Here is a 492,595-nt window from a genome sequence, read left to right on the forward strand (position 1 = left end):
GACAATTGTATTAGAAGACCTTGGCTATCTGGCATAGCATCCTCCTCAGGGCTTGAATTCTTGGTTATGAATGGTATTGGGAGGATGTGAAAGGATTGAATTTTCTTACTTTGGATTAGTTTGAGGTGTTTGTGAAGGATTTAGGCAAACTACTGTTTCTTCTAGCAAGACATTGCTAACAGGAGTCAAATACCAAAAACAGAGCAAGTATTTTCTGATTCTCAGAGCAATTTCTAACAAGCTGTGCCTCTGTAAGTCACACGTTCATGTACAGCGAACATTCTTCCGAGAACCCCTCATTTCAGGCCAGATATGTGTTAAACTTGCTTGGGAAGATGCAGGGATAAGTTTCATTGTCCCATATTGAAAAACAAGTAGTTCTGTCAGCCATGGAGTTCATGCAGCCCAGTTTCCTGGGGATTTGTGTCCATTACCTTCCTCTTCAAGATCTTGCTTTCTTCTCCTTCTGATTAACTCCTCTGTGTCCCCTGTGTCCCCCCTGAGCCTGGGGACCGCCTATGCTGTGCCTCGGTCTGAGCTGTACGCTGCCCATGGCCCCGTGCTCGCTTCCCCAGCAGTAAATGCCAGCCATGCGCAATGCTAATTTTTTAAATAAAATTTTAAGAATTTAGTTATCTTGGAAGCACATACCCCTCGGGCCAATGGTTCAGCAGTTACTAAAGAAAGATAGATCCTGACAGCACAACCATCTTGCGCGTACCTGGGTGCTGGCCAGCTGTTGACTGTCATCTAGCAGATAATCTTTGTCTGATGTGGATGTGGAAAGCGTCAAAATGAGCAAAGCACTGTAACACCAGTACTGAGAACTGCAGAGATGGATTTGCTTCTTTCTGCAGATTGGGGCACAATTGTATTTATTCTACATGAGCCTTTGTAGAAAAATAAACAAGTGGCCTATTCTATTTTAATTTCCTGGAAGCCTGTGGTCAGGGAGCAACTTTTTCTTCAGGTTATTGAATTTCCCAAAATATCTGGGAACTCTGCCATCAGGCTTTGTTTTCTGAAATTTTGAAATATTACTCCCTTTTCTATTTATGCTAGTCATGGAATGTTGACTTTTTTGTTTTAATCTGTTCTGTCCTTAAACATTTGTACCCTCAAGCTTCTATCTGATGCATTTTGTTGAAGTATGTCTTTATTAAAACCTCAAATGGTCTGAAGGGAACAAACAGTGACAGGAAGGTCACATTATGTAAAGTTGTTCAAAGAGAGTATAAAATAGTGTAAAAAAATTCATCATACGAATGGACTTGGGACAAAAGAAGCTGCTAGCTAGGGTGTCTCAGGGTTTCTAATGTGGTGGCATGGTGTACTAAAACTAACAGAAGATTTTTGCCTACTTTTTGTTTTCCATGAAAATGTCAGTGTTTTTAGCGCTGAAGAAAATCAAAGGCCTTTGAAATCAAGCTACAGTGAAACACATTGTACTAGTGGCATCCATATGACTATCTTCTACATGACTTCAGATTCTGTGTATGATCAAACACTTAATTTTTAAAAACTGAGTTGTCTGATTCTTTTTCAGTAATCTCGTCATATCTTGAAGGGGTATTCTTCTGCACTGCAAAAATTATGGGCCTGCTATATCAAAGATTTGGTGGGGTGAGAGTACTATACATAAATTTAATATTAATGGGTCCCAATCCTCAAAGATGGAGGAATGATAGTTTTAATGAGCAGGACTTGACATTGCAATAAGTAATTTGATTATACTCGAGCAAAACATTGTGTATAATTCTGCTGTGGCCCAAATGTAGGTGGCAGCAGAAACAGTTTCAGGGATAATCACTCCACATTTCTCCAGCAGCAGATTAACAGCATTCAGTAATGTCATAATTTCACAAATTGGTCAAGAACGAACCATTTCTAGGCTGTGCTTAAGAAGCAACTTTTAAAAAGGTTTTGTGGAGTGTGAAATGTCATTACAGGATCACTGATATGGGGTGGAAAAAGTGATTCATTGATTTCTCCAATGCAAGTTATGTGGTTGGTTGTACTGTTAAAGTGCAAGGTGGAAAAATATCTTCCACACACCAAGGAAGTGGCATATGCAGCCTGTAAGTGGACATACTGTAGTTTGCATGCATGCAACTGGTATTGAAAGATGGGCAAAATGAGCAAAATTCATTGTGCCATAAATCTTTACTGTGATCAGCGCTCAGAAGTGGATGGTATGTGGCCCTGTTGCTACTTCTTTACTTTAAAATTAGCAATATGGCACCACTGGGTACCATAAAATGCACGAGAAATGGGCATATTTGGGGGAGTTTATTTGTATGCAACCTTAGCACCTAGAAACCCAGTGACAGGCCTTTTCATACTTGGCTCTCAACAAATAATCTAGGACAGCCCCGGCCTTAAATAACTTTCCGTATGAGTACAATACAAAAAATGGTTGCTAGACCTTACAAATGGACAAAAAGTATAGCTGGGGAGTCTCAATGCAGCAAAAAACCCCCCCAAACTAGACCCTAAAAAAGGTGCTGCAGGCATTTTGGACAGCTACAGTGAGCCTAACTTCTAGAGCAGGAAACGGAGATTTGTCAGGAGGGGGCACATCTTTCCCAGCCCCGGAAAATCCATCCAGACACAATTACATTAGCAATAGAAAACAAAAATAGCTTTTTGTCTGAGTCCTCATCTCTTGCCTTCTTTGCCATCAGCCCCGATCTCTGTGCAGTTGCTGGTCCGATCTTGCTCCTGTCCTGCCACGCGATGCCAGCCGTGTGGATGCGATGTGGCCGCTAGTCCAAGCCCATATAACCTGCTTGCCTAATTTTCCCCGTTGCTTTAAACAGTAGTTTGCCTTTCCTAGTCCTCACTTCACTCCTTATTTTAGCATACTCCTCCACTTCCCACCTGATCCAGTTTGCTGGCTGAAGCAGATGGCTCCCTGCTTCCAGCTCGCGGGCTGGCGGTGCCGGTTGTGGAGAGCACGAGAGTGGCAGCACGCCCGGACTCTGCTCCACGGCTTGCTGCCACGCTCCCTGGCGCTTGCAGGAAAGACCAGTTTTGCCCTGGTAATCCTCCTGTAGGATGGTGCTCAGGCAGTTTGGCTGTTTGCTGGGGCATTGCCTGCTCAGTTAGGAGCGTAATTTTTAGCAATTTGACCTTCTGAAATGTTTTTTTTCCCTCTTGTCTGAAACTTGGCCAGATTTTCATGGGAATATTTTCTTTTTTGCCTGACTCAAAAGCTCTCTCTTCCAAACTTCAATTTTCTGTTCCAAAATAGCAAGTCACCTGAGCATTTCAAAAAAAAAAAAAAAGTATTCTTCTGCTGTCCAAACCAGTATTTTTTTCTAGCATTTTATTTAGAAGCGGATAAACCATTTTGACTGAAACTTTATTTTATTAAAGACGAAAAGCCTGAAGCAAACATTCAGCAGAGGTGGTATCAGTCCAAATGGACAATGTTTGACAAAGCCAGAAGCAACTGTGTCCTATAATACAGAGTCAGCCAACATGACTGGGCAATGCTAGAAGCTTTTTATAAAAGAACAGGCCTGAAGAAACACAGATTTCCATATCATACAGTTCAGGATTTTAGAGGGTAGTACAAAGAGGCAGAGATTAACATTATGCCAGTTAAACTGAAAAAAAAAGAAAACCAAATTAAAAGTTGCAAAAACTAGATGCTTCACAGCTGCTTTGTTCTTATTTTATGGGGGAAGCTTGAAATTTCAAAGCTATCCTGCCTGTGACTTTTTTAAAGCTTTTTATTTCCTGAGGCAATTTAGCTACTGAAATAGAGTATGAGGTGCTGCGAGCCCTCACAATTTTCAAGAAAGGAAAAAGTTGTCAGGTTTCAGGTTTTAATTAGATAAATTACTCGCTGCTTAATTTACTTTGTTCCTTCTGGTTAGGTACTTGTATGAAGGCCTACGTGTTTGGCTAGGAGGCTAGAACGCTTGCAGGGTTTGCAGCAGAATTCATCTTTCCCTTGCCCGAAATACTCTTCTCACCTGCATCTTCCTCTGACACATGGCCCTTACTAATTAAAAAAGATGGAGGCCTTCGTGGAATACACACACATGAGAGTCCGATAATCTAATTAGAGGTGATACATTTTAATAGACTGGTTTTATGCACAGCTGCTAAACTCATTGCAAAGTCATTATTAGCTTCAGCAGCACCAATCTCCCGCAAACAACTCATCCTTTGCTGCTACGGAGGCTGTTGCCCTTGTGCTCAAAGCAAAGGACGTCCACCAATTTCGGCTATGTCCTTTATTTATAACTGCTTTCAGGGAAACAGTTGCATCCTTGGCCGTGCAAATCAGCAGTCCTGACTGACTGTGCCAGACTTCGCTGCGGTGGCCGTGCAATGGTGGTCTGTGTCCAGGCCCTGACCAGGTGCAAGATTTTTGCAGTCCACGGGGTGGCTAGAGCCATGGATTTGGTGTTTAGCAGTTTGTCTGGTCTTTGCTCCGCTCCCACAACTCTACCCCTTGGACTAATAATATTTATCACTTTTTCCTTCAAATCCGACCTCTTTCATATCTTTAAAAGTATTGCCATGATACTATGACAAGATCTGTGTTATTGTTGCTGCCTTGCCTTGTGCTGCAGCACAACTTCGACACGCAACCAGCAGGGAGAACAAGGCCTCAAAGCGCCTTGGCTATTCTCTGCTGTTGTAGTCCCAGAGCATCGTTACTGGACTTTCATCTTCATATACTTCCCATGAAAGGCAGTTCATTCTGATTCAGGATCAGCAGTTGAAATCACAGATGGTGTTTTTAAACCCAGTTTAAATATGGGTCTGGCAAGCTTCCCTCTTTTCCTGGAAGCCACGTCTTTTATGTTCAGTGCCGTGGCGAGTTCCCTCTCCCCATCCCAGACACTCAAGCCTGGTCCTGCCAGCGCCACCACCACGCGCCTGTGCTGGCCTCTTCCTCCGGGTGCTCTTGGCCCTGCATATGCAGAAATCCTTGTCCCCATCCCCAAACTCTATGAGATAGAGAAGTAGCATCCTTGTTCTGCAGGTGTGATTTTGAGACAGAGGGCAGATAACTAGCTTGTTCAAATAAGCTCAGAAAACCTATGGGCCAAAAATCATACTAGCTTAAGTCCCAGGCCGATAGCTTATTTACAAGTTGATCTTCCTACCTTTACAGGAATCTGCAGTGGCTTCCCTTTAGATAAACATAGCATCGTTACCACTGATAGTTTACAATGTTAGGTCTGGCTTCACTCTAACTTATGTCCTGATTTTAAGGTATGACACTATTGGTTTAAACTGGACATAATGTGCATTCTTTCCTCCTCCTCTCCCAGATGGTATTTCGGGAAGCTGGACACCTGTTTCATGGTAATTCTCAGTTTAAGCCATGACAAAGATACTCTAAAATTAGCATATTTTTTAGGATCCAGTCCAGCAATCATTTGCTACCAGGTGCACTGCTTGATATCATGACAAGTCTCATTTCAGAAAAAAATGACCTCAAATGTCTCGCAGTTCCATTTTTTTCTGGTGACTCAAGTTTCGCTCATCATAGTAGATGGCAGGATCACTAAGAAGAGGCAATGTTTTCCTTTTAAAGCACTTAACATATAGCTATCACTTCATTTCTGGTTGGAAGGTAGGCTGCTGAGAACTACCATCAGCTCTCATTTGGTTTATTGTAAAACTGGCAAAACCTAACAAAGGTGAAGGTAACTTGCATGGTATATTCATAAGGGAAGAGTCAGAGCATCCTTGTATGTGGAAATGTGTTCATGCCCCGTCCATTCTTTTAAGCCCTATGCATCATGCAAAAGGGAAGATTGTGTTGCCAAAATAATCCACTATAAATCCAGAGCTTGTGACAGCAGCTAGTTTGGAGAAGTGTATTTAGCATTTCTGTCTCTCACCGACCAGTCTGAGAATACATAGATTGCAAGTGATCAGGACACAGACCCTCTCCTTGGACCTACAATGCTTTTTATGTAAAATATGCTTTTATCCGTCACAGTCTGCGCTCCGCTTTTCTGTTCCTAAGTTCTGTATTGGCAGCTTCCCTGCTAGTGAGAATTCATGTTTATACACCAGAACAGAACCAGTGGTTAAACACAGGGATGTAGAGATACCAAGTATATTCAGAAAATTAGCTGTTTTGAGTGGTGGGACTGAGCAGCGGTAACTCAAGACCGTATACATTGTACAACACGTATCTGCTTGGTGTCAGTCCCATACAGGCGCAGTGAAGGACGCCCCTTGGCTGCTGCATGCACTTCCACCATATAAAATCAAACTCCTTTTCTGTTTTGCCAGACAAAACCTGTGAGTCACTGTCTGGTAAAGACTGGCAGGGTTCACTAGCAGATGCCTCAAGCCCCTAGAGCATGGCATTGGCGTCTGGAGCTGCCCCAGAGGAACAAACCAACTATCCTAACCTACCTCAAAAGCTCCAGGGATCGGTGCCAGGGAAGACTGTATGTTCAGGTCATAAGGAGGTAGCTTGGTAACTCTGTAGTCCTTGGGTGCAACTGCTTCTCTAGCTCCCTACAAAAAAAAAAAAAAAAAGAGAGAGAGGTAGAGAAAGAGAAAAAGGAAGAGAGAAAGAAAGAAAAAAAGGAAGAATGAAAGGAAGGAAGAAAGAAAAAGAAAAAGAAAGAAAGGAAGGTTTTATCTGAGAACTTTTCTCTCAGAGGCAATTCATTTTTCATCAATTTCTTTTAAGATTGTTTTTCATTTCCATTCATTCCTTGATAACAATTAAATAGTCAAAACAGTTGTGCATATTTAATGGTAATCCCACTCCCACGTGAAAGAAATTCCTTGTGTCCCTTCCCTCTGCAGGAAATGGGTGTGGGGACACTTCTACTTTCCTCATCTCAGCCTTCACCCCTCACCCATGCATTTTTTTTTTTTGCATTTTGCAAGAATCTGCCTTTCAGATATCTCCATGAATTTGGCTCTTGATTCTGCAGTGAAATCTGTGAGGGCAAACTCTGCTTGTGCAAGGGGCCCCTTTAAAATCAACGATACTTGATGTGAAAACGTGAGCACATCTGTGCAGAGTAAAATGCAAGGTAGGGACCCTATTTACTTTCATATCTCACAAATTGGTGCACAAGATTTCCTGTAGTCAATTGCATCTGCTTATGTTGCATCTGCTCAGGATAATTTATTTTAAAAAGAAATGGTACAATATTCTCCTTGTTACAATAAGGCAGGTGGGCTTAATCTGTTCATACCTGAACACGTTTTGTATAGAGCAATAAATTGAATGGTGAAGGACAAAGGAGCTCTACCACATTAATGTTTTTTCTGTTATGCGTTGTAGTTGTTTGCATGTTCCTAACTGAGTGTGGGGTCTTCCATGCTAGGCCTTATCACAGTATATAGCCAAGACAATTTAATAGAGAAGAAGGAATTCTTTTTTTTCCCCATGAAGAGGAAAAAAATAACATTAAATAAATAGGGAAGGGACAGAGCAATGAAATGGCTTACCTAGTATCATGCAGAAAGCTTTTGTTCCAGGAATGGAAAACAAATCTGTGTCCCAGTTAAGTACCTTTTGAAGACTAGGTCACTTCTGAGTAGAGTAGAAGCTAAATTGTGTTTTCTCTCAACAGTCTGCAATAGCATACATTTGCTACTGTATTAAAATACTAAAGAGCTGATGAACCATGGCAGGGGGGAGGGAGAAAGGTGAAAACGTCTTGAAATTTCTCCCTAAAAACCACCTGAATCTATGAAATTGAAGAGAATGTACTGAAATTTTGGCCTAAAGAGCTTTAGATATGGTAATGGCATGCAAAACTTGGTCTTTGAGGCTGCTGTTTTCAATGGAGCTTGTGATGGCATGAGTTAAAAATTGTTAATACCTGACCAGTTCAGGAGAAAGTGAGGACCACTGTTGTGTTTTCAGTCATGAAATCGTCTTTCTCTAAAAGGTACATTGCAAAATTTTGTATTTAGCACCCTTGTAGAACAGGACAGGAATGAGAGCTGAATGAAGACAATTGTTATGGATAGGCCTAGTAAGGTTTATGTTTGTGAGATATCATTGACCACACTGTACTTGATCTGTGGAGTAAATGAGAAGACTCCAGCCTCCAGCAGTGTCAATATACTGCTTTTCATGGGTATTCTGGTCATTCTCAGGAGTGAGTAATGAAAAAGAGGTTGGCATTTTGCTTAAAAAATAATCAGCAATATGAAAATCCCTAACATACCTATGAAGGTAATGCCAGGCTTTCATGCTGTAGTGAACTACAAATAACCCTCATTCATATGATCCTGCTCAAGTTGCAGCGTCACATCCTTCCTTGGTGTATTGTGATTGTGATGCTCAGGAGGTGCTCAGTATCTCTGCATTGCCGTTGCTTGCTGTGATGTATGAGCAGCTTCATGCTGATGGAGGGAGTGCAAAGTCACTGCTGAATTAGCTTCTCTTTACTCTTATTACCCAGGCCCTAGTGGGGGATATATCTTTCTCAGAAGAGTGAAGGCTAGCAGCACAGGCCATGAACTTGTAGGTGGCTTAGGAGCAGCTCAAAAACAAGTAAGCGCTTTGTAAGTACGCCTCCCTCTGTGTGTTGCTGATGGCTGCAAATGGCTGCAGCTCAATGGGAGAGGAAGACGGGAGAAATACCTCTCTGCATTTGTACAAAAGAAGAATGACAAGATGCCCAGTGATTACTGACTTTTACCAGAGCATAAAGGCAAATACAAATACACAACAAGGACATGGGAACTGATGAAAGCTGCCTTGAAATGTGTCGGGCACTGAGTAAAAAGCTGTGGTAGCCACTATGTTCCCACCCACAAAACTGTCTTGCTGTTTAAACCGTTGAGAGAGGGATGTGACATGATTGCAGGGACTTTTATTGAAGGAAGTAGCTGATACCGAAAGCTTTGGAATCGATTGATTTTATATTAGTGTACATTTTGTTCTATTTTAATAAATAATGAGACCCTAGGTACTGTTGTACCATATACCATTGCTGATGACGCTTAATCTTCAGTATTAAATACATATATTCATACATGCATGCATGAATCTTTGTTTTACTGGTGAACACTCTTCTCTTGTTCTTATAGTCCGTTGCCATGGCATTGCATGCCTTTATTAATAATGTAGTTGAGGAATGTAGCTGCACATGCTCACAGTTACAAATAAAACATTTATAAATTGGCAAATTACTGTTCTCAGTTAAAGACTATTTCCTGGCCTTTTGCCAGAGAACTTAAAAACATTTGTGCTTTTTAGAAACAGAAATCTTTCTTTTTTAGAAAGCACAAGTTTTAGTTAAAGCCCAATCAACAAAAAAATACATCAAGGATTGCAGTGGCACTTTGTGATAAGAAGATGCAGATGTGGGTTTAGTGGGGTAGGAGACAAAGAAAAGATCTAGGTATTTCCTCAGAATTACATAGCAAATTCTATTTTTGGTAGGAGAAGAGAAGGCAAATGCCTGCCATCCAGGCACAAGTCCATCTTTCCTCTGAATTGAATATGCTACTAATTTATCCATAAGGAAGGGTTTTTATGTCCTTAGTTGAAACAGGCAGCCCTACAGAAAATGCCTATTAGAGTTCTTCGCCATTTCACTTGAAGACTGAAGAGAAACAGATTCACCTGATAAGCATAAATTCACCTCTGTGCTTGATTCATAAAGTCTTGTCCTACATATCTCTTTGGTCCTGAAAAGCAAAGGGTAAACCTGCAAGTGGATGTGCTGCAATTAGTCTGACTGAATTTAAGATGATTTGTTTGGGCCAAAAGGACCTGCTGGACCAGAAACTGTCTTGAAATCTCTCATTGGTGTATTTGACTGTTAAGGCTGATTTGTCCTATAGCCCTTTCGGAGGGCAATGACAGTAGACTCTCGAAAGGTTCAGAGGTATTGCGTGAAATTTTTTAAGCATTATGTGAACATTTACTGGGTGTTAGATATGTTTAGCTAACTTGAGAACTTAGTTACTTGTAGAATAGTCTTACACAGGATATTTTGGTATTCCTGCATTGAAGTCCAGCTCTAGAACTAATCGTGTTGTTTAATTTGAAAGTGTAAGAGTATTAAAAATGCTGGTTGTATTTTATTTTACTTTGACTGATAAGCAGTTAGACTCAACTTTGGATCCAAGTTTTTCCACAGCTTTATCCTGACACCCCAAAGGATAATTTTCAAGCCATTTTCCATTCCACAGGGATGAACTCTACCTTTTTCTAGTTTCCAGAGGTATCATCTCCTTCACTGCCAAGGACCCTATCTGGGAGAAGTTTAGGTAGGATAGTAGCAAGAATGATGGGCTCAGCATGTCTTGGAAAGTACTTTTTCCCTTGCAGGATTATGGCTGTTATAAACAAACAGGAGTCTCGATGAAAAACCAGTAAAGTCTCTCTACAGCCTGTACAGCCTCTGCTCCATTCGTTTTCTCTCCTGACACCAGCGCTGAACCCACCCTATATCTGCCTCAGTGTCTGTTAAACAGCTTTCTTTACCTGACTGCAACCCGACCTTGAGAGAAGCCCCTGGTCTGATTGGTTTGTAAGCACAGAAAATTGCCTGCCCATTACTCACTTTTTGTGAAATAATAGTGAAATAAAAAAAACTTATCAAAAAAGAGAAGACCAAAGGAATACTTCTCCTCCTTTTGGTATTACAGCAGAAGATTGTTCTGGCTTGGCTTGACTCACTGCATGAGTGGGGTTTGTATTTCTCACAGATTACTCAGCAAGTGAACAACAGAGATGAACATAAGCTGTCAGTGAAATAACCACCTGGTTGTTTGTTCAGAGGTAATGTGTTGAGAGTTAATGATGTCAACTGCTTGGGCATCTGTCACTGAGGACATGAAGCATCCTCCATGAAGGATGTACCGTCTTACTGTTTCGCAGTAAATAAAGAGTACGCTCTTGTACTTCTCACTCTCTTTTCCTCCGCACCCATCCTGCGACTGAGCTCCCACTACTGACGGGAAAGAGTGACTTCCAAGAAGAACAGAAATCAAAGTGGAGGTCTGGAGAATATCACAGTGGAGCTATTTTTTCTCTAGTCTAGTGTCTAAACAAAGAGAAAGCATGCAAAAAAAAAAAAAAAAAGGCCCTGGTCTTTGCTTTATCATTTTAACAGCAGCCTAACGTTTTCTCAGTGCGAGAACTGTACTTTGACGGCAGAGTGGCTATTGCAAGGATCAACTTTGTGCAGAAAGGAGACAACAGGGCAAGAACAGTATTTCGTGTATTTGTCTAACAGTGTAACCATGTGAAATGTGTACCCTTAATTATAGCTTGAACTTACATATCCAGAAAAAAAACCCACCCTAAATTACCATGTGAATGTACCTCTTTGTTTTTAAAAGTGAATTTGGAAGTTCATAAGCTTATTCTTCGTAGCGGAACAAATTGATTTTTAAGTTTGAGACAATGATTGCAGAAATTATTTTACAGTCCAGTTGACTTCGCTTGATATCTATATAGTATTTTGCTTTTGGAAGGAAGGATATGTCCTTTTTGTGTCTTCTTCAAGCTTTTGTCATAAACATGATGATGTAGTGAGTGTAAATTGTGTTCATAAGCCCTGTGTACATTTAGATGTTTGAAAATGGCCCTCTCCATTCTTGTAGTGACTACTTCCAGTGTTGACTGCCTACAAGATGTGCATAAAGTCATTTCTCAGCTCTTCATGAATGCTGTCAGCAGAGGAGAGCATTTGCTTATTGGACAGCAAAAATAAAAGTTGCAATGCTGTGAGCTGACCAAAAGCTGCTGCTTCAAGAGAGAAAAAATTGCAGTACAGTCTGTCAAGCAGATGGGTGACAGTTTTGTGTGGTTCTGTTTAAAGAAAAACAAAAGATTTTTTTTTCCATCAAAGACTGTTCCTGATAGCAGGTCTTAGGATAATAGTGGACATCACATTGGAGTTCTGCTTATACTCCTCCTCCTAGTATTGCCCTCTGAACGGGAAGGTGAGACCACACGTGACATGGTAATAATAGTTACTTTGTACTACTAGATAAACGTTGCTTAAACTTCAGGCAGTTTATGAAAGAGGAAAACATAATTTTAAAATCCTAAGGCATTTCTGAGAATAAATTCCTTTCAAAACTTTTACATTGAAAACATCCAATATAAGAAGTGATGTGAAGAATGTACCAGTTTAAATGGGAGCTACGCTATTTAATTGATACATGACATATAACTTGGAAAATTTGAAATAAATTAATAAAAGAAAATGCAGACTGAAATTCTGTAAGATTTCTTGATAGCTTTTGAAAGAGAGTAAAGAAACCCTGGTGTTCAAGCATACACAATGCTTAACAAAAATCGGCATTACCAGAAGATTACCAGGGAATCAGCGTTACCATCTATTGGGAAATAGATGACCAGTAAAGAGAGATTTCTGCAATTATGTGTTAAGGAAATAGACTGTCGGATTATTTTTATGGCAGGCATACATAGTCTGAGAGCTAGGAGAGCAGGAGCATACTAACATTTTCTTTTTCAGCCTGTGACTTCTTCACTATTTTCATTCTATATCTCTTCATGTTATGAACATCTATTTCCAGTGCTTGGAAAGGATCAGCTGAGAAGCATGATTATGGGCGATGCTGCAAAACAGCTTTCTACTCTCCATGTGTAAGATCTGCTTTGGGCATTTTTTTGTCAGCAGTTTCTGACAGATGCAGAAGTGGCAGGTTTTTGCCTTTGAACTTTTAGCGCACAAGAAATGAGTAAAAGAAATGCTCCACACACCTAGCTGGTCCTCATGTATCTTAGCTTAGCTGCTGATAGCTATACCAGTGTGTATTTCTGCAGTGCTATTAATAATTTTATGTAGTAGTTTTCTCAGACTAGACCAGTCACTAGCAGAGACAAGAAAGCCAGAAGCTTGTGTGGGACTTTTTTGTAAGGAGGGAGTATTTCCTTCTCCACAAGGGTTTGTGCTAGCAGGGAGTGAGGGGTAATGTGATATTTTCTCTGTGGCTTGGTGGTGTGTTTGACCGCAAATTGTAAATTACAGGGTTTGTAGTTGGGCTGTAGTTTGCAGTCTGTTTGGGGACTGCACATCCTGAACAGGGCAGAGGTTTTGCAACCAGTGGTAAAAAGGAGGTGTTCAGCAGACTCTCAGCTGCAGCTAAGGATGGAAAGGGGCTGAGCTAGGCAAAAGAAAATGCTGAGAAGCCCCAGAGCAAATGAGGGCTGTGGGGGGAATGAAGGGTTTGGTCTTTTTCTTGCGCCCACCTTCAAAGAAATGCTAAGCCAAGGGAGGACAGTAGTAGCTCCTGAAATAGCACTCTAGGAGCCTAAAGCACGTCAGGAACAACATAAATGGCTGGAAGCTGGGGCTGTAGGAGTTGCATTATCGTTGAAGGGGGATTATCCTTGGATGAATCCTCAGCTGGAGGAGGAGATCTGAAAGCTTAGAGGGGGGCCTCTGGTGTTCACAGAGATAGCTGGAGACACGACGGAGGGGAGGGTGGGCTGCCTACACAAGCCAAAACTTATATATGCCCATTAAATAACAGGGCAAGGAGGCAGATCCATGAAAGTAAGGGTTTGAAAGAAACAGACAAAGGAAGAAAAAGGCTGAAGGATGAGAATGAGCGATGTGGAACAGGTTTCCTCCAGAGTAAAGCCCAAACTTTAAATGTTCAAGCAGGGAGGGGGGCATGTGTGTGTGATGCCATGGGAATTACATGATCCTCAAACTTCTCTCTGACCCTGCTGCAGGCAAACTGCTACCAGGATAGACGTTTGAAGCAGACAATTCCCCAGCCTTGGGCTATGTATCTCAGAGCTCAGACGTCTCCTTCCTCCAGCTCTGCCTGCCAGCCACAGCATTTCTGTTGAAACAGAGACAATATAGAGGGGTATTAACGCAGCAAGGGGCAAACGTGCTGTGGCCTTTTATCGGCGGTACCCAGCGCTCTACTTGCTCCGTGTCACATCAGTCCTACCCCCACCTCTCCACAGCAGCCCTCGCTACCAGCCTTGCAGCGCACTGGCTTTCCTGGAGAGCACCAGGCTGGAGTATGAGTCAGACATACAGCCAGAGGAGACTCCTTGCCCCCACGCTACCAAACACATTCACTGCAAGCTCCCTTAAAACCTAAATTATCCTATGGTCAGAAAAGGGGAGTAGAGAATGAAGTAGTCAGCTTTGCCAGTGATCCTGAGTTAAGTCAGGGTAGTAAAGATGAAAGCTAACTAGGAAGACAGGTGAAAGGACCTCATAATACAATCTAACTCAGCAAGGAAAGGCAGAAGAAAAAGCAATCTCAACTTTACACATAAAAGAATGGGTCCCAGACTACTGTTATTCAGGATCTGGATGTGGTTTCAATAGATAGTTCTGTCAGAATAGCAGTTCGGTACTCAGCAGCAACTAGAAAAGCAAAATCAACTGTTTTGGAATTATTAGAAAGAAATGCAAAATAAAACAACAGGCAATAATTATGTCCTCTACAAACTTACAATACCTCTGTTTCCAGAATACTATACAAAGTGCTGCTGTTTTTCTTCCTCCTCAGAAGAATATAGACTTGAGAAACATACAGCATAAGTATCATACAGTTTTTAAATGAAGAATTACTAGGAGCTTTTAAGGAACTAAGAGATAACTGAAGAAGAGTACAATAGGGACCTATAAAACGGCAAGAAGCAAAGCACAGATACAAATTAAAAATAGCTATAACAGGGCCCTAAAAGCACTAATAAGCCTTAATTGCCCTGATCAGGCTCACCTGGGGCCTCCACCCACACCCTGCCCAGGGCCCAGGAGACCTATTTAAGGACTTTGCCCAGCCTTAGACCTTTGCTTTGTGTTTGCCTTGTCTTATCCTGATTTGGTTTCTGGGGTTGTGTTCCTGGCTGGACTCTAGTCCTGTGCTGTAGGTACTTTGTCTCCTGGGCAGGCCTGAGGTACATGTTGCAGCCTTGTCTCTAGTCCTATCTCCTGCTGCTTGTGACTGGACACCCAGTATGGACCCCAGACCTGACTCATACTGTTGCTGTGTTGGCGGTTTTCAGTGGACTCTGTCACCAGCCTCATACTGCTTGCTGTGGTTGCTGTCAGCTTCAGGCTCATCCTCCTGTATGGAGCAGCTTTACTCTTGCTACTCCCTGACAGACTGCTCACCTTACCTGGGATGCTAAGTAAGTGGCTTGGAGTTATGTCCTTGCATATTTGCCTTGTTCTTAGCTACATCTGTAGCTGTTCACCCTTGCTAGCTGTTGGTAAGGTTGCTGGGTGAGGTGGACCTTTGGTCTGAATTAGAATGGACATCTGTGCAGTTACCATCTGGGCTAGCTAGTCTTTCACTTTAGTGTTTCTATAGCTTTACCTCAAGTCTAGAGTTGAGAAGAAGCCTTATTTCTTCCCCTAACTTTTGTGCTTCTGTGAAGAGCTTCTATCAGCTTCAGTGGGTACCTGGCTTTTACTTCAGTTCTTTCTTTAAAAAAAAAAAAAAAAACTTTAGAAATCTTACTTAACCTCTAATTTTGGTCCAGTTTCTCAAGGTGTTCATGTCCTCTCCTTTTTTTTCTTGTCTATTAACATTTAAAGGTTTCTGATCAGTGTAACCAAATTTGCAGGCAGATTTCAGAGATAATTTCCTACAGATCTTATGCTAGTTGGCAAACTAGCCAAGTAGCAGGCTAGGCAAAATAGGGCCAAATGGGGTAGACCGGGACAAGTCTGACTTCTGATTCCCCTTTTTCCAGCTTACTTTTAAGCCATCTGTAAATGCTGACTTTACTTAACTTCATTATTGTTGCTTAGATTCTCATTAATAGAAGTGTCTTATTTATCTAATAGACTAGAACTAATACCCTCTTTAAAAAATACTTATTAATCAGTAAGTTACCAAGCAAAAATAACGTCTAATCCAAAACAGTTTTAAAAGTAAATACCTGCTTACTGGATTTCAGGTGTTTTAACTTACTGTGGCTGTTGCATTTTCTAGATAGTTCAATTTTATTCTCCTTTGAGTCTTTTATTTGAAGCTTACTGCAGAAATAAATATTTTAATTTCTCTTGAGGAAAAGTGAAGAAAAAGAAGGTGAGTGTTTTATGAACCACCTAATGTTCTCCTTCAGAAAAACAAAAATAGTATAAAGTGCTACCTTTTTAGTCAGTTTTCAGATCTTTACTTTTGAAAGAAAAACTTTCTTGACTGATTTAACAAAATGTAATGTCCTGTCATGGGAACAGTTGGTGCACTTCCTGTCCCTAGGGTAGGTGTTGCAAGCTAGTAGAAATAGATCCCAAAATTATGGGTAAATACCAAGACATAGAAAGTACAACTACAGTAATGATAGTTTGCTAGAAAATATAGTCATGATAGGTTGCTTTTAGGCTCATTAGGGGAAAAAATAGCTTTGTTTTCAGAGCTGCAGTGGCCAAAAAAGTCTCAGTAGGGTTTTATAGCTCCAAATTGCCTTGAATTTTGAGCATGTGTTTAATAGCTTTCTAATGTACCCTGTTCTAAAGTTCTGCAACATTTTGAGTGATTGCTTTCCCTTCCTTGAATCTAGACTGCATGTTAAAGTGCTAGAGTGAAAATGCAACGTGTGGTTCTTAAACTCCTCAGTTTAACCCTAATCAAGCAAAGGGTTTTCCTTATCCACAGGATGTGGAATTGGACATTCCCAGAAGAGTGTGTTTTCTTCTTGAGGTTTTAGAAGTTGAATCCACGAGGAAGAATGCTCCAGTCAAGTTTTTTTCCCAAGAGACCAAATGCTGCTGTGCGTCTTGAATTTTTTATTAAGATTTTAATGTACCAGCTGCTGTCTTTTTTGCCACTTGAGCTAATAAGTAGTTTACCTAAAGCAATGAATCATTCATGCTATTTTTCAAGAAAGCCTATAGTTATTTCATGAATTTCTGGGTTTATTAATTTCACAGTTGCTTCTTCTACTAATTTAAAAGAAGTACGGTTAAATTAGGACAGAGGCCCAATCTGCTTTCCTTGGAGTTCGGCTGAGAAGCCTGTATTCTTTGAGAACTAGCTTGGGAAGTTACTATTGTAAAAGATAGTTTGGTGCAAGAGTCCTTTTCAACATGATAATACATGAAAGGAGGTTTTAAATAGTAGAATCAAATGAAGCTTAAAAATCAAACTTGAGTACTCTTTCAAGAAACCTTTTTTACCATTTCCAAAAAGAGTGTCCACTTCCTAATATGCTATACCTGGGAAACAGTACCTTCTGCATTGGAATTTCTTTCTGAAGAGAACAGAACTTAGATCTGTACATCATTTTTTTTTCCTCTAAAAATCAAAAACCACTTGGGCTGCTTTATCAAATTTTTAAAATTTGCTGAACACTGAAGTGAGACCTGAGAGCTGTTAAGAATCCAATCTGATGCCACTGAGATTTGTGGGGATGCTGCTAGGGACTTCACTGCAAGCAGGACTGGCCTTCAAGATATATTTTCCTGTCTTTTGTATAGCCTTTCTTTGTAACCTTTGAAAAGTGACTTGATATCTGTCCTGTTTCTTGCAAGAATAAAATTGTGCTCCATGTTCATTTTGTAAAGCTGCGACTAGTCTTCAGGAATATTAATAGTATTCCTGGAGAGTCTCAGATAGAAGATATAAGGGAAATGCAGAGCAAGGTGTTTTTTAACTTGAAATACACTAAGGGGAGTATTGCGCTGGGAGTGCTGCATGGCAGTGAATTCTGTACTCATTGAATTTAAGCAAGCATTTGCTTTTTTGTCCAGAACAGTTAACTGCTTTCTAGTACCCATGGGTGTATCTTCCCATCCTTGTCAGAAATAGAATAGGATAGAAATCAAATAAAACCTCATTTTTACTCATGAGCACACACAGCCATGGAAAGACTTATGAGTTGCCTGAGATTGCTCAGTCTGTGATTGAGAACTGAACTCTGTTCATGGCAGTCACTGGTGCTCAGATGAATAGCTCGCCCTTTCCACATAGAAAAAAGAAATGGGACACTTTATTATCAAGAGATAGGAGCAAGCCCAGGCTTTCCCCCTTATTTTCCTTTTTCCCAAATGCAATAGAAATGGATTATGGGGCTGCACTTTGTTTTCCCACTCTAACATTAACACTTTAGACTAATCCTGCAAACACTTACTGACCTGAGCAGGCCACAATCAAACCAGGCAATTGCTCTATCTATAAATGTGGAGCTTTGTATTTGCCTGACTTGGATAAGCGATTGGTTTGAAATTGTGACTGAGTGTGAGCTAAACTCCACTGGTAGCATCCCAAGGGCTCTCTGGATCTGAAATAGATGATGACATCCAAGTTACATGGCAGGGATGGAAAAGTAATTCTGACTTAACTGTGAGTGGTGTGATCATATAGCACAATCTCATTAAGGACATATATCATTGGATGGCATTGCTATCATGACTCAGGGTTTAGTAGTATCAGGGCCATGATGTTGCACCTTGTGATGCTGCTGCAGGACTTCCCTGGATCTTTGTGTAACTTAGTGAGAGCTGGGGGATGCTTAGTATTAGAGTAATGTGCCAGTTACTTCCCATTTTGCAGGGCCTGGTCCTGCCAAATGGAGAAGGGCTCCAGGGAGTCTTGTGTGACTAGTTCTGGACAGATGTCTTCAGAGGTCAGACTGCTTTAGTTTCTGAAACTGTGCTACTGGGAGACTAGACAAGGGAAAAACACTGCTGGTACCTGGGCTAATTTGCTGTTGGCTGGTTTTAATTCAAGGTATACTTCTCCACATATACTTCATGTAGGTCAAACAGGCTTTAGGTCTATCCTTTCCAGTAGAGACCCTTGTAAAATTCCTGTGGACCTTGCTTATGATGCAAAATTGACAGCTTTTATCTTATATGGAGGATGAGCATTTTTAGAGATCTACTCCATACACAAATATACATATTCATGTCACAGGAATCTTATTAAGCATTCTTCACTTGCGAGGCTGAATTTTTAAGGGGTATTTTCCTGTTGTAAGTCTTTGAATATAGCAATGGATACTACTAGAAAGTTAAATAAGTTATACCTGTATATTAGACCTGAGCAGATATGCATGCTACTTCCATAGCCCAAGCACTGTTCTTGACGCTGTATTTCCATTGCTGGAGCTTCTGTGTGTCCTGGTGGGTTTGCTGCGGCCATCAAATATACTGCTGCCTTCTCACAGGGGCAGCAGAATGGGAGGTATCTGTCTCTGCCCACCTACCCAGCTAATAGCACACACACTAAGATGCTAAACTAAATCTGCTGGTGCAGCTGGACTAATCAATCTTCAGTAAAGAAGAGCCATACTGAGCAGGATATTCATCTGTTTCATTTGTCATTCCCCACTGAGGAGAGATGGAAAGATCAGTTTTTTATTCTTGTGGGCATTTGGTATCTCTTTTCCCTCAAACTACTTGAGGCTTCCCTGAAAATGATGTGGCAAATAGGTATATGCGCTTACAGTAATCCTATAGAGTTACCTCATTAGCAGTGTGAGTTAAGGAAACAAATGAACTATTTGGATATGCCTAATAAAACATGTCATGTTTGTTTAAAAATACAATTGATGTAGGTAGAGATTGGTATGTGAGATGTAGTAGCATCATGTTTTTCCTGACTTGCATCTAGCCAAATGGTTCTGATGATGCACAATCTCAGAATGAGAGATGAAGAATCCTCTAGCTTATGGATTTCACTCTCAAAAAATACATCATTACATACAAGCAATATCTGACCTAGGTTATGCAGAAATGGAAAAAACAAGTATATTTTATACTTAAAGTCAGTGTCCTTCAGCCTATGTTTAAAGGTCACTCACCCAGGCATGCTTTCATCCTGGAGCTGGTGCAACTGCTTGTTGGCCTGTCACAAAGGTAGATGTTTAGGTGTTAATGTAATAGAACTAGCTTATTACTTGCTAATTCATATATTGAAAGTCACATTCCAGACAAAGGTTTCTGTCCCCACTCAACCAGTCTGGAGCTGGAATATAAATTTCTATGGTTTTGTTTCTACAGCCAAGTTAAGTATCAAATGAGTTAATTGTTTCATTTACCTTCAATAAATGGTTTGTTTACCATTTGGCATATGATACCTATCCCATTGGGCATCTTTTCCTTTAAGTCAGTGTTATTTTGGGATAAATGTCAAAATATCACTACTTACAGGAGGTCCGGGAGGGGTAAGCAGGAAGGGAAGGCTTTGTGTTGGAATAGGATCTGTGGAGAACCAGGCAGACAAGACAGGCTTATTCTTGCATGCTCAGCTTGGGATCTATTTTCAATAAGGCAAACTTGAGAACAGGTGTTGGATTGAATCCCACTTGACAAATCTATGTGAGTGTCCAGGCAGCTAGGTGAAAGGAAGACAATATTGTGAAGAAAAACTCAACTATGTGTACCATAACACATAGCTAATATAGTTTGATTTCTCTATGGGTATCTGTTTCTAAATACAGTAACAAGTTTTATTAAACTCTTCACTGTAGTGACATAAACTTCCTTTTTGCTTTTGTCTCAGTGTTAAGGATGAGTTCTGGGTGCCTGGAAAATTGGAGGGTTTTCTTTCCAGGAGGGCAGGGATACTGCTCTAACCCCCATGCTGGTATAAGATTAGAGCTCCTCAAAATTGTGTGATGCTGTTTAAAGCTGGACAGGACAAGGGGAGAGCTGATCAAACAGACCGCTGGAGTGGGAGAGGCCTTCTAATCATGAGCATTAATTGAGTCTCTGTGCCATGTAGCAGGGGAAGAAGAGGTCCTGATCCCTAGGGCTTCCCTAAACTTGTAACACCAAAGCAATGTTAGTTATGACCCCTCCTGAAAAGTGAGGAGGGTTGTATTTCCCCCTTCAAAGCATGAATAGGTGAATCTTATTTGAAATTACAAGGAGATGTTTTTTAGCCACAAAAATCACAATTCTGGAGTAGTAGTAGTAGTTTTTATAACTTAAATGGACGTTTGCATCTTCATTAACACTTAATAGTCAACAAGTAATCATATAATTTGAAGTAATTCATGGTCGGTCTGCTTTAACTCAACACTAACACGCAGGCTCTACCAAAATCTAGGAAAGCAGTGGTGAGCAAGAGAAAGGAGAAGTGGATAAACTCAATCATAGCAAGGAGAGGTCCATCTTTCAAAAATCCGTTTGCCACAACTCCTCCAATCAGTAAGATGTCAGCTTTGCAGAGACATAGGAACACGGTGAGCTTTATATCCAGGAGACCCGATAATAGCAATTGCATAAAAATCAAATGCAATAGCATTAGGAGAAAATAGACACAAAAGGATCAAAAAACAAGGGTGGGGAAGCCCTAGAATTGGTCTCTTCAATAACTGAACTTACTGGATAAACACTAAATATCCTCTGGTTCTTGGAAACCTGAAACTGTCCTGTTAACTTACAGCCACTGATGGCTTTGACTTGATAAGAACCTGCTAGCTCTTGACTGTTAGATGGCTGTTACCCCAAATAGATCTGGCTTTCATTGTTGCTACTCACTGAACAATCTAAAGCACAAATTTGGTTTTCTGCTCTATCAGTTAGAACTGGCCTGGTTTTTACTGGGCCAAGATTTAAAAAAAAAAAAAATTGCAAAAGGATGTTTGTAGAGGATGGATTCAAAATGAATAAATAAAAAGATTTAAAAGAATGATCCAACATACTTGAAGCTTTGGAAAGGAAAAAGGTTTCCCTCTTGAGTGGTGTGATCAGGAATGAGCAGATGCTCATGGACACAATGCAAATGTGAGACTTGAAAGAGCTGTCAAAGATTCTCATCCAAAGGATAATGTGAAGAGGTCACCCTCCATTGACCTCACTGAATCTTGTTGGATAGTGTTTATTTTTTTTTGGACAGTTCTTTTAGCATTGCTGCCCCCCCCCCCCCAAAGGAAAGCTGGTATTGCTATTCCTGTGAACTACAGTAGTTTGGTAATTCCTGTGAAATTAATGGGATAATTTCAGTGTGAATGATTCTCAGTTTTTTCACTTGAGAATATTAATATACTTGGAAGAAGAAAATACTGCTCACCAGGAAGTGAGGTGTATGTACACCTGCTTTTATAAGTGAAAGGAGTGCCAAAGCCAGAGCACTGCATCATTTTTTTCATAAATACTTGCACAAATGAGAGCAAGTCTCTGCCTAAGCAGAGTTCAATAGTTGAAAGAGCTCTGACTCAGATTCTTCTATCTTATTTCAGATTCAGGACTTTTTAAATATTTAATTCATTTTTCCTTAATGCTGCAATTGTATCAGTAGCCAGAGGTACTATTTTAGATCAGATATGTTAATTTCTGCGTAGTAATTGTGGAGAAGTTAAGTAATTTATTCAAGCTGAACTTATTTGGATAACTGCAAAACTTGCAGTCAGGACCTTATTTCTCAGCCCTATTAAGCAGCATTGCAGACCGGTCTCAGTGGTGCAGCTTCAGGCTAAGCTTATTTGTGTGTTATCCTTGCTCACTTGGGCAGCTTCTCCAGCCCCAGTGAGGACTAATTCTGCTAGAGAAATTATTGAGTCAGCCTCTCAAAGGCCTGGTGATGGGATAGAGTATTCAGTGTTGAAATAGAAGGAATCCCAGTGTTGTCTCCCAAATCCAGGACATCCACTGTGGGTAATGTAAGGGCCATCTCTTGGGCAGAAAATCCCAATTGCAGGTTGGAACAAGCTAATGTCTGGGGCAAGGAACAGCTAGTGTTTAGTAGGGTGGTGGTTTTTTCCCCTGGTGGAGAAGCCCAGGAAGGAATGTCCAGGGCTGAACGGGAAGGAGAAGACTTCAAAGAAATCTAGCTAGATAACAAAAGGCCTATCAGCAGTAGTTCATCTGTCTGTCTTTTAGATAGCTAAATTGAAGCATGACTATTGAAGCATGGCTAAATCAAGACTTCAGGAAAACTGAGTCAGCCATAGAAACAAGTAATTCTTAAAATATGCACTTTTTTCCTGTCTGTTTTCCTTCTGATTTCAGACCTTAAGTCAGGTTCTTCCTGCCTTACCTTCCTGGTAAATAAGGGCAAAAAACATCCCTTAAATAAAACAAAGCTGATATTTTCATGGAAAAACAGGAGGCTAAGAGCAGGGGCTTTCAGGAAAAATTGCAAATATGTGAAGACTTTGAAAAATGTAATAGTTGGCAACACAGATATGAGCTTATACGGACAGTTAATATATACTGCTTCAAGTCTAAAACCGGAAAGCTGTCTATGTGAGTTAGAATAGCCCTAAAGCATGCAGTTTGTTTCCCATCTTTCCTAGATACCTCTATACCTTTGAAATTCTACCAAAATATAAAACCTCAAATGATCTAATGAGACTGGGGAGGCTAGGCTGGAAGAAGGCAGTGTATTTTTCAGTTACCTTTGGAGTATGGTATACATGTAGGAGATGCACTTAGGCTTTTAAAATAGATCTTAAATCTACTTAAAGGCAAGCTGCAAGGAGGTTTAAAAGCTATTTTTGAAATCAGCTTTTTTCTCCCATCTATCATGAGCTGCTTTCCAACTAGTCACATATGCTTCTGAGGCACAGGAGAGACTTTTTGAAGTTGCTGGTGCTCTGTACCTACCTACCTCTGGGCCATGGGAAGTGCTGTTGCCTGGAAGCAAGTTAGGCTTTAAAAAGGCAGATTTCAAATGCCTCTGGGGCTCTGTTCCTGAGTGTCTAATGGTTCTATTCCTTTTATTTTAGTCACTTATTTTGATATTTCCAGAGGTTATTTGGTATTCCAAAGGCCTGCTGCTTTTTTGGAGGACCTGTGGCTGTCACTTGTTCCAGTTATACTTGTAGGTGATTGGTACTTTTAAAATTGTAGTTATCTGTAGTTATCCAGACTTTCAGAATTAAACTCATAATTCCTGGGTACTGACAGTATTTGTGGACAGCTGGTTTGGCAGTACTTTGATATTACACTTTAAACAGGAAAATAGTGGCAGTTATTGCTCATGACCCCCTTAATATCTGACTAAATTTTCTGGACCTCTTAAATCTAAATACATAGTTCTGTGTGGTTTGCTGCTTTTTATAAAATAGACTTGTATCTTTTCTCCTACTTTACTTTTTTTGTTACCAACCGGGCCTCATGCCACTAAGTCAAGTGGAGTGCAGCTTGCACATTTGTTATATCTACTGTCATTATGACAGTTGGAGAGCTTTGGTCATAATTTTATAAGCTTATTTTAAGTCTATTTGTTGAAGCTTAATATGGTCTTTCACAGAAGAAAAAAGCCCAGAGGATATAACCTTGATCTTTAATTCATGCCTCTTTAGAAGGGAAAAAGAACATCTTTCCTGTTCTCTAGCACAAGTCTTTGCTAACTGGTAAAAGGATGGTGAATTAATGTGACAGGCTGAAGTTTACTGACAGTGCAAAGCAGGCAAATTCCCACCTCCTGTATATAAGTTGGGCACAAAGCTTAACAGTATGAGGTTGTCCATCTTTGACTTAGTCTAAAATAATTATGGACAACGCTGTTCTCTCAGGCATCTTGAGAGGCTGTAGTTGCTCTTAATCCTGGCTGGAAAGGAATGTGTTATGGGATTGGCAAAGAGGCAATTTTTCTCAAATCTCTTATCAGCTCTGTTATTTTAATTGTAAAAACTGTGGAATATATTTACGATGTGGTAGGTAAAATATGTGCACTGCATAAAAGTCAAGAAAGGTTTGACACAGTTTAATAAACACAGAAGTGGGGGCAGTTCCCAAGCGCCTCCCACAAGATCTCCATGTTCTCCTGTCCACCTTAGGCAAATGGCATTCACTGAATGAAGGTAAGTCTCATATCACTGGAGCGTATTTTAAAGCCTAGGAAGATGTAAAGCAAAATATAGCTGTAATGTGCCCTATCAAAAGCTTTGTCCCAGCAGTTCAGGAACCGGATGGCTGATCAAACAGGCCATAGTAAAAGACGTTCTAGCCAGTGCAAGCTATAAGAGCTTTGTAAATACTCTGTAGTGCGTGGTATAAGAAACCAGGGCTTGGCACAGCACTGGCAGGCGGTGCCTTGCAGTGGGACCTGGCATGCTAAGCTAGACTCCCCACCAGCCACAGGGCAGAGCTATGCTGTGAGGAGGCTGTGATAACCACCATGCTGAGCACAGAGCTCTGGAAAATCAGTATACACCAGTCTGGAGGTACCCAATAGGGTGTGTTAAGTGCAGGGCTGAGTCTTAAATCCTCCATCCTGGGTGACTTGCTCAGTATCCTACTTGGCTGGCATCCCCTGGGAAATCACAGCCCTTCTCTAAAAGCTGCTTTTCCCTTGTGAAAGGTAGAGAGAGATCCAGAGGGAGGGAAAGACAGTCTGAAGAAATCCTGTCTGTAATCTGGTATACCAGCAGGAAGCTTTAGTTTTCATCCCTGCTCCCAGACCTACTGATGTATTTTGCACTTAAATGTTAATTGGATAAAACGCAATTGTGGCTCAGGCTGCAACACAGGCATTTCCCTTTGAGCTCATGCTCCCACTACACTGTAACAGGCTTTTCCTGCGGCCCAGGGATTCTGCACTTTCTATTGTGCAGCACTGTAGCTTCCCCAGGAGTGGATTTGGGGGGGGTTACTTACCAGCCCATCCCTGCTTCCCAGTACTGCTGAGCTGGAGCCCAGGGCAAGGTGGCAGGAAGTGCTGTCAGCAACGAATGGAAAAGGACTGAAGTGTCTCTTATTTTCTGGGCAAATGCTTTAACTGGCTATTTTACAAAGGGCACCAGCCTCAATACTGCTGAAATGCAGCTGCAGCTTTCCTTATAAGGCACTGGATCCTTTTTTAGGATGAATTTTTTAGGATCCCCCATTTGGGGGTTTAGGTGCTGAACTTACGCACTGTACCCTTTTTGCATCTGTTCCTAAATGTTTTCCTTCTCTAGGAAGCCTAACTGTTCATGTTGCCTAAAATCCAATGTTACCACTGTAGATTTGATGCCATTTCACCTTCAGTAATGGAAAACTAAGCTAGGGCATAACAACATAACTGTGTACTGGGCCGTGAAGTGACTACTATGAGTCATAGCCAGAAAGTTATATTGAAATCCAGCTTCAAAATAGATATCTCCTGTGTGTGTGCACTTAAATTTCTTTTGTATGGCTCTCAGTAGATTGCTTGGAGTTTTTCCATGGAAGCTTGTAAATAGAACAATGCTGTAATAAGTGAAGGTGCAAATCTCTACTCCTAGGAGGCACAAAAAAAATTGATAAAGGGAAAGAAAAGTTGTTATGGTTGTAGGCCATGCTTTCCCCTTCCTGTTGAGGTATGCCTTTGTTTGTAGCCCCAGGGTTCTCCTGAGTTAGAGGGACTTCTTGGTGACCCACTGGCTCCAAGTAGTCTGACTGAATCCTTTAAAATATTAACATATAAGTTAAAAAGAAAATTGCAATCTAACAAATCTCTTGCATTTAAATATTTAATTAGGGGAAAAATTACAGGTAGAATAGAAATGAGAACACTTGCAGTGTACTATACTGAAGTGCTTGTAGAAAGACATTGCTGACATTTGGCAAGTAATAGACCTATGGAGAAGCCAACAACACTTGTCAAACTGGTAATTATTGGTAATGCCTTCTCTGAAGCAGTTACTAGTAATGTTTCTTGCCAGTACTCAGAAAGAGCCTCTAGGCTGGATATTATAGAAATTTCTCACATTGGAACTTGTAAAACCTCATATTAGTTGACTTTTAATGTCTTGCACAGCTGTTGTAAACTTACTGGTGGGGTAGGGGGTGTTCAGATCTGTTGGAAATAAATCTCTAGGGCTTTTAGGCTCTATTTGCTACTTTAGAGGTAAGGACCTTTTGTGACAAGCAAGCCTGTCTTTTGTGACAAGCAAGTTGGATTCTACGTTACTCCCTCTTTGAAGGGGTGAGGTCTGATAAAGAAGCTAAAATCACTTTAAAAGTGCTAGTATTCATATATTTCCATTATTTAAGTAAATACTTCACAATTTTTTTTATACTTTAATCAAAGACAGCAATGCCAATGTGGGAATCCTGATCTTTCAAAGTTATTTCCCATTTTAAGGGGAAGACTGGGTTTTATGCTTGCTTTGTAGCATTTTGCATCTGTAGGTTTGTGTTCAATAGCCAAAGCCTACACTCCCCTTAAATGAAAAGGATATTTTTACTACCTCATGACCCCAGGAAACAAACTTATAGAAAGGCTGAAACTTTTTATTCTTATGTGAAAAGTGTAGGCATGGACAACAGGACAGTAATAATGAAAGAACTTCATTGGAAAACTCACGTTAATTCTCTTGCACTTGGGAACAAAGCTGCTCCTCCTGCCAGCATATTTCTGGTTGCCCTGTAAGCAGGAGCTCAGGCTGCAGCCCTCAGCTCCAGGAGGTCACCAGGGTGTCTGCCTCTCCTCCACTGCTGTCCCTTCTTGTCAAACCTGTGAAGGATGTAATGCCATGGAAGCCTCTACTATTGTCAAATTTAGTTGAAATTGTCCAACATTATTATTTCTTAGTTGCTGTTTTTGGCTTGCGTTTAGTTTTCTGATTCAAGACTGGAGAAGTAGTCAAGGCTTTCTGATAAAAGCCTGCAAAGCTCTCTAACTGGAGCTAGTCACAAGTTTTTAAATCACTTATGTTAAGAGCTACACTAGATAAATCTCTAAAGAGGGCTCTTGCAACAGCTGAGGCAGTCTGCTGAAGAAATTCAGGGTGCTCAGAAACAGCAGCACCTATGCAGTGAGCTACTGTATTTTAGTTGGACTCCTAGAGCCTGTGATGGCCTCCTGTAAGTTTTCTATGAACTGAACTCTCTGGGTTCTTGATTTCTCAGCCACTGAAGACTATTTTATCCTTTACTTGACTTAGAATAACAAGGCTTTGGCTTAAGTGGACAGCTTTGCTTTTCTACAAATGCATGCTAGTTTAATTGAACAAACACTTTTTTGATGCCCTCTGGCAGTGGCTTACCTTGCTTAGTTCAGACTTGTTCCTAACAAATATTACTTAAGCTACGATGAATTCAGTATGGCTTGAACTGAATGAGAGGTCATGTTTGGTGCAGTGGAGACCAGCAACCTTGTTTCTGCTTCCCGAATGTGACCCTGAAATTGTGACTCAGAGGCTACTGTAAACTAGTACTTCAACCCAACTGTAAGAAAACTGTTCTCATGCACCTTTAATTTTGCAAGCACTCCATTCACGTGAATAAATCCTGTTCAAAGAGAACTGAAGAATCATTTTTGAAATCCAGTTTCACTTGTGTCATTGTCATTCATTTTCTTAATACCAATGGTATTTCTAGATGGATTTTTTTCTATTGTCTTAGACTTTCTCGTTTAGATAAAAATAGAGCTCAACACTTAGTATACTAAATTCCAAGTATATAATCCTTACAATAACCTCGTTTCCAGGTTTTGGTTAAATAGCAAGCTTAGAGCCATTCTAAGCTTGTATGCTTTTTACCTGACACTGAACCACCTAGCTTAGAACTTCATGTATGCATCTAGCCCAAGGCTAAAGGGAACTTCATGCTGAAGCATCCAAAACTTATCAAAATGTTTCAATACAATTGAAGTAGTAAACTTGATAGAATACAAAGTGTTTAGTTATTCTCAAGTTTTGTTATATTTTGAAGGGATTTTGCTAAAGTGTAGGACCTGAAAAAAAAATGGATGATTTAATTTAAAATCCTACTTAAGAGAATGATTATACAAACTGTTCTTCTGTGGTTAGTCTTGCTGCTTTTTAAACATGGCAGGAGTAGTCCTCAAGAGAATTTTAAAATGCAACTTCTCTCCACTGTCTCACTCTAGTGTGTATATATTAATTTCTACCTATTGCTTAAAATTATAGTGGAGGTTGGTCTTTAGATTGGAAAAATAAATGTCTTTCACCACCTGTCTAGGTGCCACACAGGACAAAGGTGGGACTTCACCCCTTGGCTATGTAGTTCAAAGCTGACAGGAGCAGTCATCAGCTCTGGCTCCAGGAGTCCCCAAGCCACAGATCCTCAGAGATGAGGAGAGTCTTCTAGGAAAGTATGGCTAGTGCTTGCCTGGGCCCCTTGCTCTTTGCTAGGTCATCAGAGGCAGGTTGTTGGATTAGATGACTTTGATCTCATCTGGCAGAGCTGGCTCTGGACTGGGGACCTTGCTGAAAAAACTGATGCTGCAGCCTAGAAAGTAATAAAGACTTAGGAGGTGCTGGTGTGCAGGAGGTGAGAGGAGCACCTGATGTTCCATTGGTTGAACACAAGTTCCAGTTGTGGTGACCAAAAGAGCTGCTACAGCTCTTGGGTGGACAAATGACCATAAAAGCAAGGACTCATTTGAGGAGTAGAGGCTGTTAGGCTGGCAAGGGCACTGTGGGGGGTATGCCATTCAAACTTCCAAAGGATGATGAGAAATTAGAGAGATGAGAGAAGAGCCATGAGTAATCACTCATGAAGTAATCACTTGAAGGGCCAGAAAATAAGATTTGCATTGAGTCCTGGGGGTTAGTCTGCGTAGCTTAACAAAGAGAAGGTTAACAGGAACCAAAACTTAGAATTAAAAGACTCTTTAGTCTGGCAAACAAGATCATAGCAAGTTTCGGCAGTAGTAAAAGCTGAATGAATTCAGTTCCTGAATGCTTATGATATCACATGCAGCTAATCACTGGAACCATTTATCAAGACTGTTAATTCCCTATTGTTGAACGTTTTGACATAAAGAATGCTTGTCTGAAAGATTAAACTCCAATCAGGAATTAATTCAGTGAAGTCCTATGGCTTAGTTATGCAGAAGGTCACACAAGAGGATCAAAAGAAATTGGTGACACTAGAATATATGTAAAGGCACAGCTCAGTACATGCAGACTTCATTGACTATATATTTTTCATCTCCAGTAGCAGGTGAGCTGGGTTGTTTTAAGCCACTGTCAGCAGTGCTGCATGGGAGATAGACAAGGAACTGACACTGCTCATGACAACTGAAAGTGGTTTAAGAGTTTATTAGTTTTCCTGCCTCTGGTGTTTGGCTCATCTAGGCAGCACAACAGCAGGGATGTGGCTTTATGGTGGAGGCTGGACACCCTACAGAGTCCTATACTTTGAGGGGCTCATCCTATGGTCAGAGGGGACACCAGAATGTCACTGAGATAAGGTTGCTAGTTTGGAGATCAGCAGGCTAGGGCTCCAGATCAGGTGAAACAACATTGGTATTTGATAGCTAACCCCAATTGGGAAAGGGAGGGCACTAGGGCAGAAGGGATGTATGTATTGCAAGCAATAATAATTGGGAGCTTATTTTGCTTAGTATTTACCCTGAGTTCTTGGAAATGTCATGAGCTGTCAGAAAATCAAGTGTTAGGATTTGGTAGGAAAGGAGTTGAGAGCAAACATCATGCCATTATATAAATTGTCATGTGCTTGTGGACTGACTGTGTAAATCTTGCCACTCCCTCAGAGGAGATGGTTACTGGAAAAGGCACAGGGAAGGCTCATCAGTTGCAGAATTGTTTCCATGCAAGGGACAAAGTGAGATTCCTCAGATTTTTTTTCTCTTTCCAAGCTGAAGAAAGAATGTGGAAAAGGTTTAAGGTTATAGATGAATTGCAGAGCATGAGTAAAGAATGTCTGTTCATTATTTCTGTTGATCTCAAGCTCTTCCAATATCAGGGACTGGCTTGAAACAGGGAGAGGGGAAAAAAGTCCTTTTTCAGAGGATGTGATGGTAGAACCTTATCTCAGAGCATGTTGTGGCCAGAAGTATTGAAGAGCTAAAACTGAAGGACAAGGCCATCTGCAGATATTAAGCATAATGGTGCCAACAGATCTTCAGCTCCAGATGTTCTTGGCTTCCTGACTGCCCACAGGACACACCAGGGAAAGGGTTACTGTATGTTTGCCTTATTACTTTGACTTTTCCTAAGCATGAGCCTTCTGAGAAGGAAGTGATGTGGAGGAGCAGCTCTGTACTGCTGTTGCTGAGTTGCAGTGAACAGAAACTGGTGCTGCTGGTAAAGTAAAAAGCAGGGTAAGGTGATGCAATGCAGAGAAGGGAAGGAAGTTGGAGGTCAAGAGGAAGGGAGGGAAAGCTATTGGGGCAAGGAGGGCCTGGAAGATAATCCTTTGCCCAGAGGCCTGAAGGAGGTATCTAGCCCTGCCTGAGCATCTGCTGCCGTTCAAAAACATGATACGGGGTTGGTTGGATCTTGTTTGACCCAATGACTGTTCTTAAGAGCCCAGACATGTTCCCAGCATGTCTGAGACATCAGTAGTATAGGATAGCTTCTGCTGAGTTATATGTGGACCCCTTTACTAGAGATGCAGTATGACCTGTTTGAGGAAAAGGGTGAGATCCAGAAACTCCCTTGCTTGGATAGGGTACATCTTTCTCTTAATTACTTCCTTTGCCAATAAAAAATTTCCTAAACAGCTAATTCTTCAAATGTGGCTGTCTAATGCAGTTAACTGTTCTTGAAAATGAGTTTGGTCTACACTTTCTAATACAGTCTATGCAGATCACAAATCTCACAATTTACATCCAAGCTAAAGCCTCTTTCCCTTGATTTCTCTGTTCTTAAGTTGGAAACCAAAAGGACAGATCCTTGGCTAATATCACTGATTCAATTAAAATCAGTTGCAGAATTGGCCCAACATGCACAAAGCAGCATGCTTAGTTCACTAAGTGACTCTTCTGAATTGCTTGGCAGGATCTCTTCTCTTACCAGATTTCTGTTGCCTTTATTTTATTCTCCTTCTGGTCTGGTGTGGAAAAGTGTTGTCTCTGTTCCATTCTCTATTGCCACTCAAGGAGGGACATCTCTTTCTAATGGCAATTCTCCTTGTGGCCTAGTGACTAATTCATGGCCCTTTCAGAGGGTGCAGGGGATTTCCTGCCCTATGGAGCTGTGAGCCAGCCTACCCTATCACTTAAAAGTCCCCCTCATGACAGAAAATGTCAGAATAAATCTCATCTTTACATTAAACAACTTCTGACATAAAAGTTCCAGAAACCAACTGCATAAGTGTCCATGTAAATCCTTTTTATTAATAAACAGCTTGTACCTAAAAGCTGAATTACTGAGTTATTGAGCTCCAAGGAAGAAAAGACGACTTGGAAACTCACAGCTACTGTCAGTGCTGTGAAAGCCACAAGAAGGTCACTGGCTTGCACAGTTGTGCTGTTGTTCCAGGAAGCAATGCTTTTGGGGCTGCATATTTTTAGACATGACCAGAAACAAAGCCTCATGCAATCTGAGAAAATAAGATTACAGTAATTAACAACATGGCAGTCAAACTAGCATGCTTCTCTAACCTTGCATTTTATGCTTAATCAAACTCAACACTGTTGCTATGTTTTCTTAATCAGTGGTGAGATCCAGTGCTGTTTTATGTAGGAATCTGTCCCAGCTTAATGGTATGTATTAAAATTCACTGGGCCACTCCTTAGCTGCTACTGCCACAGGTAATGTAAGATAGTGCTAGGCTAATGGAGGCAAGAATCTAATCCGCTAATTATCGAAGCTATACTTTTCTCCCATTGCCATCCCAGCTATGTAAGTGATGCCAGGGAAGGACCTGCCTAATCCCACCTTTTCACATAGCTAAACTGGAATGATTTTTCTTTTTTTAATGACCAGTTAGTACCTTTTCAGGGAGATTTGCAAGACTTCTTGCAGGCTATTGTAAAACTATCTGTAATATAGAAATAAAGCTGAATGATAAAAATAAGTGCTCTGAATAAGGAAATCACATGCTGTATCAGCAGCAACAAGTGATTAAGATGGTGGGTGACTCTTCCACAGATGACTTGCTTCCAGAAGTCTGTTTCAGTGTTTTTATTTTATTACGTTAAGTTGTTTCATGCTCAGCTAAAAGGGATCCTGTAATGTATTTCACATGGGACATTCAGAATCACTAGTGATTTTTGAAAAACTAGATCCTGCTTTAATGTACAGTATTTTGATAGATTTATGTTTATTAAGAAAGCTTTTGTGAATTGTTAAGATAAAAAGATATTGTTTTTCCACTAATTAGTGGCATTCCAAAAGGATAGAAAGACAATCCCATCAAATGTGATCAAGGTGGAGTGCCATGTCCATCAGGAAGCTGGAGCAGAGTTTCTACGGTAATAGTTCAAGAAATTATAGCATCACACATTACTTTTTAGTACCACTTCAGTGACCCCCTCCATAAGGAGGCCTTCAAGACTGTTTCTAAAATCTTTCCAAAGGGAAAGGAAACATCCTTGATTTTTTTTTTTTTGAAGGGAAGTCACTGTAGCTTGCACAGCACAGATGCAGGCTGCATCCCACTGCTCTGAAAAGTGTTTACCCTGGAGCTAATAGTGTGGCTCAAAGGTGCAAGAGGAACTTGTGACTTGTTACAACAGCTCTTGTTAAAACAGATTATTTGTGGTCCTTTCAGGTTGGTACACGCCTTCTGTAGGCAGTGAATAGGCAAAACTCTCCTGAACTGCTGTAAGAAACAGACTGCAAAGAACAATAGACCTTATAGCACTAGTAACGCTGTAGCCAGATTTATTCAGGCTTAAGCTAGAGCAGAGCTCTATCTTAAGAGCTTAAAAAGCTATTAGGCATTTGGGTCTTCATTTATATATAAATGTTGATGTTTATATATGTGTATTTTTTTCTTGCACATAATGCAGTGGTATGGAGACTCTAATCCCCATTTTCTCATTTCAAAGAAGGCTGCATATGTTTTCTAGGCACGATCCAGACAGCCTTTCCGAAGTAGAAGGGATGATTCAGGTCCCATGCTACTCAGTCTAGAGGAAGGGGTTACACAGAAGATTGGTATCTAATGTCATCTCTGGAATGAGTTGTGACCCCTTATAAAAGGTTCCGAAACCACTGCAGACCTGATGCCTGTGGTACTTCTGCACTGTGAACGTGATGCCACGTTCACTTAGTGAGGTATCACTAAGTGAAGTAACCTAAGTCCCTTCATGGTCCAGGCTTTCATTTGCACCAATTCATTTTGATATGGTATGGACAAATGGTTTTAAGCTTGTCACATTCTCTAAAGGCACATTTTTTTGATCATGGAACAAATCAGAACTGAAATGCTAGAACTGTGGAAATATCCAGTTTCTCAGATATCCTTCTCTCAAGATTTTGAGAAGAGATCATCTGGTTCACAAATAGTACTTTTTCTTTTTTCAACCCTGTACTTACAGTGTCTGCACATGTAAATAAGCATACAAATGTCTGACCTAGTTGTAATAGGATTTAAGATGGACTGCCTGCAGAGAACATAGCGTTAGGCAATAACCTAGCTAGGCTGTACCTACACCTGTGCTGTATCCTAAAATTGTGCATTACCTTCTAATCAATCTTCTGAATTATGCCGACAATTATCTTTAAGAATGCTTGACCTTTTAAAAAGTGTTTCAGGATTTCTGGAAGGATGAGGAGAAACTCAAGTCGTATTGCTGTAATACTTGTGGGGCATCCTGGTAGGAACAGTTTTTGTGGGATATGAGAAGTATTGGGAGTTGAAGGAATATTTCCAAGGTAACATAAGCATAACATACAGTATTGCTCAAATCTGGAATGGACCCAACCTGAGGTATGGGCAAAATTTATATACTGCATTTATGAGTTAGGGCTGTGTCTGAGTACCCTCAGCAACCTTGTGCCCCAAATATCAGACTCTTCTGATGTCTGATTGAAGCCTGCACTTCAACTGTCATATAGTCTAACTCGATTAATCTGCTTGGCCCTCTGCAGATGGTCTAGGATTGTTTTACTTGTGCTCTAAACCAGAAGGATGTGCCAAACTGCAATTCAAAGGCTTTTTGCAATGACTTGGCAGAGCTTGTTAGCCTGGCTTGGAGTGTGGGTAGAGCAAGGACAGGTCTGGGCAGCCCTGCTCTACCTGCCATAACATTGAGCATCCTGTCAAAATCTGCAGGAAGGGCAAATCTGAGCAGGAGAAGCTAAATCTGCTCCCTTCTTGTACAAGCACTATACCTGCTCCAGACTTGTGTAGGCAAGGCAGTTGCTGACATCTGCAGTTGGTTAGCTTGCATAAGAAGTTTTGGATGTTGGCTACCTATGACCAGTGTCCCCATACTCCCTAAAACTCATCTTGCAGCAGACTATACTCAAGTGTTAGTACCCTTTTAAAGGGGGAAGGGATGGACAAGAGAAAAGCAATCTCCAGGTTTGTTTTCTGAGGAACTAAGGTTAAGTTTTTGGAGATGAGAGGGAGGGAGACTAATTGTGGAAAATCACTTAAGGATATAGCTTAGGATGTTTACTAGCTGATGGCTTCAGAAGCACCGTGGGAGTGGTCTTAAACTGGCTGCTTGGATAACTTTCTGTGACAAACTGGCTGGGTGGTAGTAGTATAGGCTATGATAAATGTATTACAAAGTAGTCTTATCCGTTCCATGTCTGTACAATGACTGGCAGAAGAAAATTGGGCTTCCATCAAGTTAAGCTATAGAATGTTACAACGCCTTGGATAATGTAGTCAGAAAGCGAGTAAAAGTTGCTAGGATCTGATATTCACCCTTCACTTGCACAGCTGAAGAATGGTAACTAAATTGTTTTCCATGGACAGAAGTTAGGACACTAAAAATTCTCAAAGGGACTCGCATATTGGTTTTTATTATTACCTGAAAAGCAGATGCAAACCTGAAAGTCTTTAATATATTTCTGTTATCCATTTCTGTGGGTATTTCAGGTCCTATCTGCTATAGCAGTGTTCTCCAGTGCATCTATACTGGGCTAAATCCCACTGACCTTGATCATGTCAGCGGTACCACTAACATCAATGAAAGATTCATCCCAATAAATTGGTACAAGATTTGTCTTGACTTCATCAAATTTAAGATCTTTTGTAAAATATTGCAGACTAGAACATAACGACAGATAACCAGACTTAGAGAATGTGTTGTGGTGAGAGGAGAGAGGGAAGGAAACTGTGTCTGCCTTTTGTGTGTGCCTTGAAGAGAATACGCAATATACAGTTTTAAGCTGTCTGTTTTAAAATAATGCTGAGAAAATGAAATATTTCTCAGAAATTAGAAAATTAAAACTTCTGGGCTCTTGTTCCAACTTCTGACAACTTTCTGCATGACCTTGGCTACAGTATGTGCCTCAGTACAGTCATTTACAGGAAGGAGACTTAAATAGTACAAGTTGCTAACCAAACTCTTAAGCCCTTGCTTAAGAGCTATCCATTATCTTAGAACTCTGTGGGACAGCTAACACACTATTCTCTGAATTTCTGTTCCAGTATGTCCAGCTGGAATAACCTTGTACAAACAGAGAGCTCTACATAATGTAATTCCTTCACACAATTCCCTTCACCTGGCAAAAGCAGTGTTTATAGTAACATCACTAGCCAGTGCCAAACAAAACTAGAGGCATCGATTCAAAAACAAAATGCTCATTTACTCTGTTCTAAATAGTTATTGGAATGTTAAAATTGCAGAATGGCCAGGGTTGGAAGGGACCTCTGGAGATCATCTAGTCCAAATCCTAACATTACATTTTGCAGTATTTAATTTAGGGTAGTGTGTATGAAAAGAATAGGAAAGTTTTGGGCCTAGAGGATGCCTGGACAATAAATTCAGTGAAAGGGAAAGGTCAGGGAGGCTTATGATGGGAGCTCAGTGAGATCTATAAGATCTCACATCTGCATCAGTACTGGGCAGGCAGAGCTGTGGCAAATATTTTTTGCTCAGTTTGAAGAATGGTGGAATCTGATGTTTAGGGGAGATGGCTTCCTGGAGCCAGATTTGTATAGCATACAGAGCTCAAAGCACCAGTCTACCTCTTATTCTAATGCCTTTCCAAGGGCAAAAACAGGTCCCTGGTGTGATTGACTGCTTATTAACCAAGCCCAACCTAAACAGCAAGTGATAAGCTGGGAGAAAGATGATAGCAGGTGTTTCCAACATCTTTATCCTTTCTTACCCCCAACCCTCATCCACAAATCTCAATCTAATGATCAAGAGATCGGATTATTGATTGCTCCTAAAACTGTTAGTAGGTTACTTCCTTATTTGTTGTTTCCTACTGAGACCTATTTGCTCATATTCTTTGGAGGTCAATGAATTCTGACAAAGATTTTGCATGAATGTCCTTAAGAGGAATATCCCTTAATTAAAGGATAGATTTAAGAGGATTGTGTGAGCAAGGACATGAATTTCCCTTTGGTGTTTTCTCCTTGTAATGCTCCTCTTTGCTTTTATGGTTCTTTTTTCTGAGTCTGACACACTTCTAGGAATGATGTTATAGTTCACAAGTAGCCTAACACCTTTAGGAGGGGAAGTTTGAAGTTCTTTATCCTCATTTTATCTTGATAATGCTGGAAATGCAGCCAAGACCTCTGTAGAGAAGATAATCCAAAGCAGCCAAGGAAAGGAGGTGGTGTTGCAGAGGTGGACCTGAGATGGTGCAAATGCGAAGCTAGTGGGCAAAGGATTGCGGGGCTTTTCTGTGTGAGGCTGTCCATCCTGAGATGTCCTAAGGAGTAGGGACTCTCAGAGCATTTGCATCTATTTTCAGAGAATTAGGTCATTTTAAATATTTCCAGGTGAGCCTACTGACTTGTTGGTTGCTTGTAGAAACTTTATATTTGAAGATTAGATTTAAGGATTTACTTCTGGCTTATTTGTGCTTATCTGACATAAACATAAGTATAATGGAAACTGACACAAGTACATAATTGCACCTGGGTTAACAGGGTGTTTTTTTCTTGTTGACGCTATTGCAGCTTCTTGTTCTGCAGCATACTTTTCATCATTCATCTCACCTGTGCTCCTGAAATGCTCTAATGGAATTTAAAATATAACTTTATTTGTAGGATATACTGAATATATAGTTTTCCTGTCAAGAATTTGTCTGGTGGGACTTAAGAGCTGGCTGTTGTGTACCTGGATATGTTGTTAAGTATCACAGGATTAGAAAACAAGCAGAGCTGGGTTGCCCTGCATTTAGGAACCACTTTGGTTTGTAGTTATAAGAACTTTGCTTTCTATTGTATATTTGCAGCTGAAGAGCAATTTGTTAAAAATCACTCCTTACAGAAATCATTTAGGCCATTTATGTGCTTACATCTGAGTATGTTCTAACATGCATTTTCTGAATTGGGTTCCTGGACTACTTTTGACCAGAATCTCAGCTTCTACTTCTGGCAGTGCATCTCACCTATATGCCATTTTTGAAATAATACCTTTCAGTACTAATGCACCAGCCTGTTTTCCACCTGGACTTCCACACATTTAGCATAGCAGAATTTTTCTATTCTCTCATTCTCTTGGTGATATTTTTTTTCCATTATCCAACTATGAAGTGTCTACTTGAGGTGCTTACTGAGTAACGCTTGTTCTGTTTACAAAAACTGGATCAACAGGATGAATACTCAGGAAGGAAGTAGAGCAAATGCAGGACTGTATCAGAGCTGTTTTGCTCAATGTCAGTGACACTCATTTAGAACACTAGACACTAGAAGAAATTCTGTAGTACACACAGCATGTGTCACTGAGTCAGAAGGCTTGGTGACAGTAACATCCACTAGTATTTCATTGAGTACTTCTTTTAGCTGATTGATCCTTGACTCTATGCAATGTTTACTGTAAAAGTATACTGGCTTTTCAGTCGATAAATAGGGTCACTTGAACGCTTTTCCTTGTAGCCTGAATGATGGCTGTTTCAGCTTTGTACCTATGACTTTCAGTTCTTTTCCCAAAACTGTGAACACTATATTCCTCTCCAAATAACACTTCACTGCTGAGCTGAATTCATTGGGTTTTGAGTGAGTCAGTAATAACAAGGCTTGCTTTAAAAAATGAAATCCTTGCTGGCAAAGGGTTCCTCAGAACTGTTGAGTAACACACTACCCTCACTATAACGCATTTGCTATTTCCTCAGCTGTTCTGCTGTCACTGCCTTTGCATGATGACCATCTCTCAACAAATAGCTCTTTTCAGCCAAGAATGTTGCTAACTTGATTCAATGTCTTTTCTAACAAGACAGAACACAAGAACCGTATACATATACAAGTAGGAAGTGGCAATGGCATTCTTTAGTGTGATCTGAAATCTGCGGGTAAATAAAAAAAATGTCAACACAGTTAAAGCATTCAAACTTTCAAGTTAACTGAAACATGAGGCCTGGAAGAGCTGTAGCCATGATGATGTGAGCTAATTAAGAAATAATACAAAGAAAAAAGGATAAATAATCATTTTGGAAAGATGCAGTAATCATTATGTTGGATACTGTAGAGTCACCAAGATTTTTAGTGGAAAATGTGTAGTTATCAACATTTGCATGGCAGATATTTGCGCTATTAACTTTCACTGTAAATTAGGATTAATCTTTTTAAAGGTTTAGTTTCTGAGCAGTTTATATTTAGTACTACTGGCCTGGCTATTTGTCTAAGATGTTCCTCTTTACAAAAAAACCTTTTTTTAAAGCCACTGAACAATAAGCTTATCTCAAACTTATAAACTCCTTTAGAACCAAAGGAAAATTTTGTCAAGCTTTAATTTATTAAATATAAAGAAATACTTCCAACTTCTCTATGTTGTTAATGCGTCTTTACATAATGGACTGTAAAAGTTGTGAAACAACTGTGGAAATAATCAGGTGGCATAATCCAAAATGTATATTGTAACCCAAAATCAGGCTATTAAGTCTTGAAAAAGTTAACCTTGAGTCCGAAATTTGTTTTATTTTTATATTCCTAAGACTTTTCTGTTCTTGTTTGTTTTAAAAACAATTTTGAGAAAGGATTAGAAAAAATGTACTTCAGAGAAAACACTTCTAAAAATCTCCCGTGGATTAATCATAAAATAGGGCACTTCCTGATTAGAAAAGTATTACGGGACATAGCAGATTGGGTAGTAACAAGAGTGGATTATGTGGAATGACTTGGTTTAGGAAGAACATCTACATAAAATAATTCCTGTAAAGTAAACAACACTTAAGTACAGAAAACAGGGATGTCTAAAAATGTCCTAAGCTAACAAAATATAATTATGTACACAAACTGAGAAATAACTCCACTCTAGGACCAAATTCTGATTCTATTCAGAATGTGGTGCAATAAATTGAGCAGGACTATACTGATAGGTTTTTCTTCCTGTTTTTACTGCAAGTCCAAGACCTGAACTTCCTCTCACTCTCCCTGTTCCCTCCTACAAATAGCCCAGCTATTAGAAAGGCCTCTGGCCTGTTCTGCTAGCATCTTGTGTCCCATACCAAATGAGCCCTGGTAGTTTAGATCTGTTAACCTCTTGCCTCTAAAGCTTATTCTGCTAGAAATTGCCTCTAGCATCCTGTCTTAAACAGGAACTTTGCAATGGAAAGAAAGGCACTGAAATCTGATCTTTTTAGCTATTCTCTTTAAAAATACTAAGTACTCTTCCAAGGGAGTATCGGGAAAGTATCCTTTGTGTTTTCCTTGAAACATGAGGACAATGTCTGGAGGAAGAAGGGAATTACAGCACCACTATCTGTGCAGGAGGGATGCACATACTTGCTAATTGATTAGAAGTGTTTTGTGTCCAACATAATAGTCTGGAAACTTCCAAATCAAAATCTTTGCATCAGTGACTTTTCTTCCTGTATCTAAACTTTTGTTCTTTTGTGGATCTTTGTCAATTGAAAGAGCTTAAATACTGCGAGAAGAAACAGGGCCTGAACAGCTCAAACCGTCCTTCACTTCTCTTGAAGGTTTTCTACTTTCTGTTCTTGTCTTCTACAGCTGGACATGTCTGGAGTAACCTCAATAAATTGAGACTTACTCTAGATTTAAGCTAATGAAATTGGAATTATATGCTTACCTGATAGGTGGTCTGCCAGTGGAGAACTGAGGAAAAAAATTTAGTCAGATTTATTCTTCCAATTACATTTTGCAGCTTGTGCCTGTCTTATATTTCCAAAAACCTTTTAGAGGAAAACAAGAAACCAAGAAGGAATTTTGATATTTTGTAGGTTTTTCCACCTTAAGAATAAAGGAAACTTAAAAAATGCTTTAGCATATAATCTTTTTCATATTATGTCAACACTAATTTAAGCATGAAGAATCAGACCTAACTTTGTTTAGAAGTCTGCAAAATTTCAGGCAATTCATTGTTCATTTCTAGACCTTGAAAAGCAAAGTCCTTCATCTGCCCCACAGTATTGATCCTGAATTATATTTTTTTGTCTATCAATACCCTTGAAAAATGTTAGTTTCCTGCACTGTTATGCATTTCAGTCTGTCCTGGCTGTTCAGACGCTTCCATGACTCTCACTGTTCATAACATGCATCTGATCTGACACTTTCACAATCCCTTCTGTTTCATTGCTCTGCCCAGGGAAGTGTCACTAAGCAATATTCTCAATTTTACATGTAAGCAATAGACACAGCAGGTAGATTAAGGTATTTACTCAAGTTTACGTAGGAAGTCCAACCGCTAGGACCTGAATCTGGGTATCTGGAGTTGCAGCATGGTCACTAGACGACCTTCTTCCTCTGGCCCCATTGGGAAAGTGATCGTTTCTCCCATTGTTGAAATACCCTGGAAGACTGGAAGATACTGCAGGCAAATTCCACCATCTCTTTCAGTGCTGTAGAAAGAAAATTCCATTGCTGACTTTGGGTACTGCCCAAAATCATCATGGGATGCTTTAGCAAGATATTAAAACTTCCCTGCCTTTCTGTACTCCTAATTGTTTTTAGTTTGCTCGCTTTGATTTCTCATAGGTGTCAGGAGTCATATTTGATAGCTGAACATTAGCAGAAAGACTTTGGTCAAACCAGAACAACTTGAGAGAATACTACTTGGATGGATATAGTACTATTTTGTAATAGAGAACCAAATTCTTATAAATAGTGTGAAGTTTTAAAACTGTTTTCTTCCCAAAGCAAGAACTTGTTACTGCAGAGGCTATTTTACAAGAATATAACTTCAAATAGTAGTACAGTAACACTAAAAAACCCACCCCCCACCTCCCCAAAAACAACACACTACTTAAGGTAGGTATAATTAAAAAAAAAAAAACTTTTGTCCTAAGACTTCTGCACTATTATGTGGAAGTGCCTGAATATCTGCAGTGTAAGCCAGCAGAGTACCTAGTGTGCTTAAAGGACAAAGGTGGTGAGTCCATAAAGTGCCAGAGCCCAAGAGTATAACCAGTGAGGTCTGTGTATTGGGCAGGGTGTCTTGGCTCGCTTTAGGAATAAAAATGTACCATTGTGTTTCTTCTGGTGGGGGTCATTTTTGAAGAGGAATGCATTGTAACTTTCTGTAAGTTAGACTTAGAATTTGGTCAGCTCGGCAAAGAAAATCTGCCGGTGGGGTGTAACTTAACAGGAAAAGTTGTGTTCCCTTTAGCTCCCCTGGGTATCTTGGGAGCTGGAACTTGCCTTGACAGCAAGGAATGCAACAGCTTGTAAGCAGGGCAAGAGTTGTGTGCAAGCGTAGCACTTTAGGCCAATGGATGGTGACTGAATAATAATTTGTATGAAGAATTTTTGCCGCACTAAATTGGGGTGGAGAAGGTATGTGTGTCATCCTATATCCTGGGGAGTTTTGATGCTTAAAGGACAAAAGTGAGTAAATTCATGAAATCCATAAGCAGCTCTGGTTTACAAGGACACCCAGACATCTCTGGGTAGCTGGAAACTATATTATCCCTTCTTTAAATGTTTTGTTGATGCACATGATGTTAATCTCTCAGCCGGACATGTGAACAAAAGCTCTATCAAAAATCATTGGATTGCAGTGCAGCCAGGCATCCTCCTTTCAGCTACCTGCTTATCCCTGCTGTCTGAGATATGGAGCCTGGGAGATATTAATCACACAAAGATGAATATTTTAGATTTTAAAAAGCATTAAAATATTTAAGAAAGTTTAGCTATGGTACAGCTTATCAGAAATATTAAAATTAAAAACAGAAGTAGGTTACTACTCAATTAGGAAGCGTAAGCATGCTAAAATGGGTGTTGATGCAGGAGTTAATCTATTCCTGTCTTTTTTCAGACAAGATAATGCTGTGGTTCCCTGACTGGAGCTTTAGCCCAAATTCTTTTTTCATAATGATTAAGGACAGATTCTGGTCAATAATGGATAATTTTGGATATACAACAGTGAAAGTTATTGGAACCTGGCCCTTCAGGAGAAATGCTATTTCAACCATGGATTAAAATCTTCTGTAGGACTTGAAGATATCAAAGGCAGAGGAATAAGAATGTTTTAATGAATTGATTCAAGCTCCAGGTGCTCAGTGACTCATAACATGCCCCTTACTTACGTGTCAGTTGTCCTCTAGCATCCTTTATGGCTCAAGTCCCTGTTTTTCCCATCAGATGCCACTCACTTTTACCTTGTTTTCAGATCCCCTTCTGGCATGTATTCTTTTTATCCCTTAAAGTCTTTTTTGCACTGGCAGTGAAATGCAAGAACTCTCATTGGCCTTAAAGAAAGAACTTGGTACAACTTAATTTCCTTCTCCCTGACACAAAAGCAAACTGTGTGGGAAAGAGGACTATACTATAGTGTCCTCCTTCCTTTTATACAGTAAAAGGAAGAAGTCCAGTCCAAACCTGTTTGGGAAGAGGGAGAAAACCTGGGAATAGTGCCTTTACAACTGCACAGCATGAGAGGCCACTATGTTGTGCTATAACGCCCAGTGGCTTTGCGGAGGTGTATCTTAGTTTGCAGAGACGCTGTTGCATTGCTTGTGTTGACTTACGGGGCTGAGAGAATTACATCCTGGCTGTCCTGGGCATGTGGCTCACAGAGGGGACCTCAGCTGCCCCTGCATGGGTTTTCTCCGCAATTTTGTCCCTGCCATTTCTGGTTCAAATTCTTTATGGTTCAGTTGTACGACGCAATGTGTGCGACTCCTACTTGCTCAACAGAACAGCATGTGTAGTCAGTCACATCTGCTAACAATAGCATCAAAATAGTTTTTATTGCTTTTTACTCATGTTACTTTTGCAGAGAGAGTACAGGTGAATTGCAAGGCTGGTGCATTATTAATGGCTCATTTGCTGAGTTCCCCATAGAGGATCTTTGCTGTCAGTACTGTGTGAGCCAGAAGTGAATCTGGCTTTCTGATTCTGGGCTGGATGTAGCACTGCCAGGCAAGGAAGTGATTTTTTTTTTTTAACTTAGACCTGAACTGAAGTCATGAACATGAACTTTCTTATCGCCGAGCTTCAGAGAATAGATATGCTTTAAAATTGCCTAGTGTAAATGCAGAAGGAAATCCCAGGTGTAACTGAAGCCACAACTAATGAGGCCTGTTTTGTTTCCCTAAGCATTGCTGCCACTTATGTTTTCATGAGAAGATTGTGGATTTGTATGGCATTTGTGTAACTAGTAGACTGTTTCTCTCATATTAATCATTTTCAGCTGTACATAACATTGCATACATATTATATACAAATAACTTTTTTACCTTTTCTTTCAGTCATTAACTTTTACACAAATCCTGCTAAGAGAAAGTTGAGCTCCTAAAAGCTAAGGAATGAGTTGTACTTCAAACTGAGCACTAGGAGCACTGCTTGTGATCCTTTTTCAGGCCGATCCCTTAGCTTAGAACAGCTGAAATGTTTGCTAGCCCCAGCAAACATCCTTAGCATAACTCATGCAACTTAGAAAAAGAAAGGGAGTTATACTTAATCTTCAGGGACTTCTCTGCAGCAAGAATTCTTTGCATATATATGCAGTGTCTTTGCTGTAACTAGGGATCAAGAGACATGTAAGCATTTAAAGGTAGGAACAGGTACTCTGTATACATATGTGGCTAAGAGCCCCTGCAAGCTATTATGTTTAATTTTGCAAATGTGGCCCTCAGCCTTCCTAGCTGAGACCTGTTGTGGTTGTCTCCTGTCAAACTCTAAATATGGAGTAAACATTTTAAATTCTAAACAAATTCTAAATATGGAGTAGAAGTTTCTCAGTTTCAACACATACAGTGACATGGCAGCATGATTCAAAGATGCTATCTGCACTATTTCAGGTGTCAGCCTGGTGGCTGAGACCTAAAAGGAATTGCCATATTTGCAGAGTCCTCAGTTGGAAGAGGAGCCAAAAGGTCGAGTGCACTGTGACACCTAAAGGGAGAGATAGGTGAAACACATTTAACTTATACGTAATTTTCTTCTTGTTTGGAAGGGTAGTTAAGCCTTTGCTGCTTTCTCCATCAAGAAGATTGTGTAGTCTTGCAAGCTACCTGTGCTCTTGCTGAAGAGCTGATAGAAAAGAGCAGCTGCTATGACCAAAGCCTTTGATTAGCTAGAACTGCTGGTGGAGGGAGGATGGAGCTGGAGAAGCAGACTAGGTTCAAAGGGAGAGCAGGGTTCAGCTAGGAGAGCAGGTGGCATGAGTGGCTAATGGGAGCAGCTAATGCCATGGGGTCACAGCAGCTTGGCTAAGGCCTTGTCACTGTGCTGTTCAGGTGACAGAGCCCTGGGACTGGCTGACTGCAAACTGAAAATCAAGAGATGCTGTAGAAGATGGGAAACAGCCAGATGGCTATACCAGGATGCGAGGGAGGATGGCTATAAACAATTATAATGCTACTTTAAGGAAGTTATACTTTGCTGGTTTTTTTCTGTTGTCCTTTTTCTCCCAGTCAATTAACTGTTCACTATGTCATCTGATGTGTTTTTGCGTGGAAAGCTAGCTCTCTGAGCATGAGACAGCTTATTCTAATTTTTCCAGCTTCAGAGTAGGGATTCAAGCTGGTGTTTTATTTATTGGCCTCTGAAGTTTAAACCTGGCATGGTTGATGCCAATCAGACTGGCAGAAAGATTGCACAGGGCTGAGTATTAGCTCAGGACATCTGCCCTAAATGATTAAGATGTTTCATATTAGGTTCTTTTAGCTGCAATTGGAAGGGGTATGTTATTTACAGGCATATCCACTTTCCTTTTCCTCTCATTAGTAAGACGGATTGACAGATGAGGGAAGACAGCAGCAGCTGAACCCATCTCGGACTTATCTCCACAGCATTTGGATGAGGAGGTGGAGTTAATATTGTAGGACTGTGTGGCCCTGGATCTGTGCTTGCTAAAGGCTGTATTCACCTTATTGTAATTATATATGAAGGTAAATATAACAAAGATATTTACCTCATACAAGCTGTGGGGTGGGAGTGGGTCTTTTGGACTCTTGAGAAGCATTACTGACTATAAAATCCAAATCTTAGAGCAACATAACAGATAGTTAAGAAGCATTGTGACAATTGAACAACAAGAGCAGGAAAAATGTTCAGGAGAGACATATGGCTTAACATGCTGGCCCATTTTTGGTTGATCTTTTTCCAATCCTTCTGCTTTCTCAACATAACCTCTCTCTCAGTCCCTCCCTACTCCATAAACCCATCTGTCTTCATCTGTTAATTCAGCCCTCTGTTACTCAAATTGTTTATCAGCCAAATGAGCATGGACGATGAACTCCTGTATTCCCTCCAATGCAGTTAAAACAAGCCTGTTGCTCAGTGGTGGGTCAGTGGTGAGAAAAGCGTAAATTACTAATGATTTGTCTGGGAGCCCTTTGCAAGAGGGAGGCCAGAACAACTGAATATTTGGCATCTCCAAAAATTTTCCAAGGCCTAGATGCAGGCAGTAGGAATCTCATCTTCACCACCTTACTAAGTATGCAGCAATTTTGGCTTAGTATGCCTTCACAAGGTGAGAGGGAATATCCCTGCTCATCTTGGACTTGATCTTGTTCCAGGATCAAGTGATTTCACCTCTTTCACCTTTCCCTTGTACCAGTTCTGGTGCTGGTCTGACCTCAGTTGTACTAGCAGAGAAATAACTGAGCAAAGCAGTGGGCAGCTGTCGGCTGCTTTAGTGAGCCAAACTGCATTGTCAAAAGACCAGGTGAATGCTTGGGCCAGCATGCAGGGAGGGGTGGGATCAAATGATCAGCAATAAGGTGCAAGCAAGACCAGAAGCAACCCTTTCAGTGCACAAAGGTGTTAGGTCAGTCTTTTGAATTCCTATCCTCACCAGAAGAAAAATATTCCCTCTGGTTCTATTTTAGCACGACGTTAGAGTTGTGTCTGAGAATGTAACTAGTCAGTAATACAGTAGTGCTGGCTATGTGATAGATGAAGCTGGTCCATCTTTTCCAAAAGTTGTTCCTGTTCTGACTGCCTTGAAAATCCTATAGCCACTTTCTCACTTTGCCCCCTTCAGAGCAGGCCGCTGCTTTAGATTAAAACTAAATATGTTAAATAAGCTAAATCAGTCTGGTTTTGATGCTGTGAATGTCTGGATTCATTGTTGCAGAAGTGAGGTAATCATCTGACTTTTATGTAGATGAGACTGCTATTCTCCCTTTTGAAACCAGGTTCCTAAGACTTATTGCTTTGCTTATTTGATTATCTGCCCTCCATGTACTCTTTAAATTGGTTGAGAGCTCTCAACCATATTGGATGAGGGAAGCCTCAAAGGTATTAAGGTCTGTCTTGTGAAAGACAAGCAGGTGGAGAGAAGAGACCCTGTTAGTTTGCATTCCCACCCCTGCTTATCTAGTGTGGAAGAAAGTTGTGGTGTAAGCTTGCCTTTTGCTGGGCGTCAAGGTGGTTAGAGGGACAGTATTTACAGCTATGCGTTAATCACCTAACTGCTGACAGAACAACTTGTTGGGATATGCGGTCAATCTTTGCATGATTATTGAACATGCTTTATGAGTTGGCTTTTTTACATGGAGCCTTATTTGTTTTAAAAAAAGTTGCTCTCTTGTAGGATTATCACAGGCTTTGCATAGGAAAAATGTTTAATATATTTACCCATGTAGAATAATGTTTCATAATCACTGTTTATCTTTTCTTGCTAGTGCTTAACCTCTTGAAACTGGTTAGCATTTTCTCCAGGCAGAGAATCAGGTAGAGGTAAAAGGACTAACAGGGAGAAATGTCAAACCAGTGTATATCCGCATACAGAACAAATGGGAAAAACTGCAAAATTTAGGTCATGCAAATGACTGTAGCTGAAGGGTTAGATTTCTTTTGATCAAGATGCATAAGTGCTCTAGTAATTCAGTACTTGTGCAGAGGAACTCATCTGCACACCCAGACACAAAACAAAGATAGAGTTCAGGCTGTTCCATAATGTGCTACCAGTTCCTGAATGGAAGATGGCTGGTAGCTGTATGGTTTTGTGATCCTGTTTGGGCAGAAGTTGCTCTTGACCTGCCCTATGCAATTTCCCAGCAATTATAATCCTTGGTAAGTTTTTAGGAGAGTCTGTGTCATGGCCTCCCCAAATGTTCAGATCTGTTTGCCAGGAAGGAAGGATGTAATGTATATGAAAAAGGTGACCTTTGCCCAAGAGCTGTTTAAAGAAAATGCTCTGGAGCATGAAGTCCTAGCACCTACATTATGGACAAGTACCTACTGCTATGCATAAGCACAGCAGTCTGCTGGGGTATGAGCAATCCCACCTGTGTAAGGCAAAAAAAAAGGTTAGTTAACATCAGCCAAGAACCTTTTTTTACAGATAGTCTGTATGTGTCAAAGTCAGTAATGGAGTTCTGAGTCCCAACAAAGGGAATCATATGATGAGAGATCACTTGAGCAAGGTATGAGAACGACTCGGACATAAATGAGTCCAATATCTGGAAATATTGTGCTACATCTCTAACTGGCATTCTCCTTGTTGGACAAACATCGTCTTTAATTGGTAAAATTCAAAGAATACTAATTATGTGGCAACAAAGAACTGCTTATATACATGACATCTGGCTTAGCCAGAGATGAATCCAGCGCAGAAACTTAGGACATGCCAAAGTAAATCTGAACTGTTAAATGGTCCTCACAATCCAGTGTTTTCTGCCAATGCTGCCAAACTGGTGAATTTCCATTTATCCATTTATACACAGTCTTCATGTATATGATGGTCATGGAGAACCAGTGGAAGGCTAAACTCCTATATTTGACAGATTAAAAAGCAATGCAAAGCGTAGATAGCTTGATGTTCACATTTTCTTGTACAACTTTAAGGCAGAAGCATGCTGAGTAAAGGATCAGAGGCTGATCACTTATTTTGGAGAAGCCATCTCTTTGGAGAAATTTACTTTGGTTTTGCACTTGGTCTCCTATAAATGCAAGAAGAAAGAGTGAACCCTTTTAAGTGCCTTAATCTTCCCTTCTATCATAACCCAGATGAGCTTAAGCCAAGAATCTGTGGAGCAGAGCATTGGTGTCTTTTTGGCTTTTTCCAGATGTAGGAGTACCTGAATTTTGTTGGGAATAACTAAAATTTCCTGTTTTAAAAATGCTTTGATCAAAGTAGTAAAAAATAACTGCAAACTGTCTGTTCAACGTACTATGCTATGCTAATAACTTCCTCAGATAATTACTAGGGATGAATGAAGCAGCAGAATGATAGATTTTGCAAATGCAGAAAAACGAGGAGGATACATCTAGATGCCTCAAATACTTGGTAGGGAAAGATACAACTGTTTCAACTTTTTTCTTCTCCAAGCTGAATTTCTTTCTTGCCCCCTTTTCCTGTTGTGCATGGTGTGTGGTTTTTTTTTTTTTTTTTGCAGGACTACTCTCTGGCTGCTAAAACCTACTTCCCTGCAAAATAGACACCCATGTCAGTCACACTGGCTGCCCAAATCATCTTCAAATTATGGTGTCTGTAGACCCACCCTAGGGCACGTGTAACCCTTAGATTATCGCTGAAGTTGTCAATAGGCCTGCGGGACAGCAAAACCTGCTTTTTCACTTAGTCTGTGGGAGGCTGGGGACTGTGAAAGTTGGGTGTGTAATAAGTAGACGTATACAATTCAAAGGTTTGCTTATAATATAGATGAACTTTAACAGTTCAGATAGGTGCTCAGTGCAGTTTTAAAGTTCCTCATATATTATACAGCTCTTCCTCTCCTTTCCAATAAAATGCAGTCACAAGACAGATGACTATTTCAATATGTCATTTCTTCTTTTGAGGAACAGGGGAGAAAAAGTCATCTTTAAAGTCCAGTTCATTTTCTGAATCATTTGCCACAGAACCATATTTCTATTCTGTTCATAATTTGAATGTACGTCTACAGGAGGTAGTTACGGAATATGCAGTTTGCCTCTTCATCTTAATTTGTCTCCCACATTTTACTCAGATATGGACATGCAGTTTACAAATTGCTTGCTCTGTAGGAGATTCCGAATGTCATTTTTGGTCTGAAAGGAAAGCAGAGGTGGTTGCTAGTGATGAGGAAAGCATGTGCCCAGTCCTCCTTAAAAGAGGTTCCTCTCTTTTTTTGTCCCCTTTTTAAGGGACAGCATGACAAAGCCTTGTGCTTCTTGAAGTCTCATGGTCCTGAAGGGTTATGCTGATGTAGGGTTTTTGGTTCCTCCTTGCACACAACTAGTATTAAGCTGCCTCTACAAATCAGAATTATGCTTGCTGGTTTCAGACCTTCCTTTTCTAAAGCACATACATTTTTTTCCTCTTTCCCATTTTAATGAACCTGATGCTTTTGATAAAATATTTTTCCACCTTAAACTGAGGAATGTTATGTCTGAGCACTTCTGAGAATAACGCCTGATGTGGAATTACACCAGTAACTTGCATTAAGTGGAAGGAGTTAGAGAGAAGCTCAGAGGTGGCACTAAATCAGGAGTGAGGGGGCTTGGGTCTGTTCTCAGGTCTTTTCTAGCCACTTGCTATGTGACTTGCTTGTCTTAATCTTTCCTATTTAGATGCTGAATGTGCAAGGATTTAAGCACATGCCTACTTGCCATGAGCAGTTTGTGTAGTCTTGAGCATTGCTATACATCTTTTTAACACATAGAGACAAGTATCTGGACTGAGGCATCCTGTAAGTATTAGCATTATCTATTGCAAGCAACGTTCAGTGGATGGCCTCACTGGGTGAGGACAGACACTGTCCTGGCCCAAACACCAACTTACTCAAACTCCTGCAGAAGAGAATGTATTTGCCTGCAGATGTGTACTGAAATAAACGTTAATCTGCTTGAATATGGCCTGTGTAGTCTAACACATCTCTGGTCTGCCTTCTTCCTGTGGAAGAGCTGATGCAGCTTAGTAACGGGTGCCTTTCTTCTCGCTCTGACTAAACATAGTCAACTAGCCTACTTGTCTCATATGGTGCTAATTCTGACCTAAGATATCTTACCTCTCTCACTAATGTAATACAACACCAAACCATTCTCCTTCTCAAATTCAATTTGACTTTTCTGTGGATTCTGCTGATACCATATTCTAATACTATTTCTCCTGTTTCACCTCTTGTTAAGAGGGAAGAGATGATCAAGTGGAAATTAGAGGCCACTGTTTCTGTGGGAAAATTTTATCTCAGTGTATTGACTGATTTGAAGATTAGAGGGGAGGGGGAAATTCTTGGGCTGATACCAAGCATAGTAAAGGCTTTAGTTACGAAGAAATTTCTACAGGTAGATACAGATATGGTTTCATACAGATATGGTACAGAAACTTAGCCTCAACTTGGTTATATGTTACTGGAAACTTGATTTTGCTTCAGGATACAACTTAAGATCTAGAAGACCTTTGAAAAATGGACATATTTACTAATGTGGGGGGGGGGGAATCCACTAGAGGGTGTGAATAAATCTTATTTTTTTTGTCTAAAAATAGATATAAATAAGCTAAGAAAGTTACTTAGGTGAGGCATTAAGCAGAACTTGAGAGGGTGGTTCTGTTCACTTTTCTGGTATTCAGCCCCCTGTGACAGATAGGTACCTAGACAATACCTTGCCTGTGGAAGCTGAGGCTCACCGCAGCCCCCAGCAGCACTCCTGGTCTGTTTTCGGTAGTAGATTCACCCAGGAATTGATACTAGTGCAAATGCAGGACCCATGGGAGAAATACAGCACCTTTGCACAGATAATTAACTGCATTTTGGGAACGCAACCAACTGCCTGGACTTCCACTGCTGGAAAAAAGCAAGTTTCTTTTGTCAAAGAGTGTGGGGAACGCAATTCATAAAAACCCCTTCTGGGAGGAGAGAGCCTAGAGACACCCGGTGAGATAGCAAGGACGTTGAACGGTGTGTGGTGTTTCTGGAGAGAGGGGTACAGCTGTTAACGCAGCGGTGCCTTCCCAAGTCATCGCTTCAGCTAGGTCTCTTTGTGCGTGGGGGGAGAAGGAACAAATGGTGGTCACCCCCCCCCCCCCCCGACTCAGGTGCATTGGGAGGCTCACAGAGTGGAGGGAGGGCACCAGAAGGGAAAGGGGGGTCCGTGCCCCTGTGCGCTAGCGTGATGCCCCCTCAGCGGTGGGGGTGCCCCCCGAGGACGGCTGAGGCCCAGCCCGAGGCCGTTGTGGGGGGGGGGGTGCCAGGTCGTGTCCTGCCGCGCCGGGGGCAGGGCGGGAGGAGGCGAGCTGTGCCGGCGGCGCCAGCAAGGGGACTCCGCTTGGCTGCCCTCAGGGGCGGGCTGTGGGGCGGCCGAGCCCGCTTGGGGCCGGGCCGGGGTCCCCGGGGCCGGGCCGGGCCCGCCGTGTGCGGGCGGGGCCGAGCGGCGCGTGGTTGGCTCCATGCGGCCGGTACCCGGCGACAGGCGGGGTGGGAGGAGGCTGGCGCGGGCGGAGGAGGAGGAGGAGGAGGGCGCAGCGGCGGCGGCGCTGCGGGCGGAGGAGCCGGTGCCGGGTTATGGTGCGCCCCGGCGGGGAGTGACAGGCGCGCGCCGCCGTCCCCGCGGGTGACACGGGCGCGCGCGGCGGCCGCCCCCAACGGCCCTAACGGCCCCGCAGGGGGCGGGGCGGGGCGGGGGCGCCGGAGCCCTCCGGCCGCGGCGGGCTGACAGGCGCCGAGCCGGGAGCCGCACGTGTGGGATGTAAAACCTGCCCCCGCCGCCGCCGCCGCCGGAGCATGAGCTGTGCCCAGGCCGGTATTGTCCAGGTAAGAGCCTGGCGGCGCCGGGCCCGGCTCCGCAGCCCCGGCCGCCCCCGGGGAGGCGGCGGCGGCCGCGCCGAGCCCCTGTTGCCGCTTCCCGGCAGAAGCGGGATGGGGAGGTGGCTGGTCCCCGATCCCGGGGGGGGCCGCGCTGTGGGGCGGCGGCGGCCTCCCCCGAGACGGTTTTGGGGGGGGGGGGACGTCCCGAGGCGGGTGTGGGGTTTGGCAGCGGCGGGGACGCGGGCCTGGCCGGGTTTTTTTTTTTTTTGGGGGGGGGGGGGGGAAGAGGCGCAGCGGGCGCCTCCGCCGGCCGGAGCGGGCGGAGGTGAGGGGCGGCGGGCGGCCCCTGCCCCACGGCCGCAGGTGCGGTGGCAGGTGTGTGTGCGTGTGCGCGCTGTCGTTTGTTTCAGAGCATCTGTGCGTGCGTGTCTTTGTGTTTTGGAGCTGGCTGATGTATGAGGGAATGGGAAACCCATATGTGTACGCTGGATACTTTGTGTGTGTGTGTGTGTGTGTGTGTGTGTGTGTGTGTGTGTGTTTGGGGGGGGGAAGGTGGTGTGGGTTTTGTTCGCCGTGGAGCATATGGGCTACGTTTGGTTGTGTGCTTAGCCGTTGGCCTGTCATCTGAATTTTTTTACTAGCGAGCAAATAGTGTGGGATTATTATGAGCTGCGTGCCAGCAGGAATTGACATCATTTGGGAACGTGAATGTATGCAGGCCCTGATGAAGAGTCCCGCGCTGAATTTTTGGTGACTATATCTCGTTCCTTTAAATGAAGAAACCTCCGAATTTGGTTCTTGGCTCCTTGACAATGCAGCAAAATTTAAAACACAAGCTATCTTTTTTTCCCCCTTTATTGCTGTAAGCTAATGTTATGATTTCATGTTTTGGTTATTACCTTGTGTTATTATGTAACTGTATTTTTTCATTGCCAATTAAATAAAATAGCTTGTTATAAGTGTATTAAAAACACTGCCCTAGCCTGTAGCATTGTCAAATACTGCTTTTCTCATTTCACAGCCTGCATAGCTAATGGGTTTGAACAGGCATGGGCACATACGATTCATTTTGTTGTCTCTTGCATCGTCTCCTATGTGTTTCTTTATAGTTGCAGAAGAAATTACTTGGCCTGGGTTTAGATTTTTGTATCCTGCTGTTTGGAGCTGCAGTAGTGCCCCCTTCTTTTTTTTTTCTTTTCCTTTTTTTTTTTTTTTTAAATGCTGCACTCAGCAGAAGTGCATAGGGAGGCTGTACAACAGTCACTCAGACTATGCTCTTGTCCATGCATTTAACAACCTACCATCTCGTTTTGTGGGGCTTCTCACCCTTTCTGAACAGAGCAGCAATTAGGGGCATGATGCTGCTGTGCCAAAGATGTCACATAGCAGGTGGTCAGCTGTGCCTTTCTGATTAGTGCTCATACTAGGATTGCAGTTATTACAGTAATTCATTTTAGCTTGGGGATTCATTTTGAAATTTTGGATTTTCCACTAAGAAGGGATTATCGTTTCTCTGTGTCGTATGTGTGTTTTGTGAAGAAACGGAGTACAGTATGTATCCTGTTGCTGTTTCTACTTCTCTTCTGACCATCTTTGAAATACATACTCATTTGGACAACACAGGTGCAGCACTATTTTTCATGCTGGCACCAGAAGTAAAAGCATGCACTTAGTTAATACACAGTGCTCATCCTTTTGATGAAGCCTCAGTCTGATATCAGAAGAAAGAGCCTCTGTCCTTACAGAGGGAATATTGGTTCTATTTACTTCTACATATAAAGAGAGTGAGTGGGAAGTTAACTCTGAACAAGAAATAGTCAGATAGCCGGTATTTGTGAGGAGTGGCATGTGAATCCGGATGGTATGTCATATATGGCCTGTGTGATATATGCGCTAACGTATTGCTGACATAATGTGACCTGAGCTTTGGACTCCTAACCTTGCTAGCATCAGTCAGCTTTTTCTCATAAGTCTGCTTGTTTGAAACTAGAGCATGAACTAATGCATTCAGTGACTTTATCAGGAAGTATAAATACCTGAATGTGGCAGTGACTTATTTGAAGGCAAACCATACAGTTACATTCAGGTTATCCCAAATAATTGGTATAAAATTTATATGCTCTGTACTTTCGGTGCAATCTAATAAACAGCTTGCTATTTCTTGTACTGCTGTAAATAACTCCTAGGAGTTGCTGTCAAACCAAAAAGTGTATCTTGCCATGATTTATACTTCATGTATGTGGCACTCCATCAAGCATTCTTTGCAAACACAAGATGAGCCCTCTAAAGTTTCATGGAGTTCTGCAGATTCTGCCTCTGACATTAAGTAGCATTCATTCAAGGTAGCGCTAAATCCTTTTCGTCTCGTTCTTTTGAACGGTCTTCATACCAACAATGTAGTTACTTGCATAAATAGAGCAAGTACAATTTGACTTGTCCACTACTTCTTTAAACGCTGCAAAAGATGTGTAAGTATATGATATAGAGGGGAAAAAAATTCAAATTGGGAGAGTGATATCAGGCTGGGAGCTCTCAACAAAGAAGTCATGTTACCTGTTTTTTGAAATTGTTGGAAATCTCACTTTGTTGATGCGGGTATTAAGGTTGCCCCTGCAGTTTCGACTTGGATAAATGTTGCTTTAAAAAACAAAAACAAAAACAAGACAAACAACTTCCCCATCCCCCTGCCAGTTAGGTATGTTGTAAAGTTCAAACAGCAGGGCTTTTAGTAACCAGAAAGTAATTACTCTAAAGTGTCTTAGTTTGTAATGACAGACGTTGCCAGAATACGTAAACTTGTCTTATGCAGTGACTTCCCTTTCTTCCTTATTAAGCATCTCTCTGATCTTAAGCCTTACCTACTTGTATAGTTTCTCTAAAAGGGACTTCTAGGGGTATTCACAAAGACTGACTTCAGCCTGCAGACTTCAGCCTGTTGTTTTTATTGACTTCTGTAGACAGGAGAGAGAGCTTAAGGCTAATGTAAGTGCTCTGGCTTGCTCTTCCTCTCCTTCTCTAGAGAAAGCCTATGAATGCTTAGGCCAAAATAAGCCTTTGTGAATACCACCCAAAACAACGGTTTTGTTAGGTGTGCAAACATACATATGGCTTCCATGAGTAGATCTTGTCTGCTGCTGTGCCTGCTTCCCAGCGTATGTCACTAGGAGCCATCAATGCACAGGGAGTCGTCAGTGGCTTGCCTGCTCTGGGGCTTCTGGTGGCAATCTCATTGCTGGAAATGTTGCTGTAGCCTTTCTGGGTGTCAACTGTTTCTCTTGGATCAGTCTGCAGGAGTAGCTAGAGGATGGTTCTGCTCATACCATCTTGTGTATCTGCCTATTAGCATTAAACTAAATTGAGACACCCCCTTTTCTTCAGGATGTCTGTTTTGTTTACTCTTCCTGTGTGTCTTCTTTGGTTTTGGTAATAAAGAGATGAGTCAGTTTCATGTCTGTTTAAGACTTCTTTTGCCTGTTTCTCTTGTAAGATTTTCATGTACTGTTACAATTCTGCAATGTCTGAGTGGCAAACACTGAAGGTTTTTTATTATTCTTTAGAAATACATTTCTGTTGGCTTTAGATTTGATAAATATTTATTCTATTAAAGTCTTAAAAAAGAAGTTATATACTTCCTATCATCTGCATTTGTCCTAAAACTGAATACAGAATATTTTGGTTTTTCTCTGTATCTTCAGGAGGGTGAGGGATATACATCACAGAAAAAGTAAAGTACAGCCACTAGCAAGGAGCAGGCTGAGATATCAGCTGCACTTTTGAGGCCAGCAAGATGTTTAAAATTAATTAAGAAGAAATAGCCAGGTTCTTTGACATATGGAGTCTAGGGTCATTTTTGTTGTTTAATGAATAGTGGCTAGGTAGCTGTGTAATGGGCTTATGAGTCATTCTTAATTTTTTGATCAACTATTCCACAGCTAGGATATTGCATCTTCAACTTTGAACTGGGAAGTTTAAAGTCTTCCAGGCAGTGCCATTTCTCATGAGGTGCTTGGGTGATCCTTTGGAAAGGGGTTGTCCTCTTCTCATCTCAGATATTTGTGGGTCCATCATAATATGGACCAGTAAGACTGGTCCAAGTTATAGGCAAAACAGGCTATTGTCATGGGCAGCAGGCTGCCAGGGTAAGAGATCGACTGTAGCCCTGCAGCCTTTTCCCTTTGGAAAGAGGAAGGAGGTGCACTGAATGGGGCAGCAGCCGATCCCTAAGTGTGGTTCCCCTGCTGTAGCTTCTATTTGTCCAGCGGCAGCAGCAATAGAAAGCCCGCCCAGCTCCTCGGGATTCTCCTTCTCTAACTTCCTGTTCTTCATCTTGCTTTCTGTGGGTTATGAGCTTTTTTTTTTTTCCTGAATATTGCCTACAATGCAGATAAATCTTGAGATGGCTTAAGGTGACGATATGATGAGCTGTTCCTTTACATGCTTAAAAAAATGGAAAAAGCCTGTTGCTGTTGTCTGAAATATTGAAGTAAGTGATCAGTGCCGTGATCCCTGGGGAATCGCTGCGCTGTATTATATTGCAAAGTTCTTTGAGGACGCAACGCAGGCAGCATTCCCTTGCTGCAGAGCAGAAGGTCTGTGGGAGAGAACGTGTGCACAGCAGTCATGAAGGCTATTACTGAGACATTAGCCAAGATTTCATTTTATGGATTTAGCAAAACAGGCTCCTTTTCGCACTTTCTAGATATTTTTATATTTCTCTGCAGATGCTGGTAGAACACCAACATTTGTTTGGTTTGAAGCCTGAATTAAAATTCCAATCCAACGTCTAGAGACAAAAAAGGGGCAAAAAACGTTTGTCCCAGAATTAAAAGCCGTTTAAATTTGAGTTGTTAACCCATGAAATAGTGATGCAGTGTAGAATGTCTCTTGGACTGAATCATTTGTATTTAAAATGGAACTTCCTCTAAAAATAAACGCATAATTGCTTCAGTGTAGTCAATATGGAATTTAAAGATGACTGACAGTGATTTGTCATCCGTTTCTGTAGCAGGAGTCATCTGGGAAGTCTGTGATGTTAAAGGCATTTGTTTCTATTAGCACCCTTTAAAGTAGTTTTGTTAATGAGCTCTTGAACACCAGAACTGAAATCTGTCACGTGACATAATTAATTTTTCCATACTGTAGGAAAATGTGTACCATATGCACCTTCAATTACTGAATCAAGTTTCTCAGGTCCCAAAATCTGTGGTTCAACAGACCTATTGTTTTGGAGAAAGGAGAAGCATGCAGTTTTGGTGCTGCCAAAGTACTTTCAGACATCTCCATGTGAAATTCAGGATTGTATCCTGCAAGCTTGGGAAGAGCTGATGGTGTGCTACCCACAGCATACTTTTTGCGAAGAGGAAGACTGATCGATACTCTGTGCAAATGTGTGTAAGCAGAGGAGATGGTACAGCATGTTCTGTTTACTTTTCATAAGGAAAAGAGGAAAGCAGGAAATGGAGACTACTTGAAGAGACCATTGAACAAGTTCTTCTTTCCAATATAGTAATAAAATTCCTCTGAGTGCTTGGCTGTATGCAGTACACAGGTCAAGGATCTGTTCCGCAGATCCTAAAGGTATTGCTATGCCTAAAGGAATTATTCTGTTTCTTCTTGAAACAAAAAAGTATCCCTGCCAAAACCTCTGTCTCTCTGGCAGAGCATACGTTGTATGGATGACTTTGCTAAGCAAGGTAAGAGGCAATGAAGGTGGGTGTAGTCTAGCTTTACCTGTGAGCTGGATACCTGTTGTAAGGCACCTCCTTAACCTTCTGAACTGAGATTTTCCTTCCAGTTGGATGCAATGAACGTGCTTGGGGGCTACCTGCCTTGGCATCAGCAGTTGCTCTTAGAAGCGCTTGACAGAATAGTAGAATATATGAGAATATCCTATGGGGCCAAACTGATCCTGAGGCAGCTGGGTGCTTTCCGTCCAAATCTGGACAATGTCAAGATTTATAGTGCTCCTTTTGGGAAAATAGCAGATGCTGTTTTGTGCCTTCAGCCTCAAGAAAATATTAAACTTCTTTTATTTGTATTCTAATGCAGAACATCCATCAAATGTTGGATGTTTTGTCAAGTGCCTTTAATGATGTGTTTAAAAAAAAAAAAAGCTATGGGAGAGGCCTTAGGATTTTTAGAGTAGAAATATTTACTTTTTGTGTGCAGCTGTGTGGTTGTCTGAAGATGATGATAAAGCAAAAATATACTCTGGGAAGTAGCATCTTGTTTGAAATAGCAAGTTTTAGTTGTTGCACGGTTAAGGTGGAAGGGGGGAAAAGCGGACAAAATATTTAGTCTTGGAGGCAGAATGCACGTTTCCAAGTTGGTACTGTTCAAGATGCATGAAAGGCCCGTTAGCCATTAAGTTGTCTGCTGCCTTGGTTATAGGCCTGTGGAAGCTACGTGGACATTAGGAATGAGATCCTTTCGTGAGCTGAAGTTGTGTAATTTGACTGCACTGTGTTCTCACAAGTAGTAGTCAATGTTAGGTCGATACCATGGTTCCCTGCATATCCTGAGTTGTAGAGACCTAAAGCTGAGACAAAATGTTTTTGAGCCAAACCCTTTGGTCTAAAAATGAACAATACTCCTACTAAAGTTATTGGGAACTTTGCTTAATGAAAGGCAGTAGCATCTGACCTTCTGTGACTTTTATTTACAGAGCTGAAATATAGCTTACTGCTTCACTGTGCCATTGTCATGCACTGACACTTCTAACTGCTCTAGCAGCAGTCTAAAGCAGAAAGAACTATGTAGAAGTTGGTACCCACCCCAAATATTAAAGGATAATGAGCTGAACTGCCTCTTTCCTTCCTTCCTCTTTTCTTGTTAGGCTGGAAAAGGATTCTAACATATAAGAGCTGGTCCTGTGGCAGAACTCCTTTCCAAGACCCATAGCAAGGGGTAGTATATAAGAGTTAGGCCATGTGATTTGTTTTCTTTCTGGTTTCCACCGCTTAACATTCCTTATGGATTTTGCTTTGTGTAGAAGTAAATTAGCCAATTATTACATGAATAAAGCTCCCACTAAAGATGAGATTTCTCACCTCGTTAAAGGCAATATTTTCTTATTTTGGTCCAAGAAACCATGTAGTGGTATAAACAACTATCTGCTTCTGAAATTTGATTTTGAACGTATTCCCTCCTGCTCCTCAAAATTGTGTTTGGTCACTCTAAGTGCCATCTTTGAGAATGTTCAAAGATTGACCCTCTCTGCACATCAGTTTGCATTTTCTTTAATAAGTTTGATATCTCCCCCGACCCGTGAATTTGGTAATTAAAGTACTGTTGCTATCTCCAACGCACCTTGTTACAGGTGTAGCCATTTCTTGGCCATGCAATTTTGTCTCAGATCATGACAACATAGATTAATAACTCAGACTAATACACTGTACCTAATAGCATGATGATGGCAAAAACCTTAGTTTCTGTATTTGAACAATTTTACTAGGACATTCATAATAAATTAAAAGTATCTGTTACCTCAGCATAAATGTCCAAATGCTAAAGTACCTCTGTGTGTCTTTTGTGCTTAATTCTGTAAAAGCAGAAGCAGGTGCAGAGAGGGAATGTGCCTATCTTAAAGCATCTAGATTGGGCTAAAAATCTATGGTGTTAGAAAGACTTTAATGTTGCTGTGGAGGGAATGGAAAAGGTTGGAACTGGGGAGCAAAATAAGCAATCAAGGTGCAGGAAATGCTGCAAAATCCTAGTGGAGGCATGGTGCTGACTGCTTCTGTGGCTTCAACTTGCCTCTTGTGCTGCCAAGGTTTGGCTAGAGGTGGATCCTAGAGGAGGATGGAAGCAGACAAGGCCTTTTGGCAATCTGATTTAAGGAGCAACTGCTAGATTTACTTGTTGAAGCTACATGGTAAAATCCTCTTTGCATCAGCCGTATTGTCTTGGGCAGCTTGGAAGATCATCATAAGCCAATGAGAGTCTGTGCAGAACTTCTAGAAAGGGGCAAATTGTTCCCGTGTCCGTCCGTCCTTTGCTTGTACGTCTGCCAGAGCTTGACACTGTGCCTCTGACACTTAACCAGCCTGCAAATGTGACCTTTTTAGGGTTGGAATTGGGTTGACTGTCGTGACGAGGCTTTCTACATGAGTGTCTCAACCTTCCACATTCACCATGTTTAAAAAAACATAACAAAACAAAAACCTTTATAAAATTCCAGTTGGAAATGGGTAAAGAAGTGATTTTCCAGAAGAGGTTACAGAAGGAGGTTGCTCGATCAGAGGCAAGGGAAAGAGATTTGGGGTTTTGAGGGGAGGTTGGATGTCTAACCTCTATTTGGAATGGGAATGCATATGTATCTGGTAGAGTCTCTGTTTAAAAATAATTTGATCCCTTAGTTCATACCAGAATGTCTTTTTAGCGGTTTTAGAACGTGGGTTTTGTAGATGTGTATGGATTACACGTTGGTGAAATATTCTGCAGTTTGGACTCCAAGTTAAATATATGCCTATTTTGACCTATTTTTCTCAACCTGATTTTGCAGGCTCTTTGTGTGCACATGTAGTGTTACTTGCTTAGGGAGTCCCACTGACTTCAGTAAGACAACTCACCTTGGGAAAGGTTTTATGTAAGTGGTGGTAGCAGGCTCAGGATTTGTATGAGATTGGCTCTCTGGCTAGTTCAGCAAGGGAAAGACAAGCTGAATAGGGTATTTGAAGAGGAGTGTACTAATTAGCACTGTATCTAGTAGCTCAAGAAAGGTTCATCATGATTAATCTGTTTGGCTGACTCGTGACATCCTTGTAATAGCTCTAAAAGATGGACAGACAGGAGATCAATCTACGTGATGGCCTTCTAATAACTCACAGGAGAATGAAGTTCTCCTTTAGCTACCTGGACCAAAAAGAATGTAAATACAGTAGTGCTAACTAATAATGTGTCATCCCTGTGGGACCTTGGGAGGAGGCATCTACACACTGAACTGGAAAGTTAGAGGGTCTTAAGCAAGTGAGGGTCCAGACTGCTAAGTCTGCTATTCCGTGAGCTTACCAGCTGAGGTCCAGGGGTTTTATAGCTATGTTTTGTGCAGCGCTGCACCGGAAAGAGGCGTAACAGAGGCAGCTTGAGTTGGCTGCACACTGCTGGGTCATGTGCAGGCAGTAATAGGGCTCCTACTCTGCGCTCCCCAGTGCTTTTAATTCTAGTGTAATGCTGGCAAAGTCAGTCTGCTAGGTCTCTGCCCCCTTGGTGTAGTCATGCTTGCATTATGGGCAAAGCTGGTTAATGGTGCTTGAGGGGAGGTAGGCCCTCAGACGGGGATACAGCAAAACCGGTGCACTGAGTAGGGCCTGCTGCCGTAGGACAGGGAGGAGGTGCCTTCTCCAGGATGGGGCAGTGTCATTTCTCCCCTGCGCCAAGAAAGATCAAACCTAGATCTCTGACTTTCCAGGAACCTGCCCTAACTGCCTAACAGGCTAGAAGCTCTTCTAAGTGTGTATGTGAATGGGGATGATTTACGCCCATCTTGTCAAAGTCATTATGTTCTGCATGGAGGAATTGAAGATTCATTGAGCGAGAGCAAGAGGAAGCATAACTCTGGTTTAATGGGTAGAGGGGGGAGTTTCTGGGTTCCAATGCCTGTTTGAAGGAATGGTTCATATATATTATGCTGAATAGCAAGTGGGATGTCAAGACTGCTGTTTGAGATGCACAAGAGCAGAACATTACGTGCCTGAGTGCTGTTAATGTTGAAAGCAGGGCTCAGAGGATTGCTACTTTCTACCTTAATGCCTAAACTATGCCTAAGTCCCACTCTTTTGATCTGGCCCAAAATATCTGTGTTCAGTATTAATAGTCTTCTGAGTTCTATGTTTATCCATGCCTCAGTGATGTGTCCAATAGGAACCTGCACGTTCTCATTTCATTTGTTTAGGCAGTAATTTTCTGGGAGGAATCCTGGTAGCTGATGGTGAATATGAAAGCTTTGAGATGCAACTTCCTGTGTAATGGGATACAAATATAATTCAGTCTGTTGCTTATCAAAGCTCTAAATATATGTGGTATCCAAGTCTTGAAACCTCAGAGGACCTTGGATCACAGCTTAGAAAGTTGGCGGACTTGCATCTGTTAGTTTAAGAAAGCGATGAGAAGTAGGTGAGAGACTACTTGAAAGTGCTTTCCAGCTGCACCACTCAGCTAAAACCAGTCTTCTCATAACGCCCTTCCTTATCCTCTGTTCCCAGTCTCTGATAGGTACAGGGTAGGAGAGAGACTTTGTGGCCAAACAGGTCTCAGATGGTCTTCATATAAATCAAGGATTTGCCATCAGAGGAACATACTTAATATTACAGTTGATGCTAATGAGTCAAGCGCCTGCTCAAAGCTTTTTGCTTAATTCTTTTGCAGGGTTGTCAGAAACAGGGTAATAAGCTTTTTTTGTGCTGAAGTCAGCAAATAAATTCTGAGTCTCCTGGAGGTGACAGGTCTTCTGTCTAATAAAAAAACATTTTTATGTAATTGTTTTGGAGGGAGATTTTAGGCCAGAGAGGCTTGGCTTTGATGAGTAGATTTTCTTAGAGGCTGAACGGAGTGTGATGTTCCTCTTCTTGCCACGTGCACTCCTTGTTCCTGCAGTGTGATCCTGCCAGGCTCATCTTTGTAGTCCAACTTCAGGTGTGGTTCAGGAGCTCTAAATAGTCTTTGGCAGCCCTGAGCAGCTTTACTGAATGCTGAGTCACAAGACACAGCCAGAGACATAAATGTTACTAGGATCTGTGCAGTGCCAACAGGTTATTTACGGAGAACAAGAGGGCCCCCCTCCCCCCCCCCCCCCGAAATCGTGCACGCTTCTTCAGTTGTTGATCAAGATTATTTGATGTGGCAGTTACAAAGAAGGTGTAATTATTATGTTCGTTTTCAGATGTCTGGCTTCTTGAGTAAAGAGCTGAATTCATCTCTATGCAAGCCACCCTGAGGCTACCAAGCCTCTTAAAAAAAAATATATATTTTTTTTTCTTGAATCTGTTTTCAGGAATACATATATCATCATGTGCAGACATTGGATCACCCTAGCTGTTTTGACTCCTTTTATTTCTTGGAGTCTCACTCTCCCAGTAAAGAAAAGGCAGGAAACCTGGCAGAAGCAGTCCAATGAACTGCAAGCATGAAGCATAATTAGCTTCTTAAAGTAGTTCTGGTACACGCACATGAGGGAGGAGGGGAGGTATATTGAGTAGTGGAGCTGCATGAAAATTTGCCAGTGGAACAGCTTTCTGTCAAAAAATGCTGTTTTAAACAGAATCAAAGTGTTTCTCATGATAATGTGTTTGTATTGCGGCTGACAGCCATTCAGAGGACCTGGAGCCCTGCAGCCTTGTTTAATGATCAGATCCAGTTGGGAGAGATCAGAGAATGAGGTGTGGCAAGATTATTGTTGTTGTTATGCTTCAGCTTTAAGGAAAACTTTAAAATGTTTCAGTTTCCCACAATGCAGAAAATGAGACTTGACCTACTCTGCTTCATACAGTTGTGTCTTAAAAGCTGTCTACTGTCTCCAGTGCACATCACCATTACAATATTATACTATTATATTTACTTCATAGAAGCCTGGGGCCGATCGCACTACTACACTGAGTTCATTTAAATCACTGATCTTGCACGAGGGATGCAAGTGGCCCATGAGGTCTTAAAATAACTGTGAAAAGAGTTACTGCATGCTTATGTGGGACAGAGCCCTCACAGATTTTTCAGCTATCAGTTTTATAACACTCGCACATTAAAAAGCAGAAGTGTGTTAGCCTGTGAGGAAGAGGAGAAAAAAATGATGTTGCGTTAGCTTTTTGGCTTAATGAGATCACCTTGGATGGGGTCCCCACTCTTTTTTTTATTCAGTTATTCCAGTTTAGAGACTATTGTTATAGCAGGGCTTTTTTTTTCTTTCTTTTTTTTGACAGTGCTGGGAACCAAATTTTTCTTTTTTCTTTCATCACTTTCTCTACTTCCCCCTACCACACAAACAGCTTTTTTTTTTTATAGCCACTGGAATCTAATATGTCTGCTCTCAGTAGCAAGCCTGTACAATGTTTGGGCTTCAAATATAAGCTGGTGCAAATGAAGCGTAGTCCTACTATTCACACCCTTTTGTTTTCAGTTGTGATGGGACCTTCTTATTTTTTGTTGCAAAAAGATCTGTACTTTGACGCAGCTGGACTCTTTTACGTAGATAAAGCAAAGGCACACTCTCTGCAGTAGATTGTTCAAAAGTGGCCTTAATCAAGGAAAGAAATGTCCTATTTTGGCTTCACTTCTCCTATGGCAGTCAAACCAGGTTTCGGTGCAATGAACAGAAAAATGATTGCTTTTAATAAAGTCTTGCCATTTCAAGAGCTTTTTCTCTCTCCTTTTTGTGGTGAGTGGTCTTGTTCCCACAAAGACCTTTTTTCCATCCTTTGCCTTGTCTGTTGCTCTGGTATGCTGGAAGCTGATCCTTTAGCTGCTTAGTCTATTGAAACGTGGATGTGGAAAGATGCACTTTTCTTAGTGTGAACGCTCAACAGTGCATTTATTCAGCGACTGAATAGTTCCATGTTCAGAGCCCATTGTGCTGCGATATGTAGTAGCTTTGTCATCTCCTACATAAGACAAAGAAAGAGAAGGTTAATTTTTTTAATTCTGAGAATATTTTCTTCTATCTAGTTCACCAATTTCTTGTGCTTATATGCTAGCATTTGCCTTACTACCTGCATATACAGATACCGGCCATTCTTCCTCTGGCCCTGCTGTGCAACCTTTTCATTAGATGACATGCCCCATGTTTTGTCACTTGTTCCACTGCCCTGCTTAGTCATGTAGCTGCAGGCAGACTGGTCTTGTCTTGAAGTGCTCTGTCATCTGGACAAAACCTGTAGGTGCCAAACTTCTTGTCTACCTGTGGACAAAACTGAAGAGGAATAGCAGAAAGTCTATCACTGTGCTTAATGCTTTTATAGGATGAGTGTAGATAACCAAGTATTATTTATGAAAAATAGTTATATTTTGAAAAGTTCTTTTTACCTTTTCCGTTAAGGTGTCCTGCTGTCCATGGATCAAAACTAGAATCTTTTTCAGAGATGATTATTATTCTATGTCAGGAGTGCTTAATGTCTTTCAATTTATGAATCCTAAATCTTCAGACCTTAAATGCTTTCCTAGCAGGGATGTGAACCTTGTCTTAGAAATGTGATGTTGTACCTGCTACACAATTACCTGTGTAACCTGCTTGTTTTAAGGCTGTAGAAGGAAGCATCTTTAGGGTGCGTAACCTGGCCTTGCTATTGAAAGCAGCAGTCCTGGAATTGCAGAGTTGTTGAGGTGGGAAGGAACCTCTGGAGATTTTCTCACTCAACCCCCAATTTTCAAGGCACTGTCCACGGAAGCAGATCGCTTAGGACTGTGTCCGGTTGGATTTTGAGTATCTTCAAAGGATGACAACTTTGCAATCTCTTCGGGCAACCTGTTCCAGTGTTCAACCACCCCTACACTAAAAAAACGTGTTTTCTTATCTTTAAATGGAATTCCCTGTATTTCAGTTTCCGCCCGCTGCCTCATGTCCTTTCATTGGATATCACTGAGTGGAGTCTGGCGTCCTTACTGCCTCCCATCAGGTATTTATATGCATTGATAAGGTCCCCCTGGAGCTTTCTCTTCTCCAGGCTAAACAATTCCAGTCGTATCCTTCTGCTTTTCCAGCCACTCTTTCCTGTGTGTTACTATTTCCTTGTGTCAAGACTTGCATTTATGCGGCCACATGGAGAATTGCATCAGGGTTGCAATCTGGATTGCAACCCAGGTTGATCTGGGTTGACAGTATTTTTGAACCTGTTAGTTATGCCATGTAGTTTTAACCCAGATCAGGTTCACTTAACTGTTCTAAGAACACTTATCCTAATGCAAGGAAACAGACAACAAAGGGTGGTAACAAGGAATGGGAGAAAGGCAAAATATTTCTTTTTGTGAAAGCATGAGTTTATGCAGACTTAAACTAGTTGCAGAACTGTGACAGTAGTTACCTGTGTGAACTGTGAACAGATCTGAAGACCTAAGGGTAAAAATCTTTGATTTAGACTTACCAAGGAACCAAAGCAACTGAGTTGGCATTTTGGCAGGAATTGCATTAAAGTTATGAAGCCACCAAGAAAGCTGGTTGGCAGAGGAGAGTAGTGGCTTATCTATTTTTTTCCCTTTGAACTTTTTGTTATCCTTGATATAAGGATTGCTCTCTCCTCATCTTTCCTCTCTCCTCCTTCACAATTTATGTGCATTTTTCTTTCAAAATTATTTTCTTAGCCTTTCTTGCTCTGTTTTTGTACTGTTTGGTAGACTAGCTCAGCATAAGAATGGCCATGGTGGGTCAAACAAAGATCAGTCCAATCTAGTATTCTCTTCTGTGGCCAAAGAAGGACCTATAAGGAATATGGCAAACATTTTTCTCTTCCATAAAAAATCACTTTTCTCCAACATTCTCATACCTTCTACCCCAACGTTTTCTGCTCAGGAGTGTTCTTAACAGAATGTGTTTTTATGTACTTAGTACCCTTCAACAGAGATTTCTTCCATGAATCTGTCCGCTCTTTCCTTTGAACCTATCTACACTTTTATTATTGTTTGGAAATGAGCTTCACAGCTCAACTACATGCTTCTGGCTCCTGCTTTCTTGATGCCCCCTCATACTTGTATTGGAAGAGAGACTCTCTGCCACTTATGATTCTGTGAACCTCTGTCATATCCTCCCTAGCTATGTCTTTTCCAGACTAAAGAGTCCTGCCATAATCAGTCATCCTTTATACAGCAGCTGTTCTGTATCTTTTTTTTATCCTTTTTCTATTGCAGTGTTCACCTCATCAGCTTTATGCAAGTTAAAATTTGCTGCAACTGCATTTTCCTGCTCTTTTCCATTCTTTTTGTCTCTTAGGTCAGCTTTATCTTATCATTTTATCTTCATGCATCTGCTGAATACCGCTAATTCTTAGGTACATGTTCTCATGTCTTCCTATCCCTTCTTTTGCTTGATAATTATTGTGCCTGAAGTGTGATTTTTGCCATTGGTATGGCAACCCTTTTCATGCTGCTTTCTCTACTTATTGAGCAAGCAATAAAAGATTGCATGAGTAGTTTATTTTCTTCCTTCAGATCCTTCTCAAAGATATACTACTTCAAAATGGCTATTTGAATAATATTAATAAACTGCTATTCCATATTTATCTTGTCTATATAAGGTTATCAGTTTTTTGGTGTACAGACCATGATTGGATGTTTTGCAGCTCAGTACTATCTCTGTCTTGCATATCATTTGCTAGACAATTGTTTTTGATGCTAGGCATTTATGACTTTGCATATTAGTAGTTGGTATGATATTTAAATCTTCTAAAACTAGAAGACTGCAGTGAGTTTGGCTTGGACAAGTTGAGCACAGTGAGTTTGGCGCAGAACAAGTTGCTTATCAGGATTGTACAGCAGTTAGAGGTGTCCTGTCCTTTGGAGGGATGTTCTGAAGATCCGACTCCTCCTAAACTGCGGATTACATATATCTCACCTCACTTCCGCCATCCAGAATTGAGCCCTCTTGTGCAAGTGGAACATCCTAGACTCTCTAGTAGGGAGAGAGGTGCAAAGAACCATTTTCTGTTCTAGGATGAGCTGGATCTTCTTGTTAGTGTACTCCTCTCTCCAGAGAAAGCCTGGATACAAACTTAAGCAAAACAGTTAGAACTGGATAACATAAATCTCACTTTGTATATCTACCACAGGGTTTTTCTCAGGCAGCAGAGGACTGGAATTGCTGGTCAGTATTCCTGTACTGCTTTGTATTAGCATTTCCTTGAGGTCCATGTTGCTAACATTATTCACTTCTGTTTTCCTGAACAGTTTAGTTTTGCTTTAACTGAGTGGCTGCATATCATTACATTCAGTGGAAGGTGTCACAAGGTTGATTCATAATCGCCAATGCATAACTATGTAGGGAAACCTTTTTGGAAAGTACAAAGTGTCATTGTGTATTCAGCCAGTATTTCTGTCCACAAGCCTTGAAAAAATCACAAGTGGGACTCCCTAACAACGTAGAAACTTTTAAAACTGATAATTTGGAGATTTCTCTTCCTCTTATAGGACTGGGGCACTTACATGGTTCACAATTTCAAGACTTTTCAACACATGGTGGTTGGAGATTTATTCCTGAAAAGGAAGGTTCAGAGTTTTTTTTCTTTGACTCTCTGATTACAGGGACTAGAGCATTAGGAAAAGTGACAATTTGCATTAAGCTCCTAAGAATACTGTTCCCACCGGAAAGCATTTAGATTTGGGGACCTTTTCCCCTTTTTGCAAACAAATCCTCGCTCTGTAATATTTGAGATGGCAAGAAAAATCCTTTTTTACTTCGATTTCCTTCTCCCCCCCCCCCCCCCCCCCAATTTGGTATTTGGTCTTTTTTCTTACAATCTCCTAAGCCTTGCTATATGGAGATGAATTATTTATTTAACAAACATGAATGTTATTCACTTAAAAATTTTCTCATCTTCTCTGAGGGTTAATCAAGAGAGAAACTTTATAACCCATGAAAGCAGGGTGAGACTCTCTCTCTACTCTGAAATATTAAATAAAAGAATCAAAGGGAAATAATCCCCAGTGATACCTCAGGGAAGATTTAATTAAGAAAATGAAATTGCATTAAGAGTGACCCGTTGTGGACTCCCAAAAAGCCAACAGATGAGGGAGAAATTTGTTAGCAGTGTCTGCCCATAGGTAAGAGGTTAAGCAGTGTACCAAGCCTGTGAGATACGATGCTCAACTGAGTAGCTTAAAGTGATGTTTAATTAGCTGATTGATTAAGGTCATCGTCTTTAATTCAGTACTGCAGGAAGCGTGTGTAGTCTGTGAAACATCTCACAGATTATGTGGATAAGGCTGGTAACGGTGTGAGGCCCTGCGCGGGTCCCTACTCATGCCTCACTTAAGCTACGTATTAGTGAGTCGCCCACCAGGTCATAGATACTGGCGGTTTATAACTTTCACTGATTAGGAGGGAGCTGCAGTCTAGTACATGGTATCAGTTGAAGAAGAGTGCTATTTAATAGCCACATAAGCCTTATATGCAACATTTTCTCTGAAGCAGAGGGGGTAAGTTTACCAAGATTTCAGCAGGTTTATGTCGCTTTAAATCACTGGGGCTAATTTTTCATGTGTATTGGCCAGGAGCATTCATTCCTGCACCAACTGTACTCTGTTCATGTCTGGAGGTGAAAGGGTGGTTAATTGGTTGGCAGAAGATCAGCCAGGGAGTGGATACCTATGCATGACTGCAGATACTAAGAAAGCAGCAAAAGCGGTTTCTCTTAGGTTGGCCCTTGTTTGCCTCAGGTTTACAAGAGGCATGGAAAGGAAGAGGCTCACCCGTTCCCTCGGTGTGACTGGGTGAAGAGCTTAGAGCTGTGTGTTAGGAGAAAGTGCATCCAGGTTCTGTTCTCTGCTTCAGAGGTTTTATGATTCCTGACTGAGGATTAAATTGGGAAACTGTGGAAAGAACATCTGAACTGAGGAGGAGGAGGGGATATAAAGACCAACTCCTGCGCCTTTACTCACCTAGGTAATGCTTTTGGGATTGATTTGACTCATGTGGTCTTTAACAAACCAGGCGATGACACTTACAAATAAAGGCTGCAGGGTTGGGCCAATTGTCTGTAATAACGCGTGTTTTTGTAAGTCAGTAGTCGTTGTGGTGCTATGGCTGAGCAGTTTGTTGTGCCCTGTGAACCATCTGTAACTGCACAATTCTATCTCACCCTGCTCTCTGGCAATTATGCAGGCATTCCCTTGCTCTCAGCATTAGTATAATGGCTACCAAGAACATTATTTATCCCTTTGCTCTCAGTGACTCCTGTTTCCATAACCTGTTTTGCATTAAACTAATGGCCAACTTGTGTATGCAGTTTTCCTCCCCCTTCTCACACAGTGAGGAGGGTACCTGTCATTGCTTTGTCCCATTTATCTTTTATTACAGATGAAAATGGAAAGAATTTGACAAGAAATTAGAGCAACTGTCATATCTTGTTGTGTCCCACCATCTTCTGTAAACCTCCTTACTAAAAGGTACGCATATAATAGAAAATGCCAAATTAAAACAACAAAAACACCTCCACATTCAATTACTTTGTTGCCAAGAGTAATTCCTCAATTGTGAGAGAGCTGATTCTGATCACTAGCAATCATTGCCTTTATTTACTTATCTTTCAGTGAAAATAGATTTAAAGTGGCTACTTGATAAAATGGGGTACTGATCATTTCCAAGCTCTCTCTTATGAAAAAGGAAGATAAGTTTTGCTCTTGGCTCCCCTAGTATTTCTCCCCCTGCCTTTTCATTGCAAAATAATGATGAGTTTACAGCCTTACTTCATCTACTCTAGGGTTAAAATATCGTTCCAACAAATAAGTATCTGGTTTTCTTTTCTGTGATCAGTTCTATTTTGCCCTTCCGTTGACCATTGTCTTTTTTGAAATGCAGCGCCTAGACCTGTGTACAGCAGTATAAATGAGTCCCTGTCAGTGCTTTTCTAGAGGAATAAGTGTTGTAGAGCACAAATGACTCTCTGACATGTCTGTTCTGGGAGACTTTAACTAGAAAGGAGGTTTGAGGAGGTGAAGGAGCAGAGAAATGCGGAGCTGGAAGTGACCTATGAAGGCAGGAGAAGCAATATCTGCAACGTTCATCAGAAGCTCTTTCTCACTGCAGTACAGTCCCATTGGCTCTCATCCTATCTACTGTGGGTACAAAGAACAAATTATGCTTTCCTCTTTGCAGAAGGCTCCTACTTACTAAAGAGTATCACTTTTACTTATACCATTCCTTCCTCTGAATCTCTGGTGTTTTTTTCCCCATTTTTATTGCTAACCATTCCCAATTATTATATTTCTGTTTTCCTATGGGTTATGTTTTCCTGAGTTTTGATCTTTCTTGTGGCTCTTCTTTGGACTTGGTCCAGGTGGCTCATATCTATCTTCAGATGCACCTTCCAGGAGAGGATGTAGTACTGCAGTTGAAGCTTTACTAATGCTCAGTAGAGTGGAAGGATGACTTTGTGTGTTATGCAGGCCGCAGTCCTGTTTATCCATTCCATTCTGCTGTTTGTCTTTGCTCAATAGCTTGACAATGTTGATTTATGTTCAGTTTGTCATCCAGTCTTACCAATGGATCCTCTCCCAGAGGACTTTTACCTTGCTAAAAGTTCTCCTCCCTATATTTGTGCAGTTATTTCTGCCTGTGTGCAACTTTGCATTTCTTTCCTTTTTTTTCCCCATTTTCTCTAGTTATTAAGATAATTTTGGATTTGAATCCAGTCCTCCAACATATTTGTAGTCTTTCTCAGTTTCATGTTGTCTTCAGATTTAATAAGTGTACTCTTTTCTATCATGCAGCTAATGAAAACACTGAACAGAACTGGACCCAGCAAGGATGTCCACAGAATTCAGCTTGGTACACCCCATATTTTCATATTCCTGTCTGGAGTATGAAAACAACATACTCTCTAAGAATTTTTCCAACCAGCCTGAGTTAATTTCACTGACATCATGTTTTTCAAACTTTCTTATGAGAATGTTAGGTGAGGCTATGTCAAAAACATTATTTAAAGTCAAGGTATAAAGTATTTGCCCTTTTTCCCTAGCTACAAAAGCTGTTACTTTGCTGCAGAAGGAAATTAAATTAGTTTGAGATGATTTGTTCTTAACACACATATTTCTTGTTACCTCCAGTGCCCAGTCCTCTTGATGCTCTTTTTGGATCTGACCCCTTCTAAGAGCACTTGAGATCTCTTGTCAGAAAGTAAATACGTACCAGAGGAAATACAGTCCAGTCCCTGCTTACTCCTCTTTATCTAGACTTAGCAGTCTCTGGGGCAAGCTCTGGGTTTTCCTCCCTGTTCTGGAGAAGCATCTGGTATGTCTTGAGCATTGCTGAAGTCTAATAATAAGATTGTACATATTCAGTGTCTAGGCAATAGAAAATTTTTATTTTTTTTTTTTGCCCTGAGGACTCCTGCAAGATTCATTGAATCTTGCAGAAAGTTAATGAACTGGTCAGGCGCATCAGTGCATCAACCAGTGCTATGGTATAACAGGCACCAGCTAGAAAAAGACCATTTGGTAGTAGTGACTAGAGCACTTTCCATGTTATTTAAATAGCACTCACATACACAGTTACTATAGAAAAACTGACTCTCAGCTTTTTTCTGGTACCTCCTGTATTTGTAGCTAAACGAATAAAAATGGAAGAAAGTGGAATCCAGCACTAACTTTATTTTATTCATGAATGGTTAAAATGAAATTACTGAAGTTTTAAGATCTGCTTTTTTTCCCAACTCTGTGAATAGAAAAATCTTTTTAGATGAGAACCCTTGAAGCTCTCTGTTTCCTAGGTACCTGTTTATCATGAAAATGTTGATGTGTGAAGAGGACTTTGGAACACCCCCTGTATAAAGAAAACACATAGACCTCTTAAGGTTTCAGAGGAAGGTCTGTGTAGCCTATGTATATTTATGTAAGTGCTTGTCTCCTGTCCTGCTGTCTGTCATGTTTTCCTATGACAATACCCTTGGACTGATGGATCTGCAAAGTTTTCACTGCTCTAAGTATCATCAAGAGTTTAACTCTTAATTTTTGCTAGACTCTACAAGCTTGAGGAAGAAAACGTGTTTATTCATATTTTTGAGTGTTTATTTTTACAATTTTCACAGAAAAGTAGTGATTGAAGTTTAAATCTCTAGTCTTAGTCTTCACTAAAAATAATTTATAAGACAATCTTAGTGGATGTGAGTTACAGGAAGCTGAAAATTGTCAGTGTTGGAAGCACAGCATAGAACGTGGTGAACTGTAATATGACTAAGAAGGAGATGCAATATCTCTTGTATAAAACATTATAGAAACATTATTTGACAAGATTTAGCCTTAATTCAACACAGGAATCCTATTCTGGTTAGGTCTTTAAACATCCATTTATATGTCTCCTCAATCAGCGCTTATATTAACAGTGATTCAAGTTGTTTCATGAGCCAGCAAACTTTTGTCTGTGATCTTGCAAAGATTTAGGCATATCTTTAATTTTGAAGCAAGAGGACTGTGTAAAGTGATTAGTGAGACTCTGCTTAAAATTAATTTGAATGGACTCAAACAGAGTATGTGTCTACCAGATCTTATTCAAGGAGCCTAAATGCTTAGGATTTGGCTACTGGGAGATTTAAGATACCTCTGAAGTCCTTAAAGGAACTTAGTGGTGGTTTTTAGTTATGGCTTTTTCTTTTTTTCCATTTAAAAATGCAGGAAAATTAAATAGCAAGATTGCCTAGTTAAAGTTTTAAAGAATTGGGAAATGAATGCAAGTTTTCTGTATCTACCATTCACTTTAAAAAAGATGCCTAGATAATTCTTTTAATTCTTTTTATTTTCTTTAGAATCAAAATTGAGCAGTTCCTTAGTAGTCTCCTTAACTGAGGCCTTAATCTGACCATATATGTATGGCATGGAACATTTTCTAATTCAGTTATCTTATGAAACACATGCATTTTACACAGTGTTTACAAGGCACTGTAGTTAATGGTCCTTCTGTCTTCGTTGACTTTTGAAATTATTTGACTTGGCAAAATTGTTGGGCTTGTTTTTGGTATCTAAAAAGGATACCAAAATAAAAAGGAATATTGTAAAAAGGAATATTCTAAAAAGGAATCTATTGGGTTTTCACATATATTGTTCATCCCTTTGGAAAACATAACTACACTGGTTCCGAGAGCATCATTTAAAAGAAATGTGGCATCTCAAGAAGTATTGAGTGAATTATTAGTAAATGTTGATGGTTTAATATTGATCTCAATTTTTGTTGCTTCTCTTGTTACATTTGCTAATATTTCAAAACATTTGATTTTCAAGGAAGAATTTCTCCACCCCAGCTTATCCTTCTTCTTTCTTGAGTCTGCAGTGAGGATGAAATGCTGAATTTGACGTGATCTCCATGGCAGCACACATTAGTTTCCATGGCAACCCATTTCACAAACAACCCTACAACTTTACTACAGTGTCAAACAAAGGGAGAAGCCTGACTGTTGGAACAGGCTCTTATCAAGGTTAAAATTAAAAAGGGGAGGAGGGGAGGACCAGATAAAGAGGTTGAGTGAGATAATGACTTCTTGCAATTTGTTCTTGTAAAGCTCTTGCTCCAGGGTAAGCACACCACTTCAAAACCTATATTCTCCTGTCCATAATTACTGTGCTACCCAGCTGCATTCCTGCACATGAGTAAGTAAGTGATGTGCTGTCACAAGTCTTTTGTCCCAAGGTAGTACTTTAGCCTGGTTTCCTAAGAAAATGAGGCTTATGGACACCTGTCTTTTTTGATTGTCTGTCTCCCTCCTGCCATATCTCTCCCTTGTAGCTTCTGACCCCACTGATCAGATCATCTAAATTTGACAGAGGGGCCGAAGCCTAAGAAGTAATTAAGTTCCTCTAGGTGTTGTGAAAAGATGCGTTCTGGCTTCCTGTTCAGTCCCTGGAATAAGGTTGTGGACATATAGAGAATTGGGTAATTATAGGCATCTAAGCTAGGTGGTTATAATAAGCAGTATAATAAAGCCTGTATTCCTTTGGTGATGGTCTGAATTCAGGAAAACATTAAGCACATGCTTAACATATTTTTCCCATGTAAGGATGCTTTCCTGAACTGCAAAGCGAGGGAAGTGTGAGGGACTGAAAATCTGGGAAACAGTTAGTGAACATAGTTCTATTTCAAGATTATGGCCCTGGGAAGGCATGTGAGAAAAAATTTGAGTAAAGGCTACAAGTCATGAAGGCACTTTCAGTTGTATACTGAATATAATCCATATAGCAGGCTTGTTCGTTACAAGGATCACAAGCAATAAGCAGAATAATTTTTTTGACTTGTTGTATTGTGCTTGCATTGCATCTTGTCTAATCGGGAAGCTAAAAGGCAGCTGCTCCCCATGTACTTGGCAGGCTGTTGCTGGGAGCTAAAGGTAAAAATGCAAGTTGGAGTTGGAGAGGAAAGAGGACTAGTACTGGAAGGGTTTGGGAGCGTGGGCAAGGATAAATTAGTGTCTTCAGTGGTCTGCTCCCTCATTTGGGTTGTGCATGTCTCCTGTCTTTGCAAGATGGACAGTTCCACACCCAAAGAAAAGACTTTATGATTAGGTTTATGTTACTATGCATATCACTGGAAAGGTAGTTTACTTTTGGCAGTGTCTGTTTCTCAGCTACATTGAAGATGGTTTTTAAAAAGCAGCATAAAGATTTATTTTGATCCTGGTCTGGAAGTGCAAGGCTACCAAATTATTCTTTTCATTTGGAAGTGACTCCCATTAAACTTTGTGTTATGTCACACTATTCTGCGCATTGGCTTTTATGGGAAGATGGGGGAGGTGTAAGTTTTTTGTTTGGTTGGTTTAAAGATTCGATTAAGCTACACTTTAGAGCTGGCTGTACAGGGTTAAATGCAGGAGGGAACTCGTACATATAGAAAAATATCTGTTGGTTAAAACAAATACAGATAAACTAAGCTAGCGTTCTCATATGTAACTATGTGGCAAACAGAAGGCAGCTTTAGTTTGATAAACTTTCAGAGTTAGAACTAGGTTCTGAAGTCTCAGCTAAAGGCTGGGAGTGTTTTCCTGTCGGGGAAAGAGGGGCTCTGCTTCCAGCTCTAGTGGATCCTAGAGGATTGGGTCTTCTGGTGCATTACTACTCAGAGGTGAGTTACCACAGCAGAGCTTTGCTCACTGTACACACTAGCAGTGGTGAGAGATGCCATACTTCAGAAGGAAAAGAAAACAGTTGTCTGACAGATATCTTTGTTTCCTCTCAATGTCTGAAACTGCGGAGAAGTTTGGACTCTTGGAAATGATCCCAGTAGAAATGGTCTGTTGAACAGAGTTTTGATGAAATGGTCAAAGATGTGCAGAGTCAGAATTTATTAGCTGCCTTTCCATTTGAGCTAGTTACTATAGTTTTCAAAAGTGGTCAGTGAGATATATAATATATACATATGTGTGTGTGTGAGTATATATGGTTTTTTTTTTTTTGGAAAGGACTTTCCTTTCCCTAGATTTCCTCAGAAGCCAGTTCTTAGATGGCTATGGCTTTCACTTCCTGAAAATTAAGTCCCTTGGAGTTTCAGGTGAAACACAGGAACATGCAAAGACTACCCATACTACAAATCTTACCTATAGAAATGTTAATTATATAAGCAACCTAGGCTGCGTCTGTTTCTGCCTCAAAAAAAAAAAATAGGTGTGATGAAAACAACTAAACTTCCTAAATACCAAAAATATATTGATACTTTTCAGTAGCTGAGGTGTCATCTCAAAATGTTCAGTCTGGAGGGTTGATGTGGAAATCTGGGCGTTCTGCTTTAATTCCTTTTCGTGGTGGTTATGCTATATCCTTCCTACACGTCATGAGGAGTGAGGAGTTCCTTTCTGAACTGACAACCAATGGAACCCATCTTTGGCTAATTCCTGCTTAGCTTTCAGCCTCCTTCCTGTCCTTATGACTTCCAAAACCCAATCACTGGTTCTCAGTCCTGAATTAGTTGTGCAATGGTGGTCAACCCCTCCTGTCCTAAAGAGTCCCAGCCTATTTCTTATACCACTCAAAAGTAGCTTCTCCATCTACCCTCTTCCTTGGTTCTGTGTTTATCTCTCACACCTGTTGTTCAGGCAAGGAGTATCAAGGCAGGGGAAATTAGACTTACATCCATATTTTAGCATGTTTATGACCAGGATGGGATCGATGTGCATGGCTTGCCAATATTATGATTTCAATATTTATTCCCAGTACATTTCTATGAACTGTGGTAGTCTTGCTTGCTTTTTCTGCTCTGCCTCAGAGTATTAAAATTGCAATGTGGGCTCACTGCTGAAAAACTACCAACATATTTGTCTGAATGAAAGCTGTGAATCTGTTCAATGGGTCGTAAAAATAAACTTGTTTCACTAAGATTTCATGTATCATGAGATTTGCAAATTGTAACAATGCAATATAAAGAAAATGGATTTTGAGCAATTCCTTAATCTGGTTTTCAGGGGTCAGGACGCTCAGCTGCATTTTCTGTATCTTCTCGCTACTCACTTTTTCATATTAAAGATTAATTGCCTATTGTAGAGAATCCTTGATTAAGCCAATGAAAAGTGAGAGCAAAGATCTGTTCATTATAAGCAGCATGAAGAATAATAATGAGCAACTGTCAGGCTTACCTGTCTACTTTACAATAGACGCTTAAAGGACTTGTATTTCTGTGATGCTCCATCTGCTGTTAGTAAACAAAAAAGAATCATGTACTATTTTACAGGAAAGCTTCTTTATTAATAAAACACAATAAATTACTCAGTTTTATATGTGTTTTGTGGTGCAAGTTTGACAAGGAAAGGAGTTAATGTTTTACATGTGTTTTTTGCCTTTGGCTCTAGTAGTATTGAACAAGAGGATTTATAAAGTCATTTTTATTTTAGACTCGGACTTTGCTTTTTGGGTCAGACTTTCTCTTTTGCTACATGCCTTTTTGCTGCATATTTTGTCCTGAATTCTGAGATGCTGTATGTGGGGCATGTACCACATCTGCAAACCTTCAGAGTTTACTTCCCATTGCACGAGTAGGTAAAGCGGATCCTGTGTAAAATTGTCCCTTACAGTATGTCGCTCTTGAGCTGTCTGTGTTCGCTGGCCTCTCTAGAAAAAGAATGTTGAAGGAATTAGATGTAGCAGGGGAGATATCAGGAAATCTCTTGACACAACGGGCTGTATATGTTCAAAATTAGATTAGAATCACTTTATAATGCAAAGGGAAGCAGTTCTAGAATGAGATTTCTTTGCAAGGCAAAACTGTCATTAGAGAAAAACCTTTATTTTTAATAAATGCTGGTATTGCTGCTGCTAGCTTCCTACTCAGTAGCAACATGTGGCTGTTACTTGGAGGGAAGGATTTCTTTCCACTAGTAGTTCAAATGATTTTTGTCCTGAACCAAAGAACAAGAGTCACTAAGTTGTATTCATATTTAGTATGTGTATAGTCCTTAGCAGGGATTCTGAAAACTCTTGGAAATGGACCCCTGTCAAGTCTCAGAATTTCTCATGGTCCATCTTACATGGTTAGCAGAAAAACCCACTAGAGGATGAGTGAATAAAGTTTCTCCCCATGCCAGTCATCGAGGGAATGTAGCGTGGGAACCACTAACCTAGAGTCATCTTCGTTTTGAATGAACTACGTAGCAAAAGGCCTTTGATCTGGCTTCCCTGGCAGATTTGTTTTTTCCTGCTTAAAGCTTAGAGATCTAACTGGTAGAGCAGAAATGCTGAAAAGGCACTTTAACACTTCTTCTTCAAAGGCCTAGACGAGCAAGTTACTGCAATATGGCAAGTTATTGTCCCAGGACTCATCTGATTCCCATTCTGTGCATGTTCTTAAGTATTTGTCTTAGATGCCTTTATTTTGTCCTACATTTAGGGAGGATACCTGAGTGCATGTCAGAATATACCAAGGTGGTCAGGTACCAAGAGAATATCCAGGATGTGTGTTCCTGGAGCCTGGCAGGAAACTTTCGGCACAGTCATGAGGAGCAATTGTGCTGTGTGCTGTCAGAGTCCTTTGCTCGCCCAGTAGGTGGGCAGCAAAGCTCAATTCTTGATTGAGAAGATAAATTATCCCTAGGGAGTAGTTAGCCACTGATAGCGACAGTTTCCAGTTCTCTTGAAAGAGAGGGCTACTTTATGATTAAAGATAGGGATGTGGTTATCAGTGGTAAGTTGATACAGGTTTTTTCCATTGGTAGTTCAGTTGGCAACTAGAATTATCTGGTTTATTGAGTAACCTCCTTTCGTGTTTTTTTTTTCCTATGACTAGACTTTATAGATCACTTTTTAACTTTCTTGTTTTTGTGATTTTTTTTTTTTTTGAACTAACATGAGTAGTACACCAAAGGGAATAGCTAACCTATTTATCTTACATTTCCCATGAAGTCTCTAGGCAACATGTTCTAATCGCCTTCATCTTCCAAAATGTCTGCACTATATTGAAAAAGACTAAGGGAAAGAAATTTTAGTCTTGGTAAACTTAAATGTAGATGTTGGCAATAATAAACCTCCAAATGTAATTCATCTTTGCTGAAAAACAAACTGAACTGTGTGGATAGTTGGCCAAATTGTCACAGGTATAGTTTGTGTGCATGTGTATAATATACTTAAAGTGCTTGGTTTTACTTCTTTTTTTTGATGGCAGACCAAAGCAGTCCCTTGAATTTCAGAGTTTACTTACTTCGTTCACAAACAGTGGCCAGTCCTAACATGTTAGATTTATTTTTTTTACCTCTTTTCTAAAGATCTCTAAAATAGATGTTGTGATTGCCTCTTCATAAATATTTGCCAATTTATCCCGAAAGGCATTGTTATTTTTAATAAGCGATGAGATCTATGAGCAGTGATATAGGAAAGAGAAGATGTTGAAATTATATCCATAGGAAAAAATTAATCTAAAGAGTTTGGAGGAGAGAAAAATGTGTTTGAGGTAACAGCGGCAAGCAAGTGCAGTTGGTGATGAAGGCTGCGTACACTGTAATCATTGCATTGACTGTGGTTAGAAAGGTGCACTTGAGCGAGCTTTTATCTAACCTCCCCAAGTACTGCCAGCAGTGTGGTCCCAGTAGCACAGTTGGTGCTGCAGAACTCACTGGAGAAATGGCCTGTAGTCAGGCGGGTATACCTGTTCCAAATCCTAACTACCACAGCAGATAGTATTGGCAGTACAGAGTTGTATAAGCTGCACACTTCAGGCTTGCTACTGGGGGAGGTGGTTGCAGGTTTCCACTTCCTCTCTCCTAGTATATATTTTGCACCAATTTAAAGTGGTAAAAAAAACAAGTTGCTGAATCCCTGCAACCACTGTGAACACAGATGTATCTATCTAAAAAGTTAATGCTGCTGCAGTTTGCTTTGCTGTTGCGGTGATTTAAGGGGTATTCAAACCCCATTTACATCAATATGAAAAGAATTGCATGGTCTGCCATACTGCCTATACTGGACACACTGGATGCTTTCCATCTGAGGAGCTCAAGGAATACGATAAACTTAGCTTCTCACTTTAGAAGTCTAATTTCCGTTTTACTGCAGTGAAAACCGAGGCTTTAACAGGTGAAGATGCAAATCTGGTCCCCTTTTGGTCTGGAAAACTCCTTGTAACAGTGTGTTTCACTGTGAGTAACTGACAGAACAAACTATTCCGTGAAAAGTTGAATTTCTCATAGGTCCTTGTGCAAGCAGGAAGAAGTAGGTTGGGGAGAGGTGAGAAAGGACTGGAGGAAACCCTCTTTTGATATAAATTTTCTGTTGTCTTCCCCAAAGAGGACACACAGTATCGGCATGGTAGAGGCTGCTCCAACCACTATACCTTGCTGTAGCTTTTGTGGAAGAGTAACACGGCTACTTGTGGTCTTAGACTAGTGGGTTGGTTTCCTCTTAGTAGTGGAAAAAGAACAGAAATAAGTGTGTAAGACTTTTAACAGGCCCAGAGGCAAAATTTTCAATCAGTGCCATGAGCTCAGGTTTACCACAAGATAGTTAGGAGGAGGTAGGGAAATCTTCTGATCCTTGTCCTGTGCTGGAAGCCTAGGAGTGCTGTTCCTGTCCTTTCCAAATGAACTCTGGACTTTTCTCCCACCTGTTCGTCACAGAAAACATGTTTAAGATTAATGACTAAAAACAGATCTATTACTGTTTGTGCAGCTCAGGCCCACATTCTGCTTCCTTTGATTTATTCGTGATATTTGGATAGAGGGAGGCATTTTTGAACTTCTATATTTTAACCTTCTCGCCCGAGTCAGCTACTTTGAAGCCCCTTGGACCAGCCCAGAACATACAGCTTTCCTTTTATTCTGTTCAGGTTATTCACTGCTTTGCGCAATGCAGGAGCAGGTGGAAAGGAAAATTTGTATTGATTCTACCTTCTACTGTTTGACAGCAATTTTTATTTTATTTTTAGCCACAGGAATGCACAATGGGAGCTTTTCTTTCCAACTAAAAAGATCCTAAAGAGGTTCCCTGTTACATATTGGGAGGTAGTCAGAGCAAGATGATAATCCTCTCTGTAGGGCACTAGACTTAAATATAGTATGGTAAGTGAAGAAGAAGTTACATTAAGGTGAGCCAAAGAAAGTGAAAATATCTGGAACAAAAAGAATTGGAACATGGCTAAAAGACCACCGACAGATTCCTGTTTTTCTTGATGCCTTCCAAGAACACAGAAGAGCAGTCCTTGCCCCAGGGAATTTAAAATTTAAATTTAAATTTAAAATTTAAATATAGATGAGATACAGCAAATAGTAGGAAGCTGATCAGGAACTATTTTTCACTGCAAAATTTATTATCCATAAAATCAAAGTATAACTCAAGATTTCAGTATTACAGGGAGAATGTAGAGACTTCTGTACTGCAGAATTAGAGCAAAATAATTCATTTCAGTTTACTTTCTCTGAGATCAAAACATTTTGACCTCAACATTAAGCAGAGTCTGTAGTCTTGCGTGTGTTTTAGGCATATTGCTTATGTGTTTCTGGATGAGGGACAGAAAATAGAAACATCTAAATCTAGGTTTCAGAAGTCAGCAGATCCACAGATTTGCATTTGATAGTTCTCTAAAAGAGCTTACCAAGGCTTTCTGTAGGCCTTGTCAGTTTTTAACATATATTAGAACCCTAGAGAGGTTTCGGAGAACTAGAAAAATAAACTGTTTTGTCAGTATTTAAGATGGGTGAATGGTGCAACCCAGGTAATTATTTATCTGTTACCTGTTATTTGTGCCAAGATAAAATCATGGAGTGCCTGGGACATGATTAATACAACTGTAAGGAGGGGTAACATAGGGAATGCCAGCCCACATGGGTATTGACCTGTGGAAAACATCTCTTGTCAGTCAGACTGGCTCTCCCCCCCACCATGCCATTATAAGCCCGGTTAAAAGAAGTTACAAAATTGATGTAATACACTGAGACTTCTATGAGGCATTTACCTTGCTACTGTACAACATTTTGATTAGGACACTAGACTGATACAGAATCGATGTGACACACATTAAATAGATAAAAATTGTGTAACTGAGGTCTCCAAAAGTACTTGTTAAATAGACAAACCATTGCTGACATAAAGAGGGTTATCATTACTTTCAATGCTGTACCCTGTTCTTTTGTCCACAGTTCAGGAAAGATGTTGAAAGTGGAATTTAGAGATGAGCCACAAGGAGGAGTGATGAACTGGAGTTACTGGACCTCTTTAATCTTTCCGTTATCTTCTCATAGAGAATTTAAAGGGTACCTTGATCGTCATCTTAAATACCTACAAAGGAAATACAAATTTAAAATCTGAAGCAAATATATAAAACCCTGAAGACAGAGATTGTAACAGGTATTTTTTAACCTATGACATAGTCAGTGATTTAAATAATTCCTCAAGGTTTGTGTGGCTTTTGTCTCATCTGAAATCTTAGTCCTTTTCAGATATCTTTCTAAAATGTAAGTATGCTTAGGAAGCATACAGGAATTAATTTTGGGGAGAAACCTTCCCCCCCCCCCCACCACCACCAAATTCATCCCTTTTGGCCAGATAAGCGATGTATCTTTGACTCTGTTTCCAGTAGTGAGCAGAGAGTTCTTAGCTGAATTATGTCTCCCGTTAGACTCTTGTACACTGAGCATAGTGAGAGATATAATGTAGCTGGCAAGATCAGTCCTTAGGGAAGAATAAGGTCAGGACATGCTATTGTGAGGTTCTGTGCATCCTGTGTGGCCTTGGGGCCAATTTAGACCCAATTAAATTTAATGTCAAACCAATTTAAAGGAAGACTTCTAGAATTAGTCCAAGACTCTTAACACCCTCAGCTGGAGAATGAAGTGTTTAATATCTGAATGTAATGCTTTCTAAATGCTTTATTCTGTGGAAGATCTTAATACTTTGAATTTTTGCCTTAATGGGGGATAAAAGCAAATGTCAAAGAATTGGGATGTTCTGAGAGGTGTAAGTTCTGGGTTTCGTTCAGAAAAGTCCAGTTCCACAGCTAGATTCATTTGTTTATCATCCTCATCAGGAGATTTGAGCTTCTGCTTGTCTTTAAACACAGGATCCAAACACAGTTGGATTACTCAAGTGTGTTAAAACTAAGCATATACTAAGTACAGCGCTGAACTGGAACCGATTTCACAAAATTAGCTGTTGCCCTGTTTGTGTGTTGCTTGTGTAAGAAGGCCGAGAGGACAGGTGACACAGTGGCATGTTGAGAGGGTACAGCATACTTAGGAAAGTGAAGTCCAAACTCCCAAAGGTGTGAGCAAGGGATAACACTAAAGGCAGTGGAGTTGTTCAGTACTGAAATAAAAAGGCAAGATGTGGGTGAGCAGTTCAGGAGACTGAGAGACTGTCCTTCTGCATCTCTTTTGCCATCTAAGGTTGAGAGAGTCCTGGCTGTTTCTGAAGGGAAGAAGGGAGGTGCTCTCCAACTGCGCTGCCCGCAGGCTGTCAAACTTGATGCCCTGGGCATTGCTGATAGTTCGTGCTTGAGGCTGAGCTGGAGATGTTGCCGTGTGTGCAGCCTAGGCAGCATAGCTGGGCTCCCATTGGCTTCTTCTCATGAGCTTGTATCAAATGTGAGCTGGGCATCAAATGGGAGGTATAACGCACAAAGATCAGTGGGTTAAAAAGGCACTGTTTGGTGCCAGTGAATTGGCTGTAGCTTACATAATACTTCTGTATGGGCACTTTAATATTTAATGTTTGCTGTAACATAAATGGAACTTGCAGGCAGCTGTACATTAGCTTCATGAATTTTTCAGGGGAAAAAAAAGTTTAGAAGGCAGAAACGTCACAGAAGCTTCCTAATTGGCACATACCCCAGTAGAAACCAAAATGTGAAAATTAAGTGACTGCCCTAATTATCAGAGGCTCCTAGGAATACATTGTGCTGGGAGATATTCCTTTTTCATTTCAAGTACTGCTTTAAAAATAAGCATTGTGCAGAGCATAATGAGGCTTTTAATTAAAAGGCTGTGCCCACACAGCAACTTTTTGCTGTGGTGCTAGCTGGTGAAGGGAGCCATGAGGGGTGAGAACATTCTTTTATGTCCACAAAAGATGAAGCTAATAATCTGTTGATATCCACAGCGGCTCTTAAATGTGTGTTTGCTTCAGCCAGTGACACGAGGTCTGGTTCAGGCTGACAGCAGTGCGTGTGGTGGTTTTCTCATAAGGACAAATACTTCTGAGTGGATGCTTCTGCCCAGGAATTGCCTTTGCCCTCCTGCTCCTGGGGTGCTTTTCATTGTTCTTGGTGCCAGCTTTTGCCTGAACTTTGGCTACTCTGTTGCCGGCCCGTACCAGAAGGTGTAAGCTGTAATCATTTAAGCCAGAAAGACCGTGAAGGAAAACAGTTTAGTTGTAGTGATGGAAGAGCATGAGAATGTGGTATGCTAATGGACAATGTCACAGCAAAGTAGCAGACAGCAGGCAGAGACATACACCGAGGAGCGTACGAATCCTGCTGTTAACTGTGACTAAAGTTCATGTTAACTTGCAAAATGTACTATGTGCCATAGTACATGAGGCAAGGATGTGCCATATATATTGATTACAGCAGAGCGTACAACTCAAATGGATGGCTGTTTTATCATCACTGACATACCAACATCAGGTCACAATGCCCTGTTTTCCAGCCCACCTATTGTCCCTTCTGTATCTTTCTTTTTTTTCCTCTGCTCCTCTCTATTGACATCTGTTATTCTTTCCACTTGTGAAATATTTCGGCACTCCTCATGTATCTCATGACCATTTATAGTATTCCCACTTGGCAGCAGTTGGCCAAGAGGACTGCCATGTGTGGCAGTTGGCCGCTGCGGGGTTCAGTACCTTAAATCTACTTAATTGAAACACAGCTTCCCAGGCTATGTGTTATGTAGTCAGCTTTTTCAAGGTTTCTTAAACATCCCCCCAAGTCTCTTCCCCAGTGTTTTTTCCAGTTAATGGAAGATGATATTAATCTGCCAGTGAACTGTATTTTCCTGAATGCAGTGTTTGTATTTTGGAAAAATAATTGATGATGTCCTCCTGGTCCTGTCAGAATGCAGTAGAGGCATGTACATGTGCACATATCTGAGAGGGGGAAAATGGCAACAGTAAGTTTCTGCAGGGTTTTTGAGTATCCAATAAAAAATACTCTTTCAGGGTGGGATATTTCAATGATTGGCCTAACTGCATTGTCGTTGAGGTCAAATTTTATACACTGACTTCTTTGGGACTAGTTTTTGCTAAAATGCTGATTGTTTTGGAAACTATCACTTTTAGTAGGTTGACAAAGTATGTATTTATATATGTATTGATATGAATATATGTATATATGTTACAGGCCTGTGATGTTCCTTTGCCAGTATGCTCTCCCAACTAGCAGTAATCTGTAGCATGGGCACCTTGTCTATGTTATCTGATAATCCTTAATAGATTTTTTTTTTATTAAGTTATTCAAATAATAGCTGCATTCTTTCCACTTTATCCCCTCTCTTTCCTCTTCTCCCTTTCACACTCCTCAGCACCAAATTTCTCACCAAAATGAGGTTTCCATCATAAGGTATGTCTACTCTAGTTTCTGGCTGCCAGAGATATGAAATGATATGATAGTCCCATTGTGAACATAGTGTATTTCAGACAGGTATGATTCACGTTTTTTTGCAAAGTACTTGTGATTTGAGTTATTTTGGGGTATTTTTTTTGAAATAAGATAGTAATATTAAACATAATACCTTTACCAGATTTGGCACATCTCTATAAATGGTAAGAACAAAACCATACAAAGTAATGAGGGTTAAGATACAGCAGTCTCCTTAATCTGGTTACAGTACGTTCTAATTGAGTAAGTAATCAACCTGAAACACCTTGCCTTGAGCATGAGTCTCAGCGAGCTGTCTCTTGTCCAAATATAAATGTCACATAGAGAGTCTGCTAACTGATAACACTGTGGGCAGTACCTCTATATAATTTGTTCTTTCAGTTTTGCAGCAATCTGATACAGACAGAGCTCTTTCCACCCAAATTTATGCTCATGCCTTATCGTTAGAACGTGATAACCCTCGGTGTGCCTAGACTACTTCTCTCCTCTTCTGTCTTCTCTGAGAGAATTCATGAGCTGATATCAGGGTAGGAAAAATATATCTTGGGAAGAGGATGGCAAAGATCCATGGAAGATCAGATAGCTGTGTAAATGCATGACTGCTACCTGAAGGAAAAAAGCCACGTTCTGCTGACGTGCTTTAAGAAGTTTAGCTGTTAGACGTTCACATACCTCTCTTGATTATCACTACAAAGTATCTGAATGTGTTGGAATCAAAATGGAGTCCAATGGCTTTTTTTAGATTTACAAAAGATTGTCTCATCAAGGACATTTGTTTTGTCAAACCATAATCTGTATGTCAAATTATTACTTAAACAGAGCACCTAAAGAATTTTTATTCTTCAGAGCAGGATAAACGCTACAAAATACTTTACGATAGTGCCAGGACTCAGCACTGAGGTTTTTGTGTCCCTAACACGAGTATGATAATACTCAGCCCCCGTGTTGTACCTCTGCTACCTAGTTCTCTTTCCTAAGGCCTTTATTACATCTGAATTTCTGCCCCTTTCCCCTCCCTGCTTAATACAAAAATAGCCACCTGAGCTGTATATGACAGGATTCAGTTCCCCCTAGGTGTGACTGCTATTGTCTTCAGTGATTTGCTTAATGCACGTGCAAGTTGAGTTGGGACCCATGCTGATGTTTTGATGTACCTTAAGCCCGGCTGTCAGATGCTAATACACAACTGGAAACATGAGCTGTCATAACCTATTACAACCTGGAATGTGCCTCTTAAAGAGCTGAAGGGCTGGAATTGTAATTGGGCATATGAGGAGTTTATGGAGCAAGCAGCCTTGTCATCATCTTGAAAGGTTTGTCAGGTTTTTAAAAATGAATTTCAAAGAAATTTCTTTTCCTTTTTCACCAGTGAGAGCAAAGGATTTCAGATGTTTTAAGTCAAAGGACATTTGGATTTCTAATATTGCATTCTAATAGTAAAAGGGGAACTGTAAATCATTGTGGGACACTACTGAGTTTTCGTGATAAATAAACTCCACCTGAGGTCTCTCCTTCAAAAAGATGTTATTTGCACAGCATCAAAACTGAATTAGATTCCACTGCAGTGAGGCAAGAGCAGACTGTAATGTCATTTTTTTCCCCTCAACAAGTCCTAGAAATAACACTGGCTGTGATAATAGAAATTGCCAATATTTAGAAGTACTGTATTTCAGATCCGTGTTCACTGCACTGATAACTTTTAGTTATCTCACAATTATTATCCACACTACATTTGGCAACTAAACTGTTCATTTAAATGCTTATTCTGTATATTTTAAAGGTTCAGCTTCTTTTTAACAAATATTTTCTTTCTGAATGCCAAATATAAACAACCAATGGTGTTTAAAATAGATTTAAAAAGACGGCAGATACCTTGGAAGAAGAGAAGTCTGTCCTGGAGATGGTTCAAGAAACAAGTTGGAGAACGTTTTAGTCTTTTCTCTGCACTGGAAGAAGTGAAGTTAATTTACAGATGTCTTGCCTGATCTAGCTGCTGTTCTCCTCACATGGAAGTCAAGCTTTTTAGGAAATAAATATTTTTAGAAGAGTTAAATGAAAAGGAAAGAAGATTGTGATGTAAAGCTTAGCGTCACCTAGTGATTGCAATACATAACTTAATGCCTTGGGAGGAAATTTTGAGTCAGGATCTCAAGACAAATGGCAGATTCATTTTTCCCAGGAATCAGATTTTAAGTCATAATCATTTAAGCTTGCACATTCAAAGCTTTATGCCTGTGTTCCTCACTAGCTACATGTATATGTCAGGGTAAAGTGCCACAAAGGTACTGTATTCAGGGTTTGTTAGTGAATATTGAAGGATGTATCCCTGAAATTTTTTCTAACTTCAAAGGTATTCAAAAAATCCATCTAAACAGAAGAAACAAATAGCATTTCTTTATTCTAAAGAACAGACTTAGCTTGAATCAGTAGTGGACTTAGCTCGAATGAGCTTGGTAGTACAGAGGATGAAGTGCTATTTGAAATGGTCTTTTGCAAAAGGTGGAAGTCAAAAACAAGTTGAATCAGCAAATTACAGGTCAGGTTTTTGTTTTTTCTCTCTGCTTTCAGGATAAGTAATGTGTTGCTTTTCAGATTAACATATAGTAAAACTATTCAGTGCAGGTTTCCTTATGTTACCTAAGCAAGACATTTTGCATTGCAGTTTTTCTTTTCTCTAATAGGATCAAATGGTGTGAAACTTAAGTCTTATTCAGCAAAAATCACTCTAATCTTTTGCAGGGGGAGAGCTCAAGTGTGTATGTGGTGTTGTGTTGTGTTTCTGAGAAAGAACACCTTCTGTTATCCCCAGGAACACTCTTCAAGTTCTCATGGGCAGTTCAGAACTTCAGGGGAATTTTGATAGTATAACAGAGGCCAGCTTGATCTCAAATAGCTTAAGAGATGCTGGATGAGTTCGATATTTTGCAAAGCCTTAGTTTTAGCTTGCAGAAAACCTGAGCTAATTTCAAATATCTTTATTGCTGAGACAATGGAAATAATGCTTCATAGAATAGATAAAATACATTAATACTGTTCAAACATTTTGTAAACATTCAGGAGAACTAGTGGTTGCACTCCTAAATGAGAAGAAATATATAGCAAATATCAGTATGTAAAACCTGAGTCTTAAAACCCAACTCCATAAATATGTTTGGTATATAAAATTTTAGTGTCAAATGAAAATACTTTGTTAAGCTTCAAGAAAACTGCGTTGGCTCTTTGGCTCATCTCTTCACTTTACATAACTCTGTGCTACTTGGGCCTTACTCAGGTTGTATGCAGTACTGCAAGTCTCATCATAGTGAGAATCCTGACCTCGAAATTACCAAGTCCAATTGGACGTATAGCTATTGCAGAGACATCTATTGACAGCAGTGCAAATTTGATGTAAGGACCAAAAGCAGAAGTATCAACATGCCAAATGTTCTTAATTGACTTGTCCAAAAAATTGTTTTTTTTAAAGTACAGCAAGCGAACTGAATAACTTTGACAAAAAAGCAAAAACTTCAGATTGTGACAAACACAGTTTTTCCCTTTTCTTTGCAAGTCATTTTTCACTCAGTCCAAGACAAAACATATATAGCACTTACATTTTTCAGTATCTGCTGAGAAAAATGAAGGAAATTACTATGTTCATAAAATGACAGTGGTGATGCTCCCTCTTCTTCTTGGAGTTCATTGCTTTGTGCCCTTACCTAGGATTTGGAGGACGCACATTCACTTCCTATCTTTGCTAAGCGGTCATTTAAACTGGTGTGTAACACAAGTGACTGTAACCCAAAGCTGAAAGCTATTCTGTAGTTGGGGAGTCTTCACAATTACCTCTCTGTTTCAATTTTATATAAATAATTAAGCTTTCATTGGAGCAGAGACCAGGACTGAAGCATCCTGCTTGACAAGGCAGCATCCTTACAAGTGGTGCAGACAGCCAGCTTCATTCTGTCGCTTTTTCTTTCTTTAATATTAAAAGTATTTTATCTATGGTGGAACAGCTTCATCTAGAGTGGCTGAGAGAGACTTGCTCTTAACTGTCTTCTTGTATGAAGCAGGCATTGGTGGTTGAAAATCCACTTGAGCAGAGAAGGGAACTGAACTCAAACCTGACACCCACCACCAGCAGCTCTGTGAGCCAGAGCTCCTACTTCCACTCCAGGGGAGTGCAGCTGAAGTGACGTGGATCAGGTTCACAGATTGCTTTGGGATGTACTTTTCAGATGCATTTTTCAGAGAATTTACTGTTTGAGTCAGTGCCAACCATCTTGGGTTCCTAACTCCTCTGAGCAAACATATCTGCTATATTGATAATATCTTAGTGTTTTTTGCAGCAAAAGGGAAGTAAATCACCACTCAGATCTTCTACAGGTTGCTTTTTAGTAACATAAAGTGGGCTGAGCCAGCAGGCAGTATGGACGTTTTAGAGGACATGCAAAGTATGGTAAAATTAGCTGTTTGGTAGTTAGAAAGGAATTAATGCTGCAGAGGTCTTCCCCAAACATAGTACATTAAATTTAAAGATCAGCAGGGGTGCTATGTGATCATGGAGTTTGACTTCTTTATATAAGTCTTACAGGGCGTACTCTGGTCACTTTATTAAGCCCAGTTATTTGTTACAATTCTTGTCTGTGAAGTAGGCTGATTTATTTTTTAAGCATTCTGATTATTATTGTCATAACTGTGAAATGTAAAATCCGTAGTGTTTTGGAGTTTTAAAAGGAAAATGTGTTGGCTAGAGGAGGGGAAAAAAAAATCATTCATTCGCATGCTGACCCTGCTAATGAACTCTATCTAAAGCCTTATTTTGCTGCTGGTGATGTCTGTTTTACAATCATTTTCTTTATTCTTATGTCTTGTTGATGTGTATTAAGGAAGAAGTTAAATTCTATGTGTACTGAAGCCCTCTGGTTTTGTTCAAAGGGATGTTCTTCGTCAGGGACATTCTTTTTTAGGACATTAAGAAGAGAGAAGCATACCTGATTCCTCAGATTGTTTCAACACATTTTCATGGCAGTCTTTAAGTGATGGGACTGCCAGTTGCATCAATTGGCCAAATCATTAGCAGGTATAGATTGGAATAACTCTGTTCATTTCCATAGATCTGTATTAGTCTGTCCCGTGTGAGGATTTGGCTTAGCTTCTGAATATACCAGTCTAAGAACAGCCATTTATTGCATATCCTGTAATACAACACGCGAGATGAGACTTGTTCAGGCTAGTTGGTGGGATTTTGCTGAACCGGGAAGTATTGTTTTTAGTGTAAATACAACGTGTTTGTAAAACATGTTGTGAGTATTACTAGAAATTATTGCCAAGTTCCTGACCAGTCACAGTTAACATAAAAGAAGTAATTTTTAAGAAACGTGAACCTAGGATTCTAACAGAAGCCATTCAAATGCAGTTTTTCAGCTGAGTGGATCACCTACCTTTTTGTCAGGTTTAAAGTGTAGTATAGCTAAAGCTGAGCAGATCTGCACACTCACACCCTTTCTCTGTCAGTTGGCAGTTAGGCTGCAGAACGCAGTAGACCAGGGCAACAGAGACTAAATATTTTGGTATGAGGTGGGGTTGAAGAAAGAGAAAGATTTAGGGTTTTGTTATCAGGGAAAAGAGATGAATCAGATAATGGGTCTGTTCTGTGCACTCCCAGTGAGCTATACAAAGTCCCCTCTCTTACCAGAGTGTCCTGGCTCTAATGTTTAATTCTCCAAAGCGGATTTCGCAAGATGTTCGGGAGAGCCACTCAATGAGTAGGACAAGAGGCTGAGAGAGGAGGAAGGGGACATCTTCAAGGAAAGTCTCCCACAGTGCCATTCAGGCTGGTCACTCTTTGGGAGCCCCTTTGGGAGCAAGAAGGGGTTTTGTTGGCTCTGCTTTTGGAACCCAAGGGATTCATAGCCTCATTCTGTTTGCTTACCTGAGGGCTGGGGCCTCCTCTCTGAAACATTAGAGAGATGAAATGACTATCCTACATCCTCCGGCAGATGAGGATTAGGAGAGTACCATGTAAGAGCTACTGCCACAGTCAGAGACACTTTTGGAGGAGACCAGAGACACCATAGCGTCATCCTCATGCTGTTGTGGATGAAGTAAAACATTCCATCCCAAACAGGAGCAAAAGAGAAAGAGCTACCTGGCAGTTCCTATTTTAGATTAGAAACCACTGGATGCCTCAGCTAGTGCGTTGTACATGAAACCCCATCAGTAGTGGTTCTTAGCAAGCAGGAGGTTACGAGGTGCTGGCAGTGATCAGAAGCAGAAAGCTGCAGGTGTGTTCTGTGATTGTCCTTAAAACAAGCTGCTCCTTGCTCTACCAGCAGACAATGATACATTTAGGCAAGTTATTCACGCGTGAAACAAGACAAAGCAGCCAAGGATTTATTCTGTAAACTGTTACCAAAACATCTCTGTTCTTAACTATCTCGTCATTTTACTTCTACTATTATTTGCTTAGTAAAAGCTCTTTACCGTGGCTTTGTGTCCATTCTGCTGCACTACCCCAATTTGGTAAGCCTTACGGAGACAGTAATAATCAGAATATTTTAAAAAAATATATATCCATATCTGGTGGTTGAATATGATGTTTGAATAATCTACCTATCACAACTATTCAGGCTCAAAATGGAGTTAGATATCTCCATTTGCTCAGGCTTCTAGTGTTTGTGCTCATGGTGTTTCACAAGATACCCTTTGTGTATTTGATATGGGGCAATATGAAAACATCCAGTCAATTCTTAGAGGCAGGGCCTATCACTAAATCTCAGCTTCTCCCCTGTGGGCAGGTGGGCTACGGAGTCTACATAATTCTTATATTGAATGAATAGTGAAGCTGAACTGTCTTATGAGTTTTTTCTGCTTTGGATATGGCACTTCCCATGGATGGTTCATAAGGGTGAGAGTTGAATGCTGGCAGTATTTGAAAGTTTTGAACTGGACCTGACTTTTACAGCTTGTATCTATCAGTCCAAAGCTCGTCTGTCTCATATATACATACATATGTATACAAACATATATACATATATATACACGCATGTACACATAAGTGTGTATGTGTGTGTATACATATAAAAGAAAGACTTAGCTGTAGCTGAATCCATTGAAGAAACTGTAGTTATTTGAAATAAGTTCATAAAAGCATTATTCCTGTATTTACAAGATTTTAATCAGTGCTTTAAATTCCTGCTTTTGTTAAAAGAAAAATGCCACTTTGGCAAAATTATCTGTATCTTTTTCATAAGGCAAATTATTTAAAAGTGTAAAGATGAGCTTTCTAGGCTTATTCATTTTAGGCTGACAAATCAGAGAGGAAGATGACCCAATAAATGATTTCATCTCACAGCCAGTCCACAACAGTTTCCTACCATCACCCTTGGCTCATTTTACAGTGCTCTGTCCAGCCTGTAAGAGTTGAAGTGTTGAATATTCTTCTGTACAGTTTTTATGATCTAAAGTTTTAACTTTCTGACCTGAATTTTGTTAAAGATCTGTCCAGAGACCATGGATCAAACCTTTAGTCCCATTCCTTTCAAGGCACTTTAGGTAAGGTGCTCTGCTAAGACTCTCTTGATAGTTAAGCCCATAAAGATGCGTTAACCCATAGCACCTGAGTAACTGCATGGAATTCAAGTTCTGATCCTCACAAGGGCGTGAGGTTTTAGGAATCCTGAGAAACTCGCTGTGGATCCAAGTGAGCCAACCCTGAAAGCTTGCTGGGTGCATATTCGAGCACCAGCACCCTGGTGTTCAGAGCACCTCTCAATTTAGAGAGATCTGAAGACTGAGGGAATGTACTTCTTTTTGCCCCTCAGTAGGATGAGTAATAAAGATGTTGAACTGAATGGGTACCCATATTTTTGGCATCCCTGTGGACACTTCCTTACAGCCGTGTCCATGTATCAGCGCTCATATCTGAGCTATCTTGAACTGTGCTCATTCTTTTTCTAATGAGGCTTTATGTATGTGAGTCTTTTTCTTTCCTTTTTGTCACATCCTTATGTTTTCTCCTAAGTGCATCTTTTTACTGGAGAACTTTGTGGTTCCTTGCAAAGAGGGGTCATGATTCATTGTTGAGAAATTTTCCCTGTAAAATCCAAACCATTTTTTTTCCTCTTTCTTACAAGGCACCATTGCTTAGTACAAGGTGATGATCAAAACATCTGTTGTGTGAGCAGAATGGGGAAATAAGCTATGATGGCCAACTCTGCTAGCTGTGATTTCTTGGAAACCACGACCTACTGAAACAATTTAAATGAGTTGTGTAGCTGCTGTCACTTTTGCCGGGGGATTGGTTAACCCTCCAGCTATCCTCAGTATTTCACCATGAGATAATGTAGGTGAAAGCCATTCTGAGCCCTTATTCAGGGATTCTGCAGTCTCATACTGAAGCACCAACCTCTGGGTTTTTCTGCCAAGGAAATCTCGGGTTATTTCACTGTTCAGAAGCCCAATGGGGCTTGGGTTTCTGTGGATTTTTTTAGAGACATATTAAATCAAACTTTTAAAGGGACTTCTTAAAAGATGATGAAACCTGTTCTGGATGAGGATAGATTATTCCAATCCTAAAAGACAAGATCTTATTTTATAAATATTTTAAATCCAGATTCAGGTTTCGTTTCCAAAATTCCTTTTCGGAATTCCAGTGCAGAGTTCCAGTGTATCTCTGTAGAATCTCACCAGCAGTAAAGTCATTGAATTAAAAAAAAAAAAAAAACTTATGACTCTCTTAACTTGTTTGTTTGTTGTTACCAATAATCCTGGAATTTTTCTTGCAAGAAAATTCTAGCTGCTCCTGTGACTGTATGTGTTTCTCAGTATCCTGCCCTTTCCCTCCACTGAGAGGAAGGAAGAAGTACAGAAGGACATAAGAATGGGAGAAGTTTAGTATTGTTGCTTCCTTTGAGGGTGCAAAAGCTGCCACATAGCTTCGGATGTTAGCAAGGTCCTTTGTACTTTCTCATATTCTGTCCTCATGCTTGGGAGAATCTCTCTTGCCAAAACAAATTGAAAGCGCTGCAAAGACACCTCAGATCTTCCTTCATACTTCTTTGTCATGTAGCATATCCAAAAATGAACAGTGATTAGAGCATGGGAGTAAAGTGACCATGGTTTGTCTTGCTGCCAGGCTCGTCTTGCTGTTCCTTTGTATTCTCCTGTCTGTTTCTACATGTTTGCTTTGTATTTATGTTGCAAGCTTGTTGGGACTGGAACTGTTTCTGTTGTTTGGTGTTTGCACACTGTGTCGGGATGCACGTTGTGACTTAAAAGTGGCCAGCTGGTGCTCCCTGAGACATGTGAACAGTGTGAGACTGAGCTGGCACAGAGACTGCTGAGTGTACGTGGCCCCTCCTATAGCGGGGTGCTGGGAGCTCTGCAAAATTACTGTCTTCTCCCATCCCTGAACCATTGTAGAGCTGAGCTGTTCTTGGAACTGAGTTCTTCTTGGCTGTTTGGAGTATGTCATGAGCTGTAGTTCTCAGTCCTGTGAAGAGCATGGTATGTGGTTCACAAGGTCAGTCTTCCACTAGCAAGCACTACCAGCGATAAATGGTACACGAGTAATTCTGTTGAATTCAGTTGGCCTGTGGCATATCTGAAGGTAGAGCTGAGCTGAAGTGCTATGCAGAATCAGAGCCTTAGGACTACATTCAGTAAAAGTTTTACTGAAAAATTTATTGTCAGGAAGTTCTGTGGCAGAGCCAGATTTTGAACTTGCTGTCTTTAACTTGCTGACTGGTCCTGTCAGCGTGATAATCTCCAGCCCATAATCCTTCCTCTCTTTATCATGAAAACAAACCAATGAAACCAAAGGTCAGTGGATTCAGCTGGGAGCTACCGGCAGAGTTTGGAACTACTTAACTTTGGCAATCAGGAGTCATCTAGACGGATTTTCTGGTGGAGTAAAAGATCCATTCTGTTTCAACAAAAGCTCCTAAATTATCCAAATACCAAATAGTTCTTGTTATGATGTGCAGTCAGGTGTTGTGCAGAGATTTCTGAATTCAGACAATCTTACCTGCATGCATGGAAAACTACGTAAATCTGCCTATGGCTGCTGTGCTAATGGTTGCAAGTTTTAATTCCTGCAGGAAAGAATTAAGTGTTAGTAAAATCTGCTGAAATTTACTAGATATGGTAAATTATGCAAGCTGATGTACTGCCATCTTGAACAGGTTTGAGGCTGAAAGAATGCTACAGAGATAATGTTTGCAATTTTCTTATGAAAAAGATATCCAATTAAATGACCTACATAGGAACAGAAGATGAATTTTACATAACTGTGGAGACACTGCACAGTTGAAACAATCATTTCTGCTTCTCTTAATTTAATTTGATGCTGAGGGAATATACTTACTTTTTGGCGATTCTCAGCATGGTCCCTAAAAGATAAGGGTATCCATTCTCTTCAGTTTATTGTTCCACTGTGTCACATAGCAAGCAGTACTTCGTCACTTTCATTTAATATGTAATTTAGGTTTAGTGAGGTTAGTGGCCCTTTGGTATTCCAAGAGATTCCTCAGCTGTAATTTCTGGTCTTGTAATGATTGTCTCTGGAGCTTTTCTCCCGAGACTTTCTCATTTTTGTTAACGTTGGTGGAAGCAATCACCCTTAAAAAGCAGCTACCTCCCACCACCGTGTAACTGTCCTCAGAAAAGGCTAAATGATTGTAGGCTGTAGTGACTGTGGAGACGGCAGAGGTAATGAACACTATACCTTTTGCTTTATGAGTAGGGGAATGGAATTCCAAAGGAAATGGTGAGAATATAGCGAAAGGGTGGTAGGCTGCCCTTAAATATAATGCCTCTTCCCCCAGAGCCTTTAGAATTGCTTTCTAAAAGAACAACTTGGATGAAGAAAGCAAGAAGGAGTGTGACTACAACAAGGGGCAGCGCCTGTTCCATCTGTCCTTCCGAAGGCTCCTGAGAGTCGAGAACTGGTCTTGGTTAATGCTGCTACAGGGTGAGGTTTTGGCTCCGTTCATCTTTTCTCACGAGGCAGCTGAAGTAGCTGGCTACGGGGTGCAGAGCACGTGATCCTTTCCGAGGCGGTGGGAACAGGCACAAAGGTTCCTACCCCATGTGAGTACCAGGGGCTGCTGCATTTCTGAGGCAGGTTTCTGAGAGATCACACTAGAGTTTCAGTTCTCGTAGCACAGGCATAACTTAGACAGTGAAAGCTATGCATGTGTGAGGAAAAGAAAAACAACGAGGATAGTTACAGGAGAAGGAAAAAAGCTCCATTCTCTCATATCACTTACCAAGTAAGTGCCTGGTTCACATTGTGAATTGCTTTCTAATCCAACCTTAAAATAAAACCTAAGGTTTTCTTTTTTGGACAGGTATTTCTACTGCCTCCATGATTTGTAGGAGGCACTTTAAAAAGGCTTGCATTAGTGTTCTCATATTACATATTTTTTGCCCCCTGTTGTGACAGTTTCCTAAAATAACGACTTGTCTGTGACGTTCAGTGTGACTTCTTTGGTGAGGCTTGCACAAAAATGTTTTATCGCTGTGGAATGTGCGTTCAGTATCTGGAGTAATCAGGGAAGTTCTCTCTGGTTCAGAGACCGAATTAAATGTTACTTAGCCTTAGGCTGTCTTCTTTCACATCCATCCTTTAGGGCTCGGTTACCAATTATATAAAACCCTTACTCCCAGGACCAGGAGAACAATCCCTACCAGGTATTGCCATCTCTCTGGCAGTAAAAAATAAAGTGTGGGCAGAATCATTGGTCAGCTTGTTTACCTTGGTTGACAGATGATGTGAGGGAGGAAAAAAGCTAAATCCAAGCTTCTGAGCTGCTTTTTGACATGAAGCAGAATAGAAATTGGGGGGTTTAATAGGGTGCCCACTGTCTTTCTAGACTGTTAACTTTTTTGTAGCTTGCTGCTTCTGTTTTTGAAATCAACCCTGAAGGAATGTAATCCCTTCCCTTCTGATGACTTGCAACGCTGGACCTTGGCTGAGCGCCTGAGGCCAGAGCAAAAGCTAACGGTGCCTGATAATATACACTGAAGCTTTGGGCTTTGGCCGTTCTGTATGGATGCCAGCTGAATAACTCAAGTAGGGAATGTTTCTTATTCAGCATATAAAAACAGAAAGATAACTGTGTTGTGGTATCTACAGCCATGGTTTGGTTTGTGGGCTGTTTCTTGGGCAGTTTGCTGCAGCCTGCTCTTTCTTTACCCAGCCTGCATTGCTGGGGTTAGGGTCAGTTTGCAAAGTTTCTAATTTCTGTCTTCCTCCTGCACCATTGTGGTAACAATAAAGATGAATGAATAACAAAAACAAATCAGAAGGTTTGATCGCTTCTGGTTATTCATGTCTCTGTAAGGTGGGGTTCCTGTCCCACTGGAGTTGCTACTCAGAACTTGGAGAAATTTGTAAAGTCACCAGCTGCTATTTTCTCTTTTGGTTTACCCGTTCTTTCCATGGAGACAGGCAAATCACTGCCTTGTGCTTTAAAGGAAAGAAGTATAGTAATGAAGCTAATCTAAGTGCTTTATGCATGTGAGAAGGTAGTTCTGTGGTGCCTGCAAGTTGTAATTTTAGAAAAAGGAATGCTTAAATGTTTAACCACTGACATGTAAATAGAAGGTAGCCTAATTTTTGTAATCAATCACTTTTAAATACATGGTGAACTTGAGCCAAATTCATTTCTACAACATCATTAACTGTAGAGTAGTTACCAAGAGACATTTTGGTTCACTTCTTCTCTTTGTGATGATCATATCTTTATTTTTAATTTTAACTTGTCCATGGGTAGTAAGGGAGGGATATATTCAATTTGCGTTTTCCTATGGAGAAAGGAAATCAAAAAATATTCTCATCAGGAACTCTAGTGCCTGGATTTCAGGAAACAAATGGAAGTCCTATAGTCCTATTACATGGGATGACTGATTTCTTTTACTCTTCAGAAACAGTGGTTGTTAAGCCACCATAGACAAAGACCTTTTTGGTGAAAGGCAATTTAAGAGGTAGGCGTTTGAGCCAAGAGCTTTGACAAGGAACTGCCAAACTTGAGGGCATACTACAAAACTGTTTGTGAAGCAAAAAGGATCTGGTACCCAGAGCGGAGAAACACAAACCCGAGTGAGAGGTTCATCATGAAGTGAAATAACACCAGCCCCAGATCAATACAATATGCAGAGAGGCGAGGCTTCACATAAAAGGCAAGTGCCTTTCTCTTGGTAGACAACAGAAGAGGTCTGACCTGTGAGCTACAGATAATCAGAGGGCTGCCTTCAGAGTGCTGGAGAGTCCCTATGAACATCTGAGCCTTTTTGTGCACAGTGTATAAAAAGCTGTTAGACTGGTGGGCTTTGCTGTATGGCTGTGCCATGTAAGATCCTTTATGTCAAGAAAAAGCAACTACTAAGATTTGTTTTTTTTAAACAAATTAAGTTATTCCCCCAATCCCAAGCAAACATTTAGTAGTTGTCAAGGGAGTTTTAGGAGACTTTCCAAGGGAGTCTGTTGTTGACTCGCTTGGTGTTTCACCAAGACAAAATTAAGAGATTTCTTTATCTCAGCTAGAAACTGCCAATATTAAGTAATTTTTCAGAGTAGCTTAATGAGCTGCAGTTCATAATAGCTTGTAACATGTAAGGATCTGTTACGGCTTGAAAACGTTAGCCAGTTTTGGAAATAGTTGATTCTCACAGGGGATATTAGGAGCTAGAATCCACTCTGTTTGTTGTCACAGCAAGAGCAAGTGGGGCTGAGATGTGAAGTGGTAACTGTATGATGGTGTAATTAAAGCCATACATCAGTAGTGGTTGACTCTTAGGTGATCAGAAGAGATTCTAGAATGAGCTTGAGGAAACAGGACCATTCTTCTTCATTATCTGTTTACAGCACTTATGAGTAAATGATCTTTTGAAAAGAGGTTGAGTAAATGTCTTGGAAACACTTTGTGGTTTCTTTGATTCCAAATATAAAAATGCTTAGAGGATAACAGGAATTTCCAGGACTTGCATGACCAGATGATATTTTTCCAAGAAGAACTGTTTTCTTATTGTGTCTCATCACATTATCTTTTGAATATTTTTTGTGTTTTGATGGGGTTTCTGGTACTGTCTTCAGAGGTCGTAATTCAGAGGGTAAAAATATTTCAAAAGAATATAAAAGACGATTTTAGAACAAAGGCAGTGCTTAAGTTACTTAAGATGCTCAAGTTACGTGGGGTCTAATTCTGAGGGCTTGCAGAATCTGAGATTAGCGTGGTATGCCAAGGGGCACGGTGTATTTCATCTGCAAAGTGAGGATAATTCATTTTTCCCTTTTTTGTCTTTTTTTTAGTTAAGTTAAGCATTTCCGAGCAAGTATTCTCTCTTCACATGTGTTTTTATAACTTTTGCTACAATGATCCTGATCTTAGCCATTGCTTCTGGCTACTTCTACAGTAAAATAAGTAATAACAGAGGGAATCTGCTCTGCTTTTGAATTGCGCAAGATTTTCTTGATCATATTAAATCTTTCTAGAAACTTTTCCAGTTTTCTCCAGACAACTTTTATTCTTAAACCTAGATGATATATGGAAACATATTTCTTAAATGCAACTACTGATGTGGAAAATGCAAAAGTTGCATAATAAATAAGTTTGGATATTTTTTGACAAAAGGACTCTTTGATGTCTGCATGCCAAATGAACCTCTCTTAGAAATTCACTGCTTATAGATATTCGCCATAAATTAATGAATAATTAAAACTGTTATTGGGGGGAAAAAAACATGAGGTTTTAGCCATTGGAAAATGTAGCGCTCACTTTACCTTCTGCTAAAGCAGAATATATATAAAAGTGAAGGGTCTGCTTTCCTACTTCATTGCATCACTGGTAAGCTGAGGTGTTTGCTTTGATTTCACATCTATGTATGGGTGTAAAATGGGTGTGCCAAAGTGGATAAGCTAGCCAGTAAATTTTTATATATTTGGGGTTTTTTATAGCCACATGGCATGATTTGAGGTGTATGTATGATTGCAGTATAATGTGAAATTTTGTAAAGTGGACATTCTTCTCTTTAATGGTAATCTATGAAAATACACTGATGTGATATGGTTTTTTTTCCACATACGTTATTCTGGATGTAATTATTTTTAAATGCCTAACCAAGCAGGTTTCAATATCTTTATTAATTTTTTAACATCTGTTCAAAGCATGTTGTGCTTAAAAATGGTTGGTTTTTTTTTTGGGGGGGGAGGGATTTTTACAGTGCATTTACTGTGGAAGAAAGAATACTAGGAACTGATTGTGATTCTGTAATTGTTTTTTATTACAGCTTTCTGTTGTAAAATGTCTTGGGAACCTTATTTTGAAACAACGAAACCATGATTTTTTTGCAGGAGGTTTTTTTTAATTCAGAAGGGAGAAGGCCCTCTAACTAGTAAAGTGTCGTCTTCGCTGTACGTGAAATTCTACTTAGGTTTGCTTGAGTGATAAATTGTTAAAATTGCTGTTTCCTGTCTTTTTCATACCTGTTGCCCTTTCCTACAAACGTTTTGGCAAATAAATGACTTTGCAGGCAGATATGCTCCAAATTATTTATCTGTGCAAATGTTTGCAGGATCCAGACCAATATTTATTGCGAAAGACTGCATCTCACTCAAGCATATAAAATGCGCTCAGCCTGGGAACAGTTGTCGATCTATGATGATCTAAAAATCTAAATGTGAGAGTGAGGAGAATTAGCTTAGGCCCAAGTCTATTAAGAATAGCCATCACCTAAATCCATATCCCTCGAGAGCATCGTCTTGGCTGCACTGGTGTTCTTCCAACTTGGGTATAATCCTATCTCTCCTGAAGAAAATGTGCTTGACAAGACCTCTCACAAGTGTTGTTAAGTCTTATACAGTGTATTTTTAATTGTAGTTATGGTTGATAATTAGGTGAGAAACGCTATGCTGTCTTTTCTGCTGTTTATAAAAAAAGCAATTGGACAAGGGAAGGGGCTTTCTACAAATGACAGACATTGTAAGGCTTCTGGTCTGTCCCATTCTGTTTTCTAGATATGCTTATGTTCTTCATCTGTCTTGTACAGATCTTTCCAGATGCGTCTTCCCTGTGGACTGGAAGGGGGGCAGAGATCTCGGGACAGCTCTGTGTGAGCTGGTGTATGATTCTGCTTTGCTGTGTGCAGTGCGCAAGCCAGTGCACACATCTCTTCCTCTGCCAGCTCCCCGCTTGCATCTTAGTCTGTTTTATCTCCGATTCTTTATCCCAAGCGCTGAAAAAACATGGGTCAAGAACTAGAAAGCAAGAAATTGTCTTGTAAAAAAGTGAGGTTCATGGAGGACAAAACTTCTTTTAAATTTGTCTCATGTTTTCTGGGCCTTTAGGATTACCTTTTTCCAGATTCTCTGAAAACTTGAAAAATAGAAGTTCACCATAAAGAAAAGGAGGATTTTTACGTTTTCACACAAGTCCAGACCTGCGTCTTTGACAAATACCAAATATTGGGAAAGCTGCAATTAAATCTCAGTTACTACCCCTGCTATTTATCCCCTTACCCCCTAAAATCCCTCAAACATTCCAAAAGAGATAAGAGCATTTTTTTGCCAAATATTTTATATACTACCTTATTCATAACTTTTCCTAGAATTCCATTAAAATTCTATTGTAATTTAAAACAATTAATCCCCACCACCACCACCTTTAAACAGAGGTGGCCAAAAAGGGAACGTTAGTGCAGCAACAGGCATGCAGTTCTCTAGGAATGTGAAGAACACAAGGAGTGTGGAAAAATTAGTCATTCTTTGTTTGCTTAGGTCCTGTTTCAAGGAGTACTTCTGTGCTAATTGTGATGATTCTGCATGATTTCTACATTCTTTCTGACAAAGTGCAATATTCCAAACAGCTAATCAAATATATGTTTAATCAATGTTTATGAATTTATTTTGTAAGTAATGCAACTTTAGTGTGAGAATTACTTAAAGAGAAATAATATCACTTTGTTCGTCAGCACACCTTGCCTATATATATTTATCTTGATGATTTCCCTAACATGCATTAGATTTTTCTTAGATAAGGATACATAGGTCACTTAAGGCTCCCTGGGGCGCAGTGTGGTCACTTGTTTGGTAATTTACTTAAAAATGGAAAGCCAACTATTGGTTCCTTATGCCACAATCTAAAATATACATTAGCAGAGAATAAATTGCATGGGGAGAAATAACTGGGGGAATTGGGACAGGGTAGAGGAACAACAATCAGATGAAAAGTAATAGGTTTTCTAGGTATAGAAGCAGCAGTGAATTTCTCGGTTACTTCATTTTTAGGCAGCTAAAGGATATACAACTGATCTTTTTTTAAATTTTTTTTTTTTAACAGCAGTCTTCAAGTTAAATCTGATCAGTGGAATTTTGCTAGGGAATTACTTTGGTGTCTAAATTAGTGCATGTAAATTATGCATGCATGAGCACAAGAAATAATTTTGTGTTCATAACAGCCAATTGTACACTCAGACGAATGTTTGCATGCATAGTCACCCTTTTGGAATCAAGCCCAAACTAAATGAGAATTAATACCATGGGCTAGTTCCAGGATTTAGCTCTCAGTCTATTTATAATAATGTAATATACATTAAAAATACTCACCCTTGCAGAATGCATTCTGCAGAGGCTATTCTAGCTGAAAACCTATGTAGCTGCAACAATCGCACACCATCAGGTAAGCATGTATATTGGAGATAAGAGGTTGGTACATCAATTACAACTGTCATCAACATAAAATTGGTGCCTGTGTAATGTGAAGAAACAGGCTAGACTGTAGTACAGGGAATAGATAGTGCTGCCCCAAGCACCTCTTCTTTTTCAGACTCCACCACTTGATGCTTCTTGACCAATGGCTGTGCAAATTACGAGACTGAGAATTTCTAGGAGACAGCTACTTCAGTTCAAATCCCCTGAGATAGCATGTACTTTAAAAGTAATAATAGCCATCAGCTGTCATAGGCCCCTAGGGAATAGGATCTTGTTGCTGCTCAGCATTCAACAAGCATGCCTCATGTCTTGTGTCAAGTCCAATGGCCAGACTTGAGGATGCAGTACTGGAGGGAGAGGGAGCAAAAATTTGTCTGCTGTTTTAAAACACCTGGTTTAAAACCCTGTAGATGTTGTGTCACTCTTGTACTTAGCATCTTCTGGAGTTGGGCTCCCCAGGCTCCTGCTGGCAGACAAGGGTTTGAGTAATTTCCTGCCTTGTCCCTCCTTGTTCCCTCTGTGCACCATGACTGTTGCAGGAATTAGGCTCGTGAAAGAGCCTCATAGTGTGATCTGCCATCCCCTCTTCCCGTTAACGTTATCCATCCCATAGCAGAGCCACAAGAGCTCTACTGTGAGGGCTACGTACTGCATGCTCACAGATTGTGAGGCCAGGATGAGACTAATATGGTACCTGACCTGCTCTCCTGTCACAGGCCACAGGAACAACCTGCAGGGTCCTGGCTCTAGCATAATAATCTGTAGCATGTGTGCTAGAGATGGGGCCAGGCTTGGTTTTAGCGGATATGGTGATTAGACCCAGACTGGCTTACAGAACAGTAGTATAATTTCATCATCTGTGACTGCAAGACAGTTATTTAGTAATTCTATTCAGATTAAACCATGTGCCATTTCACTTTTGTTTATATATGTATATTTTTTTCACTTTAGAAGAGGAAAGACCACTCAGCTGTCCTAGAAAGATGATGTGGCACAGTAGAAACAATACTAAAAGAACAGAAGGATACAAAAAAAACGAGGAAATGATCTTGTGTAATGGGTTGTGTTAAGGAAAAGGAGATTAGCTCCTGCTTGTTTTGATACAAGGAAAGGAGAATTGTGAAGCTGACTTTATCTTGCACTACTGTTCTTTAGGGCCAAATGACTCTGTGGTGTGAAATCTTGGCATTAGTTGGAATAAGTGAAAGGAAGCGGAAAGGAACAGCTCATCCTTTTATCTTAATCTCTAATGTCACCCAAAAGTGAGTTTACAAAAGTCTTTTTTAATCAGATTTACTGTTTAAATCAGACTATTTATTAATTTATAATTTAGCCAGACATAAAATATTATATGCATATAGCATACAGTAAAAATATACAAGTATGTTGTTTAAACTACAGACATGGCCAAATCTATGCCTTACAAGACAAATGTTAGATGATCAGCCTGTTTGTTGGCTACCTTTGATTTGTGTGGATAGTGGAGGAACTTCATGTTCAAGGTAATAGCACAATATCATAAATTAGTAGGACATTCAACAGGGTTTTTAAACCTATGCTTTTAAAATCATGGCCATGCAACTGAGATGGAATGATTAAAGGTGTAGTCTGAGGCAAACAGAGAAAGCAGGTACTATCTTAGGAAAATGAGTCTTTGAAAGCTTTGTTAGCACTAATATGGAGAATAGAGGCATGAACAGGGAGAAGTTGTATGTATAAGTGCATATGCCTTTTAAGATAGAACTAAGCAGAGTACAGGTGCGAAAAGATACCAGTAGAATGATATAAGGAAGAATTCTTTAGGATCATTAGACACTGGAAACATGCATGGAAAATTACTTTTAAGTGCAGTACTTAGTTTTCTTTTGCTGTTATGGGAAACGTTTTCATGTGAAGTGTTTTTTTCACCTGATACTTATCTGTTTATGAACCTATAAAAAAAAAAATTGTCTCTTTCTACTAGTTACAAACTCTCTGGTCCGAACAATGGCATTTCTGTTTGTGGTGTGTGTGTTTTTATTTTTTTCATTGCTTGATTTCGTTTTAAATTGCTCTCACTAACACTGTCATCCATGAGGAGATAGAGATGCACGCTCCTGCAATCCTCAGCTCAGGTTCAATCTGTTTAGGAATCTTGGTGAACCTGGAGAACCCACAGCCTACAGGGGTAATGTTAATCTGCAAAATTGGTCATTTAAGTTTTTAACGAAATCTTACTAGTGTCTAGGTTACGCTCCAAAAGTAAGACCTGGCTGTGATTTTCTTTCCAAATTAATTTAATCTGCTGCCTTTTTTATAGGGCAAAACTAACAGGGAAGCAAGGGCTTAATGGGGCCAAGATTTCACGTTAGAGGAAGCTGATATCCAGTTATAATCAACTTCAGCAGTGCCAGAATTTCACCCCAATATTCCCTAGGTTTTACCAAAAATAAAAGGAAAAATGAATGGCAAGTATCTGTTGATTTTATGGATCAGACAGTCCTTTTCATCCAGGTCATTTATTTAAGGCTGTCTTAGATATTTCAAGATGGAACATGACTGATCTGACCCTCTTTAGATGGGAATTATCCAAGTGGCCCATTTTAAAAAACATGTTTTGTCTTGTTCTTTTCATTTAGAAAATGGCGCATAGCAAAGAGTGGGAAGTTAGCAGTCTAGGTAGGATGTCCTGGGCCATGTCTTGTCTCAGTGGGCAGGTTTCTATGAAAATAAGCCAGTGTTTCCTCCGGTGAATGTGTCCTTTGCTCCACATGTATCTACCTGAGAAATAGCATTTGCCTTCTTACATTGGCATTTTATAAAGCCTTGTTGCCTGCCTGCTGAATATTTTTATCTATTCAATAGATTCTGCAAATGAGGGAGTACTCAGGCATTCTCTCTCATTTTCCTCTTGTTCCTCTTAAATCTCTCTAGAGGTCTCTTTTAAAACTGCTTCAGCTTTCTCTCTGAACCACCGTGCCAGAAAACCTGTCTAAAAATAGTCTGTCCTACTATTTGTGGCCATATAATGCTATTTTCAAATCTTTCAGCAGCTCTGTATCTTCAATGGAGGAGCTATATAAGAAATAGCTGGAGCTTCAGATACACCCAGCTGAGGCTGCAGTAAGGACAGAGACAGGTGATTTCTGCAGCAGCCCCAACATCTGATTAGTCAGAGTGAAACGATTTGTATCATGAGCAAAGCTCACTCCAGTAACTTAGCTCGCTCCAAGAGGGAGGAGTTTTCTGAGCCTGTGGTTTAACAAAACCATCTGGACCAACTGTTTTCCTTGTCTTTGTCTTATTTTTCTAGGAAATTAGAAATCTCAATTCAAGGGAATTGCTTGGTGAATATTTCTGGAAATTGAAGTTCCCTACTTAACCGTAGAATCTGCTGGTTCCTAATTTAACGTCTCTCATCTGATATTTCTGTGTCTTTCCTGCATGCTTGTGTTATGCTTTGTTGTGCTGAATAGCCTTAAATGGTCAGCCTGCACTCCTCTGCTATTTAAAAATCACTAAATGATTGAACTGACAATTAAGATACTACCGTTTTCTGTTTTCCGAAGTGTTCGTGCATAACTAAGGCACTTTTTTTTGCCAGTAATAATAACAATAATTAAAACCTGCAGAATATTGAAGGCATTTCCTGTTAAAAGTGAGTGCAGAGGTAGATGAGAACAAAAATAAAGATGGGTTTGGATTTTGCAAAGCCAAGGCTTATCGGTCACGCTGATGCGTTGCTTTTTTTCAAACTGAAGTTTAGTAATTCAGCAGTGTCCCTCATCTGCCTACCTGATTGACTGGCCTATTTATAACTTGTATTAAGTATAAAAATCCCTGTTGCTTACAGCAAACTTGCAGAGCTCTGAAAGACTGTTGGATAAATAGTGATTACTAACATCCAGTAGTCGTCATGACTTTCATTTTATCTGTGGGGAAATTTTCAGCTTGTCTAGATACTTAGCTTGTTTGCCACTTCAGAGTTCACGCTGGTTGTCTACTTTTAAGGTCCCGCAAAACATGTCTGTTGAGACTTGTTACAAGTACTCCCAAAGGTGTTTTATGGAGAGCAGGCTGCAGCCAACCAGTTATCAAAAATAGTGCTTCTGGTCTGGGATCTTTTTTTCCTAGTAGGAAAAAGCTTTTGAATCTTCTGTTCCTTCTGACATCTTCCATTAACAAGCTGGTCTATGAATATTGCTTTGAAGAAGTGAATGGTGTCATTCTGAGTATGGGCAGACTCACTGTGAGGTGCTGCTGTGCTAACCTTTACCTGCATGTTTGTAAGAAAGCATATAAGTCTCGCATGCACAGCCTGACCCAGAGCTATAAAATCCTTCTGCACAGTGGGTCTGCTTCTCAAATGTGATCTCTTTTAACATAACTTCAAAATTTTGCAATGAGCTACCTAAAAATAGCATTTAAGATGGTAATAAATTCATTGCTTAAGCACAGAAAATGCCAGTTTGTTGTTATAACGTGCAGTTATACCTGTTGTGTGAAGAGGGTGGAAATTACGGCATCGGGCTAATTCCACTGAAGTAGTAGGAATGCTGAGCATTGTCGGCTTCCTTTAGTAGCAGTTAGGTGCATTACTGTCATGGCAGTACCAAGGTGCAGCATAGAGATTCCCAGTGGTTTAAAAATAACAGCAAAAGGGCTAGGTATTTATCAGTTACAGTAGAAGCTTGTTAATGCTGGTTTTGCTTTTTTTTTTTTTTTTTTTTTTTTGCTTCCCTCCCCCCCCCCCCTTAAACGTAAGCTGTAGTCTGCAGATACTGAATATTACACTGAGCAACGTGGGGAAGATGCTTCTGGTGCTGCTGGATGTTGGATGTTTCTGTGCCACGATTCATCAGATAAGCTGAGGAGATTGCCAGCTCCAGAGAGGTCCAGCAGCAATTTATTATACTTGAAGCATGCTGCTTTGCAGACACAATTTTAGTGGTTTGTTGGAGTCAGAAAGAAGTAATGGCATTTAGGCCGTGCTAAATAAAGTTTTCTGTCTTGTACCTTTCCCTGCTGCAAGTCTAATAGCTTTAACATCCTCCTCTAATACACAATACGATAATAGTTTACTGCATCACAGTCATGTATGCTATTTTTTCGTGTCTCTTCTCCGTTCCCTCATCCCTATGTTCTGCTGTAGCAAAGGATGCTTCCAGACATACCCTGGAATTACATTTGCAAGTACAAGTTATGCGAGACTTCTAGATAAAGGATACGCATGCTGACTCTTCGTTGATACCCAGTTCTCTGGAAGATGGACCTGATTTTCTTGTGCTTGACATTTACAGCTTGTTCAGTGGTAAAGTTCATTTGGTGAGCATTAATTTCTCTGCAGAGGTTAGTATTCCGCTGCTCCTTTAGGACAGCAGTTCAGATCTGACTCATTTCACAAGTGGCTGGCTGATGGACTGTGCTAAAATGTTTTTCTGTTTAAGTCACTACTGCCAAAGTATGCACATCACTGGGAGAATCACAATTGTCAGAGAGAGACTGAAGTCTTGAGGCCAGGCCCTTCAACCAGTTGTTAATTATAGTGTATTGGAGCCAGTGGAGCGATGAGAATTTACTCCATTTGAAGATGCGTTGTACGCAGTTTCAACTTGTCCTGAAAAATGTCGTCTACTCGAGCCAGTGCCGAGTCCCGGTGACAGCTCGCGGAGACTGGCTGCTGTTGTTCCTGTACCTGTCCCACAGGATACAGAAGTGTTTTACTGCCAGTGGTTGAACTGCTGGTGCCTGTCTTCAGCATGGAATTTACTTATTAAGAAAAAGGAAAAAAAAATCAGAGCAAATGAACAGTCAAAAATGTATAGTATGGACCACTTCTCTTGGAAACTGTCATTGTGAGCTAAAATGTTAGGTGCAAGGGGGCATGTGCCCTGTTTCACCACATGTGAGGAGGGGATAACTAAAGCTGATAATATAGAAAGTTGATAACATCAACCCCGAGACCTTTCCTACTTACGTAATAATACCAAATTGCTTTAGTTTTCATTGTATATGGTCAGTAGCCACAGCATTATATGAACAGTGAAGGAGTTTGAATGGCCTGGCAAAATCCAGAGGAGGAAGGAGAGGTTGCTGAGGATCCTAGTTTCCCAGGACTTGTGACTTGTGCTCGTTCACAACTTGATCCTCCCCTGAGGATAGGAAATGATGCTGGAAACAAACTGGTTGGTTGAGATTGGCTCTGTAGGAAGTAAGGCTTTCTAGAGCTTTCCAACTGGTTGTTGTTCAGTTTTGCAACTCGAGTCCCAGGGAGTGTTGCAATATCGTTTGTAAGAACGGACATGCCTTGCTTGTATCCCTCCACAATGCTGCTGGAAGGATCCTTTTTCCTACACGACATGTTCCTTTGACTGTATTCCCTCTTCTCTTTTTTGCTTTGTTGGCTCCCCTTTCCACAGCGTATATCAACTATCAGCTGTTTGTCTTCAGAGGAATTAATGATCTGTCCACACCCTTCCTACAGTTTTTCTTTTCACCTCAAGAGTTCAGGCCTGCTGTTGATCAGCCTCGGTTGCCAACATCCCTGGCATGCCTGCTGCTGATTCAGTTCATCCTCACACCCTCTTCCATATGGTCCTTCCTACTTGGGAGGCAAATGAAACCCTGCATCATCTTATTTTGACTCCCTCTGTAAAAATCCTGCTTTTCACAGGGCCTACAAAAAAATTGACAAACAGTTGGGCTCTGTTTGTCCAGAGACTACAACTTACTACAGTAATGAATATCGTCTCATTTTCTCTTCACTCTCTGTACGTTTCAAACTCCTCTGTGTGTGTGTCTGAAACTTCACCTTGTTAGGGGCAGAAATCATCTTTTTCATTCTGTGTTGATATGGCTCCTTGCTGTAGGGAGGTTCCTAGTTCAAGATGAAGATGTCTAAATTTCATCTTAATATACCAGCAGTAATATTTGTTGTTACTGTTGCTACCTGATACCTTCCAAGGTTGGACTTCAGACTGGGAACAATATAGTAGATCTGCAGATTAGCAGATGGAAGGTCTCATGTCAAAATGACATGAAGATGTTGCTGTCTTTTTAATTTGCCTGTGGTGGTGTAGAACAGTCACAGGTTTCATTTCATATTCATATGTGTAGATTTATTAAACTTTGTAGATTTATTAAACTTGGGAAAGCTAGAGTGCTTTCCACAACGGACATCATTCTGATTTTAAGCCAGATTGGAAGGCAACTGAGGTTTGTTACTGTTCACTTAATATTCTCCATTAGCGTATTAATTCTTTTTCCTAATGACATGACATTTTTTTCTTTTTGTCTACTGAAAGGAAAATAATGACTAATTTGTACACTTTTCTTTTGAGAGATTTAGCTAATTTGTCCATGAGAAGTTTTGAAGATTTGTCTTGTAGTCACAAAACCGAATATTTATTCTAAGGTATTTTATATATTTCCTGCTGTGGTTAGATGTGTTAAGATTGTGGCTTCAGCTAGCAGGTATAACTAGCAAAGTTGAGAAATACAAGATTTTCTTTTGCGTGTTTTTGTTTGTTCAGCTAGACAGGACAAACTCAGCTAGGCGGGACAGACTGTCCTAACATAAGGAACAAGTACTTCCTTTCCTTCTCTGATCTTAATAAAAGTTAAAAAAAAAAAAAATGAAACTTTCAAATACCGAACTATCCAAGAAAGTTTAAAAAAAGATCATTCTGTTAGCAATGTATAGACAGTGCTTAAAACGTGGTAGACAACTGTTAACAGAATGTTGAGATTGATGCTGGTGAGGGTGAATGAAGAAGTGGAGAAGATATGGCAGAAAAGCTTAGGTGCTTTCATGTTGGCGTGGGTGGATGCAGAGCTACGAGATTCTCAGTACGAAGTGAGGGCTCGGCGTTGGGGCAGTTGTCTCTATTCTCACTGCAGCCAGACCAACCCTCGTGAGAGCACCAGTACGAGCATTCACTGACTCTAGAAAGGAACTGCTGACTGCTGACTGAAACAGTTTTTCAGCCTTGAATTGGTTTTCTTGAAAATACAGAATTGTTTGCAACCAGTATTGTACATCATGGTGGAGATCTTTTGTGCTAATTACTATACAAACCGCTGTAGGGCTCTAAACAGTTCCCAGGCTAAGAGCAAGCAATACAGAAAGCATGGGGAGGAACAGGAGGCAAGGATACAGCTGAAACATAGTCATGTAGAAATAGGCATGTGCACGTGTATGCAGGCATATGTAGGTGTTTCATTTTTGCTATTTGGACCTCAACTTTGCCACCATCAGGGTTTTGATTTTTGACTTTCTAAAATATCTCTTGAAAAAAGTGTTTTTGAGTAAGGATTTGAAGTGAGCTGCCATGTACCAGCAGTGTACCAGTCTAGGATCATTTCAGGCTGGGTGCTGTATGCACAGCGTTGATTTTTGTAAGATGCTGAGGTATTTGTATGGAAAACAGAAAAATCCAGAAGGTACTCTCCCACTGCTAGGGAGGCAAGTGGGTGTCAAACATCAGCTGCAGAGACCAGCAGCTGCTTCTGTGCAGAAAGGGACGAAACAGAAGGATATGAAAAGTGGAGGAGGAGAAAGGGAGCTGGAATAATTGCAGAGGTGAAAGAGGTAAGAAACCAGGAGGGAGCGGTGTCAAGGCACAGCCGGGCTTGTCAGAACTAGGTAGCAAACAAGAAATCCTAATGTTAGGTGATGGTGATGAAAGAGAAGGTATTAGAAGAGGTGAGAGAGAGAAAAAACAGAAATAGAGAGAGGGAGTAAATGTTGACTGAATAAACTTGAATTCCCCAGTATTTTCAGGAGAAATAGGTTAGCCCCTCCCCACCCCCCCCCCCATGCTCCACTGCTTAAGGGGACTCTCCTCCCTACTTCTTGCTTTTCTCTTGAATCATGCTGATCTTGTACAGAGAGCTCAGAAGAAACAGTACACTTGCTGTGAATGCAGGACTGATTTTGTTGAAAATCTCTATTGTTCTCAACCAGCAAATGAATGGGTACTCAGGCTGCAAAGTAGTCCTGACACACAAACAGCAACACTCATGTGGTAGTCAGTCTCTTTTCCTATTTCTCTTTATTGTACATCTCAAAACATGATACTGCTGACTTTACAGGCCTTTGAGATTATCTGTTTGTATATACATATATACATTTATTGAAATAAATACTGTATAGACTTTTAATTGTAATATCAACTGGAAGACCTAGTCATGGACTGAGAAGAGGAGGGCAAAAATGCTGTAGTGAGTGCCGCAGGAAAGCAGAACAAAAGTGCCAGAAAGTATGCAGTCTAGGAGTTCATAGGTTCACAGAACACACAACAAATAAATCTGGAAAAAAGTGTTTATCAGTATGAGGATGATCTATCTGATCACAGGCTCTCCAATTTACCTTAAGTGCACTTCAACTGTAATTATTATTTCTGAAGCATTTATTTAACATAAATGTACACCTAACTAAATCTGTTCATATGTAAGATAACACTTTTCCCCTCTATCGCTATTAAAATTTCAGTGCATGCAGACACGTGCCATTTCTCCTGGAGCATGTGTGTAAATATACGCTTAGGTGGACAGAACGCAGGACCTGGGGAGGCCCTGGAGTACCAGGGGGCACAACTGAACAGGGCACTGGGAGCGAGGGCGTCTCTTAGTCTTGCTAAAAAGTGAGTGAGCTTTTTCTTTCTGGCTCAAATGTGCTAGGGTATCACAACATATCCTGTCTCAGTCAGTCCAAAAATGCTTTTTATGACTCACTTGAGGTTTTGCACCATGTGCGAGGCATGCAGTTTAGATAGATAGGTATATCAATTTACTCTTGTTTCCTGTTCACAAACTAAGTGACTTGAGGTTCCTAATGCTGAGATGCTTTGAGGAAGTGGGAGAGAAAACTAATTCATTTTAATGCCTCAGGACTGGATTATCTGCTGCAGCCAACCCATGTGCACTGCGCAGCATGCCAAGAAGCAGAGGGGAGTTGTGTGTCAGGGAGCTCGCTCTTGCTCAGTAGCCTTGATTTGTCGTGCAGCATCCCTGGCCTCGGGTACAGTACCTTAAGGGTCAGCTGCTCTGTGTGGTACAGTCTGCATGGCTTTGAAGCAGAGTGAGAGGGGCTGTGGGTTTTTTTTTTTTTTTTTACATTTCCTATATATAACAAAAGTTTAACTCTTCCTTTATGAAAGCCGCATCAAAGTATGATCGGGAAGAGAACTAGAACTGTGCCTTTATCCCAAATTGCAGAAAACAGACTTAGCACAGGAGGTTTTTGTGGCAGCCACTGCTATGTCATGCAGCTCTTCCTAGTAACGCCACGTTTGGATGTCTGCTGTTGCTCTCGGCAAGGGTTAACATCAGTCATCTTACCAATACATCATTATAGGTCAGATTATGAATATCCTGACAGAAGTTAGGAAGGCACTATATGTACGTTGCTCTAGTTTGCCATACTGTTGTGTTTGGTAATGGGGGGGGGGGACAGTCTCTGGTGGCATGCTGCACTTTTGCCTTGCTTCTGGCTTGTCAGGAAAGCAAGTCTACTGGACTACGTTAGGGAAAATGCTACAGTATATTACTACTTGCTGTGGGCAAAGCTAGTAGTTCTGAAACCAGTTTGTGTGGCTGAAGAAAGTTCATAGTGAGTGTGGTTTTGAGAGTTTGTTTTTACAGTCATGGTTATTTGGAAGAATTTTTATGTTATGCTCACGCTTGATATTCCTGCAGCCACGGGGACTGCGGGTGAGAATCACTGTGATAGCCTGGAATGCCACAAACTAGCCTAGACGCATACATTGCTCGCTTTTTATATTATCTTATTCTTCCCAAGCACACTGGATGCTTTTCCTTGGGGGCTGGGGTGGGGGAAGCTTCTGCCCCACAGAAGTTAAAAGAAAGGTTGCAGAGGTAGAGAAACCACAGAAGGAAAAGATGATGTGTACCTTGTTGCCCAAAGCCTTAGGCAGGACTTTGTGTGCATGTATGTGGGAGGGGGAACTACAGAAAATTATGGCAGCTGAAAAAAAAAATAGTGTGCATGTGGATGAAGATCTCTGAGATTGTCTTCAATGGTTCTGTGGCTCTTTGGCTAACTTTGGGGTTACTCCACTTCATTTTCCTTGTAAGTGCCCTTTTTCAGTAAAAACAAAGGGACACCAAACTGCAGGCAAATGGTAGGTCTGGGGCTGAAATGGATTACGTCCATCAGATTTCGCGTCTTTTGAAAGGTGCAGAGAGATGACGGGCAATGTCTACTTTTATTTAATTTCATTGCTTTTATGTATTTTGAAAGCCTTTTAATCTTAAGTGGAATATGATCAGCTGGCATTATTATATTTTATAAATCAGTTATTTTTAATAGAACATTTCTGAAAAATAGAATGGCTTGCTAAAGTGTTACCTTTCCCTTCTGTTTTGGTTCTCATATTCATTTTTGTGGTATTGTTGAACTGACAATTTTAGCAGTGGTTTTGATCATATTATTATAAGACTTTTTTACTGCCTACACAAGCCTTCTCAGTTGTTCTTGAGCATGCAGCAGAAACTGATGATGAGAATGAATTTTAGGTTGTGAGTTGACAGACTCTAGAGGTGGACAGAGTGACGAGATGTGGGCTATTGATACCCTTCTGCTGGCAGAGGAGCTTTCCCTGCTAGTACAGTGGAGAAGCTGTAAAATACCAAAGTACTCCAATCACAAAAGATAAGCAGGGGAGAATGAACTGAAATTACAAATTTAAACATTCCAGTTGTGACCAAATCATGGATGTCTTTCACCTTTTTAATTTGAAGTTGTATTATTCCATGTCTGGAGAGCCTTCTTTTCTTGCTGATCAGTTTTCCTGGATCTGCATTGAAGTTGCTCTTGTTTTGTCACTTTTCTCTGTATAATTTTGTAATATGTGGGTTTTTGAAGTACTGGCTAAGGTTAGTTAGAGAAATAGAGGTTTGTTCACAATATTTTGTGGCTTAATCCTGGACTATTAGAATTATGTTGGATACCAGGTCAGATCAGATACGGTATATTGAAAATAACTTCCTTTGCAGCTGGTCCCCATGAGTACCCAGGGATATAAATAAATTGGTGTAAAACAGAAATGCTGGTTGGCTACCACCCATCTAAACTTGTTCAATATGAGGATTTTATAATGAAGCTGAAGATCCGCTAGTGGAGTCTTTTATCATATCAAGGCTTCTTCTTTTAGTTCCTTCCTAAGTTAAATGAATATTATGCTTAATCTTACGCAGTCTGCAAAGTTTATTGTAGTTAATTCTATTCTTATTTTTTAAGCACTTGTGTTTCAGCATTGACACATATGACGACGTACAGATCTTCTGGAGCATAATATAATACATTCTTAGAATGGGTAAGATATACTCCGAACCAAACAGTGAAGTAAAATCAATACAATGTTGGCAAAGGAAGACAGATTTTTGGTTAAAAAAAAAAAAAAAAGACAATGCTCTGTTTTTAAATGTCACTAATGTTGGTTTTGGGATACATGCTAAGTTAACCTCATTGAACTTTTCCCCAGGAATTGATGCGCTTACAATTGGCGGGTCATTATGCTGCTCCACCTGTGTAGTGTTAAGGTCAGTGTGTTTTTCTGATTATAAAAACCATTCATACCATTCCATTATAAATTCACTGCCATTCATAATGGAATGTGCCAAAGCTCAGAGCTCGTTGCAGCTGCACCCGGTACATGTTTAAGATCAAATAAAGCAGTTTAGGCAATTTGAGAACCTTTCCAACTAAGTCCAGTCTAGCTCCATTTGAAGTGATCTTTTCTTGTTTTGTTTCTGTTTCCATTTTGTTTTGTTTTTGAACCTGCTAAGTATCCATCTAATGTCAGTATTGGTCTTGTTTTGTGTTTAATATGGCCTGCCCAAGAATTTTATTGAACTAAGACATGGTAATCATCCTAAGATCGTAGCGAGGAGGTCCTGGGAGCAGCAGACAACTGTAACATTGCAGTTGCACGCATTCATGCGTAGGCAAAGCACAAAATGCATCAACCACTCACCTTCAAAAGGCATTTTCTGAAGCCTGCAGCTTTTAACTTTGGATTAAGTCTGAGTCATCAAAACACACAAATCAGCCATCACAATAGACACTGTAATGTGTGAGATGCAGGAATGCGACTGGCGCTAACCACTTAATAGGGGAATCTGAGATGATGTGCATGTACAACACACTGCTGCTATATGCATCTTTCTGCACAGCTTACTTTTCTAAATTGCCATGCATTATCAGAGAGAGCCAGAATGTGCTTTAATGCTTATCTAGTGTTATTTTGCATCACTGAAATGTCGCTATGGTTGGAATTATTTTTGTTTGTTTGCTTCTACATTTTTCCTTGTTATTAATCTACCAAATAACTTTAATTCTATGAAGAATAAAAATTTTGTGAGCAACCATGTATATAATAGGTCATTATATTCTTCTAGTTTCATAAGGATGTATCCTTTTTACATTAAATTTCGTACTTTGTAATAGTCAGGGAGGCACTCGGACACTGGCTGTTTTGCTGGGGGATATTTTGGGCCTTTGTTCAGATTAAGCAGTGCTATAATTGCTGTGGTATACCACGCAGTGGTATACCACATTACACATAGTGTGAAACTTCCCTGGAAGTTTGTGCTATGCTGTGCACACAGAATCCCAAAATGTGCTGAAGAATGATGAGAAGAAAAATACCTTCAGTGAAAAGTAATTCTTAAATTCTTGCTTATGAAAACCATTTGCCACTCCTGAAACATGACATTTACATGACAGTACTTTGAATTTTGCAACTATTGCAGCAGGTAAGTACATCTCTAGAGGTATTCGGCAGTTTCTTTCCATTACTCTGAAAAAAATATAATTGAATTAGGCCATAGACCAACGACTAAATAAAATATACTCCAAAATCACAGGAATTGTGTTGAAACGCCTGTAGAGGGCAAAAGTACTTGTGCAATATTCCAAATAGTCACAAAAAGGGAAGATGCAGTTCATTGTAGGTTCCCTCCTCCAAAAGCAGATAGACTTAGAGTGAAGGATGCCTTTAATAGCACCAGGATACCAAAATGGTTGAAGATAGGTTTACTGGTGAAGCAGTTAGTGCATTATATCCATGTAACTTATCAGAAGAAAAAATATTTTGCTTGGGACCAGAAGGAACTATTTTACAGCATTTTCAGCATCATTTGTGGGGATGACGTTTCCCAAGTATTGCACAATTGTATCTCTTACTGCTTACTCTACTGTCTTAACAAATTTGGGCCCTGACATAAAACAAGGAAATCCTAGATACCGTAGTAAATACATCCCACCAAGGATCCCGCCAGAAATAGTTAGCTAATAATGTTGTAGTAAGTCATGCTGGCGGGAAGAAGGTAACTACCTGCTGCAGCAGGTTCTACAGAGCGTGAGATTCTTTCTCCTCCAGAGAATCTTCTGTTTCAGTTTACTTTGGTCCCCAGTCTGTGAGGACAACTGTACTCGGACCTACCAGAGTGATGTGAATTGTAGTACCCTGTCACAAAGTGCTATCAAATAGATACATTGCCAGCTTTTTATTGACAAAATTAACTCACTGAAAATGCAGGTTTTGGCTCAGGTTCTACTGCTGTCCCCTGTGTCTGGAGGAAAATAGCCACTGCAATTTTTTTTTTTTTTTTAATTGAAAGAAGAATCATTCTCCACTCCACCTGCCTCCATATCCCCTTTTCTCTCCTCCTACTTGGAAAACATGTTGAACCAAGTTTATAACAATATTTCCAGCTCTTACTGGACACTTCTCCTTTTCTCATTTATGGAAAAAATTATGGTTTCTCTCTCAGTCTCAGAATGGACTCCTTCAGGGAAAGTAAAATGGATGCATGATTTAATCTGTGGCAATGAACAGTATGTATCTGCAAGGGCATATAGTTGACATTACATTTTGAGTTGAATGTAGACATTTGAGAAAAATACCAGTATATGTTAGCAGTAGGAATTATTGCTGGACACAGTGAGTACCATTCCAAATCCTTGGGAGGCCTTACTGCAGGCTATTCACAACCTCTATTTTTAAGTACCTAATTTAGTTCCTTAATTTAGTTTCCCTTCATACCCTGTATAGTCAACATAAAAAAAAAAAAAGTTCCTTCTGTTGCTAATTTAGAGCATCCTTTACTCCCTGTTGACGATATAAGCAATGTGAAGAAGTTAGCCATGATAATTAGGCACCCAAATCTCAGTGCAGCCATGGGCAGAGTGGAATGAAAAGCTGCAAACACAACAGAAACGGTTATGGTAAAATAAAAATATGGATCTCATTTAGAAAACTTTATATTTTACTGATTGATTGCTGATAAATGAGCTGTAGTTATTTAGAGGTATTAGTACTCTAGTATATGGTGACTAACACTAGCTCCTGGAAGATGTTTTTGGTTTTTTAGAGGTCTTCTCTAGAAGAGACAAGGAATAGCATGTTAACCTTTTGTTTGAACTTGGCCCTTCATTAGGGAAGAGGGTTTCCATTTAACCATCTCCTATAAAATCAGCTTGTGTGCAAGTTTTACATTACATTCAGTCAATCTGTGAACATTACATATGCTTGCATACTACAAAAGCACATATGCTTTTTGTAGTATGCTGTGTGCTTATGTTAAGATATGGTAATATCTTCTAAAGAAAAATAAAAGACCTTAATTAGAGAGTTCATCATGTGTGGAGATCATACTTTTAATCAAACAAGTTATGAAAAAAAAACTATTAGTGTTCCTAATCCAAACATTGTAAAAATAGAATTGTGTGAACTAAGATTCAAGCCTTCTTTTGCAGTGTGGTTCTTGAGCAAAAATGAACAATAAAAAATTAAATCACTTGTATCAATTCTTTTTATAAAACAGCAGACATAGGTAGAACCCCCAACTGAAAGTTATCTCCCAGCCAAAAGCCTTTCCACATATCAAAAAATGTAGCATTTTACAGCTCCTTTGTTGCATACTGTACTTTACGTACTAGCATTGCTTTTCTTCTCACTAATGGTAACTAAAAAAGATGTAAAGCTTGTGTACAAGAGTGTGTTTTGAACTTTGCAGCTCTTCTCATATATTTTTCTGGTAGGCAGAAGAGTTAACTAACCCATCAAAATCCATTCAGTTGCAAAAAGGGTGGTGGCTGGTAGAACTGCAAGTATGAAAGAAACCATCAGACCTTATCTAGACCTTCAGCTAGGACCTGGCCATCCAGGCAAAGGCAGCAGATGGGCAGACCTGCAGTAGTATACAGTAGTGTGAGGAGAGGTGGAGCTGTGTAACAGTCCTTTGCTCTCCTAATTTCTTTTTAGTTAAACATGAATATTGGCTAGGATGATAGTTATATCTTAACAGAGAAATTAAGAAATTAATTTTTGGCACATTCTCTCTTCTTGTTTACATCAGTCTGTATTTCCAGCAACACTTTAATTGAAGGAACAATCCTCTGTATTTGCTTACTATCTACTAGAACTATACAATTGGGATATCACAAGGGGGATAAGGGGTACCAGCAGAAACAAAGACATACATTAAAAACAGCACAACTGAACAATGCTATTGTTTAAGTTATTAGGGAAGCAACGCTTGCAAGGAAATCTGGGGATAAGTTTGCCATTCTTGCCTTGATATCGCAGAAACGGAAGGCTGTGATGATGGTTCTTTCTATCTAACATTGCCTGTTTAGGAACCCCAAATGAACTAGTGGGACAGGATCTGATTCTAAATCTGTTGAAATCAACAGCAATCTTTTCATCAGATTCAGGATACATTAGATGAGGCCTATGCTAAATTTAGTTCAGAGGAACTGAAAGACTCTGTGTGGATCCATACCCACGTGCACAAGCTTTTGTCTGTATCAGAGAAGGGTCTGCTGGCAACATTGGAAACAAGGTCAGCACACGTGCCCTTGAAGTCTTGATGCTGCTTTAAAATCTCTTGTGTACCAGCTGTCATCAGCTAGAAACGCATGGGCCTTTTATATTACGCGCTTAAAGTAATTTATATAGGATATATAAATAAAAGGTTTAGGTTTTCCAAACTGGACACCTACACTGCATCCATAGTATTTTGCAGCTTTGTCTTTGACATGCACAAGTTTTGATTTTGATGTGCACAAATATTTTTATTTTACTGGGGAATATAACAGTCTATTCTCAAAATGTGGCCCATCTCTTTAAAGCTAACAGAAACACTGACTGAACAATTCCATTAGTTTGTGAGATTCTGTATGATAAAAGACTAATTAAAATCAATGAATATTTAATTTGATTAAATCATCTGCAGAGATGGTTGCATAGTGAAAAAATTATTGGGAAAGCCTTGTCAAATACATTATCTGTGACTCTTATGTGAATATGTTCTATAATTGCTTTGGGATTTTAAAAATGAAAAATATAAATGAGGTTTTTCTATTGTACCTAGCAGTTTAAATTAGTCCGTTCTTCATGATATCATAAGTTTTCATCTGTAGGAATTTCTTGCTTCTTGAAGAAAAATTATGTTCTTGATGCCTCCTTTATCACAGGAGAAAAAATGTAAAATCTGATTTACTAGTAAGCTGAGAATCTACCACAAATTCCATATAGAAAATATAAATGTATTTCGTTTCACTTGTAAATAAACTTTCCCACTAGGGTGAGAATAATGCATTAGACTGTGTGACAAAATGCTAATTAGGAAGAATGGCACTTAAAGCAGATGTTACTATGTTATGTTTTAGATCAGATCCTATTTCCACTGAAGTCACTTTGATTAGACTCCTATTGCATTTTTATAATGGCTTGTAAAATGCCATAACACCTACTTCTGGAAACTTGTACACAGGAGTAAATTTCCTTGTGTGAGTAATCAATTAAATCAGTGAGGCTGTGTGTAATTTTTGTAGCTGAGCTTCCCAGGCTGAAAAAGTTTACGTGCTAGCACTTTCTGTCTCTGTCGGTCCCTCCACTAATTACTTTTGAAGTAGTTGGCTAATTTGGAGATATCTTGGAGATATGTAAATTTCTACAGGTCCCAGTGGCTGGGGGAAAAGAAGGACACCCAAGTGAGCGCCATGGGGAAGGAGGCAGAATGCCTCTGCTACCCACCTCAGTGGCCAGGCTGGTCACCCACATGATCTGTATCTCTGCTGTCTTTGCTCCACGTGGTTTTTACAGAGGCAAGGGCGGAGAGGTGGGATATCTGGAGAGGTCTGGTGGTGATGAAGGATACAGGTCTATAGGAAACCAGCTTCACTGCTCGCAGGACTGTTTTGTGTTTCCATGAGTGTTCTCAGAATCAGACCTTAATGGTTTTAATAAAAAGACATTCTCATTAGAGGTTAAAAAGGCAGAGCAATTATCAAGTTAATTTATCGCTAATAGAGGAAAAAAATACTAGAAATGTTAGCATGTGGCCATTAAGCTAATGTATTGCAAGTGACAAATTTGTAAAGTTAATGTCCTTTCTGTTTGCATATTTTTCACAAAAAACGTGTTCTTGCAGTGTTTGAGAACCTCTAGAGTTAATACCTGTACAAAAGTCAAATTTTAGTCTCATTGACATTCCAGTTATACTACCTAAGATTAAGATGAATAGCCTCTCATGCGACAGGTAACGTCACTAATTTAAAAGGCCCATCGCTGGACCAGTGTGCCTCCCAGATTCGTGCACAAAATTAGACACGTAGGTAGTTTCCGTTGTCCCCAACAACACAGAACCAAAGTGCTGAAACAGGAAACGTGTTTAAACAGCATGTTGACACTTACTGTGGCCACAGTCATATTGTATGACATCAGGTGAGTTTTTGGTATCTTTCTTCAAGAACTCAGGTTTAACACCTGCAAAACCGAGTAATTTTCCAACTTGCCTACTTCTGCAGGCTTTTGTAAATCCTAATTAATTAAACCCTAGGCTTTCACTGCAATTAGAAACTAATCCTTGATGGGATTAGGACACTTCATAAATACAGGGTTTATTACCAGAAAACCAGGTTAAAAAAGTCTACTTTGGCCTTTACTTTTATAAGTGCAGTATTTAAAACTGTCGTAACTCTTTTGCTAGGGAATCGTAGCAGCAAAAAAGCATTGGGTTAAATCTAACTAAGGATCCTCATTAAAATGAAGTAACGCTTTGGCTTAATCCTTCATTCAGAGCCATTCCTGTGCTTTTGTCTGTGAGTAAGTGAAACACTCCTTTTTCAGTCACCTTTGCAGATGTGTTTCCTCTCTGAAAACTGTCAAGAGACCTTTTTAACACAGGAGCACAAGCCCTTTTGAATTTGAGTAAAAAAGAAAAGGCAGATTAGATACCTGCACAATGATATGAGTGGACATGTGAGCCTGTACATATGATTTTGTGATACGACATAGTAAGTAATACCTCATTACGGTATTAGAGAAGTACTCTGACTGAAGATCAGTAATGAGGTTCAGAACTTGCAATCTCACACCAGCTCTTGCCTTTGTATCCTCTTTGGACAGGTCCAGTTTTGCGTGTTGACTGTGGTCAGCAGGTATCGTTTCTCTTCTGCATGTCTCTCTGACTGCAGAGAGGTCTGTGCTGGTTAGCCCTTCTTCAGTTAGCTCATCTATCCTGCCCCAGTTCTTCTGGGCACTCTGCTTTGAAAACTTGCTTTATGTCCATGCCTGTTTTCCAGGGGGAAAATTACCAAGCTATTTTTGCTCTAGTCTTGGCTAGCTGTCCCCCAGAAAACCTTCGATGTGGAGTTGAGCATCTACTTGCAGTGATCCAGAAGGAAACTGAATCTGTTAATAAAGCTCCTGTTTTCTCGCACAAGATTTTTGGGCCCTGGATAAAGCAATCGCATTTTCTTTTTGTAAAACCTGAACCTCGTTCCCAAACTAGAGACTGTTATCTGTAATACGAGAATGGCTAACTTCCTCTTGGGATAGTCTGGCCAGTTTCTTTGCTTTCTTGTAGTCAATTATAGTAGCAATTTATTATCATTTATACCATCAAAACATAACTATTAATAAAAATGAAACAGTAAGTAGCAGTCTGGCTGAGAGATAACTATGTGAGGCAAGTTTCACCTATGCAGAAGCAGAGATCTCACACTCTGAACTTTGCCTTGTGGTTTACCAATGGTGAATGTTAGATTTTTAATGGATGAGGATTGTTTTAAAGAATAAAACACAGGATTTGAGGGATTACTAAGCATAAGTCATTTTTTCTTCACTATTTTTCAGCGCAGACTAAGAACTCTTCTTTTAACACCTCTGATGTTGCATGCTGTAATGGATTTTTGCTTTAAAATGCCACATTGCAATGAATACTGGATATTTATATGTACAAAATTTTAATTACAGGAAAATATGGAGGTTTTGTCATAATCTGTCCACGAGTTGTACAGACATAGTAATTCATAGTTTGGGTTAAGAACAAAAATGTTTAAATGTTACAGTTGCAGTTTTAGGGCTTGCAAGCAGTTTTTGTTCTGCTGTTCAATGACACCTCACAGGAACGCGCAGTGATGATGAATGTGCCTCAGTGTCTGATGTTCCAGGTTAAACTGATGACTTTTTTCCTTTCTTGTGAAAAAATTGAAGTATCTATTGTATTCTACTAAAATTGCTTAGGAAAAAAAAAACCATTCAGCTATCAGGTGCTAAAAATAGGCTTATATTTTAAATTAATCTTAAACCATCAACTAACTAATGGATTTATGTGTAAATTTTGAGAACCCATTCTAAGAATAAGTCCTGTGATCTGCGTCATAAAATGCAACTTACTAGTCTCTATTTTTGTCTGATGAATTTTCCAACAGAGTAACTGGTAGCATGGTGGACGACGTTTGAAGTGTTTTAGTTAAAGTATCCACTTCTGATAATCCATTTCTGGATTAGCGTTGTTGACTCTGGCTGTTGACAGCTATATGGATTTTCCTGTTTTACAAAGTCTTTGTCTCACATTGAAGTTGGCGGGGGGTTGCCTTTAATTTAATTGGAAGCAGGATCAAGCACACTCATCTTGATAGCATATCTGTATTTGTCTGGAGGTAATATGATAATAAGGAAGCTCTGTATCCAATTAATTTCAAAATGTCAGGGAATATTCTAGGCCTTGTTGAAAGGTAGGAGATGGAGCTGAGAGCGTGCACCAAAGCTGACATCAGGTTGAGAGACGGGGTTATTTCAGTGGTTCGTTGTTTGTGGATGAAAGAAGTGGTTGATGTAGGCATTAATACTCAGCAGCTTGTGAATACCTACCCACTTCAGCTCTGCCTGTCTGTCTGAGGAGTTTAAGATATTGATGCTGACTCGTTTTTCTCTTAAAAGTAAAGATGGGGTAAGAGGCAGCATAGAGATTGGGGGCCGTGAAAGAAAGAGTGGATTTAAAATGCTCTCTGTGCTGAGGAATGGGTGATCAGCCACCATAGGCAACGGGAAGGAACCATGAGTGAAAAGAGTTTCCTTCCACCTTTCCTCTCTTTTTCTTTTTTTTTGAAATGCTTCTTGTACCCAGGTGGGATCCGTTGCATATCTTATGGCTGGTACAGCGAGCAATGCCCAATTCTCTATCCCATTCAATTTAGCAGCGAGGGGATGATAGTAATATGAATGAGTGAGGAAACGGAGACCTGTTTTGAGGAGAAAAAGGAATGAGGAGGAGAGAGAGCTGTGCAGTCACACAGGAACATGGCACAGGCTGTGACATGTGAGATGGGGTGTAGAAGAACAGAGCCTATAATGGAGGGCGGGTAAGAGGGAGGCTGTACGCACTTATTGCAGGGAATGGCACTCAGGATGTCTATAAAAATTTTGCAGCTATTAGAAATGGTGAACACCTGATGGTGTGTGTATAGGGTGTGCTGCACCTGGCAGTGACTGCGCAGAGGGAACTGTGGGTGCTAGCAGTGTTACACAGATGGATCTAAGCCATGTGGAATAAATCCTCCTTTGGTACACGCCTGCACAGTCCTTTGGTGTGCAAACATTCATGCTTGTATCTGAAGGGACTTTAATTAATATTAAAAACTTAACTTTTCATATCTGTGCTGGGTTACTTTTTGTTGCCTTTTTTGTGTGCGCAAATTTTATAATAAGTTCTGCCCAAGATCTCCGTAATACACTAGACAACTTTTTCTTCCTTTTATCTGGTAGCAATATGCATCACAGAAATCACAGAAGCTTTATTTTTTAGTAAAATGGTTGTCATGGTGGAATGTACAATACATTCCTAACAACGGAGAATATTAGGCTTTTTTCTTTTTTTTTCTTTCTTTTTAAACTCATACGTTTTATAAGAAATTAAGAGCTTTTTTGCAAAAAGTTTTCAGAAAAGTCTTTGGACTGTCTGGGGAGGAGATGGGAAATGTGGTGTCACTGTTGACCAGAGAAATAATTGCAGCTGATAGTTCTGGGAAAGGTGGTACATTACTGGATTTTCTTTCTGCAGCTCGTATTTACCCTACATCGTTTCCTTAGGCATCTCCTAAATTTTGCAAGACTTATTCACAGCTTTTCCTGTAAACCTCTGCTACACTTACTGGTATCATGCATTTGAAGTGACCTCTACGTACAGAGTGTACAGTATACCGAGTAATTTCTTTTATTGAGTTATTTTTCTCTACCTTGACTTTCTCCAGAAGTGCCATCTAGCTTGCAGTAATTTTATGTTGTTGCTTGAAAATCAGACAGTTCCTAAGTAATCAGGTAGAATTTAACATGTTTTTTTTTTCTTTTTTAATATGCCTCGTGTTCTGTTTCTATTGCTATAACGAAATGTGCTTAAAATCTTATAGCTTAAGAGGTCCATGCATAGGTCTCACTCTGTCCTACATGAACGCTCCTAATCCAGGATCCTGAGAGTCAGAGACTCCCTGTAGAGGTGATGGAGTGAGATGGAGCTGAGTCATCTTTGGGAAAGCCTTATCTAGATCTCAAGTTTTTTTCAGGAGGAGCCTGTCTGTCCCCTCTGATTACACAGGGAGTCTTGGGAACCTGCGTTGCTAAATTAGGTGACTCAATTAAGTGCTTAAGTTTGAGTGGGATGAATCTGAGCTATGTGAGTGCTGTTAACATCACTGTCACCGGTGTTTTGCATGGGCAAAGTCCTTGAAGAATTGAAGCCACTGGTTATAAAATCCGTCAGGTAAGAGATGTTTATTATTGTCTGTTGTGCAGAACGGGAAAAAACAAGGCATCTGTCATGGTTAGGGCTTCTCAGCGCTCCTGCAGTCTGAATAACAGTTAATCACTTTACAGACCATTAGCAATGTTTGCTGCCTGCAGAAGAAAAGAACCCCCCTGTTCTTACCTGCTCCCTCCTCCAAGGTAAACAATATTCCTGGGAGACGAGCATGATCCAACTATAATGTAGAACTGTTGAATGAAATCATGAGACTTAAATCCGTTAACACAGTGCACATGGATGTTTCCTTGGACAACTCTGCTGAGATGGTCTCCCTACTAGTCTCCCTACTTCAAGCAGCAGATTAAAGAAACTGCCTGGTACTGCATGATTTTTTTTCTTGCAGTGATTATTGCTTGTAAATATTGTCCTTGAATTTGAAATGCTGATGAAAGATGTTCAGTCTTCAGCATCTTAGTCACGTTTTAGTGTTTCCGTAAAGCTAGCATGATACATACGCTGATGAACATGAGGGTGGTTATTAGGAGAGGGCATGTTGCCCTACCAACAGAATAATTGATCTTGTACCTCTTTCCTGGTCAGACAGTCTCTGTGCTACCTCTCTCTAATACTATAGCAGCGGGTCCATTCCGGATGTTTAAAACCAACCAAGCAAAAATACAAATTTCCTGTTATAACATGCATCATAAAGCACTAGCAAAGGCTAGCATTTGTGGAAATCAAAAGGATTTTGAACTTCAGAGTATTTGATAGTATCGTGTGAGCAGATTCTAGCTGTTAGATCTTTCATATTGTGCTGTGGAAAACACAGTGAAGCTATGCAGTGCTATTTTTGTGCATAAAATGTTACCATATTGACATGTCTATTATTTCCTTATTGTTATCTTTTCCAGATTTTATATTCAGGCCATATTGCATGTTTTCCTGTTATTGTGCACCCAAATACATCTTTTAAAAATATTTGCAAGGTTTTCAGATCTTTTCTCTATAATGGGTAAGTCTGGCTGTTTCTCATTCCTTGCTGTGCCTAACTGCTGAGATGATACTGTTTTGTATGCTACTGATTTAAAAGCAATTAAGAAATTAATTTGTCCTTAGCTGCATTGTGTTGCAGAAACTTCCCAGTGCTTTATGTCGTGAACTGCAACTAGATGATCACTGTGTCATTACAAACCTATTTAATGTAAGATTATTAGTTGCTCCTGAGTAGAAATAAGTAATCTACAATGTGGAAGCTTGGAGTGATCTCATCCAAAACAAAGAAAATGTCATCTTCAGATAGAAACTTCAGGTTATATACTTTCATGAAGATAAAATTTAATTCTTGGAATCATCCAATTAGAAGCATGATGTGTGTATCTTTCAGCATGCTCTCTCAGGTTCATTAGACAGCTTTTTTTTTTCCAGAAGAAGAGAAGAAGGGTTGTTAATTTTTTTTCTTTCTTTTTCTGAGCTCCAAAAATTCATCATCAATCATATTGTCCTGTATTCCAGCTTCCATCTGCTTGTGCCAAAGACATTGTTTGAATACTCTTAGAAAATGTTGATTGGTCTTAATTTTCAAGGGGCAAGAGCTATTGCATGTATGTTTTCCTTGTAGATGCTAAGAGTAGCTCTAGTTACTATGCTACTAGCTTTTTTTGCCTTTTGACTAATATGACGGCATTGGGAATCAATCCCGCACACCAGCACAGAACTTTGCCAGTTTGACCTCAAGGCCAACTCTTTCATTTTGATTCTAATTTGTGCAATGATTTGCACATCACTGGAGCAAAGTTAAATATAAGAGGATGCATTAACGTAGCAGTAGAGCTAGACTTGAAATGCACAGAGGTCAGGAAATGGAAAAATGAACTACCTAATAACATCCATTTGCCCCACTGCAGATGCATAATGGCTTTGATTTCCGATTAGTGTTTATTATAGGTATAAACACATACACAGTGTGCCATGGAGGAATGATATTGAGACAGATTAAAAATCTGCACTTAAAATTCTTTGCCATTGTTCTGGCAGGCATCCTTCTGAGACATCTGCAGCCTTCACTTAAATCTTCCCAAGAGCAGCGGTTTCTGAAAGTTTTGAACTCTGAAATATCTTGGAGGAAAAAGGGTTTCACTAGATGGTGGAAGCCTGTGACTCTGTCATGCTATCAAATGTCTCCTTTGGAGCTCTGAGTATCCATTCTTGTACTTCTCAAATAAATGATCTGATCCCGGAAAGTTCTCTGCACTCTCCAAATTCTGTGGCTTCATAGCACTCCCCAATCCCAAGCCTGATGATTTTTGTGGTGGGTAGCATTGGAGAAGATTTTGTACAGTTTCTCACGCCCTGCATGCTGGATCTGGCCATACTATAAGCTACTTCAAAAATCTTTTTTTTGCACGAAGAGTTAAACTTCAAGTCTTCCATAATTCAGATGACCAAGAAGATTTCTTTTCTCACATAATGAAAAATAAATAGCTGCAGGTCCAAATATGTAAGCTTCAGTGTGAGAGATAGGTGGGAGTAAGTGAATGGAGGGCAGTTACAGTGGAAGCTGAAACTGTAACCTTGATTATAGCTTGCTTTTAAACTATTTTTCTTCTTAATCCTGCATTGCCTTGCAATTGTATAGTCAATTGTATTGTGCCCTTACTGATGGGGAATGCAAATGTTCTCTTTGTTGGCAATTTACTGTGCAGGTACTATGTGCTTTAAGAGGACTGTACCAGTGCAAAAAGGAGGAAAGCTATTTACTTTATTTACCTTTTCCTGACTCTGGATTTAAAAGAGGGAGATTGTACATTTCCCTGAAAGCTATGGAGTGCTGGCAGCTAAGGGACCTTGAGGGCTATGGGTGGAGAGGTAGTAAGCAGGAGGCCTGCGGCAGGAGTGGAAATGAGCAGCTTGCTGGGGAGAACATGGAGCAGATCCTGAACCAGGTCTTCAGAGTTATGAAAAGTTTGTTCCAGCTGAGGAAGGCCTTAGCATTGCTGGATTGAGAGCAAGACTGGAAGGGAAAGGACTGCTCTATAAGGAGCAGCAGCAAGATTCATTTTTGAATCTTTTTGCTTTCACCCAGCTTTTCTACTATTCCACCCAAGAGAACTGAGTTTTCTCTCTTTCAGAAGATACCTCATTCTGATTTATGCTCTAAAAAAACACCTTTACATATCAAAAGCCATTTTGGTAGGCTCACCTTTAAGTAAAAGGTCTGCTTTAACGCTTGGGTTGCAGAGACCCATTGTGTCCCTTCTTTTGATGACTGTGGGCACTCCTATTTTTCTGCTTACCTCTCTGGCCCAGCTTGAAGATCTTGCTCTGGGTATTCACACCTGCACTGAGAATAGATCCTTAAAATCTTTTTATATCATCTTGCAGGAATACTGTGTTTTCCTATGCATCCACCCAACTAAATCTCTCATCTAGGCCATCACTACCTTACTTTTTTGTTAGTGCAATAACCTTTTTGACACATATGATCTTACCTTACTTAAAGCTGTTCAGAAGACTTCTGCTGTGATAATTCTATCACTTTCACTAGGCTCCCCTAATTTTATATCTGTCTTATCTCCTTGTCTTTTACCAAAAAATCCCACAAGCTTTTATTCTTCATTTGCAAGGATTGTCATGACAACCTTCGTTTCTGATGTAGAAAACAGGAGGCTGCCTCCTCTTCTGATTTGCCTATGGTGTCGGACTTAACTACTGGCATGTTAAATTTTCAGATGAATAAATATGCTGTATCCCAAGCTTCCCATCACACAAAGCTACCTCACTTATTTCTCAATATTTTCCCTTAAAATTTGTGTTGCAGTGGTGCCTGCAGAAATCTGAATGACCACATATTCCTTGCTTTGAGTCCACTGTCATGCTGGCTAGTATGCTCTCCTTGTTTCCTTTAATTTCCTCTTCTGTCAATATTCCAGTGATGTGTTGTGTTTCAATCATGTAATATCTTTGGGATGGACACTGAAAGTGAATAAAAGGACGCTCCAAATCCAGCCACCTAGCAGTCCTTGCCTATGTTCTCTTATCTTTGCAACCTGGTAATTTGAACAGTATGTTGAAATGAGGGATTTGGGGTTATCGCTCATCATTACATAACTAGCAATGAAAAGTAGTTATATTTTTGTATCAACATTGCTGTGTACAAAGGATTACTAGAACTGTGTGAGGGATAACTGGGTTCTGTATTCAGGTGTGGCTGAGCTGTTTGGCACACTCAAAGGGTTTATGTTCAAAGAAATTAAAAGAAGATGTGGAGAACGGATCTCTGCCCCTTTATGTCCCGTGAAGCACTGTGGATTCATAGTGACTGCTCACCTTGCAGTGGATTGTTAGAGGCCAACGCGCTACGGAGCTCTCCTGCATCACATTGCCTTCCTGACCTGTCCAAATGCACCTTCTCTGCCAGAGCAGCAAGAGGAAGTAACTGGTATCAATCCAAGTATCATAAAGGCAGCTCTTAATTGTCTGAAAACAGGACTGAGCTCGGCCCTTGCAGATCCTGATTTGGAATCTGTCTGTATTGCAAAGGTGTCATGGGTCCTTCTAGGATGATGTAAAATAATCACAAATAATTAAAAACTGATATTAAGCAATGCAGTACTCCAGCAGAAGCTGCTGCTTGGCAGCTCTGAATCCTCTGGTGGAATTCAGCTCGCGAGAGTCACTCAAAGCCTTCTGGTAAGATTCTGCTCATCTTGGAGAGGGAGGTGGTACTGTTTAGTCAGGCAGTGAAGGAAAAGGTAGTGGTGATGACAGCTCCGCCCTGTCCCAAGGCCAAATGGCAGTAGGGCAGGGAGACAGGTGGGAATGGGAAAGGGAGGCAATGTGGAAAGAAAGCAAAATGTGTTTTCAGAATATTTACTGGTTATAGATTTTCTATGTGTATATAGATGTTTTCTTTATAATCAGATCATGTCTATCATTTCCTCATGTCTGCTCCTTCATGTTTTCCCTTATTAGAGGTTGACAGTTGCATTTGTATGAAAAAACACCACCCTAAAATTCATTTTTATCTGAAGTTTATTTTCATCAGCTAGGCTAAGTGATGTAAATAAGGGACAGATAATCTGACAAAGGTCTCATTACCAGTAGGACTTTTATGTGGCTGATTGATCTTCAGAGACAAATCTTTCCATAATTTTGTGAAAAAATCACCCATTGGTTTTGCTCAGCATATTGTTATTTTATAACTAAACACTTGTAGCCGTCAGTACACAAAAGGGCTGTTTCTGATATCAAATATTTAATTACTAAGTTCAGCTGCATAAATGCTAGTTTACATTAGCATAACTGATAGCAGTAGCAAACCTTTATCTGTTATCCAACAGCAATGATATTGTTTACATTCCTTGATTGAATGTTAATTTAAAATATCTCTGCTGTCCAGGTTGTTTTAGTTCAGTAAACTGAAAATTACTATATTATGACAAATTTTGCGTCTAACTGAGATGTTTACATTCTTTTGGATGGAGTTTTTCTATTTTCAGAGAAAAAATTGTAACGGGCTTGTTTTATGTCTCTTCAGGTTTTTTTTTAGATTCACAGATAGTACTTTTGGTGTTTCTTATCAGCACAGATGAACCATGCTAACAATGCGTGTAGTTAGCTTTCCTTCAGTCCGTTTTCCAACCACTGTGGGTAAAGGGTTTTTCCCTTGCTTTCCCTCTGTTTCTCTATGCAAGCCAGAAGTGTGCTTTTGTAATGGTTTTAAAATGACTTGGTCTGCTCCAGAATTTCGATCCGGTATCTGCTGGAGTTAATGGGAGACTTCTGATTCGTTTCGTTCGGCTCTGGTTCGGGCTATAATCTCAACTCATTCAAAGTGTTTGACAACAGCTGTGGAAGAGCTATCTTTGGAAACAGTTTTCCTCAGCTTTCCGTTTCCAGGCAAGACTTAGCTCGACTTTTAGAGTGGTAACCGTTGCCTACGTTGGTTTCAGTAAACGTGCTTGAACAGCGGTGGTAACAGCGTAGAGCGGTTGACCTGGGCTGCCTGGCATTGCTTCAGATATCGTTGAAACTTATGCTGACAGAAACTTTTCTTTATTCTGGTTTCAGTTGTGTGGAGGCCAGCTATCTGCTTCTTAGGCATTGGCCCTCGTTGGAGACTGAGAGTAGAGCAGAGCTTTTGGCAAGCCCTGCTCTGCCCTTTCTCACCCCGACTATACTTCCTGCAGGCAGCCAGTTCTGTAAGCAGATGTAGAGGTGGTGGGGCAAGAGCTCTGTATTGTACACAACTCTCTTGCAGGGGGGCTAATGAACATAACAGCCTAGTGGAGAGAGACTTCTAATTGCCTGCAAACACAGGGAGTGTAACTGCAACTGGATACCAAATGAGGAGTGTCAAGGGAAGGACCTTTACATCTGTTTCTTCAGTTACTTATCACTCAAGTAACTTGACAGCGCTGATATAGCTGAAATATTGTAGGTCCCTGTCATGTCATAGCTCCTGACATAGTTAAAATCAGACATAGGAAACAGTCAGGCTCCGTCACCAAGATGATATTGGCACCCACAACTTAAGACAAGCTTGAATTCACATCTTGGGTGCATCATATGCATGATGGACCTAAATGTGGCAAAGCAGGGGCCCTTTTAGGACAACATCTTCAGTACCTGTGAGAAAAATGTTGCCTTCTATAAGGTTCCTAGCTGTGAGGAGAAACCCGCATTTCCATTCCTCTTGCATGCAATGAAACAGTGATCTGCAAAGGCTCTCCTCACTGCCAGTGGTCATACAGGTGCTCAGAGCAGTGGGTGGGAAAGTACACCTATGCAAAGGAACAGAGGAATAAACATGAATTTCAAATCCCTAAAGAAGGTTAATTCTTGTTATACTAGCTATTTATGGTAGGATCAGAATGCTTCTACAAGGCATGGAGAGGATGCCTTCATAATTTTTATACGACATCTCACTATGGTCAAGATCCTATCACCAGGATTTAGGGGTTGCATGCATATTTTGCAGACACAGATACTGACAGAAAATTGTATTAAAAAGATGCAAAAATGGTAATCACATGTGAAGTAACTATTTTTCCTAACCTTTCTTCTGCTTATTCACACAGCTGTGCTTGTATTCTGATGCATTACTTAACCCAGATAATTGTGGGTGAACACATTGTCTCATTTGTTTGTGTTGGGGGGGAGGGTTGTTTTGTTTTGTTTTGCTTTTCAGTTTGGGACTTTTTCCAAGTTAACATGTATTTGTAGAACCAATACTAGAAATACGGGAGACTCAGATTTCTGGAGAAGGTAGCCTTAAGGGTTACTTTCAGATACTGCTGTTTGTTCCATTGACATCAACAGGCAGGAGATTGGAACTTACAGAATTAGAATTGAGAGATGAATTTAGTGTTTTCGTTAGAAACTCATTAAAACCATGCTGAAGCTGAAAAAATTAAATGTTTGTTAAGTCTGATTTAATTTGAAAGTGTGCAGTTAATTAATACTCTACACCCATTAACATTCAAAAATGTAAGTGTCTGCAGAACCACTATTCCCTAGAGTAATTTGTCACTAGAAGTAGAATATCTGCCTTTGAACTGAAGTAGCTGTTGGGTAGTGTACTATGAGCTAAGGAAACCGTGTTAATAATACAGACTAATCCAGAAGAGTGAGCTTGGAGTTCTTTGTATTGATATCTCACCATTATAAAGCCAACAGTAGTTGTCTCAGGCGCTGTCAATGTGACAGCACATGTCTTGTGCACTAAGTGACAGAAACGTCGATCAGATTTAAATTACTGACTGGAACTCAGCAATTATGCATTCATATAAGTGCTTCCTAGTTTAAAATATGTTCACAGCATTCAAGAATTGATGCCTTTTTATACAAAACTGATATATTTTCTCTTCATACATTCACAATCGAATAGAATCTATAGAATTGTGTTTTTTCTGCATGAAGGAGATATTCTTCTGACAGGGAGTGCTGTTTTTTTAATACTATGAAGTGAGCTCTTTCCTGTTTCAGAGGAGAGTGAATACATGCGAATATTAATTAAAAAAAAAGCAAAGGCATGAATAAATGCATAGCAAATACTATCCTATGTGAGCAACACCATGTATTTCATTTCCCCCACCACAATTCCTTTGTTTTTCTATTCCTTTTTTTTTTTTTTTTCCAGTGTAGTCTTTTGCCTTGTTCATTTCAGTCTTGCCAGCACTTACTCTAAGGTGTGGCATCCCTACTGGAGCTATTTTTGCTATAAAACATGTTTAATGCAGTAAGTAAGTGAGGATTTGGGTCGTTGGATTGTAAGCGTTGTAGGGCAGTGTCTGTAAAGTGACAGCATATTTTAGGTGTACAAACATTCCAGATGGATTTTTTGCTCAGTTTGTACAGCTTCTTGTGCAAAGGAATCTTGAGACATAACTAATAATAGATCTCTTAATTATTCTGTGGAAACATGTGTTATTTAATAAAAATCAAAACATTTTATTTTTTGGGGCTTATTGTCCTCTGTACTACTATGGCCTTAATAGATACTAGGGTTAAATAACAGCTTGGTTGGCAAAGAAGCTATGACTTTTCCTTCCACTTAATTTGTTTGAGTTCAAAAGGATGATTTGACTTATGATCATGTGGCAAGCATTTCATAGCATAATGGAAAACTGTCTGTGTTTTTTTGTGATGGACTTGATGGTATGGTTGGCAACAGATGGAAAATGGAAGGCTAATGAATAATGAAGAGCTGAGTGATTGAAATAGCAGAGCTGCAGGGAGAAAAGAGGGAAAGCAGGGAAGGGAAATGACGAAACAGACAGCACAGAAGTAAGCAACAACCAGTATTTCAATCAGTATTAGCGCATGTCTTCGCATCAGAATTAAGCCAAGTCATAACTTAAGCATTATCCATCCGCCAGCTCATAGAACTTAACTCTTGCACCATGGCACTTTTAGTGCAAGTCACTCAGCTTGCCTTGAGGAAGGAGGGTAAGATGGCGTTTAAATCATTTTTCAGCTACTAACATGATGTCTACTCTGCAGTAGCCGTTGATTCCCCTTAATTGTCCAGTACGTTTCCAAATTCCTGCTGCAGAGGATATATATCTTCTGTCATAATCTTCTGAGAAAAGCTGAGAAGAGCAACAGTATCAGGAGCTATCAGCTGTATGAGTGACACTGCAACACTTAATTTGTGTTTACGCTTCAGTGAAGACATCTCTACTTTGGTATCAGGGATAACTCCCTTTTCATGGCTGTAACTCTTCAGATCTCAAGCTGGGAGGCAAAGCTTTGTCATTGTTGTCCAGTCTCACAAAATGGAATAAGTTCTCAGTGGGGAATGTGGATTAAAAAAGATTCCTCTGCAAATGTAACTAGAAGCACTAGGAAGAAGACTTAGTTTAAGATGTCAAAAGTGGAAAGAAAATCTCCTAATATTAAAAAGAGGATGGCTCTCTAGCATATTGCTAGCCATGATGTTCGAGTCTAGATGTGTATATCAATATGGAGAAAGCCAGCTACTATTAATTTTCTAACGCAGTGCCAATTGCAGCAAAAGCTGATAAGCCTTGCTTTTACACTTGTTTTCATAGTGGGAGTTAAGGAGTAAAGTTGGGTTAGTAGTATCTGTTTCCTGCTACATCTTTTTGTACCTTTTTTTGCAGTCCCAGTGGGAAAAGACCTATTCTTTTGTTACTTGCTCCTTCTCATGTAGTACTTTTCCTAGACAAAGCTTTGATATCATTGAAATATTAAACATATTATAAACACTGTCCACCTTTTTTCTTCACAGAATCTATACCAGAACAGGTTCCTGGGCCTGGCAGCCATGGCGTCTCCATCTAGGAACTCTCAAAATCGGCGCCGGTGCAAAGAGCCTCTCAGATATAGCTATAACCCTGACCAGTTCCATAACATGGACATCAGGAACAATTCCCATGACGCGGTCACCATTCCTAGGTCTACCAGTGACACAGACCTCGTCACTTCAGACAGCCGATCTACCCTGATGGTCAGCAGTTCCTATTATTCCATCGGGCATTCACAAGACCTAGTGATATACTGGGATATAAAGGAGGAAGTGGATGCAGGGGATTGGATTGGCATGTATCTCATAGGTGAGTTCTCCTTGCTCCTTCACCTTTGGGTTTCTTGCTACTCTTAAGTTTGATTGTAAGCATTACAGTGATATTGGCTAATACATCTAATACATCGCCACTGGGCGTAATCGTTTTGAGTGAGCTTATGTGTATTACAAGGTTTCTTCTGCTCTTGCTACAGCTAGATGCTGTAGTAGTCCTGGCCCTGGCTTTTTTCCAGTAGAGATATGAGAAACCTCCCTATTGAGTTTCCTGAAATTTCAAGCTGTTTTGATCTGGATTTTGAAAAAATACCCTGTATAAAGAAAGCATTTTGTCAGGGTCTCCTCTTGTAAGTCCTCGAGTAATCTGTGACAGATGAGAGAGGTTTTGAGTCAAGAGTATGAATCATTTAAAAAAAAAAAAAAGGCAATGAAACAGAATGCCTTTTCCTGTATAGTCAAAGGATATTTTGTTATGAACAGTAATAACTATGGAGTGAAGCAGGCTGGAGTGGTGTCCCAGAGGGTGTTGTGTGTGTGTACTGGAAGCTGTATTCAGGCAAATGTATCACCATGTTTTTAGTATCTCCATCCATGTAAAGTCAGCCTCGCAAAAGAGTAATGAGAAATGGTTTAAATGGGCTTTTACCTAGTTGTTTAACTTCAGTATAAAATAAGTGCTTTTTAACCTGGCTTAGTTCCTATGGAAGAATTTAGTCCTATGGCCTGTACCGAAGTTTGTTACTTCTTTGCACTCTGGTAAGTTTTGAATGTGTTGAATCAGTTTCAGCCATGTTTCTGTGCAGATTAGAGGTCTCAAAGATGTGAAGTTCTAAAATTTTCCTGAAAATCAGTGGCTGGATAAAGAAGAGACTCCAGTTGGTGCCCACACAAAGAGAAATGGTGGTAAAATGCTGCCCGTATCTGTTTGATTAAGTGTATCTAGCACTAAATAGGTAGTCTAGTGCCAATAAAAATATTGCATCTTGCCCGGATAGAAAGCCAAAGAAAAACAGATACAGCATATGTGTTGCGACTTGGGCTTGGGGGACATGGAAGGGAACTAGGATACTGTGGGGCCATCATAAGGGGCATCGTAGGGAGCTAAGATGTTGCTTAAGTTCATGTTTAAGTGCTTCAGTGAATACAATCAGAAGGGTCGGCATCATCTGGAATGATGTGCTGAGGATGCTGGGGATGCAGAAGGGAGCAGAAGTGGTAGTGTGAAAAGTGGTAGTGTAGGGAGAGCGAGAAGGAACTAGATGGGAGGTCTGGGAATGTAGAGAAACCCTGGTGGTATGATGGCAGAGAGACATGAGAGAGGGAGTTCAAGGTACTGAAGAGACTTGGAGAAGGGGAACATGAGGATGGGTTACTTAAGGCATGAGGGAAAGGAGTGGAGAGAACAGGAAACTAGGCTTTGGAACTAATTCCCATGAGTACCCTCATAAAACGTTGCTCTTTGAAAATAAATAGAAACAGGATCCTGAAATTTAAAAGCTAGAAAAAAACAGAGGCGGGATTCAAAACAGATGCACTGAAAGCATTTGGGTGTGTTGGCTTCAACAGAATTGCTTGTGCTTATAGTTAAACTTAAATTTGAATATTTTACTGGAATAGATGAGAAGACTCAGCAGCTCCCAGTACTAGGCACTAGAGCATACTCTAAGCCTATTCTGCAGGAGTACGGACGACTCATAAAAGACTATATTGTTCCAGCAGAAAGAGACACAGCAAGTCTTTTGTTGAATTGGAGTTAACAGAATCAAAGTCCACAGAACTGTTATTGGTTCATTCTCAGTGTGAATGAAGTTATTTTACCAGGTTTCATAGCTCAGACGTTTTATCAAGGGCTATGAAGACACATCAATACTTTTTTTTTTTTGGTAAATTACCTGGATGCGTAGGGGATTCACTGGGAAAGAAAGTTCTACTCTGCTGCTACTCCTTAACTTACCCTGTCAAACAGGATGCTGCTGAAGAAACCCCAATAAATATTAGAAGTACAATTTGTGAAGTGGATCCTTGCCCCTGTTGGCTGAATGCCTGATGTTAATGGAAGCAGTGCATGGCTCATTCCAAGGAACGCTTCTGCCAAATGAAAAATGAGTAGTTTGTGCAGTCCCCAAGAAACCAACAGTTGACCCTGAATGTCTTTGCAGCTAATGTTTTGTCTCCAGCCTCTCTAATTCCTGATCTAAATATCTGAGGAAATAGCCATTTTTTGAAATAGAAGGTAGCACTGCCTCCTTCCTTATTCTCTTCCCTTTCCCCCCCTCCTCTCCTCACTGCTAACATAAGGTGAGTGTTGGTGTTCTGGCTCCATTAAAGAATGTGAGAGAGACTATGAATATCACTTGATATAGCATTATTGGTATTGGTTTGACGTGGAAAAGACCGTGTCTAAGCAGGTGACTGGCGCTATGACTATACCTGTTTGATGAAGTAGGGAGGAACCAATAGGAGCGGATCTGTGGCAGCAAGCAGTTGATGTTGAGAACCGGACATCGCTGCTGTATGCATTTCAGGGAGTTTTACTTTAGAGCAGTTTCAGTCTGGCAGACTGAATTCCCTTTAATAGCTGTTGTGCCTCAAGATCACCACACCAGGTGAACTAAAGTGGGGACCGTTGGAAGATTCGTTCCAAAAGTCATCCTCCTGACCTGCAATAAAACACTAATGTAGATGCATCCTATATGTCTTGAAAACATAACAATGCTAGGAATATATTCTGAATCTCTAACTGTGAAGCCTGGAATGGTAAAGACCATATTTGTGTCACAGATAAGGCCTTTGCATTGTGAGTAAGTTTGTAGTATTAGTAAGTTACAACTATGTAATTACACGAGTTTTTTTTCTTCAGCAGCAGTTTCAGCACCTATTAAATACTCAATAGTAAAAAAGTTGTAAAATCTTTAACATTTATGACAAAATAAATCTATAAGAGTGGAAGAGCCAGACATTCGAATGGGTTAGATTTCTCCTTGCATTTGTACAGATTTCCTGAGTCCATGCTCCTGTTTAAGGAGGAAATGTCCCTGGCCTTGTGGATATGACCTTCACAATGTAAACTGATATATGTCTATGTTTTGAATTAGCAGCCAGCCAGACTGGAACAAGAGAACCAAAGAAAGTATGAGCTTTTCCCAGTCTGCTCAATAGGGGATTAGTGTTGAAGCCTATTGTTACCACTTACATGGCAGCACTGTTAACTGTTTCATTGCTGCTGGTCGTTCTAGTGTTTGTCTGGGAAGCCAGGGCTACAGCCAGATCCTTTTTTATGATTGTTTGGGTTTGTGAAATTTGAGCCGAAAGGCTTAAATGTACCACTATTTTGATGTGGTGAGTCATGAGAACACTGAGAAATTATTTGTGTCCTTGGGGGATCAGGCAGTGTGCCTTTGATTTTCTATAAAACTCAGTACAGGAGCATTATTTTTTTTTTTTGTTATTTGTCTTATGGGAACTCCTGGTAGTCCCAGGACAGGACTATACGAAAGCAGAACAAAAGACAGTTCCCACCTGAGAGGAGTTTAATCATTGCCATTATAGTATTCTAGGAAATATCTCCAAATAATCTCACAAGAGTGCTGGCTTTGAAATGTGTAAAACTAAAATCTGCTCTCACCGCTACTGCCATCACTAAAATGTTGATGACACCTAATAAACTGCAGTCTTCAAAATAAGGGTGTTCCAAATCTGGGGAAATATATCTAATATAAAAGGTTTCTAGAAGAAGAGGAGCAAAACTGGGGTAGATCATAGATATTTAGAAACAGAAGGTGTAAGCCATTTGGGGATGCTATTCAAAGGTTAAAGCAGCGTGAAGGAGGATTAAAGGAGTCCTCCATGTTTGGAAATGCTCTCAGCTTACTCTTCACTGAAGCAAGGCCGATGAATAGGAGTGCCACGGTTGCTTTTATCAAAATGTAGGTATCTGCTATTTTCCTCCCCTTCAACTTCAATCTGTTCTGAGTTTCATAAGGATGGCCAGTCACGAAAGAGTCATTTGCAGAAGGTGGTTAAAGCTGGATTTAGAACTGGTATCAGAGTAAACTTGCTCATGGACTCAGCAAATGGACTAGGCAGTCAGACGAGCTCATGTAAAGCAGTGCCAAAGAGCGGTGGCCATGTATCTCATGCTAAAAAATAGTATTAAGTATGTCCACCCAGTAGCCGCATGAAGATATGTGTACAAAGCTGCCTGATTTTATTGAAGGGCCATAGAAAAGCTCCTTAATTGAAGGGCAAATAATAAATGTAGACTGTTGAAACTCAGGCTCTGTTGCTTCAGTGTGTTTTAAGATTGTCAGTGGTAAGACAACAAAAAGCATGGATATGGGAAGAAGCCCTGTATGTTTTTAAGACATATTATGCCTTCCAGAATAGGAATTGCATTCTGTTGCTGCTCAGCTGGAACTCGAGAGGTTCTAACTTTCCCTAGTAGTATATACTGTGTATCAGCTCTAAGCTAGCAGTGAAAATATCTAAATTATTTAACAACTTACCTGAGATGAGTTGTTGCCTTCCCTCAAGAAAACTATAGCATTATGAGTATCAGCCTTCTTTCAGAAATATGTCCACAGTCAAAAACACAGGTATACACCCAAAAAGAGTTCACTGAGAAATTCTAACGTGATTACACAGCTCTGTTGCTATTTAAAAATCTCTGGAACTTAAGTATTCTTTGCATAGAAGAAACGTGTCAAGAAAATGCACATTAAAAAAAAGTTGAAACCAAAAACAACGTTATGAATAATGATAGCCTATTTGTATTTTAATAGAACTGTTGTTTAGTAGATGGTACATGACAGATGGAATATCTGCAGTTATCTCAGAATTTTCTCTTCCTCTGATATCTCATTTACTATTACTATTTGCTACAGTATGACGCCTCTTAGATAAATTAATAGGGACTGCTGGCAGCTGCCTGTAGATAAAGAGCTATCTTATAATTACTGCAGTAGCGTTTTAGTTGCTACTAGATTTCACTACTGTCATCATCTCCATATCTGATGTAGAGTAGCTAATGAAAAATGCTTAAACCAGACTTTGAAAGAATCTTTTAGTCACGTGTCTGTGCACGCTGATGCTAGGAATTCATCAGTGCTAACATTATGCTCTTCTTACCAGTATACAATAGGCCTTTTTTCTTGTAGCATTTCCTTATGGGAAAAGCAGAACATTATTAAAGGCTAGTTAATAATTTTCTCCATACACAAATCCTTTAGGGTCTAATTTCCTGTCTATATTTGTTTTTGATGGAGTGTTTCTTCTCAAATTTGTATAAGAAAGAATATCTTAGTGACTAAGTTTTAGGTTTAAAACAGTATGTTTTTGTGTTCTACCCTTTGATTTTAGTTTTTTGCCAAAAAGGCAATTCTTGACATAATCTGACAAATCTCATTTTTAAAAGCCTTTGATTAATAAACATTTAAATATTTTTCATATTGATTTTTGGCTTAGAGGGCCCAATTTTATTGTATTGCCTATTGAAGCAAATGGAAAGATGCACATATTTTTCCTGCAATAAGAGTTGGATCAGAACTTGTTTGTACAGCTATTTTACCAAATGTCTACTACATACAAGCAGAAAATGTCTCACACTTGGCCAGCAGAGAAAGGAAATGTTAGAAATGGCACTATGCATATAAGGCTAGGAGCAGTGCGAGCCTGAGTTAGAGTTCTCATCCCTGGCTTTGGCTCTCTCTCTCTGCATTTGGACTGGTTTCTCCACCTCAGATATAACCATCTGTAAAATACAACTTTTCATAATGTGCTTGCCTAGAGGATGATGAACTTGCTGATGTTTGGAATTTCTGTTCTGGAGTTACCTGTCTTTCTGATCCTTTTATGATCTTTGGAAGAGAACCCCACTCTGGTCTTAGGTCTCTTCCTTGATAAATGGCTTTGTAGTTGATTCTTACTCCACGCTGAGGTTTGAGGCTGTGCTTGTGATCACCTCAGCAAATTAAGTTTTGTTTGACACCTGCAATTCTGCTCTCTCTGTAAAACAATGACAGACAGCTTTCACAAAGCACAGCACTGTTTATTTTAGGAACAAAAAGTGTTAGGGGAGCAAACCTGCCATAAAAACAACAGAGAGCTTACACAAATGCTGAACAGAGGAGGTATTAGCTATCACAGATCTTGGCAGATACATTACTGCAGCGATTCCAGTTCTTTGTTCTCATCTGGCTCGTGTTCCCATGGGACCTCTTGGATCTCGAGAGAGTCGCTTCTCTTTATCAGGCTGGGTCTCTTTTTGCATTTCTCAGTTCTGTGTCTGGTGGGCTGCTTTAGCCAAATAAAAGCAGGATAGGCCATTTCCAGACCCACCCTTAGTGTGACAATGGCACAGCTTTTGCTTCAGTTTCACCCCTTACAGGTACAGTTAACACTTAAATGCGAGGGCCTCTGAATATTCCCTACACATAAAGCTTCTGACCCATTTTCTCTTTCAACCTCTTCCAAGGTTCACGCCTGTCCTTTGTGTATTGTTAACAGTGTTAGTAGCAATGGACCAAAAAGCTCCTGTAAAGGGAGTAGTGCGGTGGTGTTGTGCTTCATGGCCTTTTAGGGAAGTCACGGTGAAGAAGCCTGTAGGCTGCCAGCTCTTTTTCTTTTTATAGCTTAAGTATGGAGTAGAAACATGTTTACTGGGTGCCAAAAGGTGCCTGTTTTCATTTAGTGTTTCTCCATGAAATAATAGCCATGATACTGTGAAATGCTTTACAGGTGAACTGGAGGAAAAGGGTATTCTACTTCAACTGTCATGCTGCATGTCAAGAGAAGGAAATAATGCAAGGGTCCTCATGCAAGAGTACCCCAACCTCATGCCTTCTCTGTGAACTCCAGGGTCTTTATGCTGTCATAAATTGCTTCTGTACTGTGGAAAAAGGGACCATATAGCTTTATAGACCAGACTGATGAAGAAGTCAGTAATGATCACCCATTAAAATATTTCTGAAAAACTTGGTCAATGGGGGATATTGGTGATCCAAAAGCCAAGTTATGGCTTCAGTTCTGCAAAAAAGTTGAGACCGTTGGCTGATAGTCCACAGTATAAACAGTAGACGGCATGACCGTAACACTTGGCAGGATAAAGCTTAACACAGAAAATGCATTCCATGAAGGTTGTCAAGCTACCCACATGTTTTTTGAAGGTTCGACATGATTTTCTTTTCCTCTTACTAAATCATTCTTCTCACTCCTCAGTGTTTATAACATTCAAATAGTCTCATGCTGCCTTTCACAACTACTGTAATCACTGTATACGCATTTGGCTTTCTTAATCTTTTCTCATGAGTTGATCTCTCTAGCCCTACAGACATTTTTTCTTCACTGAAGATCTTCCACTTTATAATGAGCTTATAATTGAATACTGTTTTCCAAATAAATCGCTCTAGATTCTTAGGAGATTCTTTACACCATGGTACTTCAGCATACGCATCTGAGTCTTCTGACTTTTTTTTTTTTTGCTGCTGTATCAGATTGCACACTCCTGTCTAATTGGCTATCTGCTCATACCTCTTTTCAACATTGCTACAGGCCCATTTTTCAAGTACTGCAAATTAATTCCTCCTTGTTATTTAATGACTATTGTTGCCCTGGACTGTCATTCTTGTTTAGATTTCAAATCTTCCTATGTCCCTTTATGTCATGTCTTCATACTACCCTGTGCTTGCAGTATCTCTTCTTTTAATATCCTCTAGCAAATTTGATGAGTGCTCTGTTTTTTCTTAATCCTTATTTTTGAAATTCCATTGTAATCAATGGAAATGCTCCCACTGACTGCAAGAATTTTGGACCAGGCATTATTAAAGAAAAAAGAGAGAAACATCTTTTACATTGTACCCCACCAGACATTCCATATCTTCTGTTTTCAGTGTGCACTGAGGCAGTTGTCATCTTTGTTTAGATTCCTTCTTCTCACCTTCAGTTCTGCATGCCAGCTGAATGTCGTTAATTGTAGAGAAGTCTGTATAATGCATAGCTAGAGTACAGGTGTTGCTATGCTAAAAAACCCAGATGTGTTCCATCTGCTACAGTGATGAGAACAAGTCTGGAAGTATGGGGGCTCTAAACTGGAAATCTATGGCTGGGATAGGCAGACCTGAAGTAGCAATGAGTGCTCTTTGGATACCGTGGGAGTACTACACTTCTGAGGGTATGCAGAGCCAAGTCACACCAGCATGATTAGGCACCAGTACTACTGCAGCCTGAAGCCTGCTGTAGGCCTTTCAGGCCACCAAAACTGGTATTGCTGAGCCCCAGCTCAGCTCTTTGCCTTCCTCACTCTCTCCCTCTTTTCAGCAGATTGTTTGTGGGTTACTGAAAGATTGGTGGATCGTGCTGAAGTCAGGCTCACAAATACCACAGGAATACCATTGAAAGGAGGGCCCATTGCCATCAGCTCTGTTTCTTGCTGCAGGTTCCACTGTGGCAGAGAAGGAGAGCAAAGTGCCTCAAGTGACAGAGGTCAGACTCTCAGCAGGAGAGGGCAGGACAGTGAGGAATAGCTGGACCCATAGTTCATTCAGAGCCTTCTGAAAACCCATAGGCATATCCCTCCAAAGATTTAATAGAGAGTTGACACTTGGCAGTCTTCTGTTCCTTTTCTCTTTTGGTATTAGTGTCATGGAAGATCAGAATGATCTCTGTCAGCAGTAATTTGAAGGCCACTGAAGTTGTAGAAGCAAAGGATGATGTCACATATGGTTCTGGAGGTGCTCAAAAGGAATTGTGGTTTGCTGAAAGTTGCAACTCCTTGATATGGGGAGTGGGCAGCAGGTGTCCCTCGGGTTTTATGAGCAATTCTGTCTACCTCAGATCAGATGGTTCAGATTTTAAACTTATCATGCCTGTCTTTACATATACCTGGTGTGGCTTTCTTTAGGACAGTGCCTTCTGTCCTTGGTGACAGACAATTGTTGCAATCTTGTCAACTCCATTTTCTGCACTTTATTACAGTTTATGTTCCTTCATCTCCCTACTTTAACTTGCCTCTGGTCTTGCTCTTGCCATGTCTTTTTATTGTGGCTCTTTTCCACTCATTGTTCACGTTCTATCCCTCCCAACTTACTCTTCTTTAACTGGGTAGGGGGGTAATTTTTGAGGGATTGAAATGGAACTGTTCATGTACTTAAAGTACATAAGTAGCTCTTAAATCAGGGACTGAGCTTTCAACACCTTCGGAAAATTAGACCCCTGTTGTCCACAACTTTTCTCTGTAAGAAACTTTGGGAGGATGGATGCTTACTGTAAATTGCAGTGCATTTGTTATCCTTTTGTGACTTACAATGACTATAATACACTTTCACCAGAGATGCTGTGATTTGGGATACCATAAAACAACGTGTAGTTTGAAACAAATGGCGCAATTCCTTCTGGATGAGTTTTGAGCAAGCTTTGTACCTACCAAAGCAATGTTGCATTCATGCCTTACATAAAAAGGCAGCAAAAATTGGCAAAGGAATTAACATAGTGAAGTTTCAATTCACATTAGAGCTGGATCCATAGTTCATCAAAACCAGTGGAAACATCCCTATTGACTCCTATAATGATAGTCATTATTTATAGATTTCTACTGTTGCATCTTTGTAAACAAGGAATTGGTATCATTCTTCTGTATATATTTCTCACTAGTAGCTCGTCTAGTACAGAATGCTGACCGCTTTTATTATACAACTCTGTGGTAGCGCGGTTTCTAAGGATTAGGTTTTGCAAAGTTAATGGGTTGCAGAAAGGAACCACTGACTAAAACACTGGCATAACATGATATAGCTTGCTACCATTCTGCACTTGTGAATTGTAGAAGCTGTTATCATCCTTTTATGTTCTCCTTTGAATGCTGAATTGGGCACAAAGAGAAGAAATATCAGAAATAGAAAGCTTATCCATGGCGTACATTTGTATTATCTTGCAAAAAGTAATTTTATTTTATTGATGTTCCATGCTTTGCAGTGTCCCTTTCCCACAGCTTACCATGTAAATTGCAAAACAGATCAACCGGAGCTAGGCCAATTTGTACAGCAAGTGATTTTTAAAAGCATTCTGCTAATTATATTCATATGTCATTATAGTACAGACATACAAATTGACCAAAAGGACTTTTAAATTTCAAGCTAAAGTAAATTTGTTCAACTAAAGACTATAAATCCTTCTGTAATTTCAGCAGTACAGCATTCCTTACTCATAAGGGATCAAGACATAAGGTATAGATTCTATTGTTATGCAATAATTACATTAAGTTTATAGAAAGCAAGTGTTGTAATACATGGCCCTATATCAAGTTGATGATGGATGAGAGGCTGGAATAGTGTACCAAGTTCAGGAACCTGTCTGACATTCTGTTCGTGTCTCATGTTAATTATTTGTTTCTTTCAATATAGCCCATGTTATTCTAAGTTCTGTAGTTACTTTATTATTCCTTGAAAATGTGGAAAGATGAGCTGATTATATTTATCAGCAAGATACTGTCTGGAAAGTGGGGGAAGTGTTTTTTCATTTCCCCCTCTTAGCTAAAGCCAAACTGACCAAAAGGGTCATTCTGCTATTTGTAATTTGCGTTACATGAATCCTCAGAAAGCAATGTTGACTATCTGTTTATTCCTCTGAGAAGTTTTCAGGCAAGCTTTCAAATGCTGAGGGTTTGTCTGTTTAGTGTCGTCTGCTGACAGCACTTCAAGCTCCATTATATTTTTTTTTTGCAGATCTTTTTGATGGGTGGCCTTTATCAATGTTTTTCCTAATTCCTCTGAAGATCAGCATGCTTTTCGTCAGTTGGTTACTGTCTTTCGTCTGAAAGATATCTTTTTTGATGTAGTGATGGTTCTTTATCTCTCTATATATAGTGCTTGTGAAGTATGTTGGGATCTCTCAGCATGGAAGTGATAGTGCAGAGTATTTTTAGTAGTAAAAGGCAGGCTGTGCTGTAGGTCTCTGGTGAGGACGAGCTGTCTGTCAAAATCTCTGCTGGTCTCAAACCACTTACAAAAAATTTGCTTCTAGCATGCCTTGGTCTATGTAGCTTCTTCTCAGATACCTGTGCGCCCAGCGCCTTGCTCACTCGCCATTGCCTCCTCTCTCTGGCCTAGGCCCTGTGAGGCGCGGGTAGTCTGGCTGCCTCGGCCTCTGCCCCGGCCCAGCTCCGTGGGTGTGCGGCCTCTTCCTTCTCGTCCACCAGAACTGCCCATCTGCCTTGCAGAGGAACAGGGGGTTGGAGAATAACCTGCATCATCTCCTTGATGTCTCGGCTACCAGGATGACCACTGTGTTTGCCACCAGAACCAGTTGATGTTCAAAGGACAGCACATCCCAACCACTCCTCCGTTTGGCAGCCTTCTCAGCCTTCTACCTTAGCTCCACTGTTTTCCGTCTGGGGGAATGAGGCCTCGGCTCTGACGGTTATTGCAGTGTTCCCCTTCAGTGAAGTAGGCCAAAACTCATACTCTCCAGGAACAGCAGTGGGGGTTGCCAGCTACCCCAAGAGCTAGTTTAAAGGTTAATCTCACTTCAAAAATAAGAGGAGGGAGATGCATTACAATGCTTCTTTGGAAAAACGTCAAAAGCCATTAGCTGCTGGTTGAAGTGTATGACAGGGAGCAGCCTTAGCTGTTCTTCATTTTGTATGCAGGTGAGGCAAAGCATTTCACCATTTACCTTGGGGAATTAATATGCAACTTTTTTTTTTTTAAGGTTAGTTCCTTTATTATAGGAGTTCTTAGTAGAAATACGAGGTAACATTTGCTCTGCCTTGCATATATCCTCTGTCTCTTAAATGTACCATGTCATCTCTTCGCTTATGTGTGGCAGGAGTGTTGGTCTATAAATATAGCATGCTAAACAGCTTTATATTTCGCATGGGAAGAGGTGATGTACCTGTGCAATTTTCTTTTTTGATGTCCTACGTATATAATGTCCCTGTTCAGGAAAGAGCATGCCTAGAATTCCATCACCTGCCAACTAAAGCAGGTCGATAGGACGTGTTCATAGATTCCAGCCGCCTTCATGGTTTCAACTACTGCTACTTTTTTCCTTGCCAGGAAATATTTCTTTCTTATCTTTCACCTTCCAAAAATATATCCTTTAAAAAACTGAAAAAGGAAGGTTTCCCTTTCAGACCTACATGCGTTTTTCTAGAGCTAAAATGTGCCTGGCCTTAAAATCCTCAATATCTCATGCTTCTAATGGACTAAAAATAAATTGTATTTCTTTGGACAGAGGTGGTACCTAGCTTTCCAAAAGACAAGTACCCGCTTCTGGCTTCGAGAAGGCGCTGCACACTTGCTTTCTAAGTCATGATATTTGTATATGTGTTTTACTTGTATTAATTACAAATTTGTCTCATTTTTGCTCTGATGATCTAAGCTTCTGTCAACAAGTTCCTTCATTTTATAAGCGCTAAAATAAACAGCCCCAATAAATTTTTTCTTGCAACGTACACAAAATGGGTAGCATTGGAGGGTGATACTTAAAGGCTCCACAGCTTCTGCTTGGGATGATCTGCATATTGTAGGGTATTCTAAGTTCATGTTAAGGCATCTTTTCTACTTCCTGAGCCTGTACGCCATGAGTGTGCGTAAACTGTAAACTTTGTAAACTGTGTGTATATGAATAAGTGTGAGTCTGTATGTGTCCATCCTTTCCCGGTCAAAAACATGCTTTGTGACCTGACCTTTTGCTTTGGTACTGTCCTTTTTGTTCACCCTTTTTTCTTTTCTCCATAGCAGGAGACAGCATGCAAATGTTACTTGGTGGGAACAACTTGTTCTCTTTCTCTTATTCTCACCTGTCTGTTTATGACTGTAAACAGACCTACTTTTCCCTTTGCTTTGTTCTTATACACTGAACATGCAAATGGAGAGTAGTTCCTTTCTTGGCTTGATTTTTCCAGACTTCCTGCCCCTTTCCTCCAAAAAGGAGGAAAGGGCTTTCTGCAGTCACCTCTACTGGCTCAGGCTGTACTAAAGCGTGATTTGATTTGGGTGTGTGCACATGCTCACATTTCTCCCAAATTAGAGACTGTGTGATGCAGAGTTCATGCTGCCGTTATACCAGCTATGGGAAGACAGGCAATAACTGATCCAGTATGTGTACCAACTGGCCTGAACAGATAATACGTGTGAACACATCATTTTTCATCTGATTCTGGGATCCTAAGTCTCACTAAACTGTGGCCTCAAATGTCTGCTGTTTCTTAAACAAAGCCACCCAGCTTAGCTCAGCTAAGCCTCTTCAAGCCAGCACAATATTTTATAAACAATGTATCTTGAGAAACAGTAATTACCCTTCATAGCATGGCAGAAATCAGAGCATCTCCAGCAGTTTATGGAGGCTAAACATGACAAATAAATGCAATGAATGATGAAACTGGAGAGCAGCGCATCTAAGCTGCGAACGCTCTCTGGGCCCTGTTAGGGTGAGGGGGCCAGTCAGGGTTCCCAGGCTCCAACTCAGCACAACATCTTAATATACACTCATCTTTTAGTATAAAGTGTTTTCCCTGCCAAAGCGAAAGGGACAATTCACAAGCTTAAATCTAATCATGCACATAAAAGTGTTTTTGCTTCCATAGAATGGTGTAGAAATAGTTTGGATAGTCTGTATCCATGATGGTGCTTTACTGAAGTAGTTATTAGTAAGCCAAAGCTCTAAGGAAAGATGTATACTTTTCTCGCCTTTTTAATATATAATTTTACATTTAAAAGCAAACAAAGCCATCTGTAAAATAGAGATGAAGAACAGAAATCGTACCGAAAGATTTTACTGTTGAACGGTTATTATAGAAATACAACATGTAAATGTGCTGAAAAATTTCCACCACTATAAAGAGGATAAAATGCAGCTAGTGAAATAATTACTGACAATTAGCAAGTCAGCCAAGGGAAAATGTATTGTAGATAGCATTGCCATTTATAATTATCCATTGCAATCATTAATGACCTCTTTAAAAAGATTTTCTTTGTAAATCTCTCAAGAGAGTGGCACCAGAGTTTAGTGTTGGTAGCCCACTTAGCTGAGAGCACAACTATGGAAAACCAAAGGAATAACATTGGTATTCGCCTGCTACTTTTTTCTTTCAGTGAAAGTTTAATGTCCTTCCATTTGGAAGTCTAATCTCAGTTTAACCTTATATATGTATTTTTAATAATGTATTGCTCTTTGATTTTCTTGCCCTTGTCCTTTGTATACTATTTAGCACCCGCCCCCCCCAAGAGTGAGATTAACTCTTGCTGACTTACAGTGTAGATATTTGCTTGGATTTTGCAGTAACTTAATCCATCAGCATATTAGCTTGTCCTATTTGTTTTTTCCGTGTTTATAGGCATGGTATATAAATCTATTCAAAACCTCACATGCCTTTATTCTTTCTCATTTCTTTACTTCTACTGGAAAAAATATCTGTTCTTTGTACCTACTCTGATGAAATCCTGAGCGCACTCTGACTGGGACTTAGAGGCGCTTGGCACTCCATCGAATTAGGTGGATTGAATTAACTGCTCTGTTCTTTTGATAACCAAATTTCCACCTTGAAAATCCATTTAAGCTCAACAGTAAGTCACGGAACGGTGGAAAGTGCCATGCTTAGTTTTGTGTGACAGTTTCAAAATTGCCTGAGGCCTGTAGCCTGTCATACCTACCTGTGCCTTCTTTTGGGAGGGGAATATGCAGGTACCCTTGCAGTCAAAGGGAATTATTCCCAAAAACTGCAAGAGGCTTCTGCAGTGGAACTGCCAATTTGGCACACTTTCAGTGGCAGATAGACCTGACTATTGATATAGATATAGGTTATATATTTATTCCTTTTTGCTTATTTATCTTGTATCTGGTGGTCATTTTGGCTCCAAATAGGCCCATAACATGCCATGGAGTATGGTGAGAGACACGCCATCAGTGGCAGCGTTGTGAGCTCTGGAACTGGAGGCCTTTAGCCGTGTTAGCTCTGGGAACTTATTTCATATCTCTGCACTACCATGTGCTGTTCTGCATGTCCAAAGCAGCTTGTTCAGAGCTAGTTCTGGACTATCTGCACTACTCTGGTTGCACTACAGTGCAAACGCATCCTCAGAGAGTGCCCCTGGTTCTATGATGTCTCTTTTTGTTTCCTCGTTGACCCATGAGATAATGAAGTGAATGATTCACATAGTGTTTATAGTTAATGTATTTTAATCTAGCATTTAGTGGTTTGCACTTTTTCTTAGCTTTTACTATGACCAATAATTAGTGTCGTTGTCTTCAGAGCAGAATTTCAGCACCCACCCAAGGCTCTCAGCAGCAAGGTTGACTTGGTTAAAATGTATTTGGTTGTATTTGACTTGGTTAAAATGTATCTAAGAAATCTCCGTTAGATATAAAACTGTCTTTATTGCTGAAAGGAAGAATCCAGGAGGTCGCTCACTGATCTCTGTAGACAGAGAACGCTGCCTTTCACTTTATAAAATCCTTTGATAGTTCACTGATGTGAAATCCATTTCGTTCCCATGAAGCTTGAATAATGAGGCCAAGGCAGGGAGAAGCAGTACAGCCCATCCTGGGTCATTACTTCAGCCTGTGAGTTCACAACCACTTAAGCATGTCACAGGCCAATACCCATGAGCCCTGCTCCCCTCTAACAATAGGTAAATGTCTGTTTTATTTTTGCTGCACAGTTTCTATTCATTGATGCTCAAAACCATAAATACTGGCATGGTATGGTGATAACATGTACGTTTTTGCTCAGAAGGCAGTGTAAGCTCATAAGTAAATGAGTGTGTCTCTGAGGGCCATGGCAAATTTTTCTGCACTGTTGAATAAATGAGGGTCAGGGAGCAGTGCCTTGGCCTGGGGCTAGGAAGGATGTGTTTTCTCACATCTGTGCTGTAAAGGGCTTGCAGATTTGTCTTGGAAAGAGCTAGTTGGGGCAGTCTAAAATGAAACCTGGAAGCATGCTAAAAAAGTAGTCGTGGACAATCAGAAGGCCACTCTTCATACTCAATATCTGGCCTTCTTTTATTTACCCAGAGCCATTTGCATGCAAGAAAGTTTCTCATCCCTCAACCTCAAAGCTTTAGGCAGCTTTCTGCAGGTTGCTCATTGATACAGACTTCTCCCAAAATCAGTTTAGTAGTCTGACAGCATCAGTCGTTTGCTTTTAAAGGCTGAGAGCTGTTTGTGTGCTTTCTGTGAAGGGACTTAGTGGAATTCTTCTTCCAACATAAATATCCTTCACTATGTACTGCAAGAAATAAACGTATCTGTTAGGACAATAGTCAGTGTAGTACAGATGCCTAAATGTGTCCATTCTCCATTTTTTTTGTAAGGGAAGAGTTGATGCAAAGGAGGATTTTTTTTTGTTATCATTCTCTCTTCTAACTAGATGATTTTTTTTTTTTTTTTAGTTAGATAGGGATTGATCTATGCTAGGCCAGATGTTTTAATTTTTGAGAGTTTTGCAGAACTATATCTTTTTTAATGACATTCAAGAAAAGCTGCAATTTTCAGAGCTGTATTTATTTAAAATAGAAATGAGTGGAAAAAAAGCTAATTTCTCAACATGTGGTGCCAAGCTGTCTAGCAGCTATAGAATGTTCTGTTGAACCAAAGGCATATTTTTGGCTTGGGTTTCTGCTCTGCATGTTGTCTTAACAGGCAGTTGATGAGACTGTTTTCTTTGTTTGTAGATGAGGTCTTGTCTGAAAACTTCTTGGACTACAAGAACCGTGGCGTCAATGGCTCTCACCGTGGTCAGATTATCTGGAAGATTGATGCCAGCTCTTACTTTGTAGAGCGTAAGTATTTTTCCAGTCCTACTACAGCATAGTTCAGTCACTGCAGAAAGAGAATTGAACTGCTGAAGTTGTTCTTAGGATATGCTCATGCCCTATATGTCCTTTAGGAAAGGCCAAGAATATTATCAAAAACTTTGAATGCATTAGGAGTAACTGAAATGTGTTATGGAGTAGTGAACCACAGTTTCTACTAGCACATACGTTTTGTGAATATTGAATTACTTACTTTTTTTTTAAATGCTCCTATAAGCTATTGACTATAATTGGGACTGTATTGTTAGCAATGAGCTGCATTAACTTTAATTGTAGTAGTTAAAAAAAACTGAATTTGGGAACATAATTTGCTCCAGGAAGATTCATACTAACTCTTAACTGGAAAGAAAATGTTATAGTGGGTCCAGCTTCCTCTGGATTCAGGTGGATTCAGAGACAAAAGGGTATATTTCTAAGCATTGTCTAGGTTGCTGTAACTACAGGTTGATATACTTTGATGTAACTATACTGATTTCAAAGGAGTTTCTCCTCATTGTTTTCATATATTGCCCAGGGAATCCGAAGCAATGTAGTGTAACTGTTTTCCACGACTCCCATCCCGTAGTAAGCAAGATATGCAAATACTGAATTCTCTTATACAAAGTACTATCTACCTATGTACCTACTGTACACCAAGTTAACAGCATTTCCAGACTTGGCTGTCCCACGTCCCTGTCCAAACTGAGCGTGACCATTCATATCCTTCCTCTTTTAAAATAGTCACCATGTGTGGAGGAATTTATGACCTCCAGTTTCACCAAAGTAAACATGCACTCTGCTTTGCAAACAGAAATAGTGAATTCAAAAGAGTGGACTGAGGTCTATAGCAGAACATCTGTGGTGAAAGAGCTATAATTAAGAAGGAGTTAAGTGTAAAGAAGTCTAACGTGCAAAATTTCAAATTTTCATTTGTACTGAAGTTTTGCAATGGTCTCCTTTATCTTGCTTGGGCAAAATTCAGAAGTGATGTGTAAGCAAATACAAATTGCATGACAGGGATATTGCTCTCAGATTGTCTGAATTTGAAGGCAATGAAGGGAATCTTTAATGTAACCTAAATTCCAAAAGGAATTAGAAAGAATATGAATTATACTTGATTAGATTTACCTCTGATTTTGACCTCAAGCATCTGGTATCAGCGGGAATGCATTCTGCTGCCTGTGGATGTTTTGCAGATATTCAGTCCTAGAAACAAGTTACAACTTTGCAGTATGAAACTATTGCTAATATTCTGTAATTCCTGGTGCTAAGTTAAATTGAGAATTAACAGGAGCTGCTGAAATGTCTGTTTTTTCATCCTGTATTTTAAGACATGCATTTGGGGGTAATTTTTTAATACTAAGAACTATGATTATAGTTATCTTGATTTGGGAGCAGATAAACACTGTGGGATCTAACCTTTAAAGCAAAGGCTCTAGTTTGCAGCTGCTTTTTTGAGCTGCTGTAACCAAGCTGTGAGAGTGATGATGCTTTCTTTTATCTGTTAAAAAAAAGTATGAGAGAGGAAAGGTAATATCCCAGAAGCAGGTTTTGAAGAGGCCTCCTTACTACCTCAGTGTACTGAGGAAGGGTGGAAGTGGAACTGGGTTACCAGTTGCTTTCTTGTCCAATCCGCAACAGAAGAAGTGAAGGCAATGTGAGTGAGAAATCCATTGGAGAAAACCTCTTTAGGTAGTCCACATTTCATTAAGGGCTCAACTGCACAGTGAGTTATGGCAGCTTAATAAGTTGCCTCCGTTAGCTGAGACTTGGTAGCTGTTGTTAACTGACTGTGTGCAAACTCTTCTGTTTCTCTACTGTGAGAAAATGCAGCTCAGCTTAACCGTCCCTCACTATGCTTTAAACTAAGTCATACTACATCGTTGTTGGGCAGCCACGTTTGCTTTGTTGTAGCCTCCCTGTTAGAGTGGTAATTTGTCATGCTGCCATCATCTGATTGTGAATCTGAGCCCTGAGACTGCATTCCGGCACTCTCATCAAGGACAAGTCATTGCCCTCTCCAGATTTAAAAGAGAGGAAAAAGAAGTAAGGAGTAGTAAATAACAGTGCATATGGATACCCGTAGAGTTGCTTGACTATTTGAGTGGTGAAGTTAAAGCAGTGAAAAATGTTTATGTAATTCATTATATCTAGATGCATATTTGAGAGTACCTGCTCATTGTTGAGCGTGATATGTGAAATTACATAAGCTTTGCAGTTGATTAAACATTACGTTAAAAGCTGCAATGTTCAACAGCCTCGTGTGTTTTCTATCTAAAGAAACATTTTAAACCACCTTTCTCACACTTTTGTTTTTTGGACACGGATGGTACCTTCCTTCCTTTTCTGTTTGCATAGCACGTAATGCAGTAGCGCTTACGGGAATCAGGCAGATACTAGTCATCACAATCAAACTCATCTAAGACATCTGTTTTCTTTTTCTTGTCATTCACTACAGAACTTTTTGCACTTCATTCCTTATTTCAAAAGATTGCTGAGAGAATCTGAGAACAGAACAAGAGCGTGTTCAGTGGTCACGGGTTTACTTGACCCAGTACTCTGTCTCCAAAAATGGCCAAGAACGAAGGCTTGGGGTAGCATATGAAAGATAAGAAAGCATTAGTGACTCTTCTAGCTGGAGTTTTCTCCATTTCTGTTAATCTGTAGCTCGGGCGTTTCCTAGCCCGAGGATAGATTAAAAAAAATAGAATAAATAGCCAGGTAGCCTTTTTATTTGTTATTGATCAAGGATTATAGTAGGTAGATTAATTTTCAAGGAATCTGTGCTGTTTTTCTATGCATTGTGTTATACTTTCTCTACCTTGTGATTGATTGGAATCTCACAGATTATAGTATTAATTCTCTATAAAATAGGAGTGGCTCACTTGCAAAAGCAGCCCTTCATTGCTGCTTTTGCTTTTCTTTGTAGACGCCTGTGCTTTGGTATCTCTTCACCAACTATTACTCAAATGTACCAGTCGCATAGTGCTTCAGAAGTTATGTTACACACTGCAGTGTTTGGCCCATCACAACTGGCAGGAGAAAGGATAAAGGGGAAATCACGATACGGCCCAAAGAAGAATCAGTCTTACGTAGAGAACGTAAAGTTCCCAAGACTGCACCCCAGGAGGACAGATTTTGGAGCCTATTCTGGAAATGTATAAACGTTAAACATTTTTGGTAGTGTTAATGTCTGAGGTAAAATATGCTTATGGGGACCACTGAGGTCATCCTGTCCAACCTCAGAAATAGAAAAGTGATACTTTTGCCATCAGTTTGACTTTGGGAATCCCCCCCAGGTATTTCTGTGTCACATGCAAGGAAATTACCCTTATCCTATTACCAGTCAGCCACTTGAAGTAAAGAGCTTAGATGACATTTTTGAATAATTTATTGTTGAAGAGGTATATAAGTGAACTTGAAAAATCATCACAGATATTAAAGGCTGACAGATTTGCAACAGTAAAATCCCTATCGATACAAAAGAAGAAACTTTAGGAGAGAAATCAAGTAAATGCATAGTCATTACCATTTTCTGTATTTTGAATCTATAGGTATAGAAGGCACATAATGTGCTTTGGAGTGTTTTGTTCAAAATCCTTAAGGTTTCCCAATGCAGTTATCCTTTCTTTCCATCAGTTTTAGAAATTACCAGGAAAATGAAATACAACATTCTCATTAGGTAATCTGCAGTTATGGTACAGAAAAGCACCATTTAGATAGAGAACAGAAAACTGACATCTGGTCATTGTAGGTGGGTGCTAGTTTGCATGCCAAGGTCTGGAACACGGAATAGGAGTAAGTAAAGGCAAAAACTGCGGACAATTATTTTCCTCATGATGGTAGATGACCACAGCAGAAGTCTGCTAAGAGAGTTATTACTGGTAATTACTGGCAAAAAACATCGACCTGGCAGACCACCCTGGACCAAAATAGTGCACATCTTGTCACTATGGTCAGAAGAAGCTATAGCAATATTGTGAATGATCTATAGAAGTGTGTCAGGAGTGGGAAGACACAGAAAAGTATGGGAAGAAATTGAAACCATTTTTTATATGAACTGCACTGCTTCTACTTTTATGAAACTGAAATTCTACAATTTTGGATGCTTTCCTGATGTTATCCTTTCACAATATTCTCAGGGTGTTGCCCAGTCTGAGTCATTAATAATAGTTACTTTTTCAGATATATTTAAAATCACAGTAAGTTAAGAAAATGGTTTTGTGCAGTGCAAAACAGCTTTCTCTTGTTGGTACAGGTTTCTACCTTTTGGGGTATTTGGTTGAAATATGTGCTGCTTTTGAATTTGCTGATAGTCTAGTTTAAGATGACTTAGGCAGCCCTGTTACTTTTCAAGAAATCAAAAAGACAATTTCTTTATATATACCCTTACAGCATGCTCCGATACCATGGCCGTTTAAAGTTCATGTTTGTTTTATAGGCTTCTATTTATTCACCTTGAAAAGGATTAATATCTTTGGGTCCCAGAGGCATAAGCCTTTCCGATTTGCGTATCGCAAACTTGCAATATAATGTTGCCAGACAGATATGTAATTGGTGTGAGCCAGAGAGGGAATTGCTTCCAAATTGCAGCATGAATGCAGGCAGAGCAGAACTCATCTCCTATTAATAATGCTCAGCATATAAAAACCCTTAACAGCTGCAGAGGCAATGTCGCACTATGGCCAGTTTTGCACTTCTGCAGAAGTCTAGCAGTTTGGGTTTTATGACAGCCAGTGATAAACAGTAACCATCCACTGTAAACATGAAATGGTTGGAGTTTGGGGGAGGACGGAGGGAGGCAACAGAGGTTACATGCCACTAGGGATGTGTACTTTGTCTATGTTAAAGCTTGGAGGGCTCTGCAGTGAAAGAAGCAGCCTGTAATGGGTTTTCCAGGAAAGTAAACATGCTCTGCTTCATTGGAATTTCTGGCACAGTTTTGCGGCTTATGCAGCAGTACAGAGAGAGTGCAGTAGACCATTTCACAGAGGTGTGATGCAGCATCTTCCTAATAAGCACACTATCAAACTAGCATTTCCCTGAAAGGTTAAGAAAAGTTTTTACACCATTCAAAATTGCATTGAAGGTAGCCAGATATTTGGGACTTTGCTCAGTCTGCTAGGCTTTTTGTAGATCATCCTATGTAACAGTAAGAAAACCTTTTACAAACGTAACCAGTCATCTGTATAGCAGTTACACATGGAAGCTTATGAGCTCAACATCCAGTTGTTTTGTTTAAGTTTGTTCCTGTTGTTGCTGTTGCATTTTTAATAGCAATAATTCAGTAGCAAGGGCAGGTGACAGGCCGTGCAAATAGCAGAAATAAGTTATTTATTCCTGTTGACCCTGAGAACTAGTAGGGAAATAACGATAAAGAAATCACGGAACTAAACAAGTCAGAATGCACTTGCTGGGAAGACTGGTAGGAAATGAACAATATGTCATGTATGTGCATGTTTCTGGAAGGTAAACAGAAATGACCCCAAAAGTGATATACAGCAATGCCTCATCTGGGGCTCCCTCTAGAAAAACTATGCTTTGCAATGCTTTAGGAAGCTGAATTAAAGCCAATTCTACTTGCAGATAATTGAAGGAAGTTGTAGTCTCAAAGGTTTCCAAATAAATGAGGTGGGGTCATATCAAAACAAGCTTTAATGAAGGTGGAGTTCTTGCAAATTTTTCCTTTTTCTGGGCAGGCTGTTGACAAGTCCAACCCCCCAAAATAATTTCCTGTCTCAGTTTTCATTACCCCAGCTTCTCTTAAGTCACATGCATCTGCACTGAGGAGAGAATGTGTGAGGAGAGAAAATTGAGATAATAAGGCCATCACAAGTCCATCTTTCCTTGCCTTTGAGCAAAGTAGAATATTCTACATGAATTTAACTTCCGAGAGTTCACAGATGATAACAGCTGCAGCAAGACAGAAATATCTTCTTCAGCAGTATAAAAACTATTTAGCAAAATGGTTAACGGTGTCAGAGAAAGAACAGATAAGCAATAGACCTGTGCACAAGAAGGCACATGTACTGTCAGTGTTTTTCCCAAGTCCTTAGGTAGACATAGAGTTTTGAGGTTCCCTCTTTTCATCATCTTGCCCATGTACAAATTTTATTGACCCTCTTTGATTTGGTCTTCCCCATGTGCACACTCAGTCCTTTTTAAATTCCTCTTTTTTTCTCAGCCCAATGGTCCTATACAAGCTGACTGTTCACCTTGAAACTGGGCTTAGCTCTGGGAAGAGAAAAACAGTGTGAGCCTGGATGCAGGCATTTTCCAGTTAAGAGCTGTTGCAGTTCCTCAAGAACCCTTTGCTTTGGATCTCTTGATCAGCCCTTTAATCTTTGCCATTGCTTCTTTTCCTGTTGTTATTTTTCTTAAAAAGTCTTTTTGTGCCAAGATTGTAGCCAGCAACCTACCATACATGAAAACATAGGTCAATCCACTGAAAGCATCGCACAGCTATTTCTCGGCTTCCTGCGGCATTACACTGTGGTACTTAACTGTGACACTTCTCTGCAAATCAGATTTCTCTTTTCTCTTCCTCTCCCTTTCCACAACTTGTTTTGACACTTGGACATGTTTTGTTTGTACTGTGGAGATCAGCCCTGTTGGTTTATTCCTCCACAGAGAAGTGTGTGCTTGTGGGGCAGCACATGTGCTTGGTGACATCATGTTGGGACAACCTGGCTGGGCCCCACACTATCTGATCTCTGCTTTTCATAGCAGTACCTAAAATTATAAAATCTCTGTTTGCACAAAGCTGAGGTTGAAGTGGGAGCTCTGATGTGTTGGCAGTAATAGTTTCAGGAAGCTCTTTCAAGGTGAACCGAAAAGCTTTAAAAGAAAAATAATGCCTGATTCTAGACATGCTGAAGTCGGAGCAAGGCTTTCTTCACCAAGGCTTAGTTCCCAGTCACAGGGACAACAGACACATAGCCCTAAACAAGCATAGCCGTTGTATCAGTGTATCAGAGACTGAGCGTCTCTTAAATCCTGAGCCAAAAATCAGGAAGTTACAGTAGGATTTAACTGAAACTTCAGACCTAATTACACTGAACTTTGGGGCATCTGGGACATGGTTTGACCCACGGGTCTGTTCTTGTTTGTTACTTTTCAAGGAGCAAAATTCAGTATTGTAGCCTGTGATAGCTGATGGCTTGTAATGTGGAAGCAGGGAGCTGTGCTCCTTACCCCTCTTGACATCTCTTCAAGGAGGAAAATCCATGCATTGTGGCCAAAGAGAAGAAATGAAAGTGGAAACATTTACTTGTCATTTTTAAACCCCTCTCACATGTTGTCTCTGAGAGCAGTTCTGTTGACAGGCCTACATTTGACGCTTAGTGAATTAGGATCACAGCAATTTTTATTGTTTGCATTTTTTTTATTTAATACCATATAGTGGCTCAAATAAAGAGCAGTTCCTCATTCTTTTCTGTGTACTAAGATAGTATCTGTCCTAAAGAGCTAAGGCCACGTTTTTAAAGGTGCTGTGTTCAATGCAAAAGTTTGAGAGCTATGCCTCAAAGCTGAAACAGAGAAGATGGATTAAAAAGTGAGAGGTGGAAAGAGAGGCACAGAGAAAAGTGACTCGGCCAGTGCACGGGTACAACTGGAAATAGAACTTTAGTTTCTAGAACCCTGCTTAGTGTCTCATCTGCTATTTTAGGCAGTCTTTAGTCTGCTCGCAGTGTGTCCTATTAGAAATTACTTCAGAGTTGTACCTTGCAAATAAAAGTGCCCAGCTGCCTGGTGCATTCCTTTTCCTTTTGTTCTTTAGGGAGCAGAGCTTTTGAAAGTTCTGCTTCAGAAAAGAGGAGAGGGTTTGCATAGGGCTGTTCTGGCTTCATCAAAGTTGAGTAAGCCTGAGAAAAAGTGGTGTTGAATGAGCTGGCATTTTGCCTCGTATTTTGGTTCCATCTTTTACTTTTAAACCAGCTGTGGGCATCTTGAATTTGCTTGTTGTTTTCCTTTCCAGGTGTCATCAGGTCAAGGAACAGTGTTAGCTTCCCTCCCAGTTCAACAACCTGACTCTTGCCTGGCTCATTCTCTACCTAGGAAAGCAAAGATTATCAAGTCTCATTCACTGAACATAAGGCTGATGCAGCTGGCTCCAGCCTTATTACTTCCCTGCAGCTAGGTTTATCTTATGTACACAGAGCAGCACCCAGTGCTGCTGGGTAACCCTGTGTTCTGGACACACAGACTGTAGTTTCACACCCGGACTGTAGTTTCAACTACCAGCTGTGCCTGGCGTGTTGTGGCCCAGAGAGGGAGAAGGGTGCAGCCTGGAGGGGATGTCCCCTAGCAGCAAGCTAGTGTCAAGTGGTACCTGAGGCACCTGCTGTACCTCCTGTTGTGAGATGCAACATCATGTAATTTCATACCTTGGGAAAGATATTAAACTGAGCGTAAAGGGAGAAAAAGCACAGCCCTTTCCTGTTCTCCTGTTCTCTCCTGTTCCTTCATTTATCGTATGTTTTCTTCTTTCTCTTTATCTTTTTTTCTTGCATAGATCTGCCAGTGCCTAGCTTGACATAGGGAGATTTAAGGGGACACCAAGAAAATTGTACCTGTTGGAAGGAACAGGTTGTCTTTGAGGCTCATTTGATCATAAGGGAAGGGGAAAATTGACAGAGGGTTCAAATGCTCTTTCCAGGCAGGAACTCTCCTTATCTTGCTCTGAGTTCATTGCTTAACACCCTTTATAGGGTGTTAAACAGGTAAGTTTTGAAGGGCAGCCTGTAGTGCTGCCACTGCTAGGACATTGAAAAGAGGTGTACGCTCCTTACAATAGCTTCCACTTGAATCTATCAACAGTGGGGAATGCCATGGCCTTTCCATGCCCCTACATTAAAATTTGTGGACAGCTGTAGTTTCTGCCCTGTTTTGCACTGCTCCCCCTTCTCCAGATCCCACTGAAGATATGAGGTAGGGCCTACGTCCTTCAGGATTTCTGTATTCGCTTGTTGTTCATGCATTTGTTCCACAGCCTGGAAGAATTTAAGTAGACGCTGTCAGACCACTCCGTGCCTGTCATTATATGTTCATTTTGGTTCTTTAGGAGTCTAACTGTAAATGCCAAAGTGTGAAAATGCTGGTTCACATACATGTTTATTTTGCGCTCCAAATCACATCAGCAATATCTTCAGACATGTTATACTTGTTTTAGAGTTAGAACTCTTTTGTCATGTATTACATTTTCTGCCTTGGCTTTGATATCATTCAGGGAGTGCACCTGAGAAAATGAAGAGACATTCTTGAAATCCAGTAGTGGGGTTAATAACTTTTTTTTTCCATCTAACCTAGTAAATGAAAGGTTTTCAAATTTCAAATGGAATTTGAAAAATGCATGAACAGATATCTATTGTTTTGTTTCTTTGAACTTTGGATGTTAGTATTCTGTACAATGGATGCTGAAGTCATGTAATAATTTATTTTAATGGATCCTACGTAACTCGGATAATGTTGTTTTGTGCCTGGTAACCTTTTCTGCTGTTGGCACCAAGAGATTACAAAGTCAGCTCTGATTCACAAATTGGTTAGTCTTTGCTCCGGTATGTAGGAGACCTATACTCTCCCCTTGGATACTGCTGTTGGGCATGTTTCTGATACTGCTGCAAGACAGTAAATTCCCACGGATATCAGTAAGAACTGCTTGCATGCAGCAACTGTGTGCCGTCAGACCCAGCACCTTTCATATGCAACCAGGTATAAGCTGCCCAGGTGCAGACTTTGGCCCAAGTCGTTCTATCTTTGTAGAAAAATGGAAGATGACATTTGCATAGAAGGCAAGTGCAGTGGAAATGGGGAGCTGCTGCACCTGGAGAGGTATCAGCACACACATCAAAAAGGTTAAACTTACTCCAGAAGAATGCAAAGATACTGAGCCTTGTTTCAGTTGTTTTCTTATTAATTAAAGAAAAATAAAACTTATTCAGTTTTTTTTTAAATTAAGGATATAAGTTCATCCCACAGATGAAAAATAGTTCAGGAGATAAGGAGAATTCCTTGGCAGTGTGAGATCTCAGCACCGTCCAGCTTGGATGTTTCTGTTTATGGAGGTCTGCCCAGGTACAGGGGTCTCAGAGCAAAGGGTAAATCACTTCAAGGACTTGCCTGAGAGAGCAACTCAACAGGCTGCTTTAATGATCAAGTCCATCAATTGTTTAAAGGTCCTAAAAAAGTAGATCAGCATCAGTCATTTAGCATTTCTAATTTTGGTGGGTTTTATAGGTTTTTTTTTTTTGGTAATCCTGTAAAAAAAACCATCCAAGTAATTAATCAAAACAGAATGTAGAGGGCATGCATTAAACACAACATTTTGCTTACTTTGCGGAGGTTATGAATTTGCTTCCCATCTACTACAAGGTTCTTTTATACCTCTCTACAGTGGTAAGGCACCTCAAGGGCTGCTCTTAAATATCCAGTGTGATATAGGAAAATCTCAGTATAAATGGTGATAAATCCCTTTGTGTAATACAGAAGTTTGGCTGTAGCCCTGCTGTGTTGTTATTTGGTCAGCTATTGAATGTCTCTTGAGGCTTGTAGTGGTTATGGTAACATTTATGCAACTCATGCATGGAGTTTGAACAGTTTTATTAGGTAGAAAACTTATTTGACCTTCCGTGAGGGTCTTACCTGGCTCGGGAGGGACAAATTATATCTATGTTGTAGTGCTATAGTAACTCAACCTGCTTCTGAAAAAGTGCATGTATGATATAGGGAGCCTTTTGATATTTGGCTTTCCTTGCTAACCAGCTAGTAAATCTAGCCCTGTTGCCTTTTTACTCCTGGGGTTTCCTGCGGTAGGACTCCCAGATGTCAAGAGCACCTTTTAGATCCAGAATAGACTTACTTAGCGAGTTGAGAGGTCAGCAGGAATGAATTACCTCCCTGCAGGGTTCCAGCACTTTTGCACAGCAGAATCACCTTTCTGCAAGATCTTTAATATTGGTGATAGTATTTTAACAGACTCAGAAGAATAGTGTACTATACTTTCAGCTACTCTCCAGCCCTTTCAGTACTCTAGATGTTCACCTTTCCCCATTAGGACCAGCTCTAATTTCCTCTTATATCTCAATGTTGAAGACTTTTTATTAAAAAAAATTTTTTTGAAATAGATACTTTTGCTGTAATTGTTTCTTAATTCAATCTCCATAATGATGCTTCTCTCTGTCCTTCCCCTTTCATTAAATTATCTATGCTGATTTCATTATGCGTTCTCTCTTTAAGTAATGTCCTGCCTATGGATTTTTTTTTGTTTTTAAGTCTCCTTTATCAAAAGTAGCTGCCTCAGTGAGACCTCTAATAGAAGACAGCAGTGTTTAGTCCAAACCCTTCCTCCTCCTTAGGTAGCAGGGCCTGTGCATCTGACAGATACTTGTTTACTCCTGAGAAGGTAGGAAGCAGACGTGTTGGAAGGTGACATGTTTACTTACCTTGAGGAGCTGTCACGGCTCACTTTTACCTTTAGACACATTCCTGAGAATAAGTGCTACAAGCCTGATTTCTTCTTTCTTGGGGGGCTGCTTTTAAGGCAGCTTTACACGATTAGACTGCAAGTATTGATAATCTTGCTTCCACTGCCTGGCTTCTTTACACCATAAGAGAGGCAAGACCACAATCACAGAGTGACCCGGGGTAGAAGGGAGCTCTAGAGGTTGTCTGATCCAACCTCTGCTCCAGGCAGGTCCAATTGGAGGAGGTTGCTCCAGACCCTGTCCTGTCTAGTTTTGAATATCTCCAAATATGGATGTTTTCTCTGGACAACCTGTTCCAGTGGTTGACTACCCTCATAGTATTTTATTTTTTCCTTATATCTAATAGGAAAAACAATGATAATAGTAATGTGACCGAAATATAAATAGGACTCAGGCATCAAATATGAAAGTAGAACAAGTCTAACTTCTTTTTTAAATAGTGTTTTTCCCAATTCCTCTCAATTTCTCATTTCTCCTGCCCTATTCCTTTTGCATGACTGGATGCTTTATGGGTCACATAGTGTGATTACCATTTATTGGAATATCCAGAAAGGAAACATCATGAAAAATAACTTTTTTTTTTTTTAAGTATTGGGGGAAAATGCTCATCTTGTAAATAGAACACACAAATATCAGGAATGGTAAAAGGAAAAAGTCATTTGCATCATAAGAAGCAAAATGGATGTCAGCCATGAAATAAATTGCTGTTCTGTAACAAGCGTGAGGTGTATCTGGGGGTAGAAATATTATGAGCGATGCATGTATATCAGATTTTAAGCTATAAATGTTCAGCTTGCCAGCAGTCTTCCCTCAGACAGGGACTTTAGGCTGGAGAAACATGAAACAAGGACATTGGAGTGTGCAAATACAAACCGGAAGAAGCACCCGATATAAACGTATAATCTTTTTGCAGTAGAGAAGCACCAGGGAGTTTTCACAGGTAGTGCATGGTAAGGGCTTTTGGTTCCCAAGGGTCCCACTAAACTCAGCAGTCAGGATGTTTAGGGAAATTGCTTTTTGGTGAAGCGTTCATCTCATGCGTGTCTCTCTCACATGCCTCTGGCTTCGAAAATCAATCTGCACACAGAAAAGTTTGTTAACACTGCAGTTGTCTAGCAGAGGCTTTGCAGACTTAAAGCACTTGCTGGCAGTTCTGCTTCCCATTCTCTATGGCTTTAAAGTTAGTCTACGGTCGAGAACACATGAAGGTGTGTCAGGAGCTTCTAGACTTTGCAGAGTCTGTTTGTCGTCTTACTACATTGCTGTTTGTCAAAGCTCCTGAACAGCACTTCCTGAGAGTGAAGTTGCTTTCTAACCTGGCATCCCTGAATTACCCCAGAGAACCTGCACAAACTGATATGTGATTAAAACCCCTAGGCTGTCAAGCAACCCTTGAACAACAGATTCATCACACCAAAAAGTGATGCGTGTACAATGTATTAGATGATTCAGTCTGCTTGATCGCCACACAAGATTTAGGCATGAAAGAGTTTTCCTCAAAAGAGAATACAAGTGCCCTATTAAGATTTTGCTTTACAATGAGGAATTCTCCGTAGATTCCCCAGTATATTAGCTAGCAATTATTTCTGGTTTCTTAGCCTCTACAGTGTGTGTTAACCTAGAGAGCTCCTGGAGGTGCATTTTTTCTGTTCCCATTGCTAGAGGTATCTGCCTGGAGTAGAGTCTACCCTGCTTCTAGCCAAAGATGGAATGAGCAAGCCTTGCTCACATTGATTACTTTTATTTTCTGATTGATCACTGTGGCATCTCATGGTCATGTGGGGGTGAGGGGGAGGATGAAACTATTTCCTTCCCTTCTCTTGCCTAAGGTTTCTACATTTACATATCTGTGGTATTCCTCAATTAGCACATTTCTGGATTCAGGCTTTGAGCTATTTACCTGTGTACAGGATATTGTGGCAAATTTTATAAAGTGCCTCTGAGGAATATAAAATATACATATTTAGTAGAATTACCTTTTTCATTTCTTTTTGTGAAATGCATGAAATCTGTGCATGGCATGTCATGAAACTGAGAAACAGACTTGAGTGCAGGTATAGTTTGACTTTATCCTTTGGTTTCTTCTTTTTCTTATGTTCCTCCGTAGATTTAGGTGAATCCATCATATACTTTTTTTTATGTTAAGGTGAAACTGTAAAAGAAAAAGCATACAGTGACGTTTCAAATTATAGAGCCTCAACTAAAAGACTGAAGCAGAATCATCTGTGGCGATTTAAGACATGACTACCCCTCAATTGTCTGTGTTGGCTCTCCACTGGACACAATATTGCACCACCAAACCATTTTTAGAGTGATCGTTTGACTACTGGCCTTGTTAACGGTTGCTATTATTCTGGTAGCTTAGATCATCTTTGAGTGCTAATCGTAAAAGCCGCTGCTTGTTACCAGGCGAGTTAATGTGAGCAAACAGTTGGGGTTTGCTCAGCTCAGATTATGTAGGGATTCCAGATGTGTGGGGCTTAGATGTGGAACTGAACTCACCCAAAAGCCTTTGACTGTTGCTGTTGTTCATTACATTCCAGTGCAAAGGGAGTTTTCATGAGGGTTCATGCTGCTTTTTCATTTGAATTTCACTCTGACTTGAAGGGAAGAAAATTAGACTGTGCAGGGAAGAACTCCGCTGCAACAATGTTGGTTTCCCTGACTAAAGATTTGTGGTCATCAAGCAGGTCAACCAAGTTTCTCACGATTTCCACCTTACAAACGCGGAGGATTTGTAGACAGAGTTAATTCAAACCAAAGCTTAATTTAAAGCTTATCCTGGAAACTGATGAGCTTTTAGCTTTGCTGCAAAGCAGAGTTGTTCTTCGGAAAGGTTAATTAAAGTCTCATTCTTGCTTATAACAACTCGCTTTCATTCAAATAGTAACAGGGTAGTGCTCTTACAACTTCAGCATCCTGAGCCGTGCTTTTTGTACAATGCTGTGGGTGGCAGTTGTGTGGGGGGAACACATGACAGTTCAGCCAGTGGTGATTACAGCAGGGAGTGGGTCTTTTGAGGGATGTAAGCAGCCAACTGGAGGGGTCTCTCAGTTGTTCTCTAGAGCATCTGTTCCAAAAGATCCAACCTCTAGTTGTATCAAAACCACTTAGCAATGTTCAAAGCAGAGAGAAGTGTGACAGTGCATAAGTGTAATAATCCGCATGCATATTTTTCAATGAGGTTTGAGCTAACTTGCGTTACATTGCAACTGGAACAAGCTTAAGTTAAATGAGAGAAGGCACCTGTCCTTGTTGAGCAGCTCTGTGGACAGCATGATCTGAACTGCTTCAGGATTTAGAGACTGAAATCATGTACCTGCTGTAGTCAAGAGAATCTAGCTGTTCATTTAAATGGGAGAAGAATCTCACCCAAAAGCATCAGAATTTGCAGTGTTTTAAAATTATTAACACTCTCCCTTCTACATATTCATAGAAAAGCATGAAAATTTGGTAAAATTGCCTTTTTCTCTTTGCACTTTTACAACAGGAAACATAACTAAATAAATTGCTCCTGGGAATTAAATTTTCTATGGTGGTTTAAAGCTAGTACATGGGTGTTTTGTGGCAGAGCTGTGAAACCATGAAAACTAGGTTAATAATGAACCCCCTTAAAGAGCCTTAACGGTAACGCTGCTAGCAGGCAGCTCTGTAATTACTACTTCTCTACTAAGTGTGTTGAGTTGCTGTGATGGATTAAAAGTCTCGCCTTGTCCTTTCTGCTACTAGAAAATGACTCAGTGGAAACCTTTTAAGTGTATAATGTGTGCAAAGATAAAGTTTCTGCCTCTAAACTAACCTATTTTGGTTTTGTGCAGTTAGGATAATAGAATCTGGTCTTGCTTTAGCAGATCTATTTCTTTTTGTAAATTTTATAAATTTGTTGCATTTTAGATGCAATAAAATGCTAAATAATATCTATGTGACATGCCTGAATAATTTAGCCGACGTAAGCATATTAGGTGCTGTGGAATATAAATCCAATTGCTAGTGAATTTAGCAGATTTTTTTCTTTAGTTAGATATTTTCAAACAGAGACAGTATAGCAGCTTTATAAACATTTTGGAGAAGGGCAGCAGGACTGAGTAATGTGTTGGTGTGAAAGGAAAGGATTATAGCTCAGGAGACTTTCTTTTGCAAGGAAAATAAGAGGTTCATTGAAATCAATTGGAGTTTTTTCTGTTAGCTTTAACAAGAGATGGATCAGGCTTTGGATAACTAATATGGAACAGATCCTAGAAGATATTTTAAAAAATAAATTAAACATAAAATTTGTAAGCAGTTTTTGTTATGCTGTGGACTAAGAATTACTTAGTCCTTCAAAATACTTTCATTTTGGAAGCCGTAACTTGTCAAGGTTGACACAGATTCTTGGACACTGGCTTCTGACTCAAAGAAGCATCTGCCAGCCCTCCCTGGGGTCGTGACACTGACATTACAGTAGGTATATTCTGTAAGCTAACAAGAAGGTGAATACTGGAGACACATTTACCTGTACTGGAGTCTCAGTGGGGCATTCAACAACTGGATGTCCGTGACAGCATTATACAAGTGGGCAATATATATTTGCATATGCTTTCTCTGACAGACCAGCTTGACACTAAAAATGCATGTCTTACGCTGGCCTTCTGCTACGAGGTAAATTTGATTTTTATGTATCCTCCTAGCGCATCTGAGATTTGAGATCTGGAATATACGTGTGTTAGTAAGGGATGCTTATTTGAAAACAAGAAGCTGGATGTGTTGTGTGTATTAGCTAGTACAGATCCATTAGTTTATGTAAGGTGATGTCAGTTCACAGCAGATGAGAATGTAAGGATTTTGTTTTCAGATTAAAAATTCTCAGAAGAAATAGAGGAAAAAGCCCTACAAATCAATCTATTGCACACCTGTCCTGGAATTCATTATCTCTCCTTTTAAAACCAGAAATATCAAATTAGTAGGGCACCTAGTTCTGTGCTCCTGTACTCTCAAAACTTCATTCATGGTTTTGTTCTTTGTCCTTTCTTTTTCAGCTCCTAACACTGTATCAAAAATGACAGGTTTACTGGTGATGGTTAATAAGAAAGATACTTTAAAAATCATTTATTAGAGTGGATTTTTTAGATTCTTTTTCACCTGGTAATTCAACTAAAGAAAGTTACCTATAAACACTTTTGCAAAATCACCTTCTTGGCAGTGTGTTTTGTGCTTAAAACGTATGAGGTAAAGAGTCGTGATGATTGGATGGCAGGTGCAGGGGGATGCTTGAGCATCTGAACAACTAGTACTGATTTCAAAAGGCTGTTGTAAGCAGGCGACAGTTTCCCTGAAGGTGGTGAAACCCAAACAGGTGATCTTAAAAAAAAATCCTATATTTGGTTAATACATCTGCAATAGTTTATATAGTAAGGATAGATGGGCTGTGTCTAGCTGTGTGCCTGTTATTGTTGTCATTGCATTAATTGTAAACTGACATTTGCATTCCAAAAGAGCTGCCTTCCATAGTGGTGACTGTTTCTATCCCAGTTCTTCTCCATGTGTTGGCTGTAGGCATCTACAGCCAACCAGTTAGACCAGCAGCTTTCAGTCTTGCTTTCTAGTCCTTCTTTCGTTGGTTGCTGGGGCAAGGTGCCAAACAAGAGTGCTTCACCCCGTACTCTAGCAGTGGGGTTTATAACATCGGGGGTGACAGGGTTGCAGTCCAGGAATTGTTAAAGCATAAAGGTGCCTGTGGTTGAAGGCGAAGTAGGTGTAGGGGGTATCTAAACAAACAAATGCTTTAAGAAGTTCTGGAATGTACATTCCAATTTTAGTGTGACCTGACTGATTTCAGCTTAAGTAATAAGTAGACTTAAATCCGGTGATAACCTACTCAGTCCAGTCCTTTCAAGTCAGCATGGAAGTGTGCATGGAGTGCCTCCTCTCGACAGAGGTAGATTCACCAAACCCCAGCATATACCTATTGGGAATTTAACTATTACTGGGTCATTATGCTACTCCTAGATGCCAATAAATTTTGCTGGGGTTGATTCTGAATGTCATCATGAGTGTTGCCCTATGAGAGACAGTAGTTTTCTTTGGTGACAGAAGAATAGACCCATTATTGTTTAAACTGGTTTATGAAAGGATCAGCAAACACTCGTATTCTTCTTTCCTTCGGCTTGAGTAGAAAGAAGTATCATTTCCCTCCTTTTATAGAGGAGGAAGTAAGTCAGGAAAGGCTGAAACTACAGCAGGTCAGTGGCAGAGGTTAGACAGAATCAAGGTCTCCTGACTTAAGCCTTTTCATCCTATCCACTGTATGCTCAGTACATTTCTGCTAGAGATGGCAAAGTGGTGGTAGAGGTTCTGCTGGCCACTTAAGATCTCCAGCATTATCCCAGGCACAGCCTATCTTCCGACTGCGGTAAGAGCCACAGCACTTTACTTTTGTCAGTGTTGCTGCATATAGGCTAGCAAAGGTTGAGAATCACTTGCCTGTGGCCATAGGAGGCCACAGCAAGAATGTGAATGCTGAAGTTAGAATTAAGTACCATATTTTTATGTATATAACTGGCAAATTTTGAAAGAACATGCATAATATATATTTAACTGTGAATTAGCAGTAATACATGTTACAAACGCGCAAGTGATTCAAAGGGAATTTACTCCAGAATCATCCTTTCTCCGCTAATTCTCCTTTTTTTGGATGCCCTTTACCGCTGCTTTTGATTTTGTCTAGCTTATCTGCAGACTTATTTCTAGAAAAAAGTATTTTAAAAGCCTAGGTTATCTTCAGGCCGCACTGTGTAGGCATCCCAGTGTGTGTGGACACATAATAGCTGTGAGATCTTGCTCAAGCTATTGGATGATTTGCATTAGGGTTTCCTTTTCACAGTGCAGCAAATTCTGTGGGGGTTGAGAGTGCTCAGATTTGAGACCTGAGCCCTTACTTTAAAAAAAAAAAAAAATTTCCTATCCATAACCTTTTTGTGTCACTGCCACAGTTTCAGCTTGGATGGGTTTGAGCAAGTCGAGAGTTACTGTTGTCAGGACAGCAGCTCTGGAGACTTGCAAACGTCCAAATGTCAGTGCCAGCCAATGAAGCGTACATCTGTGACTTGAACCGTGGGTGCAAGCAATAAAGTGCAAAGCCAGAGAGAATGCAATAGCCAGCTGGCAGAGATCCACAGATGAGTGACATACTGGCATCTGGATACCTTTTCCTCAGTAGGAACTAACAATGATGTGAAGACCATTTTTTACAATCCCCAAGTGTATATTTTGATATATTTTACTAGAGACTAAACCTTTCTAACTCCACAGTACCTTGTCCAGGCTGCTTATGATTCTTTGTCCCATTGCTTCTTTAAGTGTAGTATGACGCATACTGAAATAGTAGGAAATGGATATAAGATGTTCCGTTTTACCTGCTATAAAGTTGTATGGAGTTTCATTGATTTACACAGATGCAGCATCTGGTTCATAGTAATTTCTCCCCACAGTTCTATACCTTTAATGTGTTTAAAAACAAAATACAGTTATCCAGAGTTCTCATCGTTGGATTCACTAGTCTTTTTACACTCAGGATATTTTATCTTGCCTCCCAACTTAATTTAATCCATGTGTAGCCCATTCTTGTTAGCTAGTAGGAGACTTTGGAATTGCTAGTTTTCCAAAGTGACGTTTCATACTCGACTACAGCAATTTTCTTCTCTAATTATAACATTGCAAGTAAATGGTGAACAGAAGTATTAAAAAAGAAAAATAATCACAACAGGAGATTGCAGGGAGAGTGCTAAGGTGAGAAGTAATGACAGGTATAATACTTCTTCCTTAGCAGCTTTTTGATCTTTTTCTTCTTGACACTTTGTCCTTTAAGTCTTATAAATTCCCGTGGAAATTGACAGTAGGGACCATAGCAGTGGCAGCTAATCAAAATGGCCTTGTGAACAGCATTTTCTGGATAGGTGAACAGCCACGTATGGGCCATTTCAAGCCAGAGTGTAAGAAGTCATTCACTATCATGTGACTCAGCCAAATGCAGCAATTTACCTACTTTCTGCTTCTCCGATCAAAAATGTAAACTGAAACACAATCTTCTGCTTCAAGTAATCTTCTGCTTCTTGCAGAAGATTACTTGAGAGGCAAGCCTCAGAAGAGCAGCAGTGTTTGATGGGTCCCTCCTCATCTGTGTGAAAAGAGAGCAGAGAGGCTCAGTACTGTGTTCCAGCGTTCTCTATGATTTTGAATCCAACTATAATCAAAAGCAGAAGTCCAGTTCATGGTTCCTACTAAAATATGGTAAAGCTCTAATGAGCAGGATTTTTTCTTCAAGCAGTTCTTAACGTTCTTCGGAAAACATCAGCTGGATTTTTACATTCAAACCTGAACTCCAGTATTAATGCTCACCCTACATCTTTCTATGTTGATTCAGATCCTGAACCCTCCATAGCTTCCCTCACAAGATGTTCTTTCTCTTTGACATCTTGGACAGAACTCTATGTCACCTCTGTAGGCAGAAAATCCCGTGAATTGCTTCCCTGTAGAGGAGTTTCATATAAAGGACCAAGCTCACTGTTTCTACATAGTCTATCACTGTGCACAGTCCATGTAATATGTATAGTAATAGACAGACACTGACATCGGTTAGATGCAAATACGTGAAAATGTACGGAGAGCACAAACGCACTCCCTAGGAAAGGAATGGGACCCACTGCCTTCCTTTACTGCCAAATACAGAAGTGAGCAGTGCTGAGGAAAGAACGATCTGTGACACTTGAACAAGGAGGATCAGAGGCACTGCTACAGGATTCTTCTTTCTGTGGATCCTACTGTGGCTCCTCTTTTCCTTCGTCTCTGGAAAAGGAGGGACATCATGTAGAGCAGTGCTGATTCCACAGCTCGCAGTGCGTATGCAACAGTCGTACAGTATGTGAGCTGATATCAAAACAGAAGCCATGATAATGAGGCGGATTGGAGTGCATGAAGCGAGAATGCCAAGGGCTTTTCTCATCAAGATGTTTAGTATGCTGGCTGTCAGCATCTAAGATCCTCTGATCTGTGGAGATTGCACAGGCCCAGAGAAAGAAGGGAACTGCAAAGGGGCTGTGTGTCAGTAGGCAATTCTGGGGTCTCCAGCATGTCCTGAGGTAACCTGGGCTTTGAGTTTATTTTTCAGTTTACCAGTCCTCACTGGAAAAAATAAATCTGGCTTAACGTGCATCTGACGCACGTCCCTGCTGGGTTTATCAACACGCACTGGAAAGGAGTTCCAGCAACACTCTTTTAACAGGATAAGGCCAACTTTTTATCCGTTAGACCCGGGTGCAGAACTGTATTTACAAAGGCATTACGCTGATGGGGTTTCACCAGCCTACAGTGTGGCTCATGAATCTTTGTGAGAAATCATTCTCTGCCTGCAGTTTCTCAGCAAATAGAAGGAACATAGCCCCACTATTCTTAAACAAAGGATTTGTAAGACTAAGGGAGGAGAGAGGAAACTCATACCTTGGCAACATAGCTGGCATGCAGTTTTTATTTAAGACTTATAGTTCTGAGTGAGCAAACCCAAATAATTATAGGTGTTCTGGATGTGTAAACAAGAGAACGGCTCTCTGTTGGGAAGACGCAGAAGTCTGTTTTCCTTTGATTAATTAATGCTTGCAGGACCTACACAGGTAAATCTTCCATACAGTGAGAAGCAGATAGATCTCAAAGAATGCAGTTTTTCAGAATAACTGAACTTTACAGAATTTTGTTCATTGCATAACATTGCAGTACAAGGCTGTTCGACTCATACTTGTATTTAGTAATGTAACAAATATTTAGTGATAGTAATTACGTACTGCCTGCTATTCATTGTGGCAAAGAAGGAAAAAGGTATTGTGAAAAGGAACAAAGTGTTTGCCAGATGGTAACATGAATACAGGAATACGGTGTGCCAAAGATTTCAGTCTCCATTGTGCTACACCATTTTTGTGCTATACCTGCCTTTTGTATTCAGAAGAGTTACAGTGGCAAAACGCAGGTGCAACTATCCTTGTTTTCCCCTCATAATGTATAAACCTATTAAGTGCCCCGTAAATAGGACCAAATAATCCTGCGGACAAAGTGGAGGTGCATGCCTTTCTTTGGGCTGCTCCCTCATACGTTATCTTTGCGACTAGTCTTTTAAGTCTAGTACTTAGAATACTTACCTTCTTTTTTGTCTTCCAGATTATGTAAACAATTATCTTACATTCCTGTTGTGGTAGAGCCAGGAAAGCCCAGAGTTTCAATTGTAATAGTTGCTTCCACATTCTTGGGATATGTAACACGTTATCAGTTGTCTAAAGGAGTATCGCAGCACCTCTTACTCTTTCCTGTGCTTGAGGCCAGTAACAGATGCCTACTGAGAACCACTCTCAGCTCTTAATATAATCTAAAGTAGCATTTTACTGTCTTTTACTTGTGCCAGGGTGTTTGTACTATGACAGCATCGAACAGTCTTTGTTGTATGGTAACATGATGTGTAATTCTCTTAATCACCCCAAATTGCTTTTAAATGTAATGATTAGAAACAGCAGCAACAAGCAATAATGTACTACCGTAGTGGGTAACTGAAAGAATTTGAACGCTAGGAAGCTGCTTCTACAAGCGTTTTGAATTCTCATTCAGCTGTCTTCCCAAATTGACTGTTTCTTGCTTTGTTGTCATGGAAATATTAGGCTAAAAATATCTTGAGATATGCAATAGAGATAAGGAACGTGTGCATACTAATTGTGAAGTGTGATAACTGTATTAAAAAAGAAAAGCAGCCCCTATTGTGATATCATGAGTAATAGTTCTAAGCTCCTGATATTCTCTTTTACATCCAGGCGCAAAGGGTTTTTATGTAGGTAATATTCATACCTTGCTGCCCAAAGACTTAATTGCAAGATTCTCTTTGTGGAAAGTGAGCTGCATGGTTTGTGCTTTACTGACCATAATTAGCTCCCAACTGGAGTTATACTGTGAGTTTTAATATTGCACATTGTGGCTACTAAACACAAAGAAGCTAATGTTATAAAGCATTCTTATAGTAACCAGAGAGAGCTTTGCACTTGAAAACGTGAAAAGATGGGGCTTCTGACCCAGGGAGTTTGCAGAGGAACCAGAGAATGGATGTGATATGCAGGAGGGGCTGGAAGAATGGTGAGTTCCACAGTTGTTTAGTTTTGGCATAGATATTTCTTGAAAGGTGACTTTCTTCAAGGGGAAAAAATAAAACTGACTGATGGCAATGTTATTCTAACTTCAAATGCATTTGTGCTTATTAGACATATGTGATCAAAGGCCAGCTCGAGAAATGCTGGAGTAAATGTCTTGAATTAAACTGCCACTGATGTAAATAAAAGCATGAATCCTCCCTAGTTCCAGTGTGGAGACCTTAGCCTGGCTTTGGATTTGCAAGATATCCCTTATTATGCTACCCTTTCCCTTCACCAGGTAGACCAGGATAAAGTCATGGCTTATACTCTCCAGTGTACAGATCAGTTAGTATAAGAATGATGTAATTTTCTGCTTGTATAAATCAGCAGAAATGCCAGATCCATGCATGTTTCCAGATCAAGAGGAAGAAAAAAGGGTTGTGACATAGAAGGGTGTGTTTGAGGCACTTTGCTCCTCTAGGGCTACTTCTGAAGTTTATATATTATCTCTTGCCCAAGGCTGTGCCTAAAGGCATAATCCAGCTATATGCGTTTAATTAAGGCTTTAAACTACCGGTGCCCTGATAAAAGCAAGGAGTTGATGACTCACAGACAAATGCTCTAGGAGACAATTAACTGGAGACAGACATAATACTTGGAAGTCTGAAGAATATCATATTGCAGCAGGGGCAGGCAAGAAGAGCATGTGTCATCTGGTCCATCCCAGTGCCCGTCAATGGGAAAGAGAGGAGGGGCTCTTGCTTTGTCTAATCTTCCTTTTTTAGGCAGTGTTTAGCTATCTTATAGATCTGAGATTATGCGTTTATCTGTAGGCTCTGAACCCCCTACCCACTACCTCTGCTGACACTCAAAACAAAGCTCAGGGGTGTCAATATTTCTATGATGTTTTTATTTTTCTATGTATTTATATAGTGTTTTAATATGCATGGATGTAACTGAGAATGAAATTAGGCATTCTACCTCTAGTTCTAATTCTTCTCCTGAATATTGTTGGCAGCCCTAGCATAGCTAAGAGGACAACTTGGTTGTAACATAGTGAAACAAATACCTCTGTGACTGAGGTGATGCTGATTTCTAGTGTACTTGGAAGAGCCACTCTAACTGTTAGTTGTTCCCTTTTTTTCAGAGAACAAATAGTTGCATGCATGTATGAAATCCCAATAACCTATGAATTTGACTGGTTGAGCAAAAAAGGGGGATTTGATTCACCAGAATAGACAAGAGAAACAGTAGGGAAGATTATTTGACAGTAATATGTTAAAGTAACAAAAAAACCAAAACCTGTGGATGCAGAGATTTTTTTCCTCTGCTAATCTGCTTTGATAACAAAATGCCAAGAGCAACTTGTAACCAAGAAGACAAGTAGTTTTAAGACGCAAAGGCTATTTTAAAATTTAATCTTGTTGCATTTCAGAAGTTATTTTACATTATCTCTGCTGTAACTGGATTAACCATGTGTTTGATTTTGCCTGCAATATTATTTTTCATGCAATATATGTGAGTACTTACAATCAGAGCAAACTTTAGGCATGGTTTCCAGTTATGATGGACTCGACTATCATGCATTTAAAAATGCTTTGATGATTTCAAGTTTTTCTCAGATAAATTGCTCCCTTGCTAATGCTGATGCTGAACAGCTCATCGTTAAGCTGATTTACATAAAAACATTATACGCCTGTAGGCACCAGGATTTCATTAGACTCTCAGTTTTAGTGCAGCCTTTATAATTTACTGTTTGCAATGAATAAAATGTCTCTCTCAAGCAGCTTTTCCTTCCTCTAATGAAAGACAGGTAAGTGATTACAAAAAACCCACAAAACTCTCATTCACTCAGATTGGTGCCTATCAGTTCTTTCTTTACAACAATCCATAAAGCGAGAGCAGATAGATATCACTGCTGGGTTTGACTGTAAATAAATATATGTGCCTTGGCTGTTTTGGGCTGCATTTTGCTATCTTAATGAATATGGCGCAAATAGTCCTGTTGGGTTCAGCAGGATGAGAGATGACTCAGTGCCAGCCAAAAAAGGCTGATTGTTTTTTTCCCCATCTCACATTTCTGCAGATAATTTTAGGAGGAAATGGTTATTTTCAAGGATGTGAGCTGTCTGAGCAAGCCAAGTTTCAGTCCCGTTACTCACGTTAAACAGTAAAACTTGTGAAGTGGGTAGTAGTCTGAGAAGAATATGCCCCACTGCAAACTGTAGGTTTTCTTCTGTAATGTGCCGCTTAGAGGAGTGTCTGAGATTCTTTTGAATTCTGAGGTTAGTTGCACTGAACTCGAGAGATCATCGTTTGTCAGATGTAAGAATTTATGTTATATTTTAGAGCTAAGCGGTTCTTCCCATATGACAGACACTGGACAATGCTAAACAATTAACAGCAGACAATCTACAAGTATAACAAAGCTAAGAAGTACAGAAAAGAACTAAAAATAGAATACACATATCAGAGCTCTATGGTTAAGCCATGGATGCACAGTACAATGGCTGTTCTCGGATGCACGGTGTAATGACCACTCTCGCCCTTTCCTTGTCCTTATGGGCCACCCCTCTGGTAGAGTTTTTCTCAGATTGTTCTCACCACGCTCGAGCTTCACCAAGGTGATTTGGGTTCTCCCTGGCAGTTGACATCGGGGCGTCCCCGCTGATGGGAGGGTTGTTGAGTCTGCAGGCCAGCTGATGGTGAGTCCAAGTCCACACAGAGGTATGTGGCTTACTTACTGTTATCCTTCCCGGGCTTAGTTCATTATTCAGTCGATCGATGCCAGACCACCGTTGGACAATAGAACAGATGGCCTCAGTCGATAATAGTATGGATACCAACAGGATAGTCAACAGAATGCTCAGCAGTATGGTCAACAGATAGCAGCACGCGTATTCAACATATAACAGTATGCATATTCAACAGATAATCCAGTATGAAATTTCATAGTACCTAGATGCTTACAGTGTGGGTCTGCGGTGTCATTTCTCCTTTGCTGACTAGGTTTGCTCCACACTCATGGGATCAGTGGAGGGCTACGGCAACCCCACAGTGTGGTGGCTCTGGCCGTGGTGCACCTTTGCTCTTTGGGAGCACCCCAGAGCAAACTGCTCTTCTATGGGTTGCGCCATCCTGAGTCCCACGCTTGCCTGTGTGGTGCCTATCATCTTCCTAGCTACATAAGAGCTAAAACATCTTTTTTTTATTAACGATATTTAGCATCTTTAGTTACTGGTTCAGCAGTAGTGTTCTCCCACTGACCTTTCTGGTAGTGAGAAGCTGTGGAAATTTTGCCTTACTCTGCTCTGCTGCAACTTTTAATTGCTGATCTAAATGCCAGACTTACCAGAAGCTTTGGTGATAGAGACACTTCTCTGTGGTGAACTGGGTTTTTGCAAGGGCCACTGAACGGTTATGAAATTTGAATGTGTTCCAACCCCTGCCAGTCCAGAGAGAATTTGAACCAGTGGCCTGACAGTAAATCCCATTGCCACTGCCCTATGATTGCCTGGTTGTGAGCTTGGATACAAGTCCCTCCGTACACGCATTGAGTTCCCACTGTGAGGGCTGCTGGCAGTGCCCATCTGTCCTGGCAAGCCTGGAATGGTAGTCTGCTGCCTGTTCTCCCAAGCTCCTGCTCTGCTCAGTGCCTGTGATTACTACAAATCAGTTTTTCTCTTTCCTATCCTGTTTCCATTCTGTGTTTTTGTCCTGGTTTCTGCCTCCCCACTACAAGCTCCTAATGCCCCTGGCTGCCTCTGTCTCTTCCTTCAACAAAGGCAGTTCTGCAGTGGATCCATATTTTCTTCACTCGTGCTTCCCGGCATAGCGGGGAGATACCTGGAGAGAGAGTTGTTCTGCTCTCCGGAGAGATGCCCATGGCACAGCCTGAAAGAGCTTAGATCTGCATTGCAGAAAAAGTCTTTCTTAGCGCCAGTCTGGAACATGCTCTCAGCACAGATAGGGTTTCCTGGAGGTGTAGATGGTAAAATCAAAGAAGTCTCAAATGAGCATATCAGAGTGAATTTTTTGCAGAGGCTTATAAGTTAGCTGAATCTTAATGTATTTTTACAGAAAGAGCAAGAGATATATGCTTAGTACAGAGACTCCTGCTCCAAATTAACACTGGGGGTGGGGAGGGTGAAAGAAAAGGTCATCAGAAATCTTTAGAAAACATGTTTTCCCTTACCCTCCCAGCTACAAGTTTCTGGGTGAAATTTTCTTGGTGTGTATCTATGTAGACTTGAGGCAGACATCCAGCATGCAAAATTTTATTCCAAATGTATAATGCTGGAGAAATGTATAAGCAACCAAAAACAGGGTTTTTAATTGAAAATGTCAAGCAACTTTAATATAATCAGCAATGCCAGCAGTCGTGCCTATAATAAGAAATACATACAAGTGCTGGAAATTAATGTATAAACACACATTCGCTCCAGCCACTAGCATTCACATGGATTACTCCTCAGTAATAACTCTTGTCAATAGGATAGTTTTTTATGAGGGAAGTATATAAGCAATAGCCTATTAAAATTAGATCTATACATTCTTCCTGAAAAATACTTTACAGAGGCACTTTGTTATATTTATCCATTAATAGGAGCTCCTGGATACCCTTGTGTTCATAAAGGACAATGAGAGGCAGGCAGCAAAAACAGTGTGATTTTTGCCTTGCTTGTACTCAGGAGTCTACAGTGGAAAAATTCCTGAATAACTACAATTAATCACAGCGCAGTCAAGAGTGAGCAGATCCGTATCACTGCATGTCAACAGTATAGTAACAGAGGTCGGTTGTACATAGCTAGATCCAAAATGAATCTGCTATGGAGCATGTGACACCGAGAGCTCAAGCAATTTCAGCTAGGACAAAGGAGACTGGCCCACTGTGTACAAGGAATTTGTTGTTACCCGTTACTCATTAGCGTACTCATTTACTGTACTACTACGTTAGTTATTGGAGGCAGGTAGCTGCTGAATCAAATTATCAAGTACAGGGAATGAAACTGAAAGTCAATAGTAGAGAGCATCCACAGATCACAAATAACAAGGGAACAAAGAATCAATAATACAATAAACAATAATAATCAGCACTTTATTATGAAGGGAGGTATATAACTCTAGCCCTGACTGTGCAATACCTGTGAAGCAATAGCAGTCTGTGGTGACACCAGGAAGGAAAACTCTGACGATGAAACAAAACTGCTAAGGTTGGCTAATTTATTTTTCAAGTATTAGCTACGACTACGAGTACTCAAATACATAATGTATTATTGCAGAATTTCGGTTGGGATACTGAAACAGGATAGAGGTAAGGTTATTTGAATGTTCTAATTGTGTATTTCTCCATTTTGTCAGGTTTGGATTTTTTGGCTTAAACTTAATCTTGATGGTAGGTTTTCTGGGTTTTGTAATACTACTTGCTTTAGAGATAATTACAGTTTTCTTGCAAAGGTGTATGCCTAAAATTGTTCATACCTATTTCTATCTTAATTCTGCCTCCAAGTACTTTTTTCTTTCTTGCCTGGAAACATTGTAATAATTTGAAACTTGAGATTTTAAAATTTTGTATCTTGTAGTTTCTCCAAAAAAAGCTTTTTTTTTTTTGACAGTCTGTATGTGCCTGTGTTCATGTGTATTCGTGTGTGTTCCTCCTAGAACAGGGGAGGGAAAAAGTTGTAAGATTGGAAGAAATTTTTCAACTGATATTAAAGAAGGGCATCTGTGCAGACCTGATTGTGTTTTTTAAACAATTTGTTGTCTGAAAACTGACATACCTTACAGGGACCGTAGACAGTGTGATATTAAACATATTGTGAGCAGATGCAATTTACAGCCTAAGGAAATACACAGTCCATAGATTGTTGAGTTGCAGACCAGCTTGAAGGCTATATGTCACTGCTGCGTACGGGATGGACAGCTCCTGGAACACGCAGTTCCTTTGTGATACAGCACAAGGAATATGAGCCATGGAAGTAAATTTTTCAAGCAAGTAGCTTACATGCAGCAGCAACAGATGCAGTAGCATATCTCAATTCTGTCCTAGGAAGCATTGCTGCTGTAAGTACAAACCAGATCTGCTAGTAGTAACTTTACCTTATATCTTCATTATGCATCTTAACTTTTTGCTGTTAGGGTATGTACATTCCCATGAGAAACTATCTAAATTATCTAAAGCCTGTTGATGTTTAGGGAGAGGCTTCTGCTCACCCAGGAGTATTGGATTTGGACATTTTGGCTTCCACAGCTTATCCACTCTTCCTTATACTTTGAGCAGCATTCAAAGCCAGGAGTTGGGTGCCGAAGGCAGGCAGTAGCAGTAGCAGTAGCAGGCGGAGGAAGCTGGTCAGACACCAGAGGAGGACAGGACATACACCTGCACCCTCGGTTTCACGGGTAGCTGTTGATACAGCTCCTAGATTCTATTTCATGCTCAGTGAAGGAACGCTCTCAGTGAGAGATCACTGCTTCCTCTTTCTTCTTTACTCTCTCCCCCTCTACCTGTTCTTGTCTTGCCTCTTTTTCCTTGCTTTCTTCTGCCCATTTTCTCATTTAGACAGTCCTCATCTTCCCCTACTTCCTGCTGCACTCTTTGCTCAGTGCCTCTCTTCTAATCTCAGCCTTATTCTTCCCTCAACTTTCGTGTCAGTGTCCTTGCCCACTGAATTACAATTCTGCAACTCCCCATCAAATCTGCCTTTGCCTCTCGTCTCAGCTCTGTCTTGACTTCCCACAATAGTTGCCAGTCCTGGTTTCCCTGTTGCATTCAGTCAGAGTTCTACCCTGCACTGACTCGCAGACCCAGCTACTGTGTCTCCACTTTCAGAGATTACTGTTACTACTGTAATTCAAGACGGTGCCATAGCAATCTGATTATAAACAATATCATATATTTATACACTCCCCTTCTGGGTCTTCTCTAAGAACAAGTTTATGATTCAAAACTTAATTGCTTCTCTTCTCTGTTTTGGTTCTCTTGTTTCCCCCCAACATACCATGGACAGCTACCTTTTAAGTTACTGTTTCTTGGACACCTTTCATTTTTTATGCATGAAGTTTGCCCTAAAACAGCAACAACAGCTATTTTAGTAGTAGATGAAATTGATCACAAATGACTCAGTTTTGGAGACTGATGTTTCTTCCTTGAGAGACTGTTCTGTGTTCAAAAATGCTTAGCTAATGCCCAGTCACCTTAGTTATTTAATTGAAATGGAAATTATCATCACAGTGAATTACAACCAGATTGTTAAAGCGCCTCACGTGTATAACATACTCCTATCAAACACCAACTGGCAAAGCACGCTAATATTTCCTGTCTCCCCAAAGAATATCATTTAGTCTTTCCTTGAAATACCCTTTAGGAAGTTTTTTTTAACCTAACAAGCAAAACTGCTTAATGGTAGCAGTGCTACTTTTTACGTTTGACAGAATAAATCCACCTTTTTAGTGAAGCTAAGCTACTGAGACCAGACTAGCCTTAGTAAGTGGTGAATAGAGGATTATAAGGGCAAGTGAAAGTTTGAAAGAAAGAGAAGAGATTTAGGGTGATTTTGACAAACAAATCTAGAGAAACGAAGAAGGAAGACGAGTAGGGATGGAGGTATTTTCAAAGGAAAGAGTATAAAATAGACTAACAGGAAGAGTAACTCTGACCAGAGGGCAGGGATGGGTGGGTGATGGGAGCTAGGCAACCGGCTAGAGGCTTTCAATCTTCAGTATCTCTAGCTGTAATTCATCAGCAGACACTGCTCGACCTTATTACTAAATTGAAGTGAGAGGAGGTAAGTATGGTGTTTGCAAAGGCTTGGTGATTGTGGACCCAGTGTAGAATATTACTGAAAAGAGTAATGTTCAGCTGGTAGTTTTCCAGTTTGCAGAATGGATTTGATAACTTGGATAGCTCAGACTTTTGATAGAGAGAGCATTTTCCATGGACTGGATATTTTTTCATGTGAGAGGGGTGAAGCTCTATGGCAGAGGAATTCTCTGGCAATACTCAGACTTCTCAAGGCTTTTCTTTGAACCAGAAGTGATCTCCGTGGTCTCTGGGGAAAGGCTACGTCACTGCTCCTTCACCCTTCTCCAGGATCGCTCCATCTGCGTAGAATTTCAGGTTGATAGCATGCAGTGGTAATTGTGGTGTGAGGGAAACAGAATCTCTTCTCCAGGTGTCTGGCTCTGGTTACCTGCTGTACTCTGTCTTGGAGGCCTTGCTTCTGGGCAGTTATATTTTCTGCATCTGTGGTAAATACTCCAGTGGATCCGCGCATGCAACTGAGGTCTGTTTTGTTTATATCAGTGCAGCGGAAGGCTGTACAATGGCATGACGTAATGGAGATACCAGGCCTAGTGTAAAGGGAATACAGTACTGTTTTGTTCTTGATCCATGAAAGCTGCCCAGTAGTTTGGTAGCTGTTAGGGGCACGAGGATTTCTGAGCATCTTTAGACATCTCCTCTCTTGGAGGAAATTACCAATCCAGCTGCTGTTTATGCTAATTGAAAGGAACATTTAACATTGTTATAACATTAACTTTAACATTGTAACTTCATCACCTAATCCAGTGAACTGTTACTCATAATTACTGAGATAAAAATAACAATGGCTGATATTCATTTATGGTGGAGATTAACTGGATGACACCTACTCCTGATCCATGCACTGCACAATGCATCTAGGGTGACAGAACAGAGTTAAATGATCTCCTTTATTCCAGAACAAGCTAATCTACAAGACTATAAAGCAAACAGCCATTATACCTAGATATTATTTACTAGCGCCAGCTGGCTAGTATTCAGGATAATTCATGTCATCACCTTGCATTTATTTTATATGCTTTCAATTCACCTGCACAGGCAATGGTACCAAGCCAGTGAATGTCTGCATCTGGTTTGGAAAAGTCTCTTTCAGAGGTACGTCAAAAATATAAGAGCAACGTTCAGAGGGATTAAAATGTTAGGACTCTTGACGTGGAAAAGAAGGCACCAACCACGTTATTCGGAAAGAATAGCTCCCAGCCAAAAAATCTCAGCTAGAGCTTAGGTGATATTTTTGCAAATAAAGATGCCATATGTAACTTTCCAAGCTGTACTTGTTAAAGTTTTACCTAGAAGCCAGAATGGATATACATGAATCCAGTGAGAATACCCTTTTCCCTAATACTTCCAATCTGAAAAAAATCTGGAAAAAAGAAAGCAGTATTGTCCTGACGTTTCCAGAGAAACGTCTCAAGCTAGAGAGGCGCTCCCATAAGCCTTTTTGCCGTCAGACCTGCTGACTGAATGAACCTTTGACATTTGTAACACACCATCACAAATGTCATTTTATGAGTAACTCCTCCTCTGCCACCATTTTGAATTGGATGTGGCACTTGCGTCTCAAGTACGTTCTTTTCACTTTGCATCTGTATTTGGATAATCTACTTGAAAATTAAATTAACAATAATTGTGTGAAACTGAGAATAGAGGAATCTTCAGTACCCACATGGTTATTTCTTATCTTAGTAATTCTTTATCCTGGAAATTAATACTAAGGTCCAGGATACTCATATCTCCATAAAGATATGTTCATTCCTCTCTTTTTAATATTTTTGGTGTAATGAAGTAGATTCTTTTAAACTGTAGTGTCCCGACATACAGAATAACTGATTTCCTACTTGTCAACCTGAGGCTAGATTTCCTGCTGTAAGTCTCTACGTTGTCATACAGGCTACTAACAGAAGTTATATTTTGTTAACTGCATGAGTTAATAAAAAAAGCTTTTCTTTATTCCAGCTCTAGATGTTCCACACAAGCTGTAGCTAAAAATCTCCAGGGGAGAAGAAAATTAAAATTTGAATAATCGGTGAGAACTGTGTGTTACAGCTATTGTTGATATCATCAACTTTTACTGTCTGCTCAGTAAGTAAATAGTTGAGCTGCTGAGCTGTTAAAAGTCCTGTAGAGAAAATTGCAACATGAAAATTCAATCTGAACTTGCAGTTTTTCAGTGCAACAAGCTCCTCTGGTTTTTTTTTTTGCTGCCAGAAGGAAACGACTGCTGCTCCAGGATAGGTCTTATTCAGCTTCACTGCCAGTTTAACTTCTATTTCAATGATCAGGAGTCAGAGGTTGTGTTCTGGGCTCTTTAACCCTCAAAACTGCAAAATTGGCCTCTTAAAGCTGTTTGTTGCTTTAAGAGGTGCCACTATGCATGTGGTCACCTCTAAGTGCTGGAATAATTCTGCTGAATTTGCAGAATTGCATTTTGGGGATAGTTGTTAATTAAATATAGTGGTACCCAACCCTGCACCATGGATGAGTCACAAAGCCCATTGTGGAGGGGCTCAGGGACTATGCAGCCCACTCCAGTTCTTGTGAAGTGCTGTGAAGTACAAGGGATATACAAATCTGTGTGTGTAATGGGAGATACTTATATTTCCATTGTGTGACAAGAAATGTAAGTCTGGTCATCTGATGAAGAATGAGCTGTGGGGTTGGAAAATACGGTGGCAAATTAACTGTTCTGGCTCTCTGGTTCTAGTCAACAGATTGCATGTCCCTGGTGTCAGGGAGGAGTGCTAAGTGACCTGGAAGTTTGAAGCAGTTGAATTGCTTGAGATCATAAGATCTTTGATTTTCAGGAAGAACTAAACTTATCAGTGTCTTGAGTTAAATTTGAGTATGGAAAAATGCTGAGCTCCTCAACTGTTTTATCTTTTGAAAAACAAATCAGAGTTTATTTTCCTTTTATGTTGCTGTATATCTGTAAGAATCAGGGTAAGCGATTTAGACCTGCATTTTTAAGGGCCTCCACAGCTTTTCGTGTCCCCACATTTTGGTCTCACCTGGGGCACTGAGCAGCTGTTGCTTAGATCTACCTAAGGATAGGTCACAACATGGTAGGCTGGACCAGGGTCTTAGCTCTTAACGTTACATCCTCTTCTGTCACAACTGCACTGATTTCAGCTGCTATGTTACTGGCATTAAAACATGAATGCAATTTGTGCACTGAAACACTGTTTTTCCTTTACTGTTTTCTTAGGTAGGCACTGTAGATAGAGCGAGCATTATAGTGGTTCTGCAGGCAAAGGTCACTGTGCTCCCCTGGGCCGCAGAGGAGGCAGCAGCTGCACAGCGTCAAGGCAGCAAATGCGGAGGGTGGAAGGTAGTGGCGCAGAGCTAGACGTGGGCACTGTCCTATGTACTGGTGTGCTAGACAGCTTGAAACAATGCAATGATCTCAGTGATAGAGAAATTTAACCATTTCTCTGTACAATAGAAGATCATTTTACATTGTAATTGTAGAAATGACTATGCAAAGTAATTGTCCACAGGAGAAGTAGCAAGGTGTTAAGGAAAAACTTGATTATGAAAAGCATGTTCAGGTACCCTATGGAGTTGCTGGAAATTTCCATGGCATTCCCCACTTAAAACTGCAAGATGTGAATGCTGCGTTCATTTAAATAGGCATTTTTCAGATCCCACAAACATATACACTACATATATACAGTGCAAATCCGCTGTGTCCTGACTGTATCTAGGTACCTACCAACACAGTTCACATCCTAGTTTCCTCTGGAAGAAAACTCAAGCCTGCAGGCAGAAGGGAAGCCAGGGTGTGCCCCACTAGGCCACCAGATCTAGTCAGGTAAGACAGGAGAATTGTGGAGCCTGTTAGCAATTGATATCCGTCTGTAGTTAGGGACCAAGTCGGAGAAGCTGCCTCAAAATACCTTTCCTTCTTGCAGTAGACAATCTGGTGAGTCGTAAGGGAACTATTGAACAAGAAGCTGATTCCCTTTCTTACATGTTTTGATACAGTCATTGAAATAAGTTTCTCATAATTAGTGTGTTCATCTGAATATCAGTGTAATTTGCAAACAAATAATGCTGTGAGTCCAAAATCATGGTCTCACTTGTGTTCCTCACCAGATCCAAAACTTTGGAAGTCGGTAGAAATAGACTAAGAAGAGATCTGGTGGTACCACACTTTTTCCAAACAATACTTTAATGTAGTAATATTTGGAGCAGTTAATCTGTGTAGATGTTTGTCCTTGCTCTGACAAAGGTCAGAACAAAGTGACTCAGTGAAACCTTTCAGTGAGCAATTATGCAATCATACAGGCCTAAGAGAAGTTTCTCACTTACTATGTAAGTTAGTATTTGGTGCATCTGAACAGTGAGGGTTTCTCTATCCCTATTTTTCTTCTTCTTATTGTAACTAAAGGCTGTTGATCCCGTATTCTGAACTCTGATTATGATAACTGCTGCTCAGAGGAGGCTGGGGTTTAAACGCTTTTAAGTCATAGGAACCAAGCTCTAAATTTCACTCTGGCAAAGTAAAAGATCAGAGACAGGAGGCGTTCTGTCATGCCAATCGACCAGAGACAAACCACTCACAGTTCAGCTACTTGCTCGCCTTCTGAATGAACTTGATTTTACCTGTCCGCTGCAACCAATCATATAGTTTCTCCCTGGCAGTTTTTTCTAATCCAGAATAATTCTCTTTTTTAGCTGAAACAAAGATCTGCTTCAAATACTACCATGGCGTGAGTGGGGCACTACGAGCCACAACCCCCAGTGTCACAGTGAAAAACAATGCAGCTCCTGTAAGTTATGCCAACTTTTTATTTTTTTCATAAATCTTTCCTAGTGTCACTCTCCTATGCGTTGCTTTCCCTCTGCTCTGTATACTTTTATGTTAAAATTGAACATAACATTTGCTCTTAAATGAACTGCAGTGCACAGGAATGGATAGCCTTTTTAGTTAGGACATGGATTTGTAGGCCAAAAGAACTTGGATTCAGCTCTCAACTTTGTCACAGGTAACCTTTGTGATTTTGGGCAAGTCCCGTCTCCTAGCTTTATCCCCTTCTGTTAAATTATCTTCTCTGTACTGAGTGCTGTGAGATGTAGCCGATATCACTAAAGGGTTTGGGTTCCTTGAATTGCAGATGCAATAAATGTCTGGAGGCAGAAGAATATTTTCCTGTTTTAAGGTGCATTTTTCAAAATCAAGAAGCAAACATTTTCATTGCCACCTTTGAATTTCAAAACCAGCTATATTGTGACTTGCTAGCATCAATGATAAGGTGTGGGTGTGTAGGCCCTGATCCCTGAAGATCACTTAGAATAGAGGCTTCATTGAGAGCAATATTTGATTTGGTAGAGCTTAAAACATTAAATGGATCAAATGGCTCTTAAAAAGCAAATAACTCTTAAAAAGCAAATAACTCACCTGGGTTTTGGAAAAATTAGTCATCCTAACAGTAAAATTTTTTTAGAAGCCCAACGAGAGACTTACTGATTTTCAAAGACTGTCTAGCCTGATTGAGAGAGTTTCACTAGCCTGCTGGCTAATCTTGGCAGAGACCTGCACAAGCTAAGGAGTTTTATCCGGCCAGCATTAGACAGACTTGCTCAGATGTTGTTTAACCTGGAAGCTGAGTTCAGGAAAGGTCTATCTTATCTGTGTGTGTATCTAAATTTCAGCAGATACCACTCAAGCTTAAATGTTAAAAGTTCTCTTTGCCCTCTTTTGGGAATTCAGCAGCAGCTAGAAACCAGATGCTGAGTGGGAGCTGGTGATGCATCTTTTAGGAATAAAAGGCATTCATGTTTCAATTATACGCTTTTCTTACATGCTCAAAGTGAAGCTGTTCACCGATTTGGGGGTGTACAGAGTTCTCTTCAGCTATCTTCAGAGACCTGATGTGACCTTGAATATTTTATGGCAAATTCAAAGTTTGCAGGATACTGAAAAGGTTTTTGGTGAGTTGACTTTGTGGACTTGTTGACTTGGGACTTGCCATTCATTTCCTGATTAGCATCAACTTCAGGAGACCATTGATTTGAGTCCCAGTCTTACCTGCCAGATAAGCCAACCAACCAAAACAATAAATACCAATAGACTGAGAGATTAGAATGATTCTTTTCTGTGAATCTTATCTGTGTCTCAGACTCGTATTTGAACTGATTAAATACATTTACCAGGTCTAGTGTGGAAGGACAACTATTTCCTTATTAAATGTCAGCAGTATATTTTAAATTAACACAAACATCTCTGAAGGTCTGCACCTTTGATTTAAATATGCACTCTCTCCAAGTTCTTCATTTGAGGGCTTTATACAAATGTGGGAACTAAACTGCCTTCAGCAGCCATTCATTTTTAGCAGAATAAAAGGACTTACCTTTAAAAGAAAAGTCCTCTTTGTCTAGTACTTACAGTCTTCATTGGGATTGGATGAGCAAAAGAAACTCCTATTATGACCTTCAGCTGAGTAGACTGCACATGACTGAAAAATAAAATATTATGAAAAGTAGTGTCAGATAATAGTTTTCCATTTGAGGGCCAAAACAGTGTCCCTGGAAGTAGCATTCTCTTCCTTTCTAGATAACAAAGAGATCCACTCCTAATTTTTCTTGCTTTTCTAGGTCCCAGAATAGTTTGTGTACTTACATCAGTATCCTTTGTAGACCTGGAGAGACCAGCAATATTGTAGATACATCATCAGTTTCTCTGTTATTTTCTGTTCATTGTTTGCTGCACGACATAAATACTTGGTGCATGATAACACGAATGCTAAGCAGTGGAGACAAAATAAGCAAAGGAATAGGAACAAGTTTATGCAGATGAGCCTAGATGACCCTCCTGTATGAGTGCAAGAGAAAAAATTGTGGTAGATTGGAAAACTCCTTTATGAATATAGAGAAAAATAATAGGCTAGTTCTTGTCTGTATCAAGGTTTTTAGCAAGCTATGTTCCTTGAAACTCCAATCCCAGCAAAAGCCATCAGATGGCTTCGTCTATCTAGCTCTCTGCAGTGCACGTGTAGCCTTTATTACTAGAGTATTTGAACGCTTCATGGCATCCTGCACCATTGGGAAGTGGTTTTATTCCCAATAATAGTCAAAATGAAGTCAAAAATGAAGGATTTGCCTGGCTCTAGCCTTTGCTTTGGCTCTTGTGTTCCTCTGTACTGGCTGCTGCTGGGGCCAGAGGCTACTCTAAAGCAGACATACCAGCCATGCAAAGTGCTGACATTACCCTTAGAGTTGCACACCCAGGGGCCCTTGCCTTTTCAGTGTAATTTCACTACTTTCACTAACAGTGATTCAACTGACAAGGTCTAGGGCAGAGAGAGGACATTTTGGGCCTGTTAGTTTTTTTTTTCTTTTCTTTTAAAGCCCTAGTTTTCATAAAGCAGTGAAAAGTCACAGCCCAGCCCTTCTGCTTTGACGATGACTTCCGACACTGGACAAAGGAAAACATGCTTTCGGAAGAGACCATGAATTCAAGGATTCCCGACCTTTATATATTTTGAGTGGAAAGAGAGAGGGAGAAAATGTAAAAGAAATCCAGAAATAATCTGTTAAATCTGTTTTAAAGCATGATTCTTCTAAATAAAGGTTTTGAACAGTGATCAGAAAGTTCTTGTCCAAAAGAACAAGGAGCTATTCTGGTTCTTGCTTTGCTACGCCTTTTTTGCACCATCAGCTAGGCAGTGAATGCACAGCTTTCCTTATCCATATTGCTGGGTTCCTCCCCATCCCTTTGTAGTCACTCCACGATGAAGTACATCGAGTGGGCAGCCTCATCTTATTTGCTGTCTCTGAATCATAATCTGAGAGTGGCAAAGCGAGGAAGCAACTGTTTTGTTTTCCCTTCTCCTCTGGGTGATCAGTTAAGGCTTGTGACAGTCTAGCTCCATGCATATAGCTTGTTTGAGGTCCCCAAGACTTCTTACCCCAGTGAGACTTGACAAACTGAGCCCTCCGTTAGCAAATTTGACTCATCAAATTCCTCAGTTGTTTTCCTTGCTCCAGTGATTCAATGCACTGCCCCAGGGTCCCAGGCATGGCGTTTCTCACAGTGCCAGCTCTGGTCCTCTGACTTGTTTGGCCTAGGTGCAGCTCTTTCTTAGAAAGAGCCTTCTTTGGGTCCTCTGGCAGGTTCTTGTGTGTGTTTTTTTTCTCCTAAAAGAGGGAATCCTGTGATCCTTGCTCAGAAATTTACCCGCTTTTCAATCACTAGGAGTTTTAGCTGCAGCTAAGGGACCCCAGTGTGTTGTTAGAAATAATAGTTTTTACAGGGAGAGAATCTCGGTAGAGCTCCTGCTGTGGCTATAGGGGCTGAAGGTTTTTGAAAAGCTGATTCCCCTTGACCCAGAGGGAATGTTGCCATTGTAGTAATTTTGCCATTGTAGTAATGGTGTCACAAATTCACCCTGAAACTTTGGCTGTCGCTAGAGGACAAGGGAAAGAGGCTCTGTGTATTTGACACAAGCAAACCTCTTCGCTTGGCACAGCTTAGGAAAAAGATCAGGAGCAGGTGTCTGTCAGGAAGCAGTGTTTGGGGACAGATAACCTTCTGGAGACTATTTTTGCTGCTACCACAGACTCATCTGCAGCTGATGGCAGAACCACCCAAGCAGATTCTGCCTCAGCCTTCCAATGCATAGCACCTCCCTTGAGGGCTCAGCAGCTGGTACGTTGGCCCCTCAGGATATATTCTGTCCTGTTTAGCAAGATGACCTGCAAACACCCATAAGCAGCCGTATCCTAACACCACAATTAAAAAAACCCAAACCCTCACTGTCTGTCTGACTGCAGTTCACTACTTCTGAATGGGGAAAAGAAATTGGAAATAGTCACGCTGGGGGCTGTGAGTGGTTGCCAGCCTCGTTCACACTCTACTGAGAGAGTATTTAACTGGCAGTTAAAAGGAATGCTACTTCCAAAGAGGAGAAAAAAGTTGCTGTATTAGTTGGATGTCTTTGTATAGCACTGACTATGCTTTAGGCTCAGTAGCATCTCATGCTTCTGATGTTATGAATGTTCTGCTCCACTGGAGTTTATTTTCTCAGACTCAGTTATTAGAGTTTCCTCCCTCGTTGATTAGGATGCCCTGCAGTTCATTTGTCAGTGAAAAGTCCTGTCACGTTTTACCACCTGTGAATCATCATGAGAAGCTTTGAATATCTGGAAACTGACGGCTGTGCACTCTGCCCAATTCATACATGGCAGAAGCTGTAAATGTGAATTTAGGGCAGTGTATAGGCCTGCGGGTGATAGCAGTAAAATGGAGCACCTGCAATTCTGGAAGAAAGAAACATCCTGGCTGGCTTTGATCTTTTTGGTTTTTTGTTTGTTTGTTTGGTTGGGTTATTTATTTATTTTTTTTGAATTAGTGGTGTATATAAAGCATTTTTGTTTGTGCACAGTAGTTTATACTTTTATAGTCATAAGCATTACCATGGTGGTATAGGTGAGCTAAACCGTTTCTTCAGTAGAAAAGAACATTTGGACGGCCTCAAAAACTCTACCTGTTACTCTTTTATTTAGTCATAATATTGTAGCCATTAATGCGACTTTACATCAGATGTCATTGGAAAAATGAAAAATTATTTATTTATATTATAATTATTGCAGTTAATTCTAGCCGTAGGAAAGCTGTATCTTCCTAGTGGGAAAGGCTGAATGTGCCTTTTTTTGCGGGAAAACAAAGCAGGCACAGGAACAGCATACTGAATGAAAAAAGATCTTTTCCCCCAAGAGTTTATAGCCTAAAAAGATAAATTGGATACATTGCAATTAAAAGACAGTAAGTGTAGAATCTATGTTTTAGCCTTAGGATAAATGTCTCCACCAGATTGGGCGTATTCACCAGCTGTGTATTAGATGCAAATAGCAATGGCTGATCGAACCTCTGGAGCTTTCGTGCCACAATTTTTGTCTTGTAGATCATTATGGCACTTGTCAAATACACTTAGCATCGTGGGGAAAGCTTTGTAAATTTGAGCTAATTATTGGAAGAGACCTTCCCTATGTTGTGTTTATGTGGAAACACTGCCTCAGCTGGGTTTCCCGCAGCAGGGATTGCTGCTTGATAAGCTACTGCCATTTAAAGGGGACTGATCATTTCTGAGGACTTCCTGCTGTAAATATTTGCATTGTGTGCTGTCACGTCAGAGCGTGGGCTGCCAAGGAATGCTTCCTGATGAAGCATTCTACCTCATTTCCATGGATGTGCTGCAAGCCAGGATTTTATGAGAGTTTGCACGTATGAGCAGGTGTATTTTTCATTCTTTCCACCAAAGATTGAATTTAAAATCTCAGCTGCATTTTCATTTTTACTTCATGTCTTATTCTGTGATATGTGACTTTTAAAACCTTCTGTGTTTCCAGGGCATCACTATGTCTGGAATAGATCTAACAGTCTGATTTTGGGAGTGTGAGAATAATCAAAGTTTGAGAAACAGAGGATAAAGAGGTAGCAGAAACCTGTAGTGGTTACTGCACAACTCAGCAGTTAAGGTACCAAAAAAAAATTATGGAAAACATGGCATCAGGCTGTTGCAATTAATCACAGCAAAGAATGCAAGCCAGGTACATCTTTTAACAAGTGTAAGCGGTGTACCCTGCAAGGCTCAGCATTTCTGTGAAGGCAAGCACCACTTCCCTGGAGGCTATTGCATCTACTTAGGTGACCAGGCATGTGGCAGGGCTCAGCAAAAGAATCCCCTTTCCATATCTGGAGATGAGAAGTAGTCAGAGCTTCCCCCAACTTGCTGCTGTCTTGGCATCATGATGTCACCTGTGTTCAACCATCATAATACCACGTATATCTGCTCCTATTCTGATTACCTGCAAAGGAGATGGAATCATTCAGGAGTGAGAAAATCAAGGCAGAACTAGCAGGAGAAATCACTGAAAGGGGAAATATTTGCTCAGCTGGAAGGAAGAGACATGTAGACTACAGCAGTCAAGTACAAAATGCTCTCTGCCAGGATGCCAGTGTAAAAGGGCCTCTAACAGTATATATGCTAAGAAACAATTGCTGTAAGATAGTGGATTTTACTCAGTGGCTGTTCAAGGTGAATAATTCTGAAAAAAAGGAGCTGAATCCACAAACTGGGTGGAAGGTAATCTCTGTGTATGATTCTGGTCTGTTGGAAATAGCTGTCCATTTTAGATGTTTTCCCGATGTGATTTTTCTTGCACGATAATTGCGATGCTCTCTGTATTCCTTACATGCTCGTAGTTTGCCACCGTTGTAGTCTAACACCATGAAGTGGCACAATCTAAGTCTTTGAATTTAAAAAAAATATTAAATGACTGTAGAGTTTCTTCAGCATTTAACAGAAAGGTCTGTACATCATTGGTTTTCTGAAAACATTCAAGGAACAGTTTGGCCACCTGATGATGTCTGGAGATGTAACGCCTCACAGTAAGTTAATCAGAGGTAAAAGAGAGAAGTGTAGTATTACCTCTTAGCTGGGAATTGGCAATGATTTTAATATGTGCACAGGAAATTTGTTAGTGTATTTACATTGTGGAGTTCTATGTGCGCTCATTTTGTGCTTGTCTTGAAATGTTCTAGAGAGGTGAAGTTTAAAAAAAAAAGAGAGAGAGAGAGCAGAGAAAGCAAGGCAAAAGATTTTCATTAGTAGTCTGTTGTTTTGAGCTCCAGTTCATAGTAACACCTAAAGCTCTAATCTGGGATTGGGCTCCAAGGCACTATGCTCTGAATAGGTATGCCAGCCAGTACAAGAGCTCCAGTTAACAAGCATTATGAGAGCAGAGTTTCCTGCCAGAATTTGTCCCCATTAGCTGCAAAATATAGGAGAATTATTTTTAGTGAGAGAACAACCCTTAACACATTTGTTACAGCTGAAAAGCGTCATGAATTCATTTTTGCACTTCCATTTTGCTTCATTATAAAACCATGGTAGTGTTTTGCAGCCAGATTTGGCAATATTCAGTTATGTTTAAGCATGCTTACTCATGTGAGCAGCCCCCTGATAGCTGCACAGTTGAGCCCTTAGTTTGGTATAATTACATTTTTTTGTTATGCTTTTCTATATCCTAATTAGCACTGCTTCACAGAATTTGAAGGTTAACAACATGTCCAGATTATTTGTTATAGCCACCTCAGTAACACAGGCATTTTTTAGAATCTGGATGCATAAAGAACATTGTATCTACACTGCTATTACTCTGTCACGTAGTGAGCGTTCCGTTTCTGTGAATTAGTGGAATCAGAAAGCATGACCAGCATGTAATTTGGTCTGCAACTGCAGCATAACTATAGTCATTGCATTATAAATAATAACCTTTTTCTTCCTTTTATTTCCTCTGCTCACATTCTAAATTGGGATGATGGGCAAGAGATTTTCTTCAAAGATTAAGAAAATCCATTTGCACTGAAGACCTCTTCTGATTATACCGGTTTCAATAATACTGGCTTTTATGGTCCTGATTCAGTAAAGCTGTGGGGCACATGCTGAAATCGGGCACATGCCTGTAGTGGAAATTTTTCGGGATTTTCTTCTGAATTGGCAGAATGTTTCAAAACAGAACAGAATTAGCAAGTGGAGTCACTTCAAAATAGCACTTTTGTTCTGTAAATTAAAATATGGCAGTAGATAAATTGACCGATCTGTGTGGCTTGTGGCTTTTCTTTTCCCTCTCTTGAAGCTGACTTTTTCAATTCAATGTAGTTCAAACTCCTATCACCACCAGTTTATGTTAGGATAGGCTTGCACCGCTTAAGAGAGAGGAGCTCTCTCAGAATTTATCTAACAAGCACAAATTGAGCAGAGGAGATACAAACGATGTTCTTTGTGAATGATTTCCTGAGGAGCAGGAAATTCACAGCACGGGAGTACGTTCTTTTTGGTGTTCCAAGCTAAGTGGATTGTGTCTGTTCTTTCCAGCACACAGCGGTGTTTGCATATTTAAGTAAGTCGCTTGATTTTGTAGTCTTCATAATTTCCTGACCTGTCTGTATGAAAGCAGGAGATGTAGTGTATTTGTGGTGAAGGGATGGGTTTTCAAATACAAGCACCTAAGGTTAGGATTGGTGCCAAAAATCAGAACTGGTCTGAGAATGCCTTAACACACAAAACGGACCCAGAATACTCTTCAATGCTTTTTCTGCACTAAATCACGTGTATATTTCACATGCATCTTCAAGGACTGCATCTCTAGAAGAGATGGGGAAAAAAGGCCCTTTTGTGAGCGTGAGGGTGATGCAGGGGAACTGATCAACATGGCTGAACACATTACTTCTCTAGAATGATGTAGGTGTCACTGGGGACGTACAGCAGGCTGGTCATGCAGCTTTGAAACAGTTGACACAGAGCACTGGGTCAAGCAGTGACTTTGTAAATATTGCCGATACGTTGAAAGCCAGTGCCCTTTTGCAGCCTGTGGTAACACACTAGGGAATCCAGGTAATACACTAGAGAATGAAAGAACTAATCCTATATATCAAATGTGTCTCTGGCAGAGCACCAAACACATGAAGTATAGTAAAGCTGTATGCCTATGCTGACAGGGCAGTTGAGGTGCACGTACTATTCTTTGCACTAAAAAATCAGTGGAAAGTGAGTGATCTGAAATGGAAGTTGTGTGGTACTGACATTGTCCTAATACTTTGGTCCTTTTTGCGTATGCACCTGATAACTTCATAATCTAATTATTTTGTTTTGCACATCATGTACTGCCACAGGCATAGCTGCAATGGATTTAAATGGTGAAGAGACTGCATAGGAAAGAGCGGGCATCTGTTAAATTATTAAACAAAACAGTTCTTCAAGTGTTAATTTATCAAACTTTTCCTAACGTGCTAGCCTGAACTTGCAGTTGTGCAGTCAAGCTAGCAGGGACAGAACAAAAGGCGGGGTAAGGCCACCGTTTGCCCATCTCCATTTGAAATGTTGCCAACTCCTTGCCGTCATGTGGACTCCAAATAAGCAGAGCTAGCCATGGAGCAGCTGAGCAATCCCTAGGGATCACTGGCCACCATGTTCTCTTCACTCTGAAGATCAGCCTCTTCAATTTGGGGTTCCTCCTTGTTGCCCTCATCTCCCTGCACACTCAGAAACAGAGTTTAGGGAAATACTTGGGACTGATCACAAAGAGAAGCTAGTGGAGATGCACAGGTTTAACCTTACTGGGCATCTGATCCTATATGAACTTCTAAATGTAGATTTAGAGTCCTTGAATTAGCAGACTTGCAGTGCAGCGCAGAGTTGAAATGAACAAATAAAAAGCATGACAGATGGGAAACTGAAGTGATTTTATTTCAGCAACACCAAGAAGATCATTACACAAGCCATTTATTTGTTAATGGGTTCAATACGTGTGTGGTATTTCCCAGCCACTTACTTTCCAAATATCTCTTGTTATGGCCAGGTAATAGCCATACTAATAGTCTGCACATCATATTACTGTCTTCTGTAGTTGAGCAAATTATGGAAAGATCAGTGACTGTTCAGCACACTGCACGCGAGTGTAATCGTCTCTGTTCTGGTATGTAGTGCTAGCGATGTTCTCATTCCTGTTACATCCAGGCCTTGTAAACGTGGTGTAAAACTCTTGACTTTGATCTAGTTGTTCCTGTCTTATACTAGCATAATAGGTTATGCTCTGGCCTTTTATATTTGTGTGTACTCTCTACTGCTTCTGGTTACATCTGTGAAAAACAGGACAGTTCTTGGAATTATACAGTGTGGCCGAGGGCAGATTATTTCAAGTTTTGTTGAGGGAGGAAAGAAGGATTTAGAGCTGAGGAGTGTGCTTCAGAGATGAAGACGACAGACTTCTGAATGAAGCATCTCTTGCTTCCTCCCTTCTAGGAGTTACTTACTGTGATGAAGCACAGATCATGTCTAATTGATTGTGGGCGGAACACAAATTAAATTACTAGAGGTACTCTAGGTTACATGACATACCTTTCCAACATGTATCATCCATCAGTTGCAAGAAGATTTGATTTGATGTTGCTTTACAAAATAGAAGGTTTCTGCCCTTTCTCTCAGCATTTATCAATTTGATTAGTAATTGTCAATTTTGTATGTGTTGGCCTAAGTCTCACTGGATGGTTTGGAGGCCTGCTAATGGAATAAAAAAGCCACGTTGTATTCTAGGTATTTTTGGTGTGTGTTTGACTACCATTTAGAGACAGCACCATTATATTTGGCCTGCTCTTGCCTAAAAAAAAATTAATTTGCAATGGGAAAAAAGGAACTGGAGCGCTGCCAGGCTGAATTCTCTGCAAGATCCAGCTAGTCCAGCGTCACAGGTTTGTGGAAACTAAAAGAACTCTGCAGTGCGTGGGCATGAAATAAGCACTTTCTTTCCCTAGGTCTCATTGGCTATGTCTGCATTACTGACTATTTTATTATAAGGAGGAAGGGACCAGGGTCTGATTTGCTGTGCTCCATTACGTTTCCAGGACCGCCTGTCCACATCATGTCTTTGCTGACCATGTCATTTGCCCTAGTTGTCCATTCTGTGTGTGCTATTCTATACAATTGGTTTGGACATCTTTATGTTTTATCTCATATATGAGTCGCAGTATCTTATCTCTCAGGTATACACTAAGAATTAATGGTTTGTGAAGTGCTTAGAAATTCTAAAATGAAATGTATTGTCACAGTCTTGAATTTGCTAATAATTCCTATTAGCTGTTGAGATAAAGCAGAGGACTTATGAGTAAATATTAGCTGTTTTGAAAAGCAGAGTGGCCTGACGTGTCCATCCAGGATGGTTAGCATACTCAGCTGTGGTCATCAGATTAGAATAAAGAAGAAATGACTCATGTTAAGGAAAGAATGCAAATATTAGCTGAGTGACAACTGTTTGTGTGGATAAACCTTCCAAAGAAGTTGCATAAATTTTAAAAGGTGTACAGGGAAACACATGAACTCAGATAGTACTTATTCAAAGCAATGAATAAAATCCCAAATGACTCTCTAAGAACAGGGCAAAATAAGCAGATGGAGCTGGGGCACTGAAAGGAACTTGTCTTATAAAACTATTATGATGTAAAACCTCTGTGATAATATGAAAATAAAGCATTAGCAACACTTGGGAAATACAGCAGAATTACCAGTTTATGGGTTTATTTTTAAAAAATTGTGATGTCTCTGCGAGATTAGTGATTTCTAAAACAACGCTAGGATGCCAGAGGCCTGTCTCCCCTTTTGAAGGTGCTGATTTGCGTAACAGTATCTGCTGCTAGGTTTCAGGCATGCTACTCGGTGAAAAAAGAAAGGAAGAGGAGGCTTAAGCTGCAGGGAGAGATGTTTAAACAGATGTTGTTAAGGTTTTTAAGTCTATTGGTATAGATTATGCCAATCTGAAAGCTAGATCCGTTGAAGGTAATAGAGATCATCTTGCTGAATTTGTGGGCTTTATCTCAAACTCTATATGAACTTCACAGAAATTTAAGCTAGATATAAATTGCTTGTCATTTGCATTGTGTTTCCTTGCCTGCCTGTTTTTAATTAATCTTATTTTGCTGTGAGGTGTGACGCTTTGGACTGTGACTTGGAGTGTAATGCAAATCATCCAGAAGATTGAGTAAAATTTAAACATTTTACAGAAAGGAGTGAAGGAGACTTATCTTGAATCTCTGTCTCATGGGACTCTTGATGCACTGCCTAAGCTGCCCTCTGCTCTGTCTTGCAGTCATAGCTGTAGCTTGCAGGTTTACAGATGTGAGGGAAATGCCTAGTACACAGAGATGAGAAATGAACTGAATACATCACTGGTGTATTTGCTGTGCAAAACAAAAGTATAATTTTGCAAAGCTTCAGTGCACAGTTGAGAAGACTGAGAAATTCTGGGCTAGAAGTACCGACTCTAAAGTCTCTAAACACCCACAACTGAAGCAGTTGGAAGATTTAATGGAATCAAATATTCCTCAGCTAAAGGGTACTTTATTCCTGTGGCCAGCTGGAGAGCTGGTATAGTGGAAGGAAAACAGGCAAGTAGGTACAAGTCCTCTTTTTGTGTCCAGACATTGCTTGTATCTGAGCACGAATCGAGGTATGAACTTAGGCTGAGGTTGGGAACTCCATGCTGAGTTTCTCACTCATGCATTTCAGCAGCTGACATCTCCTAAGGTGGCTGTTTTCCAGCACTGACAAACAGCCATACATGTGGAGGGAAAAAAAGATATCATTAAACTTGCCAAAACTAGATCTGAAGCTTGCACTGAACTTTTCTGAGCAGACCCAGTCCTACAATGAAATTTCATCTCTGCTGCAGCTGACAGATGCCATTGACTTTAGTCCTGCTCAAATTTTCAAATAACTAAGCATTTTCAAGAAGCCAATGAAAAGGAGAAGAATAACCTATTTTTCCTGAAATCTTCTCTTTTCCTCTTTTGCTTTCCTCAGTACCAGGAAGAGGAGGAGAAGGGAGGAAGGTTTGGGGAGAGAAGAAAAAACAGCACTTAAAATAAGTCCTGAAATAACCCAGACCCTCAAATAACCTACATGAAATAAGATAAAAAGGCAATGAGAATGAATTGCAAGGTGACTAAATGGGAGAGAGGGAATAGGATGGGAGGGAAGAGGGGCAGACAACAGAGATGGCTGTGAGGTGCAATTTAGCTTGCGCACATATATAATTTGTGGACTTGTCATATTGAAATTTTTGGAGATAATTCATAGGTTACTTGGGTGAAAATACTCAGAAAAGGTGAAAAAGAAGAACAGATGGTGACAGAAAGCTAAAAAGTTGTTTGATAGCCCCACCTCACATCAGTGCCTTGCAGATATCTGCCCTGTCAATGTAGTGTGTGTGTTTGTGCTTGTGTACATACATCTATTTGCACATGCACGCAAGCCCTATCATTATTATATCATCCTTTCCATCTAGTTCTTTTTTCGGTCTCTCTTATGTTTTCTACTCTTAATTTTCAGATGTGTATTTCCTAATTTTTCTACCAATGATTCAGGCCTAGGTTCATGTTTTATTTGAACCTTGAATATCTTGATTTTCCTCTACTTACTTTTCACAAAACTCAGATGATACAAAACTATATATATATAATGTCATATAAGTTGGGGAAAGGTGATGATCTGAGACACCTGAGTTAAAAAAAAAAAAAAAAAAGGAAGAAGGAGGATTACAATTTATATTCATGAAGAGGCAGAGTAGAAACTTCACAGTTATCTTTTAGGTTTGCATTTCCTAGTTTCTAAGAGCTTGGCAGGATAATCATGTTCCCTTAACATAGTTCTGATGATGAAATACAGTTATATAACATCACATACTTTTCTAAATCATTTAGGCTGTAATTATTTCTTGTATGAACGATTAAGAGCAAAAGAAACTCAAGTGGGGAAAGGGAGGTAGGTCAGTATGTTATACCTCAGCATACATGCATAGGAATTTTTCTTAAGAAATGAGAGTTCTGAATCCTTTGTTCATTTCTTAATTCTAGAATCTCATGAGAAACATTTTTGCACTTACGTTGAACATCTGTCCGTTTTTCCCAGCTAGCTAGCTGAGTTCTCAGATATGGACATTTCTGTATACACTGAAAGCATGCCATCCTTCCTTGCTTAAAATCTCCAGTTTAAAATCGGGCTTAAATTCTTATGTCTGTAAAATCTGATGGAAGGCATCTAAGTTGCTTTTATATAGCTCTGTTTTGACTCAGTGGATCTGATTCATGCCTACATTGAGGCCTTTTCTACCTTTCTGGCAATGTTAATAGGACTTTATGGTGAATATAAGTATAAACTATATTAATTAGATCGCACGTTGATAGTGTTAGCAAAGGGCCACCAGTGTTGTTCATATTACTTAACTAACCCTGGCAATTGTTAAACCTGGGGTGAGTTCACAAAATTTGTAACAGATTGTATTATTTCAGGTACCAGCACATTTTTGAGCTTTTTGTCTAGCAGACCAGAACAGTAGTGTAACAGTGATTCCTGAGGTAGAATATCTGAGACCTGCTAATATCTGTTACCATAGGGCTGACGGAGCTACACAGAAGCAGTAAAGGCTATTACCTATGGGCTGGAGGTGCCCGTAGTTGTTAGGAAACCCTGGTTTTAGTAGCCGCGTATTTGTTTCTCTTGTTGTTCCCAACAGGAGCTAATCTATCTATCCTAGCAATTTAGCAGGTTTGGAAGCTGCTGCCATCAGCTTTGACTTCTAATGAAGCTATACTGATCACTTTTTTTTTTTGAGAAAGAGGGGGAGGGAGTTTTTAGGTTGTGGAAGTTCTGAAATTTTAGAAATTAATCATATTCTTCCCTCATACATGTGCTCCACTGCTCTGCTCTTTGCTTTCCACTTTTTCTACAGAGCCTTGCACTTTCTTTTTTCCCCTTTTCCACTTTTTCTTTCCTTTCTTTTCTAGTACACTACTTTCATGTTTTTCTTGTCTGCTTCCCTTTAGAGTGTTTCAGAGCTCGTGATTAGGAGCCCCAGCCTGAGGAACATGCTGTGCCCTGGCCCCTACCAGCCTTGAGACCATGTAGCTGCCTCCCAGGCAGCTGGCCAAGAGCAGTCACTGTGTAAGCCCTGAAGTGGGGTGGACTAAGCTGTGAGCAGCACCCTGGCATTTGAGATCTCCTGTTTTGTTGTAAGGGTGAGCCATGGCTACGCCTGAGGCCCAGCTTGCAGGCTGCTCGTGAAGCTGCCTTCCTGCGCAGGAGTACCCTGTGAGTCTTCATGCCTTTTTGAGCTGTTACTACTGAGAAGGCTGCTGCTCAGGGTTTACAAGTTTATTGTTCAGTTGTGCCTTTGAGGGTGAGGAAAGCTGCCAGATCTCTATCTCATGACATCCTCACTTGCTGCTGTGAGTGATGCCTCACTGACAGAGAGGAATAGGCAGGGCAGCACAGGCTGCTTCAGTGCCCTGCAGTTCAGGGATGTATAATGCTGCTGCAGCAGAAGAGGATAAAATATTAATACTGTGAAGTCAGCGGCAAAACTGCTGCCACTTTCAGAAGGATCGGAGTTGACCTCCATGTTCAGCTATCGCTCTTCATGTCTCGCTCACTGACTAGCAACGCGGATGTGTCCAAAATAGGAGGGAAAACATTGTATTTCTTGTTAGCCCCTTTCCAAGTGGTTAAAGGGGCATAGTCCAAGAGGCAGCCTGGGTTGGACCTGTTCCATGTAGCCCAAAGTTTTGGACACAGGTCAAGAAAGTTTTGTTCGTGGTTGTGCAGGAAAGAGAAGAGCAGAGTGAGCACTGCTGCTGAAAGGGTAGCCTCATCCCAGAGCACCCAGTCTCCTCGTCATCACAGCCTCCAGCCCCTGCAATGCCAGCAGCTCTACAACTCCTCCACTTTTCCCTTCTCCATTCCTTTCATACAGCAGCAGGCAAACGAGCTTGATATCTATCTCTATAGGGAAGGAAGCAGCTGTTTGCCTGACAGAGGGCAGGAATGTTCCTGGTGGGGATGAAGGGAGAGATGTTTTATACAGAAGATACCTGCCTTCATGTGAGGTGTGTTTGGCAAAGGGAGGGATCTGAGCATGGGGGGCACACAGTGCTTGTGGGGAAGGGAACCACTCGTCTATTTGAGTATTATTCCTCCCCACTGGAATGAGCATGATGAGGGTGGTTTGGGAAGTGTGGGGTATTAACCTCTGAGATGCCGTGCTCTGTTCTATCGGAAAGGTTTCACAGGGTTAACTGAAATGTTTGAAACCAATTTTACACAGATTTACATTGAAACTGACACAGGCAACAGAAAACACCTCTGTTGCTCATAGGACATGATTTATTTATTAGCATATACAAGAATTAAGTCATTATGCATGCTGTAGCTAATGATTTCTTTGTAGTGACAGCACGCCTGCATTTAGTTGACATTCCTTTCCCCCTCCTGTCATATTTAATGAAATTGCATTCAGAAGTCTTTTGCATCCAATATGCGGCAGGTCAAATCCTTCCTGAGGCTTTCCATGATATCTAAATTACTGTAGTGAACTCAGCTGTTATCAGAGATTGGATTTCCCTGTGTTTTCCCCCAAAGTGTTTCGCATATCTCGAGGCTGCTAGAATAGCCTACCATACTCATTTTCAGGGTGAGTTTGGCCCCTCTTTTTTTTTCTTCCTTCAGATTGATCTGTGCTGTTATGTATGAGGAGTGGCTGAGAGAGCTGGATTTGTTCAGTCTTAAGAGATGTCTTAGGTGGGATATTATTGATGCCTTTAATGGGAGGGTATAGAGAAGGAGCCAGACTCGTCTCACAGTTCATGGTGAAATGAAGAGAGGCAGACACAGTTGCAACAAGGGAAATTCTGATCGGATATGAGGGGTTTGGGATTTTTTTTGTTGTTGTTTTGTTGCTATAGAGGTAGTCAAACATTAGAATGGGTTGCCCAGAGAGATTGTGGAATCTCTTTGGAGATTGTCTTTGGAGATGTTCAAAACTTGACTGGACAGATCCCTGAGTAACCTGCTCTAAAACTGGTCCTGCTTTGACTGAGGGGTTGAACCAAATGACCTCCAGAGATGCCTTCTGACCTAGGTTATTCTGTGACAATGTCGTTATGATGAATATTCCCACAAGCCCACTTCACTGGAGAAGACTGTTGAATTTTTAAAGCCCACTGCTGTACAAAGTAACAAAGTAAGAAAATCAAAACAGTGGATGCTCAGCTGCAGTGGCCAAATAGGAAAACAAAGGCATATTTTTACCAAAAAGAAACTCCATGGGTTTACTGATAGGATAAGCATTTTCTAATAGATTTGATGTATCTCTCAAAAGATACACAGGAGAAACGCTGTGTGTGAATGAGACTGCATTAACTAGAAAACCATAGATACCAATTAACTAGAAAACCGTAGATACCATAAAGGAAAGGGATCTTTTTCTTCTTTTACCTTTTCTATGCCATCATAGCTGGAAAAATGTTCTGTGGTGTGTAAGTGTTTTATTAGTAATTTGGCAAGATTGAGGGACTTTTGAAGTAGCAGGGATATTTCTCTATTAAATCAGGCTATAAGTCTCTGCAGTCACCTCATTTCTGCCTAAAGTAGGATCCAAAGCTGAAAGTAAAGGATCTGTAACTCACCTCTAGAAAAAATGGCATTCATAGTGAATTGATATTTGGGACATTCATTTAGAAAAATGGGCATTGTTCACTGGCTCGCTTCTTCCTTTGTGGTGCAAAGGGTTATTGGCTAGCTTCCCTCGGCCAGGCTCTTTGACAGCTAGAGTAATGCACTGAGCCATTCCTCAAAACCAGCTCACCCGAAGAATATGGTTGTCTCTCACAAGTGTGAGCATTACTCATCTGTGTCCTTGTCCCAATTAAACTACGTTAGAAGAGAGAGGAGTCTCTGAAGCTCTGATAAAGACTGCTTGGAAGCTCAATGTACTGTATAATGCAGTTTCCTGCCTTCTGAAGATGACATGGATATGTCAGGGTATCGAGTATTTCCACCGTATGTGCCCTACATTTTGATCGCTCTCATCACTTTGCAGTTCAGCGAAAAAAAGGATTAGTGGCAATTTTTTAATTCTTAGTAGAAGAAAAAATATTTTCTTGAAAAGTTTGAATTTATCATCTGCAGAGGCAGATTCTATGCAGATTTACTGGATGTGAACAGTGCCCAGTGGGCCTATATTGCTTGACAAGGTAGAGCTCCCAGTTATTTCAGTGGGTGTAGGGACTTGGGTAGCTGTTCCTGGCAGAATAATATTTACAAGCAGTTTTTGCTTGTCAGAGTGCTTAAGCGCATTAGTGCTGTGTACATGGACCTGTCAAATTTACAGGGCTGATCTTGTCCTGCATTAAGGGAGTTTGGGGCAAATCTAGTCTTAAGATTTCCTTAAAGTCTTTTTTCTGTATAGTAGTATCTCTGGGGAGCAGAGAGCTGTTTAGTAACTGCAAGGAACCTTCTTCCCTCCTAATGAGACCAGAGGCAAGGGCGCTGGAAAACAAGAGCCTTTTGTTTAAGTAAAAGTTTGGTTTGCACACTGGGGCTGTAAACAACTATCATCCTTTGGACTGCTTTAAACTTGCTGAGACTTGTTAGTGCTCAAAGGCCCATGAACATCAAATAGCATAGCCAATGTGAGCATCTGGTGAGATATATTGCAGAAAGCAGTCCTCCCAGAAGTTTGCTACATATGCAGGAAAAATTACTGCTGCTTAGATATAAGGCAGCAGTCAACTCAGAAAGATCAACCCAAACGCTATTCACATGCATATGTGATTGTATTCAAGTACCTGAGACTAAGTTAAATTTACTTATATGTACATTCAGAAAGTGGAGGAAGATCAACCTCTCTAATCAAAGCTTTTCCTCTGCTGCCAAAGGATAGCTGAAGTCTATTAGGCAGAACTGTTGAAACAATGAAAAGGCTAAATCTAATAAAACCTTAGGAAGAAAAGAACGTTGGACTCTGTGGGAGACGCTGATTTGTTGCCTCAATTTTGTTCTAATTGCAAGTGGTTGCTCGTAACGTCCCAGTTTTGTAGCTTCTGGTTATGCTGAAACAGCACTCTGCTTGCATAGGGTGGATGGGTAATATGAAATACCTTCATGCCATCATGCACACTTGGTACGCGTGGTGCATTCTGTCAATGAATTCCCTCTTGTCATCAGCCTGTTGATAGTTGAAGAGTTTACGGATGGCACTAAACAGCAATTTTGATCTGTAACTTAATTTGAATTCCCCAGGTTGTTATCTAGAATCTGCTGAAAGAATTTGTAACATTTTCGTTGGAAAAAAATTGCTTACTTGCTTGCTAGCTTTTTTAAGGGTTTCTAGAAGAGAAGCTTTGGGAATTAAAAGCTTCTATCTCCTTGAAAAAAAAAATGCATTGATCAATAAGCATTGCTAAAAGATGCAGCAAGGGCAGCCTCTGTGGATATGGGGCTATTGCCACATGCCTGCAAAGGTAAATTCTCTCCTTGATTGGGGAATGGCATTCACAAAGCCCAGTATTACAAGGCCAGAACAGGACTGACCACAACACATGGGGAAAACTGTGTGTGTGTGGTCGCAGTCCTTCAGGGATCCAAGCTGGTTGCAGAGAACCCAGTGGGGAATTAGACTCTGCTCATAGGGAAATTGGCTGCATGCTACTTGGAATCACCTGATAGGAAAATATTGCAGTGCCAGTACAGTGGCTTAACAAGCTAACAGGATAAGTGGAATATATTGCATTCAAGAGCTGGATTAATTCTGTTAACAGAATGAGGGTTGTAGCTGAAGCACTGCCACGAATCAGGGCTAGAGTTTCAAAGTGGTGCCTGGGATTATAACCGTAACTCTATCGGTGACTGAGTCATGGAGCTCAGCTCTCCATTTGCTCATGATTCCCTCCTTGCGTCCCAGCACGCTCTGCAGTCTGAGATACAGAGGAGGTCAGGTGATGGGGAGAAAGGAAGCACTTTTTAAGTCTGTTTCTTTAGTCAGGTTTTTTTCTAAAACTATTCCTTTTCAAAGTCAGCACTGGAGGAAATCGGAGTATTTATCCATTTTCAGGAGACCTGTTGAGGGGAATTCCCTCCCTGAAGAGTCTGGTATAGTATCAAGTATGAACTTGAGACAATGTCTTATGTTCTTTTACTGTGCAAGGGTCCCTCACTGCTGAGCTGTGGAATGGCTGTGTAGACGTCTTCTGCTAGCTCAAAGGATTGTCTTAATATTAGAGAGTTCAGTGAAATCAAGAGGCCAACAATAAAAGACAGCAAAACTAGGTTAGAGGAGAAAAAAGCTTTTGAAGAACTCTTGAGGCTTGCGTCATGTATGTTGTTCTGTTAAAATAAGAGCTGAAAGCTGATTTAAACAGACATCAGCAAAGCAGTGCAGAGTAGAAACTGGTGCTCTGCCACTGTGTCACTCTGCTGTGCCTGTTAACCTTGGGAGTTTTGGACCTGTCTTATCTCTCAGGTGAACTGAAAGATGCAAGCAGATGGAAGCAGGCAGAGGACAAAGCATCAGTTTCCTCTTTTGCTCCTGACTGTTGCATTCAGGCCTTTAACCTTGTGTAGTTTATTTTAAATCTGCAGGCAAATTAAGTGCTCTTGAAAAGCAGACACCAGAGAACTGGAGCCTGACCCAAGCACAGTGCAGGCAGTTACTGCACAGCCTGCCTTTCCTCCCAGCTTTGCAACAGCATGTCTTTAGTTCTGACATATCTGGCACTATTGCTTTTTTCTTTTGCTGATGCACGATTTAGGACTGAGTAGAGGCCATTTTTCACTTGTGATTTGAACCAAAACAGGCCACAGGCTTCCCTTTTTGGCAAAGATCATTTTAATCTTGTTTACTGCTTTTCATCCTTAAAGCTGCCGTATACAAACAAAAGATACTTTACTGCTTTACTTTTGTATTTTGAGCTTTCTTTCACTGTGGACTTCCAACTTTCCTACAAATTATACAGCCCTGCTTAGGAGTGTGAGCCCCTCTGAATAGTTTGGTATGTTCTTAGAACTGCTTCTAGTTTAAGAGAGCTAATAAAAGATTCATCTTGTTAATAGATAGTATGGTCTAAGCTTGAGCTGTGCCAGTTTACAGTATCTGGATATTTAATCTACATGAAATATTACTACAGTTACAATCTGTGCTGTCAGTGAAAAATATTCTGGATTTTAATTAGCACCTTTTAGAATTGGAACTGTGTAGGATTAAGATTTAGATCACTTCCAGAATGTTTACCGTAGGAAAAGTCATCATGTACAAACAGCTCGTGCAACGTTGAGTCTAATGCCACTGCTGTGTGCTCTGTTTTAAATGCAAGAAATACTGGACTATGTGAGATAATCCACATCAATTATGATCATTAAATGTTACCAAGTTTTGCAGCAGAAGCTACTGAAGTAATTTGAAGCAGAAGTAATTGAGCTATTAGTGCAGAGTAAAATTTCTTAAACCAGAGGTTTTTTTCTACTTACTAGATAAGAGAATTGTTTTGTGCTTTGTTTTAATTCCTTTGTCTGTGTAGTCATAGTGGCCAAAAACGCTCTTCTCAAGAGGAGTGTGTAACGTAATGACAAGACTAAGGCATAACTATGTTTTTCTTTCTGCATGTGGAAAAAGGAGTATATCCTTGTATTTGCCAGCTCTGCATGTCTAGATATGGTAGAAGCATGCAATAAAAACGTATTAATCGTGTTTCATATCAGCAGGACTTTTAAAATAGATTGGGCTGCACAATATACAAACATACTAAAGGGATCTTAGAAACTGGTGCAGACCCTGCTTTACCAGCATGTGGGCTGCACATGGCAAAGTTTTCCCTTAGTGGATACTTGGCACTGTTACAGCTAAGTCTGCTGCCTAAAAGCAGATTATCTCCTGCAGCACCAGGCAAATGTGGTTACAGCCTCTCCTAGGCCTACGTTCATGCTGTCCTTGTGTCCCAAAGCGTTTGTCTTATCACAACCTCGAGGTATGGGGAGGCTGAACAGGGACACCTGAGGTGGGCCATAGAGGCCAGTTTAGTTTCAGGAGGAGAAATCTTGTTCTTGTTACTCCTCTCTGTGTCGGGATGGACCAGTGAAGGGAAAGGTATTTTAGGAGATACTTGGGGTTTCTTAGATCCTGCTTAGACAAAGCACTACTGACGCACATGGAGTTTTGTCTCAGTAAGAGCTGATGGATATAATACTCTGGGATTTCTCAAGGTTGTTTTTTTTCATAACTGACTGTGGCAGAGAGGGAATCTCAGGGGCTCCATTTGCAAATGTGTAGCCTACCTTCTTTCTCATTCAGTGTCACACAAGTTCATTCTAGCATTTGCAGGAACTACTCACAAGGAAAAGGGATACTAGGAAAAAAATCCATTATTTTTAGCTTTCTGTCTTCTCCTCCTGTCTTCCTTTTTCCCCCTCTGCTGAAAAAATGAAAAACAATACCAAACATGGACCTTTTACAGAATTCAGCAAGTCCTGAGAGACTTGGATCTGGCCTCAAGTACCTACACAGATTTTTGCAGATAGCCATGAGGTGCTCTGGAGATCGCTACATGTGTGTGCTTCAAAAGTTGGGAAACTCTATGCTAGACCAGAAAAATGTTGTTTAAGATGTTCATGCTGTTCATAATATTTTAGAGTATGTACTGATACTTCCTTTAACTGCTTGAGAACACACGTTCCTACCATGGCAGTAACAGCTCTGATTTAAGCAAGGAAAGTGAAAGAACATTTGAATCTAGTTCAGGAAACCTGTAGTCTTCTGAGAGATTCAGGTAGGCTTGAACTTGCAGCTCAAGCCCCTCTCTCACTTAAAAAAAAATTAGCAAACTAATTTAGACTGAGCTCTCATTTTAAAGGTATAAAGAGCACCAAAGCGGCAGAGGGCAAATTACATTTCATCATTTTCATTCAAAGACATCAGTCTAAAATACCGAGTGATGAGATGAACGTTATTTTTCACAGTTGTTTAGCTGTGTTTTAACTGACAGTTGAGAAGATGGGTCTTTTTACCTCCCTATGACTAAATTCAAATTACAGTGACAAAACTGCAGAAATAATTGCGTTGTTGCCACAGAATCAGTCTAGATTTCTTTTATTGTGAGTGGCAAGAAGGAAGACTATGACCCATGCACTTTTTTCATCTCAAGCTTCAAAACTTTCTAAATCTCAGTCAGAGCAGTTGTTAGTGATAAACAGTGAGCGTCTACTCAGCTATATCCTATACCATACAGAATGCTTTTAGCCTTTTCCTCACTACCATGTAGAATATGGCTAGTACATTAGGAAGCAGTGAATCTGAACAGAAACAAATAATTTTCTTCTTTTTAACCTAGAAGATTGGACTAACACTGGAAGACTTTTCTCATTGTTTTTAAGCTCCTGAGCTGTTTGGATTAATCCTGAAAACCTTACCTTCAGCTAGACAGAAGTGCAAACAAAATTACCTTGTCTTGTCAAAAAACTGAGGGGGAGAACCCTTGTCTACTCAGCTTTCTTCACATAGTGAACTAAATCGAGCCATGCTGTTGGTATATCTTTCCTCCTTCCCCCATCATTCTTTTTGACTTCTTGGAGCATCCAGATTAAAGTAAAATTGCTCTCCCAGCCTTCATAATATCCTTGCCAGTGTGTGACTATGCATAATAATTCCTTCCTTTGTGGGAGGATGTGTTACTGTTCTTGGACCCACTCTGGCACACGCTCTGCAATGTCTCAGGCATGCCCGGGACGCGTATTTCAGGTGCGAAGGTGGAACCTATGTGTGGTAAGAGAGACAGTCAAGGATCGGAGCTGGGGGATGTGTGAGTTTTTAGCAGGAATGCTGGAGGAAAACACATACAGTTTTGGGATGGTAGACCTGTATAGGAGGGCATTCAGGAGAGTTATGAGGCATTTAGGAAGTGTTACAACTAGGATCTTGGTTTGGGGAAGCAGGGGTGGAAAGGAGAGGACAGGGAGGTAACTGCGACCTCCTGAGGTTCACATTCTGAAGTATTTAATGACCTACCCATTCAGTCAAGTTATACGACCATCTCCATCAATTTTACTGCCAAGCTTTCCTTTTGTTGGCTGCCTGGACTGTGGTAAAATTGGACACATTTTAAAAGAGTGTTCTGGTGTGTTTAAAATTACTGAGGTTAAATGCTAGCCATTATCAAAATGACTAGCATGGTATCTTAGAAAGCTGTACTAGGATAAACTAAAGAGCATATAATTCAGTTACACAGTAGGGCTGTTTTTTAGTCTTACTTTCATATTGCAACTTCAGATGCTGCTGATAAAGCAAGAGTTGGCTTCTGCAAGCAGCTGTGCACTTGACTCATCACACCAGTATCCGTGGGAGTAATTCTGGATGTAGCATTCCTCTTATCAGGAGATGCTTATGGGGCTTGGTTTGCCTTTACGATATTGTTTGACCTTTTTTGACCTTTTGAAAAAATCTTTAACAATCCTTCCGAAATAATCTGTTGCTTTTGCGATAATCTATTGCTTTTTGGGAACTAGATGACAGGAAATACTGTTATGTTTCTTGCAGATCTCATATGCCAAAGTACATTTGAAATAGACTACTGTTGAAAAGGATCGGATATTTTTTCTTGTGGAATTTTTTTAATTGGAAAACAACAGCAAACATGATGTTTATTGGTGATAATAAAACAGGTCCTATTTTATTCTCACCAGAATGAACATTATAGAGAGGTTTGTAGTAACTTGATTTCCATGGGAGAGCATCCCAGGCATCTTTTTTTTAATTATTTGGAGTTGAAATTGGCAGTATTTGCTGCTGCTGTTGTTACTTCTTGTTCACAGTTGTGTTAGGTTCTTTGAAGACAACCCAGTGAGTGAGGTGGAACCACTAGAGAAAAGGCAGATTGCTCCTGGCCTTAGAGAACACTAGATCTGCTCAGGGGAGGAAGCTGAAGAAAGTGACAGCACAGAGTGGGAAGCCAGTGGTTCAAGGAGAGCCTGTAGTGAAGAGCAAGGAGCCAACGGCCAGTTTTAGGGACTAACGAGGCTGCACGAGGTCTGCTACAACTAGGAAAGTTGCTGATAAAAGTCCTTGGAATAAGGAAAATTTGAATTAGGAAAATTACGTCAACGTTTCAGAAGCATCACATCACATCAGAGCTGTTTCCCACTGAAAGCCAGAGTGAATAATTTATAAACACCCAAGCCGTTTAAGAGCCTAACTCTGATTAAATTCATGGATGCTGTGTTTATACGGTGAAAACCAGGAGCACTTCCTAGCCCCTGGGTACACATGTGCACCCCAGCCTCATCCCACTTTCTTGTAGGGGTGAGTCCTAAGGCATACCCTCACTTTTCATTCCACCCTCACCTCCCTGTGCCTTGATTTCTATGGGAAAGCGTGGGGCAAATGGAGATTGAGGAAGCACTTCCACAGGACCTCTGTCCTGCTTGACTGAGTGGTGAGCACAAAAATGTACAGTGTGAAGTGTACCCGCTCCACAGAATAGCTGGATCTATTAGGAGTGAATCTAACTCATTTTTTCCCCTCAGCATAGCTTGCTTCACTCATGGTTGGACGTATTATTACTCTCTTTGTGGTTGGACGTATTATTACTCTCTTTGTATAGTGCCAAGCTTTGCTAGTGCAGCTTTGGCCACACTGGGAATACTTTGCTAATGTAATACACTAGTATAACTATGCTGATACAATTTCACCAATGTAGATGCAGCCCAAAAAGAGACATTTAATAGCAACTTATTTGGGGGTTTTGAACGTGTTGATGTTCGCAGGACCCCATCATTTGCACCCCAGACTATTCAAAACATGAGCTGTTAAACTAATACTGATTTGTGTTAGAACTAAGAACTCTGGAGAAGTGTTTAAGGACTGAGGAAAAAAGTGCAGGTTTTAGCATGTTTACATATGAGATCAGTTGGCCCAATCACTATCCTGGACAAAATTGTGAAAAGACCGTAAGTAGTAAGTATTAAAGGGTAGTGTTAGTCAGAGCAGTAGTGTGAAAAATATGTTTTGACCCGGAAATTTGTAATTGTTTCTCCGTGAGATTACAGCTTTGGCTGATAAAGGTAACTGTGTTCTTATCATAATATTCATCAAATACATTACAGATTTCTTAGTTGCATATAGTATTCTGATGTAGGCTCTTTTCAGAAATCAGTGGTGGCTTTATTAAATAGATTAAAATCTGGTTAGCTGAGAAATCCCAAACTGCAATTGCAGGTAATTAGCTGTGATATATGGCGGTGTTTCTGCTGAAATTTGATCTTGGTCCGCCTCTATTCAGTAGCCCTTTTCCCATTCAAAGAGTCTGTAAGAAGCAAATCGATTGTGGTGAAAAGTCAAGCCCAGGAAAGCCCCTTTTTTTTTTTTTTTTAAATGGCATCTAAATCCACCCTGATTTTTCCTCCAGGCCTCATTTGAATCCTAACCTGTTAACTGCTTGTTTCTAAATCCTTCTAACTGGGCTGCAGTGCCCCCTTCCCCATGTTTTGAAGTGAGGCAAAGAAGAGCTGGTTCTCCAAGTTAAGCATTAATACACAATTATTCAATATACTGAGTGATGAGTCACAGCTGAGTGGGACTTCAGTTATGGTTTCCTGGCGGAAAGTGGAACTTCACTGCCTAAGTGCTCTTCTTCTTTTTTGTCTGAAAGCCGAGCAGCAGCACTAGTGAGGAGCTGTGGCTTCCCAGGAGCAGAACAACGCTTAAGTTTGGCTCCCGAGTCAGGGGGAGGCAGGCAGTAATTGCACCACCTCCCTGCTGAACTTGGAGCCCAACTCACGACTGCATCTCCTCTGCTGCATTCAGGGCAACTGCAGTTAGCAACGCTGTCCCACAGCTGATGCTGGTTCCTCCTGGTGCCGCTGGTGCTGGAGCAAGGGGCGCTTCTGCTGTCAGGTTCTGATCTCAGTCAGCAAGCAGTCTATGTCGTAATGTCCACACAACAGCAACCCATCAAAAAACTCGTTGAACCAAAGCCTAGCATTAAAACCCACAGAGTGGATCTGACCCCTATCTTTTGAGCGAGTACAAAGGGTCATCTATTGATATTTCTTTTCAGATTCACCCTCAGTATTTGTTATTATCATAATTCACACTTCTGTTTGCACACAATATTAGTAAGCTCTCTGAGCTGTTTTCCTCACATGCAGTAAATTTCCTCGAACAAGATTTTCTACTCTAGTAATAACAGTTTACAAATACAGAAGTTATTATTAGAGGTGAGAGCCACATCCCCATCCTTAAGTGTTACTTTCATCCCTTGTTTAGTAAATAGTTCCTGTTTGGGTGAGGAACTGCTATATTTAAAATTAGAGAAGTATTCTGTCGTTGTGTTTTCTTAAAGAAAAGCTTCCTTACTCTGGGCTACTAGCGTCCTAAATCGTTACCTGGATAAAAACACTGTCTTGGTTAAAAGTTGTCTGATTGATTCTTATTTGATTATACTGTAAAAAAGAGTTACTAAGCAGTTTGTCTGTTCAAGAGATACCGGAGACTCCTCTCTCTCACCATTCTTCTTCTTCCAACAGATTTTTAAAAGTATCACCAATGAAGATTCAATCCAAGGACAAGGAAGTCGGAGACTGATCAGTTTTTCACTGTCAGGTGAGTCAGTGTCGGTGGGAAGGTTTTAAGCCCAGAGAGCAGGAGACAAACTATTAAAACCATTCTATTTACATATGTAGTATACACACACAGACACACACACACACACACACACACACACACACACACACATATAAATATATATAAAAAATACATATGCATGCTTTTATAGCTGTTGCTCTAGCAGTGACCCTGAGACAGAGAACTAATAGCTGTCCTATGAATATTACCACATCTGCTTCCTTCAGGAAGAAGAGTTATATGTTGAAGTGCCTTGTTCAATCAGAGTTTTGGGGCCAGATTTGTTTTAGGTAAAGCCTTTTCTATTTATGATTAAATGTGATGCTGTGTATTTAGGTTAGAGAAAGCAAGATCAAAGACGTACACTTTGCTTATCAGTGGAAGGTGACTGATATGTGGCAGTCTTCTATGTCTTGGAGAACATTTTCCACAGTTTTAGTCTGGACCTGAGACAGATCCATCTTCCTTAAACACAAGATTATTTTTATTGCTCAGCTGTGACTCTCAGGCTTCTTGCACCCATAGACAGCTCTTAATCCTCTAAATTTTCTGAAAGCCACTGTTCACCCTCACTACTAGGCTTATCATTGCAAGTTTTAAAGCCTTAACGTGGTTCCATGAAGCAGTTATGGATTGTTTGGTCTGGCTTTGGTGACAATAATTTGGAAATCACCACTGTATAAAAATTCAGTTTGTCAAAGGAGGATTGTTGTAAGCAAGGTTCTCATTTTGGAGTTTTGCACTAGCAATTTGATTTCCGTGTTTTTAGCTCCTGGAAGACAAGGACCGAGGTGCTGAACTTGACTTGGAAATTCTTTGGGAAAGTAGTACAGGGAAAAGAGGGCGGGTGTGATATACCCCAGTTATCCTAGGTCATAGTTTTTACAAGCACAGGCCGTAAAAAGGCCTACACTCAGACAAGCGCCATGTTGCATGATTGCCTTGGCAATATGATTTATTTTAAGCTTTGCTCTAACTTACGTTGAAGTCAGCTGGAACTTTTGTGTGTCTTTAATATGAAGCCTGCATGTTAATGCTTTTCCGAAATAGTTGCCCTACTGTGGTTCTGAAGAGATGATATATATGCTGTATGGCAAGTTGGACTGAGATTAGATGGGGCCTTTGTAACACAGCAGTTATTTGTGGTAGGTTGGATGCTGGGTATCCAACCAGTCACATTCATTTATTAAAGAAAACCACAGATTTAGGTCAATAGGAATTAAGTAGTAGAGTTAATATTGTTTTAAATTTTCTTAAATACTCTCTACACCAAAAATCTTGCCCAGGATTTGTAACGCTATTCCGTTCTTTCAAATTATTTGGCCTAGTAGTCCAAGACATGTTAAGAGTAATAATTTGTGAGATTGCTAAAGAATATTATCTCAGTGTGACCGTTTATAAAGCACAACATCTAATTCACAGCTTGAATCAAAGTACCTACAGGCCATGCCACATAATATGTTTGGGATGTCTTATTCTAGTGATTAAACAGCAATTCATTTACATTTGTGTCACATCCATATTAACAGCATCATCATGGCCAGGTATCTGTAGAGCCCTGAGTTCACAATTATTTTATCAAAAATGTTTAGTATCAAAAGAGCCCAACTTCAGTCTGTCTTCCTGAGAGCCTAAAGTCGAGACATTTCAGTTAAGCAGATTAACACATCACAAGGATGCTTTTATTGCCTTCCTATGTAATCAACAAAAATAATTATAGTCATCTTTGTCAAAGGCAAATTGTTGCTATTCTGGTGTCTGTTCTGGCAGCTAATAAAGTTCAGACCAAGATAGACCTTCTAGAGGCATAGGAAGGAACTAAGGTTCCTTTCTGTTTATGCCACTATAGTAGCAAAAACCTCCATACTGTCACAAGTCCTTTCGGCTCACACAGACTGCTGCTTCTCACTGTCTGTCCTTGTGTATTAACATACTTCCACCTTCGCTGTCATTAATTAAAATGTATGTTCCAAAATTATGGGGTGATTTTTTTTCATTGTAACTAAGTTTAAGACCATTAGTCTTTGGCTGGGGTCAATTGCACCAAAAGAGCTGTGCTGCTCCAAACAGTGTTTCATCTAAAGCATGCAAGGAAAGCTATGCTTTTTATTATATTAATGTTTTAAGAGAGAAAGTTGATAGAATGGGAGCAAAAAATCTAGAAGTAGGCCAAATCCCCAAAACTGCCGAACAAGATCCATTTGCTCTACTTGCCTGTACACTCCAGTGAGACCCTATTTTGAAAAGAATTTCTCTGTAAAAGTTTGTGGCAGAGCAGTTTGTTCCTGTTGAAGTTTTATTCAGAATTTGCTTGGACAAAGTCACACTGATTTCATGGGAAGTTTTGCCTGACAGGAGATTGCTAGATTGGATAAAAATGTTAACCAAAATAAAAAGCATAAACCAATGCTTCAGGGCAAAAGGAAATCACTAACTACTTGAGAAGAGAAAGCTGAGCGTTTTTATTACTTTGGTAGGAGGTTTGTTTTCTGAGTATGTGCTTCTTAGGAGACTGGAAGTTGCTCCTGTGAAAGGTTAGTTCAGATTAATTGGTTCATTAAGAACGCTGATTGCAAAGAAGATAATTTCCCTATGATTAGGCTTCTTAATCTTTTATAGGATGACCATATTATTACAGCTTTCATTATTTAAAATGGTAAGAGAAATATTATAAGCCTAATTTAGTTAGATTTAATATAGGCTTTAAGGAAAAGCTATACAGCTACTTTGCATTTACTTTCCTACATGACTTTGCTGCTGTTACCGTTGAATGTCATACTTGGGACAAGGTGGCTGAAGGTGTCAGAGCTCTCTAGCATGAAATACAGCAAGAAGAAATGTACTAAGGTTCCCAAGGTGTACCAACCACTACACTGAAGTCAGGGTTTAGCGCTGGTAAAATGCGTTTGCTGAAAGCCCTTGAACTCATTCTTTTGGCTGATATAGATACAAAATGTTATCATGAGTTCTGCATGACGTGCCTCCTGCATTTGTCCTTTCTCAGTTTCACCCCACTACTCCTTGTTGTAAGCTATATATTGTATTAAATAACTTTTCCTCAAGCTTTACTATTTCACATATTTTATGTATTTGCACTCTCTTTATGCACAAGTGTTCTTGTGGCACAGATGACCAGAAGAGCAGGAATTGATCCTTATAGCACTGCACTGAAAATCTTCTCGTTATGTAGCTTTTAGACCAGATATTCAGGTAACATCAGTTTCCAATTTTTGAAGTCAGAGTCTAAATCATAACTGAAAATAGCAATAGGTCCACTAAAAGTGATTTTGAAAATTATAGTCACCATGAAGTTCTTGACTAAAGCCCAGATGTATAACATGCAGCATCTTCCAAACATGTATTGAAATTCTAGTGACTGATTTTGTAACAGGAGAAGGGCGTCCAAATTTATGACAGCTTTGGCTAGAGCTCAGCTTCTAGCCACTAAATTTTCTTTTTATTATTATTACTATTATTGCTATAAACCTACCCCTTCTTCCCTCCCCAAATTAATCTAACCTGCCTAGTTTTATTCTTCATAAACCTGAATTACTAATCACTTGAATTTTTCTTACTCTTCAGAGGTTGTGTTAAGACGAGGTCTCTTTCTGCCACCTCCAATACCCCTGTGCCTACAAAATGCTGCAGCGCTCTAGACTAACAGATTTAAAGGCCTAAAAAGGTTTTGAGTTCAACTAGTCCAGTATTCTGTGTAACACAGGCACCTTGATCCATGATGTGGAGCTCAATAGCTTGTGTTTGGCTCAGCCATATCTTACCGAAAGGCATGCACTCTGTATTTGAAGATAACAAGAGATGGTACGTTGCTCCAGCGGACAACCACTTGCAGTTGTAGAAACTCCCCCTTCGTTGTTAAAACTGTTCACAGTAGCGGTTCAGACTTCTTCAGTGTTTTCCTTCTCAATGAAGACAACTAAAAAAATTAACCTGTCTTTCAGCCATTTTTGAATAACTAATTTCTTCACACCTTTAATTATTATTAAAGTTGTCTTCCTCATCCTCATCTTTTGCCCCTTCTTGATACAAATGAGAATCCCTTTTGTATTTCCTTAGCATTTCCAGCTAGAAAAAAAATGCTTTCTCCTTTTTTCTACTGTCTTTAATATTTTGCCTGGGAGCCTCATGTGACAGAAGTGTTCTGTGCTTATATGCACCACTTAGTACTTTTTTTAAAGTCTGACATCTTGTAAACACTTCCTTGTGCAACTACAATGGCCGATTCTTTCTTAGTGGATTCTTTTTTCTTTTGAAGAGAACTGGAGTCTATTTAGAGATTGTTGAGAAGAGAAAGGACCACTGTAGTTGTCTGGTTTAACCTCTTGCATGTTGCTAGTTACAGAACCTCATTCAGTAGCTGATCAAGTCAGTAATCTATTGTACATTATGCAGTATCTTTCTCAAATCCCCTTCATTATTTTGCTGTATTGGATTTTAATACTCCTGTCACAGCATGTTACTGATTTGATTTCTAAAATTCCATAAGATTTACTGTCTTGGAATCTAAAACCAGATGCAACACTGCTGAGTTTGTGCTCCCTGTCCTTCATATGAATTCTAGAATCATGTACTAATGACTACAGCATGACTCAAAGTCGTAACTCCAAGCCAGTGCAATATGGCTATCTCTTACTGTTAAAGTATTATTACGCTACTGGTAGCTGCATTCATTTCTATTACTTTATAAGTGTGTAGCTTAGAGATGGTACTTACATGTCTCCTGTTGAGTCTTGAACAAGCAGGATTTTATTGTCCCTTGTTTTGAAATCACCCCTATGTCTTATGCAGCTCAGCGCAGTATATGAATTGTTGCCCTCTGAAATAGGTCATGTCTGCTCTGGTCACACTCTACACAGTGCACTCAACAAAAGAAACGCAGACATATTAGCACCCTACCAATTACCTTATCTCATTAATAGTCAACCTAGATACCAGTCCTATTCAAGTACGTTTTTTCAGTGTCAGAACCAGAGTTAAAAGCTCTGAGAATTCACAAAGGAAAGCTGAAGGAAAATGTTTGATCTGTCCATTAATATCTTGATTAGAAACTCTTTTTTTGTGATGATGGATCATGAAGATGGTTCATTGTGCCTTGGTAAGTGAACTATCAGGATCTCAGTAAGATCATAGTGAATAATTTTACTTTCTGCCATTAATGAGCGGATTATGGAGAGAATAAATTTCATATGGGTATTCATCAAACTGAATTACAGTCTGAATTTGACTGTGGTCTTTCCAGTGTCCCTTTGGTCTTTCCAGTGCCTTAGCAACTTTACACCACTTCGTGCACCTGATTCGGTATGTTTTTAGATATGTTCTGGACCAGTTTGGCCTATCTCAAAGATGTCTTCGTCCTCTCAGAGGCTCAAGTAACTCGTGAGCATTATGTGTCATTTCCTGGTTCTGGAGAGACTGAGAACACATGGCTAGTACACTAAACAAGAAAAATTTAGTGAGTTGACCATAGAATTGCTGGGGCTCAATCGTCTTTGACAGAAGCATCACTATAGATCCCTGCAAGAGAATTGTCATCATCACTCGGATGGTGCTTGGAGACATGAAGGACATTCAGTACTTAGTTGGAAGGAATTTGCTAACTGTATTAGAATATTAATATCACCTTCTCAAATAGCTCTGCTGCTTGGTGGCCTTTGACCCCTCTGCTGGTTGGCAAACTGTATTCCGTAAACTAAAATGTATACCATCAAGAGACTAGGTGGACAAACTCTTCTTGGGACACGTTTATAAACTAAGCAGAATATTCTTGTATGTTATTTCTGAAGAAAGTTCTTCCGCAGGTGTTGGGGAAAGCTTCTCATCTACCTCTGCTACATTCACAGGGAACTGGAATACCATCTTTAGTTTTGCTGACCATTACCATCTCAGAAACCCCTTGCTGTGCATGACAAAATGTGACTCTCATATCCAAATCATACCTCTGCCCTGTGCTTTTGAAAGCTTAGTCACTTGTATTGAGGCAAGTTGAAAGCTGGTAAACACAGATGTGTTTGAGTTGTCTGTCAGAATGGATTAATATCCCCACCTAGTTCCATATTTTGCCACTAAAAACAGCAATTTTCAGACTGTCACAAAGATATGGTCTCCGTTACTAATCACTCAACAGTGCCACAGAGTTTGTGATGCTGTGTGGAAAATTTGCAAGATAGTCCTTTGCAACATAGACAGGGAATCTGTGGCCCAACTTAGGGACAGCAGCTACATGCATGCATGTGAGCTAGAGCAAAGCTTCCTAGATCTCATCCAGACACTCAAAGATCTGCTCATCTGAAACGGAAGCCCTCAAGTTGGAATAAATTCATAATTCACTTGGAGATAGCCACTGGTAGCCATTAGTATGCAGTGCCATGTATACTAATACACTGAGTATTTTAGAATGAGCGTTTTAGAATGCATCGCTTGCAGTTGCTGAACATCTACAGCAGTGAAAGAGCTGCTGGTCGCCGTGTCTCCACCTGGGTTCCTTCCTTCTGTCATTTTCATGAGAGATCACCTGACATTATCAAACATGCTGAGGTATCTAACCCGTTTCACAGAAATGTGTAATTTATGTGTAGATGGGAAATCGACATATGGTCTATTGATAACTTTTTAAATAGACTGGATACACGTTTGAAAAGCAGAGATGAATTATGTTGGTAGCATTTCATCATTTTCCTCCAGGAAATAGACTATAAAACTGCAGAGTACAGCAAGATAGATCGAAGCCATCTAGAATTCATTAATTTGACCAAAGATTTAAATTCAGTTAATCCTAAACTGCCACTTATAAATATTGCGTATCTTCAGAGCCTTCCTCTGAAGACAATGAAGATGAGAGAGAAGTATTTTCATTTGGGGAAGCAGAATAGATGGTGGTATTATCCTTCTGTAGAGATGGTACAAAGGGCCCCAGAGTACCAGAAGCACACCTGAAAATTTGAGGGCTTTTTAATTTCTTTTGTGCCTTTTGGTGGGAAGTTGCAACATTCTTGGGTTCCACAGCAAATTAATTTTTTTTTGCGCGTGGATGTCTGCCTATGTCCATATAGCCTTATTGAGAGCTGCTGTATCTTTAATACACTGGGATATCTGTCCTTGAGACCGCTAATTCTACTATTCCTATACGTGTTGGGCATTAAAAATGGAAGTTTCTAACTGATGTTTTCACATAATTTAGTGTATTATGCAATTTTAGCAAGAAAATGACACAGAGAAATTTCCTGTTGTGTGCTTGACTAAATCATTTCTCTCATCCAAATACAAAAATTAGAGTACTAATTAAGGTTAGGAGTACATTCATCTTCATGACTGTGATTAATTCCCACAAGTGGAAAGAGGTTGGTAAGTCTTCGTAATTGTCAACTTATGTGGAATATATATATGTATATGTATGTTCTTCACGATATATAATACATATGTGAATATATAATGAAGTGCTAGTAATCTTAATTTCTATTAATAGCCCGTTTCTTTGCCTAGCATTACACAATGATAGTACAGTTCCTCTCTGAAGGAAAAAATTGAGAAACATATAGCAATAAATATTTCAGTTCCAGAATTTGGGGGGGGGAGACATCAGGGAAAAAGGAAATAAGATCCCAGAGATATTTCTCTCCTTTCATATGTTAGCAGCCTTACCCTGTTACATTGCTGGAGCCTTGTCGTTCATAGTTCTTATGCTGTCTTCGTTTCTAGTTTCTGGCATGTACTTCTAACAGTACAACTCTACTTTGCCACAAAAAAGGATTTCTGTAGGGCTGCTAGATGAGATACGTGCTAGTTACGTAGAGATTGCCAACTCGGAAAAGAAATCTATGTTATCAGTTTGAACCGGATCATTTTCTTTGTGTAATGCTGTCGCTAGGACCATGGCAGTACATATTATTGGCAAAGTACTTTCAGATGAGCCATTAATGGTGATATTCACTATTTTTTTATTAATTGTTACAGAGTGTCACAGAGACACAAGAATGGAATTCTTAAAATATGGTCTGTTTCGGGTTCATCTGTCCAATAGCTTTTGAAATCTCTGGCATAGGAGTTGTGTGCTGGAATATATGATTAAAGTCAACAAGAACAAAACCAATTACTTTTTAGCTTGCACATTTTATTGTATTGGATCTTACCATAAGTTAAGGAAACAAAATACAACTTCCTGAATCTTAGCCCTGTTCAGCTCCTTTTTTTCTGAAAGAGTGCTGAAGTTAATTTGGAAAGTCTATGAATTTCAGATTCATCCGGAATATCTTCCTAGAGGGTTATGTGGTCTCCTGTAACCTGCTAGAGTAATTATTTTTTATCAGTTAAAAGAGAATTAAAGTACTGTGAAAATTAATGTTTTTGAAATCCTCCCTAAAAGAAGAATTACCTATTTAACTTGTACATGTAGGTATCCATCTAAGCAGTTTTGGAAGCTGTCTTAACGGATATTTAGCGTCTGTTTAAGACAGCAAGAGAAAGCAAGTAGTGCAAATACACTTCAGTGCTTTTAGCCCTATGTGAAATAAGGTTTTAAACAGAAGAGCAGAATCTCCATACAAAGAATGGTGGAAAAGAGATTAGCTACTGAACTCACTAATAAAAACAAGGGCTTATATTTTCCAAAGAAAGCTTAGAAAGGAATCTGGAAAAAGAGAAAGCCAAGGGCTTCAGTTTGTAGCTTCTGTTGAGCCAAAATTAATGAGATACCTGTAGACTGCATTTCATTGTCTTCACAGGGAAAAATCATAGCAGACTGTGTGTCTGTCTTCAGGACCTTTTGGATAAATTTTGAGATAAGTGCCTGCGGGTTTTTTTTGCATGACTCATGTTACACTCCTTAGGAGTTCTGCAGCTAAAAAGGCCTGCTCAAAACTTGTGCAATATATGCCTGAGTTTTCCTGAGGTAGTCCAGGGAAAGCTAACCCATGTAGGGAAGGAAACATTTTAAAGTGGAGGAGAAAAAGGTAGTAAAATGACTTTTCTCGTAGGAAAAAAAAAAAGGTCTAACAACTAAGTTTCATAGAAAGAGAAAATTAAAACCCAGGTGACGTACATTGGGTACCTAATGCCATGTCTCTGTGATTAGATGAATGCATCTTGTTTTCAGAGTAATCCTGTCACTGGAGTCAGGCTGAGCAAGTGCTCAGCACCTTGGAAAAATCAGCAGATCACTTTTATTTAGTTGTATAAATGGTGTTATAGAAGCCACATTTCCCTGCACAATCAGGTTGTAAAATTTACAATTTCATTATATAATCCTTGGTAAATTCTATACTGCAAGATTATTATGGTTTAGCTTTATACTACCTCACAAGAAGCATGAAGGTTTTTTTATATTCCTGCCAAATTATTTGAAATCCTCAGCAATTCCATGTTTGGTTCTCCTGACCTTTTAGAGAGCTAACAGGGACGTGAAAAATAATCAGATTATTTACCTTCTTTCAGATTTCCAGGCTTTTGGTCTGAAGAAAGGAATGTTTTTCAATCCAGATCCTTATCTGAAGATTTCCATCCAGCCTGGAAAGCATAGCATCTTCCCAGCACTTCCTCATCATGGACAGGAGAAGAGATCTAAGATCATGTGTAATACTGTCAACCCTATCTGGCAAGGAGAGGTAAGCAGTTTGTGTGTGTGTGCGCGACCTTTCCTTACAGCATGGAAATGACTCTAGCAATATCTCCTGGATTTTTCATGAAATCCTTTCTTGGTTAAGTAGTTGTTGACCGAACTGCACTTGATGTATTTCATGACATCTTATCTTAATGTAGAAGGCTTAATTCACTACAAAGAGGAATTTTACTTTCTTTCTCTGAAGTACATGTTGCATTTCAGGGATGTAATTTATCAAGTTGTTAATTGTTGAAGGTAGGCATAATCCAGAACTGAAAAATAACCTTGCATAGTTGGAAACGCTGCTCTAGATTATCGCAGTGTTTTTACAAGGAGAGGAGACGTTATGTGAAGCAGAGTAAGTACAGCATGCAAATAAAAAGAATCTGTGTGTATGACTAAAAAATGCCAGTGGTAATATAAATTAAAGGCAACTTTGGCACATTTGCCCATCACCTTGAAGATATACTCTGTGATCTGCTGCTCCTTGTAGAAAGAGCTTAGTAGGTATTAATGAGATCTGAGAGTTCAATTGTTGCCTGCTGTTTTTAAATTACACCCCAAATGGCAACAGACAGCAAAGGATGAAAAGTCTCTTCAGAATTAAAGGAGCCTGACGCAAAGGCTCACAAGTGATTTACTCTTGTACCGTCAGACCAATATCTCCACGAAAGAGTAAAAGTAAATAAATAGACAATATAAAATTATTCAAATTAAATGCAAATTACAAAGTAGTTTAGGGATAATTAGGTCAAACTGCATAACTGTGGAAGCATGAGTGGGGAAAGATGGGAAAAATATCACTGAATACTCCTTCCTTGCAGAGGATGGTCTAGAAGTTAGGTAGCACATCGGGTTATACGGCATGTGCGCCTATGCAGAGGAGGTTATATGGCGAGTGGGAACACAACTCAGAGCTAGTTCAAGAAATGTGCCTTCTAGCAGGACTTAAGTGGAAAGCTCTGTCATGAGACATCTGTCCAGCTGCAACTTCTCTCTTGCTCCAAGCATCAGACGTATCTGGCTAAGGCATCCCAGGTCAAGCTGAGGAGCTAGAACTGACGTGTAGGATCAGGGGTATGGCAGAGGTGTTTTAGTAAAATGCAAAAGACACAGGCCTAGAGGTGAGGAAACACAAAGGGGAAACTTATTTTATGTGTCACAGTGCATGTGAGTGGATAGACAGTGTGAATGCCAGGACTTGACGCTCAAAGTGAGGCACAGGATATATGGCTGTGGTTCCACCACACTGTAGCAGCCAGAAATTAACTGCTGAGGTGGCACACAAGCTGTTTTCATTCGGAGGGGGGAATGTATCAGCTGTGCTGAAGGAGGCTGAGAACAGGATTTTTTAGATGCACTCAGTACTGCTCTTAACAAAGAAAACTCCGAATCAGTGCAGCTTGCTCTCACTATAAGGTCCTTTTGCATTGCTAGAAGATAAAATAGCGAAAGAGTAAGAATGTGACCGTGATAAAATGTTAGGAGTCTCTTCTCCTCAGGCCATGCAGTATAGCTGAGTTTGTGGGCTGACATTTGTTTTCCCAACAGAGTTTTGCAATGAGAAAAGGAGAAACAATGAAATGGCCTAATTACGGACACAGGAAAACAAGAGCACAGCTGGCTTCCAGCTCCAGTTCAGCCCCATGGTTTCTTGACTGCTTCTCTTTTTTTGTTGTTAGCCTGTTAGCAGCTAAGGAGTCTAAAACAACTCCCATGTTGTTATTCCCATGTCCAGTTTCTACCGTCTCTTCAGCTGATACAGAGAAGTTAACTGCATACAGTTGGCTTGCAGTCTACCCACATCAGCTAATCTGAAGTCTTTTTTAACACTGAAAAGCATATGTTGGTTTTTATTGCACTGAAGTCCCTAGGCCTGATTTTCTTCTCCTTTGTCCCTTTATGCAGCAAGGGAAGGAGGAAGACTGCAAACTCTTGCTGAATTGTGGTGGTGGTCATTCTTCTGTCCACCCTTTTCACTGATGGATGTGAATCTATGGAGTGAAAATCGTTGAGGAATCGCAGCCGTTTCATTAAATGGATCAGTCGCTAGGGTTTTTCCCCCAACAATATTTTAGGCAATGAATTATTTCAGAGGGATGATTCTTTCCTGAGATTTTCTGTCACTATGTAATCTCTATGTGTCAGTGGAAGCCAGATGGTCTTTTTTTTAATTGAATGATATATGGCTGCTATACTTACTTGGAACAGTCTGGAATAGGGAAATAAAACAGTTTATGCAATAGAAATATCTGCCCGCTGGAATCTTTATTTATGCTCTTGATTACCTTTAGGCAAATTCAGAAGTAAAAGAGTTGCCTCAGTTTTGTAGGGGCTCCCCACCAAAACAAAATCCTACAGACTAAGAGAAAATGATTCATTTGCTTGGAGATGTTAATACACTCTGATACTCCCCCTCATATACTTACTAGGTTGTCTATTTGCATAATAACCACCTGCTTTATAACAGCACTCCAGGAGCACCATGATACCTCAGCCAATTTTCATCCATGTCAAATGTAATATTGATGACCTTCTTCGTTTCATAAGCCGTTCAAATACTGTTCAGCACAAGTTATCCTGAATCAGAGCTATTCCACTGATCTGTTTTGTAGTGCTTTTTTTACAAGAGGACATAAGCAAATGCAAATTTCTTACGAAGAGATAAGAATAGTGTGTGACATTTTGACACCTGCAACAGGGCTCTGTGTGAGGCTAAAGAGCCATCACATTGAGGATTGGAGGATTGCTCACTGAGGCAGTTCACAGTCCAGGTGGTATCTTGCTGTGGTAGAACAGGGTCATTTTGTGATATTTCTCTGTATTTTCATGTGTTTATAGAAGCATAAGATCAGGTTCTGCTAAGCCAGAGTGCAGAATATTGCAGTGTGTAGTACTGATGAGTGATAAGTATTTTGGGAAAGATCTGAACTAGTTACTGACGGTGCCTAGGCCTCCACAGCATCATTGAGGAGAGATAGGCAGCTACAAAAAAAAAAAAAGAAAAAAAAAGAAAAAAAAGGTCTGGAAAGTCCCCACAATAGAAATGTCTTCAGATAGGGAATTTACTGCTGAATTGTAGTTAATAGTTCCGCTTGTTTTCTTACTCCTGGTTTGACTTTCTATTTGGTGCTTTCTTTGGCTACATCTGTACCGATAAATAAAATAGGTCAGTTCTTGGAAGCCAGCTGACACTGGACAGCTTGAATGCATGCGGTTAAACTCTCCCATGCTCTGAAACACAGTGACTGCATGCAAACTGTTTCCTTGGAGCGCTCCCTTGCCTATATTGACCCCTGTGCCACACCTGGCAATTGTCTGGGAGAGTGTTTTGTCTGTACAGGCCAGAACTGTGCCAAGAACTGTGGACAGTCATGGACAAGGCGTGGGCCTGTGACTCTCTTTAGTATACGAATAACAGGGTTCCTGATTTCGTCTTGCCCTGACTGTAGTACTTGTTTCCACCTTGTACTTACATCTGGCTTTAAGTGTCAGGTTTGACCAGCTCCATCACATCTGATACCCAGTGATTAGCCATGACTCAGGAGGTTCCTCTTCTCAGGGCTGTTGGTTGCTCTGCCCTCCTTTTCGAATAGAAGGCAGGTGAGGGGAGCAGATTTCATGCTCATTAAAAGATGTCCATTGCAGACGACAGTGATGCTGTGGGTAAGCTTTAGATAGCAACTGGATAAAAACAGAAACAACCCAGACACCAAGAATCAGAAACTAACCGTAGTGTTGGGTTAATGCCCTACTCAGTAGCTGACAGGGCCATACCCCTTCTAACTTCATTGCTTTTACTTTCTTGTCTGCACTGTAGCCTAGCTTCAAGAGGAGAGAGTCCTCCCAGACTAATTTATAGCTTTTACTTTATCTTTTAAAACTTATTGCACTGGGAAGAGTCCACAGGATGGAAGATACCTATGCTGTCCAGAAACAAAAAAATGGTCACTCCCTCTCCCAAGTTGGACAGTGAAAGTGGCCATGGCTGCTGCACCTCCCGTCCAGGTGTGCTGGTGTCAGAGACCAAAAATGTCCCAGAGCGTCGCTGTTTGACTTCAGTGGAACTTAGTCTGATGTGAACTGTTTTGGAGTCAGAATTAAGGTTCCACATTATGCCTATACATTCCTTAAGTAGACATCTTGCTGGGGCCGTTCACAAAACTGCAGGAGTGTAGCAGGCCTGTTGTCTTACCACATTAACTTGAGGTAAAACGCAACAAAAATCTGAAGGAAGTGTTCTTTTCTCAAAAATTTTGCTTATCTGGGAGAATGGGGAGAGGAGAATATTGATCATATTTCTTCTAATATTGCTATTAGAATAATGATACTATTTCCGTATTGTCTCATATTGTCTGAGCCCGTCACTAGGATACAAACCATCTCAGCTCTCTTCACCTTCCTGTTTTCTTTCTTTACCTGTCCTGTTACAAATTTACAGCTGAGGCACAAAATAATGTTTTGGGTGGCTGCTTCTGAAGATAGCTGCATTTCAGTGATGAACAAATTGATCTGTATAAGCAGTGGTGTTCAGTACTCTATTGCAAGAGCATTTAACAGATCTTAGTTAATGTGTCAGATCTGATAAATGGAAGTATGGTATTTTCCCGTGTGTAACTTTACTCTCTGTCACCTCAGACAGTCTCTGTCACCTCGCTCTCTTGTCACCTCAGACAACCTACAACCTTTCAAAAATATTGTACTTGAATAAGTTCTCACATAATCTATCTCTTCAAAACAAAATCAGAAGCAGGAAGGAGTTGGGGGCTACGAGCAGGCCATCAAAAGACCAGAGGGAGGCCGTTTGGGAAGCGAGGGCTTCTGTAGTGAAGACAGTCATCAGCACTAGAAACGCGGGGTTTGGATGCTGGCTGCAAGAGTGCCAAGATGATATAAATGCAATTGGCAGTCTAAGTGCCAGTTTGTGACTTCTTTTCTATGCTGCAGATTTGTAACTCAGCCACTGATTCTGTGATCATAAAAGCTGGATCTGAGACAGATCACTGAGCAGTACGGGATCTGACGGACATTTTGTCAAAGTAGCCAGAGTATGCAACCTGGGGTTTATGCTAGCTCTGTGCTTCTCTTGAAGCCTTATGTTGGCTGCAGATAAGATGGGTGATACATGATGTCACACAAAACTAGAGTGGTGCAAAGGATGCTTGATCAAGGATGAATCTTTCCAGTACAAACTTAAACCATTCAAGAGGCTTTGAATCAAGAGTGTGAATTTAAACTAGCAACAGGTTGGTTTTGGTTTGATTTTGATGCAGTATTGAGAGCACTAGAGGCTGACCATAACACTGTGATCTCACAAAATTATTGCCTGATTTCACGACAAGTCCAAACTGAAAAAAAAGCAACAGGAACATCTCCCTGATTTGAGCTATTTGCTTTATTTAACTTAGATAACATTTTCCCCCCTTCCACTGGCAAATGCAAAAGAATCAGCTGCAGAAACAGAAAGACCTTCACACCTAAATGTAAGACCAACATGGGCCCAGTGAAATCTAGAGCCTAAATTTAGTGTGAGTTTTGCCAAAGGCTTCTTTGGAACTAGGTGAAGCCTTGTGAGTGGTAGCTTCGCTATACAACATTTCTGCACATACGCCAAAGCAAAGTGTTAAAACAGGTGTAGCTCAGCTATATGGAAGAGCTGTGATTTTGAAGCTGTAGTTTTTTTAATATCTGGTGATGGTTGAAATGTGAAGGCCTAAGACAGCTTCATTTCTTTCAGGAAATGGATTAAGGTGAGAAAAAAGAATAGATTGTTTGAATATATTATTGTAGAAGAAATACATTGTAATTGCAGCTTGCACCCAGGAGGCTGTAACAGTCTTGCTAGTCATATATTTTAGTGCTCATGAGCTCAAATATTTTCACTCTTTGCTGTAGTAATAAATTTCTAGACAATATGTGAGGGATGAAGAAGAATCCTAACCGACTGTTGAAGCATTTGTTTGGACTTGATTTTTCCAGAAGTTCTTTTAAATTTCTGATGTCTTAGTGCTGAAATTCGCCATTAATAAAGAGACATCTTGCAGGACTATTTTAAGCCACGGGAGAAGAATTTATGATGGTCTGATTAACCAGTAACTCTGAATTTTATAGAACATATGAAATAAATGGGAAGGAGCTTTTTCCTCTCCTCTATTTCCATTAGAGTGGGAGAGCACTCCTGAAGGAAAAATCGAGGAAGTCAACTCACTGAAGGTCCTATCCAACTGAGGAATTCAGTAGAGAGAGCTGGATCAAACCTCAGAACAGCAGCACAAACACCCCTTTTACTACAGGATAAGAAACATTGTACCATGCCCGAATAAGGTACCACGTTGGCTCTGGCACTCTGTGGTCACTGGTGGATCCAGAGCAACAGACTCTCTAGGAGTATTTGTAGCAGTGCCCCAGCCTTCAGCAGCAGTGGAGCTCTGTGCCCTACAGTAGTGACACTGCAATGTTTTAGGTTGTCATTGATGAGTACCGTAGCAAGCTTAAGAAACTGGAGTTCCCCCACAAGCTTATCCGGTCATTCAGACAAGTAGTGTCGTATGGGACAATAGTGACATGTATGGGAGTTTTTTGAATGGGGAGCAGAATAATAGAGATGGAGAGTGGTGAGTGCATTAAGAATGTAATTGGTTCACTGGAGCATTTGAAACGAAAAACCCACTAATGAGATGTTCAGATAAAAGACTGAATCTGTCTTGATCCATCAAAAGTAATTTACAGCCTTTTCAGATTTACCTCTGCTCGTATTGTCCCTATGGCATGATAGCTATCGCAAATACATTTTCTGTTTAATTATATCACTTATTCAACTGCAAATCAAGAGCCTAATCCTTCCTGTCACCTCTGTTTTAATTTACCTACTTTCATGAGTTATATTGACTGTTTTTAAATGACTCAGCTTGTACTTAACTCTGTCTAATCAATGTAAGTGGACATATTCTGTTTATTTCAACAGCTTCCTTAGTGTTATTGAGAGCTGATCCATATTCAGGGCTGCAAATAATACTAGTGAAAATAAAAAAGTAGGAATTGATCCTCATTATCACATGACTTTCTATGAAAATTATTCCTAAGCTCTAGAAATGGTTATACTGTCCTATAAATGGATACAGATGTATTCTGCTGGGGCAGCATTAGCATGTGCCTTCATTCTTCACCATATGTAAGTCATGTACAAAATCCCCACATGATCTGTTCATGTTAAGAAAATGAATCGTCTGTGTATGCAAAACCATTCTTGGCACTGCGAGGAAGCAGGGACTAAAAAGAAGTCTGAAACCTCTTCGGTGGCATTTACAACAGTGTTTTCAGATCTTCCTCCAAGATGACAGCAATAGTGTAGATTCAAGCCTATATTCAAGTTGCTGAGATGGTGTAAGAGAGTGAACAAGTCAGCTGATGCTGTGTATCTTTGATTCGGATCTATGTCTCTGTGAGTGTTAATCTACAGGAGCTGACCACATAAAATACGTGCAAATGAGAGGAGAACCCTATTGACTTACTACTGACTAGAACAAAGACTGATGGTACATCATTTAGCTCTCAGAATACTTAACATGTTGTTATGGTTCTCTTCGTGACTTACTACTAAGACGTCTCAAAGCACATGGACTGGATTACTTTCAGATGAAACTAAGCCGAGTGATGTGCTCCAGGTGTGCACCTGACATTTTTCAGCCAGTAATGGGAGTTCAATCCAGGGGACAGGCTTGGAGTTAGTGCACAATAAAAACCTTGCAGCATGTCTGGATGTAGTCATCAGGTCCACAGCACCAGCTGCTTTGCTGTCCAGATCTGCTCCTATAGCACCACATGACTCGCTAATGTAGATACAGCCTGTGTAATTCACTGGCCAGGAAACGTTAGCCTCCACAAGGCTTCCCTACAGCTAATCACGGCACCTGCTATCTTCCCTCAGTATCCCAGGGATCTGTAATCATTCTTTTATTCAGATTTTCAGCATATAGTTTCCTTTCAAGAATACTCCCAGCAGGTAACCATTTCTTTCAACAGAACTAAACATTTTCTAGAGGAAAATGAAAAGTTCTTCTCCCGCTCTGGTGCTTAGCACCCAGAGCTTTCCGGCACTCTCTTCCAAAGCCACTAATTCTGTGGGTTTTCTGAACTGGGAGCCCTCCAGGGCCAGGCACAGGGGTGGCTGGTTGCTCACCCCATTATTCCAGTGATGTTCCTTACAGTGAGGGAAGTCCATGGTCTCCATTCATTCACATCTCGCCTATCAACAGGAACCATCTCGTCTCTAGCCAGTAAGGTTCAGACAAGGGGACAGCTGATCCACCACACAAATGAGATGGGAGTCTGATGCTGTTTGTAGAGCCAGGCACCCTGTGAGAAACAAGTTGCTCTTAATGATAGTTTCTTGGCAGTTTTGTTGAGGCAGTCTACCATGTCCTCTGTAGAGTGTGCTGTCATGTATCATCTCAGGTTCTAAGAGCCATTTTGTACCAAGTGATAGTTATATACAGAGTAATGCACTGTGACTAAAACAGCATGGTAGGTGATTACTGGATTGGGCTAGCCAGAGAATATAGATTTAACTTCTTGTTTGTTATCCGTCTATCCACTGGCCGCTGCAGATCAACTATAAAATTTGGGTCCTCTGTTATCTTTTAGGGGTCCATCCACTACTCATTTCTTGTAAAGTGTTTTACAGTAATTTCTTTAAGAAATCTAGTAAAAACATCAAATTTTGAGCCATCACTAAAAATTTTTGTGGTCTCTCCTTCCCCTTGTGCCCTCTTTTCTGCTGTTATCCAAACAAATACATAATCAATCATTAGACAAATCCCTTTTCTTGAGTGGGCCTTTCGCCTTGAAGCAATAGCTGGTTTTTATAGACAGGTTTGCATTTATGTTGAAATTCCTGACTTCCTTTGAGTATGTTGGTACTGAAGTACAAAGAGCAGACAAAATCTGACCACAGCAACAGAAAGACCACATCCATGTAGCCGTTCCTAAGTTTAGTTGACCTCTGGACAGCTGGAGAGCCGTAACCCTTTTGGATCCTGATGTTCTGATGTAACTTTTTCAAAAACTGCCAGAAATGTTATTTTCACTTTGTTCTTTGACTATGGAAAAAGCCTATTTATGTAAACTTAAGTATACCCTTTTATAATTAGTCTCAATGTAAACTTTACTGTCTTTAGGTTCCATGAATTTCTTGGCCAGTCTTGCAAAGTTTGCACTAGCAGTTGTAATTCAGGGAACTTTTGCAAAAAGTTTGGCACAGCTTGGAATCTCCTCAGGCCCCTACTCTTGCAGAAAAAAAGGTTCCTGCTGTTTCAAAAATCCATAACTCCCCTAAAGATATATAGATAGTAGCAATTTCATACCTGATGCTCTATGAATCTTTTATTTCTCATTCCAGCAAAAAACCACAAAGCCCATATTCCTCCTCTTAATGTATGAAAACCTGTAAAATTTTTCTCTCACCTTTCCTAGATATGCACTTCCGTAAACTAAGGCCATGGTAAGGTATTGAAGAAAAGGAAAGGTATTTGAGAAACATTACTAGGAAGAAAAGTCCTTTTCAGTCTTTATATCTGCCATGTTCTAATAAAATGTCTTGATCTCATTTGGAGCCTTCTAATCTTAATGAAAATATTTGTTACAGAACAGTTGAATTACATAGGTGCATAGGACAAGTCTTTGATGGAAATGAAAGGAGTTTTCATGAGTACATAATACAGTGTCCTGCTGGGGGGCAAAGGCAGAAAAAAGAAAATTTTGTAAAAGGCTGAATTTGCTATTGGAAAAGCTGAAGTATTGCTGTGGCTCATAGTTGCCAGGAAGAAAACATCGGGGGGTAGAGGGGAAGGGTTCTAATTGTTTTGCATGTTTCTGTTTTCTAAGTAAGTTGGCAGTTTCACCAGGTTCCCGGCAATTATTGTGTAACTCAGCTTCCAGCATTATCAACAAGGAAAGCAAGAGTAGGTTCTTCCTTTTATTAGCGAGAACCTAAAAATGGACTGCTTAAGACAGATTCAGTTCACAACAGACATTCTGACCAAATGTCTACCTTTTTTTTAAAAAAAGCCCTTTTTCTCACCTGTTTGTAAAAGGGTTTTGATTGAAACATCCTTTCTGAGAGGTGACTGTCATGCCCATAATCTGTTTCTAGACACCTGCAGTGGACGTAAACTTGAAGTAGTGATGACAACACAGATATCTGACATGGCTCCACCGCTGATGAGGGAAAGCAATCAATCCTTCCTCATTTGCCTTTGTCCGCAGTCCCTTATCTAGGGACTCTGAGCAGAAATATGAATTTGAAAACACAGATTTATCTTTCCTGGTGACACAATTTGAATAGCGATGATTGGCAGAGAAGATACTGGGAATAAGGGTTGTCAGGGGCTGAGACAGATCTGATGTAGATATCAACAGATCTGATCTAGATACCATGAGGATTTCAGAGCTATGTGGTTACACTGGGTAAACTTGCTCTTGCAAGATACTATTTTCTGCTGTCCTATGGGACTGTTGTAAAAAGTCTTCATCCGCATAAACCTCTCCTTTGCTTCCATGTGCTTTGTCATAATATCTACCAGTTCTAAACTTGAATGAGGAAGAGGATGTTTCTAGTTGTCTTTTCATAGCTGATACAGAAATGCATATTGGCTTCTTGATCCTGAGACTATGAGTCACAAAAGCAGCCTAAAGACCAGGCACTCATGAACTGGCTATCTCTAACGCTTCTGTATATAGCTTGGCCTCAGATTTGAGTTGAGATAATTTACAGATCTCATCTGCCCTTACAAGAGATAGCGTTAAGGGCCTTCTGTAAAGGTCCCTAGCTATATCGCTTGCTCAACGATAGTCTGTCGAGATCACCACAGGGGGCAACCAAGATAACGATTGCCAAATAAGAGGTAGAGTGCCCAGGTGGCAGGTGAGTAAGCCGTGATGGGCATTCCAGAGCACAGGGCTCACCTGTGAGCCCCCCTAGGGGCGACTACCACTGGGCTACCCCAGATCCAGCCCAGCAAGTAGTCCTGCAATTAGAATTCACAGTCAGACAGTTGGCTACAGCCTCCACCTTAGAGTTGTCTAACACAGTAATGTAGATGTAGCTATTGTCTGCCAAAAGGGAAAAGGAAAAAAAAAATCCACAACTAAACAGACAAAAAACACTGAAAATGAGCCATGGCCCTAGTGAAAATATACATTTTAAAGATTACTGTTTTAGATGGTGCAACAAAATGGAAGGTAGCCAATACCAGCTGTAAAACATGCAGGAATAAGGCTATAAGGAATGACAGTCATAAAAATCTATTGAGATTCCAAATAATGGAAGACTTGCAGTAAAAATTGACAGTAACTTCAGAAAACGGCAGCAGACTTATTCTTGAATGCTTCCCTCCTGGCTGATGTTATCAGTGGTGTAGTTTGTGGGCACATAAAAGAAGCAACATTAGCTTTCCTCATCTAGAAGAGAGACAGTTTTTATTTCGAGTTGTGATCACATAGCCTCTTTTTCTCACCCCTTCTTGGAATGAATTATTCATCACAACATCACTCAGTGGGAACCCAAGGGTACTGCAGAATTCATGATCAGTGTCTTTTTTTTAACTTACAGATAGGAAGCTTACGCTGTCATCTTCAGTGCACAAACTGACTGTTGCTGTGTGACAGTTAGCAAATATTAGGCAAGGAATAGGACGTCATTACATTACTGCTTTGTCACATTAGCGACATTAGAGAAGACCATGAAATTCAGGGTCCTTTCTGTTGCAGATGGATGAGATATTAAAGGCCGAGCCTTGAACAGTGCAAATGCAGCCATTGTTTCATGGCTAAGGCAAAGGGGCTGGGCTGGCACTTGTCAGAAGAGAAAAAAAGTTATGGAAGAGAGAGAAAATAGGGCTTGATAGTGGTTTGCTTCTGCATCCAAAGTAGTCCTATCTTTAAATGTCACAAGAACCTACATGTTTTCAAAAATGGTTGGTGATTTTTGAAAATGATTTTCAAGTTCTCAAACCTACATGTTTTGGTAGGAATCATTTTTCAAAAAGCAAGTGCCCAGCATGTTCTGCAAGCAAGGATTCCTTAGGGCTTGTTGGGTTGGATGGCTTAAACCTGAGGCATCCGCAGTCAGGGATTACCTTTGAAAAGTCCTGTCCATCAAGACTTAAACTGAATGAGAATAACAGCAGCAGCAAATGCTTAGATAATGAAAAACTGAGTTGCATAAAATTATCACTGTTTTAGAAGCTGTCTCCAGACTCATTTCACTGACTTCAGTTTTGGTCTCAAACTGTAGCTGTTTCCAAATGGCAAATCCTTTGAGCTCTGCCACACAAAACACTTCAGATCTTAAAAGTGTAAATGTGCTTCCAAGATACTGCTGTTTTAACGTATCAAAACATGCTGCTAGCAGAAGCATTTGGGATCTGTGGTCATGGACCAGGAGTCTTGTCCAAGAGCAGTCTTGCATATCCTGAAATGCATCAGGGCTGGCAGGTGATGTACTCAGAACGCAATTTCATTTTGGAGAGTATTTGGAACATCACTGTTCTTTACATCTGAGTGACACAGCTGTCCTGGAAAACAGATATTTCCCAGGGTTGTTTTCAGCACACCTTGCTCCCTGCATCAAGACTCTCTGCTCAGGTGCTGATGCATGTACTTTCGTAACGTCAATATCTTTCTTGTGCAAGAAGGGAATCATCAGGCTTGGCTCCCACCAACATTATGCAAACAAATGTCCATGTAGATTCTGGTTTACCTCAGTTGTACCACATGAGAAAGAGTTAATGATGTAGGAAGATGCAGATCATTAGCCTCGGTTTTACTTTCTATTTATGCACAGTCCAGTCTTTACCTGATGTGTTCCTGTTTTATCCCACACAGATTTTTTTACACTATAGATGTCAACAGGATTGTAATGGAGAATTCATTAAATGACAAACTGCAGTACGTTACAATAACCTCACTCAGTTACAAATTAATTCCTTCCTTCTGCTTAGCTTGTAAGTGCCATGAAGTAACAGTTGTCCGGGGGGTTTAGCAAGTAAAATACTACTATTAATAATAATAACACAAACTATTTTTATAAGGCAGCTTTCAATATACATGGGGAATTAGTGTTCTCCCTTTAGTACATTTTAGTTTCTTTGGTAACCTGTTGCAGAAGATGTAAAAAATGAGAAGAAAATAATGCTTTAGCTGTTACTTAAATTGTGTTTCTTTGATTATTTACATTTTTGTAGGGCCTGATTAGCAGAATATCCCACTCATGGTGATTTCACTTGAACCTGTTTGTACTCAGCATTTTTGAGAATCAGATCTTGATTCAGTAGAGCAAACAATTTAAGGCTTAACTCCAGGCCTTGATAATCCAAAGCATTAATGCCCTAATGCTCCTATGCTTGGAAGCTCTATGCGTGGACTTCTTTGTGCTTACAACCTGAAATATCAACCTCGTTGTTTCTACCTCAGTTTGCATGAATACGTTTTCCAAAAGCTTATTGAAAACGTTATTTATAAATAAAAATAGATTATCTTAAAAGCAGATCAGATGAGATGGTGGTTACATGTTTCAAGGTTCTCAGGGACAATATGGATTTTACATGTTCCCATTCCCGTCTTCTCCTGTATCATTTGTTCTGATTGCCTGTACCATGGCTTACCTTCTGGTTTAGCTCTTTGTGGGATCGTGCTGCAAACCAGGTCAGGAGATTACTTCAGATGAACAGTATTTTCAGGCTTTTTTTCTTTTTAAATGAGGCAGGGATGAGCAAGAGAGGGAGGCGTTTCAATACTTTCTATCTGGAAACCATGGGCTGTGTGTCCTTCACCTCACTAGATCCACACTTCTCAATAGCATTACTCCTTAAGGCTTAAGCATTAAGCCTTAGCTTACAGTAAATGAAAATAAAAATAAATAGCTCAATAACGTGCCCTCACAAAGCATGTGTAATAAATTTCAGTTCTGATTATTAAAAAAAAGCCTTGCTTACTGCTTTGACAATGTGTTAGAATGTTTGCACAGAAACACCTGCAGTCTTAAAATATTCTTTTGTGGATGATGTTTTTTGGCGTAAATTCCACTGTTTCCACTGACTTTGCTCTGCCTTGTACAAAGTTACTGAAGTAATCACTGATGTGACTGAGATGACTGTTTTAGGTGATCCAGGCTTTCCTGCAGTGTTGCAAGTTACAGCCAGACACCAAAATCTCAGTTTTCTGCAGGCAGACTTTGTTGGTCAACCAAAATAATAGGACAGTAATACCTATGACTGACTTGTGTGGCCAATGAATTGATATCATCACTGAAATTCCTGGTACAGAGGAGCCTTTACAAAAAATTTTTTCCAAAGTAGAAATCAGAAGCGGTGCCGAGAGCCTGACTGGGCATGTCTAGCAGCTGCCCTTCCAACTCAGAGCTGGGATATGCTATAATGCCACTGTCCTTGTTCTTTAGATAAAGCGAGTGCTGTAGGGTTTAGATGATGAATTCATCGCCATTGATCAGAGTCACGAGTATATGAAAAATAATTTATGGGCAAGCTGGTACCATTATTTTTGGATGCTTACTAAAGCAGAGTTTTGGACAATAGAAAAGCTCCCACTAATTTCACTTGGAGGGAATTGCCAACTAAACATCTCTCCAGAGTGCCAGTCCAGTTGTACTTCCAAGCAGCTATTTTCCCCAAGGCGACTAGAATTTTGTTTAAAAAATATTAGAATTTTGTTTGTTTTTTTTTTTTAAAAAAAAAGCCACTCCAGTATCTGGCCAATTATATTTAGCAATAATCATTGCTATGGTAGAGTGTTAGATTTTCAGAGGTGTATTGTCCTTACCACAAGCAAGCCTTGCTTAGATGCAAATATGGCATGAATAAATAAAATTCCTGCATTCCCCAAGCCAGATGCTGCAGCATTACATGGTTTCTATAGGGTACTTTCACCTGCCTGCTTTGAGGACAAGTTCTTTTTATTTTGCAGACCTATGCCTTGGGTGCCAAGGACTACTTTTGTCCTGAGAAAGGGCCAGAGAGTCCCACAGGTCAATCAGGTTCTGGCAACAGTACACTGTCATGGCCCAGCCACCAAATTTATGTGCTGTGCTCTTCTTTTATTACAGCAGTTCAGCTTTGTCTCCCTGCCCACTGATGTCCTGGAAATAGAAGTAAAGGACAAATTTGCAAAGAGCCGACCGATCATCAAGCGCTTCCTAGGAAAACTCTCTATGCCAGTTCAGCGCCTCTTGGAGAGACATGCTATAGGGTAAATTCACTGGTCATGCTACTTTGCGTTGTTTACTGAGGGTGCTGCCATTTTAAAAAGGCAGTTGAAGTCTCTGGTGGTATATCATTATAGTGATATGACGTTGTTGAGCGGGTCTTACTAAACTGACAATGATCTCCTGAATGATGTTGATGATCTTAATTAGAATTTATAGGACTATGGGACAGCCAATGAATTCACTCTATAAGCCTATCCATTGCATTTTTAAACGTGAGATCTAGCAATTAGGAAATAAATTGTTTTGTGTGTATCATGGCCGCGAATCTGGAGAGTGCAATATTTTCAATTTGAATATTGTTCTGATAATTATCAACAGGCTGTCTTCATGTTTCAGGGAATTACCTACGGGTTAAAATCGTGCCAGATCTGTTCTTCCTCTGTTACTTTAGCTTCTGGACAGTGGCAATACTACAAAAAATACATGTTGCATGTGCAACTAAATATTTCTGACTCTTCCCTGCTGCCAGGGAATAACCAGTTCACTTCAGCTCAGCTGCCCTGCCCTGCTTCCCCTTTGTATAGATATCCTAGGAAGGTGTGTGCAGCCAAACTGACACAAACCAATTTGAGGAGGGCAGGGAGTGTGTAGACAAAGCCAAAAAGGTGCTTTCAGACTTTAAGGTTTAGATCTTGAGGAGCAAGGAGAGAAGGAACCATTTACTGAGGACAGCATGGGCGATGCAGATCGCAAGAAAGCATTTCTGAAAACTGGATCTCAATTCAGCAGAGCAGCAGGAAGCTGAGCTTGTTGGAAGTGTTTTCTAACAGCTGGTTCAGAAACTGGCTGTGATATTGACAGCTGAATCTACCAGAAGGGACTGAACTACCTCCCTGTTTCTCAAGTATGGGAGTTAGAATGGCTCTTCAGAAAGCAGATGGAAAAGAACAGCTTGGGGAAGGTAGAGCTCCATAACTGTTGTCATTGGCTTCCCTCAACATGAGGGAATCCCTTCTGATTATATCTTCCTATTTTACTTTCTCATTGTAAACACTGTCTTTCTAATGACATTGCTGAGAGCAGTGCCTGCAGCCTGCACCTAGATCTGGCTTAGTTTTAATACCATTGTGTCTTCTAAATAGCAGGGAAGTTCAATGAAGAGCATGCACACAAGCTCAGAAAGATAATACACAATCTTGGGATTGTCTTACTTATGTGAGTTTCCAGTGCATGTGAAACTATCCTAGCAAATACAAGGGGCCCAACTGAAAATGAACTGTGTTTCTTCAGAAGTTGTGTAAATATTGCTATTTAGTAAACCCTCTACACTCAGAAAATGCTTTACAAACATTGATTCAGCCTCGTTTTGGGCAGCTGGGAAGTTAATCTCTTCTGTAGTTTCATTCTGTTCTGAGGGGTGGATGAAGTGTGGCAAAGGGAGGGACCTGCACAAGGACAGAATGGAGTCTTTGATCAACCTTGTCAGGAAGGTGTTCTCCTGATATTTCAGCTTCATAGAGGTAAGAGGGGTAGAAAAAGATGAAGAGTAGTCATTCAAGCAGTTTGAGCAGAGAAGATGGTAAGTGGGAAATAGCCTGTACAGGCTTTTGAAAGCAAGAATAGGAAAGCCTGACTTTTATACAAAAGGTGAAGGGAAGGAAATACAGAAATGCAAGGTTCTGCAAAGGGGTAGATAGATATGGTCAGGTCAGCAGGGAAGTAGAGTCTTCTTACGGTAGCTGCAGTGGGAATTGTTTGCTTCCCATATTGGTATTTTCATACCCATACTGCAGAACTTCCATTCCCACCGTTATCCCTCTATATATACATATGTGCGTGTGTATTGCAGAAGCCTGTCTTATTCACTGACTCAGCTGTTCCATTGTAATTGAAGACATTGTCCTCTCCTTCTCTGCCATTTGTTCTCTCGTATGCAAGTCAACATGCCCTCATGGCTGGATTGAATAGCCTTTGAAAATCATTAAGTATTTTTATAGGATGTGGCAGCCTTATCTATGAACAGTAGACATTGGGTAGATTATAGTCTGTTGTGACAAGATTTGTTTTCTTTCAGGGACAGGGTTGTAAGCTATACTCTGGGTCGCAGGCTCCCTACAGATCATGTCAGTGGCCAACTGCAGTTCCGATTTGAGATAACTTCTTCCATCCATCCAGGTAATTCTTGGTTTTAACTTGTTATTTGTCTAGATCGGGTTTTTGCTTTGCATTCCTTTCTCCACAGAAATCTGTTTTCATTCCTGGCTGCTCTGGGACTTTAGGCATAGTCACGAGCAAAGGAAAACACATAAAACGCCCTGCCACGGGAGGCACCGTGAGTCACAGTTTCTCCCCTGATTCCCCTTAGGTGTCGGAGTTACTGATGCCTCTTACCAGCTGATTCTTGGCTGCTTCAGATGTTCCTGCATGTAAGCGAGAGTGAAGAGGGTACAAAGCTAAGGTCCCATCTGCTTCTCTATCATTTGTCCCGAGGAAGTGCTGGAGGGATTGTTACTTGCAGTCTCATCTGCATCTAAGCACTCTATAAAGGAAAAATGGAGAATGTAATAGGAGAAAGGATCGGAAAATTTCTCATTTTGATTGTTTTTAATGAAAAAGAGTAAAAACAAAAGAAAATTATCACTTCCCTCCTTCCATCCCTTTTGGTTTGGTTTGGTTTGGATTTACGTTCTCTTGTAGTTATTAGGAAGTAACTCTCATGATGGTGTCAGTCTGAACTTTGATTTTCATGTGAAAATCTCAGTAGTGTTGCCCAGGGACCTTTTGTCTCTCTGTGGTAGTGCCCTGTCAGGGCACTTTGGAAATCAACAGTTCTCTTAGTAATTGATATGACCTGCCCCTTGCTGGGAAATCCTGTCTCCTGTCCTTTGACCATTTGGTAAGTGGAGTGAAAGAGCCTAGGTCGTCTAGGAGGAAGTAGGACAGATAAGGGTCATGTCAGAGGATGTTTTGGGAAGGTTTTGACCTTTCAGAAGTATAAAAAGGTGTTGTTGTTGTTAAGTTCTCTGTTGTGGAATCCTGGTAGCTTCAGCATGGCAGAAACAATGTCATTAAAACCTTGCGGAAGGTTTTCTTGTTCTTCCTGTGATAGCCTTTCCTATGCCAGTTGACTCAGAAGAGTTTCAGAAAGGGGTTGCCTTCAAGTCATATTGCAAGGAGGACAGGATGATGCATGCAGATTGCCACCAAGAATTAAACTCTGTATCTGTTAAATCCAATGTAAAAAGACTGCCTAGCAAAAAAGCAGCATGTCTTGATAGTTGCTTAGTTGCCCACTCTTTCTCACTGTAATTTATGCTTTCAGTTTTCTCAAATTGCTGTGGATGCCTGTGCCCTCACAACTGTGCCCCTGGTTCAGTCAACAATTCGTGTTAAAGGAGTAAATGATTTCTTTTCCTATCTGTCTCACACAGATGATGAAGAGGTCTCCATTAGTGCAGATCCTGAGCCAGCTGACCTCCAGGAAAGCCCTGTGAACAACCCCGCAGAGGAAAGCCTCGGTGAGCCTCCATGCATCAACACAGTGACCTCAGAAAGTACAGCTCCAGAACAGCTAAATGGATACAGTGTGAACAATATCGATAGCCTGTGGGCTGTCAAACCACCTGGGGAAGGCAACCAGAGCAGCTTAAATGAAGAGCTAGCAGGAGATGGGGAGGTTGATGCGGTGCCAGTTCCTGAGCCCCTGGAATCCAACGCAGGAGAAGTGCTGCCTTCTTTGAGTGCTACGGACCTCACAGAGCAACTAGCTCTGCTGGCCTGCATGTCTCCTCCTGAGACTGAAGTTAGGGAAAACGATAAAGTCAATTTTGGTTCTCAGGGAGATGGCGGAGTCTTGGCCAGCCTAGAAACATTAGATATTGATGAGGTGAGTGCAGATGTATGTGCTGGCAAGGACCTAGAGAAGAGTCAGGAAGAAGAAGGGGCTTCAGCCCAGAAGGAGGAAGACAACAAGCTACAGCTAAGGACCACAGCAAAGAGGAAAAACAGGCCTTGCTCCCTGCCTGTGTCCGAACTTGAGAGTGTCATAGCTTCAGCTTGTGGTGAGCCAGAGACCCCTCGCACACACTACATACGGATCCACAACCTGCTTCACAGCCTGCCTTCAGCACAGATGAGCAGTGATGGGGAAGAAGAGCAAGATGGTGGTAACAGTGGGGAGAATGATGAGGAGTCAACGGTCAAAGAGGCGCTGGAGAAGGAGGCAGTCAGTGAGAGTGAGACGGTGGCAGCAGAGCCTCCTCTGGAGAGCGAGGCTGAAGAGAACTTCAGCCAGGACACAGTGCCTCCTGGAACTTCAGCCGAGCAACTCTCTAGCTTAAATGAAGGGCTGTTGGATGGGGAACACCCCAGGACAGGGAGCGAGAGCGAGTCAAGCTCCAGGCCCAATGGGGACAATGAATGCGAAGCGTGCGACACCTCCTGCTACAGCCCCTCCTGTTACAGCACTTCCTGCTATAGCACCTCCTGCTACAGCACCTCTTGCTACAGCACCTCCTGCTATGACAGTAACAATCGCTTCTCCAGCCATACCCGCTTCTCCTCTGTCGACAGTGCAAAGATTTCTGAGAGCACAGTCTTTTCCTCACAGGATGATGAGGAAGAGGAGAACAGTGCTTTTGAGTCAGTGCCAGATTCAGTACAGAGCCCTGAGCTGGACAGGGAGCAAGTGGATGGCTCCTCCCAGTGGCCAGATGAACTAGTAGCTCATGGTGGGAATCCACAAAGAGCCACAGAGGGTCTAGACACCCCAATAGCAGGTCCAAGCAGCAGAAGAGAAGGTTAGATCCTGAGAATGAATGCGCTGAGGAGCCCTGATTATCTGGATGTCATGGAAGGCATCAGATAATTGAGGTTTCAGATGGCTCATGGTTTATTTTGTACAAATTTGGGGGCTGTGAGCTGGACCAGGTATCAGGGAGGGTTGGATAATTGAGTCTGTCCTTAAAAATCCCAGCAAAACCAAACAAATTGAGTGGGGATCTGTATATGCAGTTTGCTATAAATGTACATGCATCATTATAAAATTGAGATCAGTTCCAGCAGTTATGCGGCAGATCAGCGTTCTCACATCCACCAACCCATTCCTTGTTTCCTGGGATTGTTCCATTTCACATATCCGATGTACTGCCATGTTTCTGATAGTCAGTGAGAGGACTGGTTTGTGATTGTGAAGGGGTAGGCATGCTGATATATTCCAGCTAAAGATCTGAGCCAGGATGTGTATGTGATTGGTAACCATACACAGTCATAAGCATGGAGAAATGCAAATGTTTTCTAGTTAGGAAGGAAACTAGCTGCCTCCTACAAACTCTTGTTTTCTCCCTGTTTTCTCCAATTCCCTGAATAGTAAACAAAGGTACTTCAGATTTCACAAACTGCAGGACGCCTCAACAGAGATTTTTTTTTTTTTCTCAGATCTTGGCAAATGTAACTATATCAAATGAAGTTCTCATCTCCTTCACTTTCTCTAGAGATTATCATTGTTTGTCATTGTACTTTAGGTACTGGTTTTTCCCAGAACCCTCCAAACCTTTACATTAAATTCCTCCCTTCAGTAACTTGTGTTACACAGTGGAGTTACATGAGGGACAGATTTGGTCACTCATCCTTTCTTCAGCTTGTTTACTGTTTTTTTCAGGCTAAAGAAGTAAAGGCCTCAGCTACAGCTAAGGAGTGTGCAGCAAGGTCAAGAGGTAGTCTTTGCATTCCCAAATCCTGAGCCATCTGTTGCCTGACAGAGTGACATCAAATTAAAATGTCGCCAAGAGGATAACATATTTGGGGATCTCTGGAAGCCCCAACCAACCAAAGCATCTTTCCAGCTTTTCCTCCTCCATTACCACTTCATTTCCCCTCTCCTTCCCCTGCCACAGGCCCTACTCTGGCAGAAACCGAAAGGTTATAGGGTGTCTTTACACTGGACCGTGTAAGGACTCTGTAGACAGTGATGTCTAGACAATTGTTTGCTCTGCAGAACAGAATTGAGCCCACAGAATCAATTTCTCAGAACTACACAGAGACAAAGAACCCCAGAGTGAGATGGACCTTCTTTCTTGCAGGCGAGGTCCTTTGTGTGTGGACAGCGTTTATTTGCATGTATGCCTATGGGGGGCACGAGTGTGTGCGTGTGTGCGTGAGACTGCTTACAGATGTAATGATTATTTTGGGATGTGTGTACTTGTGAGAGGGGATTTGGAGGGAGGGTATGTTCTGCATATGGATTCTGTGCAGCTCCAGGTTTTGTTCCTTGAGTCTATATTAAGGGCATTAGCAGTGGCTTTGCTTTGATTAGTTAAGAGAGAATATGTCTGAAGGGCAGCATGGCTGCTTAGTACTCTTTTGATATCAGCTGGGTGCTTTAGTAAATGTTTACATTGTTTCATGATTTGGTGGCTATTACAAATACAGTAGATGTGGTCACCTCCGTCTGCTCCAGGTGACTGACACTACCATGCTTCCGCTGGCTTGGCGTAACTATCTTGACTAGGGGAGAGTCAATTATGGTGAGGTAAGTAAAGAAACATAGATAGATGATGTGGTAGTTGGTGCTACAACATCTGTAGTAAAAGCACAATTTTTAAGGCTATCGGAGATGGGCTTTTAGCACTGAGTGATAACTTATGTAACTCTACTGTCTGTTAAAACATGCAGCACATAGGACTGTGTGCCTATACACAAGTAGTTTAATGAAGGCGTTTAAGAGGCTGTATGGTATCATCAGAACACCTAGGAGAGGGAGTATTTTTATGTAAGTGATTTTTCTCACTCCTGGATGGTGTGAGAATTTTTTTACAGTTGTACTCAAAATTGGCTTCTGCCCTCTAGCTATTGGCAAAGGCCTCAAAAAAAGAGGTATGCATTTTAGGTAACTGTTCATTTTACCATTTGATAGCTAGATGTTATGTTTTACAAAATGCTTTTTTTTAGGATGCTAAGATCCCGACATTAAAGACAGCTAAACCAGCCAGCATATATAGTGAGTTTGGCTCAGCTGAATAGTCTATTTCAAATTTTAAAGTATCTTTTCATAATTTTCTGGTGATGTCAGAAACATTAAACACTTTTCCCTAACTTGCATCTTTTTTGATGGATATAAGTGTTATATTTATGTTACTTAGAACATGTCTCTATAATACAAGCTCATCTGAAGCTGGAGGTTGTAGTGAACAACTGTTACCATACAACATGAAAATGTGTCCATTAGTAGGGTAAATAGTCCTGGTTTCTAAGGTTTTAAAGAAAACCAGGAAGAGAGCTCAATCCTGGAACCTGTGGAGTTTTAACTTGCAGGTTCTTCATTCTCACAGTTAATTCTAGGATTAAGAATAGTTTTCCATCCTTACAATAAACTTCTTAGATTCTTGAAGGATCCTGTAAACACTGAGGGAATCTTAAGTTGCTCGTTCCCATCAACAGACCATCAGACTGGGAATTTGCTTAGGTTCCATTACTTCATATTTGGATATACAGGCATATATACAATATTGGTGTTTACAAACTTCCTCTACCCTGTCTATTGTGTGTCTCCTTCTCTTCTTCTTTCCTGCTTCTCTATCTCAGGTCTTCCCTCTTTATCTCAGGTCCTGACTGTGTCTCACTGTCTTTTATCCTCCTCTTCTATCACCTGTCTCCTACCTGTTTCTGGTCTTTCTCTCATTCTCCTTCCTCCTCCCCAAGATGGACAGTTGAATTTTGAGAAATGACTGTAGAAGGGGGTGATCTTCTGCTCTGCAGGGACTGCAAAATCCTGCCACTTCAGTCCACATATACATCCATTCATCTGTTTTAAAAGAAGACCTTTTTTGAAAAACGGAGAAAGTTTCGCAGGCAGCTTTTAGCCTCGCATACTTCTGATGGGGTGAATTAAAAGTTGGAATGGATTTTGCACGTTCCTGCGCGATTTTTGCAGAAGCTGGAGTTTGGTTGTACTTATACAGCACTTCTCAGAGATCAAGCCTGTTTCTTCTCTCGCTTACACTTGTGTGTCTGGAGTAAATGAGTCCAGAATCTGGCCCATAGTAGTTTAGCATTGACTGAAACCCAAGACCAGATCCTTGTCTGCATTATTTTAATGATTCTTTGGCATGTGAGTGGTTATTAAAATAGTGCCTGAAAAAAAGGAATAACCAGAGCTGCTAGTGCACCAGGCTAACCTTTTGAAAAAATTAATCACTTGTTTTACAGTAGCACATTTTTTAAACCACGTTTTGAAAACAGTGAATGACTGTGAATGTCTTGAATATCTTGTCCGTAGGTGATTGCCCTTTACTCCATAATTCTCAGCCAGTCAGCCAGCTTCCTTCTCTGAGGCCTGACCATCATCACTACCCAACTATCGATGAGCCTCTTCCACCAAGTAAGCTTTAGTTTTTTTAATTTATTGTATTTCTCAGCCTTTCCTGTTAACTCAAACAGTAGAGGTCAGTATGTCTTTCTAAAGGACCCTATCCGTCCTGTATATTCATTCTCCAGAACTCAAGCAATATGCCCTTTTGTTTCCCATATTTGACCCTGACTTCAAGTGTTGTCATGTTATTTTGGACAAGCTCCATAATCTCCTTCTGCCTTGGTCCATCCTCCTTAGCTACCATGGAATGGAAATAATAATACTCCCTTGTCTCCAGTCACTGTTGTAAGACTGGTATGTGTGGTATCTGTAAAGTGATCTCGAAGCCTTACAGAAAAGCCTCTGGGTGCTGTAATGGCTGAGAACTCTGTTTTTTCTGCAAAGTTTGTCTTCAGGTTTTTCCATCACCAACCTCAAAGCTGTTTTGGGATGGCGCTCTCAGTAGTCCTGTCAGCTCTGCTTGCAGTTCCAGCAGGAGCCATTTTACAATCAGGATGCTCCTAGGACAAACAGGCCCAAATCTGAGCAAAAAAACCCAGACTCTGAGGAAAAGACACTTCACATTGTATGTCCTGTCGCACTGTCTTTGGATGTGATAATCAATGAATTTTGTGCCCATTATGGACTGCAATGGGGTCTACAGTTGACAGAAATAAAAATAAAAGGGTTTTAAACAAAGTGGTAGATTAGTAGGCTGATGGTGTGGGATTTTTACCTCCATATCACTTGCTGGAGATGTTTCCCCTTGTCTCCATAGCCTTCCCCTTGTATATTCCTGGAATATTACCCTGCTTTTTGCATTAGCATGAACTGCCCAGCAGAGTGCACTCTAGGCCCTGCGACATCCGAATCACCTTTCGGCATCAGCACGATTTAACAACCTAAAATGCTCAGTGCCTCAGAAGAACAACCGTGCGGATAAACAAAGCACTTTATTTTCTTCAGAGCCCAAGTGGGGAACACACTCATTTTGCATGTGCTGCACTTGACAAATAATTCATCATTTGCCAACCGTGCTGTCAGTGTTCCCTAAGCTGAAAATAGCCTTGATGCTGGCGTCAGCTACGCAATAGCAATGAATGATTCAAATGCCTTTAGCCCAATGAAGTCTTATTAGAGTCCCACTGTGGCTTGCCAGTGAATGCTGAAATGGGAATGGTTACCTCTGTTACAGGCAAATGTTTATCTTCTTCCCACTCTTACCTCAGCACTTTGTGAATAGGGCACGTTCCCAATTAGACAGCTTAATGAGAAGACACTGACAGCAGTTCAGGTAAAAAAAAAAAAAAAAAAAAAAAAAAGAAATGCTGTGAATCCTGTGAATCTATGTTCCATTTTCTGCTTTTGCCAGTTTAATATACTTTGCCTCTTTCTGATTATCATCCTCGCAAGGCGAGTATTTCTACCATTGGTTTTCACAAAGGCTATCATGACAGGGTATAAGGACATGGAATCCAAAGTACGATACACTAGTGAAGTGATATGCCTTTGTATTTGAGCACTGCATATAACATCATATGTTCAATAAAGATTGAGACTATGGACTTAAATATATTGTGCTAGGTTAACTTTGGGGGAAAAGGAGTTGAATTAGATAATATCACCTAGGAAGGCACTGCCCAAAACCGTCAATGAAATTTTAAAGTAATTTCAAAATGAAAAACATTGCCTCGATCTAGAAATGTTCTTCTTCTTCTAGTATTCCGTATCACCATCTCAGTGTCTTTAATGCCACTTAATCTGTAGAGAAATAATTCTTGAATTGTATGGGAGGAAGACACTATATATTTTAAACCTGAGTTACATAATCAGCTGGCTTGCTTCTCACATGCAGCATTAGCTTCTGTCTGGAAGTAAGGTTGAAGATAATTTACTCTTACCAACACGTTACCAGTGTTGACTGGTTTTACCTCTGTCCTGGAGAATCCACTGGACAGTCTTCTCTTTTGAATAAGTCTTCTGAATAACTTAGTTTCATCATAACCCCACAACAGTTGGTCCCAAAGAGGAAATTTAATTTCTGACAAGTTTATTGGGCAACATAAGGTAGAGCAGATTTATTATTTATGTAGGAATGCCGTAATGGCCAGTCTGAATGTTAAGGGACATTTGAGATTGACAAAAGATTTGCAGAGTTTGTATGGCCTCATGACAGCCTTAATAGTCACCTCTTATTATGCATGCATTTGCTAATACTGCTTGAAACCCTACAGAACTGAAGCCAAGAAAAATACATGTGCCCAGTTCAGAGCTGCTCAATGCCAAAGGTGTGGCTGAGCTTGGAAAGGGAAAGCGAGCGTGTTTATTTTGCCCCTCCAGGATTATGGGTCTGCCAGAAAATTTTGCGCCTTCTGGTATAAAGAAGAGCAATTTCACAGGCTGCTTTGAGATAATGAATTGGTTGGTAGAGGGCGATCGCTGGAGTACAAAACTGCATACTGTCCTGTCCCCAGCCCATGGTCCAGTGTGCTTCTGCTGCGGAGGTTAGATGGAGGTTAGTCTGTGTTGGAGTCACAGTCTTATTTACCTGAAAAAAACAAAGTAAAAAAAAAAAAGATTTGGCTGCTTCCTGGATCGCATATGCCCCCTGGAGTAGCATGAAGGAACTTGAGCACAGCTCCAAACCAGAGTGCTGTCTGTCAGTTCACCTGTCAGCCTGTTCGTCTCTCTGTGCAAGCATCCATCCATCTGTCTGCAAAGCTGGTATCGTATGCCGCTTCAGTGACTTCTGTGACTTACTGGTTGTCTTGTGGGAAGGCAGAAAGTGCAACATAGTTAGGCATACGTACAACAAAATTATCAGCACCTGCCACCTTCTGACAGCCTTCCCAGCTGACCAAAAGAAATTGATAACTATTCAGCTGATCAGAAATGCAGTTGCAGGGAGCGGTACTCATGTAGGACTGCAGCAGGTTCTCCAAAAGCCGTGTGGCACTTAGTTCCTAATATTTTAGTATGACAATGCGAGTGTCAGCCCACAGTTTGATATATATACACATAAAGCAATACATCCAGCAGAGAGAGTCTTCCAAAAATTGTAACACAGGACCATCCGGACCTGCTATTTTCACAGAATCACAGAATCACAGAATCGTTTAGGTTGGAAGGGACCTCTGGAGATCATCTAGTCCAACCTCCCTGCTCAAGCAGGGTCACCTAGAGCATATTGCCCAGGATCACATCCAGACGGGTTTTGAATATCTCCAGCGAAGGAGACTCCACCACCTCTCTGGGCAACCTGTTCCAATGCTCTGTCACCCTCACAGTGAAGAAGTTTTTTCTCAGGTTCAGATGGAACTTCCTGTGGTTCAGTTTCTGCCCGTTGCCTCTTGTCCTGTTGCTGGGCACCACGGAGAAGAGGCTGGCCTCATCCTCTTGACACTCCCCCTTCAGATACTTGTACACGTTGATGAGATCCCCTCTCAATCTTCTCTTCTCCAGGCTGAACAGGCCCAGCTCTTGCAGTCTTTCTTCATAGGAGAGATGCTCCAGCCCTCTAATCATCTTGGTAGCCCTCCGCTGGACTCTCTCCAGCAGGGCCATGTCTCTCTGTGTCACATTTTCACTGTGACCTCCCAAGGTCTGGACAAGTTTAGCGCTCCTAACTTTCTAAGCGTTAAGCTTAGGAGCTCTGAGCTGCGTTTGATTAGAGATACACTGCAACATACACTCTTAAGCTAGTATTGCATAGGGTTGGATTATGAGAAGCACTTGTTTTACTGTGTGATTGGGTAGTATTATTCTTACTGAGTGTCCATCAGCAGGATACAGACCAATATGACCAGTGTTAGTTGATATCTTCTGTAGGTTGGCCGGAATGTGGATCTAATAATTGCCTACAAGTCTCTAATTATCCACTGAGCTTTGTTAGTCTCAACTTGTTGCATGATATTACAGCGTGGTGTGAGGTCAAGTATTTGGCCTTTGCCAGACAGCGGTAAGGAAAATGAAGATCTTTGTAGTTATGTTATGGTACAACATGTTACCTTTGATCTGGCCGAGATTATTTCCATATTGCTGAATTTACAAGTGATGCATGGCTCCAGAAGGACCATTCCCCATTCGAGGTGGCGCACCTGCTGCCAGTGATAGTATGCTTGGCAAGGTTCTGGCCTTCAGCCTGGCTTGCATATCAAAAGGTGTCAGTCTGATTTCCTTCAATGTGCATCTATTGTACTTCTTGTGCCCTTTTTCACTGTCTTATGTTTCAGGCATCATTTTCACTAAGCCGTGTTCTTGTTCTTGAAACACCTGCAAAATCCTTGGGAAGCTTAACCCAGTGGGATTAACAGGGAGCCCTCTCCTTAAGATTATATAGTGATGTTCACAGTGAGAGAGACTCTGTGTGCGTGGCGTGTGTGTGTGTGTGTACACTTGTGGTGTGAGCGTATGTTTTGCACCTGTAAATACAGAGGTATTTACAGTCAGCTTTAAAGAAATAACTCACGTGTATGTGGCTCCCTGCTGTTTTAGAGTCTTACAGAAAATTCCTCCAAGGACTCCCAATGCCCATGTTTTCAGGTTCCTGGGATTAACATGCCAGGAGCCATAGACTTAAGACAGCCTACACTTGACTGGGACCGGCCCAGGTACAGGAACTGAATTCAAACAGGGCCAGTATTTAGAGGAGGGGAACTAGTAGTTGAGAATTGGTTTCCAGACACAGCAGGGAGAAACACAACTTCAGTCCTACTCTTAGAGGGTAGGAGATAAAAAGAATGAAACCCAGATCATAAAAAGCCATGGAAGAAGGAATAGACTCATCCCCACCTAAAGCAGGGAGGAGGGAGTCATAGTAAGGGTATGGGGAGAAGACGAAACGTGTCCCCCCAAAGGTAATTACTATATGTGCATTTGTGTGTGAATGCGGGTGATGATTTGTTTATAATATATGTAGAAAGTATGTGCATATATTTGGATAGTTTTGTCGTCAGCTGGTGAATCATGTGGAAATATGAAGTTAGCAAGTCAAATTTATATCACTTCACGCCATCCATTCCAAGCAGTTCAATGTATGGCTTAGTTTTCTAATTCACTTCTGAATTTCCTGTGACAAACACTTTTTATCAACATTTTCAGTGCTTTTTATGTTTTTAGTCATCATTTCCACAAGCCATCAGATACACAAGGGCTTCTAATTTTCATTCATGGGACAACTTAGACTAACATTGACAGGAGACTGTAATGATAAGAGGCTCATTATTATGCTACAAACTCTCCATCTAGTTGGCCTGTTCTGTATGGCTTCCCTGACCTCTAATAAATCCAGCCAGCTAGTATAACTGACTGTAAAATTATCCAGCCCTTTAAAAACATAGCCACTGTGTCACTTGTTTTTCATAGTCTATGGCAATGAATTCCACAGGCTGCCTATGTGCTGTGTATGATACAATATTTATGTATATGAATGTACTGCATATACATATATGTAGACATGCACATAGTATATCTGTTTGAATATATACACATTATAATATATATTGCATACATATACACACGTATGTAGTATCTATCTCATGTATGTATATCCACTGTCTGTGTATATGTATGTGTGTGTATATGTATCTCCAGCATTTAGGCTTGAGGGAAGGCATCATGCTGACAGCATCGTCTTCCTCTTTTGTAACCCTAGACTGGGAAGCTCGGATAGACAGCCATGGCAGAGTGTTCTATGTCGATCACGTCAACCGAACCACTACGTGGCAGCGTCCCACAGCCGCGGCGACGCCAGATGGAATCCACAGATCTGGCTCCGTCCAGCAAATGGAGCAGCTAAATCGACGGTGAGCAGTTGCATCCTAGATTCCCTAGAGATCCATGTTCCCCTTTTTCCCCACAGCCCCAGTGGCTTCCTTCCTTCCCCATCACACAGTATCTGCTCCCTAAGGATTTATCTTTCCTTCTCATCCAACCTACCTGTTCCTATCCTGGCTGTTGGTTGCTCTTTACCTTGCTGCCTTCTGTGAGCATCCTGTACCCACACTGGCCTACGTGAGGAGGGCTGTTGAGTGAGAGATGTTGCAAAGCATTTCAAACAGCAAGAAGAGACTTTTGGAAAACCTTTTGGAAATGACTCCTAGAAGAGAAAGGATGGAGTCATTTTTGCTATTCAGCTCCAAGAATAGCATCCATGGATCGGCTTCCAGCACCACACTGCAGTATCTGCAGGGGTTTCTGAGCTGAACTGTATTGAAATAGTGTTGCCATATCAATGTGACATTTCTACCCAAGCAAATTTGGCCTACTGAAGGGCCTTTCTCCTTTTCTAGGGCAGAGTACTGAACTAATAGGACTGTACACCTTCTAGACCTAGACAGACCTGCTAAATGTTGCACTGGGCCCTGTAAATCTGTCGGTTCATTCAGAGCTAGCTCAGATATCTCCAACATGGCATGCATTTTCCCCTTAGTTTGACTGCTCCCCACATACAGTTGTTTGTCGTTTCCTATTCACGCTTGCTCTTCAGACTGAATTTAGGAGAAAAGAGAAAGAATAAACAACTGGGCAAAAATCCTTCCTTTTTACTTGAGAAAAGATTTTCTGTTTTGGGTTTTTTTTTTTTTATTCCTTGCTTACTGTAATGATATGCTTTCTTTTCTAGAAAAGCAAGACTGAAATTATATTCTAATCATAGCATGTAAAATGCCACAGAAGCTTTTGGGTTTTTCTCTGTGTTAAAAGAAAGATCAGGAGCTAAAAGAAGGATACAGAGTTTCAAAGTATTCTTCTGTGGTGCAGAATAGTTTGGGAGTTACTGCATCCTTTGTAAGGAGAACTGAGTCCTGAAGGACATTGACTAGAAAGTTGTGTAACTTTTTGAGAGCAAACCAGCCTTCTGGAAGTGATTATTGTGCACAGTAAGTTGACATCATCAACAAGCTCTTGAGGAATTTCTATTCATTATTCATTATTCTGGATGTATTTCACACCATGTATTATTTCTTGTAGAGGTAAAAGAACCTGCTTCGTATTTATTTCCGTTATAGCTTTTCTCAGAATGTGTCAAGCTGCCGTGTTAATATTAAAGAAACAAAGAAAAGTGGATATTTCTGGTAGACTCTTTGAAGGGATTGACATGTTTCTTCTCTGCCATTTAGGATTTGTCTTTAAGAAAGATTTGAGTCATATCAAAACTCAGACAGTTTGATTGCCACTTAAGCGGGTTATCTGACACAGAAAGCTCTGTTGTGGATGTAAATCAGAGCTTAGCTTTTTTCTTTTTTTTTTCTTTTTTTTCTTTTTTTTTTTTGAGGTTGAACTCTCATGCAAGCCCAATACAGCCAGTAATAAATGTTTGTGAGAGTTTGCATAGGAACTTACCATTCTGTTAGCTGACATGGGTTAATTAGTAAACCAGCTATCTCAGATCTCAGCGGAAACTGCAAGGTAGGCATTGCCTTTGGGACCTCCTTAATTCAAACTTTATTCTTAAATATTTTCATGTAGGCTGCCTGGCTTTCTTGAGTATGATTCAGTTATCACTGGTTTGGATTAGGAATTGACTATTAATATGAAGAAGTTCTTCTTTCTCTCTCTTGATATTTTTAGTAGTCAGATATCCAGGTACAGAGTAAGAAGTATAGGAGATGTTCTGTGGTGGCATAGCTCTCCACCCCTAAGTCTCATTAAAGACTAAATGCTTTACAAATTAATAAATGTAGACTGCCGTGGCTTCTTGGGACAGATGGAAAAAAATGATGATTCTGTATTCTCTGCCAAAGAGCTTCTAACATTAAAATTTTAAAAATTCCTTTTTTTAGAATAGGGAGGTCTCCTATTGTTCCCAAGTTTGGGTAGTTGAGTAGAAACGAAACGTTTCTTAAGAATCCAATGAAAGAGATTTGTACTGAACATTGCAATGATGTCAGACAAACTGAGTATTTCTGAAGCAGAAAGCCATTTCTGTATTTTCATCCTGGCTTTTATAAATTTAAAAATTGTCATTGTCCTAAAGCTGATTTCAGATATTTCAAGGTCTCCAGATTTTGGGCTTATGAGGAAAACAACTTTTCGTAAATGGTTATTGAAAAGCACTACAGAGGATCAGCCTTTGTTTAAGTGTTCATTTTACAAATATTCTTCTGTTGTATTTCAAGCTTGATTACTTGAAATAATCTTCAGCAAACACACCACAAAATCATTTTACGTGAGGCAGCAGCAAACACAGACCTTGCTGACAGTCTTAGCAGCAGCCTGAACTTTTGCTCTAGGCTCAAACAAAATGGGACTCCAATCCACTTGGCAGTTTGAAAAAACTTGACCACTTTTCTTTTTAAACCAATCTACTCACTTTTGAGCTTCCTGGTTTCGTATGAGGAAGGGAATGGAAAGACCAAAATATTACAAGGAAGACTGGTATTTCCAGCCCAGCCAAAACCACAGACCTTTGGAAATTAAGCTTGAACAAAACGCTTAGCTGTGATTGTTCAAATCCAAGAGCCTAGTCCTGCTTTACTTCTGTGCTCAAAGCTTCCTAGTAGCTGTACCGGCCATTCGGGGATACAGGGAATGCAAAATTGAAATCCAGGCTTTGGGCAAGCTCCAAAGAAACATCTCTCCTTTTTATTTTAAAGAGCCTTGCTCATTTTCTACCGCACTACCTGACTTGCTTGCTTGTTAGCAAAGCAAATAACAGCCATTGCTGTTCAAACTCTGTTGGAAAAATCCCGTGCAGCATATAATGCATGTACAGCTAGACTTGTCCTTGCTTTATTTTAAGAAGTATTAAATAGCAAATTATAATCGTATAGTTAAGACAGCCTCTGTGTGATATTTCTAAACCTCTGTTTCTTTGACAAATCACTTTGAAAGGAGACTGAAATTTCCAGAGGCATTCCCATAGCTTTTGCGTTTCAATGTTTTCTCCAGTTACTTTGGCATTTTCTGGTATTTATATAAGGCAATTTCATAGTATTGAGACAAAAAAAAAAAAAAGTAGCCTTTTGTTGGCATACAGCTAGCGTTACTGTTTAAAATTTGCCAGTAGGGATTTTCTGCCATCTAATTAAATTGAAGCTACAGGTTTCTTTATATATGTGCTGCTTATATCCCTTGAACATATGAACTCCTTTTTTTTCCCCTTGCTGTAGCATGTGGGTGTCGTAAAACTCCTCCAATATTGGAATGGAAAGTTCATTCAATTAGCCTGCAGTCAAGTGAATAAAAATGTAAAACATGGGTCTAAAACAGAAGAGCAGAACAGCTGAGGTAAATTTATGCTGTTGTGAAATCTGCTTTTTGAATTTTCTATGTTTACTTAAAAACAAAATGCCCAGTCTATTTAAAAAAATCTTCTAAAGATGCTGTTTATTGAGCTATCAAAGCATATATTAAATGTAGCTTTAAATGACTTTGAATACTGGGGGAAAATACATTGTACTGTGTAAGGTTAGCATAAATCTGTTAAAACTTTAGTTATTTTTCTTAATTATTGCCAACCTCTCTGCCCAAGGTCAGGTTGGATTAAGCTACTGGTATTGCCGTCTGTTGAGAGATACGGAAAAGCTAAATCCTAATTGCTTATCTTTAATGATCCCATGTCACTTTGAGGAACCCATTCCTGACCAATTCCTAATTTTGAATAAAGCAGGTATTAACAAATAAAGAGAGAGAGAGAGAGGAAGAATGGAAAATGTAGAAATCAGAAGATGAGCTGATGAAAGAAAAGAGAGTGTAAGTCAGTAAAATGAGAGACAAACGGTGCTGGATCAGATTAAATGCAGCCAGTAGAGCTATCCCAGCTTATATCAGTACAGAAATGCAATCCAGAAATAAGGATTAAAAATATCAGGGTGGAGTTAAAGCTAATTAAAATAATTAAGAGAGCCTATTTCCTTTCCTTCTTTCTTTTGTTTCCTTTTCTTTCTTGTCTTTTTCTCTCTGCTATTTCTTTCCTTCTTGTCTTTCCCGCTCTCTCTCTCTAAAATATATATTTTCTTTTCCAATATGTAAAAAGACTTGTTATATTTGTAGGTTGCCAGTAAAAGCAAATGAATCTTGATCTCCCATTTTATTCAACTGTTTCTATGGGTGAACATGTTAACTAAAATTTGGTTTTTGTAGTGCCTATTTGAAATGCTACAAGTTGTTCCCACAGCCTGTTATATACTTTGATGCTGATCTGGTGCAAGTGTTTAAGATTGAGCTCCTCTTTAAGGCCATAGTTAGTCCTGTTGTCATCAATTACTATGGAAATTAGTTCCATAATTAGTATGTAAATGATACTATAGAGTTTTAAAGCAGCTTGCAGGTTTATTCTATCCTCCATTTATTTCTGTCCTCCTCAATGTTGTTTGCTTATCTCTATATTTCCTTTTCCTTGCTCCGCATCTAGGCACCACCCAACTCAAGCTAAATACCTTATCCCGCTGATTTCCAGCAATAGCGTAACACTTGCATCCTCACAGTGTTCACTCAGCTCATGCGTTACATCCTATTCTCCTTTTCTGTGTCTGTCATATCCATTAGATTGTAAACTCTTTGAGCTTTCACTACATGCTAGTCTGGGTGCTGCATTGCTTACCACAGTGGAAGTATTCTCAATTAGTGGCCATGCAGTGTCATAATAAACACACTATCAGCGCTCATAATAGCCTTTGCCTTTTTAGAGTTGGCATGTGCATCCAATATTGTAATAAGCAAGACTGAAGAGTACTCAGTACATCACAGGATTGATCCTTACTTGATTGATTACGTTACCATAAGACTTAAGTGAGAGGGGGGACCGTGATCCACCAATGTTTTTAGGTGTCAGACATCCAAATGATGGTAATGGAAGCCTAATAGGAACTCATAGCCTTAAATACCAGTGTAAATTTGACCTTTGATTCTTCTTGCCTTGCACCCTCTGTCTCAGCCATTTGTTACTCAGTGCAAAATGCCACATTTGCAATGTAATGGTTGGTCCAGGTGTGAAGAGCTGCATCAGCTGAAGAAGAAAAGAAGCAGGCATATTCTTATTATGTTGCATGCTGCAGATACAAGTAATGGAACTATTCAAAAACAGCGTTCATTGTTAAGGTAGAAAGCACCAGAAAGTTCTTCTGTTAACTAAAGTACGTTGTTCCTTTCTCTAAAAACATGCAGATACCAAAATATCCAGCGAACTATTGCAACAGAGCGGACTGAGGATGATGCTGTAGTTAACAACAGGGTGGAAAGAGTTCCTACAGGAGGAGGAAGTGACTCTGAGGCAGAGCCTTCCCAGCCAAGCTCAGGTATGGGGAAAAAAGCCATTCAGTGGCATGTTCGGTGGCACTGCACGATGGTATTCAGCTCTGGGGACCTCTGCATTTCCACGAGGGACTGGGACTTCATTATGGCAGGGTGCGGAAGCTACTTGAAAAAAGAGGTGTAACCCTGAAGCTACAGGTACAAAGCCAGAGTAAAAAGGCCTCAGTATTTTTAATAATTACTAATACATACAAAGTATTTTTACTTTAGTGAAGGGTTATTTGAAAGGAAAATAGAGAAGGCACCATTTTTTTTTTGAGCTCAGCCGTTATAAAAACTGCACTATTTTATTTTTACTGCAGTGTGATTTTGATGTCAAGGGCCTTGCCTTTTAAGGACAGTTTATTCTACCTGGGCATGGCTTTTTCAGTGCCGCATTTGACCATGTGGTCGCATCTGCAGTGGCCCTGGCGTTGAATATAGAATACTTGCATTTTTAAGGCTACAGTTTCGTGGTAGCTATGAGCTGATCTAAGTGTGGGCTGCCACTGAAGGAGGCACAGCTCTCTTTGCTCTTCACTAACTCGTATAACAACATGCTATACCAGAGCAGAGAACAGATCTGGCTGAAAACAAACCTTTTTATCTTGTGGCTAGTGCAGTTTACAGCCGTATCAGTTCCCTCATCTGGCTCTTCACATGACCAGACAAGAACTAGTGACAGTACAAAGGAGAAGAGGAGAACGTGTACCCAAATGCCACCAAAATGAATGGCAAATTCTCTTACTTCGGATCATTGCCTTCTTACTATGTTGGCTACTAGAAGTAGACCTGACTTCCTGTCTTCCTCTTGCAATGCTTCCCTAAGCAACACTAGCAAAGGGAAAGAACCAACATAACATCTGCTTGAATCTTCTTAATGTTCCTTCTTGAAGAGAAACAATTACACAGAGAAATAGTGACATAATTTTTTTTAACAACAGTTTAGTAAAATATTTAGTTTTGTCGGTTTGTTAGCCTGATACTTTAGGTGCTTTTAGCTTGAAAATCAGTTTTGACCAAGAATGTTTAATATTTGATATTCAAACCCTCTTTGCAATCCTTTATATTGCAACTTAATGGAAGCCTTTTACCTACGTTGAATCCTATGGGGAGACCCCAGTCCTCTCTGTTAGCAGCAGAGATGGAAATGAGGTACACCTTGTATTATTATTATTTATATTACAAGTAATATATTACATCAGTTACATCATTTACTATCATAGCCTATGTAATAAAAAAGTCATTTAATAGGAATTGCTACCAGTAAGTATTTAGGTCAGTGTATTATGTAGCAATCCCTGTTTTATTTTAACCCCAAAGAGCTAATGAGTATACTATATATCATCTTAAGTGATTAGTAAATGGCTCTTGCTATATTTATTGTTTTGTTTTTTAGGAGAAAAAGTCAACATTATATATAATGCCAAGAATTAAAAGATTAAGGGGAGATGCAAACCACCCTAGAATAAGAGAAGGCTGTGATAGGATACGTTTGCCATTTGCTTTTCAATTTAGAAGGAAAATATCAGGAGGAATGCTATTTATGCACATTTATCTAGATTCTAAACCAGTATAAATCAGTTCAACTCCAGCAATGGATCTGGCACATGGTCTTAAGTGGATAGCGTAGTATGATGTGTCTAGAGCTAAAAAAAAAAAAGATAATTGATAAGAAAAAAAATGGGAATCTATATTTATTCTCTTGATGATGTCTAAATCCAATTTCCTTGGACTGCAAATGAAAGTTGGCTTGTGTTAGAAAACACCAGGACTGCACACTCCAGCCATAATTCTATGGTAGAAAGCATTTGGTGGAGGTTAAGAAATTCCCACCTCTGCAGAGATCATGTTCTCAAATACTCAGTTCTGCTCCTGTGCTTCCACGTCAGCTTATTGACAGAAGGTTTCATGAATTGGTACAGATTAAAAATAATCCCTTTGCATCTGTTTTTTTTTTCTTTTTACCATGTAAGTCCCCAAAACCGTGGACTTGCCAACAGTCGTGCCATTGCATGATGCTTTGCGTCACCAACATGGAAGTGAGTAGCTGAGCAGGGGACTTCCTTAACTCAGCCTTGCTATCAAATGCTTTGTGCTGGTAAACCCCTCAGGCTGGACTGGAAATCAGCTCTCTTCTCTAAAATCAGTCATGGGGAGAACCACACTCAGGATCTGGCTAACAGTAATGAACCAAACCCTGAGCTGGTAAAAAGCATTGTGGTCACATTGACATGCAGTGTCAATGCAAACAGCAGTGGATATGACCCAGAGTTTTATAATATGCAGTGCAAAAAAATATCCAGGTCCTACCCTGCCACTCTGAGCTCTGTAGCACTAACTGTAGGGAGAATATCTGCTATTTTGCCAGCAGGTTTGTCTTGGAAACACAAAGGTGCATTGGGCAGAGTGGTGACCTTCCTATACAGTTACGTCTGTGATCATGCAATAGAAGTTAAATAATATACTATGTTGTCTGCTATGTTAATAAGATTTTGCTTCATTTTTTTCCAGAAATTAGGAGGGAAGGTTCCCTTTCTCCTGTGAATTCTCAAAAAATCACCTTGTTGCTGCAGTCTCCAGCTGTAAAGTTCATCACCAATCCTGAGTTCTTCACTGTGCTGCATGCAAACTATGTGAGTAATTACAATTTGCTCTCTCATGCTATTGCTTTCTAAATCCAAAGGCTGAGCCCCAGGCCTTCTGTGAGAATGAACAGTGGATTTAAATTTCCGGACTTAGGGCTCAGTCATCCTTTCTTAGCACCAGATAAGGTTGAGCACAGCACAAGCAGGCTGCTCCAAAGAAACTTTTGCTGAGATTCTACTTCATACAGGGAATTCCCTGGCATAGAAGAAGCTCTTGCCTCATTAATATTATCCTTCCAGAATATGCAGGAAACCTTGGTTTGTGCTTGATTGATTCTGCTTTTTTTTTTTTTTTTGCTGCAAAGTGTGATGTTATTGCCTTTGGAGCCATCTTCCTGAGAAGTCTTATTCAGATGCTACCAAATCTCAGGGAAGTAGAGAGAGGGCACACTTCTTATTGACTCCTACAGTTCACACTTCCAAGAAGCAGGTGGGCATAATCTGTCAGGAAATAATCATTTGAGACAGTGTGACTATTTTGGGAAAAAAAAGAATCAAAATGAGTCCTCAAAAACACAGATTTTTTTTTCCTTAAATGCATCAAATCTGCATGTTTTCTTGCAAACCTCATGTGCAGTGGAAAAAGTTTAATGGTAGGTCAACCAGAAGACAGCAGTTAGGGAAATCTCACAGGGAGATGCAGTTACCAAAGTTCAGTCCTAGTTTTCTGTATCTTGGAGGTAGTTCAGCTAGGCATACACACGACTTCTGAATCTTTGGAAAATCTTCCTTTCCTGGATAGGCTAGCCTTTCTCTTTGAAAGGAAAAGAAATTAAAACTTTAAGAGTTGTCTCAGCACAGGTCTTTCGCTGAAGACAGACATCCTGTTCTGGCTCTGATGCTGTGCAGGTTGATGCCGGCTGACCATCTCCAATTCTCTATCAATCAGAGATTGTTACCCCTGAAACCTTACAGAGGAAGGGGATATATTAACTCATCGGACTTCACCTGAAGTAGGTTATGGAGTGCACATCACGTCTTCCATTGACAGAGTGATATTTGATGATTTATAACTAGAAGCAATATCATTTCCATTTGGCATAGTTGCTTGAGAAAGGAGCAACTGATTCCATAGTGGTGCATGAACAGCTCACAAGAGACTGAGTCTCAGCTTCATTTCTCACTAAAATAGAAAAAGCCAAGAGATGCTTTCAGTTCAAACTTACAAAGTTGTCTCTAACATGGGAGCCAGAATAATCTACTTAGACATCTGTCAAATAGTCATACAGATTCCACTTGTACAGAAATAATTGCCCACATTACTTTTGGCTTAACGTGGTTGTAACATTTTAACCACAAGCTTCTATTAAAATTTAGAACTATTAATTATGCCAATGAAGTTGAGAGTGGAAAATATTATCCAGCAGTTAGAATTAAATGGAAAGGCTCTCATTTTGCAGATATTTTATTTCTATGGAGAGCTAAAACTACACTACATTTTTAGTTTCCCTGGTGCAGCTAAGAGATAGTCAGTCATTGATGAAACAGTAGATCAAAATATAACTTCTGTTATGGAGTAGGCTAGCACATCAGCAGTTTGTGACCATGGAGCTTTTCCGGGTTATAACTTAGGTTATATCTTCAAGGCAGAGATCATATCTCTGTGATTTCACAACATTTACCATATCATAGTTAGGGACCCTGTGCCACAAGGGGTATTCTCTTTTCAGTGCTACTACCAGTATGAATCCTTACGTAATAAAAATAATACTTGTAAACGTTTTATTGCAGTGTAGTGGGTTAGAATGGATTAAAAATACACACAAATTGAGAATTCAGAGTTGTTAGGTCAGATTCTCTGGACAGATATACACAGCGGTGCTAACTTCCCTGGAGACACAAGTGCTTCAGTGACCCTTTATTGCTCCAGAGGACAGAGACTGCATGAAATGCTTTGTGTAGTGTAACCAAAGCTTTAGTGATTAGTTTAATTCTTCGGGCTGACCAGTAGAACCAATGCACTCATTTTCTCTCCAGTTGAAAGCTCAGAAGGGGTACAGATTTTTGTAAAGTTTTATACCCTATCTCAAGGAACATTTCCCCTGAAGTAAAAGGTCCAAAGAGTAGACTGTGGATGAAAAAGTTATTGTCATCACGTGTATTTTGTGGCGCTGTATCACTGCATTCGCTGTGGCAACAAATATAACTCATTTTGGCCCTTATTCTGCAACCAGGTCAGCACAAACTCACTCAGCTCTGCATCAGTGCATGTTCCTGCAAGAGTATAGTTAATGTAAAATACAGTGAACTACCCCAAAAATGGTGTTCATCTTACTCATGAAAACATATCCATCCGGCCTGCTTTGTAGTCGGTGCAGAAAAAGATATGCAATTCCAGGGAACTGTTTATATCTTCCAAAGACATACAATTTTAAGTGTCCATTTCTGTCCTGTGACTATGAAGTAACCCTAAGGTGACAAGCTCAGATGTAGATATCTGCACTGCAGTCCTCCAGAGTTGATGAATCCTATCACAAGCACCTTGATTGGAATTATAGCATGCGTGCATTTTCACAGCTGTCCTTCCATCTTTCTGGAATCATCTAGTTACACAAGCAGTGTTTTGCTTAAACTATGAAAGCAATGCAATAAACACAACTAGCATAGTGAGTGCGTGGTGTCTCAGCTGACTGTCTTTTAGCAGTGCGGTAGGAGGCAGTTTGCAAACTTACTGTGCATTGTGTGGGAGATGTCTGTATTTCTAGAATATATTTCTTACTTCTAGGAGTTCATATAAAGTAGTCTTTGAAATCATTGAAATGAGATGGAAATTGTTCTTGACTTTAATGGGATTTGTTTCAGTTCTTTAGACATATGTCCCGTGAAACAACTAAATATGTTCTTTTGACACTGGAATTAATTTTTCCCACCTCTGTTTTCCGTCTTATAGAGTGCCTACCGAGTCTTCACTAACAGTACCTGCTTGAAGCACATGATTCTGAAGATCCGTAGGGATGCTCGTAATTTTGAGCGTTATCAGCACAACAGAGACCTGGTAAATTTTATCAATATGTTTGCTGATACCCGACTGGAGCTTCCTCGTGGCTGGGAGATCAAAACTGACCAACAGGGCAAGGTAAGAGCGCCAGCCAAGCTGATCACTTGTTTTACACAGCACATCAGGCTACGTGATCACTCAGGGTTCTTTCTTGACTCAACATTGTTGAGGGTTTGGTTTAAACAACATAAGCAGCAAGGAAAGTTGTTTTAAAAGCAGAAAAAAGCTTCAAGAACAAATGTTTCAGATCATAGCGGCGACTCTTCAGCTTTCTGTGGAATATCGCACATGAGCCAGAGCAGTATTGGACTCACAAATAAAAATTTAAACCAGAGTTTAGACCTGTCGTGCCCGCAAAATTTGGCCCAGTGTCTCTGTCTCCATGACACTTTGCTGGTAACTTCTGGAACCATCCCATGGGTTGAAGCAGAGTTCCCTGATAATTTTATGCTCTTCTGTCAACGTTCATCTCATGGTTATTATGTATGAATTTTTGCCTTATGGCTTCAAATATTTCCCACGAGCTGTTCTCGCTTAGTCTGAGAAAGCCCTGGTCTTTGCAGATATCATCCACAGATTGTGCCTAAAGAGGGGATTTCAGGCACCCTGTCAACAGTGGTTTACACATGTTGGCTATTTTCTTGCAAAAAGACATTTTTCTTGTGTGTTACAGTCTTTCTTCGTTGACCACAACAGTCGTGCTACCACTTTCATAGATCCCAGGATCCCACTGCAGAATGGTCGTCTCCCTAATCACCTGACTCACAGGCAGCATCTTCAGCGACTTCGTAGCTACAGTGCTGGAGAGGTAACAGTAATAGTATCATTACAGCTCTTATTGACAGCAGTCTTCTATAGAATTTAAGTCACTTCTTATCTTTGAAGCGTTTAAACACATTGTCTTGTGGATTTTTATCGTCTAAAGGAATTGAGGGGTCTTTTCTTTCTAAAGGGTTTATCTGAGAGCTTGCTGATAATGAAGGTTTATATTATGACCCTTTTCAGAATAAAATAATAAATACTAAAGCTAAATAACTGAAGTGAAATTATGACAAAATAGATTTCAGAGGAAGAATCCATACTTAATATCCTGGCCTTGTTTTAGTAAAGGCAAGCCATTCGTTATTTTTATAGCCTGGTACTTTAGCAGCCTCATATCTTTCTTCGTTCCCCACTGTGACATTGTGCTCTGAAGAGAAATATTCCCTAGCGAGTACAGTAATGCATGCTGAGGTTTGCTCCATAGCCTTCAAATCAGGCTAAACAAGCTTTCCTATATTTCATGGGGATGATTTTCGCCACTGAGCAGCATGGGCAAGATGACAGAAGCATAAATCCAATTGCTGTATTAGGAGCAAAAGTACCAGCAGTCAGATTGTTCATGTAGCAAATTCATACGGGCGAGGATTTGTAAGGGAGGTAGCATTAAAATTTATTGTAGCAGGTTTAGTTTGAAAACTTCCTACTGCCAAAGGTGCTTGAAATCAGGAGCTGGATAGGATGTGAGGTCAGTACTTCAGGGCCAAAGGCAGACCAGGCATAAGCAGCTTGGATGGGTTTTCCCCGTCTTGGGTGAATGCAGTAAAATATTTTCCACAGACAGAAGTATGTTAATGAATCTATTTCCATCACATCTTCCCCCTACTTAGCAACTTCCTTCTGGCAACATCCTGCAGTTTAGTGTTGCTGGTGTGACTGACTGGAGTGACGCGAATGTGAAAGTCAGCCTCATAATGATTCAGATTTGGGCCCCTGTTGCCCAGGGCTTGCTTCACCTGATCAGGGACAGAAATGCTGCTAAGTGACTCAGCAAATCTAACATGAAAAATACACTTTATTTTGGTAGCAGGGCTGGCAAAGAACAATTTGCAACATCATTTACAGGAAAGGGAGTGAAAAGAGTTGAATACTTAAGAGTTATGACTGTCAGGGGAAATTGCAAACTTGTTTGTCAAGTCCACCAGTTTGGCACGATCAGCCTAGGCTCCAGTGCAACAGGGCCTTCTGTGTAGTTAGCCATGAGTGCTGACACCTTCCCCTCGCTGTTCGTGGGGGCCAGGGCCAAGGCTGTAGTGAACGCAGGAACCGGCTCTGAGACCTTGTCTAGCTTCCCTTCAGGGAGCTTCTGCTGCTCCGCTGGAAGGACTCCCATTGATTTCCACAGACTTCAGATCAGTGCTTAAAAGCCCACCATTTTCAAGGGGAATTTAACCTATTGCTGCTCAACCTGTTTATCAAGAGCCATATGTTCCATGCAGTTTCTTCCAAGAGCATTTGGGTGTGCTTCTATCCTATAAATCATGTCTGTAGGAACACACGTAAGGCTTTGTCCTGGCCGTGTGTCAGCTGTCTGCAGTCCAGCTGGTTTCTTTGCTGAGCAGGTGGTGTGGCCTCTGGAATCTGTCTCCAGGACTGAATCTATCACCAGGACTGTATGAAGGACCAAGAAAGACAACCACCAGCTTTGAGCGTTACACGCAGGTGCCACATGAGCGTGAAGAAGAATGAAACAGTGCATCTGTAGTCGTGATTCCTTGTGGGTGCCAGTGAGATCATAGAAAGGAGCCAGGGTGCTGAGAAGCAAAACACCCCCACACATGCCTTGCACACACAGCTGACATCCTACCCAGGTGCCAAAACGACTCACCAGAGCGTTGTGTGGACTTTCCAAGGGCTTTGTGACACTGAGTGATTGGCTGAGGAAATAGCAGATAAAAATCGTAGGCAGATGAGCCCAAACTGGAAAAAAGAAATACCCCAGCTTCACATACTCACTGATGGCTCTGAGCTGAGTCATATGCAGGAGTGATTATGGTTCTAGGAAACTGATCTCAGTACTCAACTGTGGACAAAAAAGCAAAAGAAATATCTGGAATTATTAGAAAATGAATAGAAAGGGCTATTTAAGCTAGGACAGGACAGGCATTACAAGAACTAAATGTTGCAAGTGAAAGCCAAGCCAATTCAACTGAAAAGAAGGCAGTGTTGAAATTCAGTGAGAACAGTTAACCATAGGAACTAATGATTTCCGTGAGCGTTGGGTCTCCATTTCTTCGTACTTTCAGATCAAGAAATCGTGCTTTTCTGGAGGATATATTTTGAGCAAAAGCAGGTTCCGTCTTAGTCACCTACAAGTGCCTGAGCTCCCCTAGTAGAGGTAATGGAGTGGGTGGATTGTGGTGTTCAGCTAAGGAACAATGATCTCTTGCACTCCTTTCTGTGACATCCGTTAATCTACTAAATCCTTTTGGCCATCAAAATGTGGCCTTGATTCCTGCCTAATATAAACTGTGGTGTTGAATAGAATACCCCTGCACCACTAATAAAGAATTCATTTTTCATCTGTCAAATATACTTTTAACTCTCCATCATGAAATTGGATCATATAGATATGCTTTCTCAAATATGGTAGTTTTCTTTATGGCATTTAAAATTCCTTTTCAGTAGAGAATGGAGATAACAGATGCACAGTTTTATAGAAGGCTGTCTATTGCTTCAAAGGACTTTTATTCGAGGCTTACCACAACTATTAACAGGCCAAGCAGAGACTCAAAATACTCTTTTCCCCCTTAATCTGTGTATTGTGGGCTGTGTTTTAAAAAAAACGATTTGTGCAAATAATAGTACTCCACTTCCCTCTTCCAATAAGTAAAGTATCCATTTCATAAATTGTTCTTTAATATTTGTGCTCTTCTCTGTGTTGAATTACTCTCTTAAGTGAAGGACCTCTGTTAAAGCTTTTATGTCCATCTGTGTAGATTCTTGATATTAAATGGTATTACATGTTAATTTGACAAAAAAGCTACAGATGCTTCAGTAGACACTTTCTTTTTCTTCAAGTAAAGGCATCAGTCTTGCAAATAAAAAGTTGTTGATGCTGCTCTTGGTTACCTGATTTTTGAAAAAAAGCTGAGCTAGCTGTACTGGCATCAGTACCTTACAAAAAAAAAGGAAGGGCGGTATGTGCTTCAATACCTTCTGCCACTGCTGTAAACAAAGTAGGGGAGGAGCACTTTCCATTTCCTCTAGGAAAATTTCTTTCTGCAGTGGAAGTCACCATATATGATGACCGTGATTTTAAAGACCAAAAGAAGGAAGAAGTAGCCATCCATAATGAAGAGGCAGGAGAGCCTGGAGAGCATGAAATGCAGAGGTACAGGGATGCAGCAGTATATAATCTCCTTACTGACCAAAACCACGAGCAAGTAGCAAGACTCAGACAGGCAGGAACCTTTCAAATCCAGCAATGATATAAAACCCAGGAAGGATGTTATGCCATTGAAAGGCTATTGGTTTGTACTCGCCACTCTGGTTGCAACATCCGAGGATCAATGGCAAAGCTGTTAAACCCTGTCTATAAATCTGTCAGATTGCCCTGTGCTAGATGAGTTAGGTCACTAAATCATTAGCAGAGTCACTTTTTTTTTCAATTAGAGAATAATGTACTAATTTAAATTAAATAATTCAATTAGAATGTCAGTGCAGACAAGGTGATTGTAATTAAACAGTGAATTGGAGCAATCAATTGTACTATATTAGCTAAAAGATAGGAACGAGGAATATTAGCAAAGTAGAAGTTAATTAGACAGCTAGAAATTTTCTTGTTGTGTTGCCAGAGAAAAATTGTTTAGAGGTATAATTTTGCAAAGACCACAATCCAAACATAGTGTTAGTGATGCCTACTGATGGTAGTGAAGAGAAGTACACCACCAGAGTATGGGTTTTATTCTGCTAAGCTGCACACAGAACTGGATTCTTACGTTCTAGTTGAGCTTAACTTTTAATCCAGAGGAAGGAAGAAGGGAAGGAGAGTGTGAAGGCTTCCTCTCCCTTTATGAGCTGTATCCACATTTGCTTTCAGACTTTCCTGCTTCAGGAGAACGTGTTCAGGCACGTAACTTTGTGGCACTGGAAAGCTAACCAAAAGCAAAAAAATATCGGATTGCGTGAGCAAGGGGGGGATTCTGCCCCAGGCTGGGCTGAAGGACTGTGTGGTTTCCATGTGACAAGGAAACACCAGCTGGTGCTCATTTTTGTGGGAGAGAGGGGTGTAACTCCTCTGTTGCTCTCCCTTTCCACCTTCCTACCTTCTAGGCAGTCTGTCTTTGGTAGAAACAATGGCCCATGGTTTGTCTTTGTCACTCAAGCATGAGTCAGAGTCTGTCCTCAAAAACAGGCTTGCCCATCATCCGCATCCACAGGGGTTGGGGAGACATCCTCACCTGATCACCAGAACTCAGCGGAAGTGGAGGAGCTGAGCACACACTATGCCTTAGCACAATGCCAAGCATACCCACACAACCGGTCAGATGCAGGTGGGCCAGAGCCTGGTCTTCAGCTGCCCACAGGCAGTCCAGAAGAAAACAGCTATTCCCAGAAGGGCTTCATGCCCACTGTGGTAATGGCTTATAGTGTCCCTTTTGCACCTAAGCTTCGTTCTTCTTCCATCGCACAACGTGGATGCTGTAAAGGCTGCATGGTGCCCATCATGGTGGATGATGGGGGTAACAGGATTAGAGCTGCCTAAGCCTGTTCCTGAGCTACAGTTCACAGTGTCAGTACGCGCATGGCAATTTGACAAGGAGACGAAGAGAGAAGAGAGAAGATTTAGCACAGCACAGAAAGGGCTTGTGTCTTACAAAGACTTTGGGACGAGACTTGAAGAGGAAGCCAGTGAGGGTAGAAAGGGTATACCTCAAATCTATTGCTTAACAGGGTTAAGCAACACGAGACAAGGAGTATTTGAGAGGGAAGACGGCTAGTTTCACAGCCAAGGTTTTCATTGCACCTATGCAGCTTTTGACCAAAATGTAGGAGTTGTTAAAATTGCACCAGTCCCTATGGCATTCGTTGCTGCTGCAGTTAGTACATTGTATATGACCTCCTTGAAAGTTCGGTCATAAACTGCCAGTTTTTAAAGGCACGAAGGGTTGGGCCAAGATTAGCACATCAGTCTATTAAATACTGCAGGCTTGACTCTGTTCTCCCTGACGCTGGCATAAGTCTCTTAGAGTCAGCACATGCATACCAACATTAAATGGGTGCAAGGGAAATCATAATTGCATGATGGTGCAAAAAGTTCACCGAGCACTTTCAGAGCAGTTTTGTGTTTTCAATTACAGTGTTTTTAATTAGAATCGTTAGAATTTTTCATTGTTTCACCTGTGTATTCACTAGTATCAAGTGCATTGACCGGTATCTTGTTACATATAAACATTTTATACTTTACGTGTTCCAAAGGCAACATGCCAGTCACATTTAGCTTCTCGGTTTTCATTTCTGTCCAGTTGGAAGACCTGGCATTTGGCTGTAGCACTGAAAATGGATTGGCACTATTTGCTTGGATGCCAAGCTGAGCATTTAAAATATTGGAGTATGGACAATTTCTTCCTGAAGTGGTTGCCAAGTACTACAGTTTGTTCAGTGAGAAAGAAGCAGACTTCACCCCAGTAGAATGGCAATTGGAGTTTGTACACATCTTGTCCTGATACAGAGTTTACTTGCACTGATTTTATATCAGCGCACCTCTATTGGCTTCACTGTGGCCATTATCTTTAAGGAACCTATATATGAGAGAAGTGAGTTCCCCTAAGCTTGCGTAAGTCCGCATACAGCTACCCAGCAAGTGATGACTTACTGAAGATAGGTTGCCAGACCTCGTTATATGTCTTTAATTATCCTCCTGTCTAAACATTTTCCTAACGTTTAATATATCTCCCTTCCTGATGTGATTCCCTTGACTAGATAGTGTTTAGGACAGTGGCATTCTTTAAATTAAGTTCTTCAGTTAAGTAGTAGTCATAAATTTCCTTCTTACTGCTCTTTTTATCATCTCTTAAGATCATGTTCTTTTTTCAGTGTATACACTTCAACTATTTCTAATAAATGCAAGTTAGGCAACCCCCCCCCCCCCGCCTTTGGGATAATATAGACCTTTTCTTTCCTGTCATCTACGCAGGTATATCTTTCCCATGTCATTCTAATACTAAATTTCCCTTCAGCAATGTTGAGTGAACATGTTGCAGGTCTTTGTTTTTTTTTTTTTTCACATTAATATTACTATAAAATCCTTGAAGTAAACGGAGTCAAGCTGGAACAAGATATTTTATATTACAGAAATTTTACTTCATTGAACCAGAGAATTCAATCACCATAAGCCCTGTAGTAACCTGCATTTACTTCTGGATTCTGTTGCCTTCACAGCAGTATAGAAGAGGTGTAATAGCTATGGATAATTGCATCCCTCCATTTGGAAGCACAGCATTAGCTGTCTTTTTTAAGCTGGCTGAAGCATAAAGCTATAATTTCGTGCAAGCTTTCTGTCCTTCAGTCAGTCAGCCTCATGGACCATTCTGAAAGTCACAGGAGTATAGATCAGAAACCTTTTTTACTGACTAATGCACTGCTGATGGTCCAGCTTTGTCATTCTTCTCCTTACCTCCCCTGTTGTAGGCCTCCGAAGTCTCACGGAACAGAGGGGTTACTCTCCTGGCCAGACCAGGCAATAGTCTTGTAACAGCTATTCGAAACCAGCACCACCATGAGACATTACCTTTGGGTAAGTCAGCTTTGTATTTTATTTTTGAAGCAGTGCTCACAAAGATGCTTTCTAAGACTCACATCCAGTGCTTCATGTTGCCCTGTGCTTCGCTAGCGATGCTGTCAGTGTACCCCAGCATAGTCATCATGAAGTCCAGAGGGGCCCCTCGATGGTAAAGAAAGCCTCTGTGTTTTTTTTTTTTCCTTTTCCAGCTTACAATGACAAGATTGTTGCGTTTCTACGCCAACCCAACATTTTTGAGATGCTGCAGGAGCGTCAACCCAGCTTGGCCAGAAACCATGCGCTCAGGTACTCCTTCTTCCAAACTGCTGAAACCAAGTTCTGAGAATGACTTTTCTAGTGGAAAAAACAAATTCTAGTTGCTGTAATAAAAAGGATGAACTCAGGCCCCAGATAAAACTGTCACCATTAAAGAGCAGGTATGGACCACCAGAACCTATGTAGTTATTACACTTGTTTTCTATGGACACCCAAGAAGTAAGAAGAATCCAAGTAACTATGGGCAAATAATGACAAATCTAATATCCACTCTAAATATTGCTGAATAGCAGAACCTCCATGGATAACCAGGCTTCACCTGTAATTATCACTTTGCTTTTCAGAAGATAGGGCTAAAATTGTAGCTCAGTGGAATTCAACAGCAAAACTGCCAGTTACTTCAGTGGAACCAGGATTTTACTTCATGACTGGATTTACAGCTATGCCATGAGCATAGTCACCCTTGATTTTGTAAAGAGATAGGAATATTATGAAGTAGGTTTTGCTCGTCTTCACTCTTCCTCACTGATGACTTAATAACAGTCCTTTCCAAAATAATCAAATTATATCTTCACCTCTCTAACGGTTTTTAACCTAGTAGGTTAAAGGAAAAAAAAGAAAAAACATGCAACCAAAATCCAGTGCAATTTTGAATGCATTGCAATTCCGAAGGTTAAATTAATTTTTGGGGCCTAGAAACTGAACTGGTGTTAGTCAGTCTCAGTTAGCAGTGCCAGTGTGTACCAGCTAAGACTTTGACCCAAGCATTTAGTATGTGCTGTGCAGTAAAAAGTACAGCTGCGGGTTGTGGGGCAGGGCGGGAGAGGAGCTAAAGGAGGGAAGGAGAAGAACCTTCAAGTTTCTCTGGTGTATTTTCTGCTGATAGCCCTCCTGGCTCGTCATTTACCCATGAGGGCCAGACAAAGAGTTCTTTGGGTGTAAGGATTAGACTTGCTTCCTGGGGGAATGAATACATGCAAATAAAATTAGGGAGAGAGAACGAAAAATGCTTCCAGTATTCAAGATTTCTGTAACTGAGAATTTTTTATCTTCACCATCAAATTATTCCAGACTATTTTTTTTTTTAACAGCTGTAATTTGAATTCTCATTCCTCAGAGAACAGATGATGCTTTTATCTCCTTTGGAGCAGAGAACAAAATTGACTAGTGATAGGGACTAGACAGCTTAGCCAGTGCGTAATGAGATTTGTAACAGGATATTGAGCCCCTCACCTCCAGGTCATTGCTTTGATTATAGCTTAGGTCAGGAGTGATCCAAAGCTACCATCTGATGCCTGTTCAGCAGCCTTTTTGAAGTGGGCTTGTTGGTCTTACGCAAACTCCTAGGAAAAGAATGTCCATCTTTTACCAGGGCTTGATTCTGCAAAGCATTGTAGCCCCACCCAGCAAGGTCCTAAAGCACATGCTTGACTTGAGGTAGAAACTTCTGACTTGATATTAGAGTAAATATTTTTGGATACTCTCTTGTTTGAAACGCACAATGATAGACTGGAGTGTAGCTCCGTATCTTGCGTGGTCCTACCTGCTGGTAGAATCCTATCCTATGCTTCCCACTCTTGTTACCATTCATTATATGACAAAGTATATAATTTTGTGCATTTGTTATATAACCTCTCTGTGACCTATTGATATCAAGTATTTGTTAGAGTTATCATTTGCCAACTAGGACTGACAGAGATAAAGAAAGCGATATTATGTGAAGCTATTAAAGAGAAGTGGTGTGTGAGTTGTAGCCTTAACTGAGGGAAAGTCTGTTTGTCCATAACATAAGCTATAGTGCTACACATGAGCTCTGAGGACTAGGAATCCTTCTGTTTTTCCCACTACATGTGTTTTCTAAACTATGATATAAATCTCTTGCTTTAGGGTCAGGAAATGGAGTGATATAAATATCTATTTATAGTACAGTATAATATCTATTTATAAATATCTTTTTTACAAGTTTCTTTAATGAGATTAGAGAATTAATCGGGGCAGTTAGGATATTTGCCATTTTTGTAAGGTGGGAAAGGGGACCTGGCAAAATACTAAAGGATAACAACTTTATCCGTAGTTCATGCCTTGGTAATGGCGTGTTTTCTTCTTCTTTTTTTTTTTTCCTTTCTCCTCTTGTCAATAATATAATTTATGTTTCAGGGAGAAGATCCATTACATTCGGACAGAGGGTACACATGGGCTTGAAAAGTTGTCCTGTGATGCAGATTTAGTAATTCTCTTAAGGTAATCAATTTGACCAGAAGCTTAATATCGTTACCTATGGTGCCAAACAATCTGGCTGACTCTTTCTCAATAGAATTGAAAAGATTTTCTTAAATCTTCCAGGTCATTTGTAATTAGAATAGGATTTCATTGTTACTGATAGCCACGCAAAATAATTCCACCAAAGTACGTCAGTCAAATCTTACTTTCTGGAAGGTAGCCTCCAGTGGTGCAGTGAACTCCATCACCAGACAGCAACTTGATCAGTATAGCTGTTACTATCAAGTACCAGATGAAGAAGGATCAGATCAAAGTGTTTCCTTTTAACAGAAACATTCTTGTTTCCTATTTTCAAAAAAGAGGAAAAAATCTTTTCTTTCTCTATGCAAGTAAAGAACATAACTGTTCGTGAAACTGCTAGTTCTACCACTGCTGCATTGCCCATACAAGCTGGGCCATGTCACAGTGATGAAACCCTGAAGTACAGTACAGTAAGTGCTTTTGGAGTAATGTAGATAAGGCTTTAACATTATTGGGACTAGAGGTACTTGGTCATTGGGCCATAGCTGCTTCTTTTAACACAGATAAGGACTTTTTTGTTGCCTTGGGCTTACATAGAAAACATTCAGTGCAGCACTATCTAATGCAAGAACTTTGCAACTTATTTCCACCACTTTCATATGAATTGTCAAACTGCTGTGCAAGTGCCTATATGAAAATATATGACAAAAAAAACAAGCTGAAAGACAGATGTGTGACTCCTTTTTACTCATTTCCAACATGCTGAAGTTGTCTCTGTTTACCACATGTTCTCAGGTCTTAACTCTCTATCAGCAAACTGAGGCACTGCCTTAGCATGAATCGTCTAACACAATTCACTTTGTTCTTCTTTGTTGCTGGTGACCATGCCTGATTTAGGAAATTTGTGGGTTTTGTTAATCCATGAATTCAGAGATCTACCCAAACTTATCACTACAGCAGGCTTGCATCAAACGGCATTTGTATATTCCTTCATGTGATGAATGTGAACCAAACCTCTCTCTATCATTTTTCCGCACAGCCTTTTTGAAGAGGATATTATGTCCTACATACCACTGCAGGCTGCCTTCCATCCTGGTTACAGTTTCTCTCCTCGCTGTTCACCCTGCTCATCACCTCAAAATTCTCCAGGTAGGGGGGAGGGGAAGATAATATAAAATTTGGCATTTGTGGTATTATTCCACCTAATAATTACAAGAGGACAAATTGAGAGCCAACGTAAATTATCACTCTGCTGATTTCAGTGCCAACTCTGAATCTGACCCAAACTGTTTTGTGCTAGATCAGTTGCCATTGTTGTCATATGTTTGTTGAAATGTTAAAATCGCTGGACGACAGAGATTCAGATTCAGGAATTGTCCTTACAGAGGAAAGTTTTGTCCTGCTTTTCAAATAGTCGTGAAGGATTAGGATAAGAGGAAGATGGTGTTCTTCAGACATAACTCACTGACATGGAAACCTGTTAATGGGTACTGACATTAGGTGACAGGAACAAAGAGCAACTTCCAGAGCACAGGTATATCATACTACTTTCAGTAAAGTTAACTCCTATAAAATACTCCAATGAAGTTAACTCTCCTACACGCTGTGTTCTAAAGACTTTACTTCTTCCCAAAACTCATCTATTTTAAGATCTGAGGGAATCATCTTGATATCTAGTCTGACCTCCTGTGTTGAGCCCATTAACTTAGGCTTGACAGGAAACCTATTTTCCAAAAAGACGTGCTGTCTGAGAAGGTTATTTCCAGCTGTGATATGTCTCTGTAGTTATTGTTTATGCTATAGAAATTGGAGGAGAAAATGCCTCCCTTTTGCCAAGATACATAACCCCTCCTGCAGCCTCACTGCATGACTGTGTCCAGTGGCCATTTTGAGAGAATGGGTAGAAACGCGATCTTAAGAATTCCATTTTTGGCTGAGCTTTTTAAAAGTCCATTTAAATTATCTGGTTTTGAACAAAGTTTATGGGCAAGAGATGTCCCGATCTCAAAGGTGGCTTAGAAAATTGGGGAGGTTTTTTGTTTTGATTTTTTTTGATGTGCAGAAGTTAAAAAACTGAACCCTTGTCCACTGGACAGCAGCGTTTTGTGAGAAAGTCCTATAGTTGCTACTGAGTTTGAACGCCATTGTAAATACACTCACCTCCTCTACAGCAGGATAGGTCAGAAATAAGTCTCCTGCAAGACCAAAATTGAAGTATTTGACCAGGGTGTGAGTTAGGAGGGTGCTAAAAGAACTGCAGGAGCTTTTACCTCTTGTGAAAAGATGAGAAGGACAAATACTAATTTCAGACATACTATCTGGTTCTTTATTTCTGCTGCTGGTTACACGGCCAATGAGAACCATTTTCTTACGTCATGGGGAAAAATATCCAACAGAAGAAAAAAGGTGTCACAGGGGATTCTCTTTGCACAGCATGTAAATACACCTTTCTGTTTTACTGGCAGAGACGATTAATAATGTCCTTCCCTCCTGGCAACCAAGACTGTGCTCCCACTACATGTGATTTTTCTTTTTCTTTTTTTTTTTTGCCTTCCTATGGAGGATTTTCTGCCAGATTTCTTATAAAAGAGCTTGTTTTTATTGTCTTCTCTAATAAGATAGGGAAAAGGGATTTCATGGATCCATTCTTTGACCCTTTATGGCATGACACTTGTTTATACAAAAGGATTAATCAGCTACCTTGAGAATGCAGACTTCAAAACAAAACAGGTCCCAAATTGCTGAAAATCTGCTGTATGTGTGAATCGTAATAGGAAAATGTAGCATTTCTTCCTGACAGAAGTCCTTCTCAAAGCCACAAAGGGTTTTTGTGTTGATGGCTGGAAGTGTTTAACATAGAGTCAGATTAACTCTGGGAAACCCGATTCCCAGCTTGGCTATGGCGCTGGCCTCAAGATAGAAGCATTGCTTTGAGCTCCAGAGGTTTAATCCTGTCAAGTAATGAGATCTCCTATACAATACAGAGGAGAGAGATCTCTTAAAAGTGCAAAAGGGAGAGAAAACTGAATAGCAGTGACCATCACCGGGAGTTATGCACATCAGTCTTTCTCATGCCTTTCTGATCCCTGAATTTCCATTCAAATCAATCATAGTTGAAGGCTCAAGCAGCGGAAGGGCACGCATAAAGCCAGCTTAACCATGCCATTAGTAAGCAGATATAGCCCCTGGAAGTCATCGGAATCACTGAATTATAGGAACAACTCCAATAATGTCAGGTAGAACATAAAATAATTTGTGCACAAAAATCCTTTGTATGCCTGTAGAAAGTTCCTGTTACATTTGATAGCCAGTAGCGTGTGGAAACAACAGCTGCATGATTTGGAATGATGGAAAGCCCCCTTACACTTTAGGAAGCTGTTCTTTTTTCCACCAGGACTACAGCGAGCTAGTGCAAGGGCACCCTCTCCATACAGGAGGGACTTCGAAGCCAAGCTACGTAATTTCTATCGAAAACTTGAAGCCAAAGGATATGGGCAAGGTCCAGGTAAAATTAAGTGAGTACTATGACAAGTCTTTCAAATAGTCTAATACGGCATAACTTGGTCTTTTATCATTGCCCATGAATCACTGATAGGAAGTGGGAAACACACCGGAGAGTGCAGTTCATAAATGAATCATCAGGAAGAGATAAGACCTTAGTATATCCTGCAAAAGAGTGGCCTGCATGAGGCTTCCTGTTTAACAGAGATGTTGCTATTCCTACCTATAATTTCCTAGTGGGAAAATAATCCATTTAGAAAAATCTCCATGGTAATGAACTAGACATTACTACCAGCCACATCATTGTAATGATGAAGTAACTCCAAATTCTCAGAATCTACCTATCAGTGTAATTCAGGACCACAGTCTGACTCTACGGATTTTAGCTTGTCCATACGGGTTTGACTTTCAGTAGCTCTTTGTGTTGGTAGCCCTCCTGGATAACTACCAACTTCTGCCTCTGTTCATGTGTTCTGGGGATCTGTCTCTGAGGCAGTGTTTTGAGTTTGCTTTCCAGACAGCCTGGTAGTTGGCTTGTGACTCTGTACCTACTTGTGCTTGTGCTAGTTATCCTCATTGGCTAAAGGACTGTATGTTTCTAAGGTATTTCTTGGGCATCTGGTTGAATGTATGCATCAGACTGGCTTCCTACCAAATCACATCTGTTGTGGGGGAAAAAAAAAGCCTGAAACTAGGCAATTTATTCCAGGCAAACGTCATCAGCAAAATATTCCTACAGAGCTGGGGAGTCCTAGCCATTGGTTGTCCCTTTTCAGAGTCCTGCTAAGTGGATCCAAGGTAGACATAAAGTACATTCCAAAAGGTCTGTCTTAAAATGTCCATGACATATGAACAACCAGAATTTCTTGCACAGGTAGTGTTTAAATGCACTATTCATTAAGTTGTTTTAGAGGCTGGCAGGGGAGTGAGAGATGTGTTATGTAAACAGAGGCTGATACTCCCTTTGCTTACCCTGCTACAGAAGCAGTAATTCCATGGACATTCACTGGATTAAATCCAGGGAGGGTTTGGGGCCAATCCCAGGTCAGTGTCACTTCATACACGCTGGAGACTCAGCCCCCTCTACAGAGCTGATTTCTATATATAGCGGGTGTTTCAGAGAGCCTTTTAGCAGTACAGCTACCCTTTGAACCTAATCACAGCGTTGTGAAGAAATTCACCTGCGAGGCATATAGAGAAGCAGAATGAAGCAACTCGCTGAAAACCCTTAATGATCAGCTAGCTTTTGCACCAGTGGACACAAATTTATGAACTTCTCTGAGAATGAATCTTTCTCTTCACCAGCTCTTGTTTACCTTCAATTTCACCTACTCATACAATACTCTATCCTTAGATCTCTATTTCTGCCTCCCTTTGCAGGTTAATTATACGACGAGATCACTTGCTCGAAGGCACCTTCAACCAGGTAATGGCCTATTCACGCAAGGAGCTCCAGCGGAACAAACTCTACGTCACATTTGTTGGAGAGGAAGGGTAGGGAGCTGCTAACTATTATCGGTTGTGAAGTAGCTGTTACGTTACAAAACCTGGCAAGGACTGGTCAGAACTGAGCCTCTCTTGTTATGTGTTGTTTCTTTGTTTTAGTTTTTGTTTTACCTCTGAGTAAGTGATCCATCTCAATTAGCTCAAACGTCTGTTAAAAATCCAAATAGCAAAAATGCTTCATGTTCCTACAGCACCTTCCATCTAGATGCCTCAAAGTGACCCTTTAAGTGGTTAAATCTGATGTCATCCTGGTTCCCTAGATATTTTTATTGGACGAAGGGTGAAACCAAACTACAGACCCGTGATACACGGAGTTATACACGGAGTCATTCTCAGGACTAAAATTAGAGCCAGGCCTTTATCCATTTTATTACTATACCTCTTTAAAATTGATCTTTTTTGCATGCCATCTGATGATCATTTGTTATCCATATGTGGACTTCTTGTTTCTGGCTGAAGTGGGAAGCATGAATGCTGTTAAAAAATCAGTCCTTGCAGTTTAATTCACCCAACTGGAAGCTGAAAGCAATAGAAGTCTCTCAGAGAGGCCTTTTCTCAGGAGACTTTCTGCTGATCTTGCAAACCCAAGAGCCATTCATATATGTCTAAGTTAGCCACTGACCTATTGTTTTTATAGCTAAACAACCTTTCAAAGTCATCCTTTGCTCACCTCAAGAGCTATATTGTAATTGAGGCTTAATCCATGTGCTTTTATAATGGAAAGACCATTCTGCTTATTTCCAGTGTTTCATGTGACAAAGCCTTGAAATCCTCTTTCAATAGCTTTGTATTTAAAGCTTCTTAAAAAAAAAAAAACAGGGATAGGATTTTGGAGTGGTGAAATAGTTTCAGTTCCAAAGGTACTAGAGCAGTAAAACTCTGGGTCAGCTGTCAGAGGGCCCAGCAGCCACTGACACTGTCAGCTCTAAAGTAGCATGTCAAGGGAAGAGCTTCTGCAGAGCTGAGGAGACATGTTAGGCGCAGTGAAAAATAAAAGTCATCATTCTCAATGAGAGTTGCTCCCAGTGACGTAAGTAAAAGGGGATTTCTTAACTCTACTTTTTATACTCCATGGATTCAATATCATCTAATAAAGGTGGTCTTTTACAACTAGTTTTGCCACTAGCTCACAGGTAAGGCGTAAACATGCAGTGTAGCTCAGTTTGTGTTTTGGAGTGGCGTTCTAGTATGCTAACACTAGCCAAAGTCCCGTTGTTTTCCCCGCATCTCTAATAGCTTTTGCTATGCGTGTTACAGTATCCTCAGGAGAAGTTACAAACCAGTGTGATTTGCAATTTCATTCATTCTTCACTGATTCATTTACATCTGAAGACACATTCCTCCAGGGTTTCTGCTGTTTCATGATAGTACAGATTCTGCTGGAGGGACTTCAAGATAGCAATTCCCTATTGAAAAGAAGAGACAGTGCTCTGTGGCCACATGATGCTGAATGGCCACAGCTTCCACCATGCTTCAAAGCCAAAATGAACTATGAAGGGTTTATTGTGTTGCCTAGAAATTTAATATCTAGTCTCTCCTTGGCGGTTTTTGAATACAGACAAGTGGTGTTTGTACTTCTTTACTCTAGCCATCGTGAGTCTTATCCTAGCATGTTAATGTCCATTGAGCTAACTTTGTTACATGTTTTACAATAGTGGTTCCAATGGGTTTATTACCATCTTCTTTTGCTACTGTGGCTTTAGCCTCACCACATGCTTCTAGGGTTAAAGCTGCTAAAAGAACCAAATCTCCAAATGTACACCAGAAAAAGATGTACCACCCTGCCCTTTATCTTCTTTCTAGTTGCACAAATGAATTGTTCGGCTGCTGGCGATTACGCTTCCATAACTTTACGCAGCGCGTTCTGATCCAGCTGTAGAGTTTTCCACTTACTTTGTATTTGTAAAATAGAAGTAGTGCCTGCCTCAGAAACTGTTTGGCACATGTGATATATGGCTACAAATCATTCATTCCTATTGCTACATAGAGATTTATATTAAATTGAAAAACTTACCTACCATTATTATAGGATGATCTGTTTTTAATAAATCCATCACGATTGGGATTAATGTATTCATGAGCTTTTTTGATTTTTTTTTAAGTTGAGACAATTGGAAACAGCTTGATTTAAAAGTTGAGATTTAAAAAAGAAAGGAAAAGAAGGTGACTCTCTACAGAGTAAAATCATGCAAACGAGCAGCAAAGCACAACTTAAGGTATACCACACATATTTAAAACGATCAAAAGACTAGAAGAGTTTGGCTGGAACAAATGAGTTCATCTGAAAAGGCATAGTTCTGATGGGACTTGGTCTTGCTAAGCATTAAGCTGTAGATAATACACTGTAAGAAAGTATTCTTGGGGCTAGACTGTATCTTTGGTTACATCTCAGCGCAGGAGAAAAAGAGGCATTTCTACTCCTCTATCTGGGTTGTCCAGTCTGTGAAGCCAGGTGTTGATATGCAGTTCAAACCCACTCACTGAAAAGCAAAAAGTGGGAAGAGCTTTCGCCCTCAGATTAGCATCCAGCTAAGGCAAGGCTGAGCTTTGTACCTCCACTTTCACAGAATCACAGAACGGTTGAGTTTGTATGGGACTTGATCATCTTGTCCAACCCTCCTGCTCAAGCAGGATCACCTAGAGCAGGTTGCCCAGGACTCTGTCCAGACAGCTTTTGGATATCTCCAAGGATCGAAACCCCACAAGCTCTCTAGGCAGCCTGTTTCAGTGCTCTGTCACCCTCACAGGAAAAAAGTTTTCTCTTATGTTCAGACTTTCCTGTCTGAACAGGACCAGGACCTTCCTGTGGACCTTCCTGTGTTTCAGTTTGTGCCTGTTGCCTCCCATCCGATCACTGGGCACCACGGAAATAAAGAGTCTCCATCTCCCTCTTGTACTGGGGAGCCCAGAATTGGACCCAGCAGTCCAGATATGGCTTCACTAGGGCTAAGTAGAGGGGAAGGGTCACCTCCCTTGACCCGCTGGCAATGCTCTGCCTAATGCAATCCGGGATACCACTGGCCTTCTTTGCCACAAAGGCACATTGCTGGCCCATGGTATTGTCCACCAAGACCCCAGGTCCTTCTCTGGAGAACTGCTTTCCAGCAGGTCAGCCCCCAGCCTGTACTGGTGCAGGGGGGTTATTCCTCCTCAGGTGCAGGATGCTGCACTTCCCTTTATTGAACACCACGAGGTTCCTCTCTGCCCACCTCCCCAGCCTGTCAAGTCCCTCTGAATGGCAGCACAGCCCTCTGAGGTATCAGCCACTCCTCCCAGTTTTTATCATCAGCAAACTTGCTGAGGGTGCACTCGGTCCCATCAACCAGGTCCAAATTTTGTGAGAGGAGATATAACATGTTTGAAATGCCTGACTGCACAGGAGTGGGTGTTAGACAGCAGCCAATGTAGGCAAAAATCAGCGAATTCACTTAAATAGGAGTTGGACTCATTTTATATCCTGTTCCTTTCCAGGTTGGACTACAGTGGCCCGTCCCGAGAATTCTTCTTCCTACTCTCTCAGGAGCTCTTCAATCCCTATTATGGGCTGTTTGAGTATTCCGCCAATGACACTTACACTGTACAGATCAGCCCCATGTCTGCCTTTGTTGAAAATCACCTGGAATGGTAAGGACATTTTAGGCAGAACGGTGCAATCCTTTCACAGTCAGACAGAAATGGAGATGCAAAGCACAAAGGCTGTCAGTTTAGACTAGACTACATGTAAATATTATTGCTGCTGTTGGGAAGAAATGAGAAGCAGACTGGGAGAAGGAAGAGAGGGAGTAAGTGTAAATACAACAGCAGGCTCTGAAAAAGGGGTGATCAGGTACAATTATTAAAATGTCCTGTTCTCAGTACTTTGAATGTAATGTTTGTATGCCTCTCTGTGTACGTGAAAAGAATGGGGAGAAGATCTATACTTAATCCAGGCCTCCTCTCCTTGGTCTCTTTTGAAGAATAACATGTGTAATCTTTCTATACCTCAAGCAGCATTGTGCTTGGAAACTGCAGTGCCCACCAAGAACTAAGCTGCCTTTCTATACCTACTATAAGCCTTAAAAAGGAAGTGGTGAATGCACTCTTTCTTTTCTCCTTCTGACAGTGTCTCTACTTCTGTGTGGCAAGGCCGGTAGAGATATCAGGCTCTTCAGTTTACTGTGTATGTGTGGAAACAGACAAATTGCTGATCTCTGCTTTTATCAAAAATTCCGAGAGCGCACTGTGAGCTCTTTATTTTTCTCTCTCCCTCCAGATCTCTCTGTCTTTGGGAGTTGTTTTCCCTTTGACAGTTTAAGATGTGGTTCAGTGAACCGTGGGCTGCCAGCCCTGGGCTTCGTTTGATCCCTTGTGGGATTTCATTGTGTCAGAGAAACACTGACACATGGGTTTCCTATGGTGTTTTTCTTTGTCTAACCAATCTCACTGGCACCCCTCAGAGATCCTTTTTTTTTAAAATGGAAGGCAGTTTAGGCCCCTTCTGAATTGCAAATAGCGCATGTACATCTGTTCTTGTAAACCATTCCCCTTTTGCTTTGACTTACACTGGGCAGAAGATCAAGAACAACTAAATGGTTATGAGCACCATCACCTCTCATATAAGGTCACAGTGGAAGAACAAGGTGTTGCTCGAAACTAGCAGTGGTCTCTGAACTATTTTTTATATTATCGCTCCCAGCAGTGGAGCACCATGTTGACAGTGATGCTTGCATTAGACTGTTTCTAGGCTGACATTAGCAGGAAGAGAGTGCCTCAGATCTTACAGCTCTTCTGTCTCCCACTGCGGTCCATTGGTTAAGCATTAGGCAATGGCTGTCCCAGTTTCCAATAGGAAGTTTGGCTTGTCCTTCGTTTCACTTCACAGGCAGGATTGATAGACTCCTGGTTTTGGAGGCTGTGTTTGTGAAGATGCTTTTTGGTTCCAGGCCACAGGACCACTCAGGGAGGTGCAAACCTAAGATCATTTAGCCCACACTGTGAGCTAACTGGACATAGGCCTGCTTCTTGAGGAGGTGTTGCCATGTTAACCCAGCAGTGTTTGAAACAGGCCCTGCCTCTTCTCCGTTATAAATACTGTCTTTCTGAACAGAGTTCAGCTGCAGTCTTCTCGTCAAAAGTGATAAACTCTGCTGCAAGAAGCGTATACTTTGTACTGTCTCCTTGCTTTGTCCTTCTCTTCACTGAGAGATTTCAGCTGGGAAGAGGCAGATTTTAAAGGTATCCTGGGCATATAAAAAGGCAGAAAGACAACTAATAGTTTTTTCTATAGCAGTTAGCACTTAACTCAGAAATCAGCGGCACTTAGACACTTTGAATAATATTCCTCCAGATATATGTATCTATACTGGCCTTTCTTGTTTTCACAATGTTATTTGGCATTTGGGCATTTTGGGCCTTGTTTGTTTGTTTGTTTGTTTGTTTTAAGAACAGAAAGATGAAGTCCTTTGGTTTGCAGAGTTAAATAAAGGCTGCGAACACAGAAGTTTGTACATAAAGCAGTGTAAATAGGGCAAGATTGCAGAACCCAAGGGAAAGATAAGCCATCCAGTAAGTGCTAAGTACTACTTCTTGAACGTGTTATGGAAATTACTGACTGAGACCAGCAGTTTATAACTGGTCTGATGGATAGGTTTCACAATTGGCTTTTAGATATCTAGACATGCCAAATGTTTTTTCGTCCTATATGTGTTGACCGATCACAGCTATACCTGCGTAACCCTAGAGAACTTTATTCAGAAGTCTATGCAGTCAGCTAAGATAGAATTGGACCAAGGTTTTTAAAACTCAAGGAATATGATTCTTCTAGTGAGGGTGTATGGGCTAACTTCTCTCAGGATGGTGTACTAACTTGCTTGTGATCATTTGTCCATAGGAATGAGGTTTTCTAAAGTTCTCAGCGTTTTTCTAACTTTGTTGTCATCCAAGTCAGTGCTAAAACTTCTATTGCTAGAATTTACCTGTTGATGGAGTTCCAGCAGAGCCTTCTTGCTCTCTAACATGCAAGAAATGAGCAATTTTTTCCCATTCCCAACTCTCGCTATGAGACATCGGTTAACATATGTGGATGAATCAGTTCTGAGAGTCTAAGTGTAACAGAGTATTAATATTTGTAGTCTTTTTCAAAGATTAAAGATTGATGTCAGTCGCTAAAAGCACACAACCACAATTGTTTCAAATTCATGGATTTCTTGAACTGTATGCCTTTCAGTATAGTGAGGCTTATCATTTATATGGAACCTGTCCTTGAAATGTTTTTCTGTATAGTAGTTCTGCAAGATCTGTCAAGACTTAGATATAACAAGAAACAGCTCTAGCAAGAAAAAAATAACAAAAATTCACACAACTTTATTTTACATTTTCTCTTAAGTGAACGGTGGTGAGTTTGAGATAGAACACATCTATGAACATGCGAAGATGTGAAGCATTGTTTGTACTGGCAGAATTGAGAAATTCGCTATTCTATTTCCCCTAGCCTAAAAGGTACAGCTCTGCCCCTGTTAATGGCTTATTTCATGCCTTGCTCTTTGTGCAAACAACATTCTGAGTCCAAAATGAGCACATCAAAGCTCAGAGTAGTTGTATGTTTGCCAAGTGAAAAAAAGAGACATAATGACTGGAAAATATTTCTCATTTATGGAGAAACTGAGATTTAACACCTTTCCTGCAAGCGTCCGTTGAATAAGACTTTTTCCTTCAGTTCACATATGTGCATGCTGAAGATAAAATATAAAATATCACACATTTTCAAACTGAAAAAATTATTTTAAAAACTCCCATATCTCAAAGGACACATTTTCAGTTGCATCTCTCTAAATCTAATAAGTTTGATGATATACATTTTTATCTGGCTGCTACAGGATGTACCTCAAATTCATAGCCAGAACAGTTTCTTTTAATCCATGCCAGTAAGGAGCCATTCTGTCTAATCTAGTTAACATGTCTAGCTCTTTACCTGAATATTTGAAAGCATCTTCTAAAACGCTGTGTACACCTGCTACTTAAGGTAGCCTTACCTTCCCAAATAAGTGGGCAAAATGTGGTGGCAGACATACTATTTCACTGAAAGGAATATTCTTCTCTTTGTTCTTCGTCAGGTATTTTGGGCAACTGAAATGGGGTGAGTCACTGAAGAATCCATCTCAGGTTTTATTCAAGGTCTAGTGCATGCTGAGAGACAGAGCAGTGGGGCATATTAAACATTTCTTTAATAACCTTCAACAAAGTTAGAGGTAATAATCAGTAAAGCTCCTGGTCATTACCATACTGCTGAGTTCTTATATACTAATAAAGGCTCCTAGTAGCCTGTCACATTAGCTTCTCGCTTCCCTTCCTGCACACAGTCCTGTGAAAGATTTTAGAGCAGCTTTCAGTTGCCTGCAACACTGAAGCACGGGAATCCAGGATCCCAGTATTATTGGGTATACAAAGATACTTGCGCTCTGATGTTGTTCCTGACACTTTCTTCCTTTTATGACATACAGAATGATGAACTCTGTCAGATTAATTTTACATAGAGCTCTACAGAGGACTCTTAGGGTATAAGGAGATAATAGATGCTGACACTGATCAGCAAACCTCTGGAAAACGTAGGTAAGAACTGTCTCTGTTCTAGGGAGGGGAAGACTTCTGGGGAATAAACTTCTCCCTCAGACACTTTTCTAATTCCCTCAGATTTAAGTTTGCTATGAGCAGTGATGCTTCTTAAGTTTGGCTTCTGTAGATGGAAAGGGAAGACAGGGCATATTTTTCTTGGAGGTAATGTAAGTAGGGCATCCAGGCCTATTGACAGGGGTTGGGGCAGGGCTTTTATCCCTGATTGAAGGCTGAAGATTTGATTGGATATTGTGGTTCCCCTTTTCACCAAAAATAAGTAAATGAATGAATGACTGAATGAATAGATCAGCCTTGAGAGAAAAAGAATCCTGCATCTAAACAGCATAGTAGATGGAGGAAATGTGTGTCTAAATTCTGGGAAAGCAAAAGCTTGTCTGGGACTTTGCGTAGTCTCAGATCCTCACAAGGGTCACTGGTTACACTCTCTGTCTTCTTCACGGTGCTTTTTCAATGGGTCTAGAAACTTGTTAGCATCTGTTCACTGCATCTCATTCAGTGAGCGTTGTAATAGAATGATTTGTCTAACTATGCCGTGAAACAGTGATTTTCCTCAGGGCTTCATTTTGTCTGCCATCTACCATCATATTTATTTCCCTGCTCTGCTCTGTCTAAACAACATGGTAAACTGGACATCAGTCTGTGTAATGATTTTTTTTATCATTCTCACCAAACCCAAAGGGTGATATCTCTTGTGTTTATTTCATTGTTCATGTGGCTTCCAATTTCAGATGTTTGATATTTGTCTATTTAAGAAGTTCTACCTTGTGGTATAAAACATTGTCTTTTTTTCTTGTGAACTTTCCCTCCTATGAGTAGTTAATCTGACAATGATAGCAAAAGTCTTTGCAGTTCTAAAAACATTGTGTTCACAAACTGCTGTCAAATGGAAATCCAGTCTATCTTTCCATGCCTTCTGAGTGGACCAGAGTTTTTCTTCATACTAATCCTGCCCCCAGGAGTAATCCAGTAGGATAATATAATGCACCCTTATTCTAGAGACTGCGCTGCAGTCATGGCATGGTCACCCATACCAGGGTTTTTGACACTAGCTCACTTGCCTGTTCTTTTATCTAACTTGCCTCGGCGATACTTTTCACACCTTCTGCTTTTGAGTTTTTATTCATTGCCTATTTGTAAATGTAGAACCAAAAGCAGAAATGTGAAAGAAAGCCCAGTCTTTGCATAAAAGGCTAGATGGCCTAAACAGATAAAATCAGTCACAAACATTTATTTGGAGATCTGAGGGATGCTAACTTGAAACAATTAGGCATTTGTGGACCTTGCCATGACATTTATGCAGGCAGAAAGCAGTACCACAGCATCATGGTTACCTTAGAGATATTTACAGCTTGCTAATCCTACTCAGAAGTCTGTATTCATCTCAGAAAGGTCCTATTTTCTCTTAAATAGAAAAATACATTTATTTAGCAGAAGCTTATCAGAAAGTTGACTAGCAGTGAGTAAAATGTTTTTGTGCAGAACCCTACTGAAGACCACAAAAAAGATGTTATAGTTGGACCTAGTGGCCCAGGTCTTCAGAAGCTGTGAATTGATTCCTGACTGTCATAAGGAATTCCATTAATTTAGCACCTCTTTAGAACTGCAGCTTTGGGACAGGAGTGTCCTCCTTCAATTCCCATAAATAACATTTCTTTCTGCTCTTCAGTACCCTTCATATTCTAGCCTGTACTGCTGAACAGAGCCAGACTGAAAACTTGCATGTATTTCTACATTGTATTGTGCAGGCAGACGCAAGCTCATTGCGCCCACTCTCCGTGCAGATGTGAACTTGCTTTCCCCAAGCTCCAAGCCAATTGATGAGGTTGCTGCAACACTGGGCTGAGCAAATACACACTGCTTCCTGTCAGGGCTGATTAGTTCAGGCTTGGTACTGCCTTGGTTGCTTTTACATGCTCTGGTAAGATTGGCACATGGATAGAGCGAGCTCCCTTTGCGTACACAATACTGTGTGGGTATACTGCCAGCCAAACTCTGACCTTCCCTTCTATTTATTTAGTGTAAACCAGAAACCACATAGCCATTCCATCCATGTGTTAACTCAAGCACATCAGAGAATGCAAGGTTTTAGTTTTTTCTATTTTTTTTGTTTAATAAACCCAAGAAGAACTAAGTATTTCACAACCTCAGCTATCCTTTCCTCCTTAGAGAGCTTAACTGGTTTTCCTAGCCTGGCTTTGTTACGAGCTATGCCTTCTGCACTTCCCCTGTCTATCCATCAGGCAGTTTTCTAATCAGTTTGGGACCTACTGTTTGACAGGAAGGTAAATGTCTCAAAGATATTAAGTTCATAAAAGCTTTGTGAAACTGTGGTTGAGTAAAGGACAGATATGCAGATGAGTGCCTCAGTGAGGGTGGGCTGGTGAGCTCAACGGTTACCTATTCTGCTTGGCTTGTCGGCTGGCCAGTTAGCATGAGTGAGCTGACAGGTCCGTCACAGACGCATGCTCTGAATCAGCTCTGACATCTTGCTCAGTAGCTGCAGGATGTGAGAGAGAGCTGTGAACGCTCAAGGGAGGCAGAAGGGAGAAACTGGAGATACTCCAAAGGGTGGGAAGTGCCAGGAGAGATGTGTAGGAGGAACTGGAGTTATTGCAGTAGAGTGATGTAGGATCATCAGAGACAGACCTATAGGAAACAAAGCTTAATTAATTCTGCTACATATAGAATAACTTGTTTTAATTCAAGTCTTTTTAAAGAATGTGACAAATTGCCTTGTGATCTAATGGGTTGCATTTGGATGCTGACCAGCTCCTAACATGGATTTAGGCGCACACTGTGGGTCTCTGTAGAAGCAGTGGAGAAAAGTAGTCACAGCATCTAAGCAGGAGGTCTGCAAATAGCTCTTACTCCTCTCCACTGACTGATTGTAGCCCTGGGGAGTATGTGGCTGGAATTACTCATTTCTCTCTTGAACTTAAATGTTTCAACTGCTGTAGCAGGTAACCAGCGTACGGCCTGGTGTCTGTTTCATTAAAGGGAGACAGAAGCACTGAGCTTAGTTCTGTCCTTGCTGCTGACTCAGTTGGGCCAGTCATGTGGGTCTGCCATTTCCCTGCATTTGAGGGAGGAAGGAATTTAGAAAACCTTTTTGACAGCCATCTTGAAGGGCCTTGATGGTTGGTAAACACTGAACAATCATCCTCTGAAAAAAGGAGATCAGGTCGAGCACCTCAGAGTGGGCTTCCAGCAGCCTCCGGTTACTTTGGAAATTTGGATCATAACCTCTCTACCTCAGTTTCCATCTGAAGAGAAGAGTTCTTGTATGTAATCAACTTGAAATCCGTTTGATGTATACTAATGCCCAGAACCGCTTTGAAATTCTCAGATGAAAGGCACCATAGAAAACCTAAGCATTTAATGTTACATTACACTATAAATTTTAATTACTAGCAATATCTTACTTTAAATAAATTATGTTTGCATGAGAAATTTTCAAGCCCTACTATAAATCTTCTGAACAAGAATGATATTAAAATAAATATGCAGCTGAAATCATTTTATAAGACCATTTCACTATGTGAAAAGGCTATGTTACTGAAATGCCTTCTTGCTGCTGTACTGTGATCCCTCTTGATGCCTTCTGTACATAAGGAAACTTTGATTTTCTATAAAGTTTGATGTATGACCATATCATATAGAAGCCTGCCTGAACAGCTGGTTAATTATTTATTAAGGGTCAGGAGGAGCTAGAAGATTAAAGGGAAACTGAAGTGAAGGAGAAAAAAAACATTCTCCCTTACTGAGCTTCCACAGCAACCTTTTTTTTTTTTTTTTTTACAAAAGTTTCTGCTTTATATTTACCATAACCTTGGCTTTCTATCTTTTACTGGAAGGTTTTTTTCAAGTTCTTTTGAGGATCTCAGTGGTGGTATCACAAGGGTTGAAAGAAGAGATGTGTCTTTCGCAGTTCCTCTTCCCTTCTCTGGATCTCATATTGTCTAGCACGTCTTCCATAATTACAGCTTGGTTTGAGGGAAAGGAGGGTGTTCTGTTTGTTTTGTTTTTGCAGAAGTCATCTTTTTTCCTTTTTTTCCTTTGTTAAGGCCCAGTCAGTCTTTTGCAACATTATGGATTCAGTTTGCCCGGTGATGGGAGGCTTCACACAAAAATCTCTGTAGTGTCACCACCTTGTATGTGGTAGAGTGGAAAAGGATAAAATTCACACTGTCTCTGAGCATGCTGGTCTGCAGGGAAGCATCAGAGTGGGCATCTATTTTGTGTTTCATAGTGGCTAAAGAATCCCAGGAAGGGATCAACGTCCTCATATCTCTAGTTCCAGCCACACTAGAATGACGAGGCTGAGCTGTCACTGTGAAGTATCACTCAGTCTTTTTTTCCCCTTCTTATTTCTCAGTACATTTTATTCAGGCTTTGGGAAGGTAAAGAAGAGCAGATGCAGAAAATTCCAGGCTCACCTTTTTTATTAGCAAAATTTCATTCATAAAAAGAAAAACTACTTGCAGAGCAGAATTGGTTTTGGTAAATCACTTTTTTTTTTTTTCAAGTAGAAAAGGCATTTCTCTTTGTCAGTTTCTTTTCCTGGGATATTTTGAAAGTTAAAATTTCCTTTGTCCACTGAAAATTATTTTTCGTTTCACAATGTTAGCTAAAAGTTACATTAAAAATGCAGGAAAAGTGAAAATTAAAGATTTGAAGTGATCTGATCTGAATGTATGTATGGGCAGGAGGGGAATGTCAAGTTTGGCAGTTTGCCCCAACTGGGGACCTGAATATTTTTCAAAATCTCAACAAAAATGTGCAGGATGAGAAAAATCCTAGTGTGTCCATTCTCTGTGAAAAAACTGTGTATTTAATAATAGGAATATAGTAAGGTAAATTCAGTATCTCTGTCCAACAGAAGAAAGCTTTTTACATTGTGTCTCACAAATTGCAGTGCGGAAGAGACAAACTAGAAATTGGAATTATTTGATCGTCTTGGAAAGATTCATAATAGAAAAACCAAAATGTTTTTTAGACTGCAGAACAGCAGTGCAGAGGTGCAGTTCTGCTACATGCAGTGTTCCCAGGAGTGGATCAGAGCTGTCAGTTGCAGCGGCATTAATAAAAGTTGAAGGTGCTCAATGGTTTGCAAAACCAGAGCTAAAACACACTGTGAAACAATAACATTTCTAAATTTTATCACACAGATTTCTGAGCTTACCCAGCTCAAAAAGCTCATTCCAGGAGGCAGGGATTTAGCTGCATTGCGGTACAGCGTAAACAAGTGCATAGCTTCTGGACCTGAGGTAGCAAGTCCACACAGCTCTGCACTGAGGACTACCTGTTTGTAGTCTGCTCAAGGACATCTGCAGCACATTTCATTGCACAGTGTAAACATTTCTGCATGCTTACCAGTGCTTTTATGATGAGCAGTCTCTCTTGTGCTTAAATACCCCAGAGAGACTGTAAAGTATGGGCCTCCTGTGACTGACAATAAGTCAGTTATTGTGGTTTCAGAGTTCTTAGCCACTGAAGGAAAATGTGCAGTCATTTGGCTTGTGTTTTTATGGCCCTCTTGTCTGGCAGATGACTAAATCTATGGATTTTCCTCTGTAGCTTGACTAGTTTGTTTCAACACATGGCAAAGCTATGAAAAGCAAACATAAAATCATGCAGTGGAGAAAAGTTCAAATTTGTAGGTTTACAAAGTGTCCTCCCCCCCCACCCAGCTTTTCCAAAAGGTTTCACTAAGAAGTCAAAATCTCTTGATAAAAATGCTCCTCTACTGGCTTAAAAAACAAACGGAGGATCAATGGAGTTGATCCATAAGGAACTGATCATAAACTAGAACTGATTCACACAACCATATATTGTCTTGCAGAAGGTAAGAAAGTAAAAAAAGTCAAATACATATCTGAAGTGAAGCTGGGGCCTAGAGGACCGTGAGTCCATTGCTGTCTCTACTGCTTGTTTTCTGGATAACATTAGATAAGTCATTTTACCTCTGTACTTAAGTTTTCTCATTTCTCAAATGACTTATTAGCACTGATCTCCTCTGTAAGCTGCTTTTAGATCTGCTGGTGGAAAACGCTATCTGGGATCTGGGAATCGCAAAATGTAGAGATCGGTAGTCATTCAACCAGTTGTTCATACCTCAGTCTGCATCTACTCTGTAGTCACTGGCCAGAATTAGAGCAGAATTTGCCAGCAGCTGTAGGGGCCTACATATTTTACATATTGTACTAGCAAGAGAAGCTAAACCTTGCAAGCAGCCCAGTTACTGATGGTTAGTCATGTCTGTGCTGCCAGATTTCCCTGGGGCTCTTCCAGAGGAGGATACTTGCACATCATGGTCCAAGAGGCTGCTAGCTCTGCCCGGTACTCTGCTAAACTCCTCCTCTCCTCCTTCCCCAAGTAACTACATTCATAAGAGGGGACTTCTTTGTTATTGGTAAAATGATGCACAGCACAGATTTCTTGTTGTAGAAAGACCCTCTACTTTATTAAACTCCTTACTAGTTCAAGAGACAGAATTGGAAATCAATTCTCCATTTCCTATGGCTAGGTTCTCTAGCATGTAGAAAACCCAAGACATGGAGGCTAACGTACCTGCGATGCCTCCGTGCAGTGAAGATCCCAGAGCCATGTTTGCCCAGTTCTGTATCTGCAGAAATAATCTCTGCCAGAGCTCAGCTGACGTGCAAGGAGCCACTTAGCTACCTCTGCGTGGTGCTTCATTCACATCCATTTTTATGAGGGCTCATAAAGTTGGACACAGTGCCATGCAAATGCACCTGCAAGTGCTTTTCTATGGGGTTATTTACATGGAGCCACTGTGTGTTTGAACGAAGGGATCATCCCGGAAAGAGATGTTTGATAAATTGTGTTGCAGAAGAAAACTGAGGTGATGCTGTGTTTTTGCTTTATCTGCCTTATTCTTGCCCCTAACTTCTCTGGATAAAGTAGAAGTGCCTGCAGCCTTCCTGAGAAAAGCATGTTTTTTTCTCTGTGACAAAACTTGTCTTTTAACCTTTACTGAAGGTTCTCTGTAGTGGGTGTAGCCAGGGTATAAGGAAGATGAAATGGCATTTTTGGTGACAATACGACATAGCTAGGTTAAAGACAAGGAAAAGACTTTTCAAGGCTTTGATTAGGTTAAATTAAGAAGCAATGAGGTTTGCATTATCTCATTGTTTTTCACTTCCTAGTAAATTAAGCCTTAGGAATGGTTTGAGGTTTAATTGCTAGCTCCAGGCACATGTGCTCCAAAGATTTTATAGGACACATAGTTCACATTTCCATCATAGGTAAGCAAAACTCTTTTTCATATGGTTATTCTTTAATACTGAGAAAGACAAATATTGTGTTGTATTTGCAGATAGACCCAGAAAGGAAAAGTAGGGCAAGCACTGATGGAAGTGCCAATGTTGTATTGGCTTTTTGCAGGAGAAAATTTTTATCCAGTTTGATAATAAGCTGAGAAGTTTACTTACAGAAACAGGTCATCATCTGAAACTCAGGTGCCCAGCAAAAGTAAAATTGTGCAAAGGAAGGCTGGCAAGATGTAGCTTACTTCTGTACACCTTCACCGGAAGAGAAGCATTACCAGTTCAGGATTTGCAACTCGGTGGGAGTTGATCAGCACCAAGTTGGTTTTCTCTCTAAAAATAATTTTTCATCCAGTATTTTTTTTCTTGTTTAATATCAGTTCTTGGGTGATATGCATATATTCTACACATCTCTGAACACCCTCTTTGTGTCGTATGACAATCCATAAGCAGACCTGTTGTACTGTTCCCATTTCCATAGGCTTCCCAATCAGAACTACTACTTCAGAAAGGCCAGAGCTTTCTTAAATGAGTATTAACAAATTTCCTTTAAAACATAATAAAATTTCATAGGTTTTGCAGAATGATAAGCAGACAGAATATTATCAAAGAGGAATGGAAGGAGCATGGAATATGCTCTCTCGTCTTTCAGTGCCTGAAGAAAATGCGTTGGGTCTGAATAGAATGTATTCTCTTGATATGCATGGCATTTATGTGTTTAAGTCCCAGTAAAATTTGCAGGGGTTGCAGGGATAAATCCCTATAGTCTATAACTGTCTATCCATGAGTTTCCAGTTTGGAAATCTGGACAAACAGTTGTTCAGTGTCAGCACTCCTAAATGTTTCCTTTCAGTTTTAATTTGGAAGGCAAACTGCAAATGAAGGTTATGTGACAGAATTTTCTATGGTTTCATAGCGAAGAAGTATGAAGACTCCCCACGAAAACTTGTAACTGGAAACCTGGAATTAATTTGGACCATATGTGAAATAAGATACTCTTCAGTACTTAGAACACAACTCAAAGGAGGTTAAAAAAGAAAACAAGAACAACAAGAAGTTGGTCTGGTGGGTCATTACTGTACACTTTCTCATTTACTGCCCTAATAAGGCAGGGAGGAATCGGTTCATTACGTCAGAAGGGTGTATGTGTATCCAGAGCAAGTTCTCAGGTGGAATACCAATGTGGTGAGACAGCAGAAGAAGTAGGATAAGGCCTCAGTGTGACATAAGAAATTGCACCCGTACAGGTGACCTGCCATTATGTCTTTGTCACCCCAAGAATCTAACACCACAAAATTCTTCATATTAGAGACATACATAAAAAGAGAAGAAGGGTCAACAGTAGCCTTGTTACGTCTTCTAGGGGAATTCTCCTTCAGGAATAGTTTTAAGAATTATTTTATCTTCATTCTTTATTATGCTGAGACTTTGTGAACTTTTTTCTCCTGGCCTTTGTAAGAGCCGTTCCTTTTGTATTAACAAAACCTGAGCTCATCAGATTCCTGAAGCAGAAAGGTAGCGTGCTGGAATGCTACAGCATCCACCCCTGAGCCTGCAGGTGTGCAGAGCAAATATGCCACAACACCAAATGACACTGTGGCACAGAGGTTGTCTGCAACCTTTGCAGATGCAAGTCAGATAAACAAAACAGTGTTAGTTATCACAGCCTGAGTAGGCTGACCTTCCTGACGATAGATCACTCAGTGTCATCACACTAGGCTGTTCAGAAGTTTTTGTCACCATGAGCAGAAGTTAAATATGCACACCAAACTAGGTCGAAGACATTTGTTAATGCAGGCTGATAGAAGGTGCAGATTTGATCCTCTGCCAAGGTTTTGTAAGGATGATCTGATCTATTGCTAGGTTACTGCTCTATAGATGCCACTCATCACAGGGCACATTGATCACTGCAATGGATATGTCCTGCTAGCATATAAACATATAAACAGACACCTCTGGTACACACTGTCAATTCTGCATAAAATTTGTAGTGTACAGGGCCAGGTGGGACTGTAGTAACCATCTGGTCTGTTTTTTTGCAAAATGCATGTTCTTTGAACATTTTTTGCATTACTCCTAATCCAAAATACAGTCTGTCTTTTAGGGGAAAAATGTTCTTCATTTAAAAAGTGCTAGTGATGTTGAATCCACCAGAATCAAAAATAAGGAATCAACACATTTCCTTCTGCACCCTCCATCACAAGATTGGGAAAAAAAAAAAAAGGCTATAAGAATGGATTTTGAGTTCTTTTAATCTGTGTTTTCTGGGTCATTAGGCTGCTAATGAGACTCTTCGTGACCATGGATGCTATAACTGTCCTTTAAAACAAGCTGTGGAACCAATAAAGCCTGGTTTCCTATAGATTTGCATCTCGTGATTGAATTCCCTCATGTCTAATAAGGTGGAGGTTGGGAGTGATGACTCTCCTATGACTGGACTATTTTAAATGCTTTCCCTGTTGAAGATTCTCTGGTATCTAGTAATGGTTAAGATCAGGTCTAGTCTCTCCCTCTGCAGAACAACTAATAGGATTTCTGGCCATATCCACCTGCCAAGCATCATTCCTCCCTAGGACAACTGTCAGGGGCAGAAACCCTGTACTGCCGTGCAGCCTCATTCGCTCAGTTCCTCTTCTGAGTAGCCAGTTCACCTGTGCAATTAAACAGTCAGAATCTTTGAAACTGATGCATCAGAGAGGGTAAATCTGTCTTACAGATGAAAGCAAGTTTTCAGCAGTCTTCTGAAAGGAAAATGCCGTTTTTAAATACAGCATGAACCATATTATATTCCGCTCTCGTAAGCCCTTCTTTGAATGGTTTTTCAGCAAGTTACTGTACCAAGAAGGAGACACTTAAGCCCAACTGACCTGTTTGAGTGAGATAAGGTTTGCAAGACTTTTAATCTTTTTAATCCCATCAGGTGCTTCCTTTACTTTGGGTTTAGATTTTCTCATACCATAGCTAATTTATCTCACGAGGCTTGCTTACCGAAGCATCCTCTATAGAATGATAAAACAAAACCTATCTAATGAAGCCCACCTTTCCCTTGTATGCATAAATTACAATTTTGTTGAGGCATATTGTTCTGTATATGAATCCAAGCGAGGTTTGTCATCTAAGGTACAGCTGCATTGGTCCAACCCATTAAGAGAGAGCCATGGAACAAAAGGTCGTTCTTGGTCCTGCGTTATTCTGCTGCTATATATGATAAGGCCCAGAGTAGATTGAAATTTCCTGTGAGTCACCTGCAATTGGAGGAAAATGTATTGCTTAGTTGCTGCTATAGCATATGGAGTTGTCTATGTGTGTACTCAAGATGTGGTAAATATGCAGAGTCCCACTGAGGAGAATGCGCCTGTTATTTTGCAAGAGGCTGTTGCGAAAGCAGGCTGTTTAAGGCGCACCTGCAGCCTCCAGAAGGAAAGGGAGTTAGCTGGTTAGTGTGGAAACTCCTGCAAATGGGTCAAAGAGCAGCATTATTAAAAGCAGAAAGCAGGTGCACACAATGTCCTTTTTGAGTGGATGAGCGGTGTGGATAGGCAGGCAGAGGGGAGCAGCTCTCCCCCTTGTTAATTCAGTCTCTCATTCCAACATTTCCTGTTCGCGACTCCCCTCCTTCTTCTTCCCTCGTTTCCCCCTCTGCTGGGAATGTATTACTCAGACCCAGTCCTTGCCTCATAAAGGGAAGAGCGTTGAAAGAAAGGGCCAGAATGAGTCCTCACATTCCCCACCCCTACCAAGTTATCCTTTCCTGCTGGAAAGAAATTGAAGAAGCACTTTATGCTTGCTTGGAAAGATAAATGGTAAGTCAGGTTTAAGGAAGGTATGTGCCCTCCAGTCAGGATTTACCTCTGTGCTGCTTATTCTGTCAGGCAAACTTGTTTTTTCTTCCTGAAAGGACCATCTCACTCACCTCTAAATCTCACCCGTGCTCTAAATCCTTCAGGAAGAAGTAAACACAAGAGTCTGGTTTCATTTTAACTGGCTTTTGTAAGGGGGGCAGTTTGTTTCTCGTTGGTGTTTTTAAGTTTGGAGACGTTTTAAGTGGGGCTGTTATATTTAGTGATAGTGGGGGTAGTTTGATAGACTATACAGTTATTCTATGAGTATGGTAGCAAACACCTGCCTTTGACAGGTATCCTCTGGCTTATCAGAGTATGTGTTTCTCAGCCTGCTCTTAGTCCAATGCTGACCAGAGGGGTGTAGTCTATGATCCCGGGCCCTGTCCAGAATGGGAACATCCCATTCCCAAAGAATCCCTCCTTTTACACACCTCTTCAGGTCACAGAGTCAGGTGCAATAAGTCTCTACAAAGATAGCGAGTCTGGGTGTGAGGAGGAAGGGGTTGGGGGCTGGAGAGCTCTGCTCTGGTCTTCTCAGGGTGGAAGAGCAGCTGCGGAAGCCTAAGAAGCATTGTGCTTGCTGGGGTCATACAGAGTCACCAAGTAAAGAATTAGAGTCTTATACTGACTTTTTAATAGCTTATTGTATCTCTTTTATTGCTAGGGGATGGGAGTGGCAGTGTATTGTTAATTATTTTATCTCCTGTAACCAGACCAGTTGGCACTGGAATTCCTATCCAAGGTAGGCAGTCTCATCAAAAGGCCTGGGACCATGTAACCAGTCAGGCCCCCAATTTGAATGGGCCCTGGCATGTCCCAGAGAGCTCAAAGTGCAAGGCCAGACCAATGGACCAAACAGCGTAGAATTGCTCTGGACATGTTTGCTTAGGCTGACACCCTGGACTCAGTCCTCTCTCACAGAAACTCTGCTCAGGGTCTCTGCATGGTTTAATACAATTCTGCCATAAAGCACTGGTTCAAATTAAACTTCCCATTATCTGCTACCATAACATGTGTTTGTGATTGTAAACACCTTGATCCAGATGCACTTGCCTTTTGCGTCAGCTTTGCATTATTGCCCGGAATCCTCCAAAGCCATGTAGAGGTATAAAGTGATGTGTTTAACAAGGAGAAAACCCAACTCTGGTCGTACATTCAGGCAATTTCTTGGCAGAAACGGAGTTCCAGAATCGGTGGAACTTTTCTTGGCAATTTACTTTCAGCTGTGCTTTATTACAAATGGCTGCTGCTTCCCCAGCTCTGCATGGTCGAGTAGCAATGGGATGGGCATTGTGGTGAGGAACACTCAGTGCTCAGAGTATTTTCATTCAGTGTTCACTTTCAAAACATACAGGGAGAAAGAAAGTGGGGTGGAGGGGGGCAGGGAAGGTGAAGAACAAAACCAAAAAAGCCGGTATGCATTATTTAGGACAAATGGACTTGATTATAGATCCTGAAGGTGCTATAAAACTGATGGATTACAGGCTCAGTGTTTCTGGGGTTTTAGCTGTCTGGCTTCCACTGTGCTTTCATTGTGTCAGCTCCCTCTCTCTTTCATTGCTCTTTGCTGGAAACTTTGCACTGGAGCACAAGTGAAGTGAAGCAGGTCCTAACTAGACCCAACAGCTGCCTTTTGTTGCTGCTGTGGAAACAGCTGTAAGGGGGTAATATAATCACTCTTCTGTTAACAGTCAGCTGCATACCATAAGCACCTTTCTTGGATGCAGGGGACACAGCAGCAGCTCCTGTGGTGATGTAAATGCTAATTGGGCCCACAGCATGCTATTTTGTGCCCCATTTGACAGACTAAGCACTTGTTGTACTGTCCCATGAGCATAAAGTTGACTGAACGGATATTCTGTGCCTGCTTTATTACGAGTCTCATGTTTCATTCATAGGCAGGAGGGGTCTTTGCACTGCTCCCTGTAGTGGAAGGAATGGTTTCTTGGGTTTTTGATCTGTTTCTCATCTTTTGTGCAGTAAAACTTTACTATGATGTCAGTCAGCTTAGGCTTGCAGCGTTCACACTTGGGATGTGTGGTTTTTTTTTTTTCCTTTTCTATAAATAAGCAAGTTTTGGATGGGCCATGGGGGTTGTTCTTACAAAAAATAAGTTCTCCTGAACCTCACAGAAGTTCTTTTTTTTTTTTCCTGAGATTATTGATTTAAAACCAGATTTGATGGAAGAATGTCTATTAAGTAGTAGAAAAATACACCAGATTATTATTACATGTCATAGATTATAAAGAAAATAGCAGAGTGTTATTTGAAGGTACTTGAAGTGGGAATGGGGATTGTAATTTTTAGAGAGCAAAAATAAATATTCAGTTCAGAGAGCTAAAGACAGCTGAGCATAACGATTAGGAAAGTGATCTGGGGACAATTTGCTTTAGCTTTAGTTAATTGATTTTTTTTTGTGTGTGTGTGTGTCTTGAGTTACACTTCATTTACTCTGAATTTTTATATCCCAGGTTCAGGTTCAGTGGTCGTATTCTTGGCCTTGCTCTCATTCATCAGTACCTGCTTGATGCTTTCTTCACAAGGCCGTTCTACAAAGCACTACTAAGGCTGTAAGTATAAGCGTGCAATCAAGCAGAAATGGTGATCAAGCAGTGAGTCCTGCACAGATGCAGATCCTTGTGGAGTCGCTTGGAGCGTTCTGACCTTCCAGTTCTTTACGTTGTTGCTTGATTGGTCTGCAGTAGAAAACAAAAGGCCAAAGGGCTTATTAATTTTTCTTTTTTTTTTTTTTTGCTCCTCCACTTGCCCTTCATGAATACTGACTATGTTGATAGAAGGGGTTAATAAGTATGACATTTAGAAACATGCTGTTGAAAGCACTGACCCATAATTCCGAAGTTCACTACTGATGAAAAGTTATCAAAGCAATTAAAACTATATGCGGAAAACTGAAAAGCATCTCTGATGGAACAGATATCATTCTTTTCTCTTAAAAAAATTATTTTCTTCTATTAAGAAAAAAATACAATTTCTCATGCCTCAGTGTTGTGACAAATTTTCATTCTAAACACAAATTGGGTTAATTAGGAATGCTAACATAGATATAAACCAATGAATGCTTCTTATTGGTCTTTTACACTAACAGCCAGAAGTTACCCTTATGTATTACTTTTTATGTCAACTTTATAAGGTTAATGTTTTAATTGATGCTCTGTTCATCTTTAATTAACAGACTGTAATAAGACAAGGCACATAAAATTTGCCACAAAGGAAAAACATGAACAATAAATCAAAATGCAATTAAATGACAAAGAGCAGAATAAAATCTAGTTGAAATAGTTTGTCGATTAGGATGAATCCAAATTAGCAAAGAGATTTCTGTTAACAATCTTTAGAGTTCTTTAATATGTATTTCATTTTCTTTTTTTTAAACGAGTATTACTGGGATCCAAACAGTCACATGTGTGTTGTATCCGAGCTGGCCAATCCTGGAAACAGCCAGAAACTAGAGTCCTCCCTACGTCCTTATGCCACTTTAGAGGATTTTAAACCAGATTGCTCGTAACATCCACCTGCCCTTTCAGCAAGCAAGGCTAGCTCCTCCAAAATTTAGGCTGCCTGGTGTCTGCCTTCTGTCAGTCTTGTCCGCTCACCACAAGGGTAACGGATGCCTGGAAGCAGCCAGGCACAGCATGGTGGGGCCCATCCACACTGAAGGTAGGTGTGTGCCCTGAAATGCAGGGCATCCTGAAGGCTCATGTAAAATCAAGCCCCAGGGATGCCTTCAGACAGCAAATAGTGCAGACAGCCAACAGACTTGGCTTTGAGCCCAGCCTTGTAAAGCAGACAGTTGCAGAACCACTTTAAGAGGGTCTATGGAACGGGCTTTGATGTTAACAAAGCCAAGAAAACACCAGCCTTATGTTGGATCTTTGTCATAAACTTGTTCATATTCTGAGTAGTAAGTCATCCTGCCAGTAGTCGTGACTCGTCTTTAGCTACCTCTTTTTGTCTTGTCTCACAATCAGGCCATGTGATTTAAGTGACTTGGAGTACCTGGATGAAGAGTTCCATCAAAGTTTGCAGTGGATGAAGGATAACAACATCACAGATATCCTGGATCTCACCTTCACAGTGAACGAGGAGGTGTTTGGACAGGTGAGCACACCTATGCAAAACATCTGAAAAACAAATCTGAAGCTGACAGAGTTGAACACGATGAGCACTATTCTGTCAGAACAGATCCTTTAGCCTTTCAATAATATTTTCTTCTCCTATCTTCTGTTTCTTTCAAGCCACCTGTTTCATCGCAGATGGCTGTTCTTTGTTTCTGTAAAGTAAAATACCAGCACCAGCTCCCCTGCAGGCCTGTTGAGCCACACACTGATGAGCGTGAGGAATTCCCTGAAGTGGAGTAGAGCTCTTCTCTCCAGGGTGTAATTCACGCAGATGTGGCATTCAGTGAATGCTAGCAATGTAACTTAAAGCTGATGAGACTGAAAGGATGGGGGTTGGGAAGGAAGAAAAACATTCGGCAGGTGGTGAAAGATGTGGCAACTCTCATCACTATTTTGTCAGATATTTTCCTATGAGGTTCTGTGTCACTTCACCTACCTTGCACCTAGGTAACATCTTGGTATGTACATCCAGTTATAATGCTTTTTGCCACTTACCTCTGCGTTAGTCAGAAGGATGATTCCCTTTAGCCTAGCTGATCTGGATAACTGTGGCTTTAAGGAGGGAGCAACCCTGGCTTCAGTGCAGGATGGCAACCAGAATACATACCAGGGTCTGCTGTGGGTTTCTTTGGCTTGCACCAAAGCCTTGATCCTCTTTGCAGTTGTAACACATTCCACACTTTTTAAAAAAAAATATATACATATATATATATATTTTCAGTGAAGTTGATTTTGATGTATAAATAAAAATAGATAGGGAGATTTGGAAGCATCTGCAGGAAAACAGCCTCCAATACTGTGGGACTGGGTGAGACTGTCTTGACATAATAAAGATCTGGCAAAGCCCTGAAAAGGACCAAAGCAGTATTCAGGGAAAGCCTATGGACATCTGAGGAGATGCTGAAAGCTAGAGAGACCGAAGAACCAAGCTTGCCATGAACTACAGAAGCTCAAAGAACAGAAGTTAATCATTGTGTTAGGATCTGATGGATAGTGTCAAAGGGAGCAGAGATCAGCTGGAATATACAGACAGTGGCTCTTGGACCTTAAAAGCAAAGTTGACGGGAGCAGACTGCACAAAGTGAAGGCCTGCGGAGGCAGTGGAGAGTTGGACTAGTATCAGAGAGGAGACGCTCTGACCCTGAGAATAAATGGACAGCTCAGCAGTGAGGAGCTTGAAAGTAACAGAAAGCAAGCAAGGCTTCAGAGGATATTTTCAAAACTGAATTTAGTCTGCTTATACTGCAAATGGAGGCAAAGGAAATGGGAAAGAGAAAACGGTGTGAGGGATGAGCAGAGTCAAGGATGGATGAAATCAAAAGGATGAGGAAGAAGAATTGAAGTAAGAGGTCTCTGTAGGAAAGATAACACTGTTTTTCACAGACCTAAATGCAGGGTTTTTTTCTTGGCTTTGAGCTGAGGATTTACATGACATTCAGCTGACAGTGCAAGTTTCCCTGGAAGGTATGGCTGTATAAGACTAATGCATGAAGGCAGACAGACATAAACATGCAGATATTCACAAAGACAGATGAGACAAATTTGTATTTGCGTTGGTAGACTACAAAGGTGTATAAGAATCTCAGTCTGAATTGCCTTGACGCATCTGAAGGTAACATTTGGCACACTAATTACCGATTATACTCTCCCCAAAGAAAAGAGTTAGGCAATTGCAGAAGACTCTGTTGAGGAAGATAGAAGAAGTGGCTCCAAAGAGACAAGAAAAAAATCATAATCTGCAGTAGATACTGTGATGGTGAAGCAGAAGAACACTTCAAGCCAGATTTTGATGGCAGCTTGCATGTTGTCTAGTACTTCGTAAGTACTAGACACTAACCTTGCTAGAACCAGTGACTGGAAAAAAAGATTCTCACTATAAATTAAGAGTATCACAATCCAAGCATCCTAAGTGAAAATTAGATTTCCCCCCTTTTCTGAAATCTGCTAAGTGCTGACAGCAAAATACCCGACAAATCACAATCACATTTTTTGCTCACAGATGGATCCCAGTTGGGAATTTTTGCATGCCAAGAGTATCTGACCACTTAAATGCTGTCTGAACACTGCTTTGCTGGATACATATGCAAGCACAGATCACAGTGGGAGCTCTGCTAATATTTGTAAAACTGCGTTTCAAGGCTTGGGTAAGGGAAACAAAAAGAGTAGCTCTTTGACGAGTTCTGCGGTAGATGGGTCACAGGCCTTTTTTCCTGCTTCCACAATGACTTTTATTATAGACCAATCACCTCTTCTTTCATCATTTCTTTCCTGCCTCATCTCCGGCTTGTGAACTTAGTTTTTTAAAACTTCTGGGCCAAATCCTCTTTCATGATACTTTTTTTTTTTTTTTTTAAACAGAATTTACTACAGAGGAGCTCCAGTCTTATTGCCTACAGGTCCCTAGAGCCACTACTATAATAATAAAGATATAATGTAGGATTAAGACTCCCAAAGTATTACTGGTGGGGACTGAGTGCCAATTTGAGGACTTTGCTTTCAAGACCCAGAGAGGTGGCAGTTGCTTGTTATCCTAAGTACTTCTGCATGCTTTTTTGCACTAGAAAGTTTTCTTCCAAGCCCTATACGTAGATGCCATGGCAATTGCTCCAGTCAGGCAAGAGGAGTGGGCTAGACTGGCCTGCAGGTAGACTGCATAAAGGCATTCTTAGGGCAAAAATTTTCCATTGGGTTTCTTGTAACATGGAGGTTTCAGGAAAACATTGTCATCTGTATGTTCTAAAGTGAAAAGTAGTTGTATTTACTCTAGAACATTTCCCTTCTGGAGTTTAAATGTCTCCTTACTGCTCTGAAACATAATTCTGCTCACAGCTGTGGTTTAAACCCATCTGAACAAAAAATTAAAAACAGGGACCTGTTGTCATTGATTGACTGCCTCCAAGTGTAGATCATTAGTTGTATTTGAAATTATATGGATAATAAGTTGAAGAAATTCTTTCAACAAGCAATTCTTGCTGTTTCTCAACAAAACTACAGATTATGTGACTCACTGTGTTTCCATAATTCATGATGTTTCTATAGGTCCCTCAAGCAAAGTGACCTAAATATGCTCTGTATGCCATCTGTTGGGCTAATAGATAATATAAATAATATGTAAATAATAGACATAATGAATACGTATTCATGCAGCTCATCTACTGTCTTTGCTAAATATCATTGCTGTAGCAGCAGCAAACTGAAGTAGCAAAACCCCCTCATTATCCTTTGTTTCTACTACGAATCGATGAGGGACCAGGACAGAACAAGAAATATGGCTGCTATATCTATTTTTCCAGTTACGTTTCAAAGCACAACTTGAAATTTGGAACACAAGTGATCCATACATTGCTACCCCATTATTTTCCTTTGTTCTGTAGGTGACAGAAAGAGAATTGAAATCTGGAGGGGCTAATACGGCAGTGACAGAAAAGAACAAAAAAGAGTATATAGAGAGAATGGTTAAGTGGCGAGTGGAACGAGGAGTTGTTCAGCAAACAGAGGCCCTGGTCCGTGGCTTCTATGAAGTAAGTAACAAAACGATGCTCCCACTATCTTCCATTCATCATCTCAGTGATGACCCCATAGTTAAACTATGCTTCATCAGCACCCTATGACATGCCTAAAGAGGCACGGGTGGAAAGGAATGAAGTGCCCAGATCTGTAGCAGCCAGGGGCCTTGGAGATGACGTGTTCGGCATTAAGGGAGAAAGGAAAGAAATGTGTACTGTGAATATGATAAAACAATGATGAAGAGGAAAAGGAAGCCACAGGTAAACCTGAGACGCAAATAAGAAAGTTCGCTGCTGTCCATTCTCATAGTAAGAGAAGTGGTGGTTTGCAAACTTTATTGAATCCTGCAACAGCAAACTAAAAGAACCAAACTGAAGAATGGGAATTTAGTTGGCTTATAGTCAACAAATTAGAAGGATAGGAACCCAGGAAAATGAAACAACAGATAATGAACACACAGAACAGTACTGGTAGCTGATGGCACTGAGAAGCCATGCACAGACGTTTACTGGGGGTAGAAACCAATTACGATGACTTTTACCTGAATAGAATTGGTTGGAGTTTTTGTTGCAGAATGGGATTGGCCAGGTGGCTCCTTACGGTTCACAAAACTGTGCATGTGGTTCCCTAGTTTTTTCTCCATGTGAATACCGAGGACTTTTGTTTTCATATGATGAAGAAGATGAACCTCTGCTGCAGCTTCAGTGGATGAAGACCTGAGGGTGCTGTAAACAACTGTAAACAAATTCCAGTGTAAAGGAAATATAAAAGAGATTCTCCCTATTACAAATCCGGTGCCCATTTGACCATCAAAATCACTTGTCGGAACTGATGTAACAGTGAAGAATCTTCAGCACAAACTATGTCCTGTCACTTGTATTGTTTCATTCTGGTCAAAATCTCATGTGTCAGTGTTGTTTGCAGTTCACAACATCAGCAGAATCACTCAGGAGCGCTGATTTATCAGCAGAGGAGTGGAAGTTGTCCATCAGCATGCAGGCTTTGTCAGAATAGGGAGCTGGCCATCAGTCATAGGTTTATGAGACACTGCATCTGCTTTATTTCCAGTCTGAAATTGTGCTTACAAGTGTTTTGTGTTCTAGGTTGTAGACTCCAGGCTTGTCTCTGTTTTTGATGCCAGAGAACTGGAGCTGGTTATTGCTGGCACTGCAGAAATAGATCTCAATGACTGGCGTAACAACACAGAATATCGTGGAGGTAAACTATCTGCTGATGCTTACTAATAGCTCAACTTTTTTCAGTCTAAATCATGAAAGGCTTAGTCCATTTTTTCCTTCTGCCTTTCCCGAGGGAAATGCCTTATTTCATTCAGAAAATCTTTATGAAGCGTAACTCACGGAACAAAATAAATAGGACCTTAGGATTTGATCATCAGGCTTAATAATACTAAAATTGCTTCTTCACAGATTTTACTCAATTTCTCCTGACTTAACAGGAGTTTTCACTAGTAAAGACTGAAGAGGATCTGCTGTATTAGGTCTAAACATTACTTACTCTGACTGTGAATGAACTCCTGGCCTCATTGAAAATAATATCACAAGTCCTCTTGGCTTCAGCAGGGAAGGGGATGGAAGAGCCAAATTCCACTGCTCCCAATTACACTTCAACAAAATAGAGATCTTTCTTAACCATCCCCTCAGCCTAAACTATGTCAAGTTGGATTCTTTCCCTTCTCCTCTAATGCTTGGCCTATTTTTGCTTTGAACGCTGAGCATGATTTATCCAGGCTGTCTTGGATGATGGATAAATGTGAAATCCATCAGTTCTGCAAGGAAAATCCCTGAAGTTCATGTATCCTCCCCTGAAATACAAGGCGTAAGTCTTTGCTGTTGACTGCCAAGCCTTTGTATTACCTTGAAACACTCAGCTAACCACAAGCAGGACTGGTCCCCCAAGTTATTTTCCTCCTCCTTTTTTCAGTATTGCTATTGAGACAGATTTATCCTGGGTTTATGCTGGCTTTCACTAGCACAAATGAAGACACACAGCCCCTTATGTGGGAAGTCTGCCAGGGAAGGACTTGAAGCAGCAAACTCCACTCCGTATGTTGGACACTAGCACAACCCCGAAGAGAATGTATTTGGGAACCAGAAATTTTTCTTGTTAAGTCATCAGGATGCACACTGTGTGGGATTTCACTATTAGTCCCTTATATTTCATGCAGACAACCCCATACCTGCCAAGGCATTTGTGAGAGGCCAAGGTACCTTGGATTTTAATTTGAGTTTTAGGGTTTCAGACAAATTAGTCGTATTATAGTATCCAGAGATACTGTGTAAGAAAGATGGGGGCTGTGACCTACCACTCATCGAGAACGAGATATGTTGTTTGATCAAGATCTTTTCAGTAAGAAAAGCTGCTGCCCATGTTAATGGGAATGTATTTAGCTGTTACAATCACTGTTTAGAGGGTGTGAATTTAATTTTTCTCTCTTGCTTTTGTGTTTAGGTTACCATGATGGACACATAGTAATACGGTGGTTCTGGGCAGCGGTGGAGAGATTTAACAATGAACAGAGACTCCGGTTGTTGCAATTTGTCACTGGAACATCAAGTGTGCCGTATGAGGGCTTTGCAGCTCTCCGAGGGAGCAATGGGCTACGGCGCTTCTGTATAGAGAAATGGGGGAAAATAACATCCCTCCCAAGGTATGTCAAGAGTAGGATTAAAAAAAAAAAAGAATCACTGTGAGAAAGATGAGTACTGGTACTTGGTTACGATGTCTCTTGCAGTGAAGGATAATGAATATAATAAGGACATCCTAAAACTGCTGTGAAGGGAGAAGTATCAGTTCTCTGAATGCAATTACAGAATAAAAAGCGGTTTCTTTTGCTGCCTTTTTGATTTGCAGGCTCAATTTGAACGACTTTGAACCCTGGGAAATGGTTAAGATACAAACTTTCCTAGGTCCAAACCTAGTCGTCCTGTCTCTGATTCTGGATCAGATCCAGAGCAGCAGGAGCCTGTCAGCTGGTTCTGTTTTCTTTGCCTCCAAAACGCCAGTAAAAATACGTGTGAGGTTACAGAGCCGTGAAAGCCAAGATCTTTCTCTGAGTTTTGGCCAGAGACCTGAATGTAATCCCTTCATTTGCTCTGATGGTTCCACTTTTTCATCATGAGGAAGCTTAATAAAGGGACTTTAGACCATGTGGTGATAATACCCAATTTGTTACACTTAGTTCAGTCAGCCAACTAGGAGTAAATGAACCATAATATCATACAGTCAATGGACCTCAGAACGCCTCCCAAAGCAGGGGTCATCTTCCTTTCTAAAACGAAGGGACTGGGCCACAGAGGGGTGGCACAGAGACTTACCTAAGGCCACTCAAGAGAGCTGTGGCACAGCCAAGGATATATTCAGTTCTGAATTCTGCTCCAGCACTTTATCCCTGACCAGCACTCATCCTTACCCCCTGAACTGGGTCATCTTTTCTTGTATGTCCTTAGAGCTGCCGGAGGCTCTACCCTATCAAGATTACAATGTAGAGCATTCTTCATGGGGCTGCATCTGAGCCCCTAGGACACTTCTGCTAAGTGACCCTTTTGCATAACGTTTACCTTCCAAAGGATGCTTTCCTCCTGCACTCCAAGATCCTCATTGCCTACTCATATTTGAATTATCCTCCTGGAAATGAACTGGTAGCCAAAGGAGACTTAAACTCTCACTCCACTCAGGTTTTGGACCTTACCTGCCTGCATTCATTTCCTCTGGTGACTGTCTTCAGGCAGGGTTGGCTAGAATCAGAGCAAACCAGCTATTGAAAGGCCCCCGGCCAGGCAGCAAAAAGGCATTTTCAGAGTCCCTTGGACTCTATCATTTGCTTGCAGCTGCAATCCAAAGGAAGCTAACTGCTTTCATGGCACACTGCAAAATCTGTTCTGCCAGACCTTGTGAACATATTCAGACAGTCAACCATGAGTCTGATCCAATTTTCCAGTTATCTGCCATCCATGTTGTTAAAACAGAAGCACACTATAAGGCACAGACTTGAGAGGACCTGCAGAGCTCTCTGGAGAGGGAAAATCCAAATATGGTCAGCATCTTAGTCCAAACGCAAGCATGTTCAAGTCCATGTTTGTGCAGTGGGGATGCGCAGGAGCAGGACCAAGGCATCACATCAGCAGACTTTTTGACCTCATATCTTATGTGGACTCCATTTAAGGTCAGAAAAAGAGAAGGGAATATTTTAAAGGCATGGTTCATCCCATCTTAACACATATTTTTCAGATAGCTTAATTGAATCACACCTGGTATGTTCTGATTTATTTCCATCAACTATAAAGACTATACAGAGAGCTAGAGCCTACACGAGAGCTGGATGTAGGCACTAAGATTTAAAAGCAGGTGAAAACATGTAAGGTCAGTGAAATGATTCATGCCCTCTGAGCTTCAGCCAGCATAACAGCCAGGAAGGAGGAAAGAAAGCCTGTAGCCTGTTTGCTGTGATTTGGCTTGATCTTAGCTTTGCAGTGTAGAACCATAGTCTGATTCTATATATGGGCTTCAGAGCTGACTGAGGGCATTCCCGCCTGTAGACAGGCAGTACCACAAAGAGCACAAGCTGCAGATGACGCAGCGTTTCTGCAGAGCTCTCTCTGCACACCTTGCTAGGATGGGAAGGGGCAAGTGGGGAGGGTGGGCCTTGGAGCGGGCACAGAAATGCTCTGGGCTGATCCATCCAGTTCTCAAAAGGTAATCGGCCTCCTTCTGCTCAGCTTAACTTTCTTTTGTGAACCTAGGCACTACTTATGACCTACATTCAATTTACCCGAAGATATTCCCATTAAGAACTTTGTTTGTCTGCTGATGGCTGAACTTGTGGCTCTCCCTGAAAGAGGCCTCTTTTCCAGGTGAAAGTTGTTAGCACCTTATAGAAGTCTCAGAGCTCTGTGTTCATTTTAGCCAGGAGGCAAAGAAACAGCACCTTGCTCATGGGGAATAAACACAGCTTGATCACTGTGAATTTATTACCTATATTTTTATAAAATTATGGGGTGCTGCCAAGTATACACAGTGTTAAGAAATACATAAAACACACAGGCTAAACCTGGAGGCTCCCTAAATCCTTAGTTAAGCAACTAAATAAATGTTATTTTAAACTTTTTTTTAAATGCCTGATCATGAATTGCTTGTGTTCGTTTTGATTTATTTATGTATTTACTTAGATTTAGAGGCTAAAAAAAGTCATATGTCATATCCTGTAGACCTTTTGGCCCTATTATACACACTAACTTTAGCTGTTTAAAATAACCCACAACAAATTCCTGTTTGCCACTAACAATTCTTCCAAATTTACAGTGAGAGCTACCCTTGCTCAACATTTTCAAAGGTCCAGGGGAAAAAAAAAAAAAAAAAACAGCTTTCCCATGGCTTAGCAATCATCAGATTTGGTCATTTACATGCTTGGATATGGATTTCAGCCTAAGTTCTTAGGCCCCAACCCAACAGATGTGATAACGTAAGAGATGTTATAGTAGATGCTTGCATAAAGTTCTAGTCACCTGATGTATCTGGCTTTTCTGCCATCCGGGTGGAAGCTGGGTCACTGGGGATATGTTAGTCTGACCCTTGCATTTGCAGGTGTTTTACAAAGTATTGAGATAACTTTTAGTTGTGTCAGAAGAGCCCAGGACTCCTTCTATATTGTCTCACTCCTGCTCCAGACAGCTGATGTGGTTAGGAGACTCTCCCTTTTGTCTTGTCCTTATGTTTTGGCAAGAGCGTGCAACTGAAATGTGCTTATAGTGAGCAAAGATGTGATGACACCTAATGACATAATAGTATAACCACTAATATGTAACATGTAGAATGCTTCTTGAAAGCACTGTGGATAATCAAGTCTTTCTCAGGAAGCTTGGGAAGCCAGAAGCTTTATTCTAAGCTTATTGGTACTCTTGTTCATCAGGAGCAGTTCTGCTGCATGCACACAGTAACAGCAGTGTAAAATGCTGATGTAGGACAAATAAGAATTAGATCACAAGACTGGGTTATTTCTTGAGTCGGTTTGTACCGAACACATTATTCCTATCTGTATTTTCTTTGAGTGCACATACATTAGAAAGTTAAAGTAGTGCACATCTCGGAGATGCTGCTCAAATCCCGGATCTCCAGGCCATGACCCTTTAAACAGGTACCAAAGAGACTGCCAAATTTACAATTCATCAGTATGATTTATTCTGAACTGCTATAGCATATCAGATGAAATAACACTGAATAGGAAACAGGATCAAACACTAGTTCATCCGGATTGAGTTTTACTCTCCCTTTTTAATATGCAAAACTTTCCCTTGAAACAAAGGAATTACATATTTGCTTCTTGTAACTGACCTGGCTTTCTACTCTCTAGTTGCCTGAGAAGCAATCTATGGAAAATTCTTCCAGCTATAGCCTCTTTTGAAGCAGGAAGTCTCTTTGCCTCTTTCCTGGGTCATGTAGATGTTTAACGTTAAACCAGTTTCAGCAGTAGTTTTGCAGGAGATTATCCTTCGTTCCTCACCAAGTGTTAATGAACAGATACTGATTTCCTATCTGGAATAACATAGCTGTGCGATGTTGTAGGAACAGAACTTCTGGCCCAAAACATGCATGTGCAAAGAACCAGCAGTGTTTTCTACTATAGATACAGGAAGAAACACTTCCTTTTCTTGAAATCTCAGCCTGCAAAGTTCTGAATACGTACAACTGCCACTGTCCCATCTTCTGGTTACGCTCCACACATGGACAAAACTTGTGTCAGGTCCAAGGCAGTTCTGCTTGAGTAACAATTACATAAGGATCTCAACGTGTATCCCAGTGATTTAAATAATCACATTTGACGCGGTGAGGTCTTTTTCCCCGTCAGTGCTGGGTTGCAACTGCCCTTCCATCAAAAGAGATTTTCATTCAGCAGAGTAATAATAGTGATTACTAACGTACTGTCTGCAAAAAAAAAGATCAGTGCTAGTAAATATTTGATCTTTCATAGGAGAGTTCTATCCCTATTAGATAATAAAATATTTAAACAGAAATCCCCAGAATCCTATATAGCAATTAAAAAAGATTGTGTGTGACTACAAAGAACTTTGTTCTCATCATTTCCTCCTTTCCCAGTGGAGAGTGTGCGCGCTTTGCTGTCTTTTATCTTTCCGTATCTCCCTTCTTCCCTTTCCTCTTTTTCTCATATATAATGGAACTATCATCTACAAGTCCACATTCATCTATTAAGCAGTGGTTCCCTGACAGCATACAAGTGTTCCTTCTTACAAACCAAAAGAAGAGAAGTAGATATCTGTAAGCCTTCAGGCTGATCCAAAGGAGTTTGTGGATTTGTTTAAAGATAGCAAGGTGAAAAGGAGAAATGCCCATTTTCTGTCTGGCTGGCATGGTTATCTCAGAATGCAAGTCTTTCTTTAGTTGGCAGGTTCAAGCTATAAAGTAGATAGGAGGGGGCTCTGTGTGCCGTTTGCTGCTTTTGGACTCTCATCATTATGGGGATTAACAGAAGTGACAAGGAAAGAAGAATGCAAAAAGCTTAAAAGCTTAACGCACAGTTTTTAGAGAGAATTCTTAAAAGGAAAGAAATAGCACTGTGAACTGTCAGCAAGATTAAAAAATCAGACCCACTAAAACTGCTGTGAGCAATAAAAGCAAACTGCCAGGAAGGATGAAATTTTAAGTGATCCATTTACTGCTTTACTTACTGGAGGATGAGGGCATATGAGGGTCAGAACTGGTTTACATGACTTTATCTTATGTTTTCTTCTGGAGAAGCCAGAATGCTTTCCATGAAGGCCCTTACCAATCTAATTCTTATTCCAGACCTCTCACTTCCTGAACACCCTCTCAAATGTCAGCAGGCTCGCATGGCTGGAGGCTTAATTAAAAGAAGAAAGACTTTTCTCGTTGCAATGATTCTTTCTTCTACTGCCGATGCAATGTTTTCGCCCCAATATGTACAGCAAGCTGAGTACTACAAAAAAGCACGTGTCTCCTGGAATATGCTTGCTGCAGTCATTCTCACTGGGATCAGTGGAAGGAGGTCAACACTGTTCTGAAGGAACTTACCTCACTGCAGGACAAGACACGGCGTTAGGTGACAGTGGGTGTTACAGAAAGTATTCTTGCCTCTTAATTGTCTATTTACTTCAGCATCATGCAGCATATGATAAGAACAGACTAGACGCTCAATTCAGTGTCTTTGGTCCAGCCCGGCAAAGAAAGGTTTCAGCTTTTAATTGCAACAGACAAAGGCTGTGCGCAGCTACACTGAGAGAGGGAACATTGAATGCCAGGGGGGTCCCAATCATCCTTCTCTCTTGGATAAGGCAGAACTTGTTGCTCAGTTACACAAGCAGACACCAACTGTGGTCTTTGCAGCAAAAAAACATTTAGGCTCATCGCAGAATGCATACCAGACAATTTTGCACACAATTGCCTAGCTGTAAGATTGAGTGGGTTTTATTGGCTTCAGTGGAGTTGCAGGAGATCTACATTAGTTTCTCAGAACAGAACTTGACCTCAGGTTTTGCCCTTTAGCCAGCAATGTATTGTGTCATTTGTGTCATGAGAAGGTAGAGTTGTTGACTTGCATGGTACTCCTGAAAATTAGTTGTCCTTTTTGATTTGATGGGGCTTTTTGGAGTGAAAGGATTTTTTTGTGTAAAGTTATTGGACTAAAGAACACAAGAGTATTGCTTGGCAAGATACTTCAGTGCTTAGACATGTTAACCTTTTCTTTCTTTCTTTGTAATAGTTTCTTCCCACAATAAACTCCTTGAGACCTTCTATAGAAGAGCCCACTTCTCTGAACCTTGCAATAGGAAAACAAATTGGTCTTTAATCTGAGTTTGACCCAGGTCAAGAACGACTAAAAGTCAACAACACTGCAAGGTTTTCTTAGCCAGTATGAAATGAGAGAGGTGATGATCAGTCTCCTACTAGATGAATGTCTTCAAGAAAATAAACAGCAGAACCACTGGCTGTGGATATGTTGGCACCACACAATGCGATGCAAGACAGAGATGTTTGAGATGCTACATTCTCACACAGTTAAATATGCCCACAGTTGAATACCATGCAGAGATATCACTTTGGGGTCAGTGTAGTTACATTAGTACAATCCACGCCAAAGCTGTCATGACTATGCAGCTCCCAGTTCTGGAGCTATCCAGCTAAGCTGGGTGTCTCCAAAAGGTGCTCTGTTGCCTTAGGTAAACGTGTCCTTCGGTTAATTAACTCCCAATAGTTGATATGTCTTGGCAGTGGATTGCAGAAACAATTTACATCATTGCCAAAGATTACTGAGATAAACAACAAACAGTGCAGGGCTATTCATGGATAATACATATGATCTACCATGTTTAATTTCAAGAGATGTATTAAATATTTGCTTTATTTATGTACACTTTCCTCTAACTCACATCTGTTCCCAGCTATGTCAACAAATTCTGTTTATTGTACACTCTCTGAGAGTGACCAGCTAGCACTAACAAATTTTCATTCAGGAGGGGGGAAAAAAAGATGGTAAAAGCTCTCCTAATTGAAATAGTATGATACAGCGAAGATTACTTGCCTCTGGCTATTTCAATTGCCTGACTGCTTTTAATGATTCACCATAGGTGCTTGATAAATCTCTCCCTTCAAATCTGCAAGTCTCAGGCCAGCCAGTCTACCAGTATCATTTTTTTCTGATTTCGTGGGTGGCCTAAGAGATGACTAACAGGATTTCAAATAGCGTTCACTCTGAGATAGCTCTTCAGCTTCAGTTCTGAAGAAATAGCATTGTATTAAGGTAGGAGATAGAAGAGTTGGAAGTAAAACAACTTCCCTGCATCCAACAATACCAAGGACCAGATGATTAGACATTATTAGACACTGACACTGTATTTCCTTCCGTAGCATTTTGTCAATTCACATTTATCAGAGGGAGCAAAAGGAAACAAATATTCCTCGCATCTTGTAAACCTCCAAACTGACTGAAAAAATAATGCTAACGGAAGTGTTTCTCCCCTGTTAAATAAGCTCGGTGTTTTCCAGTCAGTTTAAATGGATGAACTGTTTGGGGCAGGGACTGTCTCTTTGTTCCGTATTTGCATAGCACCTTACACAGTGACGTGAGATCCATGCGGGTCTAATTGCTGCCACCAGTAAAGCTGCAACAAGGCAAGATTGATTCCCATTCCAGGGGTTCTTGTGAAGATGCTGCCAACTGGGGGTAAATGTAATGACAGAACTGGGGGAAGAGAGGGACATCAAGTTGGCAGCTTGCTCTGGGACCAAAATATTTTGCTTCTGCCTTGGCTGCCACAAATAAATAATAACACTTAAAGGCCAGACTTGCAGCAGATGGCTTACAGATGACTTACAGGAACATTTTTAGCAACCTTCCTTCTTCAGTTACCAAGATTCAAGATCCCAGAATGGTCTTTTTCCAGTCAGCCCTGTCTCATTATAAGCACTCACTGAGCCTATTCTGTCACTATAGTTCGTCACGTTATGCCTGTGCACTGGTGCAAAACTTATCAGCTACTTATGTTAGATGTACAGCTGAGTTGCATTACAATTCAAAGCAATCAAAATTAGAGTAGTGATGTTTTCTCTCTATCTGATCTCATATCCCAGCCTCCTTGGTGACCTCCAGCATTCTCCATGAAGATCCCTGCAGATCCCTGCAACATCTAATGCAGGGATAGGAGAGAATGATTTTTCTGTCAATACTTAGCTTGTCTCTTCTATTTGCAATATGCACGTGCATGCGCACATATATTTCAGTACTTTCTGACTTTTGGCAATTTAAGCATTTTACTTTAATAGTCAGAATTTCTTTTGATCTGTCTTATGTGAGCTTGAGTGTCTTGAGTCTCAGCAGGAATTTTTTTTCTCATTAGAGTGTTTATTTAGATTAAATTTAACATGCACCATATTTTCCTTTTCCAGGGCACACACATGTTTCAACCGATTGGATCTTCCACCTTATCCCTCATATTCTATGCTGTATGAAAAGCTGTTGACAGCTGTTGAAGAAACTAGTACCTTTGGACTTGAATGAGGGAGTTCAGGCACTTCTGGTGTTTTTCTGGCTGATGATGTCACCTTTCCTTTCCACCATCGTTTGATCTTGGTTTCCCATGTTTTTATTTTTGAAAACAACAAAAAAGTCAAGATTGACAAAAGCTGTGCATGAAGAACTGCCGCCCTCTAAGATCTAACCTTCATGCTTTCATCTTCTGTTTCCAATGGACTGCTAGTCTGTATGCAATAGAAAAACAACTGTCTCAAGGTTTCTGTATATCTCTACATACCTCCATTAATAACAATGAAAATACAAATGCAAGTTACGCTACACTTGACCAAATGTTAATAAATGTTTACTTCCACCTACGTTGATTAAAAAATAAAAAAAACCCTCATCAAGCATTCCAAGCTTTTATATGTTTACATCTTCTAAATCAATCCACAGTCCATCTTACTTCTTAACAATTGAATCCAGTACTAGGAGCTGATCAAATATATCTTTCATCCATCCTTGTTTTCCCTGTATATATTTTCCATATGGGAGACAACTATGAGCAAAACTGACATTTTTATAAACGAACTCACGATCCACATCAGTTGCATCAGCTGGAACAGGCCCAGATACATGGTGCAGATAAGACCTTCAAAAACTAAAAAACAACCTGTAATGCAATGCCAAGCATGACAGCAGTTGTTATGATTGTTCCTTGCCAGTACTGGAGAGAACTTGCACTTCAGAGATATTGGGAGGGGCATCTCTATTGTAATGTTTACCACACAAGAAGCACAAGGTTGTGCACACTCAAGAAGGATGCGTTGTTATGTAGCATAAAGGATAAGGCTCCCTTACCTTAGCATTGTATGTGACAAGGAAAGGGGGGAATAAGAATGTTCTACTCTTATGAAAACCCTTGAGTTCTGTTTACCGGATCTTTGTTTCTAATGTTTAAAAAGCTCCTTTCCAAAGGAGAAGTCTAGACAATCCCATCCCCTGTATCAGAAGCCATTTACTTTCTGTCAGGCTGGGCTAATCTATGGTAATTGCTGTTTTTTGGGTTTTTTTCCTGGTTATGTCACTTTCCTTTTCTTGTTCAGTGCAAATCTCCATGACCTCAAGAGTGGTTGTATACAGCAGGTTTTAGTCTAGGAGCTATTACATGAGAAGCTGCAGTGAATGAGGGTGCTTGTCAGGGATGAAGGGGATTGTAACTCTCTTTGGGTTAACAATTTGTTGTAATTCCTCTTGGAGGAAGCCCAAAGACCCTCCAGTCATATTAAGTACAACGAAATTAAAGATCTAGCTCTTGTTCAATTTGGTGTACTTTGCATTCCAGCTCTGAAGCCAGGGAATGAAATGAAAACAGCAGTAAACTTGTCTTTGGATGGATTTTGCAGAGGCTCAACCTCACAGCTCTGATTGTGTTCTACTTTTAAACTTTGCTGCCCTTGTTTTCCAAGACCCATCTCAGACTGAAAGTGTTTGTCTTAACTGGGAAAAGGAAATATGAAGTATCTTTTTACTTCTAATGATAAGGGTGTTAAAGGATGCATAAATACAAAGAGAGAGACTTGTAAAGTAGGAGTGAAGGGAAGTGAGAAGGCAACATAGAGTCTAGCAGCTCACATGAAAGCCACATCTCCTTGGGGACTTGTTACAGTTAGTCATGTGCTAGCTGCGCTTCAGAGAACAGTCAAACTAGGAGATCAGTTCAGATTCCCATAAATTTTCTCTCTGGAGATAATATCTGGGCCTAGCTTTCCTGTGTATTTGTATGGTGTATGGCAACTCATCACACTTGATTGACTGCATTCTTTGAGTTTTAAGTTATTCTTCTGCTTTGATTCTTAGGTCAATAGATGTCTGAATGGTGATGGACCCAAATACATGTTTCTAGGCAGAAATAGTAGCTTTTTGTTAATGATATATAAAATAGTTAGGATATTTAAATTGCCCCATTGGTTCTATATCTGTAACACTTCAGCCACTTTTATACTAATTTATTGTATGACTTTTACTGAGGATCTATTTTATAGTACATGCTATTTTTCATATTGAGTACTCATATTACAGTTGCCTATGGGAGGCCTCAGCTACAGGCTAGCTCCATTGGACTAGTCACTGTAAATGATGCTTATTACTTCCACAAAGCAGCTCTGAGTCATCTGTTGCACATGCCCAGGCCCTATGCACAGTAGTGATGGAACTCTTTTTGTCTTTGTGTCTTTTTTCTGAGAGCATCTGTCACATGCACATGAATTACATTAGAGCGAGTCACACCAGGAGAGACTGAACAACTCAGTCGTCAACGTATGTAACTTCTGCCTCCTTCACCACTGGGCCCCAAAATCCAGTGATTCATGTATGGCTCCTGTTTTATTCCTGGTAGTGTTACAAAGTTACCTGCACTATGTCAAAAGTTGGATGTCTTCCAACAATAAAAGAAAAGAAGGAGAAAGATCTAACTGGTTGGTCCAGTCTGGCCAAAGAAAATAGTGCGTCAAGAGCTGTCTCATTAACATAGTAAAAAAGAAGTTCCAATCTTTACAATATTGTATAGTTAGAATTTTTTAAGTATTTAAAAACTATATTTTATTAAGAAAAAGTGAAACTATTTTTTGTAGCATAATAAAAGATATTTGTATTTCAGAGACAGCATCAAACCCCACTGAGTGAAACAAGAAAGGCTTTCTCCTGAAATTCTTCACATCATGTTCTGGTACTCACCATACACTAAGAGCTAGTTTAGGTGCCATACATCTCCATATTTGGCAAATGCCATCTCAGGCAGCTTGTGTATTCCTAGTTTAGGAAACAAACAGCATTAGCCAGCTACTTCCCATCAGAATCTTTGGCAAAAGCTGTCTTTCAAGTGCAGAGTCTAGAATATTTTTAAAAGGCTGTTTTCTTAGGTGACTGTGATGTCATCAAAGTAACAAGATCCTTGTTACGTTGCAGGATTTTCCTTGCAGGGTTGGTTGGTTGGTTTGTTTTTGGTTTTTTTTTTTCATCTAAAGCCAAGAATGAGGAAAGACAGTCGACTTTTTTTCATAAAACAAAGAGAAAGAAAACACCATACTACTGTTCACTTTTCTTGCTTTCTACTGTTCCAATTCTCTTCCCAAACACCCTACCTCAATAGGTTTTCAACACTGACATCTCTAGGATACCAGGATCAACATCTCACAGTGCAATTCTTCATTCATTTTATCATGCCAAAGGCTGCATCTAGTCTCAGTCTGGCGCAAAGGGGAAGCCACGCATCTAAGTGGTACGGTAATGTTAGAGAGTAAGTGAGGCAGTGAATGGTGCTGACAGGAGAGGGGGAGGAATCCATCTCTCTTGCCCTGTTATTTAACCTGCCCATTATGCAATTAATTGCCTTTGTTGTTGTTATTCCTGCATATACTAGGCAAATACCTTTCCTCATTCACCTTTCAGTTCCAATGCTGTTACTCACATACAGGATCATTTGTGCTCTTCCCAGATCTGCATTTTCATTGGTGAAACGTTACAGAATTTCTGATTTCATTATTTTCCCACAGGAGGGACTGTAAGATTTTCTATAGAGTAGATTTATGGTGAAATACACCAGCTATGACAGTCAAACATAATCATAATCTGTTCAGTTCCTTCACCTCCGTTCCCTGGAAACATTTGTTGGCTTATTATTCTAAGATAAGACATCAACATCAGTAGATTTTAAAATGCAACTGAAAGAAATAAAATAGGAAATCTGAAAGATTTTGTGAATTGCAAGCTTCAACAGGAGCAATGAAAATGAGTAATTTGTAGGTGTGGTTGCTGAGGGGTTTTATCTTTCTGAAAGTGACTGTGGTGATGGTATTAATGGTGGAGGGATGGAAAAGGAAGATTTCTGTTTATGAAATCCTGATGCTATACTAGCATTAAGCTGAAGATATGTGAATGAAAATAGATATTCTAAATCATCACTAAGTCTTCCATCCTGAAATAGTCTTACTGACTGCTCGAGTGAATAAGCTATGCAGGATTTAATCCAGTACAAATATAACTGTACCTTACCATTGATTGCATTAGGTCTAAACTTTACAAATGTCACTTCAGTTTGGAGTACGTTGCACGAGCATTCAGTTTCAGTCATGTGGTTGTGCGTATCCTGAACCTGACTTTTATGTGCTAGGTAGATCCATGGCTATCACAAGCTAAAAATAAGTGGTCCAAATTAAACCACAAAAGTGGTCCAAACAGAGAAATCATGAGTTGTATACAGGTCTGACACAGGCAGCTTTTTCACCCATTTTGCTTAAGTGCTCATGAACTTTCCAGTGAACTGTAGCTGAGGTTTGAGTTTGTAATCTAGCCTGAGAGAGGTGGGAGGGAGGTGTTTGTTAGTTTTGTGTTTTGCTGGTTTGTTCTAGTTTCACTGTAACAAATAGTTGATATACTTCTAATTGAAAACAGTAGGACACTGAATTTGGACATGGAAATCAATTAAGATACAAGCTGAAATCTACCACACAGAGGATGAGCTAAACTCATCGTTTGCTTTTAATCCTGTGACAGTCTATGGAATTACAGAAGGATGAATTTGACTGCAGATTTGTTTAATTTCTGTTGAAAAAATAATAATTCACCCTGTCTCCATAGTAACATTAATAGGGCTTCCCAGTAAAGATTGAACACTTTCAGTCAAATGCAGACCAACAGATCTTTCTATAACAAATGCGGTGCTTTTTTATTATTATTCTTGCTGTACCTCAGTGTTCGTTATTTAAAAAGAAAATGACTGCAATATACTGAATCTGGGTTTTCCAGTTATCACAAGGTCCAAAAGATTGGATTGTTACTTTCTCTCTAGTGAGTCATGTAGTTCCTTTGTTCTAGTAGAAAAACAGATGCCTGTAGATAGTAGATACTAGGTATAGTAAATATTGTACCATTAGCCAAATTCCCTGCAGCTTCCAATTTATCTAACAGAAATGTCTGTTACGGTTTTTGTTAAAGACTACATAAAGTCAATGGCAGGAAAAGTCCTCATTAATGGACTGATTTTGCTTATATTGACAGAAAAATGTCACATGATACTCAGGCTGTGCTTTCTATTCAATCATATCACTATAGAGGAATGTCAATAAACTCACTTTGTTATGGCATTGTGTGTACTGTCTATTGCAAGTAATTTCTTTTGTAGAGGACGTATTTTACTAGAGTGGGGAGATATTGGCACTAGTGGAAGTCCATTGACTTAAGGTCTCTGTCTCTGTCTCTGTCAGGACCTCTGTCAGGTCGGGATCCTATCCTTTCTTATCATTGCACTTAGGCCGTTCCACTGCTTTCATTCAGTCTCTTGCGGTTATGTGTCTAAAACCTGAGGTTCTCCACATAAATATGTATAACCAAAGCTCCTGTGCTATCCTAAGTTCCTATCGTGAACTATCCTAAGTTCAGGCCTGCCTTGAAAGGATGTAAGCTTGTTCCTTGTTACAGAATATTCCCAGACAGATAGAGGGACAAAAGAGATGTATACTGTTTGTGTGCACCTCACTTCTAAGTGTAATTACTTCATTGCAGGTATGAAATGCAAGTGCAAGGATGATTTCTTAATAGCATACGCTGGGTCTACCTTAAGTTTTGACGGCAAATAAATAGCAGATACTCTGACATTCTTAGTACATCACACCCATTTCTCTACTGCTTGTCACTGTAGTATCTCAGGCATGTTTCATTAGCACATTCCAGGATAGATTAACACACCTTAGATACAGTCGACAGACACCTTGGTGATAATGGGATAATGGTGCAAACTAAACTATGGGGAAGCTTAAATCAAATATGAGGAACAGTTTTTATATGGAAAAATAAAAAACAACAGAAGAGGCTCCAAGGAAAATGGTAAGTATATCTTACATGAGGCAAAGAAAACTGGCAAATGTGGCAAATGTGAAACAATGTGACTCTGACAACTCTAAGAGACCTTCTGGGGTTGGCACTGCCTTTCCTCTCACGTGTGGCGCTCTGGTCCACAAGCCTAAGGCCAGCGCTGGCTCTCCCATGGCAGGGACACTGGCAGCAGCAATGGCACCCACCCATGCATGTGCTCCTGCGACTTGGGTTGCACGGCTCAGTCTCTGTTCAGGACACATCTCTGTGTGTGAGTGTGTGTATGTGTGTGTGTGGGGGGGGGGGGGATGTGTGTGTGTGTGTGTGTGTGTGTGAGTGTGTGTTTGTGTGTATGTGCAGAGGTGGGGAGGGGAGGAGGAAGGGCATCTGTGATACTAAGCTACGTTTCTTTGAACTCTTTGCCAGTAAAGGAAGGAAGAAGCAATATTTACAAAAAGCATTGAGATGAACTACTGATCATGAGGGTACAACAGAGGTGTACATTTCTGCAACACTGATCTGTTTATGTGGCTGGAACTATGCAGAATCCATTACCAGAGTCCATTCTGTGATATACATTACTGAATTTCCATTCCTCAACACCTACATCAGATGTCTTTCTTGGCATGCTACCAAAACTCCATAATCCTATAGGATATTACAAATATAGGCACTTCACATAAGTATCACAAATAATAATCACTTCACACCCTGTGGTAGCTAAGTCATAGTTATTGGCTAAAATGGCCAATAAATCAGTTTGTGATCTGATACACGTTCTTGTATAAGAGAATAGATTGGACAATAGCTGTTATTCGTCAATAATAATGGAGAACTACTTCATAAAGGATCTGCTATATCTCCTTTAATCATAAATCTTCCTTGAGTTGCAAAGCTATACTCGCTTTTATTAATTTTTACTTTAATTCTGGTAACCTTCAGAATGAATTTTTACCAGTTTTGCCTGAAAACATCCTTCATGGAGTGTGTGGTTTTGTTTGTTTAGTCCCTGCCCTCTTGGAATGAAATTTTGAAGCAAAAAAATTGTCTGAAACACAAGCCCTAACTCTTTTTTTAAAATAAGGCTTTGGCGTAAGACACATTTACATTGTTCTAAATCTAGTGCAAATGAAGATCATCCCTACAGTGTTATGTTACTGCTCTTCTAGGGTGAATAGAACAGAAGTCGCTGGAGAACACACAAAGACTGCAACTAAGGATTTTTCTTCCTGAATTGCTGACATGCAGGATTTCAAATGATAGACTTCTATGGTATAAAAATATTGGACCGCTCTGAGAAAGCTTTCAGTGTCAGTAGCAACAGTAATAGTGAGGTCACTTGCCTTTCCTTTTGTGAAGAGTAATACACTTTACAGACATACCTTCACATTTGAAAAATTTTGACCTGAAAATAAAAGACTACTTTAAGTTATTTTCTTTCCCAGTTATGAAGTAAATCAGTTGTGAAAAATGCCATAAATACTCGGCAGTATGATCCATTGAGTCCATTTCAAGAATGGACCACAGAGAGCAGCTGAAGGATTGCTATTGTGAATGATTTATTAATGCTGCTTTTCCAGAATCAGAACAGCACACAAAAATAAACTACACATGCTGATTTTTTCTGTTTCCAGCACTTCATACGCTTCTGTCTATAGAAAAAGCTGTATAAGTACCTAAGCAGCATGCTTCATGGAGTCATCATATTTAAATAACAACTTTTCAGGAATGCAGCTGGGGCAGCACTGGAATCTGCTTGGGAATTTTGGTACAAGCTGTGATTTGACTTCAATACCTCTTACGTATTTTTTAGTATCTCAGTTTTTTTGAATGATTGAAATTATTAATACAGATTACTATATTATAAGATGATGCTTAAAACATGTGAGGATATGTTTACCGACAGGTTTGGCATCTTTGTCAATTGAACATACACCTTCCGCTTTTGGCATATAAGTCGACAGCTCTAGTGATTCATACATTAATTAATATAACTGGACTCTTAGAATTTAACCCCTACTGCTATGGTATGTAAAGTACACAACACAGCTTGTGAACGTCTTAATTGTGCTTCAGATACCCATTTAAGTCCTCCTCCTATACCAACTGAAACAGATTACCTTTATGCTCTGGACATAGACATAACAAAGTAGCATTCCATCCTGGGTTTTGTAAAAAACAAAATCTGCCTTATTTGTGAGAGATGTATCAGTCTATGGGACAACATGTGCACTGGAGAAGCTGTGAAACTGATCTGAGGAACACCTGATACAATGAGTGGGGACCCATATTATGTGTTTTTCTACTGGTAAATTAATGTTACTATAATGTATGTAACACATATTGAAGTGGAAATTTCTGCAAAATGTGAACCCATGCTCACATGGGAAAGTGCCTTGGAAAGAATACTCTTAGATTCTCCTACAGTGAGTACATTCATCTGTCCTGAAAATGATTAAATCAAGCACCGCAAGCAAAAAATAGACCTATAGCATTGCCAGGTGGGTAGCAGTTTATATTTAATCTTTCACATACATAAAACAGTAATTCAAGGAAGCTGGCAAAACTGATGCCTAGTGCTGCCACTTAGTGGATCTGTGCTTTCCTTCCTTAAATCGGAAAAGTGAAGATTAATAACACTTTTCTGTTGTAGCTCATGAGAAACCTCAGTTCTCAAATAATTATGTTGTAGAAAAAGTGTAGCATGGGACTGTTTTTTGGCGGTGCTGGGTACTCAGAGTTCTTTTGTAAGTTGCTTTACATGATCACAAGACAAATTTGAGGAATACATGGGTGAAGCAACTCAGGTGAGGAATGTGTACCTCTTGTTTTCCTGCTGCCTCATATATAAAACAATCACATCAAGAAATAAGCAGCTCATGAATGCAAAATAAATAAATTCATATGGAATTTCAGCAGCCTGCAGAAATTCCAGCCACAGAAGATCATGCTTTTCTATCATGACAGAAGTTTAAAGGATGAATTTTAACACCTGAAAAACAATCTTAAGTTATTTACACTGAGCTAAGGATGCTTAGATTTCATGCTTCTGTTATAAAGTGACCAACACGCTGACCATAAAGGGAACTGTTACTTCATGTACTAGTTGCCTGAACGTATCTATGTTGGGAAGAGGAAGGTCTTGTAAGACCTTTGAGCTAGAGTCAGACTGATAGAATCGAGCAAATCTTATCTCCCTAAGCAACGTGTTTCATCCAGCTCTTCAGGGCAGAACTGAAAATACTCTTTCACTTCAGTGCATGCCAACGTAAATTGAAAAGGACATTCTTTTAAACAGAGTACCAGTGGTGTTGTCTTCCACCTCACCTCCTGCTTCATAGCTTGCAGGCCTAGCACAGCTCATCAGAATGGATTCCTTGGACATTACTGGCAGAAAAGAAAAAAAATAGATTGAAATACATAAAACGGTTAATATTACCTATACGAGAAAAAAATCAATGTTTTTTTTTAATGCCGTCTGAGTGCAACTGAGCATACAGTAGTTAATATTTCAGTGACTGAAGCCAAAGACACAAACAGCAAAAATAGATGTGTGTTTGCTTGTCTCTAAATAAATCAAGCATTGTTCATATATACGTTTCTCCCTGTGTAGATAGCACATACAAGCTTATGCTGCAGTATTTAAGACTTAGATAAGAGCTGTTTTAATACATAAGTGAGACTACAGTGAGTCATAAAGCTTGTGTTTATTCTTTCCACAGGGAAAACGTAAATGAATGAAGCATATATCGGCTCCATAGTATTTTGGTATGGCTGAACCAATCATAGTTTATTCTTCAGTTAGTGTGTAGTAAAAAGTGGGATAAATTTTTAATTTAGTCAGTTTTCAAGGGAGTGAAGTAGAATTTTTCATTGTCTTTCTATTCTGTGGAAAATTCTGTTTAGTGAGGCAGCAAGTCTATCTTTCTGTTATAACAAGACACTGACCTTCCTATGCCTGGTATATTCTACCTATGGAAGAAAAAGGTAAATTTACAACTGTAGGGAGTAAAAAGTTCAGTAAAATATGATGTTTACTTAATGTTTACCCAGACAGGAAGAAGCAATATACTCAGAATTTTCCATAATTTAGATGTAGATATATTTTAAATTTATCTAAGTAAAATGGCCATATGCAGAAAAAATGTGCGCCCATCTTTTGTTTTATACAGAACTAATGGGCTAAATTTTGTAATGCATGTAAGTATCTAAAACCCATGATTTCTTTTAAAATCCAGCCAGAGGACCTTAAAGATCCCAAAGTATTTCAAGGAAGTTCTGTTCCATGTTCCAGAATCAGTAATTGCACTCATTTCCATAAATTTCCTTTGCAGTTTCTTTTTTTCCCTAGGAAAACGTAAATGTGAAAATAAGTAAAGAAGTAGAAAATATCACAAGAATAAAGTATTTGAAGCATTCATTTAGGAACATGCTTTTAAGACACAGAACTATTTTTCAAGAAACAATCTCTTTTCCCAGGTACTAGTAAATGCCTCTAATATGCACTTCCAGATGTAACAATTTTTAAAATACGATTTAATCCGAGTTTTATTGTCCAGCAGTAATAATATGGCCTTGCTACAATTGAAACAACATTCTGAGTAGAAAACACATTGCTATTGTAACTCTTGAACTTTCCATTATTCTACAGACTGGTTCTGGAATTTATTCCTAAATTATTTATTTCAGCAAATCTGATTTGGCATTAAGGAAATGATGGAATTTGAGAAAAATGCCTTGTCAGCAGTTGTACTCACTTACATTTGAATCATTATTGATCAATGCCTGGGGTTTGGCCTGAATTCTTTCCCCTATGTTGGCTTATTTCCTCATTATTTTCTCCTTCATGCTCTGCACATTGGCAGGCAGGGGCAGCAATTCTGTGCCATTAATGGAGACAAATTCTGCAGCATTGTCTTTATAAATGAGTGCCCCACAGAGCAGTTCTCCTAAAAATGCTCATTTAAGTAAGCCTTACAGTGAAGGACTTGTGAAATGAGGTGAATATGGCCATTTCATATGGCCTCTTCCAGTTATACTCAACTGAACAACCGCAGAAACAAACTCTATCCTCGTAAAACGGTAACAGTACAAGAGGCCTCTTGTACTAGTTGAAGCGTTACATCCTAAATTTTTTATCTTGCTCATGTAAGGATATGTGTTAATACCCATTAATATATAATCCCTTTAAAAATTGTATTAGATTTGTTTACTGCTGTATCTTATGTATCTTATTAGATACTTGCTGTATCTAATGTACTGTTAAAGTGCATTACTCATTATAGAAGAAAACGGATTTGCAATTATGTTTGTATTGCTTTTCAGCTTATTAGATGCACCCTTGCTCAAATATTATAAAACGTTGAAAGAGTTGCCCTTCACAGTGAACTTGCTTATGCTAGGCATCGTTAGTCTTGTGTCCTGAATAAATCAGGCCTCGCCTCTGTGAGTACGTGGGCTTCTCAAAGGACTTCAAAATCCATGAGACGATTTCAACCAAACTGGGCAAACGGTAACTGTGAGGCAGATCCTAAACATCTCCGAAAAGCAGGGGGCTGTGTAGAGGAGAAAGGCCTAGTAGTGCGCTCAAGCATGCACGGAGGACAGCAGTTTTAGGTATGTCCCAGCTGTGGGAACGGCTTTAATTGGAGCTTGTACCTTGGGCGCCACAGAAACCGCACACAGGCACAGGCCCCCGCGAAGCAAGGTTGCATTCACTGGGCCTCGATATATTTGTCCCTTTCAGAGCTGCCCCTATCCCTGTGACTAGCACCAGCTGTCCTTTTTGTCCTCGCCCTTCTTCAGCCTTGCATGCCTGTCTCGCCACCACAGGTTGGGACACCTTCCCCGCAAGGGCAGGTGCTTCGTGACTAGCTCTGGTGGTTTTACCTCAGGCCTTGCGTTCTTCCCGAGTCTTCGCTGAACGAACACGTGAGCGCTTAAAAACCGAGTTCCTCGGTCGAGCAGATAGGAAGAAAACAGCGCTGCCTCCCTAGCCAAAAACCCAGAAGTCAAATACTTATCTCAACTTTATTAATATCTAAATCTCGTGACTTTTTGGCCAGGCTTTATTTCGCTCCCGTACCGCCTTCCAACCTCTCAGCCTCAGAACAGCGGCTCTCGCTGCCCGCGGCCGAGCACGCTCGCCACGACCGCCCGCTCCGCAGGTGCGAGAGAGGTCGGGGCAGCGCCAGGCGAGAAACCCCGAGAAAAAGGTGGCCCGGAAAGTGCAGCCCTGGGCTTCTACTCGCTAAACGACCAACCGCCGCCGAGCCCCGGCAGCCTCCACCCGCCCGCCACCCGCCTTCCAACCGTCACCGCGCCAGCAGGTGGCGCTGCCCAACCGTCACTCCGCGCGCCGCCCCGCCTCCCTCCCCACCCACCAAGGTGCGGTGTTAAAGGGCGGGGCCCGCGCGCTAGGCTCCGCCCCGCCCCTCGGCCCGCTCGGCGCGTGCTGCCGGCCGGCCCCCCCCACCCCTCCCCCCTCCACCCCTCGAGCAGCGGCGGCCGTTGGCGGGCGGGAAGGAGCAGGCAGCGCCGGCGGAGCTGAGCGGTGCTCGGGCGGAGGAGGAGAAGCCGTCGCACTGCGGAGGGGGAAAGCCCCGCGCCATGAGCCCCGAGGAGAAGCCGCCGCCGAGCCGCTGCCGCGGTGACCGGCCGCCGCCGCTACCTCCGCCCGCTGCCGGCCGCGGGCGGCGGCGAGGCGGCTTGTTGACCGAGATCCGCACGCCCATCCGCACCGAGCCCTTCCAGGAGCGCTACAGCCTCAGCCCCGGCAGGGAGCTGGGCAGGTGGGTGTGCGGCGGGGACGGGGCGGGGGGGGGAGGCGCGTAGCTCCCACCCCGTTACGGGGGGGTCTGAGCGCATGTGGGGAAGGGTCGCCTGAGGCAGGTGGGCGTCCGGCTCTGCCCCGTGCCCAAGGCTGCTGGGGTCGGGCGCGGCTCCGAGCCCCGGTGTCCGCGCCCTGAGGCTCGCTGGCTGCACGCTGCCGCTCAGCGTGGGGTGAGGAGGGGGGGGACGGAGGGAAGGGAAGGGGGTTTGCCTCGGAGCTGGTGCCTTCTCTCTGCTCGGTGTTTCTCTTCCTTTCTCTGCTCTCGGCAGCTGCGCGCCGCCGGCTGCCCGCCGTAAGTTGCGAGGCAGGCAGTCACCCGGCATTTTCACCTGCTTCCCCTTCCTCCCCTGCCCAGCTTGAGTCACCGTCGCCTTGAGCAGCGCTAGGCGATAGTGGGAGGAGGGGGAAAAGTGTCAGTGCCGTGCTAGAGCCATGGTTAGTGGCATCCTTTCCTGGCCTCGCCCTGCTGCGTGGTGTCAGCTCCAAGGAAGTGCCCATCACGCTGGCTGGGCAGTGTTTGGCTTGGCTAGGAAGGGTGCTGGGTGTCAGCTGTCGGTACAGCTGTACTCCTGCTGGCCACGGTCGATTGCCCTTACTTGTACTGAAGAAGTCATTGTCAGCCTTGTTAAGCTAGCTGGGAAGAGACTGCGCTCTTTCCCCTGGGCAAGCATGGAGCATGGCGTATTGCTCTAGATTTGGATTGGCGATGGAGACCAGCCAGGTTTTTTCATGAGCTTTGCAAGCTCTGACATGGGGAAAAGCAAGTCTGGAAGAATGGGGAAACTTTTCAAAGAGTTAAAGTTAGTTAAAGAATTGGAGGTCTGAAAGTGACTCCTGCAGTGCTCCACATCCAAGGCTTGATCAGTGTGTAATTTTAAAAGGCACCTCACAGATAGCAAGCAAGGCTTGAGGCAGAAAGTCTCGTTAAAAGACTTTGCATCTCAGAAACAATATACGTGGAATTTCAGCACCACTAGACGAGTATTTTTGTCTGAAAGTCTGTCACTTCTCGTAATAATGGTGGTATTCTTACTCAGGGTCTCACGCTCTTGTCTAAAGAGCGTTCAGATCAAAAAGATGACATGCTATACCTCAAGATGTACTGTGAGATACTCTTTAATCTACATTCTTTTGCAAATTAAGGTAGCTCTATAGCTGAGTTTATGCAGCAGGAAAACCCAGCACTTTGGAGAGAAGGAGAAAAGGAGAGTTTCAGAGCAAATGTAACTGCTATAAGTACCTCTAACGAATATTTTGGGTGTCTAGGTGTCAACCTGATGCTCACTTTAGTAAATCTTGTGTACTAATAGAATAATACTTGGTTAAACATAGTAGCCTAGAGCGTTCACGTGAGAAGCAGGTGGGAGAACGAACTCAGAGTGAGAAAGCTTTCTTTAGTATGATGTAACCCCAGTGTCCCGGGCCTGGAAATTGAAGGTAGATAAATGTGAGCTAGAGAACAGCATAAATTCTAAGCAAGTATTAGAGTTAAGTGGGCATTGGAGCAGTGTAGCATAGGATGTGCTAGTACTGCTGTTGCTCAGTGGTATGTGGGTGAGTGGTGCTTCTTAATGCAAAGATTGAATGACTTTTTTGAAGACACTTTGAAGCTCTGCCGTGGAGTGAGAGCTTATATTACGAGCTGGGTGATACTTATGGGCCTAGTCAAAAAATAGTATTAGTAATTAAAAAAATTAGTGGTTCCTTCTGATGCACAAAACTACAACTAAAATGATTGCTTTTACTCTGTGTACAGCAATTTGTACTGCAGCAAATTTCATTCTGTATGTTGAACAAGGCAATCTTTATATGACTTTCTATATGGAGTTGGTTTTGACCCAAACTGTGTATGAAGGTGATCTTCATCTGGTGGTTGTGATTCTGTACCTACAGTTATATTAAAATGAGTTGAGCTTTTTGTTCTAAATGTTGGTATTGCTTTTTGCAATAGCTGTGTATATTTTGGTTCAGACTGTCTTTTTTTTCTCCCCTCAACTTCATGAATATTTTCCAGTATCTTCTCTTACATTCAAATGTATAAATTTCTATTTATGTGCTTGTTTTTTAACTCAACAATTTGGAATGTTTAGGGGTTCTTACTACACTTTTATAATGAACAGTGGATTTTTCAGCACAAGCACTTCCATGAAAGATGAATTCTTGCTATCTCATTGTGACAAAGCAAAGGTGGTGAAATGGAAAGTCTCACTAACACTTCAAGTGTCTTGTGTTGTGTTTTATTGAGAAAGTTAGCAGAAGTTGTTTCACTTTTATCTGTTCATAAAATGTGTAAGTTTTTACTTGAGTAGAGTTTATCTTTGCAAAGGACTTTGACAAATTGTCAACCAGATATGACAGGTTTTAGGTCATGGACAAAAAGCAGCCCATGTACACACAACATACTCTATTTTAATTCCCATTTGGTAGCTCAGTTTGCTGAGGAAACAAAGCTTATACAGTCTCTAGTAGTCCATTCCTTTTTCCAGAATTGAAAGAATAATTTAAAAGTTGAACTTTGGATAGAGGTTTCAAAAATAATTTTGTTCCTATAAACGGTGTTTAACATTGGTAGGTGGGAGAGAAAAGAAAAAAGATTTAGTATCCTTGCTGAGAGCAAGGCAGCTGCATGAACTCAGCAGGTATGTGCTCTTTGGCCTCCAATTCAGTCAGTCAACACATGTATGTTGGAACTAGCCGTGGCACTTGGGGCCTTTGTCCTCCGTTCCCTTGTCACTTTTGTGTGGAGGAGGTGGGAAGAGGGAGGGAATGAGGGCAGACATAGAAGGCATTGTAGCCCTAGAAGTATGGGGAAGGAAGATACTGGGGCTGCTGGCCAGTGAAGGCATGTTAGGGGTGAAAGGCATGGGGAAGTACTGCTGAAAGAGTCATGGATTAGCATGGGAGCAACCTAGTCATAATGTCAGTGGAGGGACTTGAATGTAAAACTGGGGAAATCAGGCTTCATTTGTTCTATCTGCAGGAAAAAATTGCTTAGAGAATGTAAAGCTTATGTACTTTAAAAGATGGCAGCCTGAGTCTGTAGCTGAACAGATATTTGTAAGTCTATCCAAATACAACTGCTAGGGGAAAAAAAAGATCAATTCGAGAAAAAATAATAAAAAAATAACAAAAGCTTGGTTACAATGGCTATCCTGGAAAAATTATTAAGTTGCTTCAACTAACATGGAAATGTTTTTTTTTTTTGATTAAGTGTTTTAGCAAATTAAATTTTGAGCTAGTCTTCACAGCCTTACTACCTCTGTCTATAAATCGTAATGATCTCTCACAGATCTCCATTTCAAGTTGCATGGTATTTAAAAGCAAACTTATGTCTGATGGGCGTTTTAGGGGTGCCATCAACTCACTCTGGCTTCTTCATTTTTCTGCAGAAGTGCTAGCTTGAGCTAGGTTAGTTTGAAGTAGTGTAACCTTTGTAGAGGACAAGGCATCCGTTGGTTGACTATTCCCCTTACCATCTGCATTCAAACAACAATTTTACTGTAAGATGAGGAAGAGTATTTTTAATATTTTTGTAGTGATAGAGTTAAAGGATACTTGCGAGTATGCTTATTCTGAAGCTCCATATTCCAGAAACACAACCTCAATGGAAATTGTTCATCACTGATTTATATTACCTAAAGCTTATATAAAGTGTCTGATGCAATTGTATTTACTTTGCTCCTTTTCCTCTATAAAAGAACCTCTTAAGTAGTGGTGAACAAAATACTATAGTCTATTACTTATTTCTTGCAGCTCATTGAGGGAGTATTGCACTCTGCTTGATGGAAAACAAGCTATGTCTGGATCAGTGCTTATAATTTATGTACTGAAAACAATAAATGGCAGACCTAGCTTTCTTCTCACTAGAAAGTAGCAGTGGTCATAAATGATCAGCTCTAAACACAGCATACTTCTGGCAAAATGTACAAGCTCTACAAAATGCAATTCTGTTGACTCTGTCATCTGTGTTTTTTTCTTAGTTAAAACACACGATCTCATTCCTTATTCAGAGCTAAGAATTGGAAGTATTTAAATCAACTGAGGAACTGAGCAGAGTATTAAGGAAGTTTTTTTGACTACTGATCTGAATGTAGCTCCATGTGCAGATAACTCTTCTGGGGGTGGGGGGGGTGGGGGGAGAGGGTGGGATCCAAACTCTATAATGAACTTGGCTTATTCTTCAAGTCATTTTCAGGAACTTGCATGCTAGTGCTACTGGATAAACTTGTACAAGTTTGTACAGTAAGAATGTATACGTTATCACGTTTTTATCCTAAGCTGTTCTTTGCAGTAGCGCAGCTAGAGTAAAACAGCTGTGGAATAGAGTGAAATTAAATGGATAGAGGTGGAAATGAAGAGAGCTGCAAGTAGTTGGTTCCACCATTTGAGACTAAATTTAATGTGGGTAAATTACAGATGATCAGAAACAGAATCTCAATTTGCAGAAGTGGAAGAAATAATTCAGATATTGTCTGAACTATGATGGCATAAATTGTATATAGTTTTGTGAATCTCAGAAAAGCTTTCTTAAGCTTTCTGAAAGGTAGATATCTTCAGGGGAGTTGATGTCATTTCTCTGCTTGATATTGTGACAAAATGCTTTATAGGTCACTTCAGAAATAATCATTAGAGTAATTAAATTCTGCTCTAAATGTTAATTCTCTGTTCTTCTGAGCCTATCACAACCCAAATTAACTGGTATGATATAAATGTTCGTGCTTATCTGACTTGATGTATAGTTTGTGATTTAGATTTTTCTCTTAAACTGTGTTGTATGCCAGGTGAAATGATGCTGATTCTGTTGGCAATCTGAAAAGAGGACACTGAGATTGTTCATAACCCATTATGATTTAAGATTAAATCATAATTCTGGAATAAGACTCCTGAGAAGACTGAGAACTACTTCTGGTTTCCTATTCATGTCTTCCTTAAAAACATTTTGTTTGTGTTTGGATATTTGGTAATCAGTTTTTAACTTCGGGAACAAACATTAAATATCTTTTTCAAAATTATTCTTCCTTAAGTGTGACGTTCTTACTGTAGTTCTTAATACAGCTAAACTAGCAATGCTGTGGTGTAATACTACTTTTAATAGCAGATTCCTTTTTTTATAAGGAGTTGAGAAAAGTCTTTCAAGAAAGACAACAATGAAGTATATGCAGACGGTACTTTATCAGAAACCTTGTTTACATCTACTATACTGTGTGTACTAAGAAAAATATTTACAAGTGTATCCCTTGGCTTAACTTCCTGCTTTGATTGTCCAGTGGATGGTACCTTTGCTGCCATCGTAGCTCTGAAGTTATCTCAGACATGAGCCTAGGTAGCTGCATACTAATAAGCTTTAATTATAAACTTATCAGGTTTCTGGAGTTCAGAATCTTTTAGGGGATTGTCTTCAGAAAAGGTGAATCCTGCAGACTGTAACTATAATAGCTCTAATTATAGGTGTAACCATCAAGAATCTGGGCAGGATTCTTAGTTTTAAACAGCTAAGAATTAATATTTGTCAGCCAGCTGACTGCTTGAGTAACCTGCCCTTTTAATTACGTCACATATCAGGCTTCTCTCCAGCTCAGCTATACAGTACACGTGTGGCCACACACAGTGGTGTCTGTCTCTTACTGTTTCTTGCTGCCGTGTGAATATTGTTTTATTTCCATTGTGACTCATGTATGATGAATCAGCAGTGATGGTACTCATTAGACTGCGTACCTGCTTCCAGGTAGACCTTAGGATTTAAGCACATCTGAAAGTGTGCTTCTTGAAAGCAGTATTAATTTTAGATTTCTAAACTACTTTTCTGGCACATCATTGGTGCTAGAGTTAACAGTTTTTGACTCTGGAGTAAGGAGAAATTCAGAGGGAAGTCATGCATATGGAAATTATTTTAGAAAAATAGCAAAGGTTGAACCCAGGGATCTAGGTTTTTGGCATAGAGGTTTAGTATCACCAGGTATTGAAATAACTTGCTGTTGAAGGGTCTTATCTGTTAGTCTTCCAAAGGATTTTCTTTCTTTTTTTTTTTTTCCTCCTGTCGATGAAGATGTGAATTTTTTTTCTCAATGCAGTTTATCTGCTTTGGTTGCTAAACATGTGCAGCTTCAGCAGGGACTGTAACATCTTGATGAATGCATAGATTTGCTTTGTACATGTGTCTCCATTTGGAATAACTTAAAATCCTTTTCACTGGCTACATAAGCATGATTGCTCTTAATCACTGTTAAGATGACAATACTGGAGAGGTGTTTATACTTGTAGTTGCAACACAAACATTGCAAGCTTCTCAGAACTCTACTTAGAAAAAACATTGGCTGTACAGCGTTTCTACTTCGGGCTCTGAAGCATTTTTTGTGTTTGCTGATGAGCTGTCCCTCCTGAACATGTTTTTTTATTTCTTCCAACACTGTTTTTGATTTACCTGTTGCAGATATCTAGTAGATCTGTTAGCCTTTATTCAAGACTTTGGGTGGTTCTTTGTTTCATGGTGTTCTATGGTAGCTTCCATATTGATTAAAGCATTTTTAGTGATCTTCTGACCAAACCTTCTTGGTTCTGCAAAGCCATAATAGTATTTTCATGCATTTGTAAAGCTATAATGTTGTCATGGCACCTATATTGTTAACTAAGAACTTTCTCCAAAAAAATAGTTTCAAGGCATTTAAAGCATATTGTTACTGTGTTACTGAGCCTTCACAGATACCTGGACTCAGCTCTGATCGGTTCTAATATCTATTATGCTGAACATATGTGCTTATGCAGCGTATTATTCCTAGAGAAATAACTGTGGCTATATCGGTAGTTTCAATTCAGATTATTTTAGTGAGATCATCTGCCAAATACCCATTTTACGTGTGCTTATTTGACTTAATTCATTTTGATTGGATAACTTTGAAACAAATATCTATTTTAAGCCAACTGACTAAAACTGCTTTAAGCCTTCCTTAACGCTTCAGGGAAGGCAGTCTGCCAATAGGTTAAAATCTGCAAGAGTGAAAGAACTGTGAGCTGAATGAGTTAATTCTGTAAAATTCAGCTTGGAGGGAGGAGAGGAAAAACCCATGTAGCTTTATTTCAAACATGACGTGGACTCTTATTTTGGTTTTGGCTATCCTACAATAAGTTAAACAGAAAGAACTACAATAAAGATCTTCCAAGCTATTCTTGCAGCTTTGTAAGTCTTACATAGAAAAAGTACAGTTTTGATTAAACATGATACCTGTATGGGCGGAGTTAAAAATGATTGCTATACTTAAAAGTATGAGTATTTATAATTGCATTAAATGATTTATTAATTAATAGACATTTTCATTTTGATATACTCTATGAACTGAACTGAGGTATACAGATGGCTCTGAGCACTTTATTACAAGAAATTTTAGAACAGACACTTCAATCCAAAATGTTATAGAGGAAGAGTTCTGAACTGAGCACCACAATATGGTTCTAGCTAGGTTGCTGACCCGACATAACTCAACAGTGTTTGTCATGTTTCATCAGAAATGACGCTCATTAACGTGTTAAGTGCTATGCTTAGTTCTGCTATGTGTGTTCATATTAACACTATCACAGAAATCTTGTTAGAATGCTTTGTGTTGCTTATTTTTTTTAATGATCTCTATGTTCTTTGCTCAGGCAGTCAGACCAGGAACAAGGCATTTTGAGAACTGTTAAGCAATCAAAACTATAACTCCTATGACTAGAAGCATAGCATGTGAAAATACCATGCAATACCTCTGAAAATGCAGATTGTAGTGTCTTAAATAAGATACCTGAAATCAGTAGCTATTTGAGGCCTTGATTTTTCTGCTTCTATGTGCTTTTGGTAAAATGAGGCAACACTTATGAGCTGTTTCCTGGAGACTGGTTTGGGAAGTGCTTTAATATGAGCAGCAATCACAGAAAAGTCCACAAGTTTGTGTTTTGCTCTGCAGAGCAACGTTCGGATATTTTGTAGTAAGTGGAACAAGATACTGAGAAATGATTCAGCAAGAGTTCTAACTGTTGTTGCCTTGAGTAGGGTGGGATACTTTGCAAAGCAATAAAGCATCAAATACTTAAATCATTATAATATGTCCACAGCAAGAGCAAATTATTTATTTGTGTACCTTGCTTTTTTAAAAAAGAAAGGTTTTATCAAGGGCTTAGGGATATCTCAGTCTTGCTAACTAGCACAGCTTTTTTTTCTTTATTTCTGAAATCCTAGGTTCCCTGAATTGATGGCTAGGTCTCTCTCTCTTTTTTTTTTTTTTGATGGAGATGACTGAAGAGCATTTCAGGCTGTGGTACTCCTAAATTCTAAGTTTAGAACATATTTTAAATGTGCCCATTTAAAGTGACTTCATTCAAACTTACTGAAATACTAAATTACAAGGACCACAATACTTAAGTTGTCACTGAGTGACTTACGTTTAACTTGCCATTCTTCTTTGATTTCAGAGGAAAATTTGCAGTGGTGAAGAAGTGCATCCAGAAAGGAACAGAAAGAGAGTTTGCAGCAAAATTCATGAGAAAAAGAAGAAAGGGCCAAGATTGTCGGATGGAAATAATCCATGAAATTGCAGTCCTTGAGTTGGCACAATGCAACCTTTGGGTCATTAACTTGCATGAAATTTATGAAACTGCAACAGAGATGATTTTAGTCCTGGAATAGTAAGTACTAATTTTTTTTGAGTAACATTCTGCAGTATTTGTTCTATTCAAATAATGTAAAAATATTGTTCATCAGTGATTAATATGACAAAAAACGTTGATGCTTGCCACTTATCCTTGCCTGAGTTTGAAAAGAATTGGTAAGAAAATCAGTAGGTTATGTACAATCTTGTAACTGCTGCAGAATACAATAAACTTCTCCAATTGCATAGTATCTTTCAAAGCTGAGCCTTAATTTGAGTTTTGAGTAGTTAGTCTTCAGTGAAGCATCAGCTCTGTACACTCCATACTTGTAAAAGAGGGTGGGGAAAGAATTGATTATATGTTCAAATACTGAAGTCTGTTTCATTGACAGTGCCAAAGGTGGGGTGAAATCTGTTTGTTAGCTGAAGTCCAGTTTTGAAAAAAGCATTTAAAACAATCTAATTGAAATGTGTACTATCTTTAAAAAATTCTCAACGTGACCTACAATGAGAAGTTCTGTGATTTGTGATCACATCTTGTTTTTTTTTTTTAGTCTCAATGGAAAAACTGTTCTGAAATCTCTTCAAAATTAAATCAAAACAGAATGTTTAGTTTTTAGAGGTTCATTTTTGGAGATAATTCTTATCTGAAGCTGAGGAGCTTGACAAGTATCAGACTTTTCTTTTTTTTTTTTCTCAGCTTGATGAATCTCTACGAGAATTGTATGAGGCTAGGACTTAGAGCAGATGTTTACTCATAGGTATTCTATCACAGTTAATATTAGGGAAACTTGTGCTGAAACTCTTGGCTGCTGTATCTAGTTAAACTATAAATCTTCCAAATGCAAGATCTTTCAGGAAGTATATAAACTTAGAACAGCAGGCTGCTCCATACTGAACACCTGCACTCTACTGTGGTCGTGTTATCTGGCTTGAATGCCTATGTTCCCTTGCAGTTCCATTTTTCTCCAGAACTAGACCAACATTAGAAGTCCTTAACTGTTTTTCTTAATATGATACTGGCAAAAATTGTCTTTCATCCTTTGGAAAAAAGGCAGGAGCACTGTATTAATGTTTCTTTGAAGACCTTTTGGGCAGAGACTCAAGTGTGTAACAACATAGTGGTCCAGTGCCTTTTGGGAGGGGAGGAGGAGGAGAACCTATAGGAGTGATAGAATTCAGGCCTTGAATAGTTTCTGTTAAATGATGTTTACCTGGGACTCTACACTTCTCCATTTTCCTCACCACCACTCCCCACTGATTTTCTTCATATGGGAGTTTTTGCAGCTTCAAATACTCATCTAGCGCTCCAGAGGCTTAGATCTTTGTCATATAGGTACTGAGAGGTAGCTAAATGCTTGTTGCTAGTAAACTCAGTGAAGATCTTGTTCAAGCTTTATGGGTTTTTAATAACTAGGAAAGGAGCAGGGAGGCTTGACAGTTCAGAAGTCACTTAGCCTGTATGCCAAATAGCTCTAGTTTGTATAACTCTTTTCCTCCTTGATAATGAAAATATGGTGAGAAATCTTGTATTCCAATCTGAGTCTTATTTAGAAGTCAAAAGAAACTGTATCTTTGAGGTTCAGTGGAGTGGAATGAGACTCTAAGACAGAGTCTCATTCCATTCTAAGATGTCTAGAATACACTCTTTAAAAACTGCATTGTGCAGTTAAGGTATTAGTGATTTATGAAGTGTAGCAGACATTTGAACTTTACAAATCATAACACAAAAATGTGACAGAGCTTCTAGAGTCTAACTGCTGTCATATAGAAATTGGAGACTCGTGTCTTAAACATGAGCAAGAAAGATCTAAACAAAATACAGCTTAAATTTCTGAAGGGACATAATCCAAGTGCTGGAATTGAAAGCTTGAGTTGAGCAATGGGCTTTATGATGCTTGTAATGCAGAGTTGCTAGTTTTCCTCTAGAGCTCAATTCTCTATTACAATTACAAGATGCATTTTTAATCCAAAGTATTAACTAGTAACCAGGTTGTTCAGTAATTAGCAACATTATGATTGTTTGAGGCATATAAAAACAGTACTGTGTTGCAGATAAATAGTTGTATGTTTGTTATAAATTACAAAAAGACTCTTCCACTGACTTCAGCAAATATGTCTGGTTGCTTCTTTAATGTCAGCATGTTCCGGAGACATGTTGTAACAAAACAGGTATGAATGTTAGTAAATTTCTTACATTCTATATGCAAAGGATTAAAGAATATATCTAGACTGCAGGTTTCTTTAGGGCATAAGGTTATTCTGTCTCGATTAAGCTTGATGGTCTGTGTGGCAGATCTTTATCAGGAAAAGGAGAAAACCATATTTAATTCTTGCCCACTAACTTTTCTCTGCTATGGTTTTGAATTTTTTTTTTATCTTGATACTGGATCTGTAATAAGGGGCATGCTGGGGCTTTGCCTTGAAGAGAAATACTAATGTGATCTGGAGAGCTGTCTTTAAAGCAATATCTGTTTTGACAGGAAGTAAATTGGAAACTGTCTGGTAAATGTTAATGCAAGTTCTGAGCTGTGGGAGGCAAGAGGCATTAGTGTTAGTTTGATCTGTAGAGTGGCAGAGCTATACCTACTTACATCCATAACTAACAATAATGACTTCTCTCTCTGGCACAAAACCTCAAATAAAGGATTTGAGTAAGATCTGAAGGAGTAATACGTAAAGCCTGGGATTTATCTGTGGGTCAGTCATTTTAGTAAAAATAGAATGAATAAAAAAAGCTGGACATCTATTGGAAAAGGTGGAGATACCTGGAAATCCTGGCATATTGCAAGATTGCTTTTTTCCCTCCCTTTAACTTCTCATCTCAACATTTGTATGCAACTTGTCTTTTTCTGATTCTTGAAAGACAGAGCAGCAGTACATCTGATGCCTAAGAATTGACTTTTCTGTCTGTAAGTGTTCATCACTATGTTTATACATCTGTGGAAGGGACAGATGATAACTGGGTTAGTAGGTCAGATTTTAAACAAACTTGTATGTGGAACTCCAAAATCTAGGCTGTTATGTGTTGTTCTTTGGAGAGCTTCTGAACCAGGGAGCTGACTGCCAGGGTCTTGCGTAGGTATTTGTAGATATCTTTGTAGATATACACCAGACTTTTGTTACCCTTATTTTAAAAAAAAAAGTCTTTGCAGTCTTGAAGAGATGATTGAGGTATATTTGATGTGCTAGATGAAGTGCTTTTTCCATCTACTAGCTATTTGGACCTGGATAAAGTAAGAGTCTGCTGGCAGGAAACAGTTCATTTGGCATAAGATTCAACAGATGGAATTTGAAGCAAAAACACTCCAATCACAAATAGTTGTTCTGTTCCAATATTAGCACCTTGTCTATTAGAGCTTAATTTAAAGTTTTATGGATTGGATCAAAACTGGAGATTTTCTGAAAGGTATAGGAAAACTTCTTTCGCTATATTAGTTACTTCCTCTTACTCTTTACTATCTTCAATACGTTCTTTCCATGTGTCCTCTCCTCACAGATAGTTACACAGTTCATTCTGGTTTTTGGGAATACCAGCATGCTACGGTAGCCTCACACTTGAGGAAATTCTCAGTAAATTCATTTGCTTGCTTCCTACCTAATTGCATGCCTAGCTAAGAGAAGGATATGATTGTCAGTAGTAGTGAATGTGAACCTTTGCTTATGGTGCTGTTCCTGTAATATAAGCTCTGTGTACAGAAAATGAAAAGGTTATCTTTGGAAGTTAATTGGAAATTCATTCAAGAAAGGCTTTTGACAAAGCCCGAGATTCAGAAAGTGAATTTTTGACCCTTGCAGACTGTAGCTGTATATGGTCTCACTCAGCATTTGAAGTCAAGTGGATTCTTTGAACTTGTTATCCACATATCTTTACTCTGAGGATTTGTAGTTTTGAAACTTTCTGAAACTGCCTTAATGCCTGCTTCAGTAAAGCTGGAGAAATTTGATTTTTTTTTTTTCCAGATGCATTGGAATAGAGTTCAGTCTTTCTGATGATATGCTAAGTGGTTATGGTAGTAAGTGCACTTGAAAAGTGTGCTGAATTCTGTACAGTCCATTGTTAAGATATATTCTAAAGAAGAACAGTCTCAGTTGAATTTAAAGATAGCATGGTTGTAACCATGGTTAATGTTCCAAGCTTTTCATATGACTTAGCTTGTTTATGCTGATAAGCAGTAAAAAAGTTAGCATTACTTTCATTAATGAAGAGCAATTGAATTTCACTTGAAGCTAGAGAGAAGTTGCTAAGACAACAGTACTTTCATAAATAAGTTAAAATAGAGAAGGAAATCCAGTTGCTGTAGCCTTTAAGTTTGGACAGAATTCTTACTTCTCACCCTTTTACTTACAGCTAGCTAAGGGAGTCTATATTAGTGAAATCAGGTATTGTAAATAACACTGTTCCTGAAAGAAACACATAAGGAAGTATTTAAGAAGCTTGTTCCCCTAAAGGCACTGTTACGATTCTTTGCTTTTACATCCTAGGAATGCTTTCTGTGGAGGTGGTGGTGGCAGGGGGGTGTCCAGTGGTTTGCAAAGCAGTTATTTCATAATGACCATTCAGAAAGCTACAACATAACGGAATATGTGTTTTTAGAGGAGATATGGATAACTCTTAAGCACAAGAGAACTCATGGTCTGTGTGTGTTGAAATCGTAGCAATGAGATGCCCATAACACTTTCCTAACAGGTATCTTAATCCCTTCTATGTTTTGTGTTTGTATGTGTTTTTTTCTTCTGAACTATGAACTGTATATAGCTAGGGAATATAAAATAACTGAGGAGAAAGTGTTGTTAAGGAGCCTGGCAAAATTTGGCATAGATGTGCAGTAGAATCTTTTTAGAGTTCCTTTTGACGTTGTCCTTCCAACTACTTGTGACTGTGCTGGCTCAGACAGCTAGCTGGCTGTTTTGCTTAAAGGGAGTCAAATATACTCGCTCCACAGGAATGATACACAAAACAGTCTTGCTATAATTAATTTATGTTCATATAAAGGTTCACTAGTTATTTTTCTGAACATGGTAATTTTTTAATAGTGAATTGTCTGGAAGTAGTTGTCATATCTATGTCCCAAATAAAAACTTCATACTAAAATGAACCATTGCATGTCAAACCATCTATTCACATGAAACTTCTTATGTAAAGCTGAGTATATTTGATGTCAATGGTGGCTGGGAAGGGCCATATTTTATAAGTCATCAAGTGCATGTGTATTTCTACAAGGGCCATATTTGCTTCTTTCTCTCTTAAAGATGCTGATGAACGTAGCATCATGCAAGTTACTTAAATACCTCTTTTGCAAAATTTTATGGATCTGTTTTTTCCCCTCTCTCATATGCTAGAGCGCTGTCTTGATTTCCGTGATGGAACAATGTCTGCTTCAACTTTTATCGTCTTTTAACGAATGTAATTCAAGGTTCTTGAAGTGTAGTATTAAAGTTCTAGAGTGTAAATTTTAGTTTAGTGTTCTTCAGTGAACTTCAGTGTTCTTAATCTGTTCATTAGCATAACTTAGAATATACATCTACTGAGCAGACGAGGCTTAAGTCTCTGCTTTGATTTTTTTTCAGCTGGGTCTATTAAAAATGAAGTATGATCCTTGGTTGACATTAATTGTGTGTGGTTTTTTAGGTGGTAGAGTTCTATTTCACATAGAATTAAATAGCATAAGTACTATTTTGCTTATTTTGAGTGAAAGAGCAGTACCGGAAAAATCCATGTTATTGATGTAAAATAGGTTTATGTTGATAATTTTGCTAGTAGATTTTATCAGTGATGTGAATTATAACTTACTGCTACAAGGAATTAAATGTCTTCCTAGTAACATATTATGGCATTCTTGAAAGATTAATTTTTGTTTCCTTCATTAATTACAGTAGATACTTTTCTATCCCTATCTTGATCCAAGCAATGTTGTGTTTTTGGTTTTTTGTGTGTTTAAGGAATTTGTTCTGGAATATTAGAAAATAGTATCCAATATGCTTTTTTTAAAGGGTCATTGATATCTCAATCCTGTCCAAAGCTGAAGTGTTACTACCTTTTTCCTTGAAATAACAACATGCTGAAGCAGGCTGGGGTGAAGAATGTCAGGTATAGGCAGTCTTTCTAGAGGGGATGAAAATATTAATACTTCATTCATGAAAACTTTGTATATCATTTAGAGCTATCATCTTTGATACAACATAAAGAGAAGGGATTACTTAATGGACTTCTGGAAAAAAATCTTTTATTAAAGCAAATAATACTGCTGTATCAGTTTGCTGGTGTGCAGAATAGAAATATAAAAATTTATTAAGAAAAACTTTAAACTTAACCCTTATTTTTTTTCTTGTAAGGCGATTTGCAGTCAGAATTTCACATAATGATAGTAAGGCTATTTGTTAAGACAAAGAAAACTTATATTGCATGAGGCATTTTAAGTCACTTGGACTATAGCATTATTGGCATAATGAAAATTCTAAGTGTATTTAGATGCTCTTTTCTGAGGGTACATAATACAAATGCACTGTTCATGTAGGACTGTCATGTTGCTGTTGCATCTTCACTGAATATGCCTCTCTTCTTTCTTGATGGTCTAGGTAGTCTGATTTATTAAAAATTACCAAAGGCATAGAATAGGTGGTTACACATCAATAAAGACTAATGATTGTGGAAAGTCAGGTTTAGCATGTCGGTTTGTAGCGACTGAAGAAGGTACTGTCCCTAGGGCTTTCATTGCCTTTCACTAAAGGGTGATTTTAGGATTTCAGGTGAAACAGAAAATGTGTACATGTTAATTTCACTTATACTTTAATAATTCAGCAATGCATGTGCAAAATGGCCCCATTCTAATGTTCTTATGCCTGTTCTTGTTTCAAGATGGAGCACCTACTCTGCTTGTTTTACTTTGGATGCTACGTGGTCATGTGAAACACTTAGCTCTCTAAAGTCATTGCTATGCAGAGATGGTACTGCATCTGGCTTCAGTGTACTTATTTTTTCTTTATATTATTTATTTAAACATATGAAAAATAAGCAAGCTTTGAGAGCTAAAATTCTCAAAGTGCTTTTTAGATGGAATGCATTTAGAAAGTTAATGCATCCTTATAGACCAGAAACTTTACAAATATGTCAATAGCAGTATAAACTTTACAATTAGTCTTTCTGAGTATGTGCAAATAGTGTTGTGGGGAGGATGATGACGGGCCCATTTGGTATTTACAAATCCTTATCTTGGCCAAATCACAATGTATTTCCATAGGAATGGGAAAAAACACATCTCTGATGTAAACGTTGCCCATAAACAAAGGTAGCATTCTTCTCAAAGCATAGTCACTAATCTTTCCAGAAGAGCCCCAAAAGTGTTTCTGTAGTATTCATATTTTCTAACCTAAGTGAGTTTTTTTTCTCTCCAAGGCTGCCAGACTTCATAGAAGTCTTCTTCCTAGACTACAAAAGATTACTAAATATTTAGTAACTGGAGAAAAAAAAAAATCAGTATGGGGTGACCTGCTAATCTTGATTTGTTTATTCTAAATAAAGGTGTGAGTAGAGCAAAATAGCTGCTATCACATATTCTTTGAAATAATAAAAGGCATATTGTTCCATAGTGCTGCTGGAGGTGAAATTTTTGACCAGTGTGTGGCTGAAAGGGAGGAAGCCTTCAAAGAAAAAGATGTTAAACGACTTATGAAGCAAATTTTAGAAGGAGTTTCGTTCTTGCACAGAAACAATGTAGTTCATCTTGACTTAAAGGTAAGACTGTTGCTGTGTTTTTTTTCTCATGAGTTTCTTGACTCAGTTGCTGACTTTATTGATCATATGTCATGCTACTGCAGACTTATAATTAACACCTTGAAACTGGTTATTCCTCAAACAATAAAATTCAGCCTTTTTGGATGCAGTATATACTAAAGTTGCTAGGCTTTTGGGGAGCTGATATGAGCACATTTAATGTAAACGTGTGTTGGTTGTGTTATATGTTATGAATTTGAAAGCAGACTTGCATTGCACCTTAATTTGGGAATGAGTACTTTGATTAAGACCTGGACTTATCTTTGAAGTGCAGTAAAAATGTCTAATTATTACATAGCCATTTAAAAAACAGATTTGGTTTTTGCATTGACTTGAGTTGCAATGAAGCAGAGGGATGGCAGAGACACTGGCAGTATGAAGTGTAGTGTTTCAGAGCAAAGTGTTGTCTATAAGACTAGCAAACAGTATATTAACATATTAAACATGCTTATAACACTTCAGTAGTTTAAAAAATTGCTTTACAACATGATTAATTTAAATGCTGTTATTTACTGTCATGCAGTTGGGAAAATTCCAATTAATATATAAATTATTATGAGTTACTAGAGTAAACATTTTTTATTACTGAATAATAGTTTTGATAAAAGCAAGAGAGCAATTCATCTGCCATTAGCCTAAGAAATCCAGGGTATTGTTTATGGTTGAGAGCTGTAACAGGGATCCAGAAGATGATTGTCCTCTTTTGGTAGCAAGCTGTAATTTTTGTCAGCTTCCGAGTAAATATCATAATAAGGTAGCTCAACCTCAAAACTTACTAAGCAAGGCAGTGTAAAAAGCATCTTCCATTTAAAATTTTCTAATGTTTTCTTACATTTCTAATTCCCCCTATTGATTAGTGAATATCTTATGTGGTACTACATGTTTTGTTTCTGTTCTTCTGCTGGGATCCTTGTTTGTAGCTTGATACTACTGCTAAAATACAATGACGTACAAGTACATTCCAGTCAAACTATATGTATTTAATATATAGCATAACTGGTAAATGGTTCATTACTTGCCCAAGCAGGTGATGGGTAATGTTTGCTGACAAATGCCTCATGGATGTTTCCTAACTATCTATTCAAATTATCTCTGGGATCCTTCAGTATTTTCTATAGCCCGTTGATTTATTCACACTGCAAAGAATATTAATAGTTGTATTAAAATAACCAATGTTAGCAAGAGATGTGAGAATAAGGATCAAAAGGATTAAAAACAAGAGCACCTAGAGTCCCTTAAGGTTCCAGTTTGCTTACACAAGGTATGTGGTGTCTCTGCTTTGCCTGTACATGTACTGTGCTTGGTCAAAAATATTTCCATTAAATTTCCTTGAAGCACATTATGTAAAATTAAGAGATGTCTTTTGTGGACAGTATATATTCATAGCTCTTGTCGTTAAATCTGTGGTATTCCTTAACACCAGCTAGCTTCCATAATCAGATATGCATTGTGCTTTATTTGACTACAGCTTTTTCTTAATGGCAAAAGTGGACTGGAGTATTGATTGCAACTTGCATACAGGTAGCTTTTTCAAAGTTTAGGAGAAGCTTATTTAAACTTTCTGACAAATCAGAAAATTAATGTTATGGAATAGAGCATCTCTAGTTCTCAGTGACTGAAAGATCAAGTGTTACTTTACTGGCTCATAACTTCATAATTAGCAGAGCAAATTTGTTTGCCATATGTTTGAGTTTTAATGTTTATGCATTAGTGTAGTGTGTGTAATTTGCCTTTTTTGAAAGTAAATGGGTTTTAATGAGTCCTAATTACAGTGTGATTTACTTTGATATATAAGACTATTGGTCTTTTTGCAAAATAAGATTTAGGGAACTCTTCAGAATATTGGCAAATAAAAAACAATTAGATCTTGTAGGGTTAAAAACCGACTATTGAGGGTTGATTGACCTGCATGCCTTGGAAGACATGAAAAATGGCCCATTTTTCAAAGGACTCAAAAATTGAAGTTGGGTGCTGCTGCTGATTGCATGATTAACCCACTGACCTCATTCTTTTTTAATATAACTATTGGTGTTTTATCCTAATATCTTACAACACTGTGGAATTTAGTAAATACTCTGCTTTTCAGGGTAAATTTGGAAGACTTGCATGAAGTGCATTGCTTGTCAGCAATGTATTGGCCAATATCAAAGCTTACAACTACTTGCTGATGTTTTCCTTGTGCTATAAATATTAGTTTCATGTTTGGGTCTCTGAAGACTTCCCTTTCATCTGTCTGGCACGAAGACCTTTTGAAAGGCCCATCCAGTTCTTTCTGTGGCATCTTCAGTTAAGTTCATACTCCATCCCAGAAGAATTCAAGTCAGAATGGTTGTCTGTATGTGACTGTAACTGTTGCCATTTACAAAGCTTGTTATCTTAAAATTATGTTAAAGGTCTCATCAAACAGATCAATGGCACTAACAGCTAGCTTGCTTTGGCTGCTGTTGGACCCCTTAATAGCTGCAAGATCTTTCCTGGGAGATTGAACGCTATTATTCTACAGTAGTGGAAAAAAACTTCTTTTGACTTGGCTTAGTAGGGTTGCCACCCGGTTCTTTCTTTCCAAAAAGATGGATCTCCTGAAAGATGGTTGAAACCTGACCTATTTTTAGTGGCAAAATACAATAATCTAGTTTTGATTTAGAGAAAGAACAAATAACACTACTGAGCGTAAATTAAATAACATTCAAGAGTACTATGTTCATTCTATTTAGTTTGCAGAGTGTGTATGGACTCTAGTGTGGAGCCTTTCATCTCCTCTTAATGGTGCATTAAAAGCTGCAGAGTAAGGGAGACTTTTCTTTTTCCTTGGCTATTTGACTTGATCTTCAGCTGGTGTTTGATAAAATGATTAGGAATGGAAGAGAAGTGCGTGGTGTGTGTGTGTTTTTTTATTTTATTTTTTGTTTTAAAGGGGGGGGGGGAATAATCAGACTTTTTTTTCCTCTAAGGGAGGACTTGCTGCCTCTTGCATACGACTGAGATAAGTAAAGAGCCTTAAACTGCCCTGGAGTCAGGGAGAATGAGTGTGCCAAGCAGCACTCTCCCATGGTATATATTACTGTGGCTATTCAACAAACTTGTTTTCCTTTTTTTCCTGTATTGTTTTCAAGATGTTATGTACAGAGAGGACAACTAGCAAAATCATTATCTGAAGGATGTACTCACAGCAGTATTCAGAAAGTAAATTAATGCGATTACTAAGGAAGTGGCTGTTACAAAGTACATTACAGACTAATTTTCCCAACTGAATATTCCAGGTGGATTGAGGCCGAATGTTTATTACATAGAAATGTAGCAACTTATGTATTTTCCAGAGGAAAACCCAGGAAATCAAAGACTTTTTCTTCTTTAACAATTAACATTTTAATTGTTATCTGGAATTCAAATCTAAAACCATTAGGGCATAGCTATGTGTTTTTAAGCAGATACAGAGAATCCAGGTATCTGTGGAATCTGTTTTGTTTGATTCTCAGTTTCTAGAATTTGTATTGCTTATTTTGCAGAATAAAATGATGCCACTTTACTATGTCTACTCTTTAGTGACTCTGTTGCATTTTTTCCACTGCTGTTCTGTCTTCATAGCTTAAAGATAAAGAAGTCCTTGAATATTTTTCTTCTTTTAAGGCAGACTGATAATCCTACTTTATCTTTGCACACAATGTAGCCTGGGTATTCTATTTTTCCTATTTCTGTCTGTTATTCCTTGGATAATTCCTGTCTTGTCTTGTAAGGCTCTAAATACCTTTTTTACAGTATTATAAAGTTAACCTGTAACAGTAAGAAAGTTAAATATCTAACGTGAAACACTGGACACTTTTAAAAGATGTTTGTTATACTTCTTTAATTATGCTCTTTTTGAAATCAACTAAAAGTACAAGAAATGTTCAGCCTAAGGGTTTATAGAATCTTTGTTTAAAAAAAAAGGCAAACTTGCAGTAATATGGGTTTTGCCATTTAGTAATCAGTTTACCAGATTTCAAAACTTCTGCTTACAAGGTAGGATTGAGTTGTGTCCTCTGTTCTATTAAGAATACTAATTGGAAATTTGTGACTTGAATAAAATTCTAGATGAGAACAGATCTTTGTGTATATTGCTGCAACTTCCTTTCAGATTTTGAAAACTGCCTTTTTGTGGAAGTTCACAAAATCAGGAAGGCTATGCTCTTCTTGATGTGATGGTAGTTTAGTCCCACTTCTAAGTGTAAAATTTAAGACTCCTGGTTAGTACCTATGAACACAAGATGCTTTCCATTGCTACTCCTTTAAGCATGATGATAGAGGTACAACTGATGTGTCTTAAGTCCTGAAGCCGAAATTTCTAATCTTTGACAGTATGCCTGGGGGAATACAACTTAATTTGCCTTGTTTTATATTTTTGCCAAGGTGTCCATCTCTAACCGTTCTAACAGGACATTGGGCTAGACTCACTGGCTGTTTCTAGGTGTTTGTCTATATACCGATAGTGTAGTGAAGTACATTGTTCAGATTGTCTATTCAGTCAGGGATTGTTTTGTTCAGTGCACAAAAGACTACCTCAGTTGGAACCTAGGAGTCTTCCTCTAGTACAGGTAGATGTAGGGGAGTTAAGTGTGTTGTAACTTGGCAGTTTTAATTAGCCATTTCATTACTGCTTAATGGTAAGGGCGGAAGACCCTTTTTAGAATGACTAGCAGAAGAGCTTCTGGCCTGGGCATCTTTCCTCTTTGCCTAATGCTGGTTAGGCTACAAACCTAGATGTATTAGAGTATTGGTGGAAAAACAAAGGCCTTTACAGGCATAGAAAAATAATTAATCTTCCTTTTCTTAGAGATTTAGAGAAATTATGTTAAGCTGAAAACTAGTTAACTCAAAGCCTATGGTATCATGAAGACTTTCATACTGAAATTTAGACTGCATTTCATTTCAACCCCATAACGATTCTTTAAAAGAAGAAAGTGGCTGATGCTTCAGTATGAATTGATCAGGATTATGACTTAGCTTGTGCTATAGTTGGGTTTTGTGCCATATAAATGCCTCTTGGCTAATGAGAGTTAAAGGAAAAAAGCGCACAAACTTTTAGCAACTACATTATCTACTGAAATATTGATTATTACAATATAGAGCTTCAGGGTTTCATGAAAGGTTTCATTGAAAACTTTCTTCATTCAGATATAGGGAATGAGTGCTTTCCTCATGCTTTCTATTTGTCTTTTCACAAAGTGACTAAATTTCCCTTTAGGAAGTATATCCGAGAGGCTAATGAATGAGGCATGAGCAGCTTTTTTGGATGTTTGCTTTTCTGATACAAATACAGAATAACAAATGTGAACTGTAAAGCATATGGTAATGTGTAGTTCCAAAAGCTTTTGTATGGCAACGAGATTCCAGTTTGTAGGCAAAAAATAAGCTGTTCTTAATACATATATTCACAAATAGAAAATAGATTGACAGCTTTATGGAGTTTTAAATACCAGTGGCTTAACTTCTCAGGAATGAAAGCAATTTAATTATATTCAGGTCTTGCAGCAAGGAGAACTGGCCAAGCTTTTAAAAATGTTCTTTTACAGTTTTATTTCTGTGTCAAAATCAAAGCTATCAATGTGAAATCATGACATCATAATTGATTAGGGGATGAAGAGGGGATGGCCCAGTGATTAGGGAAAAAGAGTAAATGTGGGTGGTGTTAATCCAGTTAGGTTATCGGTCAGCAGTTGCTTCTGTGTTCTTAGTCTTTTGCTCCCCACCTTCCTTCTCAACCATCTCTGATACAAGATGATCCAGGGCCTCAATAAATAAATAAGATTTCATCTATTTCATGGAACTCAGGCTTACCAGAAGTGGGAAGGCAGTGTAAACTGTCCGTCTTATTCTTTTGGAAAAGTTAGTGATGAAACCCAATGTGACAAATGGCCTGGGGGTGGTGTGGAATTCCCTTCCTCCTCCCCAACATGCTTCAGTTGCAAAAATCTGTAAAACTTGCTGTCTCAGGTTAGCTTTCAGATTTTTTTTTAACTGAGGTAACCTTCAAAATAAAAGGTAAGGCACTTCTTCATGGCCACAAAGTCAGCTTTGAAGAATGACAGCCAGAATTTAGTGACGTCAAAGCAAACAAGTTTATCCAAGGGTGATGCTCTTAAACCTGTTTTTCAGGCCACTGTATTTTCTAAACTGTTCTTCAGTTTAAATTATATAATCCAATTGTTTGTACTTTGAACAAGATTGAGGTCTGTTGCAACAGGCTTTCTTTAAACAGGTGTAGTCAACGTAATTTCACATGTTCTGTGGGGTTTTTTGTTTTTTTTCATATGATTAGTTTTTGAAGACTCGTCAACAAGAGGGATTTTACACTATCAGAAGGAAGCAAGACGGATGGGGGGAAAGTTGGCAAGAAGGGGTAAAAGTGCAGATGTGGAGGTCTTCAAATGCAGTTGTTAAATTATAGCTACTGTCATGTGTTTTTTTGTGTGTTCTAAGCTAAGAAAGGCAGGTCCTTGATTCTCAGTCATCCACTTAAAAATCCTGCCACTCCTTTTAGCCTACCTATCTCTTCATGTTCATCCTGGTAAAACAAATTCTGGGTATTGTTTGTATTATAGAATGCATCTTTGCTACTTATGACTTAAAATTGTACAACACTGTTGTCATCAACATTAGGCTTAGGTGGTCTCAAAAGTCTACTTGTTTTGTTTTTCAGCCGCAAAATATTCTACTCACCAGTAAATCCCCTCTGGGTGACATAAAGATAGTAGACTTTGGTCTTTCCAGAATAATGAAGAGCAGTGAAGAACTAAGAGAAATTATGGGAACTCCAGAATATGTAGGTAAGTTGTTACTAAAACAATGGTGCCTTGAGGACTGAACTATTCAGGCTTTTGGGGAGTTGGAACTACCTTCAAACTTGCTGAAAGCCAGGCTTGCTGAGTTGATCTTGTGTTGAAGGGCTCAAGTGTTACTTGGATGTGGTGCTGTTCTAAAGCTGGAAGTGACATGCCTTGCCAGGTAAATGAGTGATCGCTGTGTGCCTGTGTTGCAGATGAGTACACACTTTAGATAACTCTGACCAGCAATGATAACAAGTATTACTTGGATTAAAGGTTGAAAAAGACATATTCAGCCTTTTACTAAGTACACTATTCTAGCCTTAGTAGGTTTGCATCCATTAAACTTTTTTTTTCCGGGGGGAAAAAAAATCAAATCATGCCAGACCTCAAAGTACTTGAAGATATCTTTGAGAAGTTGTGTAGTATATTTTTTATGGGTTTCAGTGTGGGAATATGGAATGTTGGATATTGAGATCATTTTTCCATAAATGTTGGCAGTTTCCTTAATTGGGAAAGAGACTAGTGTGACCTTCTAAAGTTGACAGTAAAAGGAGCGGGGAGAAAAAATTAATTCTAAACCAACAAATGACAGTAACTATTTAAATAACTTGAATAGAAATGTATTTATTTCAAATGACTGTCATGCTCCAGATGGCTTGTATTATTACGTTACATCACATGCCTGTTATTTCACTATATAACTACAGAATGTGATGTCTGCATATGACAAAAAATAGCACTTTTTTTTCCCCTGAACAGCTCCTGAAATTCTGAGTTACGACCCAATCAGCACAGCAACAGACATGTGGTAAGTTGAAAAAACTAATGGCCATCATAACCAACTTTAAACAAACAAAACACACGCTCTTCAATAATTACCTGCGTTTACATTTTCTGTTTTTTAAATTAGGAGTATTGGAGTACTGGCATATGTCATGTTAACAGGGATATCACCATTCTTGGGAGATGATAAGCAAGAAACGTTCTTAAATATATCTCAAATGAACATAAGTTACTCTGGAGAAGATTTTGACCTCATATCAGAGTCTGCTGTGGATTTCATCAAAACCCTGCTCGTTAAGAAACCTGAGTAAGTAAAATATATAATTGTATATGCTAATACGTCAGACTGGATTCATTTCAAATACACTTGCATTTTCCTCTTGATTTTTAAAGTATAAGAGAACTTTGCTTGTTAACATTTCATTATGTACTGTTAGTTTTTATGCGTACTAAAGAAGTTTTCCATTTCCCTCCAAACTTGCATGTTCTGAATGTACCAGAGTGTTAGTAATTGTTTTTAATTTTCCAAAATGAATTAGTTACAAAGTAAAATGTGGTGCAGTATGTTCACTTTCTCTATATGCACTGTGCTGGTGTCAATTGTAAATGAACACTGCTTTGAGCCTTCTGTACTTGGTGAAGTACCTTACTGGTTTCTGGTTCGCTCAACAAGAGACAAATTGGAAATTCCAATCTTCAAAACAGAAAATGTGTTATTTGTAGAACCAAGTCTTCATGGGACTTGTCAGCTATTGAAATTGTTTGCTCTTTCTCTCTGGAGATTCTTGAAGAATGCAAGGGTTGGCTAGTCTTATATAAAATATTTATAAATTTTATATATATTCAACTATTGAGGTTCTACTAATTTCTTTATTTTAAATAACTTAGTAATTCATTTCCTTGGGTTGTAGTTGGTCTTCTTTGGCAAAAGACAGTAATCAGCACAACTTTAGTAGTTGCATCAGTCGGCGTTTAATGCAGTCATATCCTTGGAATAATTTGTATGGATTTCATATTCAAAGTATTACATTTCAAGTTCACTTTGACATTTCTTTTAACAATTTCTTTCCCCCTCAGGGAGCGGGCAACTGCTGAAGAATGTCTTCAACATCCATGGCTAGAACAAAGTGATAATCCTGCTCACAGGGTCTGGAGTAAGAATGCAGGAGAAGAGACCAGTGATGTTGTCCAGAGAGATGCAGATTCTGCCTCTGAAAAATCTGTAGATGCTGAGAAAACTGCAGAGGAAGAATCAATAGTAACAGAAGAACTAATTGTAGTGGCTTCATACACCGTGGGACAATGTAGGCAGTCAGAAAAAGAAAAAGTAACTGAGCAGAAAGCCATTTCCAAACGATTTAAGTTTGAGGAACCATTGCTGCAAGAGTTACCAGGAGAATTCATTTACTGAACTGTATGGAGCTTCATAGCTTTAACTGAAGGGCAGTGGTTTCTACTAAACAACAAAAGTATCTTAGCCAAGGGAATCTCTGATATGCAATAGATGTTCTAGATAAAGGAAAACTTTCATAAATGGCAACTAAGGGAAATGTGCCAAGGTTTTAATTTCATGGAACAGTTAAACAAGATTTCAAGTGGCTGACAGGAATTTAACAAGGATAAAAGCTTGCTTTTGTTTGCATTTTTATTTCCGATTTTTTTTTTTTGTCTCTGGATAGCAGAGTCTTTGTTAACTGTTCCAGTGTTCTGGAGAAGTTGATGTTACAGGAAGTGTTTCAGTGACAGAGGCCAAAAGAGGACTATTTTTTTAGGATACATTCTATCTACCATTTAATGCAAATATGTGATGCTGGGTTTTCTTCAAACACCTTTAGCACTCCTGACTTCAGTGGAACTATCTACTGATTTAACAATTGTACAGGAAGAGAGTTTGAGTGGTTTGACATACAGATTTTGAAGCTATACCTTGTATATATTTCTTTGAGTTTGCATCAAGTTGAAGACCCAGACTCATCTGGCTTGGAGCCAAGCTAACTGTGAGCTGGGATTATCTAGCAAGAGATAGACATGTCCCCTAGGAAAAGAAATCTGTATCAGTGAAGAATTCCAGATTACAGTGGAGATGCTTCTTTATTTGGGAACACAGTAAGATCCTGGTCTGGAGAGTGACAAGTTTATGTAAATAAGTCACTCCTGAGAACCAGCAGAGACTGCTCCCTTCTGTGCTGGGCTAGAGGCCCTAATAAAATCTCTCTCAAGATGACTACAGGAGGTGTGTTGATGAGAGGGGAAAAATGACATGGGGCCTGAAGTAGCTCTACTAAAGTTACTGGTATTCTCTCCACTGACTCTAAAATGTTGGTCCAACTGATGAATGAGCCCTGGAGGAGCGTACCCTCCCTGCCCTGCCCTGGACCCAGCTAGGGTTTTACTGGGAGCATGAGGTCATTGCTGACTTCTTTCTGTTCCTCTAACAACTGCTTTAAGGAAGAAAGAAGCATCCGTAGGCTAAATTGCATAACCTTGTTCAATATAGCCATCAGCTGAGGAAGAAGTACCCCTTTCAAGTAATGAAGCATACCTCATACTTTGTGCTTCCCAATCACTCTCCCTTAGACATTTGTTTAAAACAGTATGTGTATGATGGGGAAGAGTGGGATTAGGGGAGCTGCATGGATGGGTCATATTTCTCAATGGACAGGGTCCCCCATTAGAAGATAAAGCAGGGACCACCTGGGCATCAAAACTGTTTTGTTGTGTTACAGGTATGAGGCTCTTGGACTGAGTCCTAGTTTTCTAAGAAATCTTTCATATTGATGCTGTTCCAAAGTTTAAATTTTTATGTAATTGACATGTAGTGCTATTATATTGCATACTGTTAACTATTCAACTATTTATTTGGTTTCTTTATGCTGTTCCTTTATAATAAAACCCTGACAAAAGTTTTCTTGCTATAAAACAATGAATAGAAATGCTTAAACTACTTTTTCCTTTTTTTGTGTTGCTGCAGACTCTTACCTAATTTCAAACATGTACCAGGAATGTGCTTACTCTTTTTAATGAACAGGAGTTCAATGCTCTGTGCTAATATTACAGTTCCTCCTTCACACAAAAGGTAAATGGCTTTATTAATAACACAAACAATATTGGTGTGGTCTAATTGGTATTACTATAAGGGTGAGAGAAAGCATTAGTAAAGACAAAAATGAAGGAAAAGCACTGGCACCTAGTGTGAGGCAATGTGCATTTTCCTATAATGCTTCATTGTCAGTGGTCTGGTTGCCTTTATTTGAAGCCACATCAGAAGAAAATGCACCCAAATTAAACAGTTTCATTAAGATGTTTCTCCTGTTGAATTACATATTGAATATACATGCAGGTGGGACAACATCTCCCTCCATGAAGGCCTTCGTATAATAAAGCATCCAGTAGTACTTGAATAATTTGGATGTGCTTTATATTGTAATCCAGAGGTGCCTTTAGTACATGGGAGAAATGGGTCATTTGCTGTTTAGTTCCTGTAGACAGGAACCTGGTAGACTCATACCATGAAAGATTTATTTGGATAACTGTGGCTGGTAATTAATAGAAGTTAAACAAAAATCTTTGAGCCCATAGAGTACTTGTGTTATATAGGCATTTATGGAAGTGATGAACAATAGAGGCATTACGCGTGTTTTTCTACCCACAGTGCTGACCACTGTTAGACTTCTTAATCAAGCCAGTATTCTTCATAGTCATATCTCTTCAGTCATTTGCCCAAGACGCATCTGTTTGGGTTGCATTAACTTTTGGAGTTCATCTGTGCACAATTAAAATTGCAGTGATTGAAGCTGGAAAACTTTGACCTGTTTTTAAACAGGTTGAGCAAAGCACTGAAACATGCCACATTCCACAGTTTTAAAGCACAATTTTATGTTGCTCTATCTGGATACCTAAATACAAACTAGTAGTTCATGCTTACTCATGACAAATCATTCGATGAACCTGTAAGCTGTTTTAATTCCTATGTGTAACCACAGATTAGCCCTCACAGTTAGGGATGTGGGTTGGTACTAATGAAAAAGAGTAGATGCTGAGCAGCATACACTTTGTCCTATATTTACTCTTTTTAATGTATGACAATGAAGCTTAACATGTATAAATGCAATGGTGTACTTGTTACAAGGCCAGCTTCTTTTGAATTGGCTGCTTTAAGATTTCCAGTGCTGCATTTTCATTTAACTTTTTGTGCCTTAAGGTGTTTTTTACAGTGTTTTTATGTCATTAAGAATTTGTATAAAGTTGTGAAAGTTTAATAGTATAAGTTATAAGCAGGGCATCTTAAATTGGCCCTTTAATAGGAAAAAATTTCTATAATGTATTACTGCAGGACTATCAGCCAGTTCCACTTGCATTTGAAGCTATTTCACTTCCACTGTAAGTGTGGGTAAAGCTGTAAATGAGGTATTCTTTCTCTATACTGTAGAAAGCAGCTATCGAGGTTAATGGTTTTGAGAGGTTTAGGTACTAGTAAACTGATCCATTAAGACTGAGGACAAATCACTAGCTTGTGAAGAACAGCTGGTTTTCTGCAGCTCCTTGAATGTGCAGGACTGCCTTTACACACACAATTTATCGGGGCAGGGGTGGGGGGTGAGAAGGGGAAGCTGCTTATGCTTGGTGGAAGGAGAGAGGGAAGGAATAAACTCCTTGACCCTCGTTCCTTCAGGACTGAAATAGCATTGCCCACGCTTTCTGTTGCACTCAGCACCTGCTGAGTGCACTGTGCGTACAAGTGCCATGGCTTGCCTTCGTGAGGTTTGGAGCAAGGCTACTATTTACTTGAATGGAGGACTCAAAGGACTGGAAGATGTTCTTAGAAACGGCTAGAGAATTGTTAATTCTAGGTGTTTGCCTAAGAGACCTGAACTATCAGCTCCCCTATGTGCTGTGGAGGTTTGGGGGTGGGGGACAGTATGATGGGGCTCAAAGGTGCAGACCTTTACATCCCTTGCAGTTGTTGGCATGAACAGCAAACACATCTAGTTGAAAGCAAAGCCTGTTGCTTTGCCTCTACTTTTTGCTGACTGCTATGTTTATGGGTGTTTGGGGTTTTTTTTTTTTTTTGGAAGAGGCTATAGACTTATAGTCATCAAAACTAGAAGGTCTATTAAAAAAAAAAAAATCTCATTCTTTGTCCAAAGCAGAATTTTTATTGTGATTTGTCTCTTTTTTTTTTTAAACCTTTTTTCTTCCCTAATTGAGGGTACCTAGATGCAAAACCAGTGAATTCCAGCTTGTAATCTACCAGATAAATCTTGATGTCAGTTAGGAAACAGGAACAGAAATTAACTGCCCCTCCTCTACAGGAGAAGGGAGGAAGAGGTGGCATTGGACCATTTTATTCCTTGGCTTAGGCTCTCTCAAGGTGCTTCAGGAACTTGTCTTGGAAGATAGTGCTACAGTTGAAAGAAATGCTGCCAGCTTATTATACTTCTGTCAATATATTTACTGTTTCAGAAGCTTTACAATAACTGAAACTTACTTCTTGAACAGCAGCTTTGGAGTTCTTCATTGGGAGAACTTTAAAACATAAGGTTAAAAAAAAAGCTTTCTTAAAGTCAACATTTGTTGATTTGAAACAGAATTCCAAAAGTTGTGCTAGCTTATCTCAGACTAAATGGCTGAATGATTACTGGAATCGTTGTTAAAGCTAAAGCAAGTAAAATGTGGCACTGTGAACTATAGCAACTTTAAAATTCTGTTCTCTGTTTGGTGACTGTACACCTTCACATTTGGCTTTGAGTAACAATTGGATTTTTATCTCCAAAACTGGGTAGTAGTGTGTTATATGGAGTCTTTTGTTCAAATGTCCTTGCCTCTCTCCAGGAACTTTTGGATGTTTCTCAACATCCATATAACAAGATTACTGATATTTTAGTTTTCTGAATTAAGCATTTGTTAAATTTGTATTGGCTGCACAAAGTACATCAATAATCCTTTCCATTCTAAAGCAATACTTATTGTTTGCATTGTAGAGATCTTCATGATACAACACTTACAAATGTTGAATTAAGCTGTCATTGGGATTAATAAATATAATCATATTACTCATGTAAATGTTCCTGGTTTGTTTATTTTTTCCTTAGTGTGCCCTAGAAATGTATTGCCATTAAATTCAGGAGTATTATTTCAGATGTCTGGCAGGAGGAAACCATTTGGGCTGAAGGTGTTGGGTTGGAAAGATGGCACTTAAATTACACAGCATTCATTGACATTTAGGATGAGTGTATATCCAGGATGGACATGCTGGAGCAGATGCAAATTAATCTAGTTTTAACAAAGCATGCAGAAATGTGTACTCTGAACACATTTCAGAAGCTTCAGCATCCCTTCCACAATCTGTATCCAGGACTTTATACATATATTTGGTTTCTGTGACCCCCTGTGGGGAAGTCACAACATCAAATAGATGTTGGGTGCAAAAAGTTATTTCCTTTTCTATGGAAAGGAATTTCTCTCTCTAACACTAATTTCATTAATTCTTCCTACTATAAGACAACTGACAACTTTATAGCTTTATAATAGTAAAATAATTTGGTTCTATAAATACATAACCTGGAAGCTTTCAGAAAAGGTGAGGCTTTTTCAAAGTAAAACAAAGCATCAGCACCACAACAGTTACTGCAAAATTAGGAGGAGGAGAGGGAACTTATTCCTTGAGAGGATTATTTTCCTTTCTGTAAATATAGGGAAATTAGGCTGGGTTGATTCCTTGCTTGTGCAATCACAAAAATCTGGCTGTGTACTGAAACCAGATGTACCCCATCTTTCAGATGAATTTGTAATCCCAGCAGATAGACTGAATAACACAGGGGCCTTTTACCAACTGCTTACAAGAAAACCTGAACCATTGGGGGATATCACCTTACTGATTGCTACCAGTGAAATCTAGCTGGGTCATTTGTTGGATGGAAGTTCTTGTCTTGAGCTTTAACAGGCAGAGAGGCAAAGGCTGTCTCACACAAGTCATCAAATAAAGGTGCTCATTTTTAAAGCTTTTTCTTTTTTTAAGCCAGTTAACAGATACTGCATTACATTAATATAAAAATGACATGAATCTAGCGTTTTATATACTTTGTTCCACATAAAGTGAACTAAAAGTGTTTCAGCCAGGTGTGATGCATCTTCCAAGGTAACATACCAAGACTGACAGGTCTCCATCAGTACTGGTGCTATGGGACTGTCATAGGTCCACTAGCTGCTGGGAACTTTGTAGCAAGTTTTACAGAAGACGGAGGAAAATTACTTCACTTTGAAAAGCAGAAAAGATACATGCAAATGATGGAAAAGGACTGGATCTAGCCTCACTTCCAAGTGGGGAAGTGAATCAAAATGATTAATGTTCCTTGTGCAGCACACAAAATCAGTCTGAGCTAGAAAATGAACTGACAGGCCAATGAGTTTGCCAAAAGCATATTACTGCCTAGAGAATCATGCTCAAAAAACAACACATGCACCTGCTTAGGTTGTATCAAGCTACTGCTTTTACAGTACATGCTATTATATATAGCCCCCGTGCACTAGTCACCTCCATATTAAGTAAGTGCAAATATTGTATGATTCTGCTAAGCATTATTTGCTTATTGTTCCTGTGTTGCAAATTAAGTTCTTGCTCTGATTAGTCTGCCTTCTTGATAACTTTCTTCAGGGTGATGACTGCAGGTCAAAAGCTATTAAAATCAAACTTTAAGGAACTCAAATGTGCAATCCAGCAAAGGCTATAATGATGTAGGTTGTTTTAATCATGTCAACAACTGGAAAGGGGCTATAGAAAGTTTCCAGTGAACTTAAAATAAATTAACAAATGATTAAGCTGATTAAGGGGTTGCAGTACCTGTCATATGAGGAGAGACTGAGAGAGCTGGGTTTGCTCATAGCCTGGAGAAGAGAAGGCTCAGGGGGATTTTTTCTGTGTATGAATATCTAATTTTAGGGGGGTGGCAAAGAAGACAGAGCCAGGCTCTTCCCAGTGGTGCCCAGTGACAGGATGAGAGAAAATGGATGCAAACTGAAAAACAAGAAATTCTGTTTAAACATAAGAAAAAATTTTTTACTCTAAGGGTGGTCGAACACTGGAGCAGGTTGCCCAGAGAGGCTGTGGGAGTCCCCATCCTTGGATATGCTCAAAACCAAACTGTGCACACAGCCCTGAGCAAACTGCTCTAGATGGCCCTGCTTGAGCAATCAAATCAGACAGTCTCCAGAGGTCTCTTCCAACCCCAACTATACTGTGATTAGAAAAGAATGCCTTTCTAAAGGACTTTACCTGTCTTTTCGGGGCCTTTTATCAAAAGAGGAATGTTTCCAAAATGCAATTATCCAGACTTGGTTTTTGGTGACATGCAACACAATTGCAATGGGCAAATTAAAGCTTCAGTGACCTACTGAAGAAGCCAAATGCAAGGTACTCTGCTCTGGCGTGCCTTAGAAGGAAAGACCGCAGGGCCAAGAAGGTGCACAGGAGGCCTCTTGAGATTGTCTGGGGTTTTAGAGGCCTTTGCTCTCGCAGTTCCCCTGGTGTGGGCTCGCTCGCTTGGCTGCTCCTGCTGCACCTGTGTCCCCTCTGCAAGCAGCAGCAGCAGCCGAGGGCTGCGCAGTGCCTAATGGGAGCTGCATGGCTGATGTAGCTCAGCACTGAACAAAAAATCTTGTTGCTTTTTACCCCCTTTGAATATGTACATCTTAATAATACAGCTCAAACGTGGAGAGGAAGTGGCTGCTGAGGCTCTTCAAGGTCAAGAGGTAAGAAAGTTTTTGTTTGCTGTTAGATAGTAAGACAAACGCAGGAATTTTACTGTAAATGAGTAATATGCCTTTTCACTTTTCTCTTGCCCCACTCCCCTGATCTGCTGGCTTCCAGCCCTGTCCAGTGCTTCTTCCTCTTAAAGATTTGTAGGGCAGCTGATAAGATATGATGGTGCTGCCTTTTCTCATAGCTTGGGTGAACCCATGCAGGCAGCGGGATGATCGTAAGTGGCTACAGTTAAAGGGATGCCCTGCAAGGTTTCAAGGGGAAAATGAAGGAAACAGCCTGTTCATAAACTCTGCTTCCCTGGAGCAAGATAATAAAATCTCCTCTTTTGCTAGGAAGATTTGTGTGGGAACGTTTCCTTAAGGCCTGGGACAACTAAAGTTTAGAGCCAGGCCAACTGGTGATGCAGTGCAGTCCCCAGGGATTTGTGAAGCCGGGCTTGAGATATCATGAGTGTCTGCTCAAGATACAGAACAGCGATGAGGAAATTTTACAGTACTGGGTGGTTGTGGCCCGGTATCTTTGACCTTTGTGCACCTCCCAACCACTGGAAATCCCAGGCTAACAAAGTGCACAGTGGTGACAAACGGAAGGTGAATTGCAGTATGGGCCAGACGTGATTTCCTAGCACAGAAGTGGGGAGGCACTGAATAGGCTGGGGTTGCAGTGCAGCAGTTGCTCTCAAAAGCCACTGACCGGTAAGAGTTCTGTGAATCCCAGACTAAATCTCACGTGGTTTTATTTTCTAAAAGCATTTTGTCGCAGAGATGCGTTTGCTGTGACACTTTAGTCCTTTCTTTCGTTTGCTTTGGCAGGTGGTCTGCAATCATTTATACTTGTTCAAAAAGCCACATCACCTCGTTTGGTGGGTCACTGTAGAGCAGGAAGATGCTCGCTGGTCTTTAACAGTCCTTTGCACTAGCTCTCCCTTCTTCATTTCATGCTGATTACTCATGAAGGGCTTTGCACTGCCTGTGCCTTTGATGGATTTCTGGGATTCGTATTTGGATGTTGAGATGGAGTAAAATTGGAGTTGAGCGGTATAAACTCTAAGCCTTCACGAGCTACATCTTGTTTAAGCTGGTAAATGCTCTGCCCATTGCAATAATTCACAGTAATAATTCCCTTTGGTATGAAGGCATGCCAGATACTTGTCTCCTCACCTTCTCAGACTGCACTTAAGCTTTACAGTTTGTTAGATTGTGCAGTTTTTTGGTTATTTTTTCCTTTGTGCTCATTCCTTGACTTGCTTCTGATGGACAATTCTTTACTCTGTGAGCGGATCTGCAGTACTGACAAAATCATGGCAAAATCAAAATCTCTTCTTGTAGTCTGTTGAACTGCGTCAGTATTTCACCTCTACTGTACCTACCTACTGCTGTTCTCCCTAAACAGAACTGAGGGAATGCATGCACTCTCCCAAACCCATGTTTGACAGTGCTTATATGAAACACTGGCGTATCCTGAGTATCTTTTAGAGTGAACGGTGGGAACAGTGGAAGCACTGAGAAATTCCTGGAATTCATAAGCTAGGATGAGTGGTCGTTGCTGTCTTGTGATCTTTTTAATGATACTTGTGAGGATGCAGACCTACTTGATATGTGACTTATTCTTGTGCAGAGGAGGGGGATCCCACTTGAGCTTCACTTTACCTGCTTTAGGTAATTCTGCTTTAGGTAATGCCTTGTTGAGAAGTGGGGGAAAACAGAAGAGCGTGAGAATCGTTTTGACAAGTTGATTTAGTTTTCTAGTCGTGAGACAGCAACCCAGACTAAGAAAACCTCAGTTTCCTGGCAGTTTGTTTATTTATTTCAAACTCAATTCACAATACCAGCACATACAAGACATAACACATGACTTCTCTGGAACAGCAGCTCTTGTTGCAAAATCTTTATTTTAGGCTTCTGCTGTACAAATAAAGCAACAAACCAAATAAATGACAATTATGGCAATGATTAGGCCAACGTTAGAGAGAAAATTGTCTTCAGAACACCCACTTCAGCAAAATTGTCTGCTTGTGACAGCAGTGTACATCCACGTACACAGTGTGATGCAATCAATTAATGGCTTCTTCGGTTCAATGGGAGGTGGAGAAGCAGCTGCCTTTGATTTTTAGCTTTCTTGCATGCTGATGTTTTCCACAGGGGAGTGGTAAACTGGAATATTCTGACCATCCCGGAGCTTCAAGGTGACATCCTGGAGGCACCAGCTGACAGAAACCAAAAGAGCTTTTAACTTGCTTCAATCAGTTTTAATATAGTAGTAAAGTTAGGTCTAGAAACAGCTGGCATGGAGGAACAAAACACTCCATGCATGCCCTGCTCTTAAAAATTCTCTCAAGTGTTTTAAACCTGGGTTTGCAAGCGCCCGTTTCTAACAGCTATTTTCCCTAATAGCTTCCCACAGCCCAGATTTGAAAATCTGGCCTGTGCGTTCCTATTTGTTGCAACCTGAATAAAACCCTGACAGCTATTTTTAGATAGGACATTCCTCTCTCCCCCCCCCTCACCCTGGGCTTTTCTTCTTCTTCATCCTGTCGGTGCATTCCTTGCTTCGCTCCACTCCGGCCTTGGAGCCGGACCGTGTTGCTAAGGAATTATCCTAGCTTGGAAGAGTTTAAAGATCGTGTGATCACTCAGTGTGATTGCTGAAAAACTGACAGGGTAGGATGGTGGTTAGTCAAAGGAGACGGAAAACTGCGTTTGTTGCAGATTGAGGGGAGCCTTTTGCTTTCCTCGACGCTTTGCTCCAGACCCGCTTCTGTAAGCCTGCTCGTGCTGGTTTTCCAGCTGGGACGGACTATTATTTCAGCATACTAAAATGGGATTTTCAAAAGCTGCTGGCACTCGCCCAGCTCCACTTTTACGGAAGTCAATGCTGAGTGCGTACAATTAGGTAATTAGGCTGCTGCACCTCTGTGCGATGAATCTGCAGCAGGGCTCTTCGCTCACCAGCCTCCAGCTCCATCCGACTCGGCAAGCGCAGGGCTCAGAAGAGCAGTCGGTCGCGCTCCTCGGCACAGCCCGGGCTCTCGGCTTTTCCTCCTGCTGCCTTTATTCAGGGCAGGGGACTGCAAGCATCATCGTGCCATCGAGTCCATCAGCCCAGCGCCCGTGCCCTCCCAGTGCCTGCGCTGCCAACACATGAGCACACGCTCCCTCTGGCAGGCCCGGATGCGCTCACCTCCTCTAAATTTTCCTTTTCTCAGTTGGCCACTTTTTAAAAAAAGGACAGGAGAAGAACGACCCTGGTAGACAGGCTGGCCGCTCACAGCCTGAAGCGTTTAAGTGGCTTAGGAGCCTGGATTACTTTTGTATGGAGAGCTAACCTCCCAATGTCATGTAGCTGTGTCTGAATATTGGTCTCTTTGTCTCCTGGGTCTCTGCTGGCAGCAAATGCCTGCACGCTCTGCAGAGCCGCACCAGGGCGGCCCACAAACAGTCTTGCTGTTCCTCTCAGGGACTGCAGGAGCTCCTCTCCACGGACCAGGGGGAACGAGCCATTTTACTTTTCGTTCCTCAGCCAGGTACAAGGACATTAAGCCCTGTCTATCACCAAGTGGAGCTGTGTGCAGGGCCCTGTACCTAAGCTATGACAGTTGAATTCGAAAGATTTGTGTGCCACAAATCTTTCTGCAAGAGATATTTTTTCTTTTCTTCTCAGTCCTGCAGATGGGAATGCTTGGAGAGCTCATATTAAAACAAAACTGTGGGAGATATTTATATTCTTCAACTACTACTTCATTTTAACATCTTGCAATCCTCAGTTATTCTTGCAGTAACTCTGAGATAGGAGAGAGGGGTTATTTCCCTCCATCTGTCAGTAGGGGATAATGAGGAGCGAGGAGATCAGAGCCCAGGGCTGCAAGAAAGGTGTTCAGGGGCCTCTGCAGTGTCTCTGGTCACTTGGGAGGAGGCCAGGTCTGGCCCCGAGCCTCCTAAGTCCCAGATAAGTGCCCTCCTCCCATAATTTTACACTTTGCCTCCCTTCTGAAGAGAAATCTAGCAAGTTGTGCTTATCGAATTGTGAAAAGAAAACAATACCATATGGCTGGTGGCAGCTGAGCAAAATGCTGTAGCTTTGGATTTCTAAATAGAGTTAACAGAAGCGTCTAACAAACTCCAAGGACAAGCAAGTGTGAGGAGGTTTTCATCTATTAACAGTTCCTCTTTTGCAATGGAAGATGGACTTTGAATTCAGGTACTGATTATTTGCTCAGTCCTTGAAATCAGTTTTGCCTTGAAAAGGGAGATTTCCAAGCTTCAGTAGTGCCAAAATGTAAAGTTGCTAATACTGATATGGAGTCAGAGCGCCTTTCCACTATAATGTATCTGTTCTGGCACTTTTTTTTTTTTCCTACTATAAGGACTATGTTTATTGAGGAACTTGAAAAAAACTGCAAGATTTTTAGCTCACCTTGATCTGCTCGGATACAATATGCGAGACATTCCCCTACTGCAGTACATGGTAATAGACTAGAGTCAGGACTGCTGTTCAGCTGCCTCTGCATCTCCTTAGGGAGGAGGTCTGAGAGGGAACAATATGCTATGCTGGCCCCCGGTACTAACATGTGCACTAAGCTTTTGTCTGTGGGACGCAACACTTCGCACAAATAAATGGCACCAGTTGTTTTTAAATTAGTACTCATAGGGATGCATTCAACATATTTCTTGAGTAATTTACATTTTTGTCATAATGATGGTAATAACCTTTCACAAGATCTTCAGACGTGAATTTCCTCTTCCTTTGTGTGCATGATTTCAGCAACACGGATGACTAAACCAAATATCCTGCCCTACTCCACTGTTTTCTCCTACTGTTTCTAATCCCTGCGTCTATAAAGGACTCCCAGGCCCTCCCCCAGTACGTACCAGCGACGCGAATGGTCCATTTCTGAATGAATGTAGAGGTACCCTGCTGATTTTGTTCCAGATACAGGTAACTTTATCTGCAGATGTAAAACTGCTGTTAAAGACTCAATGAAGCATATTATTACAATGGATATTCACTCCTACAGCCAATGAAGCAACACAGCTACCTTCCTCTCAACTTAAACTCTGATTTTTTTTTTTTTAATGCATTTCAGAGTTTCACTAGGCTTTTCTAATGGCTAATGTGTGCATGGCTATATGAGTATATCTGTTCTGGCACACATTGATCTATGCTAAAAGAATGTTCTGCGTTATAGCTGCTATCCCCAGGGAAAGCCACTCACTCTCTGAAATATTTATGAGTGAACACCTTTCCTTACCAGAACGTGTGGTGATCCAGAGGTGACCTGTATTGTGTTAGACCTTCCTATAATCATAACAAGCCTATAGATTGAGATGTTCTACAGATCGGTCCATTAACATCCATCACGGCAATGAGACGTTCGATTATTTTGTCAGCATCACAAATTCTACCATTCCGTTAGTTTATAAACAAGGCGAAGAGCTGCAGCACTGACCACAGCTAATTGTACACAGTCTAATGTTTGAATAAAAGACATGTTCCAGGTGTAGTGTTTGCTGCTTGTACAACTGGAAACACCAAGCCTTTTCAAAGGGGTCCAGTAGGCAGGAATTAGGAATGTTGTGGAGCTGAGTCAGTAAATCAATCTATGATATCATCTGTGGTGATGATTAACTAGTTTATTTCACGAGGAACACGAATGGTCATTGCGACTGAGAGCACGAAAAGTGGAAAAGAAAGTTGGCGGTAGGTGTCTTGGGTGAGGTCTGCAGAAGGCAGGGTTTTGATTTCACCCTGAGTCACTCAAATGAGTAGCATTCTTAAAAGGTGACATAGGGAAAAATTAGTGGGAAAGGTTATGTTCTTTTTGATCAACATAAGAGGTTGTTCCCATGCTTTTGGTCTTACAAATATTGCCTGGTAAATTCTCTAAAAACCTGGAAAACGAAGAAACATTTTGGCCTTGGGTATCATGCAGGCAAAGCCTGACTGGTGTGAGATGGAAAGTGGAATTTGACTTGAACTGGTTAAAGCTTGACTTTCTTACCCTTGGCAGTCCCCATCCTTCACCTGCGCTCTCTGCCCCATTGCCTACCGCTCTTAGTTGGTAGCTAGGACTCACAAACATGCAGAAGAATCAGAAGGAACTTTATGATTCAAACGTGACAAACTCTCTCAGTGAGTTGCCTGAAGAGCTCTCTAGTGACCTCTTGGATCTCCAGCAAAATCAAGGAGGAACAGCCAGTTCTTGACTAAAAACTTCCTTTTTAAGTCTCTGAGCAGCAGCACTGATGTAAAGGACGGGTGTCCTTTTCAGACAGCAGCACAGAGTGGATGTGGACTTGTATTTGTGAGGTTTGCCTCAGCCCAACCCTGTGCTGACGCAAGTCAGCCTTGTGCAATGTGTTAGCACCCAGGGCAGCATTCTCCGGTGACTGTGTAATCTCAGTGCTCAGCCCCACACAAGGCAGTCGTCCTCCATGCTGCAGACTTGCAGGTGCTTTTAAAAACATACCTCGTGGGCTGTACCATAGCGCAGCTTGTGAGTGACTATAAAACTCTGATCTGGACAAAGCTTTAAAAACTAACAGGGATCAAATGGAGAAGGGGGAGAAGGCAGCACCCGCTATTTTAAAGGATGGTCTTGATGTATTTCTGAAAAGGATTTTGTGGCCTACAGCAGCAGGAGATGGATTCACGGACTTAGGAGGTCCCTTGGCACTCTGCGATGTGCCCATGCAGCACAAAATGAAGGTGTCGTTCTTGCTGTTTCCAGTCGCTCACATTAGCGCACTGGATCTCTGCTTTGGGCATCCGTCCCTCTCCCAGATCAGCTGGTGCCCCAGCCTACTGCCTCCCAATGGGGCTTGTGCTCCCGAGTCCTGCTGGAAACCCCCCTGCTGATCTCTCGCCACCCATGCTGCCTCTTTGGGAAGCCATCCCGCGACGCAGCCTCCCCACCGTTACCTGTGCTCTTTCTGTGTCCACGCGATTACTCCCGTCTGTCAGTCGGATGTTGTGAACCTTAAGAGGGGGAGCACCCAGCGCTTCCAGGGCAGCAGGGTGGTTGTTCAGTTGCTCCAAAGCCTGCTGATAATACTGGGTCCTGGCAAAACTTTCTAGATGAGAGAAACAACAGGATAGTGAGGAGACAGTCCACTTGGAATCAAAACATCAGTAAAAAAAGAAAAAGACAAGACATTTCCTCCAGACTCCCACATCCTCCCTGAAAAACAGTTCGAAACGATTAACTAGGAGAGATCTGGCTGAAGGAGGAAACCAACCCTTACATCAGCGAAGCGGGGCTGAAACAAAACATCGTTCAACGTATCTAAGTGAAAAGGAGCACCGAGTGTAGCCCGTTCTGTACTGACATACACTTTAAGGCTGAGTGTCCCTGCTTTTCACATGTCTGCAGGTCATCTAAAAGGAAAAAAAAGACAAAAAAAAAAAAGAAAAGGCGTAAGGATGAACAACTGGAAACATTCTGAACGTAATTCAATGTCTTTAAAGGAGGTACAGAAAAAATTTGAAGAATGGAGACTATTTCACTGACATTGATGTGGGACAGCAACAGCTGCCGCTGCTATGAAACCCTTGCTGTGGTTTTGATACAGCCTTTCAAGTGGCGGCCACGAAGCTGCAACTCTAGGGAAGACAACGCTAAAAGGGAGGCACAAGGAAATGCCATTAAAGTTAATGGTCAACCAGCAACAACAGCACAGCAGACCGGGCACTGCAGTGTTGGCATATGGAGCACAAATTGTGGCAAATTGCTCTTTATCATGTCTGGTCGCTACGGATGGCTATGGAAAAGCTGTCCGTCGGGGACCAGTGCACAGTGCCGAGCTGTGAGGCTGGAAACCAGCCCGGCCCTCTGTATGGAGGCAGAGGTTTGCTTGAAAAGTTTTAAGATTTGCCTGCTGCGATTTTCAGATGTGCTTCTCCCCAGCCGAATTTCACTCCCGCTGACAAGACGAAGAGCAGTGTAATGCTAAGAGTGTGCATGTGTGAAAATCTGACTCCAGCAACTTCGCTCTCGCCTTCCAAGGAGTTTTATTTAAACAAGGGCTTGGATCCCTTTCCTGGTCTTGCCCCTCTTGTGTTGCTCTCAGAGCTGCCCACTGTCCCGAATTAGAGGCTTCCCTTGCGAGCAGGCAGCACCCAGTTGGCCCACCAGCAGTTTTGCTGCGCTGCATCGGTGCTGGTCCTCCTTGGCTCCAGCACCCTGGGGCGATCACAGGGCACCACAGCGCCTGCGGACTGCGGCATGCAGCCACCAGGCAACGTTAAGTGTGTTGTGCCTCTCCTCCAGGCTGGAGGAGAAACTGGTGCTAGTTTCCCAGTGCCCCTTTTCAGCTGTTCCCAGCAGACACCGGTACCTTCTTAGTGTCTTGGCCCAAGTATTGGCCTGTAAACTGCCCAATTAATCTGTTTGTCTGCATGTTTTTGGTAGGAAAGCTGAAAGAATAGTGGTGTTGGCTAGGGAGACTGCTGCCATAAAGCAGGAGTGGAGGTGAAGACGGAGAGTAGAAATGTGACTACCTGAGTGTTTGTACCAGCTTTTAGAGGGACTGTGTGCATACAAACCCTTTCAGCGTGAAGGAAGGGGAGGGAAGCCCCCCTCTGCCCCTACTCCCACTGCTGCGCTTGCTCCTCGCGAGTCCCAGTACAGCTGAGACACCCAGAGCTGAACCCTGCACTGCGGCTACTCGCCCCTTGCCTTCCCCCGCGCTCCCAGTCTGAAATGCGCCTCTTTTCCCCAATTGCACGAGCGTCTCAGAAACATAAAAGTGACGAACGGAGCTGGTGCTTGAACCCCTTGGGAGAAGATGCCTCCGAGACCAGGGGGAGGAGGCCACGCTGGTTTGCTGCCCGGCAGCATCCCGATCCGTTGGTTGCTAGAAAAGGACGTCCCCAGAGAGATACTCCATGGCCATCAATAGTGCAGCAGGGCAAGACGTTTTTTTAAAAAGAACTGGCCATCACGTTGAGTCACTTGACTATACAGCTAAGTGATTTGGGGAAAGAGCTGTTTTACTTTCATTAGCACAGGGGGTGGAATATTTTCAGAGACTGCTAGATCACAGTGCTGCAACGGAAAATTAAAAAAATGCTAATGTCCTTGTTAAAGCCAGATTCAATATTTAAAAGCATAAGAGGATCATATATCTGTCATATACTCCAGAGCTTGAGGGCACGAGCTGCCTGAAATTAAGGCCTGCTTTCCAGCCTTGTCTGATTTGTTATTAATACGTGTAAAATGAAGAGGAGGTTTCACATCTAATCTGAGGGCCTGAGGAACAGGCTTGGCTACACTTTTCTGGCAGCTTTGTCTGATATAAAGGTAGGTGAAAAGCAGTAACTTCTGATAGTACCAGCAAGGAGAGGCAAAGGGCCAAGAGGCCCTACAACACCCCCAGAGAGAGAGAGGCAAAGCCTGTTTCTGGTCTGATTCTTAACAACTAGAAACCATTTGAGAAAAAAAAAAACCATCACTTAGACTAATAGTTCGAATTCTCAGCCAAAGACTTGTAGCAATTAGATCTGTCTATAAAAGGCAGCATTATCTGTCTAGGTTGTCTCTCTTTGTCCTGTTCTCTTCCATGCTGGTTGCTCTTTACTGCCCTTCGTTGTCTTCTGGGCAAATTAATGGTGCCTTCGCACCTCACTGGTGAGTTGTGTTTCAGGGCCAGCACCACAAAGAGATATGCCGATAAAAGCCCTAGGCTTTAACACGTGCTCACAGATACCTCCTTTATGTGGTTTTCTTCTCCTGCCCGCTTGTAAAATCTCAATAAGAAGCTAACCCTACATGACTGCCCAATCTTTTATTTCCCACCTCCCCCCAGTCCCCCAGGAAACCTCCCCGAAATGAGATTTTCCCCTGACCACAGCAGTCAGCCCTCTGTGTAACACCCACCTCGGGAAATGAGTGCAGCAGTGCTTTAGAGAGAATCAGCCCTGGGGTTAAATAAAGCAGAACCTACACGTGCAGGTCCCTGAAGATCAGCCACACTTCCCTTAGCTTTGCATGCTTTTCAGATCTTAAAACATTATTATTTTTCCACTGCACAAAAGCAAATGAAAGGGGCAGAGGAGAAATAAGGTTGCTAACAGCAAGGAGACTTACTTTGCATAAGAGTGTACATAACTACACATCCCCCACCACTGAACACTCCCATAAAAATAGCCATTTGCTGCAGTTTCCTTAAAGAAGCTGGCATTTTTCCTCCCTGAAAACAAAAAGGAGAGACATTTGTTATAGAAGAAGAAAGACAAAGCATTATTTCCCCCCTCCTCTTTCCTAAAAGCCCTTTCCACCGCCCCAGCCAAGGGGTGCAGGGTGCAGTAATCGGGCTCGCTCTCGCCAGGGCCCCACGGCGCACCCGGAAGGACCTGTGCTGAGCACAGAGCAAACTGGAGACTCCGCAGGGCTGACTACGTCTATTCGCTCCTTCTAGCGATGCCACCACTTTGCTAATTGCCGAGAAGCAAACAACCTCGCCGGAGTGGCGGAGAGCCAGCGACGGGGCGCGTTGCTCCCGGGGTTCCCCGTGCGCGCTCGCGAGCACGCTGCCGGCATCCAGGCTCGAGGGGCCACATTTCTCTTTCGAGTAAACTCCTCTAAAGTAAACACGCTTGCGGCAGGGGTGAATTTGGCCTGAAGTCTCAACCTGCAGAGCCAAGCTAGTGCTATGCCAGCAAAGATAATGTAGCCAGGGTGTGCGTATTCTCTTTTGGTTTTTGGTTTTTTTCCCTGAGCCATGGATAAACAGGAAGGTTCTTGCAAACCTATTTTCCTCTGTATTTTCTTCCTTCCTACACCACCACCCCCCCGACTTGCCCTTTTAATGAGTCATTATTGTGGAATCTCAGTGAACGGTGCAGCAGAGTAAGAAATACCTCCAAGAAAGTCAATCTAGTAAACACGTCCGTGGTTTGGGTAATGGTGAGGCCATAGGACCAAAAGAGCCCTATCTAAAGCTCCTGCCCGTAGCACGTTAGTAAGAGCCGTCAGTGAGAGCAGGATATTGCTTCAGGCCTGGCTGTGGCAGGACAGGACTTGACCGAGCACCCAAGTATTTGCTTACATTGAACTTCTCTCACAACAGGGACGACGGGGAGGAATGGTCTTGACAGCATTTTAAAAAGCTGAAAAGCCAACAAAAGACTTTTTGATGTAGGAACACAGATATCTGAATGCTTGGGGAAACCGTATGGGACTTCTGATCCCAAAGGCTTCCAAACGAAATCTTCATACCCCGATGACGTGACACAAGCGTTCTGCTTAGCACAAGCTCCTTAACAAAGCACAGTGCCTAACCAGTTACAGAAATATGACCTAGGCAGGGCCATTTGAGTCCTGTTGCGAAAATCGCCCCTAGTATTCCTCAAATATGCATTATTCAGGTATTGCTCAGCTGCGAACCACAGTTTAGAGAGGGTGGACAGGCAATGTCAGGACTCCTTCCCATGATTCGCTGGGTCAGTGTGGTACTCGCAACCTACCTCAGCTCACCTGTTTGCCAAAATATCCATATTTCATCTCCTACTTGCTCTAGCCTGAGGGAAATGGTGGCTGTAACCCAGATATAACTTTCATCTGTTGCCTCATTGGTACTAGTTTTCAATTATAAAGCATAGTTGAAGGCTTTCTTTGTTCCTTAGTTCACTTAATTTAAGAGCTCTTTGTGTTTGGGTTTGCTGTTTTTTAGGAAAACTTATCAGTAGCTAATACTGGTAACAACCTACAGAAATACAGACATTGTGTCTATATTATGCCCCAAATCCTCAAATTGTGCCATCTGTACAACCAGCCTCCATTTCTTCTCCCTCCTGATCTGCTTCTCTGCTGGGTTTTCTTCTTCCCTGGGGAACTTATATAGCGTGAGAAGTTGCAGCAGAGGAAGTAGAAGTAGTGTTTTTGTAGAGCAACGGTGGTAGTCGATTCACAAGGACATTAAAGCTTTCCGTTTGCTGGCTTGTGTTTTTAACTCTCTTTAAAAAGCAATCTACAACTTTTTTTTTCCCTCAAAGCGCATAATCTGATTAAGAATTGAGTTTCCTGTAAAATATATCTTGCAAGGAGCAAGACACATCTAGCTCGGGGTGTTGACCAACTGCTCTGACACTGATTGCTCTACTGAATGCAGAATAAAGCTAGAAACATGCCCAACGCCAACATCACATAACAGGAAAAAAGGTCATAAATCTGGCGAGCTGATCAGACATAACAGGCTGTGACCCGAGGCATTTGTTCTGCCCCTTTCAAAGCTGTAGCCTAAAACTGCCAGGCAAAATTTGCTTTTTTTGTGATGAAATTCAAGGTAATTGAACACAAATGTCTGGGCCTACGGGGTGCTGCTGACAGTTGGCTGAGTAAAAGTGCAAAGATAGGCAGCCCTAGCTCCAGCGAGGAGCTTTTCAACAGGGCTGAAGGGAAGTGCCTAATGAAGGGCTGAAATTAGAGGATGTGCAATTGGCCGTCCGCAGGTTTGAGCTTCTCTTGGTTTCATGGTTTGGTTGCACTCAAAGAAGCCTGATGGAAAGGAAGAGGAACTTCTTGCCAGTTCATCGCGTGCTCGCACCCATTTAATCACTGCCTTGTGATACATCTCAGCCCACACGAGCACAGACGAGTTGCTTCGCGAATGTGGAAGAGCAAGAGGGTCACCAGCCACAAGCTCCCTCATGACGACATCTCAGAACAAGGACATTGGGACTGAGGTTTGGCCATGGAGAAATGGTGACTGGTAGCTCTCCTGTGCACCTGCCTGGCCCAAGCCCTTGCAAGGTGGCCAAGCGGAGGCCTGGGGTGCACGTTTAGTCACCCAGTGCTGGAAAGGCCTAATTTGCACTGAACCCTTGTGAAGGTCGTCACCACCTTAACAGGCAGAATATCTCCATTACTTGCTTTCAGCCTTCCTGGAAGCCCGTGGACCACGCTTCCCCACCTCCAGAGTAGCCCTTTCACTTCTGCACTCTCCTCCCACTTGTTTCTCCACTGTTTTTCTGACCTATTCCTATGACAGCGTGTTGTGGGAAGAGGTTCAGAGCTATAGATTTTAACAAGTCTCCAAAGACTTGATAAACCTTTTCTTTACTACCACAAATCCCTATCAGCTTCCAAAAGCAAGTGTACAGATGTCCTTGGAGCCCACTGTATCCCTTGCAGTGGGGTCTGCAGCACCTCTGCCCTGCCATCGTGGTCCCTTGTGGCACAGATGTCCAGACAGTGCATTCAACTCCTTCAACATCCCTCCACGTGCAACAGCTGATGACTTTCTGAGTGATGACACAGAAGATACTAATGGCGTAAGCTTGTGGAAGCCCAAAACTTAGTGGGAAATTGTTGAAAGGATTCATCATTGGGGTCTTTACCCTCTGGCCGACAGCTGCTCCCACCTGCTGCTTGGCTGCCATGCTGAGGAGCTGGCACGCTAGGGAAGGGGAGCAAAGACATGTCGAGAGACCCTCATGTCCTGAAGCTTTCTGAAAATTACTGAGACTTCCTGAAAATTACTGATAAAGCTTAGAGGGTATTAAAAGGAAGGGGAAAAAACCTAAAACATCATTTGCTACAAAGGGACTAATTGTAACACAATGCATTTAGGAGAACCTTATAAATACAAGATGTAATTGCGTCTTAATAAGGGAAGCTCAAATTGCTATCTGTGACAGAGATCTCTCCTCAGAACCTGTTATACCACTAAAAAGTATGCAAGTCAACTTTTGGAAAAACAGATTTCTTCACAAGTGATAATTTAAAAAACATTCCAAGCTAAAATTTCCAAGCTAAATTGTTCTGCAAAAAGCTATTTTTCCCCATGCTTTTCACAGCCATAAGAAGCCTTGGTGGAGATCAGCAGACACAAACCCACTAATCCCACAGTTATCAAAAGAAGAGCCTCATTATCAAAAGAAGAGAATCATTATAACTAACGCTCTCTAAAAGAGAGCATTAAAGATCAGAACTTCCTAATAAGGGCAATGTTCATCTCATGTCTTGAAAACAGGAAGATATGACTGGAAAAGGTAGTATTTAGGCCTGGCTTTGAAGTTAAGCAGGACTCAGACAGTTAACAATGAGATTTAACAAACCCGGAGAGGTGGAAGACTCCCAGGGTCACATGTGAAATGGTAGGTTGCTGCAACAAAAACGTCTGCTTCTAATTAGACTTTGTTTTCTCCACAGAGGATCTTCTAAAAATAGACTAGGCTTTGGAGATTCTCCCTATTTTCAGCAAATTCAGATATGTTCTAATCTCGACAGTTCATGCAGGTCATTTTTTTTCTGCTGGCACTACAGGTCGGTCTTGGGCTCCTCCACCAAAGGCAGGGTGGCAACAAACTAAAGGGCATTTTCCCAAAGCTACAAGCTTTCATTTTACTTGCCTTAAACTGCAGCCACCGGAGCAAGAAACCAGGGCTGCAGGTTCTCCAGGGAAGGCATTTCCTCCTCCTTCCAGCACTACCAAATTCCAGCAGCACCTCCAGCTTCCAGGTGCTATGGCAGCCCCAACAGTAAACAGTAAGATTGCACTAAATTCAGAGAGAAGCTGCTTGATCGATGCAAATCCACTGTGAGCACTGCTGATTATCTCAGTTTAGGCCACTGACTATGCACCTGGCCAAGACAATATACTGACAGGCCACTAATATAGGCCTTTAAACCACTGCAGTTCTGAGGTGTCAGCATGACCCTTGCACTAAATATGCATGGCAAAAGACTACACAATTAAGTTCAGATAACTTACTGGGATGCCTGAACTTGGATCTAAGCATCTAACTTTAAGACTGGGACTACTGTCTTGGGAGCCTCCAAAAACCTTTCTGCAACTAAACTCTCACTTGGGCTAGTGGGATTTGAGTCAGCCCCGGATTCAGCTTTTAGGAAAACCACCCACGTAGGTGTGGAAGCCTTAGAAGATGAGGGTAATGCCAGGGAAACTGCACACAAGTAAACACTTGTATTTCACATTCTTGCTGTTTGGCTTACTCAGATGAATAGATACAACCCATCCATTGATCTCCTAATATCCATAAGGCACCTGGGTTTGAGCCAATTTCTCTACTAATAACATGCCAGGACAAAATTGTAGAGACAGCCTGTTGACACTGTGCATAAAATATCTTCTTCTTTGGTACTGTCACCAAAGAGACGGCAGCACAGCAGAACTTTTTTGATAGGATCATCATTTCATCATATTATTTTCCCTTTTTTCAAGGAAAGAGCTTGAGCATGCTAGTTACCACACTTCTAAGAAGTAACAGCACAAATTGTGCCCCCTGTCAGCGCCAAAATAGCAGAAATACCAAAGACTTTGCATGTACTATGTGCCTTCACCAAAAGCTCAGCAGAAAAGTGGAAAGACAAAAAGGTAATTTGCTTAATTTACAGTCAAAAGAAAAGTAGGAGTAATGCTTTTTCCCTCAGTGATTCTCCTCCAGCTGCTCTCAGGAGGATTTTGCTATTTAGGAAGGTAAAACATCTTTTCTACCTGCTTGGAAACGGTCCTTCAAGGGTCTCCTTGTGGACTGGTTCCTAAAAAGGTGTAATTTATCCTAGTTAAAATGCTTTGAAGGGACAAATACTTGTTTGAGAGGAGGATTACTAGTAGGCCAGAAAACTGTGGTACATTTATTTTCTGCCTTTGCTGCTAGCTAATTAACAAGGGACGTGAAAGGGGTCAATAGAGTGATTAAGGACTCTAAACAGCAACTTTATTCAGGTAGTTGTATCACAGCTCCTGCGGCCACGTGCTACAACGCTCAGTACAGAAGCGTAACATGGTGCCTGCAGATTTTTTAGTTTCTTTTCCTTTCTCTTCTCTTTTGGGTGCTCTCATTTGCACGTTTGGATATCTATACATATCTTCATACATCTTCTGTGTGCCACTGTCACAGTCTACCTCCCCACGTGCTTTCCAACTATCGAGTCTCCTCCAATGGGCTCACCTGCACTTTGTTTCCTTTCCTCCTGCCTGCCCACCTTCACTCCTCGGCTCATCCCCTTCCCATACTGATTCGTGCACTGTCCCGTGCCCGTGTTTCCCCCATGCTGACCACCACTGTGCCAACAGAAATGGTAGGGCACCTCTCGCAATGTCCAAGGAGCTATCGTGCCTCAGTTTAGCAGGCTGGAATAAGGATTTTGTCTTCCTAACCGCAGATAATGAAGATAATGAAGGGTCTTGCATCTTTTTTGCATTTCTCCCAAGTCTCATCGACGCTGTATCTCAGTTCGTAGTGTTTTCAAAGGCTGGGCTTATGCAGCAGCCAGTTCAACACTACATCCCAGGTGCTTCTTGAGGACAAATGTAGCTACCTATGTTTTGTACTGAAACATAAGGGATATTGCAGAAAAGAGACATGAAACTGGGTGTGTTATTCGAGAAGCAGGATAATTATACCTACAGTGTGACCCATTTTTGCTGTTATTAGAGCATGGTATTATAGGTTAATGCCGAATAATCTGTCATTAACATCCCTAATTGTATGCTTCTGTAATTGGACACCATGGTGGGGAGGTGGAAAATTCACCACCTTTTTGTGTTTGAAAGGTGAACTGCAAAGGATTTAAAGAGTAAGAAGTCATAAGTAGGATAAATGAAAATGTTGCATCCAAGTTAGAGGGGGGGAAAAAAAGGCCAGTGATATTTATACTTTTAACAGTGAGTCGTTTACCTGAGAAACCTATGGCACAGCTTTTTGGCTTCCCTGCCACTGCGAGTGAGGTCACTGGAGCTGCAATCCAGGGTTCAAAAGAGTTGCTCCACTCTGTATCAGGGCCTCCCTGCAGCCTGCGTCACACTAGCTTCCAAATTGCCACATTAAAACAAGAGAGTCCCATAAAGAAAACAGCAAATGCATTCATTCCTCCAGCTGCCTCGCGTGGCCAGGAGGAAAGGAAAGAACAGCCTGTGCTAAAGGCGCTCAGCAGAAGTGGACTGTCAAGATAGAGACCTCTTCATAGTGTGGTGTATGTTTTCTGAGCATAGTTTCCTAGAATAGGTTCACTCAACCTGCAAGGTAAGTCATCAGGGGAGAGTACCAAAACTTTTCTGAGGGAAAGATCAGAGAGTTTGCAATGCCTTGTATGCAACAGCAGCTACTACGCTGTCAGCTCCAGCGTCTGGCCATTTATTTGTGTTTACTACATTAATCATGCCAAAGACATGGACAAGTTCCTCAAAGCTAAAACCCATGACTCACATAGCTTTAATTCACCTCAGCAAATCCTGAGAGGGTGGGGGACAAAATTCAGAAGTCTATAGTATCTCTCTTGGTAAAAAGGTCAAGTTTTACCAGGTAAAGAGAAAAGAAAATTGTCACAAAAGTTCATAGGAGTACTGCAGGCATCACTGGGCTAGGACCTGTACGTAGCTACATTAAAAGTTAGTCCCTGCCTAGAAGTTTACAGTCCCGAACTGCAATCCTAATAAGACTTATGCCTATCTGTAGTCTTATTAACCTCAATAATATGATCTACGTGCATGCATCGAGTAGTCATGCAGTAGGACAGCAACCTGAAGGAACTGAATGCCAGGGGAGGCTGTCACCGGAAAAAAATATATACAGCAGGAACATAGTGTAAATCATATGATGCCTGTTCCCTCGCAATGCCTCTGCTTCCTGAAATGAGGGGAGTAAAAGATGTGATCCACTCTGCTGTGATCAGCTTGGAGTCTGATTTACAAAACTTTTTAAAAATAGCAGGGGAGAGGGGAAGGTTTGCAGCCCTAAGGCCAAACATACTGTTGGTGTAATGCTATTTATTACATAGTATTAGAGCAGCACAGATTTTTGTCACATTACAGACACCTTTCTCTTACTCATTCTTCCTACTGAGAAGCAAAAACAAATAAAATGCTATCCGCAATCCCTCCAAGATGCTCAGAAGCAGTAAGTTTATTTCAGGCTCCTTTCTTCACGCTCCACTAGAAGAGCCTCTTCATGAAATACTGACCCTGCCCTTCTTCTGAAGGTCAAGTCCCTTTGAAATACATCAGAGCAACACTGAAAATCTAAGGCTTTGAGAAAAACTAATTACTTTCAAACATCTTGGACACCTGGATTGTTTCCAGAACCTGGTCCTTGCCCACATGAGCAGAGCTGGTTCAGTATCAGCTAAAGCTGCTAATGTAAATTAAGATCTGGGGAAAAAATAGCCTCAAATACCTGTGACTTTTTAATAAGTGTTGAACACCAAAAACAGCACGAGATCAGCAGGGATTCTGACCTAGAAAAGTTCTATTCTGAGGGGAAAAAAGAAAAAAAGTAAGTTATGGTGGGAACCACTTAAAAAAGGGAAGAAAAAAAACTTCTCACTGTACTTAAAGGTTTCCATTCCATTCAACTTGGTTAACTTGTGCACTGAGCTGTGTGACACAAAGATGGAGAGCAAAAGGGTGACGGAAGTGGTGCGGTTTGTACGTGCAGCATCGGGAGTCAGACCTTTAACTCAGTCTAGTGAATGGCTATGCTTTATCCATCCCCTCATAGGAAAAAATAAAAAGGTATGTTGGACACTCACAAGACAGTTGGGTGTGAATCAACTTCTCATCCAACAGATGAGTCAAGGCAAGAAGATTTGAGAGAACAGCTGACTGCAATCCATATTTTCCTCCACAGAACACGTGTTGGGAAAATTGAGGGAAAAATCTCTCCTTTTTAATGGTTTAAATGACCTCTTTATTGTACTCACCGAATCTTAGCTCCTTCTATAACTTCCACCACTGTGTGCTGTGAAACCCTGAAATCCATGGGAAGTCAGGGATACCAGTTCCTCCCCCCTCCCCCCCCCCAAAAAAAAAAAACTGCGGCAGAAGAACACTGGCTGACTTCACAGGGAGTTTGTGCCAGGCTGAGAACTTGGGCTCCAGAGACCAGGGCCGTTCCCTATGCACCGGCACCAGCCTCTCTGTTAGGCTAAAACATCCCAGTCTAGGAAGATTCAGCAAGCCTCCAGGACCGTTTCCTACAGCAAACTCACCTTGAGGTATAGGGAGACATATATATTCTTTGCTATAGAGCTACCCCATGGGGCTTTGCCTGACAACCGGGTGCTGCAGTCCCAGAGGTGAGCACAAAAGCACAAACCACGTTTTTGCATACTGCTGATGGGTGGGATTTTTCAAGACATTGCATGGTTTATACACGATCAACTGGCAGTACCTTTATAGGACCATTGTTTCATAGAAGTGCTGGGATCTTTGGAAATTAGGCTGCTTTATGGCATTTTTAAGACACACCCTCACCAGTAGCTTTCAGGAGTGCTAATAACATTTGTTATTTCCTCATACACTTATGGATGGCTACAATAACCTTTAAATTTTTGTTTGTGGAGTTGTAAATGTTTATTCATCAGACACTAGATTACCAAGGGCTAAATATAATGAAATCTGACAAATGTCACATTCATGAGAAGTTTTCTACAAAGAAAAGAAAATGGGACCAGTTAGCTGGGAATCACTGCTGTTAACGATACTGGAAGGGATCCATGCCCGCAAACTCCCTAAATTGAAGACTGTACTGGAAAGACTGCCTTTGACCACAGGAGACAAATTTTTCCATACATTTTTGTTTTCTTTTCCCATCATGTGCTACTTGGCTCTCTCTCTTACTGGGAATTAGGAAGGGTGATAAAGAGATGCCGTCACTTTTATAAAACGTTACTGCCAGAGACTTCAGCTGAGATAGAAAAGGCCCTGTTCTGTGTGTTTTTCAATCTACCTGTGCCTTTTGCAGCTCATGTGATGCCAGTGTGGGCAAAGTGGAAGACACTGCTCCAGGTGTCAAAGCTGCTCGGGGACTGACTCACTATGTCACTGTGGCTAAAACCATAAACTTCGGGTGTCTCAATTCACACATATAAAAATGAGTGACTAAACACTTCCTTCTTCTTACTTTGCTGGAAAACAGTGACATTTAATGGCTATGAAATGCTTTGACATCCTAAGATGTAATTTCACTTAGATGCAAAATTGTCCACGTGTGACACATGCATGTGAAGAGATACAACAACATGTTCCAGAAAAAAATGTATTTTGCAGCCTGGCATAGGGTGTGTTGCAGGACTAACAGAATAATTATAGCAGCCACAGTTGGCACTTATTAGAGAATTAAAGAAGCTGTTAACAAGTCATTAATAATCTGTGACTACCTGCCTTAATAGTATTCTTCAGACAACAGGCATGAGAGTGAGGGGGTGGAGGAAACGGTCACACCTTCTTGCAAGTCACCATAGAAGACTGATATGCTTATTTTTCATCACTTTATAATCTGCTTGTTTACCTCTTCCCAGAGCCTCTTCTGCCCAGCTCTTCTCTAACAGCTAGCTGCCATAGTTTTCAACATCGGGTTGCGAGGCTCTCCGCAGGGGAAGCCGGTAGCCTGATCTGCAACAGAGAGCCGGGGAAAGGAAGCCCTTTCCCAGGTGTCCCAGCCTGGTAGAGGTGCCCTGTTGGGACAACCTCCTCTGGCCTGGGCTTCTGCCAGTGAGGCCACACTCCTCTGGAGGGAGTTTCTTCTGAGCATGTTCTGAGGGCATTCTCCTACTTTTGAAGACTTTTCCATCCGCAAGGCATCTCTAGCCACTTACACCGCACAGCGATTTGTTCTGCCACATCTTGCTCCTTGCCTCCAGAGCTATGGCAGATGGTTGAAGGAGGAGAGAGAAGCAACTTGTTTCCCTGCTTCTTCAAACAAACACACGCTCTCTAGAGCAGACAGATGCCTTAAAGTCAGATCCAGGGCATCAATTCATCTTTTGGTTTCAGCTGAAGCATATAAAGCATTTGCTGGCTCTGGTCTAATGCTTTTTGACATTGTCAGACCCCCTTCAGTGAACCACCGCCTTGTAACCAACTTGACAGCAAGTATTGTTCTACGTTTATTAATACCGTACGCGTGATCTTCAAAACGGCATGTTCCAAGGCCAGGCATCAGCTGTGCTCAGCGCTGGCTTGAAAAAAATTATTCAGACAACAGCAGAGACCTCCTGCTGCTAAAAATAAATAAATAAATAAACACATGCCTTTACCATGTTGCTGTCACATCTTTTGCTGTCACATCTTTTTACCCTTTCAACCTCTATTTTGCAATATTTGTTTTTCTCAGAGTCTCAAAATTTCAAGTATCTATTTCTCTGCAGTCTCCTCTTTTTGGCACCTTTAGGAAAGTGTTTTTTTCAGTCTTCTTTCAATTTGTTCCTTTCTCTCTCTTTTGGATACAAACCCAAATTCCAGAAACTTGAATCTACATAAAAGTTAATTAACTTCAGGAATTGTTTTCCCCCTGCTTTTTTATCTTTATTTTTTTGGAGTGTAAATGTTTTGTTACTATAGCCACTATAATTTTCTATTATTTTAAAAATTTTCAGCTTAATGGGTTATGTTTACTTAGTCAATAAGCTGATGATGCCCATGACAGGACCAGAAGTGTTTGGTTAGCAGCAGGGAGGAAAAAAAATCAATAACTCCAAGCATTTGGCAGCATTGTGGGCAGGAAATCATTTGTATTCTCTGGTTTAAATCAATGACCTTCTTTTCTTTGCTGTTTGAACAGGAAATTATAAACTCTGTGAACATTATTTGCATAGTGCCTTCTGCAATACACTTGTATATGCTTGGGCAAAACAACGTTAACCCTAGCATTGCTTCTCTGAGGTCTACATTAAAGAAACCAGACACTTCAGCATAGAGCTCTCCAGCTGCAAGCACTTGTGTTATTAGAAGCAGAGGAAGAATAGTGCAAGATGTGAAAAGAGCTCCTCCTCTGCTTCTAAGGGCGCCCTCAAAAGATGAAGGCCTTATTGTTTGATAATCGGGTTGTTTGCTGCAGAGTATGAAAAAATGCCATCATCACAACTTGGCAATACGCTTTATTTGCAGTACAGCAAAGGCACAAACTCACCACTTCCACTTTACAGCTGTAATTGTACTTTTGTATCTTGCTTGTTACGGTTGTCTTAGTGTGCCAGGTATGGTTTGCAAGTACTGCACCTTTGCTTGAACTTGGCTTAGTATTAAAGTTAATGAAAGCTTCAACCTCCTCTATCCTGCCCTTTTGCTAAATATACCTGAAAAAGAAATTACCAACTTGCGTTGCCATCTTCCTATTCCTGTTGATGGAAAACTGCTCCAAGACGGTGAAGTCCTGAGAAAAGGCAGTATTAAGCCTTGTACTTAACTAGTCTTCTAACTTTTTCTGTTGCCCAGCACTGCGTTAAGTCCATATTGGTCATTTCTTAGCATGTTTTTCCCCTCAGTGTGATCACAGTGCAGCCCCAGAGTTTGGGACTTTTGTCTATGCCCAGAACTAAGCATTGCAGCTTGTAGCACCAGTAAGTGGCATTGCAAAGCTCCTGGCCCTTAGCACCCCTTTACATATTTGTTTTCATCCTATGCAGGAGAATGACTTGGCCAATCAGACTGAAAAACGTATTTATAACCCCAGAAACCACCACAGCCTCAATAGTCTGCACTGAAAATAAACGTCAAAATTCAGGCATCCAAACTTCTCTAGCTTGCTTTTGCACATGACAAGTCCTTTCACGATAGTTCTTGGCATCCCTCCTGAGATCCCAATGCCAGTGGTACAAAACAGAAGTCATTGAGTGATACTTCAAGTATATTTATTTGTGTCACAACCCTCCCTCCCTGACACAAAAGAGATGGGAACATTACTTGTAGTGACTGAAGCAGCAGCAATACATAGTTCCTGAACTCCTGCTTTGTTCCTATTAATTTGCCAGATGTAAGGATGCCTGTCCTGACTCCACATGCATTTCATTCCTTCCCACTGCAAACTCTGCGTGTTTGCTGGGGTGGCAGCACCTTACAGTGCTGCAAGGTGTTGGAGAGCACCTTTTGCGTCTCTAAAATTTGCTACTCCTGATCAAAGGGAGACTGCAAGCGAGGGGCCTCTCTTCCTCACTGGCAGAGACTAAAGCAGAGCGCCACATCAGAGGGTGAACGGGGCAGCTGTTGCTCAGCTCACCTTGTTCTGGTGAGTGGGCCAAGAGCAAATGCATTTAAATGGGCCTTTCCTTTCTCGCTTTGCTGTCTTCCTCCCTTCCCCAAACACATACCTCCTAAAATGGCATGATGTCATCTTTCCCTGCTGAACATCACTTAGCTAGTAACAAGGAATGTTTTAATCTGGAGAGCGGTGCAAATTGAATAGCTCGCTCCAGAAACATGAACTGGTCCGGTTAGTTTTAGGCCTAGGACTGATTTGTGAGTGATTTATGATTGCATACGAATAAAACATAATCAGAAACTGTGGAGTGATAGCAGTGTATGTACAAAAAGGAGTGGATACTCCTCTTATTGGAGGAATATGCAGAGCTGCTCCTATTACACATGGGAAAGTCCAGCCTTTCGAAGTGGTGAAAGGTGTGCTATGTGACTAGTTCATTTCACTAACGTATGACAAGCCACCTTCAGAATGGAAAAACGACTTTACTAGCTAACTTGTTTTTAATGACTTATCACAATTGTCTTTCCCCTTTAAGGCCATGGTTTTCCAGTACACAGAAAACTAGTAGATAGACCTAAAAACTGCACTTAACTTCAGAACATGAGTTTGTGGGTTGTTGTTTTTGAGTTTTTTTTTTTTTTTTAAATACATATAAGCCATGATCTTCGAGGTTTTTCCTCAGAAGTCAAACCATGTGTCTCATGTGGTCTCTGTTTGCAAAAAGGAAAATATAATTCCTTGTGGGGAAAAGAAACTAGATTGTACTGCAGGAAAAGGAGATTTAGTGCTGCAGTTTTCAAGTTTACTCAGATGAAAATTTAGCTCGAGAACTGTACTGAACTTGGGGCACAGATTTACCAATTGGCTCTGTTCTTGCACTGCACTTCAGAGTTTGCTGTATTTGTTCTGAACTGAATGGGACTTCTGGTAGAGCTAAAAAGCAAGACCTGTTCTCTTTTTTGATTTTTGCATAAGGTAATGACTTTACTGACTTCAGTAGAGTTACTCTTGATTTATACCACTATAAGCAAAAGCAAAGCCAGACTAGGAATGTACCTCAAAGTGACAGTGTTCAGATGTGTATTTAATCTTACTTACACAAAATATTTGGAATAAAATGCATTGTTCACTTCTCTCACCATTTCCTCTGTAAATCCACTGTGAAATGGCCTGAAATAATTTTATTTTAAGCTTTATAGTATTAGCAGTGAGGACCCACACTCTCTCAACCCTATTCCCCTCATGTAACACTTTTTCAGTGTAAATCCAGTCACTTTAAGTAAAGTATAACTCGGTACAAGAGACAACAGGATCAGAGAGCTTACTGTGCAGATGTACAATCAACAAGATAGCAGAATTGGCTAACAGACACACAGAGCTCAGACTTATCAGATCTGCTCCTCTGCCCAAAGATGGCACAGAACAGGAGCAAGATTTTCTCTTTTCCTCTTTTCTCTATATTCTGACCCATGAGCTACACCCTCAGGTGTCTCTTTTATTCTTCTCATTTTGTGCTGGCTGCTCCTTTCTACCAGGCCACTCTCCTGCGCCCAGGACAAGCAGCTAGGCTAGCAGTGGTGCTGCAGCCTGGCTCGGAAGTTCCTATAAGCACAGGATTTTCCCCTGGGGATGTTTTGTCTGGGCCTTTTTATGATGCAAAGGCCTTACTGGAAGAAAGAACTGGCCCTGCAAGGTCTGGGTGCCTTGCTGAGAGATGAATACTAGCTCGCATATGTAATATCACGGGCTGGTGGGGAAAGTAAGAAGAACGCAACCACTCATTTTTCACTTTGGCAACAAGCTGTGCTCTGCTGACTGCAATTCTCCCCAAATCAGCTTATTAACCGTGATTCAGTACGTGCCATTTGTGCTTTACGGGACTGAGAGTCTAAGTGGGTTTACTGGTGTCAGTAACTACTTGCTCATTAAACATTAATGGCAATGTTTTAATTAGTCCCAGGGTTCTGGTAGGAAGAGAAGCCCTTCCTTCAATAAGCAGCAGTTACAGATGCAGAAAGTGTTAATAACCTAATAGGAAGCAAACTTGGCAGGCGTGCATTCCATCACCCAGAAAATGGATTTCAGGTAGCTTTTTGATGGACTGTTCATGCTTGAAACCCAAAAAAGTGGCTGATTTTTAATAGGAAGAGGTGTGCTGTCTGCAACCCTTGGAGCTGCAGCCCCGTGACGTTGTTTCCCATTCCTCGCAGACTTGATGTTTAACGTGCTTCCTGCTATACAATTTGAAGCTGTTTGGGGGTGGGGAAGGGAAGAAATTCAAATGAGAGCAGTAACTATTCTCAGACTTTTAGCAACTGTACTCAGGCTCTTAAAGAAGAAACACATCACGAGGTCCTTAGATAGCTTTCTTTTTGACATGAGCCTTTCAAGCTACAACTGGGCTTTTACAGAAAGAAGCGCAAGTATGCACGGGGGGGGGGGGGGGGGGGGGGTAATGTGGGAATGGGAAAGGGGTGCCTAGGTGTGCGTAACTTTTCACTCTGATAGGTAATATCTCCTTCTGATGTTTGTCTTCCCTAGTGAAAATAACTGAGAGTGCCACTTTATTCTCTTAAGTAACTGGCTAGCTTCAGAGAACTTTTCTGTGCTTCCCAGTTTATGATGTAAATTGAAGTTGCACAAAGAAGTCTTGAGCTTTTGTCACGGTCAAGAAGCAAGATGGTTTTTTGGCACTGGGTAGGGCTTTTCCAGTGATTCACTGCACTTTTCTGACCTCAGCATTGCTGTAACTGAGGGATTTTGGGAAATGCAACCCAATGTCAAAACAGTGTGAAGGTGTCCGAGCAAGACACCCATCTTCTGTAGCTTCAGCGCAACAGGGAGAGAAATTGAAATGTCAGCTACAAAGCACCATGCTCTAGTTATTTTTTTCCTGGTACAATTTAAAATAATTTTATGATAGGCTGATGACTATAATTATAACTATTTTAAACTCAGTCATGCAGTGGAAGCAGACTTCTGAGATTTAACTTAGCATATTTAGCTTGAAGCTCTATACCTACAGCTTGATTTTTAGGCAGCTGATGAACCTGGGAACGTTATTTGTCCTCTACAGCAACCTGGCATAACAACAGGCTTTTTGGTGCCACTCCTATAAAACAGTTCAAGATCCTTATCACTTGGTAGCCTCAATCCAGCTAAAAAGCTGTCCTGACAGCTCTGATCCAGACTCCACCTACACCAAAAGGAAAGAGGCAAAGGACTGGGTAGGAGATAGAGGGAGGTAACGAATATTCAAACAATTCTTAAGGATTCAACAGAGCCACTTGCCTTCCCGCTCCAAGGCAATATGTAGTACTGACAGTCCTACTTCTAATCATTTCACAGTAAAGCATGAAATTAGCACGTGACATTTTGACACAGCAGTAATCCCATCAAAAACATTAGGGAGCTGCCAACATAAAGATCTCCTATAGCTTTGTCCAACCTCAAGGTGAGCTCATTCACAACATCTTTATGAAAATAATCATACACTGTTCTGCTTGGAACCATGTCTACCAGATGTCTGAACAATGACAGCAATATTTGTGAAAAGCAAATAACTATTGTGTTTCAGTCCTACAACTAAAGACAATTTTAATGGACATTTCTCCTACACACGCTTCCTGTGTTTGCAATAGTGAATAAATCTACAGTAGTGTATATGCTGTGACTTCCTGTTGGCCTGTTCATCCACTTTTTATGAACTAGCTTACCTGAATATAATATGTTCATTCTTCTAATGGCAGCTTGTGTTTATCCATTTCGGTACATGCAGCATTTTGCTGTACATGTTGCAGGAGGAACACCGTACCATAGCTAATGTTTTTAAAGATAAAACAATTAATGCTGCAGCCAAGAATTTTAAACCAGCAGGCTCTGGGAATTAAATGGAATTAAAAAAAAAAAAGTAGGGGGGGATTCCCCAGATTTGGGCCTCATGGGTTCTCCAAGGTCAAGTGAGAGCACAGCTCCCTGCAGCCTCTGCCCTATGGAGAAGATCAAGAGGGACTCTCTTCATTAGTCAGCCCCCTACTCCCACAATTTGTAATATGTGGGAGTAATATGTGCAATATTGTAATACGTGTAAAATTGTAATATGTGCCTCTCTGTCACATCTGGTTATAGTAACCAAGGAGCAAGGAGGTTCCAAACCCACATACACACATGGATGTGGACACTCTCTCACACACACAAGAGTCATTTCAATCTTATTTCCTTAGGAAACCAGGCTTAAGTATGTGAGAGTTAGTCAATACAAAACCAGGTAATTTTCAAGATAGCCCTTAAAACGTTTCCTCAGTCCTTGCTAAAACAGGAATAGCCCTGCAAGCTTGTAACCAAACTGTGTACCATGGTATCCCAGCAGCAGCCTCCTGAGCACTCCCCAGATTTAATGTATCACCATAAATGGCCCCAAGAGAAATGGGACTTTCATCTACCAGTTTCTCTGCCTTAATTAATAGGAGACTATTCATTTAAACCTCAATGACATCTTTTGAAAATGAGGTTTATATCTACTGTATTTCTAATGGAGAAAACAATCTGCTCAACTGTATTCCTGCCTGTAGGTTTTGTTTCTCCCAGTTTGCTGGCAGCAACAGCTACTTAGAAAGAGAGTAAGTTATGTCAACTGCTAGTATTTTCTGCAGTACATATTACATCACCTTTCCTGCAAAACTTGTCTGAGCAGATCCCTTTTTCTTGCTTTACCCTTTCATAATGTCCTTCACATTCCTCTTTCAATATTTGTTGTTTGCCTTTGTGGGAACTCAGTTGCTGGCATTTTAAGGAAAGGTTACCTAGCAAAAAGGTCACTGTTGGAACTTTTTTTCCCCACCCCACGCTCCCAGAGAGAAAACTGCAGCACACGGCACCTTGAGGGAAAGATTTTCCTTCAGAAAAACCGACAGCGTTCATTGTTGGTTTCAGCACAAGAAAAGGCGCATAAATCACATTGGCCGTTTTACCTCCAACAGCGAAGATGTTGGGAGAAGAAAGCGGAAGAGACAAAACAAAAAGAAAGAACGCAAATTCGTTTTGTTCTGGGGGAAGTAGAAAGCTAGACTCCTAAATTTTACCCTCATCTCTGACACTTAGGCAACTGTGCTCCTGAGCAAATAGCTCTGTGTCTTTGCTTGCTTTTTTACAAACCCTGGACCTCATGGAATGGCTTAGAAGTCAACAGCTGCATGTCTTTCAAAGTGTCCTCTAGATTAAACGTACCAGTGCAAATCTAGTCCGAGCTGAAGCTGTTGGGAGTCTGCCCAGTCCAAGTCCATAGACTTCAGAGCAGGCAGTGTAGGAATGACATGTTAAATCCGGGGACAAGGATTTCAAGAAAATGGGAGTGGAGCCTAGGAGAAAAAGAAAGGTAAACACTCGCTACCTTAGACATATAAACTTAGAAAGGCTTAATAAACATGCCCACTGGCATGCACGTACACACACACAATGTGAGCCGGCATGTGAAACAGCTGCTTCTTGTTTGCTGATGTTGGTTCCTTTACAGGTGTGCAGTGAAGACTCCATCCAGGAAGGCAGGGTGTGCTGAGGATGAATATGCACTGTTTCAGGGCATCAGCTAAAAAGCCTGGTGATGATGTTTCTTTTGACCAAAACTAAATGGCTGAACACGGAATTGGGAGCTAGCTTCTAGTCAAAGGCAACTCCATATCTCTAAACACAGTGGATCACACATGATCTCTTTGAGTGGTTTCAGTTTTTCTGCACCAACAACAGAGAAGGAAAACAAATTCCCAATCTGGTAAGGGAAACCCTACTAAATGAATGTCGTTAGCAATGGCAAGCACATGTTCTTGGCCTGTTTGAGAATTCACTGAGGTCAAACAAAATCTTTTCATTATCTGCCCTCGATTCTCTATTACACTCTATTTGCATGATCTGCTAAGGATTAAGCACTTCTTGAAAAACATACTGCTTTTACTCCCGGAACATTTTCCTTTTCATAGGACCCTGTAAGACTTCAGTTTAGCAAAATGCTGAACAATTTGTGTCATGTTTAACCTGAAAAATAACCAAAGCACCCTGTATCCTGCAGTAGTGTTCTGTGGACTGCTGTTTTTTAAGGGATCTGTGAAAAGCAGCAGAGAAAAGCGGGCTATTCTAAGCAGACTTAAATTTAGCACAAAGACATCTGCACCTTTACTGGAAAACTTTTAAGGGAGTCCACAAACCAAGAAAAGATTCAAAATCACTGCACAGTACAGCAAAATCATCTAAAAGCTAGCTTAATTCTTTTAGCATCAGGAATCAGGGCAGCTAACTAAAGCAATGGATAGTAAAAGGGCCAAGTACTGGGCACCCAGTTAACAGCATGCTGTTGATGGTATATAAACAATGCTAAAAGCAGGAAATTATTGAAGCAGAAGGCAATACTTCATTTATTATTCAGCTGAGATTACTGCTTAGGAAGTCGCTAATACACATTCATAATGAATACTAGAAGTGAGCGCAGGCAGAAACTTGCCCATTACCCAAATGAGTATGACTAGCGCTGAATGTTTCTCTTACTAATCCTTCTTAGAGCCTGAACTTCACTTCCAGAAAGGCAAGATGATTTGGGAGGTTCTGTTTTCATACTTAATTGCAGAATCAGATATGTGGAGCTCTTCCAGGAGCTCTTTGGGTTTTGGTTTCTTTTGAGCAGAAAGAACATCAAAGAGTAGCAAAGCCCAAAGCACCTGCTCTGAACTTGGTTTGCAGACCTGCCAGTTGTGTGTCAGATTGGGAATTTCTCTTTTCTGGAAGGCAGAAAAGAACAAAAAACACGGAAAACTAGCCCAAAATAGGATTCTGTTCTTCTTCCAATTGAGCAGCTGGAGAATTTTGCCACTGGCTCCTGCTGGAGCAGGAAAGACCCCAGCATAGGTAAAACAGCACTCAGAGGTCAGATGGAGATCAGAAGGAAGGAGATATAGCTAGGGAGAGCCGGGAAGGCAATATAGGATCCCTGGCACATCTAGCGCCCTCCCAGGGCCATAGTGTGACCCCCCTCATCCCTGCTTACAGAAACCACACACAAGATAGCGTGAGCACATTTCCACTCTTTATCGCCTGGCTCGGGACTCTCAGGTGAACAGGCAGCTGCCTTGCAACAACTGATTGGGAAATGTTAGGCACGAGGTGTGTCTGCCTAAAGGGCTGAATCAGGATTGCAATGCCCAAGTCAGACACCTGAAGTAAGCAGGCAATCTCAATGCGGACCACCCATTCCCCTCTCCAGAACACCAAAACTGCCGATCTTGCCACTTGCCTTTCCTGATGCTACAGATTTCTGTTGGAAAGGGACGATACACTGCTTTAATTTCTAGAGCAGCAAAAAGTGCAGGCAGGAGGAAGTCAGAAATGCAGTTGAGGAACACTCGGCATCACACACAAGCCCCATGGAAGAAGGGCTGAGATCACAGGTATGACCGACAGGGTTAGTAACGGAGGAAAGAAGTGGTGACATCTACAAAGAAAATGCAAGCTGGGCACAAACGAAGGGACAGGAAGGAGAAAGGGAGTTTCTGATCACACTCTTCCCTTCTTTCTTTCATTTTTACCGCTTCCCTCCTCCCTCTCCCCCTCCTCCTCCTGGAGGAGTCCTCCCTCTCCTCCAGCCCTTTTGCAAAAATCCAAAATGGCATTGATTGTGTTATTACTAGAGATGATTTGTCAAAGGTTTGTCTTCTCCCTCTTGGTATGAGCTCATCGTTCCCAGCAAGCCTTCTGGGGTGGTGAGTCAGTGGCACAAAGAACGGATTAGATGCGGTACTTATTTTCTTCTGCTTTTTTTTAAGCACGGCAGCATCCCACATCCATGAACATACAGGAAGGGGTAATCAAACGTGTCAGCTGGGAGCTTCATGGATAATGTCTGCAAAACCTGCAGTTTCCAGTAAAAGCCTTGTAGTTTTTATATATTTTTTCACTGCAAGGGACTGCTGGATGTTTACTCAGCGACACACTATGTTAAAAGTTGCAACATTCATCTTTAAACATTAATTATCAAGGCATGATTGCTTCAAAAATCCACTGCCTGCAGCCAGGGCCTAGGAACTGGAAAATGTAATTTCAGAAAGAGATGAGAACAAATGCTGAGCCTTTTAATTGCAGGTTAGTACAAATGACTAACAATAAAGCAGAGATCTTTTGGATGTATTTGTTTTTCTGAATGTCGAATTCAAAACTTAGCAGTGAGCTACCTAGGAGTTTTTCTTCCTCTCTTCTTCTTTTGGTAAAAGTCCGAGAAGCTAGTGGATTTTCAAAAGGTGAGGGAAGTACTTTTTAAAAAATTCAGTAAAGAGATCATTTACCAGATTAAAAAGAAAAGAAGAAAGAGGTACATGATATATGCAAACTTAGGGCAGTATTGGAGCCTTGCAATAGTTGTTGGACAGTTACTGTCCTCATTTTGACTTTCACTTCAGTGTTAAGACCGCAGTGATTCTGAGCATCTATCTATCTCCTTCACTTCTACTGAAATCCAGCTACAATTATCAGCGTTGTAACAACGGATCAGGCCTGTTTCATAACATGTGGCAACATGAGATTAAACACTGTTGTGACTCAGCACTGCTGAATCAGACGCCCCAGCCTGAAGCCAACAGAACAATTGCAACAGCAATGGATGTTGGCCATTTTCATCCCCGCCTTCTGACCTCGCTTCTGGCAGGCTGGTGACAGCCCTGTGCGAGCACCTTCATAGGGTATCAGAGGTGCTTCTTTTCCCACAGGGACAGGGAGCTGCTTTAACCCCTCAGTGCTGGCCATGCCTGGGAGCACAAAACTGGTGGGAGGTGTAGCTCATGATCTGGTGAGCCTGAGGTTGGTTGCTTGTGTGACCACAGGACTGACCCATAAGGGCAATGTCTGTGATGGTCCTAAAGCTGCAGTTACACGCTGAAGCCTAGAGTCAAAAGAGACTTCAGATTGTGACACTCATCTTTTCTAATGCTGAGGTTCACCAGGAACCTCCAGTTCTGCTTCTGGGTGTGCTCAGAAGCATTTCTGACCTCATAGCACTAAACAGCTTGGTGCCTGCCTCCTTGGGATTGAGAAATGGCACGTCACTTCATTACCAGAAGGGCCTGATCCACTAGGTGTATCAAAAACATGCCTAACCCATCATGTTTCGCCCAGAGGAGTGGAGAGAAAACAAGAAGATGGTGGTGAGGATAGTGCTTGGGTCCCATTTCCTCTCCACACTTGTTTTTATCTAACAGTTCTGTGCTGAGAGCTTTTTCCCCATGATCTAGATCTGCTTTCAACATCCTCTCTGTACGTTCTTTTGCTGATTCAGTCTTCACCCTTCTGTAAAATGGGGAATAACAGACCTTCTTTACCTCATAGTCATTCTCACGAGGTCTGTAGTGTAGACCCTTACCCACAGGCCAGTTTTTGCAAAACGGCTCATGTCCACGCTGCTAAGAGTTCACACCTTACTGAGTGGACTGGCTGCAGCCATGCCCCATAGTACTCAGCTTGGGTCTCCTCTGGCCACCCTGTGGCCAACAGTTGTTATTTTCTGTGGATGGGCTTCGTGTTCTGAAAAAGATGTTTGAACCAAATTTTGAACTGAAAAAGTTCAAAATATACAGAATAATGACAGGTGCATGCTGCAGCCCAGCAAAGCAGTGGTGGGTCAAAAACATTACAATGCCAGAAATATTTGTTGTGAGCTTCAGGAAAAAATGATGGGGGAGGGCCCGCATAACGGTCTAGCCTAACCTGGAATAGTGCTGAGGGGCTGTCCTGGTTGGACAGCGTCCTGGAAGTCCTCCACATCTATCCCTGTCTGTGTGGAACAGACCCTAGAGTGAACTACACTGTTGACTACATTCAGGTTTCCCCTCGGGGATACCAATTGATTTGTTGTGGAAGAGGGCTCAGACACTTAATTGCCATGTGTAGTGTGAGCGATCAGGAAACGCAGTCCTGGAGCAAAACAGGAGCGTGTCAAACTGCTACCATGGACACACCATTTTTAGCAATAACCATGCTACTTTGATGGGGCCTGTCAAGTTCAGGAGAGGTACCCCTGCTGAGCTCACGCCACTAAGGCAAAGCACCAAGCTTTGCTCACAGCAGAGTGAAGCACGGTGTTGTATGGCAGTCCTCAGTTGGTACGGGCAAATGAGTAACAACGGTATTCGTCTTCTCACTACTCCTCTTGCATTTTTGAATAACCCAAGTAAGTGCTGGCCACACCGTTTGGAAAAATTGTAGGGTGATGCCTGCAAGTTTAGTGTTGCCTGTCTGTGCAGGGGATGGCTGTGGGCTTGCAGTCTCCCATCCTCCCTTCTTCGCCAGCTATTTAGTCACCAGTTTTAACTCTGTTGTATCAGAGGTGCAACTGGGACTCAGAGGAGTCTCCCCAGCTTCCGTCTTCCTGAATGTTACTGCTGCTCTAAGGAAGCCCAGCTGCCACTACATTTTCCTGAGACCACCTCTAAGATGATTGTCAAAGATAGAAAATATTAATTAACTTTTAATTAATAAAGTGAATACTACAGGGTTAATTACAGCTATTTAGAGGGAGTATATGCGATTTGGAGGGCCCACCTTCTGGTGTTTTTGCATAAAGTGTTGCCTCTTCCACTAAGCTCTAATTAGCTAGATTTTTTTTTTTTTAATAGCCAGTCTCCAAATGATTGCTCAGGAGCTCCCATTTTGTTCCTCATCAGCTGTTCTCCAGCACAGCTGCTACAGAAAGGAAGCAGCCCTGCAGTTTGCCTTGCAGGGAGCAGGTGATAAAGAATCTATCATAAGTGGTGTAAATCAATGACAGAACAGAAAAAAACTTGAAAAATATGAGAGGCCTCGCCTAGCCCCTGACAGTGTCTAGCACAGTGACTATTTAAAAAGCAAAGACACAAGGACAGAAATGAGAAGCAACAGAAGCGACTGAAGCAACTCTCTTGTCTAGTTGCACGTTTTCCTGCATGTACAGAAGTGTTCCTGCATACACCAAGTGTTATCAACGGGAGATAAGCAGGTGGGAAAAAGCAGACTGTTGGAGCACAGTCAGCTGCACAGCTCTGAAAAATTTTCCTACTCCTTAAGTTATTTTCAGTCTGCACATTTCCTCTTTAGTGGTAAAACTTTTAAAAAATTTAAATTGACTTAATTATCTAGATTTTAAAAACAGTTACGTTTAGCCACTCAGTGCGTGTCTTTATAAAGAAGAAGGGTCCTTTAAGAGCATTGTTAAAACTAAAGACATACAATAAACACACTGTGTCCAGATACTGGGAGTTTACTTCAGCCTCTACGTTTTCAATTTTCGGCCACTGTGTGCAAATTAATAGTGCCAAAGACTCAACAAAGAAGAGAGCTTTGGGAGTTTGGGGGTTATTCTGGATGTCTAGTTTTTTGTTGCTGCTTTTTTTCCGGAGGTGATCACCACGATCAGCAGGTAACCTGCTGCTTGCCCTCCAGTATCTCCTGCTGCCTGCTGGAGCTGATGATCAGCTGTGGTGGCAGCAGCGGAAGGCAGCGGCTGGAGGCCACACAGGCTGGCTGGGACGCAGCAGCCGGCTCCCTGCAGCAAGCGGCAGCCGGCCAGGTTGCCTGCTTTCCCCTGCCCGTGGCAGCAGCTGGCTCGGTGGGGCAGGCACCCGAGCCTGGGTTTGGCTCCTGCTGAGGTGAGATGGGGTGGAGAAAAGAGGATTTTTGTGGCCAAGAGCAATAATGCTAGCATGGGGAAATGGGGGCAGACTGGTCAGCAATGAGGAAAGGAGATCTCAAAAACCCAGCACGGATCCTTGCAGTTTCAGAGGTTGAATTACCATTGCTTACATTAAGAAATCTATGCACAGGACGCTTCTTGAGGTGGAAGCATCTCAAGAAAAAAAACCATAAAAGCTAGAGCCTCACTTACAGGAAAGCCTAACTTTTCTGGCTCCTCAAAGGCACTTGCAAGTTTTACCCACTTCCTCTTGCACAGAAATGGAGTCATCGCTCAGGGCGTTGAGCTGGCAGCTCCCCCTGGCAGCAGGGGGGGTCTCCTTTGCAGCCACCCTGGCTGGCACTTTTGTTGAAAGCCTCAGGCTACAGGGCCAAAACCATACCTTAGGACTATCTTTCATGGCTACAAGAATTCCCCCAGAACGGAGACGAAGCGCTGCCTCCCCTTTTACTAATTAGAAACGCAAGTGCTACGCGAGAACGCGTCTTTGCGCTGCCGTCTCCCTTTCTCAGGGCGTGTGCCAAGTGCTGTTGCTGCAGCACTGCTAAATACACCAGCTAGCCGTGGGGCTCAGAGGGCCGCGCCGACAGCCGGCGAGCACGGTTTGGTTTGCAGGCTCCAGAGGACTGACTCCCCGGCTGCGTCAGGCCGCCCGGCCGAGGGCGGCGGAGGCGCCCGCAGGCTCGGGCCGTCGCTGCCACCTGCCGGACACGCGGGCGAGCCGAGCCCTCCTTGGGGTGGGAGCAAGAAGGAAAAGTGTCTTAATTTCACTCATCCTCCCCTTTTAATCCGTATTTATGTCGCAAATAACTCACACGGCGGGGCGGGCTGGGGGGGAGGGGAACGCTCTCACCAGGGAAGCAGCAGCAAAAGTTTAAGCTAGGATTTAAGCTTGCCACCTAGCTCGTCCTTCAGAAGGATGTATTACCAGCTAATATTCCCTGCCCTTCGGCATCCCCGCTTCTCTGAACAGCTCTGTAAAACAGGCAAGCATATCAAAAGCAGGGAGGGGAAAGAACGATTTTGGGGGCCAGGGAGGGAGGGCAGGAGCACGCAAGGGCACCCTCATTAACACCAGTGGAGCTGTCTCAGGGGTTCACAGAATATTAATTTCAATGAGCACTCGGCTGCCGAGAGCGGAGTGACTGGTCTTGCTGTCAGATTAAATTTAGTAGCCGTGGATTAGCACAGGCATCTTGCAGTCTTGCCATTTATGTCAGCGGCAGTTGTGTACTCAAAGGAAATTGTTCTCTTTAAAATCCAAACCACAAACTGTTGACTGTGGGTTATACCACAGACATTACCGAGAGCAAGCCTAAGGTTAGAGAGGCCATCTGAGCCTGACAGGATCCAAAATTACATTTCCAGTGAACGGCAACTGCAGCTCTACCTACACATTAAAGCTGCAGAATGGGAGCCAGCAGTCGTCTAAGTGGCAAACAGGATGTGGACAACAAAACGTCTCAGAAACAGGCCAGCACAGTAACCTCAGTGACAGCTTTCAGAGACACGGAGAAGACATCTCCAAGGACTGATTAAAAGAGTATAATTAGGCACAGCAGACCGGGAAAGGTGGTGAGGTTGGAGAGAGATGTTTGAATTGGTAGAAAGCTAAAAGGAGTCAAAAGGAACAGATGAAGGAAGAGGCAGAAAGGAGGTAACTGAAAAGCCACAGGCTAGGGAGGGCAGTGCTGAACCGTCCCTCGCTGGAGACCGGTTCTTCTGCACCAAACTGAGATGTAGCGTAAGAAATGTTGGTACTTCTGGATTCTGGGGAGTTTGAGGCTGTCAAACGCTTGCACCAGCTGCCAACACGCAGCACCTAAAGCAAAGGGCCTCAACAGATTGGCAGCTTTTTGGGGGATTACTATAACACGGGATGGTGGCAATAAAGGCATACTACTGGGATTAATGGGCCATATGAAGCGCACTAGTCATGAAATGTGGTCCATAATGGGAACTTAAATGATGCAAGTATTATATGGAAGCTGCTGTTATATATCACAAACGATATGTGTTTTCATTTTAGAGACTGGGACACAGCAGTGAGGAGGAGTCAGGGCTAAGGTTCCTATCATAAGCCAGTGATACAGCAATATATTTATTTCAGCAACTGGAGGAAACATGAGGCTCTTGAAATATTTCTCTAACTTGCATTACGCTTATTTTCAACCTGTCAAACATTCCTTTAATATGCACATGCTTTAATGAGACATACCAACTGCGTGGTGATTAAAGCAGCACTGTGACTGTGATATTGCCGCTTTCTGATTATGTAACTCAGTTTCAGATGGTGACCGATCTAGGACGCCAGTTTTTGTAGTACACTCCACTTCTGTTTCTCCATTCCAGTTCAGTCACTGAGCAGCTGGCCCAAACATATATACTGTTACCACTTTTCTGTGCAATAATCTCACTGGATATCTTTTAATATAGGCTTCTTGAAACAGCAATAGAATATTTTCTGCAACTGTATAATTAATATCAGAGTTACTGAAGATAACAGCAGTTTACTCGAGTCAAAGTGTCTACTTCCTACTGTTAGGTCTTAGTTCCTATAGCTCTAATGGAAAGACACTGACAACTGCTATCTGAAATAAGTTCCAGCAATATCTGGAATTCTGAGCCCTGCAGAATGGGAACAATAGATGCTCTTCTCTCTAGCACTGACACTTGATAGTGTTGTATGCTTTAAGACAAAGTACTCTTTTTGGATTCTGCACTGAGGAAATAGCAAATCTCTCTCTACATATGCATTTTATAATTTCCTTTCTGTACTAATTTAAAAAGAATCCTTAGCATGTAAGCAGCTGTTTCATGTATTTTGACCCAAAAGCAGGGCATTAGTATTAGTATTCCCACTAGAACGTTTGTCCTTTCGTGTCCATGCATTAAGGCCCTGTTTAAAATCTGTCCGTGTCCCTAATCTCTCTGGGGAGCTTTCCCTGAATATTCAATGCTAGTCCACAGTCTGTAACAAAAGAGGGAGGAAAAAAGAGACAGAAAACAGTGTTTAGGCATAAAGTTCAACAGCCTTTTCACGTACAAAAACATACGCACACACAAAAGCACCTCAACTACAGAGCCTGGCATTTCCACAGCAAAGATCTGACAGTGTGTGCAGTTTTTCAAGTCAACTAATTTACAATAAGGGCATAAGGCATCTGAGCTCCAGATGCACTCATTCAGGCAGCCAGGGCCATAAATAAAATAAGAAAGAATGCTCTGACTCTAACACGGGTTTTACAGAGATGTGTTGAAGGCCTGGCAGATGGGTTTTGCTGTCTAAGCTTTTACCTGTGTAACAAAGTCAATGTATAAAGCTGCTTACTGGTTCCTTCAATTCACAACCTTTGCATTTGCTCCCATATGCTCCTGTGAAGATACTGCTAATTTAAACAATGAGCAAAATCCCAGCCCCCAGGGAAGATGATGGCAAAACTCCCACTGGCTCCAGCAGGCTCTGGATTTTGCTCAACATAAATTCGATTGGCTGAACGTGAGTAACAGCATAAGAAATACTGTAATCAAATTTGTATCCTTTCATCTACAGATTGCCATCCTACCGCTGCCTGTGGTCTTGCTGTCGCCCGGTGCTTCTCAAGGATGGGCAGGGCTTCTGGCGACACAGCTGCTGCCACTGAATCCGGGCTCTCCACAGCTTCAGCCCACGGTGACAAGTAGCTCTCTTCTGTGGAGGGTAAGAAATTCTCTTGTGAATTAGGACTAAATACAAAAACACTTTGCCATACTGTAACCTTTGTTATGCTCAATCTCTGTGATGGTCTAAAAAAGTTCTGTGAACCAGAAACCTGGAATCTTGCATTTGGAACAGAGCAAATCCGTCACCAGAAACTTACTTTCAAAAAAATTTGCCAGTTGAGAAATGAATGCTTTGCCTCCCAAAGAGACTTCATCATCACCATCCAGTCCAGCTTTCATAAACATCTGAGTACTATTTTTAAAGCTAGACTGATCTTTGTGCAGATGGCAAGGAAATTTTATAGTCTATTCCATCCCTCGTGTATATATATATACTTAATGCTCACTGTTACTAATGGGATACATGTGCGTGCATACATACATAAACACGCGTGCATATACACACGTTAACAAAATAAAACATTTCTAACACATCCTGATAAGGGAATTGGAAGGGAATAAGAGAACTGGATAAGGTATTGGAAAGGACTGTCTTTCCTAAATTGGGGAAGGCAGATTCCTATGCTCAGCACATAATAGATGTACATCCTCAAAACTGTATATTTCGTTGACTTTACCAAAAGTTATGCACTGTGCATCAACACTTCCTTGATTAGCATTTCTGGAAAATCAGTTCCTCCATGTCACCCTTAATCCTTACCAAAATACGTCTGCTCACCTGTACCACTTTTTTGCACCACTTAGTATTTTTATTTTTTGTACCGCTTTTATTTTGTAGCACTTATTTTAAAGCATAACCATTTTGGTGGCCACATCCTGTTTGATTACTGTAGGTGCGCGCTCTCCAGCACGCTCGGCTGCAACGCGTTCTCTGCAGGTCTCAGCTCCTCCTGCCAGGACTGTGTGCGGTAATTTAAAGGTACATTTGACTCGTTCCATTGCAGAACAGAGAACACATTTTTCCTCACAAGACTGGATTTAAAGTAGAAATTCCCAACATTAAGGAAGGGGAGATGGACCCCTTTGAGGACTAGTGACTCGGAATAACTTGAAAACGCACTTAAAGGAAGTCTGTTTTGTCAACGGCAATGAGCTGCTGTTTGCTTTACCCCTCTTGGATTGGGTTATCCTAATTTTTTTCTCCATGTAATGGTGATATAACTAAGTGGTCAGGAGGAAGCTGCCTCATCTTTCATAAAAGTATAGTATGCAGTAGTCACTGGAGGCTAGGACTCAAGACAAAGCCATGAGCTCTGCTTTTAAGAATGTGCTGGGCTGTAACTCTGAAGAATGCATTTATTAGCAAACTCGTGTTTTTACACGCTGCAAATCAAGACACAGCTCCCTTCAGCACTTGACCAGCTTTATGAATCATAAGCCCTGCAGTGCATTGCCATGAGACTTTGCTTTAGAAATAAAATTGCTTGTTCAACAGCAGAACACCCCTGTCCAGCTTTCTCTCTCCGCAACTGCTGCTTAGTCTAAAACCAGAATGAAACAGCTCTAGAATTACACGTGCATTTACTGTTCTCTTAAGTCTCTGTCAGAGTCAGTAGAAAAGCATCACGGTGAGTTTCTGACATCTGCTTAATTAAGTAACATTCTCCTCTCAATATCTGGTTACTTTGAAAAACCAGGCAGCTAAGTAAAATATGACTAGTTGCAATCAGTCATGCCTTTTTTTTTTTTTTTTGAGGTTTCCCAGATATCCCTTATTTCAAAGCAGGAAAAAAAAAAAAAAAAAAACAATGGCCAGCTCTGTACCAAACCACAGGTCAATAGATTTCAATGGTCCAAGGTTAAAATTGGCCTCCAGCTAGTTACACAGACTTATCCCACAGGTATAGAACAGGAAACTTATAAAGTATAAAAATAGTTACAACTATGTGACTTATTCTTGTAAAAGGATTTTTATCAGGTACATGAAGGCTAGTTTTCCTCCTTTGAAACGTTATTTCCATTTGACACTCTTCTGCTATAGCACAAGAAGTCTGTGTTTTTTCTCTCTTGCACAGGCTGTAGGTTGAATTTTGTTTTTGTTGTGGTATTTTGTCCTTTTTTCTTTCACAAATCATGCTGTCAGCAACGCTGGAAGTAAATCTGTAACTGGGACACGTAAGAACTCTGTTTGGAGACTGCATTGCTGCCCCCAGTAAAGTCACCCTTGGAAACAAGGGCACTTCAGAGTATCTTAGCACACAGTGAAAGGCTCTTTGCTATGGTCCATTTAGCTGAAAAGAAAAAATCGTAATTCGAGTAAAAAAACCCCGGGGATTAGAGATGGTAAAAGTATGTGGTCTCTGCTCCTCTTCTTGCTATTGCAGGCCATAACCTCTAAAATCACTGTATTTGAATATCCACTTTGGTGGGGACAATGCTTTTGGCCTGGGAGATAAATCTGGTTTTCTTGGCCCAATATGAAAGCTAAACAATAATGTATGTTCCTCTATTACTACCACAACCACACCCAAAGCTAAGGGAGTCCAGCCCAATACCAGAGGCTGGAGCTGAGCACAGCTGGTTACTACACAAATTGCTTTAGCCTGCTATTAACTTCTTCCCCTGCTCCTTGCTCCCTGCCCCGTATCACAGCTATGCCCAGCTCCCCACATCCCCAGCCCCGTGGCCAGTAGGTCCGTCCTAGCCGTCCCCAGATGCCACTGCAAGCTGCCCCTTCGCAGGTGGCCCTGCAGTTTACCTAACCCCAATCTCCTGCCGGCCCCGGAGCACATCCCAACTGGCCAAAATGCTGTGCTCACCCAGCCCAGCTAAGCAACTACTAATGCAGCTGCGCAGCCGCCAATCTGCCAGCATCCATGTGGCAGACCACTTCTTGGCAACTATTCATCATATATTGCCTAAGAAAGAGGCCCTTAGCGCAGGCTAGTCTTTCCACTCTGCCCTATGGAAAGGACATAAAAGCTTTCGGTCATGCAGAAAAGTGAACAAAATGAGTGGCAATTAACTCTCGTGACAACAAAGGCTAAAAACTTGGGGACTTGCAAAGGGGATCACAGTCAGCTGAGCCGGGAGAGAACTGTAGCAGAGCAAGTATTTGCCTTGGAGCAAACAGCGCTACAGTGCTTATTTTAGAATGAATAGTCATATGAGTTAACTAGAGTTAACTATTGAACAAATAGCTCACGTTACAGCGGACCGAGGCACACTACATGCAGCCTTTGATCTGCTGACTGACGGACCTACTGTAGCGTTCTTCTTTTCAGAAACTGAGGAACTGATTTATCCTTCCTAGCTTGTTCTGTTTTTCGGTACAGAGTCTTTCCACAGGGGAAAAAGAAAAGAAACAAGAACAGAAAAAAAAAGCCTGCATGAAAAAGGAACCTAACGGGGGGGCTTACTCATTTCAGCACAAGAAATTTGCATACGGTGAGGTCATGTGGCTTACAAATGAAAAAGAGTGGCCAAATTAAAAGTTTCTTCTGTGTATTAACCAATGTGACTGTTAACTCCTTATTTTTATCTCAGCCAGAACAGGCAAGCTCTAGATCATTACGTGTCTCCATACTTTCTGATGTTTTAACACAATTGCAGGCTCTTAATTTCAGGATTTGGCCTGCTATTCAGTGCTATAGTACGCAGCCTGCCACACCCTAGGTGCCAATTATTTAAAATACCAATGTGAACAATGAATATGACTCCCATGTTTTTCAAGAAAGAAGTGAAAGAGAGCTAGGTTTAGGGACGTTTTTCAAGGCAGCCAAAATTCACTTCGAAAATTGCAAGTAAAACACATTGTGATGATGATCATCATGAAAGCAAACACATCTGATCCGGAAACACACGCTAAGTAATGAGTAAAAATTTCTTTTTTACATGAACTGCTTTATACTGATCATAAACTTAAGGGATTTTCCAAGGATTAAAGATTCACTTGTCAGCTGCTGTGTCCTTTAATAAGCTTCTTAACAACCATACTGACAGAAGCAGCATGCCCCAATTTAGCAAACCAGGCCGTGTCCCTGCCCAGGTTTCATTGTAGCTCTGGGGGCCTGAAGAAAGCACTAAATGGGGTGGTTCCGCTGCCCTCTTCAGGGAAATAATCTACTAAATAGATTTTCTCCAGACCCAGTTTTTGTGGAGTGGACAATAAAAGTATTAACTTAATTTCCGGCAGCAGCACAAAGCGTGCAGCTCTTCATGCTCTGCTGAGGGGAAATTCACCTATCAAAAACTGGTGCTGTGCTGTGCAAGCTCCTATTCTGACACCTCCTGCCTTACTTCAAGTCCATAGCAATCTTTTTCTAAAGGCTTGTTCAGCTCATCAAGGATGGTCTTGCATTTAAAGTATCTGATAGCAACTAGGGGGTCTGCACCAGCCACACCATCACTGATCCTCTAAGGCAGTCAGGCCATGGTAATCTGTGGTTTGCACCCTCACCTCTAACATGGAGCTGCAATAATTCTTTTACCTTTCCAGCCAAATATTTTTCCCCCTCTAAACAGCAGGCTTCTTAGGACACAGGGTTGGCTATGCACTTATCCAGAACCAAGCATGAATCACTAGCCTTTGCTTTAATTCTTTGGGACCTCTGGAAAAGGGACCATCCTTCTGAGATACTAAATAGCTTTTGCTTAGCAGCATTTTGAAGTGCAAACCAAGCGTAAAGCAGAGCAGGCAGATTCTAACATCGGACCCTTCGGTTTATCTGCAGTTCATCCTCCTGTCTTTCCGTGCTCCGAGCAATTCCAGACAGGTTTCTTGCTGGTCTTACACTTGTCTTCTATAGGCCTACACTGCTGGAGCCAAACAAGTAAGGAAGTGTAGTAACAATACTAAATGCTGAGTTTTGACAGGACATAGCTATTTTTACTGGATTACTTTTTTGGCACAGCACCTAAAGCACCAAATGATTTGACACCTGTAATTTCATACATGGAATATCACAAGGTATTCATACTTCTTTTGTAATGTAAGATAAAAGCAAACACTACATATGTTCTCATTCCATTGCTGCTGTCTGGCAGCTATTTGCCTAAGGGAAAAAAAAAAAAAAAAGCACTGTTACATTATAGAATCTGTGGAAAACTAAAAGCTATGGAAAAGAAATTATTAAATATCTAACCTATTCCCCTGCTAGCACTAGACCACTCTCTGCAGCATGTTTCAGAGTGTTTTGTCCAGTCTGCTTTCACAAGTTTCACGTTACTTTCATTTATATCGTTAATACAGCATTGAGTCCAATGCGGTTTGGTACTGCTTATTTTCCTTGTCTTTCAACTTGAAGACTCAATACTAGACCAGCTGTTCATATAGAGTCTGCTCCAAAACTACTGAAAAAAATCTGGACTTTTTCCATTGACTTCAACAGGCTTTGGATCAGGCTCACAAAAAGACGGGGAATACACTTCATGTAAGACTAAGCAGGTTACAGTCAGCAAAGTATAAAGAGGATTAGCTGTGTACAATCCACAGGCACGCTTCCGAAGCAACTGGCTAACACACTTTCACTTTTACGGAAAGGAAGAGCGCAACTCATAGCTGAGGCACTGCCACTAACTCAGCACCACCATGCCAGGAACAAATTTGACCTGGAATCTGCCCAGTTAGCCTCTTTACAACTGGGATTTTCCTAAATTGAAGGTGAGGAAATGTATTTTCTATAAACACAAAACAACTAAGTAAATGTTTTCTACTTTCCCATTAAAGTCTAGGTCTTTAGAGAGATTCCTATGGCATGAATATGAGAATAAACACAATGGGTTTCGTCTCCTTCCTCTTTCAGGAAAGGCCAGCCTCTCTTTCCTCCGCAGAACATAACAGGGGTTGTATTTGGTTTAAAATACATACACTTAGACCGTCACTTTCTATCACTGAAACAGATGGACAGCTCAAACTGCTAATTTGAGCATATTTTCCAGAACGCTGATACTCCAACACATATCCACCGAGTGCACTTTGATCGTACGACTTCTGAAAGCTACAGCGCGTTTTATCAAGAATTATTTTATCAGTGGGGCATTCATTCTGAACAATACCATCAAACAAAGACAATGGTGCGCAGTTATTCTTCCCACCCTTTCAAAGTTCACAGCAAACTGTGTCTGCGTTAGTCATGTTCTCAGCCGCCGAGAATGCTTTAATCAATCTGACTTTTTTTCTGCTCTCTGTCTTCCCTACGGACAGGGGCCTTCATGGCATGGCTTTGTTGTATGATGTGTACAGTTATAACCTACGCTAAAAGTATGCCACTAATGAATGAACACTGGGTGTGTGTGTCAAGCAGATGAGAATGTGCTTTTGATCCTCAGCGCTCTACCACTGTGGCAGATGGATGTCTAATTCCCTTATTAATGTGCTGAAGCCTTATATCATCTCTCAAACAATACTGAAGGAATAAACACCATTTGATCATGTTTTGAGCTTCTGCTCTAGCTCAAATCTGTTATGGAGTTGGAAAACCTATTGATTTTTAAATTTTGTATGAATTTTGCAGAGGGCTGGAGAGAAGAGATCGTGTGCTTGACACTCTCTGAGGTGGTCATCAGAAGCTTCTCAAATTTCGGTTTAATTTTGAAACACAGATTCCACAAGATATGGGAGCTGTATTCAGCTTTAAGTCCACTTTAGAAACCAGTAACCTTTTGAAGTAGGCAAGTGACAGCATTCAAAGCCTTTTTTGAGGATACCTTAGTATCAGAATAGGTATGTTTAAAAAGCTGGGAGGTTTCTGAACATCACAGTAGCAATGTATTTGGTAGCCTCTGATAGAGGAATAGCTGGGCCAAAAAAGAACAGAACCCCAAAACAACTTAACTGTTTTTAAGCCACAGAAGTATGTTAAAGACATTTCTTATGGAATTGCCTGTAAGATCACGATATAGAAAATCCCTGATAACCCTACCAAAAATATGATTCTTCTGTGGAGGTACGGAGAACACTGGGAATCTACCCAAATTTCCCCAAATGGAATGACAAAGCTGTAAATGGCAAGGGAGAGAAAGGCAAAAGAAAGAAGGAAGTCATCAAGCTACCATTCCAGCAGCAGCTGAGCTGAGGTAACAAGTCACTGCTGCATGAGTGAGAGGGTAAGTCTTTCTATCTCTTTCCCAGCCTCCCAGCTGCAAATTGCTCCCGCTTGCAGCAGCTCGGGTACTTCTCAGATCATTTACCTTTATCATTTTGAGAGCTGATTTATCTCATTATTCCAGCAGAAAAATATCCACCTTTCTGTTATTTTTCATCCAGGCTAGTTGGTTAAAGTGACTAATGGAGGGATGCAAAAAATGCCAGAACCGGGGCAAGGTAAGTAGCAGGGCGACCAAGAGCAAGGGGAGCTGGCAGGCAGAAGGACTGGGGACTGGCACCTCTCTTTGGTGGAGAACTGTGAAATTGTCTCCATGTGTCTCGGGGAAGCACAGCCTCAGCGCGAGGACATGTCATAGGACGGGAAGGGGAAGCAGAAGGGAGAAGTGGAACAAGTACAGGTCCTGATTAGTGTTGCTTAGGGGGGGGATGGATGTGAGAAGGCAAACCTGAGGGGTAGGAACCCCATACGTCTGCAGAGGATTTCCTGCGCAGAAAAAAAGTGTGTGCTTATGCAGTTAACTGCAGCATGCCTAAGAACCAGTGGATGTGTAATATATATGCAAATAACTGCGTAGTTCCCTCCTGAAAGCACTGCACTGACTGCCCAGTTCGTTCACAGCAAGTCTGCTGTTCTCTAAGAGTTTTGTACTTAACTATGCACGGCTACACAGCACAGCGCGCACACACACAGAGCTGCTCCTACTAGGCTCCTTCATGTTGTGCGACTGCAGTGCATGCTCGCCGCAACAATGTCCAGAGTTTCCAGACATGCAGCAACTACTTTAGAAGTATCTGCTCCCTAAAGCTACCAGACATCCGGAAATCCCAGACAAATTTATCAAGTCCTCAAAATCTGCCCAAATGTGATTTCCAGGCAGAAAGAGTAAACGTGTCTGGGAACAGGCAGCATGCTACATCCAGAGAGTCCTTCTCTACCTGTAGAAAAGCAACTATGGGACAAGAGAAGTCTAGGAACATCTGTTCTGATGAACTGAACGCAGGGCTGGAGCTCAAGTCTCAGACTGTTCTCTCACCTTCTCTACCGACCTGACGTACCATGACTCCATTTTACAACAAAGGTGGAAGGACATGCTTTCACTTAACGGAAAGGTGAGAGGTGTCTTGCAGTTAAGCTTCACAAAATGTTCCTGCTGCTGTGGCCCCTACCAAAGCTGCATTAGGAACTTATTTCAGGTCCAGACACCTGTGAAGAAAGTAACTGTAAACTAATATAAGGCTATGTACTAATATGAGAATCAACCCTTCTTTCTCCTTTTTATGGTGTTGACTTATAAAATTAATTACTTACATGCCTCACAGAGACGCAATACTTACTTAATTAATATTTGTTAAGTGCATTAAAATTCTGATGGAAGACATCATACTAGCGTGCATTATGATTAATACAGAGTAAAAGCGATGCCAACAGTGCTGCTCAAGCAGAATGCTGGAGAGATCATTATACAGTTTCTTCTATAAAAAGGGGAATGGAGATGATGAAGGCTGAAGAATCACAGAATCACAGAATCGTTTAGGTTGGAAGGGACCTCTGGAGATCATCTCGTCCAACCTCCCTGCTCAAGCAGGGTCACCTAGAGCATATTGCCCAGGATCACATCCAGACGGGTTTTGAATATCTCCAGCGAAGGAGACTCCACCACCCCTCTGGGCAACCTGTTCCAATGCTCTGTCACCCTCACAGTGAAGAAGTTTTTTCTCAGGTTCAGATGGAACTTCCTGTGGTTCAGTTTCTGCCCATTGCCTCTTGTCCTGTTGCTGGGCACCACGGAGAAGAGGCTGGCCTCATCCTCTTGACACTCCCCCTTCAGATACTTGTACACGTTGATGAGATCCCCTCTCAATCTTCTCTTCTCCAGGCTGAACAGGCCCAGCTCTTGCAGTCTTTCTTCATAGGAGAGATGCTCCAGCCCTCTAATCATCTTGGTAGCCCTCCGCTGGACTCTCTCCAGCAGTGCCATGTCTCTCTTGTACTGGGGAGCCCAGAACTGGACACAGTACTCCAGGTGAGGCCTCACCAGGGCTGAGTAGAGGGGCAGGATCACCTCCCTCGACCTGCTGGCAACACTCTGCCTAATGCACCCTAGGATCCCATTGGCCTTCTTGGCCACAAGGGCACACTGCTGCCTCATGTTTAACTTGTTGTCCACCAGCACTCCCAGGTCCTTCTCGGCAGAGCTACTTTCCAACAGGTCAGTCCCCAGCCTGTACTGGTGCATGGGATTATTCCTGCCTAGGTGCAGGACCTTGCACTTGCCTTTGTTGAACTTCATGAGGTTCCTCTCCGCCCACCTCTCCAGCCTGTCCAGGTCCCTCTGAATGGCAGCACAGTCTTCTGGTGTGTCAGCCACTCCCCCCAGTTTAGTATCATCAGCAAACTTGCTGAGGGTGCACTCTGTCCCTTCCTCCAGGTCATTGATGAATATATTGAACAAGACTGGGCCCAGGACTGACCCCTGGGGGACACCACTAGCCACAGGCCTCCAACTTGACTCTGCTCCATTCACCACAACCCTCTGAGCTCGGCCATCCAGCCAGTTCTCAAGCCACCTCACCGAGTTCTCAAGCCACCTCACCGGTGTTTTAAAACTCAATTGTCCTACAGGAAAAGGGAGAATGGGAGGTGGGGAGGATGGCTAAAACAAATTTCAGTGGCATTTACTGTGCAGTATACATTAACTCCTGCAAAATAAGAGAGTAAGAGCCTATAGTAAAATCCTGGCTCCATTCAAGTACGTGGAAGATACTTCACCAACTTCAGTGAGGTCAAGACTAGAATTAGCTTTGCTCATGATTTCCAAGAGGCGTATGCCTCTATACTATACTCTGGTTTGTGACTCTGCATGGTCGCTTGCTCACAGTTTAGGTTTAGGAAAGAACCTCACCAAGCTAGGGCATGTTCGCCATGCAAAAGGGAGCGCTCAGTTTCCAATCATCCTTCTACTATGTCCCACATTTGGAATAAATCTTTCCACTGTTTTAAGAAGCTTGGGACCTGAACTACCTCCTACTTAGGTCTGTGGCAAAACTCTAATTAAATGGAAGAAGAAATGAAGATCACTGTAGAAAGAACGGAGAAAGAAATGGAGATCGCCTTTTGTCATGAAGGGGAAAAATATGTTGTGTTTAACAGGGACTGTAAACCATACACACCCTTAGATTTCAACTCATTTGCTCAGAAGCTTGTGGAACTCATAATTCATTTCTGACTGGAAAAAGGAAGTAAAAGTAAATTCAGACAACTCATTTTTACTCATGCAAAATCTGGAACGTTTGTTTTTCAGGATCAGGGTCTCCATGCCCAGCAAGGGAAAGACTGGGGGCAACATGCTGCCCAACACTTCTGGGAAAGGAAGAGTTAAAGAGCACATCTTCCAGTGGGAAGCCTTGCACCTGGGAGGCTCGAAGGAGAAAGGTGATACAAGCAGCACGTGATGGGAGGTTAGGAACTGAAAGAGGACAGCTGAGAGCTTCCAGGGTCAGGAAGGGTCATTCTACAGCTGGAGTCTAAAGATACTTTAGGCAGGAGACTAAGTGTTTAAAAATGTGTTAGGATACAAGGATTTGATTTTTTTCAAAGGATTGAAGCTTGTTATTTGGTGTGAATGGGATTTGTCTTTTGCCAACTTGTGTGCCAGCCTCTGTTTGGTATCTCTCAACTTACTCTGTACTGCGTAGGGAATCTTAGAGGTACTATTTATTGTATAACACCTCTTCAGGTAGGCTTTCCAGCTATGTAGTGTGTAGAAATGCTGTACTGCAACAAACCAGCACTTCTGCCAAAGTGATGTTGTATCTGTGTAGTTGCTTAGAGCAAGTGAAATGATTTTAAAAAAAAAGGATCTCTAATGTTATTCTCAGATACAGAAACTTCTTCTCTTCAGTTATGCCAATATGCTCTACCATTGTAAATGTACTGCAGGCTCTGAAGCAGATAGATAGGCTTTCGGTTTTCTCTCTCAGTGCTTGTTCAGCTGTGTCCATTAATGTACCTCTCTGTCAGAAGCCAGGGTAATGTTCTCGAATGCCAGGATTAAACTTAAACAGCCACAGTTCTCATAACTCGCATGCAGTTCTCTGTTTTCTATATAACAGAAGGTTTTCTCAAGCTTCTTATAGGAGCTCATGCAGCAGCTCTAAGTGTTGATAGTTGCTTTCTAGTCCTAGTGGAATAAACAACATCATTCATCCATTTAAACTTAGGAGTCAAAATGGCTTGGCATATGACCTAAATCACATTGCAGCTCCTGCAATCCAGAGGAAAAACAACAGTAAAGGGCCATAGCAAAATGTAATCCTAAAGTTTCTGACTGCAGGTTAAGTGCTTGATATCCCAAGTCATGGGGGAAACAGTGTCACGTCACCATTTAGACAGATATCCTATTTCTTTTTCTGCTGAATGTGCATTAATAACATACTTGCTGGACCAGTAGTCCCATTAAGCATGGCAAATGTTTCTCTGCAGTCTCCCTTTTATTATGGCTGGGGATAATGATGGACAGGCAGCATAAAGGAAAAATGATTTTGTCGGCTGCTTGGCAAGGCTGCTTTCAGGGAAGGCCTCTGAAGAGATGCTCACTGTACGTTTGGGCGCGATCTAATTTTGGGGAGAGGTAATAGAAAATGAGATCATGTTGTAAGGAAGTCAAAGAACCTTCCTTAGTGATGTCTGCACTGAGCTGACAAGACCTAAAGGATTTTTAAGACAATCCCCTTTCCTGATTTTAAGGCTTTAAACAAAACCACTGTTCTACTCAATAAGCTGTTCCATTACTTGTTCTCCTCACAGTGAGATCATGTACCTTGTTCCTGAATTTCACCTGTCTCCAGCTCTGGTTTTCACCCACTGATTCATGCTTCTTTTTCCTGGCAGGCTAAAACTGCCGAGCCTAGTAGGCCCAGTAGAAATCTCTAAAATACCTATGTGGAGAGCAATTGAATTGCCTCTAAATATGCCTCCTCAAGCTTCATCGGTCCTATCTAGCACGCTTTCCAGAGTCAATTCTTAAAGGTCTCTTTCTAATCTTTCAAATCATAAAAGTTCTGTGCCTGGTTTTAATGCTAGCACTGCCTTCATGGTTCCCTCTTATGCCATGAACAGGACACCAATCCGTGCTTTGCTGTTACTTTGTCTCTCTGCTTATGCACCCAGGACTGGTATTCCTTCTGCCTACAACCCAGTACAGGGAGCTCTTGTTGGGCAGTCTATTCACCCTGTATATGCAACTGTCTCTGCATTCCTGCGTGTTGTCTCCCACCTTTCAAATACCCTACATATATTACCCCATCCTCAGGTGAATGATTTTGCATGTTACATTCAAAAGAATGTTGTTCAAATGAGTCCCTCTTTCCAAGCATTCTAGATCTCAGTATAACTGGCTAACCCTTGTTTACTCCCTCAATTTGTGGTTTTTCTCCAACGTTATACCAGAAATTCTAGAGATTCTTCCAGACCACTAAAAGCCTGGAAAGCATTAAAAGCTGGAAAGTCCAAGGAACTGATCTTTAGGATGGTTAGATTTTTACTGGATCAAAATTCCCCGTGAGTGTTCACATTCCCTATGGGACTCCCTTCTGGGAGAGTCCCAACAGATCCGTTTCTAATTGACTGACAGTTAAGACTGATCTCTTTCACAACTATGGCTGCTGTATCTACATCAGCAAATAGTGCAGATCTGTAAGTCCAAGTATCTGATGCTGAAGGCATCCGTTCCCACTATGTAAGTTTTGGGGATGTGTGGTTAGTTTGAACTAGCTCTTGCCTAGTCGTACAGACTCCAGCACCTGTTTGGAGTTGGAGGGTGTAAGGCATGCTCCTGAAGTGCAGCTTCTGCTGGTCCAGCTGAAAGAACTTCACGTTCAAGCCAAAGTGCAGTACATGGAGATGATCTGAACCACTCTCGGCTCTAACTCATTTAACATCATCAAAGTGAGCATCTACATTAATACTGAAATATAGACCGATACCTGTCAGGCAGACTGGGAAATTACTGCTGGCCTTAATGAAGTTAATCTGCATCTGGAGCGCGGCACACAGGGATGTGGAAGATCTCTATCTCTTTGTTAGTTAATAATGGGAGAAGCTTATGAAGCCATTCTTCAAAGCAGATACAGCTACAGATATGAAAAAGGAAAACACTTCCTGTTCACGTCTCCATTTTGATCTATGAAGGGTCTAATAACACGATGGCAGAATCCACTTGCAGGCAAAGGATGATTAGTCTTACTTTCTTTATTGTTGTGTTTAAATTAATGGTAGGAACAACTTAATTTTTGTTTCCTTCCCCCGCCCCCGCAATCTGCTACCTACTGGTGTTAACGTAATCTGAAGCCATTCTGTAAGAGACAGCTCCAGAAACAGGGACTGTGTAGTCTTTGCTTGTGGTATGATGTACAATCATTTCATGTAATATGCAATAGTAAGAAGAACAAACTACCCTGTCCTGCAGGAGGGGAGATTTAAATACAAAAACTACTGCTGTGCGTTTCTTAAAAACAAAAGACTAACACTCACCCCACCACATTAAAGTATTTTATCACATAAGCAAAGATACTCTAATACCAGAATGCATTCCTGAAGCACTTCTAAAAGCAAACGTCAGTGTAAGTAGCCAATGATGCTTTTCAAGCTGCTCACAATAAGGAAAGACTAAGATGCAACACTGAATTTAGACAGTCCAACCGTGTTAGTAAAGTTTCAAGCTCTTGCTTGCTTCTCAAGTGGCTTTTCTCAAGTATGCTCTCAAATTGTTTCTATTCCTTATGATATGCTGAACAGAACAAATAAGTCTGCGTCTTCAAGAGGTTACCTCCTACACTAGCGTTATGGTAAATAACTGCTGCTTACTTAGAAAAACCGAGAAACAATACGGCCTTTTTCTGCAACCTCCTCAGCTATGCAAAATCATACTCTAAGTTCTCAACCTAGTCGTGGACAGCTCTATGGACAAAAAGAAAAATCTAACTAGGTTTTTTCTTTTCCATTGAATAGGCAAACATTTCAAGATCAAGTGTTCATGCACATCTGCTGCTGACTTTGGCTTCTGTGGCTTCTTCAGTACAGTCAACAGTCAGACCTGTGGTGAGGTCTCTCTGCACAGAACTACGCTAGAACTGACGTGGCCTTTAAATCTGTATCTCGAGATCAGTTATAATTCTCAGAACAACCACAACTAGGTTTGCCATCACATAATCCTCAGAGCCGCTCTAAAGTCTGTCCTGCAGACTTCCTTAGGTAAGTTATTCTGGGTCAAATAAGAGAAACTGTTGTGAAATAGCAATGCTTGAATGCAGCTCTGGCGTTTAGTAGGTAAGTCACATTCATCTGTGTTGAGTAGCCTGTGGCAGGTATAAACTAAAGGTCAAGTGCCATGTTATTGGAGAAGACATGCGTATGCCTGTCCCTTTGGGTGGGTGACAATACTCAGCTATAATATGCTAAGTCTAGTGAAAACCCCCAGCATCAGTTCTTCCTCCTGTTATGCTGGGGTCAGATCTGCAAATGTAAGGATTTATTTTACTCTTTTTGCTACTCCGGCATTGAGGCAAAACCCCAAAACTTGTATTAGAAAAGTGGCCAAGATAAGTATGTTTCAACAGCCATGCAGAGCCTCCAACTTCTAGGCAATAACCAGCTTTGAAGTGAAATATGTACTGCAATAATCCATGCACACTTCATTAATTCCAGAACTGCAACAGCAAAGTGCTACTTAGAAAAAGCTGCAAGATAGTAATGAAGGGTTTCGGTTTTATTTTTCTTCTAATCACAAAAGCGCCTTATCTCCATTCTCCATGTTTTTTTTTCATTCAATTTACAGGAATCCAAATTAAAGCTCATCTAACAATAAAAAATCACTTTATTACATTTGACTAACCTTTTCATTCCCCTCTTGGTGAGAATCCCTTCTGTCTTAGGGGAAATAAATGTAATAAATTATTATGTTATCTTAAACTAGCAAAGTGTCAATTGTTAAGATGTTGAAATATCCAAAATCAGCCAGTGAACATATAACATAAAATGCAAAGAAAAGTTAAGAAGTTGAGGACCAGCAATTCTTTTCAAGTGTTAACTAAGAAAAAAAAATCTTGATGCAGCAGGCTGCCAAAAATGCAGTATTTTGTCATCTCTGCATCAACATGCACACATCTGTCTTTTCTACGTGAACCTCCATTCAAGTATGAAAAACTTCAACATGGGCTACTGCATGAAATGAAATCTTGGTTTACCACTCAAATTTGTGAGTCAAAGCATAGACTCAAACCAAAAGGCTAAGAGTCAGTTTAATGCAGCACCTAAGCATGGCTGTTTCTGCTGAAAGAGGTGCTCTCGCCCCTTCTCCCTCCCTCCTGCTGGACTGCATAGCTGCAGGGTTTTGCAAGCTGCAAATACAACGGAAAATCAACTTTCAGATTTAGGGATCCGCTTGGTTTTTGATACAAACCGTGCAGTGGCTGGGGCAGTGGAACAGGGCCATCTTGCTGTGACAGCCTGCTATTACTCCAACCTGTGAAGCTGGCCTGAGGGGGGAGGCTCACGTGTATGGTTCAATACTTTATCAAAATCAGGCAATCCTGCCCACTCTGCACTACCCACTCGCTTATGGTGCTTTAAGAGTTCATGTAAATCAGCAGAAAGTAATTGGTCTGGGTTAAAACCAGGCAGGCCGGGAGGCAGGGGGAGTTTGCTGAGTTAGTTTCAAATCAGATCAGGTCTCCCATCTGGTTCACTAGGAAGAAATGAATGAAGTACACCAAACCTCAGAGATGCTGCTGTGTAAAATATTAAACGTTTTAAAATGATAAAATGTACAGTAAAAAGGGATGGGGGAAACTAGTCTGGTTTAGTGACAAGAGTGATCTTAACAGGAGGGCTTGGATTTTTAAAAGGGGGGGGGGGGAGAAATAGCAATTTTTTCCCTTTGTGGCATCAGAATGAATATTAAATACATGCTTAAGGAGCATCAATCACTTCTCAAGCTGTATGTGAGTGACAAAGTAAATCCGGCCCGAGGTTTCTCGGTAGGTAGACAAGAGTCACCACGGCTGACTTGCTTTAAATTCACGTGTCCCCGCACCCCCGTCGCCCTCTGCGTACTGGGGCCCAAGCGACTGCATCCTGCGCCTTCTCCAGCTCATCCTCGCCAGCACAGGCCCTGGGCAGCGCGGCCTCTGGAAATGATACTTATATTTATGTAAGTAGCCGAAACCAGCCTTAGAGGAAGCCAGTCCTCAGAGCTTTATAATTACTCAACCGTTTTCGGCTTATTGGCTTTTGCTTAAAGCCTACGAGATGCATCTGCCTCGTGCACCGTTTCTAAAAACAGTTAAGATGTATTTAAATATAAAATTACCATTAAAACTGTTCTAGTAATCGCGCTGTGAGATGATGTGCGTGGTAATTACTGCGCTGCCTCATCCTCTTACTCGGCTAAGCCTGCGCGCTTCGCAGGAACTGGGACACCTGGCTGGACAGCTGTTCCGGGCCTAGGTTATCTCACTTGCATCTGCACCGCTATTGCCTTTTTTAAACACGCCCGCGGTTCCTTGCATTCAACACTGCTTTTCAGGTGTGCGATCGCCTTGAATGTAAACTCCCCCCCCCCCCCCGTCTCAGCCCCCTCGCTGCCCCTCCACCCCCGCTCCCCACAGCTCCCCTCCAGAGCTGGCCCCGCGGCCGCCATTTTGTGCAGCGCCGAGCGCGCCAAGGGAGGGGGCTGGGGCCCCGCCCTAACGGCCGTAACCGCCCTCACCGCGCCCCGGCCCCCGCTGCCCCCCCCCACTCACGGCGCGGCGGTCGACAGAAGGGCTCACGCGTGGGCCGTGGGAGCCGCCATTGCCGCGGGCTCCGACGCCGCCAGGGGGCGCTGCAGGGCGGCGCGGAGGGAAGGGGAGGGCCGGCCGGCGGGAAGGTGGCTGCCGCGGCGGCCACCGCCCCGCCGGCCCTGGCTCCTTCTGTGTTTAAACTAAGGGGATATTTTTCCTAGGGTCCTGCTCCTCGGGGGCTGGGCTGGGGGTTTCCTCGGTCCGTGCCTCGCCCGTTCGCTGCGGCCGGAGGAGGGTGGCCTTGGCCCTGGTGATGAAATGAGTGGGGGCTGCGGCTTGAGTGGGCTCCTTGCTTTCTCGGGGGGGGGGGTGGTGATCTGCGGAAAAGGGTTTTTCTGTTGCCTGTGACTATCTGGTTAAAACACTGTAAGTTTGCTTTGTTTTTCCTCAGTTGCCTTGTGCTATTCAAGGGCAGCAGGGTATAATACTTGCTGGCAAGGAGAGTTAGCAGCGGAGAGTCTTGCAAGCCTGTGTAGAGACAGCTGCGCCTTTCGGCCAACTTCCGCGGCAAAGTGCAGGCTGCTGTGTATCCAAAATCCTGCCTGTTCAGAAACAATAATCCAAAACACAAACTTCCTACCTTGTTCTGGAAGTCATTCTTTTTTTGTGCTACTTTATTATTTTTCCAGGGCAAGCCCCAAAACGGAATATTTTAAAAAGCCACCCGTACGCGTTAGAGTAAAATAAACAGTTTCGGTAAGCATCTTTTCAGCAGTCGAGAGAGACTTGGGTTTGAATTTTAGATCCTGCCTGGGAACTGATTCCACAAAGAGATAGGCGTGTTTAATTTAATTACCGCTCTCTTCTGCTTATCTTTTCACTCTAAATAATCCCCCATCGTTGTACCGCATAACCTGGTGTCACTCACTCTTGGAGCGTATTTAGTAGGCTTTCTAGCGGTGTAACTGAGATCAGCGTTTAGGCTTGAGCGTTCAGTAAAGTGTATGTGAATGTTACCAGATTACAAGGTCCTGAGTACCAGGCTCACAGAACCCTTGATTCATCTGAAATTAAAATGACGACTGTCCCAATTTGAGAGTGTCCTCTGCTGCTATTTCTTACTACAGCATACATGCTTGGCTATTTATTGTATGAGCTTCCTGGCGGAGAGAAGTTGAACCAAACGTTTCTCAGTTTGTTTTCTTATCCAAGTAGTTTCCAACTTCTTATTTACACTTTTGGCTTGTGATTGTAACTTCTGTTTCTGCCATTGTGTTTTAGTGGGAATACTGTCTGCTTATGGAGTTCTTCCAAATATAACTGTTTTTTCCCTTGTAGAGCTTCCAGTGGTTGCCAATGAAGTCCTGTCATCAGAGTGATTACGTTATTTTGCATTGCTTTGTTGCTCCTAGCGAAATCAAAAAGTGAGAGACTGCTAGGTTATAGTTGAAGTTAATTAATACATCAGCTACTTGCTAGGACTTGTAATGCTTGTGGGACTGGGGAAGGTGAGAGTGGGGAGAAACAAGACATGAAAAGACAACCAGTAAAACGAGACAAAAAGATGTGAAGATATGGCAAAAAATGACAAGGAGAAATACAGCACAACTGGAAGGAACTGGAGGCAGCTAATTCTAATGGGAACTCCTCCGATGCTCATGCAGATAAGCCCTGTTAAAAGGCTGTTTTGTATACAAAGTCACATAGGGTTTTTTTAACCTCTTTCCCTCCTCCTCCCTCACTACTAACATCCTTTCGCTGTGGGGACCAGCCACGTTTACCTTCAGAGGTCGTCCAACTCTTACACATCTAACTAGTCTCTCTGAAAAACGGTTTTCAATTTGTGTTTCACTTGAAAATCTGTTTTATATGTTTCACACCTGAAGAAGGATTTTGTGCCAAAAGCTTGTCTATAGTTCCCAGCTATGCCTAAGTAAGCCTAACCACCCCTACAGGCCTTGTCCTTGTTATTTAGCAATGATGAAAGCTATACAGCAACCATGAAATTTTGGTGAAGTTTTATTAGTATTGAAAGCTACTCATTATTTATAGATACTCTATATTAATTTCCATCTGGAAAGAGGAACAGACTCTTTAAGGCATCTATATACCACGGAGCTGTGTGCTGCTGCTTCCAAGGTCTGTGTTTCCCCCTCACCACTGCTGCCGCGCTGGGGATCCCAGCTTCTCCTGCCATGCCGGCTGCCCCCTCCTTGGCCACAAATGCCTGCCCCAACGCTCATTTCTCATTCCACCTCTTTGAAGGAGCAGCCCCTCAACCCCTTTGAACTTCCCTAGGTCTACAGTGCAATTAAGTGTTTGATTTATGACTTAGGCACCCGAGTAAATAAACAAACCTAGGGCAAAGAGCGAGCTCGAAGCTGTATACTGGGGATCAGACTGAAAGTAGTGGTGCCAAAAAATATAGTTACCTGATCAGTTTTACCTAACCTAAATCTGCAGTGCGCTTGTGTTGGAAAGAGGTAACTGTGCTCTGCTTTAGCTGTGTGTTGCCACTCCCACCCTTGTTTTGGGAGCTGATCCATCTGGAAAGTAGGGGGGTTTATGTTTTCGTTTTGTTTTGTTTTTTTCTTTTTTCTGAGGTTAATTATGAGATCAAACAGGTCCAGGATCCTGTTGAACATATATCGCTGTACAAATGCTAGCACTATTACTGAATCCAAAGACTCGGAGCTACAGCTGCTTCTAATCCATCCCATATGCATTATTTCAGACATTATGCCATTCGTTATGATTTCCTATCATGTGCTAATTGATTCATTCCTTTATGCTAAGTATATAGTCATGTGCTAGTCACTAGCAGCCCCACATGTTGAAATCATGTTATATATCTTTAAATGCTATATCTCCTGGTCAGCGAGTCCTGCTTTAGCTATTACCGTGCATACCTGTTACAGGCCTTCATTCTTTCTTTGCTGCACTTTAAGCTTCCTGCTTGTTAGTCTAGGATGTAGTTCCTTAGTCATACTCTGAAGCTCCTTGTTACTGCAGTTGTGCAACTACTGTAATTAGAGCTGTTGTTCTGTGTATCTGTGCTTTAGCCTATGGTGCTATTAAGAGTTTGAGAGGGGGAGGAGAGAATTTTGAAACATCCTGTAACATATTTGAAACATCCAGGGTAGTAGTGTCAGTATAAAAGCTGTGTTCAGATTAAGTCATGTTGGACCACGGAAGTTTTGCCTGACTTAGAACTCCGTATCTGGCTCAGAAAACATGACTCCAGAAAAGCAAACGTACCCAGGAGACTGAGTTCCTGAGTACTTGCTGGTAAGGAAATTAACTAATCAGAAGAAATGAATGGGAAAAGATGAAAAGAAAGATGTATCACATATCCTTTTGATCCCTTCCTACAGAATTTCAGAATAAAGAGTTTAAGGAATCTAGAGCTGTGCTGATTTTTTTTTTAAGCTTTATAGGAAGAAGGCAGATTACTATTTATGCCATTACTACTTACGCATAGCAAGTCCCAAAATTTACCAGAAATACAATGAATTGAACACACTCGGGTGCAAAAAAATACTGCTGCTGATTTCTCCAGTTATTTCTACATGACATCTGAGATGAATGTTTACAGAATTTGATCCTTTGTACCTGTAGTCCTAATGTGACACAGTTTGAGGTGCTATACTAGCCTGCAAATGCCCAGCATCGGCGCAGTGTAGACTGGTCTGTGGAATTCAGACTATCCCGGCTGCACGCGCTGTTCATTGCAGGAACTACAAGCTACAGGGAAAATAGCTGCACCCTCCCAGGCTTTTATCTTCCCAGCCCTGAATGAACCAGCTGAAAGCACTGCTGTATGAAGATAAGACACGCACGTGCGGAAACTAGTGAAGAGGCTAGGAGTAAGATCTGGTAAAAAGTGGCTCTCTAAGGAAAAGCTAGGGCTTAAGCACAGTGTGGTGTTGTGGGCCAGGAAGCAATTTCTGTAGAAATGGGGAGAAGTAATCTTGAGTAAGAGCTTGCATAACCTGGACTGCGCTGTCCCTACAGCTGCTTCCTGTACGTAGGCTGCCAGGGCAAAGCCAGACACAGATTGGCGTGTTTGCTTTCCCGCAGGGGAGGCTACCCCAGGCTTGGCGCTGCTGAAACTCCTGCTCCCCCAAGCAAGGACTCAGCCTGTAGCAAAGCCTACAGATGCAGCCGGGTGGGCGCATAGGAGGCTGACGTACTAGCCTCCACAGCCCAGTGCACAGCTGGGCTCCTCTGGATAACGCCTGGCTGGGAGAAACCCCACTGCGGAGGGTTAATCAGGTCCTTGCCCCGGGCACCAGGGAGGTGATGCCGCCTGCTAGCCAGGTGTGGCTTTCTTCGGGTTTCCTAGGTGAGGTGATATCTCCCAGGCTCAGTGCCTATAGCAGCCTTTCTGCTGCTATGGCTGCTCCTGGCTATAGCCCGCCCCTGTAGTGTCCTTATTGGATTCCTGGCCAAGGGGGTGTTGCTGCACTGATAGCAGCCCTAGTAGCAGCAGGGAGAGCAGCACATTGATATGCTGGAGCTGCTGAGTGTTGTATAAGAAGGAGCTGCAGGGAGTGGAGGCGAATTAAACAGGATCACGTTTCTCCTCTGTGAACTGAAGAGGTTAGTGACTATTACTTAATCCCTGCTAACAGTAATTAGGATTTGGAAGCACCGCTTTAGTCTTCTGACCGCCTCCACCCTTCCCAAGATTGCTTGCCACCAGTGTCCCCCCCCCCCCCCCCGCTGTTGTGAAGGGGTGGGGGAGTCTAGCAAGTCTTTGCATAGGTGCTACCCTAGTTGCTCTAAAGACAGAGACACCCACCAGAGTAGAGGAGACAGGCCAAACTTGAGAGGGGCTTTAAAAAAAAAGAGGGAGAAAGAAAAACAAACAAAAAAACCCAGAAAAAACGTTTGGTTGGAAATATGTCAGAGGTGCCCTGTGTTGAAGTAGAGTGTTAGCTCATAAATGATATGAAAATAACCAAGTAGTATCAGGAGGTGGCCAGAGCTCTGCATGGTGAGATAGTGAGAGGTCATTCAAAACCTTTTGTACGTAGTGTCTTCTGGGCATGTTTTTGGACCTGCAGAGCTTCCTGCAAATCCTGTTAAAAACCATGGCTATTGTGGGTGTTTGAGACCCTATTTCTGAAAAATAGACCACTAACCTTGCTGTACCTCATTTTACCCATGTGTAAAGCATAGATGATAGTATTTTCCTATTGCAAAGGAATGTGGTGCGGCTTGTGAGATGCTGAAATATTCCAGATGGCCCTTGGTGGGAGAGAGATGATTCTTATGTTCTCAGATACAGTGTAGAATCCATGTGTAAAATACATTGACACTTTATTGATACTACTTTATGCTGTAGTCACAGTTACCACTTATATCTAACTATCTTAGAAAACATAAATCATGGCTCAGTGGTTGCTTCCAGTCTACGCACAATGAAAGATAGGCTCAGCCTTCATGTAGCCTTTTCCTGGCATCATGCTATACTTCTGTATTGGAGGTTGTTCAAAAAAACAAGCTAGTTAATGTTAATTAGGACAGCAGCTTATTGAAGTGTTTTTTGGCAAAATAACTTATCAGGTATCAGGGGCAATAGAACATGATAATGTAGTGCATCAGCAGACTCCTTGCATTGGTTTGCCAAATTAGTTTTCATTTAATGAAGACAGTCATTCAGCTGTTGATCCTCTAATCACAGATGCTAGCAGAGAACAACACAATGCCAAAAACTGATTTCATAGCGTTTGAGCATCTTTCTGTGGTCTGTGCCAGTAAATGAGAAAATACAGAAATCTTTTTTAATGATATGAATCCATTGTAAAGTTTTAGTTTTCACAAACTGCAGAGCAACTGACAAATGTTTAAACTTATATTCAGAGAAGTAATGAGCGATCAGCCTAGCTAATGAAGTTTCCAGCTTGGAATAAAAATATTCTTCACAGATTTTTGTGCCAAGAACTAGTAGTATTTTCTAAACAAATACTAATTTTAGTTCACTAGCTTGCCTAATGTTGTATTTCTTTCATCTCACTAGTATTGGAAATTGTATCATTTCCATTGTTAAACTTCCCTTCTACTTGAGGGCTGATGTAACCTTGTCCTGTTAATTTTCACATGCACATGGTTAATAGACTTCTTTCTCATACTAACCTCATAGTTTCTTTAGAAAGTCAGTTGAGCTGTGGTTTGGAAGCATCTGGAGTTCAGATCAAAGAAGTGTGGCACGTGTTATTCTTAAAGAACGGGCAATACTTATTTTGTGTGGCTAAAACGGAGAATCTTTTCTTCCTAGTTTTCAAACTCAGTTTTAGTGAAGAACGTCTACAGTATCCACTAACTTCAGAAAGTAAGCTCAGCGTATGAGAATAAGATGAGCAAAAAGCCAGCTTGATCTTTGTTCCTTTTCACAACTGAATATGCACCGTCCATGTTGAAAAAAACAAAGATGAATGGAGAAATGAACTGACCAATTCCTGAATTAAAACTGGAATTGCTTCCTCTCTTGCACTGGGGCGTCAAAATTTCAGTAAAATGCAGGCGTGAAAAGCACATTGACGTCTGTGCATTTTAATGATACCTCTCAGTCACCACAGGTGCATATGGCTCGTAGAGAGCATGTTACGCCTTGCGTTCCTCTGCACAGATTTGCTGTAGAAGCTTCAATAATTATCTGTTAGCCCCAAAGTAGTCCATTAAAGTACTATTTGTGCTGCCCTCCTTGGCCAGGTAAACAGCAGTCAGAAAATAGATTAAAAACAAAGCATTGTTGGAAATAAGTGAAGAAACTAACAGAAAGGGCTGCGATATGTATCTGCAGTGGGACAACAACCCCCCAGGCAAGGAGTTCCTTGAAGCACAGCGGTACAGCAACATTGACATATATGGGACCAGGAACGGCCCTTTCACTTCTGATTTTCAGGAACTGTATCCTTCTGAAGCTTTCAGTTAGTGCTCAGTGTAGAAAGAGAACTTGCTCAATAAAGTACACTAGAAGCATAATGTAAGGAGTTAAAATGGTTGCTTCATTGATAGGGGTGGGAATGGGGCTTACGGAAAAAAAAAAAACAGACTTGAAAGCTAAGGCACTTAGCAACTTAATCCTGTGGTAAAAGTATTGAGTGTATACATGCCCAGTTTTAATTTAGGAGATCAAAGGTTGTTGAGGGCCTAGCCCCCTCCTATGGAGCTGGCCTTAAACCATGAAGTGTTCTCATGCACACGGGGCCGAACTGGTGGGCCTACATCTTGAAACTTCATAAAGTAAGTGCAATATATGGTTGGCCTTCTCAACTAAGCAAAAAGAGGTTTGGCTCTTTGTTTAACTGAACTTAAACGTTTCCTACCAACATTTGCAACCCAGACAGAGATCTACTGTGCTAATTAGGAAGAATTTCAGAAAACACACCTGACTGGAAAAGATAACGAAACAGAGTTACTAATCTTGTTATTCCAGATGGATGGAATCCACCATGTAAAAATAGAATTGAACTTTCTTTAGCAAATTGTGTTCAACTGTTAGCATAACAGAAGTTTCTTTTTCTTTTCTTTTCTTTTTTTTTCCCCCCTGAGTATTGTATTGTAAGCCAGCTAGAAAGACCCTGGGTTGGCCAACTAGTTTTCCTGTTACGTTAGTATAACTATGCTAAACACTAAATTAAAGGCTGCACTGCATTTGCTAATAAAGCAAGCCGTTCTCATGACTTACGTGATGTTACTGTGTTTATTAGCTTTCCCTCTTAATAAGATGTGTAGGCAGAAAATGTGAGATCTGTATTGTCTTGTCGCTACCTTTGTTCCGTGAATGAGGACAAGTGAAAGTTATGAGAAAGAATATGGAATTAGTAAATAATTACGTAGTCCCTAAAAAAGAGAGAGAAACAGTACAGGGTATGAGGGGAAAAGTTTAGACTATAGTCATTCAAGTTGAAATACCTTGGATGTCTTTAGCTATGCTAAAAACTATAAAGAATCTTTCCATTGCTAGGGCAAGCAGTCCTTAGTCAACATTTACTGGTTTTTTTGTAGACTGCGATGCAGATTAGCAACAGAAGATTGGGTAGCCTGTTATTTGGTGATTAATTTAGAGGCTGCAATGGCTTGCTCGTACTTGTCTTTGAAGTAATTTGTTAATTTTTCTCAGGCACATCCACAGTGTGTTCTGCTGAAAGTGTGAGCAACATGTCTGTATAAATGTCTATCTGTGCTTAGTCCTAATGACAGATACAAATATTTAGAGGTCTGAGATTTTGTCCTCATTAAATCCCAGGTTCATAAAATTTGGATGGAGAGCACAAATTAACTCCTGACCTCTGTTCTCTTCTAAAACTGTGATTCTCCCATGATAAAAATCTGTGAGGAACTTGCAGAAAAGGATGAAGATAAATTCTGTACTGGTGACAATTCAATGTCTGTTAAGTGATGAGGTTATAAACCAGGGTGGTACAGTCCTGGCATGGGAAGTGACCACAGACTTTATCTGCTTTCATTACTTCCCATTTAACACAGAGTAGGCCTGATTTTTCATAATTATTGAGTATTGATTATTTGAATTTGCAGTTTGACTCTTCTGAACTGCAATACCTGCTAGAATGAGGCCTGAGGTGCCTTACGTTCATCGTCCAGAACTCAGGATAACCAGTACTGGTGGCTATTGAAAATATATGCTTTCGTAAACATGATACTCATTTGGAATTTGTAACCTTCTTAAGTGGCAACGGCTAAGCAAAACTTTGATTTGGAAATCAATGTTACTTTTGTTTTCTTGCACAGTATAGCTCTCCTTGCATTTAGCCCAGTATTTACAAAGATAAGACATAGTGTCCATTCTTATATGCCTGACATTTGTAATGGCTCCTTAAGACTGAGGGCTGCTGAATAAATCTTTTTGAAATAAACAGATCAGTTGTTGAAAACAGGTCACTCGTTGACTCTGATTGCTGTTTAAAAGCAATATTCTGACAGGTGTTTCCAACCCGGTCCTTCCTGAATGGGTCCTGGTGGCAACCAGCTTGATCTAATGATATTTGCAGTATTGGCACAATGAAAGCACAGGAAAAGAACCATAAAATTATCAGCCTGCAGCTGATCCTCTCTTGTTTCAGAGAGAAAGGGAGGAACCTCACGTCCCTCCTACTCCACTTGTCCTCTGAGCAGGAAAGATGGCAACATAATTCTCACTGCTTTGAAGCCAGCTCTGCTGTTCAGCTCCACCAGAAAGGACACTGCTTTCTCATGAGGGCAGAGATGGAGAGCAAAGTCTTACTCCCTGCTGGCTGCAAAGGAGGGCTAATTTTGAACCAGGGAAAAGTGTGATGGACTTTTTTTTTTTTTTTCCAATGCAGGGTCAGCAGTTGTCTTCTCTTCCTATATTCAAGTTGAAGGAGTGCTTTTTACAACTACTGCTGATCCTCTGAAGCTTATTATTGTCCCCACCTGTTGGCTGAGACCTTCCCAGCCTCAAATGGCCCGCCATATTGGAAAAAAAGAAGTCCCATTTTTAAAACATGGGAGGGGTGTAGTCCTGCTAGGCACTACTGAGTTATCAGTTCTTCAGAAAGCATGAGGGTGCTGATAATCCTGAAGACGTAGCCGTTAAGTTTCTATTATTTAAACCTCTACTAAATGAGGCTTCAACTCTTCAGTTTTTGCCTTTGAGATCCCATACCACCATACAGACAGAGATGGCCTTTTTCATTAAGAGGATCATAGTGAGTAGGGAGAATAAAAAGAAGTTCAAGGTACATTCTTTACACTGTGCGCATAATTATTTTCAGTTTCTGGCTCCTGCATGACCTTATTTTTATCTATATGTCTGTCTGAAATGAACTTCTTTCCTATTTCAGTTGAACTAAAATCCATATGGTCAGGAGGAAAAACTGGCCTTAAAGTAAGTATACTCAAAAGGCTTGTGGGCTGTAAGTCTGGCTCACAAGCCAGTGGTTGGCCGCACTGTCATGCCCTTTCCCCAGCTCCATCTAACCCTAACCAAAGCAAATGGGTCTGGATGGGCTGTGCTCACAGATGATTGCAAACAGTTGTTGGTTATATATTCTGAACTGCTGAGGCTCCACTGCCTTCGTTATGTACAGCAGTCTGACCATGGGAGGGCAGAACAGAGATTCATTGTCTGATACCAAAAGCAGAAATCTATAAAACAGCCCTGGCTTACAAATACCCGTGTGTAGCGTTTGTGTTTATGGTGTGAAAGTAGGATGCCTTGTGTTTTCCATTTGTAATGATCGAATAAATAAGAAAAATGATTGGTCTGAAAACCATTTTATGGAGAGGCCTCAATCGGAGCCGGTCTCATGCATGAGATGTGAATGACTTAGATATTATTCTGTGAGTTTCTTACCCAGAACCTCAAAATGCTTGATTGAGTTAGGCTAGCATAAGCTAATGAGAAAATAAGAGTTTTAGACTGAGATTTAAAAAAGCAGCAAGGTCGACTAAACTAATGACTCTGATTGTCTTTACATGTTAAAATGTCTTTTCTGCTCCCGTTGGTAGCACGGGGTAGTAGTGTTCCAATACAGCCATTCGCTTTTTGTCAGAACTTAGTGCCCTCTTTGGCCTCGTAAAGGAATGGTACCATTAAGAAAATGACCTTTTAGAAGAGCGTGGAGTTCTTCTCTTATAAAAGGAATTGACAAATCACTTTACCAAAATATTGCTGACAAAATGAAATAGATATATTCTGATATAATCTGGATAAGACTGTTTGTATCACGCTTCGGAGGAAAGTGTTCACTCTTGGAAATCCCTTACTTCCATGGTCCCTTTTTTTTCCTGCAGGTAGTCGGCTTCACTGAACCCTTCCTGCTCCACATCTTTGGAGACAGATCAGATGATGAAGAGCAATGTTGTTTAAGCATATTCAGCTATTAGAGGTTTCTTTACAGAGGTTTTGGAGGGGGCCGTGAACTTGGTAGATGCTGCGAGCAGGTTTCAAGAGCTAATAGGGGTCCCAGTGCAACCAGATTGTTATTAACAAAGTATCTAGAACTTACACTACCACTGGTATGCTGGAAAAATCATCCCGTATCCTTCTGCAGCTATCATTATTGCATGGGCCCAACCATAGAGTCCTGAAATTGCTTTTTAATGAGTTTTATATTCATTGCATGTGTCCATACTTTTTGTGGTTTTGGTTTAAACAAAAAATGCAAGTGCCTTGAGGAGACTACATGCTGTTCTATTTAGGGTACAAAAGGGGACCTGTCTTTTGGAAAAGAAAAAACCAGTAGCCTGAACAGATGGCATAACGTTAAAAGCATAATGTTGTAGTTGTTTTGGCCCATGCTGTAGGAGGCAGCAATCAGAGTGCTGTCAATGTTATGCATAAGACGCGCATACCTGTTCTCTGAGTTGCAGTATGTATTCATCTTTCTTTAGTCATGTTTTTAATATTCATACTTGATCGAGTGGCTTGTATCAAGTAGGAGCTTCTGTTTGTTTGCTGTGGGCCACAGCTTGATGGCTGTTGATTAAATTTCTTTTGGAGGGTTTCTGTAGTGATAAATCTGATGATGGTGACTACACTGTAAAGAGGCAGAAAGTTGTAAATTGGAGACACTTTGTAGGTCATTCTTTTGCTCATTCATTTTTCGTAATAGTTTAAAGCTCTGGGTTGGCACATTCAAATTTGAAGGTTCAGGTTTAGGCATGCTCAGAGCTGTCTGACTGTATATGCAGATCAAAACTACTGGGTAATCTAGCCAGCTGGTTGGCATATAGAACTGCCTCTCTGCTTGTAGAAATCTTGAGGCTTAATGGGGTACACCTTGTAAGGGGAGGTGTGGAATTTGTTTTTGAAATGTGTCCTGTTAAGGCACAAAGCATCATTCTTCCAAAAAATTTGCGTGAGACATAAAGGTGCAGTTGAAGTGCTGTGCGAAATATACTTCTAAAGTATTCCCGTAACCTTTATATAACCTTTTATTCACTTTACTTTTTTATCACTATGATATAAATAGAATAACGAAAGCTCCCTCTAGTGACTGATGCATAGATGAAGGTGTTTTCAGTTCCTTGGGACAATCTTAGTAGGTAAGAGGTAATCAATCAGAACTAGTTGACTGCTAAATCACATTGAAATGGAGACTGATGGTTCCTGAGAGACAAGGCTAGTGGCTGGCCTGTACACTTTTTGAGTGTTATGATGACCAATAACATAAAAACACTGAGTGGGCTTCAAAGGTAGGAGAGACTTGAGTAACCTAAGTTGTTGCTCTTCTTTCTGGAAATGTGCTTTCTCCTACTTTCAAGCCTCCTCTACCTTTCAAAAACTTAGTAGGAATAGAGAATATCCATTGCTTTTTCCAGGCCCTGTTGAAGAGTGGTAAACTGATAAAATGAGTTAAGCATTAGCCATCAAATGCATCATTTTTAAGATTACAGTACTGTGTAAAACATTATCTACTTCTCAGGTGATTTTAATCTAGTTATAAAACAAATGCTTTCCATCACAACCCATTTATTTTAGATGGGTGAAAACATTTTTGATGGAGTTATGGGGGAGAACGTCGGGTATAAAAGGCACTTGTCTGACCAGCTACAATTTCTGTACGTATATATTGTTTACTATGCAGAGAGTATGAGCCAGGTGCCTGCTGATGTGAACTGCCATCATGCTCACAGTGGAGGCCAAGGGTTTCACCAGCCGTGCTAAGCACGAGCTATATAGTGACTGCAGCTTGTAGCAGGAGGGGGGGGATTTTTGTTTTGGGGGAATCTCAAAATAGGTCATCCTGTCACAGAGCTGGGATTTGGTGACCTTTAGTGGACCGGAAGATAGATATCATCTCTTGAGTGGAGCCTATAAAGATATTAAAAGGGCATGCCTGTGGCTGGATATGTGTTTTGTTCTTGTGCCTAATGATGTTACGCTTAACAGAAAAGGCTCCTATTTCTTAGTGTGCAGGTTTGAGTATTCTTGTTAAAATCAGTGGGACTACTCATGATTAAAGCTAAGCATGAATATAATTCTTTGCAGGGCTGGGGTTTCAGATAGATTTAATAGAAAGCAACAGAAAGGAAAGAAAAGAGACATTTTCATGTTGTGCATTGTATTGCATTGTTTTATTTAGGTATTTAAATACAAAATTGGTTATAGCCACTTTATACATCTTATTTGTGTGGGATTTCCTGCAGTTGAAGAGGAGAGGTTGTAATAATACCTACCTCCTATATTATACTTTTCATCACTAGGTCTGAAAATGCTTTGCAGAAGAGACAAATTTCCTCTGCTTTGGAATTGGGCAGGTTGGACAGGGAAAGGTGATGTGATTTGCTTGCTTTAGGTCACCCAGCAAGCTTTTGGAAGAAAGTAAGAAGACAGTCTGGAAAGACATCTTTCCTGCGTCTGCCCAGCCCAGTTCTGGACTCGTTATGCCCTCTGATGAAGGTATTGCTTACAGAGCCACAGTAACCGGTGGGCACATTCGGGGCAGATGAAGGAATTGAGCATACCTTTCAGAACACTTTTCTGTGATTGTCCTTCATCGCTTTCATTTGTATTATAGCAATGGTTTGGAAGCCGCTCCTGTGGTCGGCGTTACCTGCCTGGCACTCAGGAATATGTCAAGCAAGGTAGAGGCTATGCCTGAAGGAGCCTGTCATCTCCATAGAAAACAAAATGAGCAGCGTGGGGAGGGAAGGGAATGCGCTGAGATTCCTTGGCATTTCCCAGCCTGCTGCCCTGTCAGCTTTACCTCTTGTGATTCGGTTGAGTAATGTTTGCCCAAAAACAGGTAGGGGATGAGTAATCCTGCTGTTTCTTTAATAGAATATGAGAAGCTCTTAATTTTAAAATTAAACAAAACAGCGGCGTCTGTGTAAGAAACACGTGTAAGCAGAATCTCAGTAGTTAGCGTTCAACTGCCTAGTCATGCGGAGACTTTACTCTAGCTTTATTTTTCTGCAGGGAGGGTAGGGGATACGGGTTCACAGTACTCTGGGATCAACTCTTGAGTTCAGCTCTGATGGTTCAGGGCTTACATGAACATTAAGCAAGTAAACAGTGGAGCACACGTTCGGGGAAAGGGAGAGCAATCACTGATCAGTAGTGTTTCACATAATTTGGGGCGGGGGATAGTACCGTTTTTAGCTTTATTCAGGGTTATAATCCTCCAGCCTCTGTTGAGGCACAAATTGGTCCTGTAGCAATAATAGCGTTTGATCCCATGGAGAATTCAGATCTGCAAATTGCTGGTAACTCCATACTACAGCCCACTCTCCTGAACACTCCTCTAAACTGGATTTTACTCCAAAGTAGCCGGCAGTTGTCTGTTATAACATTCTTCTCTTCTTCTAGCACCATGCACAAATTCACTTTCAAAAATTGTTACAGCATACTAAAAGCTAAAACAAATGTTTCTGAACTGTGTGTGGCTCTCTTTTCTGTAGCTGTATTCTAATCAGCCACATATAGACATTGGTTAAAGAATAGCCGTGATGGAGCTACAGCTACGTGGAGATGTTTATTTATCCACCAGAAGTTCACGAAGCACTGTGTAATTCACTCCAGGGTATTCCCTAGAACCTTAATGTGATAGGTGTTATAAGTAACTTTTTTAATAAAAAGATATTTTTATAAAATAAAAACTAGAGCCCTTCTCATCTTCCTGTTAATTTTTCCGGGTGTCCAATTAGCAGTGTAGGTATACCCAAATGGAATCTGGCTCTCAGCTGTCACCTATAGAAATCAGATATCTCAAGCAAAGCACTTATAATAGGCAAAGCCCACCATTTGAGCTGACCACACGGATCACCATTTTTTCCCCAAAACTGAAGCAATACAGTGTGTCCCAGAGCAGAATTACAAACAAAACCAGCCAGATCAAGGAGGACCCAACTTCTCTGTTTATAACTGAGGCTCCTCCTCGGAAGTGGTATTTGTCTTTTTTCCTCTTTTGCCTCGCCAAATCTGAACCAAAACGGGAGATTGTGGCCAGAAAAGGGAAACGAGACAAAACCGATCATTTGTACTCATGTATTGCTTCCACTCAGCCGTTCACATAACAGCGCTGTAATTGCTAGCAGACCACCCTCTCACAGCGCTTCTACTTCAGTCCTGCACAGGATGGGATGTGGGATATATTAAAAACAGGTCTTCAGATTCTTTCAGTACATCTCATGCTTTCATATTAGTTCTGCAGATGTGTTGGTGCCAGTACGGAGTTGCAGGCTACAGAGAGCTGCCTGTCTCAGTGGTGTGAGTCAGGAGAGCTCTGGACAGTGTTCACTGGAGTCAGCAGAGTTAGATTTCAGAAGTATGTTTTATTAAAAGTTTTCCTTTCTACTCAGGCTCAGGTATTAATGCTGGAGATGGTATTTCCGTTACAAGTGCAGTCATTTATTATTAACCATCATAGTATTCCTGAAAAGCCCTTGTTTGGCACCTGTAACATAGCACCTGGCCGTATCTTAATATAACTATATCAATTTCAGCTTTGGTAGCCAGCTGGAAAACCAGAATTTAATCAGAAATCCTGGGCAAAGAGGCATCTATCTATAAATATCAAACTATGCCAGTGTATTTTTCAAACAGCCATTAAAAGCCAGAGGAAAAAGCTTGCTCTGGCTGTACCCAAGGTACAGTGGTGCCGGTCAGGACAAGAGATTGTTTTCTGGTGGCAAACTAGTGTAAGAGGTGGTGCCTCAAAGTTATAACTCTAGAAGTTTTAGAACCAGAAGCCTATGCCTTCTGTGCCTAGAAGTTATAACCGGACCCTGTGTGCCTGCCAGGAAACTCTGGCCTGGGCTGCGATAGCCGGTTAGAAATGGAGAGAGGCTGAGGAGTGTTGATAGATAAGACCATAGCAAAGTGGTCTCAGGAGAAAATGTACGTGGTTGCTCTAAAACCCCAAGATGCTGTTGTCTTTCCCTGGAACATGGAGACTGTAAAAGGACTTGGCAGCTTTTCGAGAAAATTTCTCTGTGACTCATTTTTTGTGCAGTTACTGTTCTAAAGAGATGTGACAAAGGGGCAGAGTGTTGGCTGTTACTTCTTTGACTATCTCTTTCTTCCAGAAGGGCTTTTCTTTATCTCTAGGTTGCAGCAAAGGCAGAGCAAAACACAGGCTCCCACTCTAGCATGTTAGTGGTCAGACAATTACTTTTTTCATCTCCATTCTGCTTTTTTCTTTTTCTTTATTTAGGATTGATGAAGCCTTTACTGTGTCTACTTGGCAAAGGAGCTTGAGCACGTGAAGAGGTTAAAGTGCCTAAGTAGTTCCCTGAACAGAGGATATTTATGCCTTTTAATAGTCTGCGAAATTGGGGCATGTGTGCAGTTCTACCCTTTTAAAAAAACAACTCTAACAAAAGCCACGCTGCTGAGATTCTGCTTTCTCTGCTCCAGGCAGATGCGTCTTGCTACGAGCAGACAATAGTGAGAGTAAGAGATGGTGACGCAGCCTGCAACATGTGCCAGCACCGTGAATGCGGATGCTGCTAGGGCTCTGGGTGTTTGGAATCAGAGATGCAGAGCTTCAAGGGACCTCAAGGTTTTGCCTTGTCGATTTTACAGTGACTGCTGCTGTCTGTCCAGCATGCCTTAAAAACCTCCTGTGAGGATGATGCTGCAACCCTATCTTGGCACTTTGCTGCGGTAATAGAGAAGACAATCTCTGTAACGTCTTACCCATGAGTCTGCTGCAAATGAAGCTCCAGGAAACTTCCTCAGTCCAGCCTGGATTGCCTTTAGGGTCTCTTTGCTCTTAGTGGGAGGTGGCTGCCAGGTCAGCGGTGACTGTGTTGTGTGTTTTTAAATAGCAGGAGGGAAGTGACAACATTTCAAGCTCTCTGACTGGAGAGAGTTATAAATTTAATATAAGCAAAGATCTGACTGGTGAAAGGGGGCACTGGAGAGAGTGCAAATTCCCAAAGAGTTATTTGGGGAATTAATAATTGAATATGTAAAAGTGAGCTGACCTTGACAGTAGTGTTTTCAGGTTAAGTATTCGTATTAAAGGTTTCTGCTAGTCTTAAGATATGTGCGGCAGTAAAGTGCTAGTCATTTGAAGTAGTACATTTAAAAAAGACCAGACTGGGAACATTTCAGCAAAGCCTCCCACATCAGTGTTACGCTATTGCAGATTACATTAATGCAAACTATTTTGCTTTCTGATATGAGTCACTCATTCATACCTGTGGGAACTAGCAAATAGTCTTTGAAAACTGCATGGAGGATGCATAAAGCTTACTGAAATATGCTGTATGTCATAAGAGAAGGTACCTGCCCTCATCCTGTGATGTCTAGAGATGGTGTGAAGAAGGGCATTTATGATATGCCCTATCATAAATAGGGTGTTTATTCTTAAGTGCCATCCTTGATCTTGCCTCTTCACAGGCTTTGCATAGTCTTAGGATCATTGCACGAAATGGAGGTAAAGCTTGCTTACCTAAAGCTTGCCTCTGTGAGCGTTAGCATTTTTGAGACCAAGGGCTGAAGTCCTGCTGTGATTGCACTGGGGAGGAATGCATCTTGCTGTGTGACTGATCCGGTTGGGCATACCCCCTTGCCTGTTTTGCTGCTGAATATTCCTGCTTTACTGCAAAATTTCCCCAGAATACTTAGGCGTAGAGCACTTTTTGCTACAGAGTAACCTAGATCTAGCTGATGGAGGCATCAGAAAGCAACGTCAGCACAGAAAGCTCAATAGAGAGCAGAAGGGTGAAGGGGCAATGATAGATGTGTGTGTGGGGGGGGTGGGGGAGATAAATGATCCTCTTCATTCCTTTCCCTAGTCTATTTTTCAGTGTTACGCAGGGCTCATCTCTGTCAGTCAGGAAGAGCTTGTGCTCTGGCGTACAGCCACCGTGCCTCCAGTTCAGCAAGTACTTCTTCAGGGAGGCTGGCAACACTTTCTGTGCCTAGGCCAGAGAGGTTGGCTGCTGGGCAGTGGGGGGGGGGGGGGGGGGGGGGGGGGACTCCTTAATCACATGCCCTGAGTGAGAAGGAGATTCCTTTATAATCTTCTCACCAGCCCTTTTCTTTCATTCAGCTGGTTAGGAGAGAAAAAGGATGGAGAAAAATGCTTTTGGATGCTCTTTGTCTTACTGTTATGCCACTTACTGTACATTTTTTCAATATGGCAGGAGTCAAGGCTCAGCAGCCTTGAAAAATGACACTGAAATCTTTTCGTCAAAGCTTTAGCAAAGGTCGCCGATTTTAAGAAAAAGCCGTGGAAGGCAGGCAAGGCAGTTTACAGTTTGGACCTCCTCTTTCATCATTTTTGTGCTTGAAAGATAACTGTAACTGTTGTCCTGCTAAAAAGTTTTGAAACAAAGGGGAAATGAGTAAGTTTTCATATAATCATCAGGACTGATTTCTACTCTCTCTGGTCCATGACAGTTCCCCCTACAAAATAAAGGAAATAAAAAACAGCACCAGTGATGGAGACATAGTGATTTTTCTCTTAGCTACCTGCGTAAGCAAAGGCTCTGTAATGTGCATTTAGTATCTTTTGGGGTGAATACTGTATTCACCTGTGAAACCTTGAAGAGCTCAAAGACCTGAACGGAATGGCTAGTTGCTATGACAACAAGTTGCATAGTAACAGTTTTTATTCCTAGGTTGAAACCATCTTGCTTCTCCTAAATATGACTGCTTTGGGTGGTCAGAAGTTGGTCATCAGATGAAATTAGGGAAGCTTTTCAAGGGAGAAGTGAAAATGTTGATGTTTGGCATCCTGAGCATCCGTTGAAAAGTGTTCGTTGTTTATGTCAGTGGAAGAAGATAGTCGGCTCCCCCCACCCTCTCCGCTTAGCTGAAGTGGAGGTCAGGAGCTAGCCAGAAAAAGCAGTTCTTGGAAACGACGACTGCGGAAGATTCAGGGGAATTTTCTGCTGTGTAACTCCCAACGCCAATCCCACTAAAGGCAGTAAGCAAATATTAGCAGCTTAAGACTCCAGTAACCTTGAAAATTTCTGACCTTAAGATAAGCCCTGATCAACCGTTCTCCAGCTGGACTGATTCTGAACTTCAGTTGACCTGGGCCTGATTCACACTGGAGCCCTTTATGAATCTAAATCTTAAAGAATTACAACCACAGACTTCAGCAGAGCAAGTTCTGGCTTGTTGATGGATCTACTTGGCAAGATCCCATGGGAGACTGCCTTGGAGGTTGATCTTCAGGAACGACCTCCTTGGAGCTCAAACGTGAAAAGAAAGTGCCCGTAGACAGAAGCCAGGACAGACTACCCAGGAGTAGAGTGAGGCTGACCAGCCTGCAGGTCCCAAGATCCTCATTCTTTCCCTTCTTGAAGGTGGGTGCAATCCTCACCTTTTTTACAGTCACCAGGAACCTGATTGCCATGACCTCTCAGGGGTGATAGAGAGAGACATCGCAGTGACAACAGCTAGGTCCCTCAGGACCCTTGGATGCACCTTGTCTGGTCCCAGGGGCTTGTGTATGTCCAATTAGCTTAAGAGCTCTCTAACTCCAGCTTCCTCTACTGAGGGTAATGCTACATTCCCACAGAGTCTGTTAGTGGACTCTCAAACTTGGGAAGCCTGAACTTCACCTTACTAGTGAAAGCTGGGGCAAAAAGGCATGGAGTCCCCGTTGAGCAGCAGGCCCTTATTTTCCTCAACCTTTCTTTTGTTGCCAGTGTACCCATAGAAGCCTTTCCTGTTGCCCTTCACATCCTGCTTTCAGCTTCATCTGCGCTTGGGCTTTTCCAACTCCATTCCCGCAAGCTTGTAAAATATTTGTATACGTTCCTCCTGGGTAGGCAGGCTGGAGAGATGGAAAGACAGGAAGATCATTAAGTTCAACACAGGCAAATGCAAAGTCCTGTGGCAGGGATGTAGCGGTACAGGCTGGGCACTGACTGGCTGGAAAGCCAGAAAATGGCCGGCAGGTGCTAGTGGAGAAGTTGAACCAGAGGCCACAGCATTCGCTTCTGGCAAAGAAGGCCACCCGCATCCGGGGCTGCATTAGCAAGAGTGTAGCCAGAAGGGCCTGGCTACACCTAGGGTGCTGTGTCCAGTTTTGTGCTCCCCTGTACAAGAAAGATGTTGATGTACAGGAGCTAGTCCAGTGGAGAGCCACAAAGATGGGCGGGGGCTGGAGCATATGAAGAGCGACTGAGGGAGCTGGGTTTGTTCTGCTTTCTGAAGGCAGGTTTTTGGTGCTTACAGCTATCTGATGAGAGGGTATAGAGGAGCTGAACCCAGACTGTGAGCTGCACAGTGGAATGGCAAGAGGCAACACGGGAAACTGAATAGATACTAGAAAGAAATTTTCGCTATGAGGGTGGACAAACCCTGTAACGGAAGCCCTGAGAGGTTACCAGATTTCCATCTGTGGGCGCAGCCAGAACGTGACAAGGCCCTGAGCAACCCGATGTAGCTGGCCCCTCTTTGAGTGGGGTTTGGGTCAGATAACCCCCGGAGGTTCCTTCCAACCTAGGTTATTCTGTCATTCTGAGTTGAGTTGTAGCTGTAGAGAAAAATGGGTATCAATGAGAATCCAATCCTAAATTCTGTTTGTGGATGCAATTCATAATAGATTACATGGTGGTGATCTTGCTGTCCTCTTTTCTCCTCTCTCTCTGAGAGTCCCATACATCTGTCATCCCTGGTGAGCAGTGTCATTATGTTATACTACAAATATTTGGTAATGATACGTCACTGTAATCCCACTGGAGATCATTTCTTCTTTCGTATTGAACAAGTCACTGTATGTTTTACCCTCATACACGTTTGGCATGTATAAAGTAAGCCAAGTTCAGCAGTGACAGGAATACATATGTAGGAAAGAGCTTATAAAGAAAAGAAAATCCAGACATGGCATGTGATTGGATAAGAGCTTTCTTTCATTTTTTTCCTTTGTGCCAACTGCGCTGTGATCCCATCAGACAAGAGGCACAAGGAGGAGCGGAGTGGAGTTGTCCATTTATCTAGTAAAGTCTCAGAAGGACTTGAAGTGGAAGTCAAGTAGTGGAAGTAATCAAAAGAGCTCACTCAGGTGAAGGATTTGGCAGAGGCAGGAGAGAGAACACCAAAATACAAGAAACAGAGTTGAAGGGGGATTGTAATAGGGTGGAATGAACAAAATATACAGAGAGGCCAACGTGGCTTGATTTTAGGGCTTTTTCTTTTTCCCTTGATTTTTAGGGTTTCTTTTTTGTGGAGGAACAATGAAAGCTTGAAGGGTTAACCAGGTTGCTCAGTGCATCTGCAAATCAATGACCAAGCAGAGAACAGGCAGGAGAGGTTATTACCTGTGGCCCAGCAGCTGGGGCAGCGAGGGTACTGCCCCTGGCTAGTGCTCCACAGGATGCAATTTTGTGACTGGGACGTGCTTTTGGAAGATGTAAATCTTGAGGCTGTGCCAGCTCGTCATTAAAGAGCTTGTGGAGCTTGCTTCATGTGTGGAAATTTCAAGCGAGCATCCTGGCCAAATTGTCAGGTGGGTAATTGCATCCTGACACTGTAGAGTTTGCCAGCAGTTGCAACGGGGAAAAAATAGATATTCTTTACTTCCTGTCTCAAAGTGTTCTGGCTATGCTGCTATGCGCTGTTAATGTCCATGTGTCAGCCCGCAGGAGGCTGTGCTGCAGAGGCTTAGGAAGAGAAGAGAGCTTATATAAAACTTTGCTGGGTTTGCAGAACCTTTCAGCTTCTTTCCAGCGTGGACGCTGTAATATAAATAGAAGAACGTCTCACCTTTGAAGTCTGCCTTCCTTTCACGGAAAGGAAGAACTTTGTGCTAGAGCTGGGGTATAACAACTGGTAAATACAAGTCTCAAGGCCAGTTGCATGACACGCTGAAACTCTTGAAGCACGTTTCAATAGGATGTGAGTGGGCTCAGTACCTTGTAGCATCCCATCTGTGTTAGCTAGTTGCTGTCATCTGAATAAGGTATGGCTGTATAAAAGCAGGATTGAAGACTAGGGCATCCTCCAGCTTGCCCCACCCCAGCTGTTCCTCCTCCCAAAAAAATCATTTGTTTTTTTTTTTTTTTTCCTTTGATCAGATTAACAAAATGTTTGGGACTGTGGTTGTTGGACTTGGAATTGCTGGCTTAGCACGGATCCGAGACTTGATGAATCCAATGCCTTCCAGCCCTTCTGAGCATCTGAAACTCTTTGGATTTGTATCCAGGTTAGAAATTTCATCTTAGCGTGTTTCATATGTATGTTTCAATGTCTCTTTCTCCCTGTGCACTTGTTTTTCCATATGGAGGACTATTACTTGAGGGGGATGGGGGAGCGTGAATATCCAATGTTTTATATTTCTCTTAAGATCAAGGCATTCTGACCAGGGAAAGTTTATGCAAGTGTGCCTGTCGTTCTGAGTATCGGCTAGGAAATGAGCACAGAAAAGCTTTGCAAGGGGAAGAAGTAGGTTACCTTAGTGAGACGCTGTGCAGATTTGACTCTATTTAAAATAAAAGCTGAGAGACCCTTCTCACTACAGGATCTGTGTGATTAAAAAGAAATGCAATTCTGACTGACCAAAATTTGCTGTAGGTTCAGGATAGTACAAACTTATAACAGTTACATGAATGAGCTAATGTCTGTATGAAATGTATAGAATAAATTTACAGAAATGTCTAAAGTGTTGCGAAAAGAAAAGTTAAAATATATGTTTTGTAAAACTCCTGACACTCATAACGGCCTCATAAAAATCTATTTAATTTTTTAAAGCCAGATATTGAAACTGTAGGTTTTTGGAAAGAAAATCCTAATTTAGTGGCTACAGTAAGGTTGCCTTTTAGAGAGAAATGTTGCTGTTTCTGTCACTAGCTTGGAGCAGTGGAAGTTTAGCAGGTCTGTGTTACACATATACCTCCCTCTGAGCGTTCCTGCTAGAGCGCCTGCTCTGTAACAGCAAAGCATGAAGGTTTTACATAGTTAGGCAGTACATGTATGGATCTCAGGCTGTGAATGTATTTTTTCCAGCTATATTTAAATCATGCAGTCAGAGCTGTTTGAGATGGAAAGGATCCATTAGGTCATCCACTTTACTGCCCTGCCAAACAGGGCTGAGCTAGCACTGAACCCATTATTGATAGGATTTCCGCTACTTCTGTGGAGAAATAGTGCTAGCAAAGGGCACAGTTCAGAGACCGTTTTCCTCCCTCATTATTGGAAATGTTGCATCGCTCTTTGCATCCCAATCACACACAAACACTACCTATCTTTGCTTTCAAGTCCTGCTTGTGGCCTACATTCATCCTTTCTGTCCTAATACTGTCAAGGTGTCTGCTCCAGTCATTTCTGACGCAGAAGGCTTTTGTTGGGTGATATGCTCAGGGAGGTGGCCAAGAGATCCTTCCCGCAGCGTTGTCTGATATGGTGTGCATGTTGCATCCCAAGCCATCAGAGCCAAGTAGTTGCTTTCTCCCTCTCCTGCTTCTCTGCGCTGCTTTTAGTTGCACATGGTCCAGAGAACTTAGGTGCTTTTGGCTATGAAGTCCAACACATCAGGGAGAAGTTCTCCCGTAGAAGCACTGTCCCCTTTCAAGTTACACTTTTAAAATTGTTCTTGTGCTATAATGCTTATTTAAAAACACTTCCGCGGGTCAGCAGCTTCTATACTGATACCACCACCTACACACTGACCCGTATATTTTGTTATTTTGTGCACTCCACTGCTGTCTGAACATGCTTATCTCTTTCCTGGACCACAAGCTTCCTTTTCTACCCTGTGACAGTGGGGCATGGGAACAGTTTCTAAGTGCTGCTGCACAGCATCTAATTGGGAAGAATGGACTGTAATGGTTATGCTCTGATTGTGTTGTTGCGTTTATTATGTGTTTATTTTGTTAATAATCAGGAGAAACCTGGGCAAAATTAATGAGGCCAAACAGATTAGCATGGAAGATGCTCTAAGAAGCAAAGATATCCATGCAGCCTTCATCAGCACAGAGAACAGAACTCATGAAGAAACCATCAGGTATTTTGTGGGGTTTTTTGGTCTTGATTTGTTTTTTGGTTTTTTCCCCTCCATAAGTTAGAAGCATACAGAAGCTGTGTTAAGCTTTTGAAGGAGAGCATGTGAACACCTGAAGAGAGACTGCCAGACTGGAAGTATGAAGTGTGTGATAGTGACTTCCCTAGAGCACTGAATAAGCCCTGGAGTAGTTGGGATTAAGATGCATTGAGTTCTCTCATAATTGCAGTCAGCTACCTCTAGGCCTATGTATGGTGCGCAGGTGGCTTAAAGCAGGATTCAAAGCTTTTCCTCACAGATCATATAGAGGAAGGGCTCAGTTTTCCCCTTGGGTGTCTGGAAGTTAGAAATTGCAGTGCTCAATACTGCAGCATTGTAGTGACTCGCAGCCAATGAGTGAGATCTGTGGAGAAGGCAGAAATAAAACCTAGCTCTCCAGGTGCTTAAACGTGTGATGTAGCCACCACAGCCTCTTGCTAGGAAAGATGCCTTTTATTTCTGTTACTCCATGTTGTGTGTTTCTCCAAAGGGGGCTGACTGCAGGAGTGAGGAGCAGTTAGCACCGTGGACAGAAATGATCATGATGATATACTTCTTAAAGAATGATATTGTATTCCTTTCAGAACGTTTTTAGAAGCTGGGAAACATGTCCTCGTTGAGTACCCCATGGCTTTGTCTGCTAAGGCAGCCCATGAGCTCTGGGAGATGGCCGAGCGGAGAGGTAACGGCATTTATTCTCAAACCGTAACTTAATCCGTACTTAAACATTGGGTAGCACCAAAGACATCTGACAGGGAGTAGGGCCCCACTGATCATGCTGTTCAAGGAAGTATACATGTCTCAGAGAGCTGTCAGTCTAGGATTTAAGATGTATGCCAGTGCGGAAGTAAACGCACAAGCGTTGAAGCTAAAGTCTAAGGTGTGTTTACTCTCATAGGAGCTCTGATCTCAAAGTTTCTGGCACTAAGAATGCAGTTAAAGAGAAGGAAAGTTCTGTCATAGTGATAGTAAAGCACTTAATGAATGTAGCCGTTGGACTTGTGCACCTCCCTGCCCTTTTTCTCATTGAAAATAAAACTGGAAGCAGCACCCTTAGCTTCCAGTGTTTGTGACGTATGCTCATCACGCAGTTGTTCCTGCTGTTGTGGACCAGCAAGGCCTCCCTGTTTGAAAGAAAGCTTGTCTCTAAGTAAAATCTCTTTATTTCTGGAAAGCATGTGCTCCCATCCCTGCAGTACTAAGGGTCAGAGGCTGACAAGTCAGTTGAGGCCAGTCAGTGGGCTTGTATGGAGCTGTAAGAAAGGGAACAGTGCTGGACAGGAGCAGAGTGCAAGCTGTTTGGACAAGTTGCACTATTTATACCACTGCCTTTTAAAAATTTCCTTTGTCACTTTGCCCTAAAACACCGGAGGTATAGAATTCCCTATTTTGCTATTTCCTTCTACCAGCCCCACTTACTGACTTGTTCCTAGCCAAATGGCTTCCCATTAAGCAGAATTTATGCCTCTTCTCTCAAAGCAGCAGCAGTTACTGTCAGCAGCCTAAATTGACTCTCTTGGAGACCTTCCAGAAAAGCACGTATTGAATGAGAGCCAGATTCAGATGAGGATTGACTAACCTCTATTGCAAAGTAGCCCAATTAAATGCAATAGAGAGAGGTGCTCCTTAACATATTGTTACAATCTGGGTCTCAGCGTTGTGCTTTTTTTTTTTTTTTTTTTCCTTCTTCTTAATCTGTTTTCCTAATTCCCTGGGAGGAAGAGTGCAGAACAGAGAAGTGTGAGGGGAAAGAGGCCAAGAATTCACCCTTGTTTTACTTTGAAGACGAATGCTTCAGCTTTAGTTGGGTGTTTGGTTTCCTTGCAGAGTTTCACTTAATCACTGTGGTTACTGTTATTATAGACTCTGTTGCCTCCTGAGAATCATGAACCCAAACTGATGCCTCAGCACTGGGCATGAGTTTGATTTTTCTCCTGACATCATGTTGCCAGTCATGAATGAGGATGTTTTTAAGTGATCTCCCACCAGTGACTGTTGAAGCTTTCACTACTCTGTGATTCATGCAGAAAACTCTTATTTAATCTGGCCTGATTTTTGTTTTTCTTACCAACAGGTAAAGTCCTCCATGTGGAGCACATTGAACTGCTGACCGAAGAGTACAAGCAGCTGAAGAAAGAGGTGGCTGGGAAAGACCTGGTGAAGGGAATGTTGCATTTCACAGGTCAATAGCTATGAGGAGACCTAAATTTGCTTGGGTTTGTCTGCCTGCTCGGCAGAGACGTCAGCCCTTCTAGGCTTCATTCACTCATTTTAGATGAGAGACTTATCTATAAATGGGCTAGAGATATGCATGTCAGTTCTGGATGTTTCCATGAAATTAGAGAATTATCTGAAAAACACCTTTGCCTTAACAGTTATCTTCTATTGGCCATTGTTTTGTTAACCTCTCTGCTACCTCTGATGAAGAATGCAAGTGTGTACCTCATTGAATGGGGGAGAAAGTGCTTCTTCATCTCTCCTGTACTGTGATGGTAGTGACCAGTCCCCCTCCTTCATACAGAGGAAGACAAGCTCTGAGGAAGTGCCTCCAGGGGACCTTCAGGCTTTTCCACTGCTGTTTCGTTCCTGGAAGAGTTGAGAGAGATTGCTGAGTTATTTTTTTACTCCCTCCTCCATCTCCTTCTGAAGCTACAGACATGCTTCTGCCCTCAACATGTCCTCAATGGTTTGTTGTGTCTGCACTTTGTGCAGCCTTTGCTGTCATAGCTGATCCATTTCAGGGTAGACCGTGTTTTTTGGGTTCCCAAATGGTGAAATTTCCGCTGATCTCTACACCCTGATGTCCAAGCCTGCACCTCTGAAATTTCTTCAGCCTTTTCTGTGCAGGGCAGTATTCTCTTCCCCATTTCTCAAGTCTCTGTGTTGCTGTTGTACCAGGTAGCGTCCTTGATGAAAAGCAAGCAGGATTCCCAGCTTTCAGTGGAATTGCCCGACTGACTTGGCTGGTTGACCTTTTTGGAGACCTCACTGTTACCTCAGCTACCCGAGAAGAGCAGAAGGAGAAGAATTATTCCAGAATGACAGTTCATTTTCAAACTGCAAACAAGAAGTGAGTAATGGCCAGGCTGCTCAGGTATCTTTGCAGGAATTTTGCATCTTTTCTTCCTCCCGTGAAAACAGAATGGATGAATGCTGGCATGACAGTGTAAATTCAGTAAAACAAGAGAAACAGGCCTGACAGCGTTTTCTGTGGTACTCGCAGTAAAAAGAGCAATGTCCGTTTAAGAGCCTAAGACAGTTTAAAAAGCTCTTTTCCAATGCCAGCGCATAGGAGTGGGTCCATAATGTATTTTACCATGTCCAGCTGTGAAAGACCCCTGTCTCACGCTCAGAAAAATTGTTCAGAGGAAGGCATTCAGACATTCTGTGTTGTATGTCAAAAGGTAACTTTTCTTTAATGGTTGTTAATATGTGACTGTTTGAAAAGCTAGGCACTGTTCATAATAGTTAGCTTTTTGGCACGCTAATGCTTGTACTAGCGTCATGTAGTATCCTCAAGTGGAGGTTAGGAGGGAAGGATATGTTTTGGATGGAAGTATAATGAACTGAACTAAGTATAATGAAGGGCCAAGGTGATGAGTTCGCTTTTGACTAATGCTTAAGTCTACAGTTCTGAAGTTTTCTTGGATTTTACTGAGTAGGGCATTAGTCTCTTTCTCATTTCTTGTCTTTTTGTTTTTGTTGCACCAGTCTCATGCTGCAAGATTAGGAATCCAACAGCCAGAATCACCTCTCTGTTTGTGCAACCATTACACTATGATTTTCTTGTGTAAAACTCTTCTGATTATACATTTTATAATAATGAGTTTAATCTCCCTTTTATTACATGATAACAATAGCCTTGCTGCAAACTAATTTATTTTTAAGTACTTTATATGCATGAGGCAGTTCATCAGCCGGTGTTCCATACTGTGTTCCTGAGTACTCAGCTTGGTCCCAAGCCTAGTCGTTCATTTTGCTAGAAATTCTCTGTTTTGATCATTGTGGGCCATCCACATGGAGGTCGTGTCCTTTCAGATGGGTTGAAGTCCCCTATAAACGCAGTCTCCTGCATGTTGGAGCTGCAACACAAGAACTGTCTGATACTAAAAGGTACAGAGAAGTTACCCAAGATTTATATATTTCCTAGGAGGTAGGAATGGGGATGGAACAATTTATGTTTTTTTCCTTTCACTCGCATTTTCCTCTTTCTCCTTCGTGTTCTCTCTGCCTTGGAGACTTATAGGCATATGAGAAGAGGCACATGAGAAGACTAGGGAGAGCAGGGGAAAAGAATACACCATGGAAACATATTCTGGCCTATCTTTCTTTGTAATAAATTGTCTTTTTTGTTGCGCATATATACTGCTAGAACCAAATCCTTAAAAAATAAAGCAAGGAAATAATGGCTTCTTTAAGAATTTCAGATAAGCGTTTACTTAAAAAAATAACAACTAGGGGAACTAGATATTGGGGGAGTGAAAAATCAGGGCTCATTTGAACTGTTAGTTTCACTGAGGGTCTAGCTGAAGCATTTATCGGCCAACTCCTACAAAACGCATTGCAGCTTGTCAACCCTCTGCCGTTTAAATCTTCCTCCCTCTCTAAATAAAACATTTACGCTCTTAGCAGTTTGCCGGTAATGCAAGTAGCTGTGATGAACTGTACGGAGTGAGATTTGAACTAATTCCAGCAGGTGGAACTAGCGGGTGGCTCAAGCATTTCCCTAGCTGCTGTCTCTTAGGTAGTCCTCAGCTGCTGTGGATGGTACTTGTTAGATACACAACCATTTCTGATTTTTTTTTTTCCTGCTCTAACAGCGGCCTGCTTTTCTTAGCCCACTGCTAACTATTTATGTGGGTCAGTGTTTTGCCATCATTAGCATTTTAATGTCCTCAGCGATGGCCTGTTTTATGCCTCTAGGATAATTTACGTGGCTGGCAAGTTGCATAGCGTTCTAGTGTGCTGTTCAGTTGCTGGGCCAGATTTCCTGCTGACCTTCCTCCATTGACGTCAGCGGAGTGACAGCGGGAGAGAATTTGGCCCCCTCTCTATCTAGCAAAGCCGTGGCCCAGGAGTAATGGCGATGCTGTCCTAGCTTGGTTTTGCCCAACCTCTATTTCGCTGCAGTTTGAGAAAGGTCTGCATCTTTCCTGAGAGTTGTCCCATCCCTTTTGGAAAGGCATGAGCACACTAACCTTGAGAAATCGGGTGAATTCAGCCTATTTTCTGCCCCGGAGAATGCAGCAGGTGCAGAATGCAGCAGCCTGCGTTCTGCTTGCTAAGCAGGGATTTGTGCAAAGGCTGTAGTCCCTCTCTCCCACATACCCGTGCTGGCTGCCGCTTTGTCTCCGGGTGAATTTTGGAGGTGTGTATTAACTTCTAAAGCCCAGCTATCTGAGAGATGACCTCTGTCTGTGTTGTGTTTCCAAGACAGATGAGCTGACAGCCTCTCTGTGATAGAACGTGGAGCAAGTCTGGAAAAAGACAAACCTCTAATGACAGCACGGCTGGTTTGGGACTGCAGTTCCTATCCCAGTGTTACAGAGCCTGGATTCAGTAAATGTCAAAAAGGAATTTTTAGTGCAAGCTGGAGGGGTAGTGCTTTGTGCATTCTATTTTGGTGTTAGCTAGGGGTAAGGTCTAGTTCTCCTCCAAGGTAAGGTAGCCCTTGTCAACTGTATGGTAAATAAAAATTATTGACTTTTTCGAAGCGTAAAAAGGCAGATGTTTGAAAGAAATTGAATACATTTTCTGAATACATATTCTGACAATTAACGTTTGAAATGATGCTTTTATCAAGATCTAAGCTTGCAAAAGTCTAATGAAATAACTTCAAACTGAACATCAAAAAAATCATGTAGTACATGCTTTCTGCAGAAGCTATTGCATAAAATACTGATCTGAGTGGACCCAGAATGCTTTCAAGCATGAAACCAGCTTAAGCTCTTCTGCAAGTACAAAGAGGGTATGTATGTTCTTCATTTTGGTTTATTCAGCTAGTAGAGTCCAACTGATCATCTGAGGGGCCACTGATCATCTGAGGAAACTGGGAATCAAAAAAGCAGAAAGTCTCCTCCTCCAGACTATGAAAAAAATTTAGCTATGAGAGCTCTCCTATTCTAATATCTAGAAAGCTGCGGTGGACATAAAAAGGCATTGGGGTTTGTTTGCTGCAAATAGTACTTTCTTTGTACAAAGTCAGTAAAAAAGTGGAAAATATGTTTGGTTAAACTTTTTTTTTTTTTTTTTTTTTTTTTTTACCTTTAACTGTCCGGCATAGTTAATGTGGCTTTATTTATCTGCCAAAAATACTGTGTTTGTTGCTTCTGAATAACATTGCTAACACTTCTAAATACATCCGTAACCAGATGAAGCTTTGATATAAATCCTTAATGAAAATGGATAATCATCTATTAAAAAACAGCAGCCCATCACGCATTTCTGACATAAAATGCAAACTTGTTTCTTAAGCTACATAACTGCTTAAATAATGTGTACAGTTACGGTGTATCTTTACAGCAAGAAAGGGACCAATCTTGCTGTAGAAGCTGTAATTCATTGTGTATTAGCAGATTTTGGTTACCAGTCAAATAGAATCAACCTCACTTTGGTTAAATGACTAAAAAAAACAATTGCAGAAGAAGATACATCTATTAGTGAAATCAGAATTTCCTGCTCACTGATCTAAATCAGTCGTTTTAATCACTTTGATCAAATTCTACCCGTTCTGCCTGGTTATGTTTCTGGTTCAGCAGAACCAGTTTCTGGTTCAGCTAGAGCAGAAGTTATAAGCTTGACTCCCACCACTGATTTGCATCTGCTCTAGATCACCCTGGGGAGGTGACCCTATATTGACATTTCCCACTTGGGACTATGTTGCAGACTCCCCGATATTACCCAGTGGAAGGTGTTTGCTTATGCCTGCCTTGCGGTTTCTTTGCACCTACCTGAGATAAAGCAGCCCCCAACAACAGTGGCCTGGAACCTCTGTGGCTATTTGCTGTTGAGGATATAAAAAAGGCTGTGCTGCGTGAGAGGAAAATCCAGCTAGCTCAGCATCCTGCCTCTAACCGTGGTTGAAGCCATGGGAAGCCCCGAGTGCTACGTCCCTCAAACAGCCTTCTAGCCCGCAGTGGCATGTAGCCTTGGAACTTCCTCAATCAGATGTAGCATCCCTGCATTTAATAGTCCTGTGCAGATTTTCTGTCTGTGATTTTTTTTTTAGGCTGTGATGTGGGTGCTTTTTTCAGTAGTTTAATTGTGTTCAGTCAGGTCCATCTGGACCAAGGATATAGGATCTGTGCGTGGCAGTACAGTGAGCAAAGAATAGTTGATATTGCAGGGTGAATATACAACCTGGCTCCTAAGTGTGAAAGATTAGAGGTGCAGAGTCGTGAAGCTGAGGGCTCTGCAGAACGCGTTCAGCATAGACTGACAAGGACTTTCTTTCCAGAGCTAAAGATCTTGAAGATTTAGTGGGCTGTACTTGGAGACAGCATTTATTCTCGCATGCTATCAATGCCCATGTAATTTGTTAGTGGCAGACTAAAGTGGGCCATAAAGGACTGTGGAAGGGCTATCAATAACCAAGGGAGAAAAATAGTCTGCATCTTCTAAGCAGAAGCAGTAATGAGTGCTAATGAATGGGCTGCAGTTGGTTAATGGTACAGTTTAGGCAGCTTAAAGAAGAGCAGGAGGAGAAGGGTTGTCTGTAGTGGGTGCTGAGGACCATTTTGCAAGTGTTTGCTGTGTTGGGTCACGATATGGGGTTGGGTAAGACCCTGGCAGCAATGCAGCACTGTCCCATGGTGCTTCCCTCTGTGAAGTTGCGGAGGAAAGCCCAGGGGCTGGGGAGCTGTGGTAGCCAGCAGCACCAGCACGTGGCCTAGAGGTGGTGGCTACAGCTGCAGTTCATTGCATGCCATAATACAGGACTTTGCTCTGATTAAGAAAGACCTGCCTGATTCTTTCCTTCTCCTGCAGGCAAGCGTTTAGTCTTTTGTGGGGAGATTGGGCAGATTATCAGGCTGGATATTTCTCTGAGAGCTGAAATGGGCAAAACTGACACCTTCTGGCATAGCCTTCAGGATCAACTCGGTGCTCCCAGTAAAGAAAAAGAAGCAATTTTTGAAAAATTCAAAGAGAGTACAGAAGCTAGTGTCGGCCTGAGTTTACTTGTCATTTGTCAAGCTCATCCTAAAGGGGTGGAGTTTAGCTTGCACAGTAGCACATGGATCATCATTATATATCTGAGTTACATGTATGTATTCTCCCTGGAGGGATGACCAGATATTGAGGACCTTGTGAGCTTAGCTGTGATTGAGTCATGCACAAAATATTTGGATGTTTAACTGCCCTTTTTATCCAAGTCCACAAATTAATGAATTAAACTTCCCTCTCACCTGTAAGGTGGCTAGAGGCCCCTGGCTTCACTTTGTGCCTAGGGAAGACAAAGTTGGAGAGAGCTTAGGTAGTGTGCTGAAAGTCATGGCATGAAGTGGTAGCAGAGTTACGACTGTTACCTTGTGTTCAGCTCCATAAGGCACAGTGGTCAGAATGTGTCATCTAAACATGCGATGACCAAAACTTAAAAATGGAACATTTATTAGGACATTTTCTGTAAATGCTGAGGAACAGAAATAGAACTGTTTGCTTTATTTCTTCATAAATGCTCTTTTGTTTCTCTGCTCCTCCACATTAGACCTCTGACTTGGATTGAAGAAAGAGGACCAGGGATGAGACGTGAAAAGAAAATCAACTTCTGTTTCACAAGTGGTTGCCTGGAGGACTTCCCTCAAGCCCCGAGGTCTGCTGTGGGCCTTTTTATGCAGGATCAGAACCTCTTTGCCAAAAAACTGCTGGGCCAGGTATCCAAGGAAGAGCTGGCTGCTGAGAAATGGCGAATTTTGCGGTGTCTTGACCTTGCAGAGGAGATCCAACAGCACTGTGAATGACCAGAGAAAATCAGTTCCTGAGGCTGCTCTTAGGGAAGAAGGGATGTGGCAGCAGGAAAGGTGTAGACTAGAGCTCATCACGCAGTTGTTATTTCTGTTTCATTATCTTTTCTTTGACTAGTTGTGAATCCTGGGCTCTCTGGGTGGGCTGGAGAGCCTAGGCCATGCCCAGTGCCTTTTGGTGTGCGCCAAAACTAGACAACACGTTACCCTGCTCTGATGCCTTGCATCCTTCCAGGCATATAGGAACGTAGCAACAGCAACTTTTCATGTGGTTGCTCCCAATAAATTTAATTGGAAATGCCCCTGAGAGCAGAACCTGGAGGACAGCAAATGTTGGACACAATTTCCCTTCCTGGTTTTCAGAGTCACATGCTATATGAGAGACATATAGCATTATCTAGAATGAAACACAGACTTGCTTTATTAGTATTTTTCCACTTCTTTACCTGATATGCAGACTTTGTGCCATCACGGTCCTGACCCGTTCTTCTAGATGCCCTGAACTGTGTGTTTTCTCTAATTAATATTTGTGCCTTTGTTTTTTATGTTGGAAATCAACTAGCTTCAAACAGAATCTACACTGGTATTAACCGCAAGTAGAGGAAATACCTTGTCTTTTAGTAGACACCATCTTGAGTTCATTAACTCAATTTCTCTGGTACTCTGGGCCAACATAGAAATCCATTTTTCCAGCAATCAAATTAGTACAGTACATGAAATTAATGCATCATCTGCCTGCTTTACACTATATTTCATTGTGATAGACCTAAATGTTTTTCTTTTGTTGCACTGAAAGCAGGATGTAATTGTCCTTCATTTGTGTTCTGCATCTAATTCAGCACGTGAACAGATTACTCCTAAAAATAATATGCATACTTACCAAATGAGAAATAACACACTCCTGGAAACACTGAAATTCAATAGAAATAGTGGTTAAAAATAGAATCAAACCTCATGAACTGGAGCAATTTGCAAGTGTAGCCATGGAGGATCATACCTGCTGGGATGGATGTTTGGCATTTTATAGTAGTCCCAGGGTCACATGTGAAGACATTATCACTTCCCTGAAGAAGCGTTTCAATTTTAGGAGAAGCCCAGGCAGTGCACAAAACGATTCCTCCACTTGCCTTTTACTTTCTAATTGCAGCATCTGTCTGTGTTAATGTAGCAACAAACGTCAGTATGTGCAGTTGTTGCCCTTCAAACACAGAAGGCAGCATCTCTTTGCTACGTTATCATTTGGGTAAATTTTTAATAAGGGAGCATGAATATTGTAAGCATATATATAATTACAACCAGTCAATACTGGTAAAAAAAAAATTGCTTCCTTTAGGTTAATCATTAATTGATTCATTGAGAAGTTGGATACAGTTCAGTTAGAGTTTGGGACAGGGAAGGAAAGGCTGTGTATTTTTTCTCAAATCAGCTAGATTTTAGGAGCAACTTGAGCTTGCTATGTGAATGGATTTTGTCTACAAAAGTTATTTAAATCTACTCTATCTTGTTAAAATCAGTGGAAAGCCTCCTATTGACTTGAATGGATTGAGATCCACATGAGTTGCCAACAGGAGATTTGTGTATGCAGATTTTTTCACCCAAACGGACACAGTACTTGGCATTCACACTGATTCTATTACTTATTGAAGGGACACTGCTTGAGCAAATCTTATGCTATTTGGGCCAGGGGGAGCGGGGAGAGTTTTATGCTGCCTGGTTTCATGGCAAAATACCAAAGTCTATCTCAGATCAAAACAAAATCAAAATCTGCTGCGTATGTGTATCTCCTATGCATGGCAGTGCGCAAAATCTCCTCTTTCTTGACAAGCTCCTCTGCTGTGACCACAGGGTGAACACCACTTGTATGCATGCTAATTCAAAGGGGTCATTTAAGAGGGAGGGAGAAGGGAAGGGAGACGTCCCACTCCCCAACTATAGGCAGCAAAATTAGCCACCAGGTCTCCCTCGGCCAGTGCGGTAGTTGGTGGTAAAAGGTATATATTCCCCTAGGGCATAGGGAATGGATTCACAGGAACAGGAGTGTAACGTGCAGTGAATCGCCCTCTGTAGAGGTCTGTCTCTGTAGACAGAGTCCGTGGAAATCGGCTGGCTCAGCTGAGCCAGCGAAGACAGATGCCCATCGCTGGGTGTCCACTTCTCTTCCCTCCATCCGCGCTGCTCCTCCCAGCTAACCCGCTTGCGTACTGCTTTCTGCTCCGCGCTTCAGAGCCTGGAGCGTCCACGTTGTTTTTATCTTCAGCAGTGCAAATTTGCTGACGTATCGTGTTGGTTTGTGTACAGGAGCTACTGGATGTCAAGCTTAAAATGTGCATATTGTTTAACCAGATGTCAAACTCGCCAATAAAGGTATTGGAGCTCTTAATTATTCCTTTTAGTTCCCCGTGTCCTTCGTTAGCAATTCCCATTGTCTGTGCTTGAAGTGTCTCTGTCCCCCATTCTTTTCCCCCTTTCACTCCTCAAGCCCAGTGAAATCCCGCCAGTGACTGCAAGCTGTGATCCTATTCAAAAACCCTCTGCTGTCTCCCCATCTCATTTTAAAGTATTGAATACAAATGTCTCGCAGTTTGTGACCCTGTCTCAACTTGTGATCCCTCCCACTGAATTCCTGCCCTCCCGGTTTCAGTCAGACTCCTGGCCACGAGTTCAGGCAAATTTAAATCTCAGCTGTGCACATCGAGTTTCCCATTCAAAACCGGGTACATTTGAGTGACTTTTTTGAATCTACTAAATAGAATCTGAAACAGGTATTGCCACAGGTTTCCTTTTTGTTTATTAAACAGCTTGGTCATAATAGAAATACTATCAGAAGAGTTTTTCAAGAGGTGTTTGGCACAGTCTGAACCCAGGCAGTTTTTGAAAATGTAGAAGCATTAAAAAAAAAGTGTAAGGTGTGTCATGCACAGGCTGGTATATCACATTCTTTAAGTATCTGCTTTTCTGCTTCTTACACTAAAAATCTCCCTGTTCCAGTGGGACACTATAGGAAGTCCACTGAAGTACATTTGATTAATTCTGCTTGGTGCTATGGAGATGTTACAGAAAGTGCTGTATTGCAAAAGGTTCCTACGTGAAGGAGGGATGCCTGCTTTGCTGACACAGGCTGAAGCTTGTCTCTGGCAGATGAGGTATGGGGAGTCATTAACTTTAACAGCTTTGGCCTGAACAACATGCTAGCTAGTGGTTTGATCCAAAGGCCTTTTCAGGGGCTAGAGATTAGGGGGACAGAAAATTTCCAAAGAACAAAGAAACTACCTATTGGTATGAGGCCTTGCAAAGCTGCACAGGAAGCAGAGAAAGAAGGTGAATGTGATTTTTCCATTGAGTGTTTATCTGAGAGTGTGTTTTGTGAGGGCTGGGGGCAGGGCTCTCATTTAACTCGATGATTACTGAAGACTGCAAGAAACGAGTTGGTATGAGGGGGCAGCATGAGTTGAGAGTAGCTGTAACCTGCAAGAGAAGGATCCTGGGGGCTTTCCAGCCTGATAAGGAAAGTGGGGGAAGGAAAGACAGGGAGAATCTTTCCGTTTTTATACCGACATCTGTGAACTCTGAGGCTGCTGAAGTAGGAAGTCATATGGACGGGGACAGGAAAGTGGGTGGGCGGGAGGGAGAAATAATGTTATTTGTCTTGATGTTATCTGGGTTTGGCAGGTACTCTAGGGTGATCCAGCGTCCCAAGTCAGCATAGTGCCAGGATATAAGCCACTGCCCCAGAGGTGCCTTGGGACTGGCACCCCAGAGGCAGTCTCTGGAACATACTCCCTTTCCTGTATTTTGTTTCTGATGTGCAGTATGACTCTAGAATAATCATAGCTTATTTGCCTTTTGTCCAGGATAGAGGAGTTTCTTGATCTCTCCTTCCCAATCACAGCCCTGGGTGCTTAGTGCTGGCCAGTGCTGTGGCAGGAGAGCGGGAGACAGAGAGTGGTTCCCCACAGCCAATGCATTTGAACTCCGATCGCCTTAAAGAAAGGCTGCAGGTCCCTGAAACAGTAAGCAGAGCCTGCTGTTTTCTGGTTTTCTTAATCTGGTTCGGGTAGGAGGAGGGAAGTGTGGGGAAAGGAGAAGAAGGTTGGGCGACAGTGCAGGAGCTGCTTAGGCTGGTTTTATTTAGGGCACTGGAGGCACAGGAAGTGATGTGGGTTTTGAGGGCCCATCACAGAAAAGGAGGTCTAGCCCCGCTCGATGAATTCAACTTCCTTGCTGTTTACTGCCCTTGACTTGTCTTTAACCTAGAAAAAAAGAGAAAAGCCTCAGGGCAGCCAGATGTTAAAAAAGGAGGTAACTGGGAGGATGTCCTGTTGGAGTTGCAGGCAAAGGCCAAGTTCAGGGTGACAGGGAGGGAGAATAATTAGTAGCACGCCTGAAGTATTTACTGTATTTCATTATATACATGTGTAATTGAAAGTGGCACTTACTGTAACTACTGCATAAAAGTATAGTGCAAAGGGATTAGAAAGATCTGAACCTATTTTCAAATGGTCTGAGTAAGTCAAAACGGGCTATTTTAAAATGAAAAGTGTGTATGGCATATGAATAAAGCTGCAGTGCTGACTTACAGAAAGTGCTTCATGGATCACAGGTCCTCCAGCAGTCCTCAAAGGGCTTGGAGTTGTAAAAACTTAAGTGTACAGTTATTTTCAGCTCTTACTCATGATGTTTGCTCCCTTCAGGTTAGCAGTGTGGTCCGGGGCCCCAGGCCCCTCACAGGATGCTGATGAGTGACCCACCAATGGCACATTCAGCTGGACCTCTGGCTCCACAGCAGCGTTCCCAGTGACACTCGCAGAACTGCGTGCTGATGCGGTTCACACGGCAGCACTGACTGCTCCCCGAGGCACGTGGTATGTTCTGCACAATATTAGTAGAACATAATATCAGGAAGCCCAGGAGATACAGCAAAATAATAACCCAAGACTTTGACAAGTGAAGCAAGATATTTGGTAAGCTTTAAGTGCTGTAAACTGGTATCTGTAGAGGCTGGTGTTTTACTGGGATTAAATGATGTTACAGGACTCTACCAAGAGACCTGTTAGAGGCTGTGTTCGCAAGAGGGGTGCAGCACAGGTATTAACAGTGCAAGGTGCAGCCCTGACTCGGAAGAACCAACTCTTGTAATGGGGAGGTAGGGGGATATCTATGCAGCACATCGCAGTGCCATCCAAAAATCCCTGAGCTAGCTCTAGGTGAGACCAGACAAGGTCTCACCTAGGTGAGGGCCAGACAACCGTGTGACTTCATCCAGAGAGACGTGCCCTGCTCTTTGGCAGAGCTAGCTGGCCTACGGGGAGCACAGTGCTAACTGATTAGGCCTCGCAGACATACCCGCGGCACAGCTCTAGGTGCCCGACTGGCTCCTGGCCTGTGCCTTGAGATTGCCACCATAAATACTGTCTTTCTCCTATTTGCACTTACCTGTCGGGCAGCAAAGGGAACCCAAGCTTGTGTCACAGCTTCCAAACTGGAGCTTTGGCTTTCAGGCTGGTCTGAGCTGGATAAAATCAACAGCTTCCTTCTCATCGTTAAACAGAAGCATATGGCTCAGGGAGGCCTGCAGCTGCTGCACAGTGATGCCTGCAGAGCTGCGGGACCTCCCTGTACTACAGCTAGCAGAGCTCTGCACCTCCATATCTTCACAACGAACACACCTTGCTCAGTTCTAGCTGCACACAGAGAAATAAGGAGGGAAACTTCAAAACAGTAATTTAAGACAAAAATACAGCCATCAGAAGCTTCAAATAATAGCCTGCGGATACACATGCTAGATGTTACAAAAATAACGTATCCTGGTCTAATAGAAATGCTTTATTCAGTCCATCGTATGGTTACTGCTTCAAAAAACTTCTCTAAAACACCATTCTAAATCACATACAGTGCGAGCTAACTTTGTTTTTGTCACTGCTGTTAATGTTATAATCTGTCTAATAACGTTACTGTTTAACATACCCAGTGTAAACATACCCTCCTGCCTCCTCCTGACCAGTGAGTCAATGCTTTTCTCTCATACAGGTAGCCTTATAGAGAATCTAGAAACTTGTCACTAAAAGGGTTAGGCTACCTGAACATAACGAATAACTAACGTGCTGAATCCTTCATGCATAGGTATTATTCAAGTGACAGATAATTAAAAATGATTTTTAAAAGTTAGGTTAAATATTAGCAGAAAGGTGAGCTAGTGCTCAGTGCAGACTTGTGATAGACTTTGAATAGTCTATCACTTAGGATATCTAAAACAAGCTAGAAGCATGAATTAATGTGGTAGGAATAGTTCTGCATTAGTAGGAAACAGAGAGAGTGAACTGTTCTTTTCTTTCTCTTACGTAATTCAAATACAGTCTCTTCCCCTGATTTGGGAAGTGCTCTGTTTTACGTTCCACATCGCATGCCACGTTGATCAGTTCTCTAAGAAAAAGTGTGGAACTGTGAAAGCAGCTAACTTGTTTCTCTATCTTTTCTACTCTGCCAATATCCGACTTGAGTTGTTTGTTCAAAGAATATATTTACTGCAAGGACTTACAGCTGATGTCTTAGGCTTCGTAGGCTATAGTATCTTTATGCTTCATAGTTCTTAAAGAGCTATTTGCAGCATATATGTGTGTACACACACATACACACACACACACACACACATATATATATAGAGAGAGAGAGAATGATATAGATATATATATACACATATGTGTGTGTGTGTGTCTGTGTGTATGTGTGTACCTGAATTACACCTGTGTTATTCTTTTCAACCTAGCCCATGCCAATGGATCCTCTGCCTTTTCCAAAATACGTAATTGTACCGTAAGTTGAAATCCCTCCTTTATTGTGGTCCTTGTTGTTAGCAGTACTTGTAGAAAACATGAGTTTTCAAAGCTCGGTGAGATTTTTAAATGAATCGGGGCACTTTTTCTCAATGTCCTCTGATGTGAGATTTCATTTTATGAGCGCTACTGCCAATGGGTTTCTTTTCAAGTTCACAGTCTTAAGAATTTTCTTTCTAGTACTGATGTGAAAACGTTTATTGTAGAAAAGGTCTGGATTCTGACATTCTCCTATCACTGACAATAACTGCATTTTAATGCAGCATTTTTGCAAACGGGGAATGTTTAACATCCTTGTCTCATTCATATAGACAGTGTTAATGTTTGGACTTTTTCTTTTACTCTGAAGAAGTCTTATTTGTGCCTAGATTTTGAATATTATGGAGATTTCTTCAGAACCTGTTAAGATAGTGAGTTACAAATGCCTTATCACTGTCTTTATCTTATTTTGTCCTGTAGTAAAAAACAGATAACCCCAAACCATCTCTGTCACTGTTTCTACACTGTACGCCCTGATCTTTTCTGTTAGTCTATATGCAGTGAACTCATGCAGAATGGGTTTGTTTATAGTTTTTCCTGTACATCTTCCTTCTTGCTGGGCATGCTTTTTACTTTGCATGATGCAATTCATCTCTGCTGCAAACCTGCTGTGTCTGTACATTTGCTTCTCTTGTAATGCTGTGTCTTGCTGTTGTACCTTCACCTCTGCGTGCACATGAGACTGTTGCTCATATCTGTTTTATTACATGCAGGTCATGAATTGCACACCTGAGCACTTTCATGTGCTGTTATAATTTTTTTATGTTAAATTAACTGCCATTAGACCTTTCTCTACTTTTGTTTTTGAGCTTGATTTCATTAGGAGCTCTTCTTCCAGCCTGTCATCCCTGCCTGTCAATCTACAGTCATCTTATTGTCAGCTGTAGCCAGGTTACACACTCATGAATCATTTCAGCATGTCCTTGAGTTCACTCATAAAAAAAGCTCTTTGCATGGTAGTGCTTTTCAGTGGAAAATAATGGGTTTCATGTAGCTCAAGCAGCGTACCTAGGATTTTTTCCATTCTGCTTCAGAGAACTTGCCACTGGAGACCCGTGCGCTGCAGATATCCCCACCTTTTGTCCTGGTGCACAGCAGAACGTGGGCTACAACCCATGACAGCCCTGACGTGATCAGGTCAGGTAAGTGCTTCTACACAGACTATTTCTCTGCAGTCCTTCCGCTTTGAAAAACCATGGGAAGGCTGCATGTTTCTTACAATGTCTCACATGAAAACCCATTTTTTATTATCTTCTAAGGTCATATCTTTTGTATCCAGAAGGACAGGATAAATCAAACAGGTTTCTTTGTTTTTGCTGTTTGCAGATCCACACAAAGGTACTACGCTCTCAGAAGCTCAGCCCTGCGCACAGCAGAGCGTGTGCCTCAGCAGTGGTGTCTTAGGGTGTGATTTGGCACATGTTTCTTCTTGAAAGTGCCCACCAAGCTCCTACCACTTGTCCCTGCCCAGCTGTGTCTGTGCAGCTGTGCAGGATATCCTCTGTCCATCCTGCACTGTCTGTTGAGGCTTCCTCCAGATGTGCTGAGCTGCTGCCATTGCTCTGTCCCCTTTCCCAATATCTCGTGGGCACTGTGAGGTGCATTCCCAAGATGACTAGCGAGGGGGACCTCAGTGGGGCTTGAGAGGGCTTTGAGGGGAGGAATGGGCAGCAGCAACTCTCTGCCCAGAATCCGGATGGCAAATGTATGGATGGAGTCTAGCATAGAGAGAGGAGTGAGGAGACTGAACTGTGACTGTCTGCCCCAGCACTGCTCGAGCATCCCCACTCCAAGGAAGAAAGAAAAAAAAGAAAGAAAAATGAAATCCAGTATGGGGCTTCCAGTGGAAAATAACTCAGAAAACACAGATAACCTTTCTTCTTGGTCTTTTTGTATGGAAGGTCCAGTATAGTCAAAATCATAATTTTCTGAAGCCCACTGATTGCATCTTTTCTAGGAGCTATATGTGACACATCGATTTCTCCTATGTAAAACACCCATGTGTAAAAACTCCATCTGTAATATCTTGCCTGGAGGATTTTTTTTTCAAAACAAAATAAGAGAAAGCAGAGAACAAAAAAAGGCTTATGACCTCAAGTTTCTCTTGCAAGCAAGCCTGCTTTCCTTGTCTGGTAACTCACCATCTCTTTCTCAGGAGCTGTCACTGTATCTGGCTTTATGTTTGTTACCAGGCTTTGGTAGGCTTTCTTGCAGTATGAAGTGGGCGAGGGCACGCATAGTGGATGTGCCGTGGATCTATCTGTACTAGGCATGTATCTACTATCTACATCTATCTATCTACTCCTACTACTATCTGCATCTATCTACTACTAAGGGCAACCTTACGCTGCAGAGGACCAGACCACATTCCAAGCTCTTGGTCTCCTTCTTGATGTCCTGCCAGAGGTGGTTTCAAGGAGGACAAGTGCCCATTGAGATGGTTCGCATCAGTCGCCAAGAGGAACCTGACAGAGAATGGTTCCCAGCTCTTTGTCCCTTCCTGCACGCACACCTTCCTCAGATGTACCTTGATGTCTTTTGAATTTTAACAAAGAACCACAGTCTGGTTTTACATGGGCATCGTGCCCTCTTTTTCTGCTAAGTTCCCACCAGGTGATGGAATTGGGCTGGTCACTGTCACTTCTGCTTATAATGCTTTAAACAGCAGCATTTGTGCCTTCTCTTTCTGATGGCTTTGTTAAAGTCATCCTCTGAAGGAAGAAATAGTGGCTTGAACAGCTACAGAAGTTGAGATGGCGATGCCACTGTGCTGGAGGCAAGCCTCACGCTTTCTCTAATAAGGCATTTGGGTAAGCACCTGGTTTTGCAAGCAGAATTTAAACTAGAGCTTGATCAGTTGTACTGCAAAGGAGCACTGCAAGTACTGCAAAGTACTGGATAGGAGCCTGATTCTTTTCTGCACACTGTGTGCAGGCCTCTTGCCTGTCTTCATGTGCTTTTTATACAGATTCAGGTTGCCAGTTCCAGTGCAAAGCAGTAAACAGTTGTTGTGGAGGCTGAGGAGTTATTACGACATAGATATATGGCAAAAAGATAAAATGGCTAAAGCTAAGTCATTCTAATAAAGAAACTGTAGGGAAATTTTTAGCTCTCCTCTTAAGAGAGGAGATACATCAGTATGGAGCTGGATATGTAGCTGAAAGGATTTTTCTGTGCATCGATACTCATTTTGCAGCAACTTATATGTAATAAGATGTCACTTGCAATGGTGTGGCCGCTGAGTATGTTAAGGCTTGTTTAGTAGGCAGAAATCTGCAGTAAGTCATTTTCTTTTCAGGTAGTTATTACTGACAGTGTAATGTCTTGCTCTCAACGCAGCTCTGATCTTTTGGAAATTCAGGACACAAACTAAGATCCGCCAGCGTCTCAGAATATCCCAGGAACGTATCCTGCTGAATCTTAATGCATTAAATAATCATAGCTTAATCTGCCTGTCTGCTTTTAGCCATTCATGTCAGGGAACAAATATTTTTTAAATGATATCTTGCAGCTATTTTGTTTTTGATTGTTCCATTCATTCAGACTAAAGCAAACAGTCTTCCTACCTGAACCCTCAGGTAGTAATGCATACCCATACAGAAGCGTTCAAAGTGCAACCGTATCAAAAGCTACTAAATCTCACTCGCTTTGAGTAAAGTGCAAAACAATGGAGAGTCTATTAAAGTGTTAGGCAATTGATACTTGTCTATCTGAATTCCACTTAAGACCCTCTCAAGGAAACTATACTGCTAACGCCTCAGAGCAAAAAGGAAAATGCGCTGTTTCCAGGGAACAAAGCAAGGCCGACTGGGCACCTGTTGACGGAAGATGGAACAAAAATGCTCCCATGAACATCAAGGAGTCGCTGCTCTTCAAGGAAGATGTTGAGAGCATCAGCAGACGTGTACAGGAACAGAAATAGAAGCAAGGGCTTCAGCTTGCCGTCGCACAGAGCCTGGGAAGGAGATGCCGGCCTGACAAAGTCTGCAGCAGACTTGGCAGGAGAATAGTTCCATTTAGTGGCACCTTTGCTGAGGTTCCAGAATCTGATTTTTATCCAGCCTGGAAGAAAGCAGAACTTCTGACCAGCTTTGTGGAAACAGACAGTGTATTTGAATCCTGCTGGACAGAGACGGAGATCGGTAAAATCCAGAATACAGTCTGTGCTTTACCTAATTCAGAACGGAGTTTGTTTTTCTTCTTTTTTTTAAATCACTCCAAGTCTGATAGAGCATGAATTTCACAGGCTAGGGTTTTTGCCATTCGTAGTAGAATCTCTGTATCTGTTTTCCTCAGGGAGAAAATATTCTGATTTAATGAAACAGAAAATATGGAAAAGCTCTATCTGGAAGATTGAAAGATGCTTTCCCAGGATTGAGCACCACCAAATGAGAGAGCTGATTTTTCCAAGCCAGCTCAATTTTTGTATTTCAGGGATGGTAGACAGATAAAAAATAGTTAGAGTTAAATCAGATTTGAACTTAAATCAAATTAAGTATGCTTACTTAAAGATTAAATCTAATTAAAATTTCATTTGAAATTATAATAATTTATATCAATATCTAATATTACTATATTCTACTAAAACAATGTAATAAAAGCAAAAAATAACGCAGTATATATTTGCCATTGAAGTGTAAAATAGAGTAAAGTTCCTGAAACTATGTGAAGCTCTTAACTAAATGACTGGGGCCAGAGTTTGCTGAAGTGATAAAATAGCTTTTGAAACCTATGTCTTCTTCTGAAGACTCATAGAATGTTTTGTTCATTATATTGTATTTATTTCAGTGTAGTTCCTTCCAAAGAATAATTAAGTAATAATAGGCAAAGTGACGGGAAGTTTAATATAGAGAAATATTTGCTTGGTTTCTTTGCCCTATGCTCACAACCTAGGCAGGAGGGGCTATCTATCAGTCCAAAAGTTTTGAGGTTCAAGTTCATCTACCCCTGATTATACTTCCTTTGTAATAAACTGTTTTTAAATGCAGAACACCTAAGGTCAATTTACTATTTCTCTTCTTTATTCAGTATATTTGATATAGTTTTACATTACTGCCCTAGTAAAATAGAGATCTACCTCCAGCATCCAAAGCATATCACAAGTGAATTAACTAATAATGTCATTTGTCCTTTTGTAAGAAAAAAAATGCTAACAGTGGGAATTTCAATGCATATATTTTAAGTTATATGAGCATTTACATCTCTGTATTATACGCTCCTGAATAACAATAGGTAAGGGAAAAGTAAAAGGCGAGTTTTGCACAAAAGTTATTTGTATTGTCACCAGTGGTTCTTTATTGATGCAGTTCAATTTTGGTTTAAAAAAAAAGTGCAGCGTACATATTCAACTTGGGATTAAATCCTGCTATTTCAATTGAGCTGTTTTGGCTTGCTTTCCATCCCCAGTTAAAATCAGTGTTTTAAATTGCTGTGACTCAAAATGTTCTGCATTGTTCTCGATGGAGGTTGCTAGCGTTGTCCGTGCCTGGGACGGCTGGTCGCTCAGTGCCAACCCGCCACGACCACTTCTTCTCACACAGCTGCGCTGCGGGCAGCTGATGGTAATGACTTCTGGTCATATCAGAGCTTGGTTGGATTCAGGGCCACGAGGCTCATGAAGAAAGTTCAGGAGTCCCTTCCTGCGGCCTCCATCTCCCCCTCTGTCGGCTGTCAAGTCTTCAGTGCATTTTAAAGGGATATTTGTGGATAAGTTTTAAAGGAGAGAAGCACAGTAGCAGCAACTTCTTGTGCTGTCAGCACTGTACAACACTTAGTCCTGGTCCCAGTCTGTAAAATAAGACAGGTTTACACAGCTGTCGGGCTGTTGAGGTGGTTTGGGATTTTTGGGGGCATCTTTGGAGTTTTTTTCCTCCACGCCTGCTCAGTGTGCAGAGCTGCACTGGCTGGGTGCTGAGCTGCCCCATGCACACTGCCCGCAGCTCTCCTCCGCCTTGAACAGCGCGGTAGGAGAGCATATTTAGGTGCTCTCCAGTTTCTCCATTTGCCTGTACTGAAGACCAATCCAGCAGGGAATAAAGGCACTGAGATCAGACGTGCATCCCCATGGGATGGGCATGAAATGACCCAGCCTCAGAAAGAGAATCGGGGAACATTTCAACCTGTGGTTTGGGCAAACCCACTACAGAAACGAGGTTTAGCCATACGTATCGTTCAAGTCCAGATTTATTTGTTGTGGTGTTTGGATCTGGGCTGTGGTATGCATTGGTGAATGTAATGAAGAGATCACCAGTGTCTGAGAAATGAAGACTGCGTATTTCCCTCTTATTCAGATTTATGTTTACTTGTGGGCAAGAGGCAAAAAGCACTGCAGCAGAAGTGCTGTCAAGGGGGTATGTTTCGTTGCTTTATGAGAAGACAGTGGCTGTGTTAGGCAATAACCGTCCCCCTGATTTCCCATGAACTTTAATGGGATTGCAGTCTGCTCTGTCATGCACAAAAAGGAGCCTATCTGAACCATCAGCAACAGAGTTTTCCAAAAATATCATGCTTTCTATAGAAGTTATACATTGGTATCTGCTCTGCAAGATTTTTTCTGTAAATGGCCCCAAGTTCATCTCACCAGAACTGCCAAGAGCTTTTCCTTCAATGTTTTTGGTTCCTGGGATCACTGTTTGCTTGACATAGTTTTGCCAAATGGTTTAAAAGTCTGATTTTGAATTTAGAGAAATGCTTTCACTTCACTGAGCTCTGTTTCTATGTTTTAGACAAAGACCCCTTGGTATCTCCAAATAGCCCTATTTGGAAACCTGATTTCTACTTCTGATGTAATAATTTAGTTGGAGAACAATTTCCTGCTACTTTATCCCTTGCTCTGTCACTCGGGAAGTTGGAACAAACCAGCCAATAGAGGAATATTTCCCCCAGGGTGCTGCTCTGTGCGTGCCTCACCTCCACAGGGAGATTGGGGGGGGGGGGGGGCCCTGTTGTATTTGGGATATTTCCAGAGCCTAAAGATGAAAAGCTGCAAGCTTGAGAGCTTCTGTGCCAGACGGCCAGACATGTTGAGCAGCCGATGCATGGAAATGCTTGCTTGGTAAAAACTCAGTGCTGCTTTGCAACTTGGCACCCAAGAAGGGGAGCATCACAGGTAAGACACAATTTTGTTCTGTTCCCTCCTAATCAGAAATACTCAAAAATCCTTCAGCACCTTGAGGGTCTTTTCTAAAACAAAACAGAATAAGGCTGTGCCTATTAGTTCAGTCCAGAAGAGGAGTCAAGCATGGAGCTGGACAGTGACATTTTTATATAGCTTCCTTCCATTAAAGTCCTACTCCAGGTTTACACAGCTGGAGAGCTTAAGGAACAAGCGACGAGTTTAATTTTGCGGCGTTGAGACGGGGAAAGGCGGCAGCCTGCCTTTTGTGTAAAGAACTGCCGTTCTTCAAATATGCAATATTGCCATTGTTCACCTGCGGGAGGAGAGGCGTCGAGCCGCCAGTGTGGCCATGGCGTGGGGAGGGCTGCACAGGGGCCATGGGCTCCTAGGCTGTTCGAAGGCCTCACAACCTTTCCCTGGCCCCCTGCGCCTGTCACATGCTGTCAGGGCATCACCGAAACACGGCAGGGACCCTGCACCCCCAGCCCTGCGACGGCGGAGGACCGGGGCCAAGCTGGCCGTAGTGGCGCAGGGAGCTGCGCAAAGCCTCCGTAGCCCCTCCAGTACATGCGTGACTGCTGTTTGCCGATGATGTGATAAAAAATGGCAAATTAAGATAAATGGGAGCTGGATTTTGGGGGAGGGGGAAGGGAAACAGTTCTGCTTGTGTCAGGTCGGCCAAGCAAAAGAGAAAGGCAGGGGAACCATTTATCTTTCTTTTAGAAAGTATCATTACACGCTTTTAAATACATATATGATCTATAAATTTATATGCAACTAAAGGTATATGCCCTCTTAGAAATACATTTCCATGCTGTAAAGTGACGGCAGCATCAAGGATTTCCTGCCCATCTGCAGCTCTGACATCAAATAGGCTCGTTTTTAAGAGTTCTGACTCTTCCCCAAAACTCTTAGGATCTACCAGGGGCTTTCTGTCTGGCCCGCTGCCACCAAACATAGCCCAGGGGCTCGTGTCCGGCTGCGCTCTCTGTCCCTGGCTAACACTGGAATAAAGTGCCAGAAACTCCTTTTCCTGCGAACACCCGGCAGCCAGGAGAGGGCTCAAGCGCTGAAGCAAAAGGTTCGTTGCCCTTCAATCAGGCAAGTCAAACCCTGGCAACTCGCCGGTTGTTTTTCTCTGAAGCCTGCTTTGGTTAATGAGTATTTCTTGTGCTGAAGCTGCAGTGAAGTGGAAGGTCACGGAGCTGCCCGGTCCCCATCGTTACTAACGCCAAGACTTTTTCCTCCAAACGCTGAGAAAGCCAAAGCAGTTTGTTAGGCTGAGGTGAGGGCATAGGGAGACTTTAGACTACACAGAAAGCAAGTCCTCCGAGACCGCTGAGAAAAAAAAAATTCCTTTGCAGAATGAGACTGGCTTGATCTTTTAAATATCTTCCAGATGGTTTGTAAGGAGATATATTAGATGGAGGAGTGGTGCTGGCTTACCTGTATTTCCTCGTACTTGTGGTTTTGAGTTGGGTTAAAAAAGGAAGCCTCAGCTGTAATTTTTTTGTGGGGGAAGGAATCTCTATTTTTGAGGAAGACTCCATGCGGAGACTCACATTAGGATCGTTGGGAGAGAAGAAGACACGGATTCAACCGATTATATTTATTTATTAAGGCATATTTTCTGATCAAGAAAAAAAAGATATTCTGAGAGGGAGAGGAAAGGGGCAGAATGGATGCCCCTCCATGCTGTGGGGAAAATGAGTAATATCGCATATTTGTACACCCACAGAGCACAACTTGACTAAATTTCCAGGTTGAATGGAAACAATAGGTGAAATGCTACTAGACAGTACAAAGAAGTAGTCTATTATTTTAATCCAATGGATTAGTGTTATTTACCAGATCTTTTTTTCTTTTGAACTGTGGATCTATTTTCTTTTCTATATAGACAGCGAGTCCTTCATACACCCTTCATTGCTTATGCTGGGATACTGCCTTCTGTTGCTGGAGACTTTTTGCTTGTTATCTCTGTTCTGCCATAAAGTTCAGAGTCTGTTGACAAGATTCGTGCACGATCCTTTCTTAAGTGCTGTGGCAATATTTAAGTTTAATGTGTAAGGAGGATCCTTTACATCAGCTTTTAGTAAACAACTCGATGTGGCTTGCTGGGATGCAAAGTTTACAGTTTGGCTAGAGGAGCTTAGGGATATTTCAAGACAAAAAAAACCAAAAATAACACATGAAACATTTGAAGCCATTAGGAAGTGCAAGACTAGAGACTGGAAGTCTCAAATTTTTCTGCTTATTTGAGGCAGGTAGGCAGGTGTTTCTCTTCCAGACAACACTAAATTCTCAGATGCTTTATGTTCATGCCTCTTTTCAACATTTGCAAGCAGCTGGAAGTCCTTTGTTGGGGGAGACTTCACAGGTCACTGGGCAATTCAATGAAGAGACCGCTTGGTTACAAGGATCAATAAATCTGAAAGCAGCTGTAGCAAGTGAGAGGAAATGGTGCATCACGCAAGAAGGAGCAAAGGTGAAACTGGAACACCAAATGAGAGTGCTCCCTGTGCTGGAAAATGCAAGAAATATCTTCTGAAAGGAAAGCAGGTGCAATGCAAAGTAAACATAACTGACCAAAAGTAGCAGGGACCTACAGTGATAAAGTATGAGTTAAAAGGAAAATTATAAGTTAGTAGAAATTAGAAGTGCCAAGATTCAAGGAAGTTGAAAAGTTGATGATCTCTTGAGGATAAATACGCTGGTATTTGCAGCCTGTTTTCAGACTGGGCTGCTGCTGATCTTGAAAACACGAATTAGAACTACGGGGAGCAGTCGGTGAGTGCTCTGGGATGCTAGATGTTCTGGGAAGATGCATAGATAAGTATTTGGCAGCATCTGGCACTGGCTCTCTCAAAAAGGTTATTATACAAACGTGCCAGAATTTGCTTGAAACCTAAATCGGTTGGTTTGTTTGTTTGTTTTTTAACAGCACAATGCTGTCAAGAATAGAGCAGAGCTGCGGTGGTTTAGGATGTGACGGATACAAACTACTGCTACAGCAGAGCAAAATGAGGCCTTGAAACAGGATATGGAAGGTTAATCATACAGATTAAGAAAGAGATGCAGGTGAAATTCAGATACTCACACAGATCACTGAACTGAGAGCTGATGTGTGCTACCACTTCTGAAGCCCTAACAGAAAAAGTGCAGGAATGCAGTGAAACACCAAAGCAGCGAGTGGGCAATTTGATGATTATTAGAAAGCGTGTGGAGGATAGACAGTTCAGAGGCTACCATGAGGTAAAAGTGCTACAGTATAAAGGCATGCACCTGGGAAATGGGTGTTTGTCAGGAGGATCTCTTTAGGTAGCAGGCCAGAGCTCCTGCTGTTGTTCACCTGCTTGCTCTAGTAGCATCAAGGAGGGAGAAAAGGGTTTTTATAGAGGAGGAACAGGTGCAGTCACCAGGACAAGGCTGTGTGTTTCATAAAGTGCAGAGATCAAGCTGAGTTTCTAATGTGACTAGAGGTGACTAGGCAGAGGTTTACAGAAGGGGTGAGGCTGAGATGTGTGACTCCAGATAATTCTGACTTAAAAAGAAGTTATTAGTAGATGTTTTTGCATTCAGAATTCACTAAAATGGGAAAAAAAATTCCTGCATGTCACAGTGGACATCCAGTGGGTTACACGGCTCCTGGGAAATGATGGAGAAAACTGTGATGATATCCCCCTAAGTAATGTTGAAGAAGGACCTCAGGATGCTGCCAAGCCTTGTGGAGACGAGTGTCGATGAGAAGGCAACGTGCGTCCTTCTGCCTGATCTCTCCCCAGAACCAGTGGCAAATATGCATTTTAAGCTTTGTTGTGGGCTTTTTACCCCAGGGTATCCTGGTGGGATCAAATACAGAATAAATCTCTTCAGGTTGTTCAGAGAATGTGGAGCAAATATGATTTTTCATCAAAGGTAAGGAATAAGCTAAAAGTCACGCTGCAAATACAGGAAAAAAGAATGTCAACATACTGCTTTATTCAATTATTCATTCAGCAATTTATTTTTTTAATTCTTGATAACTGGCTTGTTAATTATTTATCCATTAGTATAGTTTCTGTACCATACAAAAAGTTTCTTGGGAGTTGAAAAACTAGAAATTTAAAAATTAAAATTCAATTAATGCATTCCACAGAGAAAAGCCTTAGTAGTCTCTATATTCTTTCTTAAAGCAAGAATTTTTTGCAGCATGAAGTAGTAAGGTCTGAAGCATATGAGGAAGAAAATCATGTAACTGATGGAAAAATAGTTGCATGTTACTACACTTAAAATTAAGATCAGAAAGGAAATAAAATGGTCTCCACACACCTCAGCCTTACTGCCTAGGAAAAAAAAAAGAGAATCCATCTGCCACAAACTTAAGGCTGAGCCAGACTCAGACTCGGTGTTCACAGGTCAAGTGCAACGGGCAATGAATTTAGTGAATGAAATATCATCAGCAGAGACGTGTATGACACGTCTGACTTTGATAGGCTACGTAATAGAGGTCTATAGGCTTCAGGCTGAAGGGTGTAGGGCTGTTAAGTACCTATTACAGTTTCAGCAGAATGTGATGCATTATGTAATTTATGTCTAGATCTATAAGGGTACATTTATTTGAGGCTAGCTGACGAAACTCAAAGTGTGAATGTTAGCGCAAGAACGTGTTCAGAAAGGGATGACAACAGCCACTGTATCATGTTTTCAAGGCTCAGTAGATGCATGCAGAAGTAATCATGTTTCCCTAGTAGCCCATCCTCTCACAGCTTCTCAGTCCACCAACTGAGCCAGAAAAGTATTAGAGCCTTTGATCTCCTCTAATTCTGCTCAAGGCATGGCAGAGCACTTCCCTCCCTGCTCAGTGCCCTGAAGTGACGGTAACTTAATCTGGAGGTTTTCTTCAGGAAGGCAAATGTTGACTGAATATAGCAGTGGGATCTAGCAATGGAATAACTTGTAATTGGGAGCTTCAGAACATGTTTAATAGTATGCAGTTTTGCAGATTATGTATAATGTGAAAATAAACTTCAAGTTGCCGTGACAGCTTTGTCACAAGAACTGTATATACTTTTTCATGGAAATGGTGACAGAAGTGATGTGTGCTTTTTTAAAGTAACCAGTAGATGAGATGGTACGGGGGGGCAGGAAGGGAATCTGGCATGCTGAAAGGGAAAATGTTCCAAAATGGAGGGAAAGAAGAGATTTGGGGGAGTGGGTAGAAATATGACCTTAGGGATGTCTGCCTGGGACCTCCATGGACAGAAGGGACTGGTGGGAAGAGAAGCAGAGAGTGAGGGCCCAGCTGCAAAATTTATTGGCAGACATTAATAGTTCTCAGTGAGAGGACACAGAAAAAGACTTAAAAGCAATCCAGAAGGTAAGTGACAAGACACCTAGTTAAGAAGTCTAAAAATAGCAGTTAGAGCATTTTCTGCCAGGCCAATATATGAAAAACAAGTTCCTACGTATTATATAGCACCTTACATAGTAGCAGGGTTACGAGCAGGATGCAGAGAAGCTGGCTGAGCCTGTTGCTGGAGGCAGAATGATGCCGTGGTCACAAAGGCTGAGGATGACAAGTATTGGGTAACCTCCTGGGTACACTGGTAGGTGCTTTATTTAGTGATCAAACAAGTAACCCAAGCAAGAGACACTGAGATTTATCCAGTCCTCAGACACGAGTCCCACTGCACTCAGCTGTTGACCTTTTGTGATTGCTACTCTGGAAGCTTTGGGTCAGCACAACTGAGTCATACTTCCTCTGCATTCAGATGGGTTGAGTTAAAGAGCAAATAGCTAAAGGATTTGATAGCCTAAGGAGTCCGAGCCTCCAAAAAACAGCTCCAAAGAGACGTTGATTTGCTAGGAAATGGTACTTGGCTAGAGTTATCCCAGACGTGATCAGAGTATCCATTGGACACAGGAGTCTGGCGAGCTGTTTACAAGAAAATGACGTTATAGTATTGCTGGTCATTCTCGCGTATAAAGGTAAAAGGCTTGAAAGAAACTTGAAGAACGGTATAGAAAGCACAGATCTTGAAGCCTTAGAAAGGACTTGGAGATTTCAAAACACTGTGAATTATTATGAGGTCTTCTTGGACAGTTTATGAAGAAACACGAATGAATGTTATCAAAGTTTCAGAAGACTGATGTATACAGAGAAAGTGGACCGTAGAAGTAAGGATGCAGAGAAGTTAGAAAGCTTAGGAGGAAAAGAGACACTGTGAAAGACAGCTGAAATGGATCTGAATGGACAAGGACTTTTAGTAACAGAGAAGAGTGCTGATAGTAAAATTAAAGGTTAGCACACAGATTATAAGAAATTAGGTATTGTTAATATAACGAAGGACTGTCGAGGAGGAATTGATCTCAGAGGGAAGAGAAAGCTATTGTCCTCCTGCTTTCAGCTTGTACTTGTGGGTAATTTTACTTAATCGATTCAAATGTTACCCATATCTCATTTATGTGGCTAACCTTATTCCAAAAATTGCCCCTTCCTGCTCTTGAAATAGCAACCTACCACCTTGCCAAGGCACAGTTTGCTTTCCAAGGTCAAGTTCATCCAAGTTTGCTCCCTAGTTGCAGCTGCTTGTTTCACTGCTGAGGAAGAGAAGTGTGCCAGTATCCAGTCATTAGCACTCTTTATCCTCCTTTGCTGTAACTGTAACATCTGTGCCTACCTATGCAAAACCTTAGTGCAGAAAATATAGCTGGGAGAGTCTTTGGGTATGTTAAAGGGGAAGTGCTTCACAGGTGAGATGGGAGAGAAATTTCTCTGGAGAAGCTTTATTGGCCCTGGGTTTCTCCCATGGTCTCTGCCTCGCATGCTGTTAACCACATTGCGGGGAGAGCACGCCTGGAGATAACCTCTGCGCTCCCCCAGGGCCAGCAGAAACTGCTTGGCATTTCCTCTGGGTTTCATCCAGCTACTGACTGAAAAAACACTGCCAAGTGCCAAAAAAACTGACCAATGCTTAGTAAGGTCCATTAGTACATTAGCAGTTACTAATAAAGGACCTAGGCAAATGCTGTAACCCTTCAGGGTATGTCTTTCACCTTAGGAGCATGGATTTATCTGTACTTCCTGAATTCGTAGTTCTGAGAGAGAATTGAAGAGCAGCCTGAAATTTATATGTAGTGTTATTTGTGTGAAGACCATCTTCCGAGTCTTGTAGTGGCTTAACAGATGGAGACAGGGCAAAGATTCATACTGTAATGCTTACTTGTTAACGCAGCTTTTCCTGAGACAGGGGGAAAATATGTTGCGGTAGGAAACCTTTCCCCCTTCCCCGGAATGGAAAAAGAATGAAATCTGCACATTTCCTACCCAGCTGCACTTAGGATGCGTATCGTCCCCAGACAGGCGCTTCTGAATCTCATGACATTCTGGTTGCTTAGAAGTGTCTCTGGTAGCTGGTTTCTTTTTCCCAGAGAAAGCATTCTGAACAAAACAGCCGTTCTGTTGTAGATGGGTGCTCTGTTTCTTTCTTCGTCTCAAGAAATTTCTGCTCTTATTTATCTACCTAGAAAATACACAAAAAGCAATAGAATCAAAATTTACCAAGGACAGTTCTCGCTTGATGGATGCTATCAGAGACCGTTGTTGACTGCATAGTCTGTGAGACAGGGTTTTGGACTGCTAGGAGGAAGATCTGGTTAAGCTGAGGAATCAAATTTTGATATTTATTTCTTAATGCCTGTTTTCCTGATGGAGAAACAAAAAAGGAGTGTTGGTGGGAGGGTGGAGGAGTTACAGTGAAGCTTCCCTTCCCCTCAGAGCAGTTACTGTGAAAAAAGGCAAAAAAAAGTCTTTTTTGGCTCTTTTCTCTGGGCAAACATCCCTCATTCAGACTGATATTCTGCATCAGCGAGGCTTAAAATAAGCCCGAGGAGCTTGTAGAGTCAGGGGAGAATGGAGTAGTAGGGGGAAGGGAATATAGGACTCAAACGAGAGGCTGCATTTACGGGAAAGATCAGATGAATGACAGACATGCTGAAATTGGATATTCTGCTCCCTTTGGGCCTAATTCACCAGCTTGGTGAATTGGTGCCCCTGTAGAAAGAGCCTAGAAATGATTAATCAGGAATGTGATATCTAACGGTTCCCACGGACCACAAATCCTGGACTAAAGACAGTGCCAGTGCCTTCATTTCTCTTAGCAAAGACAAGTAAAGACCAGCTTACTAGCTCCCCACATTTTCTGGCCTATGGAACTGTATCCTTTTGGTTTAAATGATACTAGAACTGGCAGGGGATGGCTGACGTAGAAATGCCCTTTAGTCACGATTACTTCTCACTGCCTTGTTCTGCGCATCCTCTGCTGAGCCTGTGGGTCAGTGCAGCCCAGAATATGCTCTTAAGCCTGCAAGAGTACAGATCCTACTGCATAAAAAGCAGTAACAGACCACTTTTACGGCTGGCAGATCACAATTGTTGAGTTAGCATGTAGCAAAACAAAGGTCCTGCAGTGCGGGAGCCCAGCTGCCCCTGTCTCTCTGCAATTTATAGCTGAAATTAATGATAATCTTTGCTTGGGTACTAAAAATTATAGCGGCCAGTTCTGCTTGGTTAGTTGTCTCAGCTGGACACTTTCTGTGTTTATACACAGAGCAGACTGTACCTTGGATTGGCACTGGCTTGAGACATTCCATACATGAGCCTCTGGCCCTGGTTTTATTATTCTCTTCCACTTTTTCCTGAGGAGGAAATCAGAGAAACTGCACAATGCAAAAAACCAACAGCTTCTTCTTCCTGTCACATGCAAGGTTTTACAAGTGCACTTTTTCCTCTCTCAACATACTCATTAGCTGAGTCTCAAAAGTGGTGAGAAAATATGTTTTAAAAGCCAACTGTACGCAAAACAGTATTTATGCATTTTCTTGCTGTCAGGTATATAATGTTCTCTTTCAGAGTGTCGCCAACTGCTTCGAGATTAGCTGGCCAGAAACAGTGCTAGCAAAACAGGGAGGCTAATGTCAGGCTGAAGAGTGAACTGTCTTTGCCATTGAACTTATCTTCCATCCTTAGACTTCCCCGTCATTCGATTCTTGTAGCCGGAGTGATGTCATGTCACGTATCGTTCATAGGTACCTGTGGCTGGTTCTACCAGACTGAGGCCGAGCTATGATCATTGTCTTTTTAACATCGAAGCTAAATTGCTCCTATTTCCCCCTTTTGCCAGGAATCCCCACATCTAGTTTAGGCAACGATATCTGCTGAACTAGCATCCCCTTCCTACCTTCTCCCTTCTTCTTCGGATGTCTCCTCGTCTCCTACTGCTCTGGTTGCCCGTCTCCCCTTCTCTGCCATTCTTCTCTCTCCCTTTTCTCTCTGCCACGTATTGTCACTTACTGATGCAGTCACACAGCAGAGGAGAAGCAGCATGTTTGGGAAGAAGGGAACGTGCCTTTGCTTTCCCAGACTGGCTTGCTACACCTGCAGGTGCTCTGTGCAATCCCCGATACCACTTTTCCATTGGCCAACAGGAAGTACAGTATTACTGGGACATCCCAGCAGAGAATAAAATCCATCTTTAATCTCACTGGCTCATGGCAATGCTGGAAATGACTGAGTAAGTAGAGAAATCCAAGTCTTTCAGCTTGCTTTGCATGTATAGTCAATAGCAACTCCTGATTTCGGAATCAAACAATTTATTCTCCTATTACTGCTCATTTGTTTTCTAGGATTCTTTTGGAGGATTGCTGGATGGGTTTTGTTGCACATCTCTGTTAAATGACTGAAGCGAGCAAGTCTCCTAAATCCCATCGATTTGTAGTTTCTTGGCTCTGAGGGTAACCTATATACTTCAGAGAAACCTAGGCTAATGTCGCTTGCTTCTGGCATACAGACTACTTTTGGTGCTCCTCCAAAGCAATGAAAGGGGAATTAGAAGTGATAGGAACAGCAGAGAGAGTTTTACAGGGCCTGAAGAATGGATATTATATAGGATGGTAAAATCAAACAAATCCAATCCCTATTTGGACTTGCCTTGCACACATATTTAAGCCTATTCCCCTATGTCCCACTGATTAAGAATACCAGCCTTAATGTTGGGAAATCATATAAATGGTCTCTTGCCATTTACGCACCGCAGAAGGTGCCAGGCATCGTAGGGCTGATCTTGGTGCCCTTCTCTCTGTGTTCCTCTGTGAGACAGTCAAAGCCCAAGATTTAAGCTCTCATCTGAGTAAGATATTGTTTGGACAATCTCCTAAGTGCGCACTAGGTGGTTGCTATTCTGTGCAGCTGGAGATTTGTTTCTGTCTGTCTCCGCCTGTGCCATTTCCTTGTATAACTTAAGGAGATCCTGTACCCTTTTCAGTTGCAAGGCATATATTTTTTGCAGTAAACGTTGACAAGTTTTAAATGAAATACACTTGACTTGACAACTAGAGTTGACTATCAGAAAGATACAGCTTACTTTCAGTTATTCAAGGTTCTACAAGAAAACTACATAACTGGAGGAAAGGAAAGACATGTATAATGCAAATCATAAATTATTTAGGGCAGAAGAACAGATCTAGTGCGTTCATCTTTGAAAAACATGTAGAGAGATCTCTCTGTCGAGACCAGAGGAAGATATACAGCCCAGGGGGCTTGTTGAGGCCTGGTCTAGCTCTGCATCAGGTCTCTCAGGGACACTGTGCTACAACCATGAGCAGCTGGGGAGAAGACTACCACAACCCAGATAAACTGCCTTATAATCTAGAATAGACTGTTAGGACAAAGGCCACTCCTAAGGGATATAGTGGGAAAAAACCAACAGTGCACTGATTGTTCTTCCTCCTTCCTTGCCTTGCAGCATCTCTTTATAGTTGCTTATCATATGGTAAAGTGTAGTTATACTATAGTCGTGCAGCATCCTGAAACATCAGGATATTGGTGACAAATAGCATCCATGTAGAAATAAGTGGCTTTGCAAAGAGGAACAATACCTTTCCTGTGCCTGTGCACAGCAGCCCCAATTTCGTCTGAAAACTTGGCGTTTAGCCATGCTTGGCAGCCTGTAATTCTTCTGTGAGAATTTTCCCCTCCTTTCTGGGATATGAATATAAATGACATTTCTTCCTTTGGGGCGTCTGGACAGGATCCATACAGATTTAACAGGTAAATTCGTTGTAAACAACGTGTCTGCCAGACCTTATGCCTGAATGCTGCTCTTGATGGTACGTGACTTTCCTCTGCTCCATGGTAGGCAAGGTGATGGAAGAGCGTGTGTCCTCTGGCAAGCTGAGGAGCACATCAGAGACTAGCCTGGCCATTCCCATGATGGCAGTCTTGCAAAATTCCAGTGACCTCTGACAATAACAACAAAAACAACAATAAGGTTAAATGTGAAAGTTCCCTAGTTTTTTTTTTTTTAATCAATTTCTTGTCATTTTTGGAAATAGCTAATGCCATTAACAGCTTTTAACAAGTCTGTTTTTCCTTCTGCAAACACCAGCTGAAGAATGGAACCAAGTGAAAAAATGGGAGTCTTTTAAGGACTTCTGTAAATCTTCCCTTTGAATTTAAGAACAAACAAATAAAACAGTATTGACACCTAAAAAGGAAAAGCTGTGAGAATTAGGACTTGCTTTATGGCATATTCTGTGAGCATTCTTACCAGAAAAAAAAAAAAAAGGAGAAAAGCAAATACTACCTCATCTGGTCAATATGAGCTGTCTAATCTAAACTACAGTGCTTTTCTCTTTCTCTTTGGAAGACAATTATCTTCCTCACTTGCACAATTGATTTTCTGAGCTAAGTTATCTTTAGGATGCTTTTGTGTAACAGCAAAATAAAAATATGCCAATACACTAAATTGTTGTGGAGCATGGTTGTATGCGTAGGATGACATGCAACTGAATAGCCTCTAAAGCTCCCCTATCTATGTCTAAGACTTTCTGCTGAGTTGGATATGTCATTACCAGCCTGATAATTGCCCAGAGTCAAATACAACTTGTTCTACGAGCATCAGAGTTAATGAAGCCTGGTTTGCTATGTCTTTGTGTCTTTTGTCCCCTAATTTCCTTTTCCACGTGGAAGTCCATTATAAAATGCCTACCATACGAGAAACCAAATGTGCTGTGATCTACAGAGTCACTCTCTCCTCTCCTTAGCTGCCTAATTTTCCAAAAAAATTGTAGGAATCCAGATAGCGCTGAAATTATTTCCTCTTCTTTTCAAATGTGATCGAAATGGGTCAATGGCTTCCAAAGGTGTCAGGGTTACCAGGAACGGCTGAGCAGCAGCTCATCTCCAGACAAGCACACGTCTCATTTCCTTCATCGACTTAGCACTGCTGGTGGTGAAAAGCACTAGCCCAGCACCATCTGAGACAAAATATGGTTCGGCAAGAAGTTGGGTATGCCCTGACATACGCACCAACAAGTGGCAAGAGGAGATGCTTCCTCAGTTCCCCGCATCATGATAAAAGAGCAGGAAGAACATGCAGGCCTCTCGCAGGAGGCTGCCAACCCAGAGGAGAGCAGTAACTAAACTGCATCAACATTTGTGCTTTGGTGATAAGAGCACAAAAAAGGATTGGATTGGGACCATCGGCTTTTTGCCACAGGGTCTGCAGACTGCAATGCTTGTTATTAGCGGAGCAGTCATCCCAGCTGAAGGCAGTGGTCTCCTGCCCGATAAGGCTAAGCCAAGGAGGCAACAAACTATTGCCATGTCTCAGCGTACCTCTCAGCGTGATGCCACATGTGCCCGAGGGCGTCACACGAAAAGTGATACCTCTGCTTAGATGCTCACGCCAGTATCACGGTTCTTGGATTGTTCCTAGATTGTTGTCACTTTCCTGCTATTTTGAAAATAACGAGATTGGTTATTTACAGCCCAAATAACGGTGTGGGATTTTGTTCATGACGGCAAGGATGGCATGCTCATTAGCTCAGTTTTTTTTGTATACCGAATTCAAACTGTGTGCTGCGCTCATAATTTTTCACAGATGTGGAATTTCAGTATTAGGAAGATCAGAGTTTTAAATTATTCGAAATGCATGAGCAAGATGTTAATTTAGGAAAAAAACCCAACTGTCTGGAAATAACAAAAATAAGAGACAGAATAAATCTACATTTATTTTGGTTTTTTTGTTTTTTTTTTAATACAGATAATTAGCATGTTTTGGATTTATTTTTCTTGGTTGTAATGTTTCTAGGAAGACAGGTCAGAAATGGTTAATGTGGGGAAGAGTAAGCGGCTGCCCACTTATTTCTTCCTTTTGTGAATATTAGCTGATTGCTTGCAGACACTGTGCAGCTATCGACACAGCCACCAATGGCAAGGCTGCTGGGTCCTCTTTACAGCTGCAGGTATGAATAATTCCTGCAGATTCTGGAGCAGGAGAAAGTGACTGTGGTGGCATATCAGTGTTATAATGTTTTACTGCTAATGTAAGCTTCATTGAGAAAATCTTGGACTCAGAGGACGGGAAGACTGACAGACCAAGAGGCTGTCATTGGTTTTCACTAAACTGGAAGGAAATGCATCTGGCTCTTTACTAAAAAAAATGCACAGAACGATACAGGAGAAAGGAAGGGAATTACGATCTGGGACAGGACATAGGAATAACAGAAAACTGTTCTGATCTCGTGGGGACATAGAAGTCCTGACCTTACATATGGTTAGCCCAGTGCTGCTCTGCTGCTTCAGATTAGACTTTAGGATCTAGGTGCAGACCAGGTGGCTGATATTTAAAACAGCAGCCTGGCCCAGTCCTTCCTGCTCTGGCAGTCTGGCACCTGGCTAAACCTACGGGGAAGGGTGTCTGGCTCGATCCGCTCCTCGCTACTGAGGCCAAGGGAGCTCATTTAAAGCCAAAGGAGTAATTCAGTTTAAGTGGCTGCGACAGAAGATTGCCGCCTCCAATATGGTTTGACTGAAGCAGAAAACAATTTAAAAAAATGGCAGCACTTTTCACTTTTATAAGCAATCCCAAGGAGACTCCAGGGACACTGAGGATCAATCTGTGCAATCCTCTTTAGAGGCCACCTGAGAGGAAGTTTGAGGTGGATTGATTGGACGGTAAATAGAAGGCAAGCAGAGACGCAATGCTGGTAGAGATTATCCATTTACATGATTCAGAAATCCATTAATTTTTCTTAAAGTCGTAATAAAAAGAAATAATTATCCAGTTGCTGTACCAGTTTCCCTCACTCGAACTCTGCAGTTGCTTCATGCATGGGAATTAATCACAAGTCTTGCCCAGCGGACAGGAGGTGGCTGTGCCACCGCATTCCTGCTCGCTGCACGTGGCTGCGCTGTGAGAGGGATGGGAGATTATGGGAGAGGAGATGAGAGCAAGGATGCTCAGTTTTCCTAGCACTGGGAGGAGTGGGTGATTTAAAAGGTTCATCTAAGGAAAAACACTGGGTTTGGCCTAGCTTCTGTCAGGCATCAAAACCGCATGGTAGAAGACATCTTTGCTAAAACCTTTCCCCTGGGTAAGTTAACTCTGAGCCACATGTATAATAGATAAACTGTGGGATTACGTATCGTGCAAGTGTACTAACCTAATTCTTAATGTTCCCCAGGAAGAAAGCACTCTGAAGACAGCAAAGAAAAAAGAAGCAATAGATACAGTAGTATCTTGAAGACGTAAGTCCATATGAAGGATTTGTGGAAATCAATACAGCATTTGGGGTACATTGTTTTGTGTCGTGAGGAGTTATGATGTTTACAAACAAATGGAAACTCTTTGGCTGTTGAATTTATTTTCCAATGAGATTTCTGAAAATGTGGGGTATCCACAGCTTCTACTAGCTTGAATAAGAGGACACCCAACAAATGGGCTAAGTCTATTACCTCTTCACGCTCCAGACAGTCACCTAAAATCCTTGAAGATAAGTTTAAGATAGCATGGTTAAACTCTGAGAATTCAGGTCACAAGTGCAAGGGGCATTTCAGCTTTTCAAAATGTGTATTCTGAATCCACTTGTCCTGCTGATGTCCTTGAAGATATTTCTGGAAGCTACAGGAATGTATTTTCAGACTTCTTTTTCTTCTTTTCTCAGTGTGATATTTTTAATATATTTATGAATGAGAAAGCCTTTAACCTAAGCACTCTCCTCCTGGAAGTCTGAAGGATCATTCTGAATTTGAGTTCCCCCCCCGAGCCAGAAAAATAATACTACAAAATGTTTAACTTTTATCTTGTTGAAAGGCAGCGTAAAAATCATTTGGCATCTGCAAACATATTGGTAAAGTACTGAAATTTCCAAATCAAGAAACTTCAATTATTTTCTCTTAGTGTTTACTTACACTGTTCTTATAAGCCACTACGACAACAGAAGCCACAACACGTTGCACTAACACGTTCTCTCCATGTGGGCCGCTTGCCATGTATTGCTCATGTTGACTTCAGCATAGATGACACATTCAGGATGCTTATTGCAGTGTGGCCTTATTTTGGGTCTCACATGTATTCTACCCAGCTATGACATGCAGGATGATTTTCTCCTCAAAAATAACCGGCTCTAAAATCTGCCCCTGAAACTACAAGCGGCTGTGCTAGACCTGAGCCAGGTTTGTGCTAGCGAGGTGGGCTCCTCTGCTGCTGTGGCACCAACAGCCTGTGTGAGCATGTGCATCTGTGCAAACACCGAAGGTGGCAAAACCATGGCTTTGTAATGGCCTGGAGGACCTCAGTGATGGGAAACAACACATGGGAAATAACATAGGATGTTCAGTTTCTGATACACTGGCAGTTATAAACTCAAAGAGCTCCTTGTTTGTAACAGTAAGACCCTGGGAGAAGTCATAATGCTCCTTATTTTACAGTGGAACTACAACTGAATCCCATTCATAAATTGAACATATTTATATATTAAAAACATACTTATGCTTTTAAAGGGTATTTTCCCTCCACTCTGCTCCTTTCTCTTTCTAACCCACTTTCCTTGACTCCTGCCCTCTTTTTGCCTCTCTAGACTTTGCAGCTACCTTCTTTTTTGCATGTTGTGTCTCCTGAACTCCAGAACAGCTTTCACCAGCGTCCTTGTTCCCTTTCTCTATTTTATATAATAAAAAATGCAATCGTATTTCACTTAGCGCTCCTATTTCAGACGCGCGGCAGAAAGCAGAAGTGACAAGCTACTCAAGCCACAGGGAAAGTGCTATTCCGAGTCCCTGACGGAGGTATGAACTATGCTGGGTTACTCTGCTGGAGAGGTTCCATGTTCTCTGAAGATGTCTTATATTATGTAACGGTCTCACTTGGCTGCAGTGTGCTATTTTAAAATCCTTTCAGGCTCTTCGTTGCTGATGCTAGTACTACATAACAGCAGCAAAAACATTTTTCAATCATTTAGATACTTCCAAAGATTACAAATAAAAGTGGGTCTATGCCCCAAAACAGAAATCCAGATCTTAACCATTCAAATGCTTTGGATCAGTTCATTAAAAGTAGAGACTCTTCATAGTAGCCTGGAATTTTACCAAGAAAGATTTTTCCTTCTCCTGTATGTTTTAACAAAAGCTGTCAACTTAACTATAATTTTTCTTTAATTACAAAAGTTCTGTAAGATTCTGCTCTGTCTTATGCTCTACTTAGAATAGGATCCCTAATTAACATCCAAATGCAGGCTAAAGTAAGCTCCCTCATACACAGGTTCATCTGGAAGCAGAGTTTGATCTGCTAAATTTTTATTGCTGTCAGGAAGAGAATTACCAAGCATCAACTTTGCTTTTGTATCACAGGCTGCGTTTTCTATGCTGGCAGCTAAAGGAAATTTTTTTACATGTAAAGGGAGACGTTTAACTCAGAAACAGCTAACACAATAAACATGGAACTTTATGTCACTGTTTGTGCAGTTATTTATCAGAAGATAAATAGTTTATTGCTCCAAAGACACAATACGACATTTTGTATTAACAGCGTAGCTAGAAATCGTATAGAAGGGATCTTTTAAGACTTTGGGATTGATTGGCGTGAATCCTGTTGAAGTTAAAACTTGCATTACCACAGTGAGGAAGCAGAGTTAGGCTACTGCTGAGACCTTTTGAAAAGTTCATCCTGTATCACATATTGACTTCAACAACAGGGCCAAGTCCCATTAATGAGCTTTTGTAGTAGGTGACACCTAAACCTGGGTCCTCCAGGTTTTTTTCCCTGACAGTAAGCCAGAAATTAATAAAGGCAGAGCCTGCTTTATTAGGGGCAGCTGCAAGGCTCCTTGGCCAAAGGAGGCTGAACGCAGGCACCTGTGTCTTGGTAACAATTAACATAAACAATATCCCAGCAGGAAATTGCTAAGCATCTAGAAAAGCAAGTATATATTATTTGCAATTGCCAAAAAAATTATGTTGGCATACCTCGTTCTGAAATTCTTTAGGCATGATTTTATCGTTCCGTTCAGTTTTAATGAGGAGACTGCGCTTGTTTCTGTCAGAGCAAGGCTCGGCCAGGCTGTGGGCTCAGCAGAGCCCTCCTGTTCGACACAAAGCTTTGTCTTTTGGTCACGGCTGTAACTATTTCAGAATCCCGCTTTTTTTCCTGGAGAACTCTGTTCACCAACAAATCTATTGATGGATATGTGATAGACAATGATGAAGCCTTCTATGAGAAACTGTTCAGCCAAGTTTTTGCTTGCATGTCCTATGCTGTTAGTACGGAATCTGTTTTTTCACTCCACCTCATTTTACCGAGTAAAACAAGGTGATTTGGGAGGAGAAGAAAAAAAAAAACCTTATCAAGAAGGTTGAAATGCTTATATGATTATCCCACTAGGCATAATGTAATAATACTATTGCTTACCAGAAACGCATTTCCTTTGAGCACAAGCAAAACACCTGTCAAATTCTGTGTGGCTTCTTATACAACCACTTATGCAAATATCAATAGAAAAGACAAGAAGTGGGAAGAGGGTAAGAAAATATGCATGCAATGCAGGGCTTGTGTTGCAGGGGGAGAGGCTGGGAGGATGCTAGGGTTCCTTAGAGGGAACATTAGATATTTGGCACTACAGAGACACAGATATCTATTGATTGAATATGGTGACTTTGTGCTTGATTGAATGCTGTGAGAGTAGGTACATGCAGATGGAAGAAACCCCTGCCGTGGAAGATGCAGCTGGAGAAAGAGCTGCTAGCCTTACTTGGACTGGAAAAACCATGTTTCTCAAGCCTAAAGGCATTTCTGCCTCAAGAACGATGAGTCTGGAGGGGATGAAGTATAAAGATGTACTCCTTATGTACCTGCTACAGCTTTTAACAGAGCAGCTTAAGATTAGTGTCACAAACAACATTAAACAGGAAGTAGTTCTGACCAGCCTGCAAAACTGTCTGTTAGTAGTCTGGTGATATTTTGAAGGAAGGCCACATTTGGTTTTTGGACTAAAATGCTTAACATTGAGAGAGAACTAACTGTACTGTGTGGAAAAAGGATCTGTCACTAGAGGGAGGTGGGGAGGCAGCTCTGTCTAAACCCACCTGCAAAAAGCTCCAAAACTGCAACATAACTGACTTCATGAAGGCCTCAGCAAGAGGCCAAAAAAAAAAGGGGGGGGGAGCATGGGTCAGGACACTTTACAGGATCCACAAAAAAGGGTGAAGCCACATTTCTTAGCAGTTAGCCCCTAGGAATTTTGAAAAAGCTGCAGTGTCGAGGAGCCAGGCTGGGGCGGGGGGGGGGGGTGTCCCTGTTTGCTACCCAGCTGAGCTGCACCAGTAGAGAGGTGCTCAAGGGATAGGCAGGCTTTGAAGAAAAAAAAACCAAACTGTTTCTCTGCCTAAAAAAGGTACTGCATTGCTTCCTTGGACCACACATGTATAAAGAGGGACAGTAGGCCTATATGTCATTAATATGAGGATTCACAATATGGTACTGAAAATGGAGGTGGTATCGGAGCAGCGAAGTCCCTGACTTTCAAGGGCCCAGGAAACAGTGGACAAAGAAGATGTCCTAGGCCAAGCTTAATGAAAACAAGCATACTTTTGCTAAATTACAGCAAAAAGCAAATCTGAAGCAGTCATCCCATTAGGGCAACTTGTCCAAAGGTATTTAAAGGCAATGGTAATTTGGTAGAAATCAGCTCCAAATGTGCTGAACACAAGGAAAATTTAAAAGAAAAATGCTAAGCTGTGTTTAGTACAGTCACATACTAATGAAGCCACTTCTGAATTCCTTAAATCTAGGTCTGTGGTATGTGTGCTGCAAAAGCCTGGTGAAAAGCACCTGGATAAACTGTGAAAGCAGAGCATAACTTCATCTGTGGAATTTATGAAAAGGACTGCGCTGACTGCAGGTACTCTAGAGAGTGATGGCACTGCAAGAATCTGTGGGTACAATAAAGTCGCTGTAAATCTCAGCTGAAATGAATCAATATCTAGTCCCTAAGTTTATTTATTTGCAAAGCTTGGAGGCTGGGCAGAGCTTACTAAACTAGCCTCGCTTCATGTATCTTCATAGTGGAAATATAGTTGAAAATATTTCAAACAATGAATGTGCATGAAGGACTATTTCAGTATGAGCAATTACCCTACAGGATAGCTAGTGCACCTGCTGTATATCTAAGAATAATGGATTAATAACTTCCAGGATAAATGCTGCTGCCTAGTACTTTATGGCACAGAAGTAAAGGGAAAAAGTGGGACGCTTACAAAACCCGGAGAGAAGTCCTGAATTCTGCCCCACCTCGGAAAAGCATAAAGTGGGTTTGCATAGAAAAAGAAAAATAAGATTTTTGAAGAAGCACCCTGATGTTGCAGGGAAGAACAAGCAAATGCATTGAGTGGTGGTTTCTGGATATTTTTTCTGGCCAGAAATGGTAAATGTAACAACAACAACAGCCTCTCCTGTAAAATTAGCTAAAGTAGTATCAGACTACTGATACTACTAGGGCCAGGATAATTTACAGACTACTAGGTTGCCAGTGCAGTTCCTTTTGGATAATGGTCTATGCTATACCTTTGAAGTGTGGCAGATATTAGAATTGCAAGGGATATTTAAATTGGCCTCATGTGGAATGACAGAGTATTTTGACCTGGCTCTGAGAAGGGCATTATGCAAAAGTGATAGGGAAGCTTATTGTCATAATGTATGGCAAATTTTCTGTTTGCATATAGATCAGTCCCAGGGACTACTCCAGCAGAGAGATGCTGATGCAGTGTTAAAAAGTTTGATTTACTGTAACTAGACTTAGCAAAGCACTCAAGGTGAAAATGGCACAAGTAGCAAAAAAATCCGTACTCTAGAACTCCCTTAGTTTTTCTGTATAGCGTACATAGTGCTGATAGATTAGTAAAAGGAAGGAAAGAAGTAGTAAGCAAGTACGCTAAGGAGCAGATATTAGTATGACTGACATACTTAGTAGTGGTGAAAGGAGAGATAAGAAAGAAGAGGCTTAATAACCGCCTGCAGATAAAACCAGAGGACAGTTATAGAACAGTTATAGACAGTTATAAAGACAGTTATAGGCCTTGACATTAATAAAAAATGGCTGCAAGCTTTTATAAGCTGCCAGTGGGAACCAGGAGATGGTACTGGGAAGTAACACCCATGGAAAGATGAGGAGCTACGTTTTACAGTGATCGCAGGAGCCAGAAAGCAGACTCCTGCTTATGGCATTCCCTAGCCCAGCCCCACTGATTTCTATGCTTGGAGAAGGCAGCAGAGAGCGGGTAGGGGCACAAGGCAACCAAGGCCTCTGTCTCTGTAGGAAGGGCCTCCTTGCAGTGTGTGACATTTGTGGAAGCACAGATGGGATATACGCAAGCAGCTTGGACAAGGAGCTACGGCCAGCCCACCTGCAGCGCAATGCAATGCAGGTAGGTGTGCATTGGGCTTCCATCCTGAGGGTTGGTGTGGGACCTGGCATTTCCCAAAGGCTGCGTCTGTGTTCGTGTATTGTGGATGCAAGAGGAGTTGGAACACACGTACGGACTCTAGCTTTCATTTTAAATGCTGAATTAGAAGAAGGGAGGAACAGCCTTGACAAAGAAATGACAATAAAAACCAGAGAGCAGTTTCTGCCCTGACTAGGTGCCCTGCAGATCTCCCATGAGGCTAACTGTGAGGTTTTTGCACACAGGAACAGTTTCTTGAGAGAAGATCAGCAGCAAATGCCATGTTAAGCCCTGGGCTGCGTCCTTTGCCCTTGCACTAGGGCTGCAGCCCCTTCACTTGTGACAGATGAATTATCTGCAGAGCTACTTTGTGGACTGGATTTGTGAGGATGATCTGGATTAAAAAAAAAAAGTAGCTGAGGGGAGAAAGAAAGTTATTTTTAACTCAGATCAGTTCATTATTCGAGCTTAACAGGGCAGCCTCACAAAGTTAGAAAGGTACAAGTAGGAGGGAACCACATTTGGCAGGGTAAGGTATAGTCTCAGCTTCCTCAAGCAAAGCTGCAGGGCCTGGGTTTTAGCTTCTGCTGTGAGCTTAGCTTCCAGAAACATGGTAGGTCTCGCTCTGCTCCTGGGTTTATATTTTACAGGTGTTGGAGGTCACTGTTCTGGATTCAAAGTGAAAAAGGTTAACTGTTGCTGCTCTTCCAGGAAGAGTATCCATACCTTTTTTTTTTGGTTAAGATTCCTGAGTTGAGCAAAATATTTCGTATTTCTCTCTCCCTCTCCCCCTTTATTTTCTTTTTTTTTTTTTAAAGGCTATGCTTTAGCTCTCACAGAAATTGTGAGTTTGGCATAGAAATTACCGGGGGAAAGTGTTGTGGTGGGTTGTAGAGGAAGCCAGGATAGAATAACCGGATGCCCATGGTGGTCGCTTCTGAGCTCTGAACCTCTGCCAGGTGCCCAGCGGAGGCTGGGCTCAAGCTTATATGGTGCACAAGTGAAAGAAAACATAGGCAGAAGTGAGAGAGGAAGTTGGACTTTAATAATAACCCAATCTTTTTATAATTATTGCCATCATAGTTGTGCTAAATCAGTCCAAAGGCCCTTTGTAGCAGGGGGTGGCCAAGCATACAGAAGAGACAGTACCCATCTCAGAGGGGTAGAAAGAAAATTGCATGTTCGATACAACCATTTCATTAAATATGACAAGCTGAGGCACAGGCTAGCCATCCATCTGTCCATGGATGCCTTTTGTGGTAGCTGGGCAATGATTTCTCAAGCCTCAGGGCAGTGCCTGAAGAACCTAAATGGCTTTCTCCTCTTCTTTTCTTGTTTTCTTTTATCTTGGGAGATTACTGAATTGACAGTCTGACTTCTCATAATGAGGCCAGAGTACATTGGAATTATCTGCTGGCATCAGTTAATAAATAGCTGAATAAAAGGCAAAAGGCTGGCCGAGCAGGCTATAGCAGCCCTTGCTGTCAGCTCTCCACAAAGCCCCAGCCTGTTTCTCTGCGGGGGCCTCGGTGTTAGTGGGAAGATGATGTTAGCAAGGGCAGATCGGTGCACCTCGCCCCAGCTCTGGCAGCACGGCTGTGCGCCTTATGCAATTAAGCTAAATTGTCTGACTCGGTTACCTTTTCTTCCTCAAAAAGCAAGGATCTAAATTGCTGTCAGGCTGCGGCTGCTAATGAGACTGAGCTGCACGGTGGCATGTTTAATGTACCCTCTCCTATGGTGCAGGAGAGTGAAATAAGAAGATGGTGGGCTACATCAGTGGGGAAAAACAAAATCCTACAGCCTCCTCTAAGAGAAATTCATTGATTCTGATTTGTTACGTTAGTGGCTATAGTAAGTCATTATTCAGTAACCACTGATCGTCTCAGCAAGATAGGACTGATATAAATGAAAGTGTTATTTATTTGGTATTCTTTTTATTATCATTTCATGCAGAATGGGCAACATGGCCTATTATTAAGGTGGCCTGACACTTTCCTTCATGAGAAGCTGTTTTCAATTGCTTATAACAATTCTATGATTTGAATCATAATATTCCACACCAGATACCTGGCTCAGACTGAGTAGTTTTGGAAAATTTACAAGCCATGATGGTCTGAGTGCTTTTGAGGAAGGAATAAATGTTATTTTGTCCACGGTAAAGTTCTAACATTTTTAAATGCTCTGAAGCAGGAAGGTGGCCTCTGTTGTCCCCATGGTGATCCACCAAGATCTGTCAGTATAAACCTATGGAAGAATAGCCAAAAATTCTTACCTGACCTTCCTCTCACAGCTCTCTGGTAACTGGCTGTTGTGCTCAAAGAATAATTGAGTAAATAATTACATGCTGTTTGCTGAGTTTGTGTCTTTGTATTCAATATAAAGCTTGCAGATTTCTGTGTTTCTGTGTGTGTGTGGCTGGTGAAAGTGAGGCCAGCTTAAACTTTTAAAGAACTTAGGGCTTGGGGTTTTTTTTCCTTTGTTTTGTTTTGTTTTTGGGTTTTTTTTGAATGAGGACTGAAGGATTTGGACCTTAGTGTAACTCAAACCTCAGTCCTTAATATACGATTGTATTTATTTTTGACAGACCTTGGACATGAAGTTAAAAATAAAAAATTCCTTTCTCTCCTTCAGAAAAAAACAGCAATTAGTTGAAGATAATCCTTTCTATAGAACATCACGTGTTCCAGTATTCTTCTAGTTGTAGTCTTGTGACTTTAGCGATGCAGATAAAATCTCATGTTCTCATCTGTTTGGATCAAGGAACCTAGAAACAGTGATAGTCTACTTATTTTAATGGTTGCTGAACCTCTATTAAAAGGTATTATGCATGGTGTTTGATTTTTCTGCCTTTATATCTTCTCATCCCCATGGTTACTGTTTGATTAAACTTTGATCAAAGAAAAGACAAATTATGTTGTTAGCTATTTAACCCTCTCTGGAAAGGGCTCTGTGGATAAGTCAATCCTAATTCATACAGGGGCAAGTTGTGAAAGCCTTTCTAAAGAAAAATTCTCACTGAAAAAATTGGAAGTTTAGCAGAATATGCAAGATTTGGCCTTCTATTTTCTACCAGATCTCGCTCCTGGTATAAACTTGTCATTCCTTTTTTTTTTTTTTTTTTCCCCCATCTATTGACTAAAACTATCTACTTAGAAAAGAAAGACTGCTTTAAAGTTGGAAAAAAATACCTTTATATTCAGTGCTAGTGACATTAGGCAATTGATGCTTAATTAGAAAATCAATGCCACTTCCTTTCCATTCTTTGAAAATGTTTGCTTATTTGCATCTGTTCAGGTTGGACGTCAATAATATGATAGACTGGTCACTTCCTTGTATTTCTGAACAGCTTCAGTTTCTGGCTGGAAAGGAGAGAAGTGAGCCATCTGCAATGAGAGAGTGCATGCGAGCGGCTCTGTCTTCCTCACATGCCCAGACCCTAACTAAGACTACACAGAGAATCTCATACTGGCCCAGCTGTTGGGGCTTTAGTAGACCTCTCCAGCATGCTCTTTGCTGGTCTGTGAGGTGCCTCTTCCTGCATCTTGCAGGGCTTGATGCAGCAGGCTGCAGCCAGGGAGTCTGCCATCTTCTTGGGTGTTTGGCCGTGAGATGACCACGCTGCAGTGCGGCATGGCTAGATCCCCACTGCTCTGAGATGAGTGGGTCTTGGATCAGGCCAGCCGGCTGCTCTTGGGCTATGGGGCTAGGAGGTGACTGGAGGATTGCAGCGTAGACTCAGAGGCAAACCTAGCTGGTCGTGGACCACGAGACTGGTGTGGGAATCTCGACAAGTCTGGTTTTAGGAGCTTGTGGTATTCATCACAGCACTTGCGCTGGCAAGAGAAGAGGAAACAACTGCTAACGCAAGAAGTATAGGACCCCACCACAGTGGATGCTGTAAGCATGGGACTGTGCCAAGGTGGATGGAAAAGAGGGAGTCTCATCTGTTTCAAGCTGTTTGGAGCAGCTGGAAAAAATTCTTAAATTCGGTTTAAACCAGGAAGCTGGCAGCTGGGAAAAACAGAGAGAAATAATTAAGGTACATCCTTATACTGTGACAAAATTAATCACAGCCAGGAGGGGTATCTGAAATATAAAACAATTCTAGAATAAGCATCTCAAGCACTTAGGGAAAAGTTCTTCAAACAATGTGGAGAATAGGACAGAAAGAGAGTAAGTGGAGTTTTGCTTAGGCTGAGGCAGCTAACAAAATTAGTAACAATCTTGCTAGCCTTAGGAGCTGTGAAATGTGCAGGAGTTTTGGACTCTTTACTCATATGCACAGATTAATCTGGTAATACTAAGATACCTAGAGATGAACCACTTGGTCATCTTCAAGAGGAAAGAGTGAGTGGGGAGTTTTCATCTATTTAAAAAGGAGGAAATTTGTGCTCAAACTGTGGACCTCTGTAATTTGAGCAAGAAGCTTTGATAGCCAAATAGTTGGTTTGGACTTCATTATAACTGAAAAATGTATGAGACACGAATGTGTTTGCGAACCACAACGTTTATGGTAATCTACTCTAGCTCCCTCCATACTTGTATAAATGAGGAAACAAATGCCTTATTCACTTTTACATAACAAGCAGGGACTCATTAATCACCTGTTCTGACAACAATAGGAGACAAAAGACATCTCCATGTTTCAGATGAATTATAATTTCTCATGAATTTAAACAGAAATGCTTAAGAATGTTTTAAGATTTGCTAATCACTTAGACAGGATCCTGTCTAAGTGGTGCCTTCTAAGTGGATACATGACCCTCCTTTCTCCTTTGCTCCTGTGTTCGGCTCGACTAGGGAAAATCACCTAGGGATGAGGGATATTGACAGTAAGTGCTTAATGGGGTGACTCAGAAAATGAATCCTGCGGAAGTCAAACCTTCTGAGACTTTCAAACCACTAGCTTTCATATCACATGGGAAACTGCATCCAGTTGTCCACGTAAAGATTTCCTCTATTTATGTAACCAGATATATGGCACAAGTAGGAAGAAGAATATTACAGCCTTTAAAAGGGGGAGAAACTCTGTTTTGCCTGATGTAAGGAGTGAGCTAAAATAATCAAGAGGCAGGTTTAGGCTAACTCTAGAATGCAAATTGAAGTGAATGAAACATCATCGTCTTTCAGCTGAGGACAGAAATGTGTCACACCAATTTATTTCTTAGGCATCAAAAGAAACAAACAGAGCTGTGAACTGAAAATCATTTAGGAATGGCCACAGTAGGCTCTTCTTACAAGCCCCAGACACAGAGCATACAAGTATATGCCATTACGGTCAATATGTGGCACCATCCCCTCCCTAAGGCTGAGGGCACCAAGTTGGTGAACCATCAAAAATGCTGCTCACTCAGAAATGTGTCGGATACCTGGATCATCTGTGTAGGTACTGCTACTTCTTAGGGTTACCAAGAATTGAAAGAGAAAGAATGAGACTTAATTTTAGAGACTTCATTGATTGCTCTCAGTGCTTTTCTAAATGTAAGCAAATGAA

At 41.0% G+C, this 492,595-nt stretch overlaps 4 protein-coding genes and 2 long non-coding RNA genes across 21 annotated transcripts; 4 read left to right on the forward strand and 2 right to left on the reverse strand.

Annotated features, from left to right (window-relative positions):
* The first annotated feature begins 15,039 nt into the window (after positions 1-15,039).
* Positions 15,040-324,036, forward strand: HECW1 (HECT, C2 and WW domain containing E3 ubiquitin protein ligase 1). 8 transcript variants are annotated; one of them, XM_068935991.1, is made up of 29 exons: positions 52,595-52,732; positions 116,574-116,631; positions 136,880-137,204; positions 153,832-153,939; positions 189,063-189,157; positions 216,284-216,359; positions 225,825-225,994; positions 241,109-241,251; positions 243,285-243,385; positions 244,642-246,009; positions 249,486-249,587; positions 255,211-255,361; positions 260,664-260,794; positions 263,304-263,425; positions 266,328-266,513; positions 267,109-267,243; positions 273,888-273,993; positions 274,188-274,284; positions 276,412-276,495; positions 277,535-277,644; positions 279,890-280,010; positions 281,377-281,490; positions 284,974-285,126; positions 302,716-302,814; positions 304,234-304,363; positions 307,758-307,904; positions 308,994-309,108; positions 310,360-310,558; positions 318,826-324,036. In XM_068935991.1, exons 2-29 carry the CDS (start codon positions 116,605-116,607, stop codon positions 318,935-318,937), a joined length of 4,827 nt encoding a protein of 1,608 aa, XP_068792092.1. In that variant the 5' UTR covers positions 52,595-52,732; positions 116,574-116,604; the 3' UTR covers positions 318,938-324,036. The 8 variants fall into 8 exon arrangements, with proteins under 8 accessions (XP_068792097.1, XP_068792092.1, XP_068792099.1 ...); XM_068935998.1 differs by having other exon boundaries at positions 244,642-244,728; XM_068935994.1 differs by lacking the exon at positions 116,574-116,631 and adding an exon at positions 128,037-128,137 and having other exon boundaries at positions 52,605-52,732.
* On the reverse strand, positions 319,010-335,640 carry LOC138066369 (uncharacterized). Its single transcript, XR_011139769.1, has 4 exons — positions 331,806-335,640; positions 330,653-330,755; positions 328,091-328,150; positions 319,010-319,137 (listed from the first exon to the last, which is right to left on the reverse strand). It is a non-coding gene; the product is annotated as an uncharacterized lncRNA (long non-coding RNA).
* STK17A (serine/threonine kinase 17a) lies at positions 331,251-361,633 on the forward strand. Its single transcript, XM_068936008.1, has 7 exons — positions 331,251-331,554; positions 340,035-340,247; positions 347,801-347,945; positions 354,661-354,787; positions 355,547-355,595; positions 355,698-355,877; positions 356,648-361,633. The coding sequence occupies exons 1-7, from the start codon at positions 331,373-331,375 to the stop codon at positions 356,979-356,981; spliced, it is 1,230 nt and encodes a 409-aa protein (XP_068792109.1). The 5' UTR covers positions 331,251-331,372; the 3' UTR covers positions 356,982-361,633.
* Positions 361,634-366,203: 4,570 nt separating this feature from the next.
* COA1 (cytochrome c oxidase assembly factor 1) lies at positions 366,204-419,547 on the reverse strand. Of its 3 annotated transcripts, XM_068936010.1 has the most exons (7): positions 419,477-419,542; positions 402,531-402,655; positions 392,496-392,626; positions 374,416-374,518; positions 371,250-371,401; positions 369,200-369,276; positions 366,204-366,537 (listed from the first exon to the last, which is right to left on the reverse strand). In XM_068936010.1, exons 4-7 carry the CDS (start codon positions 374,507-374,509, stop codon positions 366,441-366,443), a joined length of 420 nt encoding a protein of 139 aa, XP_068792111.1. In that variant the 5' UTR covers positions 374,510-374,518; positions 392,496-392,626; positions 402,531-402,655; positions 419,477-419,542; the 3' UTR covers positions 366,204-366,440. The 3 variants fall into 3 exon arrangements, with proteins under 3 accessions (XP_068792111.1, XP_068792112.1, XP_068792113.1); XM_068936011.1 differs by lacking the exon at positions 392,496-392,626 and having other exon boundaries at positions 419,477-419,539; XM_068936012.1 differs by lacking the exons at positions 392,496-392,626; positions 402,531-402,655 and having other exon boundaries at positions 419,477-419,547.
* On the forward strand, positions 402,585-454,749 carry BLVRA (biliverdin reductase A). Of its 7 annotated transcripts, XM_068935999.1 has the most exons (10): positions 423,820-424,057; positions 429,289-429,332; positions 430,241-430,335; positions 440,574-440,868; positions 441,437-441,564; positions 443,242-443,361; positions 443,982-444,079; positions 445,472-445,579; positions 446,296-446,467; positions 452,102-454,749. In XM_068935999.1, the coding sequence occupies exons 4-10, from the start codon at positions 440,827-440,829 to the stop codon at positions 452,352-452,354; spliced, it is 921 nt and encodes a 306-aa protein (XP_068792100.1). In that variant the 5' UTR covers positions 423,820-424,057; positions 429,289-429,332; positions 430,241-430,335; positions 440,574-440,826; the 3' UTR covers positions 452,355-454,749. The 7 variants fall into 7 exon arrangements, with proteins under 7 accessions (XP_068792103.1, XP_068792107.1, XP_068792102.1 ...); XM_068936002.1 differs by lacking the exons at positions 423,820-424,057; positions 429,289-429,332; positions 430,241-430,335; positions 440,574-440,868 and adding exons at positions 402,585-402,664; positions 412,978-413,108; positions 416,685-416,927; XM_068936000.1 differs by lacking the exon at positions 440,574-440,868 and having other exon boundaries at positions 423,822-424,057.
* Positions 454,750-456,002: 1,253 nt separating this feature from the next.
* LOC138066368 (uncharacterized) lies at positions 456,003-465,372 on the forward strand. The gene is made up of 3 exons (XR_011139768.1): positions 456,003-456,367; positions 457,049-457,318; positions 460,261-465,372. It is a non-coding gene; the product is annotated as an uncharacterized lncRNA (long non-coding RNA).
* Positions 465,373-492,595: the final 27,223 nt, after the last annotated feature.

The sequence above is a fragment of the Struthio camelus genome, chromosome 2 (genome assembly GCF_040807025.1).
Source record: "Struthio camelus isolate bStrCam1 chromosome 2, bStrCam1.hap1, whole genome shotgun sequence".
Classification (NCBI taxonomy): domain Eukaryota; kingdom Metazoa; phylum Chordata; class Aves; order Struthioniformes; family Struthionidae; genus Struthio; species Struthio camelus.

Excerpts from the sequence above, each read along its gene's own strand:
- HECW1 (XM_068935990.1), top strand. The coding sequence starts at position 52,703 with ATGAGCTGTGCCCAGGCCGGTATTGTCCAG. Across the intron at positions 307,905-308,993 it reads TGGTCCGTGGCTTCTATGAA|GTTGTAGACTCCAGGCTTGT; the intron begins GTAAGTAACAAA and ends TTTGTGTTCTAG. Across the intron at positions 309,109-310,359 it reads CAACACAGAATATCGTGGAG|GTTACCATGATGGACACATA; the intron begins GTAAACTATCTG and ends TTTTGTGTTTAG.
- STK17A (XM_068936008.1), top strand. The coding sequence starts at position 331,373 with ATGAGCCCCGAGGAGAAGCCGCCGCCGAGCCGCTGCCGCGGTGACCGG. Across the intron at positions 340,248-347,800 it reads ATGATTTTAGTCCTGGAATA|TGCTGCTGGAGGTGAAATTT; the intron begins GTAAGTACTAAT and ends ATTGTTCCATAG. Across the intron at positions 355,596-355,697 it reads AGCACAGCAACAGACATGTG|GAGTATTGGAGTACTGGCAT; the intron begins GTAAGTTGAAAA and ends TTTTTAAATTAG.
- COA1 (XM_068936012.1), bottom strand. The coding sequence starts at position 374,509 with ATGCCAGCTTCTTTAAGGAAACTGCAGCAAATGGCTATTTTTATGGGA. Across the intron at positions 371,402-374,415 it reads TATGTACACTCTTATGCAAA|AAAGTTTTGCCAGGACCCAG; the intron begins GTAAGTCTCCTT and ends TCTCTCATCTAG. Across the intron at positions 369,277-371,249 it reads TGGACACAGAAAGAGCACAG|ATAAAGTTACCTGTATCTGG; the intron begins GTAACGGTGGGG and ends TTACATCTGCAG.
- BLVRA (XM_068935999.1), top strand. The coding sequence starts at position 440,827 with ATGTGTGGAAATTTCAAGCGAGCATCCTGGCCAAATTGTCAG. Across the intron at positions 444,080-445,471 it reads GGAGATGGCCGAGCGGAGAG|GTAAAGTCCTCCATGTGGAG; the intron begins GTAACGGCATTT and ends TCTTACCAACAG. Across the intron at positions 445,580-446,295 it reads GGGAATGTTGCATTTCACAG|GTAGCGTCCTTGATGAAAAG; the intron begins GTCAATAGCTAT and ends CTGTTGTACCAG.